Source organism: Emys orbicularis, chromosome 2 (genome assembly GCF_028017835.1).
Source record: "Emys orbicularis isolate rEmyOrb1 chromosome 2, rEmyOrb1.hap1, whole genome shotgun sequence".
In the NCBI taxonomy this organism is placed as follows: Eukaryota; Metazoa; Chordata; order Testudines; family Emydidae; genus Emys; species Emys orbicularis.
Genome location: NC_088684.1, coordinates 245,816,132 through 246,392,847, shown reverse-complemented (window position 1 = coordinate 246,392,847; position 576,716 = coordinate 245,816,132). Strand labels below are relative to the sequence as shown.

Sequence of the window (576,716 nt, the reverse complement as noted above, 5' to 3'; positions counted from 1 at the left end):
GTTCCAAAACTTCCTCTAAGGACACCTCAATTTGGCACAGTTCCTCAGAATTGTCACCTAAAAAGAGTGGCTCAGGTTTGGGACTCTCCCTCACATCCTCACCTGTGAAGACCAATGCGAAGAATTTATTTATTTTCTCCACAATGGCCTTATCGTCCTTGAGTGCTCCTTTAGCATCTCGATTGTCCAGTGGCCCCACTGGTTGTTTAGCGGGCTTACTGCTTCCGAAGTTCTTAAACAAAATTTTGCTATTACTTTTTGAATCTTTGGCTAGCTGTTCTTCAAATTCTTTTTTCGCCTTCCTAATTATATTTTTACACTTCATTTGCCAGAGTTTATGCTCCTTTCTATTTTCCTCACAAGGATTTAACTTCCACTTTTTAAAGGATGCCTTTTTGTCTCTCACTGCTTCTTTTACTTTGTTGTTTAATCCTGGTGGCACTTTTTTGATTCTCTTACTATGCTTTTTAATTTGGGGTATACATTTAAGTTGAGTCTCTATTATCGTGTCTTTAAAAAGTTTCCATGCAGCTTTCAGGGATTTCATTTTTTGCGGTCTACCTTTTAATTTCTGTTTAACTAACCTCCTCATTTTTGTGTAGTCCCCCTTTCTGAAATTAAATGCTTCAGTATTGGGCTGCTGTGGTGTTTTCCCTGCCACAGGGATGTTAAATTTAATTATATTATGGTCACTATTACCAAGTGGTCCAGCTATATTCACCTCTTTGACCAGATCCTATGCTCCACTTAGGACTAAACCAAGAATTGCCTCTCTTCTTGTGGGTTCCAGGACTACTTGCTCCATGAAGCAGTCATTTAAGGTGTCAAGAAACTTTATCTCTGCATCCCGTCCTGAGGTGACATGTACCCAGTCAATATGGGGATAGTTGAAGTCCCCCATTATTATTGTTTTTTTTTTATTATTTTAATAGCCTCTCTAATCTCCCTGAGCATTTCACAGTCACTATCACCATCCTGGTCAGGTAGTTGATAATATATCCATACTGCTATATTATTATTATTAGAGCATGGAATTACTATCCACAGAGATTCTATGGTACAGTTTCATTCATTTAAGATTTTTACTTCATTTGATTCTACGCTTTCTTTCACATATAGTGCCACTCCCCCATTAGCACGACCTGTTCTGTCCTTCCGATATATTTTGTACCCTGGTATTACTGTATCCCATTGATTATCCTCATTTCACCAAGTTTCTGTGATGCCTACTATATCAATGTCCTCATTTAATACGAGGCACTCTAATTCACCCACCTTATTATTTAGACTTTTAGCATTTGTATATAAGCATTTTAAAAACTTGTCACTTTTTAGCTGTCTGCCATTGCATGATGTAATTGAATGGAACTTTTTTTCATTTGATTGTTTCTCATCAGATCCTACCTGTATTTTATCATCTTCCATCCTCTCCTCTTTACTAGGGCATAGAGAATCTCCACTAATAGATCCTCCCCTAAGGGATGTCTCTGTCCGAACCATGTGCTCCTCTGCACCTGTCAGCTTTCCCCCAGCCCTTAGTTTAAAAACTGCTCTACCACCTTTTAAATTTTAAGTGCCAGGATTCCTTTTTTAAGTGTAGGATTTTTAAGTGTAAGATTTCTTTTTGATTTTTCAGGTCATTAAAGAGCTCCTGATGGAGCTGTATTGACCGCTTCCCATTCTTCCTACCTTTCCTTCACATCATCCTAGTTTGCAGTTGTGCCTTTAATATGGTTTCCTTGAGAATCAGTCAGCTCTCCTGAACACCTTTTTCCCTTAGATTTTCTTCCCATGGGATCTTACCTTCCAGTTCTCTGAGTCTGTTAAAGTATGCTTTTTTGAAGCCCATTGTCCTTGTTTTTCTGTTCTTGCTCTTTGTTTTTCTTAGAATTATGAAATCTATCGTTTCATGGTTACTTTTATCCAAATTGTCTTCCACCTTCAGATTCACTACCAGTTCCTCCCTGTTGACTGGAATCAAGTTTAAAATGGCTGTCCCCCTGGTTACTTCTTCCACGTTCTGAAATAAAAAGTTCTTCCAGTTCAGGCACCCTCCTTAGCATATCCATTGTATTGCCCAGTTTGATCTAGTCAAAAGTCAATGCATTTTTTTTACCCAACCCTGACATGGCAAAGTACCACACATTGATTGCCCATTCCCCACTCCCAGTGAATGTCTTTGGAAAGAAGTTCACCCCTGGAGGTCAGGTAACAAGCAGCCCAAGATTAAACAGGTAAACCAACTCACATAATATTTAAGAAAAATAATGCAGAAATCTCCTACAATCTCTACAGAAAGGAATAATATGGTGATCCTATAACCAGTTTACAGAAGAAATTGATATGGGGCATGTGTGTGTATATATAATGTGGAATTCATGATGCAGTCACTTAAAGAGATACATTTTTAACAAAGTGCTATCATCTGATAACTACTGATGAAAAGGGACATGTCTTTTAAACTACACTCGATCCATGCTAGCAGGAACACCGTGGGAAAATGGTAACCGTCTTGCCTATTATTTTGCTAAAATGAGGTCATACCTCCTAAAAGAAGACAATTGGTATGTATGTTTTTAAACAGCAAGGGCAGTCTCCTGTCTAAAAACAGTTGTATCAGTCTGCTAGCAGAGACCCCTGGAGCCATGCTGTATTCTAGTGAAACCAATGGAATTGAGCACAGTGACAAGGTTCCATGCTAGCAACTGTCCTTGAAAGATCAGAGCTGAGGGTTTTCTAGTGGTTACTAACATGCTGCTCCATTAATTCCGTGTAAGCCAAAATTATCTATCTATAATTAGGGATAAATATATTCCTGCCTAAACTTTTCCTATGAAAACTTTATAAATAACTGGTTTTGAGGAATCAAGGAACTAAAAGGATGATGAGGTATACAGTTATGGAATCATATGTTGTTGTTATTTATTTTTTGTATTACCATAGTGCCTAAGAGCTGCAGTCATGGATCAGGACTCCATGTGCTGGGTGATGTAAAGACACAGAACAAAAAGATGGTCCCTGCCCAAAGAACTGTGTGGGTGGGTGGGTGGGTGGGTGCGCGCATGAGAAAGAGAGATTATTCCAAGAGATACCCTATATATTCTTCTTTGCTACTGGGATATGCTTTGCCTTTACCACTATGCATCACAACACACTCATAACATGCATAACACCATATCGTCACAGCCTGCAGTTAGTATTTTTAAGTAAATAATTCAACACCAATCTGGGTGTACAATAGTAACCTTCTCCAGTGGTAACCTGGAGAAATCTGATTCAGCAGAGACTTCATGGCATCTTTTTCCTGTGCCGGGTCAATTGAGACTAAAAGCATTGCAAAAGTGACATATGCAGGGCTCTTGAAGATTAAGCTGACACTTGTTTACTACCTTTTGTTGCCTACCTTATATCTGAAGCACTATTGATTACTTCATGAGAAGGAGGCTGTATATTTTATCCCTCCAGCCAAAGGCAACGTGAGTTATGTGGGTATAGGTAATGGAAGCAGAGGTGTTGAGGGAAAATAGGGCCACAAATGAAGTAACTTACAACAGACACTATGCTGTCTGGAAAGCTCTGTGATAAAAAAAAAAAAAAAAAAGGGCGGTGGTGGGGGAATCAGAGTAGCCATGCACTCATCAAAGTACAATCTACTTTAATGTGGCAAGCAACAGAACCATTCAGATGACAGATTTTTATACAAGCTATCTTATTTTGCCTTTCTAAATTATTCTGCATCTGCGTCTTATGAGCAAGCAGATTTATTGTGACACCACAAGTACATCACCAAGGTGGAGCAGTTCTAAGGAATTGTTGGTCATATGTCTTTTTGCTGGTTTTAGCTATCAAGCTGCTCCTTTACCGCAACCTGCAGGGCAACTACATGGTCATGGAATACATATAACAGTATATTTAAAATATAATGTAAATATAATGCTTATGAAGAGTCTCATCTACACTAAGAAAATGACTGTGGCTGTCAGCAAAGGGTGGGCCCCTCTGAAATGGTATAGTTATTCAACATTGTTAAAGAAAAGAGGCTTGAGACCATTGTCTCAGGTATATTTTTTTCATCTCCACTTAAGAGGAAACCAGGAGGACCTGTTGCTGACAACTATTTCCAGCTCTAAGTCATTTTCCTAATTTAGAGGACTAATAGACTTAGTACAGTGGCCATGAAGCAGCCATGGTGCTTTATGCACAAGTAGTCCATTAATTTCAATAGATCTACTCACATTCTTAAAGCTAGGCATGTGCTTATGTGCCTTACTGAATGAGGGCCAAGGTGTGCTAGACCTGTACAATCGTCCCCACAGAATGGGGTTGCCAGGCGCCCGGTTTTTTATCAGAATGCCTGGATGAAGAGGGACCCTGGCAGCTCCTGTCAGCACTGCCGACTGGGCTGCAAAAAGTCCAGTTGTCTGCAGCAGCTGGCTCCGTGCTGCTCCCAGAAGTGGCTGGCATGTCCCTATGCCTCCTAGGTGCAGGGGCGGCTAGGGAGGCTCTGCACACTGCCCCTGATCGTGTCACAGGTGCCGCTCCGAGTGCCGGCTCTGCAGCTCCCATTGTCCGGGAAGTGCGGCTAATGGGAGCTGCGGGGACGGTGCTTGCTAACAGAGCCCCTTGGCCTCCCCTATGCCTAGGAGCTGGAGGGACATGTTGCTGCTTCCAGGAGCTGCCTGAGGTAAGTGCCGTCCTGAGTCGGTACCCCTCCCCACCTCTCCAACCCCCTGCCCCAGCCCTGAGCCCCCTCCCGCACTCTGAACCTCTCGGCCCCAGCCCAGACTCCTCTCCTGCACCTCCAGCCCCTCATCCCTGACCCCACTTGGAGCCCTCACTGGAGGCCTCACCCCCCTGCATCCCAACTCCCTACCCCAGCCCAGATCCCCTCCCACACTCCAAACCCCTCAGCCCCAGCCCAAAGCCCTCACCTGCACCCCAAACCTCTCATCCCCAGTCCCACCCCAGAGCCCACACTCCCAGCCAGAGTCATTCCCCACTCCTGCCCCCCAATCCCCTGCCTCAGCCTGGTGAAAATGAGAGAGTGAGAGATGGTGGCAGAGGAGGGAGGATGGAGTGAGCGGGAGAGAGACCTCGGAGAAGGGGGTGGGGCAGGGCCAGGGCCTGGGGGAAGTGGCGGGGCAGGAGCAGGGCAAGGGTGTTTGGTTTTCTGCAATCAGAAAGTTTGCAACCTTACCACAGAACTCTGCCAAAACACTAACCAGTAATGACTCTTCTATTTCTGACCCGGGCTCCTTTTAAGCAGAGGTGCATTATTTTAAATGGTGCTAAATTGGTGGATGGTTTCTAATGCTGACAAATGTACACAATGGCTTAGGACGAAACAATTAAACTTTTTGTCAACTTGATATGAAAGTAGGAATTGAACATAGGTCTCCAGAAGTAAAAGGCCACTGCACTATACCACTTAATATTAAAATTCATATATATATCTTTATAGATATATGAAAAGTATGCTTGATTATCATACTGTTACTTATTTATACTATGAGAAATATTCTTTTTAAAAAATGTTTGTATACTCTGTTGGGGTAGGTTTTCGAAGCCACAAATGGGAGCTATTGGACAATTCTATGGGAGTTGGGTCCCAGACTGCTTTTGAAAATCTTCTTAGTTTATTATTATGGCAGCCTCCATTTGTGAATACAAGGAAATATCTCACAGTCTAATATTCTCTTGTGGGGCTGATAATGTCCTATCAAATACTTATGCACATTAAAGTTACTTTAAAACGTAGTCAAACTGCATTTGTGTCATGCATCCAAGTTGTATTATGATAGGATTCTAATCAAATCACAATTATTTCTATTTAGCATAACAATACATCTCTAAGTCTTCTTGTGTAGCTACTTAACATTGCTAATTGAGGAACATAGTTTGTGTGTTTTTCACAGGGCATAAAGAGCATTTTTGAATTGTCACCTAATCTTTTAAAAGATATTTACAAGGTAAAGTTTAATAGCCATCAAAGGATAAACAACAGAGTGATTTTGTTGCATTAAAGGCCACTGCTTTAATTTCTTTCCTCATGCAAAAACTGATTTATTCAATACTTGTTGATTCAATTTCCTTATAATTACACCACACTGAATAAATCAAAGAAACCGAAAAACAATTTATCTTAGTGTGCTAATTATGCAGAGGCAGAGAAAGAGATGCAGAAGATTAAGGGCAGCATGTATTGGCTTCCATTATGTTTTGTGTGTGTTTGCTTTTGTTACCCCTGCCCACATTCATATTACAGAATAATAGGGTCACTCTTATGAGAAATGAAGGCAAGTATTTGCAGCAAGCAGCCAATTAGCACAGGGCAGAGAACACTTTACAGTTTGGGCTGGAACATCTGTAGGTCCCTGCTGTGGCTGCTTCTTCTAGCAGCTGGAGGCTCTGGCTGGCAGTTCCCCAAGACCACATGGTAGGAAATGGGGGAAAAGGGAGACACCACGTAAATCCTAGTGCACCCAGACTATGTGGGGCATCTCCCCTGCACCATTCTAGGTCCTGGCAGGGAAATGGAGGGAGAAGAAGTATATTTTAAAAAAAAATAGAAAGGCATTTCTTTGATCTATACAGACTACTGTGCCTGTACAGTTGCATATATACTGAGGAGACAGAAAAGTCAATATATGGAATAAAAGGACATAATTCCCTTTTTACTCCAAGATAAGCAGACACTGTGTCAGAATATGTCATCCTATCATTGTCCCATGAAACTTCCTTTAATACAGAAATATTGGATTCAAGCAGTTAGCTATTAATTATAAAGCAAAATGATGAATGAAACTATTGACATTGAAATAACTATATTGCACAAGCACACTGGTTTTTCTAGCGTAGTTAATACATGTAGCCTTTCAATGTACATTTTGTCATGTTTTATAGAAAATGTTAACGCTTCCCTGCATATTTAAATATGTGAACTCGCTGAGAGATTTACCCTTCGAGTTCTATATAGTACCGTATGTGTTTTTTATTTAAATATGCCTTTGTACCACATATGTGTTATATGTACATTTTCTTCTGTGCGGCATAAGGTTATTTATCTTTAGTTAAAAATACAAAACAACAACAAGAAAAAATCCTGTAATTTAGGCAATATTGAAGATCTCATTTCCTAGGATATGGTTAATATTCTCTCTCTATATAGGACAAATTCTATATATATATAGGTCAGCTCTCACTCAACATTAGCGGCAAACCACGGAGTGTAGGATAACCACTTCTTTTTCTTTGTCTAGCCCAAACCTTGAATTTAAGAAGAAATTCCACCCTAAGGTTTCTAAAATATTTTGTGATCCAAGTCCCATAAATCAGTGAACTGTATAAGAGCTGTGGTTGGAGACAATGATTGACAGGGAAAATGTGTCTTTTAGTGGTATTAGTTCAGATTAGGGCTGTTGATTAATTGCAGTTAACTCACGCGATTAACTCAAAAAAATTAATCGCAATTAATCACAGTTTTAATTGCACTTTTTAAACAATAGAATACCAATTGAAATTTATTAAATATTTTGGATGTTTTTCTACATGTTCATATATATTGTATTCTGTGTTGTAATTGAAATCAAAGTGTATATTATTTCTATTACAAATATTTGCACTGTAAAAATGATAAACAAAAGAAATAGTATTTTTCAATTCACCTCATACAAGTACTGTAGTGCAATCTCTTTGTCGTGAAAGTACAACTTACAAATGTAGAATTTTTTTTGTTACATAACTGCACTCAAAAACAAAACAATGTGAAACTTTACAGCCTACAAGTCCACTCAGGCCTACTTCTTGTTCAGCCAATCGCTAAGACAAACAAGTTTGTTTACATTTACAGGAGATAATGCTGCCCTCTTCTTATTTACAATGTCACCAGAAAGTGAGAACAGGCATTCGCATGGCACTTTTGTAGCCAGCATTGCAACGTATTTACGTGCCAGATATGCTAAACAATTGTATGGCCCTTCATGCTTCGGCCATCATTCCAGAGGACATGCTTCCATGCTTATGACACTTGTTAAAAAAAATGCGTTAATTAAATTTGCGACAGAACTCCTTGGAGGAGAATTGTATGTCCCCTGCTCTGTTTTACCCACGTTCTGCCATATATTTCATGTTATAGTAGTCTCAGATGATGACCCAGCACAGGTTGTTCATTTTAAGAATACTTTCTCTGTAGATTTCACAAAATGCAAAGAAAGAATCAGTGTGAGATTTTTAACCGACCCAAGGTTTAAGAATCTGAAGTGCCTTCCAAAATCTGAGAGGGACAGGGTGTGGAGCATGCTTTCAGAAGTCTTAAAAGAACAATGCACCAATGTAGAAACTACAGAATCCGAACCACCAAAAAAGAAAATCAACCTTCGGCTGGTGGCATCTGACTCAGTTGATGAAAATGAACATGCATCGGTCCACACTGCTTTGGATCGTTATTGAGCAGAACCCATCATCAGTATGGACGCATGTCCACTGGAATGGTGGTTGAAGTATGAAGGGACATGAATTTTTAGCGCATCTGGCACATAAATATCTTACAACGCCAGCTACAACAGTGCCATGCGAACACCTGTTCTCACTTTCAGGTGACCTTGTAAACAAGAAGTGGGCAGCATTATCTCCTGCAAATGTAAACAAACTTGTTTGTCTTAGCGATTGGCTGAATAAGAAGTATGACTGAGTGGACTTGCAGGCTCTACAATTTTACATTGTTTTATGTTTGAATGCAGTTTTTTGTACATAATTCTACATTTCTAAGTTCAACTTTCATGGTAAAGAGATTGTATTAGGTGAACTGAAAAATACTATTTCTTTTTTTTTTACAGTGCAAATATTTGTAATCAAAAATAAATATAAAGTGAGCACTGTACACTTTTTATCTGTGTTGTAATTGAAATCAATATATTTGAAAATGTAGAAAACATCCAAAAATATTTAAATAAATGGTATTCTATTATTGTTTAACAGTGCAATTAATCATGTGATTAATTTTTTTAATCACTTGACAGCCCTAGTTCAGATAGTTTTTAAGAATTTTGTTTTGGTTGGTTGCCATCAGTAGCATGTTGTTTTGCATTTTCCCCATTAACTCTTAATGAGTTTAAGTTGATCGTCCAGCGGTTGTGTCCTACCACCTCAAAGTCAGTCTGAATTACTTTTCTCCCCTGCAGCTCTGGGAAAAGAGTCCATTTGTGGATCTGTGCCTCTCTGCTTAGCTTTGCCTCAGGGTTTGCTTGCCCTATGAAGTCAGAATATTTTGTTCAGGGTTATTTTATTTTTAGGAGAACAGCTGCTACCCCTTTAATGGAGATTAAAAGCAGAAAACAAGGACTTTTCTGGGGCTGTGGTGTGTGTTAAATTTGGGGCTTGTTGATATTTGCATCCGGTGGTAGCTCACCCGCTCCTTATGAATAGGGCTGATGAGATTCTCCAGACTTATGTTCCCCTATGGAAAGCTTTTCTCTAGATGAAGTCTGTAGCATGAGAGATATAACTCTGTCTTCTCGAAGGGTGGGAAGGCTGCCTTTTGTGCCCTTATTGATTGATAATATGAGGAGTTAGATGGAAAATTCCACTTGGGTGAGCCCCTTAGTCTGTTGCCAAGAGAAGGTAGTGTTATAAAAGAAGACATGACTTTTGAAAGCTGATGGGCTAGCCCTGTTATATGGAAGCTGGAGGGGAGTAAGTATGCACTAAAGAGAAAAGCTCACATATACTGTCTCTCTAGTCCTGGGATGCTAGCAGTACCCACAGAAAATAATGGCTTATTGTACACTAATGAGTTTAAGAATTGTCCATGCATATAATGCTTTAATTCCTGCACGTTCAGTTTAGTCCCACCAATAAATCATGCTTTACCTAAAAATAAATAAATAAAATAAAAGAGCTTGACCACCTAATTCCCTTTTGCACTAGAATATTCCCACCAACCCATTTGTGCTTCATTAATCACTGGCTGACACAACTATTAATAGGTTTGATGGATATTTGAAGGAGAGTTCTTCTTGACATTGCCAATCTTCCACTCTGCAAACAACCAGTTTCCACCTTGTTTGAAGATGGCTGGACTTACTCCAGTTCTTTAAAACAAACAAACAAACAAACAAACAAACAAACAAACAAACAAACAAACCCATAACATTCGCCTTCAATCCAAATGTGTACGAAAAGGTGGTAACTACAAACTGTTGAGATGTGAGACACATTATCTTTGGATGTCTGAGCATGGATATCTTTAATTTTACTCTTATCATATCCTTCCTCTGCTTTTGGCAGTGAATTGACCCCTGATGATTATTATTTTTAATACCCAGTAATTTTGCATTGATTTGTCTGGTACTATTGGTATTATTTAGGCTGGCTTTGTTCCCATATACTTAACTCATGGCTTTGAGGGATTATTTTTTTGGTGATTAGATTTCAAAGTGGTAAGCATCTTCACAAATCCTAAAATAGGCAGCATTTTCATCTTTATTTAATTCTAGAACTTCCCAGAGTTCCTATTATGTGTCTAAATTTCTATATTCTTAGGCGCATCCTGGTTCATGATCCCAGGCACTGGTATGAGTGCAGATATCACCTAATACACCCACATGCGCATATATACACATACATGGTTCTTGCTATTCCTGTGGGGAATAGGTTGTATGACATAGACTTATGGATATTTGGAGGCAGATTGCTATTCCTTTGTATCTCTCCAGGTCATTATTATCATTCTGTATCTTAAAGATTATATGTATAGATACATTAAATTCCACCAGGTATGAAACAACTTTATCTGGGGACTATGGCCACAGATCCAATAAACCTTTAAGCATGTGAGTAACGTTACTCATGTGAATAGTTTCATTTAACATTTTGGAGCTGATCCTGCAACTGGACCCAACTAGGTGGCCCTTTGTACATGCGTGGAGCCTTGCTGAAGTCAATGGACTGCCTCTATGGGTTTAATTTCAGGATCAGTGTGCATAGGGTTATTCATTTGTGTAAATGTATGCAGTAATTTATTGTTTGCAGGCTCAGGGTTTATACTGGAATTTTAATTTTAAGGTTTCCTAGACAGCTAATTAATGTAATTGTGGTTTTAAAAATTGTATTATTGTTTACAGTATATTGATTTTGTACAACGTGCTTGTAAAAATAATGTGATTTAATTACACATACTTCATAGACACAAGCCTTGAAAGATAATAAAGCTAGAAGAAGCAAGGAAAGCTGTGTTTCAAAACAACAATGGCACAAAAAGAGTGAGGGATTACTGCAAATGGTACTGCCAAGATCACTTCAACAGCATGAAACTGCTGATAAACACAGAGGAAAAAAACTGAAGTCCCCAGTTCAGTGAGGCCTGCTTGTCCAGATAGGCTTGGATGGCTGCCAGTGGGTGAATCAGATGTCACTGGGGTTTGCACTATAAGAGACAATCTGTTCCAGCAGCACTCGTGCCTGAAAAGAAGGAATGAATCAATACGAAGAGGTTCCCATACACCATGTCCTTTTAATTTTACCAGGAAAGCCTGCTTTATGCCAAATTACTGTGAAATCAGTCTTGTGCCATTTACCTTATTGGAAAGCAATAGTTATCCTTTATCAGGCATTACAGTACTCATTTTTATTCCTATCTTTGCATTAAAGAAAGAGATATGGGTTCTCTGAGAATACTATTGAACTGGTTTTCATTCAGCTATATTTTTGCAGTGAGGACATATACATCAAACTGAGTATCTTGTTGATAAATAATTCAATTTACAGGCACTTATAGTACTGTCATTTTCATGATCAGGAGGCTTTCAAGTTACCTTTTGAATCAGGTGAAGTTTTAGGGACATTAGGTTCAGTTCTACCTTTGAGGCACTGCCTACCCCACTAAGAAACTACTAAATTAATTCAAAGTAAAATAAATGTACTCTCATCCCAATTCCATGCTTTGGGGCTTTATTCTCCCTGTGTCTGACCCCATTCTCGCTGTTCATTTTAGAGGGCTGAGGAGCTGCAAATGACCCAGATCATATAAAAAGAAAGACTGGAGTCTCATGAGTTTTTGATTATTCTCATTTTCTTCTTCTTCTTCCCAGCCCCAGCACTCCCTTTTAGGTGGGTTTCAGAATCTACAGTAGTGTCCTATTTACCTTCATTCCCCTCATGAGGTGATTGGACTGTACACGTTATGGAGAACAACAGATGAGTATACTGCAATACGCTTTTACTAAGGTAAACCACTTGGCTTCACCGCCTCCTTGGACCAGACCTCAGAGCCTTTAGCACCCTTACTTCATGCTGTGAGCTCTCTTCAGCAAGTCCATCTGAGTTGGACACCTGAGAGAGACTGCATTCCCAAAGGGAGCAATGTACCCCCACTTTCACCATCTGCAGTGACTCTCAGCCAGCATTGTAAAAGCAGTAGGATTTATTAGCTGTCTGGAACACAGTGTAGAAAGTCCTTGGTTAGCATAGAGAAAAGAAAGTTACAGCATGGGTCCATTCTGGTTACCCAAAGCCCCAGCCAAGCGGTGGACACCCTTGGCTCCCACTCTGTCCTCTTTATCAAATTTCTGGGCCAGTCCCTCCTCAGTCCTTTGTGGTCCAGCTGGTCAAACATGGCTGGCTTCCTGCAGAGGGGTGGGACCTCTATGGTTGTAGTTGCTAGGTAGTAAATGTCCAAATGTTTGGGCTTTGCCATTGTCTTCATGGAATTTCCAATGACAGGGGGCCAGACCCCAGACAGCCAGGCATCAGTCACATCTGTGTGGTAGCCTACTCAAAAGTAAACAGCCATTTGCCACCCACTAAGTGACAAATCCTGCATATGGGGGAAACTGAGGCACACACAGTATTAATATAAAATATTTACAGAAAATTCCCACTCTGTCATAGTACCAGACCAGAATGAACTTTTAAAGTTAAGTGGGTTTTCCAGGAAATCTCTAGGGGAACGTGTATGCAAATGTTCCCCCTTTGGTTATTAAAGAACTCAGCAATTTGATGCTTTGCCCTAAGGAGAAGACCTTTTTCTGCTGATTACATGAGGACAAGATCAGAGGCCCAATTGCATAAAGGAGTGACTTTCAGATTCAGGGTGTGCTTATTCTGAGCCAAGGTGGTTATGAACTTGTAACCACAGAAAAAACCCTTGGTAGGCTTTGAAGCACTGACTCCTGCCAGAACACTTGGTGGCAGTGGGGGGATGTCTGGTAAGCTTAGTAGCATGTGTATAGGTTCTTTTATTGTTTTAATATATTTTCTCTCTAATACTTTCACCTTAAGAATAAATGTGCTTGCTTAGGAAAAGCTGTGTGGTAACTTGTAACTGTGGGCAATTACTTGTAATTGTGGGCAATGTTTTTTAAAGCCTCTGATGAGAAAAACAAAGCAGGCTTGCTTAGGCAGTCTGACTTGCTGGGAATTTCATAGTATAGGCAGGGAACTCTGCAGCCTGGAAATACCCTAGTCAGGAGGGAGAGGGATGTATGCCCCCACCCAAGAGAGGTGACAACTGGGGAGCTGGAAGTCTGAGCGTGGGTGCCCTTGGTGGACCAAAGAAGGGTGAATACAGGTGTAGCTGTGACAAAGGGAGCAATGTTGTGTCCTGTCAGGTCTCTAATATTTAGTGTCACCACCATGCTCCCTTGTTCACTTCATGTGTTATCAACTAAACCTGTTGCTTTGGATTGTTTATTTACCAGTACAAGTGACATTACCAGGGCAGAAGATGACAGTGGTGTGCAGAAGGAAGGAAGCAAAGTGGTAAATCCCTTTACCTCTGTTGTAAAATGTTCACTGCTTTTCCTCACAATGTCGATGCTTCATCATCTTCTTCATGTGTGTGTGGCTCTCCACCATTCAATAGGTTGTTCCTCTTGCCAGGAGGTGATGGACCCCCACTCCCTCCATTTCCCCAAATGTAGCAGGAGGGTTCATTATGCTACTTACCCTTTCTTTACTGAGGCTTTCTTAGGTTTAAACCAAAAATATTTCAAAAGTCTCAAGCTTAAATATAAAATCTATATTGATATATTTACTGATATATTTCTATATTAAGAAACCTGTCTGAAATGGCTACTCAAACAAGCTACAGTAATTGATTACTTAATGAAGATGGTCTTTTAATAGAAGTGTATCAAAATTATTATTATAACCAACATTTGGGGATATTTTGGGGTGCTTCTTAAGACAGGAGATTGCTTAATAAGAGCGGGTAGTCTTTGGTACAGATTTAATTATACAGTGTGTGATGGATTCACAGGCACATCGGTGGGTGGATTTATACTAAGTAGCACATGGCTGTTGTTGCACCCAACCTAATCATGTTTGCAGTTGCTGGTTGCGGTCTGGGCTTTTCCCAGGGGTAATCAAGCCCCTTTTCCATAATGCTACCATGTATAGTGTAACTTCTGTAATGCAGGGTACAGTACCTGGTGTGGTTGGAGGTGCTCCGGCTTTGAACTGCAGTACACATGGCTGTGACTGGAGGACTTTTGGCCCTGCAGCACAGAGAAGGGAATCAGGAGCACCAGAATGGGGGTGGGGGGCAAGGAGGCTATGGCCCTCCCACTTTTTGAAAGTGGACAGGCCTGATCCATCCACTTTTTGGCAGGGGCCCTGCTCCCGCCCCCATCCGCGCCCTCCTCTTCCCCCTGAGGCCCCGCCCCCCAGCCAGACTGGCAGCCGGAGCCTGGTTGGGGAGCCTGGGCAGCTGTGGGGTGCCCAGGGCTGGCTCTAGGCACCAGCAAAACAAGCTGGTGCTTGGGGCGAGACATTTTTAGGGGCGGCATGGCCGGCGCCAGAATGCCGCCCCTAAAAATGTGCCCCGGCCGCCCTAGCTCACCTCCGCTGCTGCTGCCGCTCGCGCGCCACAGCTCCTCTCAAACCTGGGAGGGAGGGGGAGATCCCGAGCGGCCGCGGCGCGCGAAACAACTGTTTCGCGCGCCGCTGCTCCCCCTCCCTCCTAGGCTTGAGAGCCTGGGGGGAGGAGGCAGGGCTGGGGATTTGGGGAAGGAGCAGAGTTGAGGCGGGGCCGGGGGTGGGGTAATTAAAAATGGGGGGGGCGGCCAAAATTGTTTTTGCTTTGGGCGGCAAAAATCCTAGAGCTGGCCCTGGGGGTGCCACACCATGGACTCTCCACCTGCCTAGGGTGGGGGGATCGAGAGCAGCCCCCAGCCCATCTCCCCACCTTGCAGCACCCCTGTCCCACCCAGGGCAGGTGGAGGGTCCACAGCACAGCTCCCCACAGCTGCCCGCATGGCTCTTACCTGGACCCAGGGTAAGAGACACACAGGCAGCTGTGGGGAGCTGTGCTGTGGACCCTTCACCTGCCCTGGGCATAGGGTTGCCAGGCATCTGGCATTCGATCGGAACGACCGGTCAAAAAGGGACCTTGGTGGCTCCGCTCAGTGCTGCTGACCGGGCCGTTAAAAGTCCAGTTGGATGCGCAGCAGAGCTATGGCAGGCTCTCTGCCGGATCTGGCTCCCTGCAGCTCCCAGAAGTGGCCGGCATGACCCTGTGGCCCCTAGATTCAGGTGCAATCAGGGAAGCTCTGTGCGCTGCCCCGGCCCCAAGCACAGCCTCCACAGCTCTCATTGGCCAGAAACCGCAGCCAATGGGAGCTGTGGGGGCAGCACCTGTGGGCAGCACACCCCGCACAGAGTTGCCTGGCCAAGCCTCCGCTTAGGGGTTGGATATGGCGGCCACTTCTGGGAGCAATGCGGAGCCAGGGCAGGCGGGGAGCCTGCCTTACCTCGCTGCACCACTGACCGGAAGCTGCCTGAGGTAAGCGCTGCCTGGCCAGAGCCCATCCCCCAACCCCCCTGCCACAGGTCAGAACCCCCTCCCGCACCCAAACCCCCTCCCAGAGTCTGCATCCCTTCATGCACCCCAATCCCCTGCCCCAGCCTGAAGCCCCCTCCCACACCCTGAGCCACTCATTTCTGGCCCCACCCCGGATCCCGCAGCCCCAGCTGGAGCCCATATCCCAACACCTGCCCCAGCCCAGTGAAAGTGAGTGAGGGTGGGGGAGAGTGAGTGACAGAGGGAGGGGAGCTGGAGTGAGTGGGGGGACAGGGCCTCAGAAGGGGCAGGGCCTCAGGGAAGGGGACTGCAGGGTGGGGAGACGGGGCGGGGGCTGCTTTTGACCCCCCTCACCCCGGGAAGGTAGAGGGTCTGCAGCACGGCTCCCCACTGCAGTCCACACGGCTCTTACCATGGCCAGGATGCTACCCCCCAGCTGAAGCTGGGTCCAGGTAAGAGCTGTGTGGGCAGCTGTGGGGAGTCGTGGACCCTCCTGCCCTGGATGGGGCCCCGTGGGTTAGGGACACAGGCCGGGGGCTGCTTTTGACCCCCTCCCCCCATCCCAGTCTGCAGCTTCTGGCCCACTCTGCCCCCCGGGGCCTTGGACAGAAGAGGAGGGGTGGGGATGGGAGGCCCTGCCCCCCCCCCCACTTTTGGGCAGGCTCTGCCACCCTTGCAGGGAATACAGGGTTAGCCCTACAGAGGTAGAGTATATGGGGCTCCATGCAGCCTCCACACCTTGAATTCCCTGCTGTATATGCGCTCTGTTGTCTTAGCTACTGCTTCTCCAGACACAGCAAACCATTAATTAACCACATGACTGTAGGTTATTTGAGGGAGTTCTCTGCCATAGTTGCATTTTTTTTGGTTGTTTTTTGGGTGTGATTTTGGTTTTCCCCCCATTAAAAATACAAAGTGGGTTTTTGAGCCAGGCTCAGGCTGGAGTGTTAAAATGTTAAAAAGAGTGAAATGTTTGGTGCTAGTGTGGTGGTGCTAAAAATGAAATGCTGTGGTGCATGCTGGAGGAGTGAATTGCCTGGGGGATGGTGCTAAAAATGCTGGAGGGATGAAGCAGATGGAAGATCATATGGGAGAGGGATAAAATGGCTGGAGGTGAAATGCCTAGGGGGGGTACTAAACATGAAGTGTTGGTAGGTAGAATGCTGGGGGCAGGGGTGCTAGTAGGGTGAAATGCTTAGAAGAGGGTGCTAAAAATAAAATGCCAGGAATGGGGTGGGGATTAGAATTAAATACTGGTATCTTGCTCTGTCCACTTCACCCCTTTTCTAGCTTTATGTATGCAAATTTCCAATCTACTGCTTTTTAGGGATGTTGGCAAGTATGCATTAGCCAGAGTGGTTCTGCCCTATAAAGTCACTCTCCAAGAATGACACAGTGAGTTCCATATATTCTGTCTCGCTGATTCCATATCAAATATGCTCAGCTTGCCAGTAAAAGGAGTTTTCTTTACCTAACTGCCAGTTCTGCAAGCTCAGCCTGAATTAACTCCAGCTTGTGCATCATTGCCAGTAATGAAGAGCAGGTAGGCCAAATTATGCCTTGAATGACAGCTGTGCAGCCCCATTGTCTACAAATTATGCCCTCTGGGACATCTTTGCAAACCAATGTAAGTCTAATGGGCCTGCAGAGGTGTAGCTGAGGACATATGGATCTGAGGCTTGCAGAATCTTTATCACTAATGGAAAGAACTCAGCTTGACTCTCTGGAGCACAGGGTAAGTTTGTGGGGTTTACAGTTGGGGAGGGAGAGAAGGACTACTACTCTTTACTTGCCCAACTAGGAATATTTGAAATGGAAATCAGTGAAGCACAGTGACTATGAAGCCACCCTAAGCCATTTTTCTAGAGTCACAATTTCTGAAATACTTTGTTGTTTAAAAGGTGAAGTTGGACTTAAGTTTACCTCTTGCCTGTGGATGAATTGCACCCGCTTTCAAGGACTTTGAGGACTGAACATTTATATCTCAAAGACCATAGAATAGGGGCAGTTGAGAAGGTGTCATGTAAAAGCTGATAATGCACTCTGATGATGATGATAAAAATTATGATCACTGACCAGGGCAAGCAAAAAAAAAACCTGCGGCGCGGCCGGAGCCAGGGTGCAGGGGAACTCCCTGAGCTGCAGATGTGCCCCAGCTAGCGGAGGGAGCGGGGGGGGGAGAGAGAGAGAGAAGGGGGGCGGCCAGGGCTTCAGCGGGGCGCTGCCCCGCGGTCCCGCCGCCTGCTGGGAGGGCTCTGCGCTGCTCCGGTTGGCTGGGAGGGAAGGACGCGGGCTGCCCTGCCAGGCTTGCTGCAGGGCGCTCCGGTCCTCCACGCCGCCGCCCCCTACAGGGCGGCCGGAGCGGAACACCACCAAAAAAAAAAAAAAAAAAAAAGCGGCCATGCCGCCCTAGGATTGGGTGGAATGCTGCCTCCTACAAGCTGCCGCCCCAAGCACCAGCTTGCTCAGCTGGTGCCTGGAGCCAGCCCTGTCACTGACATACTTCACAATGAGCTGAACTGTGAGCAGGGTTTAGTGAAATTTTCTGTGCATAAAATACCTCGGTTGGGTTAATGTATTGTACTTTCTCAATTAGTTGTAAGGAGATATACTTAACTATATTAGTGGAAACTTAATATAATTATTGGATGTTGTATTGGAAAATGCGTAGTAATCTGAAGTTGCTTTCAGCATTTAATGAGATTTCCTCTTTCATTCATTCAAATGTGCCCTTTGGCAATAGGGCTCAGTACATGTTGAAATGTGTTGGTATGAAATAGCATTTTTTTTTTTAAAGAAAGTATGGGGGCCCCAAGCTGTCTCTCAATTGCCCCTGATTTTTAGGGACAAACTTTATTTGGTCTTTATTTTCTCCCTTTTTATCACAACGTGTGGCCTGCCATAAATGATAACGTTGAATTTCTTTTCCTGCTGTCAAAATGTCACCTAACATATTGCTGAGGATGTCTTAGAAAATGATCTACGTTGTATATGAGAGCTCATGCTGTTTTTATACAGATTTTAAAAACAAACAAAAAGCCAAAAGGCCACTGTGAATTTTTGTTGTACAGAGTCATATATTTGGAATTTAATTGTGGTTTGTGAACAGGTCTTCTGACCATTACAGACCGTTTAGAGGCCCCTTAGATTAGAGCTATATATTTTAGTAGTCACTAGCAAAAATATATTTATAGAAACACGTCACCTCTAACAAGTGCCACATTTGATGAATAAAACTGAGGTCTTCTCTTTCTGGACTGCACTTCTTAGTGACCTTTGTCTTTTAGTGAAACTTTTGAAAGTAATTGTTTTTATGTTGTATAATATGACCCAAATATTGTATTTTTGTCAGCATGTCTAATAGGTTGCTCAATACCCTTGTTCTCTACAGGTCATTGAGCCCATTTGTGTTCAGTGATATACAGCATGAATGTTCATGGGTAGTTTGATACATCTCTAATAGAAAGTGAGTGAAATGGCACAAGTCTATTTGTGACCTTCTAGAAGTGCATCCCAGCAGAGGTGAATTGCACTTTAAGTCTGATCAATGGAAATAGAAATTCTGGAGAAGCAAATGTTTAATTGCTGCAAATAAACTTCCAAGAGTTGGATAGTCATTTCCTGTTAATTAACATTATAAAGCAGATTAAACTTTTGTATTACATAAATTATTGGGCAAAGTGAGAGGTCACCACAAGCATTTTTTTTTTTTTTAAAGGAAAACTTCTGAATAGTGTATTAGCCTATAGTTCTTTAGTGGCCTCTTCTCTGCCCTCAGTACAAAGCTCTCTGAATAAGTGATTCTGCTCAGGGCCTTTGCCTAAGAATATGTGGAAGAAATTAAAATATTTGATCATGGTAACAAGTAAAACTATATTGAAAATTGAACACTATGGATTCTTAGCAACTTAAAAGTGGATAAATTCGTTTTTAAAAGCTTATAATTCAGTCTGACTTCATGAAGAAAAAGTAATCTTGAGATAAGTGTTCTCCAGTCAATAAAATTTATATAATTGTAACCTGAAAGGGCAAAAAGGGTGGGATTCAAGAGTAAGGAAACAAACTATAAGAAGTTACCAGTATCTAAGCAAGGGGAAAGTAATTTTTCCTCTTTGAACACATCATTTTGGATCCACCTGTCCAGAGCTCATTCAGGATCAGGGCCTTTCTTTCCAGCATGCATGTGGAAGCTTTGTATTGTGATTAGAGCACAAGTCTTTCCAGCTATTCCAAGGAGTCTTTGCGTGTCTGTAAGCAAACTAATTAACCTCTTTGTGCCTCAATGTCCTCATCTATAAAAATAGATGCAACACATACATCACAAACGTGTTCTGGTGCTTAATGATAGTAGAATACTTTTAGGTCCTCAGATGAAAGGCACTGTGGAAGTACAAAGTACTGTTAAAGATTTCTCATCAGTAATACTTTGATTGTGCTCTACTGCTCTGTAAGAATAAATATGGAATTTTCAATGCTTATAGTGCAGCAAGCTTTTGGTTTTAGTATCAATGCCTTTATTGGAAGAGTGACTCGATGGACTTTTGTGGCGCTGTGTGTGTGTGTGTGTGTATGTGTGTGTGTGTATATATATATATATATATACGTGTGTGTGTGTGTGTGTATATATATATATGGGGATTATTTAAAAAAAGCAAGTTTTGGTGTCTCACTTTAATTTGCCTGCCTTAGGTTAAATGGTAACTGACAACTGAGTGTTATAGATTGTAACATTGAGAAAACTGTCTAATGGGCAGTTCTGTGGCTGGGCTGATGCAAACTGAATGCTGACGTTTTCCTTTTATGAGAAATAAGGATGGGAGGGCAGGAAGGAAAGTGCAGTAGGAAAACCATAATTCAAAAGCTGCACTGAGAATGCCAGACAACACTTAAGGGACAAAATGACCAGCTTTTATAAGTGTTTAGAGCACAACTTTCCTTATTAAAATGTCACAGATGTTTAGAGATCAAATAATAACAGTTTACTTTAAAATGCCTCATTTCCATGTTTTCAGATCTCTTTCCAACGGCCTCATGGTCAGATTTGTACTTGGATGTGTACCCTGTAGTTCTAAATGTATTTGCACTTCTTTGATTTCAATCCCTTTTTAAAATGAATTTCTCTTCTTAAACTAGGTCTCTTTTTATTTTTACCCAATGATGACTTGATTAATTATGCCATGGTATATTGTAAGGTTTATATCTTGCTATGGACAGGCCAATGTTTGCTAAATTAGTCTTGTGGGTATTTATATTAGGACTTTAAAAAAGCCTGAAGACAGAAGTTGAACCAGGGATTTGGCAGTCTGTTTTCTGTTGCAGTCCTAAATTTAATCTCCTATTGTATGAAGCTAGTATTCATCAGAAGCCTATATACTGGGGTACTGTATGCCTGACAGTTATATAAAGATTGTCTGTCTGTACTTTATTGACAAACAAAGTGAATAGTGCAATTAACTGGCAATGTAGAAGTAGAAGGTGAAACTGATTAAAAGTTCTAGGACCAGGAATGAAATCCTGCTCCCACTGAATCCAGTGGGGCAAGATTTCACCCCAGAACAGGTGCCAGTGGCAATGCTGAGACCCTTATGAGAAGCAGGTGGGAGGGAGATGGCTAACAACTGCACATCCAGTTTCTGAGGGAGACAAAAATTGCCAGGGAGTGCTAGGAAAAAAGTATAGCAGTGGGGAATAGAAAAGAAGTAACAGGATATAAATCACATTTTTAATCCTTTGTATTGCAACAGTTTGGAGATAAGAATCCTGAATGGATCATGGATAGCAGAATCAGGAAAGCTGCAGATGGAAGATGTAGAGATAAGCAGCTCAACTTTAGGAGTGAAGCATCTTGCTGACCTGCAGTAAAACATGAAGGAACAAATTTACACTACCTGCCATATCACTTGCTTAAATGAGGTTCCAAGGCGAGTACATCAGTTCACTGCTTGGGTCACTGCCTAATACTTAGTGGAAAAACAAGGGTAGTAATGTAATGTTAATTCTTTTTGTTTCAGGATACTGATTTTGATCCAGGGACCCTTTCTTTCACACACACAAAACCACATGATCATTAAATAAATGTCAGAATTTTTTTCCCACCCCCCTTTTATTTTTATTTTTATTTTACAAGGCAGTTTTGGTTGGCCACATGCTGGGTCTCTTCACCCATTGCAGCACTTAGCGAGAATGCTGTGGCAGAAAGATTGGGCTTATGAATTTATTTTCATCATGTTCAAACATCCACATCATGGCTTTGTACCTGACAAGCTGGAATTAAAATAAAATAAAAAATAAGCACATTGCAGCTCAGCAGGAGTAATCTTGCAAAGTTACAGTTGAATGCAAGAATTGCATATTAGGAGATTTTTAGGTCAGGGTAATCAAGCTGCAGGGTTTCTTTTTTTTTTTTTTTAAGGCCTCTTGTCTTTAATGAAAGATGGTACCCCTGCCATTTCACAGACATCCTAAGAGTTATCAGATGTGCAAATAGCACGAAAATTGGCAAACCTGAACAACAGGTATGTGTTTGTTTGAGTGCACCAGGCTGCGATGCTAAGAACCAAATTTTCCAAGTCTGCATGTGAGGCAGAGATTCACCTGGATGGTGTGTGTTTTGAAAGGTTTATGAGGGCCAAAGATGGCTGAAAGTCAGACCAGAGCTGTACGTGACCAGTGTCTGAGCCAGATTTCGGTGCACTCATCATTGCAATTTTGTGCCCTTATGCTGCCCTCTTCTCAAATCCTGCTGCCCTGGCGTAGCTGCAGTTCAGAATATGAACTCTCCACCTTTCCTCACCCCCGGAGCTACTGCAAGTTATACTGGAAGGTGGTCTACTCAGCTCACTATCTGGGCACAAGCCTGGTTGTGATGGAGGGGGGTTAAGGGTGTATTAAGTGAAAGGCAATATAAAAGTCAGGCACTGGGTGGATGTTGCAAGTTGTAGAATGTGCAGGAGATAAATGAGTTGGCTCAGCTAGTTTCTTTAATTCCCTTTTCCATACACCCAATGTCCTAAGTATAAGGCCCTCCTTTCTCAACTAGGTAACATGGTGATGGCAGAAGGGATCTGACTCAAGTGTCAAATTTTTCAGATCATTAAAGAAGTTTTGAAGTGGGTTGTGTTGGGAAAGAGAGGGCAGGGACTGGAGAGCAGGAGTGGCCTCTCATAGACTTTTCTTCATTCCAAACAAACCATGGGAACCTGCTGCCAGACACTGTCATTGCCCTGAAACCAAGGGCAAGACTGTGCCACCTAGCACATGCAAACTTCACCTAGGATCTGATTTTTCTCCAATAAAATGCCATCAGGACCACAAAATACTCTGCAATCAACTCATTTTAACTTTGGTCTTTTAGACTAAGTTCTTTGGGCAGGGGTGGCTCTGTTTTTTTGCTGCCCCAAGCACGGCAGTCAGTGCTGAATGTTTCTACTGCAGTTCAAGAATTGCCAAATGTTCTTCCTCCTACAAGTTGGTAACTGGGTGGCCCAGTCTTCTAAAAACTAACACTGCACGCTAAGAGCCTGCAGCTACAGAAAAGCTGTCAAGTGCTTCAGTGTCTGTAGCGGGATCAGATGCCTGGGAGCATGTTGGCTAAGCTAGCTGGTGATGGTGATTAATGTTTGTTACTTACATGGCAGCAGTGCCTAACAATCTCAACCAGATTTGGACCATGTTGTTCTAGGCACTGTACACACATGAAGTAAATGACAGTTGCTACCCCAAAGACGGGGCGGCTCCAGGCACCAGCACCGTGAGGGCGGCAGTCAGGCAGCCTTCAGCGGCATGCCTGCGGGTGGTCCGCCAGTCCCGCGACGTTGGGGGCAATTCGGCGGCAGATACACCGAAGGCGCGGGACCGGCAGATCACCTGCAGAAACACCGCCGAATCCGCCTGACCAGCGGACCGCCCGCAGGCGTTCCACCAAAGGCCGCCTGACTGCCGTGCTTGGGGTGGCAAAAAACATAGAGCCGCCCCGCCCAAAGAACTTAGTCTAAAAGACCAAAGTTAAAATGAGTTGATTGCAGAGTATTTTGTGGTCCTGATGGCATTTTATTGGAGAAAAATCAGATCCTAGGTGAAGTTTGCATGTGCTAGGTGGCACAGCCTTGCCCTTGGTTTCAGGGCAATGACTTGGTCTTTCACAGGAGCAATGCCCAAGACAAGCAATTCGTGCCCAAGGCGTATAGTTGCTGCTAAGCAACAAACAGATTTGGCCTTTTTATGCACTGGTTTAAAATCTGATAGTTTTATTTGAAAAGTTTTTCTATTATTGCTGTGCATTAACAAACATTTTGGGGACCAGAGGCTGCTGCCAATGAGAGAGAAAGGGGAGGACTCTTACCTTTTGCCTTTGCTCCAAGCTGATCCATTCCTGTAGCAACCCAGAGTTACTGACTCTGACTTTTGGGGGTAAAAGTTGGGAAACTGAGTCACAAATCCACCCAATTTAGGATTAATCATTTTATTAATTTCAGACAGAATAATTGTCACGTATAGTGTCTGGACATGCATTTAAGACAGATGAATAATAACAGACAAGGCAGAATTGATAAATGGGCCCTAGTTACCACATTTTGGGGCACCAGGAAGTTCTTTCGTCTTCCATGACGATTGTTGCCTTCTCTGATCCACTGGTCTGGTCCTTTGGTCCCATTCTTCAGTTTCTGGTCCAGAGTTTCTTCAGTTTGGGCCCATGGTCACTTGGGTCTTTTATACATTTCTCCATTACAGATTACTTCACCTTTATCCAATTTGGCTTTTAGGACATCATCCCTTTGGATTTTAGGTAACCTGTACATTATGCAAGCACAAGCTTCAGTTACCCACCTTCTGTCTTTTTCCTGCTTGGTTTTGCAGTTTCTGGGTCATGTCATTTTATGTCAACCTGCCCTGGCTCTTCCCAGAAAAAGGGCAGTGGATACATATCTTTACATATACTGATATCATTTACCGTACTTATTTTTTCCAACACGTTATCTTGTTCTGTCATCAATAACATTTTAAGCAGATTAGCAATTCCATGCAAAAGAAGATTTGGCAAAACCACATTTAGGTCAGCAAGGACTTGGCCTAAGTGTTACCTCATCTGTACTCATTCAATATACTTCATTACAAATAATTAAAATATAGCTAAGAAGGCTTTTAATTTTACCATTTATCAGTCCTTCATTTATATTTCAAGGTTATAAGTCAGTACATGTGTATTATCCTCTTCTACCCTTTAATCTATTGGGGGCGGGGGGAGTTATAGAAGACATTCTTTAATGTCAACATTTCTTATCTTAAAACGTGTTTTTTTTTTTTTTTTTTTTTAATTCAAAGTCCAGTTTTGTGTTTGAATCATTACAAAGAAGCTTAATTAGAAATTTTCCCATGACTACATTTTGAGGGGTGCCTCAGTTTTAGGGTCTTAATATTTAGTTGCTTTTAATGGTACCCCAACACTGGCCATCACTTCTTTACAAGGTGAGGGGTGGTAATGGAACAACACTTCTGGGTGCTTAACTGTGTAAACTTTAAAGTCAGGAAATGTGAGGATTAAGTTTGAACATACAACCGTAATTATTTAACCCCTTCATCTTTTCTTAAATGTGCACATGTAAAAAAATGCTGAGTGCATTCTTGATCTACAATTTAAGTGCTCATTGCATTGTTAAAGTCAAAGCAATTTGTTTGAAAACAAGCAAACACACAAGTCCTCAGTTATGACTAAGTGTGTCACATTTCTTTCAGATATACTTGGATTTCAAATTCTTTGGGTCAGGACCGTCTTTTTGTTCTGTGGTTGTTCAACACCTAGAACAATGAAGTGGGGTTCTTGGGTGCTACGGTAATACAAGTACACTTCTACCCCGATATAATGCGACCCGATATAACACGAATTCGGATATAACGCAGTAAAGCAGAGCTCCAGGGGGGCGGGGCTGCGCGCTCCAGTGGATCAAAGCAAGTTCAATATAACGCGGTTTCACCTATAATGCGGTAAGATTTTTTTGGCTCCTGAGGACAGTGTTATATCGGGGTAGAGGTGAGGTAAATATATTTCTAACTTTAGCAGTTTTTGTCATAGCCAGCTCTTTAAAAAAGTGTGGGTAGAACATCTTTTAAAAATGAATGTGTTTTGTTTCCACCCCCAATGAATTCAGATGGCTGGAAGGATTTTGTTTAAGCTTTCTGGAAAAAAGCCATTTTAGATCAGAAACCAAGCATGGAAAACTTCATCAGAAATATGATTATGTGAAAATGGCAGGGGGGTTATAGTGGAAACCAGCTTGCAATCTACACTCAGTATCATAATTAGTATAAATATGTATGCCTAGCCATATTTGTTGGACACTTTAAAATATTTATGAATTGATTTCCCTTTCCCCATTGTTCATAATGTTTTCTAAAAAGCCTGAAATTAAATGAAATAAAAAAACAAGGCATTTTTCTCTTAGCTGGTTCCAGCAAATAGGTCTGTGTAGCCTGAGATTTGAAAGGCTTGTTGCCCATCTATTTTCCTTTCAGTGTTTGGCATTTTACCCATCATCATTATCTGATCTGAGAGGCAACATCTGTACTCTATCCATATTTGAATTAAAAAATTGGGGGGAATAAACATAGGAGATTGGCAAAATTGAACTTTCATGAAGTTTTGTAACAGAGGAAACTTTTCAGGCATATGTGTGAATAATTTCTGGGGACCCATAAAATGTCCTCCAGGCTTAATGTTTGGCATAGAATCATAGGAATATAGGGCTGGAAGGGACCTCTAGAAGTCACCAAGTCCAGCCCCCTGCACTAAGGCAGGATCAAGTAAACCTAGACCATCACTGGTAGGTGTTTTTTGTCAAACTTGTTTCTAAAAACCTCCAATGACTGGAATTCTACAACCTCCCTTGGAAGCCTATTCCAGAAATTTACTACCCTTATAGTTGGAAATATTTTTCCTAATTTCTAACCTAAAACTCCCTTGCTGCAGATTGATCTACTGTTTGCCATGTCCACTGGGGCTTCAGTGTCCTTTTTATAACAGCCCTTAACATATTTGAAGACTGTTATCAGGAACCCCCTCAGTCGTCTTTTCTTAGGACTATACATGCCCGGTTTTTTAACCTTTCCTTACAGGTCAGGTTTTCAAAATGTTTGATCATGTTTGTTGCTCTCCTCTGGACTTTTTCTCCAATTTTCCACATCTTTCCTACAGTGTGGCACCTGGAATTGGACATAGTACTCCAGCTGAGGCCTCACCAGCAGTGAGCAGAGTGAGAGAATCACCTCCCGTGTATTACATACAACATTCCTCTTAATACATCCTGGAATGATATTAGTCTTTTTTTCACTTCTGCATCATATTTTTAACTCTTATTCAATTTCTGATCCACTATAACCCTCAGATCACTTACAGAAGTACTATAGCCTACCCAGTTATTCCCCATTTTGTATTTGTGTTTGGTTTTTCCTTTCTAAGTCAAGTACCTTATGCTTATCTCTATTGAATTTCATCTTGTTGAATTCAGACCTATTCTCTAATTCGTCAAGGTCATTTTGAATGTGTGACAGACCCAGACCAGTGGGGTACAGGAGTCTGGTAGAGGGCAAATATACTGGTCACTGGATGAGTAGTTTTCTGTTCCCTGAGTGACCAGAGAAGGGGCTGCACTAGAGTAATCAGGAACCTGCTAGAACCAGTTAAGGCAGGCAGGCTAATTAGGACACCTGGAGCCAATTAAGAAGCTGCTACAATCAATTAAGGCAGGCTAATCAGGGCACCTGGGTTTTAAAAGGAGCTCACTTCAGTTTGTGGTGTGAGTGTGAGGAGCTGGAAGCAAGAGGCGCAAGGAACTGAGAGTGAGAGGGTGTGCTGCTGGAGGACTGAGGAGCACAAGCGTTATCAGACACCAGGAGGAAGGTCCTGTGGTGAGAATAAGGAAGGTATTTGGAGGAGGCCATGGGGAAGTAGCCCAGGGAGTTGTAGCTGTCATGCAGCTGTTACAGGAGGCACTATAGACAGCTGTAGTCCACAGGGCCCTGGGCTGGAACCCGGAGTAGAGGGCGGGCCCGGGGTCCCCCCAAACCTCCCAATTGACCTAGACTGTGGGTTCTTCCAGAGGGGAAGGTCTCTGGGCTGTTCCCCAACCCACATGGTGAATCTCTGAGGCAAGAAAATCTGCCAATAAGCGCAGGACCCACCAAGATAGAGGAGGAACTTTGTCATAAATGCTAAATCTTGTCCTCCAAAGTGCTTGCAACTTCTCCCAGCTTGGTGTCATCTACAGACTTTTTAATCCAACTCTCCACTAAACTATTCAATAATTTTCATTAATGACTTGGATATTACCAGACTCAGGTCTGATCCCTGTGGGACCCCACTAGATATGCCTTCCCAATTTGATATTGAATCATTGATCATTATTCTTTGAGTGCAGTCTTTCAACCAGTTGTGCACCCACCTTATACTAATTTTATCTAGACAAGATTTCCCTGGTTTGCTTGTGGGAATGTCATGAGGAACTGCATAAAAAGCCTTACTAAATCAAGATCTGTAATATCTACTGCTTTCTCCCTTAGGCCAGTAACACTGCCGAAGAAGGAAATTGGGTTGGTTAGGCATGATTTGTTCTTGACACATCTATGCTGGCTATTGCTTATAACCCTCTTATCCTCTGACTGCTTAGAAATTAATTGTTTGTTCATTTGTTCCAGTATCTTTCCAGGTATTGTAGTTAGGTTGACTGATATACAATTCCCTGGGTCCTCCTTGTTCCACTTTTCAAAGATAGGTATTATGTTTGCTCTTCTCCAGTACTCAGTCATCCCCCATCTCTTCTTGAAGAGAATGGCTAATGGTTCTAAGATTGCTTCAACTAGTTCCTTAAGTGCTCTCGGGTGAATTTCATCAGGATCTGCTGACTTTAATACATCTAACTATTTTCTATCCTGGTCTTTCCCTATTTTGAGTTGCATTTCCTTCTTGTTAATATTAATTGTGTTAAGTGTCCGATTACCATTAACCAATTCCTCAGCCTTGGCATTAAATACGTTGATGTCATTGGTTGTTAGATCTTCTTCCCCACTAAGTAGGGGACCTACACTTTTCTTGTCTCTTTCTCCTCTTACTGATTTTTTTTTTTTATGTTCCTTGCTAGGTGTCTCATTTTGTGCATTAGCCTTTCTGATTGTGTTCCTATATGCTTTTGCTATTCTTTTTGTACTCCTCCTTAGCAAGTCATCCATGTTTCCACTTTAATTCCTGTTTGGTGTTTTTTTTTTGGTTTTTTTTTTTCAGGTCATTGAAGAGCTCCTGAGGGAGCCATATTGGCTTCTTACTGTTCTTCCTATCTTTCCTTCACATTGAGAGAGTTTGCAGTCGTCTTTAATATTGTTTCCTTAAGAATCAGTCAGCTCTCCTGAACTCCGTTTTCCCTTAGATTTTCTTCCCATGGCATACAGTAAAAGATTTTTGAATTCTAAGATGATAGAAAAGGAAGAGGAAGCTTTTAAAATTATTTTTCTAACTCCAGATGTGACTCAATCTGTAATGTAATTTTGCTGCCACTGGGACTGTTCTCTGAATACACAACAGGCATGGGGCTTGTATCATCACTAGGGGAACAGGAGTCAGAGGGCCACTGTTCCCTGAAGGGGCTTTTATTGACAGCATACCAGTGGAATAGGGAATACAGGAAGTCAGGCTGGACCATCTCACCCATGTGGACAGAGCAGTGCACAGGATTTAATAAAGTTCCATTTGTTCAGCTTATCCTGCATTCAGCTTCACCCTTTGTGAATGAAACAGGGCAGTTTGAGCTTCCAGAACCACATCAAGCACTCTTCTCCAGTAGCAAAGGAGAATTAAAAATACTTGTTAAAAAACTGGTGCTTTTATGTACAGATTAGAGCTGGCTTGAATTCAGTTTAGCAAAACATTTTGCCATTTGTTTTTGTTCTGCATTGAAACAAAAACTAGACCTTTTGAAATTTTCCATGGAAAAAAGAGAGACCCACACCCCAAAATAGCCAGTAGCTCATTGCTTAGGGCACTCATCTTGGATGTGGAAGTCCCTGCTTTCCCTGATTTAGGACTCTCACCTGTGTATTGAGCATCCCTGGGCTATTGGCTATTCTGGAATGGGCCTCTCTGTCTGACCAGAAATTCCATTGTGGGCTGAGAAACTTTCCCTACAAGATGTTCATAGAAACCAATATATTTCTGTGAAAACTTGTTTGACAGATTAGCATTTTCTGACACAAAATGTTTAATATAAAATTCCCAACCAGTTCTAGTGCTGATCTACAAAAGCTAATCTTTGATCTGCAATAGGAAAGGAGGGACATGAGTGGCATAATCTCAGCTACAGAATCCTAGCTAAATAGCTCATCTCCTGTTCTGGTGGCAGTTTACTAACCTCAAACTAACAAAAAAAAGTGAAGTTATTGAAAATGGAGAAAGACTTAACCATAATAATGTGAAAGTTATTGCAGAAGGAGAGGGAAAAGGATGAATTTTTAAGGTAGTTGAAATATCTTTCACAGCACCCTGGAAGATCCAGAAATTTTCTTTTAAGATTAATTGAGTACATAAAGCCCTGTTTTGCACCTTCATCCCTCCAACTGTGAAACATCTGGCTTTGAGATATTGGAGAACATAACTGTGCTATAAAGAGAAGATTCTAGGAGCAGCAAAGATGATTTAACATTTGTCTTATGAAGGACGTAAATTGTCTGTCTTTGATAATATTTCAACTTTGACAATTAAAAAAGGGGAATAGTTTAAACAGATAATAGCGGCAAGAAAGTTTGAAATACAGACCGTGATTTCCTTTCAAGTTCTTCAGTTACAAAGGGCAAACTTTGACCATTAAATTATGTGACGATGGGCAAGAAACTTTGAAATACTTAGATGGTTTCTGATATTCAGATATAAAACTGCTGAGCCCATCTGAGGGCAATAGCAAAGAAAGTAGGCACTGATTAGATACAGATAAAGCCAAACCGGATCCCACGAATTCAGCAGAATCCTTGAAGGTACCAGAAATGATTTTTAGCTAAGATTTTACCTCCAGTCTTTTAGAGAGAGACATTTTTATTCTTCTATACAGTCACTCTGTTATCTTAAGGCTAATATGAAGTTATTTCTCTCATGTAAATTATAATGTGGAAAGAGTTTTTATATTGCTCTGTGCTTCATAGTATGGAACAAGGATTTTATATTGCATTATGGAGACACTATCAGAAAGAGACTAAAAGAACAATAAATACCTTCTTGAATTGATGTTAGAAAGGAGGGGGGACATCAATACCACATTGATTTTCTTTTACATATTGACTTGGGAGCAGCCAATACATAACTTTAGTTACATTATTTTAAGATGTGTGTAGGAGCCAAACATGTCTACGTCTCTTCCCTTGTATTCATATTGATAGAGGTATGTGTCTAGACCACTGGAAACTCATCTTCCTTCAGTGTCATGCCATGTGTTGCGTTTGTAGATCATTCTTTATGTAGAGATCCTTTAATTCGTAATTTCAAAATATTCTGTAATAATTTGAATGGGATTAACTCTACTCCAAATGTTAAATTAAAATGATTTATGGAGTGACACTAAATCTATATTACAAAATAGTGTAAAATCTGTATTGTAGAATAGCATGGCTCTCATTTGGGATGACCTGCGTAACTCATCCCTAGCATCATTTCTCATGTGCAATGGGAATATTTCAAAATTATGCCACACTGTTATGTATTCTCTTTCAAGAAGATCATATAGACATAATTAAGTATATAAAGAAAACCTGGCCTTGTAAACTTATATGAAATGACTTGGTGTGGTGCTAAATGCTAAAATCCAATGTTAATGAACTTCTAAGGCTGAACTATCACACACTCAAAAGGCAGTAAATTGCAATGGTTTAGGTTGCTGTCTTAACATTAATTCAGACCGAGTGCACACCCTATACCTCATAATGCCCATTATTCACATAACAGTGTGCATGGGGTAAGGCTACGGACAATCTTTGTGACTGATCTCACATGTCTATTCAGGTACTGAGAAAAGGGCTCCTTGCCAGGAACCTTAGTGTCTCATCTCTACTGGAAATGATGCACAGATACCAACGTTGCTTTGATCGCTCAGCTGTGCTAGTGTCATTACACCTTCTTATAAGAGGTGTAGAGTGACTGCCATTGTGTCAGGATGTGGGGTGTGGCTGCAGATGCTCAGGTTCAGCCTCTGTTTGGAAGGCAGGGCTCTGAATGGCAGAACAGACTGGCTGGCTACACGTTCTCATTGCTGTGTTAAATAAAAACAATGTAATTGTTAAATACAAGCTCCCTGTGCCTTAAGACCACCACCAAATTGGAGGCATGCTTGTCTACATTGTGTATGGTTAATTAACTCTTAGGTCACTATGGACAAATATGCCCATGCACTGAGGTACTGAAAAAGAGCAGCAACCTCACTGCTGTCTTCATTACATTCCACAATATTCTCCCAGACTGGAGTCCCACATCCCTTCCCACTCTTCTTCTCCCCTCTCCTGCCCCCCCAGGAAACACTCTCCCCAGTCAATTTGCCTTATTTTAGTCGTGAAACACTTTATCTTCCTCCTCTGTTACCCACCCCTATCACCTGTAGAGAGCTGATTTGGGCTCAGTGCTGGTTACTTCATGCCTTAGTGTGAGCTGGCATGCCATTGCAACTGTACCCCCTTTGGCCAGGTGGAGCATTGTATTGGAATTCACTTGATCTGATGGGGGGGAGGGGGAAAAGGCAGTCAGTTCCTCTTGCCTGAGTCCTGATGGGGTATGAGTGTTTTCCCCTTATACTTGGTGGGGTCAGCTGGTCCTGATGTTCAGGGGGTCTGGAAACCCCTTCAGTTCTTAAGTCTCTCAGGGTCAGTAAGGGAGCCCAGGCCCACCCACTCCACGGTGTTCCAGCTCAGGGCCCATAATCCAGCCAAGCAGAATCTGGTCTCAGCAACTCCTGTGCCCTGAGCTCTTTCCTATCTCCCTTGGTTCTTGTAGATCTGATTGTCCCATCTCAGGGTGCCATTTCTAGACCGCTTCTCAGCAGCTTGCTGGCAGGAGTTTCCTTCTCCAGCGCTTGCTTTTCTGGCAGCCACCCTGCCCCTCTGCTTCCCAGCTCTTTTTTTCTTGCAGCTGTTGTGAGGCTACCAATCGGCACAGGCCAGCAATACCTGCATTTACCTCTTGGTTGCCAGGCCAGTATGGGGAATATACACGCACAGCTTGATCTTCCAGTATAACCAGAATTCTTCTACTGGTACCTGACCTATGGGAAGTGTCCGAAAACAGCAACAGGGAGGGGAGCTCAGGTTTCGAAGTAGGGTAGGAGAATTCAGAGATGGGGTGAGTCATGGACATAGTCTACTAGACTATGTCCATTATGTCCCTGCCTGCCAGTGACTAGAAATCCTCCCTTGATACCTTCGAAGAGCGGTGGGTGCTGTCCGGGGTCCTCTGCTTGGTGTTCCCTATTTTTGACCCTTTGACCCTCCTTGGTATTTTTTCTGTTGTGTCCTGGGCTTAGTGGATCCTCCTCACAGGCTGGGAGAGGGTCCTTCAGCCATGAGCGGGCTTGAATCTGCCCACTTCCTGGAACCCAACAAGACTAGAAATCCTCACTAATACCCAAAACAGTGCCCTATAGCCTGGTTATATGCCTTTGTGTCATGTTCTGTGTTAGATTGTTGAGTTGCTGCTTTCATTAATATCTTTCTGGAGACCACGTAGTGTAGACATTGGCACAGCACAATTTATTTAGGTATATGTACTCTTTCTTAACAACATGTTATGCTGTTCCCACTGCAAGGCAATTCCTGGTCACTGAATCCAAGCACTTAGTCGTGATTTCAGTACCACCATCCCCAAGTGTTCACAACAATGAGTCAAATCCCCCCAAAATTGAGTCAAATCTGCCAACATTGAGAGATTGACTTAGAAACCATGAGGGTTTATTTTTAACAAATAATTTTGGTTCTTTATTTGCCTTCTGAGTTTTGAATCTTTAATACACAGTTGGGTCATGTTCTCAAGATTTTTACTTTGCTGTTAAATAAAAGCTGAGGTTTGCACAAATCAGCATCACTCCAAGAACTGAGATTTTAAGAAAAACACCAAATACTGTGGGATGCACAATAAATTGAGGGTTGGCAACATCCATATTTTGAATTTTTACATCTGCCATTATTAACATTTGCTATCTTATGCTTCATTTTAAATATAAACACAAGGTCATCCATTTGGCATGTAACTGGGGCATGTGGCTCTGCAGTTTTCAGTTAGCATCTGGCAGTTTTCCTCTTTCTTAAACTGTTGTTAGTGCCATGACATGGGCGCACTCAGTGTCTTGACTTCCCCTTGCCAGTTGGATCCCTGTTTAAATAACAAACTACTAGTGGTCATCATATAATGAAAAGCTGCAACTATATATGCAGGTAAACAAAAAAGAAAAACCCTAACCCAAGAAAAGATCCTTTGTTTAGACCAAGGAATTAGAAAGATTGAGAGAGTGGAGAACTAAACAGGAAAGAAACTTTTTAAATTCATTTATTTTTTGGGAAAACGTGGACTTCTAATATATTTTTTATATTAATATAGAAGAAAAATTGATGGTATTCAGCCTTTTTTTATTACTTCTCAAGATTGTGTCTGGTTTTTTGTGTATCTGTTATTTACTTTTTTTTTTCTACTGCTTTCCAGCTGGTTGTAGCTTTGGAGGTGACTAAGTTATAACCTTTCAGTACCTGCTTGTTGCTGTCATTTTACTGTACTGAAACAATTAGTATATGCTTTTTGTAACATCGGATCCCACTTTAGTGCTTTAAAAAAAAAAAAAAAAATGTATTCAGTGCCTCAAGTGTGCCAGGCACTTCACTGAATAAATGACAGTCTCCATTCCACAAAGTTTGCAATCTAAGGCCCCAACCCTTCAATTGACTATCGGTGCACAATCAATCATAGGATTGGGGCCAAATTTTAGACATAACTCAGTGAGTGAAAGTAGTGGGAAGAAAAGAATGAAGGTTGAATGAAAGTGAGAGATTTTAAAATGTTTTCCAGTCCTCAAATTGTTCTCATGGTTCTTCTCTGAATCCTGTCCAATTTTTCAATCTTTTTCTGAAGTGTGGGCACCAGAACTGGAAATGGTATGTCGGTAGTCTTACTAATGATATATACAAATGTAATACCTCCTCCCTACTCCTATTTGATCTTGCCCTGTTTATGCATTCAAGGATTGCAATTTGCCCTTTTAGCCACAGCATAGCATTGGGAGTTCATATGCAGTTGATTACCCACCATGACCCCGGAGTCCATTTCAGAGTCACTGCTTTCCAGGACACTATGTCCCATCCTGTAAGTGTTACCTACATTCTTTGCTCCTAAATGTATGACTTTGTATTTGGCCATATTAAAATGTATGTTTGTTTGCATCCAGCTTACCAAGCAATGCAGATAGCTTGGAGTGAGTGACCTTATTCATCATTCCCCATTCTAACTTTTTTGGCATCTTCAAATGTTATAAGCAATGATTTTATATTTTCTTTTTGATAAAAATGTTAAATAGCTTTGGGTCAAGACACTAATCCTGCAGGTCTCCACTAGAACCTCCAAACTCATTTAATGCTGATTCCCCATTAAGAGTTACGTTTTGAAATCTATCGGCCACTTTTAAAATCTACTTAACGTGCATTATTGATTTTTAATAATGCTAGTTTTTAAAGCAAAATGTCATGCAGCACAGAGTCAAATGCCATATAGAAGTCCAAGTATATTACATCAACGCAGTTATCTTTATCAACCGAACTTGATAAAATTTTCAATGATGTTCCAAGTTTGTTTAGCAAGATTCTTGCATTTGTCTGAGTTGTGCATGGCACCAGACTTCAGGATAGTTTGGGTTAAACTGACTAGTGTGAAGCTCCATCTCCATGCTTCACTGCTCATATAGGATCAGGCCTATCTGGGACAAGAATGGTTTTGTTACAAACTGCCATGCCCGGACTCTCCTCCTACATGAGGGGCTGTGAAGAGTAGCATAGGGTGCACTTTGGAGGCTCTATTCCACCACGGGATTCTCTCCTTGCTGAAGGAATCCTCCTTTTGGTAGTTTAAGCTAGTACTATGTCCCCTTTGCACTGTTGGATCATCTCAAAGGGGTCCATAGAGGGCTGAGGTTTTGGTTCCAGATTTCTAAAGACAAAGTTTTTTGCATTCACTCCCGTTTTGCGAATCAACTATATTAAAAAAAAAAAAAAAAAAAAAAAAAAAAAAAAAAGCTGGGTGTATGCAAACTGCATCTTTAAAATCTGGCCCCATATTACTCAACTCCTTTACATAGTGTAAGAACATGGTCAAGTAGAGAGAGTTCAAAACTGTAATAATTTATTTGAATCCTGCTGGAATGTGGGGGTTTGGATAAAGCACCTGAAACACACTCTAGTTTTATTTCTGCGCGTGCACACACTTTTGTGTGTGTGTGTGTGTGTGTGTGTGTGTGAGAGAGAGAAACTTAAACCCATGGTCATGCCTGTTTTTCCTGAAAAGTCTTTCTATTGCTTTCAGATCTGATAATCTCCATCAGGCATGTATACAAAGAGAGCACATAACTTTCAGTGAAAGATGCAATGACCACAGCTGTGCAAAGACATCCTCTTCAGTACATTACTTGAGAGTGAACAAGGTGCAGTCCCAGCCTTTCTGGGTTAAATGAGCCACATGCCGCAGTACCTTTTTAGAACCTAAAACACTTATACTTACAGCAGTACATCATAAGCTTTTAGGACATTGAAGACAATAGAGTTGCACCTGCGTATGTCAACCCACTGTGTTAAACAGTTGTCTGACATGAATCATAACTCCAATTACCTTGATACTCAATACCGAGGCAGGTGTATGTAGCTTGCCAAAAATGATCTTTGAAAGACTACATAGGATTGCCTAACTTGGATAAATAGGGTGAAAAAGCCCAGGTTTCATTCTGTTGAGGTTTTGGCAGAATGACTCAAGGAACAAACACCAAAGATAACTTGTTGTTCAGGATGAAATGTTAAATGGGCACGGTGAGTTTTAAAATAGTGTGGTGTAAACTAGCACATCTCCGTACCTATGTTATTGATAACCCCTTATTACTAACAGTGAAAGATTTAAAAACAAAACAAAAACACCGTATACTCATCACTATTTATGAGCTTTGTTTTCATTTAGCATTCTGGATAATGAACATCAATGATGGCAGCTTTCCTTTCAGGTCCTTACTGCTGCAACGTTTGGGATCCAAATACAGCAGCAGAATATTTGTTTGTTTAAAACAAATTGTCTTCAATAATCCAATGAAAGAAAAAAAGCTAAAATAACTTTGTTGATCTTGATGCCACTCTGATAGCTACCATAATAAAACCTCAGGGAAATAACTAACTACATTCTATAAAAGCTATTAAAGGGTCCCTTTAATGACTGGCCAGACAAGACGAGCCTATTGAAAGCTTATGAGATAAGAAACTGAGAGGTAATGTGTTCAGAACTTGGCTTAACATTTTTAACTTAATTCATTACAGTTTATTTTTGTACATCATTGTTCACAAAAAATTTATCCCAGGATTCTTTACTGCAGATTACACTCTCTCCAGACAAATACAATTTAAATTATATGGCTGCAATAGATCACATGGGTAGATCTGTAGTTGCCTTAGCTTTAGGGGATAAATAGGGTACAATGGGTAAATTTCAGGGAGAATGAGCAACAAGGAATCTGAAAAGCTCAAAGAGTACATTACTCCCCTCCCCACCACCACTAAAGAAAATGTTAAAAGCTTTAAATGAGGAATGAGATACTATACGTAATATGGGATTTGAAAACAAGCAATCAGTTAAACTCAGAAAAACAAAGGTATCGAGAAAATTAGGGGAGTCTATAGAACTGATCTCTTTCCCTCTTCCCCCCGCCCCCTTTTTTCAATCCAATGCTAATATTTAGAGGAACATACGTAGTGTTTAGAAAACTTTGTCTAAACTGGTTCACACTTTCCTGCTTTGGGACTCATATATTCTGAGAGAAGACAAGTGTGATATCCTGGGCACTTGGTGAAACCTCTTTGATGCTAGTGGGGGTTGTGACACTGCATCCCATATTATTCATAGTTGTATGATTATGACATAATTATGAGGCAATTTGAGGTGTCATTGGAAAAGTTATGATTTGCTGAATATGATTATCCTATTTGTGTGCATGTTTCATTTTTGTATCTGAAGATATGAATATTGACTAGCTTTCTGTATTTCAAATGTTCTTAGTCTGGGAACACTCAAAACTAGCTTCTTCATTGTTGTACCTTAAAGGCTAGACAGTGTTGATGGCCAATCAGCAAAGACAATGGGCTATGGAAAAGTTTAGTTTCCGGTGAACCTTTCAGCCAGCCTGTAAGTAATGGCTGCTATGACTCAGCAAGGGCATGTGACCAGACCACATGATACTGAACTCCATTTTGGGTACCTGTATCTTTCCGGAAACTAGGCTCTGAACTGTTTTTGGGACAAAAGGTTCCTGCCATATGTTGAAGCTATATAAGGTGAGGTGTTACATCATTTAGTGGCCTCACTCCCCACGCAAGGCACTTCTGGAAACACCTGAGGAACAAAGACTGAACTGGGGGAAGTGCTGGTCCCAGGCTAAAAGGATTTCTAGCTGCATATGGAAACCTGGTGAACTTCTAGTATCAGCAGCTTCTCACGCAGACTAATTCATATCCAATATATTTAGTATGTTAGGCTTAGTTTGCGTCTTTGTTTATTTACTAATCTAAATTTAATCTACTAATTTATTAATCTGTTTTGATCTGTTTGCTATCACTTACAATCACTTAAACCACAAAACAAGATTAACTATAGAAAAATAGATTTTTATCTAAGTGAAGTGTCTGGGGGGGGGGGGGGGGAACAGTTGAAATGCCACAGAAGCAACAGAGAAGGCAGCAGAAAGCCAAGGACAGCCAGAGAAGCACTTGTAGCATGATTCTGAGAGAAAGCTAAGAGAGGGGGCTTTCTTGGGTAGAGTTCTGGCTTGCGAAAAAGGCTTGGAAGATTGAGCAATGAAACTGTCTCCTGTTTGATTCTACTATGTTCAAGAAAACAGGGCTTTGATGCAACCCTGTTTGTTTATAAGGAATGTACACAAAGAAATACCTGACCACATTAGGAAGAGAAACTGATGATGAAACAACCCACAAGACTCCAAACTGGCTAACCGCTTGGGTCAAATAGGGTGTCCAGTGTGCACATTAGAAAAAGAACTGGAAATCAGATGTTGGCAGAGTGACCACAAATGGTCAGATTTTCAAAGCAGTCACTCATCATTGCATGCATATACATGTGTTTGCCGAGCTTATTAATGCAAATACTAGATGTGAGTGCGCCAATCAGTTATTTGCAAGCTCAGATGGCCAGTCAGCCATACAGATGAGCCTGGGAAATAACTGATTTGTAAACCCACATCTATTGTGTGTGCACACAAGTTAGGCACATGAAGAGTTACAATCTACACAGAATGTTTATGGCTAGATTTATAATCCAGACAAAATTCCTTTGGTGAATGTTTGGCTTAGCATTTTTATTTATTTTATTTTTGCTGGTAATATTAAAAAAATGTTTATATGGGGAAAATGCAACACTTCATTAATGTTTTATCTGAACTTTATATAAACATTACATGAAGACTGCTCATACTATTAATCTCATTATAAGAAAAGTTCTAATTATATTGCTGTGGTGGGGCGGCGGCCCCACGCCCGGAGAGTGTGGGCTGCGGCAGGCCCGGGCGCCTGCGTATTCCGGCAGCCAATGAGAGAAGGGCTTGTTGTGAGCCAATCAGGGCCCAGCTCAGCCATCTAAAAGACTGCTCAGGGAGAGAGCAGTCAGTCTGTCCCAGGCCTTCAGAGGGGAAGGTCTGTCTCCAGAGCTGGGAGGCCAGCACCATGGACAGCGCAGTGCAGGCCAGCCTTGGAGAGCGGGAGAAGGTCCTACTCCGTAGCCTGCCAGGCGGCAGGCCTGGAAGGAAAAGGCCTAGCGGGGAGAAGGGCCGTTGGGGAAGCGGTCCAGAGGAGCAGTCAGAGGAGGAAGGAGAAGGAGGACAGCAAGGCTGTCGCTAGAGGGCCTCTGGACCGGGACTCAGAGTAGTGGGCGGGCCTGGGTCCCCCCCCTTTTTTGTTCCCTTTGGCCATACACGCAGCCATAGGCTGCAGGGAGCGGCCAACCGGAACCACGCCAGATCCTGTACTATAGGGATCAGACTTAAAGGTGTGGGACTGTTGATCACACACCCCCCCCCGGAAGGGGGCGCGAATGGACAGAAGGACACTGTCGGAGGGCAGTGTTCCAGAAGAGGACCCTGTGCGTCGGGAGCACAGCGGGTCCACACACCAACCCCTGGCGGGACGACAGACGGGACATCACCAGAAGGAGGCGCTCTACTGGATCGAACCGATTCCCCGAGCCGACCAGTAGGAGACGCTGCAGTGGTGAGTCCCAACCCTGTCACAATTGCCATACATTACAATCTCATCTGCTGGTGAATTCTATAACTATTTAGCAGTTTTGACATTTGTTTTTTCTGCCTTGTAAGGCAATTAAGTCAGTTGTATAGTCTTTCTGTCTGACATACCAAGTACAAAGGTCACTAATGAGTTCCATAACATGTCATCAAACACCAGGATTAAAAGTTGACCACATCAGTGGCATCAAACCCTTGACAGTATCCTCAGTAGCAGGTGTTGAACAGTTTGCAGCACATTCACAAATTACATCATGCTGTCAGCTCCTGAAGCCACATTTAAAAATCTTCATAAAAGAAGGTTCCATCAATTCTTTAAGCTCAGTTTAATATATTTCACCGTAATTAATATATTTGAATGTCAGTATCTTTGAGTACTCCCTGACTGAATTGGAGACCATTTTAGTTCTCCCCATGACCCGTCAAAGATAAAGAATTTGTTTACTGTAAATGCACACCAATCCCTCGTATACGCCATCTGCCACACTTAGCCATGGAGTGCTACAGTTTTCTAATAGCTCTTTTAATTTAAGAAAAATAATCTGAGATGTTCATTCTACATGCTAGGGTGTAAATTTACAATTTGCATTTTAACTTTTCATGTAACTTCAGCTTTTTAATATGTAGGGATGTAGTTCAATGTCAATCCATCATTTTATGATGGTAACTTAGAGCTTTGATTATTATAAGGAAACTGTCATCTTGGGAAAGCAAGGAATTAGATGCCAGTTCTGCCCCCAGATCTGGCACAAATCAGTTGAGCTGTATATCTAGCCCTCATCACCCTAGTGTGAGTGCCTCGTCATTAATGTATCTGTTTTCACTCCACCCTTTGATGTAGGAGAGCATATCCTATTTTTACAGGTGGGAAAATGAGACAGAGAGACTTAGCTTGTAGTGTAAATGTAGCCTAAGAGTGTAATTCCCAGCTTGTGCACACATACCCACGCTAGCTCTCATTAAGCTAGTACAGGTGCAAATAGTAGTGTAGCTGCAGTAGCTTGGGCAGTGGTAGAGGAGGCATGGCCAAGTACAAACCAGTCTGAAACCAGTGGGTACGTATTCTGCATGGCTAAGCTGTGCTGCTGTGCATGCTACCCTACCATGTATACTCATGCTAGCTTGATGAGAGCACGAGTATGTGTATGTGAGCTGAAAATCACAGCCCTAGCTCATAGTGTAGATGGAGTCTTGTGTGTCCTTGAGCAAGTCTGGGTGAGCCAGGAACTGAACCTGAGTCTGTCCAGTTCCCTAACTACTAGATCATCCTTTCTACCTTGATGGGTCATTATAGGCACAGAGAGGTTTGTAGTTTTTCCCACATGCAAAATGTTGTTAACAAAACTATCCCACTGGAAGGTGATGTGAGATTTTGACTGTAAAGCATTTTGTGGTGATTGGATATACTAGCCATTGTGCCACAGACCCATTGGTACCAGCTGACAAAGGGCTCACTGTTCTGTAACAGCAACTCTTAACAGGCCTGATAGACTCACTATACCTAGTGTGCCACTTTCATAGTATTTGTCCATAAGAATGTCCTGTAAGGTCTCTAATAAAAGCTTGTCAGACTGATCCTTATACTCATTGTGTGATGTATGTAAGGATTATATTTGAGGTGTGTGTGTGTGTGTGTGTGTGTGTGTGTATATATGTACTGAATATATGTTTTTAAAGTCTGCCACCAATCAAAGGGGGAAAAACAGGTTTCTTCAGACAGGAGTTAGTCAGGTGGCTATACATCCTATCTTGGTGCACATGTAAATTAAGCATTGCATGCAAACACAATGAGAGCCCAATTTATATATGAAATCAACAAGGGGACAGGAAGACCCAGGAGACTAGGCCATAGGCGGTTGTCCTCTCTGGGGGCAAAAAATCAACTTTGAAGAATATAAGTAGAATGCAAGGAGACACTTTGTAATCCATTCACCCTGGAAAATCTCTGATGGAAGAGGGGTGCCCAAAGAATGCTTGGATCCTGATTTGGCTGAAATCAGCTAACTCTGCAAAAGACTAAACCTTTGGGGAAAAATCTCCCTTTATTATATAGGAAAGGTGCTGATCAAGAAGTGTAGATCCAGGCTTGTGTGTTTGTTTGTGTGTTTTTTTTTGTTTTTTTTGTTTTTTTTTTGTATATAACCATTTTGTTTCTACTCATCCTTGCTCTTAAATCTTAATCTTTTTTTGACAAGATTATGGAGGGTTTTTTTTGTTTTGTTTTGGTGGTGGTGGTGGTTTACTACAACTGTACAATTACAATATCTGTATTGTGATGTTAAATAGGAGTTGATCCTCGGATGAATCAAATAAGCTAGTATGTTCACTGTCCCTGTGGGGATGGCAAACCTGGTAATTTCTGTGTGTGTCCAGTGACGGGCTGGTCACTAAAGGGGAATGCTTCAAGGGGACTGGAGTGCACCTCTTGTTAACTGCAAGGCAAAATAAGGGCTGGCATAGCCCTGAGGAGGTTGATGTCACCATTGTTAGCCACCCAAACAAACAGTGTTGACGTCCAGTTAAGCACCAGCAGGTCTTCCTCTTGGGGTGGGGTGGGGTTAAGAAGGTGACTATCAGTCCTGGAAACCCCAAGAAAGTGTCATAGCCATGTTTTGTTCAAGCAAATAATTTGATTCCATATTTGCTGTTCATGTCTAACTGTGGGTTTAAAAAATGAAAATGGGAGTCTTTCCAAAGACTTTACTGACACTTGGATCAGGCCCTATCTTTACAGAGAAGCTCATTCAAATAATATCAAACATATGTAAACTCCCCATCACCGTCTACACACTTCTCAGGATATTTAGGTGGATCTTCATCCTTCACCATTCCTGTTGTGTCTAGGTACTACAAAGTATTAAATACTGGATGGTCCTATATGGCACTATGATGCGGAATTTACCCCTAGACTTAAGGGGATAGAGACTGACCTGAGGGAATCACAAAACCCAGAACTATAAGCTTTCAGAAAATAATTTTCAACTCTTCATTAACTCTGTATTTTTAAGTCTATAAATAGTTGGCCTGATTGAGCCTTGGCATAAATAACTCCCCTGAAGTTATACCTGTGCTGAATTAAGTCCCTGTTTGGTAATTATTTTAAATCTGAATCAGCCATCCCATTCAATTAGTTTTAAATACTGTACATGTTTTACCTAAAAATTCTCAAGAGACCATTCAGAACTTTTAAAGAACATCTCCCAGCCGTCTCTGGATTCTTCTCCTCAATTTTAATTCTACACCAATTTATTCAAAATCTCAGTGAACTATAACGGTATAGAATTATTTTCTTTTAAGAGGTGTGTTGTTGTTGTTGTTGTTTTTTTTTGCCCCCCTCACCGCTCTACCAGTAATTGTTCTTTCTCCATTTCCTTTTTGCGGTCTGCTCATGTAGTCACCATGCTCTAGTAATCAGGAGAATATTGCAAAGCATTTTGGGTGCTCTAGCTCCCTGAGCACATTTCCTTCATTTATATACCTATACTCCTAAGGCAGTTATTTCAGGTATCTCTTTGCTTCACATTGTATAGGACTTTGAATTTTTCTGTGCATCACACCTTCATTGGAAGTAATTTAATTTCTGCGGTTGTGTCATGAAAGAGGTTTTTCTGTATGTCTAATCTTTTTCTGTGTAGTGAAAGAATTTTGATTGTTCAGCAAATCCACCTCTCAGTATTTTAGCATGCTTGAGGGCTTATTCCTTTCACCTTTTCTGCATATTTTGTCTGAAAACGCATTAATTTATATGCTCACAATGGATTATTTTAATGCGTTGTTTGCAGAATTCTGTTTTCCTATTGTATCTGGTCAGTATGAATGACATAAGAATAGAACTTGTATCAATAATGGAATTTTATGTATGTGGTGTTTAATTATTTTCTTTTGTATTTCAGGGCCATCAGAAGCTGTAAACACCTAAAAACTTGGCTGTTTCAAGGTAAAAATGCAATTTAAGCTGTAGTGCATCTCCTATATCTTCAAGAGTCTGGGAGCCAGAAGTCATGCTATATGACTCCAGAGATAGAAAAGGATGTGATTTCCCAGTTTTATTGTTTTTAAATAATTATTTTTATATGTATTTTTAGAGTACCTATCATCCATAGTTTCAAACTTAGGGCCTGGTTTTGGAAAGTCTACCATTGATCTCATCTCCTGCCACTTCAGGGCTGGGTAGGGCTTCTGATTCTGAATATCAAACTTAATCTGAGCCTAAATGTCACTAGAGAGCATGTTACACAGGATATGTTGAGAGCTCAACATAGGGAGGGCTTGTAGGATGGGGCCCTTAAAGTTAGACTATTCTTCCTCTAAAAGGCAAACTCTTTCATCCACTTATTCTAAGCCACTTTGTTACAGAAAGTTGTGTTGGTTTTCTTATGTCACTGCTGTCTGGGGAAAATGCCTGTTTGAATTAGTGCTTCTGGCAAAGTGATCTAAAGGTGGTGAGATTCTTCTTATGTATAGTATATCTAGTTGTGCTAGGCACTGTACAAATATATCCTGTCCCTACCCCAAAGAGATTACAGTCTAAATAGCCAAGACAGAAAGTGTGAGGGGAAGTAGAGGCAAAAGTGACTTGCCTAAAAACAACCATGAGATTAATAGCAGAGTTGGGTATAGAACCCAGATCTCCCGAGACACAGTCTAATGACCTGTGCACTAGATGATGCTGGATTCATCTCGCTCTGTAATGAAAATGAGCTTTAGAATCACAACATCTCCATTGGGAATGCCTGGCTTGTCACAAGTTCATAGATGGGCTCTGTCAGTAGGTGTGTTTAAGGTGAACCCAGCCAGTGGGGAGAGAGAGACATGGTCACTTAACCAATTCTTTCTTAGGGGATGGGTCCATAAATTCAGTAGTCCTTCATCCTATAGGAGGCAGATGGGTGGGTTGACTCTCCAGATAACTCTTCCTACCGAAGAGTTCCTCCATATTTTTTTTTCCTGCTTCCAAAAGTGATGAGTCACATTCTCTGTAGACTGTCTATCTGGCTATTTGGACTCTCTCCTCAGACCCTATGCTACCAGCACTCCTAGCTATCTTCAAGACACCACCGACTTCCTGAGGAAACTACAATGCATTGGTTATATTCCTGAAAACAGCATCCTGGCCACCATGGATGTAGAAGCTCTTTACACCAATATTCCACACAAGGATGGACTGCAAGCTGTCAGGAACAGTATCCCAGATGAGGCCACAGCACACCTGGTGGCTGAGCTTTGTGACTTTGTCCTCACCCACAACCATTTCAGATTTGGGGACAACTTATACCTTCAAGTCAGTGGCACTGCTATGGGTACCCGAATGGCCCACAGTATGACAACATTTTTATGGCTGACTTAGATCAATGCTTCCTCCGCTCTCATCCCCAAGCACTCCTCCTCTACTTGCGCTACATGGATGACATCTTCATCATATGGACCCATGGAATGGAGGCCCTAGAAGAATTCCACCTGGCTTTCAACAATTTCCACCCCACCATTAACCTCAGCCTGGACCAGTCCACACAAGAGATCCACTTCCTGGACACTACAGGGCAAATAAGTGATGGTCACATAAATGCACCTTATACCGGAAACCTGGTGACTGCTATTCTTACCTACATGCATCCAGCTTCCATCCAGGACACCTCCCACGATCCATTGTCTACAGCCAAACCCTAACATACAACCGCATTTGCTCCAGTCCCTCAGACAGAGACAAACACCTACAAGATCTTTATCAAGCATTCTTAAAACTACAATACCCACCTGGGGAAGTGAGGAAACAGATTGACAGAGTGAGATGGTTACACAGAAATCACCTACTACAGGACAGGCCCAACAAGGAAAATAACAGAACACACTGGCCATCACGTACAACCCCCAACTAAAACCTCTCCAGCACATCATCAACGATCTACAACCTATCCTGGAAAACGATCCCTCTCTCTCTCAGACCTTGGGAGGCAGACCAGTCCTCGCTTACAGACAGCCCCCCAACCTGAATATACTCACCAGCAACTACACACCACACCACAGAAACACTAACCCAGGAACCAATCCCTGTAACAAAACCCGTTGCCTGCTCTGTCCCCATATCTACTCTAGCGACACCATCATAGGACCCAACTACACTAGCCACACCATCAGGGGCTCATTCACCTGCACATCTACTAATGTGATAAGTGCCAGCAATGCCTCTCTGCCATGTACATTGGCTAAACTGGACAGTCTCTACATAAAAGAATAAATGGACGCAAATCGGACATCTGGAATGGTAACATACAAAAGCCAGTAAGAGAACACTTGAATGTCCAGGGAGATTTAAAAGTAGCCATCCTTCAACAAACAAAACTTCAAAAACAAACTTCAAAGAGAAACTGCAGAGCTACAATTCATTTGCAAACTTAACACCATTAATTTGGGCTTAAATAGGGACTAGAAGTGGCTGGCTCACTACAAAAGCAATTTTCCCTCTCTTGGTATTGACACCTCCTCATCAATTATTGGGCGTGGACCACATCCACCCTGACTGAATTGGCCTTGTCATCACTGGTTCTCTACTTGTAAGGTAACTCCCTTCTCTTCATGTGCCAGTATATTTATGCTTGTATCTGTAATTTTCACTTCATGCATCTGAAGAAGTTGTTTTTTACCCACGAAAGCTTATGCCCAAATAAATCTGTTAGTCTTCAAGGTGCCACTGGACTCCTCGTTGTTTTTGTGGGTACAGACTAATAAGACTACCCCTCTGATACTTGTCCATAGCCTTATTAATATTTTCTTCATTTTGCCTTTTTTTTTTTTCTAGGTTCTGTTTCCTTAGCTCTCCTCTTTTTTTAGTGTGGGGTTACTGGTGATTTAAGGGCCATTAAAATTTACCTTATGGAGCTCTGAATTGCAGGGACTTTTACCAACCTCTTTCCCCCCATCCACCTCCAAAATTAGTCCTAATAGTAGCTAAGAAAGCATAAAAGGAGGGTGGGGCCAAGGGCACTGTCACCCGCAGCCAATTGTATTGAAGGGGAAAAGTGTTCCTTTTGCTTCTGCAACGTCACTGCTATCACAGGTTAAAAAGCAGACTGCTGACCTGTCCCACAGGACAGTACAGCAGTGGCCTCAGGCAAACAAGTGCTGAAGAAAGTGCCCAGGATATCAGGATCCAATTTGTGGTCATGGACACAGACTGGGCCCCATCATCGGGTGTCCCATCCCAGGAGGTTGCACTTTAGATACCTCCAGGAGACAAACAAAGGACCCAGGACATGGGCCCAATATGTGGCACTGATGCAGACCGAACCACATTGCCAGGTGTCCCACACCAGAAGCATCCACTGTGGAACCCCCAGGAGCCCCAGTCAACACAGCTGGTGCACGGTAAAGCCCCAGGTCCCCAGTCCGCTTTCCCCTCTCCTCCACCAGCCCAGGCACAACAGAGGGCTACATATGTTGCCAGGACCACCCCGCCCTCCCTCCCAGAGGACATACTGCACTCAGGACACTCCCTCCATTCCTCAGGTGTCCTGAGAGCTGCCAGCAGCACAGATACATTAGTTTTCCTGCCTCTATCCCCTCTTCTGTTTGTAGTGGCCATTTTGGAGTCGGGAACCCATGTTCCATAGGCAGCCATTTTAGAAAAGGCTTTTGGTCTGCTTCTTGGCAGCTATCTTAGAGTCCTCGCCAGTGGAAAAGCATAGGCTTCCCTCCCCAGAGTCTTATGACTCCAAATCCTCAGCCCCCTCTCCTGCTAGTCTTCCCTCTAGGCAGAATAAGGGTCACAAATGCAGACCTAAAGTGCCAAAAAAACCCAACCCAACAACCCCTGAGGATCCCCAGGAATCTCTGCAGTTTTTTGAGTGTGTCTGAGTAAGGTTCTTACTGTTTTGGGGTATCTCTCCTGAGCATTCGCACATAAAGGATTAAAAAGGGGATGAGGAGGCGGTGGAGGTCAGAGACATAAAATACACACACACACATATATTTTCCAGTGGGCTCTAAAACTGAACCTTACATTTCCATCATGGCTTTCCTGTCTTTACAGCCTGTAGCAAAATGGTAAACCCAGCAAAGACAAAGCATCTGAGTTTGGTTTTTTTAAACAAAAAATCCTACCCAAGTTTGTACTGACAGAAGGGTGGAATCCGCTCTCCGCAGAGTCAGTCTCGACAGCTCTCAGAGCCTCAGCGAAGACCATTCCCCCCCCCCCCCCCCCCACAAGAGCAGAACTTGCTTATACGGAGTTCCTGCTCTGATATTTTCCCCCCCAAAGAGAGAAAAGGGCCAAAGGGGTGGAATCCTCCTTAAAGAGAAATTCCTTAATATCTGCTCTAGTTTTAGAGGCCTCGTTTGAAGCTTTCAGGTCCTTCACTGGATCGAGTCCATACAACGTGATGGCAAGAGGCATCTGTGGCTATAGCCACGGAAGGCGGATACTTCCACAAGACAGGTTTGCTACCAAAAACCTATACTTAGGGGGGAGAGTGGTTTATTTTTTTTTTTCTTCTTCTTCTTCAGAGAACCAATAGAAAAAGTTGCATCCAATCTCTTGTCTCTGTTAATGATGATAAATCTGTTTTTTCTGCCCTAGGCAGTGGTTTGGGGGTTATGACACTTAGTCCGTTGTCTCTCCTACCATGTCTGTACTAACTATGAATAGATAAAAGAAAACCAGGCCCGTTTAAACCCAGAAGTGATTCATTCTCCAGGAATGCTCCTCAGAGGAATCAATTACTACTTCCCGCCCTCCAACAGTCCCTTGGGGGAGGGGCACCTATCTCTTTCCAAGGCTGATGCTACAGAATTCAAAAGGACTTCCTCAACCCATCCAGAGGAAAGCTATGCTCAGGCAAATCAACCACCTTCTTCAAAGCTTATACTCCATACTGTTCCTGGTTCTGAAGAAATCAGAGGAGAACAGAAGTGTCCTGGATTTAAAGACACTCAATAAATTGATCCATTTCTACAAGCTAAAAATGGACATGGCTCATAGCCACTATGGTGGCTATAACCCAGGGGAATTTCTTAACTTCTGTTGACTTCAAGTCAACAGATCTCCACATTCCGATGTACAGACAGTACCAAAGGTTTGCTTATGGCACTCTGTATGTGCAGTACAAAGCCCTTCTTTTTGGTATTACCATTACCCTAGGATAGTGATAGGAGTAATATGGGCATCCCTATGTCAGAAAGGGGTACATCTGTACCTTTTTTCTTGATGACATTCTGATAAGAGCTCTCTTTCTATAGAAGTCGGTCTGGAACAGCAACTCACAGTACACACCCTTCAACAACATGGGTTTACAATCAGTCTGGTGAAAAGGCAGTTTGTCCCTGTCCAGACAATAAAAAACATGGGAGTTTGGCTGAATATCTCACTCTGCAGAGCCTTCCTCGCCAGAAACAGGCAAGGACGGATTCTGGAGAAAACACATACGATTCTTCCTAGTGCGCACTCCTGCATGAGCATGTCTTACTATGACTATGCTCATTTCAGGCATATATCTACTCTCATGGGAAAAATTTCATCTCTGGTGCCTGCAGTACTACCTACTGAGCTTCCCTACTCAGACTCACAGTTCCACTTTTCACACTGCAAGACTTCCTTCCACAGTAAAATGTCTCTCCAATGGTGGTTACATCTACAAAATTTATGGATGGCATCCACTTACTAGAACTGCTGTGAGATACCGTAATGACTGATGCTATCTTGGAGGAAAGGGGAGCTCTTACATCTCAACATGTGGTACAAGAGCAGTGATCCTGAGCGGAACCTCACTGTATCATAAACTGTTTGGGAAAAAAGAGAAATTTACATAACTCTTCAGGCACTTCTCCCCACCTTAAACTCCAGACACATACTTGTATGCGCAGTCAGGATGATCAACAGACGGGGATACTTAACTGAGCTTGTTACAAGCAGAAGCAACAACCTTCAGGTGGGCTGGGAGTCAGTTCTAGGCATCTCTCCCCGCTGCAGCTTTGAGCACCTGTGCAGCACTTAATAGGCGGTTGTGTGGCTGTGCAGCTTAGAGGGAACTTAGCTCATGGCCCAGTTTTTTCATTTGATACTCTAAGTTAGGAAACTCCTTTCTCCATATCAGCATTCACATAGACTCTTGGATACTCAAATATCTGATTTAGGCAACTTGCTCTTTCTTTATAAATGGCTCACTCTGAATACTTTCATAATTTATGTTTAATAAGCATATAGATCTGCCAAAAGCATAAAAACTGCTTTACAATGTTATATGTGGATATTCAAAATTTCATGATCGAAATCCATAAAAAATAGTTTGGCCAACCATCATATGCATGAATGGTGCTAGCTAGTTAGTTGGATGAGACAAGATGTCTTTAGGATATAACCTTTGTAGTTGGATCCCAACTAGTTGATTCATATTTCTTCTGCTGCTTTTGCCATTTATGTAGGGAAGAAAGTACTGGGAAAGCATTTTGTTTCTGGCTGATGTAAAATATCTAGAAATGACTTGGCTGTGTTTATGTATTATAAACAGCAGTAGTAGCATATATAGTTAAAATACATCTACCACTTTCCATTATAAAAGTGTGGTTGTTGTGGTTTTTTTCAGTTGCTTATAACTTAGACAAACTTTTAACATTCAGGCTGAAATTTTCTGTGCTTGGTCTCTGACTTAGGACAAAAATGGATCAATCGGGGGTTCATCCACTTCTAAAAATGGGGGGGGGGGAATAGGTAGTTTTAACCACGGTGAAATAATTTTGAGTGTTTAAAATAAAACAAACAGTTCAGTGCCTAAGGGTTTTGAGAAGGAACTTGAAATTTGGCAGGGGATAGCTTTGGGGTTTGAGGAGCCTTTTAATGTTCCCATGACAATCCAAAAACATATTTGCCTGAGTTATAAGACAGAGAAAATCACATTTTGTGCATGCTCAATAGAGCTCCTTCAATATTTCTCCATTTTCTGAGTGTCCCAACTGCACTTCACAGTCTCTGGAGCCTACTGCCATGTATGCAACTGCCTGCTACAGTATATGCCTACCACCAGAGGGGACACAGGCAAAACAGAGGCCCTGCTCCTTCTGCTACTTTTCTTTGTCAAAATAGTAGTTTAGCCTTGGGTGAATAACACTGAAGTGTCACTAGAGCTGGAAACGCACGTTTTTTTTCACAATTTTTGGGTGTGTTGCAAGCTTTGCAACAAAGATTTAAGAGTGACAAACTTGGAAAAATATTGGAATAGCTAATTGGAATAGTTATTTTGGTATAAACCCTTTTGTAGACAGTCTGATTCTGAAATAAGTGTCCACATGGGGAGTTATTTTGGAAGAAGTATTCTAGAATAGCTATCTCAATACATTTCCAAGCGTAGACAAGGAATGAGGTTCTGTGCTGTGCCTCACACCCCAGGGGGACTTAAGGCTATGGTAGATTTAAGCCATTTTTGTGCTCTGTCTAAATTATGGCAGCCTCCCCAGGCCCAGACTGCCCACAATTTCAGCCCTGCAATGCCTCTTGAACCCAAACCCTGCCCCTAATATGCCCCCTATGACAGTAGGGAAGAAGGAAGCCTGTAGCTGTCTGCCACAGTAACTGAGGCATCCTCACCCAACTATCTTTGGGGCTTTTAGGACCCCTTTTCATCATGCTGGCCCTTTTACCTGGCATAAAGAATCTGGAGTAGGGGGTGAAGATCTCCCCTAGCAGATTTAATAGAGTGTAGTAAAGAGATTTTAAAAATGTGCATGATCACAAAATGGAAGTACAATATTTAAAAAGAGCCAGATGGGCTTCTTTGTTCCTCAGAATAGGTGTATCACCAATATTCTCATAAACATATATAAAATGGAATGCATGTTTACAGTAAATACCAAATAGAAGTTCCCAGCAGAGTCAGGTCTATGTGTGATGACTTTGTCATCTCAGCTGACACCAGGGACTGAACTGGGGATATTCAGAGGTAAAATCATTAGCCTCTGCAGCTGGAACTAAAGGACCACATCCTGTAGCTGAGAGCTATAATTGACTCGCATCTCCTGTGGACCAGGCACTATGGAAGTTAGGCAACACCCACTGAACAGTGGGTTACATATGTAGAGGCATTGTAGTTAAACAGAGAGATCATATGGTCCAAAGTCAGTTAGGGTTTTTTCTCTGTCCATTTGTGCTGATGGAAAGAACGTTATTTTGCATGAAAACCCTAATGTCTGGTGAATCTATTTTACTTTGCATGAAAAGGTGAGTTAATATAATTGCATGCAAATATTTATGTAATTGAAGAACAAAAATGCTGCTTCTCCCCCCCCCCCCCCCAAAAAAAAATTCTAGTTGTAGAATCCCTCAAACACACACTACTTGCTTTTTTTTTTTTTTTACTCTTAAGCATAGAAATAATCAACCAAACCAATAGGTGTAAGGCTAGTTGCTTAAATATTCACCTACCCCAGAACAGACTGAGATAATCTTTTATTTTTAATCCACTTTCTATTGAGCTCCGCCAAGTCCTTTTCATTTTGTGTTTATCAGCCGTACTCTCACCAGATTAATTCTGACCTTGACTTCCTTCTTATCACCATTTCTAATTGACTTCGTTTCTATGGATTGTAAACACTAATCCTTGCTGACTTTAAATTTAATTGGGTAGAGTCTGATGTCAAAAATGTAAAAATTCATTGTTTACTCTAAATCTAACTCCTTCAAATACAGACTCATCCTGGGTTTAACAGCAAAAAAGGAAATCATAGTCTTGTGGATTGGGACCCCGGTCAATAAGACTACATAGAATCTTCTGCTTTCTAGCGGAGTGCCCAATCCTTGAGCTATTGTGTATATAGACAATTGCAACGCACATTTTGTGTCACTTGGCAGTATGCTCATTGGTCTATGTGGCTTCATATTTCCTCTAAAATTGGGTGTTTGTGCTTTTTTTTTTTTTTTTTTTTTTTTTTTAATTAAAAAAAAATCTTCTATAAAAAGCATAAATGCCCTGCTCTTGCAAAGGCTTACACACTTGCTTAACTTTACACACTGCAAGTAGTGTCACTGAAGTCTATTCGCTTGGGACTAATTACAGAACATAAAGTTAAGCATGTGCATTAGTCTTTGCAGGAAATAGTACTTTTTGAATATTTACTATCAAAATTAGAGGAATATTCGTTAAAGAATATTTACTATTTTTGGTAGGTATTGCGAAAAGTCCAACGAGGAAAAGGCTGTACAGAAAGTTTCTAATATATGGTAATTTTAAAAATTAGTGACAAAATGGTCCAAATCCCAGTGTTGTTTTTACAACAGAATAGAAACACTTGGCTGGATTCATTCAAGGAACAACACACACACCTTATTTGCTGTGAGATCTACTGATGCAAAGCACTATGAAAGAGCTAAGTGGTGGTAGTAGTAGTATTTATATTATTTTCATTCAACTGTTCTTATTTTGTCAATTTTTTTCTACATCTATGTAAATCTGGAAGCTTTCCTATAACTATAGAAAACTGACCTGTACTGTAGCAGATACAATGATAACCATACTGATACCTTTAAAAAATTAAAGTGAATTTAGTGCTGCTGAAGAGTGCTATTTTGCAGCTTAGGTGAATGAAGCCCTCTATTCAGAGGACAAGTGGAGTACCATGGCAGCACAAGCTTTTCCATAATATCCTGTTAACATACCTCAACCATGATCCGGAGGGACCACTTCAGGGGGAAAATCATACCATATATATAGATAGATAATAAAGATGGGAAATACAGATTACATCATCCCATCCCTCTCCCTGCCATCAGAGGGGTGACAGCACACTTTCAGGTGTTTTGTCCAGGCTAGCTTATTAATGCCTCCGAGCAACGGGGCTTTGCCATTTCCTACTGACCTAGTAAATCTCACTATCTGCATGTTTCCCAGACAGCCTAAATTTTCTTTCTCTTAATTTCATCCATTTCACCTAGTTATAATAATCCCTCATACCACAGGTTATTTCTTTCTCTACTTGGAATCACATACTTCAGAAATATATAGACTTATCATGTTCTCTCTTAGTTGTTTCTTAGCCATTCTACCCATATTTAAGTCTTTTAAAAAAAATCTTTTCTTCTAAATGAGCCCCTGCCGCTGCCCAATCCTATTTGTTGTTCCCTGAACTTCTTCCAGCTTGTCACGAGGCTCCCAGAGTTCATCTGTACACCCTTCCGTATTTCGCAATAGGCGACATTCATTTTTTGTGAGGTATAAGACTAAGTTAATTGTTTGTGAGCTGCTCAGAGATTATGCTGATGAAAATCGTAGAAAGCCTATAAATAAAGACAAAAATAAATGTAAATAAATAAAGTGCTGTCACATGACAACTATATACGGTAAGAAGGGATTATCACGTTCTTGCACTGTGACATGATACATCTGCATTTCAAACTGTCAAAAAGTATATTGGCCTTATTTGCAGGAATATTTCACTGCAAATTCCTGTCCACTATTACCCCTACATCTCTCGCAGTATTATATTTCTCCTTCCCATTGACTGCCAATGTTTCAGATTGTTTCTCCTTAGGTGCATTAGCTTCAATTTTTGAACCTAATCTCATTGTTATATTCTGTCCATGTTTCTAATCTCCCTAGCAGCTTATTTGAGTGTATTCTGTTCCTATATACAGGAATTATCTAGGCTCTTTTACTATTGCAACCTCTCCCCAGTTTTAAAATACATTGGGATGTAAGAACACAGGAATAGTTGGACTGGATCTGAGCCATGGTCATCTAGTCCAGTATCCTATTTATGATTGTGACTAGCACCAGATGCTTTAGAAAAAGGTGAAGGACAACCTGAAGTAGGCAGATGTGGGATAATCTGTGTTCTTCTCCCCCCCTCCCCGCTCCCTAAAAGTCTCATCCTAATTCCCAACACTGAGAAATTAATTTAAACCATGAACCATGAGATTTTAAATCCCTTCCAACATTTTTGTTAGCACTGACCATATTAATTATGGATATTCTTGTTACCAATTTAAATGTCCAATCCAGCCCTCCTTTGACTCCTGTTAAGTTCTTGACAATGAGTCCCGCAGTTTATTTACATAGGTGAAAAAGTATTTGCTTTTATCAGTGATGAATTTGCCACCTTTCATTTCACCGAATGCCCTCTTGTTCTTCTATTATTAGACAGGGAGAAGAGAAGCTCCCAATCTGCCTTCTCTAGACCATTCATTATTTTGTATACTGTTATGTCCCCTCTTACTCATCTCCTTTCTAAGGTAAACAATCCCATGTTTTCAATCTCTTACATGAGTTTTCCCATGCACTTAATATTTTTTGTTTCCCTTCTCGGAGCGCCCTCTAAGGTAAGATCCTTTCTGAGATGGGGTGGCCAGTACTAGATGAGGATATACCACTACATAATAGCATTATAATCTTTTCTATGTTGTTCTTCATTTCATTCCTTACTCATCCTAACATCTTGTTTGCTTTTTTGGCCGTAGTATATATTGAGAAGACATCATTGAGCTGTCCACCATGATGGCCAAGTCCTCTTCCTGAGGCAACTATTTTGAGTCACAATTGTCATTACTTTAAACCTCTATTTCAGAATAATTTTAAAGTCTGTGTAATCAAATGTTTCTTTCAGTTACAGTTCTGTCAAGCACTGTTGGTTGGCTTATCCCCCAATAGTCACAGTAAAACAAGATGCTGCTTCTCATGAGGGTATTGCAGTGAACAAATTAAACACAAATGACATAACAATTGTGTGAGGAGTTTTGGATAAATATTAACAATTTTTATTTCAAGAGTTTCATAAAGAAAGTGTATTATATAGATATTTCCAAAGACAGTGTGACTTTCATTATGCTGCTCATTAGGTTTATGATTCACAAAGTACCTTTGAACAGAAGCTGGCCAATGCTTACGCCAACATACTGATTTGAAAGAGGTGCTTTGCCCATAATTCTCACCGCCCGGTGTAGATCAGCAGGGAATACTGAAAGAATTTAAAACTTAGTCTCTTTAAAAGTCAGTTCTGATAAAGGCAGACTTATCAAAAACACATTTTGTAAAATGAAATGAAGGCACTCACTGATATGAAGCAATGTACAAAAGAATATTGTCCTACTTTTATAGTATGTTTTTATATCATATTAATTGCACTTTTATACTTAACAGTTTTACTGTTTTTGCTGATTAAAAACTAAATATGCATTTAAGGAACCAGAAGTCAGATCTAGGTTCATTTTAGCTTCATTTTAACCATATCAAATGAATGCTACAGGCAGGGCCGGATTTCTAATTAGGCACAGGAGCAAAGTGCTCAGGGGCGCCACTGTTCTAGGGGTGCCTAAAAGTGAAAAGTGGGTGAAAAGTTTCATTTTTTTGTGGAAAACGCGAAGGTCAGCTGTAGGCGGGGGGCGCTGAAGATGCTGTGCCTAGGGGTGCGTAAGGTGTAAATCTGGCCCTGGCTACAGGATAGTAAAAAGGCTGGCTAACTGGAAGAAAAAGATGAGGAGAAATGACCTTGTGATTTTGGAGAGCTGTATTCTATTTTCAGCCTTCCCATAAACATCCTTTGTGACCCAGGACATGTCAATTAACCTGTATGTAAATTAATCTCACTACCTGTAAATGGGATTATAAACTGGTGTGTATTGATTTTAATTTATTAGTGTTGCAAACTGCTTTGAGATCCTTGGATGAAGGATGTTGAACATGAATATGTGCTATCAGTGGAACACTGCCTTTGGGCAGTCACTTGCTCCTGGTTGTACTATAAGTAGTGATAGATGGCAGAGATGCCAACAGTTGTCCCTTTTCCCCCCCCCAACGTGTAATCGCTCACTGAGATTTTGTCTTTACAATGTGTTTATGAAGAAGAAAATCTCTATAACCAGATTTATGTAGTTTGAAAAAGTTACAGAAGAGGAAGGTTTTCTCTGGATTTGAGCAAAGATCTATTTCTCCTCTTGTGCCCCCCACAAAATTTTCCTCTTTTTATAAACAAATAGTAAAGAGAAAGAGGTGGGAAGTGGAGTGGCAGAGTTCAACCAAGCTGTCATAACTATAAAGGGAAGGGTGACAGCTCTCCTGTGTACAGTGCTATGGAATCCCTCCTAGCCAGAGACTCCAAATCCTTTTCCCTGTAAAGGGTTAAGAAGCTCGGGTAACCTGGCTGACACCTGACCCCAAGGACCAATAAGGGGACAAGATACTTTCAAATCTTGGGGGGGGAAAGGCTTTTGTGTGTGTCCTTTGTTTAAGGGGTTGTTCGCTCTTGGGACTGAGAGGGACCAGACATCAATCCAGGTTCTCCCCATCTTTCTAAACAAGTCTCTCTTATTTCAAAATTGTAAGTAAAAGCCAGGCAAGGCGTCTTAGATTTACTTTGTTTTCTCAACTTGTAAATGTACCTTTTACCAGAGTGTTTATTTTTGTTTGCTGTACTTTGAACCTAAGACAGAAGAGGGGGGTCCTCTGAGCTCTTTAAGTTTGATTACCCTGTAAAGTTATTTTCCATACTGATTTTACAGAGATGATTTTTACCTTTTTCTTTAATTAAAAGCCTTCTTTTTAAGAACCTGATTGATTTCTCCTTGTTTTAAGATCCAAAGGGGGTTTGGATCTGTATTCACCAGGAGTTGGTGAAAGGAAGGAGGGGGGAAGGGTCAATTTCTCCTTATTTAAGATCCAAGGAGTTTGGATCTGTATTCACCAGGGAATTGGTGAAGGTCTCTCAAGGCTACCCAGGAAAGGGAATTAGCTTTGGGATGGTGGCAGCGGACCAGAACTAAGCTGGTAGTTAAGCTTAAGTCTTCATGCAGGCCCCTACATTTGTACCCTAAAGTTCAAAGTAGGGATACAGCCTTGACACAAGCCTACTCCCCTCCCCTTTAATACTCCTGTCTCTCTACTATTTGTTTATGAAGAACAACATTTTTATGGGAGGAAGAGCAGGAAAAGTCATCTGCTGATGTCAGATCCTTAGGGCTCTAACTTGTACCAAGGGCGGGCAGCTCAGGATCGCTGAGCTGCAACCTCACTGATAACACTCCTTCTTGGACAGTCAGGAATCTGGCCTTCTATGATTACATATAGGAGATAATTGGCAGGGGATTTGGTAGGCCTTCAAATATGCATATCTGTGTTGATCTCTTACTTTCATAATTTACTAAGAGCCAACGTTTATAGTCCCTTGGGACAATTAGGGGGTTCTCTCTGTACCATATCTGAACTATGGATGATTGTATGCAATTTTATCAAGAAATTACTGTGTCTTGGAAAGCCTATATGTATGTGGCCCCACCATGAGTTAGCAGGGCTGTGTCGTGTCTCTGCCAGGCCAGAGACAACGGTGAGTGGTCAGCACAGCTTGGAGACAGTAGCGGATTTACGATGGAGCCAGGCCCACACTCCAGGGGGAGGGCGGGACGCAGCACGCTGTGAGAAGAGGCAGGGGAGGGGAAGCTTGGCTGTCCTGCAGCAGCAGGAGCCTCACTGCCAGGGGGGCCTCGACCAGGCCCACTCTTCTCTGCCCCCCCGCTCTCTCCTGCGGGGGGGCAGAAGCTTGGTGCTCCTGGCAGTGAGGCTCCTGCTGCAGTAGGGCAGCCAAGCTCCCCCTCCCCTGCCTCTTCTCACAGCGTGCTGCGTCCCGCCCTCCCCCTCCCTGGAACGAGCATACCTACTCTGACTGCAGAGTTGCACGGCCAGGCTGAAAAAAGAAGGTGCTGCTCCGCTCCCGGGACTTTGCAGCTGGACTCCACCCTCTGGGTCCTAGTGCTGGTTGAGCTCCCTTCTATGTGCTGGGAGCCATCCTTTATCTTGTACAACTGTGAGTGCCCATAGTGGGGTGGGCAGGGCAGGGGGACAGAGGCAGTGGGGAAGGAAGGGGGTGGGATGGGGAAGAGAAGGGGATAGGGCAGGGATCGGCAACCTTTGGCACACGGCCCGCCAGGGTAAGCCCCCTGGTGGGCCGGGACAGTTTGTTTACCTGCTGCGTCCGCAGGTTCGGCCGATCGTGGCGCCAGACAAATGGATGGCTACAGGACGAGGGATGTGCTGGCCGCGGCTTCTCGCAGCCCCCATTGGCCTGGAGCGGCAAACCACAGCCAGTGGGAGCCGCAATCGGCCGAACCTGTGGACGCGGCAAGTAAACAAACCGGCCCGGCCCGCTAGGGGGCTTACCCTGGTGGTCCATGTGCTGAAGTTTACTGATCCCTGGGACAGGGGAAACGGGGGCCCAGCATGCGGATCCCCTTGGCAGCAGCTGGGGCTCCCCTGTTAAGCAGGCCCATCAAACCCTTACCCTGACAAGCCCCACCTCCCCTGCATTTGTACCACCCTGATGAGCCCCCCCCAGACACCCTCCCCACTGAGCCCCAACCACCCACACCTAGACCCCCACCCAAATGAACCCTGTAGATAAATCTCTGTATTAAGCATCTTCACATAACTTTCATCTGACTTTGTATTATGCCTCTTCATATAACCCTGTATTAAGCTATTTTCATACAACTTTGTATCAAGTCCTTTGATATAGGAACTTTGTATCAGATCCCTATGTAGAAAAACTTATAGAAAACTTTGTGTTAAGCCTTGGTATAATGTTATAGCCCCTAAGGGTAGTTAAAGTAGAAGAAAAATGTCTTTTTGCTAGGAGTAGAATAAGATTTCCCCCTCCCCCCACTCCCTTAATCAATTGGCATGTTGAATGAATGAGGTGTGAATGAGCAAGGCGTGGAAGGCAAGCACCTCTAGACAGCTAGTTGGAGAGGGGATGGAAGCCAGACCCAAGGACAATCAAACTTGTCAAGTGGTCTCACTAAAGAAGAGCAGACATATTGACGGCCTTGGGGGGGGGGGGGGGGTAGGTGGTTTAGAATCAAGCACCTTCTTTTGGAAACAACCTCTTTGAACAGTATTGGGACAACACCCAGAAGGAAGCAGCATGAAGGACCAACGGAAACAGATTTTTGAATCTGATATAGATTTGCATGAAAGGGAAGCTGCTATAAATGTGAGGTGTCTTGCAGAGGACCCTGGGTCTTGTCAACATTGGAGCATTGATCCAGATCGGCAGAAGCCTGGCTCCACCCTCCCCTATCTAACTCACCTGGCCAATGAAGTTAAGGGGAGCAACTAGTTGGTAACAACAACAAGGTGGAGAGAGAGCGAGTGTGTGCGTGTGTGTGTGAGTGCATGAGTGTAATATAGATCATATGCATATGATACAGTGTTGATTGATGCATGTATTACCAATGAATGTGGTGTTTGCCTTATTCCCCCTGAAAAGATCCTGTGCAGTACTTTAAGTACAACAACCCCACCTCCCCTGCACCCAGACTCCCCCTTCCCCGCAGGGCCGGCTCTGGCTTTTTTGCCGCCCCAGGCAAAAAAGCCTCCGGCCGCCCCCCCCCCTCCCCGCGGGGGGGGGGGGGGGCGGAGCCCGGGGGGGGGGGCGGCGAGCCCCGGCGGGGGCTCCGCTCTCCCGCCGGGGGGAGGGCGGCCGGGGCGAGGGTGGCGAGCCCCGGCGGGGGCTCCGCTCTCCCCCCGGCGGCCGGGGGGAGGGCGCCGGAGGGGAGGGCGGCCGGAGCCCTGGGAGGAGGGCGGCGAGCCCCGGCGGGGGCTCGGCTCTCCCCCCCCCCCCCCCCCGGCGGCCAGAGTGCCTGGGGCAGGGCGGCGAGCCCCGGCGGGGGCAGGGCGGCGAGCCCCGGCGGCCAGAGCGCCGGGGGCAGGGTGGCGAGAGGGCGGCGAGCCCTGGCTGGGGCTCGGCTCTCCCCCCGGCGGCCAGAGCGCCGCGCTGCCCCCCTCCAGGTGCCGCCCCAAGCACCAGCTTGGTTGCCTGGTGCCTGGAGCCGGCCCTGCTTCCCCGCCCCCCACTGAGCTCCAACCACTTTCACTTGGTCCTCCCTGCAGACTCCCATTGCCCCTGCACTTGGCACCTTCCTGTGCATCCAGATCCCCCCCAGAACCCTCTTACCCCCCCCCCAGAACCCTCTTACCCCCCCCCCCAGAACCCTCTTACCCCCACACTAAGTCCCTCTGCACTTGGATCCTGCTGCCGGGCTGAGCCTCCCTGCCCACATCTGGTGTGCCTCGCACAAAAGGGGCAGGGCCCCAGGGTGTTTCTGTGGCAGGCATGGCCGTTGTGCTGTGTCAGGGTCAGGTTCAGTCTCACTGCCAAGTCCCTGTCCCAGGGGGTGGGGGAGGCTGCAGGGTATTCTCTCACCTCCATGCAGCCAGTGGCCTGTGCTCCCCACTACCGTGGTGGAGCTTCCACATTTATTTATTATTTTTAAAAAAAAAATCAGAATTTTAAAATATTATGCACAGAATTTGATGCAGAAGTCCCTCAGGAATATGGGGCACTGTACAGCTGTGATGGTGGGACTGTGAAGGGGGTGCTGGACAGTAGGAGATCTGCGGGTGGGGGAGCTGGGCAGGGGGTATGGTGTGCAGGGTGCTGTGTAGTTGTGGTGGGATGTCAGCGGGAGGGGTCTCTAGGCAGGGGTGCTTGGCATAGGGATGTGTGGGGAAATCTCTGGGTGAGGGGGCACTGGCATAAGGGCAGGGCACTGGGCCCGGGGGCAGTGTGGAAGGGGCACGCTGGCAGCACGGGGCTGGGCGGGCCAGTATGCGTCTAGCAGTTTGGGGTTTGTAAACAGTGCCCTTGTGCTGGGCTGAGTGGGGCCACTCCTGCTGCGCTGCGTCTCATTGCCCCCAACCAGCCCCTCGCTCTGCGGACCGCCCTCCATCATATGCCCTATTTCCCCAACGGGGGCCCACAAATATGTTTGGTGCCGGGCCCACAAAAAGTTAATCCGCCCCTGCTTGGAGATTATCTATTGAAAGTAAAACATTTTGGGATGATGGGTTTGCTCTAGCTGGGAGAGGATACTTCCTCCTTTTGTCTGAAGGGGGGTTTGGATTTAATGGAAAGTTACTTGAGCAGAACAAAGGAAGCAGATGACCCCAGCAGGAGTATGTAAAGACTCTCAGGGGTGAACTGGGGGGGAGAGCCATTTAGTACCAGATTAAGATGAGGGCGGTTGCTGCAGGGGGAATTGGATCCTGACTGACTGACAGAACACACATGATATCCCAAGGATTCCCAAGGGAAGGGTGAGTTAGTGAGGTACATTATGTTTAGGATGTTCCATTATTTCGTATCATCTGTAATCTCCTGTGCTTTATGTGATTCAGGGTAAAAGAGCATAAAGATGTTAGACTGTACAACATATGTGTTTCTCATGACTGTGTGCCCCTGAGAGGGTTAAACTGTAAACCAGAAATCTCACACCTTTTGGGCAGAGTTCTGGGAGAGGGATGTTTTTAAATACTGGGGAGTCTGAAAGGTCAGCGCTGTGCCCAGAGGGACATATAGTAGGGAAGTCTGAAGGACAGTCTGATGCTTTTGGAGTAGGTAGCTTTGGAAAGGGTGTCCTAGGAGAGAGTCACATATAGGTGGGGCAGAATTAAGGTTGAGGTGTATGTTCATGGTAAGGTGTGTGGCTGGGGGAGGAAGAGTAGAGTGTTTGTATCATTACATGTCTTATATTTTTATTTCCTTGATTTTGTATTAGGTATCTTGTGTAACCGTAACTGTTTCACAATTAAGGTTTTTTTGGTATTAATTAAATTTAGTATGTGATAAGTACTCTTGTGTGGTTAGAGATTAGATAAAAATTATGTATGTAGGCAGATTTGGGGAATCTGACACTAGAAATGATGAATTCTTGTTGATATTGTGAAATTATGAAATTGCTGTATCATGAGAAGATGGATGATCAAGAAAATGGATCCCAGAAGAACAACCTAGCTCTTCATAGGACTCCTATAGTGTTCAGTAGAGGGTGGCAATGTAGAGGAATTTATTGAATAATTACTCATTTTCCTTCCCCCCCCCCTCAAGAAAAAATGAAGGACTGCAGCCTCATGACTGAATGAGCACATGGTGTGCGGGCCCAGCATCCACCTTCTGGTAGTATTCCCAGACCTTAACCTTCAGATGCCAAAATCTCAGAGATCGAGTTAACATTCCCTCTTAGTAAGACAGCAACCATATTTGCGTTATTATTCAACTAAAATCTCCATTTACACTTCTTATAGTGTAGATATACTACACTGAGGGAAAGAGCTTTATTTTGAGAAATACTTTCAATTATGCATGATCACAATGTAAAATATGCTGTTATTTCCACCAAAACTCAGCATTAACTTTTATATGGATTGGTACATTTATTTTCACATCTGGAGGAATGGCTGAATCTTGTGGAATATAAGAGAAGCAAAAATAGTCTCTTCAAAAGTCCCTCTAGTCCAGAATGACAACGGATATCAATAATTCCAGATATCCATTCAGTTGGGTGTCAGCTAGGAAATGTTTGATTTAACATCCCTGTGTTCTGTTAAGTTGTAATGTTTGCTTTTCAAGTGATTGCACGTCCTTTTACTCTAGGTATGTGTGCACCTTGTTCACTGGTGTCGGAGAGTTTTCCCTAAAACTACCTGTAGGCATGGCCATGCCTGTGCCCTGGCATTCCTTGTGTTCCAAGCTGAGCATCTAAAGGATGCAGCTTTCCTGGCCATTCTTCAGTTCCTCCTTACTGTCCATGGTCAGAGCATGCCATCAGCTCATTCCTCCTGGGAATTTGTTGGTGGTGGTACTCATTTTTAGTCTCTTGATCCCACTTCTATTTTTCATTTTCCTTATTGGCAATAGTTTAATGGGCTCTGAACTCTGCTTGGTACTGGGGGAGCCCATGCCAAGGTTCTCTGGCTTGGCAGCCCTGCTCTGGATGTCGCAAGCTGATGCCCTTGAGTGATTCTCACTCTTACTATTTGAAGTGCTTGGGTTAGGGTCATGTCAAGAACAATTGTCTGAGATCCTGGGCCTCAAGACTGGAACAAAGGTGCAAAGAGAAAAGCATCTCAGATACATCCTCATGGAAGCTGCCCTTTGCTTGGCATCAGAAAAGGCTTAGTCCGATCGAGGAAGTTTCTTGACCACTCCTCCTAAGAGTACTTCCCTAATCTCGCCTGTGAACAAAGAAAAGAGGAGATTCCCCTTCACCAGGGACGTCCTCAAATAAGCATAAATACTCAGAGCATCCTTGGCCTCTGAAGCCTAAGAAGAGGATGGCTTCAACTTCATCAAAGTCCTCCATATCGGACTCCTTGACAGCAGAGGTTAGACTCTCTGGTACTGAAGGTAGACCATGCTCTGGGGCCCACCATGCTCTGGCACTGCAATTTAGTGGCACTTGTAGAGCAGAGCCATTTACATTTGGGACCATTGAGACCCACTATTTCATCAGTGTAGATGGTGGAACCATCCCCCTGCTGGTGGCGGGGTAAAGGCCCCTTTCACAGCCTACACAGCTCTTGATACCACCCTCCCTGATTATCCAGATCAATAGGGCCCTTCCAGGAGCAACATACATGGTGCACTCATTGGCAACCACATTGGGGTCTTTTGTGGCACCAGTGACCTCCGGTCTAGTACAACTTTCCTCAATCTCCTTGTTGTCATCTCTGAGACCACTGGTAACAGCTCTGCCTCAGTGCACAGTACAGATATCTAAGGGTATATCTACACTGCGAAATTAGGTCAAATTTATAGAAGTCGATTTTTTTAGAAATCGATTTTATTCAGTTGATTGTGTGTCCCCACTTAAGACCATTAACTCAGCAGAGTGCATCCACAGTACCGAGGCTAGCGTCGACTTCCGGAGCATTGCACTGTGGGTAGCTTTCCCGCAGTCTCCGCCGCCCATTGGAATTCTGGGTTGAGCTCCCAATGCCTGATAGGGCAAAAACATTGTTGCTGGTGGTTCTGGGTAAATGTCGTCAGGCCCTCCCCCACCCTCCCTCTGTGAAATCAATGGCAATAAATCTTTTCTCGCCTTTTTTCCTGGGTTACCCGTGCAGATGACATACCATGGCAAGCATGGAGTCCGCTCAGCTCACTGTCACCGTATGTCTCCTGCGTGCTGCCAGACGTGGTACTGCATTGCTACACAGCAGCAGCTCATTGCCTTTTGGCAGCAGATGGTGCATTACGATTGGTAGCCGCCGTCGTTGTCTCCTGGGTGCTCTTTTAGCTGACCTCGTTGAGGTTGGCCAGGGGCGCCTGGATATAAATGGGAGACGACGATGGCTAGCAATCGTACTGCACCATCTTCTGGTATAAGAGAGATGGAGTGGATCAAAACAATAGAGACCAGATTTGTTTTGTATTCATTTGCTCCCCACTCCCTCCATGAATAGTTGGGGGAGGGATAGCTCAGTGGTTTGAGCATTGGCCTGCTAAACCCAGGGTTGTGAGTTCAATCCTTGAGGGTGCCATTCTGTGTGACAACCCTGTAAACCATGTCGTCAGTCGCCCCTCCCTCTGTCAGAGCAACAGCAGACAATTGTTTCACGCCTTTTTTCAGTGCAGATGCCATAGCACGGCAAGCATGGAGCCCGCTCAGATCACCGCTGCAATTATGAGCACTGTAAACACCATGCACATTATCCTGCAGTATATGCAGAACCAGAACCTGCAAAAGCAAGACCAGGTGAGGAGGCGACGGCAGCGCGGTGACGAGAATGATGAGGACATGGACACAGACTTCTCTCAAAGTACGGGTCCTGGCAATGTGGACATCATGGTGTTAATGGGGCAGGTCCATGCCATGGAACGCCGATTCTGAGCCTGGGAAACAAGCACAGACTGGTGGGACTGCATAGTGTTGCATGTCTGGGATGATTCCCAGTGGCTGCGAAACTTTGGCATGCGTAAGGGCACTTTCATGGAACTTTGTGACTTGCTTTCCCCTGCCCTGAAGTGCAAGAATACCAAGATGAGAGCAGCCCTCACAGTTCACAAGCGAGTGGCAATAGCCCTGTGGAAGCTTGCAACACCAGACAGCTACCGGTCAGTCGGGCATCAATTTGGAGTGGGCAGATCTACTGTGGGGGCTGCTGTGATCCAAGTAGCCAACGCAATCAAAGAGCTGCTGATATCAAGGGTAGTGACTCGGGGAATCCCATTGCAGCAAAGCCATCCACTATGACCTGCACATTTCCCAAACTGTGATGGGGCGATAGACGGAACCCATATCCCTGAGTACATAAACCGAACGGGGTACTTTTCAATGGTGCTGCAAGCACTGGTGGATCACAAGGGACGTTTCACCAACATCAGTGTAGGATGGCCGGGAAAGGTACATGATGCTCGCATCTTCAGGAACTCTGGTCTGGTCTGTTTCAAAAGCTGCAGCAAGGGACTTCCTTCCCAGACCAGAAAATGACCGTTGGGAATGTTGAAATGCCTATAGTTATCCTTGGGGGACCCAGCCTACCCCTTAATCCCATGGCTCATGAAGCCGTACACAGGCAGCCTGGACAGTAGTCGGGAGCTGTTCAACTATAGGCTGAGCAAGTGCAGAATGGTGATAGAATGTGCATTTGGACGTTTAAAAGTGTGCTGGCGCAGTTTACTGACTCGAATAGACCTCAGCGAAACCAATATTCCTATTGTTATTACTGCTTGCTGTGCGCTCCACAATATCTGTGAGAGTAAGGGGGAGACGTTTATGGCAGGGTGGGAAGTTGAAGCAAATTGCCTGGCCTCTGATTACGTACAGCCAGACACCAGGGTGGTTAGCAGAGTACAGGAGGGCGCAGTGCGCATCAGAGAAGCTTTGAAAACCAGTTTCATGACTGGCCAGGCTACGGTGCGAAAGTTCTGTTTGTTTCTCCTTGATTGAACCCCCCCCCCCCTTGGTTCACTCTACTTCCCTGTAAGCTAACCGCCCTCCCCTCCCCCCTTCGATCACCGCTTGAAGAGGCAATAAAGTCATTGTTGCTTCACATTCATGCATTCTTTATTAATTCATCACACATAGGGGGATAACTGCCAAGGTAGCCCGGGTGGGGTTGGGGAGGAGGGAAGGACAAGGCCACACTGCACTTTAAAACTTATTGAATGCCAGCTTTCTGTTCCTTGGACAGTCCTCTGGGGTGGAGTGGTTGGGTGCTCGGTGGCTCCCCCACCGCGTTCTTGGGTATCTGCGTGAGGAGGCTATGGAACTTGGGCAGGAGGGTTGGTTACACAGGGGCTGTAGCAGCGGTCTGTGCTCAAGCTGCCTTTCCTGAACCTCAACCATATGCCGGAGCATATCAGTTTGTTCCTCCAGTAGCCTCAGCATTGCCTCTTGCCTTCTATCATCAAGCTGATGCCACCTATCATCTTCAGCCTGCCACTTATTATCTTCAGCCCTACATCTCCCACTTCAGGGAATCCCAGGCATTCTCCAGTAACTATTTCCACTCTTGTAGACGACATGCTGATAAGAACAGGCTGAAGGGCTTGAGTCCCTGGTCTAGGTACAACTAGCCTTCGTTACTATACCAGTTCCATCACTGGCCTTACTGAATTACTCCAATGTCCAAATGCTCATCTCTGCTGCACTACAGAAATAGATCCCCAAGAAGGGAAGTCTCGCCACCAGGTACTTGACTGACTGTTCGATGTTGGTATTAATCAGCCACTGCACTAGAAAAACCCTATCCCTGAGAGGGGAAATTTCCCCACACTGTACCGGTCAGTACCAAGTTCCTGCTGGGCACCTAAGATTGGGACCCCCTGTGACCTGCATTAGAAGTGCCTTCTAGGTCAGTGGTTCAAGACTAGCCTCAGGATGGTCTTTCCCTGCCACCTCTGAACACCTCATTCTCATCACCAGATGAGGCTCTGGTTTGGGAAATGTTTTCTCTAGTGCCAGATCATTTTAAGTGCTATGTCCCTTTGGTATACAAATGAAAATTGTGAAGGAAAACCCTCACAAGCTCTTAGATGTTTTACACACCACTGCACCAGGGAAAGTTGCCCTCCCTATAAATGGGGTAATGATGTAGCCTATTAAAGTCCTATGGCAAACCCATCATCCACCACACTTGTGGTAAAGCAGATAGAACGCAAATACCAGGTTCCCTCCAGTGGGTTTTGAACAGTTCTCTGTTTCCCACACAGGGCTCCCTGGTTGAGGTAGCAGTAAATGGAAAAACAGTACTGAGGTAAAGTAAAAGCTACCGCTAAAGAAAAGGACAAAAAGAAATGAGACCTTTTCGGTAGAAAGCTTTATTTAGCTGAGGATTTATGGCTAGCTATCAGGCCCTTTGCCCCATTATGACTATTCAAAGTAGGATGCTATGTCCACGTTCATCAATAAGCCGCAAGAGCCCTCAGGAAGCATTTTCTAGTCACTTCTGGTGGAAGGTTGGCAAGTCTGAAGGTCAACTCTGCATGCTTCCCTGGATGCTGCAGACTTAGCTGCCAGGGTCATGGCAATGGCATTAACCATGCACAGCTAATTGTGGTCCCAGTTGTCGGGGATCCCTGCAGAAGTACCGTAGACATCCCCTTCAAAAGTTGTACACTCATAGACTTTAAGGCCAGAAAGGATTATCATGATCATCTACTCTGATCTGCGCGTTGCAGGCCACAGAACCTCACCCACCCACTCCTCCAATAGGCCCATATCCTCTGGCTGAGTTACTGAACTCTTCAAATCTTGATTTAAAAACATCAAGTAATGTAGAGAATCTGCCATTTACTCTAGTTCAAACCAGAAGTAACCTGTGCCCCATGCTGCAGAGGAAGGCAAAAAACCCCTAGGGTGCCCCAACCTGATCTGGGAGAAAATTCCTTCACGACCCCAACTATGATGATCAGTTAGATCCTGAACATGTAGGTGAGACCCACCAGTCAGAAACCATGGAAGGAATTTTCTGTAGTAAATCGGAGCCCTCCACATCTAGTGTCCCATCTCCAGCCATTGGAGATGTCTGCTATTAGCTATTGGGCCATATGACATTACAAGCACCCTCATCATACCATATCCTCCATAAACTTCTAAAGCTCAGTCCTGAAACAAGTTTCCCTCCCCCCCAACCTCCCTCCTTAGAAGGCTGTTCTAGAACTTCACTTTTCTGACTGTTAAAAACCTTTGTCTAATTTCAAGCATAAACTTGATGGCTGATTTATATCTGTTTGTTGTTGTGCCATTGTTGGCCCTTATCTTAAAGAACTCCTTCCCCTCTGTGGTGTTTATCACTTTGATGTATTTGTAGCATGCAATTATATCTTCCTTCAGCCTTTGTTTTGTTAGGCTAAATAAGCCAAGCTCCTTAAGTCTCCTCTCATAAGGCAAGTTTCCATTCCTCTGATTATCCTAGTAGCACTTCTCTGCATTTGTTCCAGTTTGAATTCATTTTACTTAAACATAGGAGACCAGGTTTGCACACAGTATTCCAGATGAGGTTTCACCAGTGCCTTGTACAATGGTAATAACACTCTCTATCTCTACTGGAAGTACTTCTCCTAATGTATCTTAGTATTCCATTAGCCTTTTTTCATGGCTGCATCACATTGGCAGCTCATAGTGATCCTATGATCAACCAGTACACCCAGGTCTTTCTCTTCCTCTGTCAATTCCAACTGGTAATTTCTCAGCTTATAGCAAAAACTCACGGTTAGTCCCCGAGTGCATGACTTTGCGTTTGCACTATTACATTTCATTCCATTTCTATTACTCCATTTTTCAAGGCCATCTAAATCTTCTTGTGTGATATTCCAGTTCTCCTGTGTATTGGCAATACCTCTCAACTTTGTGTCATCCACAAATTTTATTAGCACATTCCTACTTTTTTTGCTTAGGTCATTAACCAAAATGTTAAATAAGATTGGTTCCAAGACCGATCTTTGAGGAACTCCACTAGTAATCCTCCTTCAGCATGACAGTTCCCCTTTCAGCATGACCTGTTATTGTATCCCCTTTAACCAGTTCCTTACCCACCTTTCAAGTCTTGTATAAATCCCCATCTTCTCTAATTTAATTAATGATGGAACTGTAACAAATGCTTTATGGGACTTTCTACTCCTGCTACTTCCTAATACCCACAGCGAAAGGCAGTCACAGGTTCATTCTAGACCTTTGGAACTTGAACAAATACATTAAGAAGCTATGGTTCTGTATGGTTTCTCTTGCCACTATTATCCCTTTGTTTGATCCAGGAGATTGGTATGCTATCTTCAATTTCAATTTGAGGGGTGCTTATTTCCACATGGTGATCCACTATGGCCACAGAAGATTTTTAAGGTTTGTAACAGGAGAAACACTTCCAATCCACAGTCCTATCCTGCTGTGGCGGCAACGTACCTCTACCACTGGGACATCTGGGTGTACTGTTACATGGACAATTGGTTGGAGCAGGGTCACTCCTGTGATCAAGTGGAAAGTAGTATCCATAGGTTGCTCCATCTGTTTTATTGCCTAGGCCTGGCAGTGAATGAAGAAAAATCAATCCTCTCACTTTTCCAGAAAATATAATTTATTAGGAAAATCCTAGACTCAGCTTTCCCCAGGATTGTGCCTCTACCAAGGTTCCTTGCTCTACCAGACCTCTGTGTGTCTTTCAAGGGCTTAGCCCCAAACCCCAGTGAGGAATTGCCTCAGGCTCCTGAGACGTATGGCTGCATGCTCTTATGTGACCCCTTCATGCCAGGCTCCATCTTTGAGGTTTACAGGTATGGCTTAGGTCATTGTATCACCCTCACGTACATTACCTGGAAAAGTTAGTATGCATCCTAGATAAGGTCCTATTGTCCCTGGATTGGTTTATGAACCAAGACATCATTTTCAGGGGAGTCCCATTTCCCCCCTCTTCCCCATCTCTCCTAATCTGACTTTGGTAGTGGCCACTTCTGCCATGGGGGGGGGGGGTGTGCATGTGAAAGACTTGCAAGTTTAGGGATTGTGGTCCAGGCTACAGATCATCATTCTAGAGTTGCAAGCAATCTCCAGAACACACCACCAGTTCTTGCTACACCTACAGGATAAGACTAGCCAAACACTTGGCAATAACACCAAAGCAGTGTTCTATGTCAACAAGCAGGGGTGCACCAGATCAAGCAGCCTGAGCAAGGAAGAGGTCAGACTTAGGACATTTGGTATGCAGAATTTCCAGACTCTCATAGCAGATCCTCTGAGCAGGTTGTTCAGCTTGGAGCATAAAGGGTCTCAGGATGATTTTTTCTAAGATCAGTTTTTAAGTAGGGAGAGTCCCAAAAGTGGACTTATTTGCAATCTGCAGTACAAGAAATGTTCCTGATTCTGCTCAAGGGCAGGCCCCAGACATGTTCCTCTTCCCATAGGGCAGGGACCTGCTGTGCACATACCCTCCAGTGCTACTGTTCCCAAAGGCCGGTCTCAAGCTGTAACAAGAATGAGGCTCCATACTGTCACTGACTCATGGACGCTGTGATCCTACAGAATCAGGTGGTCTTGTCACCTGATACTAAACATTACCTGGAACTTCTTGTATCTTTCCATAGGAAGGGAAGGGGGGTCAAGTTTGGGAAACAAAGGATTCCCACCTTACGTAAATCCTATTTATGGGCGGGGAGGAAGGCAAACTGGACTCCTCCTCTCCATGGCCCGTCTGCCCAAGAAGAAAGACTGCTAGAGCCACCTGAAGGGAAGGCAATGGGAGAGTCCAGACTGAGACAGGGGTCCAATCTGAAAAGGAATCTAACTGGAACTCTGAACCACAGAAACTTTGCAACTTGCCCTAAAATAACATTTAGGGTGAGAATTTACATTTTGTAACCTGTTTAAGTATATTCAGCTTAGCTTACGCATTTTGCTTTATTTGGTCAGTAATCTGCTTTGTTCTGCCTGTTACCTCTTGTATTCATTTAAAATTCACCTTAGGTAGTTAATAAAATTCATTAGGTTTATTATTAAATCCAGTTTCTGTAATTTCTATCTGAGGGGGACAAGAAGTCATGCACACCTGTCTTCACATTGAGGAAGAGGGCGCATTTGATGAACTCGCTCTGTATGTACAAATATTTCTGTACAGTGCAAGACAGTAGTATTTTGGGTTTGTCTCCCAAAAGGGGTAAGGCACATGAGTGGTGGGGGAGCCCTCTCACACACACAGCTGACTTTAGTCTGTGTCTGCAGCGGGGTGTCTGTGGGTGTGCACGTGCTGCAAGAGGCTGGAGAGCCTAATTCAGCAAAGCAGGGAGAGGGAACCCGGGCTGATTGCACAGGGGAGGCTCAGTTAAACCCCAACACATCAGGTGGCATCCCAGAAGGGGGGTCCAACCCATCACAGTGAGATCCTCCTTTCAAGTCATTAGTTTCCTGCTTGTTGTTGCACCTCTTGATGATGGGGACCTTTTAACAGCTGTCACCTCTGTAAGGAGAGTGGGGCAGCTAAATGTCCTGGTAACAGATCCTTCATACACTGCCTTTTACAGGGATGAGGTATAGCTTAGGCGACAGCCTACGTTTCCCTCCAAAGCGGTATCTGATTTCTACCTCAGACATTTAATGTATTTACTGGTCTTCCTTCCAAAGCCACATGCTCAGAAAGATGAACAAAAGCTCCACCCTATGGATGCTGGCTGAGCCCTGGCTTTTTACCTGGATAGAACAAAGCCCTTTTAGGTCTCTTCCCAACTGTTCGTCTCCTATGCAAATAGTTAATCAGTTGCACTGTCATGTGCTATGAGGTGAAGAGTATTACAGAGCCAGGCACACAAAGCTTTCACAGCATTTGTGGGAAACTTTCCAATTATGGGCATCTGCAAAGCAGCAACATGGACTTTGTTCCACATTTGATAGATATTACACCATTACTACCGCATCAAAGAAAGTTGCAAATTTGGAGAAAGTGGTCCTGCAGTTCCTAATCCAGAGAGACTCCTAGGCCCACCTCCATTGAAAACAGCTTGCAATGCACCTACAGTTTTAATGCACATATGTAATCACTTGAAGAAGAAATAGTTACTCCTCTTCTCATAACTGTTGCTTTTTGAGATGTGTTGCATATGGCCATTACACAACCCTTCCTCCTTCCCCAGCACCTATCATCGGGATTCCGGTAGGAAGGAACTGAAGAATGGGCAGGGAGTTCCACCCGTTTATTCCTCTGGCTTGGCACATGAGCGATAGAAGGGCACAGGCGTGGCGCCCCTATAGGTACCACTAGGGAAAACACTCCAGCACTGGTGCACGAGGTACGCACACCTAGTATAATGGACATATGAACAACAGTTATAAAACTGTATAAAACTTTGAGTATAAAACTCAAAGAACAACAGTTATAAAAAGGTGAGTAACCATTTCCTTTGCGTGAAAAGCCATTACTTGCCTGCCGCAACAGGACTTGGCATAGTCTAGTAAAATTAAACATAGTGGATGGTTTCTCTATGTGATGGCCTTTATATAAGGTCCAAATGTTAAAATCTCTGGAGCATGATTACGTCACAGAATGAAAAAGAAATCTGTATATTGGAGGGTATTGTTAGGGGAAAAGTAAGTGTGTTCATGACTATGATAACAACCAGAATTACTGTCAGATCTTTGACCTGTAATATTAACGTAGAAAAGACAACTCATTAAACAAATGTATTTATTGAAAATAATTATAAACACTTTTTATTATGCATGAGCTCTAGTTACAAAATACAAGGTTTTGCTACTATGGGCGGATACACCCGGGGTCTAATTTATCCTGGTGGAGTAACATTAAAGTAAATTAAATTACACTAGTGATGAATTTGGCTTCATATTTTTTCCTGCTAGCACTTTGATGGATCTATCAGAAATCTCAGACTATTGAGTTGTCTTTTCAAACCCCCCTATACTCAGAAATAGCTTTTTCATGGGCATATAGGCTCTTATCTAAACCAGACACAAACTGAAATAATAAATGAGAAGGCATTTTTGGAAACATTGGGGTTGACTGGGAAGTAGATAATGGGTGGTATGTCACTACCTAAAATTGAAATTTATAAATTTCAAACACAGACAAGTATTCTACAGTATCCTGCCAACTTATATAATGTGCTACCCACCCGCATGAATAGCTACTTTCCAGTCTGATACATCTCCCAGATGCTGAAGAGCTTAGGGTATGTCTACACTGCAATTAAACAACCATGGCTATCTTGTGTCAGCTGGCTTGGGCTTGGGCTGTTTAATTGCAGTGTAGACATTTGGGCTCAGGCTGGAGCCTGGGCTCTGGGACCCTCCCACTTGCGGGGTCCCAGAGCCCCAACTTCAACCTGAGCTTCAACATCTACACTGCAATAAACAATCCTGTAGCTGGAGCCCTGCCAGCCACAGGTATTTAGCTGCAGTGCAGACATACCCTGACACTACTCTCCTTTGCAAATACTCTGAGTATAACAAATAATAGGATAGTGAAATATCATGAATCTGAGATCATCCATAAAATGAGATCTCATAGAGGTGTTAATGGTTCTCATTTCTTAGTGAAAAGCATTGCAATATTATGACAAGCAAAGACCCTCACCCACAATTCTGGACTAGATTAAAGGTATAAAGGAGGCTGGTTTATATTTGTAAACATGATGGACCTAGCTCACATGGCCACTAAGTGAGGTTGATAAATATGGAACCCCTTGATCAGATATTTACAAAATGTAATTAAAGATCAATTGAAAATATAAAGAACCCCCAGAACTTTATATCCTCATCTAAAAGAAGGTATGTATATTTCATATTTGAATGGTAAATGGGCTTTTTTGCTGAACTATTACTGTACTTTTATCATATTGTGTTAATTTCCTGGAAATACAGCATGCAGCCTGCCCAAGTGGTGACAAGGTGTACAATTTACAAAGCACCTATATGACTTAAGAGTCCAATTTGCAAAAGTGACTTAGGCACACATTGACTTGCAATGAGATGTATGCTCCTAAGTGTCTAAGTCACTTCTGAAAATGGGACTAACCTCCTAAAACACTTAAGCACTTTTGAAGATTTTGCCCAAGACCCTTGTCCCCAGCCTTCCCCATTCTCCAAAGCTCTGCTAGTCTGTTTGAATATTTTAAAGAGTTTGGGAATTGGAAATGTCCTGTTTATTGAGACTAGATTTTTCTTGAGACAACACAATCCTTTCCTCAACTTAATGGGTTAACTGTACCTATGTTTCCTTCCAGGGATTCAGGATTCTTCACTGCAGAGATGAGATTAGAAAATGTTAGCTTGACTGATACAATGTCTCTTAATAACACTGGTCTACAATTTTTGAGAAGTCGTTTGCTTCAGAGATAAAATGTGCTATTTATTATGTATTTTGATGTGCTGAATTCAAATATGACAATTAAAACAACTGGCTACTGTTTCTAAGATATTTAAGTTTTTACATTTTATGTCTATGTATATTGTGTAGATAGTAGAGTTTTAATCATAAATTGTAAACCTAGGTCTTTTCATGTGTTTATGGTTGTTTTACATGATAATATTTCACCTGTCCTGTTTATGTAACACTTTAAAAATCAGCAAAAGGGTTATATAAATAAAATTTATTATGAAACAAAAGGCAAAAAACTATTCTGTACATAGTTTAGTCCTATTCAGTGTCTACTCGGCGCTTCTTGGCTTGTCTCTTGTATTCATTAAATGGAGCATCTCTTGTCACTGTCCAGCAATAGTCTGCAAGCATTGATGGGCTCCATTTGCCCTGATAGCGTTTCTCCATTGTTGCAATATCCAGGTGAAATCGCTCGCCATGCTCATCGCTCACTGCTCCGCAGTTCGGTGGAAAAAAATCTAGATGAGAGTGCAAAAAATGTATCTTTAGTGACATGTTGCAACCAAGGCTTTTGTATGCCTTGAGGAGGTTTTCCACCAACAACCTCGAGTTGTCTGCCTTGTTGTTTCCGAGAAAATTTATTGCCACTAACTGGAAGGCTTTCCATGCCGTCTTTTCCTTGCCACGCAGTGCATGGTCAAATGCATCATCTCGAAGAAGTTCATGAATCTGAGGACCAACAAAGACACCTTCCTTTATCTTAGCTTCACTTAACCTTGGAAATTTTCCACGGAGGTACTTGAAAGCTGCTTGTGTTTTGTCAATGGCCTTGACAAAGTTCTTCATCAGACCCAGCTTGATGTGTAAGGGTGGTAACAAAATCTTCCTTGATTCAACAAGTGGTGGATGCTGAACACTTTTCCTCCCAGGCTCCAATGACTGTCGGAGTGGCCAATCTTTCTTGATGTAGTGGGAATCTCTTGCACGACTATCCCATTCGCAGAGAAAAGAGCAGTACTTTGTGTATCCAGTCTGCAGACCAAGCAAGAGAGCAACAACCTTCAAATCGCCACAAAGCTGCCACTGATGTTGGTCATAGTTTATGCACCTCAAAAGTTGTTTCATGTTGTCATAGGTTTCCTTCATATGGACTGCATGACCAACTGGAATTGATGGCAAAACATTGCCATTATGCAGTAAAACAGCTTTAAGACTCGTCTTCGATGAATCAATGAACAGTCTCCACTCATCTGGATCGTGAACGATGTTGAGGGCTGCCATCACACCATCGATGTTGTTGCAGGCTACAAGATCACCTTCCATGAAGAAGAATGGGACGAGATCCTTTTGACGGTCACGGAACATGGAAACCCTAACATCACCTGCCAGGAGATTCCACTGCTGTAGTCTGGAGCCCAACAGCTCTGCCTTACTCTTGGGTAGTTCCAAATCCCTGACAAGGTCATTCAGTTCACCTTGTGTTATGAGGTGTGGTTCAGAGGAGGAGGATGGGAGAAAATGTGGGTCCTGTGACATTGATGGTTCAGGACCAGAAGTTTCATCCTCTTCCTCGTCTGACTCAAGTGAGAATGATTCTGGTGCATCAGGAACCAGCAGTCCTTCTCCGTGGGGTACTGGGCGTATAGCTGATGGAATGTTTGGATAATGCACAGTCCACTTTTTCTTCTTTGACACACCTTTACCAACTGGAGGCACCATGCAGAAGTAACAATTGCTGGTATGATCTGTTGGCTCTCTCCAAATCATTGGCACTGCAAAAGGCATAGATTTCCTTTTCCTGTTCAACCACTGGCGAAGATTTGTTGCACAAGTGTTGCAGCGTATGTGTGGGGCCCACCTCTTGTCCTGATCTCCAATTTTGCAGCCAAAATAAAGGTGATAGGCTTTCTTAACCATAGTGGTTATACTGCGCTTTTGTGATGCAAAAGTCACTTCACCACAAACAAAGCAGAAGTTATCTGCACTGTTCACACAAGTACGAGGCATCTCTGCTCACTTTGGCTAAACAGAAATGTGTCCCTTTGCAAAATCAAACACTGACAAATAAGAGAGCACGACACTGTATGATTTCTAGAGCTGATATAGGGCAATTTGTTCAGCAGAGTGATGTAAGCTTCGTTATGATTGCATCATCCAGGACTTCTAGGAATAACATGATGCAATTCATATCATGTATGACACAATACCAGCTTCAGATTGCATCATTCATTGTTTTGCCTAAAAAGCAAGTACTGTCCAAACCCAGTCATAGATTTATTCATAGATCCAGTCAAAGATGTATTTTAGTCATTTCTGGTTTAAATTGAGATCCCTTCCCTTTATAACTCACTTATCCTCCGCCATTCCCAAGTCAAGGGTCGTATATACTGACCCAATAGCATATCTTGAAAACTAGAGCCAATCAACAATTTTAAGCATCATTTTCGTTCTCAGTGACCCAGAATTAGTAAAGTTTGACTACATTTATTTCAGAAGCATTTTGGCTGTAGAGCAGTGTAATGGGCCTAAGTGATTCATGTATTTTGATAATGAATTAGGAATGAAAACTCCGGTAGTTAGCAGAATAATCCTGCAGGAGCAAATTGCCAATGACAGCATCAGGGCACTGTGTCTGCTTCAGTACAAAACCAAAAGGGAACCCTGCTTGCAGCCTGAAGGCTCGTCAAGGCCCCTTCACCAAGAACAGGCAAATTAAAGTGCTATATATTGGGAGGGAAAGTCCTTCTGCCTCAGAAGGGAGATATAATTAATTAAAGCTTAACCTGGACTTTCTACCTCATTGCCACAGAAACAGAGACGTATTCCCTAAAGTCTACAGGAGTTTTTACATAAGCATAGTAAGGAAATGTGAGAGTTCTTTGCATTCATGTTAAGAAATTCTCTTCTACTTTCTTGCAAAGGGCCACAGTTCTAGTACTTCTCAGAGCACAAATACAAAGTTCTAACTTTTTAGATGTTTTAACTCTTTCTGTAAATCCAGTTGTGCAGAATTACCGTACAAAGCACCTCATTAATGCATGTCTATAAAACAACTATCTCAGTTCAGGGTAACTTCACCCGTATTCCTCCTTTGAGTTCACCCACTCTAGGCTTCCGAGTTTTCAGCCATCAGCTCTTGAGCTGAGACTTACATTTCTCTTGCTTCTGATCTTGATTTATCGAGCCTGCACTGTTCCTTGCCCAAGGCCAGTGCTACCATTTAGGCAAAGTAGTCGGTTGCCTAGGGCGCCAAGATTTGGGGGCGCCAAAAAGCGGTGCCCCCAATTTTTTTTTACAGCATTCCTACACCCCCTCCCCGAGCGCGCAGTCGCTGCTCCACTTCTCCTGCCTCCCAGGCTTGCAGTGCCAATCAGCTGTTTGGCGCTGCAAGCCTGGGAGGGGAGGAGAATAAGAGCAGGGGCGGCGTGCTCGGGGAGGAGGTGGAGCAGAGGTGAGCTGCGGTGGGGAGCTGCTGCACGGCTCCCCGGGCCGGGGGGAGCTGCCGTAGGGGTGCCTCAGGGCGGGGGGAGCTGCCGCAGGGCTCCCCACCCCAGGGCTCCCCACCCCAGCTCACCTCTGCTACGCCTCCTCCCCGAGCATTCCATCGCTGCTCCACTTCTCCCGCCCCCCAGGCTTGCGGCGCCAATCAGCTGTTTGGCGCCGCAAGCCTGGGAGGGGAGGAGAATAAGAGCGGGGGCAGTGTGCTCGGGGAGGAGGCGGAGCAGAGGTGAGCTGGGGTGGGGAGCTGCCGCACGGCTCCCCGGGAGCAGGGCGGGGGGGAGCTGCCGCGGGGGGGGGGGGGGGAGCTGCTGCAGGGCTGGGGGGGGCGGGGCGCAAGGTGGAAGTTTCGTCTAGGGCGCGAAACTTCCTTGCACCGGCCCTGTCCTTGCCTACATGTGATATTCCCAGCAAGCCAGGCTTCCTAAACAGGGCAGCCTCTATGCTTTGCTTTCTCTCTGAAGGCTGATTGCCCACAGTCACAAGTTACCACACAGCTCTTTATAAGCAAGCACATTTATTCTTAAGGTGAAAGGATTACAGAGAAAACATATTAAAAACAATAAAAGAAACTTCGTACATGCTAATAAGATTACAAGATATCACCCCTCAACTCCAACGTGGGCTCTGGTAGAAGCCAGTCCTTCAAACCTCGTAAAGGGAGTTTTCTGTGGTTACAAGTTCATAAGTCTTAATTCAGAACTAGCATCCCCATTAATAGATTAGACTTTCTTTTATACAACTTGGGCCTTTGATCTTGTGACTCTGGGCACAGGGGATAAGTAGTTAATGGTGCTCTCTTCAGGGTGTAGCTTCCAAAGGCTTGTTTTTTTTCATTACTGGAGGTGGGGGATTTGCATTCACTTCCCACTAGAGATTCCCCAGGCAAATCACTTGCCTTCTGTTTGTCCCAAAAGTCCATTCATGTCTGGCACATTGTTCAATACAGTCTCTGAAGTTCATAACACTTCCCAGGGTTCACTTCACATCTCCCCCATTGAAAGGTTACATACAGTCCTGGCCCACGATAACACATATTTGCATTTTAATACAATGGACTCCAAAGATACTTAAACTTAATGCAGGTTTTTCAAGAAAACTGCAGGAAATTGCCATAGCTGTCCCATGTCCTATTTCCAGGGATTTATAAACTAGCTGTAAGAATTCTCTCTAGGGGGAAGAAAAAAAAAACTAGGAGGAAAAAACCCCAATAACAACAAAACAAACACTACCACCACCTTAGTATTGAAGTTTTATTGTTTGTTTTTTAAAGTCTTTTTTTGCACAAAAGAACAAGCATGCTGTTTTAAGTTATTTTAATTTATATTTTGGGAGTAGCTGATACAAATTAAAAATATTGAAAACAAGGCAATTTTCCTATGAGTTTAACAGAAAAAGAGGGTGTTTTGTTTTCATTCTTACCCTTTGAAGCATAGCTAACTAAATTACACATGAAAATAAGGCTATATTTTTACATACCTAAATATGGATTTAATGCACTAAGGTTTGAAAAATTTATTGTTGGTGAACAGATAGAATTTGTTTCCCCATTTTGCAAGTAAATATGCATTAATCATTCAAGGGGGCAAAACACATGCAATAACATTTTAATAAACCCCCTCTAAAGAATTATTTTCCTTTTGTTCCATATAACTATTTTGCACTTATCCTGTCTGGCATGTCATAGCAGTCTCTGTTTGCAGAACATGGCTTTGGTGTTTCTGTTTACTAACTGTCTGGACTTGTTTGCATTCATCAGCTATTTTCAATGAAATGATAATGAAGGGGGGGGGGAGAGAGAAAAAAACAAAGAGCAGAAAGTGAAAATGAACAGGTCTGGTTCTTTCCTATTTCAAAACTAAGCTTATACTGCTCTCTTGTGGATCTACACAGCAATCACCGGTACTAGATAACGACTGGATATTTTTGTTTTTGTTTTCCCTGTTTAATATTGCTGTAAATGCGTTTAAAATCCTGGAGATAGGATTGTAAAAAAGCAACAATATCTGTGACTATTCTCAGTAGATTCATATGATCACATTTTTGTTTGCTATTCATTGCGTGTATTGAGAGAGTGACTGCAGATCCACAGCCTGCTCTTGGCTTGAACTTGGATTCACATTAGCTTGTAAAATAATGTGTATTTGTCCACATCAGCCATTTGGCTCTTCTGTATCTTGGATGACACTGAGAGTGATGTTTGTGGCTTGCTCTGCCTCTCTGCTAATTAGTTTCAGCAAGAAAACATCTCAGTTAAACAAACAGACTGACTCTGTCTCTTTCTTTCTCTCTCTCTCTCTCTCTCTCTCTCTCTCTCTCTCTCCCACTGAAGTGTTTGTCTTCTTTTTTGTGTGCTGCATGTTAATTAGGCCCAAACCTTTTCAATAAATCTTATCAAAGTGAGTGCTGAGTGAAATATCTAGACAAACACCAAGGGGAACACAAGCACTGCACCAATAAAATAGACAGCTACCCAGTTAATGGGCAATGAGAGTCTACTCCTACCTATCCCAGCACTATTCTCACAGACACTACCATTAAATATTTATAATCTTTTAGCACCTTTCATCCAGGAGGATCCCAAAGTGCTTTACAAACTGAAGCTAAAATTCTGCTTTCTGTCTCACCCTATAGACCTCCTAACATTTGTTCTGTGTCCAAAAATGTTATGGATGTTCATTCCGAGAAGTTCCACATACAGAACGTTCAACCGAGATCGAACAGCAGATTGGAGAGGAATGTTTCATCCTTTCAATATAGCCAACTCTGTGGAGAAAACTACTTGGAATCAGGAATCAAATCACTATCAACTCCAAAACACTTGTGATGGGATGTGAAGAACCCAGTTAAACCCTGTGGAGAATTTTAGGAAGGCAGAATTTACCCAAATTTGAATTTGGCCAGGATTTTGGGACTGGTGCCTTTTAATCTTGGGGTGGGTGGGTGGGAACAAGACCACCCCCTCTCATCCCCAAGCAAACAAACAAAAACAAAAAACCAAAAAAACAACCACCCCACAACTGAGGTGGAGTCTTTAATGATTATTCACAGTCAGGTTCTTAATTTTACTTATCTAAAAGATGGCACCTCCAATCCCCATGTGTTCTTTCAACATGCTGAGGGAGCATTGGCTTGTGGGATGTGTAGTAGTTAGGCTAATTGAATTCTATGACTGGCAGATGGAGTATTCTGTGGTAAAGGGAGGGGGTCAAAAGAACTGAGCAATAATTAGTGTGGCTTTTGTGAGTCCTGTGAAATACAGTGGGAGAATTAGAAAGGAAAAGCAAGTGGAGTTTGAATGTATAATATTTCCGGAGAGATTGGGAGAGGGCATTTTTACAATATTCTATTATGTCTCCTCTTTAGAAAGAGATGCAGCTAGGGCCAAAGGACTACATTCTTAAAGTGCTATTTGTTCACAGGATGGATAGGAACTGACAACCACACCATCAGAATTACTACTTTGTCTTCAGAACTCCAGGTGTCTTAATAGTGCAGAGGAGACCAAAATAACTTAGCTCTTCACTAACTGAAAGGGCTCTTGAAAGAAATGAGGGGGATGGAAGACTCTCTCTTGAAATGTGCAGAAATTGTGTGCCCAGAGAAGATACAGATGTAGGAGAAGTATCAACATTTGCTGCATAGTTAAGAATCGTGGAAAGTCAGGAAGTACAAGAATTAGGGTTCCAATAACGGCATTAAGGTGGCTGCATTGCACACCTGGTCTATTTTTATATATAGCAAAATAAATATCAATATTAAAATAGGCCTGGTGATACCTACATCAGGATTGTCTTGCAGCATTTCTAGTGCTTTCTGATCTTAGCAAGGCCAGAAATACCTCAAAACCAGCCTTTAGTCATCCCCAATATAAGAATTTATTCTCCAATTGGAGAGCAATTGACATATTGTGAATGTCTGTGATTATTTTAAATGTATTTTTTATTATAAAATGTCAATTTTATTTATTATGAAAAGTATTTTAAACAGCCAATTCACATTATATTTCAACATTTTTGGTCCTGCTTCCAACCAGGATGTGCAGATGTAAGTAGGCAGCAGTTGCCACTGAGAAGACAAGTTACACAGTGGCGTTTGAGATGACAATTCTGGATCAGTTCTTCTCCCAATGAAGACAATGGAAGGCTTGTCACTGATTTCAGCAGAAAAAAAGCAGATCCTCATTTCTTTTCAAAGTGTAGGAAAATACTGTATTATCTCAGATGATACAGTGGGGGGGCAATTTAGTATAAATATTGACTTTTTAATGGCAATCATTGGGTATATCATTTGTCTCCTTGAAAATGTTCATGGTTTGGCTTATACTAAGTTTTAGGTGAAAATATTAGTTGCTTCTCAACTTATTCTTTCCTATGTATCACTAAATTCTCTTTAGCTTTTCAAATATTCATGCAAATATCTATATCAAGGTTGGCATCCTTTGGCATACAGCCTGTCAGGGAAATCTGCTGGCGGGCCAGGCCGGTTTGTTTACCTGCAGCGTCTGCAGGTTCAGCTGATCGCGGCTCCCACTGGCCGCGGTTCGCCGTTCCAGGCCAATGGGGGCTGTGGGAAGTGGTGGCCAGCACATCCCTCAGCCCACATTGCTTTCTGCTGCCCCCATTGGCCTGGAACGGCGAACCGTGGCCAGTGGGAACTACGATCAGCCGAAAACTGCGGATGCTGCAGGTAACAAACTGTCCTGGCCCGCCAGCAGATTTCCCTGATGGGCCGCGTGCCAAAGGTTGCCGATTCCTGATATATATAATTCAGTTTAGTAACTGGTGAAAACTTATCTAGTGTTGAGGAAGAAATGGCCTGACTGCACAAGTGACACTATGGCCTCATTCAAAAAAGATGCAAGCTTTGACTTTCATGCACATTTGTTGTATTGTACTTTTAATGTGCATTAAAAATGGCAAAATTATATCCTGTTGTATGATCTGTGCTACAGAGTGATAATTCCATGCACTACCATGTTAATTATAGATTTTAGTTGTAGGCTGTATTAGAATCATACTAATGTAGGTCTGCAAAGGACCTCAAGAGGACATCTAGTCTGGCCTCTCATGCTGAAGCAGGGCCAGCTATATCTAGATTATCCCTGACAGGTGTTTGTCTAACCTGTTCTTAAAAACCTCCAGTGACAGGGATTTCACAACCTCCCCTGGAAGCTTATTCCAGTGCTTAATTATCCTTATAGTTAGATTTTACTAATATCTAATCTAAACTCCCTTACTGCAGATTAAGACCAATGCTTCTTGTCCTACCTTCAGCAGACAGAACAATTGATCACTGTCCTCTTCATAACATTTAACCTATTTAACCCCCCCATCCCCCCAATCTTCTTTTCTCAAGACTAAACATGCCCAGTTTTTTAACCTTTACTCGTTGGTCAGGTAAGGTTTTTTAAACCTTTTAACATTTTCGTTGCTCTCCTCTGGACTCTTGCCAATTTGTCCACATCTTTCTTAAAGTGTGGCACCCAGAACTAGACACACCATTCCAGCTGAGGCCTCACCAGTGCCAAGTAGAGTGGGACAATTATTTCCTGTGACTTACATAGGACACTGCTGTTAATATACTCCAGAATGATATTAGTCTTTTTCACAACTGCATCACGTTGTTGATTCATTCTATTTGTGATCCATTATAACCCCCAGAACTTTTTCAGCAGTACTACTGCCTAGCCAGTTATTTCACATTTTGTAGTTGTGCATTTGTTTTTTTTCCTTCCTCAAACTTTGCACTTGTCTGTATTGAATTTCATCTTGTTTATTTCAGGCCAATTCTCCAATTTGGCCAGGTCATTTTGAGTTCTAATCCTGACCCCCAAAGTGCTAGCAACCCCTCCCAATTTGGTGCCATCCACAAATGTTATAACCATACTCTCCACTCCATTATCAAAGTCATTAATGAAAATATTGATTAGTACCAGACCGAGGACAGACAGCTGAGGGACCCCACTAAATACATCCCTCCAGTTTGACAGTGGAACTATAGAACCAAGAACTCCATGCATCTAACTTATGTCTACAGAATCATTCCTAAATGGTTCACCAAATTCCTTAATCTTAAACCTTCCAGTAGGATATTTCATTGTCGTGCTTACTCTGTAGCAATGGCAAACTTTGGAGTCTTATCACTACTTTCACTCTCATTATCAACTTGGAATAAAAAGGTAGAGTTTTATTCTACTGCTAACCTGTCTGGGAGCCTTGCTGGCACAAAATATAAACTGAATTCTGGTTAAGGATGATGACCTTCAAAAAGATATGACAATCTTGTAAAAACTAACATGAAAGTTTGGATGCATTCAATATTTTATGAACCCTAGTTTCTCTCTTTCTCTCTCTTTTTTCCTCCTGGTTTACACTCTGGTAAAACCAGACAGTGAGAACAGTTATTCGAGCACAGCTATTTCTCAGAGGCATAGCTTGGGCGCAAATGTTTGCTGTAGAGGTGATTGTGATATTTCTAAAACACTGGTCTTGGTCTTGTGGTTTTACAGTCAATTCTTGGAGAAGTTCTTGAAAGAAACAAAGAAAAAATATCTGCTAATTTCAGTGGGTCTGAGATGCAGACAATTTCTTTTTCCTTTTGTTCCTTTGTCAATTTTATTTATTTTAGACTAGCTAGATACACAGCAGCCAATACCAATTCCCAGCCGCTTCTCACAATAAGGTAAGAAAAATCTCTATGCTGGTACTGACATGTTTAATACCTATTTTGCTTCAGTGTTTACTAAAAGGTAAATTGTGACCGGATACTTAACACAACTATTAACACAAAGGGGAAGGAATGCAAAGCACAATAGAGAAAGGGGGAAAAAATTAAAGAATATATATTTAAATAAGTTAGATGAATTCAAGTTGGCAGGGCCTGATGAAATTCACCCTAGAGAACTTAAGGAAGTACTAAAGCAATCTTGAAACCATTAGCGATTATCTTTGAGAACTCATGAAGGAGGTCCCAGAGGATAAAGGCAAACATAGTATCTATATTTAAAAGAGGAACAAAAAAGATTTGGGGAATTATAGACCAGTCAGCCTAACTTTGATACAATCAATTTGTAAACACTTAGAGAACAATAGCGTTATAAAGAATAGCCAGAATAGATTTGTCAAGAACAAATCATGCCAAACTAATCTAATTTCCTTCTTTGGCAGGGTTACTTGCCTAGTGATAAGATGGAAGTAGTAGACATTCTATATCTTGCATTTTAATAAAGCTTTTGACACCGTCCCAAATGACATTCTCATAAGCCAACTAGGGAAATAAGGTCTAGATTAAATTACTATAAAATGAGTGCACAACTGATTGGGGCAGAAAGGAGCGTTGCAGAGATTTGCAGCAGGGGAAAAAAGGAGCTGATGTTTCTGAGTTCTAACCCCAGTTCTTGGGGATCTTGCTTTGAGGTCTTGGTGAGCTGTCTTCCACATCCCTTTGCCTCAGTTTGTTTCTAATTCGCTCTCCCTCTCAATATTCACATCCTCTGCTTCCTCTCATATGGATTTTCTCTTTATCTCAATCCAGCCCCAGCTGCCTCAAAATTACTACTGCTCCCACATTACCTCTCAAAGTGCAGATTCCTGACTCTCAATAAGTTAGCTGTTGGGAAGAAAGAAACTGTTGGGATGTTTTCATCCTGAGTTCAAAGCAACATTTTCTCCTGAGCAAGAAATGTAATGAGAGGAAGAATTTGTTTAGGGTTCAAGTGTGTGGTGTTTTGGTTTTACACTATGGCGCTAGCAGTATTGCTTGTCCCAAGTGTTAAAAATCATGTGTCAGGTCCCCAAAATCATTAGAGTGGCTTAAAAATCAGTTTAAAAATTGATATTTTTATTTGACTTCTTGTTTCTGAGCCTTTAGGGTTCAGGTTCTTAGGCTTTTCTTGCACCCATGAGAGCTAGAAACTTTTTTTTAAATGAAAGCTGAATTTCCCATGTACTCGCATGACTCCAGGAGCTGGAGCTTTTAAGAAAAGGACCAAATATCATGAGACTCTCAAGAAAAATCACTGCTTAGTATAGTGGGAACCACCATTGCCTGCCACCAGGGAAGCAGCCCAATCAGCAAGATGAGTAACTGTGCACATCTGAGTAAATGCACCTGGGCAAATGTAATTTTCCCCTTACTCTGCCCAGCACAATTATTTAGAGGGTTCTGTGACTCTCTACAATTTTAATTGTTCCCATGGGACCTCAGGCTCTCAGGAACAGCCAGGCAGAAGGTAAATTAATGTACTCCATTGTAGGAACTAACCAGGAGGACTAAAATGTTGATGGAAACATATTTCCAGTCCTCATTGTGTCTCCTTCCGTACTTAAGAAACTACTACAATATTGCAGTAATTGCCCCAAACATGTCAGTATCAGTAGTGTAAGGCTAGGTCTACACTGCAGCGGGGGTCCGACCTAAGATACGCAACTTCAGCTACGTGAATACCGTAGCTGAAGTTGCGTATTTTAGGTCGGCTTACCTAGCGGTGAGGACGCGGGAAAGTCGACCGCTGCCGCCGACTCCGCTGCCGCCTCCTGCCGAGGTGGATTTCCGGAGTCGACGGCAGAGCGATCAGGGATCGATTTTACCGCGTCTTCACTAGACGCGGTAAGTCGATCCCCGAAAAACCGATTGCTACCCACCGGATCGGCGGGTAGTGAAGACAAAGCCTTAGATGTGAAGTGCTTTAGGCCACTTTTTTAGAATACTGGAGTATATTCTTTGTATGGGTTCTGTTGTTCCCGTCCGTCTATTTCAAGTCCTTTTTTCTTCTCTCCCCTCTCTGTTTTTTACTTTCCCTTTCTCTTTTTTAACACGTCAATAATTTTGCAGTCCTTGTTTGCAGTTGCTGCATGTCTAGTGGGCCCCTGTGTGCTGAGCTGATTTTACAGAAGGGTTGTATTTACTTAGTTTGGATTTATGGGGGCAGTGTTTCCAGCAGGACTGATTTAGCAGTAAGGATGATCAAAGGGCTGTGGTGGCAGGAGGGGTAAAAGAACAGTTACAAATGGGTGCAGTTGTGGATTGTCTGATATACTGCAGTAGACAGTGCAATGCTATATTGAGAGATCTGATGTCATCAGGAGAGTAATTGAACCAAATTTGTGTTCCAAACTGTACATTCCCTCAATATTCTGTTTGTCACCCTTAGTATTTTTCTAGTCTTGCCAGTTACAATCTGCACATGTTTCTGGAGGATTTAAATTCTTCATTTTTAAATATATATAACACCTTTTGTTTTTCAAAATGTGTTGCTTTGTTGTTTCTTAGCACAGAAAATGGAATTTGAGTCTTTAAACTCCCTTTCATAACAATAGGGCTTCCAAACAACTCTAGAAATTTTGCAAATCTGCCACCTTGTGGGGAAAAGTGGACACAATACTTCATGTTTTTCATTGTATGCTGTGCACTGTAATCTGTTGCTATGAATTGCTTCTCTTTCAGTATTTGCAGACTGCTTCTTTTGTGATTTTTTTTTTTTGATTGGTAGTATTCATAGAAACTGTAAGTGGTTTCTGCTGTAGTCAATGGTACTCAGAGGTACCAACAAGCAATGGATATTTTAAAGGTGACATAGGATTTGCTTAACAATTGGTGTTTTGGTTTATGTTCATGCAGAATTTAACTCTTTTGTGGCTACTTTGCCAGTTGATTGCTAATTAATATATTGTCTTGTTTGTCTCCCCAATATGGCTTGATTATTTTTCTCTGTCTCTTACACTATTATCAAGCCGATTCCAGAAAACTATGATTGCTTTGTTCACCTTCTTATTAAAGCTGTAGTGAAACACATTCCTCATGCTTATCACTAGGTCTATACTTCTTATTGGCACTACAGAAGCACTCCTCAAAGAATATGAAATGAGTGATGCTCTGAACACAGCAAAATCACTAATCGAGTCATTGAACTCTGCCCTCCTGAAGAGATTGAGTGAGTCGGTGGAGGGTCTTGACTTCATTCATTCCAGTCACAATGCCTGGACACTCCTCCATAAGCTTGGAGCTGCTGACTTAGTAAAATGCTCTTAACCAAAAGTGACAGCTGGTGCTGTCACTTCACACTTTCTCCATAATGCAAAGACCAATACTGACAACCTGATTAGAAAGAATTCTTTCTAAATGTCCGACAAAGCCCTGCCACTTCGCTGCTATCACTCCCATATACTACAGAAGAAATGAACAAGGACCTTATGGCCAGTGAAACTGGAAAAGCAGCTCTCAAGGATGGTACTTATCCCGAATTCCTTAAATTTGGGGCAAAAGAGACTAGCATGGCTGGCAGACTTACTCCTTACCATGCATTCAATGGGGAAGTTCCTGAAAAGCTGGTATGAGGAGATAGTTGTTGTTCTCCTCAAACATGGGAAACTACCAAATGATGCTACTGCCTATCATCCAATGTCACTTCTTTCCACAACTCTTAAGTTACCTGATGGGGTGAGACAGGCCAGTAAAACCTTATCTTTGAGACCATCCTGCCAAATGAAAAGGCCTGTTTTAGATTGGGCCAAAGTTGCTGTTACTGGTTACATGGAGGCTGGCTGGAACAGCATTTATGGATTTATCCAGTGCCTGTAACACAGTATGAAGATAAGGATTAGTGCTCAAGGCATCAAGAGTTATCAAATCCTGTAGTACTATGCGACTCTTGGCCACAATGTTGAGATGCTGCATCCTCTTGAATGAGCAGATCAGTAAAACATGGAACCTCAATAATGCCTTACCTTAAGGATCTGGGCTGACTCTTTGACTAGTCAACATTTATATTAGTGACTTACCTGACACAATTTCATGTAAGTTCACTTATGCTGATTACGTTGTTGTTGAGGTACAAGGCAAAGACTTCACCACCATTGGTGACACCCGCTTCACTAACCTCAAGATAATGGCAGAATACTTTCAATATTGGAATCTCCAGCCCAGTGCCTCCAAAACCTTGGCAATAGTCTTTCACTTAAACAACAAAGCCACCAAGAAGGAATTAATGTCACTTTTTGAGGTCAACAGGTCCAAAATGAGCCCTTTCCGAAGTACTTGGGTATAACTTTGGATAGAAGCTTAACTTTTAAAGCTAATCTGGAAAAGACGTGCAAAAAGTTAAAAGCAATAACTAGCCTCATCCGAAAACTCACAAGCACAACATGGGGTGCACACACCTCAAATAGCAACTCTAGCACTGATATAGTCAATTGCTGAATATTGCGCACCAGTCTGGGCGGAGAGCTCACATATCAAATCTCTCTATGTGCAGCTTAATGCTGCAATGACAATTATAACAGGAACATTAAAATCAACACCTGTTAAATGGTTGTCCACTCTGGAACATATACCCGCACCCAAGATCCAGAGAGAGAGACATACAACTCATGACTACAAGCAGTCACGGTCAACTTGAACTTATCAATTCATGAGGACCCCCCTCCCCCCTGTTCCTTCCAAAGACATGAGTGAACTCTCACAAGCCTTTTTGGGATTGGGCTAAAACTCTTAAAGCATCATCATTCAATCTTGGCACAGTGGAAAGAACTCTGGGATAATTCCAGTGTCCCAAACAAACATCTGATTGAAGCCTGGAAGTTCTTTTCTAGGGTTGGCAATCTATCTTGGACACAATGATCCACACTGAATTGTTTCAGAATGTTGCATGCTATCTTCCAGAAGTGTGAGAGATGACGAGAGACAATGTGACTGTGGACACCAGTCACAAGCAATCAACAATGTTGTAAATCAGTGCCCACTTCAGTTATTTGCTGGTGTCATCTCAGGTTTACACCAAGCCACTTCCAAAGCCACTTACTAGTCTGGAGTTGGCTATCTGAACGTTGCTAATCACTTCTCTTGCCATACAAAAGAAGAACCACCACCTCCCATAGGGATGTACTGGCCACCGCTTCCAGCAGCTCCTCGAACCTGCAAATGGGGCAGGTAAACAAACCGGCCCGGCCTGCCAGGGGCTTTCCCTACACAAGCGGCGTCCCAAGTTTGGGAAACACTGATTCAGGTAATAGAGCCCTCTAATATAAATCACCACATCCAAATATTAGCGTACTTGCACAATACTAGAGTTCATATCAAGTCTGGTTTTTCACACCTTTCTCGTCCAAAAAACCAAGATGATAAATTGTTTAGATACCTATTTAGCTTTGTCTCTTAATGTTTTGTTTTTAAGTCCTTTGCATTAGTTTTATTACTAAGTGCTAAATACTTACCCTGTTCCAATTTAAGTCAATTGCACACTTCACAGTGTTGCTAGGCATAACTAGCTTGGCAAAGTATATCTTAACAGACATTTGCTGTAATTTGTGATGGCGATTGGAGACACTTCAGTTGTTTGACAGCTGCTCTGCAGTCAATCAGAAATAGAGCAGTAATTTAATTCCCTGTTGATCCCACTAGAGAAGTACTTTATAAGCAGTCATATAAAGAGGTAATGGGTCTTATAGCAGCAGCAAACACAGAATTGGACAGGACTTTCAGTAGGGTAGGCTCTATTTGAACTTGTGGCTTGCCTATGAAGGCCTAGTCTCCAGTTTGGTACAGAACATCGATTATTCATCTGTTATATAGAAGGGAAGTTGAACTACATTTCTATAGCCACTGTAGTCATGTAGGAAATAAGGAATATGTAATGGCTTGTGGCTATCCCTTCCCATCAATCTCAGAGGGGGGCCACTCCCCTCATTACATTGTGCCTATAAGTGAACTGCTCAATAGGGGAATTTGCAGTCTAAGGGCTCTGGCCTCTGGGCAGGGCAGAGCAATAGACAAATGCAGGCCATCCAGCCTAAGATGGGTAAACTGCCATACCAGAGGTGGGGTTGGCAGCAGAGGGTAGGGGGACCTGGGTCCACCCTACTCCACCTGGTCCCATCACGGGGCCCTGATAGTCGCGGAGGGCTCTTCCACTGGGTCGGCAGAGATCCCACCAAAACAAAATGACCTAGCCTCTGGCAACAGAACTGGACTAATGTCTGGTGTCCCTGGGCTACTTCCTATTAGCCCATCTAAATGTACCTCCATCTCCTGGGGTTCCTCTGTTTCCCTGGGGTACATGGCCAGAGGCAATCCCAGTAGCTCCTCTGAGTACTGGCCAGTCAGCCGTCCCAGCACCTCCTCTGCTCCTTGGTGCTGTAGAGCTCCATCTTGGATGCAGGGCTCGGCGGCAAGTGAGAGACGTTTGCTTTCTTTCCTGGCTCTCTCACAACTGAGCTGCAGGGCTGCCTTTTAAACTTCCCGTCCCACCCCTCTGCTTCCAGTGTGGGAGCCATGGCTTGCCTTGCTCCACCCACCAGGGAGTGGAGAGTGGTTCCTCCCCATCAATCTCAGAGGGAGCCCAGGCCAACTCATTACTGGCTATTATGGTATTATTTTATATCATAAATATTTGTAAATTTCATATGCAAAAATAAAGTAAGGCTTAGTTTTCTGAAGAAATTTTCAAAGTTATTGTCCCATGCATATATTTGATGTGGTCCCCAGGGTACAACCTGGACTGTGGAACTGCTAAGTCCTCCCAAACCCACCAATCTGGGTTGCCTCTCATATTGTGATGCTGATGTCAAGCTACAAAACTCTGGTAGGTACTGCACTTACACAGCCATCCATAGGCAGGTACACATCCAACTGAGTTACATGAATGCTCTCCCAGCCGCTCATGAACCAACAATAGAGAGGTTCCAATCAATTCCCTCCAGCTCCCCAGTCTTGCACCCTAGAACTATACCATCTTGCACTGGCCAGGCTTCTAACCAGTGCAAGTTTTTCACTTCTTCCAAGGAAAGTGGACATACACCAGCCTTTGTGAGCTCAGATTTCCTAAGCACTTCAAGCAAAACACACTGTTTTAGGTAAAATATAAAACAGATTTATTAACTACAGAGAGAGATTTTAAGTGATTATAAGTAGCAGGCATAGAGATCAGAGCTGGTTACTTAAGAAACAAAAATAAATTCACAGTCTATGTTCTACACCACAGAGACGTCTTGAACAATGCGCCTTTTATGGACTAAAATATAGTCAATTTCATTCTTACGCATCACGTTTGGTGCGATCCATGTCCACATTTTTGTACCAGGTGTTTGCCACGTACAGTTCTTTTGTTTCTGCCATCGTTACCAGCCTTTCTCCTCTTTCATTTCCATCGCCTGCTTAGAGCGAAGTTGATTTTTGACGAAGTAGTGGAAAAGAAAGCTTTACAGATGGCAAACAGGAAACAGTGCCCGAAGACATTCGATGAAGCAAAGCTGAAGAAAGCGATTTCTGGGTTTGACTGGAGCCAGACGGAAAAGTGTGACCAGGACTATAGTATCTTTGCTGACAAGCTGAGACGTTGCATAAAAGCAGCTGAAATTGAAAAGATGAAGAAGGCAAAGGGAAGAATCTCGAACAAAACGAAAAGCTTGTTAGAGAAGCGGAGAAATATGAAAAGGAGCTCGGATAACAACCTCGAGTACTCCATTCTGTGCAAGCTTATACAGCAAAAACTGAAGGACGACTTTGAGAACTTCCGGAAAGAAAAGTTCCTTAAAACAGCTGAATCACGCAAGAGCCTCAGGACATGCAAGCGGGAATTGACGCAGTATAGATTGAGAATAACAGCATTGAAGAACAAAGACGGAGAGACAGTAATTGACAGAGCAGGGATGGAGGAGGTCTGCAAGGACTTCTATACAGAACTGTTCAAATCAAGAATCAATGTCCCGCTCCCAAGAGTCAGAAGAATGCGTCCCCCCAATAATCGTCAGCGAAGTCCGAAGCACACTACACCAGATGAAGAAGGGAAAAGCTCCAGGCAAAGATGGAATAATGTCAGAAATGATTTCCGCAGGAGGCGAAAAACTTTGGAAGGCCCTCGCTTTAAGATTCAGTCAATATCTCGAAGAAGGAAAAATACCATCAAGCTGGAAGGAGTTGATACCATCTTGCTCTACAAGAAGGGGGATCGAGAAAATCTTAAGAACTATCGCCCTATATGCCTGCTCTCTCATATCTAGAAACTCTTTACAAAGGTGATAATGAACCGACTCTCATAGAGTCTGGATGAACAACAGCCTAGAGAGCAGGCAGGGTTTCGAAGAAATTTCAGCACGATTTACCCTTAGCCAGCTCCTAGAAAAAGCGAGGGAATACAAACTCCCGCTGTGCATTGCTTTCGTCGACTATGAAAAGGCCTTTGATAGTGTTGAGTTCAACGCAATATTAAAGGTGCTCGCAGAGCAGGGCATTAACATGCAGTACATCAGTTTGTTGAAGGAAGTGAATACTGGATGTACAACAGACATTACTCTCCTCGAAACTCCCCTCCGCATTCCAATCGAGAAAGGCGTAAAGCAAGGAGATACGATTTCACCGAAACTATTTACTGCCTGCCTTGAAATGGTTATGAACAAGATCAATTGGAGGAATGGTGTTAATATAAATGGAGAACGATGATCTCATCTCAGATTCGTGGACGACATTGTACTAATTGCCGAAAGCACCAACCAACTGCAGAGCATGCTAAGAAGACTCGACAAGAAAAGCAGTCAGGTCAGTCTGAAAATGAACCGTTGCAAAACGAAATACTTGCGATCAGATGTCTTACGAAAAGCCCGAATAACAGTAACAGGAGAAGAAATTGAAGAAGTGGAACAGTACATATATTTGGGCCAAGAAGTTAATATGCGCCAAGACATGAACGGAGAACTCTCGCGAAGGATTCAGGCAGGATGGTGTGCGTTTAATTCCATCAAGGACATCCTCAAAGGAAAAACTGACAAGCCCACACGTACAAATATCTTCAATTCAACAGTGCTGCCAGCCATGCTGTATGGCAGTGAAACGTGGGCACTGACGAAGAGAGAAGAACAGCGGCTGTCGGTAGCTGAAAGGGCAATGGAACAAGCTATGTTGGGAATTTCCCTTCTGGATCGTATCCCAAATGAAATGATTAGAGAACGCAGCAGTGTGAAAGCTATTGTTGTGGAAAGCAGATATAATAAGTGTTGTCAGTTGCTACCGCTGTGGTGCTCTTCTTTCTCCTGTTGATATCACTCGGCTGCGTGCGTATGTTCCCTCTGTGTGCTGCCCCAGCTCTGCGCAGATAGCTGACACAGCAGACCCGAAGAGAACCCCCAATAACCACAGAGTCTAGTAAGATGCAAAGTCACGTCGACTAGGTTTATTGCGACCTTGGACACAATTGCAGTTCCCTGTAGGTTTCTTAGCCTAATTCAGGGCATACTATGAGAAAGTGCCTTTTGGCAAGGACCCGGCTCAGTGGCAGGACTTTCCACTGCTCCCGTGGCCGGACAAAGACACCACCCCAGGGATACATTCTTATACACAGGTACAAACAAGTTACACATCACTCCTGACGTATTGAGGTGCAACCCCTCTACGTAGCAAGGTACAATCCCTCTACGTAGTAAGGTGCCGCCTCTCACCTTGTACATGTTGGTTCGATCAAAACAACTCTATCCATCATTTTACCCTTTTGCCCCCGTCATTGGGATGGATCGGCCTGTTCCATGTTATCTGTGGAATGTTCCAGTATAGTGTATATTCTGATATCTGGTGTCCAGTACCTGTTAGGTATGTCTCTTTTTGCAGCATCAGCCCTTTCCTTGCCAGCTTCTGTGAGCAGGGTCTGCCTCTGACTCACAGCTTAACTTTGCTTTATGTTAGCAAAGTCTTGACCATTACTTTAGTTCAGGCCTTAGGCCTCATACCAGGCCTCTGATACCAAGGTTTATATCTCAGGGCCTCCTCTTACTACATTCCCCCACTTTTTGTCTTTTTATGGGGAGGATGTTTACCCATCATCCCGGAAAAGCATAATGCATGGACTAAAGATAACCCAGTGGGCTAAACACTGTTATGTGGTTACCTTATTTTACCATCCATACACTCATGCCCTATCTGTCTCGTTAGTCTGCACATTCCCTCGTACGACTGGCAGACAGATTTTATTATCCAATTTTATTTTTCAGTCCCTTATGGTGGGCCTGGGAATGTTAGGCCCGGGACCATAGGTACGTGGGGGTTAGTAGCCTATCTGATATTTCCTTAAGGGCTTCGTGGGGACATACAAACTATGCCCAGGATATAAATGGAAATTATGGAATATATTACTTATATATTGGTATTATATAAGTGTGAGTATATGTATATGCATGATATAGTGCTTAATATTTTGGTAATATTTAAGTATAACACTTTAATTATCACTAAAAATATATCTTAAATGTGTTAACTTGTGTGCTTTAACAAACTTATAATTCAATGTGATTCAGTTACTGTGCCTTAACTCCTTACTCTATGAAGTGATTGTTTGGGTGTACAACGACAGTGTTAATTGCCATTTCCATTCCCTTATTCACTCGATCTTGTAACTTGGCGCGTCTTGTTTGACGGATTATATAGCAACACATTCCGATTAAAACCACAACCGTTAGGGCCTGAATTCCCATTAAAAATACGCTTAGAGTGCAGACTACTGGATGCAAGGTCACATCCTCGGGGATTGCCCACCAGGGTGTTTTCACTGCTTGTTGAACCTTGTCCACTTCACGCATTTGCTGCTGGATTAAGTGGGCTATTGGTATTAGGGATTCCTTAGTTCTGGTTACTAAATCGTGTATATCTAACTGTAAGAACTTTACAGGTGGAAACAGATCAATCAATAAATTTTGCAGATGTTCATGAATGATGACCGTTTCAGTGACAACCTTACCCTTTTTTGTTGGCCAAAAGGCGTGGGCTCCTATTTGGATAGTGCCGGTGACCGGTACACAAAATCCTGCCTCACTTGCAGGGCAGATATTGCCATCTATAGAAAAATTATAATACCCTATGGCACAGGCCACGTCCTGAATACGCACTACCTCCTTAACCAATTCCTTTTGTACTAGCCGTGCCCAGCCTTTTTTAGTGGCATTAATGTCAATTTTGGCATAGCACTCACACAACCACCATCCATTATGTTTTGTACAACATGCCTGATTGATCTCTGAGCCAGTCTCCGTCACTAGACGCACAGTGGGGTAATGTTGCACATAGGTTTTATCTACCAGAGTCCCCACACTATTAGCATAGTATACTTTAACTGGCTCCTGTACCCATCTGGGCACTGCCATCATGAGGTGTATGCATTTGTGTTCCCCTTGATTTCGTTTTGGGATGCTGTCAAACTTAGCAAATTGTAGAAAGATAGGCATCATATGGTCTATGCCCTGTTGTTGTATTTGGTTCATGATGGTGGCACGGTTTAAGATACGTGGCCAATTTTGAAGCTGCAACTGCAGTAAACTTTGCTGTACTATCTCTATTACCCTATTTCCATATGGCAGTGGCTGTGCAGGCCACTGCCAATGAAACGTCATTGTTTTGTATACTGTTAATAAAGAGACAAAATAGTGGCATTTAGGTGTTGAAACCTGTAATTACATGCATATTGTCAATAGTGATTGCATGTTGGTCCATTAATAAGCTGCTAACACCCCTCCACACCCCCGTTTTAACTGCTTTGCCTATTCCGTCCACCACGGTACTTATTTTCCAATTTAGATTTTCGATATCTGCCGAATTCCATAGGGACATGCCAAGGCTAGAGCCTCCCAGGGCTGTTCCCAGTATATCTCTTTTGTTTCTATCTTATTGTGGGACAATTTGAGAGCCCTTCCAAAGTTGTAACTGCATTTGCATTTCAGAGTTAAACCAATTTTTATAATGACTGGGACATTGCTCTGGCATGTTCATTCCTGCGAAATCCAGCTTCAATGGCACGTAAAGCCATCCTACATTCTCTATCATATAGTCTGTAGTGGGGTGTAGGAAAATTCCTGATATAGGCCATGGCTGTAGGCATCCTTCCTCTGGGGCAGTATCACTGTATGGAGGAATGGAAGGAGATGGTGTGGGGAATGTGGTAGGACAGGCATTCTCACAAACCTGCACATGGTAAATGCATTTACTGGTACTTGGGGTTATAGACCAAGTCCCTGTGTATGTACCTGCATCCCTTAGCTGTATTGGCTGAGCCTTAATTAGTGGGCGGGGCATTCACCCAGGCCAGGGCTTTATAAAGCAGCGCACAAGCGACCAGGGGCTGCTAACAGGGAGTTTCGCAAGGGAGTTCTCCAGGTGAAGGAGGAGCAAATACAGGACCCTTGGGGTAAGTGACTGTCTGTAGTATGTGTTTGTTTGTGTTTGGGGGTTACTTGCTGTGTGCTGAACTTGTGTTTGTCAGTCTGTTTGTTTGGTTGTTTGAAGGACCGTGTGCTGTGGCTGGCAGTTGGAAGCTGTGAGCTTCAAAGGAAGGTCTGAAGGCTAGAAGCCTCTGGTAATTGGCTGAGCCTTAATCAGTGGGCGGGGCATTCACCCAGGCCAGGGCTTTATAAAGCAGCGCACAAGCGACCAGGGAGCTTTTGCGATCAGGGGCTGCTAACAGGGAGTTTCGCAAGGGAGTTTAGAAGGGGGGCAGGAAGGGAGCGCGGGTCCCTTGCCAGTTCTATCTTATACCCTTTATTCCCCTTAAAACCTATAAACCAAACTACATTCAAAACTTCTTGCTTTAAACAACCCCTTCATTAACTAGGAGACAATGCAGGCAGAAGCCCAGCTGCAGAGTGGGGGCTATCCAGTTTATTGCACTGAGCATAGTATGTATGATTACCTGCCCTGTGGGCGGGTGGCGTATGTGTGCATTCGGTGCAAGGAGCTCCTGGCCCTCAGAGACCACGTACGGACTTTGGAGGCAAGGGTGGCGGAACTGGAGGAGCTAAGGGAGGCAGAGAGGTATGTTGATGAGGCTTTCCGACACACTGTAGAATTGTCCCACCTCCGGTCAGACAGCCCCTGCGCTGTTGAGGAGGATGAAAAGCCCAGGGAAGCAGACCAGTCAACGGGAACAGAGGGAAACCTTCCCATAGTTGGGACCCTCCTTCCAGACCGTACTGGGGTTGCCTCTCGCACTGAGGTTACCTCTCCAGGGGAGGGAACTCCAGTTGCTAGGAAAAGGCAGGTATTAGTATTGGGAGATTCGATCATTAGAAACATAGATAGCTGGGTTTGTGATGATCGGGAGAACCGCATGGTGACTTGCCTGCCTGGTGCGAAGGTTGCGGATTTCTCGAGGCATCTAGACAGACTTATGTGTAGTGCTGGGGAGGAGCCGGTGGTCGTGGTACATGTAGGTACCAATGACATAGGGAAGGGTAGGAGAGATGTCCTGGAGGCCAAATTTAGGCTGCTAGGGAAGAGACTGAAATCCAGGACCTCTATGGTGGCATTCTCTGAAATGCTCCCAGTTCCACGCGCAGGGCCAGGTAGGCAGGCAGAGCTTCAGAGTCTCAATGCGTGGATGAGACGATGGTGTAGAGAGGAGGGGTTTACATTCATTAGGAACTGGGGAAACTTCTGGAATGGGGGGAGCCTATACAGGAAGGATGGGCTCCACCTAAACCAAAGTGGAACCAGACTGCTGGCACTAAACATTAAAAAGGTTGTAGGGCAGTTTTTAAACTAGGAGATGGGGGAAAGCCGACTGCTGCAGAGGAGCATATGGATCGGACAGATACTTCTCTTAGGGGAGAGTCTAATGATAGAGAATCTCCAGGTTATAGTCAGAAGCAGAGGATGGAAGAGGATAAAGTAGGGGCCAGATCAGATGATAAACATTCACCTAAAAAAGAATCTGACACATCAGAAAAGGGCAGACAAATAAACAGTGACAAGTTTTTAAAGTGCTTGTACACAAATGCTAGAAGTCTAAATAATAAGATGGGTGAACTAGAGTGCCTTGTGATAAAGGAGGATATTGAATAGGCATCACAGAAACCTGGTGGACTAAGAGCAATCAATGGGACACAATCATTCCGTGGTAAAAAATATATTGGAAGGACAGAACAGGTCGTGCGGGGGGGGGGGGGGAGGGGAGGGGGAGGTGGCACTATATGTGAAAGAAAATGTACAATCAAATCAAGTAAAAATCTTAAGCAAATCCGCATGTTCCATGGAATCTCTATGGATAGAAATTTCATGCTCTAATAAGAATATAACATTAGGGATCTATTATCGACCACCTGACCAGGACGGTGATAGTGATGATGAAATGCTAAGGGAAATTAGAGAGGCTATCAAAATTAAGAACTCAATAATAGTGGGGGATTTCAATTATCCCCATATTGACTGGGAACATTTCACTTCAGGACAAAATGGAGAGATAAAATTTCTCGATACTTTAAATGACTGCTTCATGGAGCAGCTGGTACAGGAACCCACAAGGGGAGAGGCAACTCTAGATTTAGTCCTGAGTGGAGCGCAGGAGCTGGTCCAAGAGGTAACTATAGCAGGACCGCTTGGAAATAGTGACCATAATACAATAGCATTCAACATCCCTGTGGTGGGAAGAACATCTCAACAGCCCAACACTGTGGCATTTAATTTCAAAAGGGGGAACTATGCAAAAATGAGGGGGTTAGTTAAACAGAAGTTAAAAGGTACAGTGACTAAAGTGAAATCCCTGCAAGCTGCATGGGCACTTTTTAAAGACACCATAATAGAGGCCCAACTTCAATGTATACCCCAAATTAAGAAACACAGTAAAAGAACTAAAAAAGAGCCACCGTGGCTTAACAACCATGTAAAAGAAGCAGTGAGAGATAAAAAGACTTCCTTTACAAAGTGGAAGTCAAATCCTACTGAGGCAAATAGAAAGGAGCATAAACACTGCTAAATTAAGTGCAAGAATGTAATAAGAAAAGCCAAAGAGGAGTTTGAAGAACGGCTAGCCAAAAACTCCAAAGGTAATAACAAAATGTTTTTTAAGTACATCAGAAGCAGGAAGCCTGCTAAACAACCAGTGGGGCCCCTTGATGATCGAGATACAAAAGGCGCACTTAAAGATGATAAAGTCATTGCGGAGAAACTAAATGGATTCTTTGCTTCAGTCTTCACGGCTGAGGATGTTAGGGAGACTCCCAAACCTGAGCTGGCTTTTGTAGGTGACAAATCTGAGGAACTGTCACTGATTGAAGTGTCACGAGAGGAGGTTTTGGAATTAATTGATAAACTTAACATTAACAAGTCACCGGGACCAGATGGCATTCACCCAAGAGTTCTGGAAGAACTCAAATGTGAAGTTGCGGAACTGTTAACTAAGGTTTGTAACCTGTCCTTTAAATCGGCTTCTGTACCCAATGACTGGAAGTTAGCTAATGTAATGCCAATATTTAAAAAGGGCTCTAGAGGTGATCCTGGCAATTACAGACCGGTAAGTCTAACGTCTGTACCAGGCAAATTAGTCGAAACAATAGTTAAGAATAAAATTGTCTGACACATAGAAAAACATAAACTGTTGAGCAATAGTCAACATGGTTTCTGTAAAGGGAAATCGTGTCTTACTAATCTATTAGAATTCTTTGAAGGGGTCAACAAACATGTGGACAAGGGGGATCCAGTGGACATAGTGTACTTAGATTTCCAGAAAGTCTTTGACAAGGTCCCTCACCAAAGGCTCTTATGTAAATTAAGGTGCCATGGGACAAAAGGATTGAGAACTGGTTAAAAGACCGGGAACAAAGGGTAGGAATTAATGGTAAATTCTCAGACTGGAGAGGGGTAACTAGTGGTGTTCCCCAAGGGTCAGTCCTCGGACCGATCCTATTCAACTTATTCTTAAATGATCTGGAGAAAGGGGTAAACAGTGAGGTGGCAAAGTTTGCAGATGATACTAAACTGCTAAAGATAGTTAAGACCAAAGCAGACTGTGAAGAACTTCAAAAAGATCTCACAAAACTAAGTGATTGGGCAACAAAATGGCAAATGAAATTTAATGTGGATAAATGTAAAGTAATGCACATTGGAAAAAATAACCCCAACTATACGTACAATATGATGGGGGCTAATTTAGCTACAAGTCAGGAAAAAGACCTTGGAGTCATCGTGGATAGTTCTCTGAAAATGTCCACGCAGTGTGCAGAGGCGGTCAAAAAAGCAAACAGGATGTTAGGAATCATTAAAAAGGGGCTAGAGAATAAGACTGAGAATATATTATTGCCCTTATATAAATCGATGGTACTCCCTCATCTCGAATAGTGCGTACAGATGTGGTCTCCTCATCTCAAAAAATATATACTGGCACTAGAAAAGGTTCAGAAAAGGGCAACTAAAATGATTAAGGGTTTGGAACAGGTCCCATATGAGGAGAGATTAAAGAGGCTAGGACTCTTCAGCTTGGAAAAGAGGAGACTAAGGGGGGATATGATAGAGGTATATAAAATCATGAGTGATGTGGAGATAGTGGATAAGGAACAGTTATTTACTTATTCCCATAATACAAGAACTAGGGGTCATCAAATGAAATTAATAGGCAGCAGGTTTAAAACAAATAAAAGGAAGTTCTTCTTCACACAGTGCACAGTCAACTTGTGGAACTCCTTACCTGAGGAGGTTGTGAAGGCTAGGACTATAACAGAGTTTAAAAGAGAACTGGATAAATTCATGGTGGTTAAGTCCATTAATGGCTATTAGCCAGGACGGGTAAGGAATGGTGTCCCTAGCCTCTGTCTGTCAGAGGGTGGAGATGGATGGCAGGAGAGAGATCACTTGATCATTGCCTGTTAGGTTCACTCCCTCTGGGGCACCTGGCATTGGCCACTGTCGGTAGACAGGATACTGGGCTAGATGGACCTTTGGTCTGACCCGGTACGGCCTTTCTTATGTTCTTATGAAGCAGCGCTCCGGGGGGGGCAGGGCTGCGCACTCCGGCGGATCAAAGCAAGTTCGATATAATGCGGTTTCACCTGTAAGATTTTTTGGCTCCCGAGGACAGCGTTATATCGGGTTAGAGGTGTACATTAAAAGAACATTAAGATTGCAAAGTCAAGCACTGAAAATGAAGGAAATGTCAGAATTAAGGTTGACTGTGTAACTTTAATTCATTCCTTTTGTGTGTGGATGAATTATGATCTAGTCTGTAATTACATGATCACATACTATTTTTTTCAATAAGATCCCTTCCTCATTCAGTGCATAGGATGGACTGCTTTGGTCCACTTTTCTGATTCTCTCTGCCTGTCCTGCTCCCTCTGCTCCTGCCACTCTTCCCTACTTGTTCTTACCCCCTACTCATTCTTCTGCCCCACTTTTTATTGTTTAGTGTAGATGGAATCCTAGAAAATTTAGCTGCCAAACTCACAAGTCTCTAGTGAGCATGTGTGAACTGAGATTTTTGGAGGCTTTATAACTTGACCAAATTTGGACAGATTTTTCATAAAAATGGCAAAAAGTACATTCCTGACACCAGGGCAAATCCCTAGCCAAATTTCAAGTCCTGCTCCAAAGCATGGAGGCACCAGAACGTCTCAGTAAAATTGCTGCAAGATTTTTTTTTTATACTGCAAAGCAGTATATTTTCCCTAACCTTGTTCTGAGAAATAGTTAAACCCTTTCAGCTGAAACTTTTCAAAACAATTCAGCCTGAGGTAGAATTCTGGCATAGAGAATTTCAGCCTGAATGGTTACAGTTTGCCAAAATTATAAACAGCTGAAAACAAGGGCTTATAATAGAAAGCGTTGAACAACCTTAACTGTAGGTAATGCTATTTATAATACCTATAATAGTGTTTTATAACTACAGAAGTATAGATATGAAGGACCGAAAATGCTCTTTCCCTCAACCAATAGGATTGTTCTGTACAGCATATTCTCTAGAGCTATGTCCAGTTCATTTTAAATGATTCAACAGTACTACTTTCCCAGAGAGAATATTCTACAATCTAATAACATTTATGAATATTCAATCTGAAGGTGACTCTGCTAAATTCCATCCTGTTATTCCAAGGCCACTTCCCTTGGACTATTCTAAATTCTTCTCTCGTCTCTTGAATTACTTGTTCTTGATTACTTTATTTCCCCTTAGACATTATTTGAGTAACTGGATATACTGGAATTTAACTGTCTTCTATCTAGGTTCTTTACCACCCTCATCATCGAGGTATTTTAGCACCTCTCCCATCAGGGAGATTGTGAAGTGGAGTGTTTTGATAGTGGGTGGTGGTTTTAATATCCACATTGCTATCTGTTTATATTGGAGGAGGCAGGTTGAAGAAATGTGCATTTCTTAAATTCCTTTAATCTTTCCTCATGTTTTTTGAATTCATTCCCTTCCATCCCTTGTTCATTTTTGTTTCTCTTCAAATTTCTTACACTTTGGCATCTTTCTGGGCAGAGTTGTCCTTAAGAAGAGAGACTATAATACCATGTGATTCTCTACTTATGCAACCCAAAATATCATTGCCCTTTTTGGGAGGCCTCCATATCAGATTGCAAGTTCATATGTAGTGTGGAGTCCATTTACTTCTCAGTTTTGATTGAGGCAATCAAAACTGAGAAGTAAATGGACTCCACACTACATATGAAAAGCACTACACCAAATATTTTACAATTCTATCTATGATCCTATCAGATTTCATTGTGGCTCAGTGTTTTCTAGCATATTTTCCTTTGTTCATAGTCACTACCTTGCAGTGTTCTACAGTGAGTTAATGTCACATTTTATTCACTCTAGGTACTTTTTTTCCCCGGTTACTTAGAATTTGACTGCTTTCTTCCTTTGTGTTGACTGACTGCTTAAGTATTCCTTCCCATTCAATATTTTTTCATTAGAAATTCTATCCACTTACTGCACATTTTTACCAGATAATTGGTATATAAAGTGAACAAAATTAGTGCAGTACTGTATTAAGATTACCTGCTAAACTGTGTTTAGCTTCCTTCTTCCCCTGGGAAAAAATATTATAATTTCTCCTTAATGAAATGACAACTTTTAGTTTTTTTTCTTTTTGTTGGCCCGGATCAGTTGTTAAAGTCTTTTTTTCCAAAAATCCAATATCCAAAATCTCTGTCTATCTGGATTTTCTTTAAATCCCTACCTGATAAATACAGTAAGTCTTACACTAACTCCTTTTTGAGCAACATGTGTAGCCAATTGTTTGACTACACTAGCAGTTCATTCTTAAACATGTTTGAGATCAAATAACCCTCTGGAAAGCAATTCTTATCTTGTAGCATATTCACCTTACACAGACGATGTGCTTCAAAAATATGTGCTTCAGCTAGTAGTATTTATAGTATGATTTTACAAGTTACAAAACTTTTTACACATCTCTTAAAGTTTAGTCCACTAGTTTGTTTCAGCTTTGTCCTTGGTACCTCCCCATAAATTTCCATATTTTGTTTTGAATACTACATTCCAAGTGTTGATGAGCCATGAGCTAGCTGTACTCGGTATACAGTTTTCATGTATCTTTGCTTTGGCAAGTTTCCTGTTTTCTGATGCCAAAGCTCACTTCAGCTTTGCAAAGTGTTGTCAGATGCTTGAATAGAATTGTGGGAAGAGCATAGTATATTCAGGCAACATAACTTCCCAGTGCCCCTATATATAATATATATATTATATTAATAGAATGCAGATAACACCTATCACTGTTGTGTATACTACATCTAACATATATGTCTTCGCTAACATCCCTATTGGGTCATGTTGTATAACTTTTAAACTTGATTTCCCTTCATGTATTTTTCCAGCTACATTTCTTGTCCAGACCTTGTCTGGTTCTAGAAAGTCATCATATCAGTATTCTGATATGAAGTAATTTACTATTACAAAGGTGTAATTTAAATTACCTTTTCATTTTAAATACAGAAGAATCCTGATTGTCCAAGCAACTTAATTTGTATCATTGGGAGTTCAGGTAAGCAGGAGGCAATAGAATAAACACCAGCAGTACAATAAAAAAGCAATTCCAGATAGTCATCATTCTTCTGTGGTAATGTTCACCTTTTCTACCAATAAATATCCTTTTTCCTCACTTTGGGAGGACATATCAGTTCGATTATTTACCTCTTGTTGCTCCTATACTTAAAAAGATTGTCTTATCCTCTTAGAAATTGTAATTTTATCAATTTATAACTTTGATTTTGTAATCATTTGTATGTTGTAGAATTTTCTCAGTTCTCTCTTCACTTGGATTTCCATTGTATCAATCTTTTTCCTGCCTTTGCTATTGGTGATTTTTTTTTTATTCACCTACCTAGGCTTTATTTATCTTGGATAGATGGCATTATTCTCCTTCTTCCCTTGATGTTAGGGAGCAATCAGACTCCACAGATTGTACATGTGTTAAGAATTAAGATTATCCAGTATGATAGAATCCCCAAAGCCAAAAGATTTCCTCAAACTATGCATATATTTTTTTCTTAAAGTTTATATCAAGGAGAAATCTCTCCCCTTTCTCTCCTGTTTAACTCTGTTTGGAAACACTCTGGCCTGTATTGTATTCGTTTAGAGCTGCTGCTGTGAGAGGAAATGGACGGTTACAGCATCAGTGGCAATTCTCAGATGCATTCTGACTGTGTTGAATACTATGGGGAAGTGCATATAGGAGGGGCAGATGCTACATCTTGTAACAGGTTGCAGCATGCACTCTCTAGTCAGCCCTGCACTGTACCTTATGCAGCTGGCTATCTCGTTCCATAGCACTGCCTTCTTTGGCTCTGTAGTGTCACTAACATCCTCGCTTTTGTGTGCACAAAGTTCATACACTGGTATTTCTGGCTGCCTCTGTGTAGGTGTCTGTGGGTTCCCTGTTCTCTTCTTCACCAACACTTATGCACCTGGCCTTTTAGGTTAGTCAATGATATCTTCTCCCCAAGTTCTCACTTTATTTCACTATTCCCTAGGACAATCCTCTGCTGTGATGCTATGCAGTTGTTGCTCCATTTTTCTAGTGGCCGATCTCCAAATAGATTCCAGATCTCACCTTTCAGAGAGGAACTGTCTGGACATTGCTAAACCATCACTGCTGCTTCAGACACACCAGTTTATCACCTACAGAATTTACTCAAATAAACTGACTTTCTTAAAAATCCCTTAGGGTTGTAGCACAAAAGAACACTTTTAAAGAGTTCTTTCTATTCTGTGCACCAACAATCTTTCTCTCATTCTCAGTGACTTTGCAGTCTAAAGAAGGTACAGTTTTTCCAGTAAAAGATAATTTGTTAAACTCGGCCTCCAGGATTTGTTCCAGTTAATGCTCTAATTTTTTTTTGTTCCACCCAATTTTTATCTATCTTGCAGCTATAATAAATATAGAAAATAATATTTGACATTTGATTTATGACTAAATTTATATGCAAGTTGTTTACGACTAAGGAATCCTCTTGAGCTACCACAGTTTCCAGGAACTGCAGTGGCAGCACACTTCCCAGTTGTCCATGGATGTAGTCCCAGACCAGAACTTGGGCTCATATCCAATGGTGACTTGACAGTATGGTACTGGAAACTGTCATCCTTCAAATGAGTTCCTTTCTTCCCATCTCTGCTAACATCTAGCTCTTAGGGAAACTAGTTAATTCTATACCTGGGACCTTGCTATTGCTAGGTTTTTTGGAAGCCCCTAGGGGACTCTGTTGCAGGGTATAGGGAGGGTTTCTAGCTCCTTTTAAGCAGGATGGGTAAGAATACCTCTGACAACTCCTGCTTCCCATTTATGGGAATCCTATCTGCTACCCCAAGTTGCACTCCTCATCTTTTTCCACTGGTTCTTAGAAAGTCCTTCAAGGCCAGGAGTCAGCAGTTTGAAGGGATATGGAACCTTGCATGGAGCTCAGGGTGAAGCAGACACCATGACAAAATGAGGAGAGGTATGCAGAAGACTTTACATGAGTTGTGGTGGAGGGCTATGGAAGTGCGGGGAAGTAGGAGCACTATTCTGGTGGTGGAAGAATATACACTGAGAAACTGAAGATGAATAAGAACACAGAGAATCTACTAACTCAGATTCATTGTTCTTAAAGATTATATGGTACCTGACAAACAGAGGCTGGGATAACTCAGTTGTCTATTTTCCAAGTCTGCATAGTGTGTCATGACTGTCACTTTCCACTACATAGTAACTAAACTAGCAGTTCTTAATTAGCAGTTTTAGGATACTCTTATAAAAATACAAGATTTTACAGAAATTGATCAACACACTAAAGTATTGCCATTATCAGACTAATGGTTTGAACCATTATTTTAGAATCCTGTATACTTTTAAAATAAGGGTATCATGTTTAAACCAAATTAATTACTAGTGTAGTCTGTTTAAAATTGTGGTTTTGGTCAGCTTTGGGAGCACATTATTTTTAATATAACTGCTTTTTTTGGGTAGAACCTATGCCCTATCCATGAGGGTGTAGCCGGATGAGTGGATTGAAGAAGCATGGGGAATGTTACAGGTAGTGAATTTGCATACAGCTAGGAGGGTCGTCTTCATCTTCTTCCTTCCTTTGGTGTTTTTTTTTTTTTTTTTTTGTGTGATCTGGGGTAATTCATTACATGTTTTAATGATTAATATACAGTCGTGCTTAAAACTCTTCTAGTTTTGTCTATGATAAAGTTACATTATTATGTGCACAATTTCGTATGGTTAGTATGGGGAATGCTTACAGAATGTTTTATTTTCTAAAGTGATTGACAACTGCTTAAGCAAGACCTAAAAGTTTGATAACTACCTAGAGTTTTAGAAGAAGTCTTACTAAACCAACATAAGCAAAAGACCCAGATATGTTGTTTTCTAAGCACTTGTGTCAGGTTTGTTAGAGTGCTTGGATACTGTGGTGATGAGAGCCATATAAGTACCTAGACATATATGGCACAGCAAATTTTATTAACTGCATAAGTACTCAGCTCAGGCCTCTGGAAACATTTAATTCACACTGGGTGTGCACAAAGGCTTAGCACAGCTATTGGCACAATCACTATATACTAACATCATCTCATTTGCATAGTCACTCCAGTACTTGATATTTATCCCTACATAAAGCCACATGGCCAGTGCAAGCCCGTCACCTCAATGCCTCCTTACTTTAAAAAGAATAAATAATTATAGATTGAGTATAGTAATTTCTAACATAAATAGTGCTTCTCTCTCCCCCATCACTCGCTTCCCCCAAAGTCATTCGCTCTCCCCTCTACTGGGACTTATGTGCTACCTGCAGAGCTGGGGTGGGAGGAGCTGATGTGGAGTCTGCCAGCTGCCCAATCAGGGCACAGCAGGGTGGGGGGAAGGGAGTCAGTCCCTGGAGAGAGGGGCCCAAGAAAGCCAAGACCCTGGGAGGCTAAGAAGCAGAACGGGCTGTCCTGGGCGGAGACCCGGCTATCGGCCCTGCTCCTTAAATACCATGCACTGTCAGGATCCCTCTTCCTCCAGCAGCAGCTGCTCTTCCTGTCCTCCCGGCGGTGGAGGCCGATTGCGATTACTGCAGTAACTGGACCTTTTGGTGTCCGGTCAGTAGTACTGACTGGACACTGCACAGGTCCCCTTTCGACTGAACTTTCTGGTCGAAAACCAGATGCCTGGCAACCCTAAAAGGGGCTCATTTGTAGTCTTGCATCCATTAATTTTTGCCCTGGCTGCTTCGACAGTACAGCTATAGAATGAGACTGGAGAGCCAGTTTGTCACTGGCAATTAAAACATCTTACTTGTGCTGGCAAAGCATGGTTTTATGTCTCCGCAAGACTGAATGAATGACTGCAGCTAATGTTTTGCTCATTAACTGGTAAGTGGAGGCCATCACAGGCAGAAATGTAGGCTTTAGCTCCAGCTGCTGTTTCTAGTGTTGCAGAAAGCTCTCTGCAGTTCATTAAATTCAACTTCAGGCAATTGCAAAAACTGCTGGCTAATTATTTCTTTTTCTTTTCCCTTAAGTCTAACCTCATGTCATCACCATCCCCTTGCAGGCTGGAGCTGCACAATTTTCTGTCATACTTCTTTCTTGGGGAACTGGAAAAAACAAAAGCTATGGGAAGGAGATTGCATGATTAATTGCGCTGTTAAAAATAATAGAATACCATTTATTTAAATATTTTTCGATGTTTTCTACATTTTCAAATATATTAATTTCAATTACAACACAGCATACCAAGTGTACAGTGCTTACTTTATATTTATTTTATTACAAATATTTGCACTGTAAAAAACAAAAGAAATAGTATTTTTCAATTCACCTAATACAAATACTGTAGTGCAATCTCTTTATCATGAAAGTTGAACTTACAATGTGGAATTATGTACCAAAAAAAACCTGCACTCAATAACAAAACAATGTAAAACTTTAGAGCCATTCAGTCCTACTTCTTGTTCAGCCAATTGCTCAGACAAACGTTTTTTTTTTAAATTTCCAGGAGATAATGCTGCCTGCTTCTTGTTTACAATGTCATCTGAAAATGAGAACAGGCGTTTGCATGGCACTGTTGTAGCTGGCATCGCAAGATATTTTCGTGCCAGATGTGCTAAAGATTCATATGTCCCTTCATGCTTCAACCACCATTCCAGAGGACATCCGTCCATGCTGATGATGGGTTCTGCTCGATAACAATCCAAAGCAGTGCGGACCGAGACATGTTCATTTTCATCATCTGATTCAGATGCCACCAACAGAAGGTCGATTTTCTTTTTTGGTGGTTCAGGTTCTGCAGTTTCTGCATCAGAGTGTTGCTCTTTTAAGACTTCTGAAAGCATGCTCCACACCCTGTCGCTCTCAGATTTTGGACGGCATTTCAGATTCTTAAACCTTGGGTTGAGTGCTGTAGCTATCTTTAGAAATCTGATAGTGGAACCTTCTTTGTGTTTTATCAAATCTGCAGTGAAAGTGTTCTTAAATCAAACAACATATGCTGGGTCGTCATCTGAGACTATCATAATACAAAATATGTGCCAGAATGTGGGTAAAACCATGGAGCAGGAGACACACAGTTCTCCAAGGAGTTCAGTCACAAATTTAATTAACAAATTTTTTTTTTAAAAAGCGTCATCAGCATGGAAGCATGTCCTCTGGAATGGTGGTCGAAGCATGAAGAGACATATGAATGTTGAGCATATCTGGCATGTAAATTCCTTGCAGTGCTGGCTACAAAAGTGCCATGGGAACACCTTTTCTCACTTTCAGGTGACATTGTAAATAAGAAGTGGGCAGCATTATCTCCTGTAAATGTAAACAAACTTGTTTGTCTGAGTGATTGGCTGAACAAGAAGTAGGACTGAGTGGACTTGTAGGCTCTAAAGTTTTACATTGTTTTCTTATTGAATCTAGTTATATAACAAAAATCTACATTTCTAAGTTGCACATTCACGATAACGAGATTGCACTACAGTACTTGTATGAGGTGAATTGAAAAATACTATTTCTTTTGTTTTTTACAGTGCAAATATTTGTAATCAAAACTACTATAACGTGAGCACTGTACACTTTTTGTATTCTGTGTTGTAATTGAAATCAATATATTTGAAAATAGAGGAAAACATCCCAAATATTTAATAAATTTCAATTGGTATTCTGTTTAACAGTGCGATTAAAACTGCGATTAATTGCGATACTTTTTTTTTATTGCGATACTTTTTTGTAGTTAATCATGTGAGTTATCTGCGATTGACAGCCCTAGAAATTAGAAAAGTAGAATGTGATGAATGAGGGAGCAATGAGTAACAGTGACTGAAATTCGTTATACATTTGATTTTTCACATATTTTCTGTAACCATGGCACTGTCACGGGGGATAGATAACTATATTTAAAAAAAAGAATCTGGGGAGTGAAGTATTCTAAAAGATTACCTGATGCTGTGAAATACTAGGGTTAGAAGAATGGGAGGTGCAGTTGGTATAAAGGAGGACCTCTCTCAAACCACAGAAACAGAAAGGAAAAGCTCCTGAGATTGTGGCATGTTCCCCTCCTCCCCTGCCCATTTCCTACTCTGAACTGGCATTGCAGTGTTTCTGTGGACCATTAACTTGCTACTATGTGTCAACGTTGGTAGGCTGATCCCTGCATTACAGGAATCTCAGATATTTTCATCAAGTGGCCTACACCGTCATGGCAAGATTGCCATCTGGTCACCTCCTCTCCCACTCATGACTGCATAACATCACCATGGCAACTTTGTGAAAAGCAATATTAGCCAAGTATTGGTGTAATTGTCTGTATGGGGCCAAGTGTGGTGTTTTTAAAAAAAAGTTAGTCACGCTGTCTGCTTGTGTGGTCTTCATTTCCCCTCTCCCATCTATTCTGTTTCTCTTAGATGGAAACTGAGAGGAAAGCCATTGCCATGCAGCTTGGTAGCATCCTGCACCACCACGTGGGTCCACTATGAGCTGTAAGATTATATCAATTTACTGAATTTGTAGAGGGATTCTTTCTGGATAGAAAGTGCTATTTAAGTACAAGATATAATTAGCATTATTTATTAAAACAGCAATGAATTTAAAGACAATAGCATTAGTTGGTATGGAATCTCTATATCTTTTACTGCACAGTCAATAAAAATGTGTAAGTACTTTTGCAAGGAAGAAGGGTGTAAGGGATTGTTGTTGAGATCTGTCACTGCCCTGCAATGCAACTTTAGATTACATCCCTTTACCTCTTTCTGCTTCAGATTCCCCATTGTGAATAATTTCTGAAACTCTCATAACCTTAATCAGGAGTTAAAAGATGCAAGTTAGGACCTTGACAAAAAGGGTTGAAATGGCCTGTTATAAATGTAAATGCTTTGAACAACAACAAAAACCTCTTTTTCATAAAATAAATGCTGAAATTTGCTTCAGGAATCCCATGTATTTATTGGAGCCATTGAATTAAAACAACTGATGAGAAAAATCAGGGTTGGCTTGTTTTTTGTGGGAAATAATTGTTGAAGTAGTAGAGTCTAAAGGTTGAAATATATAATTGTTTAGGCAAGCTATAGTATACAAATGCATTAAACATGGGCTTATTTTATATTCAGAACTTTCATATTCCAGTCACCTGTTTCAGATACATTGATGTAACTGAAAGCAGAATTTGGTCCAGATGTGTGTTAGCAGATGTTCAAAAAGAGGAAGTTTGAATGCAAACATAGCTTATATATGCAATCCTGTAACTAGAAGAAAATGCACATAATTTGGTGGTATGTCAGCTTCAATTATGGATCTGTATTCTTATTTAAACATTGCTTTAGTGTGGGTTAATATTTGAAGGGCTTGCATGTCCCTAGGATTCAATGGGGACGGTACTCTTTATATCCATAAAGTGTTAATGTTGTCTGTTTGAAGTCAGTATATAAGTATATAAGAAAGCACCTCCAGTTCTGCATTTCTCCATCACATAGAGGCTTCATGTTTCAGATGTGTGCAAACACTGAGAGCTGAGCTATGTTTTTAAAAGGAGGAATGTTGGGGTTGAAACTTAAGCAAGTCACTCTTTATAAAGATAAGTATTGACAGGGACTGATTACTGCAAGGGATTGGTAATGTGATACAAAGCCTCTCACTTCTAAACAACTGGCCTGAATCCCACCCAGGTTGCTGATGACTGAACAAGTGGAACAGCTGATGGCTGCCTGGTGGTCTATGTAAAATGCATTTGTGGTTTCATTTCTGTTCCTAATGGTTAGTTTCACAAGAGAAACAAACACTGCAGCTTGCATCTCTGTTAGCAGACTCCCTAGACAAGCTAATGACTATATACATGCTCATAAATTCATGAGCATTCTCAAGTCCTCAGAGGGAAGTGTGACCTCTAAGTCATCATTGAGGAATTCCAACTGCCTAGTCTTGTGGAAGCTTCTATTGCCACAACTGTGCGTGTTCTATGGATAAAAAAGTACTTCATTCTGAGTCTCTCCTTGACATCCTTAATGAGCATTGCTCGCTCACACAATGATGTTAGAACACGGTCTTTCAGTGATTTCATCTCAAAATTCTAATCGATGGAGGAAAATAGTTGACAGAAGAGTTTTTCTTGTATAATATGTATCTTCTTTTATAGCTTATCTCAAGATATAGTTTGAATAGTAAAATAATCATCAGGACATCCATGTAAAATACGGGTATGAAAAGGAAATAGGCTTGAATGTGAACATATACAGGGTTCAGGACTACTGTAACTAATATCAGATGGGGGAAAGGGGCAGTCATCATCCAAGTTTCTAATTTACCACACTAAGCTAAGGAATCATAGAATTACATACTGGGACAATTACAAACAATAAATAACTATTGCCTGTTGTAATAGACTGTATTACAGTTCTCAAAGAGGGCGTGTCCCACTGTGCTGAGCATTGCATGAACCTAAGGGACAGTCCTTGCCCTAAAGTTTATGATCTCAGCTAATACAAAACAGCAGTGTATAACAAACAGATGGCCTGGTGAAGAGAGGATGACAGTAACATGTATAATTACCTGGTTGCAGGGCTTTCATACACGTAGTTGCAGTTGTGATGGGGTGGGGAGAGGAAAGTAAGGGCATTTTGAGAAAGAGTGTATATATTTTCAAGTATGATGATAACTTTAACAAGTTTGATCCCATACAGTTTATCATATGATACCTACTCTGAATAACATATATGATTAAGCGTGAGACAGCAATCAAAGGCCATTCCAGGTAAGGATGAAATGTGCCATTTGTTCTCAGCACTGAGATGCAGTGGAGGCATATGAAGAAAGTTGTTAAGGGATAGGAGAGCAGGTACAGTATGGCACATGTCCCCCTTGCTTAGCTTTTTTGTCATGGCTTTGATATTCTGTCTGTGAGTTTAAGTTGTGTACATGATCTTGGGGTTAGGTTTGCCTTTTTAAATTTTTAAGTGCACATAGCTTGTTGTGAGGTAGTTTGAATCTACAGGTTCAGTCAACTCAGATATAGTAAGTAGATGATAATGTCTCTGTATGAAACAAAATCTGGTAATAACACATGCACAGTAAGGATCATGGACCCAGTGGAGGGGATGAAGAGCGCAGAAAAGTGGCATCTAAGCCAACCTTCTGTGGTGGGAGTCTGAGCCAATGTAGCATCATCCATCTCCTCCCTCACTCCCTAAGGCAACTGCTGTACATTTAGGGGGAGGGATCTGAACCAGGGGAGAGCTACTCTGTCACATCAGACCCTTCAAATCAGTTGGAATTTTCTCACATATTAATGTTAGCATAAAGGAGTCTGTTTATAGTAATACTATCACAGCTGCTCCCAGTGATGAACATAGGGGTGGGTAAGGTTCAAGAGTTCCTGAAGGAGTCATGCTGCCATTGGAACATAGGCAACCACAATAAACCTGCAGATGCCACGACATTTCCCTGTGGAACTCTTCACAGCTGTAGGCTGGGCAGGCCATGGCCGCTCTACAGTGAGGCAAATCTCCATTCTAGATACAGGGAACTGCATACAGAGAGCAAGTGACTTGCCCAAGGTCACACAGGAAGTCTGTAGAAGAGCTGAGCCCAAGACCACATCAGGCCTTGCTCTGGGCAGAAGTCTGTTTGCATGGTGGTAGTGTTGTTATCTGATGTGTGATGGAAGATATCTTAAATATGCCTATTCCCACAGTAAAAGTTGAATATTTAGGGCCCACTTTTCCAATGTGAGATCAGCTAATGAACCTATAAATACGTCTGTGCACTTCACTTCTGCACCATTGTAGTGCATTGAATAGCACATATATAATTACCTGCCTTGTCGGGAGATGGCGTATGTGTGCATTCGGTGTAAGGAATTCATGGCCCTCACAGATAAAGTATGGGTGCTGGAGACCAGAGTGGCTGAACTGGAAGAACTAAGGGAGAGAGAGGTATATAGATGAGACTTTCCAGGACCCAGTAGAGCGGACCCACCCCCAATCTGACAGTCCCTATGCTGTTGAGGAGGAGAAAAGTATCAGGGAAGGAGAAAATCAAAGTGGAGCACAGGGAAGCAATCCCATAGTTGGAACCCTGTGTCCAGATGATCTCATGGAAACAGTAAGGGTGGGATTTGATCATTAGAAATATAGATAGCTGGGTTTGTGATGACTGGGAGAACCACATGGTGAATTGCTGGTAGGTGTGGAGGTTGCAGGTCTCTAGACACATCTAGACAGGATTATGTGCAGTGCTAGGGTAGTCATGGTACATGTTAAGTACCAATGACCCAGGGAAAGGTAGGAGAGAGGTCCTGGAGGCCAAATTTAGGCTGCTAGGATCCAGGATCTCCTCTGAAATGCTTCCAGTTCCACATGCTGGATCAGCTAGCGGCATCACTGGGTCTCAATGCATGCATGAGATGATGGTGTAGGGAGCAGGGGTTTAGATTTATAAGGAACTAGTGACAATTTTGGGAAAGGAGGAGCCTATACATGAAGGATGGCCTCCACCTCAACCAAAATAGAACCAAATTGCTGGCATGTAAAATTAAAAAGGTTGTAGAGGAGTTTTTAAACTAAGGGCTGGGGGAAAGCTGACAGATGCAGAGGAGCACACAGTTCAGACAGAGACATCCCTTAGAGGAGGATGTATTAATGGGGATTCTCAGTATTCTAGTAAAGAGGAAAGGTTGGAAGTTGATAAAGTATAGGTAGGAACTGAAGAGAAACAGTCAAATGAAAAAAAGCCTAATTCAATTACATAATGGTAGTCAGCTAAAAAGTGACAAATTTTATAAGTGCTTTTATACAACTGCTAGAAGACTAAATGCTAAGATGTGTGAACTTGAGTGCTTTGTAATAAATGAGGATATTGACATAATAGGCATCACACAAATGATACAATAAGTGGTGGGACATGGTGATACCAGGGTACAAAATATATAAGAATGACAGGTCAAGCTGGTGAGGGAGTGACATTATATGTGAAAACGCAGAGTCATTACAGTAACGCCTCACTTAAAGTCATCCCGGTTAATGTTGTTACGTTGCTGATCAATTAGGGAACATGCTCATTTAAAGTTGTGCAATGCTCCCTTATAATGTCATTTGGCAGCCGCTGCTTTGTCCACTGCTTGCAGGAAGAGCAGCCTGTTGGAGCTAGCTGGTGGGGGCTTGGAACCAGGGTGGACCGGCAGCCCCATCAGCTCTCCGCTCCCTTAAGTTCCCTGGGCGGCAGCCGCCCAGCAGGCTATCAATTGCGGGCAGTTCAGCTGTCCCTCCCCACACTGCTATATGCTGCTCCCCAGCCTCCTGCTTTCTGTGCATGGGGGCGGGGGGAGGAAAGCAGGGGGCTAATGTCAGGGTCTTCCCCCGCTCCTGCACCCTGCTTACCCCATCTCCATAGAGCAGGGGGGACACAGGACAGGGCTCAGGATGGAGGGAGCTTCCTGGCAGCTGCTGCCTGCAGTCTCAGCTTGCTGATTAACTTAAAGCAGTGTACTTAAGAGTGGGGTCAGCGTACTTAAAGGGGAAATGCACGTCTCTGTCTGCCATGCTTTCTCCCCTCCCTCTATTCGTGCTGTCTTGTAGAGTATGAGGCTACATTAACAACGATGAGTTAACCCCTGAGGGCTCAGCCAATTGCTAGTTCATAATTTAGCAGTAAGGCATTCCCTGGGAAATATCCCACCCTCTGACTCCACCACCTCAACCAAGCTTCACAATCATCATCGCTGTGTACAGTATTAAATTGTTTAAAACTTATGTGTGTGTGTATATATATATATATATATATATATATATATATATATATATAATAAAAAAAATATAGTCTTTTGTCAGGCAAAAAAAAAATGTCCCTGGCGCCTAACCCCCCCCTCCATTTACATTAATTCTTATGGGGAAATTGGATTTGCTTAACATCGTTTTGCTTAAAGTCGCATTTTTCAGGAACATAATTACAACGTTAAGTGAGGAGTTACTGTCTAGTAAAAATCTTAAGTGAATCAAACTACCATACAATCTCTGTGGATAGAAATTCCATACTTGAATAATAAGAATATAGTAAGAGGGATATACTACTGACCAATTGACCAGGATGGTGATTGTGAAATGCTCTGGTGGGAGATGTTACAAAAATAGAAAACTCATAATAATGGAGGATTTCAACTATCCCTATATTGACTGGGTACATGTCACCTCAGGAAGGGACACAGAGGTAAAATTTCTTGACATCATAAATGACTGCTTCATGGAGCAGCTAGTGCTGGAACTCACAAGAGGAGAGAGATTTCTTGATTTAGTCCTAAGTGGAGCACAGGATCTGGTTCAAGATCCGTTTGGTAATAGCGACCATAATATAATTAAATTAAATATCCTTGTGAGGGAAAAAACACCAAAGAAGCCCATCATACTAGCATTTAATTTCAGAAAGGGGAACTATACAAACATGAGGAAGCTAGTTAAATGGAAATTAAAAGGTACAGTCACAGAAGTGAAATGCCTGCAAGCAGCCTGGAAACTTTTAAAAGCACCATAATAGAGGCTCAAATTAAATTATGTCCCAAATTAAAAAACATAGTAAGAGGACCAAAAAAGTGCCACCATGGCTAAACAACAAAATAAAAGAAGCTGGAAGAGGCAAAAGGGCATCCTTTAAAAATTGGAAGTTAAATCCTAGTGAGGAAAACAGAAAGGAGCATAAACTCTGGCAAGGCAAGTGTAAAAGTATATGTAGGCAGGCCAAAAAAAGTTTGAGAGTCTTTGGCAAGTTGCTCTTCAAGTTCTAACAGCAAAAAACTTCTTTAAGTACACCAGAAGCAGGACGCCTTCCAAACTATCAGTGGGGCCACTAGATAGTTGAGTTGCTAAAGGAGCACTGAAGGAAGGTAGAGGCATTGTGACGAAGCTTAATGAATTCTTTGCATCAGTCTTCACTACAGAGATTTGGGGAAGATTCCCACACCTGAGTCATTCTTTTTAGCTGACAAATCTGAGCAACTGCCCCAGATTGAGATGGCAATAGAGGAGGTTTTGGAACAAACTGATTGATTAAACAGTAATCAATCACCAGGACTAAATGGTATTCACCCAAGAATTTTGAAAAAAACTCAAATACGAAATTGCAGAGCTACTGACTGTGGTATGTAACCCATCATTTAAATCTGTTTCTATACCAGAGGACTGGAGGATAACTAATGTGATCTCAATTTAAAAACAAAACAAAACTGCAGAAGTGATCCTGGCAATTACAGGCCGGTAAGCCTATAACTTCAGTGCCAGACAAATTGGTTGAAACTACAGTAAAGAATAGAATTATTGGCCACATAGATGAACACAATTTGTTGGGGAAGTCAGCATGGCTTTCGTAAAGGGAAATCATCCCTCACCAATCTATTAGAATTCTGTGAGGAGGGTCAACAAACATATGGACAAGGGTGATCCAGTGGATATAGTGTACTTGGACTTTCAGAAAGCCTTTGACAAGGTCCCTTACCAAACGCTCTTAAGCAAAGTAAGTTGTCATGGGGTAAGAGGGAAGGTCCTCTCAGGGATCAGTAACTGGTTAAAAGACAGGGGGGAAAAAGGGTAGGAATAAATGGTCAGTGTTCACAGTGGAAAGAGGTAAATACTGGCATCCCCCAAGGACTTGTAGTGGGACCAGTGCTATTCAACATATTCATAAAGGATCTGGGAAAAGGGGTAAACAGTGAAGTGGCAAAATTTGAAGATGATACAAAATTACTCAAGATAGTTAACTCCAAAGCAGACTGTGAACAGTTATAAAGAGATCTCACAAAACTGGATAACAAAATGGCAGATGAAATTCAACGTTGCTAAATACAGAGTAATATACATTGGCAAAATATAACCCCAACATACAAAATGATGGGTTCTAAATTAGCTCAAGAAAAAGATCTTGGAGTCATTGTGGATGGTGAAAACACCAGCTCAATGTACAGTGGAAGTTAAAAAAACTAACAAGGTTAGGAACCATTAGGAAAGGGATAGATAATAGAACAGAAAATATAATACCACTATATAAATCCCAGGTATGCCCACACCTTGAATACTGAGTGCAGTTCTGGTCACTCCATCTCAAAAACATATATTAGAATTTGAAAAGATACAGAGACAGGCAACAAAAATGATTAAGGCTGTGGAACAGAGTCAAATGAGGAAAGATTAAAAAGAATGGGACTTTTCAGCTTGGAAAAGAGACAATGACAGAGGGGATATGATAGAGGGCTATAAAATAGTGACTGGTGTGGATAACAAGAATAAGGAAGTGTTATTCACTCCTTCACACAACACAAGAACCAGGGGTCACCTAATGAAATTAATAGGCAGGTGGTTTAAAACATACAAAAGGAATTACTACTTCACACAACACACAGTCAGCCTGTGGAACTTGTTGCCAGGCAATGTTGTGAAGGCCAAAACTATAACAGGGTTCAATAAAAGAACTACATAAGTTCATGGAGGATGGGTCTATCAATGGCTATTAGCCAACATGGTCAGGGATGCAACCCCATGCTCTGGGTCTCCCTAGCCTCTGTTTGCCAGAAGCTCAAGAGTGGACAAAAAGAGGTTGGGATCACTTGATGATTATCTGTTCTGTTCATTCCCTCTAAAGCACCTGGCATTGGCCACTGTTAGAAGAGAGGCTATTGGGCTGGATGGACCATTGGTCTGATCCAGTATGGCCGGTCTTATGTTCAGTACATAATAAAAACTAATGGGATGTGTTACCTTTTTGACGTAGAATAATTCTTCCTCTATTGGGACTTGAAGTGTTTGGAACATCTAAACCTTATCTATTAACCTTACAGGTAGGAATTCAAAGGAGGAGTGTAATCTCAACTGAGATTTTTAGAGGGGATTTCCCAGCTTCATACAAGATAGGAATGGAGGGAGAATCAGTGTTTCTAATATGAACAAGTAAACTGATAGCAAAGTTGAACCAGTTTCAGAGGCGGATGGCCTCTGTATAGAGTGACCAGGATCTGGTGCCACCCTGTCTATGTACACCACAGTGGTGGTGTTGTCCAAGAGGATCTGGACGTGTTGGTTGCAGAGCAGAGGCAGGAACACATGGCAGACCTGGCAGACCGTGCGCAGTTCTAGTGTGTTGACTGCATGCGCACCTCCCTGTGAGTCCATTTCCCCTGCGTGGCATGGCTAGCCAAGTGTGTGCCCCACCCTGCCAGGGAGGTGTCTCTGGTGAGGGTGGCCATGGGGATGGGGTGCCTCAGAGCACTTTGGTAGGATTGGTCCACCAGGTAAAAGAGGAGCAGACCCAGCTGGTGACGGTCAAGGACAAGTTCAGGTGGGTGATGTGGGGCCTGCAGACCAAGAAGAGCCACAGTTATAGGCAGCGCATAGGGAGACGCACGTGCGGTGTCACATAGGTGCAAGCTGCCACATGGCCGAGGAAGCAGAGACAACAGCGCACTGTCGAGTGCAGGTTGTGGCACAGAGTCTTCATGAGGGTGGCAAAGCGGTCTGCCAGGAGGAAGGCTTGCGCTGAGACACAGTACAAGCACGTTCAGATGGGGACCTGCTGAGGTGTTCATGAGAGTGCTTGCAGTTCTCCTTGTACGCCTTCTCATGTCTCAGTGGTATTGATTGATCTGGGCGTGAAGCCGAGGGCAGAGTGCTCACCACTGGTGAGGGTTGGTGCACAATTGGCACTGATGGTCCAGGATCAGACTCTGCACGAGGCTGGAGTGCCTCCGCCATGAGGAACTTGCGGAGGCGCAGAAGTCAAGCATCACGGGTCCTCGATGGGAAGGACTTGCAGATATCAAAACGGGTGACAAGGTGCATCTTGCCTAGACAGTAGAGACAACGCGTGTGCTCGTCGCTCACAGAGAATTAGCAAGGGCACGAGGTGCAGTTCTTGAACCCCAGGAGATGAGGCATAATCCCCCGAAGGGGACGGGGAGACCCCATATGGGGCTACTGTATAACTAACTTAGTTCTGCTGCTGCTTCTTACTTATGTAAATATCTGTCTAGAATGGATTGTCATTCTCATAGCGGCGACAAGCCTGAAAAGAGGATTCCGACTCTGACCATGCGGTAAGAGGGAACTGAGGGCGTCGCCCCTCACGGCCTCTTATTACCTTCCATGGAGCATGGTGTTGACATAAGATGCCGTGCGGGTCAACGGACACTGCTACTGAAAAACTTCCAGCTCCGGCGCATGGTGTGCATGCGCACCCATCTTTGGAATACAAATAAGGACCCTCACTTGAAGAAGAACGGGTGTTTCAACATTTCAGAAAGAAATCTTTGCCAAGTATCACATTTTAAATACCAGGTAGTCCTTCACTGGAGCAAAGGGCTCTTGTACCAGTAATGGTAAGCTCAGATTCATTCACCAGTGTATCTGATTGAGAACCAAAGAAAAGAATCATCCCAGAGGTCCCTTATTTGCCTTGAAATCACCCAGCTGCTATAAAATATGAAATTACCTGCAATTTCTATGAGAAAATTTCAGATTAGCTGATTGGAGAAGGCTCTGCAGACAAACAGGACTGCAGTCATTGCTTGAGCAAGGAGTCTGCCAAAAAGACAATAAAGCAAGGTGTCTGCAAAAGAACAGTTAAGTGGGTTAGATACTTCTCCTAATATCAACTTGGTTATGGTCCTTTGGTTTGTGAGGACCAAAAAAGATTTTTCCAAAGCACGTGTATTGCATTCTGTAAATGGTTTTGGAGGGATATTTTAGGTATTGTTAATTTTCTGGGCATTGTGACTGTTGCTATTATGAAGAAAAAAGCAGAGAGATGATGGGGAGAGAGTTGCAATAAGGACTAGGAGGGTTGCAACAATGAGGTGAGGGGACCATAGACTTATCTGCAGAGCTCTCGTAAGAAGCAAAAAAGTCCATTAAAGGGGAAAGAAGCTGTAGGATGATTGTGTAGGTTCTTTTCTAATGCATCCCCAGCATTGTATCTCCTACAAAATATAGTGATTTATGTTTTTAATCAAAACTGCTCTTACCTTCATCGTCTCTCAAAGGAAGTCTTCCTCAGGAAGAGGTATGTATCCTGGTTTCAAACTGAATTACAAGTTACAGTGTGGCTTACAAATTCAGATGGAGCAAGTAGCTTCCTATTTATGAAATGCATTAACATGTCTTTGGGCTTGTCTATGTGGTGTATTAGTCTGCAGTAGACAGATGTAAATTCTAGTGCACGCTAACTGGCCTGTGTGGACCCTGCTGCTGCACACTAAAAGTTCCCCAGTGCACATTAATATCATTTTGTTTCAAACAGTACTATATTCATGTGCACTAGGGAACTTCTATTGGGCACCAGCAGGGTCCATACAGGCCAGTTAGTGTGCACTAGAATTTACACACCTTTAGTGCGGACTAATGCACTGTGTGTCACGGTTGTTTCACCAGTTGTTTAAAGTGGAGGCATGTTAGAACACTGAAAATGGGAGCACAGCTCTTTCTACTATAAACAGAATACACACTGAGGAATAGTCACAGTGCAACATTATGCCAATTTTATTAAATAAAAAAAGTATGCTGGGTTTTTTATTTTATAGAGCATGTAGTGTGGCTAGCAACACATCCTGACAAATCCTATGTACATACAGGACTGAATTTTAAAAAATGGTCTTTGATTTTGCAAAACTATTTCACTGCAATCTGAAACTAAGCAGACAGACAACGGGGGGGGGGGGGGGGGGGCTTAAAAGTAGGACTGTAATGCTGGAGGCAGGTATATACTGAACTGGTGGATAAAAATATACCTCAGAAATGGTCATTTAAAAAAAAATCTGAACTTTTTTGGGAAACATACAGACAATCTCCAGAAAATCCACTACAGATTTCTAGGGTTTAGAAAAGACTGGGATTATTTTGGCCATCATGCATTTAACAACTACACGGCACATGACACAGTAATCCATTACGGTGTGGGGTTTTGGTTTTTTGGTCCTTTACTCAACACAGTGCCAGATCCAGTGAAATCAATGGGAATCTTTTAGTGGAGGTTGGATCTGTCCCAATATTTTTATAAATGACTTTTCCATTGATATTTCTTTTTAACAACCAAGTTTTGAGTTCAGGAAAGGAGCAACAGAATTTGAAATTATAATATAAACTATCTATTCATACTCAGAGAGGTCCTGACACTGCAGTTCTTTCTTGAGTCATTGCACAGTTTTGCCTAAGTAAGGACTTCAGGAATGGGCCTAGATGTCTGGTCTTGTGAGGGTAAACAATTTCCTCTCTTTATTTTTTAAAGGAATAGCTTTGCAGTTTACTTTCAAGTAAAAATAATATTTCAAAGATGGCAATATTTTAGGGATATGGACTTTTATTAGCATCTCCCTCCACCACAGCCAAAATCATTTAAAAACAGACACGTGAAAATGATTGTGTTTATATTTATTGTCAGCAATACATCAGTTACATAAAAATAACCCATATGAAAATGTAAGTCTTGTTACATTTTCACATGCCATCTATATTAACTGAATAAAGCTTAGTGACAATATACACAAATTTGCAGTAGTTGTACGTAAACATTTTGTGCATTAAAAAAGAATATACATAATTTAAAAAATAAAAATGCATTACACAATTTACAAATTAACATTAACCAAAAAAAGTAAACATTCCTCAGACAGCTGCCTCCTTATTCTACAAAATAAATATTCAAGTAAATTAAGTTAGGCAAAATAAACTCTTAACTTTGGGTGAGCACGATTTACATAAAGGTAAAAGATTTCAGTTTCATCCAAGGTATATTTTACAGTGATTTATACAAAGTATTTAAGTGGGTCTTTTCAGATTGTTAAATTGGAAAATGGACTTTATTACACTTTGGTGGCAGAAAGGGAATTTTAAAATGGGTGCATTGTAGCAAACATACAGAAGCTTGTGCAGTATCAGCAAAGCTTTGAAAAGAAACTGCTCCAGGACTCAAAGCAGACACAGTAATCTAGAAACTACAGATTTTAAAGGAAATTACAAACCACCATACCAACAAGAAAATATCTACTCAGCTATTTTCTGAATGGTTTAGAGACACTTGATCACTGGAAACATTACTTTCACAAACTAACAAACTACAGTAGTGGCTGCTTTAGGCACTGGATTTGTAGAAGCACTCTGGTTTTTAAAGCAAATTACTCTTCATTCTATATGAAACTTTTTGTTTGTTTGTTTTTAACTGTTTCGTAGTTATAGGACTTGACCACCTTTTGCAACTTTTAGATTTAAAGACTTACAACTCTTCTCATATCCTAAACATCTTTTTAAAATAATGCTTTTCTTCATAAAGAAAGAATAGGCTATTCTGGCTCCAGTGTTACGAAACACAGAATTTAATACAATTGCGGATCTGTACCAGCTCTTGATTTTCTTATCTCATAAAATACTTGTATGGATTGTAAAAGCCAAACACCCATTCTTTGTCTGTGTTTTAGCAATAGTAATTTTATATGGAGAGCAACAAATGATAGCAAACCTTTAATTGGAAGTTAATTGTGAAATTTTGGGTGTTCAGGTCACACAGGCTTCATGGTGAGCGCTACAGTGGAGCTCCTGCTAAAAGACTAGCCAGTGTAACTAATAGTGGTAACTTGTTGACAGTTTAAGAACCCTCTTCACTTATCCGCACGGACAGAGATGTTAGCCTGAAACAATTCAACACCCAGAAATGGGCTTCCAAAGGTAATTAATTAATCCATGACCAAGTTTCATCATCATATTTTTAAAGTTTTATTTGCAATTTGATAACTTTCCCACTGTTCATTTTTTTGTCTGTCTGATAAAGTAAGAACTAACTTTTTATTCTTTCTCACTCAAACACTTCAAAGAACTTAACTTTGTACATACAATTTTTTTTTTTTTTTTGCCCTAAGGTCTGTATGAAATGATGTAAGATTAAAGCCTCAATCTTGCAACTTGTTGTATGTAAGTGAACTACTAATGCTGCAGCAAGGAGCCATATTGAGTTCTGTGGAGTGTTGGGCAGGTCTGGCAGTCCACCAACAAGTTGCAGGATTGGGGTGTAAGGTCTGAAATTGAACCTGCACAAATGCCTATTGCTAATTGACACACTCATCTGTTCTTCTCATCTTACCTATGCATTAGGAGAAGATGATCAATATCATAGTGTGATATCAAAACATGGGTATTACCATATTCTACTTTTGATTTTTGAACAAAACGCACTGATTTCAATGATCATTTGACATGGAATAAGGACTCATGCCACCCATTGATTTTGGTGGACACGCGAGCCAGCCCAAAGTTGGCAAAGTGTGTAGTTTTACTGGCTGTACAAAAACTAGTGCTTGGGAGTGGTGCACAGGAATGGCGGAGGTTATTAAAAGACCTGAGAAACTAATACTGAACTTTAGACAACAATTTTTTTGAAAGGTTGCATGATAAAGTCTTGTCATTATATTGCTTGGTAATAGCACAGTCATTTATATTTTTCTTTTAGGCTACACCTAGAAGCCATTCTGGTAGAGTAAGCCCTCTCGGGTCATGAGTCCTGTCTGTGACAGGTGTAGGTAGATACAATGGTAGTACAACATGCTTCATTTTGGAAGCATAACAGTGAAAAGCTATAGGGATGGACTAGGGTAAAGAAATGAGTGGCAATGAACTGTTATACTACCAGAGTTGAGAAAAAGTTATCTGACTGTTTAGTGAGGCAAATATTTTGATATCCTTCATTAACCAGTACTTTTAAGAGTTTAGCTGAATAATTAAAGGTAAAGATTACATCCAGTTATCCTAACTAAATGGAAAGTTTTGCATCGGCAGCCACAATGGCAATTATTTTGCTAGTGAGAGGAAAAATAAGCAACACGTTTTCTTCTTTTTAGCTGAACAAATAATCAGAATATTTCACTCAAGATGAGAGGGCAACCACTTTTTTTTTTTTTTTAACAAAGTTAACAAATATAAAAAATCTAGTCATAAACAGCCTTCAAAGTACAATTAGAAACCAACTGGAGAATCTACATTTGTATAAGTAGATGGGGCAAGAAACTAGACACTTATATTACTGCCATGATATAGACTACAAAATGGCTGCTGTGATGAGAAACAGTGTATACAGTACATGTATTAGCTGATTCCATCCAGTCACAGTCCAAGCTGAACTCTACTCTCTTCAGGATTCAAGAACTTAAATGCCTGCTTGACACTCCTGGCACAAGATGCATCATCATCCTTTTTGAAAAGAGGCAGTTTCTATGGCAATACTAGTTAAGTGCATATCATGCTGCACTAATATAGTGCAAAAATTTGCCTTACATGTAGCAAAAAAGATGCAGGCAACAGTTTGAGAATTAGAGAAAGTAGAAACATATTGTAACTTTTACACCAGGTATTCATTTTTCCAGACAGTAACCACTATAAAATACTGAATCTGAGGATGTTTCCTTCCTAGATACTTGTGTATATGAGGCATTGATACTTTGGAGTGATAATAGAACAGTCTTGCAAGAGAATCTTTGCCCTCTGAAATGCAGGTTAACACACGCTACACAATTGCCAAGATCCTGAACTTGTTCAATCTTCTCAGTTAACATCTTATTAAGCGCTAAAATGCTCTTTAACAAGTATATAATTTGACAGAATAATACATATGCTTCAACTGAGTATATATGTTATGCTTGAATATAAAGAGTTATAGACAGCTCGGTACAAACTCTTCATGCTCAGTGATTATACTTGGTTAATGGTGAAGGTAAGTCTGGCATCAGGGCTCTCAACTGTGAATACTAAGTCAGCCACAGTGGTTTGGAGACTGAGGTGGTTTTGACAGTTTCAAAAAACCACATTAATGTTTCCAATCTGCCAGAATTCTCTGTGCTCATGGTTTAGAATAAAGCGATAATGCCTTGAATATCCATGGGCATTATGAAAGCCATTCTTCTTTGTTTTATGGTGCAGTTCTTAGAAAACAAACAAAAAATGCCTAAAATCCACTCTGTAGCATGCCCCTGTGCCTTTGGACACCCTCTGATTTCAACACAGCAATGTAGAATCCAGTTGTTGCAATGGAAAGTTATATTTTACATATCTGCATCTCCGTCATAAGCCAGTGTTAAAGGTTTCAGCCGATTGTTCTGCCTTCTCTGGGGTTTCTTTGGCTTTTTGCTGAAACAATAAAGTTATTAGAAAATAAATTCAGCTTTAAAAACCAACCTCTCTCTGTAAATGAAAAATTAATGTGGTATAGTAATTATTTATAAACTGGATGAATTGTTTGTAGGTAAAATCTAAGTGTATACATCCTCAGTTTCATCTGAAATAACCCCTTAAACATCCAAAAGCCACAGTCTCTTTAAATACCAAAATTTCAGAGAGAGACTGAATGTTTGAATCTAGATTAGATTTTGGTTCTGATATACGGCTGTATCAAAACATGAATGTGGTGGGAAATTTTGCAGGATCGACTATGGTGAGAAATGCCCAACATTTTGAATGGTGTTTTGCTTTCTGTGCAAAATGTTGGCTGCATCAAAACCACAACCAGGCTCCTTCCAGTTGTAGATGTGATCTGGAACCTAAATATCTTAACCTCCCCTGAAATTTTAAGGGGTTCAGATTAGAGGTTCTGGCCCATCACTGGTGGTATTCTTTCATCATTAACTTGATGATCTGAATATGGTGCCTGAAATTAATCATTTACATCACATTATTGAATTAAATACCTGTTGCTGTAGCACACTATCTCCAACAAGAACTTGTTGTCTAGTGCATCTTGGTACATCCTCCAAAATACATATACTTGCAGCAGTGAATAGATTAATTCTAAATGGTATCATCAGACAGGGAATGCCTATACTGCATGGATTCCCACTCTCTAGTTATCTTTAATTTAGATTTTAATTTAGTAGTGTTTTAAATCCACTCGACACAGGTGTAAATATCTAAAATGCACAAACAAAACGTACTTGATTCTCCTGCACTGGTAATCTTAGATTAATACACATAAGCCCTAATTGTTAGCTTCACTTGGGGCAGGGCATGAAAATATATTTAAACCACTCTTATACCACCCCATCCCAGCTCTGAAGTTCAATTTAGAGTTGCTTGAGGGCTATGCAAAGTTGCTTCATCTACCTATGTCCCCAAAAGGAGCCATTCCAGTGGTTAGGAATTGTTTGTGTTCCAGCCAAACACTCTTTTTCCTGGCCATGTCACCTTCACCACCGGTGGGATCGCACAGAAGCTGCTATATTGGTCCGAACCAAACCCGGTGATTCCCCCATACTGCAGGAATCCACAGGCAGCTAGATCTACCAGCTTTGCAGTGGGTGCTTTGCACTAGTCTTGGCACAAAGCAACCACAGAGGCTAAGATCTGGCCCATAGCATGTAGAATAAATGTACAGGCACATTATACCTCCGGCTCCTGGTAAGTTGCTATGTCAACATTTGGTCACAAAATGTGGGCACCCCGATATACCTATTGGACCATTCATAGGGAACAAACATTAGATTGGCCTTACCTGGCAACTTTTTTGAGGGGGGAGGATTGTTACACCTCCAAAAACACAGCTGCTGGGGTATTATTCTGGGTGTTAATACAGTAATTCTTAATGGAGACAAACTGAATGTCTCCAATGCAACTGCCTTTAAGTGAACACAACTACTAAAGACATCTTTAACGTGGCTCATTTGTAAAACAGTATTTTCCAGGCCTCAAGAAAGTTGTTAATCCACTGAAAAAATACACATAAGTAGCAACTGTCAGTAACCTCAATTTGGGCAAAAGCATATGCACACCAAACTCTGAAGACTCAATGTAGTTCCCATATCTGAATCAGATTCAGTGAAATGCTCAATCCACAGTCCATGTGACACTTGTTCATTTAGGAATAAATAAAGAACTCACCAGGCTAGATAGATCATAGAAACAATAAAGATGAGTAAAACAAATGCACCAGCAGCTACGCCATAAACCCAGGTCTTCAGCCTCCCATCTAAACGGAATGAATGTTAGTCGTTAGTTTACAGGTTAGTCTTGTTGCATTGCAGGCTTGAATAGCAATAATAATTGTCTGCACAGGCAGCATTAAAGCATAATATGTATAAGTGTTATTAGATTACTCAGTTACAGGTTTGGTTAAAAACACTCTCAAGATGACAAGGCTGAACATTAGAGCAGTTTTGGTTTGATTTACAAGTGAGCACCGCCAGTCGTGAGCAGGACAGTCACCCAAAAGGCCCAGAATCTTGTTTGCATCTCGCATTGAGCGTGCACTCATGCTGTACTTTTCAATAGGCCGCCTGCTTATCAGGACAGAGCAGGTGGACGCGAAAGAAACTGGGTGATGTGAACCTGCTCAACTGCAATCACAGACAAACTACCACCCTGTGTTAGTTCATAAGGGGTAATCCTGCAGAGTGAGTGAAATTTTAAGTGTTGTACTCCTCAGTCAGGAGAAATGGGAAACACTTTTTAAGTGCAACTTTTATTTTGGCAAAATAATCTACATGTTCTCATTTTCACATTATTTTTTCTCTTTTTAGATAGCATTAGTGACCAATCTAGTATCCGATATAGTCTGTACTTTGTCTTGAGTACAACAGTTTTCCTTGCTGCACACCTAGACAATGATCTTCTGAGTCCTTCCTTTTTAATTGCATTGTTGGAACATCTTCCTTCCTCCCCCCTCCCTCCAAACTTATTGTTAGCCTGTAGTCTAAAGAAAAGCAGAAGTACAGTCTGCTGTTATCAAGGATCTTATATCTTCACAGCTCGGTTTTACATGCCTATAATTACAAGACATATCACATCCTCCTCTTTTCCCCTGACGTCAAACAGGCTCTAACAGCCCCAACTGAACACCCTCTCTTCTGTGGAGAAAGAGGGAGAAAGCTGCTCTAACTCTCTACTGGGTTTTGGCTGAATGCTTGGAATAAACATTTCATAATCTGGGGTTCCCTGCTTAGATCGGAAGTGTTCACAATGCACTGTCCCTATTTGACTTTGGGGAAACTTTGCAACTCCTGAAATGTGAAGATGGAAGCTGACCCAGCAAAGATTCTGTGACCTGCTGAGCCCCAAGATGGATTTCAGAAAAGGTCAGAGAGAAGGAAGTATTTATTCACATGTCCTTTTAAAAAATAGGTTTAGGTTTGAACTGGTTTGACATTGAACTAGCTCAGAAAAAATACATCCCACCTGCCCCTAAAGCAATCTAATATTTGAAAACAAATTCTTATGCAGTAGGCTGACTAGAACATATATACCCACATGAATTTTCTTGTCAATGCACATGTGATACCTCCCAATCACATTTGTATGAATTATTTTACACACAATGGTCAAATTGTGCCTTGACTATACCATATACATCCCCAGTACTGTCAGTAGGATGGTATAGGGTGTAATGTGTGTGAGGGCAAAATATGCCCCTGGAGGGTAGAACTAACCACGCTCTATTCATGTGGCGCTGTTTTCAATATCATACCAAGCAAGTATTGGTGAAATTGTGAGCCTCAAGCCAACCCTTTATAGTACTTCGATAACTTCATAGAACCAAAAAGCTATTTCAGTGAAGGTTACAATGGAGCTTTTTACAGCTTAATAATGATAAATGTAGTCACACTGAGTTTGCTTCCTAAACTTCCCAGTAGCCTTCCCTGCTGCTGCATAGGTAGGTACACAGGTTTTATACTATCTAACAACCCAGGGGCTGGCAGTCATGCAGACTACTTGATTTAGACTAATTAATAGAAAAGCATTTTCGCTGGATAAATGTAATGGAGCTAATAAAACTTAATAACCTGAAGCAATGAAACAACTGATCCATTAAAGATGGACTGAGGCAGTAGATTTGCCCTGACTTATCCAATATTGGAAGTGATAGCAATTCAGATTTCATTATGATTAAAGTGTTCAATGTCTTCCTTACAGGGTTACTTATATTCAGCAAGGTGGGAGAGGGTGGGAGAGGGTGGGAGGCAGCAGCGGGGGGGGGGGGAGGGGGAGGAGGGAAATCATTTACAAATTTCTGATATTTTGTTAATCTACAGCTAAAGCCAAAGTTCAAGTTGTATAATGTTATCTGGAAATTTTCAAAAAACTGTCTATGATGATTCCTTCAGAACTAGGTGGAATAATTTTTAGAGATGGGAGTATTGGTTTAGATAAAAAAAGAATGATCTAAGTGTTCAATCAAAATTGGAACTGAATCAAGTAAACCTGAACCTTATTCAGAATTCAAAACAATTGCTTGCTTTTTACTTTTGCTCCCATCTTCCTGGTTTTCACCAAAAGTGGAATTACTGAAACAACAGAGACTGTTTCCGTGCAATTCATGTTTCACTTGCGGTAACTGGTATTTCCATTTTAGCTGAAATCAGGAAGTACTGGAAATTTTGTAGGGATGAACATCCAAGTGTCTAGATGTTTATTTGAATGGAATTTTCTCTCGCTTTGGGGTAATAATAGCTATTAGTTGAGATTTTAGGTCAGGTCAGTTGGAATGGGTAGCCACATCAAAGAATTTCATCAAACTAACTTTAGAATGACAGGGAATGAGGTAGCCTGTAAGAAAGATGAGGCACTTGTTTAGGGAAGCATGGTGTTCTGATTAAAGTTCTTTTCATGGTGGAGCAGTACTTAAAAATACCGACTCTTTGGGGCAGGGACTATATTTTTATTCTGTTGTACAGTGGCTAGCACAATGGGGTCCTGGTCCCTGACTGGGGCTACTTGGTACTACCACAATACAAACAGCAACGATTGTGTAGTTCTAAAAAGATCAGGCTAGAAATGTAGTTGCATCAGATCAAGACAATCTGTTCATCCAACATGTTTCTATAGTTCTCATCACTGTAGCATTTAAGTGGTGATGCAGATACTTCTAGCTGAGATATTTGAGAACATTATAAGTGTAATAAAACTTTCAGATGAAAACCTGACCTGATAAAATGTTTACATCTTCTACAAACCACAACCACACCAGTGGTATCAGTGGGGAAAAAAGGCATCCAGGTCCTTGTAGTCTTTAGACAGTGTTTCGACCTCCTGACAGTTATATCGGTCATATTTTTGACCCCAATTGCCTAATCTGATATCCAGTAAGTGCTGCGAACTGTGACTATTTCCCAGGCCTTTCACAGTATTTTCCCTCTACAGTATTTCCAGTTCTTCTCACTGGAAAATTTCAAACAAGTAGTATCAGGGAAGAAAATTCTATCCCTTCTGTAATATACAGTTTAATTAAATATACTGATGCAGCAGCAGCAAAGGGTGGGGTTACTTATGTCTCTTCCTTTTTGTTCAATCCTTGCAGATGACTGCCTCCTTAAATAAACATTTAATGACTTTTGGCATCAGAGCAGCTTAAATGCCAAATGTTGTGGCAGTACTTAGCATCATTAACTGCTCATGTAATGACTTCACCTGGCCCGAAAGGCTGCAGAAACCAGGTCCTTCCTCGTCCTGACTGGTTACTGGATGGCTGGGTGGGGTTCACAGCTCGACTGGTTTTCACATCTCCTTTTTTGTCCTCCATAGTGGGGATCACTACCACAGGGATGAGTGTGCACTCCTCGAGTGTGTCATCAGAGGACATTACTTCAGTGTACCCTTCTTCACAACCACACGTTCTAGTCTGTAGGGAACAAGTGTTTTACACTGTAGCAGAAAAACACAGCTCTCCGAGTGCTATAAATCATGACAACATTGATGACTGGAAGAGAAGATTGTTTTGATGAGCACTAGCCTGGAGGGCACCTCTGGATGTATTTGTGTGGCATCTCCTATTGAATCAAAGCAGTGCAGTTTACATATTTAATGGGAAGGGTTAATGATTTGAGGTTGATTAAAAAAATTAAACACTAGTGAGAGCTCTGAAAATGCTTCAGTAATCATGATTCGATTGTGCAAAATATTTTGAAAACTAATGAGGAGCTATGTACTATTTTTCATATATAAAGGCTTTTAGCCTTCACTATTTTTGTGTTGTAGTGTACAGTAAGAGTACTGAAACAACATTGTTCCAATGCAGTGACACGTACCTCGCTACAGTAAGAATGGGGTTGACTGCACGGTGGGTTACATGACCTGTCAGCATCTGGTTGGCGCATCACTAAACAGCCCCCTGTAGGACACAAAATCAGATTTTGACACAATAGCACCTCACCCCCGATGAAATTACTGACTTCAGTCATGAAATGGTACTTGATACAGCATGTCACAAGTGACCTTTTTTTTTTTTTTAAATCACAAGGAACTTGCTTGCTTGTGTGAATTTAGGATGATACTATTGTACCAAAGCAGGAGGAGGATGGCTTTCTTAGTCCTGCATGAATTCTTGTAGGCAGATTTATTTGTATTGATCTGCACTTTAGAAGAAGGTGCTTGACATGCCAAATACTTTTATGTACCTTTTATGGATTGCTCAAGCCACAGTTAATGCTTGTGTGTGTGTTTGGGGGGTGGGGAGGAAGAGACATTTTGTTTTTCAGGGTGTAATCATGTTCTTGTATTCATGGCTCTAACTAGTACTTACATGACACCCATGAGAAACATTATGTAATTTTTGTACAGGGTGCTTTATATGGGGAAACATTAAAGTTCTTTTTTTTCCTCTGCATATTTTGTCTTTCTCCATTAATTTGTCTAAAAGGTCAAACTGATCTCCCAATTTGTCATTGGCTATTTGGTTTCCACCACTCTCTAATTTTCTAAACACTGGGTGGGGGGTCAGGAGGAAGACGGAGTCACTATGTATTTGGTACTCCCTTGCCCGTTATAAAGCAGCTGTTATGGGGCAGGTTTCCTGAGGGGGAAAATGTCCTAAAGGAGTAAGGACTGAGAGCAACATAAATATTGAACCTTTGACATCAAGAGCTCAGTTTTTCCAATCCTTTGCTCTTAATGGAAATCTTCACTCTTATTGCTACAGGCTTATGTATAGTGCAGAGTTATTGTTATGGACCAATACACACGATCAGGCTTTCAGTATCATTTCAGCCACAACCCTTTGACTTTATTCAGAATAAATGGCTATTAGACAGCTTCCTTCTGTCCTGGAAAAGAGGGCGTTGTACCAAGCAGTTTAACATTTTTACATTTAGAGGCCACCCAATGCAACCTGCCTGCACTATGTCCCAAATCTCCCAAAGTAATTACACCCTTATATTGGTGTGAAATGCTGATGAAATCCTGATAAGTGACTATGGTCACTCCCACAGAAGATGCAGTTAGATGCAGTTATATAAAGCCAGGTGTTAACAGGAGGGCTGATGATGAATAAAGGAAACCCTGCCATAAGAAATGTTCCCCACCCATAGGGAATAAAATTTTACACTCTGGTGTGTGTACCAGGCACATGCCTGCAAGCACCCATGTAACAAAGTATCAGTCATCCTGAGAGCTGCAGAAGAAAAGAGCTGCCTCATCACCCATTTCAATTTGAGTTAATGAATCTGTGAAAACACCATCCTAAACGAATAAAAAACAAACAAACAAACTACTCAGAACTATATTGTGACACACTAAATAAAATCTGAGTAAATACATACAAATGGAAATATAATTTACCATGCAACATTTGAATATATAGGAATAAAAATAAACTATTTCAGATCCAACCAAGCAATATGGCAGCTGCAAAGAAATACAGTACTCTAGCAACAGGTTGACACTGAGCCACATTCTGTCCTTACAAGAACATATGCAACCCTACTGAAATCAAGGCCGAGGGGCAATGTCTGTATCTGAGGGCAGATTTGATCCCTTAATGAGATCGATGGATGGTACTGTAAAGCATACCCAACACTTTGAACATATATTTGGGGGACCTAAAAGTTCCCTACCTGATCCTTAGTCTTCTGTGTTCAATGCATAAGAGGCCCTCTGGGGAAAGTACTTAAGCATTCCTGAAGTACCATTGGTCAACCAGACAAGTGCTTTACTCCATCAGGGCCAGAAGCCCATATAAGATTTTATTTAGAGCTGGGTGGAGAAAAGTGACCCAGTTTTGGAGGACTTCTGTATTTCCAAATTTGGAACAAATCTTTCTAACTATAAGGATAATTAAGTATAGGACTAGGTTAGTAAGAGAGGTTATAAAATCCCTGGCAATGGAGGTTCTTAAGAACCAGTTAGACAAACAGCTGTCAGGGATGGTCTAGGTCCTGCCTCAATGCAGGGGGATGGCCTAGATGACTTCTCAAGGTCCCTTCCAGCCCTACATTTCTATGATAAAACCCAAAGTGTTTAGAAAGTTTCTGTGAAAGGGAACACAGCCCTGGCCCTGGGGCAGTCCGCCCTGGAGCCATGAACTCTGGAAGCCCCGGGGCTCCTGACTCCAAGGCAGGCCAGCACGCAGACTACCCACAGGTTTTGACCCACAAGCCTGGGAGCTAAGCAGGTCAGGTCAGCTGGCAGGAAACCAGGCAGATAATCATCATTAGCACCAGAATAAACCAAATCAAAAGAATAAGATGTACCCCTCCCCCCCCAAGACTTTGTTTACAACCTTACAGCTCCAAAATGGATTCAATTTTACAAAGCACTTTATAAGTATCCAAGGATACTAGTGCATGGCATAAATTAAGGAAAAAATGTACATGACCAAATTACTGAGATTAAAAATTGCTTGACCCTAGTAGCTGCTAACACAATTTTGTATGGATTTGTAATATGCATACAGACTGGGCCTGCAATACCCAGTGTGAAGAGGATGCATTTTAACATTTTTACAAATGCCAATTGACACTTACACAAGAGACTTGATGACTCCAAAGGATTATTAAGCATCTTGTGGTGACAATACATGGATTAGTGTTCCAATGACATGACAGACAGTAACAGTTACTTCAGAATCATTCAGATCTGTCATGTCAACAATCCATGGATTAAAGTTCCATTTATATGCGTTCAGTTGATTGACACTGATTATGTGCTTATGAAATCATATAAATAGTTTAAAAAATTAAGACTAAGTAAAGCTCTGAATCTGATGTACCCACATAAAGAAAACAGATTACATTTTTCTTCAAGTCAGAGACCTCAGAACGTTCCTTAATTTACCCTTTTGTACCTGGCTATTACACCACAAATAGCAAAATACACAGTAATGTTTCTCATACTACTTTAGCACCTTGGTGCAAAAGAATGAATTAAACTCATTAATTTAACTCACGGGCCTTATGTCAGATTCTTATTATTTGAACATCTTATAGACCATGAAGCTTTCTTTCTCCCTCTGTGCATGCATGCATATGTATATATATTAAACACACACATATATATTGCATGCATACATGCTATACATATTTGTATTAAAAGATCTTTGTGTAATATGGAAACCATTGAGATTTGAAATCCTAAAGCTGGTGGAGGATAAACATTTTAGACAAGTAGAAAGTAAAATAGTCAGTCTGCAATGAGGAAGATATTATTTTATAGTTACCCTCTAGCAATAGGTTTTGCATAGTGTCATCAGTCGAGTTTTGGAAAAAGGGTTTTCAAGTACTTCCAGCCATGGAATAATATGATGATTTGAAATAAAACTTTGCCAAATAAAGATCATAAAATAGTAATAATACTGAATTTTTAGTTACTCTTTATTGTTACTGGAAAATATAATATCTGATAATTATTTGCAAATCCTTTTACAAGAGCAGCAATGTCTCCACTCCTTTTTATTCTTTCATGGCCTGATTGAGTTCTATGTAAGAAAAATAAAAATAATAGTTACCTGTAACATTTAATCCATCTGATCTTTGGCACCATACTGTCCGAGAAGACCCCTTCCATGGGCTAGCCATCCACTTGTATTCGTGACACTGACCATCTGAATGTAAAATATGACACTAACAGAAATACTGTACAAATCCCCGGGAAAATGCAATGTTACTTAGTGTTGACAGACATGTCTACCAGCAGATTAGACATGTAAATAAAACTACAATCCAGGGGGAAAAAAACTGTTTTGTTACATGCAAATCTTATTTTTATGCAGTTTTGGAGACAGTTCAAATAAAACAATACATCAAATATACTTCTGAAACTATTGTAACTTTGTTCTCCTTTCTCTCTGTTTTCATATTGAATAGCTATCTCTATTGTAATAATTCTATCTACAGAAGAAGTATCTAGCACTAGAAAACTGTATTGGTTCTCTTCTTGGATAATTTTCATTAATGCTAATGGGAGTTACATGAGTGCAAAGCAGAAATGGATTACAAATGTGTGACTGTGTCCTGATTACTTAGGGCCACCGTATTGTCCTTGAACTGGGTGCACACAACTACTGTTCACTGCCCGCAGCAAGTGCTGCACATGGTTCAAGGGCAGTAAATGTCACTTAGGATATGTCTACATTAGAGCTAGAAGGTGTAAATTCCAGAAGTACATTTCTAGCTCGGACAGAGCTGGTGGAGGGATGCCTCCAGGAGCTGACACGTACACCTTCCAGCTCTAGTGTAGCCATGCCCTTAGTGTTTTTAAACACTCCATAAATATTGTGCAAAGAGATTGACACTTTTTAACCTATAGACCTGACACTCCTTACATTTGTAAATATCTATGATGATTAACTGAAATAAAGCACTTGTGAGAAATAAGGAAATGACCCTAAGGACTGCTGAGCCCTAACCTTTGTTTAAAGGAGAGATCACTGGACTGGAAGTCAGAAGACTGCGTGGGTGAACTTGGCCAAAAGTTACTTTATCTCTTGGTGCCTCTCTGTTTCCTTTCTCATCCTTTGCCTATTTAGGCTGTGAGCTCTTGGACCCAGGGACTGTCTCTTACAATGTGTGTGTACAGTGCTTAGACAATGGGGTCCCGTCTTTGGTGCGGCCTTTAGGGACTACTGTAGTAGAAATGGTCTTTAAATTAAATAGCAGCCCACAGTAATTATTTAAGTAGGGAACAAGCCATTATTTCCATTTTAGATGCAAAATCCAGTGCTAAGTAGGTGGAAGGTGGGAGTGACCAGTAGATGGGTGGGGTGTATGATTTTGCTTGCCCACTAAGGGTGACATTTATATTGTTTCTAAACTTGCAGCTCCCACCAGTAGTAGTGATAGAAACCAAATAACTATTAGGACTCCATCAGTCATTTCAGGTTCTATCCTTCAATGTGCTCAGCACTCTGGCCCTGATCCAGCTAAGCTCTTAAGAATGTGATTAACTCTAGTCCTCTCATTTGTACATGTCTATGGAGCGATAAGAAGTTGCACTCTTACTCTAATGAGGTTGATAGGTTACTCCTGAAAAAGATGGTTTTATGGTTTAGGCATTGGAGTAGAGCTAGGCCAATAAAGGAAGGTTTACTTACCTTACGGTAACTAAGTTCTTCAAGATGTGTGATGCCTATGGGTATTCACTTGGGGTGCACATGCGCTCAATGCAGCCGAGACCAAAACACTCTTCAATAGCAAAAAGAACGAAGAGTACTTGTGGCACCTTAGAGGCTAACAAATTTATTTGGGCATAAGCTTTCGTGAGCTTATGCCCAAATAAATTTGTTAGTCTCTAAGGTGCCACAAGTACTCCTTGTTCTTTTTGTCGATACAGACTAACACAGCTACCGCTCTTCAATAGCAGTGTCTGTTGGTCTATGCCTGCACCCTTATACCTCCTGGTGCTCTGAACTGAGGGCATAAGGGGCATTGTGGACTGGCCATCCCTTTAGTCCCTACTCTACTCTACCGCAAACAACGTGAGGATGTGAGCAGAAGGGAAGGAGGGTGGGTCGTGGAATACCCATAGGGACCACACGTCTTGAAGAACTCCAGTTACTATAGGGTAAGTAACCGCTCTTTGGTCCCTATGGATATTCACTGTGGGTGACTCTCAAGCAGTGCTCATTGAGGAGGAGGGTGCAAGGAAATGTTCTGCACCACAGATCGCTGGATCACTGAATCAAAAGAAACATCCTCTGCAGAAGCCTGAACCAGGGTATAATGCTTAGTGATAGTGTGAATGGAGCCCCAAGTCACTGCCCTGCAGATCTCGTAGGAATGCCAACAAGGCAGCTTGGGCTATGGTTGAATGAATCCTGAAAATCTGAGGTGGAGGGGCATCAATAAGTTCATAGTAAAGGAGGACACAACTGGAAATCCATTTAGAGAGGTTTGGGAAGAGGTTGCTTTCCTCCTCATTTTCTCAGATATGGAGATGAAGAACCTCAGAGGCTCCCAAAAGGGCCTAGTCCGGTGCAAGTAGAAGGCTAGAACCCTGTATACATCCAGGGAGTGTTGCTGCTTGTCCTTCCTGTTATTATAGGCTTTGGGTAGAAGATTAGGCAGGTGATCTATTTGGTTCAGGTGAAGTTAAGAAGGAACCTTTTTGATGAAATTGAGATGCAACCTCAAGAATACTTTATGCCTATGAAACACCATGTAAGGAAGATTTGCCATAAAGGACCCAAGCTCACCCACTCTTCTAGTAGAGATGATTACAGTTAGGAAGGCAACTTTCATAGACAAGTGTGGGAGGGAGCAAGAGGCCAAGGGGTCGAATGGCAGGTTCACAAGAGCTGATACCACCAAGTTCAGGTCCCAGATAGGAGCAAGTTTTAATAGCGGTGGAGGATGAAAGACATTAATAGCTGAAAAATGTACATGCAGTGAACTGATGGATAGGCCCAATTTCTTAAAGAGAGAAGACAGCACAGGATAAGAGGGACCCCAGACTCCTCGTGGGGGTAAGTGATGCTGCTGACACAAAATGGAGAATTGCTTCCATTTGGCAATCCATGTAGAGAGTTTCCTGATACTATTAAGGATGAACTAGACCTCTTGTGAACACAATCTCTCTAAATTCATTGTCCATCCAGAAACCAGGCTACGAGATGGTGGGACACCAAGTTGGGATGAATGGTCCTGTCTCTATTCTGAGACAGGAGACCCGGATGTGCTACTCCCCCACCCTCATTTCTGGAAACGCAGAGCTGCCCAGCTTGGAGGCTGTGTCTGGGGCTCCACTGACTCTGCAGCTGAATGCAGCACTACCAATAGGGTAATCTGATGCTGGATGCACCAATTCCAGGTTGACTGTATCCCTGCAGAGTGGGGCAAATTTTGCTCCCCCTTATTTAAGTAGTAAACTAGTCACAATGTCCGACCTGATCCAGAAGTGCATGGACTGGATGAAGGAAAACAATATCTTGCATGCTTTGTGCATTTCCCAAACTTCAAGAAGACTGATATGTAGCGTAGACTCTTGTGGAGTCTAGAAACCCTGAGCTGTATGGTTCTCCACATGTGCTCTCCATCCCATTAGGGAGGCATCCATAATGAGTATTTCTGTGGGCAATGCAGGAATAAAGGCAACCCTACATAGACATTGTCCTTGGTTTCCCACCAGGTGAGTGACATCAGGACACTCTGAGGAAGCGCGACTTGTTTGTCCAGGAAGTTCCTGCTCAGAGCATAGATCATCCACAATCGTGCCTGGAAGCACCACATGCAAAACCTTGTGAAGGGGGTCACGTAGGTGCATGAGGCCATATGGCTTAGCAGGACCAGGCAGAACCAGTCAGCTAGCTGGGGGCTTAGTCAAAGTTGGGTGATGAAGTCCCTCATTGGAAAGAATCTGTCCTGAGGTAAGCTAACTTTGGGTGTAATCATGTTCAGATTTGCGCCAATAAATTCTAAAACTTGTGTGGGTTTAAACTGGACTTTTTTGGATTTACCTGAAGTCCCAAGCAGTGAAAGAGGTTGAGTAAAGAGGTAACTGCTGCCTGCACTTCCTGATACAACTGCCCCATGAGGAGCCAATTGTCCAGGTAGGAAATATTGGGCTGCCTTGTTGACACAGGTATGCATGAACAGTACCTTTGTAAAAACCCTCAGGGCTGTCAAGAGATCAAAGGGAAGCACTCTGTATTGGAAGTGCTTTAGGCCCATCGTAACCCACAGGAGTATCCTGTGCACTGGGTGAAGGTCTATATGAAAATAGGCATCCTTCACAATGAGAGGTGCACCAGGCAACTTCATTTAGGGAAGGGATTATTAGGGCCAATATAATTATCCTGTATCTTGAATGGTGAATGAAGACATTTAGCTGTCTGAGGATGGGTTTCCAGTCCTCCTCCTTTTGGGGGATGAAGAAATATTTGGAGTAAAAGCCCTTCCCCTTGTGTTGGGGGGTGGGGTACAGGCTTCATTGCTCCTACCTGGATTAGGGAGTCCACCTTCTGTCTGAGAATCCCCTGAGAACAGATGGGAAGGGAGGTTTGGAGAAGGAGCAACAAGGAATTTTATTGGATAGCTGGTTCAAGATGATGTCTGAGACCCATTTGTCTGGTGTGATATGCTGCCAACATTGGGAGGAAACAGGCCAGGTGGACACTGAAGTGGGGTTGGTACAGAGAGTGATGGTGCTCAAGTGTCCCATCCAAATGTCTTATTGGTGGGTGGATAGGACTGAAGAGGGTATGGCGGGGGTGCTGTTTGTCTTCTATGCTGCACCCGCTGGTGCCTCTTAGGAGTCTCGGGGCTCATCTACACTGGCAAGTTTTGTCGCCAAAAACTGCCTTTTGGCAACAAAACAGCAAGAGCGTACACACTACAATGGGACTTTTGTCGCAAAAAATGCCCAGTTTTAGCGACCAAATACTTCCACCCCTACGAGAGACTTTTGTCTTTTCTCCTCCCTTTATTGTCAACAAAGAGCCAGTGTAGACACTGCTGATTGTTTTGTCGACAGAACTGGCTTCCGCCGGTATCCCACAATGCCTGCCCTGATCACTCTGCTCAGTGTTTTGAGCTCTGCTACCCTGCAATGCCTGCCCAGCTCCGGGAAATATCTGTGTGCTGCTCCGTTTGGGGAACAAACAAAGAGAAAATCATTGGAATGCTCCTGTTCTGCCCTGCACTAGGAATGCAGCAGCAGGCAGACTGCTGCTGCGGGGTGGGGGGTGGGGGGAGAGGACAGACTGCTGTGATGCTTTGCGATTCCTCAGCATGGAGAGCTCACAGAGCTATTCATGATGCTGCTCTCGGCAGCTGAGGGGGCTGTGGGAGAACTCGGAGAGAATCCCAAGATGCACAGCGATCAGCTCTTCCTTCCCACAACACTGCACTGTGGGATACATACCCACGGTGCATTGCTCACCCTGTCGATGACGGTGTCCCCAATGGGGACATGATCTGTCGACAGAGGGAGCAAGCGTGAACACCCTTTGGCGATTATTGTTTTGTCAACTTTTGGATGTAAACATAAGTTTTGTCAACAAAACTTGGTAGTGTAGACAAGCCCTCATAGGCTTTCTGATGATAAAAAGCTAAGGGGTCAGATAGTACCTATGAGGAAATGCCCTACGCTATTTCCTACAGGGTGCCAAGGTGTATATCCTGATGAGCAGAATTTCGCAGCAGAGTCCTTGAAGCAGTGATCTGTTTTCTCACTAAACAGGTTATTGCCCTCAAAGAGGATGTTATACAGGTGTCCGTTGCTAGGATTGGATCCAAAAGGATTGGTGCAAATTGCCAAGTCCTGAAGAAGGGCAGATCAAGACCAATGTTCCCTCTAATTTTTTCCATCCATGTGCGGAATAAATTTTGTTATGTGCACCGAGGTATGTGCGGATGTGCACCATCAGTAGAAACAAAAAACCTAGATATAAGATATATTTTTTAAAAGTTATCATAGGGATAATTACTCCATACAGGACGGGTTAGGCATTTTAGAACTCACTACTCAAAGAATTAAATTTAAGTGTAAGAGAAATAAAGATTATTAAATGTATAGACCAGTCAAAACACTAAAATAACAACACTTTGAAAGAATAAAATTACAGAGAATATATGTGCATTGCAGGAAGTACCAAGAAAAAACAACAACAATAGTACATGTATGTGTTGGGAGGTGAGTGTGAAAGAGGGAGAGAGAGACAGTGTATGTGTGTATGACACAGAGACAGTGTGTGTGTTGGCTACTGGGGAAAGCCGTGCGCTGTCTCTTTAAGACACTCACTGAAAGCTCTTCTGCTCTGTTGTCTCCCCTCCCCGGCTCTGTGGAGATAGGGTACAGAGGCAGGGGGGAGAGTCCTTTTCTTAGAAAACTTATGGGGCAATTTGTTCTTCTTTTTCTGACTGTGTTTATCGTTACCCTTATCATGCCTCCATTTAATCAAATTGTTGGCCTTGCTGGAAGAGTCCGAGCTAGAGAGTGCCAGCTTTGGAGAGATGCCACCTGGAGGCTCAGGCCGGTGAGATGAGGAGCGGAGTGGTCCAGGATCAGATTGGGGCCTCAGGGAAAGCTCAATTAAATGTCTGTGGAATCTGAACTCCTGAGACTGCCTAGTAGAAGGGGGTAAGGAGCAGCAGATATCACACTTCAGAGGAATGTATGATTCCCCAAGGTAATACAGGCAGCTCTCATGAGTGTCACTAACTGGGAAGACCAGGGGACAGCACAAACAGGATTTGAAGCCTGGTATCTTGGGCATACTAGGTTCCTCCCTGAAAGTGGAGGAACAAGGCAGGAAATCCCCCCAAACTCCAAACTATCTGTCTAGACCAACTAAAGCAAACTATCTACAAAAAACTATTTACAAAGTCGAAGTCTGAGTGGGACCACTGGAAAGGCTATGGACAAAATGGGTTCTGTCCCAGACAGCAAACAGTAAACTGGTCAGGTGATTGGTCCATGCTGCTCCTTATACCCTCAGCGTAGACCAGTTTAGAGTAGGGTGCTGGCATGGACCAACAGACACTGCTTTTGAAGAATCTTCTGGTCTCATGGAGAGCATGCATACCCACAGCATGTAGGCATAGGGACCAGTACTCTAACAAAATCTGATCTTTCGGTACTTTGTGAGTTTCGAAAAGTAAAAAAAAAAAAAAAAAAAAAAAAAAAATTAAACAAAACATTTAGTTCAACACAAAACAAATCCTTTTGCTTTCAAGCTTTTTTAATTTTTATAAAATTGGAGGAAATTTTGATATGAAAAATTGTTTTGGCTTGAAAAATCAAACCTTTCACTTCAAAAGTGTTGAAATGTTTGGCCAGTTCAGAAGAATTCATGAAATGCTTCAGCTGACCTGAATCTCCATTTTTTGTCAGAAAGCTTAATTAAAAAAAATCAGACAGCTCTACTCAGCAGATTTGGGCGGAAACCCCACCTCTGCCACAGATTTCCTGTGTGACCCTGGACATGTCACTTAATCTTTCAATTCCTCTTTCTGTCTCCATTACTCATCTGTAATGCTTCCTTTCTCTCTCCTTTGTCTGTTTTGTCTATTTAGATTGACAGCTCTTTGGGCAGGGAATGACTCTTGCTATGAATGGGAACAGCACCAAGCACAGTTGGGACCCACTGGTGTTATTGACAGATAATTAATAAAATAAATAATAGTACAAAGAGAATGAGAGAATATAGTGAATTTTGGTTTTGTCACTTCTGTTAAACATTGAGGCAGAAATACTACTGGTTAATAAGTTTTGCTATAAATGAAAGTCAATTATTGAGGAAAATAAATTAAAGACATTTTGAAAAAAAATTACCATGAAATTGAAGAATTGACTCTAGAATTAACATATAATGGGAGATTGGCGTAGATTTGTGAAGTTTTTGGATGATATTACAAAGCAGCTGTCTATGCAATTATTAATATTTGCAACATTTTTCAACCTCACAACCAAAATTTGGCCAAGAAAAGGTCTTATTCATCTTACATTAAAATAGTGGTCACCTATTTTCTGTGTTTTGATACTCACCGTTACATGATCTTGTTTCCAAAGCCTGTTCTGGACAGAGGTGTTGGTTCTCTAATTCCTGAATGATCACTGCCCGGGATCGGACTTGTATCCCTCCAAAACCAAGATCTTCTCCATTAACACAGGTCAGCTGACAAAGGCTCCATTCTGACCACTCTTTCAAGTAACAATCACCTGTTCAACAACAATGATGTAACAAAGCTGAAGAGTTGATACAAGGGGAGTTCTGAATACTACCTGTAAAGGCCATAGAAAGTTCTGATCCAAATAATACCTTTTAACTCTGCCTCATTAATTAGTAAAGAACATTTCTCCTTTTAGACCCATAGTTACCTTCATCCTATGAAAATATAGGTGACAGAACACCTGCTTATTTTAATTTCTGTACAAAAGAAATGATTCTTCAAGGAAATTGAAGCGTTACAAAACCCTATTTATGCCGAAGCATTCCAAGCAACTGTAGCATTTCCATAGCTTTACTAAGTTGCTCTCATTTTCAGTCTCTGACAAAAACTGCATTCAATGTTTGGCCTTTCACAAGTGGAAAGGCACTCTATGTTGTGCTCCAATCTAATTTTCCACATTATCTTCATGATAAACTTCACTTTCTATAAGCTTAGAAGAAGCCAATGTATATATAGCCAGTTGGAAAGTAAAGGTTAATTCTTGCTCATTCTGCTCACTTGTAGTAAACAGGTCATTATTATTTAAATGTATTAGGGAAGTAGACTGGAAAAAGCTCTTACTGCGGGGAACATTTCTTGTCAGAAATGAGATTGGCACAGGTGATTTAAAATATCTTCTCTAAGTTCTATGATGGTAGGAATCTACACTGTATTATCCTAAGGTTCAAGACTCAGGAATAAAATCACACTAACAAACATTAATTCTCACAACAGCCTAGCGAATATTTTAAGGAAGTCTGAAGCATGGTGTAAAGACAGTTTTGCTAATTTTGCTGTGTAAAAGATATCTAGAAAATTAAAACACAAAAAGACTCATAAATTAGCCTCTTTAGCTTTAATTATTTCAGCAAAAAGACCATTAAAATTCATGTTACCTTACATTATGCTGACAACAAATATAATAAGCACCATGTTGACTGGATGCCTAATTAATGAAGGAATTTTATTTGCTGACATTAAGAAATCGTGTAAAGAAATGAATTATTGAAGAACTGATGTATGTACAATAGGAGAGCAGGAAGTGATTTTTGGAAAACATAGAGTGTATCATTAGCACATCCCCACAGGGTAGTTATTGTCCTTGGCTAAATGTGAGGTTGCTCAAACAAAGGTCATTGCTCAGCAAAATGTAAAGGCTGGGCAATGAACAGCTGTGTTTCTTAAATTTAACTAACAAAATCAATCAATTACAAAATGGAGTATCTTATACCACTTTAGTCTTCTGATTTTCTATTAGAAAGCGGAACTGTGTGTTGATAGTTCACAATTTGTTAATTAAAATATTTATTAAATTTGGGGAAACCGTAACTGTGTCTACTCTGTATTGACATTAACGAGACTTGTAGTAAGACTCGTGATGTCCTTGGTCAAAATCTCTCCCTTTCACATTACTGAGTGGAGTGCTCTATATCAGTGGTTCTCAAGCTTTCCATACTGTGCCCCATTCAGGAGTCTGATTTGCCTTGCGTACTACAATTTTCACCTCACTTAAAAACTCAGGCTTTGGCTTCAGCCCTATGCAGTAGGGCTTGGGTCCCAGCTTTTTGCCCTGAGCCCCAGTGAGTCTAATGCTAGTCCTGGTGACCCCATTAAAATGAACTTGCCCACAGTTTGGGAACTGCAAATATAGTATATAGATCAATATAAACAAGTCATTGTCTGTATGAAATTTTAGTTTGCACTGACTTTGCTAGTGCTTTTTATGTAGCGTGTTGTAAAACTAGGCAAATATCTAGAGTTGGTGTACCCCCTGAAAGACCTCTGCGTACCCCCAGGGCTACACATACCCCTGGTTGAGAATGATTGCTCTATATCAGCTGTCTGCTTGCCCTCATTCAAGTGAATGGGACTTTTGCTCATGGTTTCAAACTCATAGTTTGTGAAGTGGTGCAGGATTCTTTGGGACGGAAAGTGTTATGTCAATGAAATAGCTAATTGCACTTTTAGATGAGTGCAAAATGTAGACACACCTCTTATAACTCAAACTGATCAACAGATTTCTAGAAAATTGCACCTTTGGACTGTTGCTAAGACACATTAAATTTCAGTCCAAAAGGAATGGGTTTGAAAGAGTTGTGAAGGAAGGAAGATACAGGCTTGGTATGGAATGGCTAGTTGTGATGAGACTTGCTTTGGCAGAGAAAACAGGAACACTATATCTGAAATTTCTTGGGGACGGAAGGAGCTAATCAATACTTCCAATAATACAGCACTAATTACTTTATTAACAACAGCTACCCCTCCCCCCATTTGGAACGTAAAGACAGGTTTTTAATTTTCAGCAAAATCTTTGCAGTTCATCTTTAACAGCTGTTATGGTCTCCTCATCTTAATCCTTCTTAGTATGAGGGTCACAGATCTGACAAACCACAACAGCACCTTTAGATACAGTCTGTTGGGTCAATGTGAGTGTCATGCATTTGTTGCTAGTGGAGGGACTAAGAATGATATTTTCTAAGGAAAACACTCCTTGGCCCCCAGTGTGACCTTATTTAAACCAGCACTAAACCTCCTTGGTCTATTTCCTCAATTCCATTAAAAACAATCAAAAGTATTAGACCCTGATTCAGTTTAATTAAAAAAGCTGTTCACATGCTTAAAACGAACATTTAAACACCAAACCCTCTATTTTTTGGACAGTCTATTATTTAAATATCCATGAAATGGATTCTTCTCATAGTCAAATTAACACTTTGTTTCTTGTGTGGTAAAGTAACATTTATGATTTTTATGCCAATTGTTCAAAAGTAAAATTCCTACTGGAGTAATCTATGCCAAACATTATTTTTAAAACATTTGTAAATGCATGTATTGCTTTCCCTAGTAACCGTTTTATTAGTATCACAAAGTACAGTCACTCTTGTGAAACTACTGATGAAAAGTAATTCCTTCCGTTCAATAGGTGAATGTGGTAAAGACTTCACAGCCTGTGGCTAATCATCTTTTTTCTTTGTACTGAAGGCCATCTCAGGTTGACCAATCTTGAAATGCAACAACATATATCTGAACAAGTTTGTTACCTGGACAAGGAAGGGTGCAGGTTTCCTCAAGTACCATCTTCTTATTGCCATCAATAACAGGCTCAATTTCTCCACAGAATTCCTCATCTACTATTTTGCCAACATCTTCAGTGGATCCATCATAGACCACACATGAAATGTTCCTGACTCTTGTCCCCTCTCCACACTGAGCATCCTGGAAAGGGAGGGGATGCACAAATGTTGGAGAGAAAAAAAGAGGCTTCAATGGCTAAGTGAAAGCTGATCTAACTTTCTAATTATTGTTACTTTATTTTATGCTGATGGCTTGGAAAATAAAACCAATTTAGGTCCTGTAGCATTCAATGCTTCAGACCGGGAAAGACATCTAGTCACTTCTATATGGAAGCACAGTGGATGTCATTAAAAGAATAATCAGTATTTGCCCAATTATTTCAATTGAAATAATAACAACAACAATTAATAATAAATAATTAATTATTATTATTTAAAGCAGCAGTCCCCTACAAGGAATAACCTCCAGCAGAATGACTTATTCACACACAACAAAATGAAATTAACCAGCCAGTAAATCAAAACAAGATAAAAATACCTTATCTCATTGGGACAAAATACACCCATGTTCACACCCTATACACTGCTGTAGTATGCTTTGTACAAGTTATGCCTTGTGTGGTATCATCTGAAAACTCATAATTTGCTGAGCAGTAATATCATGGCATAATGCGTGAAGCAGCTTTATGTATAAATTTATACATTTCCCCTGTATGATGTTAAAATACATATTCAGACTCACAAAGCACCAAAGTGGTCAAACAGACCTGTCTTGAACAAAGGAGTGTATGCTTGTCTTCATTTGCATTTAAGCAGTAAACAGAGTCATCAAGCAGAAAGGGGGATGGGAAAAATACACAGCTCACACAGGTGAAAAAGCCCAGCAGGGAACATCTTTCTTCCAGCAGACTGCCTGTCTCCTGGTTCTCAGCTGGAAATGGTTTTCAATGAGGGACTAAAGAACAATAAAAAGAAGGGGCAAACACCCCAAGGCCCACCCCCCTCCCTGCCCACCTCATTCTCTGCACCTGAGACGACAAAGGAAACAGCCATCAGACTCTGAGGAAGGGATCCTGACCTGAACAGTTTAATCAGTAATGCTGCTAGAAGCATGTGGTGAGAAACTTTGCTTGAATTGAATACAGTTTAAGTTAGGCACTAGAAAGCGTTTTATCTTCATTCTTCTTGAAGCCATTTCTGACTTTTATGCCTCATTAATTTGTACTCACTTAAAATCTCTCTCTTTCTAATTAATAAACTTGTTTTATTATTTTATATAATCCAATGTGTTTAATTTAAACTGTCTGGGTAACTCTATTTGAGATAACAGACTAGTGTATATTATTCCCTTAAAGGAATAATGGACGCCGTATATTTGGACTGTGCAGGAGAGGGCTGGGCAGCACAAGACACACATTTCTGTGGGGGAAAATTGCGACAGAGCATGTTGGGGTCATCCTGCAGTATTACAAAGGGGTTAAAAGCCAAGTGTAATCCAAGTGTGGCTGGCAGGTTGCACTTACACTTAGACACACTGGGTGTGGCCTGCATGCTGGAAGGCTGTTTGTGAGCGGCCCAAGTGGGAGCTACTTCAGCAAGACATTGCAAGAGTCCCAAGGTTGCAGGCAGGGGTGACAGAGGCTCCCACTTCTGGTCTGGATTGTACCCCGGCATGTCAAACTCACCCACAAAACCCCCATCAGTGCCCTCCCCAACTCCCAGCAAGAAGACAACAACAATCATTCAAACTATTTCAGGGGAGCAAGTGCCAGAGCCACAGTGCCTTCACAGACAATGCTCTGCTGGTTCCCTTCTTTTTAGGACCAGGGAGCTAAAATCTGAGCATTTATATTGACTAAAATTGTGGCAGTATCATAAGTGAAAACCCTTTCTGGACAGAGCACTCTCTCAGACAGGCTGCTGTCAAACCATTTAAGTTACCACAGAGTTATATCTCAGATACCAGAGTTTTACTCTATACTTAGAATAGGAATAACTAGGGAAAACTGTGGTCCCGGTTGGCATATATGGTGTCCAATGGCAACCACTTTATTATGCTCCTGAACTGAAAGATTTGAATAAAATGGCTAAAACATTTTGTACATTATATATGTGCATATCACAAATATCCCTGGATGCAGTGAACAGAATAATTGCAGATCTCCATTGCAGCTTTTACCTCAACTTTGCATTCAGCCCAATGGCCATACTGCCATCGATAACAAGGTTTTACCGGGCAGGGTTTGAATTGCTCTATCTGAGATGGACAAGGTCTTCCATCGCCCTGGAAAGGCTGATTTACTGTCCTTCTTCGTATCATCTTTCCTTTAAAAGAGAGAGAGGGAGAGAAAGCAACTTTGAGGTGGTCATATATATTGCCTCATCAAGATGGTTCTGTTTCAGTCTGTGACAAGCTTTATGTTAGCAATATTCTTACCTAATACAGTGGACTGCACAGCAGACCTGCTGTGACCTGTTTGATGTGTGGATTGTAAATTCTCTGAGACATGCATTTTCTTTTTTCTTATTTGTGTGTACTGTGCCTAGCACAATGAGATCCTTGATGAAAGAATCAAGTTGCTACTATAATATAAATAAATAATACTTTTCTAGTTGAGACGCCTGGGGAAAAAACAGGTGCCCTTTCCTGATCTGGTATTTTGTTCTTGGCATCCCTGTTGAGAGATGAACTTTTGGTTCTCCACTGTTCTGGAGTTGTGCTGCTAGGAGGGAATGATATGGGTATCTAATCCTCAAAATTTTCCTTGTATTAAATTTAGAAACATATCAGATTCACAAGATGCTGGTTGTCTAAATTCAGAGAGCAGAGGGAGTTTGCCACTTATTTTCTTTGTCTCCCTGGGCTTTATTATAATGGAGAATTTTCAAGGGACAGAGGATATTTCACCCTGACCTAAAGAAAATTAAAATATAATAGGTTTAACTGACATTAATCTTCTGTTCAACTGAGGGTGACACGCTACCCCAGCCTGTTTGAGGACTAGATTCTATTTCAAGCAGTTATATAATGGAACGAAGAAGAGATTTTGTATTTAGTCATCCTTTTGGGTGATTCTGTTTCTTTCCTCTTAGGTGAATATCAGACTATTAGATTTTATTTCTGAGACAGATGATACAGTGAAGCCACAAGAGCTTTTTTATGTGCAATGTAGTGCTGGGTAGTAGCCCCTCTATAGATAGGGATTTCCAAAGAGTTCCATTAAACCCACATTTTCGTGGGGTTTTAACTTCAATGCGAATAAATACATGCACTGAGCCAAAATGTGTCCGACTATAAAAACAAGTAAATAACAATCAAGCAAAAAGAGCACAACATTAAAAATTAAGTATCCAATATATTCAGATTTATAATGTGCTGCAATGCATTACACTGACCTACCTTCATAACCTCACAGGATTGAATGGGCCACCCCCATTCACCTATCTGTCTATTTTTAATTAAATTTGTTACTATGAATTTGGAATTAAGTACCCTTAACTATCGAGAGACAAATCCTGCTTTCAGAGTAACTGGACTATGCTATGCTATGAACTGTAGCAAACCTCCCCACCCAGGCCACAAAGTGGGAACAGAGCTGCATAACTAGGTTTCTTTGGAAAATGCAATTTGTCAGAATGAAATGCTTAGTCAAATCTAGTACAAATTAAATGAAACTAGGGCTGTCAATCGTTTAAAAAAATTAATCGCAATTAAACTTGCGATTAATCACACTGTTAAACAATAATAGAATGCCATTTATTTAAATATTTTTGGATATTTTCTACATTTTCAAATATATTAATTTCAACTACAACCCAGAATACAAAGTGTACAGTGCTCACTTTATATTTATTTTTGATTACTAATATTTGCACTCTAAAAACCAAAAGAAATTGTATTATTCAATTCACCTAATACAAGTACTGTAGTGCAATATCTTTATCATGAAAGTTGAAATTACAAGTGTAGAATTATGTACAGAAATAACTGCATTCAAAAATAAAACAATATAAAACTTTAGAGCCTACGAGTCCACTCAGTCCTACTTCTTGTTCAGCCAATCACTCAGACAAACAAGTTTGTTTACATTTGCAGGAGATAATGCTGCCCGCTTCTTGTTTACAATGTCACCTGAAAGTGAGATCAGGCATTTGCATGGCACTGTTATAGCCAGCGTCGCAAGATGTGCTAAAGATTCATATATCCCTTCATGCTTCAACCACCATTCCAAAGGACATGCACCCATGCTGATGATGGGTTCTGCTCGATAACGATCCAAAGCTGTGCAGACTGACGCATGTTCATTTTCATCATCTGAGTCAGATGCTACCAACAGAAGGTTGTTTTTCTTTTTTTGGTAATTTAGATTCTGTAGTTTCCAAATCAGAGTGTGCTCTTTTAAGACTTCTGAAAATATGCTCCACACCTCATCTCTCAGATTTTGGAAGGCACTTCAGATTCTTAAACCTTGGGTCGAGTGCTGAAGCTATCTTTAGAAATCTCACATTGGTACCTTTTTTGTGTTTTGCCAAATCTGCAGTGAAAGTGTTCTTTAAACAAACAACAAGTTCTGGGTTATCATTCGAGACTGTTATAACATGAAATATATGGCAGAATGCAGGTAAAACAGAGCAGAAGACATACAATTCTCCCCCAGGGAATTGAGTCACAAATTTAACTAACACATTATTTTTTTAACGGGCATCATCAGGATGGAAGCATGTCCTCTGGAATAGTGGCCAAAGCATGAAGGGGCATATGAATGTTTAGTATACCTGGCACGTAAATACCTTGCAGTGCCAGCTACAAAATTGCCATGTGAACTCCTGTTCTCACTTTCAGGTGACATTTAGAGACTAAGTGGGCAGCATTGTCTCCCATAATTGTAAACAAACTTGTTTGTATTACCAATTGGCTGAACAAGAAGTAGGCCTGAGTAGACTTATAGGCTCTAAAGTTTTACATTGTTTTGTTTTTGAGTGCAGTTATGTAACAAAAATCCCCCTTTACATTTGTAAGTTGCACTTACAGTGCACGATAAAGAGATTACACTCCAGTACTTGTATGAGGTGAACTGAAAAATACTATTTCTTTTATCATTTTTATGGTGCAAATATTTGTAATAAAAATAATAATATAAAGTGAGCACTGTACACTTTGTATTCTGTGCTGTAACTGAAACGAATATATTTGAAAATGTAGAAAAACATCCAAAAATATTTAATACATTTCCACTGGTATTCTATTGTTTAACAGTGCGATTAAAACGGCAATTAATCGTGATTCATTTTTTAAATTGCGATTAATTTTTTTGAGTTAATCACATGAGTTAACTGTGATTAATCGACAGCCCTAGATGAAACTTTTGTCAAACCCTGCTTTCCCCTAGCTCTAGGGGATATTGAGACAGCATCAGGGTGCTCTGCCTCCCCGTCTCTCCCTAGCTCCTGGGGATGGGCAGGATATCGCTAGCTCCTGGCCCTGGCTGAAGGCGGCAGGGTGGGGGTTGTTGTGAGGTGGAGTAGCTGGACTCTGCCTCTCTGGTAGGTGGGCTGCAATCCTCTTGCCAACATGTCAATTAACACGTGTTTTCCCTGAAGACAGCTGGGAATTTGATAATTGCACTTCAGCTCTTCCAAAATGTAACTTTTCTTTTAAATCCCTTTCTGTGAAAATGTTTCAGGTTTTGATATTTTGTCCCACTTCAGGACAAAACTTTATCTCAATAACTCAACAATTTTTGCAGAAAGGGAGCCCCCTTTTTGGCCTTTCTACTCCTGTGTTCACTGTAAGTAGGTGGGAAAAGGTTTGTCAAGTGGATCCTCATAGTTTTGCATCCATAGTTCCTGCAGTTGGAGCACCACAGAGAAAAGAAAGTGAACTCTGACCTCGGGGTAATGAGTTGAAAACCCAGCACAGGATGCAATCGCTGTGTGCAAAACCATTCCAAAAGCATACCAGCCTACGTTAGCATGGATGGAAGAAAAGCTAATCAGCCTGCTACGTTCCAGGATTTGTTACTATTTGGAAACCTACCTAAAATTGATGTTATTTTAATACAGAATGAGTTTTTTCCCCCCTGTCCAAATCAACTTCCTGTTTGTTAGCAACATCAAATAGACATATTTAGGAACTTCAAGATTCATAAAAAACAATGAAACTTCAAGAGGTATTTTTAAATAATATTGTTATTTTAAATATATTTGGGGGGTTTAGTTACCTACCTACATATACACACAAGTTAGCATACTAAAAAAATATGGTGTAGCTACAGCAAGATGTGTGGCGGTGGGCTAGCTGCCCTGAATATGTGCCAATGGTCTGACAGGTATGTACTCAGGGTGGCGAGGCCCTCTTGCCACTTGTGTTGCCATGACTACACTCTATTTTTAGTGCACTAGCTTGATCAGGGCTAGCATGGGTATGTCTCCTGGAGCTGAGAATCCCTAACTCTAACCCCCATCCCCACCCCCCAGCTCCAAGTGTAGACATATCCCATGTTTAATAGGAAAAAACTGAAATTCCCCTAGATACTTGTGACCAAATTTTCAGCAGAGCTCAGCAACCAATAGCTCCAACTCAGAACAATGGGAGGTTCTGGGTACTCAGTGCTTTTTAAAATCTGGCCACTCCATTTAGGAGTCTACATGGGAGCTGAGCTCTTGAAACTCTGGCCCCAGTTGTGGCTGCTTAGCACTTTTGAAAATCTGGTCTCCATCTCTAACTCGTTCTGTTTATATCTAAGTAATGAAAAACTCTCCAAGAACTACTGCAAATCCTACAATTTGTATGTGAAGGGCTCAGACACTGTGGTGATAAGCACAATAGAAATGCCTTCAAATAATTAAATACCACAGTAGCATTATTAACTATGTTATTGGGAAAAAAATTTAATAACGTAAATTGTATGCTTTTTATATTTATATTATAAGCTCTCTGGGGCACAAATCATCTTTTTGTTATGTGTGTGTACAGGGCCTAGCACAATGGGGTTCTGATTCCTGATTGGGGCATCTAAGTGCTACTTCAATACAAATAAATGACAACAATAATTATTTTCCCCTAGTAATAACATACCACTAATCTACATACTGCAATATTCAGAAATGAATGGAAGAAGAATAGTTTCAACCTAATCCCCTAGGTTTTATTTAAATCTTTTTTTTCCTTTTAATACTGGCGATTTGCATTTCAAATATGCAAAGAAATAACTAATGTAGGTGTGAACATTTGTCCTCATTTTCCCAAATTTGTTTCTATAAATATGGACTACATATTAAAAGAAATTTCCAGGGATGTAGAGAGGTAGGGTCTCCTCCCTCTACCCTTACTGGGGAGAACAGAAATATCCAAAATGAATATCTGCCCAAGATTGATTTATATCATTAGCCTACTGCTTTTCAAGGTCTCTCCCTTACTTTTTGCTCAAATAAATGGGCCTATGATGTAATTTATATGGGATAAAAAATGGCATCACTTGTCACATAAGACCCTTAAAACATCCTGGGCAACTACGTGGTTGCCAGATTTGTATCTACATTATCTAGCATTACAAATTTGGCCTGTTGTAAGGTGGTTTCTTTCCAGTAGCTCTGTATACACACCAACCTGGCTTGAGATTGAAGAAAGTTTAGCTATGCTCTTTGCTTCCCTCTCTCTTCTTTTATATATTTTAAGAGGCTACCCATACCCTTAAGGAAAAATCCAGTCTTTGTATCTGCATGAGGCATCCTGCAACATGTTAAGATGATTACAGCACCCGATCTTACTAATTCTACTCTTGTACCATTATGGGATAACCTGGATCAAGGCCAACTCTACGCGTAAGACAATTTGGATAGAAAAAGGATTAACAAAAATTAATGATATAATACAAGATGATAGACTGTCCTCCTTAGATTACGTATGTAACAAATATCAGCTACCGCTGTCTCACAGTTCCTTCTTTCAGCAGCTATGCTCAAGGATTCATGCAAGGATAGGGGGCAATTGGTCTGTTTCAACTCTCTCACTTCTAGAAGAACATGTTAAGAAACATGGAAACAAAACCTTGTAGGAATTATTTATAGGTGGCTTAATGTTTGCATTACCCTCTCAATCTCAGTCTCAAAAAAAAAAAACCCACAGGGAAAAGAATTTAGCCTTACTATCAGAACGGAAACCTGAGAGGATATCTAGCTTAATGTGAAAGATACTTCAAGTTCTTTAGTATCTTTTTCTGGAAGAATTGCAAGGATAAACAAGTACAATTGGACTCCAGAATGTTCGTTTAAGGCTTGATTGGTAACACACAGTTAATGTTGGAGATGCAAACGGCCACATGCCAACTTTTCACACATCTGTCAAAAATAGACGTGTTCTGGAATGCCATGGTCAGTGCTCTCTCAAAAACTTTTAAGTGTTGCTATCTTTCTTTCTACAAGCTTATATATTTTAGGGGTGCTGGAGGAGTTGGTATTACCAGTTAACATTAAGAAATGGATGCAGTAACTATTTTAGAGACCAAAAGAGATCATTTTAGAAAATGTAAATCTGCAATTCCTCCCTCACACATACAGATTGGCTTAATGAGGTCTCTATTACTCCATTAATGGAAAAAATGACTCTGTTTAATAGAAACTATGGAAAAAATATGAGCATGTCTGGTCTCACTATTGCTTACTTTTGCAGTTTAGTATATATTAGTCCCCAATACTCATAGGTTATGTTCTCACTTATTTATCTATTTAGTCAGTTTAATAATTGATGCCCTGCATGACCTCTTTGGGTTCAGGTCCTTTTTGTTTTGTTTTCCAGGTTTTGCAAATAATGGACATTGTATTTTGTTAATTCATATGCTATTTCCATCGTGTGCATGTATGTATATGTGATTTGTTTCAGTATGTGTTTATATTCTATATAAAGTTAAAATATTAGCCATTTGAAAGCAAAAGCTCCTATTTTCTGTTTATAAAAAAGAGGAAGTGTGTGATGACTGTTATTATGGTGGGTTAAACTTTCAAGAGCCACGTGTTATGATTTAGCTTTTCTTATCTCAATAATATTAATGAGAGTTGTAAAGCTAAATCTCCCATTGCTGGGACATCTATGTCTAATATGTCCAGTATGGTCAATCTCCTCTGGCAAAGTCATGTATCATTTGTCAGATCTCATATCTATTTATCGAGTCAGAAATTTTTTTCAGTATGGGCCAAATCCTTTTCACTTTAACCACGTATAGCCTCACTGAAACCTACTATTTGCCTGAGAAAGGTAAGCCAGATTTAGGCCCCCTGTCATTTTCTCTCTAATCAATGACTCTTCAAATTCCTGGGAGACTATTAGTTGTGTCGGATTTAAAAAAAAAATGCTCAGCCATAAAGATATTCCAAGAACAGTGACTAACCTGTAAGGCCACATGTTTGAGAACACTCAGACCATGGAGACCAGTCAGAAAGCTGACAGTTCACAGGACATTCCACCACACAGGAAGTATTCATCTGCCACGTCTTCTCCAAGCCAAGCTAAAAGAGGAGACACAATTGTCAGCATGTGAAGTGTGGTCTGTCCCACTAGTCTAGCCTATACTACTGAGAACAGGGTGAATTTGAACTAATCACATTTGATTAAATATTTAATTATTATTAAAGAGAAAGAAAAATCCAGAATATATTGGCCTCACTAGGGCCCCAATTCAGAATAGCATTTAAGCTTGTGCTTAACTCCTAAGCAAATGCTTAAATCCCATATTCTCCAGGGGGATTTAAGCACGTGCTTAAACACACTTCCAAAACAGAGATGATTTCCTGAATCAGGGCCCAAAGATGGAGGAATACAACTCTAATTTTAATTTATAGATTTGCCAAAATTAAAAGAATAAGGAAGCAGTATTATGGAGCTACTAGACAGACAGACAGAAGTTAGGAGATAGTACACATCCTACAAAGCTCCAACATTAGTGAAAGAGACGGGTTCAGCATAGGGAGCAGATGTGGAATCTGATAGGAAATCGTATGAATATCAAACAGGTCTGCAACTTCCAGTTGTGACAAGTTCTTTCCTTTATTGGCACTATGCAGTGGACTGAATTTTATCTATGGCTTTCAGGTCCAGAGCCGCAAAGATATTTAGGAGCCTAACTTTCATTTCAATCAACGGAAGTTAAGAGCCTAAATACCTTTGAGGATCTGGGCCTTGGTGACCAGAAGGCTGCAGATAGGGATCTATCCATCTGAAGCTATATGATTAAAAAACATACAGAATCTCTTTCTATGATACCTAGGCAATTTTAAAACACATTAGAATAATGACTGCAAAGGATAAGAACATAAAACCAGTAATTAGACTTTAAATGGAAATAAAAACACTCTTTCCCACTCAAACCTAGCACAGACCAGCACTTAGGCCCATTAATGAGCACTCTATAAATACACTGCACATACCATAGCTTTCTGACCCTGATATACTGGCAGCATTAGACTTACATTTGAAGTGTCATTTACTGAGACAAATGAGGTAGGAGACCTTTGTTCTGTTTTATGGATCAACCAATGAATTCCTAGTTTTTCTCTGTTGTACAGTGTAACCTCGATTATCCGAAGCTCTCAGGGGACACCTGAAACCCTTTTGATAATCAAGGGTTGGATAATCAGGAAACCAGCCAATAGGCTTTGAAGTCTGCTCTCAGGGTCAGCTCTTCTGAGCACAGACTTCAAAGCCCGCTGAGCCGATTCCATGCAATTACAGAGAACTGGCTGGCTTCCCCAAGGCTGGCCTGCTCAGCAGGACTTCAGCAGCTGGAGAAAGAGAAGTCCCAGAGGGAAGCAAAGGGTGAACAGGAGTGAGTCACAGCCCAGATTACAGAGTGCTGGCTGGCTTCCCCAAGCCTGGTGTGCTGAAATGCTGCAGAGCCCAGCTCTGGGGAAGCCAAATAGATCACTGTAATCAGGACTCCAACTCTCTCCTATTTATCCATTGTTCCCCTCCCTTTTCTCTGGTATAAGAAGTCCCTCTGAGCTTCCGGGCCCTGGAAACCGTGGCTGGCTAAGCATTTGGAAAAATATATAAACTTCCCTCATCTGGAAATCCCAATGGACACGGCCTTGTGTTGGATAACAGGTGGTTTCTGATTAGTGATTTTCAAATACTGAAGTTGTACTGAATATGTAAAAGTTAAGCATTCTGTATTCTTGGCTGTACATGGCAGGGGGCAGCAGACTGCCAGACAAGCGTCCTCTGCAAACTGTGTTACTTTGTGTCCATAGACATATACTTGCATGTCTGCAAGTATATCTGTAACGCAACAAGAGATCTTTGTCTACCCTCAGCTGGAGATTTATCATGTAAGGCTGACCAACAGAGTGTGTACTAATAAAGTAGTGAAGCTTGCTGTCCGATACAGACAAAATGCTTGTCTCCAGATTCTTCTGATTTGTAAATGCAAGTGAGTAACAATAAACTCACAGGTATTTGCAGGGGGTAAAGTGGGGGCAGCATCCTGAATTAGGTGATTTGAATTTTAAAGAGCCCAAGGAAATGGCAGGAAGAGTTCTGTGATGTGCTAATTTTACAACAGGCAGCGACCAAGTGATCCACTATTAATGTTCTCTGAGAGTTTACACAGAAATATACGACTTGGAAAAAAGCACTAGAAATTGATTTATCCTGGCAGTAATCAGGATGATTGGATAACTTCTTTAGCCAATTGACTGAAACTAATGTCAAATCATATAGACCGCAGTAGGACAGTAACCACTGGTATAGCATCAGGATGGAATTTTAGAATTTTACTGGGCTTAAGCTTGCATCTGGATATAATGATGATAGCGCTGCAGAGTGTAAGGTAAGGTTTTATTGTTCTCTTGGATAATGTAATTATATGTAGCTATAACATTTTGGCTGATGATATCTCTACTTATTAAGAATTCAGAGTAGGGGTGGCTATTCTGATCTCTGTTCTCTGCATCTACCTTAAGTAAAAACAATGACAGTTACCAATTTTGATGTATCTGTAAATAAACATAGAATGAGTTTTGTACAACTAATGAGTCTGTAATATTATTTAGACACAGGCATCTGTCTGTTATGCACCACCACACTGCACATATGTAAAAGGAATGAGATTAAAAAGGGTTTACTACAATGCATATAGTACATATTATAAAAATCAAAAGAGAATACTTCTAATCAGATTAGCAAAAAAAGTTTGTCATATCTTAAATCCCACTTCTTCTGATGACATGAAAGTTCACAGAGTTCACTTTCACTCCCCCAGAATGAAAGGTGTTTTAAGATTCCAACAGCTTGGCTTTCTTGCTAATCAGGTAAACAGGTCTTACGCTACAGTTATTGGATTAGTCACTGACCTTGCTGTGCCACTTCTTACATCCATAAAATGTAACAAATAGAAGGGCTTGAATGGTAAGACTGTTAGTGGATCAGGGCTTTGCATATGCAGACTACGCGAATACTCTCGGTGGACTTGAATTAAAAACCTAGTGGATCATTGTATGTTGTCCCCCAAAGTAGGACTGTATTGCTGCAGTCACTGGTAAATGGTGGTGTGGCTACCAGGACTTCTGGCTGGCTAGCCACTCAAGGCCAGAAGTTTTTGAAATGGTTGTTCCGCTGCCTCCATTGTCCTCACTGTCTAACCAGCCAAATACCCACCCGTTAATTAGGGAAAAGCTGCTCAAGGCTTCTACAATGAGATCTCCATTTACAAAGTAACAATAATTTGCCCTGTATCCTGCCCAAATTCACAGTTTGTAGATACATAATAAATGATTAATATATATGGGAAGAACTACTACAGCTTTACGGAGAAAGAAATCCGTTGTTACTTATTGTTTCATGAAAGGCATTCATTCTGTTGACATGTTCACGTGGACAGACCATAACTTATACAATGTCTCATTATATAATAATCAATACGGTAATCTCCTAAAAATAGCTTGAGCACCAAATTCTGTCTTCTAACGTACAAGACAGCTCCTATTAACTTCAGTGGAGTTTGCTGGCAGGCATCCAAGGGCTGATTTTTTGCCCTGAGACTTTAGAATGTAAATGGTCATATTAAGAGGCCTGATCATACTCCCAAGAGCCATGTGTAGAGGAAAACCTGTGTGCTCAGAAGAGAGGACATGTTAGTGGCCTCCACTGCAGCATCCTTTGCTCAGAACATGTGGGTTCAGGGTTCCACATGGGCATTGAGTGAGTTGGGAAAGGAGTGGGCAGATCAGGAGGGACACAAATAGCACCAGCCTGGCAGAATTTCTCTCAAATATAACACTGCCCAATATGTATGACCTTTTCATAGCTCCCTCCACCACCGGCAACCTTCCCCTTCCTTAAAGAGGAGTCCTGAGAAGCAGCTTCCAGCAAGGGAAGTCCATTGGAGAGCGGGGAAGGGATGCTGATCAAATTGAGCTATTGTGGAGGGCACATGGTCTCTGTGCACGTGATTATAGTCTCCTGCTTTTCAGGTGATTTAATGTCTGTTCTGTTAGGGGGTTGAGGCAATCTCAGCCACTTTCCATTGGCACAACTAGGGAGATTTCTCTGTAATGCAAACCTTGGTGTATTCTTCTCCATAGTCCTTCATGGTATGATCTGCACAGCATCAATCATTAATAGATACAGTCTCCTTTAACAGACCCATGAAATGACCAAAGCAATAGTATTATCTGCCTTGAGCAGTCATTTAAAAACAGATTCATGAAACAGTTACATAAAATTAAGGTGATCCATCTGCTGAATATTACTCCCACTGAACATGCTTATGTAAGAAGTTCCATTTCCTTGTTAATGCAGCAAATTTTTCACACAGCTTGGATGTTTCTCATCTTACACAGCTGGGTACAAGAAGCTAGCACTCAGCCTGGCTGCAGAATGGCACATGACACACGTTTAGCAACACACTGAATAAATGATTGATATCGGCAGCTGTCCAAGGTACTACACAGAACTCACATCAAATTGGAATGATTTGCATTCTGATTAAGATCTATTACCTTTATTCACCATGATTGATTATTGTTCCCAAATCATTTCCTTCAGGATATAATAATCAGCACCCCTTTGTGGGTGCACACATAAGCTACCAGGGGAAATTTTATGAAGAAATCACAGGTGATGACACAGCCTCATTTCAAGGGGTACTTAACAGTTCATGAATAATGTTGAGAAACATCTGTCGGCGATGGGTTACATGCAGCGCAGGTCAGCTAGCTCAGCATGAATTAAAGCTTTTAGGAAGAGTTTACTCACAAAAGGAAAAGAGCCCCCCACTCACCACTTCACAATACTTCAGGTCAACTGATTTGCCATCACTGCGAACACAATCTAGCATTCTTGTTTTGACGCCATTACCACAGACTGCCTTCTCGCTGAGCTGACACGTACTCCAGTCTGGAAATAAAGGAGACCATCAGGACAGGATGCCAATGGAACTGATTTCTGATGAAGCTTTGATTACTTGAATAATACATTTAATTCAAACGGCCTAAAAATAACCCTCGGAATCAATTTTTACACATTCAAAAGCTCATGAAACCCATTAGCTAGACATATTGGAAATAACCATTGTTAGGTACCCAGTGACATGATGTATTTCTGAAAAGTCAAATATTGTGTTTATCTGGATTTTTTGGGGGCAAATCACACACACACACACACACACACACACACACATATATATATATATATAAAAAATGGCCAAAGAAATAGATTTTCTATGGCTATAGAAGTCATATGATTCTCAAATTACACAGTTTCTCAAGAGCATTTTCTCTGAATCAAAGAGTTTCACTCTATTTTCACTACAGACTGTACAGACCACATTAGATAATACAAGAAAGCAGAAAGACCTATATTTTGAGTACAATGGATGCCTCTTATAGGTATTTTATCTCTTCTTACACACAACCCCCCTTCACTATTAACACAATTTCACTACAAAAGGAGAGAGCCTCACTACCAGAGAAACACCTTGGATATGGTGGCAGACAGGGGGTTATAGTTAGTTGTAGGGAGGGGAAGGGGCTTCTGGAAGGCCATAACTTCAACTCTAGGGGGAAGCATCTGTAGCATAGCCAACCCAGCTCTTCTTTACTACCTGCTGAGAGCAACTTTAGCAAGACTGAGTGAAAGAGGTTCCTCTAGTGTACTTCTGTTGGATCAGAAATAAAGGACCCTGAGCCCTGGTTTAAAGCCAGGTGCTAATTGGGCAAACTTGACTCACACATTAATTTTTAGTTGTATGTAGAACTAAATTGTGAAAATAGGTTGAGCTCTTATATTTTTACAGCCTGTTATTAGATTGTCAGAACGCTAATACCTGTCACATTGTAATCATAGTGGTAACAGTTTTTGTTCAGACTGCAAGGTTCTGTCTCAGTCGAGGCAGGACAAGCCTTTCCTTCATCAGGTTGTCTTAGGGGCTCCGCTGACCTTTCACGCACATTACTTCCGTTGCAGGGCTTGAAAAGGAAAACAGAAATAATGGTTTTTGATATATTCAGTCTCTCCACCTACAAACATAACAGCCTTGTAAGCATCCTTTTCACAAAATGCTAATGTAAAACAATGACATTATACTTTGCCTAGAAGGGATTCTTTCCTTGTTATTTTATGGGAGGATTTAGTTTGCTATTTTATCTTGGTAATAATACCAAGGAATTAATAATACCTAACTACCTTGGTAATGCCTTAATAATTCCCTATCTAGTTCACATTTCATTGATACTGCCTTAAAGCAATTGAGCATCTGAACTTCCAGATTATGAGCTGCCTCTCCAAAATCTGCAGTGCACTGACTCAGATGCTGAGGAAAAACCCCTATTTCCCCAAGCTTCTGAAATTGAGAACCCCATTTTTAGTCTCACTGGTTTCGCTTTCTCACCTGAGACTCCAGACAGCCAAAAACACAGGGCTGATGGAGTAAGCTATCTTTAATTTCATCTAAGTCTTTTACCTGCATCTTTTTGCTCTTTACAGATGATAACTCTCTCACTAATGAACACCCAGGCCAAGTCTACACTATAAAATTACATCGGTATAACTACGTCACTCAGGGGTGTGTAAACTCCAAATCTCTGAGCGACATAATTATAATGATCTAACCCCCTGTGCAGACAGCACTATGTTGATGGAGGGCTGACATAGCTACCCGCCTCTCGCAGAGGTGGAGTACCTACCCCAATGGGAGAAGCCCATTACTGGCAAAGGTAGCGTCTTCACTGAAGCACTACAGCAGCACAGCTGCACCAGTGCAACTGTGCCACTGCAGCGTTTAAGTGTAGACCTGCCCCTACTGGTGTTTTTACAGAGAGAGATAAAGCCAGATTGAACAGGATCTAAGGTCTTTAGATATTACCAAAGCTGACTCATCCGAAATTAACCTTCCCTAAAAATGGAGGGCAATAGCTCATGAAAGTATCAGCATTAAGAGGTGATTTCTTGAACAACTGCTTTCAATGAAGAAATGCTGACACACTGCCCTCTTGATGGGATTGTTGCCAATCTGCTGTTGCCAATAATGCAGTTGATAGGAACTTATAATCATTTGCATGTGTCTATTGTTAAGTGTAGCATCTCTGCATAGTAACTTGAGGCTTACTTTCTTTAAATAAAATAGTCTTGAAACCTTAAGTGTCAAGCTGTTAACATGTTTCTTACCAAGGAACATCTAGACCACTGGCCCCATTCAGACATAACACAGTCTTCAGGGCATGGCAATGTGCATCTTCTAGCACCAAGAGGCATCTCTTCAGGGTCACACAGGTAGTCCTCAACAGTGTCAGAAGGACCATCCACTGTGTTTTGCATGCATCTGGGAAAATATAAGGCTATACATAAAACATATTTGCCATGGATTTCCTACAATAACTGCATCCATTACACTAACATAGCATGGCATTTTAGCAGTTTGACCACAAGCAATATACAAATAGAAAAATCTAGAACATTTTTGATGCAACCCAAATAATGAACTATAAAATACCAATGAGAATTTGAAAAAGTCAAAATATCCCCAGTTTTTTTTCTGCTGCAGGCAGCAGTGCAGTATATCGGTTGAAGCTCAGGGCTAGGGGTGAAAAGCTCCTGAGTTCTAATCTTGCACAGCCACAGCCTTGCTGAGTGAATGTGCGCAGAGGAAGGAGGGCACAAGAGACATAACAGGCAGGCAGGAGAAAATGTGAGAGGGAATAACAGAAAGCAGCAGGAGCTGCAGGGAGAGAGAGGAGGAGGAGCCTCTTATGTACCTCTCTTGCACCCCCAGGAGCCTGGACTGATTAACACCAGCTTCTCAGGGAGCTTCCTGTTTCCTGCTGCTTAGCTGAACCCACTTGAGGAGAACAGGCAGTCAACTGAAGTAGTAGGAGCCAGTTAGGCCCTTAAGACGCTGATATCTTCCCTCACTCAGGCCCTGCTATCAGCCTGCTTATTTGTCCCCTTCAACTGAGTGTTGAGAGCCACTATAGCTGGCACAGAACAGCAGTCATGAGTGAAAGAAGAAAACGCCCCTCTGGGGCAGCATTCAGAAAAAGAAAGCAAGCAAAGGAAGCTTTTCTATCTAAGCAGGAAGGAGCTCTCCTGAGATACATAGACACAAATGTTCACAGTGAGCCTTCCGGCCCCAGTGAGGATGTGAGTGGGGAGGAGATGCCTGATCTTCCAGTTAGTCAGAGTGCAGGTGACCTGGCAGCTACTGCAGCAGCCATATCTCCATCTCAAATGGATGTAACCATGCACATTCCTGAAGAAAAGTGTAGATCAGAGAAGGGTGTGGTGGAGGCACAAGAAACAGCTGCTGCTGAGTTTAGTTCCTTAAGTCTAGATGATCCAGGACTGTGGACCCACTTGAGCACTGAGGGACTTCCTTGTACTGCGTGGGCCACAGCAAGTGAAAAACGTCATGTTCCCCAAAGACAATGAAAATAGAAGTTTCCATCCAACACATTACTGGTGTGAAATCCCCAATGGTGACAAAGTGGAGAGGCCATGGTTATGTACTCAAAAACCCAGAATGCTGCATACTGTTTTTGTTGCAAACTCTTCCAGTCTAATGTTCCAGCCACATTGGGTTCTACAGGAACAAAGGACTGGAAAAATCTGGCTAGAAATCTGGCATGCCATGAGAAGGCAGCAAATCACCAGATTCCACCATAGGTGGAAAGAGCTTGAGATGAGACTAAGGTTAAAGGCCACCATAGATGATCAGCATCAAGAGAAGATTGCATCAGAGTCTCTTTACTGGCAAAATGTTCTGAAAAGGCTCATTGCCATTGTGAGAATGCTTGCTACCCAAAACCTAGCACTGCGTGGCACTTCAGATCAGCTGTATGTGCCAAACAATGGAAACTTCCTTAAAATTGTGGAGCTGATGGCTGAGTTTGATGCTGTACTCCAGGAGCATTTAAGAAGAGTCACCACCCAAGAAATGTACATGCACCACTACCTTGGAAAAACAATTCAAAATGAGATCATACAGTTAGTGTCAACAAAAGTCAAACAGAAGATTGTGGCAGATCTGAAGTCAGCAAGATATTACTCTGTTATTCTGGACTGCACACCTGACATCATCCATATGGAAAAAAATGACTTTAATGGTGCATTTTGTAACAACAACAGAACCTAGTGAACATGTCTCTGCAATGGTGACTGTCAGAGAGCATTTTCTAGAATTTATTGACATTGATGATACTACAGGAGCTGGTATGACAAATGTGCTTCTTAAAAAGCTGGAAGATACGGGAATTGCGATTGCTCACATGAGAGGTCAGGGCTACGATAATGGTGCCAACATGAGAGGAAAGAACAGAGGACTGCAGACATGGATCCGAGAGTTAAACCCTCGAGCTTTTTTTGTCCCATGCAGTTCTCATTCACTGAACTTGGTGGTCAGTGATGCAGCATCAGCTTCTAGTGAAGCTGCTGAATTTTCTAATGTAATTCAAAGCATCTATGTATTTTTCTCTGCATCAACTCATTGATAGCAAATTTTGAAGCAACATCTGGGAACATCCTCTCTGACACTGAAACCACTGAGTGCCACAGGATGGGAAAGTCGAGTGGAGGCGATAAAGCCTATCAAACATGAAATTGGGAAGATAGATGATGCCATGGATGCCATTATGGGGGATAATGCTATGACAGGAACTGTTCGTGGGAGAACAGTGGCAGAGGGAAATGGAATCACCAGAAACATACATAACTTAAAATGTCTGTGGGGCTTAGTGTTGTAGCATGACATACTGTTTGAAATAAATGTTGTAAGCAAGAGACTCCAAGGTGTTGACCTTGATATATCTGGAGCAATGGAACAACTGGATAAAGCAAAGTCATACCAACAGTCATACCGGTCAGATGAGGGATTTCAAAATGTTCTGAAGAGTGCACAGAAGTTGGCAGAGGAACTTCTCACTGAAGCTATTTTCCCACCCATTCAAGAATACAAGAGTCACCGAAGAAGACAACATTTTGATTACGAGGCACAGGATAATCCCATAAGAGACCCCAAATAACAATTCAAAGTTGAATTCTTTAACCAGGTGCTAGATTGTGCAATACAGTCAGTTGAAGAATGTTTCATGCAGCTCAAAGAATACAGCAGTATATTTGGGATGTTGTATATTCCAAAACTCCTCACTGTAGCTGAAGACCTACACCACCAATGCAGGGCACTAGATGACATGCACGATATTTATGCGAGTGATTTAGGTGATGAACTGAAAGTCCTTTCAAGATACATTTCAGCAGGCTGAACTCCAAAGGCCGTTCTGGAATATATGTGCACAAATAAGATGACCACCCTCTTTCCAAATGCTTTTGTTGCTCTGCGCATACTTCTAACACTTCCTGTAACAGTTGCCAGTGGAGAACGCAGCTTCTCCAAGGTGAAGTTAATAAAAACACATCTACGCTCCACAACGACACAGGAGAGGCTGGTTGGCCTTGCAACCATCTCAATAGAGCATGAGCTGACCCAGACTGTGGACCTTCAGGAAGCAGTTCAAATCTTTGCAACCAAGAAGGCACGGAAAGCACCACTTTGATTATTCAAACAGATAAAAATGCCAGTGTTTACTATGCAGACAAGAAAGGTTACATTTGCTGTTCAGGTGTTTGAAAGTTAAGTGCTACTTAAAATTTTTGAAAAAGGCATTTTAAGTTGTTAGTTCTCCTTTATTGGGGTAGGTAGCAGAGCAGTACCATGAGAGGAGTAGAACAGGAAGAAGGCAGAATTGAGACCTTTGAAAATTTTGGCCCAAGTGAGCTCCCCGTCTCAGGTGCCAAAATGTTGTGGGCCAGCCCTGTGTTAAACCTTCACTTTCATTGCAATATTTTAAAACTATACCATTTTATTACATTACCAATTCCTGTGTACCTGAAGATCTCATGCTGTCAGTCTGAAAACATTTTTAAAATGAGATTATTTTAAATGAACACAACCAACAGAGATACTGTATCTGCAAAAATCTGTTTGGTGGAATTAGTTATCCAATGAGAGTTAGTATATGGATGGCAAAAGGGAAGGTAGTTTTTTGTGTGTGTGTTCATCCCAAAGGGCTGAAATTCCTTTCTTTGGCATAAATAATGTATTTTCTTCTCTAGCTTTGATGGTAGTGTCAAAAGCTGTGTACCTCTGGAGAGAGCCTAAAGCACCACCACCACCATCATCACCAGTACTTATTGCTTTTTAAAAAAAAGAATAAACTCTTGGTGGGACTTCCAATATCTATTTTGGTTGCTGTTATATTAGAGTAAATTATGCACACTTTAATATTTGTGACAAGCGAAAACTAAAAATCTGACCTTCAAATAAATTGTTAAATTCAAGGAGCGCTTCTGTTTTAAATCTTGTCAAATCTAGCAATTGCTACAGTACTTGTGGTACATTAAAGAGAATCTTTGGAAATTAATCTATCTGGTCTTCAAATGGGTCCTGTAGACTGAATTCATTGTATGGCTTGTCATTCTAACATGCAGACAGAGATGACTTCTTAAATTGTGTGTTGCTCTATAGGTAGCCTTAGAGAATAATATATAATCAACACTGAACTCCTTGCTATGTACATTACCATGCAAGACTTCTCTTAAGCAAGTCTTTGAGTAGAGGTGTAAGTTGATCAGTAGACAGGATGCTTGGATCAGATTCAGTAAATACTGGAACAAGATTTTTGGACTTGTTTTACTAAATTCACTCTTTACACAGTTTTACAGAGTTCGGGGGGGGGAGAGAATGTACCTTTTTTTTTTTAATTAACTAAAGGGGGGAAAAACAGCATTCTGAACCAGGCTGAGTTTAACACAGCATTGCAATGCACTACTTGGCCTTCAGATTAACTATTCCAGGAAGCCCAGTTTTTCAACGTCATTGTACTACAAGCGTTCAACAACTGCAAGAAGGTTTTGGTATTAACAAATATGCATGCTTTTTAAAAATGCCTTTTCTTTCCTTTTCAGAAGTGGGACTGATTAACTCAAAATATTTGATCAGAAATGAACTGCCCGGAGTAGCCCTGGGAATTATTTTTCAGGGGGAAAATGTGCTAAAGTCATAATTGGGATTTAAAGTTCAACCATCTGACACTCATAGAAGCAGTATAATCATAAAATATGGTCAGGGTGAATAGTCTCAGTCCATTTCCCAGTAAACAAGCATCCACCACCACAACTGGAATCAATTGACAACCTTGTTAGTAATCTTGATGAAGAGGTCAGGGATTGAATGATCATGGACACTGAACTACCCTTTTATCCTCAGAGATAGTCGCTCTGGATCAGTGTTCTAGTAAATTAAAGGGATAATCCAGAGACACTTGCACAACATCATCCTGTGCTGAATGTGCTCTGTGGGCACAGGATTTCAATCTCTGCACTGTAAATCTGGCACCTTTCACTAGAACTAAATTCAACTAAACAAAAATATATCCTACACCGTGTGAATTTATACTCAAACTATCAAACTATTTAACTCCATAAGAATCATGCTGTAATCATGATACAGTCAGCTTCTGAGCAGAATTGTTCTCCCTCTGGAGGTGATTACTTTCCAGACTCAGCCAGTGTCTGTGAATTTGTTGTCAGGAGTTTGTTCCACTGTAGTGTGTCAGAAATATTACAACCATGTTGGAACACTGGCACTTCAAATCCAGTGTTCACACTGGCTGATTTAGCAGACCTAGAGGACCACTAGGGTAACAAAAAGGTGTTGAAAACCAGCACCAGATATAGGGCCAAATTCTCTGCTCTGATGCTGTGCCAATTTAATATGGAGCAGAGATTTTCACCCATTACTTTTATGTTTAGCGCTTTCTAGGCCAAAATACGTTCCAAATTTAAAATATGGTTAAGGACTTCCATAGCTTTTCTTTATCATTCCAAGAACAACTGTGGACACATAGCTATTCCTACTGATCTTTATCACACTGCTATAGAGTTCTTTATTCCTTACGTATAAAACTCAGAAATAGAAGGAGCACCGCTAATGATAACATAAGACTCCCCACAGTTCATTAATCTGTCTTTGGGCTGAGAAGCAAGTCTGAGGCACTGACCACCTGTTGTAAAGTTCTCTCAGCATTTTTAATTAACAGGGCTATTAACTACAAGCCCTGGCCAAATTCAAACTGGGGTGATTACATTCTGAATACCTTAATACACTGTGTTTTCAGTTGGATATGGCATCCTTCACCTTTTGCACTAAATTGTTGTACAGTATTGCTGTGCACTGTAAAATGGGTTGCCATGTTTCACCCCAGAGGTGATTGCATTTTACTGATAAGTGAGAATTTATCTCTATGTTAAATTTTATAAAGAACTTGGGGGTTATCTTGAAAGGCACTATATAAATGTAAGTTACAGTTTTATTTTTATAAAGTATAATTCAAAGTTTTTCAAAAAAAAAAAAAAACAGAAACAAAGGGCTAGATCCTGAACTGTGTAAACTGGTTTAGCTCCACTGAGTTCAATCTACACAGATTTACACCAGCTGAGGTTCTGGTCTAACATTCCGTAGACAAACTTTTGTGAAAATGCCTTTGTCTAAATACTCTTCTATAGAATTTTGCTTCTTTAATCCCATCATAATTTAAAGGTGAGGGTTTCTGTTTTTGTTTTTTAAGAGAAGGATTACATTCTGTTTACCTCACTTTCCTGGTTTGCACACCTTCTCCACAGTTCTCCTTTAAGTCAACATTGGTCACTTTGCAGACGCTCCAGGGTTCTGTAACCCATATGTACTGGCTGCAGTCGCTGTGGCATGGGACCACCTCATATACCTGGAATCCACACAGAGTGTAAGTTTGCTGCACACAGTATGCAAATATGATAAGTATACAGGAGCTGTCATTCTGACATAGCAGCAACACAAACATTATTGCTATTTTGTAAAGATAACAAATATATTTAATCTTAATCCATGTACAAGTAAATTGTGAGACAGTTGCTGTTACAACAGACATAAAACACCTGACGCCAAAGCAAGGAAATGAAAAGTTAAATCCCTAACAGTATAAACTCTCTTCTGCACCAGTATGCATGCACTTTACCATTACTACTAACATACACCAGAGAACACACACACAACAGCCTTAACTTTGCTCTAATAGGGAAGCCAGCCTTCTACTTCTCCATTTGCCAACCTGCTCCTCAGTCTTTCCTTTTATACTCTACACTCCCACACCTAATATTATTAGTTGTGGATGTTTGGTTTGTTTGGGGAGAGTGGATTCTAATGGTATCACTCCCTAAATTACATCAATGTAAATCAGAGCATAATCTGGCCCCTTAACTTAAACTATTTTTAACTGTGAAGCCTTAAAGTTATTATATCATGCTAAGATTGGAATGTTCTATATAGACGGTCTGAGGTACATTAAAAATGGCATCCTATGTACTATCACATATATCTTTTTAAAGAACAATTACAGGAAAGGCCAAACAGTGCATACATTATAGAACTTGGTCAGGAAGCACATTATAAGGTTAGGTATCTATTTTAGAGACTCTTACCTGAGCCTGGAGCAGGTATTTGCCATGAACCCAAGGGAACAACCAAAGATAAATAGAAACACTAGTTAGTGAGCGAAACACAGATATTTGAATGGTGTACATTTAGTGCTTCATTGGTTAAAAACAATCTTCTATGCTCTCTACCAAGCAGAAAGCCTCACCACTTAGGCCAGATAAGACATAGCTTTCCCTCTTGTATCTCTACTGACACATTCTGCAAGAAGTCAGCATTTAAGAGAAAAAAATTCTTTTGCACATCACCTTGATGGAGAACTAGTGCAAATATGCTCACCTCTTCTTCACACTGTTTAGAACACATGGCTAAACTATTTTATTCTCTGCCTACCATGGGTATCAATTCTTTACAGGCTGGGGAGTTCAATTTCTCCAAGACTGAAGAAATTCCTGAGCGGTTTTGGATGGAAGACTGTGTTTTATATATTATCAATATTGTACTGACAGGTAGCGTGGGATGGGTATAAAGGTGGAGAAAGTGACAAAGTTCTCATCCTTCACACGTTTTAAAAATCTTTTTAGCCTGTCCTAAGTTTGTGTCCAGTATTTGAAACCAGTTGCCACTAAAAGCTCTTCTCTAGTTGTCTGATATATCTGCTATCAGCAAGCTAGAGCCAACATTACTAGACAATCTAAAGGAGCATCTCAATATGGCACTCTCTAGCTGTTGTCAGCAATGCACCTGTTAGCCAAGACAGAGCCCATGCCTGTGTTCCAGGTGTTAGTGGAGGTCTCTCGACATTATTGGCATTTATGTGACTGTCACTGATAGCAAGCACTTAGAGCTCAACATAGTCATGGACTCCATGCCTGCCTAGGTAGGTGGGGAGGCAGAGAATCACTGAAGCCAAAGAAAAGGTAGATGTTATTTTCCCCAGGAAACTTGGATCTGCCGCTAGCAGAAACTCTCTGAAAGCCAGAGAGAGAATTTTTCAGTGAATTGGACCCAGTATCATCTGCAAACCTTCACTATAGCAGTGCAGATTATTTTATTTTTTTAACTATAGATGCTTAGGGAAAAGAGAATAAATCTTCAAAAGCTAGTTTCAACAATTTCCTGCTCCACAGGTAATTTAAGATATTTGCTTATCCATATATCACACTTTTCTCCAGGAGAGAATTTGCTGTGCATACACCTCTGCCAATATGAGAAAATCATAAATAAGGATATTAAAGGAAAAAGAAATAGGGACACACCTTTTAGCCCCAAATGAGATACTTTAAGATGGAGAGAGCAGAAAAACAATTAATGGTTTTATTACATTCACCCTCCAAATGGGACAGTTGGCATGTATGGATATATTTGCAAATAATTTAAATTAGAAAATAACATCATTTATTAATGAAAATAGGTTTAGATTAAGGGCCAGATTGTGATCAGTTCCTGCTTGGATGTGCCTAAGGGAAGAGGGCAAGGTTCCCTTCCCCCATCTTGCAACATGGGTGTGAAGTCCAGGCCCTGCCTTTCTAGTCACAACCCTGTGTGTGCCAGCTACTTGAAAGAGTGGGTGTTGAGGGTTGGAATCTGGCATGGAGAACTGAGCATGTCACATTCTCCCCAAGGATGGTGTAGCTATGGGTATGTTTTCTGGGAGACCACAGTGGAAATTCTTGCTGAATCATCTCCAACTGTAGCATGGTCCTCTGAGCTCTCTCCCCAGCACACTGGTACTACAATGGCAAAATCTAACCCTTACATTTTATATTACAAACTATTGTTTACAAGTGGCTATGCCTTTCGTCCTGAAGTGGTGATATGACAATGTGCTAGTTTGCTCTGTTGATTTTCTTTGAGCTGTGGATCAGGTGTGGATTAAACAAACAGCCCTGGGCAGCTGTTTGGTCATTGGCACAGACTGGGTTTGTGGGATTTCCACACTTAAGGATTTACAGTGAAGTGTATTTAATATTAAGGGATACAAACTCTTAGCTTTATGGATGGCACAGCCTCTTCCCCATGCAATCTCAGACTGCAATTTTATCTTTGTTATAGTAATTTAATATTTGAATTTTTAGCAGCTATAAAGCTGCAGCAAATAAGATCCTAGGTTATATACCAGTAGAGGGCAGCAGTGCTATATACAAAAAATGAGTTCTCTAATACAAATATAGCAACTTCTCCTCTGACATCCTGAAGATCTTATTATGAAATACTGTGCCACATGAATATTACAAGCAGGAAGAGATTTTTTTCATAAACTATAATTTGTTCCTATTATAATGTATTTTCTGTAATTTCAAACAGTTTTAATATGCTCCTCCAAACCAACACAGCATTCAATGAAACTTGCATTTTGTGTTCAAGTGGACTATAAACATAGTTTATTAGCTATAGTTTAAACACTTTCCAAACTAATTATATACCCTTAAGTAGAAACATTAAATCAACACACCATTTCATTCTGTTTCGACAAAATGTCAATAAGATGGTATTAATAACGTGCACCTTATTCGAATATGAATGGCCAGATTTTTTTTCCCCCTCTGAATATTTATGGAGATGAATATGGGGCCATTTAACATGCTATCCACAAATGCAAATTAAATCCAAATGCGAGATGAATATAAATCAAATTTGAAGAGAGACAAGGAACCTGAAAAGGCTAAAAACTGCCCAACCAAACAACTTTACACGCAGCAGGTCTTACATGCCTGGCAAGGCCAGAACTTTTTTTTTTTTTTTTAAACTTCCTGCTTTGTGTCAGTGTTTTGTATCGACCTACAGTTCCATGAGACCCTAGTGCGGCACCCCCAAGATCAATTTGGCTGACTGCTGCCCTGGGAAGGATTCTAACACCCAGGTAGTTAGACGTTCAAGTTTTAGTCTCAATCAGTCTTTTTTAAAACAAGTGCACCTGGAAGGCCAAAAACCATGTGGATGCCAATTTTGGCTATAGGATGCTAAGGAGGACACAAGGATCACACTGTGGATACGTTGAATGTTTCTGGGGTTTTGTTTTGTTTGTTTTTTGTGGTGGTGATGGGGGGAGGCGGTGGAAAGGAGGATGGGCTAACACAATGATTTCACTGATTGCATGGAGTATCTACAAGAAAGAAAGGCAGGATCGGAGGAGTGCCACCAGGCCCTTTAAAGGGGCTTTGGGGGGATTATTTTATTTTTCAGGACCAGAATAACAACATTTATCAGTCTGACAAGGAGTTTGGATCCCATGATATTTTTACAATGGAGAGCAATTTCCTCCTTAGTGAAGAAGTGGCAGTATTTTTTTAATATTTAGCTCCAGGTATTAATACTATACCAAAATATCTGCCTCAATGCACAGCTCTCATGATGATATTCAAATGGAGGAGGAGGAGACTGAACAGAATGAATTGGTGTTCTTCATGGGCTGCTTACTTTGCATGTACTTTATCTATAATGTATGGCAGTGTTTGAATTAAGGAGGGGAATTTCCTGTACTGTGTAGTTCAACCTCCCACTCTGAATAATGAGAGCTTTATCTCTTTTTCTTAAACATACTGCTGAAGAGCTGATCTTGCAAGGTGATGAGTGTCTGCAGTTGATGGTAATCAAGGCAGAATTGGGCCTTGTAAGTTCTGGCTTTGTAATACAGCATATTGCATGGACTTAAAAAAAAAAAAATCCACAGAGAAACACTCTAACACTAATTTTGCATATAAGGACTTTTTGTCTTCCACCAGTGCCGGTCCATATTATTCAATTCAAACAGCATGTGAAGTACATAGAAGGGAAGGATTCTTCACTGACTTTATATATGTAATACAATTTGTCAACACAGAAATAAAGGAATATATCGGCAAAGAAAAGTAACTGGATTTACCTGATTGACATGATCCAGCTTGGGGCAGGGTCTTCCACCATTGTAAGGTTTTTCACGGAGCCATTTAGACCTAACTTTTACCCCACTCCCACAGGATTTACTACAGCGAGACCAATTGGACCATTCACTGAGCTTGCAGTCTGAGGGGCATGGAATAATGCAGGCTTCCTCAATGTAACCTGAGAGAATGGAAATGAAAGCAAAATCTCTTCAGCATGTTGCTCTGCCACTTCTCTCTGACACCTCAGTCTAGTTTGTTGCAAGTGTCCAAAGTTTGACTTGACAGAAGTGGGTGAATGCAGAGATTTCTTTATCATTTGGGCTAAATTAAATTCTGCAGGAAATTGACACACACACCCATTGATTGTGTTGAAATAACAGCTGAGCATCCTCAATATTATCTGATTAGAATTTGTTCTCACCAGATTTCCACAGTCTGACTTTCTAACAGCTGCTAGAGTGTAATTGATGCTGCGTTAGTCTCATGCTGCAGAAATGATAGATAGACAGATAGATGTGTTAAAAAATCCTGCCACACAGATGAGTTACAAACCTTTACATAGTTGCATCAAGCAAATCTGCTGTGGTTATATGTATGTTAACAGTCTAACAAACTGGACCACAAGACTTGTGTTTTATCAGCTTGGAACTAGTAAACTTAATATCTTGTGACCTATTCAAGGCTAGAAAGAGAGAGTGGTCAGCCACATTACTGATTTGCAGATTAACATCCATCTGCCCTCACTAGTACACAAAGGGCTGGTCTACACTGTGGGGGGGGATCAATCCAAGATACACAACTTCAGCTATGCGAATAGCGTAGCTGAAGTCGAAGTATCTTGGATCGAATTACCTGGGGTCCAGACGGCGCGGGATCAATGGCCGTGGCTCCCCCGTCAACTGCGCTACCGCCGCTCGCTCTGGTGGAGTTCCGGAGTCGACGGTGAGCGCGTTCGGGGATCGATATATCGCATCTTAACGAGACGCGATATATCGATCCCGGATAAATCGATTGCTACCCGCTGATACGGCGGGTAGTGAAGACGTACCCAAAGTAATCACTCTGAAGGGGAATGCAAATGCTTAGTTTTGGTAACTCATGGATCCTGAGAAACTGGAAGGAGGGCGTGTATAGAGGTATGTAACTAGGATACCATTCCTAAATCAATGTAACAACTGACAATGCATTTCTTCTAAAGCAGAATATGTTACAACTATACTATGTGTGTGGTTTATATTAACATTTACAGCAAGAGCCATAAAAAGTTAGTATTCATCAGCCATAACCGTGCCGCTACTGTAGAGATGTCCTGAATGTATATGGAATATCCCCTAAATATATGTATGTATGTGTGTGTGTGTGTGTGTGTGTGTGTGTGTGTGTGTGTGTGTGTGTGTGTAAAAAAGTTATGGTAGTATCTCAGGTACCACGTGTAATAACTTGGCAAATGTAGACTTTTTAATGAAAATTATTTTACATACAGTTGAAAAACCAACAAATTAATAAAATGATGAAATGCACCTGAATCACTTATGTATTGTAAGTGTGATAGTTCTTATACCATTGGTAGAGCAGGCTGGTCAAGTTTTACATTTATTGTCTTTTAATTTCATTGAATGTCTCCTTATTTTTTATTATTAGTGAGGACTTACCTTTGCTATACTATTCATTATTTTGTCTGCCTCTATATTGTCTCTTTTTATTAATTGACTCTCTAAACAATCCCCAAGCTTTTCAATATCTTTTCATATAGAAGTTTTCCAGGTCTCTAATAATTTTAATTCCTCCTCTCTGAACCCCTTTCTATTTCTGTTATATCCTTTTGAGATAAGAGTGAGGCTTGAATGGCATTGGGTCATGTTAGGTCAACAATTTGGCACCCCCTTCCTTTATTTTTTTTTTTTTGAGGCTTCTATCTTGTTCTCCAAAATTTCAGCTTTCATTAAATGAAATATCTGTAGCTATTATGGTTCTGAGGAAACAAACAGTATTTTCAACGTTAACGGACACAGTGATGGCAGCCTGAATTTGTAGAGAGCCTGAAATACTAACTCTAAGGCCTAGTCTATACTATGACTTTAATTCGGACTTAGCAGCGTTAAATCGAATTAACCCTGCACCCGTCCACACAACGGAGCCATTTATTTCGAAATAAAGGGCTCTTAAAATCGATTTCTGTACTCCACCCCGACGAGCGGAGTAGCGCCAAAATCGATTTTGTCATTTTGAATTAGGGTTAGTGTGGCCGCAATTCGATGGTATTGGCCTCCGGAAGCTGTCCCAGAGTGCACCATTGTGACCGCTCTGGACAGCAATCTGAACTCGCATGCACTGGCCAGGTAGACAGGAAAAGCCCCAGGAAAATTTGAATTTCATTTCCTGTTTGTCCAGCGTGGAGAGCACAGGTGACCACAGATAGCTCAGCTCATCAGCACAGGTAACCATGCAGGCCGATAATCGAAAAAGAGCACCAGCATGGACCGTACGGGAGGTACTGGATCTGATCGCTATATGGGGAGAGGATTCAGTGCTAGCAGAACTTCGTTCGAAAAGACGAAATGCCAAAACTTTTGAAAAAATCTCCAAGGGCATGATGGAGAGAGGCCACAATAGGGACTCAGATCAGTGCCGCGTGAAAGTCAAGGAGCTCAGACAAGCCTATCAAAAAACAAAGGAGGCAAACGGTCGCTCCGGGTCAGAGCCGCGGACATGCCGCTTCTACGCCGAGCTGCATGCAATTCTAGGGGGGGCCGCCACCACTACCCCACCTGTGACCGTGGATTCCGGGTCGGGGATAGTCTCATCAGCTACACCTGAGGATTCTGCGGATGGGGAAGAGGAGGAGGAGGAGGACGAGCTTGCAGAGAGCACCCAGCACTCCGTTCTCCCCAACAGCCAGGATCTTTTTCTCAGCCTGACTGAAGTACCCTCCCAACCCTCCCAAGCCAGTATCCAAGACCATGACCCCATGGAAGGGACCTCAGGTGAGTTTACCTTTTAAAATATAAAACTTGTTTTAAAAGCAAGCGTTTTTTAATGATTACTTTGCCCTGAGGACTTGGGATGCATTCGCGGCCAGTACAGCTACTGGAAAAGTCTGTTAACGTGTCTGGGGATGGAGTGGAAATCCTCCAGGGACATCTCCATGAAGCTCTCCTGGAGGTACTCCAAAAGCCTTGCCACAAGGTTTCTGGGCAGTGCAGCCTTATTCCGTCCTCCATGGTAGGACACTTGACCACGCCATGCTTGCAGCAAGTAATCTGGTATCATTGCCTGACAAAGCCTGGCAGCGTATGGTCCCGGTGTTTGCTGGCATTCAAGCAACATCCGTTCTTTATCTTGCTGTGTAATCCTCAGGACAGTGATATCGCTCATGGTAACCTGGTTGAAATACGGGAACTTAATTAAGGGGACAGAGGTGGCCGTTCCTACTGGGCTGTTTGCCTGTGGCTGAAAAGAAATCCTTCCCTGCAGTTAGCCAAGCGCGGGGGGTGGGGAGGGGGAATTGGCCCTGAGCTTTTCGCGTTTGGCTAGCAGGGATCTTCCCTGTTACCAGCCACGCGGTGGGGGGGAGGGGTACAGCGATCATCCCAGAGAATTCATGGCGGGAGGGGGGGCGGCGGGGGGTTAGTTTGGTTTCTGCAGGGATCTTCCCTGATACCTGCCACGCGGTGGGGGGAGGGATAAAGCGATCATCCCAGAGAATTGGATGGGGGGGGGTTAGTTTGTTTTCTGCTGCTGAAGGTTAACAGGAAAACCGCAGCAGTCAACGGGCTTTGCTTGGTATGTGGGAAAGGAGGGCGCAGAAGCTGAAAGACAATGGCTTACCATGGCTGCATGCAAGCTGAATTCTGTTGCCTGGACCTGCGTCTGTGATCTCTAACACCAAAGCCACAGGCACTCAATATTAAGATGGAAAATGCGACCTTGTACTGAAATCACATGTGCTATGTAATGTGAATAGTGTTTTTCACCATGAAAGAGTATAAGCATTGTTCTGTAAAATGTATCATTTTAAAAACTTCTCTCCTTTTTTTCAACCCTCCCTCCAGCAGCTGCAAATTTTTCAAGCCTCCCTCCTCAGTCCCGAAGGCTATCTCAGATAAGGCGGTGTAGAAAGAGGACGCGAGACGACATGTTCACGGAAATAATGGAATGCACCCGCAATGAAAGAGCTCATTTGAATGAGTGGAAGGACACTGTATCTAAATTTAGGAAAGATGCCAGTGAACGTGAGGTCATGAGGGACGCTCGAGATGAGAGGTGGCAGGCTGAAACGCTGGGGCTGCTGCGTGAGCAAACGGACATGCTCCGGCGTCTGGTGGAGCTTCAGGATCGGCAGCAGGATGACAGAGTGCCGCTGCAGCCGCTGTATAACCTCCCTCCCCCCTCACCATGTTCCATATCCTCCTCACCCAGACGTGTAAGAACGCGGGGGGGGAGGCTCCGTGCACCCTCCCACTCCACCCCAGTGGACAGCCCAACCAAAAGGCTGTCATTATATTGAATTTGTTCAGTGGCCTTTTACTTCCTTCCTATCCTCCTCCCAAACCTCACCCAGATTACCTTGTTGGTTCTCTCCCTATGTTTATAATCACTTAATAAAGAATACATGATTTTTAAACGATAGCGACTTTATTTCCTTTGAAAGAAAGCTGGGGGAACGGGGAGGGTGGGTTCCTTACAGAGAATGAATGAGTCAATAAAGGGGGCGGGTTTTCATGAAGGAGAAACAAACAGAAATTTCACACTGTAGCCTGGCCAGTCATTAAACTGGTTTTCAAAGCTTCTCTGATGCACAGCGCTTCCTGGTGTGCTCTTCTAATCGCCCTGGTGTCTGGCTGCGCATAATCAGCAGCCAGGCGATTTGCCTCAGCCTCCCACCCTGCCATAAAGGTCTCCCTCTTACTTTCACAGAGATTGTGGAGCACACAGCAAGCAGAAATAACAGTGGGGAGATTTCTTTGGCTGAGGTCAGAGCGAGTCAGTAGCGATCGCCAGCGACCTTTTAAATGGCCAAATGCACATTCTACCACCATTCTGCACTTGCTCAGCCTGTAGTTAAACAGCTCCTGACTCCTGTCCAGGCTGCCTGTGTATGGCTTCATGAGCCATGGCATTAAGGGGTAGGCTGGGTCCCCAAGAATAACTATTGGCATTTCAACATCCCCAACGGTTATTTTCTGGTCCGGGAAGTAAGTCCCTTGCTGCAGCCCTTTAAACAGAGTAGTGTTCCTGAAGATGCGAGCATCATGAACCCTTCCCGGCCAGCCCACGTTGATGTTGGTGAAATGTCCCTTGTGATCCACAAGTGCTTGCAGCACCATTGAAAAGTACCCCTTGTGGTTTATGTACTGGGTACCCTGGTGCTCCGGTGCCAAGATAGGGATGTGGGTTCCATCTATTGCCCCACCACAGTTAGGGAATCCCATTGCAGCAAAGCCATCCACTATGACCTGCACATCTCCCAGAGTCACTAGCTTTCGTAGCAGCACCTCAGTGATTGCTTTGGCTACTTGCATCACAGCAGCCCCCACAGTAGATTTGCCCACTCCAAACTGATTCCCGACTGACCGGTAGCTGTCTGGCGTTGCAAGCTTCCACAGGGCTATTGCCACTCGCTTCTCAACTGTGAGGGCTGCTCTCATCTTGGTATTCTGGCACTTCAGGGCAGGGGAAAACAAGTCACAAAGTTCCAAGAAAGTGCCCTTACACATGCGAAAGTTTCGCAGCCACTGGGAATCGTCCCACACCTGCAACACTATGCGGTCCCACCAGTCTGTGCTTGTTTCCCGGGCCCAGAATCGGCGTTCCACGGCTATAACCTGCCCCATTAACAGCATGATCTCCAAAGCACCGGGTCCCGCGGTTCGATAGAATTCCATGTCCATATCCTCATCACTCTCGCCGCCGCGCTGCCGTAGCCTGCTCCTCGCCGCCTGGTTTTCCAGGTTCTTGTTCAGCATAAACTGCACGATAAGGCGCGAGGTATTTACAATGTTCATGACTGCTGTCTTGAGCTGAGCGGGCTCCATGCTTGCCGTGGTATGGCGTCTGCACTGTTCACCCAGGAAAAAGGCGCGAAACGGTTGTCTGCCGTTGCTTCCTGGAGAGGTGGGAGGATATACCCAGAACCACCCGCGACAATGTTTTTGGCCCCATCAGGCATTGGGATCTCAACCCAGAATTCCAATGGGCGGAGGAGACTGCGGGAACTATGGGATAGCTACCCACAGTGCAACGCTCCGGAAATCGACGCTAGCCCCGGTACATGGACGCACACCGCCGAATTAATGTGCTTAGTGTGGTTGCATACATTCGACTTTATACAATCTGTTTTCCAAATTCGAATTATATAAATTCGGATTAATCCCGTAGTGTAGACATACCCTTAGAGGTGTGGACTGTCTCATTCATCTCTAAAGGGTGCTAACTCAGGTGCCTAATGATAATTTAAATGTCAACAATTATCTATTTCACTGCTCATCAAAGCAGATAAGAAAGGAGAGGGACTTTCTTATTATGATGAAAAGTGCAATACATTCATTTTAATACTACAATTGAGTGGCACTTGAGATACACTTACTTTGTTTGCAGTTTGACCTATGGAGACAAAATGCCAGAGGGGAACAGTGGAACCTATGGGACATTTGAGTCCCACCAGAGCAGAAGGGGCTTGGCCAGTTCTGGTGACTGGTGTGGGATCATCTCATCCTGCTTCTAGAGGATGCAGTGAGACACTGTGTGCAGACCCAGGTAGACATCATTACATTGGTCACACTTAGGTCATGTTTTCAAGTTTTCTTACAACCATGACCAAAAAAAACCCCACTTAGATTCTGATGTCATGTCACATGACTCTGGGGGCCATGTGCTTTATTCCACCTCTGCCCCTGGATGCATCCAAACCCAGTGAGAGGGAGCCAAGCCTCAACATCCAAGCAGAGCATGCTCATGATCACACTTTGAGCAACTGGACAATCTACTGTGAGTGACATTCATTTTAGCTTGTCTTGTAGGTGGAGCCGGGCTTGTGGGCAAAAAACCAACCAGACAACACACTACTTTTTTCATTTCCAATTTGGGTCTGGATAAGAGTGATCAGAACTGCCCACAATATTCCAAGCAAGAGTATGCTATTTATCTACATAATTGCATTATAATATTTTAGTATTAATTTCCCTCCTGTTCCTTTTGCATCCTAGCAGTTTCTTTGCTTTTTTGTCCACCTCCGCATGCTGATAACCTATCATCTTCATCAACTGTGACATTAGCAACTCTATTTAAAAAATTAAACTCTGAGTGAACTGTCTTCTGCCGAGATCTTTTCTGAAGGCAACTAACACCAAACAATTATGTGCAATATTAAAATGCAGGAACGTTTGATACATTTTATTTCCAAATATATTTGTAGACACTTTCCAGCAATGTATGTTAAGAACAAGGTGCAGTAGAAATAATAATAATAAAAAAACCTGTACAATTAGAATATGCACATTTTACCTGTACACTCATATAAGCTTTGAATTCTGGTTCTAGTTTTCTATAGCTTGCATCTGCTTGGAACTGCTAGCTGGTTAAATATCTTTACAGAGTATATCTTGAATTTGATCTATGTAGAGCCGTCCTTCAGAGAATGTATCATCTTTAAGATGTCAACTACTTCACAGAAGTGAATTATGAACTTGTTTATTAAGTAACTTTTGACATTCAACTGACTGACTGACCAAATGATTCTTTATGAAAGGCACATTGTTTTAGACATATTTTTGAAAATCATATGATATGCAGTGGTATGGATTGCCCTGCAGCAGAATGGGTGACATCGATTATGGATCATGTCTGGGTTAATCTTGGAATTCAGACGTGTCTGACCTCAAAGCTCCATCCTACACTAAATGTTAATGCATAAAAATCAAATTGTTAATCTTCTACAGGATGCAACGAGCACTTTACGATTGAATGTAAAGCCAGACATCTGATTTCCATATTTTGGAATATTGCAATTTGAAATGAATCATGACCAGGAAGTTAAGAGAGAACAGAAAATAACTGTCTAGCAGGATTTTTTTGGCTCGTTATTAAAACATGAGGAGTTGTTTTATATCTCTAAGGTTGAGTTCATTGACATCCTAATCTACTGGATGCAAGCTTTTATCTACACTAGTTTCAACATTACTTTTACATAATTTTGCCCACATAAAACTATTTCTATTTTTAACAGTAACACTCAGTTTTAGTGTTTGTTAAATTTCTCTCTCTCCAATTAAAATCTGGAAGAAACAACTTCATCTCATTTTAGATAAATTATTCACTTTTTTCAGCAGGTAACTTCAATCAATCTAGACTGGTTCAACTAGCTCATTTATTGAGACTCTAGGATAAGCCTCCAAAATATTTTAACTTTGCCTGATTGTAACTCAAGGGATTCAATTTCTCACCATCTGTCTCAGTCACAGCTTCAGGCACTTTCAAATGTGAGTGCCACAAAACACCAGTAGAAGTTTGGGGGTTTGTGTGTGGAGTGGTTACTGGGATAAGAAAAGGAAACTTCTGGGAACATATTTTCCTAAATGACCTACCAGATTACCACATATTTAGCTTTGTTTCCCCTGTTTGTTGATACAAAATAGGAAAATAAAGAATTCTTCTAGTGGGATAATATATGTAATACATTGTATGTACGTAGCTAAAAAAAACAACAAGAAGCACTTTTTCAATTTTACACTTAGATGGCATATCAGACAAAAACATTCTATGCAAGTCAGACATTTTAATTACTTTCAACTGTATTTAAAAGTATAATTATCCCCCCAAATGGCAAATGAATCTGTACTACAATAGCCTGTAATGATATAACATGTAGTAAAAAATCTCCATATGCTTGCACCATTCAACATGAAATGTTTTAAATCACAATGCAATAAAGCCATAATTGTATCTAATACCTGAAATTCTTTACTATATTTTCACAGAGGATTTAGTAGGCAAATTACCATATTAACACTATGTAAAAAGTTTGTGTGACCGAAGCACTACAATTCTTTACACTTCTTAGTCCGTCTTCCACTCAGAGGATGCACTTTCCTGGCTAGTCAAGTCCACGGTGCTGATGGAGACTTCTCTACAAGAGTTGCCTCTATCCTGCCTCCCCACAGGCAATGGCACCAGCACCCACAAATCCCCTGGAATGATTCGGTAGTGGGAACTTTTGAATAACAAGAGCTGAAGGCAGAGAATAAGAGGGGACTCTTAGTCATTGGAGACATGGGAGAAGGAGGGTTTTTGTTGTCACCAGAGGGTAGAGGAGGAAAGCAGGGAGTCACCAGGGAGGAAATACTATCAAGAGAGGAAGGGAACGAGTGAGTGAAGACTTCTAGCCACTGGTGGGAGATAGAAGAGTGTTCGACAGAATATGGGTCCACAGCATTAGCAGAAAGAGGGGAAAGGAAGGAGCATTCCAGGTGCAAAGAGGTCTCTAAAGGGAACAGAGAGACTGAAGTCCTTTCCAAGGAATGAATGGAGTTTATGTTCGGGGAAAAGAGGCAAAGCCTGGGAGATATTAAAGGGAAAAGAGGGACAGAGGAGGGAAGACAAGAAAGAACAGACAGGGATGAAAGGAAGAGGGAAGGAGAGCAGACAAAGGAGGGCAGAAGGTGGGTATGATACTTTCTCAGGGTACCGGAACTATAAGTTATCTTGTTACCCCTCTGCCTCAGCGAGAGAGAGATTTGCTGATACTAGACTGTGTGACAGCTCCTGATACTCCAGTGCATTAGCCAGTCCAACAAACTCTTCAGGACTCTGCCAGCCCCTATTTCACCTTGCAGGTAACACTTGGAGCACTTCAGTTAATGACTCCCCTTGTAGAACATTGCCCTGCAGTATCCAGCCCCTGTCACTGGACACTCTCAGAAATTACCAACTCCACTGTCTCCAAAGAGACAAGACACTCACCAGCCTGTTGGCTTCATGGACGATGCACACTTTACTTTAATATACTGCACTGAGATGAACTTATAGTAAAACCAAGAATAAGTTTATTAATAAAGAACAGAGATTCAAGTGATGCTAAGCAAGAGTAGTAGAAACAGAAAATGATTACAAATAAAACAAAAGTACAAGTGACTAAAGCTTAACAGGCTACAATTCTTGACTAAGGAGGTCTCTCGCCAAAAGCCTCCTCTCAGTGTCACAAGCTTTCCCCTGGCCAGGATCCTGTGTTCATGGATACAAAAAGCACTGTGGTTCTTGCTCCCTCAGTGATGGATAGCCAGAATGTCCTTTCCCCCACAGATAGTCAAATAAATCATTGAAATGTATCCTTTGAAGTACACCCCCAGACAAAATTCCTGTCCCCTGCTGTTCTTCAGGGTGCAGACTCCATGCTGTCTATGCTGTTCTTCTAATCCTGCGATAATTTACTTTTCCTGTTGACTCAATATGGACCTATAATTTCCATTGTCTCTGGCTACCCCTGCTCCATTTACATTCGACATCTAGGCAGATAGGAAAGTCAACATTCCTTTGTCTACGGAACCTTTAATCACCCTGCCTGGTTTGCTTGGTTTAAACGTCTTTTTAGTATAAACATACAACTTCTTAACTGTTATTTGTGCACACATCATACAATGATCATGATGGCCAGTATGAAATAAGTTTTCGTTTGATATCTCACATGATATTCTTTGTAGATAAATACCATGAAAGCAATGTGTTAGGCGTAGAGAGTTGTTCAGGCCAGACAGGAGTTTCTCTTACATGGCAGTGAAAGCTCACCGTGTGGCAATAAGAGAGCTCAGAGGACAGACTGAATGGGGAAAGACAGACATGAGATAGGAAAGAAAAACAGAAAGAGAAGAAGTGGAAACAGAAGAAGAAATAAATGGAGACAACACATCCTGCCAGAAACAGACTTTTCTGCCAAGCACAGATGGAAAATGATGCCCCAAGAGCTGATTCAGGTATCTCCTGACCTAAACTAGGGAAACAAACAAAAGAACCTCCTTCCCAACTAAAAATAAAAGACAAAGAGAAGTAAGTATGGGGAGGCCATCACATTGTTTGGCATTACAATCTTTGGAAATTGTGTCAATTTTCAAAAATATTTAAGAGAAAAATCACAGTGTCTAACTAAATTTGAGATCTGAAAGTCTTTGCCAAACTAATTTGGTCTCTTTAGCATCTTTTCTTCCTCTCAGTTCCTTCTCTATTTCATCTTGAATCATCAGCCGACCCAGTGTCTAGCCAGGGCTAAGCCACGAGAGACCTTTGGGACATATGCAGGAGCAGCCATCAACATCATGATCTCCTCCAGCTCCCCTCGACTTCCTTCTGCAGTGCTCCATTCCACCTCTTGGCATCCCAGCTGGCCTGCACATTATCATCAGATTTATCTTGCACACTTACAGCTCATACTCAGAATACTAATAGAGAATCATTTGTAATTAATCCATGCAGTAAAATAAACAATTAAATAAAAATGTTGAAAAAATGGTTACAAATTATACATTCAAGGAAACTGCAATCTGCTTGCAGATATCTATGTGACCAGAGAAGATTAAATTAGATAAATTGCTTGTAGAAAATGATTCATTTTACTCTATTCTCCAGTCTTCTTATGCCACTTTTCATCAAATGCATCTCTGAAGGCGTGTCATCACCACCTACACATTTTTGCATGTTTCACATAGACATGTGCTTTCACATGCTGCCCAGGCACACCTATCTCTTCCTTCTCCCTTCTTTACTTCATCGGTACAAATATATTCAATGCAATGCAAGCAAAAAAAAAAAAATTATGAAGCCAAAGAGATAACAAGTCTCCTACACTTGGAATATCCCAGTGTTAGCTACCTAGTTTATAAAAGGACAATTTTAAACTTGAGTCTAGGCAACTAATTCCATATTTAAACACCTAAACAAGACCCTGTTTCAGCAATATACTTATGTGCAGTCAACGAGACTACTCATATGCTTAAAATTAGGCATGAGCTTAAGGACTTTGCTGAATCAGGCCTAAAGTGGATGATTTCCAGAGATGCAGAGCACCCAGACTCCCACTAAGGCTATGTCTACATTTGGAGGTGGTGGTGTGATTCCGAGCTTGAGTAGAAGTACTCAGGCTATCTTTCACTGAGCTAGTGCATTAAAAATATTAAGGATGTAGCCACAGTAGCATGGTCAGTGGTGGCACGGGCTAGCTGCCATTAGCATGTACCCATGAGGTTCAGGTGGGTTTCTACTTAGAGTGACTAGCCTGTGCCACTGCTCACTGATCCCCATGCTACTGCAGCTACAGCCTTACTATTTTTAGCATGCTAGCTCAATGAGAGCTAGCACAAGAATGGCTACTTAAGCTGGGGATTACTCCCACAGCTCCAAGTGCAGACATACTCTGTGTTAATCAGAACAGATGATGCTCAGCACCTTTGAAAAAAACTGTGCTTTGTTGCGTAGTTTTAGTTGCTTAGTTTTAGTTACTCATGTTTGCAATTTTTCACCATGCTGTAAAAATATCAGAAAATTAGGAGAAGATAACTGATGCTGATCAGAGATATGGAGAACTTATATATAGACAGGGCTGGAAAGTAACATGTAGATTCTTTTAAGAAAAGGACAACTAAACTAATCAGGATTTAATCATGCAGCAAATTCTGATCATGAGTTTATGAAGTGGACATCCATCTACTATGAATTGGACTGAAATTACTAAACAATCTCATGTTTACCATTGAACCAACATTAACTAGCAATGTCCTTCAGCCACTACCAACCTGGATTCAAACTTGTGATAGTTTGCCCCATGACCAATTTCCTGAGCCACTTGGACCACCAAGTAAAAAGTTATTTAAGGATATGATGGAAAATTGTTACAACAGACTTAAGTGGACTTCATCCCTTGCTTGATGACAAGGCAGTCAAAGTAGGTGGACTTAAGATTCTTTCTATTCACAAAGTGCTGATGTCTGCATGTAAAGTCTGACTCCAATTGGGTTGAGTTTGTTGTGCTGTAGCTTGGAATCATTATGGATGTCTTAAAAACTTAGTATTTGGAGATCAACACAGCAGCTGGCTAGGTATTACCCCACGCATGAGAGCAGAACAACTATCCTGCTTCTTTCTTGCAAGTACTGCCCTCTGCTTCCAAGAGAGAAATTGTGGCACGAGAGTTTTTTATGCTATATAATTTGTAGAAATATATCTTTCTTGGGATTGATCTTCCAGGACTGGGAGAAGAGCACAGCTGTCTACATTTCTCCTGGCTTTAAAAGGTATTTGTTCTTTGTCCAGGTGTGCTTATATTTGTGACTCTGTCACAATATCCCATGGAATGATAAATTGCACTACAGCATGTCCTTTTTCTTATTTTCAGGATTACCTTTCAAGACTTCAATGCCAAAGAACAACTGTTAATACTTCAGCAGTTCTGTCTCTGGAGGACTAAATACAGGCTTCATGTGCTCTCTGAGTTGATGGATGTCTCCTGAGTCTGACCCATTGACAGAAAGAGTATCTTGGCACCAGCAGTAGTGGTGGCAGAGGATGAGAAGGCAGCAAGGTGTATGAGCAAGAACAATCTATCCCACGACTGTTCTCTTGCCTAGAACTTGCCAAATTGCTCCTGGCTACAACATACTGTTGGCAGCTATTTTTAGACTTACGATCAAATGCAGTGTCAAAGGCAATGTCTATGCCAGTATTTGAGCTAAAGCTGAAGGATAATGCTTCCATCTGCCTTAATGTATAATTCAAGTACATTTATTCAAATCATATTTACTAAGCACCTCTTTTTGAATTTCTTGATGATGACTACAGCATCATCTCAACAATATCCCTGCCTGGCCACAAAGATGTTCATGTAGAAAATGTTACAAATGCATAGGCAACATATTCCAAGACAGCATACAAGTTGTATCAAATACAGTACCTTATATATACCATACATATACCATATGGAAAAGTAAAATACATGCCCTAATAGTGTTTATAATAGACTTAAGGGGTAGAGCTAAGATGCAAGTACACTAGCATTGTATTAGATATAGACTTAGATAAGAGATTGCCATGGAAAGAACATAATGTGTTTTATAAAGGTATGCTTAATGAAAAACAAAAAATGTTTCGTCTTAATTTCTACATTCTTTATTTTCCTTTTATAGATCTATATTGCTGTAGAGTAGTTTAAAAAGGAAAAAACAAAGAGAAAAAGAATTGATAAAAGTGGACGCAGCAAGTTATAAACTTATGTCTGAGACCACATGGACATTTTTATAACATTTAAAATTTGGCTATCAGGCACATGAGCAGTTCAATAAGAAATTCCTTGCTTCACATAGATACTCTCAACAGATGTTGCAAAAGATATTCACTGATACACAAATATTCCTCTATAATCCCCTGCATAAGCCTTGTAGCCATAGACTGCTTTGTAGAGTCAGCACAAATCAATGTATCTCATTTAATTAATGCTAAAGGGGGAAATAATCTCACACTAATAAGGCAGCAGACAAACTATCCAGGACTGGTTGATTGTGCCTAAGGTCTTAACAATAAACTGACATGAATTAAGAAGGGTAATACGACCTATATAAAAAAATGTACAACAGTTTGCCATGCTAGCATGTTGACTCCCTATATAAGAGAACATGTCTCAGTTTATGTGGGTCAGGAATCATAATTACTATATGAAGGAGAGAAACTAAATACTGTAGAATAAAGAAAGTGGTTTATATGCAGTACAGTAGCTCTTTGCTTTTCATGATCAGGATACAAATACAAGAGTGTGTGTTGGAGAAAGTGAATAAGGAAAAGTTATTTACTTGTTCCCATAATATAAGAACTAGGGGTCACCAAATGAAATTAATGGGCAGCAGGTTTAAAACAAATAAAAGGAAGTTCTTCACACAGCGCACAGTCAATCTGTGGAACTCCTTGCCTGAGGAGGTTGTGAAGGCTAGGACTATAACAGGGTTTAAAAGAGAACTAGATAAATTCATGGAGGTTAAGTCCATTAATGGCTATTAGCCAGGATGGGTAAGGAATGGTGTCCCTAGCCTCTGTTTGTCAGAGGGTGGAGATGGATGGCAGGAGAGAGATCACTTGATCATTACCTGTTAGGTTCACTCCGTCTAGGACACCTGGCATTGGTCACTGTTGGTAGACAGGATACTGGGCTGGATGGACCTTTGGTCTGACCCAGTATGGCCAGTCTTATGTTCTTATGTTGTTCTTACAAGTTTTTTGTTCCCACAGCAATTATAATTTAAACTTTAAAGGAGCCACACAGGGATTTTGCACTTGCTATTTACTGTATTAAATAAACCATAATAATACTTTGGTAAAAATGTGTTCAGTTGTTGATGACATGTTATTTCCTCAAACTAAAACGAACACCAATGATGACAGAGATAGGCTACAAAAAGCAATTGTGTGTTTTGTAAAGAAAAGGCTGCAGTTCAATTGCGCGTTATATTTTCCTACTTTCCCAGCAAATTACTGGAACCAATATTGAAACCAAGCAGAGATCAGAGAACTAGAAAACAGAGGGTCTATGTCCACAGTGAGAGAAATGGAAAAATATCTCTTTTATATCTATCTATCTACATACAGAGAGAGAGAGAGAGAGATCTACAGTAAGCATTGTGGACATAGCACTTTCCTGAGTGACCATAACTTACTCCCCCGATCCCACAAACTTACCCTTACTCAAAGCCTTTACTCAACACCATGCTTCCCTGGTCCTTCTTTTCATGTCAACTTAGACCCTTCAATCTGAGCCACCTGGACTAAAGTATGGGCAGTCAATGGCCTCTAATAAAGAAATGAGTTGAGAAAATGACTGCACCACAACTAAAGGTGGGGCAGAATTTGTGTGGGCTTACCCAAAGAAGGACAGCTTTGCTTTGTGGTTTGGGGGGGGGTGGGGAGAGGAAGAAGGTCAGAAACTACTGCAAAAGGTGCTCCGTGGTCAACATTGCAGCAATGATTCACCCCTCCACCCCCAGGAATGTGCATAAAGGCAAGAAACCTGGGTGGTAAAAGTCTCTATGTGAAAGCAGCGAGGAAGCCAGCACCTATCCTCCCTCCCCTAGTAGCCAGCAAGTGGAGGTGAATGGCAGGCTGGATTTGGACCTGCTGTGGGCATTACGCTAGTCACCCCTTTTAAAGGGGGTCTGGGAAGGAATTTTTCCCACACCACCAGAATTGGCTTCGGTGGAGTGTGTTTTTTTCGCCTTCCTCACAGCAGGGTGTGAGGATGGACTTTTTCTGGTGAATAGAAAAGGTGGTAGGTCATATGTCGCAACTTATTTTGTAATATTGGGCGGATGTTCAGTGCAGGTACTCCATAGTGAGGGCAGCCAGTGACCAGATAAATGGCCTGGTAAAGGACTTAAAAGGAGGTACTGGATAAAGAAACAGAACAGGGGAGGGGGTTTGGGGACTCCCATGACCGGTACGGCAGGGAGCCAACCCTCCCTCCCCCCATTCTTATAGCCCTCCTTAAATCTCTTGTGAGGCTGGTGGATGGTAAGGTCCAAGCCATGGGTCGGCTGGGGGACCTGGATGGAAACAAAGGGGGACTGGTGGAAGCCCCGGAGAATTGATGTGAATAAGCATGGAATTGCCTGCACTGTACACTTTATCTGCCGGATAGTCCCAGACATCTATATAATAAAGTTGCGGCCTGATTAAAACCCATAACAAGTCTCCTGTCCTTCTTGTGGTATACCCAGACAATTAGACTCTCTTTCTCTCCTCTTCTCCCTTCCCCAAAATATAAGCTGCACTGTCCTACCTGCTCGTGGCTCCCTGAGTCCTCCTCCGATTTCCAAGAAGAGACCTGTCGTACCTCTCCTGCCCACCCTAAGAAGTGCTAAATAGGGCTTCCTCTTTGCAAAGAATGGATGGTTCTCCTGGTCCTCCCTGTAGCTTACTTCTGCCTGACTAAACTCTGTCCCATGCTCAGGGCATGAGGCCACTTCATTGTCAAATTTTCCCTAACTTAGTCACTCCATGCCTCCTCGCCCCTCCTGTTTCTTGGCCTGATGGAGAGGATGAGACCCACGAGGTGAGGAGACATACAGGTCATCGGTGTCACAACCTAGCCATTCTCAGAAACACTTCACTTTGCCTGGCACAGCAAGATGTAAAACACCCTTAGATTTATCCAGAGGTGAAAGTAAGCCCGTACGCTCCGGTACGGCATACTGGCAAGAGCCGGTTTGCCGTACCCTGGCGGCCCGGCTTCCCAAGGCGGCAATTTAAAGGGCCTGGGGCTCCCAGCAGCGGCTGGAGCCCCAGGCCCTTTAAATTGCCGCCAGAGCCCCGCTGCTGGAGCCCTGGGGTAGCGGCAGCAGGGCTCCGGGGGTTATTTAAAGGGCCGGGCTCCCGCTGACTCTACTGCCCTGAGCCCTTTAAATAGCCCCTGGAGCCCCGCCGCCGCTACCCCAGGGCTCCGGGGGCTATTTAAAGGGCCGGGGCAGTAGAAGCAGGGGAGTCCTGGGCCCTTTAAATAACCCCCGGAGCCCTGCTGCCGGAGCCCTGGGGTAGCAGCGGCAGCCGGGGGCTCCAGCAGTAGTTTAAAGGACCCAGGGCGGTAGCGGTGGCCGAGCCCTGGGCCCTTTAAACTGCTGCCGGAGCCCCCGGCTGCCGCTGCTACCCCTGCGGGGGAGAGGGGGGCACTTACCGGTACAGGGTGGGCCAGGGCTGGCTCTGACCCCCCCATCCCTGCCCCTTCCGCCTGAGGCCCCGCCCCTTCCAGGGGCCAGAACCGGCCCCAACCCAGCCCCGTACCGGTAAGTCCCTATTTCTATTTTCACCCCTGGATTTATCAGTTTCCACACATTTTTTCTTATCAAGAAAACATTCAGAAGTTCCCTACATTATAAACAGACTGGGATATTCTAGTGAAATAAAGAAGGGCACAATATAAGACTCTATGCAGAACTGAGCATAGAATTTGTTGTCTCCTACCTGTGTCCTCTGTTACTGAAATTTAACCAAAAATTATAACTTAATTGTCAGTGAAGTACTGTATTATTGCAAAGGAGATAACAGACTCACAAGCAAACATGGGGTTTATAAAAAGCAAATAATGCAGACAAACCTGGTAGCTTTTTTGATTGAATTACAAAATAAGTAGATAAAGATAACGTGAAATGTGTCCCGTATTTAGAGTTCAGTAAAGTATTTGATACAGTACCTAAAAAAACCTACCTGTACAGGAAAAAAATAGCTCAAATAAGTTTGGATATGGGCACTGTCAAATGCGTAGAACAAAAGCTGAAGAACTACGAAGATTGATGAGAAGCTGCAGTATATATTAAGCTGGTGAGTGCTGCCCAATGGGATGCCACAGGGCTCACTGTTAGATTTGGTGTTATTTAGCATCTTTATTCATGCTCTGGAAAAAGGAGTAAACAGCACATTGAAATTCACAGATGATACTAAATTGCAAGGCTTTGTAAATTCCACAGAGGACATGAGAACTATACCATGGGACTTAAGGGAAATTGGAAATATGGGCAACACATAAAATGAGATTCAACCTTAAAAGCACTAGCTAATACACCTAGGGAAAAATAAACCAAAACACTGCAACATAAAATGCTAATGCAACACAGATATTCAATAGAAGTGACAAACATATATAGCAATTAGAGATGGAAAAGGCCTACTAAAGTTTATTTTATCCTCTTGTAAGTGCAGGAATATAGCAGTCTATTTGCTAGTGGTACATAGTGGGGAAAAAAGTAAGGTTGAAGGTAGACAATAAATTAGGTAAGTCCTTAGGAAAAGGAACAGTCTCCTCCTACGTGTATGTACAGTGCCTAACACAATGGGATCCTGAAGGCACTAGTGTAAGATAAATGGTAGTAGCAGTAGTCCGGAGAAGCCTACAGTGCAAATACTTCATTTCTTGCACACCTGAAACTCCCAGTGAGGTCACTGGAGATTCTGGGTGCACAAGGAATGCAGGATTAGCTCCAATGTGATTCTCACCTGCTTCTGTCAATGCATCACATCATTAAGATAGTGATAATGTAGCTCTTAAATGAAGCTGGAGAGACCTGACCACAGGTAGGATTCTGCTTGGGGCCTTTCCGCAGTAGAAGGATGTAAACACATTGGAGAGAATTCAGAGAAGAGCACTAGGATTACTGAAAGCCAAGAGACACTGATTAGTGAAGAAAGAATAAAAGAACTGAAAGCAAACATGTAGGTTTGCCAACCAACAATTGAGGCAAATGATAAAGATCCACAAGTGTTTCAAGGCTGCGAACACCAAAGAGGGATTCCAAATCTGTAGTCAGAGTAACAGGATGAAATTGAGAAAAGAAAAAAACATGCTGAATGTCAAGAACATTCTCTCAGTGGTAAAATCGATTAAGCTAGAACAGCCTCTTAAGGGATGTCTCCCAAGGGATGAATCTCTTGAATAACTGCAACTAGGCAAGACAAACCAGTTGGCAACAGGTTGAGGATAAGTCTTTTCTGGTTTTTAATTCCTTTGATTCCATGAAAAATTTTAATAAAGCTTTGATGTGATATTAAACTTATTGCAATAAGAAACAATGCCATGGGCTGTAACTGTTTTATAATGAACATTTTAAAAACAAAGCAGTATATTTGATTATGGAAACAAACATCTCTGCCATCAATTACCGTGTATAATACATAGACACAAAACCCTGTGCACTCAAAATGACAGTACCAAATGGAAAATTGTGTGTGGCGGGGGAACCTCTTGAGAAAATTCTGAATTCCACAGCCATAGAATCAGAGGGTACATGGGGCAGTGCACAGACCTATTGTTTCAGGCTGTGTGCTAAGGAAAACACCATTGAATTAGTTTACACTCAATTCCAATGTTTGGGTTATTTTTGCAACTATAAGGCTAGAATAACAACTTAAACAAAATGAAAGCTGAGAGTCTGTAGCACAATTCAAGGGCAAGGGGTGAATTTTATGGCAAATTTAGCAGCCACAGAATTGCAGAATACATGGGGCACTGAATACAGGACAATCAGGGAACATATCATGATAGGCAGGGCTGGTATTTATTAAGATTGCCTGATACTTCCCATTATATGACACTGTATTCAATTGCTTAAGACTTTACCAGCTCTTAGTCATTTGGGCTAAATTTTCCAAGCTTGTTGTGTACCTCAGGCTAAATTGTTCTGGAAATTTTCAGCCAGAACTGTTCAACTATTTCCAAGAACAACGCTAGGGAAAAATACTTGGTTTTGCCCATGTTAAAAAATACTGACAACTTTTTCTTTGAAAGCTCTTGTAACCCCATGCTTCAGAGCAGGGACTAGAATTTTAGCCTTTGTGTCAGAGATGTGCCTGTTGTCATCCCAGTGAAAATCTGTCCAAATCTGGCCACATTATAAGCCTCTGAAAAAATAGCAAGCTCAGTAGAGATTTCTTAGATTTCAGCAGCTAAATTTCCTGAAGATTCCACCTCCACTAGTCATGCTCAAGACTGGAGCTCAACAGGACTTTCCTGTAATTCTGGGATTCTGCAGGGCATGCTGGGTCTGGGTGTCTGGACTGAGAGCAGAGAAACTTTCTCTCAGTGATGCTACCCCCTCCCCCTCTCCCCTCCCACCCCAGCATGGAGTAGGAAGCTGCCTGATTCAAATGCAGAAGGGACAAGAGCCCAACCTGTGGGAAGAGGGTAAGGAGGATTAATTTGGAACAAGGACTCTTTGGTTGAAGCCTTCGACTGGAAGCCGGCAGGGAAGGAAACTAGGACTGCCTGGGCAAGAAGACTAGATCTGGGAGCTGGGGACTGGTTGAGCAAGGAGACTGGAAGCTGGGGCAGAGAGAAGGTAGGGAACTGGGACTGAAAAGCAGTGGTACAAGGGGAAGGATGTGAGAGGAAGACAGAGGAGGGGTGCAGTGGGAGAACTGGCACTGGCTGGGCTAAGAGACTACGACAAAGAGCTGGGGGACGGGGAGATAAAGCGATCAGTTGAGGTGACCAGAGAGGGAAATTGGGAGAAGGAGCCAAGGGAAAGGGGAATGTGGGCAGGCAGGGGGTTGGGAGAGGCCAAGACAGGGAGAGAGACACAGATGATGGAATTGCCAGATGTGGGAGTGAACTGGGACTGACTGGTCAAGGACACAGGGACCTGGAAGTCCAGAGGTGTGAGACTAGGGCTTGCTGGGCAAAGATATTGGGACTGGTGAGGAGAATGGAACTGAGCTGAGGAGCCAGGGATGGGGAAAAAGAGGCCTGGGACAAGGAGAGATTAGTGGAGAGAGGGCAGAAGGGTTAACACTTTGGGAGGAAAGAGTGGAAGAGTGTGCCAACTAGAGCAAACTCCCCTCCAAAGCCTGGAGCTGTAAAACCCACCAGTAAAGTGTAGAGCTGGGGGAATAACAGATTTTTCAGTTAACTGGCTATTCTGAAATTGAAAAAAGCATAATTTATGTAGGGTCAAATCAAAAATGAAATTGTTTTGAGATTTTCAGGAAAATGAAAAAGTCAAAAAAAAAATTGTGTTTCCAAAATTTTCTGTTGAATTGTGGGCATTTTGACAAAAACAAGGGAGGACTAGATTTACAAAATGGCTTGGGCATGAGGGAGGGAGGAGGTGACCTCCCTTATAACTTTTAGTTCAGTGGTTAGGGAATTCACCCAGGATGTGGGAGACTCTAATTTAATTTCCCCATCTGTATGATGACGAGAAGGGATTTAAATATGGATTTCCCACCTCTTAGGTGAATGGCCTAGCCACTGAGCTATAGAGTCACTCTCATTCTCTCTGTGTCCCAATGCATAAACACAATGGAACAGCTTCAACAAGAGAGACTGAGAGTGACCTACAGCAGAATATCCCAGAGACCATATTTCCAAAACATTTTGATTTGTTCAGTTCGGTGAAACTATTTGGCAAACTTGACACAAATTCACAAATAGTTTCAGGTCAACCAAAACTGCATAGTTTATTTTCTGAAAATGTTTTGCCCAGCTTCAGCGAAATGTCCCATTCCTCTCTAGTGCTGGTCACATAGAGGGTGACAACCAACTACTGCTATCAGTGAACTCCATTAGCTCAAGTGTAAGAGGTCTCTATGGTGGATTCTAAAGGTTCCAATCCTACTGAAGATCCATGTGGGTGTCAAAATTATGCTGCATTATGGAACTTCTGTTTATTCAGGATGCTTTGTTTTGTTTTTAATTTAGAAAATAACCTGCTAAACTATGTTAAAAGAACATTTTTAAGGTTGTCAAGTCAAGCTCTCAAAAGTTAGGTTGCCTGTTCAACATTATTCAAAGGCTGCTCTGGAGACAGAATTATTAATTTACTCACAAGATTTTCTATGGCACTCATCACTATAGTATTTGAGTGCTTCACAACATTAATGAATTTATTTTCAAGAACACCCCTATGAGATGTACAGGTATTACCACATTTTATAAATGGGGAATAGAGGCACAGGGAAATTAAGGTCAAAAGTATGCACTAATTTTGGGTGCGCAATATGAGATGCCTAAGACCTGTTTTTTCAGAGTACTTAGCATTATATAACACTTCATAATTCCAAGCACATAGGTGTCTCTAGGACTATCAAACTGAAACCTTTCTTAAGCACTGAACTGTTTTTTAAAAACTATATTATATATTTTTTTCATCACAATAGGATGCCAGCTGTGTTGATGAGGAACCACCTTTATTCAAGAAACCAGGGAGAATCACAAAATGATACATGCATAGCTTGGAGAGCAGCTTTTACCTCAAAGTGAGTTCTGTCACTCTTCAAGTTTGCAAAATACTTTCAGATTCTTGGATGAAAGGCATTATTTATAAGTGCAAATTATTGTTATTAAAAGTAATTAACAAAACTTAAGGGGACTAAAATCAAATTAATAAAACAACCATGTAAGAGACTTGAAGGTACATGGTCCAACCATGAAAGCTGATAAGTAGGCCACATATTCCTATTAGCTGTTCCATCTTCCTGAATTAATTTACAATGAATTTGTAACGTGATGTGGATATTTTTATCCAAGTGATGCTGTTGCTGTTCCTGTGTTACCAATGTAGATATAGCTTCTTAAATTAAAAACAACGAGTGCTCAGCAATGTCAGCTCAAAATTGAAGTCTACAACACAATGATCAAATCCTCTGAGCATGAAGGCCAAGCATGAGATCACAAATTGTTGCTGTCAAGGTTATGGGGTGAACTGCATCTGAGACTCCTTTTAAGTCCCTCTTGAGTGCACCCTCGTAGGAGACAGGCCTGGCTTACCAAACCTCACTCTGGGAGGAACCATGTAGTCCAACCACTCTCAGACTGGATCTCTGGGTCGCAGCCCTCCTTGTTTCTCTACTGTATGAACACGTCAGGTCCAACTGCATTTGGCAGCTGCAAGCCCTTTCACTCTGGGGACCTGTGACCAGCAAGCTGATTAAAGTGACTCAGAAGCAGCATCTTCAAAACCATTCATCCCTCCAGAGGTACAAAATACACAGAGCAAGGGGTAAAAACAATAAAATCTTTCATTGCAAGTTTTATTAGTTCCCCTCAGCCGACCTAACTCCCATCTCTGGCTGGGAGAAACAGAGAGCATGCTGCAAGCAGGACAGTCTAGTTTGTGTGTGATCCCTGACCAGCTTTGCAGCTTCCACCAACACTCTTTGCACAGCGTCTGGTCACTCACTCAATCCTCACCCTTTTTTAGACGGGGGGGGGGGTCCTCTGATGTCTTATTGTTCCCTTCTCTTTTCAGCATTGGCAAAGCAGCTGTGTTACCAGGATTGAGGCCAGAAGTCGCCTCTTCACTGCTATAAACCTGGCTGTTATGTTTGTGTGTTTGTTGGGATGCTTCTTTTTTAGGCATTGTTTTACTTTTCCTGCTTGATTTTCCTCTAACAACCCAGTTTGGTCTAATTCCATAGAAAGAAATCCATCATAAGCAAAAACATCATATTTATAAAAAATACAGCTATTTCCTACTTTGTCACAGTTGCCAGAAGACTTACTAAGGTGTTTTACATGTTAAAGAGCCATTGTTAACTTGAAATATCACATTTCTGGATAATTCTTTTTAGCCAACTATATTTACAAGCAATCCCCTACAATTATCATAACTAAAAGAAGCCAGAGAAAAATATTTGAACCTCAGTATATTACTCTGTGCATTTGACAGCACACTAGGAATAGTCAGTTTCATTATTTCATTGAGAGTCATTTTCACTTCCTGCACTAGCATGTTCACTATGGAACACTGGTTGGAGGTGGAGGGGCTCACATACATGCTCCTCCCCAGATGCAGCAGAGAGCTACTGTTGATTCTAAATGTGGGGACAAGAGGAGCAGAGAAGTAACAGGTTCTGGGAACAGGGTGGTGTTAGAGAGGCTCCCCCACATAAGTCCCTAGATGGCCTTTGCATGTTGTTAGGAGGTAATGTCAGCATGGGGTAGCAAAGGGCCCCTTCTGCTAGCATAGGAACTGGGGTAATGGAAACAGGAAGGGTGCGATCAGATAGTTTCTCTCTGGAACACTTTCATAGTTCCCAGGGAGCAGTGGGTGGCAGGTTCAATGTGGGGAAGAAGGAAAGAGATGTCTCCACTCCCTGTGAGTCTTGTGAGGACTTCCTTCCCCCGACCCGCACCCTCCCAGGCCTACTCCAGAGCTCCACACACTCGTGGAGGAGTACTAGGAGGTGAACACTTCCCACTGCAGAGAGCTTTATGGGCTAAGACAGGGGGAGTATGATCTTCCCTCCTTGGGACCATGGAGGAGTCCCAGGGAGCAGCTGTAGCCTGGCTATGAAAAATGTGGGTAGGGATGGACCTGGAACAGAGATCTTGATTCATAGAATCCTGCAGAAAATCTGCAGCCCAACCAGGGGAGAGGGGGGAAAGGAAGGGTTTGTTTTTACTCCTCAGAACATGGACAAGTCCCAGCTACTGCCCAAATGGGGATGAAGTAGGCAGGGACCAGGAAGGACTCCTGTGAGCAGCTGCTGCTGAGACTGAGTGGGGAATTTCACACTTGGAGAACACGGAGTTGTATATCTGCTTCCTGGGACCTGGGAAGGGTGGTTGAAAGTGGAAGCACCCCTGTTTCTGCTTCCACGGCCAATGAAAAGGAAGAGGCTGGTAGGCAGTGAGTGCACAAAGAGAAGGGGCAGTAGGGGCAAAAGAGAAGATGACCTCAGTTCATTTGTTATCGTGCCTCTTGGGCTTGACTCGCAATCCACTACCAAAAAGCCCTTTAAAAGAACAAGGAAACAGTAAAACAAGTGTAAACATTGGAAAAAAAAAACCCCATGCTACTGAAATGCTGCACTACTAGAAAATGGAAATATCTGAAACTAGTCAATTTCTAAAAATTCAAGAAGAGGATTTCCTAATAAGAATATTTTGGGCCCTGGTCTTACACCGCACTGTGAAGCACAGAGGGGAAGAAGAGAAAGTATGAGCAACAGAGGCAGGGCGCATTGACACAGGCTCTTCCCCCCCACCCCAGGCATACGGGCAAAGGAGTGTGGGTGGTGTATGGAGGGGAGTCAGTGGTGGGCCGATTTAAGTCAAATCCTGCCCCCACTTCACCCAAACATAGTGAAGAACAAAGAGTTATTCCTGGTCTTTACTAAGATTAATCGAAGAGCCTAACTTCAAGCAACTGCTAGTGCATAAAGTTCTGAGGTAGCTTCCCCTTTTGTACCAGGGCAGCAAGCCCCGATTTCTGCAAGTGCAGGGTTGGGACCTTTCCCTGCACTTTAGACAGCTGAATACCATCCTCTTCTGTCCCTTTCTTTGCCAGTTATATCAATCAAGTTTCCCAGCATTCATTGCATCTACAGATTACAGAATAACTCCTGCATCCTGTGCAAATTTTCTTTTTTAAAGGTTTACAGACAACTTGACAATATCCATCCTTCAATTCAATGATTATTGGCATGAGACCCCTCCGGCTTCTCCTGGACTCAAGATCTTTTATTGTTTTATACTTTACACTGAATAAGGTCTCTAAAGGCTCAGAGGTTTTTTTACGTTTTAAGAATACCTACTTCTTAGGTTGGGTTTCTCAAGCTCTCTCAGCTCTAATTAACAGATCAGAAATAAACACACAGATCTGTGAAAATATTTTGCAGGGTCACAGATGATGATGAAAATAAATCATCAACTAGTGACTTGCTATGCATAACAGCCACAACAAATTAAAAACGTGACCTAACACATCAGTAGCAAAGTAGAAAATGGAAGAATTGCACTGAGGTTAAGTCTCAATTTTATAATTTTCTAAAGATGGCTTCATGGTCAATTAAATGCTACTTCTCTCCCTCCTTAGTAAACAGACAGAAACATTCAGATAATTGGAACTAATGTGATGAGAAGCTGAGTGCTTCCAGCAAAGTGCCAAGTGCTCTCAACTCTTTTTTAATTCAAAGAGAATTAAAAGAACTCAGAACCCACCAGGCTCAAGCATCTCCATTTGCCACATTTCTGCCTGACATAGTCAGGAGTTTATAATTTATCATGGGTGAAGTTTGACACAGGAAGGCATACAAATAATTATAATCCCTTTCATTCATTTAATTTTGTTGATTGGCTATTTTAAGTATCTTTCAGTAATTAAATCTATGATATTTTTGATAGCCCAGTTCTACTGTACAAACCAGAATACACAGCAGAAGCTCAACCAGTGTTGACATTCAAATGAAATGGTATACTGACATTCAATCTACAGGATTTATATCACTAGAATGTATATAATCCCACACTTAAATGTAGAACAAAGTACTCTTTAGCCAATGTAAATCAACATTGCTCCATTGAAGTCATGAAGTCTGATTTACACCAGTTCAGGATCTGGCCATAACACTACACATGTACAGACCCTAGGCCAGCAACCATTTTGGAACAAATCCTGCCCTCGCCACACATTCAAGTGGGCAATGTGCAAAGCAAGCAGGATACAGGAAGTCTGTGCCCCATAATGCTCTGTCTGCGACAATGAGATGTGCGGGGAAAGGAGCAGTGTGTGGTGTGGCTAGTGGATGTACAGTTAAGCATAGCCACCTGATAAACTCGCTGTGAAGGGAAGTGGGTAGGGGATTTGGCTCTTTAGGAGATTTTAAGGCTCTGTAGTCAGGGGAAAGAATTCCACTCTTTGCAGAGCACTTTTGCACCAAGTCTTATTTGTTGCAGATTTGGCCCTTTGTAAACATTCCTCAATGCAAATTAAAGTTGCGGTTGTACATAAAATGAAATTGGCAAACTTTTAAGATATACTTGACTATATCAGATAAAGCCCAACTGATATCTGGTAATTCAACATAATTTTTCTTGTAAACATTACACGGTAGAACTTAGAGTTACGAACACCAGAATTACGAACTGACCGGTCAACCGCACACCTCATTTGGAACCGAAAGTACGCGATCAGGCAGCAGCAGAGACCAAAAAAAGAAAAGAAAAAGCAAATACAGTACAGTACTGTGTTAAATATAAACTACTAAAATATAAAGGGAAAGTTTAAAAAAGGATTTGACAAGGTAAGGAAACTGTTTCTGTGCTTGTTTCATTTAAATTAAGTGGTTAAAAGCAGCATTTTTCTTCTGCATAGTAAAATTTCAAAACGGTATTAAGTCAATGTTCAGTTGTAAACTTTGGAAAGAACAACCGTAACATTTTGTTCAGTTACCTCCATTCCTGACGTGTTCGCAACTCTGAGGTTTTACTGTATTGTAACAGTCACTAATCCTGGAAGCTTAGTTACTTTATGAGTTGGAACAAGTTTTCTCAGGTCATTGAGTGTTACTCAATGTATGTTTGGTTAGGAGATACCTCTGGGGCAACATTACATGTTCCACAGCAGTTTCCTGTACTCTGTCAAACCAATAAATATTTGTTTCCTAATTCTGTCTGTACCTATGACCAACAGAGTCTCAAGAGTTACATTTAAAGAAAACAACAAATAAATGAAGAAAGAAGAAAGAAAAGATGTCTCTAAATACCGTGACTGTTGCATCGTGCTGTTTCCACAAGCCGACTGTTTTGATCATAGCATGCCATGGCCTGGTAACGATAGCCTTGCCCACATTCCTTGATATCTCCTTGTACTTTCATTCCGAGTAATACTTCCACTTTGCCCTCTGGTAAAATGCAGTCTGACCAGTTCCCCACAGGCTGAGCGTTGTACTTGTCACAAGGACAAAATTGAGTCTCGATCAGAGGATACAACTGGGAATTTTTGCACTTGTCCCTCTTCTTACTTTTTCCTGCAGGGAAAAAATAATTGTTCAGAAAGCACTTTCTATCACTGTACACAAAAGCAGGTAATTTTATTTAATGATGCCACTAAAAATAGGCTGCTCCCCCCCCCAATTCATCAGTGTTGTGCAATTTAATTGTTATTATGTCATACTTATTCCATGGACAACATGTGCAAGGTGGTTTTTCTGGGTTTTTTAAAAATTTTCTTTTGGTATCAAGGGAGAAAGAGCCACTGTCTGCTTCTGTTACACTATTTCAAATGATCAAAATCCTCAAATTTTATCACGTTATTGCACCATTAGTTAAGAATCACTCTTCTTGCCCTCTGATGGAATAAGCTCCTTCTTTTTATTAATTCCAGAACATTGCTGCATTTTTTCAAATCTCTTCTAGCAACTCATTTATTCTCCCCAACTATTTAGCCACCCATTTTCTCCTATTTGCATTTTTTAATCTTCTCTGTAAAGTTTGTTTTTGTTTATTTTTTTGTTATTTGCTCATATCTCATTTGATTGTCCCATTTTTAGAAACTAAAGAGCCTTGGCAAAATCATTTTGTAAAGTAATTATCTGTCAATTAGATTATAATATAAATGAATACGCTGCACTATTTTCCTTGTCTTTCAAACATGTTACTAACAGAAAATGAAACACTAAAAGCACTAGGCAGGACATTATAGCACACAGTAATTACACTAAATACTGTTTTAGTGTAGTACAGGGACAATGTACTGTAGTAAGGGGATTTCTCATTCGGCGGCTTCATACTGAAAATGTGAGAGTTAATCCCTCGTTCTCCGCATCTTTTCCCCATTAATAATTAGGGCCTTTATTCTCAGCTGTGCAGATTGGGTTGGATAAGTTTGCAATATAGAAGAATTGATTCACCAAGGGCCAAACCATCCCCCCAGCACCAAGTCTGAGTAGCTGAACTTGGCATAGGGAGATCCACAGGGACCTGTCAATGCCAAGGCTGGTTGGCAGTTCTGTTTTTCTAGTTTCTTGTTTCTGTCTTTAAGGTAAATTTCTAGCCATTTTCTTTGTGGAAGTAACACTGATGTAAATTGTTCACCAGAATTATAAGACGGTCCCTGCCAGTCTTCCTGAAGATTGAGAGTTATTCGCAGTCCCTCCTACAGCCACCCATGCGTGGCCCTTTGGGACCCATGACACTCATGGCTGTAGGCCTTCTGATTTTGGATGGTTCCTATCACAATGGAGGGTGCTGGTGCCTACGTTGCTATTGAGCACCCTCCCTTCTGGCTTAGTGAGTCCCAGCTTAGCTAACGCCACCATGGGGCAGAGAATGTGGCTTCCAGCCACAAAAGGGGAATACTTGATAACATAAGAGAAAGCTTGATGTAATGGATTAAACACATGACTGTGTGTATTAAGACTCACGCATTGACATTGACTCAATCCAGGGAATTAAATCAGTCATTTAACCTTTTCTCTTTAGTTTCCCCACCTGACAATGAAAGTACTCCTTACCTACCTAACTGAGCTGTTATGATGACTGATTAGTTAATAGAACAGGAGTACTTGTGGCACCTTAGAGACTAACAAATTTATTTGAGCATAAGCTTTCGTGGGCTACAGTCCGCTTCTTCGGATGCATAGAATGGAACATATATTGAGGAGATATATATATACACATACAGAGAGCATGAAAAGGTGGGAGTTGTCTTACCAACTCTGAGAGGCCAATTAAGTAAGAGAAAAAACTTTTGAAGTGATAATCAAGATAGCCCAAGTTTCAAACTATCTTGATTATCACTTCAAAAGTTTTTTCCTCTTACTTAATTGGCCTCTCAGAGTTGGTAAGACAACTCCCACCTTTTCATGCTCTCTGTATGTGTATATATATCTCCTCAATATACGTTCCATTCTATGCATCCGAAGAAGCGGGCTGTAGCCCACGAAAGTTTATGCTCAAATAAATTTGTTAGTCTCTAAGGTGCCACAAGTACTCCTGTTCTTTTTGTGGATACAGACTAACACGGCTGCTACTCTGAAACCTGATTAGTTAATGTTTGTGCAAATTTTTAATCACAATGAAATTTCAACAAAAAGTGTTTGTAAAAATGTTCATGAAAAACATTTTGTAACCATCTGTAATAACCAGAAAAACCTCCAGTTTTTGCTGGGCTAGCAACCCCCAAGGACTCTGATTTACCTTATGTTTGTTCTGTACATAGCACAATGGGATGTCAACTCCCGTGACAACCTTCGGGCACTAATGCAGTGAAAATAGTAAACAATAATGACAGCAGATCTGTGACAATTGAGGCATTTGGAGACAGGATGTAGAATTACCTTTTGGAAAATGGTCAATAATTCAATGATTATGCCCATTTTGGCTGGAGGGAATGATTTAGGGGCTGAACAAAGGTTCATGGAAGGACTGCCATTGACTTCCATGGGCCTGGACCAGGCCCCAGTAGGTTAACACATTGCTTTAAATATTTCAACTCTGTGGAACCTCAGGTAGTGTTGACTCAGCCCTTCAAAAAGATAAATGGTCTACTACACAGTTTATTGTGTATCGATTTATAGAAGAGACCATGATTTCATCGGTAATCCCATGTTACTTCTCTTATGACCTAGAGTTTTCTGTAGTGTTCTTTACTGATATTTTTCCCCCTCAAGCCCTGCAGTATTGTGTAGTGCACGCCAATTATCTGCCTGGTTGTTGCCCTAGACCTCAGAGCTGCCTGCTTGTCAATGATGTATGCATTTGGTTATCCTTCAGACTGACGGGCACTGTATAAGTTTAAAATAAAATAAATACTAGCTAATAATAAACAGTGTTTCAGTATCCCTTTGACTCTTACCAACAAGAGAGCGCTTTCTCGTCCTGACTGCTCCACAGTCCCCATTGCAGGAAGAAAACTTTGACCAGATTGTGAACTGACAGTCATCTTGGCAAGGAATCTGGCAGGCCTGTGTTAATGTTGGTAAAGGGCCTGCATATTTAAGGCACTCACTGATGTCAGCCGGTCCTCCATCTTGTCTGCGACAAGTAATTGCTGGAAACAAATATGTTTGGAGTTTATAAAGAACTGTCAGGCTTATAACTAGTCTAGAACAGTGGTTTTCAACCAGGGGTACATGTGGGTATGCAGAGGTCTTCCAGGGGGTACATCCACTCATCTAGATATTTGCCTAGTTTTACAACAGGCTATATAAAAAGCACTGGTGAAGTCAGAATAAACTAAAATTTCATATGACTTGTTTATACTGCTTTATCTACTATACACTGAAATGTAAGTACAATATTTATATTCCATTTGATTTACTTTATAATTATATGGTAAAAGGGAGAACTTAAGCAATTTTTCAGTAATCGTGTACTGTGACACTTTTGTATTTTTGTGTCTGATTTTGTAAGCAAGTAGTTTTTAAGTGAGGTGAAACTTGGGGGTACACAAGAGATATCTGACTCCTGAAAGGGGTACAATAGTTTGGAAAGGTTGAGAGCCTCTGATCTATAATATAGCAATTAGCCAGGAATGCCCACATTTCAGACAACATTCTGCTACTAAATATTAGATAAACCCAGAACAGCTATGTGTAACACAACGGCCTAATATTTACAGATGTTTGTACATTACAGCTAAATATGTAGATCTGAAATTTCTGAGATGCTTTACTCTATTTAAATGATTTCTTTATTGATGTTTATCGACAATAAAATATTAAAAGGCAACCTCAACTATGATATAATATTACAGCAGTAAGCCTGTTAGGAATTGCCACCCCTCATAGATTTTCACATAATCAAGTTATGCTAGACATTTCCTTTCGAGATGCACCCAAACTTAGATACCACAGTATGTGGGCAATATAAGAACATGAACAGAATTCATGGATTCCAAGACCAAAAGACACCACTGTGATCATCTAGGTAATAGAGCTTCCCCAAAATAATTCCTAGAGCAGAGCTTTTAGAAAAAACATCCAATCTTGATTTAAAAATTGTCAGGACAGAAAATGCAGCATGACCCTTCGTAAATTGTTCCAATGCTTAATTATTCCATATTCTTAAAAATATCCACCCTATTTCCAGTCTGAATTTGTCTAGCTTCAACTTCCAGCCATTGAATCATATTATATATTTCTCTACTAGACTCAAGAGCCCATTTTAGAATTTTTGTTCCCTTACAAATTTTGTACTTACAAAATTGTGATCAAGTCACCCCTTAACTTTCTCTTTGTTAAGCTAAAAAGACTGAGCTACTTGAAGTTATCACTGTAAGGCATGTTTTCTCATCTTTGAATCATTCTCATGGCCCTTCTCAGAACCATCTTCAATTTATCAACATTCCATTCTTCTTGAATTATGGGCACAGAACTGTACACAGTATTCCAGCGGCAGTCGCACCAGTGCCAAATATAGAGGTAAAATAACCTAACTCCTACTCGAAATTCCACTGTTTATGCATCCCAGGATTGCATTCACTCTTTTGCTACAATGCCAAACTGGGAGCTTATGTTCAGCTGATTATCCACCATGACCCTCAAATCTACATTAGTTGTTCCTAGATGTACACATTTACAGTCAGCAATGTCAAAATACATGTTGTTTGCTTGTGCCCAGCTTACAAAGCAATCCAGATCACTCTAGATCTATGACCTGTCCTCTTCATTATTTACCACTCCCCCAATTTTTGTTGTCTGCAAACTTTATCAGTGTTGATTTTATGTTTTCTTCAAGGTCGTTGATAAAAATGTTTAATAGCGTAGGGCCAAGAATCAATCCCTGTGGGCATGGGTGGCCAGTGACCCGGCCGTTGCAGGACGTTAGCCCCTGGCCATTCCCCTTCTGCCCCTCCCTCCTCCACAGGAGCCCAGAGCACCCTACCTGCGGCCTCCGGCCCCAGCGCCAGGTGGCAAGGCCCCAGCCCCAGTGCTCCGGGCAGTGCAGCCAGTCCTGGTGTGCTGGGCAGCAGTGCTCCTGGCCACGGTGCTCGGGTGGCGAGGCCGGCCCCAGTGCGCCAGGCGGCAGCGGTCCTGGCCCCAGGGCTCCTGACAGCCAGGTGGGGCAGCCTGCCCTGGTGCTCTGGGGCCATGGCCCCAGGACCAGCCGCCCTGACTCCCTGTGTGAGGCAGGCCAGCCAGCCCGGGCCAGCCAACCAAGGCAGAGCACTCTGGGAACCGCAGGAGGGGTCCTGGCCTGGCCTGGCCTGGGGTGGAGTGTGGGCGGGGCCATGCTAGGCTGTTTGGGAATGCACAGCCTACCCCTGCCTGCAATACCCGCTGCCCATGTCTGTGGGCATAGGTGCTGGAACTAAGGGTGCTACCGCACCCTTTGGCTTGACATAGTTTCCATTACATACAGGGTTTACAGTTTGGTTCAATGGCTCTCAGCACCCCCACTATAAAAATTGTTCCAACACCTCTGCCTGCAGAATCCCATTGGGGGAACCCCTGTAGGATCCCACCCATTGAAAACTACCACATTTGAAGATGGGTTTCAATACAACACATTATTGAGAAGGATAAACACAAAGTAAGGATCCAGCTCTGGGTTCTGCTTCTGAGAGCTGCAAAGTTTGGAGTGATTAGAATGAGTCATTGACTCCTCAGACACGTATTGTAACATTGTTGCCTGACAACTTACGACAAGCTTTGGCCTTGAACAATGGTTGGTGTAAAACACATTAGCTGTGAGATGGGTGTACAAACATTTTACAGCAGGGTAACAGTATGTTGGAACTAACATTTTGCACTTAAAAAATCTGTATTGTTTTGATTAATTACATGCAAAAAAGGGAAATTTCAGATGTCCCAAAAAGAAATTCCTGGGACACCAGAACATGATATCGAAAACCAGCTCTAGCCCATGAACACCATTATGTATGGCAACTTTATATATAATCTCCCCACTGTATCTCCTTTTCAGAATTGCTGAATGCCACTTCTTTATCACTGCCTTTTCCATCTGAATTTAAACAGATATATCACATGCAAACATCCAATTTACTATTATGTGTTGATAGAATTATAGCATTAGTCTAAATACAGAACCATAATCAAATACATCTTACTTCCTTTTATCCCAAGATAATTCCAGTATTATTCCGAGTTAATTCTGTTGAAAATGTGTAGTTGTGTTGTTTTCAATGGGAACAATAGCATGTTAATGTTTCTTGGTTTATGACAGCACACAATATGGTACAATATCTCATAACTGCAAAAGTAATTTGGGTTACCAATTGGTAGTAGTAACATAGCATATAAACAGAATACAGTCCAGTAAAAATGTGAAGAAATAACAGAAAGCTTTATATGACATTTTACTGAATAATTCAGCAGCAATGTTTTTATGCTACTGACAACAATGGTTTTACTGGAGTGTGAATTGAAAAAAAAAAACCTTCAATTTTGCTGCACAAAGTATGGCATAATTATGTTCAGCTGCTGATAGGGAACCATAAATAGTTTTAGATGCAAAGTTTCTAAAGCAGTAAAAGTATCTATGAGAAACTAGTTCCTTCGAGAAGAAAAGGAAGGAATAAACACTTTGAAAATAAACCATTCGGTCTTGCCTAATATATCTTTAGATTCTTAAAAAAACAAAAACAACAACAAGAAGAAATCACAGTACTGCTTTGGTAAGATGGCTTACAAAAGAAACAATAGACCATTTTTAAAATGCCCTTGACTATTCAACTAGAAATTCGTATCTCTATAAATTATGAGTATTTTGTTTTTAATTTAAATTTGGAGTGGTGTTATTTTATTTTTCCTGAGACCATACAATACAATTGAAGTTTCTGACTGATAATTCAGTACTATCTTAAAATATTATTAGAAGACCCTAAATGAAAAAAAAAGGGCTGAATCTTGAGCTGCACGGAGCTTCTGCATGGTGCTGCTTCAGGGGGAACAGAGGAGAATAATAATGAAAAGCTGCTGTAAGCAACCTTTACAATTCCCCTTGATCCTTGGCTCAACTAGGGGATTGAAACAACCACTCTTGACACAAACAGACTCAGTACTGCTCTGAGCTGTGCTGACTAGTCGTCTACTGACTTTTATGCTATCCAAGGATTACCCTCTGCTTCTTCAGGCATTCGTTTGCTCATTTTTGATGCACTTAGTTGTCTCTCTCACACACCATTTTCCTCTTTGAAGGAAACAGTGTGAGGTTGATGAGGTCTTGTGTCTTGTCAGATTTGGATTATGAATCTGAGCTATAGGGCTAGTTCCTGAATTTTCCTACTATTACAGTGCTGTTCCTTTAGCCATCTTTTACCTGACCCTCCCACCAACACTCATCTCTTCCTTGGTCCTTTGGTATCTCCCCAGGCATTTGCTCATCACCACCTTTTGTAACACACTTTGCAGGAAGTTAAGATTCCTGTCCTTGCTTTATTGATCGAGGTGAGAGTTAGGAGGGGTTTAGGATTCAGAACCTCTTTCTCGTCCTATTTGTCTCTTTTGAGTATACAGGGTGCCTTTGCTCCTTGAGGAAAGATTAGGTGAACCTTCACCGCACACAAAAGCAGATTTCTTAATCAGAACAAAATTTGTTAAAAACAGAAAGAAAATGGAGTAAAAACAAAAAGAAACAGGTTGCTTACCACATCTACGTTTACATTTTGCAAACATTAAACTACGCAAGACAGTTTCAGTTACAGAAGGAAACACAAATGCTTATGATGTTCCAAGAAGTGATTAATGGCTCTCACCCCAATGTCAGAGTTCAAGCTCCCATACTGTCCTAAAAGATAAATAGACAGAGGGAGCATGCCTCTCTCACCGCATCCAGAGATCCCTCTCCTCCGCTGCTATCTTCCCAGACATAGCTCCCATCATCGAGGAAACTCAAGTCATCCCTATTCTTCAAATCAAACTTCCTCAGTTACCTACCCCCACCACATGGTTTTGGACTTGCTGCTTTCTCTGGATTGGTCTATACTATAGGCTTACATTGGTATAACTACATCACTCAGGGATGTGAAAAATCCACACCCCTGAGTGATGTATTTATACCAACCCAACCCCCCAGTGTAGAAAGTGCTATGTTGGCGGGAGAGCTTCTGCTGTTGATATAGCTACTACCTCTCAGGGAGGTGGATTATCTATGCCGACGTCAGTATAGGGCGTCTTCAATAAAGCCCTACAGCATCACAGCTGTATCCATACAGCTATGCATATACAGCGTTTTAAGTGTAGACCTGCCCTCTAAGGCCAGGTCTACACTTGAAACACTACAGCGGCACAGCTGCAGCACTGTAGCTGCACCACTGTAGTGCTTCAGTGTAAAGACATACTAGAGTGATGGGAGAGGTTCTCCTGTTACTGTAGGTAATCAACCTCCCCAAGAGGTGGTAACTTATTCTTCCGTTGGCCTAGCACTGTCTGCACGATGTGTTAGGTCAGCTTAACTATATCTCCCAGGGTGTGTGTGGATTTTTCGCACCTGTGAGAGACGCAGGTATTCCCTTAGGGTACCTCTACACTACCCGCCGGACTCTGCCGTTGACTCCGGAACTCCACCACGGCGAGAGACGGAAGCGGAGTCGACAGGGGAGCAGCGGCCGTCGATCCCGCGCCAGGAGGATGCAAAGTGATTCTAAGTCGATCTAAAATAAGTCGACTTCAGCTACGCTATTCTCGTAGCTGAAGTTGCGTCTCTTAGATCGATCCTCCCCAGTGTAGACCAGGCCTTAGACTTTGTCTAGCTGAGGCTTAAGAGATGACCAGTTGACATCACCCAATGACCTTTAACAGCCACCTTTCAAAGGCTTAACTATCCACCTCAGAGACTGCATTTCAAAGACGAGTCTGCCCATCTAGTAATGTGGTTTCTGTCTGGCCCTACACACTGTTCATTGAGGAAGGCAGTTTCACCAGTGTGGGTGGAGTTTTTCTAAAACCAACTCTCTCTTGGCTATTAAACATGACTTTTCTACAGACATCTCCAGCCTGTCACACCCTCTTTGAGAACCTATGTTGTTTGTGCATCTAACTTTTATCCAGCAGACAGAGATGAGAGGCTCCCTCTGGAGCTAATACCTCTGCATTTTCAAGGATCAGCTGTCAGTTGTGCACTGAAGCAACCAAAGCAGGAGAGAGCTTCATCCTTGAAAACTAAAGATTTCAGCCCCATGACAATACAATATACAATGTAGGTTGTGATACCGAATCTGCTCCTGACATTGACTCTCCCAGCATCCATAACAACGCACCATTCCATGCCACTAGGTGCAGATGATTGGCTTTTGATTCAATTGTACTGTGTTAACACTACTGATTTAGGTACCTATTTCAAAATGTATACTTAATGCTTACGAGTGGCTAAACAGTGGTTAGTTTTTCCGCTGCTGACAATACAGGCCGTTGACAACTGTGTAATTTATTGATACAGTACCTTGGCCAAGTAATAATCCAGGTCCAGCTGCACTTTTGCATTGCTTTTAGCATTTAAGAAGTTGTTAGAATGTCAGTCACATTTTTTTCACATAGAGTCTAATTTGGGTATCCACAGCTCTAGTTCAATTCAATGGGAGCTTCAGGTGCTCAGCACATCTGACCAAGCCCATGGCTCTTTAATTATACTCTATAAATGCCAGCTGAGATCTATGATCAACCTTCATCACAAGCAATGTTTTCAACTGCTATAAAGGCATTCAGTGCTTGGCTAATAATCAATCCTACCCAACCACATCAAATTGATTGTACACATTAGCAGCGAGAGGAAGGGATGTGCTTGTTCTGTTACTGGATTAAACACAAAAGTGATTGTGAAGTGTACACATAAAACACGAGAGTACAGTTAACAGAAAAATCAAATGTAAAGTGGATACAATTCACTTAAGAAACGGTTTCCCTATTTAACAATTATCATCTCCCAGAAGAGAAGTGTGAAATAAACTGCACTCTAAATTTTCTAGACAAGGGACTTTGATGTTTGATGTAATTAAAGATTTGTCTGATAGTGTCACTTGAACTAAGCCACAAGGGGCCATGAGCTAATCTGGTTTGTTGTTGTTGTTGTTGTAATTAAATACGAATGCTGTATTTCAGTAAGTCTGTTGTTATGGGTAGGTAAAAACAAAATGCCATTTTTGTTTCCTTCCATGTTTGTTTGTTTATTTTTTACTGAATTACTTAAGCTGCAATGGCCAAGCAGCATAAAAATATATTTAAAAAGTTTATAAATGAAATGGCTTTGGGGTCCCTTTGCTTTACAAAGGACTTTCATTCGTTTATTTATTAAATGGCACAAAACTTTGTTAATTCAGAGTTAAGGTTGCCCAGTGGTCTCTTATTCAGAAAAACTCAAACTTTAGAAAGGCAGGAAATACAGAATTAAGATAAACAAATGGTGCAATTTTAACTCAGCCCTTTCCCCCTCACTTGGCAATAGGCACTGGGAATTATACATTCACTCCAGCTGCATTCTCTGTCTTAGGAGTAGCTGTACTGAATGGTGGAGGAGTAAATGGAAGAGCTGTGATTGTGATATGAGAAGATCTGGGTATGAGCCCTGTCCTCCCATGTGTGTTATCAAAGGAAGGAGGGGCATAGATATCTTGAGGTTCCAGTCTGCATCATTTCATTACAGAATTGTGTAGGTTGGGTCATTACCAAGGCACTCAGGTCTACTTGACATGGGTATGGTCAGTAGTGTGGTGGGATACGAAACCAGTCTGTGGATTTAATGATAGGGAGGGGAAAGTGTAGGTGTAGGGGGTATCTTGTGGGCAAGTGTGATGGGGGTATAGAAGAGTATGAAGTGATGTTAAATTTTATAAGTGCAGAAGTATGTCAAGGGAGTAGGCTCACTGAGCATAGTGCAAGTGGCACCTGTCCATTAAAGTGTAAAGGGGGAGAGAGAGAGAGAGAGAGAGAGAGAGAGAGTGTGTGTGTGTGTGTGTGTGTGTGTGAGTGAGAGAGAGAGATGGGCATTGCTCAAAGAGGGAAGAGTTGAGGTTGGTGGGCATTTACCTTATCTCTGTATGTCCTAGTTTTCAGAAGTTTAAGTATTGCTGAACTTGAGGTTCTAGAAGGGCACGAGCTATCACTGGGCAACCTTAACTCTGTGTTAACAAGGTTTCTTCCCATTTAATTTCCTAGGTTATTTTTTTTAAACAGAAAGAGAAATATTTGTTGGTAGGAGTTTGTGGCCAGACAGCTGAATCCTCACCTTAGTTTGCAGCTGATATGCTACTGTGGCTAAGTAATACTCAAAAGACCTAGATTTCCATCAGTATATCTCAAAGAACTTTGCATTCCTATCCTCATTTTACAGATGGGAAACTGAGACACAGAGAGGTGATGTGACTAGCCCAATGTCACCCAGCAAGCTGGTGGCAGAACTACAAATAGTGTTAGTCCAATTTAATCCCTTTAGTTTGTCATTTTAAAGAGCCAGAGGCTTCTGATGAGCTAAACAAGAGTAGCAAAATCTTCACATAAACTTTTAATTTGCTTTTCCCCAAAAGGCTGGTGGTGCTATCCCCTCATTTGGGGTGACTCTGAAGCGTTGAACATGCTTCTGGGATGATCTGAGCCCTGGTTTGATTGCTCTGAGTATGTGTACACAGCCCGTGGAAGCGAGTGTCCCAGCCCAGGTTGACACACTTGGGCTAGCAGGGTTGCCACATGGCACTAACGCTCTAAAAACAGTGTTGTAGACAGCGATTTGAAGTTGTGGATTGGGCTCTCAAGCCCAGGGAGGAGGCTGGGCTTCAGAGTGCAAGCCACCACTTCAAAGCGCTGTCTACACACCTGTTTTTAGAATGCTAGTGTGAGCCCCACTAGCCGGAGTCTGTTCACCTGGGCCGGGAGTCTCACTTCAGTAGGCTGTGTAGACAGACCCTATCTGTGAGCACAAAAAGGTTGCCACAATATCTCAACTTTAAGAAACGTCATTTTTTTTGGTGCGGCTCTATCTGGGATCCCGTTAGTCAAATGGCCCCCAAATCTGGATCACTAATAGTACCTCAAACCCATAAGGCACTCCATATTTCAAGACAATCTGAGTAATTGTATGGATTTTAGAGCACTTACAATCAAGCTTTAAACAGGAACTGCTATAATCCCTTGTTTAATATTATGAGAAAAAATATTGTTTTATTTCTTAGAATGATACAAATTATTCCAGTACAGTTGCTTATGTGTTCAGCATCAGTGCTGATCATAAGTGTTATACCATCAAAGTGTACTTACACTCTTGTGAGATATTCTAGTACATGGGACATGTGGTGAAATATTCCTGGCACTGATCATATCAAGAAGCGGCATGTGCCATGCTCTGTAGTGAAACTGGAAATCTTGGAAATTTCTGTGCGCATGGGAAAATGCTGCTGATGAATCTAATTTTGCTGAAGAGTTTGGCTCCTGGCTTCATTTTATTTCTTGCAGGAAGTGTAAATGTTCCTTTTTAACATTGCTGTTCCATGTCTTGATGTTAATGCAGAGTCCAAGTCTCTTCATTTTTCTGTACAATTACTAAGGCGTGAACCCAGTCTCTTGGTATCTCTGTTCTATGAATAATGTCATCTGTCCTCATGTTTTGCCCTTCTTCCTTGTCTTCCTCTTTAACTTACACCTCCTCCTCCTTAGGCCCTTTTGTCTTCTTCCATTGTGAATCCCCATTGTAGCCGTGGGCAACATACCTCACTGGAAGAGGACAAGACTGATTGGAGTTATGCTCCAGAAACATCTTTGGTCTTTTCTAATTCTCCTTAAAAGTTGCTTCACAGTTTTTGAGAGAAGATGGCAGAAAATACTCACACAACAGCATCTTCCATAAAATAATGTTTATTAAAATATAGAGAAAAATCAGATAAAAATAAATGACTTGCATAACATCCCTCATCTCAATATTCATTATTACTAGTCAACATTCCTCATCTGGAATTTATTTTGCTCTCATTCTAACCCAGTTCCTCCCCCCCTCCCAGTTTTCTCCAGTTATGTACACACACCACAAAGGGGCTGAGCAGCTACTCTAGGAGATGGTCCCTTGTGGATAAGAATACCTTTTAACAATGATTAATAGCTGTCTTTCAAGTACCTAGTTCAAACACAGCTTTTCACAGATCGTTTTGTTTGCCTGTGCCCAATTTACCTAGGCTTCTGTTTAAACTTTTTTTCCCTTTCAAAATCAGGTTTTTTGACAAATTCCACATTGGCTGTTGCATTCCTCTAGGATTTTTTAAAATGCTTGTGGAACATTTTAGGTGCCATGTGTAGCAGGCTCTGCATCCTCCTATCAGAGTCTCAAATATGTCACAGGGACACCCCTTACCTGAGAGCATGTCTTCTTGTCTGCTGTGATGCAATCGGTCCATTACTGATTTGTTACCAGAATTTTTATTCTGACATTCAACTAAATACATCCTTTGATATGCGAGATTTTTTGGCCTAGTTAATAAGTTTAATAGCATCTATGGCTTTCATATACTGTTCAAATTAATGTTGAAACCTCTTCCAGGCATCCTCAGAATTACTCATAATATTTTAAGTGGGATTCATATTTTGCCATCAGACGGGCTCTAAAGATTTTTATTTTACCATTGTAGTCAGCATCACCTTCATCAAACATTTTCAATCTGGTTTTATCAAACATTTCCAGTTTGCTCTTTCCCCCAATTTGTGAACACTCCATGCCTTTCACTCCTGCTTCCAGATAATATTTTAATGATGACTGAAGAAGGCTTTAGGGTAACGAAAGGAAGTATGGCGACTTTAACCTTTGTACTGAAACACATGTATTACCCTCTGCTACAGCATACACAAGCATAAATCAAAAGTTTATGCTTGTGTATCAAAAGTGGGATTTATAGTTCCTTGACCCACCTGGTGCCCCAGGTACGTCACTCTGTTTTGGCCTATTTGACACTTTTTAGCCTTAACAGTTAGTCCTGCCTGCCGGATGCGCTCGAAGACTTTTTTCAGGTGCTCCAGGTGTTCTGTCCATGAATCAGAAAAAATGGCCACATCATCGAGGTAGGCAACTGCAGATTCTCCCAATCCTGCTAGGAGACCATCTACAAGTCTTTGGAAGGTGGCGGGTGCATTTCGCAACCCGAAAGGGAGTACATTGAATTCATACACCCCTGCCTGGGTGACGAAGGCTGACCTTTCCTTAGCGGGTTCATCTTTAACCTTTGTACTGAAACACATGTATTACCCTCTGCTACAGCATACACAAGCATAAATCAAAAGTTTTCAGGTATGTGCTGATGGAGAGCAAGGGGCTATAGGGCACTTACACTGTTTTTCACTGCTAGAAGATTAGAAGGCATTTTACCACAAGTGAAATGATGGTGGTCAGTCCCTACTGGAAGCTTACATACATCACAGGATAACACTGTCTGGCATGATTACCCGTATTTGTTCAAGAAAGACCCGTGACCAAAATATCAATGATTTTGCAGGTCAGGAATGAAATGCTTTGGAACATCTGTATCAAGAGAAGCCAAGCTAGCACTATGTTTTGTTTTACCTAGGAACATCAGTCCATCACTTTACATGACCACTGAAGTTCATTATTTTTTCTCTTAAAAATACATGTTGAAAGAAAAGCAATTTTGTTAACAAAATAAAAAAGCCATTTCTTGTCTTTCCTCCACACCAAACTCAAGCTCTAAAATTGTGACATGTTCATTTACACGGACATGATTTGTAATAAAAGCTTCTTTATACAGGACAGCTAGAAGCAGAACTGTCTTGAAGGATGAATCATTCTCCTAACATTATGATTCACCCTGGTACCTTTACTGTCAACCAAACCCAATGTAATAAAATAGCTGAAAAATGAATATTAGGGTTACAATATTAGGCAAGGTCATTCTAACTGCACCCATGGACTGTCACGACCAGCCTCTTCACCACTCGTTTTTAATGCTCTCTCTCCCCTTTTTTCCTTCCAGATTTAATTACTTTTTCTGACTAATGTGTGTTCACAGTATAAATAGTACAGAATGTCTTGTGTGAAAGAAACTGCTAATGAATCTGTATACGTGGGATCTGTCCATTCTGTGACATGTGTTCCTTTGGCTTTAACACCATTGGTGCTAAATTGTATGTGATGCTGACTGTGTGTAGGCAATGAAGGCCAGAGCAGGATAGTTCTAATAATATTGGGAAACAACATCTCCTAACAGTGCAAATGAAGAACTTCCAAATTGAGGACGGTTCTTGTAAATTGGAAAAACCAGAATTACTTGTTCTACTGAATAGGAATACAAAATAAAAGTAAGAAACACAGGAAACTGAAGTGCTGAGATTAATTCTGTCTGATGATCACTGAATTTTCCTATTATAGTGATATGATCATGGAGCAACCAAAGGATGGTGAAATTTAACACTCATGCCAATGTGTTAGAAGCTATTTAATACTAAGAACAAATATCCATCTTAAAGTCTCATTTATTCACAGATGAGAATTTTTTTTCCACCAAGAGGATATCTATATCTACACACACACACACACACACACCCATGCAAAGTGAAAACCCACAAACATTTGGGCATCTTTAAATAAGCTATCCAAAATATCTATGATGAAATCAGTAATTGTTCTGTAAATTCATATAAACAAATATTACACTAAGAGGATCTTAAATTTGAAGGTGCAGCTTTTCCTGATTTGAGTGCTTAAAGGTAAGATTCCTTGCAAAACAGTACTTCTGCCTCTTCATAAATATGCTTTACGAAACAGTCTAACTCAAGGGTAGGCAACCTATGGCACGTGTGCCGAAGGCAGCACGCGAGCTGATTTTCAGTGGCACTCAGACTGCCCAGGTCCTGGACACCGGTCCGGGGGGCTCCGCATTTTAATTTAATTTTAAATGAAGCTTCTTAAACATTTTAAAAACCTTATTTACTTTACATAACAACAATAGTTTAGTTATATATTATAGACTTCTAGAAAGAGACCTTCTAAAAATGTTAAAATGTATCACTGGCACGCAAAACCTTAAATTAGAGAGAATAAATGAAGACTTGGCACACCAGTCCTGAAAGGTTGCCGACCCCTGTAACTAAATGATCACATACTACAGTAATTCTAAGATAATGTAATATCTTTCTACAACTTGTGGAACCTGTGGCTCTTTGCCTGCACACCAGGCAACTCGTGCAGCAGCTTTCCTTGACTGTCACAACTTACCGAGTCAATAGGGACAGAGCCAAAATCTCCAGTGGAGCTCTTGCTTCAGTCCATTCAAACTTGGACAAAAGTTTCCAGTACAAAGCCAAATTAGCCAGACGTTTGTGTATAGTGCAGCATCCTTAGCTCAGGGAGCGGCAACCTCTGGCACGGGGCTCGCCAGGGTAAGCACCCTGGCGGGCCGGGCTGGTTTATTTACCTGCTGCATCCACAGGTTCGGCCGATCGCGGCTCCCACTGGCCGCGGTTCACACATCCCTCGGCCTGGGCCACTTCCCATAGCCCCCATTGGCCTGGAGCAGCGAACCGCGGCCAGTGGGAGCCGCGATTGGCCAAACCTGGCGAGCCACGTGCCAAAGGTTGCTGATCCCTGCCTTAGCTGCACACTTGGCATGAAATTTACTCCTGTGCAGAGAACCAGAACCACTTAAGTTCCACTTAAGCCCTATTTTCAAGGCTAAAATTAAAACTTAAGTGGCATATACGTTAACCTTCTGGACAGAAGTGACTATCACCCTATAAGAAACTCATGAAAACCGTGCACTGTGCATACTCAGTATGCAATTTTCAGAGGTACAAAACTCAGTTAAATCTAAACCAATTTCCTCCAGAATGCACAAAGATACTTCTACACAAATTGGGCTATTTCTGTATAAATGTTCAACTTCCAGTTCCCAGACATTTTGGCTGTAGAGATGTTCAAATAATGGAAAACATCTATTTATTTCACTCTCTAATGCCTCCAGAAGAGCTGATGTGATTTTGCTTAAATTTGCCAAATAGTTCGTTGCCAGGCAGAAAAGCCTCAAATTAGTCTTTCCCATTTCTGTTAGAATACAGTACACATGCTAATATCACAGAGCAGGTAAGAAAAAGAGTTATTTTTACTCTGTTCTTCGTTAATATTTTGCAGATTATTAATTCATGCAGTGCTAGTTCATCTGTTAATACACCCCAAAAACAAACAAAAAACCCCAACCCCAAAACAACAACAAAAAACCTACTGTATAATTTACATAGCTTCACATCACAGGATTAACAGTTGCTTGTGTGAAACTTCTAAACAGGTTTCCAATCAAATCCATCTTCTAAACAAAACACTTGTAATGTTCTCGGACTGAGTTGATGATGCTGACTACAAAAAAGTAAATAACAGCAAAACTAAATTCCATCATATTCCTATTCTTTTTTTCCCCGATTGCCAGCTGCAGTGCTCTCAGAACTACCACAGCTGAGCCCCATTTGAATCAGAGGCAGAAAATAGATTGATCAGCTTGTATCTGAGTTAGCATTGTATATGCACCAGAGATTAAAAGCAATGAGACTAGTATACATACGGTCCCATCCTATGCACAGTTTTGTCGTTTACCTAAAAGGGAGAAGCCAATACTGGGCTCAGGCCTGACTTTCAGACGTGCTGAGCAGCCATAACTTTCATTGCCTAAACTGGACACTCAATTCCCATATTTGGGCGGTCAGATCAGCACACAGACAGTTCCAGGGTACCCATCGGAGAGTCCAGAGAGGGAATTGGGCCCTCATCTCAAAAGTGAGCAATTGTCTTTCCAATCTGCTCTAAAGCTAAGTTTGCACACTATGTAGAATGAAACTTCATCCCTTTCCTGGAGTTTGGCTCCATTAATATACTGTAGCTCAAGCCTTCTCCTCAGGCTTGGCTACTCCTAGGGTTCCTAACTCAAGACCGTTCTCCAGTGCTTAATTTGTACCAGGGCTTGTCAGGGCTGAGCCCTGGCACCTCTAGGCTTGGCAATTCATAGCTCCAGCATTTCTAAGCTTGCTGCATCAGTTACAAATGTAAAAAAAAAAAAAATTGCTTGATCTCTGGCACTTCTTTCATTGAAAATTAAGCACTGCTGTTCTCCCATACCCCAGGTCTTCTCTCTCTCTCTCTCTCCAGAGAACCACTCCCACCACTCATATCTGGCCAGGGTAATAAACCTCTGACTTCACTGAGTCTGCAGAACCCACTTAACCTTTCTCAGACCATTCAAAACCTGCTAGCTCAGTGTGGTATTTCAGGGAAACACAGTTATGCCAAGTTTGAAAAATGTGTCCACAGCATTTCCAAAACTAAGTATTACTGTTTGTGTGTGTGTATATACAGTATGTAAATAGAGTTACAGGGCACTATATAAGGAGAGCTCAGCAAAACTTTCATGGTGCATCGAATATAGAAAATCTGTGCACTAGGATAATTTAGGGTGTGCTTCAGGCTACGGTACTGATTATGGGACAAAAGTTGTAACTATCCTGCAGATTTAGATGCTGTTTCTACCATGACAATACAAATGAGGAGGCAACATTTTGTACTATCCTGAATTGCTGCCATCAAAGAGAGAAATCTTATTTTCTAGGTGCATAATCTGATTTTTGCCTCAAGAAGCTGCAGGGTCCAGAAATAGATTGGGCTAGTGGTATATCATCATGAGAATTACACACAGTCAGAAGATTTTTGTACTAGCAGGCAATACATTCAGGATTCATTTCATGGTATGCCTTAAATTCATTTTCGTAACATCTTTAGAATCATCTGTAGAAGCTACTAGGTAAAGATTTACTCTACAGAAAACCTAAAAGAATATCATAACCTGCTTTGACATTGCATGTAAGCTAATAACCAGAACACCTCACTTATGCTGCCAGCAACATCCCTTGCTCAGGAAGCTCCTCTGCATTCTACTGAGTCAATACTGTTATAATGGATCAGAGTTTCCATTAAAAAAAACAAACAGAAAAATATCCTGCAATGTGTAGGAGGTCAGACTAGATGATCATGAGGGTCCCTTCTGGCCTTAAAGTCTATGAGTCTGGGAGAAAAATATCCTGAAGTTCAGGGTTCATTGGTCATTCAGAACAATTCCATTATCACAATACAGTAAGTGGGAATTGCAACTACAATTTTCACACTGATTTCATTTAATACTCCTCAAAAATCTCTCTTAATCTATGCAATGCAGTCACATTTAGGTGAATATGTTATCTCAAAAAAATATTGGTAAAACAGGTGACATTGAAACCAGGCTTTTGGCTACTAAAATTATTTGCTATCATATGGAAAACATATAGAAGCCAGATTCTCAGATCTATGCATAATGGGCTTGCCCCAAAAATGTGTGCATACATGCAAAACACCACGTATGTATAAGCAACTCAGTATTTTCACTGTAGAGAAGGTAAGTATGTAAGCATCTAACTATTTATAAGTCTAAAAACATAGGCTTTTCAGAGTGTAGTTACTACACCCATGTTTGAAAACTTGGCCCAGATAATGAGAATAAATTTTAGATGCTTCTCTCTCTTGGCAAAAGAAAAAAGATGAGAATGGTTGAACAAGGAGCAGCATTAACCTTAGTCACACACTGCAACAATATTTAAATAAAAACTTAAAACAGATATTTTATGAACAAATATTTTCCTGGGGTTGGTGTGGGATAACTCCTGCCAGGCTGGTAATCTAGTAATTTCCCCTGATGGCTTTCATTTATTTTAATAAAACATTAAGTCTCTAGTCTTTATGGTTGCAATGATAACCTTTAATGTGGGAGAGATACAACTACTTTTCCCTCCCCACCAATTTAGCCACTGACTTTTAGGAAATAAAGGACAGAAATAAAGTCTCTCACCTCTTGCTTGTAGTCCAGGCCCACATGTCTCATGGGCACCTGGGCTGTCCTGGCGAACATACCATGGTACCAGCTGGCATCTGCGCCATTTGTGGGTCTTCCACCTGCAACAAGGAAAAGGATAAATTAGAAACAATACATCTAAATGATATCTGTCAAAACGTAAGTGAGGAAAATATGCTAGATTACTCCAGAAACAATAACAAATGATTACTTATTATTAGCCTATCACAGATTATCCACAACAAAAGTTAACAATGACATGAAGCATGTTGAGTTCTCTTTTTTATTATCATTTTTTTGCTGTGCTCCGCTTATAGCTCCTATTAACTTCAGCAGGAGTTGCAGGTGCTAAAGAGCACCAAATTGACAGTTTTGATTCTCATCTTCCTCAGCTGCTCCATACTAAGTGGCAGGGCAAGATCAGAAATTAGGATAATCAAAGCCGAACCCAGAAACTGTCTCCATCAGCACTGGTTCAGTTTTCTTGAAACAGACATATTAGGATGGAAGACCAATCAACTCCGGACCATGTTTACTAAGGAATGTCACTACATTGCCAGCATTACAGTGTTGCCAAAAGCTTTGGTAGTGAGATAGGGTTGCCAATGATGCACATAAACTGAATATCCTGGCGGACCACCTTAAGGACCTAGGTAGAGATGGATCTGGGTGGTGCTCAATCTCTTTTGGATTTGCAGTAAGATGATGGAACATGTCTTCCTTCATGTATTTTAAAATACCAAGCACTCTACTGGTTTTCAACAAATAAATAATGAATATAACAGCTGTAATAATTCTGTTGCCAGGATTTGTGTATCTGTGTCTTGCATACTACTTTTGACATTTCACCTCAAATTTTGCAGTACTAATATTTTTAAACACTTTTTCTTTATAATCTGATTTTGATTACTATGACTCCAAGCATATTTTATATTTTTCATAACAAACAAGTGACTGGATTTGTGTACAATTATCCATTTAATGAAAGGGCCCCTTCACTGTGTTTGTGTGTTCAGGGCATTTTAACATTAGTCAACAAAAACCTACTGCATATTGAAAATTGAAAATGTGGCTGTGATGGAGTGAGTTATGTCTGAGTCAAATTATGAACGCTGTCTTGTTTTGCGTGTGGAAATGTTGGACACAGTGATTGCACAAGCCTAGCCATGCCAAAGGCAACCTGTTGCACTGCATTACAGACAACTGCCCTGGGACAAGTGCTTGACACCTCACTGAAGGATTCTCATTGAGAAGACATCAAGACAGCAATATGGAACCACCAACTTTGAATGACTTTCAACAACTGACCCATTCCCATGGAACAATAGTTTTCTATATAAGTGGATGAGGCATGACTTGTGGGGAGAAGGCTGGAGTGTCCCAAGTTGAGAGCATGACAAAGAGGAGAGACACTACTTAAAAGAGGGGTTCTGATCTGTGTGTGCAGGTGGGGGAGACCATTGTGCACTAGGGTGAGAGCAGGAGGGACTCTGGCTAGCCTGAAACATCAGCAAAGGGGTGAGATCCGACCAGTGGAGGGAGCATCAGAGGATTTTTGTTTTGTTTTCAAAGATCTATAATACTTGAGTGTTTTAAGAATAAAGGTTCAGGGGTTAAGAAATTCCTTTGCTAAGTCCACGTTCTTTGTTTTCCCACCATATTATCCCAGAAGGGGTTAAACTAAAAGTTCAGAGTGCCCTCAGACTAGGTGGAGCGCTGAGGGGATGTAAGTGACTTGGGATGCGGCTCAGAAGGTCTCAGGCCTGGTCTACACTACGAGTTTAGGTCGACTTTAGCAGCGTTAAATCGAATTAAGCCTGGACACGTTCACACGACGAAGCCCTTTCTTTCGACTTAAAGGGCCCTTTAAACCGGTTTCTTTACTCCACCTCCGACGAGGGGATTAGCAATAAAATCGGCCTTAGCGGGTCGGAAATGGGGTAGTGCGGACGGAATTCGACGTTATTGGCCTCCGGGAGCTATCCCACAGTGCTTCATTGTGACCGCTCTGGACAGCACTCTCAACTCAGATGCACTGACCAGGTAGACAGGAAAAGCCCCGCGAACGTTTGAATTTCATTTCCTGTTTGCTCAGCGTTGAGAGCACAGGTGATCACGCAGAGCTCATCAGCACAGGTAACCGTGATGGAGTCACAGGATCGCAAAAGAGCTCCAGCATGGACAGAACGGGAGGTATGGGATCTGCTCGCCATATGGGGAGATGAATCAGTGCTAGCTGAACTCCGTAGCAGTAAACGAAATGGCAAAATATTAGAAAAGGTCTCCAAGGCCATGAAGGACAGAGGCCATAACAGGGACGCACAGCAGTGCCGCGTGAAAATTAAGGAGCTAAGGCAAGCCTACCACAAAGCCAGAGAAGCAAACGGAAGGTCCGGGGAAGAGCCGCAAACATGCCGCTTCTACGCGGAGCTGCATGCCATTCTAGGGGGTGCAGCCACCACTACCCCAACCGTGTGCTATGACTCCCTCACTGGAGAAACACACAGGGAAGCGGGTTCGGGGTACGAGGAAGATGAGGATGGAGATAATGTAGATAGTTCACAGCAGCAAGGAAGCGGAGAAACCGGTTTCCCCAACAGCCAGGATATGTTTATCACCCTGGACCTGGAACCAGTAACCCCCGAACTCACCCAAGGCATGCTCCCAGACCCTGAGGGCGCACAGGGGACCTCTGGTGAGTGTACCTTTGTAAATATTACACATGGTTTAAAAGCAAGCGTGTTTAATGATTAATGATTAATTTGCCCTGGCAATCGCGGCCAGTACAGCTACTGGAAAAGTCTGTTAACGTGTATGGGGATGGAGCGGAAATCCTCCAGGGACATCTCCAGAAAACTCTCCTTCATGTACTCCCAAAGCCTTTCTTTCGGCGCGAATCTATTGTCTGCCGTTGCTCTGACGGAGGGGGAGGGGCCTGACGACATGTACCCAGAACCCCCCGCGACACTGTTTTGCATCATTCGGGCATTGGGATCTCAACCCAGAATTCCAATGGGCGGCGGAGACTGCGGGAACTGTGGGATAGCTACCCATAGTGCAATGCTCCGGAAGTCGACGCTAGCCTCGGTACTGTGGACGCGGTCCGCCGACTAGAGCACTTAGAGCATTTTATGTGGGGACACACACAATCGGCTGTATACAACCGATTTCTATAAAACCGGCTTCTATAAATTCGACCTAATTTCGTAGTGTAGACATACCCTCAGACACTGATTTCCAGGTCTAGGATGGCTGGGCAGCAACACCCCACATCCCAAAGAAGGATGCCCACACAAGAGATTTTAGCCAGGGAGTGTATAGTCCCAGATCTGGAAACAGTGATTAGACTCCAGCCAGATCCAGTTGGCTTGGAAGCACATGGGACCCAGAGATTGGGATCACGTCCAACACATTAGTGACTATATAGTGGGACATGGGACCAGGTTGTTAACAGTGGGGAAAACATAATTTAGTCAAAATAAACAACAGGGATGAGGAATTTCTAGAAGACTGAAATAGATAAAATAAATCAATACTGTACGGATTGGATTATTCAGTTGCATATTTAATTCAGTTATAAACATCTATTTTAAAAAATTTCTGAAGCTGCTACAAAATGTCCATCATAATACTGTAGAAGTTAGGTGTAGATTGCCCCAGAGTACACAGGGCCTTGAATATAGCAAAACCTATGCAGGATGTCCTGCTGTAAACTCAACTGAATTGAGTCAAGTGGGAAAAAAATTAAATGCATACATGATTCATATCACCCACGTGCCGTAGCCATCAGCTGTGGTACTACCGTGATCCATCAAGGTGTGGCTTCATGTGAGATCCTCTCTTCCTTTAGCCCCAGCTTTCAGTGTAACCTGCCTTCCTTGTGCTGCTCCCTGACCTGAGGAAGGAGTAGGGAGCTGGCTGTGTGTGTGTGTGTGTGTGTGTGTGTGTGTGTGTGTGTCATACTATGTGCCCGGGCCAGAAAAGAAGGGTGCTAGAGGGAGTAGAGGGAAGGGTGTTTAACACTAGTCCCTTCCAAGAAAGTTAAGCTGCCCTGCCTAGCACTGCTAGAAACCCAGTGTTCTCCTGCACACAGCATCCTGCACACACCAGTGGCTCAGACGAAACTCCAGGAAATCACCTGGTTTTGAAGGTGTTAAATAGCTGAGCAGCAGCCAATGTTTAAGGGATAAAATGATTAAGCTGACACTGCAAAGGAAAGTTTTAAAATTATATTTGGAGTGCTGCGTTTTGGTAGCTTCAAGCACTGTAATCATATCCTCATATACCATTCAATTAGATATGTTGTAATCTCCTAATGGATCGGAAGTGATAATTCTCTGACACAGGATCAAGATAATACATTAATAACCTATATTTGTTTTCCATTCTGTCGTTGCCAAAGGAAAGGACATTTATCAGGATCATTATGACAGAGTGGTAGCATTTAGGAGAAACAACAGGTGTTCTTTGCTACCAGGGAAGAAACAGGACATTACTTTCTGAATCAACCATGTCTTTCAATTAAAAATTATATTTATATAGTACTGTCAATTCAATACAACTAGTTTCCCATTACTGGAAAGGTCTAAACATCGGGGCCACACCTGGACTGTTTTGTGCTGCTCCGGTATTACGAAGCAGCTCCAAATCTGGCTTCACCTTCTACTTGAGAATGCACTCACCTAGGGGAATCCTTAGATGGCACAAAGCCACTATAGTGGCTCCCATGCAGTCATACTTATAGCCCAAATGCGTGGGACGCATAGTCAGGTTACCCTTATATCCTGGCAATCCTTACCTGCTGGAATGGTCTTTTGGGTCCTCTGGTGAAGATTACAGCAGCCAGGGATCGCCAACCTTTGCATGCATCTCGCCAGGGTAAGCACCCTGGCGGGGCGGGCCAGTTTGTTTACCGGCCACATCCGCAGGTTTGGCCAATCGTGGCTCCCACTCGCTGTGGTTCGCTGCTCCCACTCGCCGGTTCGCCGCTCCAGGCCAATGGGGGCTGCAGGAAGCGGCACGGGCCTAGGGATGCGCTGGCCACTGCTTTCCGCCGCCCCCATTGGCCTGGAGCGGTGAACCGCGGCCAGTGGGAACTGCGATCAGCCGAACCTGCGGACGCGGCAGGTAAACAAACCGTCCCAGCCCGCCAGGGTGCCTACCCTGGCAAGCCACGTGCCAAAGGTTGCCGATCCCTGCTCTAATCTATGAGAAGATGGATTGTTGGATAATTGATGGATAGTTTGGGGGTTGGATTGGAGTGGATGCAAGGATAGCTTAAAGCCACTTGTGTGCATACCTTCCTGAGCTGTGGCAAAATGTCCTTTCTTCTCAGAGACTGTCATCCTCCAATACAGGAGATGACTGGATTTCAGTAATACTACATGTATTTAATTTACGAAACACTTTTAGAACATTTAGAAAGAAAGCTTTTACATTTGACTGCTCTCATACTGTGCTCCCAAAGAATTGCTAAGAGATAATTATTCAAATATCTGAAAGTTAACCACCAAAGAGTTGATGTTGTGATGTGTATGACATTTATATCTGCAGAGGTTAAATATGTGTAATTAGAAGCAAAACACTGGAACTCTGGCTGCAATCCAGATGTAAATCCAACAGAATGTTAACACAATTGGCCAAATACGGGCCTCATGTAAATGGGTGTTACTCCATCTGAATCAATGGAATTGCACCTGCCTTTACCAGGCCTGATTTGGCTCTGTACCCTATTTTCCCTTGCACTTTACAGGAGGTGAGAGCTGAAGAGACATGAATAATTTATCATAATTTATTTGGGTTACCTGTAAGTATAGCACACAGGAGGAGCCTCACATTCCTTTTCCTCATATAACGTGTCTGGGCAGTCACGGCCACCATTTGCAGGGAGCTGGAGGATGACTCGATGGCGAGACTGTTGCTTTACTGTGACATCCCCTACCAAGAGCACAACAGTGTGTTTATTTCCCCCTCACACACAGAAGATTTCTAGAATTAGGATTATACTGGGACTGTAGTAATTAGAACTAGAAAAGATTTAACATATTACATAATTGATTCCGTTGCTGTACAAGACTAAGTTATTTTGCCCATAACAGAAAATTAATGATATTAACCTAATATTACACTTGATCTCAGCCAAAGGGCGAAAAAGAAGCATTGTACAGAAAGCATGTCTGTCAATAACAATATCAATACATACACTGTATGATTGAGTGATATGCTAGATGGGTCTGATATGCTACTATGCTGTATGGCTTCATAGATTATTTTATCCTTAAAATTAAGACATATAAGCAGAAATGTACATAATGGAGTGAATAATAAAGCTCCATTCCCTAAAGAGCCCAATAACACAATCTAATTCTTTTACCCTTATCTCCACACCCAGGAGGTGTGTGGCAGATTTAATTTATGCATTAGTCTTTATCCAAGATTTATTTTAACTACATCTGTGTTTCCCATATGGGACACATATTACCCTACAATCGACTACCTTCCTCAAGAGCATGCACCATGTTTAAATGTGAAGTTTTATTTCCCTGCTATGACTTAATTTACTGGTCACACATTTTTCATTATTAGAGACATTTAGTATTGATGATAAATAGTAAATTATTTTATGTAAAAATTAGATTGTGGTCATATTCGAAAAGTCCGAGCTCTGGGCAGAAAAAAATATGAGTGGAACCATAACTCTGTAGTCATTCCACAGCCCACGGCACTGATTTGCTTTTAAAGCTACCACAATCTAGAAGTTTTAAGTTAAAAATATACATTTTGTAAAAAATAGCCTTAAAAACCTAGTATGGATAAATCGTGGCAATCTGGTCCTAAACTGCAAATAAGAGCTTCACTTTGGGCATTAGTGTTGCTCCAAGCCATGCTGAGTGGGCTGGTAATAGCTTCCAAAAGGTCACTGCAGCATCTGGGCAGACAGGGCTCCTAGGTAACACTCCAACATCAGTGGCTGAGACGTGAACAACACAAGAACTGCTACACCAGACTACACCACCTGGGTATTCTTCAAAACAGGAGGAATTCTCAGGTAGTCAGTAAAGTAGCCAGAGCAAGAGCCAGGATCTGTCCCAAGGCACAAAGCAGAAGAGACTCCCAGAGATGCTGTTGACAGCAGCAGCAGGAACAGGTGATTATTGTAAACTGATCATTGTTGCAAAGATACTGAGATAACATTTGGCTACTGAGTAGAAATGATATTCACTCCATTAATCGATTTACTATCTCATTTGCCCCTCCCTATTATCTTGTTTATAGTCAGTGTGTTTCAATTTGCAGTACATGTTCTTGAGGATACGCTCAAGTTATTAAGAACCTTTTTTAAAATAAAACAAAACAAGACAGTTTTGCACCCTTCTCAGAGAACAACAGACCCTGCAGAAGCATCTCAATGAGAAAATTATAATATTGCTCTGAAATTATAGAATAATACAAGTGATTCTAGGGTTTCATAGTAATATTATGGTTATTATGAAATAATTCATTGCAAGTTTTAAGTAGCACACCCAACACTGTGTACTATCAAATTCAGTGGTCCCAGCTATCATATTTTTAAGGTTATACATTTAATCTCCCTAATGCTTTATTAGTTGTTGTATGCTCCAATAACTAATTGGAATTACTGTAAAAGTGACTTTGTGTCCTTTGTAAAGCATGGAGAATTGACTTTGACATTTAAAGAGTGTTTATTTGATGCAACAATCTCATTTTTTTTATAATAAGTGACAATGAGTAATCACCATGTTCCACAATGGAATTAACACACATGAACATGGAATTACATTATTGACTATGCCTATAATAATGCATATTAGAAGAATATCTCTGTTAAGCTTAAAAGAGAAAAAGTGATAAGGCAGAAATATCGGGGTAACAGTAATTTTGTCAATGCTTCTGCTGTAATGATAATTTCAAAGCAATAAAAATTCAAATACATCTATGCTTTGTAACTTCGTTTAAAAGCCATGACAGGTGCATTAAAAAGACTTTGCAGTGGGTGTTTAATTCAGAACCTTAATATTAATTTGAATGTTGCTTATTTTTGTGGTTTATTTTCTTATGATTCTGAAGGTAGTATAAAAGGGAATGGACAAAAATGAAAGAGAACCACTTCTGTTAGACTTTAGGACTCACATGATAGAGACTTTTAACCTGTGTTGGGCCTACTACAATCATACACATTTGTTAAAATAAGCACAGAACCAAATTTTGCTCTAGGATACTTGCTCAGGTTTTCCAGTGAAGTCAAATGGTGCAGTATGTAAGGGCAAATCTGACCTGCATTTAAAATGTTTTTCTAGTTGTACAACTGCACTGCAATCTTCAATGGTCACAATGTCTATGTGACTAATGAGCTATTTGTAAAATGTCAAATCCAACAAAGAGTTTGCAATACAAAAGTTGGCAGAGTGGGGAAAAAAGCTATTACAAAATATACATAATTAAGTAATAAAGAAAATTTAGAGTGTCTGCACACAGTCCACCGGAAACAGGCAGCTGTAAGGACAGTGTTATAATGGGTTATAGAAGGTTTTGTGCAATTACTGTATGTTGTTTTAATATTCAATAAAAATAATCATTCACCAGAGCAACTGCTATGTCACAGTGGCCTCTCTCTGAAATACAAGTGCACCATCTAAGAGAAAAAACTTTGCCAATAGCAATCTGTCAGAAGAAGCCTACATAGTAATTAACTGTGTGGTTTATTTTTAAATAATCTGTGAATTATATTACCTTCTTGACATGGGGAAGAACACAATGTCCAGTCACTGTATGGAGTCACAATACAGTCTTTCCTACAAGGAAGCAAACAAGGCCGCACTGTTTCTGGTCGAAGGCTTTCAGGACATCTAGGGGAAAAAAGGAACATTATAAAATGAATGATCATTCTATGACAGTGTTAACTCCTGAGGGACGCTGAGCACCTGCAGCTGATCAGCACTGCTCATGACTGAGCTATGATTGGATTTTTTTTTTAACCATTTAAATGCTAGCCTCTATATTTTCAAATGTTGCACAAGGTGCTAGGTGTATGAATACATTTAATGGGAGTCATATTCTTATAACCCCTCCCCGCCTCCTGCACTGCTTTTCAGTTTAAGGATAAGGATTCCAGTTGCCCTTTGCAGGAAAGCACACCCGGCAGTTGAGATGCAAGTAATCTTGATCTGCACGAGACAGAACAATCATTGAGTGACGGTAGAAAAGCTAGAGCAAGAAGTCTTTGTTATCTGTACTTCTGCAGAGCTTAAGAAAAATGATATAAAGAGATTTCTTAGGATGGTTATTTAAATCCAGCAGTTTAGATGTTGCTTATGTTTAGGTCTTGTCTACACTAGAAAGGGTCTTCAAGATAGTTATACCGGCAATCCCTCTGGGAGCCTGTTCTGACTTCCATTATTAGTATATGGTCTGCAGCAGGACATGCCACCACCTCCTGCCCACAGAAGACTCTTGACATGCCCTCTCCTTCCTCTTACACCAGAGGTGGTGGGGGTGACTGAAGCACCTCTGCTAGCTTTCAACTGGCAGAGATTTCTTCTCTAAAAGGGGAACTCTCACCAACTATTCTGACCCTTTCAAGTTCATTTTGTGTCACTTACATGGCACAAAGTAGCCTCAGCAGACTGGAGAATCAGTGCGTTTGTGTGTGTGTGTGTCCGCGCGCGTAATCAAATACAGTTGCCAGTTATAAAGAGTATTTGCCAACAGTTGCCACACGATGACTACGTTTTCAGATTTCAGAGTGGTAGCTGTGTTAGTCTGTATCAGCAAAAAGAATGAGGAGTACTTGTGGCACCTTAGAGACTAACAAATTTAGAGACTAGTCACAATACTCCAACAAAAAGAAAAAACTTCAAAAACAGACTCCAACGAGAAACTGCTGAATTGGAATTAATTTGCAAACTGGACACCATTAAATTAGGCTTGAATAAAGACTGGGAGTGGATGGGTCATTACACAAAGTAAAACTATTTCCCCATGCTAATTTCCCCCCCTACTGTTACTCACACCTTCTTGTCAACTGTTGGACATGGGCCATCCTGATTATCACTACAAAAGTTTTTTTTCTCATGCTGATAATAGCCCACCTTAACTGATTAGTCTAGTTATAATTGGTATGGCAACACTTATTTTTTCATGTTCTCTGTGTATATATATCTTCCTACTGTATTTTCCACTGCATGCATCCGATGAAGTGGGTTTTAGCCCACAAAAGCTTATGCCCAAATAAATTTCTTATGTTTTCAGAGTTTTTCCTATTGTTAAAATAGGAGAGATCTTTGGTAACTGTTTGATAATGTTTGGCAATTACTGACTTCCTAATGACTTTTTTTTTTTTTTTTTTTTTTTTTTTACATAAAGATGTGTATACAGACACCACAACATTGACAAAATACCTACATTACACAATCAAGATTATATGCAATTTGACTAAATGAGGGCTTCATCTTTCATGAAGACTGCAGGTTCCAGCCCTTACTCAGAGGCCTTTTGATGAGGCAATTGGTTCAATTAAAAAGCCACTTCTCTGTTTATTAATGTTTCTATTTAGTATATGTGGCTTAAAGCAGGCTATTGATTTTCTTTTCCAACCCTTATTCAAGGTGAAATGAAACAGAAGTGATATGAGCTGACATTTGTTACTTGTAAGGTAGATAAGGCCAATAATATTGATTTTATCATATCACAGTAATCCGTTTTATTAAGGGAAGTTTAAAATGAGGTTTCTATTTACATTTTCATGTCGAATGTATGCTCTTTAAAAATGATTTGATGAATTTAACATGACAGCTTGAAAGATAACCAATGCCTTTTTGTTCTCATTTCACAGGATTTGTCTATGACAAGATACAATAGTCCTGTTTTCAAAATTTTAAGGTGAAATCAAAGGCAAGGACTCCAATGGCTGATTTAAAAATCAAAGGAAAACTCACTGTAGAATGATTTTTTTTAAATGTAAAATGGTTGCCCACTAACATTGCATGGAATGCTTATTAATAGTATTTTAATGTGGTTACATATGTACACATTTTAAAATATGTGATGTGCTAACTATCACGTATATGAGTTCTCCGCCACTCTTCCATTTAAAGTGAATTTAAAATGACTGCCATGCTGATGAAAGCAAGACATTGGTGGCATTGGGCAAAGGTGCAGTGTGAGAGCAGCTGCTTTAGAAACTTTCTTAAAGAGCTCTAAGCCAAGCCACTTTGTTCTTGTCCTGCAAAACACTAGCAATTCCATTTCTGGACCTCTCCTGACCAGGATATATTGACCATACTAGAGAGTGACAAACTGTATAGTGATTGTGTGAGATACTATCAAACTCATTTCACTTGCAGTTAATTTGTATTCGAACCATGGTCTTACACCAAACTGGGCAATTAAACTATTGGGCCCGTTAAAATCTTGGTTATGTAAAAAACACCTAACACGTATACAAACTAAGATCTCTATCCTGGCCCTTCCTGGTTCCATGGTGAGGAGTCTAGTAGAGCTATGTAAACAAAGATCCACAGCTGCAGAATACTACTTGGAGCTTGAGGGGCAAACCGCTACCAGCCCTTCAGGGGCAGTAACATAAATAGCGTTCAATCTTGAACCCCTCTCCAGTGGTGGAATGTGTGATCTACCTTCCCGCTCCCTCAAAAGTCTTGACTGCCATATATGGCAATCAGGTGTTGGGGAGTGACATGAGGTGAAACAATGCCTCCCCAAGACCCCACGGAAGGCACAGGGTAATTCCTGTCTGAGAGGCTGGATTGGACCAAGATGCTTGGAGTCAGTGTCTCTGATTGACAACTCTGAAATGGAGCTGTCAGCAGAGTCCATTGTAGGGAAGCTCCCCCATTGCGATCACCTACTCTTTGCTCTACAGTTCTGCTAGCATTTTAGATTGTGTGCTTTTAAAAGTTATTTACTCATCAGAGCAGACATGACCATCAGTTGAATTGTTTCCCTTTGCAAGTAAGTCCATACCGATTACCTGTAGCTTAAAAAAGCAAAAAAATAAAAATAATTAACTTAATAAAGAATAGTTCAAAGCTCTTTACTTTTTTGGTCCCACTTGTCCCACGTTGACCCTCACACAGATGACTTTTCTTGTTTGCATCCCAACAGCACAGGTGGCCTCCCCATTCCAACTGGTAGATGAGTTGAAAGTAGACACAGAGACATCTTCTATACACTGGCCCCAGGGCCCAGTCTGCCAGTGGTACACAGTGCAAGGGTGTTCATTACAGCTGCGTGCTTCCTGAAGTGCACTACTGTTTGGGCACTGAATGCCTCCTGGAACAACAAAGCAGTGCATATGTTCATACAGTGGAAAGAAATAAATTATTATAAATATATTTGAGATTCATATCAAATACATACCAGAACATGTGTCCTTTTAAACCCTTCCTTGCCCCTTATTCAAATTATTAAATAGTAATGAACAAACATACAGCATAGATCATGAACAGAAAATGAAAGATACATGAGGGCAATGTTCAAATGATTATATCGTATATCATACAGTATCTTGATCTGCTGACAATAATGAATAACCTGTTTTTAGTTTGAGATTTGCCACCATGGAGACTATGTTAAATAGCATTTTGGTGAGGAGAGGAAGGTTCTAAGTGGAAAATGAGGTTAAATTCACTAGTTATACACCTCTGGAGACCACTGTTTATATCCAGTTCAGGGAACTAGTGAAAATGAGTTTGGAGATCTTGTCCTAGACTCCAACTGAATTTATCCACATTATCCACATTACATAATCACCAAAGAATTCGGCACAGTTGGCGATTTCAGCTCCAGCTTGCGATGGCAGAGATGTTGCAGTTCAAGATTAAAATGCAGTGATATGCCAGTAATTGTGTGGAAAAGCTGAGATAATGCTATTATCATTATGTTCAGCTCTATTTAGTGCTATCAAACCCACCTAACCTCCTCATTCTAAACAAATAAAGGAGTGTCCTTTCCCATTAAGATTAGATCACAGCAGAGAAAGCCATGATTTAAGCATACATTTAATCATTCATGGTTTAAGCACAGAATATTGGGCCCTTCTCTGGATCTGCTTTAACTGCACATCTCCACAGGCTGAAAAAGACAACACCCTGCCCTTGTAGGAGCCCACCCTGGGTGGTGGAAGAAGTGAAGTGGTGTGGTGGTACATTAGTTACACAAGGAACACCTTGCTTTTCCTCTGATATCACTGCAATTATCACCTTATTAGGATTCAAACTTTATATGTCTTGGGGAGAGGCTGTTCTAAATTTGATTTAGACAAATAGGGAGGAACTGGTTGAGAATTTGAAAGTGGAAGGCAGCCTGGGTAAAAGTGATCATGAAATGATAGCATTCATAATTCTAAGGAATGCTAGGAGAAAAAACAGCAGAATAAAAAGAATGGATTACAAGAAGGCAGACTTTAGCAAACTCAGGGATTTGGTAGGTAAAATCCCATGGGAAGCAAGTCTAAGGGAAAAACAATCTGAAAGAGTTGGCAGTTTTTCAGAGACATTATTAACAGCACAAGAGAAAACTATCCCATTGTGTAGGAAAGACAGGAAGTAGGGCAAGAGACCATCCTTGTTCAATCAGGAGAAATCTCTTCAATGATCTGAAACTCAAAAAAAAAAAAATCCCACAAAGAATGAAAACTATGTCAAATTAGGAAGAATTAATATAAAAAAAATAACACAAACATATAGGGCCAAAATTAGAAAGGCCAAGGCACAAAATGAGATTAAACTAGCTAGAGGGTAACAAGAAAACATTCTACAAATACAGTAGAAGGAAGAGGAAAACCAACAACAGAGTAGGCCTATTACTCAATGAGGGGAGAAGACAATAACAGAAAATGTGGAAATGGCAAGAGTGCAAAATTATGTTTTTCTTTCAGTTTTCACCAGAAAGATTAATAGAGATAGGACATCTAACATAGTGAACACAAGTGAAAATGAGGTAGGATCTGAGGCTAAAACAAGGAAAGACTAGATGTCTTTAAGTTGAAAAGCCTGATGAAATACATCCTAGAATACTCAAGGAGCTGACCTAGGAGATATCTGAGACATTAGTGATTATCTTCAAAAACTCATGGAAGACAGGAGAGATTCCAGAAGACTGGAAGAGGGCAAATATAGTGCCAATCTATAAAAAGGGAAATAAGGACAACCCGAGGAATTACAGACCAGTCAGCTGAACTTCTGTACCCGGAAAGATAATGGAGAAAATAATCAAGCAATCAATTTGCAAACACCTAGACAATAATAAGGTGATAGGCAACAGTCAACATGGATTAATCAAGAACAAATCATGTCATACAAACCTATTAGCTTTCTTTCACAGGGTAACAAGCCTTGTGGATAGTGGGGAAGTGGTAGATGTGGTATAGCTTGACTTTAGTAAGGCTTTTGATACTGTCTTGCATGATCTTCTCAGAAACAAGCTAGGGAAATATTGCCTTGAGGGAGTTACTATAAGATGGGTGGTCTAACTGGTGGGAAAACCATTTCCAGAGACTATTTATGAGTGATTCAGTCAAGCTGGAAGGGCATATCAAGTGGGGTCCCACAGGGATTGGTTCTGTTCAATGTGTTTATAAATGACTTAGATAATGACATAGAGAGTACACTTATAAAGTTTGTGGATAATCTCAAAATGGGAGGGATTGCAAGTGCTTTGGAGGACAGGATTAAAATTCAATATGATCTGGACAAACCAGAGAAATGGTCTGAAGTAAATAAGATGAAATTCAATAAGGACAAATGCAATCAATTTGGAAGGAACAATCAATGCACACATACAAAATGGGAAATTACTGCCAAGGAAGGAGTACTGTAGAAAGGGATCTGGGGGTTATGGTGGATCACAAGTTAAACATGAGTCAACAGTGTAACACTGTTGCAAAAAAACCCCAAACATCATTCTGGGATGTATCTGCAGGAGTATTGTAAGCAAGACACAAGAAGAAATTCTTCCATTCTACTCCATGCTGATAAAGCCTCAGATGGAATATTGTGTCCAGTTCTGGGCGCTGTATTTCAGGAAAGATGTGGACAAACTGAAGAAAGTCCAGAGAAGAGCACCAAAAATGATTAAAGGTCTAGAAAACATGGCCTGTGAGGAAAGATTGAAAAAAATCAGTTTGTTTAGTCTGGAGAAGAGAAGAGTGAGGGGGGACATGATAACAGTTTTCAAAGGCATAAACAGTTGATAGAAGCAAGAGGGTGAAAAATTGTTCTCAACCTCTGAGGACAGGACAGGAAGCAATGGGCTTAAATTGTGGCATGGGAGATTTAGGTTGGACGTCAGGAAAAACTTCCTGTCAGGGTTGTTAAGCACTGGAACAAATTGCCTAGGGAGGTTGTGGAATCTCTGTCACTGGAGGTTTTTAAGAACAGGTTAGACAAACTTCTGTCAGGGATGGTCTAGTTATTATTTAGCCCTGCCTTGAGTGCAGGGGACCGGACTAGATGACTATTGGGGTCCCTTACTGCCCTGATATGCATAAACAGAAGATTCATATTTACTTTAGATGAGATAAAAAATTGAAAGATATAAGCCATCCTACATCATTAAAACAAAATTAAATAATAAAACAGTAACAACAATAGTATTTCAGGGCATAAGCCAATTATCTGTCTGGGGTTGGAAAGAAACATCTTGTACGATCTGGTTATTCTATAACTATCCACTAAGGGGATTCTTGCACCTTCCTCTGAAGTATGTGGTATTGGCCACTGTCAGACACAGAATACTGGACCAGAAGGATCTCTGATCTGATCCAACATATGCTTTAGCTAAATACAAACACAAGTTATTGGGCTCAATTCAGGAGTAAATGGCTGAAATTTAATGGCTTGCAATATAAAGAAGTTCTAACTAGATGGCCTAATCTTGTCCCTTCTGGCCTTAAACTCTGAATCTATTAACATGCAATTCCCACATTAAAAGCTTGCTTCCCAATGCCATGCTCCGACCACTAGATAAGGGTCTGGCCAGTAGCATAGCATCTTATTCTCCCCTCCCTAGATCATATTTCTTATTTCAGTTTTTTCCCCCTATGTTGTCATTTGTGGTTTTTTTTAATCTCTGTATTTTTTCACAACCCAGCAGTACCATGTTTGTACCATGACAAATACAAAGGAAAACACCTGCAGCATCTGCATTATGCTTCGAGGAACTGCCACAGTAGTTGTGAAGTATTCAGATACATGTTATATTTGTTTCTTCACCCCACAATGAGACCACAGCAGCAGGTTTAAGTTTGAGGTCAAGACCTATGCAAAAACAAGCCTCAGTGCATGCTTCCTAATTACAGCTAATTTATGGGAAGGATTATGGCAAGGGAAAAAAACCTAACAATTGCAGCCCTACATGGCACACAGAGCAAGGCGTATGTTGTATATACTAAAATTGGGTCTGTGTAACAGCTGTGATATGTGTAAGGTCACAGAATCATGTCCTTTACTGTCATTTTAGATTTTCAGATAATGATTTTCCTGAGTTTCTTGTTGCACAGCGAAGATGAGCTTGGAAACACAACTGAGGTACTGCCAGGCTCACAGAAAGGAAACTTTGTAAATTCCCTTCATGCCAAATGAGGAGAATGATTCCAGAAAAGACACAAACAGGTGACTGTGGAACATCTCATACTACACACAAAAATCTGACTCTCTCTGAGTAGATTTAAACAAATCCAGACACAACTTCCATAGCCATCTTGAGTCCTCTGGCAGTATAACTGGTGTGGTTCAGCTACTTAAGGTGGATGTAGGCCTAGATAAGGTGGTGCACACAACAGTATGTGCACCCTGGCCAGATTCTCAGTTCTAGCAGAAGTCTGCTCAGTGCAGGAATGGACATGATGAGAAGGAAGCATTTTATTCTGTCTTTGTGTTTCCTCACACTCAGCATAGCCTGCAGAATAATGTACTGTTCCTGCAGACAAAAATAGATAAGAATAGCTGGAGAGCAGCAATACACTGGCTAATCCCCTACCTGAGACACACTCCCTACATCTGGAGCTATGAAAGGGGACAGAAAAAAAAAGGCTCTTACATGCATATTTTAAGCCAATTCAGTGACCCCTATTACACCAGGGGTACTTCCTGGAGGCTAATTCCACTGGTTTTATGACCTTTTTATACCACATGAGCAGCATATGAAGAGGATGCAATACAATGAAGAATTGAACCCCATAAATAGAAGAGTCTAGTTCCATGAGAGTTGCATGTACAGTAGAGCACAGGCCAATGTTGCAAATCCAGTTAAATTTAGGTTTCCTGGATGTCAAAATAATATACTACTATTCATAATCAGAGTGACAGGATATGATTTTCACTTTCTTTCAAAAAGAGAGAGCGAGCAAAAGAGAGATCACAGATGATGAAGTAATAAGAAGCAAATTCAGGCCTGGATCCAAAAAGGTAGTTGCACAGGCTTAAGTACTTCCATTAATTTCAACAGGATTACTCGCATGCTTGAACTTCAACTATGCTCAAGTACCTTGCTGAATCAGGGTAAAGCACTGATGTTATTTTGAAGGACTGCAATATTATTTGAATTTATTATAATTGGATTGCATGGTTATTGTCAGATTCTCAGGATCCTAGAATTGAACTACCAGGACCAGCTGCAGTGTGCTTTTAGTCAAGGGCCCACATCTATAAAATTTGCTCCTTCTGACAGCTCAATAGAACCCAAGTTTGGCCATTTTCAGAGATCAATGTAAAACTCACTTGTTCATTCAGGCCTGTCATCATTTAATCTACCATCATCATAGTAAGGGGTTTGTGAATGATTTTACTGAGTCACCTGTAGGTTTTGAATTTAAGATGCCCATATCCTATGGCTATGGGCACCATATAACATAGGGATGGCCATAAAGATTAGACCAGTGGTCTATCTAGTCTGGTATCCTACCTCTAATACGGCCAGTACCAGATGCTTTAGAGAAAGATGCAAGAAGCCTTACCCACATGACTACAACGAGTAAGTGTTTTTAGGAACAGGTATTAGTGTGGGACAGTATGAAAATTACATGTCCAGCATTGGGAAAATATCATAGGGCATCAATTTATATAAAGTGCAATTTTTCAGTTTAAGATATCTAAGAAAATTCACGATTTTTAATTGTTTTTGTAAGTTTTGAATATAGTAGAGATAATACACTTAAAAAGTAAAATATTAATGTTCAGGTCCTATTGTTTTTATCAACACCATTAAAGATATCAAAGAACAATCATAAATTTGTCTCTCTAAAATCATCTGATGCTTTTCCAGTGTGAAGAGCATTGTCTATAGAAATAATGATGCAATCAATTCTGGAAGCACAGCTAAACCTTTGTGTGTATTTCTCAAGGTGAAAAGTCACTAATTATTTGTCAAACAAGAAGTGACTAAAGGGTATAATGGATTTACTGTCAGGAAAATGACAACCAATCTAATTTTAGTGAAGCCTAAAAGTTATAATCTGAAATGATATAGTTTAATCCAAGAAAAGGTGAAAACTATACTTCAGCTACGGTGGTAATGGTATTTCAGTTCTACAAGGTTATCTTTTATTCATAAATCATATTTACTCTCTGTGGCTTTCATTCCACAAACACATAGTTAACTTTAAGCATGAGTAATCCCACCCCTATTCAGCAAAGCATATGCTTAGGTGCTTTGGGACCTGATCCAGACACCGTTGTCTCCAATCAGTGCCGAATCAGAATAGATTTACTCCCAGGCTTAATGTTTTGCTGAATCAGGGCCTCAAGTATGATCCTTGGAGGGGCTGAGCACCAGCAACTCCCACTGGGATCGGATATCCACTTTTTAGAAAGAAATTTAAATTAGTGGTGGAATTTTGGTGGATCATTTGCTTACTGTTTTTTGTTTTACTATTGCACACCCTGACTCCCAATGGTAGTCAGCATCTCCTAAAATCAGGTTTATATTTCTGTGGCATACAGTCAAGATTTGCAGCAGTAAAGGGTGGTAATATTTCTGTTTCCTGTAATGCTGAATAAGCAATTAAAACCAAATGTCTTGAGCTACACATGAAAGCCAACAGCCCATGAACATTTCATTTTGGGGCGGTTTATTAGATAATTGTCTTTTCAAAATCTGGTTATTGTGATTTTTGAGATGTTGGAATAGGGCAAGGGAAAGGGATAACTTTCATTTTTTCTCATTTTTAAACAGCATTTCTCTTTTGTCATGTAGATCTATCTATCTATGGCAGCTACTTATTATATGACTATTAAAAATCACCCCTTGTACTTCCAACAGAGCTGCTCTGAAGGGTAAATGTCAAAAGTGTCAGCTCCGCTACATCTTCCCCATTTTCCTTGAATCCCTTGGAGGTTACCCTGCCAGAACTCTGCAGGACTTTTGTGGGGGAGTCAAGGGTGCAACACTGTTTGCCCCTCTTCCTTCAAGTGAAGATCGCCAGGATGCTGCAGTGCAGTAATGTGTAAGGGCCTTGGGACAGATTTTTAAAGGTATCTAAGCCACCAAAGATGCAGATAAAATCCCATTAGGTACCTATCTACATGTTTAGATGTCTCAATACCTTTACAAATCTGGCCCTCTGATGTTGTACTGTTTGGGTAAGTATAGCAAACTGTCTTTGATTTTATATTCTTTAAAATTCAAAAGTGGATAACGAATGAATGGTGGCAGTGATAATTACTCAATTTCCCTGTATAGACAATGCCTCTATTGATTTGATTGATGAAGCGCTTGTTTTTCTGTAAAATATAGATATTTGGCAGCGCCTATTTTCCAATAGTAAAATATTAACAAATACTGTAGGATTGCCACTTATTTGTTAACACGTAATACCTACAAGTTTTCTCTTTCGTGAATCTGGTGTAATGTGACACAACTTGAGTTGCAATAGTACAATTCCTGATTGCTCTGGTGGGTTTTTTTAAATGAGAAAATTGAACATGACATTACTTCACAGAACAATATCATTTGGAGCACTGGGTTTGGCGATACTGTTGCTTAAGCAAAAGCTCAAGCGCGCTGCTCAATAAAGCTTGCACAACTCCTATATGTTCATGAAGCAGAGTTCTGGTGATTTAGTTCATAGTATCAGCACATACATCTAAAAGTAGTAGGATATTAGATATAATCATTTTCCAGAGTTCACTTTTTTTAGGTGTGCTTGTGTATGTATGGTGTATTGGGAATTCAGTCTCAGACATTGTATGTTTGGACAGACATTGAATAAAGTTCTGTCTGGATATTGTTTGATCAGTAAATATGCCCACAACCCAGAAAATGCTGCTGCCTGACCAGTTGAGATTAGTTATTTCCTTTGCATAGTCATTTCACACAGGCTAAATCGTAGCTCTAGTGATACCCATGATGGGTGGGAGGAAATCTAATGTGTCCTTAAAATTAAGTTTAATCTAATTTGGGACCACAAACACTATTGTACGTAAAACATAGTTGTATGGTTATTGTACAGCATCACTCCTAGGTGGAGTTAAGATATTTTGGGTGCCTTAACTGAATATTTCCAAACCTGTGCATGTTTGGATTTCTCTTAAATTTAACCTTAACCCCAAATTTTGTGGATATGTAATGCTTGGTTTGACATAATTACAACATCCTCATAATGCTCTTACCCTTAAGACACTGAGATGCAGTCTCAAACTTAGCTCCACTTTAATTTAGTTTTTATCTGAGAGTTAGAATAAAGGTTTGTGCCAGCATTGTTGGCCCAAATTTCCCCTGACCATCCAACTTTGTGTAGCATGTGGTTTGCCACTTAGATGCCTGTATGCCCGATAATGTAGCATTTGACACATATATATGATAGTCCTTTTTCTAAAACACAATGCATATTTAAAACAATACACCTATCAAGAAGTGTGCAGAACCATCAGAGCAGACACATGAACTTGTCCCTGAAACCCCTATCCTCGTCTCCCTGACCTGCTCTCTTTATGTATATATTCACTTATCTTGTTTTTATTTAGCTCCGGATACTGCACACAAATTGAAGGCAATTGGACCACTTGCATGAACAGGATTATTTACATGAGTAAAACTTTGCAGGATCGGTTCCATGAAAGGATGCTACAATTATTATTATTAATATGAACAACAACAACAACTTTGACTGTGGATATGGAAAAGCAATTTATCTGTTGTACCCACTAAAATTCTGATCCACTTACTCTTATGCTTAAGTATTTGCAGGATAGGGGTTTAAGTTAGGAGTAATGTAGGACTACAAAAGACCTGTAGATATCTTGCATTGGAGTCTGTTTATGGTAAATCATTTCCCTAGTTTAATGCAGAATAGCAAAAAAGTGCATTTAAAATAAGAAAAGAAAGACATGCTTGTACAAAAACAAAAAGACTAACCAATATTACTTAAAGCAAAGAAAAACACCAAATAACCATTTCATTAAAATAACAGAAAGAAAAAATACCTGTACTAAAAATTAACATTACAGACTTTTCTAATTAAATAATAATGGATTTTATTTTAAAAGAAAGGATGCACTGTACTAATCTGTTCTCTCTGATCACTGAATTATTTCAGCATTGTTAAGTTAATTAACAATTCAGAACCAAATACAAAGACTGCTGAAGTATGCAACCTTACCTTCACCTGCATATGCCAGAATAGAGCGGGCTCGCATCTGTTTTCCTTCTGTGGTTTTGCCTGAGCAGGTGTGAGAGCAGGAGGACCATCCAGACCACATGCTGAGTACACAATCCTTTGGGCATGGAACTTCACAGACAATGGGAATTGGATAGATAGCATCTCTACACAGCTGTCTGTCAACCTCTTCTCCTGGGAAAGAAAAGGCCAGTAGCAGTCTATCATTGTTAAATTAACTTAAAATGAGCAATCTAGCCCAGATGGGCACACAAATAAATTAGATTCTGTTGTTGTGTAAAAACACAGTAAATAGATTACTCATCAGAATGACTGTCTTCTATGGCCTGATGGTAAAAGAACATGCCACAATTCTCAAATGTACTTATGTAGCAGAATTTGAACTCTGCTGAAATGTATATGGGTGTGGGTGGCTATTGTTATGTTTTCACTTGTCATAGCTACTGTAAATAAATCATGACTATACGATACACATGAACAAAATATATTATATACCCAAACAATGTAAGTATATTAGAGCCAGGCAAGTGAGCAGGCTCAGTTTGCAGGGGTTTCAGGGAAAAAAAATCTTAATTTTCAGTTCATGTAGTTTTCTCAACCCCCAAGTTTTAATATCCACAACTCAGTCAAAAAACAAAAACAAAAATCAAAAGCCTTTGCATTTCAGTTGGGTGTCAGACTGTGTAAAGCATTTAAGCAGGATGGGAACAAAGCTCCTCATTTGGTTCTAAAAGTTCTCTGTTAATTAGCAGGGCCAACATCTGTCTCTGGCTAGGCCACAGATGTTTTGGGGTTCTCTTGGGTCAAGTTGAGGTGCACATCTAATTATATACAAAGAGTCTCATTAATGGATTTTTTTTTTTAAGGAAGTAGAGACTGGAGCACCAATACCAGGATTACATTTAATGTCAGGAAGGAAATTAAGTGCTGCAGTTAAAACTAGGAATCTAAAACTACACAATGGACAAAACACTAGTTAATTTACAATAAGGAACACTGCAACAATTAATTGGGTCGAAGATCTATCTAGAATGATCTTATTCTAGATCTAGATTCTCTATCATTACTTCCATGTAAGATTTGTAAACAAATCTTTCATCTTTCAGTGAACTTGAAAGGAAGGGGCTTCCCTGCACAGCCCTGTACGCTGAACCAGCTATTGAGAAGAAGTCCAACTTTACCACTGAGGAAAACACAGAAGCTATTTGGGCAAAGGACAGTACAGAGAGGTGTTAATGGATGGAGGCTCCTGACTCCACAGTGTTGTGAAGAGTGAAGTCCAGGGAAAAGGTACATGAATACTGCCAAATGAGTCAACGGTACCAAAAGGTTTCACTAACAGTGACTAAAGCACATTTCTCCTGAGGGTAAATCCTCATCCTGAATAGCAGAGGAAAACCAGGAATTAAGCAGTTTGGGGCCAAAATGAGTCTTCTAGAGACATGGTCTTGTCACCATAATGTGCATGCATCAAAGAATGAGAACCTAGTTATAGAAATCACTTTCAATAATTCTGGGGACTACACAGGACGGATTTCTGAGGTTCCATTCACCATTTATAACACTTTACTGAGATGGAAAAATCACAGCCTGTCAATGCCACTTTAACGTACTACATTTTGCTTCTTTCATTTCTCTTGTTTTTACTGTGCTGAACATTTTAAAATAGCTGTCTCAGAATCCCTGTAATATCAAATGTCAGCATAGAAAAAACTCTATTGCATTATGATTCATCCATTGAGATCTCCCTTAAATATGTTCACTCTCAATGGAACTCAATGAGAGTCCATTACAGTCCATTGGATCAAACATTTAATAGCTAATGTCAATGAAATAATTTCACATCAAGATTTCCTATGAATTTAGATACAACAAAATATTTGGTAAAAAATAGTTACTATGCTCTTTATGTCTCAGCAGTGAAGACTCAAGTTAATATTAATAACAGATGACCTTATTGTCAAAGGTTAAGTCAGTAGGAGCTGTGGGTACTGATAATCACAAGTCTACAAAAATTTGCTTTCTCCCAAGCACAAAGTTAGCCTTTTATTACTAAAATAGAATAAAAAATAATCTGAACCATTAAGAAGCCATCTAAATAGAGACTACATGAATGTTGTGCAAATTGTACAGAATCTTAAAGCCTCTCTGTCACATGCCAGGAATATACACATCAAGTTCCAAACTTTAAAAAAACATTTGTGTGAAAAAATAAATTCCTGAAAATCAGAGTTTTTACAATGGTACTGACATACTGTTACTCCCAGCATTGTTAATGTAATGCTATAATATGACATAGGGTTAAAAATAGATTCCTGCTAAAATGGGGCAATAAAGGGGGCTTGTTTTGATTTGGGTGCACTATTGTGTCCCAATTTCATCCCTGTCAAATCTTTTATTCACACTTGTTCTCGAGTCACAACAGGCAAAACCTCAAACCTGTCCTTGACAGAGTTAGTGATGTGCGAAGTTCTGAGGCTCATTTTGTATAAGTATCCTAAAGGTTGGGTGCTTATCTAAATTATCTGAACCTTTGAAATCAACCCATTAGGCTCCATGACAGTCACTTGTCAATCCCAATGGAACCTCATCCTTGTAAAAGGCCTCACACAATGCTCTCTTACCCCACAACCTCCCTCAGTGGGCTCTGGCTCCTCCCCTCTACAGCTCCTTTAAATTATGAAGGGCTAACCTGGATGGTCACTGCTGTAATAGCATTGGAAATCTGGATTCCTGTTTGCCTCATCAAGATGAAATCTGATTGGGTTGAAGGGGAAGGAGTGGACAAGCATTCCCTGAAGAGGCTCAGTGTCAGAGTAAGGATACATACTATTCTCGTATTGCTCGTATTGCTCCATCTCAAGGCAAGACTCAATGCTGGAAACTTCCATGTTTTCTATGTTCGAAAAAAGCACCTACTGTAACAATGAAGATTACAGTGGAAAAGCATAGGGCTATGTTAAAATTTCCTCATCTCTGCTCTCTTGAGGAAGTATTTAACTAGAAACTCAAACCAAGTTTGATTTCACTGTGAGGGATGAAGTTAATTACAGGCTTAGTTTGGTCCATATTTAAACCGGAAAAGTTCACCCTTACAAATCAGAGTTCTTTGTATGTTAACTGTCTATTATAACAGATCATGGCTCTGGGTTATCCCATTCTTTTATTGAACAAGTATTCAGGAAACCGGATACATTTAGCAAATTAAGATCCAGAAGTTGTCAAAAGTCCAATTTTTATTTCACTGGTGGCAAAAAAATGGAGAACAGTTTTAGAAGATAATATTTTATTATGGATATTTCATGTATTTGGAGGTTTATTATATTTAGACTAAATTGTTTCTAACATTTCACTAATGCTTTTATGAGCATCCTGACTTTTGTTGCTACCTTCTTTAAAGCGCATAATATATTCAACTACCAGAAATCATTTGACCATATGTTAGGAACAATGACCAGAGTAAAGACCACACCCGTTTGGAAGAAATCCCACCAGACCAAAGTTGTCATCAATAGTGTAAAGTTTTATTTTTATACTACTATATTTATATGGCATGGCAGTCAAGCATAGTACTTCGCAGAGCACTTACCATCTAAACAGACAAAATATTAAGAAATAACAGACAAAAAAGGGTAGGCAGATCGGGATATTTTGTCAGGGCAGGGACATAGGCGGTTTGGTCTAACAGTTCATGTAGGGTGGAGGACCAGGTCCCCACACCAGCCAGAGTTCAGAACCAGAAAATCAGGAGCCAAGGTCAGGAACTGAGAGTAAGATATCAGGAATCAGTCCAGGTCAAGAAACCAAGAGATCAAGATCAGGATATGACCCAGAGATCAGGAACCATGAATCAGATACAAGGAATCAGGCCAAGTCGGGAAATCAGGAGATCAGGACCAGGAGACAATAGTAGGTAGCATTGCGTGAGCAGTCCAAAGCAGGATAGAGCTCAGTTGTATAGACGACTTCCTGTTCCTCCTTCTGGCTTAAGCAGGGGGAGCAGACTAATCAGGAGCTCGGGTGTTCTGCCAATTGGGGGTCGGGCTGAAGCCTCCGATCTGAGCTGGGCTTCAAATAGTCCTGGTTCTAGCTGATGCCAGCAAGCTATCAGGTGGAGGGTTGGTGCATTATGTCTCCCCTGCAGATCTGGTTTAGGACTCCTGGGTTATGACACTTTTTTCCTCCCTAAATTCTACTTTTATTTTTGTGTGAATCATTTCCTATTTCTTGTTGTGTTTTTGTTTTACTATCTCTTTCCTAACTTACTTTCTTATGTTTTCAACTTATTTTCTATTTTCCTTTAATGTTATTCCTTTATTTGCATGATACTTAAACTGTCATAAATTAGATGACATCCATTAAAATTCAGCTCTGAGTGATAGCTCCTATTTTTTAAAAAGCGCCTACCTAGTTGGGCAATATTTCTATGATACAATCTATAATGCAGATGCCAAGCTAGGTTCACTTTCTAGTGCAGGGAGGTGCAAACTGCACATGTGAGAGCTGCTCTGCACAGGGGGGGTGGGAGGGATTCACTCCTTACCACAGGAAAGGACAGGCTATGTTCTTCAAGGGTTCCACAAGTGTCAAGAGCAGATTTAGTCTTTGCTTGGGCTCTACAGGTACCCCATCAGTGGTCTTCCTACCCTCAACCTCACCCTCTTCCCCAGGCAATGTCATGCCAGCTCCCAGTGGAAGAGTGACTGATGACATCATTACAAGATTCCTCTGGGCATACTTTCTGCTACTGACACATTCCATTTGTGTATGTGCCAGCACCACAACTGAAGTTGGCCCAACCGGCAAGAAGCACTTTATTTTTTTTAGACCAACAAGTCAGACTTATACAGACCAGCTGCACCCTGCGAATGGCAAACTCTTGCTACAGCAGAATAGGCTGCATGCTCATAAGTATCAGAGTAAATTTCCATGTGATGTTATTCAGCATAATAATCCCTTTTGCTGCACTCCCAAAGCAGGCTCTAAATGAGGACACTGAAGACAATACAATAAAACCAGCTCTATTAAGACAGTGCATGCCTAGGTGCATTGTAAAAATTGCTTACCTGAAGCAAATGGGGTGGCAAGTAAAGGAACATTTGGCCCTTTATTTTTAAAGCCCAAATGTAAAGTAAAACCTTTATTGGACTCAATAAGCCACACAAGACAACTGAACTTTCCTCTAAAATTAAAGTATAATAGGAACAGAAGCATTCCACAGGGAAAATGAAAACCTTAGTCTTGGCCCCATGTCTAGCAATCAACCAGAGTCCCTGAATGGCTATAACCTAACAACTTGATGTGTACAGTCAAAAAGTCACTGCAATAAACTGGATGAAATTTCTGGAGAGCTTTAAATGTCAACAGAACAATTTTTATTTATCATACGGTAAGAAATACTGTAGACTGTGGAAGCCTCAGGTCTGCAAGATTCTGTGTGGCCGTGTTCTGAAGTTCATCAAACAAAAACTTATACAATCCAGCCTAGAAATTAACATTGTACAGATTTTTGCCTTGGCACCAGTTAGAATCCAAATAGGTTGAAGTCAGTCCCTAATGTTTGTACTAGTGCTTCTGAGGCTGTAAAAGAAAAAACGTCTAAGTGCCAACTTATGGTGGTATCTTGAGATTTCTACACTTCTTGGAAGTGTCATATGATGGCCTCTTCTGAGGTACAACAGATGCGATTGTTAAGTAGATCACAGGAAACACAGGCTAGATACAAAAATTGCTATTTCTTACTTAATAAAAAATAGAGACTAAACAAATGTAATTAAATATTAAAATAGGAAGGTGGGGTCACAATGCTATGGCTAGAAATCTGATGTATTAAATGCACAAATACCGCATTCAAGCATTTGTAGACTATATTTAAAATCATAAGAACTCAGGAAATGCAAAATTAAGGATTCAGAAACAATGCTAATTCAAAAGCACTACATATGCTGGATGAGTTATGGCATACATTTTGGACATACAATGCAAAATATTTTACTACACATATAGGTCCCAATCCTTGGGAATGCCAAACCTGCACTCAGTGCAGGATCTGGTGGGAGAGAGGAACAGAGATGTCAAAGGCAACTTTATACCATCTTTGCCCTCCCACAATTCCCAGGGCAACCTAAGGACTACTATAAAAGTACAGTCACCTTCAGTGCCCCCCCCCCCGAGGCTATTGCAACAGCTAGCAATTGCTGGAGTGGAGCAGATGCCAACCAAACTCTCTCCAAAAATGCTTTAGGAGCAGCAACAGTTTTCTCTGTTGCACCTGGGGATTCAACTACGCCAGGAGATCTTCAGTTGGCCACTTAGGACAACTTTAAAGCTGCTTTGTGCTGCTGGAGTGAGAATATAGCCTCTATAGAATATGTGTACAGTACATGAGCTATACAAAGTATATCTACACAAAGCCACTGAATTAGCATTCCTGTTGGAACCTTAGTTTTTGCATTTTCTAATTTTTTGTTATACCAACTCTACAAATGTAGTTAAGTATTAATATAGATTTTGCATAAAATGTCTTATGGGCATTTTAAAGAAAAGATGAGACGAGAAGAAAAAGGAAAGAAAAGAGAAGCTTTAGAAATATTCAGTTCATAGAATTTATAAGCTCCTCTGGCTTTGCAGGTGGAGCTGTTAGCTCTCTATTCTTCAGTTATCTGGCTTGCAGAGCTAACAAGCTTTATTGGTGGAGTTATTAATTCATACAACTAGACACTTAGGGTATGTCTGCACAGGGATAAAAAAACCTGCGGCTGGCACGGATCAGCTGACTTGGGCTTGAGGTCCTTGGGCTCCGGGACTGAAAAATCACTGTGTAGATGTTCAGGCTCCAGCCCAAAACCAAATGTCTACACTGTGATTTTTAGCCTTGCCAGCCCGAGTCCACTGACCCAGGCCAGCTATGGCCCTGGGTCTTTTATCCCTGTGTAGGAGTACCCTTAGGGTACATCTTCACTGAAATGTAAGCTCAGGGTTCAAACTCAGGCTCAAGCCTAACCTCCCTTCTATCTACACATAATTCGCGCTAACCCAGGGCTTGGCCAGGGCACCAGGATCCCATAGTTGTGGAAGGTCCAAGCCTGAGTCAAGCTGGGACCCCGGGTTCAAGCCCTCTTGGGTATGTCTATACTGCAATTAAAAACCTGCGGCTGGCCCATGCCCACTGACTCAGGCTTATGAGGTTCAGGCTTGCTTGGCTATTTAATCAGGGTGTAAATGTTTTGGCTCAGATTGCAGCCCGAGCTCTGAGATCCTCCCCACCTCACAGGGTCCTAGAGCCCAGGCCAAGCCCGAACGTCTACACCACAATTAAACAGCCCATTAGCCCGAGCCCCATGAGCCTGAGAGAACTGGCACAAGCCAGCCATGGGTGTCTAACTGCAATGTAGACATACCTATTGCTTCTCAGTGTAGATGCAGTCTTAATGGACTTGTGCTCTGGGAATCTGCCAAAAGTATCCCACAATCCCCTGGGTTGACTTTCTTTGTCCTCTGGAAGTCAAGTTTGGTGAACAGTCAAATTTTCCTATTGCACCACAAACAAAGGGCTAGAGTGGCCACACTTTGGAAGTGTGTCTAGGCTATGGGTGGTTGGACTCAGGCCTGCATAACACAGTGTAGACATGGGAGACTCAGGTTGGGACTCAGAGTTCAACAATTCCTAACCTATTGCTACAAATGAGTGTAGATACTCAAGCCCTAGGTTAACAAACCCAGGGTCTCCTAACTCAAGTTCTACTAACCCCGGGCTTACACTGCAGTGTAGACGTACCCTGAGGGCTTGTTTATACTCGGAAGTTACAGCATGTTAGAACATGACCCTGAGGAACTATAGTAATTAACATGATATAAAATGTTCAGTGTAGACAGGGCCATCATTTTTAACTTGTGTCAGCCAGCTGTGGTATACCATAGGATGAATCACAATCAGCTGACACAATGTTAAAAACAAGTCCCTACTACAAAGTTTACATTGTGCTAGTTACTATGAGTCCTCAGGGTCCTCCTTCTAACACAATGTAATTTCCCTATATAGACAGATGACACTTAAGGAAAGATCGTGCCTGGCCCTTGTTTGTATGTGTATGGTGGGCAGAGACAGAAGGAGCCATCTCTCTTTATCGAACTCTGATGCAGCAGAAGGGCATAACTCCAGTTCTTGGTTTCTTCCTAACATCCTCACAACGAGCCAACCACTGACCCCAAATTGGCTAGGGGTGTGATGTGGGACACAGCCGCAGACTATGCTCTGTGCCCATCCAGTACAGTCTGGCCCTTAACTTAGCTGTGGAGATAAACCTGTCTACATATGCAATCTTGTGGAAGTTTCTGTAATGTTTGTTCAGTTGATTTTAATGTGCAGCTAACTTTATTTTTAATACTCCTTCCCCCACCCCTCATCAAATTTAGCAAACCATATAACTCCTCACTGAGGATTATTTAAATGCCATAGTTTCAAAGTTTTTGAGGTATTCCTATAGGGAAAAGAATGTGATTACATTTTTAAGTGGGAACAATGCATTTTTTACCCTCTTGTAACTCAGAAATGTCCCCAAAAATTTTTTTCCTGCTTCACCTCTGCAGAGAGAGAGAAAAGAAGGAAAATTTCAATCCAAAATGTGAGTTTTGTTTCAGAAAGTTATGAGCATGTCAAAGTGGGATTATAATGGTGTAAGTAACCACTGTGCTAATGAATAGTTATCACACTATTCTGGAAAAAACAAAACAAAACAAAAAACCAAAACCAACCAATCAAAAAGCACACAATGTAAAGATAAAGTTCATGCAAGGCAGGTAAAAATAAAATAAAATAAAATAAAATATGGGAAATCACTACAAATTTGGAACAAACCTGAGTTAGCACACTAGACTTTCACCTTTAAATACCTTGTCTTAAATATAGCTGCTTTTCAGTTTAATTTTGAATGGGTAATTATATAGATTACAAAAACCACCAATACACAATATGAGATGATTGACAGCTACCATTTCCTAGCTTTCATATCAGTGTTTAGATTCCTCCAAAATTCTCTAGAAGAGGAAAAACCCAGTATGTCTAGTACTGGAAATCATAAAATTCTGGCTTTGTATTTACAACTGAAAACTTGTCTAGACTTGAATTGTTACAGTGGCACAACTGCAGCATTGTAGCTGTGCCGCTGTAGTGCTTCCGTGTAGACAGGACGGTTCTCCATCTCCTTGAGAGATGTGTGTGAGGTCGACAGAAGAATTCTTCTGTTGATGTAGCACTATCTACACTGGGGGTTAGGTAGGCTTACCTATGTTGCTCAAGGGTGTGGATTTTTCACATACCCGAGCGACATAGCAGGGTCAACCTAACATTTAAGTATAGACCAGGGCCTCACACTAACCTTTCCCTCCAAAACATACTGTTGCAGCCAATAATGTTGAACAGGGAAGAGAGAGAGGTACATTACAATTGTGACAGAAATGCATTGTAAAGAACAGAAGTCCATAATATTTTGCACGTTAAAAATGATTTCTGCCCTTTTATGAACCTGTCAGCAGCTAGAGTCAGAAACACTTGGCTATCTCTTCCCCCCCCATTTTACTCTGACTTTCTCTGGTGCACTGAATGAGAATCTAGAATGAAACACACCTCACACTGAAACTGAAGGTTCCTTAGTAAATTCACCTTTTTTCTTATATAGTATTGACTGAGGAAGGCACTCTCTCTCTCTCCCTCACAGAACATGTGTCTAATTAAAATCCATGCACTACCAGCGGAAGCTGACCCAGTTTTCATTCTGTAAGGGATAGTAGAGAAGTTAATCGCTGGAAACCTAATCAAATAAACCATTGTAGACAAAACAAAAGACATTTACCTGCAATTTGTCATTATTTATAGTCCTCTTGAACATACCAGCCTTTTAAGAAGGAGTTTTGGAGGTAAAACAGCACATGAAGCAAAGTCTGAACTTTTGCTCTTACCAATTCGATATTTTCCTTGTAGTAAATATTTTTGGTTGTCGTACAAAGAACTATACAACCTTCTGTTTACCTCAGCACCATTTATAAGCTCTGGACAATATTTGTTCCTATTTTTATGTCTAAAGAACAGAGACTCTAAGGCAGCTTTAATGTTAATTAAACAAAATTTGAGAGTCCTATTAACAGTAGCAAAACTATTCTTTTTCTCTGTGAAACTCTTTTCTATTCCAGTTCTTGAATGACCACTTGTATGACATGGAAGAATCTCTCTCTCTATGACATGCACTGACAATTTTCAACAATTTTGTGGATCATTGACTAAAGTATATATGTTCTATACATTGTACCCTGATTGCCTCCTTGGTTTTCAGCGATCCCTGGATGAGAAGTTAGTGGATATTATTTCTTTGTATTTTTCCCATAAGTTGAAAATTAGTGTCCTTTAAAATTTCTCCACAGTAATACATCAGAAACATCGTTCTGATACTATTCTGTACAAATATATGCAAAAAAAGAAAGGGAAAGTCACAGCTAAACTGGGACAACACATTTCAAGTGGAAGATGAGTAAAATCTATCAACAAACTGGTATAGTTATAATGTGTGTCCATTCCCAAATGTCAGCATGATTTGGAGCATGGCAGGAGTTTTACTCATAGGAGTTTTACTAGCTAATAAGAAACGGATTTATTTTCGTTTTCTTTACCATAGGAATCATAAGAATCTAGTAAGTTCATATTATTTAATGGTTTTCCTGAATTGATTTCTTAACACAATTCTTGTAAAATTGAGGATCTTTAAGGTGTAGCATTACATAGCAATTTACAAAACAGCTACAGTGCATTTGCAATCACTATCAGCTACAGTAGTTCTTGCATTCCAATTTATTGCTTAGGTGATGCTGTTAGCTGTGTGTATTAAATCAGTTACTAAATCCCTAACCACAGGCCTCTCCCTCAATTACTTCTGTTAAGTAGTATTTGCATTTAATTATGTCTTAATTAGTTGATAGTTAATATTCGTTAAGTCATTTTCTTTTAAGAAGCCTAAGTAGAAATGGGACTGATTTCAATGAAGACAAATATTCAAATGTTTCTCACATCTGTTGGTGATGCTGAGGTCTAAGAATGTTTCTCTAATAGATTAAATGAAAAGAAAAGATCATTGTATTGAGATCAGCTGGTTTAATGGTTTATTTGCAACTTTACTCTGATTCTTTTTTCAAAACAGAACTTAACACTACTATTAGAGTAGTCCTTAACTTTTTAAAAATGCATATGTTTTGATAAAAGACAATAGCAATGCAAAATAAGAAATATGGTACTTTGGGACACTACTTGCAAAATACCAATTTAATAAAGTGAATAGAGATGAATGTTTTTAAATAGGAGAGTTGTGCACACAAACACGCATGGAACTGTATCCAGTGCATCTTGTGCACACAGTTACCATGACTGCCCACACAAACCAGGAACTGCATATAGAAATGACCACAGAGTCACTTGACTTGCCCTTTACATGTGCAAATAACAGACCACATGCACAACTGTGCATATGCAATTGAACCTCCTCCTGTTTTTAAACTGTAGAAAATCAAATATGGTTGTTTTCTCCTTTTTAAAATAAAAATTTTCATAATTACAGTATAATACCTATCTGGGGCAACCTGGAAAGAGTCAGACAAAGACCCCTTTCCTTTTCTATAATACTGGATTCAAGGACCAGGCAGAAATAACTGAAAAGCAAAGGTAGGTGGAGCTCAAAACTTACCACACCTGGCTGCTTCCGAAGGAAGAAGCAGGGCTGACTATGGAAGAGGCTTCACTAAACACAGGAGCAAGTGGTTGTGTGTTGTTGTTGAGAAGGTTTTCTTGTTAGTTAGGGAGCTGTGCAAGAGGTGTGGTCTTACAAAACCCAACAATCTATGTGGAAATCTATCCCTAACTCAGAGATATCTACCAGAACCATTGTTCTTTTCTCCAGACTCTCCACAGTAACCCTACTGTCCCCACCTCAGTCCCAGCTAGGGTGACCAGATAGCAAGTGTGAAAAATCAGGACAAGGGGTGGGCGTATGAGGCACCTATATAAGAGACAGCCCTGAATATTGGGACTGTCCCTATAAAATTGGGACATCTGTTCACCATAGTCCCAGCTGACAGCACAGCTTCTTTTTGCTAACCTCCTCACATCGCTGCACATCAGCAGCTACAGAGGGGAGCCAGAAGGAGTTATTCCATCCCAGATAGCTGATCAGAAATTTACAGCGTCTGAAGGACAGTATGCCAGAGAGATAGACTACTCCATAGCTCCACCTTCTGCTTCCCTGTCCTTGAATCGCCACAAAGTTCTGATCCTGGGATACTCAGGAAGAGAGGCTACTGAGAGGTATAATGGAGAATCAGAAGAGTATTCTATAAAAATGGTGTTCTCCATAATAACTACTCTCTCCCTACTGCACTAGTTCCGGATTCCCTCTATGCATAATAGTCGCAGGAACAAACAGGTCCAAAGAAAAATACCTTCTCAGAAAGATGAAATCATGAAAGCAATATGGGGACAATCTTAAAAATGCATCAGGAACACATTTAAAAACTCATATTTCCTCATAAAATTGTTGAAAATGAGAGGACTACATTTCAATGTATACTTAGGCTGTAACTGGTTAAAAATAATGAACCCACACTTTGGGGTACAATATTAATGCTTCCTGTAATCCCATTGTAATGTTTGGTAATGGGAGAACATATGTATCTCCATTTATATTACAGTCATCTATCAGGATTACAGTGATGTAGATACCGCCTCTAACTTGACACAGAGGGATAAAAACAGGGAGAGGAATAGTATCCCCCCATCCAAATAATTATTTTTAGATGTAAAATGCAGTGCCATCTGTCACATATGTAGGGAGGGCAGATTAAGCAACAACAAGAAAAAAAATATTTCCCATAACTATGTTAACTCAGAAATGTATTTTAAAAATGCAATATCCTCAGGTATTCAGCTGGGGGCAGGGGGGACTAAATTTTCCCCCTTGAAAATGCAAACACCTAATTCATCCTTCAATTCTCCCCTCTGGGAGAAGAGGAAAATGTTCTCTTCCTTTTCTCTTGTTACCAGTGAGAACACCGGGACATTTTCTGGTTTCCATTTTTAAGCATTTATTTTTACTAATTAATCCAATCTCTTATTTTTCACTGTCACTTTCTAACTGTACCCTACTTCTGCCCAGAATGTAGTACATGAGCTGAAAACTCAACACAACTTTTGGAGATCATGTAGATGCCTCTTAGAAAAAAGAATGTTTCAGCTCTACTGATGTGCCATGATAACTGGCCTCTCTACCTTATAAACGTGCACACGCTGAGTGACCATATTGCACATGCTGAGGGCACATTTTAGCATTGCTATCACATGGCCTGATGTCACTTACAGTGTAGCACAGCCAATTTAATAATTGGCATGGCTGACTGACATGCCACCTTAATCGACTGAGGAAACACAGTGTAGACATTACAAAAGGAAAACAACATCAACAACAAAAAAAGGGAAAATTCTTCTTTTTATTCTGGATGTTACATTTAATGATCTTTTTCACTTGTTCTGTTATCACCTAATATTCACTGACATAAAATATATTTGATAAACATTTTTGTCAATAGAAAATATTTAGAATTTGAATTTACTATTACAGTGGATATTGTTAAAATGTAAACAAATACTAAAATGTTGTAATGACTTTACCACAGTACTTCTTATAATCAAAATTTATACCACAGTACATTTAATACGGTATCATAAATGTTTTCCCAGAAGGTACCCACTGCACTGTAACAGCACAGCATTTCTTACCGAATAGCAGTAGGTTTCTGCTGCACAGTTTGACAGGTAGTTGGAACATTTTCAGGGTTCAGTTGTTAATGTAGTCATACTGAGAATGATAAGGAGCAGTGAACACAAATGTATTGATCATAACCAAGCACAGTTGCCTTCTACAATTAAATAAACCAATCACGTCATCTTGGTTAAAAAAGAAAAAGAAAGTTTGATGACAGTTCCATTGAGAATAAAATCAATTTTAGGCATGGGACTAAGTCAGATCAATATATCAGGCCAATAGGCCACTTTTAAACAGAATGAGGTGAGGAAAGATAAAGTGCTGATGGTGCTATAAGGAAACAAAAGAAACAGTGCTGCTCTAAAGGGTTATATCACTTGAAAATTTCTAATGTATTTATAAAAATGTTTGGCAAAAACACAAAGTTATTTTATAAGGTACCTCAAATTCTGATGCAAGAGATTTAGACAATATCCCAGTGACAACAGGTTTTGCCAAACCAAAATACTCTACAGAATTTCTATGAGAAATATATATTAAAGAATATTTTAGAGATAAAGACTTACTCCAATTAGTTTCTATAAAATGTTATAGAAATTCCATAAAGTTTAACAGAGATTGCATAAAACTTGCTTTCACCAAAATTAGGAAAATTCTTACATAATTCTGAAAAATAGCAACTATGCCATGCATATTTTATAGACCATTCCTTTGAAAATGCAATCTGTTTTTTTTTTTAATTTGATGGAGGACTATAACCGTATTATTTTTTCATTATTGGGTATTCACCAGCTTTTAAATCCATCAGGTACAGGCAACCAGAGCAGCTGCTGGCACAAAAAGCTTTCACATGCCTCTTTACTGTAACTATTGACTGGGTGCAAGGTTTCAAGTATTTTTTTCCCTACAATAAACCCCAAATCCCTCACATCAGTAGGATAACAGAACCAAGGAAAGGCCATAGAGCGTCACTGAATTTAAACCAGTCTTAACTAATTCCTAGGGATGTGCATGAAGTCTGATATTTGGATTTGAACTAGATTTGGATTCAAACTAGATTTGGTCTAAGGATCCTGATAGTCAGGATTATTCAAATTTGAGGAAAAATTTATAAAGGAAATAATAGGGAAGATCAGAACAAAGGTAGCCATTGGAGAACAGTTCCCAAAATGCTGGTAGTATTCCACTAATTTCTACAGACTACGTTTTCAATCGAGTGCCTAAAGTTAGGTTCTTAAATCCACATTTAAGCAGCTGTCTAAAAATGGCCTGATTTTGCAGAGATGCTGAGCTTCCATAATTCTCATGGACTTCAGTGGGAGCTCGAGATGCTCAGTACCTTTGAAAACTACTTTTATTTTGGTGCCTAAATATGAATTTAGGAGCCTAACATTAGGCACCCTAGTTTGAACATTTTGGCCTAAATTCCTATGCCAAGGACTGGATTCACAAAAGGCCTTAGGTTTCTAACTGATACTTTTGGCACCGAAATCCAACATTGGGCATCACAGGCATTCAAAAATCCCCCACTCAACCTGTAGGCAACTTGAATAACTTGGCAACTATGTTTTCACTGTAAAAGTTACCTAGGCACCCAAGTTTCTGCCTCTGAGCATGCACTGCTGCCTCAGGCAGCATCTTTCTCTCCACCAAGCACAGGGGGAAATTGAACCTGGGTCTTCCACATCATGGGTAAGTCCTCTAACCACTGGGCTAAAAGTTATAAGGGAGGCACCACAACCTCCTCCTCCTTCTCCTGCATTTATTGCGGGGGGGTGGGAGGGAAGGGGGAAGCTGAAGCCCCTAACTTCAAGAGAGGTGGTTCCCAAGCAGTGGTAGGTGCCTCCGTGCAACCCAGACTTAGGTGCTTAACACCGTGACACGGTTGTCAGCATCTCCCATTGGCTAGCTTAGGCAGCTCCCTGGTCAGCTCCCTGGTCAGCATGTTGGCTTTTGTGAATAACATTCTTCAGAGCCTCTCTCTACCCATGCATTGTATAGAGAGCCTAGGTGCCTAACTCAGGCTTTATGAATCCCAGTGATTTTTCTAGGCACCTATGACCTTTTGTGAATCTAACCCAGGGATCGGCAACCTTTGGCACGTGGCACGCCAGGGTAAGCACTCTAGCAGGTTGGGCCGGTTTGTTCAACTGCCGCGTCCACAGGTTCGGCCGATCGCAGCTCCCACTGGCCACGGTTCACCGCTCTGGGCCAATGGGGGCGGCGGGAAGCGGCGGCCAGCACATCCCTCGGCCCGTGCCACTTCCCACCGCCCCCATTGGCCTGGGATAGCAAACCGCGGCCTGTGGGAACCGTGATCGGCCGAACCTGAGGACGCGGCAGGTAAACAAACCAGCCTGGGCTGCCAGAGTGCTTACCCCCACCCCTGACTGCCCCCCGCCACCCCATACAACCTCCCCTCTCCTTCCTGACTGCCCCCCCCGGGACCTCTGCCCCCATTCAATCCCCCTGTTCCCCGCCCTCTGACCAGCTCGCCCCCTATTCACCCCTCTGCCCCCTGACCACCCCCTGACCACCCCCCTCCCCGAACTCCCCTGCCCTCTATCCAACACCCCCGCTCCCTGCCCCCATACCGCGCTCCATGGAGCACTGGTGGCTGGCGGCACGGCTGCAGCAGGACAGGCAAAGGCGCCACCTGGCTGCAACCAGCCACACACCGCACAGCACAGAGCACAGGGTCAGGTCCCAGCTCTGCAGCTGCGCTGCCCCAGGAGATCGCAGCCCCGCCACCAGGGGCTGCTCTAGCTTTTTTGCTGCCCCAAGCATGGCAGGCAGGTTGCCTTCAGCGGCATGCCTGCGGGAGGTCCCCGGTCCCGCGGATTCGGCGGCATGCCTGCAGGAGGTCCGCCGGTCCCGCGGCTTCGGCGTACCCGCCGCCGAATTGCTGCCAAATCCGCGGGACCATCGGACCTCCCGCAGGCATGCTGCCAAAGGCGGCCTGACTGCCGCCCTCGCAGGGACCGGCAGGCCGCCCCCCGCGGCTTGCCGCCCGAGGCACGCGCTTGGAGCGTTGGTGCCTGGAGCCGCTGCTGCCCGCCACCCAGAGCATTGTGCTGGCGGCGCAGTGAGCTGAGGCTGCGGGGGAGGGGGAACAGTAAGGGAGGAGCTGGGGGTAGCCTCCCAGGCCAGGAGCTCAGGGGCCGGGCAGGAGGGTCCCGCGGACCGGATGTGGCCTGCGGGCTGTAGTTTGCCCACCTCTGTTCTACTGTATGTTGTAAGCTCTTGTGGGGGATTTTGTCCTATCTGTACTTTGAGGCATTTAGCTCAACTATGTTTCATAGAAGCAGCAGCAGAAGAAATTGATAAACAGTGCATGTTATTCCAAACATCCCAGCTATGCAGTACAGTAAAAACACAAAAAAACTGACTAGATGTTTGCGCTTTACTTTTTTTTTTTTTTTTTTTTTTACTTTTACCTTTCCTTCCTTGGAAATAGTTTATAAATTCCTGCAAGTTTTCTACAGGCCTTCCTTCTTTAAACTAGCCATTACAACCAATATATCATTTAGAACTTGTCTCCTGTTTTTCTTTTGGGGTTTTAATATCCAAACAGCACTTCATGACTCAGTCTTGTGATTACAATACCACCATTATGAAATGACGCGTATTATTTTAGGGCTTTTCAAGTTACCACTACAGTGGTCATCTTGTGAAATCAGATATTTCCTGGCAGATAAAAGAGACATTACACTAATCAGAACTCAACACAAATTATATTCTGAAAGAAAGGTCAGACAATCAGCAGTTTAAGGCTGGAAAAATGAGAACAACATTTCAATTATGTCAGGCCAGAAGAAATAACAGGCTGCTTTGATATTCTCCATCTATCAGCGTATTATTTTCACAGCTTCATAGCTCAATAACACTTACGACAATTTAACTTCATACAGTCTGCCATAACAACATAAATACAGCATATGCCAAATGGAATAGAGCAGCGTTTCTCAAACTGGGGTCCCCGAAGGTACTCCAAGGGGTCCGCGGACCCAGCTGATCCACTTAACTCCTCCCAAAAAGAACAGGAGTACTTGTGGCACCTTAGAGACTAACAAATTTATTAGAGCATAAGCTTTCGTGGGCTACAACCCACTTCTTCGGATGCATATAGAGTGAAACATATATTGAGGAGATATATATACACACATACAGAGAGCATGAACAGGTGGGAGTTGTCTTACCAACTCTGAGAGGCCAATTAAGTAAGAGGGAAAAAAAACAACTTTTGAAGTGATAATCAAGATAGCTCAGTACAGACAGTTTGATAAGAAGCAAGTGTGAAAATACTTACAAGGGGAGATAGATTCAATGTTTGTAATGGCTCAGCCATTCCCAGTCCTTATTTAATCCTGAGTTGATTGTGTCTAGTTTGCATATCAATTCCAGCTCAGCAGTCTCTCGTTGGAGTCTGTTTTTGAAGTTTTTCTGTTTTAAGATAGCCACCCGCAGGTCTGTCAAAGAATGGCCAGACAGGTTAAAGTGTTCTCCCACTGGTTTTTGAGTATTGTTATTCCTGATGTCAGATTTGTGTCCATTAATTCTTTTGCGTAGAGACTGTCCGGTTTGGCCAATGTACATGGCAGAGGGGCATTGCTGGCACATGATGGCATATATCACATTGGTAGATGTGCAGGTGAACAAGCCCCTGATGGTATGGCTGATGTGATTAGGCCCTATGATGATGTCACTTGAATAGATATGTGGACAGAGTTGGCATCGGGCTTTGTTACAAGGGTAGGTTCCTGGGTCAGTGTTTTTGTTCAGTGATGTGTGGTTGCTGGTGAGTATTTGCTTTAGGTTGGGGGGTTGTCTGTAAGCGAGGACAGGTCTGTCTCCCAAGATCTGTGAGAGTAAAGGATCATCTTTCAGGATAGGTTGTAGATCTCTGATGATGCGCTGGAGAGGTTTTAGTTGGGGGCTGAAGGTGACAGCTAGTGGTGTTCTGTTATTTTCTTTGTTGGCCCTGTCTTGTAGGAGGTGACTTCTGGGTACTCGTCTGGCTCTGTCAATCTGTTTTTTCACTTCAGCAGGTGGGTATTGTAGTTTTAAGAATGCTTGATAGAGATCTTGTAGGTGCTTGTCTCTATCTGAGGGATTGGAGCAAATGCGGTTATATCTTAGAGCTTGGCTGTAGACAATGGATCGTGTGGTGTGTCCTGGATGGAAGCTGGAGGCATGTAGGTAAGTGTAGCGGTCAGTAGGTTTCCGGTATAGGGTGGTATTTATGGGACCATCGCTTATTAGCACAGTAGTGTCCAGGAAATGGACCGCTTGTGTGGATTGATCTAGGCTGAGGTTGATGGTGGGATGGAAATTATTGAAATCACGGTGGAATTCCTCAAGGGCTTCTTTTCCATGGGTCCAGATGATGAAGATGTCATCAATGTAGCGCAAGTAGAGTAGGGGCGTTAGGGGACGAGAGCTAAGGAAGCGTTGTTCTAAGTCAGCCATAAAAATGTTGGCATACTGTGGGGCCATGCGGGTACCCATAGCAGTGCCGCTGACTTGAAGGTATATATTGTCCCCAAATGTGAAATAGTTGTGGGTGAGGACAAAGTCACAGAGTTCAGCCACCAGGTTAGCTGTGACATTATCGGGGATACTGTTCCTGATAGCTTGTAGTCCATCTTTGTGTGGAATATTGGTGTAGAGGGCTTCTACGTCCATAGTGGCGAGGATGGTGTTTTCTGGAAGCTCACCGATGGATTGTAGTTTCCTCAGGAAGTCAGTGGTGTCTCGAAGATAGCTAGGAGTGCTGGTAGCATAGGGTCTGAGGAGAGAGTCCACATAACCAGACAAGCCTGATGTTAGGGTGCCATTGCCTGAGATGATGGGGCGTCCAGGATTTCCAGGTTTATGGATCTTGGGTAGCAAATAGAATGTCCCTGGTCGGGGTTCTAGGCATGTGTCTGTACAGATTTGTTCCTGTGCTTTGTCAGGGAGTTTTTTTAGCAAATGGTGTAGTTTCTTTAGGTAATCCTCAGTGGGATCAGAGGATAATGGCCTGTAGAATGTGGTGTTAGAGAGCTGTCTAGCAGCCTCTTGGTCATATTCCAATTTATTCATGATGACGACAGCACCTCCCCTCTCCCTCTATCTCCCGGAGGCTACTGAAGCCATACCAGGAGATTTTAGGCACTAAAACTCCAGCAGTGCAACAGGGTTAAGGCAGGTTCCCTGCCTGCCCTGGCCCCGCGCCGCTCCCAGAAGCGGCCAGCACATCCCTGTGGCCCTGGGGGTGGGGCAGTGAGTCTCTATGCACTGCCCCCACCCTGAGCACTGACACCGCAGCTTCCACTGGCCTGGAACTGCGGCCAATGGGAGCTGCAGAGGCAGTGCCTGCGTGCAGGGGCAGCATGCGGAGACCCCCTGACTCCTCGCCTAGGAGCCCCTGCCAGACAGATGTGCCGGTTACTTTCAGAAGCTGCCCGAGGTAAGCGCCGCCCGGCCAGAGCCCACATCCCTCATCCCTCCCGCACCCAAACTCCCTCCCAGAGCCCACACCCCTCACCCCCTCCCTCACCCCAACCCCCTGCTCCAGTCCAGAGCCCACACCCTTCACCCCCTCCCAGAGCCCACACCCTTCACCCCCTCCTGCACCTCAACCCCCCGCCCCAGTCTAGTGAAAGTGAGTGGGGGAGAGTGAGCGACGGAGGGAGGGGGGGTTGAGTGAGCGAGGGGGTGGGAAGAAGTGGGGCAGGGGTGGGGCCTCGGGCTGAGGGGGGGGGCTTAGAGGTCCCCCAAAATTTTAAATCAAAATGGGGGTCCTCGGGTTTCTAAAGTTTCAGAACCGCTGAAATAGAATGATATATAAATACATAGCACCAACATAAATCTCTTTGTGTCTGTACACATATTTTCCTCTGAATATACATAAATTATTCTCATTGCCTCCAATGAGAGAATATCACCCCTGAATGATTTAGCACAAGGTTTCAGAACTGATTAGTATTTAATTCACAAATATATACATTAAATATTATCTTTCTTGCATATATTTTGTATAAATTTGTACTTTAAGTGCCCATTCTAGTTATTTCACTAACATTTGGAGAAAATAAGAATTAAAAGAGATTTAAAACGCACACCCAAAAGCAGGGAATTTCAGCAATAAGGCTGTAAATCCAGCTTTATAATCCATTCTTAAATCATGCTATTATACCCTTTTCACTTGTTTTCACAATGGCATGATTTAAAGTGACAATGGAAAGCTTGAAAAGCATCAAATCAACTACCTTTAAAAATGAAGGTTTTAAAGAATTCTCCGCAATTGTTACTGGTTTTTATTTGTATTAGGATTGAGCCTAGAAGCCCCACTCAGGACCAGGTCCCCATTTTGGTTGGCACTACACAATCATAGAACTAAAGATTGTCCTTGCCTCAATCAGGAAATACTGATCAGCTCTTCCTAAAACAAGCACGACCTGCGAATGTGGGTTATCCCACCAAAAAACAGATGCAGGATGTTGGGAGTGTCCATAATGGGAATTTCACAGCTAAACTCTTTGTGCTTTGGTAGAAAAGACAAGGCTATTGGTGCTTTACCCCAAAAAAGCATAGAAGTCCTAGGACAGGGCAAACACATCCAGTTCTCTCCGCAAAGCCATGTGATTGAGAGCTCCCACCCTATATTTTTTGAAAAGCAGATACTTACTGCTTGAGACCAGGTAACCAACTCCCCACCCATGACTTGTGACCCTGCAGCCAAAGATGGGACAATACTCTAAACTTCATTATATACTTTCTCAACATTAATTCTGTATATAGGCAAAAAGCATATACTCAATTAACTGCAACTCTGTCTCCAAAAGCATTTGATAAATTAGAAGCAAAGGTCCACTACACCGTGATCCATAGTTGATTGCAGTGGTCCCCAAACTTTTTACTAAGGTAACCCACTAACCGCATGTTGTCTTTTTTTTTTTTTTTTGCAACCCATCCAGGGTCCAAATTCAAGGGGGGGTGTCCAGAATCATAGGCCAGTGTCCTTTTCCTCTTCTGCTTTTGTCTCCTCCTCACCTTGCTGAGGGGGCACCAGCACATTCCACGCAGCCCCACAATTCTAATCCCACCATTTTCCAACCAGCACCACAATCCTAATCCCAGCATCAGTGCAGAGGAGAAGTTTAGAGAGCGAGTCACAGCGGTGGCTCCTATCCCATGGGACTGAGCCAGGCTCCCAGCGTTGCAGCCTGGCACTCAGGGTCACAGCACCACTCAGGTCATGATAGAGGGGTGGCCAGGCCAAACCTGAGTGGTGTTGAGACCCCATGCACTAGACTGCAAATTCCAGAATGGGGAGCCAGGACTAGCCCAATGGCACAGGAGCCGCACGGTGGGAGAGCTCAGTCTCCAACATTCCCCTGCCCCACTCCCTGAGGCTTCCCCTCCACACCAGGTCTGCAATCCATCTAGAACCTTCCTGGACAAAACACTAATTTATTGCATCACACAGATGTAGCTTTAATTTAATTTCATTTTTTTTAAAACAGAAATCAATGCATTACTCTTCCAGATCAACTGGGAGGTGATGGGACACACAGTGATGTGTTTTAAATCAGTCCACCAAAAGAAACTATATTATGGCATACAAATGCAAAGGCATCCGTTCTATTCCAGGTTTTACCGAGGATGTTTACTCTCCTAATGCTAAGCTGAAAAACATGAAGAATTGGGTTGACTGAATTAAAAAGGATCTTTAATCAGCATAAAAATAATCAAATTTTAATCTGTTTTATATCAGTTCTATAATCACGAAGCTTAAAACAGCACTGTCCATTGAATGATGTTAAAGAATTACTAAAAGATAATATATATAGCAAAACTGGTTACCTACAAATGTTTTCACAATCCAGTACTATGAAATTTTTATTGCCATTTGTTATCATATTTAAGAGCTTTCAAAATACTATATTTTCCCATCAATGCTTCCAGTAACAAATCCTTATTTACACCAAATGTCCCATAGAGAGAGTCAATAATTCCATGTGGGTAGATAAATCAAGTATTTGGTTACAACTATCATGTCCTATGTGTTTTACTTTAAAGAACCCAACCAAAGAATGCTTCTGCAGCGTTCTGTATTAATGCAACTTTAAATACAGCATGGCAGTCAGCCAAAAGCTGTCAGCCAGAAGAGAACATTCTTAATCAATTCCTTAATGATTTTACCTAGGAAATTTATCTCAAGAAACAATGACTAATGTGCACATAATCTCAGTTCCTGTAAGTAGTACATGATTTGCTGAAGGCAACTGTCATTAGTTCCTGAAGTTTTCTATAGTTTGACTGGAGACTGTAGGCCAGGTTCCGATATGAGTTCACTTACGCTAGTACAGAAAAAACTCAGTAATTCTGTGCAATTGAGCTCTGAATCTGACCCAGGGAAACTTTTTTAAAATGACAATTGAAATTTCTAGAAGATGGATATTTTCTTCTTTCTTCTCCTTTTTTTTTTAAATAACCAGCATGAACAAAACCACACATTGCTTATTTATTATTCTATAATGCTGGGCCAATATGTATGATTGTCTGAATGACAAAATGTAGGAGAGCAGAGTCTTCATACACTAAGCACGCTTACAAAGCTTCTGCCTATTTTACTATTATTCCCCATTATGGAACTGAACCAATGCTCATTGAAATCAGTGGAAGTCTTTACATTGATTTAATTGGGATTTGGATCAAGCCCTAAATGTATAGGAGGTAAAAAGTTTCAAACCAGTAGAAATATTTTAAGTGCAATCATTATAATACCACTTGCATACAAAAAAGATTAATGGACACCATAAAGAAGCATTTCACATCCCTTTAAAAGAAAACTAACTGGAAATGGTACAAAGCCTAATGGTAACAGATTCAGACAAAAGGCAGAAATCAGTCATGAAGCTATAGTAAAAATAAAACAACAATACAATGAAAATTTAAGACTGCATGTGTCTTATCTTACTATCAAAGAAAGTACCATACAATGTCATCAATAGAAACTAAATACACCAGAGAAATCATTACATTAAAAAAGTGGATTTGCAGAGTAAAATAAGAAAAAAAGTTTAAATATTTAGAATTGTCATGTAGCTTAGGGTTGTGACAAGTTCGGTCACAGAGACCCCCTTGGGACTGTCATCTGATGTGCTGAAACCACCTCTGAGCCCAGTTTCTTTGCCAGCCTGGGACTCCAGAACCCTGTCTTGTTGAGCCAGACACGCAAGCCTGCTGCAATACAGACCCAGGGTCTGAACCAAGCCCCCAAAGCTGCAGACTTAACTGAAAACAGCTCAGCAAGTACTCCTGTCTCCAGCACCCAGACACCCAGCTCCCAATTGGATCCAACCCCAAATAAATCCGTTTTACTCTGTATAAAGTTTATACAGGGTAAACTCATAAATTGTCCGCCCTCTATAACACTGCTAGAGAGATATGCACAGCTGTTTGCTCCCCCAGGTATTAATCACTTACTCTGGGTTAATTAATAAACAAAAGTGATTTTACTAAGTATAAAATGAAGGATTCAAGTGGTTTCAAGTAATAACAGACAGAACAAAGTAAGTTACCAAGCAAAATAAAACAAAACACGCAAGTCTAAGCCTAATACAGTTAAGAAACTGATTACAGGTAAATCTCACCCTCAGATATGTTCCAATAAGCTTCTTTCTAGGACTAGATGCCTTCTTAGTCTGGGCCCAATCTTTTCCCCTGGTACAGTTCTTGTTAATTCAAGCTCAGGTGGTAACTAGGGGATTTCTCATGACTGGCAGCACCCTTTGTTCTGTTCCACCCCCTTTTATAGCTTTGGCACAAGGCGGAAATCTTTTGTCTCTCTGGATCCCCACCCCTCCTTCTAAATGGAATCCATCTTAAACCTGGGGCTTTTCCAGTACCAGGTGACATGGTCACATGTCCTGTGAGACCCCTAGTCTCCACTCTTCCAAGGTTGGCCAGCACTTACCCAGGAAGCAGACATGCATCCAATGAAGTAGGCTGTAGCCCCCGAAAACTTATGCTCAAATAAATTTGTTAGTCTCTAAGGTGCCACAAGTACTCCTGTTCTTTTTACCCAGGAAGGTTTGCAAGTAAACAGAGCCATTTACAGGTGATTGATTCTGAAACACCCTTAATGCCTTCCACTTAACATGTTTACATCAGTAATACAAGTTTATATCTTATTCTCCTAACTCCAGACATAGAAATAATACATGCAAACAATGGGATGAACACACTCAGTAGATCATAAGCTTTGTAATGATACCTTACAAGAGACCTTTTGCATAAAGCATATTCCAGTTACATCATATTCACACTTATAAACATATTTTTATAAAGCATCTGGAATGCAATGTCACAAGGGTCATGACTTCTATTCCTGATGATATGCATATGTTGATGGCTGATGACTGTGATGTCTTTAAGAATGTGGTCACAGTTCATGACATTAGGATATACTATTCTCATTGGTGGTCTGATCTTGCATGCCTTGGGCTGCCAAAACTCCCATTAATCTCAGTGATACATGCATGGTATCAGGAATAGTACACATGACTGTCAGCTGCATAAGCATAAACCTCTACCCATGCAGTTGAAAGAACAGTTCTGCTACTTCAGTCAGTAGAAATTTACATATACACTAAGGTCCACATTGATGCCTTAGCTTTCCCCTCTAAGCCCTGCCAGCTCTGCTGGTTGGATGGAGGAGGGTCAAAAATATGGGGCCTTGCCTTCTCCCTATCCCCTGACAGGTGACTAAAACCCGATAATCTGAACCTGCACAAGGTCCATGGATAATCTGCCCTTAACAAGTGAGACATATTCCATCAAGTATAGCACATTTGTAGAAAATGATGCCTGTATATTAAAAAGATTTTAGATCAATAGTTTATTCACAGACTTCTGTAGCTGTCCTTGATCTACTGTTTTATGGTATAGTTAAATTAACCTGAGTTCAAATATAAATACTGTCAAAATTCCTTCACATTATAGTTGTATACATAAATATCTGAGCAAATGGAATTTGATAGGGTAATTCTGCAGATGCATATAATAGGGTACTAAACTTTTCACCTCTAATTCACTTGTAGGTCTAGCTTATATCAGTTTTAATTGAAAGTGGCCTGGGTAAAATGAGCAGGCAATTTCAGTGAGTGGCCAGGAGCACACCACAGAGATCACCACCGCAACTGGTACCCAGGCAGGCAGTTTCAGCAGAAACTCCAAGGACTGAATGGACACAATAAATAAACTGCTCTTTTTCTACTATTTCGATGCATCTATGCTAGGAAATTTTGTAGCCATTTTTCAGCAGTGGGGCCAGCAATGATGGAAACTCTAGTATAGACCTACAGGGTACAACAACATGATGGTAAAACTGATTGTGCCCTATTTACACTAGAATTTATGCCATTAATAGCACTGGTGCATCTGCACTTGTACCAAAAAAGGCTTAGCAATTTTTCTAGTGTAGACAAAGCTTTCAGAGGCTAAAGAAACATTTGATGGAAAAGGTTGTATTGACCGTGCTGTGCCTGGTCTGTGGATAAATATAGAGGAATTCACTTTACACCACTGTCAGACTGGCTCTTATCAACTGCATTAAATCCAGTTAAAATTAAATGCATATCTATTTTAAAAGCAAAAAAGCTTATCTACAATAATACTATTTAATCTCTGCACACAAGTTTAACATTTAAGTAACTTTGCTATTCACAAAGGTTAATCTCCAGCACAGAAAATTCTTCACCCATCACCACAGACATCTAGCAAAATAATCCATATGAGATAAAAATTTTGATCAGTCTTGATCTAATTTTGCTGCTCTTGCATGAGGAAACAGTTTTCCTGAAACAACTCCTTTATAAGTAGCATTGATATAAAGTCTGAGAAGCCAAGATAAATATTTTGAAAGGGTTCCTTGTGACAGAAAAGGGCTGAAGTTCCATTTTTATAATACAGTACATCAAAGTTCATTATAATCCACACAATGACAACCTGGAGTACTGATTGTCAGATTTTTTCAGCCTGAATGAAAATTTTGATTACTGCAATCCACTGTGGAAAGAGCATGACAATCACAGGCCTCCAGCAGTAACACCCAATGATAATCCATTGTCTTGTATTGTCTCAAAGGCTGTAATGACGCTTATCTTTGCAACAAATGGAATAAACTCATCCTAATTATATGAAACACCCCCACAAACACTGCTATTTGCTTCTAATAGTAAAATAAGAGCCCTCAAGTTGAAACATGATATCCCAGCTAATTGTATTTCATACACATTTAATGATGCAAGAACCAACAAAAAGAGAAGATACTGATCTGTTTTATGGTATGGCTTATGATAAAACAATGATTTTACCATGCAATACATATTCTTAAATCTAAAATATCAGCTTCTTTTACTGTGTAATGCAGAAGCCTAAGGAGAAATACATTTACATTTTAAAGTACTTAAGTCCCTTTGACCAATTCCTCTGTTGCAGAGGTTGATTTAAGCTTTGGCTGTTTAATTTGAGTTTGTCACATTCAGCTTTAGACAGAGAATGCCGGATGGAAATCATTAAAGAAGAGAAAGAATTTTTAAGCAAAAGGTTTTGTTTAGTTTTGGTTCCAGGCTGAAAACTTTGATATTGATTTAATATTTTTCCTAATGTTGTTTCTTCTCCATTGTGTCATTCGTAGCTGCAAAGTTTTCTAAAACTCGGTGTGCACTTTTTAGGCTACATAAGAGCTAGGTAGCTAATTCACAAACAACCATGAACTTCCACTGATATTGTCAATGCACACTTCCCCAAGCAGTGTGAGAAGATGTGTAGGACATAGAGCTGGTTCTAGAGGCATCCACAGGGCCTATCGGGGGGGGATAGTTAGGTGATGGGTGGGAGCTGCATGGAAGTTTCTGGGTACGTGGAGGTGCTGGGGGGTGTGTGCGGGGAAGGAGGTATCTCCAGGCTGCTTGGGGTGGCAGGATGGGGGATACCTGGGAGAGGCTAGGTCCAGCAGTGGGCTCCTTGCCTTCTGTTATAGCCTCCACTTGTTGCTGTTGCCGCCACTGTTCTTCCCCTACCCTTCTACCAGAAAGGGAGGTAGAGAGGCTGCTTGCATAGAAGGCACCACAGCAGCCAGTGGTGGCCAGGAGGAGCAGCTGCAAGCAATTTCTGCAACCCACCTGAATGCACAACATTTCAGCAGGCTGCAGGCTGCATTACAGATCCACTTGTGTGAGTATCACAGGAGATGCATGATACTTGACAGCCTTGGTCTGGGTCATTACATCATGCTGCTTTACTGTAGTCACACAATTTAAAAAAATATGTACAAAATTTAACTAATTCCCAGGACCAAAGTCATGCAGTGTATCTTGGTGGATAAACATCATTAAACATGTAAAGCATGAGAATGGCTACTACTGAAGTCTGAGGAGAAATATTCATAAAATTTCAATTAAGTACACTAGGCATCATCATGGACATTACAATTAACCCTTACCAGGAGAGCAACATATAAGAGGAATCAGAAAACCACAGCAAGGAGATAGTTCCAAACAGCTGTTACCTAGGCAGAAGAAAGTCAGTGCTGGGGTACAATAACTGGGGAAAACTCCCAAGTAGCCCACCATGGTAGCATTTAATTTCCAAAACGGGAAGTACACACAAATGAGGAAGTTAGTTAAACAGAAATTAAAAAGTACAGTGCCCAAAGTGAAATCTCTGCAAGCTTCATGGAAACTTTTTAAAGACATTGTAATAGAGGCTCAATTTAAATGTACACCACAAATTAAAAAAACATAGTAAGAGAACCAAAAAGAAGTGCCACCGTGCCTAAACAATAAAGTAAAAGAAGCAGTTAGAGATAAAAAGGCATCCTTTAAAAAGTGGAAGCGAAATCCTAGTGAGGAAAATAGAAAGGAGCATAAACTCTGGCAAGTGAAGCATAAAAATATAATTAGGAAGGCCAAAAAAGAATTTGAAGAACAGCTAACCAAAGACTCAGAAAGTAACAGCAAACATTTTTTTAAGTACATCAGAAGCAGCAAGCCTGCTAAACAACCAGTGGGGCCACAGGTTGATTGAGATGCAAAAGGAGCATCTAAGGACGATAAGGCCATTGTGGAGAAACTAAATGAATTTTTGCATCGGCCTTCATGGCTGAGAATGTGAGGGAGATTCCCAAACCTGAGCCATTCTTTTTAGGTGACAAATCTGAGGAATTGTCCCAGATTGAGATGTCAGCAGAGAGGGTTTGGGAACAAATTGATAAATTAAACAGTAATAAGTCACCAGGATCAGATGGTATTCACCCAAGAGTTCTGAAGGAACTCAAATGTGAAATTGCAGAATTACTAACTGTGTCATGTAACCTATCATTTAAATCAGCCTCTGTACCAGATGACTGGAGGATAGCTAATGTGACGCCAATTTTAAAAAAAGGCTCCAGAGGCCATCTTGGCAATTATAGGCCAGTAAGCCTAACTTCCCTACCAGGTAAATTGGTTAAAACTATAGTAAAGAATAAAATTATCAGACACATAGATGAACACGATTTGTTGGGGAAGAGTCAACATGGTTTTTGCAAAGGAAAATCATGCCTCACTAATCTACTAGAATTCTTTGAAGGGGTCAACAAGCAGGTGGACAAGGGTGAGCCAATGGATATAGTGCACTTAGGTTTTCAGAAAGCCTTTGCCAAGATCCATCACCAACGGCTCTTAAGTAAGCTGTCGTGGGATAAGAGGGAAGGTTCTCATGAATCAGTAACTGGTTAAAACATAGGAAACATATGGTAGGAATAAATGGTCAGTTTTCAGAATGGAGAGAGGTAAATAGTGGTGTCCCCAGGGGTCTGTACTGTGACCAGTCCTATCCAACATATTCATAAATGATATGGAAAAAGAGGTAAACAGTGAGGTGGCAAAATTTGCAGATGATACAAAATTGCTCAAGATAGTCAAGTCCAAAGCAGACTGCGAAGAGTTACAAAGGGATCTCACAAAACTGGGTGACTGGGCAACAAAATGGCAGATGAAACTCAGTGTTAATAAATGCAAAGAAATGCACATTGGAAAACATAATCCCAACTATACATATAAAATGATGGGGTCTAAATTAGCTGTTACCACTCAAGAAAGAGTACTTGGAGTCATTGTGGATAGTTCTCTGAAAACATTCATTCAATGTGCAGCGGCAGTCAAAAAAGCTAACAAAATGTTGGGAATCATTAGGAAAGAGATAGATAATAAGACAGAAAATAACATATTGCCTCTATATAAATCCATGGTATGCCTACATCTTGAATATTCTGTGCAGATGTGGTTGCCCCATCTCAAAAAAGATATATTGTAATTGGAAAAGGTACAATTGGAAAAGGTACAAAAATTGGGAACAAAATGGTTAGGTGTATGGAACAGCTTCTGTATGAGGAGGGATTAATAAGACTTGGACTTTTCAGTTTGGAAAAGAGATGACTAAGGGGGGATATGATAGAGGTCTACAAAATCATCACTGATGTGGAGAAAGTAAATAAGGAAGTTTTATTTACTCCTTCTCATAACACATGAACTAGAGGTTACCAAATGAAATTAATAGGCAGCAGGTTTAAAACAAACAAAAGTACTTCTTCACATAATGCACAGTCAACCTGTGGAACTCCTTGCCAGAGGATGTTGTGAAAGCCAAGACACTAACAGGGTTAAAAAAAAACCTAGATAAATTCATACAGGATAGGTCCATCAATGGCTATTAGCCAGGATGGGCAGGGAGCCTCTGTTTGCCAAAAGCTGGGAATGGGCAATAGGGATGGACTACCTGATGATTACCTGTTCTGTTAATTCCCTCTGAAGCACCTGGCATTAGTCCCTGTCGGAAGACTGGTACTGGGCTAGATGGACCATTACTCTGACCCAGTATGGCTGTTCTTATGGTAAGCTTTCCATCAGGGCTGGTCTTAAAGACATGCAGCGCAAACGATGGCTTGGATCCCTACACTATTGGTGGCACAGCTGCAATTTCCTGGCTGGCCCTATGCTTTCTTACCAGCAGCAGCACTTGAGGAGAAAAATTCTCACTGTGGAAACCTGAGGTTTTGCTCTAGGTTGCGACCAGGGCCGGCTCCAGGGTTTTGGCCACCCCAAGCAGCCAAACAAACAAACAAAAAAAGCCACGATCACGATCTGCGGTGGCAATTCGGCAGGAGGTCCTTCGCGCCGAGCAGGAGTGAGGGACCGTCTGCCGAATTGCCGCTGAACAGCTGGACGTGCCGCCCCTCTCCAAAGTGGCCGCCCCAAGCACCTGCTTGGTAAGCTGGTGCCTGGAGCCAGCCCTGGTTGTGACTCCTGATTGACATCTTTTCTGGTGCTAAATATTGCATACAGTGTAAAATGTGTGTAAACTTGAATGCCACTGTGGGTGTTAATTAGAGCTGCTGGAAATATCCATGAGCTTTCTGGGGCCCATTTCAGATGGACAACAAGTCATATTTCTAATATTTTCCAAATTTTAAGTGGACTATTTTAATCCTTTTTTTTTTTTTTTGGAAAAATCATTTTTTTGACAACTTTTTGACTTTTTCTTCAAAGTTTTCATTTTCAGAAACAAAATGTTAAGAATATAAGGATTCTCATCATTTTGTCTGCTTGGTGGACTGGTTAGACAGGGTGAGAGACAGAAAGAGGAAGAAGGAAAAAGGGTAGAAACATTTGTTAAAAACAAATATTACTAGTGGAGAAGGGGATTGGACATGTAAGCACTCCTTGGATCTACAGAAGAAAGGGGGTACGTGGAGCAGGAGAACCAGAGAGAGCTGCCAGTGCCAAAGGAGAAGGAGCAGCAATAACAGAAGTGCAGGAGGAGCAGAGCTGGAGGAATTAACTTGTAAACAGTATGCAAAGTTCCAGGGAAGCCACATATTGTTACCTGCCACCTCTGCAGGTGGTGATGCAGGGACATGGCTCCTGTGGAATCATCCTCAGTAACAGTGCCAAGTTTAAAGTTCCCCAGCTCTGGCTCAGGTCCCTCCTGATAAACAAGAGGAGCAGGAGCTACTGCATCCACCTCCTGGTTCCTCAAGCACACCTGTAAGCTGCACCATGGAGGAGCTCACCTCAGAGAAGGTGAGGAGGCCTTTCAGGAGGAGAGGATGGCCACTGAGCAGCTGAAGGCGGCCCTGAAGGAGAGGGAGAAGGCAGTGACAGAGAAAAACAGAGTGATGGCCAAGTAGGAGAAGAATCTGGTTACCAGGGAGCAGGCATCCTTCCAATGGATAGCAAGATGTAGGGCTACCCTTTCTCCTCTGGATTCTCCAGGATTCTCTTCTACAGCATCAGCACTGTCACTGAGCCTCACACAGGAGGCAGGTCTTATTGATCATGAGGACAGTAGGGAGAAGGAGATCTGCTCCTGCACCATCTCCTTTTCTTCCTCTTTTGAGGAGGAAACCTCTGGGAGGTGGAGGTCGTGAATAATGTAGTAAAATGAAGTAACTAGATGATTTAAGAATCTCTCTTCTGTACTGTGTCTTATTTATAGGTTTTAAAAAAAATTGAAAAAAGTGTTTGAATGACTATAGGCTGTTGTTATAACACTACATTTACATTTATTTAGTGACATCATGCCACCTTAGACCATTTCCAGCAGCTGGCTGGTATTGACCTGCTACAGTCAAGTATCCCTCATACAAATTCCTTCTCCTCTTCTGACATGGAATGTGTTTGACTTTGTGCGTCTGACTGTTTCTGTTGAACACGCACATCTACAGGAAGACGCAGTCACCGCTGCTCATCTGTAGAAGCATTCTCAGCTGGACACGTACCGTCTGTACTCTGGCAAACCTGAATGTGGTTGAAATGTACACTAGCATGCATTCTGTTGCACTTATTGTAAAGCCTGCATTAGGCCTCAAAACATATACACATTTGCTGGGCCTGATCCATGGCCAATTACATCATCATTTAGTGATAACATGCTTTCACAAAGCTGTATCGCACAGCTGGCAGACATTATCCTGGGACAGCCAAGCAGCACCCAAAAAGCTTCTTCTCCCAGTGCTTCCTCTTCACCGCATGAAATATACAATTTATCTCTCTCTCTTTGGGACACACAACTACAGCAATGAGTAATCACCACTCCCCTCACCCAGAAGCAGTATCTGTGCCCACTGTCCAGCCTCTACCACAAAGACCAACACAGAAGTCAGACTACTCACTGGTAATAAGACAAATGCACTCACATCAGCAAACTATAGGTGTACACTATTTAGCAACAAACGAAGATGATCAGCAACAATTTAGAAAGGTTCAGAGAAAAATAACAGGGTTAATATCTGAAAACAAATAACCCCAACCCTCCCAACTTAAATTCTGTTCTAAGTCCCTCACAAAGGACCTGATCCAAAGCTCATTCAAGCCAGGAGGAGGACATCCATTGACTTCAGTGGCCCTTGGAATAGGGTCAAACAGAGTAGAACTGCCCTCTCTGTAAAAGGTTAAGGTTAAGTGACTCAACTACTTGCTCCCAGATATATTATAGTTACAATAATCCAGTTAGGGGACAGGAAAAGTTACACTGTTTAATCACATACTAAACTGATCAAAAGTTACAGAGTAGCAAACAAACTCTACCCTCTCCCCACAAAGAAAAGAAAAACAAACCAACCAACCTAAAATCCAGGCTACATTTTTTTTTTTTTTTTTTTTTGCATTTTCTACTGAATTTTTTTTTTAAATAGAAAACATCAACATCAGAATTGATAAGCAAAAATGTTAATTTCTGACAAAATTTCACCAGAAATCTTTTCATACAAAAAATCTGAAACAGTTCTACTATTATTGTCAAGTAAAGGCAGAAAGGGAAAATCTTGGATGAAGGAATGTTGCTGTGCAAGGAGGATAAAATGTAAATCAGGGGTCGGCAACGTTGGCACGCAGCTCGCCAGGGTAAGCACCCTGGCGGGCCAGGCCAGGCCAGTTTTATTTACCTGCTGACGTGGCAGGTTCGGCCGATCGCGGCCCCCACTGGCTGCGGTGAGAAGCGGCGCGGGCGAGCGATGTGCTGGCCGCGGCTTCTCGCCGCCCCCATTGGCCCGGGACGGCGAACCGCGGCTAGTGGGGGCCGCGATCGGCCGAACCTGCCATGTCAGCAGGTAAATAAAACTGGCCCGGCCCGCCAGGGTGCTTACCCTGGCGAGCCGCGTGCCAACGTTGCCGACCCCTGATGTAAATCATGTTTTTGTGTCATTCTACATCATTAATCTCATTCTGGGACATAAAAACTGTTAGGGACTAAACACACAATTCTCTTTGCTATGTACACAAAAATAAAAGTTACACTTTAATTCTTAGTTTTCCCAGTTGAGCCCCAAACTCAATTATGAAACAAAATCTAGGACCAACACTCAAACCTAGATACAGCGTCTGTACAAGTAATCAACTCTAATTCCCTATGCCCAGTATAATTACAAAACATTTGGTGCAGCTGCTAAACACTTAACAGGTGACCTCTTGGTTAATCCTATATATGGTACTTACAGGTCTCTGCTCTACTGTAGCCAGTACAATTATTTTTAATATATATGCAGCTCTGAGTAGACTACAACATTACTAACAGATAACGAACACTATCCCAACATTCATACGAGAGCCTTTTGTAGATTAAAATATTTTTTAAGTGTGTAGCTTTCAAAGTGAGTTGTTAAGACTTAATGCTATGCAAAGTAATTTTTTTCTTTCTTTCATAAAAGATAATTGAATAATAGTGGTATTCTTCTTGCCTGTTGTAATTTATTATAGCTAGAAGGGCAAGCGAAGTGAGGCAGGCTGATGCATGTCACAGGCTGTCAAACCAACTTCATAGCACACATCATACTTTGTTTTTTAATATAAAGAGATTATCTAGCTCCCAGATATTTCCAGTGGCAATGCACTTACTTTGCTCACCCTTAATATTTATTTGCATTTGGACTCAGTGGGACAAATTTATCAGTGGAATTACATAAGGGAATTCAATGAAGTTACAATGGGAAGAATTTGACCCAACAGGCAATAACTCCTTGTCTTCCTATTCATTTTTCATTACTGTTTATTTTCGGCTTCCTTTTCTCAGGAGGCCACTCAAGAAGCTTCATCTGAAAAAAATCTATGGAAAGAAGAGCCCAGTGCTACATCAGTTGGTGGTCACAACATATGTGGCCTGTGTAAAGAGCAATCAATTCTAATCAAAAGGCTTTGTCTCAAAGATCGACTAACCTGAGAGAAATAAGCAATGTTACATTTTCACTCTGAATCTGTCTCCTCAGAACAAGTGAGTGACTTAAACCATACATTTGTTGAGCAAACATCTTACCATCACTGTTGATACAGACCACCTGTGGAACTTGAGTGCCAGGCCCACACTGCTTCTCATTGTCTGGTATGCACTCTTCTAGTCTCACTATTCGCCAGTCATAGCAAGAGGGCTCCTCACACGGGATAGCTTCAAGCAAATGAGGGCAATTTCCTGTCCCTCCAGTGCCTCCTGTAGGTTCATTTGTGATGGACCGCTTCCTTAACTTAAAACCTGAAGTGAGAGTAAAACCAAAAAGATAAAAAAATATAGTAATTAAATATAAAAGGTAAAATGAAAGCATTTGTATCTCCCAAAAGCTGAGTGAAGGGTTCTGTGTTTCTTCTATAACAGTCAACAACATATTTAAAGCAATAAAGGCAGCTGCGTTCTTGATATTGCTGAGATAGTAGATGTCACCAACTGTAGGAAACAGTTCACTGAAATGAGGGCTTGGAATGTGTCATGGTTACGGGACTAGCTGTGCTTTTGACCCCTTTTTGTCCCTTTGGAGTGCATCCCTTAGGTATCAGGTCTGGCTTCCAGCACCTCACTCTGACTGGAACCATGTGGTCCAACCACTCTTTCTTAGGTTGGGTCTCTTGGCTAACCCCCTCCCCCACCACCTTCCCCCCAGCCTGTATTAATTTAGCAGGCTCAAATGAGTTTGGCACCTGCAAGCCTCCAGGAGCCCGCAACAGTGGTTGATTACAAAAACAACAAGGAGTCCGGTGGCACCTTAAAGACTAACAGATTTATTTGGGCATAAGCTTTCGTGGGTAAAAAACTCCATGCATCCGAAGAAGTAGATTTTTACCCACGAAAGCTTATGCCCAAATAAATCTGTTAGTATTTAAGGTGCCACCGGACTCCTTGTTGTTTTTGTGGATGCAAACATGGCTACCCCCTGATACTTGAGTGGTTGATTAGTGACTCAAAACAGCTTCTTCAAAACAAAGCATTTATTGTATCACACAAAGGTACCAACCATGCATAACAAAGGGTTACAACAACCAACAGTCCTATATGCACATTTCCCTCTACCTACACCTTACATCTTTCCTTGCAAGCATTTGTAAGTTCCCCTCAGCCCAACTAACCCCCATCTCCAGTTGGGAGCAAGAGTGTGCTCCTCATAGCATGGTCTCTCTGTCTCCATGTGTCTCAGTCAGTCTGGGTGTCAGTCTCAGTCTGCTGACAACCCGCTGCCCCAGTTCTTCTTTAGGCCAACTTCATTAAGCTTCTACTATTCCCTTTTATCCTGGGTTTTTGTACCCCCAGACCCACTCCCAGACTGGCTGCATCCAGCCATTCTCCCAATTAATGGTTTTCCCATTAATTTATTAAGGATTCTTGGTATACTATATCATAGCACCTTATCTTTCTTGTTTCTTTTCTTGTGGTTTCGCCATTACAGCCTACTTTGATTTAAGTGTCCGCCTTCAGGCAGGATAACACCACACAGGGCATATGATCTTTATAAAAAAAAATACTATGTATTACTCCCTCCCTCTCCACAACATGTAAATCAAGAAGGAGACTGTTTTAAAATATGTTTATTTGTAAATGTTAATTCCACACAGATAATTTGGGTTCAACAAAGAGGTTTTTTTAAAATTTATCATGATTGTTTATTAATTAATTTAAAAACAATGTATTTCAGTTCATCTTTATATTTTCTAAGATTGCTTCTGCAGTTGTGCATGATTTGTGTTCAAAAGAGGCTTAGAGATTCTGCAACAGAGGCCCTCTGGTTTGACAAAAAAGTTCAGAGGAGTTTTCTACAAATGCAGCCACTGGAGGCAACTGACAATACAACCGGTGATTCTCTAACTACTGAAAGCCCATGACCGAAATATGTATTGAGGAGCCTGTTCCTACTTCTGACAGTGCACCAGACTGATAAGGAGATGTGGCCTCTCTGAAGGACTGAATCGGCTTTGAGTTAGCAGGATGTCCAGTAAAAATAGCAAGAGATGCCTGAGGAGGAAGAATCTCTGACAGAGAGCTGAGAGAGGAGGAAAAAGCAAAGAAGGAACAGTGGGGTAGGAAGAAAATGAAGCAGAGAGGGGGAAGGATAGAGATGAGATGAAACAGGAAGGGAAGATGAGACAATATGGGAGGGAAAAGCAAGAAGCAGAGATAGGAGGAGAAGGGGAAAGGAAAAGTCTGACAAAGGTACATATATGAATAGACACAGGAGAAGAAAAAAGGGTATGCAAACTGTAAAATAGAAAGAGGGGGAGATATGAATAGATAAGAGAGGGAATGAGGGGTGAAGAGGAAAAAAGAGGGGGAAATATGGGAATAGGAGTGACACAGTGACAAAGGGGTGAGAAAAAAGCATTGTTTGCTTTCTACTCATGAATTCATAACACTATAATGCACAAATATTTCAATCCAAGCAGCATATGCATCTAAGTAAAAACAACAAGGAGTCCGGTGGCACCTTAAGGACTAACAGATTTATTTGGGCATAAGCTTTCATGGGTAAAAACCCACTTCTTCAGATGCAAGTGAGGTTTTTTACCCACAAAAGCTTATGCCCAAATAAATCTGTTAGTCTTTAAGGTGCCACCGGACTCCTTGTTGTTTTTGTGGATACAGACTAACACGGCTACCCCCTGATGCTATGCATCTAAGTGTTTCCTAAAGAAGCACGTATGGAAAGCAATAAGTACAAGAGAACTGGTGAAGGGGAACCTAGGATTTACATGTTCACAATGTAATGCCTGGATTCCTCTCATCTCATTGTCAAGGTGCCTTTGCTTATTCCAGCGAGATATCCATTCCTGCTACCTAGTGAATGTATGTCAGAGGGAAGGAAAGAAGAAATCCCTGTCACATTCATGGGTGAATTTGCATACAGTCCTGCATCTGACCACTGAATAGTACTAGAAATGGGTGTGATTAAGTGGAAGATCCAGGTTATTTTAAATTTGCAATGCTTGAGTTCCCTTATCATGACCTTTAAGTGCAGCTCTGCTTCTGACACTAACAGCAGGAAAGTTGGAGTCACATAGGGGTTAACTAGAGGAAAAAAGAGTAAGACAAAGTTGATTATAAATTTGATATAGGAAATGAAAACACTAAACAGCACATTGCTGCTTATGCTTGAACTAATATACAAAATAAACTATCATATAGGAAAACAAGATGGGCAAATATGAACATATGAGAGATACCTCCATGTGTATAGCTGTTTACTATAGAAGGAACTGTAACACTTCTCTGAGTCTATGGGTGACCTATTCAACTATTACAGATCAATTCAAGACACTAAAACAAATTGCATGGGGTAGCAAATTACAGGTCTAGAAATGGGCAGTTTATCTCATGAGACTATAGCTAGATGGGAGAAGCATAAAATGACTCATGTAGAACATTTTTTTTTCAGATTTGACTTTAAACCTTACCCTACCATAGAAACATCAAAGATCAGATTTTTATCAGTTTTCCCCACTTCAGCATTATCCACACCAGGACAAACTGGGCAGAAATACTGCAATCCACGTCCACATTTGAAAATCATAGAATATCAGGGTTGGAAGGGACCTCAAGAGGTCATCTAGTCCAACCCCCTGCTCAAAGCAGGCCCAATCCCCAGACAGATTTTTACCCCAGTTCCCTAAATGGCCCCCTCAAGGATTGAACTCACAACCCTGGGTTTAGCAGGCCGATGCTCAAACCACTGAGCTATCCCTCCCCCCTATAAAATGTACGGCAAAGATTTTGAAAATAAAACAAGCAGACTAAAAGGACAAATTGCCTTTCTTTATCCATCCGTAAATTGCAGCAGAAAAGTTAAATCACATTACATAAGACAAAAACAGGAAGCAGAATTCCAGAATACCAGAGAAGCTGATTTTGGGCTGATATTTTCCAAAAAGCACAAACCACCATCCCCTCACTACAACAGAGACAGTCATTTCAGGTTTTTTCTACACAACAGTAATCTCTACCAATAAACTCAACCAACTCCAATCTCCAATGGAGAAGTTGTGGGAAATCAGATCACCATATGGTCTGATCTTCCCACCAAGAGCATCTGTGCAGGCAGGGACGGCTCTATGTTTTTTGCCGCCCCACGCATGGAAGTCAGGCGGCTTTCGGCAGCACGCTTGCGGATGGTCCGCTGGTCACGCTGATTCAGCGGCGAATTGTGATTCATGCCTTTGACACCTGGAGATCTGATTACTGCAGTATGCACTGCATAGGTCTACCCTTTAAATACCCTTGGAAACTGAAACTGGCACAGAATGCATCAGCCTGCCAGTTAAGCAGGGTCTGAAGGGTACTCTGCAAATGAAGCTCCTGCTCTAAGATTTGCAGTGGTTGCCTAATGGTCTACTGGTCAATTTTTAAGGTGATCTTGACTTGTAAATCCCTGAATGGCTTGAGAAGTTCCTACTTCAGAGACCGCTGTTCTCTCTTTATGTGACACAGCCACAGCTGTGATCTGGAGAGAGATTCATGCTGGATCCCCCTCAATTTAAAAGGAGGCACTCAACTTTGTAATTGTCCTAAAATAGCCCAGATCTGTTGACCTACAGAACTCACTAGAAAGCCCATCTCTTTCCCAAGGCTTTTGGGAACGAAGGAGAACACTGAGAGGTGGTACTTATGGGTGGGTATTTTGGCTGGTTATTTCCTGATTTTTGGAGGCTGTTGCGGGCTCTCTTGCTGATATAAGTATGAAGATGTCAGTATTGTCAAAGATCCCTAGAGTCTTGCAAATATTTTTTTCAAGTATTGTGTAAAACCTAAGTAAAATAAAAATGTTTTTTGAAAAGGAGGAATTTAAAATGCGTACATACCCTTTTTGGCTTGCTGGTCTTCACAGCTTTCATAGGTGCATGGTCCCCAAGCTGACCAAGCTGACACTTCACATTCTATTGGACAAGGGATATGGCACAATTGGGTGGTGCTAGGTACAGGTCCTGTGCACAGTTTCCGATCCACAGGCTTGGAAGCTGTATACAATAAAGACAACATATTTTTAATACTTGCATAATGCTTTGCTGCAAGTTGACACCACTACTCTTCAGTCAGAAAATCTTCTGTCTCATCATTTTAATCTGATGAAGTAAGTGTAAAACTATTCTCTTAAAAATAAATCTAATGAACTCACTGCATGGACTGAGTGAAACCAGATTATGTGGAATCAGGAAGAGTCCACAAATATTGCAGTATTCTCTAGGACCTTGCTCTTGCAGTTAACGAATGCAGAATATTATTACAGTAGTTCTTCACATTGGCTCCCATGCAAATCAATGTTCTGCTCTCTTATTGAGTGCATCTTGACTGGAACAATTGAACCAACAGAAGTGTAAATTTTCATTCACCTTAATAGGGTATTGTAACTTCAAAGCCTCGTTATAATCCCATAAATGCTAACACTTCAACTGCACACCAAATTAGAGATACTGAATTTAAATCACTGAGATATAATGATGACAGAGTCTATTTGCTTTCCTTTAACTCTAAAGCCCTTCCAAACACACAGAAAATCACCCACCTACAAAAGTTGTGCAGTGATAGCTGTACTTGGTTCAAGGAAAACCGTATTTAACATGTATTCTGTGCACAGCTTTTTAATCTAGTACATAGGTATAATTGTTTTAATATATTACTTCCAGCAGTGTGTAATCAGTCCACATGGAAGGTATCTGAGCAGGCAGAAACCCTGTTTCTTGTGCACCAGGGAAGGACCATAAGAGAGCAGAACCACCCTGTTCTCCTACACTGAGAGCCAGGATACAGCCTTCAGTACACTCCAGCCCAAGCTCTATTGTCCTCCCAGCACCTAGGCGCAATGGGATACCTTTCCTGGCATGTTGGATATATGCATGCATCTGTCTCCAACCAACAAATGCATTGCTTTATTGCAATACACTTTTACCAATAACTCTCAAGAGAAGATCTTTCATAATTCAGCTCCTCACAAAATACTTAAAACTAAGCACAGGATATAGATCAGCCATTCAAATTACCTCTGTCCAATTGATTAAAAAGATGTGATTCCCTAAAGTTAAACATCATGACTGCTCCTTCAGAACTGTGCTTTCAAAACAAGAGTTTAATTAATCAGAACTCTGTTCTGCCACCGTTACTCAACTTAGGTAGTACCTTATGCTGTATATAGTCCCATTGATTACAACTATCTTTGCAGCAAGATACTACTCAGAGGGAGTATGGGTGGCAGAATCAGGGTCTTGAGGATCACAGTAACACAGCAATAACAACAGAGGATTGATGAATGAGCTGCATGCTATTGTTAAGGTAGTGGAGTCTCTTATTCACATGTACATGTGTTGCATGCACCTGTTTCTGCCTGCCTGACCCTTCAGGTAATGCACATCCCTTTTAGCCACAGGCCCACTAGCGGGCAACTGGAAGCTACATTTTGAGAGGGAGGGAATGAGAAGGCGGCATCCCGTGGAACTGTCCTTCCCATCCTGATACTTTGTGCATGGCTTTGTGCTGCTTTGCTCCATGAAGCAAAGCTGCAGTGCGGAGAGGGCAAATACCTGTTAAACATACTCCAAAACTCCCATTTTCTAACATAAGAAGACAACGCTGGAAAGAAGTATTCTAACATATGCACAGTGCTATGGTGGGGCCTAAACCTTATGACACTGAAGGCTGCACTGGCAATTTTCCAGAAGCCTGAAGTCTATTCCTAATGTGCATGATCATCTGCATAAAGTGCATAACTTGTAGCAAAAATAAATGTAAACAAACATATAATTTGCATGTAATTGTATATTTACTGGATAGTATTTAATAAAAGCAGGAGTTAGCAAGTCATCGCCACTTCTTTGTAGCCTTTATCTTGAATTGTGAGGTCCTTACACAGCTCTTACTCAGACTGCCCTTGAATTCATTGGGAGCTTGCATAAGTAAAGGCAGAGTAAAAAGAAAGAGACATTTGTAACTTTAAGGCACAGCCACACTATGGGGGCCTTGTGGAGCCCCAATAGGAGCACAGGGAAGCATTCTGAAGAATGCCTCCTAGAGCCTTTTGAGGCACAAGGGCAGGGTACCCACTGCTGCGTTCCTTCATGAGGTGCAGCATACTCCCTCCAGTGCACCAGTCCTCCTTCACTGGTACTTCGAATATAAATTACTTCTTCCTCTTTAGGAATAAAGAGGAAACCATTCCTGGACTTCCACAACAGCCAAGACTGCAACTGTGTCTGGCCAGAAGGCTCTTTGAACCCTCTCCCACTGGACACCTGTATGAAGACCAGACATGGTATGGCCCTGAGTAAAGACTTCAGCTTCTCTTCCATGAAGAATATCAAGTATACTATTCATATAAAACCTGTTGAAAATATCGGCCACTTCAGTCATTCATCTATAAGGTATCTTAAGCAAGAAATGCTTCAGGGGTATGTAAATAGTACAAATAACTCTCTCTCTCTCTCTCTCTCTCAATACAACACAATTTTATGCCATCTTGTTTACTATCCTTCAGTGTAACATGAAGTATAAAGTTGTTATGAATGACCGTGTCTGCTACTCATTCAGGTTTATTGAAGTAGCTTGAGAGACAAAAAAAAGTATTGCAATGGTGGGAGAGAATAATTATTTGGAAATGTTTCCTGTATTTTAAGATTCAGAATGTGCATTGCACTGCATTACTCAGAATTTCTTTTTTAGATGACAGTAAATTAAGCAAACTTATCCCCACTGAATTTTGGTCTTATTTCCTTTGTAGCGATACTGTAGCACAAAGCACATTACAATGATGCACAGTACAAATATACTGCTTATTCAGTCACTCCAACTTAACTCAGTCAAATTGCTCCTCACATGGAAGTAGGAAAAAATTCCAGGTAAAAACTTTTTTTCTTTTCTGCTCCAAAATGCAAATTTGGGTCATAGATTCATAGATTCTAGGACTGGAAGGGACCTCGAGAGGTCATCGAGTCCAGTCCCCTGCCCTCATGGCAGGACCAAATACTGTCTAGACCATCCCTGATAGACATTTATCTAACCAACTCTTAAATATCTCCAGAGATGGAGATTCCACAACCTCCCTAGGCAGTTTATTCCAGTGTTTAACCACCCTGACAGTTAGAAACTTTTTCCTAATGTCCAACCTAAACCTCCCTTGTTGCAGTTTAAGCCCATTGCTTCTTGTTCTAGCCTTAGAGGCTAAGGTGAACAAGTTTTCTCCCTCCTCCTTATGACACCCTTTTAGATACCTGAAAACTGCTATCATGTCCCCTCTCAGTCTTCTCTTTTCCAGACTAAACAAACTCAATTCTTTCAGCCTTCCTTCATAGGTCATGTTCTAAAGACCTTTAATCATTCTTGTTGCTCTTCTCTGGACCCTCTCCAATTTCTCCACATCTTTCTTGAAATGCGGTGCCCAGAACTGGACACAATACTCCAGTTGAGGCCGAACCAGTGCAGAGTGGAGCGGAAGAATGACTTCTCGTGTCTTGCTCACAACACACCTGTTAAAGTATCCCAGAATCATGTTTGCTTTTTTTGCAACAGCATCACACTGTTGACTCATATTTAGCTTGTGGTCCACTATAACCCCTAGATCCCTTTCTGCCATACTCCTTCCTAGACAGTCTCTTCCTATTCTGTATGTGTGAAACTGATTGTTCCTTCCTAAGTGGAGCACTTTGCATTTGTCTCTGTTAAACTTCATCCTGTTTACCTCAGACCATCTCTCCAATTTGTCCAGATCATTTTGAATTATGACCCTGTCCTCCAAAGCTGTTGCAATCCCTCCCAGTTTGCTATCATCTGCAAACTTAAGAAGCGTACTTTCTATGCCAATATCTAAGTCGTTAATGAAGATATTGAACAGAGCCGGTCCCAAAACAGACCCCTGCGGCACCCCACTTATTATGCCTTTCCAGCAGGATTGGGAACCATTAATAACAACTCTCTGAGTACGGTTATCCTGCCAGTTATGCACCCACCTTATAGTAGCCCCATCTAAATTGTATTTGCCTAGTTTATCGATAAGAATATCATGCGAGACCGTACCAAATGCCTTACTAATGTCCAGGTATACCACATCCACAGCTTCTCCCCTATCCACAAGGCTCGTTATCCTATCAAAGAAAGCTATCAGATTGGTTTGACATGATTTGTTCTTTACAAATCCATGCTGGCTATTCCCTATCACCTTACCACCTTCCAAGTGTTTGCAGATGATTTCCTTAATTACTTGCTCCATTATTTTCCCTGGCACAGAAGTTAAACTAACTGGTCTGTAGTTTCCTGGGTTGTTTTTATTTCCCTTTTTATAGATGGGCACTATATTTGCCCTTTTCCAGTCTTCTAGAATCTCTCCTATCTCCCATGATGTTCCAAAGATAATAGCTAGAGGCTCAGATACCTCCTCTATTAGCTCCTTGAGTATTCTAGGATGCATTTCATCAGGCCCTGGTGACTTGCAGGCATCTAACTTTTATATGTGATTTTTAACTTGTTCTTTTTTTATTTTATCTGCTAAACCTACCCCCTTCCCACTAGCATTCACTAGATTAGGCATTCCTTCAGACATCTCGGTGAAGGCCGAAACAAAGAAGTCATTAAGCATCTCTGCCATTTCCAAGTTTCCTGTTACTGTTTCCCTCTTCACTGAGCAGTGGGCCTACCCTGTCTTTGGTCTTCCGCTTGCTTCTAATGTATTGATAAAAAGTCTTCTTGTTTCCCTTTATTCCCGTAGCTAGTTTGAGCTCATTTTGTGCCTTTGCCTTTCTAATCTTGCCCCTGCATTCCTGTGTTGTTTGCCTATATTCATCCTTTGTAATCTGTCCTAGTTTCCATTTTTTATATGACTCCTTTTTATTTTTTAGATCATGCAAGATCTCGTGGTTAAGCCAAGGTGGTCTTTTGCCACATTTTCTATCTTTACTAACCAGCGGAATAGCTTGCTTTTGGGCCCTTAATAGTGTCCCTTTGAAAAACTGCCAACTCTCCTCAGTTGTTTTTCCCCTCAGTCTTGATTCCCATGGGACCTTACCTATCAGCTCTCTGAGCTTACCAAAATCCGCCTTCCTGAAATCCATTGTCTCTATTTTGCTGTACTCCCTTCTACCCTTCCTTAGAATTTCAAACTCTATGATTTCATGATCACTTTCACCCAAGCTGCCTTCTACTTTCAAATTCTCAATGAGTTCCTTCCTATTTGTTAAAATCAAGTCTAGAACAGCTTCCCACCTAGTAGTTTTTTCAACCTTCTGAAATAAAAAGTTGTCTGCAATGCAGTCCAAGAATTTGTTGGATAGTCTGTGCCCCGCTGTGTTATTTTCCTAACATATATTTGGATAGTTGAAGTCCCCCATCACTACCAAATCTTGGGCTTTGGATGATTTTGTTAGTTGTTTAAAAAAAGCCTCATCCACCTCTTCCACCTGGTTAGGTGGCCTGTAGTAGACTCCTAGCATGACATCACCCTTGTTTTTTACCCCTTTTAGCCTAACCCAGAGACTCTCTTCCGTCTCCTATGTCCATCTCCACCTCAGTCCAAGTGTGTACATTTTTAATATACAAGGCAACTCCTCCTCTCTTTTCCCCATCTATCCTTCCTGAGCAAGCTGTACCCATCCACACCAACATTCCAATCATGTGTATTATCCCACCAAGTTTCAGTGGTGCCAACAATGTCATAGTCGTATTTATTTATTAGCACTTCCAGTTCTTCCTGCTTATTACCCATACTTCTCGCATTTGTATATAGGCATCTAAGATACTGGTTCGATCTTGCCTCCCAGTTTTGCCCTGACCCTCCTTTCTCTCTGCCATTATAGCCCACACTCCCTCTTGTTTCCGACCCATCTCCCAGGTCTCCATGTTCCCCACTTACCTGTGGGCTTTGCTCACCTGTCCCCGTCGAACCTAGTTTAAAGCCCTCCTCACCGTTTTGGGTCGACCGAAACATTTTGCAAATTTGCATAAATTTTGGTCAATTGTTTTTTACATTAAATTAAATCCCCCCCCCTTGTTTTGGTTCACCAAAAATTCCAAAACATTTATCTATTTATTTTTCAAAACTGTCAGCAAATTGAAAATAGCTGTTCTTTGCATAGCTCTGATTCCCAATGTCCATCCCTAAAACACTGTTTTAGCAAAAAACTCATCAACAGTAATAGTTACTGACTGCAAGAAACTTGTCTGGGCTTGACCAGCTTCTCTGATACATCTCAAATAAATGTTGTGAGTAGAGTACACGGCGAATGGCACAATTCATCTCTGTGCGTGACAAAGGGGCATTTCTCTTCAGCCATTATTTCCCCAGTAATTCCACCAAGTCCCTGTGCCTATCTGAAAGCCTATTTCAGTGCTGCCAAAGTCTCAGCAGAGAGAGAGAGTTGAAAAACTATCTGATAGTAGCAAGTCTCAAAAAGTAAAAACAAAAAAACAAAACAAAAAAAAACACAGGAAAGGATTTATTGTTACTATTACCTTCTCATGCATGATGTGATCTCTGTTATATATCACTTTTCATCCAGAGAGCTCCCAAACCACTTTGCTAGCTACATATCTAGGATGAATTTCAGCCAGAGGTGCTAGAGTATGATAAAGATTATTTATTTTCTTTACAGTAAACTGCTGAGTTGTGGCAAGCCTGGACCTCCTATTAGCATCCCAACCCCTTTAACTTCAGTGGCTTTCCTCCAGATTTACACCAGTGTAAATGAGCTCAGCATCTGACCCCTTATTGTTTGACTCGAGATGATTTGAAAGAAGAAGCTACTGGATACAGACGTTCACAGTCAAAAGATGTTTCCCCTCTCATTGCTGCCCCTTTCATATTTTCTTTTCATGCATTTGTGGTAGAGGTTGTGAATGAGGAGGCTTGGTTCTTTCATTCCCTGTCAGTGGGGATGAACATTAAGTTAATAATGCTTAATAACACAAGCTCTGCGTGGTTTTCAGATATTTTGCTCAAATTTTGGACACACATAAGAACAAAACAGAATGTGTTTTGCTAACAAGCTCTCACTTTCCCCCTGACAAACCGAAAATTAAGTTCAGGTTTGGAATGACTTTCAAGTTCGGGCTGGGAGATTAAACAAAAAACCCAAACAAAAACACACACACACACAAAAACACCATCATTCTCTGCTGAACTAGGAACCTCTCTCTTAGTGTGTTCTAAAAATCTAGAACTTTCCCTTTCTCCTAAAGTGGGATAAAAATCAAACAAACTCAAAGTGCTTTTCTGTGCCCACTTATGGGCTGCTAACTCTGTGTGTCTAGTCCCAAAGAATACTACCTACTAGCAAGTGCCTGGAAAATAATTAGCTACAACCCCAGGAACCCTCTCCTGAGCTCTATACTGTCTAGACAAGTCACTGGAAAATTCCATACAGTAAGGTAGACGCCTACGAGCATGAGGACTATAGAGTAGCTACATTTTAAAAATCACCACCACAAAAGCACAGACTCACCTCTCTTGGTAAACAGTGGGCTAAATTCACCAAGGATGTGCACCAGCTCCTCCTCTGGCAGAGAATCCCAGCTGCCCAGTGTGGCCTCAAAGTGGCCATCATGCGGTCACAGCCAGAGTGGTGCGGGGGATGAGGTAATTCATTGCATTCTCTGGGCTGCTTCTGCCAACAGGGCCACAGTGTCACAGGAAGAGCATCTGTACATCCATGCCCCAGCAAGAGCTCACCATTTTTTTCAGGACACTAGTTGCTCTACTTTCACAAAAGCAGAACAAATGAGCATTTTAAAAAAGCCACACTAACAAAATGGATGAAAGATAACATCACGAGTTTCCTTCCCAGTTTTCTGTAATGTATGTGCTAAAGTTTATTGCCAAACTGTAAAACTACTACTTCAGACTCTGATCCTGCAAACACTTAGGGCTTGTCCTCACTGCCAGGGAGATCGACACTGCTGCAATCGATGCAGCAGGTGTCGATTTAGTGGGTCTAGTGAAGATCCACTACATTGATGGCAGAGCTCTCTCGGTCGACTTCAGTACTCCAGCTCCCCAAGAGAACTAAGGTAAGTCGACTGGAGAGCGTCTCCCATCGATGCAGTGCAATGAAGACACTGGGGTAAGTCGAACTAAGCTACATCGACTCCAGCTACATTATTCACATAGCTGGAGTAGCTTAACTTAGGTCGACTTACCCTTGTAGTGAAGACAAATCCATACACACCTATGCATGTCTATGCATGTAAGTAGTCCCTTTCAGTTCTATGGTTAGGTACACAGTTATATCAATTTTGCAGCTGGGTAAAGAGAGGCAAGGAGAAGTTGAATGATTTGCCTAAAATACACAGCAAGTGAGTGACAGAACAACAGAACCTAGTAATCCTTAATTTCCCGTTCCCTGGCCTAACCGCTACACACAATATTCCTGCTCAAATGTAAACTTGTAATTTCTGAAATGAAGATAGTAAATTTCTGAACTTGGCTTATAGGGATGTACCAACACCAAAAGGCTGGAAGTTTCAGTTTAGATAAACATCCAAAGTTCAAATTCTTAATTATACAAATATCCTGAATCAGCAAAACAGATCTGGAAATAGAGCTGCCAACCCTCCAAGATTGTTCTGGAGTCTCCAGGAATTAAAGATGAATCTTTAATAGAAGGTTATGTCATGTGATGAAAGCTCCAGGAATACGTCCAACCAAAATTAACAACCATAGCTGGAAATAGCAAAGGAAAGTGGAAATTTTGGAAGACCAAAGAAATTCCCAGTACTTTAGGCCAGGATGGGAAATAGAAGTGAAAGATATTTATCAGAACATTTCAAAAAATGGATAAAGGTTTGGTTTGAATCTGTGCTACTAGTTTGTATTTCAGGTCTGGTACCTGATGTGTAAGTATTTTGTCCTCTTATTTCTTTTATTATCTTGAACCTTATGAGTGAGAGCTCACAGGTACAGTAACAAACTATTTGAGAGAGAAATATACTTTTTTATATATAGACAACATAGTTCTCCCAAAGGGGACAGTGCCTCCTGGCACACTTTTGATTGAAATGTCAGGTAGAAGGCCTTAATTACCTACCTGTTATTTCAAAAGTGATTGATAGAAGTGGTGCAGCACTAGACTTCGACGTGCTCTGTGACTGACTTTCTGAAATAATAGGGAAACACCACTATGAATACGTGAGAATGGAAGTTTCCAAAACAGCCTTACTGTTTTGAAAACTGTTTATGAACACAGAGCTACATTATAAGAAGGGGTTTCCCACTGCTAGGGTTGGTGGGATTTTCCCCCTCTAGTTCTTGAATCATTGTCTGGTTTTAATCACACCGTTTAATCACGCCAAATTGCTGTTTCTAGGGGTGCCCAGAAGCTGCTTTAAAAAAACCACAACACTTTTTTAATCTGTCTCCAAAAATGGAAATGTCCCCAGAGCTTTTTAAACTAAAACTCACTTCACCCCTAGTTTGAGCTCTTGAAAAAAGTGTTCTCATGTTTATGCATCCAAAGACTAGTTACATTTTAAACAGCCTTATGGGGCCTACAGAGATTACCTCCTGATGGGCTCTGCATATTCCTGTCACATTATGATAAGGACAGATTTCACACCAGCCTAAGCCAGCAAGACTTCAGAGTCTACCCAAATCCTGATCATCATTCTGAACAGTAAGCTGTTGCTGATTTTATTGTTGCCTCTCTTTAGCTGAGAGTTTGTCACCCTTTACTTCTAAGGCAGGGGCATCTAAACTTGGTCCTACAGGAAATTTGCCTCTAATTTGTATTAAATGAAGCAGACTGAAGACTCCCTCCCTCATAAATATGCAGGTGCAACCGATGGCGCATAGAAGTCTCAGCAAACAATGCTCCATCTTAATCCAAGCAGATGTATTAAAATGGATGCTGAGACTGGTAGTCTCCACAAACTGCAGTGCCCAGATTAAAGATGCCCCACGCTAGAGAACTCTGTAGGCTAGTGTGGCCACCTCTCTTCTAAATGTTTAGCTATGCATGCCCAAGTCAAGGATGTCCTTTTTCCTGGAGTGTGTGGTTGTATTTCTTTGTGCCAATGTAAATTTGTACCATACAGCTCCATAATGTATAAAAATAAATGTCATCAGAATTGTGGGCTAAATGCACTTAGTATAATTTACTGTCTTGAAGGATTTCTAAATTACCAATGGATAAGCTGTTCCTTTCAAGTTACTTTTTGCTGCTGGGGAATAATGTATGTTAATGTAAATTACTCACTGAGGTTTTGTTCTTCAAAAATGCATATAATAATATAGTTGAACTCATCAGAAAAGTGTTTTATGTTAACTATATAGAGCTAGGTGCTTATAAGACCCCAATCACCACTTCAACTATCCAACTCATTAACACTATACCTATTAAGCATGGAATTTTATTCTACACATTCTGCAGATGGAAACTTTTTCCAAGGTCACATATGAAGTCTGTGGCAAAACCAGGAATTGAACCCAAATCTCCCATGTCCCATTCCAAATGTCTTAACCACAAGATCATCCTCCCGCTTTCATCTCCAGAATATTTTTGTATCCAGGACACCTTTATCAAGGTAAGTATCCTCATGACACTAGGAAAATAACTTCTTTCTTTGGAAAAGGTTAGGGGCCTGATTCTTCACTCACTTACACTGGTGTAAATCGGGAGTCACTTCAATGAAGTTAATGGAGTTCACTTACACATATGCAAGTGAAAGGAGACCAGGGGATAAGCTTTCCTCTCTCTTTTCTTAAGGAACTGAAGAGGCTACAATTATGAGAAACTTGGTGTTTTTAGTTTGCAGAGAGTCTCTTCATATAAACTTTTTTCCTGTTTCAATTTTGGGAGTACAAATCCACACAAGTATCAAGCTGAGTTACAGTTTTACACAAAAACAAGAACTCTACATGAAAGTCAGCCAAAACCATCACATTTTGCCTGGTTTCAAGGAAAAGCCAAGTTTAGTGCTCTTTTTGAACCTGTAAAGTCATTTCACATATATATTTCCACGGTGACTTTACACATGCATTTACTTTTTTCTTTTTTGAGGTGCAACCTATACAAGCACAGAGAGGTTAAAATGACTTGCACAAGGTCACACAGAAAATCTCTGGCAGAACTGGGACTAGAACCCAGAGTTCATGATTCCCAGTCTTGTATCTTTCTTACCACAAGACCATCCTACAGTTAAGGAAGCCTTCAGGAAGTCTTATGAAAAAACAGTTCAGAGTAAGATATGGACATTTGCAGAATAAAGAATGAACCCATCCCTCCTGGAATTAAATATTTCCATTTAAATTAGATTTTAAAAAATAGATCACAGTAACCTATAATAAAATAAGACACTTGTGACAGAAGACAATGGAGGTCAAAAAGCTCCGGCATGCTGAAGTGTTCAGTTTTCACACTAATTCAATTGCAAGTGAATGAAATTTACCTTCTTTTTCCTTGAGGGTATTTAAATAGGAGAGGAGATTTTCATTAGCTTGCACACAGTACACCTCACGGGTTTGAATTCCACCTCCACACAGAGCTGTCTGATTCCCTCGTCTTTTGTCCTGTTGGCTAAGTAAAGGGTCAACACGACATTCTGTCCACTCTGTGGTTCTCCAGCCATACCTGAATCAAAGGAATTGCAAATTGAGTTAATTAGTTCTTTAAAACAAGTAAAGCCACATAAGGTAATATTTGATTATACAAGGCAAAGTGCCCTAATATTGCTGACTCATTATCTAGAAGGATTGGCTCCCCAAAAATCTTTATTTTACAGATATGCATGAGGTTTGGTATTCTACACTGATTAAACTATTTTCCTCATTATTTCATTTTTGAAAGGGTTACATTTAGGAAGATCTTTGTTTAAGTTTAATCAGTGGAATTTATTATTTTACTGCAAGGAAGAATAATAATGTTGCATGGAAAGAAATTGAGTTTTATGCTCAAATCTGCCAATCCCCAGGTTTGTGAATCTTAGCACTTGTTTAGAACTAGACAGCTAGAATAAAGCAATACACAACAAAAATCAAAGAAATGTGCACACTGAGAAACATAAGACCCGAAAAATAAAAAAAAGGCAAAGCCTCCAATTTACCTTTGATAAGAAGCATGAATGCTCCTCCTGCATATCAAGGCAAAACTATAATTGTACTTCTTTTTTCCAAAAAATTATTTCAGTGAGTTATTTTTTCACCGTCGAGAGTAAGATGGCTTCTCTGCGGTGCTCAAGCCCCCCTGCTGAGTACTTACGAATGAAGAGAAGCTGTGAGCTTTCTCATCAGTGAGTGCATAAGAAAGAAGGTCTATGACTCCAACTTAAAACCCCAGTCAGACTTATGAATTGAAAGACATGTCACAGGCTTCTCTGCCCAACAAGTACTTTAAGGCAATATCAAGGGAATCATTTCCCGATGCTGCTGAAGATGGAGAATGATGATATTTCTCTTCAAGGAAAATGATGTTCCAGAGTCAAAACGCACAGATGCAAAATGGCATAACATCAAATGCTATTTCCCCAATAGTTCTTTCCAGGCAGATAAAGAAAAAGCACAGCTGTGACTGTTAATATTCATCTCAATTAGATGCTAATGATGAAAGCAATCTCCTGAATCTAAAGTGCTTGCTTGCTCTCAGCCTTCCTACACTCTAAACAGGACTAATTTATTTACTACCACTTTTAGCCTCTTCCCCTCCTGATTTAGGGCTCAGTCTTGCCTTCTTTAATCAGCCTAAACTCCCAATGAAGTCAGATAAGAGTTTGGCTGCTCAAGGAATACATACCAGCTTCTTACTGTGTAAGACACGTGGTATGGGATTGTGCCCTGTACTTCAAACAAACAATGATGGATTCTAGAAGAAATGATCTGTAGGAAAAATCACCACTGAATCAATAAATTTGTTTTACTATGCCTTTAAAGCTGGTTCAAAGTAGTGCACAAAAGTGTATCAGTGTGTACACACATGTTCACATTTTAAAAGTCAGCATTTACAAAGTCGTGTAAGTTATTTCTCTATATTTAGAGTAGGAAGTAACTTCAGTACAACTGCAACTATATGCAAATGTTAGCTTTTAGTGGGATCACTGAATATGTACACACATAAACCAAATCCTAGTATTTTCTTTTAAATGTACTTGTATTGTCAATCAAATCATTATCAACGTGCTGCACTCTCCCACGGGATGTACAGTATTCATTTTGATGGGGTGGGGTACATATTAACACTTACGTAACACACGGTGCCACACCATCTCCTTGAGAGCTACATTGCTCTATTTCTTCTAGCTCTGGGCATTCACTTTCACTGCCAATAGGAAACTGCTTAATGGTCCGTGTTCTTGTACGATTTCCTTTAGGGGATGTCATATCAAAACATGTTTTGGAACAGGGGCTCCACTCAGACCACTCTGACACCTGGCACTCCTTAGTGATCACACAGGACTGGAAGGTAATTGGCAACTTGTCTTGTTGGCAAAAGCTGTAAAAAGAGCAATAAGATTTTAAGTACCTGTGTTCACAAGCAGTTATGAATCCCTATATGAATATGCTATTCCCTGAACTGAACAATGAACACACTTAGGAAGCATTTATTTCTGCTGAGGACTGCGGATTATTTTGAGGACGTGTTAGGCCACCTCTTGCCAGGGCCGGTTCCAGGCACCAGCTGAGCAAGCTGGTGTTTGGGGCGGCAGCTTGTAGGAGGCAGCATTCCGCCCAATCCTAGGGCGGCACGGCCGTTTTTTTTGGTTGTTGTTGTTGTTCCACTCCGGCCGCCCTGTAGGGGGCGGCGGCATGGAGGACGGGAGCACCCTGCAGCAAGCTCGGCAGGGCAGCCCGCGTCCTTCCCTCCCAGCCAACCGGAGTGGTGTGGAGCCTCCCGGCAGGGGGGCACAGCAGGAGGGGCTGCGTGGTAGCGCCTTGCTGAAGCCCTGGCCGCCCCCCTTCTCTCTCTCTCCCCCCCGCTCCCTCCCCCTCCGCCTGCACCCTGGCTCCAGCCGCGCCGCAGGTTGTTTTTTTTTTTTTTGCTTTGCCGTTCTGGCCACCGCGGTTTTTTTTTTTTTTTTTTGCTTGGGGCGGCCAGAAAGCCAGAGCCGGCCCTGCCTCTTGCAAGCCCTCACTCACACAAAGCTTCCTCTGACTTTAATTGTCTAAATAAGAGTTGGGTGAGTAAGATCTTCTGGATATGGCCAGTCAAATACAGTATAGCACACTGCTTTTTAGGGAGGGAAAAAGCAATAACGTTTTAAAGAAATACTGGGGTCAAATGTTAAATATAAATTTTTACCTACCTGTCTTCACTGTATGATAATACAAATAAATGAAAATGAATCACAGTTTGCATCACTTTTTTTGTTTTGTTTTTAGTTCCACCTTGGTTTGTTTGGCATTGTTTGAAAAAAGGAATTATCAGCATCAGAGATGCTCACAATGTGAAAACGGCTGGTCAGACAGTGCTGGCTCCTCCTCAGTGGCAGCTGATCAATTACTTTAAAAGACAGCTACAAATATATTAAATACTTTTCCATGTAAGCAATAGATATAGTTGCCACAGAGATGTAACATAATCTGTAGGAGTCTGAAGGGAGTTGTGGTGGCTGTATCAAGATATAGCCCACACTATGAAATGGAGCATAAATGTGGCCTTTAATTCCCTTTTCCTAAGGCAATCTATCTGCTTCAACTCTATATGAGCTTGGCTTCACTCACAATGTTGTGTAGGCTTTCACGGAGACTTATGGTCCTAAGTGCCCACATAACTTTTGAAAACATTTATTCTACAGAAAAAAGTTAACCCATTTGCTTTATAGTTTGATTCACAATAAGAACAAAAAATCTACAGCAAAACTCAAGTAAAACAGCATCTTGACTAGACTTGTCATAATACCAACTCTTTAATCATAGTTACAATAATTCATATTCATCATACTTGTTCTAATATAGGATACTCAGTTTTGAATTAACTGTAACCAGTCAAGAAAAAGATCTACACGTCACTGTAGATTGTTCAGTGTAACACTCTGCTCAGTGTATAGCAGCAGTCAAAAAAGCAAACAAATGTTTTGAGGTATTTAGAATGGTATAGAAAATAATACTGAAAATATTATAATGCCATTACACAAATCAAAGGCATACCCTTCCCAGGAATTTAATAAAGGATATAGCAGAAAAAGAAGGGGGTCTCAACTGAGGCCAAGATCTTAGCATGGACATTTATGATGGCTATGTTAGGAATGAACACATATTTTATATGAATACACTTCTGCTTCAGCGTAGAAGACAACTACTAACTGATGGGGGAATATGAAAAACTTCCCTTGGGGAAAGATTATTCTATAATGGACCATTATGAGATTTCTTCCACATTCCTTTGAAGTATCAGGCACTGAACTATATGGACCACTGGTCAGATCGGGTATGACAATTTCTATGTTCCTAACAGCAGGTACATATGTATTGATTCTGCATGGTAACACTTTTTAATGACTGTGAACAAGAGCCATATTCCATGTGGATTCTTATATGTACGGTGTTTGTGGATCCTTCTGGATGAAAGGTGCTAGACTACCATTCCCCTCCTGAATTTCCTACAGATATTAATGGCACTTTTCTTGCAAATAATATTAGAGTGGAAAGTATGCATAAAAGAGAAGACAAAAATATACTCTTCAGCCATGTTTGATCATAGGGGAATTTAATTAGGGGCATAGCTTGTCATGGTTTCATGCACAGAATTGCTGTTTATCTACACAGCAGCTTTGGTGTTGATCAGTGGCAGGATATGACCTAATAATGTGGGAGAACAAAAGATAGACCTAAATCATATGGCTAGGATTCAGTGTTGCATCTCTACAGGGGCAAGTAGGACAAAGATAGATTTAAGTCACATTTTTACCTGATTATTATGGGCTTCTCCAGGAGCTGGTATAGCCTATAATAATCAGGTGTAGCTCCTGGAGTTGGGTAGAGCTGCCAGAAATTGTTCTACTTTATGAATCCTCTCTTCATTCCACCACTCAAGCTGCCTATGGGCTGGTCTGCAGCCCAGGACACCCAAGAATCCCTGGAGTAGCAAACGCTATTAGTACTCCTCTTCTGTTCCCTTCCCGCCCATGGCACACCCTCTAAACCAGGCTTGCAAGGACGGGGGATGGGAGAAGGTCTGTGTAGTTCTAGTTTCAGTGCCCTATGCAGTACCTGAGGAGGGCAGTTCTATCCCACCAGGCTTTGGGGCTTTCACAGCACCTGTATACTTCTACAGGAGCCATACAGGGGCTGTAGCAGGGTCCAAAATCCTACCCTATGAACTTATTATTTCAAGTAGGACACTGGACAGAGTTACAAATGAGAGAGAGAGAGAAAAAGTGTGAGAAAAGTATAAATATATTAAGGGTGAACTGTAAGGCTAAAGTGAAAACTGAGCTGAGCCCAGACATACATCCTGAATGCTTATACTAAGCAGGTAGCTGGGAGAATTCAGCATCAGCAAAGGAGCATTTTTCAGAAGGTATTTTTCTACTTTGTAAAATCATCCGGTATTTTTTAGTTCACCAAAGACCTCCATAGAATGCATTGTCCCACGACATCCCTGAAAACAGGTGCTTGTAAATGCACCAAATGTCCTACTAAAATCAAGTAGTTTGGTTCATCTTTTGTTCTTCCATATTAATAGGCCAGATCCTGACACTGACCTTCATTCAAAACTTCCATAATGTTGAAAATTCTGCACATGAGAACGTGGCAGGAGATGGCCCTTAACTAACTTCCCCTCTGACTACAAGGTGAATGAACAGCAAGTTTCATACACATGAAGTTGAATGTTTACAATAATTTTCTCTCTGGAGAAGTGAATGTCCCTTTTTAGACAACTGAATATTACAGTCCTTAGATTTGTCTTCTCTATTGTTTCACTACATTTGTTATAGCCTGGATCCAGCTGTCAGGTTCTGTGAAATGTTTCCTCTTATAGTGATGCCAACATCAGTATCTGAACTGATTAGCAGAGGAAGCCTAAATGTACACACAATGCATTGGCAGAATAAATAGCTGGAGCCTCTTATGGGTCTTTCAATTGGCTTTGCAGATGAGCACCAACCCTTCCAAAATGTGAACATTTGCTTTAGAGAAACAATGTGGGTAAGGTAATATCTTTTATTTGACATATTTTTGTTGGTGAGACAGACAAGTTTTCGAACTTATACAGAGCTGTTCTTCAGGTCCCTCTTCTTCAGGTCACCTGAAAAGAGCTTTGTAAGTGTTAAAGCTTAGAAGTTGATCCAATAAAGGATATTATCTCACCACCTTCTCTCTCTAATATCCCAGTACCAAAATGGCTACAACAACATTTGCTTTAGTTTGTTCACTTGTAATGCATATAACTGACTTTGACGTCTAGCTGTTAAACTACTCAAAATGTTAGCTGTCAAATCCCATATACTTCAAAATGGGAGGGAAGAATATTGTGCACTAACCCAATATTTTGTATACATACACACACACACACTACTGTTATATTAAACACGTTTAAAATTAGAGCTGAGAAAACTTCAGAATTTACATCCCATTATTTCAACATTTTCAATTGAAACAAAACGTTTTGACATTCCCAAAATCAAAATGTTTCATTTTATTTTGTTGAAATGACCCAATACACACAGTTTCAAGTTATTTTAACATCAAGCCATGTTCTTCCACTTTAGCACATTGCCTCGTGGGAGTTGTAGATCAGTAGCCTGATGCCTCAATTCTTCCCAATAGGCCAGACACCATGGGCCAGACTACTTACCACATAGCATATTGCATTATGGGAAATGTAGTCCCCCAGAGAACTCAGCAGAACGGACCCCACATGGGGACTTGAACCACAACTCCTATAAAGCAATGCGCTGATAGGGAAATGCAATTTAATGTTTTACTGACCTGATTTAAAACAAAATGTTTTGGACAGTTCAACAAAACAAAATACTGTATTCTAATTTGGGTTGAACTGGTGTGAAATTAAATATTTCATACACATTTACCTGATGGAAAAACAAATTTTTAGATTTTCCATCAGAAAAATAGTGATTGAGCAGAAACTGGATTTTATCCTGGAAAATGTTTCAGACAGAAAATTCCCAACCAGCTCAATTTAAAATTAAGCACTTGTTTAGGATGAAGAACTGAATCCAATGAAGAATCCATTCCCACAAGATTTCATCAAGATCCAGTATATTAAACGCTGTTGATAGATCTCAGAGAATGGACACTGTACCCTTGTCCACTTCCAGGAGAAGATCAAACACTACTGACACAAATATCCTCATTTCCATATCCGAAATATGACCCCAGACTGATGCAGATGAAAATACAGCTGAAGATGGCTCAACTGTAATTCTATCACGCTACTTACTATTCCTATTATTCATTTGTGATTCTTTTTTGAACAGACAAAAGTAAGTGCATGAATAACAGGGCTAAATGACAAGCAAGAGGTTAAGAAGAATATAAAAGGAATCTATTTTTATAATAACTGTAAAACAGATTAGTCCTCCATTTTAATTGGCCACAATACAAGCATCGTCAAAATAATACTGTAAGCCAACAGACAAAACTGAGAGCTTTGTACAGGCTGCTAATATTATTTAGCTAGATTTAAGAACTAAAAGCAAGCTGACTTGCTAACTCATTCTGTTATTTATTTACATACTAACACCCTTCACTATTTACAATGCTAACTATTGACAAATAACTGCTAGCATCATAAATCATGGACAGGAAATCTTTTTATTGTCAAATAAGCCTTTACCTTTTGCAAGGCGCTGGAGCCTGTAACAATTAGTAAAAGTAGTAGGATAAAAGCAAATTAACTGGAGTATCTTGTTTCAACATTTGCTTTTCTTTGAGCAACTTAGATAGACTATTAGAGCTAATTGCAAACTGCCATTATCAAGAGTTTTCTTTCATTTTGCAAGCAGCAGGAAAAGACATATTGGATTTCAAGAACCATAGGTCTCAGTACTGGATTCTGACTGAAGCTGGAACTAATGGATCAACATATTTAAACTTCCAAAGTCGTGTATTTTTTTAAATAAGACTCAGTCCAAAACACATGTGATTGTGATTGTGAAGGAGCTCTAGTCCCTCTGGAGTTAGAGTTGAAACCAGATCGTAAGCCTGTTTTTCAGCTTTCCATCTTCCATACACAAACATCCCAAATTAATTGAAAACAAACTAATTACAGTGACTCCTCGCTTAACGTTGTAGTTTTGTTCTTGAAAAATGCTACTTTAAGTGAAACGATGCTAAGCGAAGCCAATTTCCCCAAGAATTAATGTAAATGGGGGGGTGGGGAGGGTGGTTCCAGGGAAATTTTTTTTTGCCAGACAAGGCTGGCTGTGTGGTATCTGGTCTGAGAAACCACACAGCCTGCTACATAGAGAGTCAAAGGAGTTTCTTTTATCTCAACATGTACAGCCTTGTGTTCTTGGTGCTGGAAATGCCAGATTTGGTCTCCACTGATGACTAATAATGAGGCTGCATTTAAGTTTATGTAACACGTATATGAGTGTGTTTACACTTTGTCAAATGCTCATAGCCCAAATTTGGTTAGCCAGGATTGGATTACTGCTTGACAGGAAATAACAAAGGGTGCAGATAGATTCAGTATTGAAGGAGCAGAAGAAAAAAAATCCATGTAGGAAGAAAGGGATTTGGTATGGAGAAATGTGAGGAAGTAGGTCGCATATACAGGCAAATAGCCTTCTGTGGGGGGGGGAAAAATCAGTGTAGTCCTTATGTGGTTTCAGGCTCAGCAGGGACTCCTGTTTGAGAGAGATTTTTGAACAAGAAATTCACAGGTAAAAAACCTGGAATCAAGATTGAAATAATCCATCCCTTATTTCAGGCTAAAAGCACTTTAGAGACATTTGTTTTCTCAACACACACAAATGCTAGAAAGTTCCGAGTTAAATTTCTATTAAAAATTCAAACGCATGCAAAGATAACTTTAAAATCACAAAAACAACCTTAACTCTGCCTGTTTGACCCCACCTGAATCATTGGAAACTCTGACTCAATCACATACTCATCAACCTCAGAAATTCATTAGCATTAAGGCCTAGAATTGTATCTAAGGGCCAGAGAGGAGGAAAAAACCTTCCTCTGCGAGCCCCACCCCCTGCTCAGCCTTGCTAGCACTGCCCAGACCATGGTGCTAGGAGCTATGGGGAGAACATGGATTGTATTGTAGATGCACACAATGAGCAACAGAGCTGGCTGGACACTTAAGGGGCATGGGGACAGTATAATGCACCCTTTTAAGGGATGTAGCAATTTAGTTTTCCTCTCCACTCAGCAAGTGTCTTTGATGCATAATGTCTCCTGATGTTTACCCTGGATTGCTTACCCTGAATTAAAGCTATTGCAGGGACAGGGGTGGGTGGGTGGGTGGGGGATTAAGCTAAAACACAGATATAAAGCATATTGTACGCTTACACAAATGAATAGCCTGATGGGGCTCTCATGTTACTTACTGAACTATTTGAAGTACAGCAGAAAAAGGTTAGTCGTACAATTACGGGATTTTACATCTTTTACTGGGGTTTTCTTCACACTGTACTGAACCCAACACCAATAACGAGTGGGAATAGGAAGGAAGAGTAATGAAATGGCTTTGCAGGCTGCCTAGCCAGTTCTACTGAAACCGTTACTAGAACATTAGAACTGGCCAGGATATTGGGGCTGCCTTTCAAAACTGTATTTTTGTTCTGTGTTGGTACAGTACTTAGCACACTGGGGTCCTGGCCCATGCCTGGAGGTCCTAGGCACAACAATAATACAGATAAATAAATAAATTTATAATAATAAACCTAGGACAGTTCCTGCACAATTACGATATCTGGCCAAACCTTAACAGAAATGTGAGCTTCACACCAGGACATCTTTTAGCATATTCCGAGACATCATTCCACAAATTAAACATTTAATCCTGGACTAATTTCCCATCACACCAACTGCCTTTTATGTTCAAATACAGGAAGGCAATGGCATGGGGTTTACTAATATGAGATTTCACAGTGGAGTACACATCATTCACAATAAACTCAATGTATTCATCAGAGCTCAGATTTAACAAGAACTAATATTTGCTACTTCTACACACACAGTATACCAAGATGCCTAATAAATAAAGTAAATTCAAGTCAAGCCATCTCTTTGCTTAGTGTTTTTCTCCATTTTTCTCCCCCTTCCTTTCTATTCCTCCTATATTGCCTCTTATCAGCTTTGACTTCTTGTCATTTTTTCCCTTTTATGGTATTTTCTCACCTATTATTCCCTACTTTAATTCCCAACATACTAGAGGTCTGTTATGTTTATTTTCCCTCTAGGTGATTTCCCTTTTGATTACATTCAAATTTTTCCATTGTTCTGAAATGAATAGCATGGCTACATTTCAGCAGGGAGACTGCTGCCAAAACCTCTGGGCACTTAGGAAAAACAAAAATAGTGGAAGACTGAGTTGTTATTTCCAGCTCTTCATTCAATAAAGCCTCCTATGTATTAAAAAGGGCATTAATTCAGGATTAAATCACTAAGAAATACCAACAGTAGTAAATAAACTATTCAGATATACAGATTTAACTGTGTATGAAACAGTGATCGCTTGGAGGAAGAACAGACACAAGGAATGTCTACCACGGCAAAGAAAAGTCCTGGAGGCAACAAGTCTCAGAGCCTGGGTCTACAGACTCAGGCTTGTGGGGCTTTGTACTATGGCACTAAAAACAGCTGTGTCGATGTTCCAGCTCCGGCTAGAGCTTACGCTCTGAAGCCCAACCCACTCCCCGGGCTTCAGTGTCAGAGCTGTTATATCTACGCAGTTAGTTTTAATACTTTAACACTAACCCGAGTCTGTAGACCTGGAGACTTGCTGCTATGAGGGCTTTTTTTTTTTTTTTTTTTGGTGCCATGTAGATACGAAGAGACTAAAGTTCTTTATATTTTGCAGTAAACTGGCAAATAATGTGATGCATTTTAAACTTTTATTGGTGTTAGTTTTTCCTCCTTAGTTTCTCTTTCACCTTAGATTTGTTGATTTTATTTTTTCATTGACTTCTGGGGCAAGATCCTAACGCCTGCTCCAGCCCCTTTATACAGCATGAAAGGGCTGGAGCAGCAGAAAAGTTCCTGTATAGCTGGTAGAGGATTCCTCCAATGCAAGAACTGTGGAAGACAGCCACAGGGCTGCCTCCTGCGGAGCACCTCACAAGCATAGGTGTAGGCCCAGAGGTAGCTACGTTATGCTGGAGGCTCCTCTAGCCCCCATAACAGCCTAGTGTTGGGAGAATAGCCCTGCTCCCCTGCAAGTTCTACTCTGTGCCTCTTAGGGTATGACTACACTAGAGCTGGAGGTGTAATTTCCAGCTCAGGCAGATATACCTGCAGTAGCTCTTATCAAGCTAGCATGCTAAAAATAGCAGCGTACACATAAGGATGGATTTGCAGCCTGAGTACAATCCCATCTGAAACCCTAGGTACATTCTCTGGTGGCTAGCCCATCCCACTGCTTGTACCTCTGCAGCTACACTTCCATTGTTAGTGTGCTAGCTCAGAGTTACAGTGGGCATGTCTACCTGAGGTGGAAGTTACATCTCTAGTGCAGACATACCCTTGCACTAGCTACTTTGTGCTGCATCTCTATGGGTATGTCTGCACTTACACCACTACAGCAGCACAGGTGCAACGTTGCAGCTGTGCTGCTGTTATCACTTCAGTGTAGACACTACCTATGCTGACACGAGGGGTTCTCCATTTAGCATACATAATCCATCTCCCCGAGAGGTGGCAGGTAGGTCAACAGAAGAATTCTTCCATCAACCTAATACTATCTAAACACCAGGGGCTAGGCTGGCGTAGTTCTGTATTTCAGGGGTGTAGATTTTTCACACAACTGAGAGACATAGCTATCCCAATGCAAGTTCCCAGTGCAGACCAGCCCTGAAATTCTACATTACATTAAGGATGATAAACAAAGAGGGGCTGAGCTACTAACTTTTAGTTCTTTACCATTTCTTGAAGTTGGCATTTTAGGGTTATCTATATGAATATGTTGCCTTATTTTACCTAAGAAACCAAAGAGATATTGGTACAGAGGAACTTTCATACTGGATCAGACCCCAGGTGCTTCAGTGGAAGATGCAAGAACCATACAGTAGGCAGATGTGGGATAATCTACCTCCATCAGGAAGGTGTTAGCCTCATCCCTAATAGTTAGAAATTGGTTTAAGGCTGAAACATTAGTTTTTTTATCCCTTCCAACACTTTTTTTTCATTAACTAGTATAGCTTTGGTTAGTCATGTTATCCATATAAATTTGCAATTCTTAGCCTCAACAAAATCCTGTGGCAATGACTTTCATGATCTAATTATGTACTGAGTGAAAAAAAATATTTCCTTTTATCAATTTTGAATCTGCCACCTCTCTCTTTTATTGAATAATCCATTGTTCTTGTGTTGAGAGATGGAGAAAACAGAAGGTCCCAGTCTACCTTCTCAAATCCTCTGTTGTTTTGATATATTTTATCATGTCCCCCTCTTATAATTCTCCTTTCTAAAGTAATCTCAGTCTTTCATTCTCTTTTTATGTAAGAATTTTCCTGTGCTCCTCATAATTCTCATTGCTCTTCTCTGAACCTCCTCTCTGCAGTAACCTAATACTGCATACAGTTTATACTAGATGAGGCTGCACTATTGAATTATATGCAGGCATTCACATTTTCTGTGTTTTTCTCCCTATTGTTCCTTATGCATCTGAACCTCGATAGCTTTTTTGAACAAGAGCTGCACAGTGAGCAGAGGTCTCCATTGAGCTGTCCATGATTACAGCCAGGTCTCTCTTCTGAGTTGATATCGTTAATGTAGAACCCTGTAAGGTGTCTGAGTAGTTCAGTTTTTTTCACTCCAGTGTGCATTACTTTACATGTATCTTCTCTGGACTACATAAATGTGTCATCTACAAATGTTGGTACCTTGCTGCTCACCCCTCTACCTTTACAAATCATTAACAAATATATTAAACAACCCAGGACCACGTATGGAACCTTAAGGCAACCTGCTGTTAACCTTGCCCATGATGAAAACTGGCCCTTTATTCTTACTCTGTTTCCTGACCCTTAGTCAGTCGACAATACTTTATTTCTTACCCTTGACTCCTGTGACAGATCTCAATGGCTTTTAAAGGGACATTCTTAGAGGAGTTTAAAAAATTGGGATTTTTTTTTAAGTTCTATAAAACCTAAAAGTCTTACAGTACATTAATATAAAAATATATTTATGAAATTTAAAATAAATAAATACAAATTAAACCCAAATTAAAATGACAAATATATCCTGCAACATTTCCAACTCAAACATTGTGCCATTGTTCTAGTATAGAATAAGTGGAAGGTGAAAACAACTTGAAAGAAAAGTGAAATTCTATTTTCATTTTCCAGGCTGAATGAAATGCAAAACAACAAAAAGATACTATAGATAGTGAAAAAGAAAAGAGTTTTTTAAAATCATGTTTTTATTTAAAAAAAATATTCTGCCTGGTTTATTAACCTACCCCATTACTGAATTAATAAGTAGGAAGAATAAAAAAAAAACCACTTTTAACCCCAGAAAACCTATATTTTGACTGTGATGGGAACTGGATCAAAAATGTAGTAAAAACAAACAAAACAAAGAATGGAGAAAGCACCTTCTAGATGATGATAAAAAAATGTAGAACAGAGTCATCCACATATTGATGACAACAAGCCAAAACCCTTTAATACCATCCCAGTGACCTCATATAAACATTGAAAAGGAGACGTGACAACAGAATCTTTCAGAATTCTAATGAGAGAACCTCTGGAGTATGAGAGCCATCACCCAACATTACATGCTGGATTCAGAACCACTCAAACATCATCCTGGGTCTGCTGCTCTGTTACCAATATTTCATGGTCAACTGCATCTAAAGTAGCACATAGATCTTAAAGCAGAAGGATGGGTATATGTTGTTTGTACCATAGCCAGAAGGGGCCAGGAAATATAAGGACTCTAGATAATGCGAGGTCTTCTGTCACAATTTTCACAATAACCCTCCCCCAAAAAGAGGAAGTTAGAGGCTCTGTGTGTGTGTGTAATGGCAAGATTATTTGCATCATGTGACAGCTGCTTAAGCAACAATAGATAGATATAAATTACTTGAGTTTTTTCCAGAAAGCTCGTCCACAAAGCAAAACCTGCCAAAGATCAGTGAGGGAAGATGTTACATTTATTCTCACCCCCCATAACAGAGCTGCCACCAGTAAAGCAGCCAATCTGCTCTAAATCCCAACCAATTTTATCTTCAGAATAGACAGACAATTTAGAGAAGTACTTAGCATGCATCTGAGTATAAGGCAACCATGATTCACCAAGTGGTTGAACCATCTACTGATTGGACCTTCATCAATACTCTGCTATATGGGGGAAAAAGACAAAAACATTCTTTGCCTCAGATTTAAGCAATTCTTTATGTCACTCTTGATCAAATTCAGAGCATTATTTCCACACTCTAGCCTCCCTCCTTTATTTTTCTCCTGACTATTAAGGAGCCTTTAAGTATGCCCCACACATGGAGGGGGGATTTTGGAGCTAATGGATGAGAAGACAGCAAATCAATGTCCCAGCTGACTGTTAACAGCCTATTCCATCTGTCATACAGAGCTCAAAGAGCTCTTAAAAACTACTAGGCCCATTAATTTCCAAGAGTGGACAGTGAAATGCCATGTCATTCTTGGAGCAAAGGCACATATGGGCTGTGAAGTAAATTGGTATGAAAGGATCTGTATAAAGGTACAATATTTAATTTTGTTCTTAATAAAAACAACAGGAATTGTGAGCAAATTCTCTCCCCAGGTTGGAGCTACTGTTTAAGAATTGGGTGTCAGAACACACACATATGGTGGAACACTGGGTGGGATCTAGAGCCTAATCCCACCATCAATATCTCCCCGGGAGTGATTATTTGCTGGCTGGCATATATGCTTGTTTATTTAAGGAGGTTAATGAAAGCCCACTTGTTTTTCTTCCCAGAGACAAATGTCACAGTATTCATCATGAGATGGTCATGATTAATTTTTGCTACAGCTGCACTGTTTGTTATCATTCATATTGTATATTGTGCAGAAACTCTTTAGTACCTTGTAGTACAATGGGAGGTTATATTCAACAATGCCTCTTTCATTCATTTACAAATTGAGTATTGTCTAGATAAGTGCTTTTCACAAGACTACTTTCCCATGATCATAAGATTTAAATTACTTCTGCCAGCAACAAAGAACAACAGCCAAAATATTTTTTTGTGGGGAGGGGGAAAGCTGTCCTAATATTACTGTGGGAAGAGGTGGGGAAGAAAAAGAAAAATTCTAAAAATACTAAGGAATAGATACAATGAAGAACATGGCCAAAACAACAACAAGTACAGGGACCACTCATTTGGATTCAATAGAATACATGCACATCCAAACAAAGTGATGGGTAATCTGCTATGCCAGATCTAAAAACACTTAGAAATATTCTGCCCAGATGATTTATTAACTTCCTGATCTCATGCTTTTCTCTGCCGATAGGAATATTTTCTTCCTGTTTTAAACCATGTCATTAGAATTCTGATATTTAATTTAAGATGACAAGAAAATATTATGCTACCATCATAAAATTAATAGAGTGCCTGGCAAAGAAAAACAACATCTGAAACTTTGATGATAATCATCCAGTTCAAAGGTTAATGCCTCTCTGTACAAATCAGTGTAAAATGAAAGCAGAGGATACTTATTGCATAGACAATATCATGGTATTGAATCAAACAGAAGAAAGCTCTCGCGCTCTCTCTCTCATTCTCTCTTTTTTAAGAAAACAGGATGGAAGACAGTCAAAGTTTCTAAAGAGATCTCTAGCTACAAGTGAAAACAAAACACAACTTGTGTCTCTGTATATGTAAGGATTTATTTACAAGGGTATATATGTATTTACTATGTAAAGAAGCATGTACGTACATAGTTATTATATGCACTTAAGTAAACCTATGTGGAAATAGTATGCAAACTGTCTAGGCCCAATATTGTAGCAAATAACTGAACAAACTTATTACAAACACTGCTACAAAAATGTTACAGAATTTAACAGTTTAACAGAATTCTAAATGAGTTATATAAGGAATGTTTATTGTTTGAAACATTTCATGAGCAAAACAGCAAAACTTGCCCAAGACTCAAGTTAAAAAAAACCTATGAAAATGATCTTCATCCTGCTAGTGGTTGGTTTGTATATTACTTGTAAAGTTGTACCCCATATATGTTAACACATACTTGTGTCAACATGAACAGTGTAAGAGTGAGTCTACATGTGCAACAGGAAAAGGGTTAAACATTAAAAGCTAGATTGAGAGTTTAATTTTGGTCCATAGTAAGAGGAGTGGATGGTTATGGTGCCCCAGAAGCAGATCTGCAAGCTAAGTGTGACCCTGTGAGCTCTGCTGACCAAAGCACTGGAATGCCAACCATTCCTCACCTCTGCATGTCCATTCCCTCACCTCTGCACAGAAGTGGGAGAAGCAGTCCTGAGGAAGCTGTTAGTATCCCCACTCCACACACTGACACTTGTGGCATGTAGCTCACACAGGAGGATAAGGGAGTACATTATGGCTAAGTAAACACAGTGATAGATAGCTAAGAAGAAGTTACTAACAATGGTTCTTCGAGATCTGTGTTCCTAAGGGTGCTCCACCATAGGTTTATCTGCGTCCCTACACCGCTAATTGGAGAACTTCTGTAGCAGTGTCTGTTGGGTCTACACATGGTGCAGCACAAGGAGAGACAGCACAAGAGGCTAGTCAGCGCGTGCAGGCTAACTCTCCTCAGTTGCTTCTCTACCACAGAGTCATAGACAAGAACTTCGAAGCAGAGGGGAGAAGGATGGGTTTTGGAGCATCCATAGGGACACTGGACACACATCTTGAAGAACCACTGTTACTGCACAAGATGAATAACTTCTTTGCGTAGTGTCCCTATGGGTGCTTCACCGTAGATGACTCCCTGTAATGGTGTGGCGGTCGTCCCTCCCCCTCTGCGTTGAAAAGAAGCCACGCCGCCCCACTATGCCGTCGGGCTTGCTGTGTAATATCTGGGGAATTAGTGAGCTAGGCATCAGTGTCCCGACCCATCTAACAGGGCTGAACCCCCCCAATAGTCAACTGGTTCCGGCCCTTAGGCAAAAAAGAGGGTCCCCCAGGCGTCCGTATGTTCTGGCCCACAGGCTGGGGCTGAGCAGCCAACAGTCTATAGCCCCTGGGCCCTTTAAGCAGGGGCTCAGCAAACACTGAAGTCTATGGTCTCTGGCCCTTTTGGCAGGGGCCAGAGCAGACACTGAAGTCTGTATGCTCTGGGAGCACTAGGCAGGGGCCAGAGCAAACCCAGCACTCTATAAGCTCTCGGCCCTTTACGCAGGGGCAGAACAAGCACAGTTGTCTATACGTTCTGGGTCCTTTAAGCAGGGGCAGAATGAACACAGGAGCCTGTAGGCTCTGAGCCCTCTAGGCAGGTGCAGATCAAACACAATAGGCTGTAGGCTCTGAGCCCTATAGGCAAGGGCAGAGCAAACTCTGGTAGTTGGGCATCCTAGCTCTGGCAGACAAATGCAGGCCTCTTGATCTGGAGACGGGAGGCTGCCACCCCAGGGATGGAGTGGCAGGGAGGCCCAGGCCCTCCCAACTCCACCAGGCCCCAATGCAGGGTCCTAACAGTAGTAGAGTATTCTGCCACTGGGTCAGCAGGGAATCCATCCGCAACACGCTGACCGTGCTTTGGGCAATGCTGCAGCCAGATTGAAGTTGGCTGTCCCTGGTCCACTTCCTCCCCTCCCCTCGGGGTGTACCTGGACCAACGGGGCATCCTTCATCTCCTCCAGGTAGGTGGTCAGTGGCAGTTCCGGCAAGTCTGTGGCAGTCACAGGTTCCCCGGTGAGCAAGGCGTCGCTGGGCTTGGCAGCAGAATCAGCAGCCTGGACTGAGCAGGATACGTCTGCCTACCTTGGTGTCTCAGCCCCAACTGAGCTGGAGGCTCCGTCCTTTATACTTCCTGTTCTGCTTACCCAATTCTGGTGGGAGGGGTGAGGGCGGTCTGGCTCCATCCACTTGGGCACAGATGGTTGTTCCTCCCCTTCTGGGTCGGAGGGAGGCCACACCGCCTCACTGCACTCCTGAGCAGTACCCCTTCTGGAGAGCTGGGACTTCAGAGTCGGGTCAGTTACAGATGACAGTACCATGGAGCCGAAGACGGCATCAGAAGCGGAGTCCACAGTGATCACATAATGTTCTGTAAAAATGTGGACTGATGTCCATGTTGCCGCTCTACAGATCTCTGAGGTAGGGACATTCTTGAAGAAGGCAACAGATGAGGCATGTGTATGGATCTTGTAGAGTGTGTATGGATCGAGTCTGCAGGGGTCACATTGCAAATTTGATAGCACTTTCTGATGCAATTCAAGACCCACTTAGACAGTCTTGGGGTTGATACTGCTGAACCCTTGGATTTTTCTGCAACAGAGAGGAAAAGTCTAGGGGACTTCCTGAAGGCCCTTATCCTATCAATGTAGAAGGCCAGGTCTTTCCTGACTTCTAGGGCATGAAGTATAGCCTCCCTGTTGTCTTGGGGAGGCTTGGGTAGATGATTGGAAGGTGAATCAATTGATTCATGTGAAACAGGGAGGTTATTTCAGGGATGAATTTTGGATGTGGCCTGAGCATAACCTTGTCTGGAAAGAATACTGTGTAAGGGGGATGTGCCATCAGAGCTTCTCTCTCTCCTATTCTTCTGGTTGAGGTAGTTGCTATCAAGAAGGCCGTTTTCATTGATAGGTATGTTAGTGAACAGGTGGCCATGGGTTCAAAAGGAGGCCTAGTCAGCCCTTTCAGTACCAGGTTTAAGTCCCACATGGGGGTAGGAAGTCAAGGTTGAGGGAAGAGGCTTATTATACTTTCAAGGAACCATTTAGTGGTTGGGTATGACAGCACCCGAGTATCCGGTTGGTGAAAGACTGTTATAGCTGCTAGATGGACCCTAAGAGATCTTAGGAATAATCCTGACTTTTTAAGGGTCAAAGCATAGTCTAGGGTGTGTGAAAGAGTTGCCGACATTGGTGAGATTTGTTGAGATGTACACCAAGTCTGAAACCTGGACCATTTCTGCAGGTAAGTACGTGTGGAGGACTTTCTACTGTGTAACAGAACCTCTTGTACGTCCTTTGAGCATAAACTTTCTAGGTTGGAACCAAGCAGGAGCCATGCTTTGAGGTGGAGAATTCCCAAGTTGGGATGTAGGGTACACCCATTGTCCTGTGAGAAGAGGCGTGGAATGGCTGGGAGGGAGATCGGTGGGCACATCACGAGCTGTGTCAAGTGAGGGTACCTGATCTGTCTCAGCCAAGTACAAGCAATCAAGATGATGTGAGCGCCTTCACTTTTTATTTTTAGCAGGACCTTCAGCAGTAGAGGAAACAGAGGAAAGGGGTAAAGAAAGTCCTTGCACAGGGGAGAAGAAGAGCATCACCAGAGAGTGCTATCCCATCCCTGCCCTGGAGCAGTAACGTAGACATTTCTTGTTCTGGTAAGTGGCAAACAGGTCTGTAGACAGTGTTCCCTACCATGTGAATAAGTTATTGCGTCATGAGGCAGTTTAAATGCTTGCCCCATAATATGAGTGATGCGTCGGTGGTAAGGAGCGACGATGGTGACGTGTGCGAGAAAGGGATCCCTTTGCACACATTGACCCAGTCCTTTCATCAGTTTAAGGAGTTTTTGATCCTGGTGGGCAGTGACAGGGGTTTGTCCAGTCTGTCCCTGTTCAGTCTGTAAACTGAACTGAACCATAGTTGGAGGCATTGCATGTGGGTCTGGCATGTGGTATAATCGCTGTATTTGTTGCCAAATGTCCCAAAAGTTGGAGGCAGAGTCTGGCTGGTATCTGTGGACTGCACTGAATGGTGTCTATGAGTGAAACCCGGGATAGGAATCTGTGTTGAGGTAGGAGGGCTTTGGCCTGTAGGGACGTTTGGTTGGCCCCTATGAATTCCAGGCATTGCGCTGGAGTGAGGGTTGACTTCTGGGTATTGATCTGTAAAGCCAGTTCTATGAACAAGTGTATTGTAGTGTTGACAGCTTGTTCAGCCTCCTGGAGAGATCAGGCTCTGAGGAGAGTCATTCAGGTATGGGTAAATCATTATCCCTTGCGAATGTACATGAGCAGCTACTACTGAGAGAACTTTGGAAAATACTCCTGGGGCTCATGAGAGCCTGAAGGGGATGACTCTGTGAACCTGAGAAGTTGCCTGTGAGCTGGTAGGATTGAGATGTGAAAGTATGCGTCCTGAAGGTCAAGGGCCAAAAACCAATCTCCCTCTTCCAGTGTTGAAATAATCGCTGATAAGGTGACCATCTTGAACTTCTGATCCTTGACAAACATGTTGAGAGCTTTGAGGTCCAGTATGGGTTTTCAACCTCCCTTTCTTTGGGTATTAGGAAGTAAGGAGAATAGACCTCTGGCCTCATAGATGTTGAGATACTGGTTCTATGGCTCCTAGCTGGGGGAGGTGAGCTATCTCCTACCATAGTAAACTCTCATGAGAAGGGCCCCTGAAGAAGGATGGAGAAGGGTGTTGTGGAGGGGGTATGGAGGTGAAATGGATGGAATACCTGGATTGGACAATCTCTAGGACCCACCATTATGCGTTCCCAGGCACCGTGGAACGCAGCTAATCGGTATACAACCATGGTCGGTTGTGTCAGTCCTGGGAAGCGGTCTTGCAGTGCCGCGACCTTCCCGTCAAAAGTGGTTCTTAAATGCAGGGGGTTGGGATGAGGTCTTTCTTCCTTTTCGGTTCATAATGGTGCTGAAGTTGGTATTGAGCTGAGTACAGCCTATGCTGGGATTGGGGACTAAAACGTCTCTTTTGCCCGAGTGTATAGATTCCCAGCAACCTGAGGGTAGCACTGGAATCCTTTAGGGTATGAAGGGAGGCGTCAGTCTTTTCAGCGAAGAGCTTCGCGCCCTCAAAAAGAAGACGCTCCAGCGTGGACTGCATCTCTGTCAGGAATCCCAACAAGTGGAGCCATGATGCCCGTCACATCACCACCACCATGGAGATGGACCTACTTGCCATGTTGGCGGTGCTGAGGGCCAATTGTAGCAATATTTTTGCTACTAATTGCCCCTCCTGTATGATGGCCTTAAAGGACTCCCAGTGTGCCTCAGACAGTTTGTCAATAAAAATCAATAAGTTTGTTGTAATTCGTATTGTCATATTTGGCCATGAGTGCCTGATAGTTGACAATACAGAACTGTAAAGTGGCAGAAAGGCTTATTCCTCAGCCAAAGAGATCAAGGCACTTCTAATTCCTATCGTAGGGTGTAGCCCTGGACCGGTGATGTCGACTGTGGGAATTGACGGCATCCACCATGATGGAATTGGGTGGCAGGAAGGAAAAAAGGAACTCCAATTCCTTTGTGGAGACATAATATTTTTTGTTCGCCCATTTACAAGTTGGCACCACCAATGCCAGGGTTTGCCACACTGTTTTGGCTGGTTCTAAAATGGCCTAATTACTTGGAATGGCAATCCTTGAGGATGAAGAAGAGTAGAGGATATCAAGGAGCTGATAGAGGAGGTCAAGAATATGCACTAACAGTATGTGGAGGATGTCCTCCACCTTCTTTGCCAGCTTCTGGAAAAGGCGGAAGTCATCTGCCAGGGATGGGGGGGGGGGAAGGCATGACGGCTTCAGAGGAGGAGGATATGGTCTTTGGTGTTATATCCTCCTCTGTACCAGATTTCTCCATCTCCTAAGGTGGTTCTAAGGCCCTAGGGGCTGTCGCCAAGGGAGTATGCCTAGAGGGCTCTCAGGCAAGCCTTGAAGCCTGCGAGGCAGGCTGTCGGTGTGCTGCTCAAGGGTACTAATACTGCCATTGTGGCATAGGGCCTGATGGGGGTGCCCATGGGTGGCCGTACCAAGATGGAGGTGGTGGTGGAGCCATCTGTGGGTATGTTCTCGGACCCTGCTCGTAGTGGCTCTCATATGGAGCTTGGGAGGAGTACTGTGAGACCACCTCCTCTGGTTCACTGTCCAAATACTCACTAGATAGCAGAGGGGCATGGCTGGCTGGGGGGATATCCCCTGTGCCCAGTAAAGGCTTGGAGCCACTATGTCAGTACTGGGGTGGGGTCGGGGCTGGGGTGCATCCCATATGCCAAGGTCTCTGGTGTAGTGGAATTCCACTGGTACTGAACATCCCAGTGTTGGTGGTGGTGCTGAGTGAGACAGAGACCTTGCCTGTACCGGTCTCTCCGGTGCTGGGTGAGCTGCTGCTGGCTGTACCGAGGTGGATTCATATACTGGGAGCATCTTCTTTTGCTTGCTCTTGTCTCTTGGTATTGAAGAGTCAGAGCTCATGCCCATAGGGTCCGTGGGTCTGTCAGTGGTAGCTGTAGCCAACGGTGGTCATGCATTGGTGCCAGACTGTGGTCTCCATGCCAGCAGTGTGGAGGATACTGAGCGAGATGGTGATCACTTGCGGTTGTCTCTAGGCTCCCTTAGGGGACTTCCCACACTCTTCTTAGAGGTCTTGTGAGAGGAGTCCCCAGTCTGTTTCTTCTACCCATTTCCCTTAGAAGTCGAAGGTTGTGAGGAAAACTATCATCTGCTGGGAGACTGAGGTCAGAGACCTGTCTTCATGAAGATAATCTGGTGAAACTCTCTGTCCTTGTGGGATCTTGGCCGGAGCTGCTAGCAGAGGGTGCACTTTGTTGTATGTGGCCCTCTCCGAGGCAGTGGATGCACTGAGAGTGCTTATCCATGACTGGGACTGACCTGTTGCAAGTGCAGCATTTCTTGAAGCCCGGGGAACTGGACATACCCTGCTAAGGGGAAGGGTTCCCAGTGGGAAAAAAGGTGGGAGAAAAATAATATTTTTTAAGGGTAGAAAGAACAGAAGAACAACAACTAGACTACAGCTAGGGAAAAACTACCTAACTGTGAAAAGCAAACAGAAGAGCAGTAGCATTAACAGACTGCTAATGGCTCCGTCTCTAGCCAGGGACGGTTGAGAAGGAACTGAGGAGAGTTAGCCCGTGCGTGCGCTGACTAGCCTTGTGGCGCAGCATGAGGAAAGACAGCACATGTGTGGGCCCAACAGACACCGTTACTGAAGTTATCCAATCAGCAGTGCCAGGATGCAGACACACATACAGTGGAGCACCCATAGGGACACTACTCAAAGAAGAACTAGAAGTTACATGAATAGTTACAGAGTAGTTACATGGCATAAATACAATGAATTCTAAATCTTAGCAAGAATCTCTCTCTTTAAAATTCTTGAATTATTTAACTGTTCAGCACTCTTGTTAAGACGAGTTGATAGAAATTCTCTGGTGATATATTCAAAAAGATGCTTGAAAGAGTGGTGTGGAAAAATCTGTGATAAAGTTCCTAGGGCCCAATCCTGTGTTTTGCTGAGGATCCTCATCTTATGCTGAAGTTAAGAGAGCACTGGGTACTCAACATGCATAGAGTTTAAGGCCAGAAGGGACTATTAGATCGTCTAGTCTAACCTCCTGTATAGCACAGACCATTACATTTACAGTTACCCATGCACTGAGACCAATAATTTGCATTTGGCTAAAGCATATCTTCCATAAAGGCATTTGGTCTTGATTTGTTTGTGCACAAATGTGACCATACATTCAAAGAACAAAACACTCTTTCAGCATTTGAAAAGTCTTAAACAAATAGGACGTTGGGGGGGAGAGAAGGTTCAGTGTTAGTGTTTCAGTTATTCAATGCAGAGTGTACATTTCCATCTTAAATCCAGACTTGGGTGTGATTTGTCAAGACATCAGTAATATTGACAGGCCAGTGTCATAACTGCAGCCTCAGTACAATGATGAAGCTGGTACTTAGAACAGAAATGAACTCTGACTGAATAACGCTATGGGCACCCATGCTTATTAAAAATGTACAGGCTATGTCAGACTCTCAAATGCAAGGAAATTCACCATTGAGGATTAAAGACACAATGCAGAACAACAGAAAAACAGTTGATTGAGTCTATGGGTCTATAATACGTTATTCAAAAGGTGCTAAATGTTGTGGCATATAAACAAGTCTGGGGGTTTTCTAAGGCAAAATAATTGTACTTTGGTGGGCCCAAAATAATTGGTGAATGTGCATGTAAATAGAACTCAGCTGTTTTGGTGGCAAAAAATAAATAATGCAACACCCTGCACCAGCCCAAAGTAAGCACCTCAACCATTTGAGCGGCCCGGCGAGGCGCTCGGGGCGGGGGTTTGGGCGGCGCGGCGCTGGGGAGGCGGGGGGGTTGAGCGGCCCGGCGAGGCGCTCGGGGGTGGGGGGGGTTGAGCGGCGCGGCACTCGGGGGGGCAGGGGTTTGGCCAGCGCGTCACTCTGGGGGAGGAGGCGCGGGTTTGAGCGGCCCGGCGAGGCGCTCAGGGCGGGGGTTTGGGCGGCGCGGTGTGGCGCTGGGGGGGCGGGGAGTTTGAGCGGCGAGGCGAGGCGCTCGGGGGGGGGGGGGTTGGGCGGCGTGGCGCTCCGGGGGGGCGGGGGTTTGGTTGGCTGGCGCGGTGCTCGGGGGGTTTGGCCGGTCCGGTGCAGCGCGGCGCTCAGGGGGGGTTGGGCGGCCCGGCCCGGCCCAGCGCTGGGTGGGGGGGGGGGGTTGGGCGGCCCGGCACGGCGCTGGGGGGAGGGAGGGGTTTGGGCGGCGCGGCGTTGGGGGGGGTGTGTTACGGCGGGGCAGCGCTCTTCTTTTTTGCCTGGGGCGGCAAAAAAGTTAGAGCCGGCCCTGATTAGAGCATGAGCTTTCGTGGGTGAATATCCACTTCATCAGATGCACATCGAAAGCTCATGCTCCAATACGTCTGTTAGTCTATAAGGTGCTTTTACAAACTTGAAAAAGAAAGCACAGAAAGACAGGAATATGATGCAAATGAAACAAATGCTAATATAAAAAGAAAGACAGAAGGAGAGGAATGTAGCTCAGGCCTGGCCCAACATGAGTAATTAACACATGGAGAGAGATCTCATTTTTTGGAAGACAGAATTAGGGAAGGAAATGATCAGGCTGAAAACAGAATGTTTGTGCTAAATAAGATAAGTAAATAGGTCACTAGGCTACGAAGACAGAATGTCTGAGGGAGAATACCAGGGAACTATTTGCTATGAACTAGATAACAAAGGACAAAATAAATTAAGAATGTAGAGATGAGATAAAGAGAAAGTCGAAGCATGAATAGTGCACGCTGCATACGGATTCGTTCCTGCAAACTAACCAGCCAATCCAAAAATGTGTGATGTAATGTATAGTAAATGCAATGACGTGTAATGTGTATAAAGGGAGCAGGTTTCTGTGTAACTTTGGAGCTGTAATTTACCCTGCATCCATCCCCCCGTGTTTGAGTCTGATCAACTCAGCGTAACACTGATGTATGCCAAATAAAGATACCTGAGTGATGAAGGCTGGAGTCAAACTGAGTTCCTGGGAAGCCAAGTGGAAAGAGGTCTTGGAGGGAATCCCAACACTAAAGCAAATAGGGTCCTCAACAGACAACTGCTTAACAGTAGTCACTGTAAACTAAAATACCCAGCTAGACTAAAACCCTCCACAATAATATGTAACATAACCAATCTGTGTCATATCATAATGTGTCTGACCTCCTGTACGTGACAGGCCGCAACCACCCCCTAACACCAACACTAAACTCAAAAACCAAAATTACACCAAAGTATTACAGCCCTCAGGAGACTAAACTACAGTGGATGCCGCTTAACAGCAATCCCAATAATAGCTTAATACACTTAATAGCAACATCTTGCTGCAAAATGATCCCATCCCATTGACTTTAATGTGAATGGGATTCAGATATTGGCAACAGGCATGACGCTTAGTAACAATTTTTTATTGGAAGAAAGGCCCCGGCTGCAAGAAGCTTTGCAGGGCTGCAGCCAGAGAAGGAAGCTCTAGGATGTGCCTTCCCTGACTGCAGCCTGAGAAACTTGCCTATGGCTGGTGCTCGGCATGTCCCAATTCCTCCTTCCCTGGATGCAGCCCCACAAACCTGCCTGCATCCCAGGACCTGCCCAACAGTGGAACCCCTGCCAGAGTCCCAGTACTGTGGGCTGGGAAGAGAGGTTGGGAAGGGAGACTGTGAGCAGGGCAGCAGCGGGGAGGGGTCTGCAGCCCAGATACTGGGGCTTTCCATAGGGAACAGGAGCATTGGGGGCCCACAGAGCTGCACAATATCTCTACTTGCATTCTCCGGGCTGCATCCTACCCTGGCACTGGTGGCGCGGATTGAGCACAACTAGGGGTGAAAGTAAGTTAAAAGACTTACCGGTATGCCAGAGCCCTGAGCAGGGGCGTGGCCTCAACCGGAAGAGGCGTGGCCTCAACTTTAAATCAAGATTTAAAGGCCCCGGGACTCTGGCTCAGGGGCACTTTAAAGGGCCCGGGGCTCTGGCCGCTGCTACTGCAGCAGAGCTCCAGGCCCTTTAAATCACCGACGGAGCCCTGTTGCCGCTACCCTGGGGCTCCGGCAGCCAGGCTCGGGTGGCAATTTAAAGGGCCCGGTGCTCCGGCAGTGGGGAGCCCCGGGCCCTTTAAAGCGCTGCCCGAGCCCCGCTGCCGGAGTCCCGCCGTAGCGGTGGCAGGGCTCCAGCAGTGATTTAAAGGGCCGGGAACTTCCCGCAGCGGCAGGAGCCCCAGGCCCTTTCCCTTTGGGGAAATGGGATACCAGGAGGAAGCACGAGCAGGAGAGCGCAAGAGGGGAGGACTCCTGCCTCAAACTGCGTCCATGATGATGATGACGAGTTCTGCTCAATAATGATCCAAAGCAGTGCAGCCCGATGCATGATCACTTTCATCATCTGAGTCAGATGCCATCAGCAGAAGGCTGATTTTCTTTTTTCGTGGTTCGGGTTCTGTCATTTCCGCATCGCAGTGTTGCTCTTTTAAGACTTCTGAAAGCATGTTCCACACCTCGTCCCTCTCAGATTTTGGAAGGCACTTTAGATTCTTAAACCTCAGGTCGAGTACTGTAGCTATCTTTAGAAATCTCACATTGGTACCTTCTTTGCATTTTGTCAAATCTGCAGCGAAAGTGTTCTTAAAATGAACACCATGTGCTGGGTCATCATCCGAGACTGGTATAACATGAAATATATGGCAGAATGCGAGTAAAACAGAAAAGGAGACATACAATTCTCACCGAAGGAGTTCAGTCATAAATTATTTAACGCATTTTTTTTTTAACGAGTGTCCTCAGCATGGAAGCATGACCTCTGGAATGGTGGCCAAAGCATGAAAGGGCATACGAACGTTTAGCATATCTGGCATGTAAATACCTTGCAATGCTGGCTACAAAAGTGCCACGCGAATGCCTGTTCTCACTTTCAGGTGACATTGTAAATAAGAAACGGGCAGCATTATCTCTCGTAAATGTAAACAAACTTGTTTCTCTTAGCGATTGGCTAAACAAGAAGTAGGACTAAGTGGACTTGTCAGCTCTAAAGATTTACATTGTTTTGTTTTTGAGTGCAGTTATGTAACAAAAAAAAATCTACGTTTGTAAGTTGCACTTTCATGATAAAGAGATTGCACTACAGTACTTGTATGAGATGAACTGAAAAATGCTATTTCTTTTATCATTTTTACAGTGCAAATATTTGTAATTAGAATAATAATATAAAGTGAGCACTTTATACTTTGTATTCTGTGTTGTAACTGAAATCAATATATTTGAAAATGTAGAAAACATGCAAAAATATTTAATAAATTTCAATTGGCATACTATTGTTTAACAGTGTGATTAAAACTGCGATTAATCGCAAATAATTTTTTAATTGCGATTAATTTTTTTAAAGTTAATTGTGAGAGTTAACCGCGATTAATCGACAGCCCTAATTTTAATTACATATCACATAGAATTTTTCCACAGTACCCCTGCCTCATTCAGTCTGCAGGATGGATCTGCTCTGGGAACGAATCAGAATTATCTAGTGAATGAAGATGTCTGTAGGAATCCTGCCTCATTGTCCCAGACATGACAAATATGCTTTTTTTTTTTTTTTTTTTTTTGGCACAAGCGCATGGGAGGGGACATGGGCACACGAGGGGAGGGGCTAATCAGGGCAAGGGGACGCAGAGAGAAGGGAACAACCAGGCTGGGAATGGGGCAGGGGAACCACGGGGCTAGCTTCAGAGGCTGGGGCGGGTCAAACAAAGAAAGGCTGCAGAGGGAAAGGGCGGGGCAGGCAAACAAACTGGAGCTAGTGAGGGGCTGGGGCAAGGGAGAGGGGCAAAAGGCTGCAAGGGGCAAATGGGTAGGTAGCAGGGGTAAAGCTGGGGGCTTGCTACAGGGGGGAGAAGGTCAGTCCAAAGGAGGGGGGGCACGTGCACCCACGTGCGCTTGTAACAAAAAGGAAAGGCACTTTAGGCTGGCTGCTGTATCAGGCCCAATGGTGGCAACAGGGCGTGGCAAGCCTAGGTGAGCAGCTGAGTCCCAGAGGCAGGAGCTCAAGGTAGATGGTGAGTAGCCGGTGGGGGTGGTGGAGGGGGCAACGATGATGGTGGTGGTGGTGGTGGTGGTGGGGGTCGGGACGCAATATGCTTTTGCTAGGACCTAACTTTATTAAGTAACACAACTGGGAACTACCAGTGATAACTCATCCAGTGGAAATCATCATTCCTATAGTAATCTGTTCAACCGGATAGAGGGCTGCCATCAGCCTCCCAACCCCATTAACCTAGAATCCCACTGCTCACACCTCATACAAAGGTTACGGGGGTTGGGAACAGGGTATTGTCTCCTCACTCTACCAGATACTGGATGCCCCATCCTCATTCCCCACCTTCTTTAGGAGATGTCTTCTCCTAATACACTCCCAGTTCCGGTTTATCAGTGAACTGCAAACCCCATGTTGTACCCATGACACAACAGAATGTAGTATCTATTACAGACATAGGTCATATTCCGACCCCTCTCCTCCATTGGAGTTGAGAGAATTCTTCAGCATCCCCAAAGTACACCGAAATGTTTGGGGTGCTAGTTGCTTTGCACAAAAGCAAAAGTAGTTAAGAACCAAGGTTTTAGAGGCCTCACTCGAATGGGCTCCTTGTGGACGACCCTCAACAATTCTTAAATTGCACCCACCTCATGCTCTGACTGACTTGAAAGACTGGCAATTACCAATATTGACCCCTTCCTGGTTACTACTTCAAAATCACCTCTCTTTTATCCTGACCTGGCACTGCCACTAATGGGAAAAAAACTCCCAGAGGGTTGTGTCTTTTACTAACCCTTCCCAGATGTAATCAGCACTATTTGCCCTGGCACAAACTCCAGACCTGAAGCCCCACAATGCATCCAAATTAGACTTCAGGTCCGACTCTGGCATTCAATCCCCTTTGCACTAATTTAGGAACTAACCAACAATCAATAAATACTCCATATCTTGATTTACCCTTAATAATAAATGGGGTCTGGCCATGACTGAGGAGGCAGCTGACTGCCAAGTACAACAGACCCATTCCAAGAGCACTACTCAGGGTGCTAAATTGACAAGCTTGTAGTTCAATCTTCTTGGATCTCCTACTCCAGTGGTTGTCAAACTGCAGGTCGTGACCCAGCACTGGGTTGTGGAATGTAAGGTACTGGGTCATGGCGGCTCTGGTCAGCACTGCCGACCAGGCTGTTAAAAGTCCCATCGGTGGTGTGGCTAAGGCAGGCTAGTCCCTACATGTTCTAGCACTGTGCTGCGCCCCAGAAGCAGCCAACAGCAGGTCTGGCTCCTAGGCAGGGTGCCACATGGCTCCGTGCGCTGCCCAGACCCCGAGCACCAACTCCGCACTCCCATTGGTCGGTTTCCGGCCAATGGCAGTTGGGGAGGGGTGCCTGCGGGCGAGAGCCATGCAGAGCCGCTTGCACACCTCTGCCTAGGAGCCAGACCTGCTGCTGTCCGCTTCTGAGGCGCAGCGCGGTCTGCGGTACCAGGACAGGCAGGAAGCCTGCCTTAGCACCCCCTCTGTGCTGCTGACTGGGAGCTGCCCAAGGTAAACCCATGCCCCAATCGCCTGCCCCAGCCCTGAGCCCCCCCCACAACTCAAAGCCACTTACTGCACCCCAAACCCCTCATCCCCAGCCCCACCCCAGAGCCTGCACTCCCAGCCCAGAGCCCTGACCCCCTCCTATACCCCAACCCCCTGCCCCAGCCCTGAGCCCCCACAAACCCAGAACCCCCTCCTGCACCCCAAACCCCTCATCCCCGGCCCCGCCCCACAGCCCTCTGCCCCAGCCCTGAGTCCTTCCCACACCCCAAATCCCTCATCCCCAGCTCCATTGGGTCATGGGCATCAACAATTTTCTTCAACTAGGTCGCCAGAAAACTAAGTTTGAAAACCACTGCCCTAGCCTACCTAGGCAACTCCTGAAAACCTGTCAGTTTATTAGCAGTGAGCAGACACACCCGATTCTGTATCTAACTCAGTCTGTAGACAGGCCAGCCTAAATGGGGGTGGGGCCAATATTGTTTTTCTTTAACTGGCAGTACTCCTAACCTACCAGCCAACTTAAAATGAGGCCAACAGGTTTGTATCCTCTCTTAAATCCACCTTTAGTGCAAATAAAAATTTATCCAGTGTCCCACCATCTGTAGATCACCAACCTGATCTGCATGCCACTACCCAGTAACACTGTACTGAACCTCTAAAGACTGAGCATGATCATGAGCACCCATGGGCAAGGCATGTCAAAATAGCAACCCTTGTAATAAAAACAAGCAGTATGAGGGCATAGCCAGAAAGCTGCTTAATCTGAACTTTGACCCTAATCTGCTAGGTCTCACCACCATTACAGCATGGCAAAGGACAAATAAGAGAGACATCATTATTCTAGGTCTTTCCCATCATCCACTAACTTCCTCATATGAAGGTAGTGGCTCCCTAAATTTTGGGCACCCGCATCAAAAGAGTGGCCCATAGATCTGCTATCCTGAAAGGTCCTACAACTTTTTTTTAAATAAATCTTACTTCTTACTATGCCATGTAAACCCTCTAAGGACTCCGAAGTTTGGAATCATTCTATGAAATCTATCCTGTTATGTATCTTCAGTCCTGCTCAACAGCCCTTCCTACCTTATACTCTCCCTTGTCATGGTGATCCCACAGGAACTCCCCAGAGCACCTGAGGTTGCTCCAATGAGGGTGACGCTATTCTCCCACTATTAGTCCCGTGCCTAGATGAGGAGCACCGGACTGAACTCTGTCCCTTTCTAATGCAGTGTCACCCCTGGGCAGGGGAGTGTAGCAAATGTGTGCTCCACGGGTATCAATTTTCTTTTTTAATCTCAGATTTTGTATTTGCATAAAATCCATGTCATTTCCCTCAGTGAATGACCAGCATAGTTGTAGGTCTCCAGCTTCCTGCCGTGGAACCTATAAGTCACCGTCATTACAAATGACGACAGCGAATGAACCAAAGTTATCCATTCTAATCATATTTCAATATCAGCCTGGGCCCACTTCATTTCCATGCATACTACAGCCAAAGTTTCTTGGCATGGGCCCATTCCATAGCCCTAAAAGCACTGTGGGCCTGACAGATTAATTTACTATACTTTGACAAGGCTATGCCATCCCCATCACTCTCTCCCCCACCTTCCATCATGAGTTCCTCATAGAAATAATTCCATTATGGCACGTATTGCCCTTTACATATTTTCTCTATTGACTTTGAGAAAGTGCACCGTGATTAAGCCTGCCTTACTGGGACGGTTACCTGTGGAGGCACTCACCACACCATGTGCAGTCCCCCATGCAGGAGGTCTCAATGGCATTGGCCCCTCTTGCCATACTTTCATCTCTGAACTGGATCAAAGCTGTTTGATCTATAACATTCTGCCTGCTGGAAGGACCCACACCCTGTTGTCTACTGCCATTTTGATCCTGCACCCAGGCAGGGGCCAATGCCCAAATTCCACCACAGGGAGGTTGCCTTGCCTACCTCTAATGTCTTGGAACTAGGACCCAGGACTATCCCATCCAAGATTGGTGGTCCAGATGCTGGCAGAATGTGAAGCTTACACTTCAGCTTCTGAAGAAAACCCTTCCAATACACAATCCACATACAGAGGAGTCCTTGCCCAAGGGAAAGTTTATGGGCACCATAGCTTCACACCACTTCCCAAATTATCTGAGAAAGGACTTTGTGGCCCTCCCATAGATCAGTGATTTCAACCTCTGGAAGAGTCCCTGCCTTTGCCCACTTCTCCTTCCTACCAATTCTCTGCTCTGTGGGGGGCTCAAGCAGGGTATCCAACCACCCTGCCCCCCCCCCCCCCCGGGCCCACTCGCACATCCCTTACCAAAGAGAAGCCTCCACTGAGGGTGAACTCCTGCACTCAATGCCATCCTCCTCTGCTTCTTTCCAGGGCAAGCAGGTTTCATTTAACCCCTGCAAGGGAAAAGCTCTTGGTCCTGTTGTGTCTAAGGAGCCTAGTCCCTGGGCTGCTGCTGCTGCCACTAGGCTGCCCAATGCTGCATGTACTCTTCACTGGTGCTGTGGCTGCCTCTGCTTTGACTCTGTACTTATTTCCAGATAGTTCTTGCTGATACCCTACTGGTAACCCTGTGGCTCTTAGGAACCCCCAACCCTAGAGGGAGGAAACCACTGCTCTGTGTAACCAGAAGCAAAGTTAGACATTTTTAAATCAACAGGTCCAGATAGCTTGCCTCCAAGAGCTTTAAAAGACCTGGTTGAGGAGCTTGCTGATCTGTTAATACTGAAGAGGACAGGTCACTGAGACAGAGCAAACTGGATCACTTCGTACACTGGGTGCAAGCAAATAATGTGTGTTTTAATATAGCAAAGTGTAAAGGTATACATCTAGGAACAACAAATGTAGGCCATACTCACAGGATCGGAGGACTCTATCCTGGAAGCAGTGACTCTGAAAAAGATTTGGGGGTCATGGTGGATAATCAGCTGAACATGAGCTCCCAGTTTGGAGCTGTGGCCAAAAAAGCTAATGCTATGCTGAGATGCATAAACAGGGGAATATCAAGTATGAGTAGAGAGGTTATTTTACCTCTATATTAGGCACAGGTGCAACTGCTGCTGGATTACTGTATCCAGTTCCGGTGCCCACAATTTAAGAAGGATGATGACAAATTGGAGATGGTTCAGAAAAGAACCAAAAGAATGACTAAAGGATTAGAAAACATGCCTTAGGCTACGTCTTCACTACGGGGGTGGGGGAGTCGATTTAAGATACGCAAATTCAGCTACGAGAATAGCGTAGCTGAATTCGACGTATCCAAGCCGACTTACCCCGCTGTGAGGACAGCGGCAAATCGACCTCCGTGGCTCCCCCGTCGACGGCGCTTACTCCTACCTGCGCTGGTGGAGTACAAGCGTCAATTCGGGGATCGATTGTCGCGTCCCGACGAGACGCGATAATTTGATCCCCGAGAGATCGATTTCTACCCACCGATTCAGGCGGGTAGTGAAGACGTAGCCTAAGGCTAAGTTATTGATTCAAGGAGCTCCATCTATTTAGCTTAAGAAGAGAAGGTTAAAGGGCTCTTCAGTCTAGCAGACAAAGGTATAACACAATTCAATGTCTGGAAGCTGAAGCTACACAAATTCAGACTGGAAATAAGGTGCACATTTTTAACAGTGAGGGTAATTAACCATTGGAACAATTTACCAAGGGTCGCAGTGGATTCTCCATCATGGGCAATTTTTAAATCAAGATTGGATGTTTTTTTCTAAAAGATACACTCTTAGTGATTATTTTGGGGGACCTTCTATGGCCTGTGTTATACAGGTCAGAATAGATGGTCACAATGGTCCCTGCTGGCATTGGAAGCTATAAATCTATGCTGAAATGGAAATCATGGGATATCAGACAGCACTGTGAAGAGGGCAGTATGTATGCATAGACAGGCGGACAGACAACTTCAAAAGCTGAAGTTCAAGTGCCGGTATTTCCTACATAAAATCACAATCACCCTTCCCTTTGGTGCCAATATTCTATAGCCTGATGTACATGCATATGCATGTGTACAATGCTGATTTGCCTGAGATCTGGATATACTCAAGTGCAAGTGTTTCCACTTGCCTGATGTATACAGTATCCATGGAGAGGTTGAGGTAAGGTGTGCTATTGACTGCTAATTGTACATTTTCTTTCTTTTGCTATTTATGTCAGATCCTTGTTTGATTAATTAACAGTTTCTCTGTGAGTTTCTCCCTCCTTTTTTATTTTAAAATTCTTTATAATATATGCTACTTTAGATGCTTTGGGTTACTCCTGCAAAGATTTGTGTACTTTTAAAACCCAGAAGTAACTGCTCACCTTTCAGTACAAGTATGTGTACTGTTTGAAGGATAATGCCATGGTTCCATCTTTTACTGTAGTACTGCTTCTGAAAGATGGCACTGAGAACTATCATTACAAACACTTGCTCTTCCTTGCCGTATCATAGTTTTTCGAGTCTTTAGATCATTTACAAGGGAGGCATCATAGTCTGGTGCACAGGCCACTAGTCAGGGAGTCCAGAGACCTGAATTATATTGTCAGCTCTATTCTCGACTCACTTTCAATAAGTCACTTGGGATAAAATTTCTAAGTGTCCACCAAACTTGGTTATCTCCTTTTTGGATGCCTAGTTCAAAATAGTTGGGGAACTGCAGCTGATAAGTATACCTGAAAATCAGGCCTTCGGTGTCTTCTCAAGCAGAACACCCTACGGGGCCTTCAGTTTTGTTTTTCCCCCTCTTCTGTAAATTAGGGATAATGAAACTTAATCACTTTTGGGTAGCACTGCAATCCACAAATGAAAACTGTTATGTAACGCTAAGTAGTAGTAATAGGAATGATGGACCATATTATTGTAACTAATATTTGGGAGGGTTCTTGTAACTAGACATGGATATAAGGTAATAAAGAATTGATTTAAACTATTTTTTTAACTTTTGTGTTACATGTCTCAAAACCTTACATAATTGGAAGTGCGGTATTAAATGCTGCCCTGAAGGAATGGTTGAACTAATTACACTTTTAAATACTGAATGAAGAGTTAAATGACAAAATGAAAATTCAGATGAAATATCCACAGTACAAGTTAATCTAATGGCAGTGGGTGACAAGTTAATTCAGATAGCAGGATCATTCATATAACAGTGGGAGTCATATTAGTTAATCACCTGCTATACTTGAGGGAAGAAAGTGGGGAGGATCATATGACAGAAGGCAAAAAATAGAAGAGATCATGGAGGGAAGGGAGAATTAAAATGAAGGGAAACATGCTGGGGGACTTGGGAAGGGAAAGTACCAATTGGAGAGGGAGGCCTAGGAGGTAGAATAGCATGGAAGGGAATACAGTGAGAAGAAGGAATGGTCAAAATTAGGGGAGAAAGAATCAGAGTGAAGATCTCTAAGAGAGAAAGGAATGTAACCTTGGAGGAGAGAAAGGCACAGAAAAAAGAAAGAGGATAGATTCATAGATTATAAGGCCAGAAGGGACAATTGTGATCATCTAGTCTGACCTCCTGTATAACACAGGTCATAGGACTTCCCTGAATAATTCCTCTTTGAACTAGAGCATATCTTTTAGAAAAACATCCAATCTTGATTTAAGAATAGACAATTTTTGCTAAGTTGTTCCAATGGTTAATTACTACACTCACTGTTAAAAATGTGTACCTTATTTCAAGTCTGAATTTGTCTAGCTTCAACATCCAGCCATTGGATTTCATTAAACCTTTGTCTGCTAGATTGAAGAGGCTATTTTAGAATGTTTGTTCCCCATGTAAGTGCTTACAAACTGTGATGCCTTAACCACCTTCTCTGATAAGCTAAATAGATTGAGTTCCTGGAATCTATCGCTATAAGGCATGTTTTCTAATCCTTTAGTCATTCTCATGACTCTTCTCAGTCTCCAATTTATCACCATCCTTCTTGAATTGTGGACACCAGAACAAAAACAGTAATCCAATAGCAGTTGCACCAGTGTCAAATGCAGAGATGGTAATAGAGCCTCCCAACTCCTAGTTGATATTCCCATGTTTATACATCCAAAGATTTCATTAGTCCTGTTGGCCACACCATTAAACCCGAAACTCATGTTTAGCTGATTATTCAGCAAAATCTGAACATCTTTTTCAGGGTCACTGCTTCCACCCCCATCCTTCCACCCATATGTAGGAGCAAACAATACAGGCCTGTAAGTGTGGTCAGTATTGTTTGCTCCTACATACATATCTTTACATTTGACTATATTAAAATGCTTAGTTTTTGTGCCCAGAAATATAGAAGAAAGGTGCAAAAGGAGGAAAGTAAAATACACATTTTTGATATAAGTATCTTTTTCAGGAGCTTAGCCATAGAAAACAAAATCAGTAACAGAAACTGATCGTGTAAAGGGCAGCAGTACTTCACATATTTGCATTTCAAAAACAAAAAAATCTGGAATAGATATATGTTGACTTTTTTCAGATTCTTTTTCTAGCGTCTGTCAGACACACACCCCCCAGCCCTATTACTGTGTGCGTCCAAAGCTTTAAATACAATAACGCAGACATCACCTGTTCTCAAGCATGCTTCACTTGTTATGGAGAAAAAAGGTGCCAAAATGCCAGAGAAACAGAACACACATTTGATGAATAACCTCAGGCTTTCAGTGAGCCTTCTGGGATACATATTTAGACAAACAAAGGCTAGATGGTGTATAACGCTTAATAGGGCATGTTTAAGTGATATTTAGTATGATCAACACCACTTGTGCTATGTTTTTTCAAATGTATTATGGAAAAATCTTAAACTTGACAGGGTAAGACAGAGTTAGAAATAGATCATGTTATGCTGATATAAAAGTGCATACAACAGTACAATTATAAGGAGATTATTCATTCTTTTCTTAAAGTTCCAACTACACAGACAGACACACAGATGTTCAAGTTAATAAACAGTGATTACCTCAAGGCAGCAGTTTTTCCATTTTTGTGAGTACATGTAACCTGCCGGGTCTGATATCCAATCTGTATGTCCCAATATTTGTTCTCTTGTCTGTTCTGTCTATTTCGATTCCTCTTTTTCTTAATAAGCTCCCGAGCTTCAGGATCCCGTACTCCTTTTTCTCTGTCCTTCTCCTTTTCTTTGTTCTTCCCTCGTTTCCTTGCTTGCCTTATATGTCTTGAGTGGGGCATTGAGCATGTACTCCAGGATCCCACATTCAGGCTGTGCAAGCTTTCTTCAGTAGTACATGGGGTAGAGTGACAGATCTGAAATTCAGTCAGGTTAGGGCAAGCAGAGCCACCAAACTGAGGTGGAGCAACAATGTGACGAGTTCGATGCTGAAGCCCATTGCCACAAGTCTTGGAACATTCTGACCAGGGGGAGAACTCTGCCACAATACAGTCCTGGCGGCAAGGGATGAGGCAAGCCTGTTCCAGGCGTGGCTTTGGTTCAAAGTACTCGCATATGACATCCTCAGCAGAAACCCCATTTGATTTTTGGACACAAGTTACGTCTCTCATCTGGATTCCTTCTTCTCCTTTGATGCATTCCACTGGTTTTTCAAGATTCCTTGAAATAACTGGCTGGCACTGATTCCAGTTGCCCAACTGCCAATCATACAGTTCTTTGTGCCAGTCACAAACCCTGAAACAGTTCTGTTGGTTCTCAGGCCTCTCTATCTGTTTACAATTTGTGGGCAGCGTTGTCCATCCTTCCACATGAGCACACCATACTGCCCGTGTTTGGATACCACCTGGACCACATTCATCTCCCATACATCTTCCCCATGGACCTAGGAAACAAGATGAAAGCCACTGTCATATTTTACATTTAATTACTGCTTAATTATTAACCTCAAGATACAGCGAAAAAGCACAAGAATCAAGAGTGTATTCTTTCCCAATAGCCCTACAAAGTAGGACCTTCGTATGATCTGTGGGAAAGAAAAGTTATTGATTTTCACCTATTACAGAGTACAATCTCAGAGAGCCTATATAACAGAACAAGTGAGGGACTATCCATCTGTTTTCTAGTCTTTTTTGTGATTATAAATGGATTTTACTACATAGTTTTCTTTTTATGTTGAGTAATTAAAATATTTATGCTCCTGGAGTTCATCAGGGATTGATCACATCAGAATTAACACATTATACAATTCATTTGTCAAGATTTGTTTTGCCAGGAAAATGGGAGAAAGGCTTCCCCACGATATGTGTAAATAATCTCAGCTCCACCTACAGGCAAACTCTTCTGGAGATCAGATTTTGGTTTTCTGTCTAGCTTTTCCAATGCAACCCAACTTCATAGTCACATGCTACATAGACATAGTTCTCATTTTTCTAAATTGTGTCAAATAAACAGAATAATATAAAAAAAAATCTGAAAAACAGTGGTCATTGCAGGTGATGTGAGACCTATTTTGCCAACTTTTAAATCCTCCCCATACTACTAAAAAATAAAGGAAGCAGACTAAGTAAGCCAGTGTTTCTCAAACTGGGGCCGCCGCTTGTGTAGGGAAAGCCCCTGGGGGGCCGGGCCGGTTTGTTTACCTGCCCCATCCGCAGGTCCCTCGGTCCGTGCCGCTTCCAGCAGCCCCCATTGGTCTGGAGCGGTGAACCGCGGCCAGTGGGAGCCGCGATCGGCCGGACCTGCAGACGGGGCAGGTAAACAAACTGGTCCGGCCCGCCAGGGGCTTTCCCTACACAAGCGGCAGCTCCAGTTTGAGAAACACTGAAGTAAGCCTTTGTTCTGAGTAACTCATGAAGAGTCCTAGTGAAATATATATTCAGAGATGAAGTCTTACCAGTTCATGGAAATTTACAGAATGATAGAAATAAGTGATGAAAAAGAGATACTAGGTCTACAATGGGCATACTTGTTTAGACTAATAACAAAACCATTAGAATTATCATGGATTTGAAAGCTTACAATGTAAACAGTTGCTGTGGTTTTTAAAAAAAAGCACAATATTCAACAGGGCAAATTCACAAAAATCCACAAGTTACATAAAGGGAGGACTGTCGTGTTTATTATGAAAGCTACTGCCTGTTATTTTCCTGAGTTTTGACAAATTGATCAAAAGTGAAAAGATGCCATTTCTGTCTGCCGAAATTGCAAATCTGAACTAAGGATGAAATATTATGATATTCAGGTATATAAAATCTCAGCTCTGACGTTATTGTTACAGTCACAAGTTGAAAGTCAGACTTCTTGCATAGGTGTCTTGCTAAAAAAGTATGAAATACGCACAAGATTATATTACAACTAAAAATAAACCTGTGCTGAATTTATTAACCTGTTCTCTATTAAATCATTCATGCCCATTGGATGAGCAAAGAAAGAAAATAAAATCCAGCTAACTTTCTGTTGAAAAGCTGAAAAAATACTGACCTGAGTGTGCATTTACTTATATTCTCAGAAGTTCTCCTATGTACTCAGTAAAACATTGTTTTTAATTTTTGGTTTAACTCCACTGTGGAAGAGGAGAAAGTCAAGCTGTGTAGCAAAATTACAATCACAATTTCTCCATAGTACAAATATCCACCGCCAAACACAGATCTTATAAAACCAGATGGCTATCTAAAAAGTCCTTTCTTTGACAGAGAAGTTCCAGTGTCCATGCACACAATGGAGGCCAGACAATGCAATCCTTATTTATCTGAATGACCCCACTGATCATAATGGGACTATTTGCATGAGTAGAGTTATAGGATTTGCAAGGTTGAGCCCTTGTGACAGTGATAAAGAATTTTAAACATTTTTTTTTCATTTAGTGACTGGCAGGAGTTTGGAGACCTCCTATCACTGACTCCCACAGACTTCAAAAACTTCCATTGGGAATGTTGCCTTAGACTCTAACATTAACTTCAGTGGGAGTGTTGGAAGCAGACTTATGGTAAGATATGGCACTTAGTCTCTGTAGCCCTTGCTAGTGTACTTTTGAACAGACTCTTGATTACAATACACTGCACTGTAGTTGAACAGTTTGCTTATGGATATTAAAACCTGAGCATTACATATATGATAGCAATGCCAGCTGGCAGACAGATTCAGCACATGAAAACTCCTGTACTGTTTTCTGCAGATTAAGTTTGAATTAGGGTTTCCAAGGTTTAGCTAGATACCCAGAAAAATAAATGTATGTTTTAAGTACAAATACATTTCTGTTCCCATTTCAGTAAGATTACCCTAGTTTATCTCTAACCAGCCTTCCACAAATGACATAATCATCGTTGTATTCATTTTATTCTAAGTATATTTACACTGAGCACAAAGCGATTGCATTTCCTCAGAAAATTGCATGGAGTTCTATTTAAGAACACCAACCAAGTCTAAAGGAAAAGAATAAAAACCAACTAAAGCAAGGATAGTAATATAATCACAACTGAACATAAAGCTAACTCATTCAACTTGCAGACTGGAAACTCCTGTCTTATCACATTACTGCACCTTGTATATACCATACGTATCCAATTAAGAGAGACTCTTTTAAAGATCAGATCTTTGTCACTAAACTCCAGATGAAGGGTGAAATAATCAAGTATTCAAGAGAGAGTGCACCATATCTAAAAATTGTTCTGGACAGCTGAGCATTGCTGGCCCAAATAAATCTCATGTTCATACTAATCTAAATGCTAAAAATTGTAGTTAGGACATTAAATGCAAACTGCAGTAATGTAAATGTGAAAAATGGTAAAAATGCTGTATTAGAAGGTGATAAATGGGCTCTGCATTTATCTGTGGAACAGTATGAACTAACTCCACAATTTTAGCTGCACCTTCTAGCACTGCTATGTGTCAATGGTTTTAACGCAGCCATAAAATCTGCTGTTGGATAAAAGATGACACAAAAGGAGTTAGAATAAAAGAATATTAAAACAAAACAAAAAAACCACAGAATACCTCGTCTATTTTTAAAAGTTCTAAGCATAGAAGACAAATGGAAAATTTATTAGTTCTGTGGTTTTTTTTTTGTTGTTTTTGTTTTTTTGAGGGGGGGGTATAAAATTGAAAATGGCTTCCTCTTAAAAATGAATATTTGAAAGTTTTAACTTCATCAAGTGGGTGAGAACCAAAGGGACTACTCACATACACCAAGTGAAGTGCAGCACAATGTTTGCAGGACTGGGACCCTTGTAAATTTCATCTCCTAAACATTCAGCTGCATGGGCCAGTATTTCTACAAGCTTTCATGAGAATGTATTAATTTGGCTAAGGAAAAAATGTTGTAATTTGTTGCAAATGAATTGTATCTCAGGGCAACTGCCCTCAAAACTTCCTAAATCTGTAAATATCCACTACAAGAAGTTTCACTAATTTTCTTGTGGGTGAAATGATGACTTTTCACTCATGTTTATCTACCTATCAATCTTAGGCCTTCGTTATGTCTGAAGTACAAAATCTTAATGGAAGGGGAGAGAGAAGAATCATATGAACAAAAATTATGAATCAGGCCCTCCAAATCATGAGATTTAAAAATAATAAATTCGGGTCTCTGGTTTATAAGCCTTTAAAATTCACATTTACAAGCTTTACTCTACAACCATGAGAGCTCGATATATAGTATTTTTATTAATTTTTTTTAAATTACTGGCTCATATACCATTATGATCATTGAGTCTGACCTCCTGCACATTGCAGGCCACAGAACCTCGCCCACACACTCCTGTAATACACCCATAACCTCTGGCTGAGTTACGGAAGTCCTCAAATCATGATTTAAAGACTGCATATTATAGAGAATCCACCATTTACACTAGTTTAAACCTGCAAGTGACTCATGCTCTATGCTGCAGAGGAAGATGAAAAAACCCCAGGGTCTCTGCAAATCTGAACTGGGGAAAATTCCCTGCCAACCCCAAATATGGTGATCAGTTAAACCCTGAGCATGTGGGCAAGACCCTCCAGCCAGACACCTGGGAAAAAATTATCTGTAGTATCTCAGAGCCCTCCCCATCTACTGTACCATCACAGGACATTGGAGATATTTGCTAGCAGTCGCAGCCTGGCCACATGCCATTGTAAGCAGTCCCATCATACTATCCTCTCCATAAACTTATCAAGCTCAGTCTTGAAGCCACTTAGGTTTCTTTGCATCCCACTGTTCCCCTTGTAAGGACTGTTCCAGAACTTCACTCCTCTGATGGTTAGAAAGCTTCATCTAATTTCAAGAATAAACTTGTTGATGGCCAGTTTATAGCCATTTGTTCTTGTGTCCACATAGGTGCTTAACTTAAATAACTCCTCTCCCGCCCTCGAATCATAGAATCATAGACTACCAGGGTTGGAAGGGACCTCAGGAGGTCATCTAGTCCAACCCCCTGCTCAAAGCAGGACCAATCCCCAACTAAATCATCCCTCTGATGTATTTATAGAGCACAATCATATCCCTTCAGCCTTCTTTTGGTTAGGCTAAACAGGCCAAGCTCCTTGAAGTCTCCTCCCACAAGGTAGGTTTTCCATTCCTCAGATCATCCTAGTAATTTCCAGTTTGAATTCATCTTTCTTAAACAATGGAGACCAAAATTCCACACAGTATTCCAGATGAGATCTGACCAGTGCCTTGTATAAAAATACTCATACTTCCCTGTCTCTATTGGAAATACCTCACCTGATGCATCCTAGGGTTGCGTTAGCCTTTTTCACAGACACATCACGTTGGCGGCTCATAATCATCCTGTGATCAACCAAAACACCCAGAGAGATTCTCCAGGAACAAGGGCTTTAAAGAAAAACACCAAATATCACAAAACACATGCTAAAATCATTAAACTGGCAACACTACTTGCCATTCTGGAAGTCCATGAATCCTTCTTATGCTAAAGGAATGTCCAATGGTTTAAATATTATTAAACGAGGCTGAAATGACTGCTGCTTCATTACACTATAATGTGACTACTGGCTGAAAGCACACCTAGAGAATCGGTGGCTTCCAGACCATCATGAAGATAGAACACCCCAAAACTGAGGTTTTCTTTGATATTTTCTTCAAGTTTAGATTCGTGAGGCCTCTCAGAGTTTAATCCAGAAAACATTATTGTGACAGGTTCGGTCACAGAGACCCCCTTGGGACTGTTACCTGATGTGCTGAAACTACCTCTGAGCCCGTTTTCCCTGTCAGCTTGGGACTCCAGAACCCTGCCTCATTGAGCCAGACATGCTAGTCTGCTGTAACACAGACCCAAGTCTGGTCCACGCCCCCAAAGCTGCAGGCTTTAACCAAAAACTGCTCAGCAAGTCACCTATCTCCAGCACCCAGACACCCAGCTCCCAATGGGATCCAAACCCCAAATCAATCCGTTTTACTCTGTATAAAGCTTATACAGGGTAAACTCATAAATTGTTCGCCCTCTATAACACTGATAGAGAGATATGCACAGCTGTTTGCTCCCCCAGGCATTAATCACTTACGCTGGTTAATTAATAAACAAAAGTGATTTTATTAAGTATAAAAAGGAGGATTTAAGTGGTTTCAAGTAATAACAGACAGAACAAAGAAAGTTACCAAACATCATAAAACAAAACACGCAAGTCTAAGCCTAATACATTTAAGAAACTGAATACAGATAAATCTCCCCTCAGAGATGTTCCAATAAGCTTCTTTCACAGACTAGACTCATTCTTAGTCTGGGCCCAATCCTTTCCCCATGGTACAGTTCTTGTCAGTTCCAGCTCAGGTGGTAACTAGGGGATTTCTCATGACTGGCAACCCCCTTTGTTCTGTTCCACCCCCTTTTATATATTTGGCACCAGGCAGGAATCCTTTGTCTCTCTCTGGGTTCCCACCCTTCCTTCTAAATGGAAAAGCACCAGGTTTAAGATGGATTTCAGTATCATGTGACATGTTCACATGTCCTGTGAGACTTCATTATTCACTGCCTGGCGCCCATGCCCACGTATACAGGAAGGCTTACAAGTAAACAGAGCCATTTACAACCGATTGTTCCAGTTAATGGGAACCATCAAGATCCTAAGCCACCATTAATGGCCCACACTTTGCATAATTACAATAGGACCTCAGAGTAATATTTCAGTTTTAGGTACAAGAATGATACATTCATACAAATAGGAAGAACACACCCAGTAGATTATAAGCTTTGTAGTGATACCTTACAAGAGACCTTTTGCATGAAGCATATTCCAGTTATATCATATTCACACTTATAAACATATTTTCATAAAACATACAGAATGTAATGTCACAATTATATTTCATCGGGGGGCGGGGAGTATTCCTTTGTCTTATATTCATTATGTTTTCTGTTTCTATGATGTTGACACCCCCCCCGCCCCAAAAGTGGAGGGGTAGCTTCCCATCATCTTTGAGGATCAAGCTGGAAGTATGCCATCCTCTACAAGAGGAAGGCTCCTTCTAGATCCCACCTCTCCAGTAATCATCTTACATCTTGAAGCATGAGTTTTAGCACAATACTATTCTTATATATAATGTAAATCTATCCCCTCTTTATGCTTACCAAATACAGTTCTGTGGACTTCACAGCCACTTCTTCTGCAGGAAGGCGTCTCCCCCTCCCCCCACGGAATTCACCCTGCAAGGTAGGAAATTCCCTGAGAACAGATGAAATATCGTTCCACACTAGTACTGTGATCTTCTGTGGGTTCCAAAGCCTTATTCTGTTGATTTATAATTCTACCTTTTACTCTACCTACCTCCAAAATAATTTCAAAACAGAGCTTTTCTTTTTGTAAAAGCCTGCTTGTCCATTTCTTGTTCCGGTGGGTGGTTTTAGCACCAAGAAATGAGCCGTGTAAAAAAGAAACACTATAAAATAGTTCCAAAACCAAATTATGCAAACTATAACTACTAGACATTCATTCCTACCTCCTAAAATAAGCTTGACTGTAAAAGATGCCTACATCCTTTAAATAAGCTCCTTTGTTTTCCCCTACTGGATTAAAAGAGGGTTGTTTATAGAACTGAAAATCCCCAGCGCAAAAGAACCATGAGCTGCACAAACCAATAACTTAGTGATGTACTGTAGCCTATTTGCTGAACTGCACTTCTCTGCTTTCACTCTGAAGTAACATACAATTTTATAAATGGATTGCTGGTGAATGCCAACCAATCATATTTATGTGAACCGCTGAGCAGAACTGCTTTTGAGTGTGTTTTGGATCATGAAGTCAAAGGACACTTAAGAATGGTGGCAAATTTGACCTGTGTGTTTTACTTGCATCTGTTGGCAAAGTTCACGGAATTCTTTATACATTTTAAAAAAATATTGCAGCAGAAAAAAACAAACACACAAACTTGTGTGTTTTTTGTGATAGATGAAATTTAAAAAACAGAAATAGTTTCATGATATAGATTCCAAAGAACTGTTTCAAACAAGAGTGAGAAAATAACATATTTAAATGTTAGATTAGTTTCATCTCAGGTGTAACACCATTGGCTTTAATAGAATTATTCCAGGGATGAATTTGGGTCATTTTACCAATGTTCTTTTGCACCAGGATGCACTAATGTATAGAACAATAAAGGATAGATACATAGCACGAGGTTGGTTGAAAAAAAACACGCTTATATTCACTTAATGTTCACACATAGGACATTTATGACTAAGTTTACTGAAAATATTGGCACCACAGATTCAATAAATGCAAGGTAATAATGATCCACATTAGGGAACATCTTGTAGAGAACATGTGCCTGCTGAAACATGATTGTATAATAAATGGATCAATACTGAAGTTAATATTGCAGATTATTGGTTTAATATATTTTTACATTAATATACATTTTATATATTAATATGTTTTGAACAAATGTGATCTTGAGTGCTGTTTTGCACAAAGGTACCAAATTTCAATAGGGTAATGGGTCAGAAAGCGCTGTGTGTGTGAGAATCCCATTTAAGTGGATAGTAAATTTGTTCGTGGAGCACCCACAGGACAGTGCTAGGTTGGGAGAGGCAATCAGCACATTGCTGCTGAAAGCGCACCTAATTTATAATTTGTACAGGTCTGATAATTTCCATCCCTACAATGGCTGGCTGGCTCCCACTCCAATTTTATGCCCCAAAACATACCACAGTGTGATGTTACAGCTGCTCTTGGAGCATGTAAATGACTCATGAGGGAATCAGGTAAATGCTTAATGTATGTATGGTGCCCCCCCGCTCCGGTTTACTACATTCCAAGTAAATAACAATTCACTAATACAGCACTTTTCACCCATAGATCTGAAAGCACTTTAGGAGGGGCAGAACCGTTATCCCCACTTTACAGAGGATGAAACTGTGGGATAGGAAGGTGAAGTGATTTGAAATTTTGTTATTAATCTTTTCAAATCAGGGTACCTGAATGGTGCATCCAATTAGATGCAGTGGCCCATGAGGAGTTCCCCTGAGTTGGAGAATCCTCTGCTGGCAAAAAGCTGTGTTCTTATGCTATGATTCTGGCACCCAGCATAGGGGAAGTGTCAGGGGAGAAAAGGGGCTTGAATAAATGTGTTTCTATGCTGTGGCAGCCTCCAAATGCTGAAATAATCCCTGGGGTTACTAGCTGGTGATATACTTTAGAGCATCTCCAAGGCTGCTCTAATCTATCTGAGGGACCATCTCCAGGATTGGGGAGGGAGGTTGGAAAAGGCTTCCCCCTTCTCTCATTAAAATTCAGAATCTGCAACAGGGAGTCAGGCTTTCCCAGCACGATGTTCACTGGTAGCAACGAAAACATCAAACCCCCAAAATTCTTTTTTTTTCTCTTACTTAATTGGCCTCTCAGAGTTGGTAAGACAACTCCCACCTGTTCATGCTCTCTGTATGTGTGTATATATATCTCCTCAATATATGTTTCACTCTATATGCATCCGAAGAAGTGGGTTGTAGCCCACGAAAGCTTATGCTCTAATAAATTTGTTAGTCTCTAAGGTGCCACAAGTACTCCTAATCTTTTTTCTGAAACCAAAATTCATAAAAATGTTTATGCGTAAGTACTGCATTTGGGATGTTATATAAAAGAACCAAGGGTTTAAATGATCAAAGGGCAAAGGTTATAGTTTAAAGTATGAATTTTTGTGACTTCTGAAGTTTTCATGCTCATTTTCAATGGAATGTGTAAAAAACTAAAGGCATTTGTGTCACAAATCAGTGTCTAGAATTTACACATTCCTATTTGAAAATGTAAGGGATTAATGGTATGTAACTAGAGCAATGTATGTGAAGGCTTTTTTATTATTATTATTATTTACAATTAATGTATAGACTGCCTGCTAGCTACATAGATATATTTGAAAACCTGCATTTAGAAATGTTCTAATGTATATTTGTCTTAGAGAGTATTACCAACCTTTGGAAACCTTTACAATTGCTCATAAATATGTAGTTAGTTTTATTTAAACAAAAATTATATCATTTTATTTATTAGATAGACCACATTGGATATTAGAAATTTTAGTTTTGGAATCGCTTTAATAAATAATAACCCCAAATAATGTATACTGAGGTCCTGATCCTGCATGACTTCAGAGGTCCTCTATGCTAGTGTTGGGGATCTGCCAGTGCACAGCTCATTGCAGGACGAGAGCCAAAGAAAGCAAACCTGTGCACTATTCATCTGCCTGGAATGTGAGGTGTATGATATATGTTCATTTGGCAGCTGAAATTGCCACTTTGTTGTACATCCATTGGAACTAAAGGATACAAACCTGATAGCTCATAATAGCAAAACATTCCTCTTTTGGTCTGTGAAAAGAAAACCTACTATTTTAAATACAGTAAATTTCCTAATCATTAGTAAATTTAACAGGTAGCATTAATTGAGAGCTTGGTGAACTTCAACCAGATGACTCATCTCACAAGCATTTACCGACCACGCCTCAGTGAGAGTAACTATAAAGTTAGTTTCATAGTTAATCCTGAAAATTTGGTATCTCGTTGGGTGTAATTTTAGTGGTTAATTTTTAAACTCAAACTTAATGTGGAAGAAATCATTTCAAATACATTTCTAACCTTATAAGGAATCGTATGGCAGAAACAATTATGGGAGAAATAATAAAATGGTACTTTTCTTTTGAAAATAATTTCTGGGTACCTGCCTTACTTCAGCACACTCACCTATTTTCAGTTACATGCGATTTTGGTATTTTGAGTGTCTTCAGTAACTCAAAACTTGCTTCTAAATGTGTACTTTTAATTCTGTGTGACTAATACCTCATATTAGCACATGCAAATAGAATCTGTAGATGTACAATTCTGTAAATAACAAGTAAACTACATTTTGTGCATGCAAAAGTTTGAAGGAATGTAAATGTAGAGTTTATTTTTTAGAAAATTGTCTCATAAGATGAAAGAGAATGAATCAATTTATTTCATCACATCTAAATCAAGATCTCATAGTCAGAGTAGCATAGTGATGAGTTAACTAGAAATACCAACACCACAGACAGAAAAAAATATATAAAATGTGCATATTTTGTTATAATTTTATAACATGATACATATGCTCTGGTAACCATTCTGATATGCATTATTCACAATGCGTCATAATATATTATTGTATCTGGCAAGTGTAATAATGAATGACTAATTGTGCTATAACTGTATTAATCACATTATACTTAAGGCAACCTTGGTTATCTTGCCATCCTTATTGGAAACCAAAGCAGCAGATAATATTCCTGCCATTTGAATGAAGACCATATTGAAGCTGAATTGTCAATTTACAGCAGTAAGAATAAACTTTAATAATGTATGAAAAAACCTGATAGAACAGCTCTATAACCATATTCATCACAGTAAGGGAACAAAAGCCAAACAGATGGTGAGAGGAAAAAAAAGTGGGTATCTGACTATTTAGAAGTCCACATGCATTTAATTCAAATGTTGTTGGTCTGTTAGCTATGGCAACCTACTCCTGGTAACGGGATGCAAAGCAGGTATGTTTTAGGATTACAGGTTAAAATCTAATAATCTATTTTTTATTTATGTAACTACTAATCTAATTGTATAATATATGTGAGAGAGAACAGGATTACAAAAATAACTTCATTCAAAAAACTTTATTAAGGATGTAAAGCCAAGCTAGTAAATGCCAGAATTAACACCAAGCCAAAGAGACTGAAGAGATAGAACATAAAGTGCATACTATAGTGTTTCTTTGCATGATGAGCCAAGCAGCACTGCAGGTACTTTTTACATGGGAGGAGGAAGATGAAGATAAAGAAAGTTTGGCAGAGACTGTGAATTAACCTCAGAAGTACTATAGCTCCAGTTAAAAAACACACACACACACACACACACACACACACACACACACACACACACACACACACACACACACACACACACACAAAACCACTTATGAGAGGCCTTTGTAATCATAATCAAAGGCAATAATACTGCATGTGACTGATTTAATGTTGTAAGATCAAACATATGAATAAGGAGGACTGCAATATAAAATGAACAAGTGATATACAAACAGCTGCAGGAAACTGATTTAGCTTTAAAATAAGTTATAGACATTTGCAGAAAAATGAAATTAGTAAAATACAGCTTTATGCTAATTAATCCAGCAGGCGCTAGACCACGAAACCTAGAAATGAAAGCAACCAAAATAACGATTTAAATGGGAGTCCAGACTCCTGCTCAGAACAAATTCAGATATTATAGTGATTAAAATGCTAGGAGACTGGCCTAGAGTTGCCACCATTGCTATTACCCGGAACAACAATAACAGTGGTGGGGAATTTTAAGAAAATATGTCTAGCATTGCCAAGCTTCAGAGAACATTGTCCTACATGCTGTTGGAGCTGCTCTTTGAGTACATTCTTTGGGCACTCTATGACCTGCTGAGGTGGTATGGGGTAGCTGTCTAGATTGCACTGATGATAGTTGAGGCAATGTGCTGTTTGTGGACAAAAACGTTTTTGTATTGGGAAAAAAATTGCTGCTTTTGGACACACTTCAACCACAGTTGTTTTACCACACGGAGATGAGCATGTCATGAACGGGTCACAAAAGCACAGCTGTACTTGTGGCATTAATGTGCCCTAATTTGTTATGCAATCAGTTCATTTCATGTTGTAAATCGAGAATCAGACAGGAGGTTGGTAGAATTTATTTACATGAAACTCTTCATTGTAACTGTAGTGATTTTACAATGTAATTTGTCATTTGTGATGCTTTGCTTTTTTACAGTAATCTCTGCAGATGACAATAGTTACGATTCTCTGTAAGCTGTGGGAGGATTAATATTTATTTTTGTTAGGGAAGAGGGAGTTAAGTGAATTAACCATTAATGGGAGTTTATTCTGAACTTTTAGGGAACTGTTACAACGAGGACAAAGCTCCAAGATAAAGACACCCCAGGCTGACAGCAAAATGATCTGTAGATACAATAATTCGTTAGGGTATTTCCCTAATGCTTTGGGATTGTGTTTTCCAGGTTGAGTAAATTGACATGCACTACCTCTGCACGAGCTATCGCGCTAAAACAGCAGTATAGTTGGGGGAAGCATGGGCAGCAGCTTGGGTGAGCTACCCGAGTACAAACCTGTCTAGACCTCTGGGTATGTACCCAAGCAGGTAGCCCGAGCCAACATCCGCACTACCCGCAGCTACACTGTAGTTTGTAGCATGCTAGCTCGAGCAGAGCTCATGCGTGTCTGTCAACCTGAGCTGAGACGCATGCTCCCAGCCAGTGTAGAGTCTAGTCATACCATTAGGGTGAGAATGGCATTCACAACTACTGAAAATAGAGCAAACTACTACATTCCATACACTGCTTTAGGTGTTAATGTGATCAGCAATTAAAGGAGAAACACGGACCCACAAACTCAAATCCTGGATAATAAGTGAAGGAGGATAAAAGGCTTTCAGCTGCTTTTCTTTTTTTTTTTAGAAAAATGTGTGCCTCTTTTTCTGTAGTTTGTAAATCTTAAAGTATAGGGGCCTAATCTTATTCCTGTTCAGATGAGTGAAAATTTTGCCACTGATTTCAATGGGAACAGGTTTGGACCCATACTGTGTTTTTGATTAGAGATCTCAGTTTATCATCAGAAACTGAGATCTGGACGAACAAGATAGCGAGCAGCTTAGTTATTATTTAATGTTTAGTATTTAAAGGGGAATGTATTTAGTGAGCCTTCTGGAAGACCGATTAGTAGAAATCTACTTTCCTTGAGTTTAGAGGGAAGTGACTATGAACCTTAAAAAAAATTATTGCAGACTTAGACTATTCTTAGCTTTATGGGAAGCCTGCAGAGAAGGGTAAAGGGATGGGGGTGGATTGAGGTGAGGCGGGGGTGGGCGAGGTAAAGTCAGAAAGATCCAGGACAAAAGTCAGAGGTTACAATTCTAGGCCAAGCAGCAAATCCCAAGAGGAGTCAAAAAGCCACAGATCAAAGAGTCGCTAGAGGACTCGGGAGACACAATTCAGAATATAAAGTGCAGCCCCTGATAGCTGAACCAGTCAAGCAGCAGAATAAACAGCAGGCAGCAGAGAATGTGTCTAGTGTCAGAGCAGCAGCCAAATCAGGTATAGATCTGGTATGTGAAGCTGTAGTAAAGTAAGCATGGGTATACTGTAGTGTATTTATACTATCTATATTTACTTTAAATATTTATGGTGATAATGAAGAATGAATGTTATTTGGGGCCAAGAACTTTTGTGACATTAGCAGAATGTGAAAGATTAAAACGGAAAAGCTTCTGGGTATCAACAATGTATGTACATTGCATACTGCAATACGATGAGGGATTCTAGCAAAATGCCTAAATGCTGGAAATATTCTTGATAGTAGATTTACTCAAAATTTGCTATGTTGCCAAAATGGGCACAGCAGAGTAATGTTGTGACAAATATAAGGGTGCTGTTTAATAAAAGTTAATGCTGTTTGGGGATCTCTCACTAGCTGGTGTTTCTGTACAAATTTTTTTGATTAAGTGCTCCCCAAGAAGGGACCGTGTGGAATGGTCCAGGCAGGAACATGAAGATGGCTAATTATGGTTACCTACCAGCTTCCACTTAAGGGAAGTTAAGAGGCACTGCCAGAACTATTAGCTCTCACAACACTGGCTCAGTCACCCAGACAGCCCTCTGCAGTGGTCTGACCAGGAGGGGCCAAAGCCACTAACACTTGAAGAAGACTGCAGGAAAACAAAGAACACATGCCGGCTTTAAAAGGACATTTTCTGGAGGGTGTGGGGGGAGAACCAGACAGACACAGAGATACAGGAACACTCAGGGGTGTCAGAAAGAGACAAGTATGTCCAGGTCACCATTACGGGACAGCAGAACTTTAGGTTAAAAAACAGACACGTGTACAGGTTGTTTTAACATCCTTTTTACACTAATTCCTTGTTCCAACGGAGATATATAAATATTTTAAGAATTTTATTGGTCAGTATATTGCTGGTAACAGGTTCCTGAAGGGAGGAAACACTGGTGCCTGAAACCTGGTCAGGTGTGCAGGGTGATTGGTATACAGGGGATGGTGCAGCCAGGTCCTGGTCTAAGAAAGGGAGAATTGTGAGATAGGGTTACCATATTTCCACAATCAAAAAAGAGGACACTGGGGAGGGGAGCACCGCCCTAGCCCCGCCCCCATCCACTCCCTCCCACTTCCCACCCCCTGACTGCCCCCCTCAGAACCCCCCCCCCTGCTTCTTGTCCCCTGACTGCCCCCTGCTGAGAACCCCTCACCCTAACTGCCCCCCTAGGACCCTACCTGTCCCCTGACTGCCCCGACCCTTATCCACTCGCATGGGTGGCAGGGTTGTAGAAATTTTGGTGGTGCCCAGAACCCCCCCCCCCCCACCTGCCTAAGGCTCTGGGAGGGGGGTTGGGTGGGGGGAGGAGGTCTGGGGTGTAGGTCCTGGGCTGGGGATTAGGGTGCAGGAGGGGTGCAGGCTCTGGAATAGAGTTTGGGTGCTGGGTGCAGGCTCCGGGCTGGGGCAGGGGGTGGGTGTGCAGGAGGGGGTGAGGGGTGCAGGCTTTGGGATGGAGTTTGGGGGCAGGAGGGGGTGTGTGGGAAGGGGGGGAGGGGGTTTGGGAGGGAGTTTGGGAATAGGAGGGGATGCAGGGGTGAGGGCTGTGGGTCTGACGATGAGGGGTTCATGATGCAGGAGGGGGCTCAGGGATGGAGCAGAAGATTAGGGTGTGGGGGGATGAGGGCTCTGGCTGGGGCTGGGGATGAGGGGTTCATGATGCAGGAGGAGGCTCAGGGCTGGGGCAGAGGATTAGGGTGCGGGGGGATGAGGGCTGGGGCTGAGGGGTTTGAGGCGTTGGAGAGGCTCAGGGCTAGGGTGGAAGGGCAGGGTAAGGGCAGCCTGTCTTCCCATTAGTGGATGGGGGACGCTAGGACCCGGGGGCAGCAGACAGCAGTTGCTGCTGGCTCTGGCAGTATAAGCAGGCAAGGGAGAGGCAGGCAGGCAGGGAGGAGGGGTTCACGGGGGGGGGGGAAATGCGCGGAGGAGGGGTGGCAGGTGGAGGTCGGGGACCCATCCAACACTCCCCTGCTCCCTGACTGCCCCCCCTGGACTCCCCTTACCATTCTGGCTCCACGTGTAGGCAAAACATGCTGCCCGGTGGGTCGGTTTGTGTGTTACACAGGGCTGCAGGCAGAGGGAGGGGGGAGCAGGGGAGGGCTCTGGCTGCTGGAGGCCAATGGGAGCGGCTCAATTGGCCCAGCCACCCAATCAGCAGCCGCACTCTGCATGGAAGGGAGGGAGGGAGGCGAGGGAGAAAAAAAACCCAGACATTTTAACCTTGTTACCAATTCCTCCCGGACAGCTATTTAGAGACACAAAAGCCGGACATGTCCAGGGAAATACGGACGGATGGTAACCCTATTGTGAGATCAACCCTCATACAAGTAGGCAAAACGCCTAACACCTGAGAGAGCTACATTTAGAAAGACCAGAAAGGGTACAGAGATACCACTAGCCCCGTAATAGTGTATGTTTTTTAAGCATTTGTATTGTACAATTCCACTGAAGACTCCTACAGCACATTTTTAACATGGCATCTAAGAAACCTGCTATAATGAAAGTCCAAGCAATAAGGCCCAATTGATAGATCAATGTTTACTTTTTTGCATCTTTCTCAGAATCCTTTGGATACACCATCATTTGCTGAATGTATTGTGTTTGCACATTGACACTCCCTTCGCCAGACATATCCCCTTACAACGGTGCCATGGATCACCTTGAGAATATCTTTTCTTTGTAACACTTTTGTCTTTCTTATCTCTCTTTCTGGACGTAGCAGACAAGATAGTGTCAACATCAAAGAAAATGGATGCAAAGCACAGAAAAAAGGACAAAAAGAAAGGGATTTCCAGAGTATTAAAATGGTAGTCAGCAATTAGTAACTAAAAGCAGAATAATGCACAACTAAATATAACTAATAATGATTTTCCTTCTAGGTCAGACACTTATTTACTGATGTGAGGTTGAGGATGCAATCAATGTTCCTCTTTAAATTATTCTAAAACTTGAAGAACACAATGATCCTGTTTCTCTAGATGACAAAGAAAATGTGATTGAAAACTAGTTCAGATAAAGATGCTGCAGCTGTTGATTTAGTTGGCCCTCCAAACTGACCATTCCCTGGACTCTAACGGCTATATTTTTTGAAGAGTCTGACCAAGCGGTCAATGGAAAACAATGTGTGTGAAATTGCACAACTAAATGAGTATGCACATGCAAAAGGTCATGTAGATTTTTAACTAGCCACATGTGCATGCACTTTTCCACATGGAACTTACCCCTTCACTTTTAAAATCTGGGCCAAAAGAGTCTTCTAATATCCTCTGGGTATATGTATTCCTGATCCTACTGATCCTGATGCTATTAAGCCTATTAATTGTCAGACCTGTCTGTGGAACTCTTCTAACCCCCCAGAAATGTTACATAAAAATAAAATATATAAAATAATTGTTAAAATTTGACATAAAAACAAAGATGTTCTCAGATAATGTTTCCCTTACTAAGCACCTTCACTAACTCCACTAAGCACCTAACTATTGGAGCAGCAATGGGCCCATATTTTCAGGGCTGGCCCACAACATTTTGGCACCTGAGGCGGGGAGCTCAAATGACGCCACCATGCCCCCTCGCTTCGGACAAAACTTTGAAAAATCTCAATTCTGCCTTCTTCCTGTTCTATTCCTCTCATGGTACTGCTCTGCTACCTACCCCAATAAAGGAAAACTAACAACTTAAAATGCCTTGTTCAAAAATTTTAAGTAACACAACTTTCAAACGCCTGAACAGCAAATGTAACTGTTCTTGTCTGCATAGTAAACACTGGCATTTTTATCTGTTTGAATAACCAAAGTGGTGCTTTCCGTGCCTTCTTGGTTACAAAGATTTGAACTGCTTCCTGAAAGTCCACAGTCTGGGCCAGCTCATGCTCTATTGAGATGGTTGCAAAGCCGACCAGCCTCTCCTGTGTCATTGTGGAGCATAGATGTGTTTTTATTAACTTCAGCTTGGAGAAGCTGCGTTCTCCACTGGCAACTGTTACAGGAAGTGTTAGAAGTATGCGCAGAGCAACAAAAGCATTTGGAAAGAGGGTGGTCATCTTATTTGTGCACATATATTCCAGAACAGCCTTTGGAGTTGAGCCTGTTGAAATGTATCTTGAAAGGGCTTTCAGTTCATCACCTAAATCATTCGCATCAATATTGCGCATGTCATTGTGTGTCAACACTGTCTCTAGTGCCCTGCATTGCTGGTGTAGGTCTTCTTCAGGCATAGTGAGGAGTTTTGGAATATTATACAACATCCCAAATATACAGCTGTATTCTTTGAGCTGCATGAAACGTTCTTCAATTGACTGTATTGCACAATCTAGCACCTGATTAAAGAATTCAACTTTGAATTGTTGTTTGGGGTCTCTTATGGGATTATCCCGTAATCAAAATGTCGTTTCTTCGGTGACTCTTGTATTCTGGAATGGGTGGGAAAATAGCTTCAATGTGACGTTCCTCTGCTAACTTCTGTGCACTCTTCAGAACATTTTGAAATCCCTCATCTGACCTGTAAGACTGTAGGTATGACTTTGCTTTGTCCAGTTGTTCCAGATATATCAAGGTCAACACCTTGGAGTCTCTTGCTTACAACATTTATTTCAAAGAATATGTCATGCCACAACACTAAGCCACACATAAATTTGAAGTTACGAATGTTTCTGGTGATTCCATTTCCCTCTGCCACCATTCTCCCACAAACAGTTCCTGTCATAGCATTATCCTCCATAATGGCAACTATGGCATCATCTATCTTCCCAATTTGGTGGTTGATAGGCTTTATCGCCTCCACTCAACTTTCCCATCGTGTGGCACTCAGTGGTTTCAGTGTCAGAGAGGATGTTCCCAGATGTTGCTTCAAAATCTGCCAACGATGAGTTGATGCAGAGAAAAATACATAGATGCTTTGAATTACATTAAAAAAGTCAGCAGCCTCACTAGAAGCTGATGCTGCATCACTGACCACCACGTTCAATGAATGAGAACTGCATGGGACAAAAAAAGCTCGAGGGTTTAATTCTTGGATCAGTGTCTGCACTCCTCTGTTCTTTCCTCTCATGTTGGCACCATTATTGAAGCCCTGACCTCTCATGTCAGTAGTATCATCAATGTCAATAAATTCTAGAAAATGCTCTCTGACAGTCACCATTGCAGGGACATTTTCACTAGGTTCTGTTGTTACAAAACACACCATTAAAGTCATTTTTTCCGTATGGCTGATGACAGGTGTGCAGTCCAGAATAACAAAGTAATATCTTGCTGACTTCAGATCTGCCACAATCTTCTGTTTGACTTTTGTTGCCAGTAACTGTATGATCTCATTTTGAATAGTTTTTCCAAGGTAGTGGTGTGTGTACATTTCTTGGGTGGTGACTCTTCCTAGATGCTCCTGGAGTCCAGCATCAAACTCAGCCATCAGCTCCACGATTTTAAGGAAGTTTTCATTGTTTGGCACATACAGCTAAAGTGCCACACAGTGCTAGGTTTTGGGTAGCAAGCATTCTCACAATGGCAATGAGCCTTTTCAGAACATTTTGCCAGTAAAGAGACTCTGATGCAATCTTCTCTTGATGCTGATCATCTATGGTGGCCTTTAATGTTAGTCTCATCTCAAGCTCTTTCCACCTATGGAATGCTCTCTGGTGATTGCTGCCTTCTCATGGCATGCCAGATTTCTAGCCAGATTTTTCCAGTCCTTTGTTCCTGTAGAACCCAATGTGTCTGGAACATTAGACTGGAAGAGTTTGTAACAAAAACAGTATGCAGCATTCTGGGTTTTTGAGTACATAAGCCATGGCCTCTCCACTTTGTCACCATTGGGGATTTCACACCAGTAATGTGTTGGATGGAAACTTCTATTTTCATTGTCTTTGGGGAACATGAAGTTTTTCACTTGCTGTGGCCCATGCAGTACAAGGAAGTCTCTCAGGCTGCTGCTCAAGTGGGTCCACAGTCCTGGATCATCTAGACTTAAGGAACTAAACTCAGCAGCAGCTGTTTCTTGTGCCTCCAACACACTCTTCTCTGATCTACACTTTTCTTCAGGAATGTGCATGGTTACATCCATTTGAGATGGAGATATGGATGCTGCAGTAGCTGCCAGGTCACCTGCACTCTGACTAACTGGAAGTTCAGGCATCTCCTCACCACTCACATCCTCACTGGGGCCAGAAGGCTCACCGTGAACATTTGTGTCTATTTATTTCAGGAGAGCGCCTTCCTCCTTAGATAGAAAAGCTTCCTTTGCTTGCTTTCTTTTTCTGAATGCTGCCCCAGAGGGGCATTTTCTTCTTTCACTCATGACTGCTGTTCTGTGCTAGCTAGGGTGGCTCTCAACACTCAATTGAAGGGGACAAATAAGCAGGCTGGTAGCAGAGCCTGAGTGAGGGAAGATATCAGCGTCTTAAGGGTCTAACTGGCTCCTACTACTTCAATTGACTGCCTGTTCTCCTCAAGTGGGTTCAGGGAAGCAGCAGGAAACAGGAAGCTCCCTGAGAAGCTGGTGTTAATCAGTCCTGGCTCCTGGGGGTGCTAGAGAGGTACATAAGAGGCTCCTCCTCCTCTCTCTCCCTGCAGCTCCTGCTGCTCTCTGTTATTCCCTCTCACCATTTCTCCTGCCAGCCTGTTATGTCTCTTGTGCCCTCCTTCCTCCAGCACAGCACTCCACCATGTCTGTGCATCTAGAGCAGAGAGAATACATATGCACCAGCAGCAGACACAATTTTCTACACTCTGGGTCCTAGTGGCGCTCCCCTGCACCCCACACACACACAGTCTGGCACCTGAGGTGGCCGCCTCAGTTCGCCTCGTGGTAAGGCCAGCCCTGCATATTTTGCTCACCTAACTCATGAGTAGTCCTCCTGTTTTTAATTGGACCACTTGTGTGAATAAGGCAAGGAAAATGTGTCCCATGATACATAACTTATAGTTACAATATTCCCCAGTGGAGAATCATCACTGCTGCTGTACCTAGGCGCATGCTGCTCTATTGTCTCCGAGTATAAGAGAGCTTTAACTCCCATCTTACAACATCTGATGTTTAATTTCCTTCACTGATTATATGATATAGTAACTTACACTGATATTACTTTACAGTGGGCTCTGAATGATTCTCTCATTGATTACAAGTTTTGACAGTGTGGAGCGTATAATTTGTGCAGTATAAAATAATACAGAATGTAATCTGCATGCTTAATAATTCTTTTAAAAATATAATTCCAATTCCTTTGTTCTTCTGCCTGCAAAATCTGAAAACTAACTGGTTCAAAACTCGGGGGGTGGGGGGGGAAGAGCATCTAAGTTCCTTAGAAGTTTATATTTGTTGTTGTTTATAATTTTTATGTCACTGCTTTGGTTGAACTGATTGCAATTTTTAAACAAACTACATCAGAACTGACAATTTGTATATCACATTTCTGCCCACTGTAATTTGAATTTACAGAGATATAAAACTGTGACAATAAGTATTTATAGTGAAAACACTGACAGCCTCCAGAATGGCTGGTACAATGCTATAATTTAGTGCATTTGCTACTGTGTATAAACGAAAGACTGACAGCTCATTGTGAAAAATGATGAGGCTTAGCATTTTTGTCATAACCTGTCGTTATGCAATCCTTTTCTTTTGGTTTGCTATAACATAAGCTGGTTTTCAATAAATATAATATTCAGCTTTTTAAACATCCCTTCCTCAAAAGCTTTTTTTTTAGCATGAATTTGTATCCTCTAACTATATATATTTCCTACCATAAACTGTAGCCTAGGAGTAGCAGCCAAAATGAATACTGACTACTTACAAGAAAGGAATACTTAAGTTGAGTGTATGGTTTAGAAAGAGACCGAGCTTTCTAAATTTTGCAAAGCAATTATATGGCTTTGAGTTTCTGGTTATATTGTAATAAATACTCTTGACTTGTGAGATATTGAAAACATATATTTTTCTCTTTTGGTCTGTTTTCACAGAAAGCTAAATACAAACCCTTCTTGGTAAGGTTAGAGATGGTGTTAAAACATATTAATGTATTAATAAAGTGTCCCTCTTCTTCATCGTTTACTTTGAAAGTTGACTGAAAAAAACCGCTAAAATTTCTCTAAAAAAAAAAAAAAAAAGTTGCTTCCAGTGCACAGTAGACACCTTTGAGAAGTTACTAACTAGGCTGTAGGGCTTTATTACCCCAATTGAATTATTATTCACTTGCTTTGCTTGAATCCCCTTCTCCCACCCTTCATCTGATTTTATCATTTCTAATTGTCAACACTCTGAAGCAGGGACTGTCTCCTCCTAATGTAATACAGCACCTTGGACATTTTAGGCCAGGGGTGGGCAATAATTTTTGCAGGGGGCCACTCCACAAATTTTGGTAAGTCGTTACAGGCCGCACATTTCTACTATATTAATGGAGGGGATGCGGGGTCTGGGAGGGAGTTTGGTGCAGAAGGGGGCTCCAGGAAGGGGCAGGGGATTGGAGTGCAGGAGGAGGGTGGGAGGGAGTTTGGGTGTAGGAGGGAGTGCGAGGTGCAGGTTCTGGCCGGGAGACGCTACCACAGGCGGCTCCCGGCCAGCCACGCAGCAGGGTTCAGACAGGCTGCCTGCATGCCATGGCCCCATACCGCTCTCAGAAGCAGCTGCGGCCAGCTGCTGCTGGCACGTTTCTGTGTGCCCCTTGTGGGGAGGGGGGGAAGTAAGTCTCCATGTGCTGCCCACGCCCGCAAGCACTGCCCCGCAGCTCCCATTGGCTGGTTTCCGGCTAAGGGGAGCTGTGAGGATGATGCACGGAGCCACCTCCCCCCACCAGCAGGGGCATGCAGAGACATGCCAGCAGCAGCCAGCCGCTTCTGGGAGCAGCGTGGGACCACAGCAGGCAGGCAGCCTACTTGAGTGCCCATTGTGCCACAGGACTTTTAGCAGCCCGGAGATCGCGAGGGGGCAGCCAAAGAGCCTGGTGAGCCGGACAGAAATGTTAGATGGGACGGATCTGTCCCGTGGGCTGTATTTTGCCCGTCCCTGTTTTAGGCTGTGGTGCATAGGTAAATAATTAATAATTATATATCAACATTATTATTAAGGTCAGCTTTAGAAACATTAGAAACTCATTAGTTTGATGACGGCCAGATCTCTTTGTAGGGCTACTGAGAACAAAGAGTAGATAATATACTATGATATGTAGCAATTTTTCTTTAGTACTGCAAAAGTGGAACAAAGTCACTTTGGTTATCTGAGCCTATTTATGCAAGTTTGAAATAATTCTAATAATTATGACAGTTCTGATCTTGACTAAGTAGTTGCAGTTTCAACTAAAGCTCCATTACAATAATAATTCTTAGCAGTAAGAACAAACCCCCTTGTCCCAATACAATGTTGGTGGCAGCAGAACTAAAGTAGTTCGCTGCTGTAGGGGAGGGAAAGTTTTGGAAAGCCCTGTTCAAGACCCCCTGTGCATCACAGAGGCTATGATTTGCTTTGTAGGTATTTGTAAGAACTTTTTTCTTGGTATTCGCAAAAAGAACAGGAGTATTTGTGGCACCTTAGAGACTAAAAAATTTATTGAGTCATATGTTTTCACTGCCCTCAACCATGAATTTTGTATTCAAACTAACTCACAAACCTCAAAGCAAAATTCAATAGAAAGTTCCAAATTACACCAGATTTCCATAATAGAAAACCAATTATTTTGCATGATTTCCATTTAATCAGGCCTGATACACTGAAAACTGGTTCCAGATAGATCAAGATGTTCATGAATAGAGATGCCAGGTGTCCGGTTTTTTTTACTGGAATGCCTGGTCGAAAAGGGACCCTGGTGGCTCCAGTCGGCACCGCCGACCAGGCCGTTAAAAGTCCAGACAGCGGTGCAGTTGGGTCCCAGGACTAAGGTAGGCTCCTTGCCTGGTCTGGCTCCACGCGGCTCCTGGAAGTGGCCGCCAGGTCCCTGTGGCCCCTAGGCACATGGGTGTCCAGAGAGGCTCTGCGTGCTGCCCCCGCCCTGAGTGCTGGCTCCGCAGCTCCCACTGGCCAGGACCTGCGACCAATGGGAGCTGCGGGGGCGGCGCCTGCGGGCACAAGGGCAGCGAACGGAGCCTCCCTTTCCACCCATGCATCTAGGGGCCGCAGGGACCTGGTGGCCACTTCCTGGGACCCGTGGTAAGCACCACTGGGACCCCGTATCCTGAACCCAATCCTGCACCCCAACCCAGAACCCTGTCCTGCAACCCAAAGTCTTCATCTCCGTCCCCACCCCAGAGCCCAAACCCCCCAGCTGGAGCCTGCACTCCGAACCCCTTGGCCCCAGCCTGGAGCCCCCTCCTGCACCTCAAAACCCCTCATCTCCAGCCCCACCCCAGAGCCTGCACCCAGAGCCGGATCCCTCACCCCCTGCCCCAGCCTGGAGCCCTCTCCTGCATCCTGAACCCCTCATTTCTGGCCCCACCCAGAGCCTGCACCCCCATCCCAGAGCCCATACCCCCTCCTGCACCCCAACACCCTGCCCCAGCCTGGTCCTCTCAGGCACCCCAAACCCCCCATCCCTAGCCCCACCCCAGAGCCCTCACCCCCCTCCCACAACCCAATCCCCAGTCCCAGCCCAGTGAAAGTGAGGGGGCGGGGAGAGCAAGCAATGGTGGGAGGGAAAATGGAGCGAGCGGGGGGAGGGGCCTTGGAGAAGGGGTGGGGTAGGGGTGGGGCCTCAGGAAAGGGGCAGGGTAGGGGTGTTTGGTTTTGTGTGATTAGAAAGTTGACAACCCTATTCATGAACCAGAGATCTTGTTTACAACTGGGAAAAACCTAAATTTACCGAACAGTGACCAGACATCATAGAAGCTGCACTGGTGCTGATCTCTATGAGTATACAAGAACATGCAAGTGTTTGCACTAATTCGGCTAACTTGTAATCAGGGTAAACCCCAATTAGTTCAATTGGTATAGCCCTAGTTTGCCCTTTTTCTGCACTTAGCGATCAGAACTTGTGCAGCTACACTAATTGCTGGCCACTGTTTTCTGAATTGGGTACTCAGTGTACTCAGCCTTGTTGTCCATCTTGTAATGAAACCTAAACCCACATGCATTTCCTTGGTTTTATGTTTCATTGTTAAAATGTTGCACATTTCTAGCTACTACTCATGTTGAAGAATATTTTGTGACTTTATGGTATGCTAACCATGATTTTCTTAAAAAAGTAAAAACAGCCCAATATATTGAATAAAGAAGAGAAAATACTTGTCTCAATTAGAAACAAACTCTTCAAATGAGTGGTTTTTATTTTCGTGCCTCTGTCCAGTTTTCGGTGCTTGCATTTCTTTCCTTCCCCTCCACCCAATTCCTTGCCAACAGCAATAACTGCTAGCTGTTGTGAGAGCGACGCTACAACAGGGTACATCAGTCAACACAAACAACTCTTCCATAATGCCCATGCCAGCCTAATGGTTTATAATCCCAGTCTCTGTGTTTACATAAACCCATGATCAAACAAGTCAGTCTCAGCTGAAATATCAAGAAATTCACTACTACAGCTTTTAGGATAGTATTCAAATAGCCTGGTAATGCCAGACATTCAATTCATGAGGAGTATCTTTGTGCAATAGAATTAAGGGTCAGATTTACTGTTAGTAGTAGTAGTACTCAGTGTCCTGTTTCATTTCCCTTGCCAGCACATATTTTCCTCACACAGTCTTTTCCTTTGTATTTTCTGCAGGGGACCAGAAATTCCCCCCAACTCCCAAATGTGCCAAAATGCACATTGGAACAAGGGAGCAGGAGACCTGGACAAAACCTGTCCCTAATTGTCAACATTGGTAAAGCATTGCATCTTTGTACTCATCAATGCTAAAGCCTCTTCCCAGCTCCCCTCCTGTATTCCTGAGGAGGGAAGACAGACCTTCAAGAATCAGCAGCAGTTAGAGGGAGAAAGGAACAAATGCTTTGTGGTTGGTTCTCTGAGGCCTCCGGCATAAAAATCTTCAAAGGAAGACTGGAACCTAATGAATATAGCTTTGATAAAAATCTGGAACTGCCCTTGTCCTTTCTAGTAGTTTATCTGAACAGAGAGAGTGCTCTCTACCTTACTTGCCGGTTTTGTAAAATTGCTTATTCCGATTATAGAACATTAAATAAAGCTGAAATTTTTATTTTTTATCATTTACTGCTAAATATTTCATTACTGAAATTGTCTAAGTGTTACACTGAAATAACATTCCAGTCATAAATCTTTTGAAGTGCACTAAGACTTTATATCTTGCTGAGAAACATTCTCCCAAGCACATCCTCCATTCATTTATTATTCATGAGCATCTCCAGTTTGCCGAATTCCTGTGAAACCCATTTATAGTTTTTCGATGACAACTTTCCACCTAAAATCATGCTGTTTTCATCATATAGATATAGTACTCAAATTGAAGAGATGGAAAGGAAAGGCCTCTAATCCATGCTAGTATATATAAATAGAGGCATCACGGCGGTTCAGACTAGGATAGATTTACATTAATTTCGAGGTCTCATCAGGACAACAGTGTAAAGCCATTCACTGTATCGTACATAATAATTTCATATGAGTACAGCATAAACACACATTTTAATTCCAGGCATAACTGAGATAAGGAATTAGCTCAATAAATTCAATTACATTGCTCTTTTCCTTCTGATGAACATATAATAATTATATTAACATGAGAGAGAGTATAAGTATTCTTTTGTCTAATTTTTGATGGCATGCATAAAAATAGACCTGTTTATTTCACTTTTCTTTGCAAAATAGCTTATTTTGTTTTATAAAATATCATAAAAATATTAATGCAGCCAGCTGTCTTGACATCTTAGCCTATATCTTCATACCAGTTTTTAAACAGAACTGTCTATTAGCCTCCACTGTCATTCTGCTTAAAAATGGATGGTGTGATCTGGTCCTTCATTATCAATTTTGGTTTTATGACAAGAGTCAGGAAGACTTATTAAAAGAAGACTACTAGGTCATCAACACCAAAACTACAAATACAGAACATTTCAATGTGCATCATTACAGGAATACTTAGATCTGAGAAACCTCTTGGAGGTAACTTGTCATTTCTTTAAAAGCGGATCACAGCAATCTGTTTCTGATTTATTTTTTCCTATTAGCCTAGGGAAAGTGTATGTTTCATTGTTAGTACTAACTTTGGCCCCAATTTTGGAAATTACTCCACAGGGTTCCTCCCATACAAAGTAGGTTGCAAGACCAGAGCCTTTCAGAGGGACCAAATGGAAACAGGCACCTCCTAATTTGACAGACATATCCTTAAGGGATAACCAAAGAGAATTTTAAAAGTCTCAGGCCTTGTGTACACTATAAAGGGTTTGTTGGGACAGCTATACTGGTAAACCCTCCTAGTGGAGACAAGTTTATATTGGCAAAAGACCCATATAGTGTATAGTTTACACCAGTTCTAAAAAAAAAAAAAAAAAAGCTATACTTTAACTTATATACTATATTATAACTGTATCATCTCTGGGGCCTTTGTTAGCATAGTCATGTTGGTAAGGGGTAAATCTAATCTAGGTTGATATGCCCACACCTTGAATACTGTGTGCAGTTCTGGTCACCCCATCTCAAAAAAGATATATTAGAACTGAAAAAAAAAATACAGAGAAAGGCAACAAAAGTGATTATTGATATGGAATAGCTCCCAAGAGAGGAAAGATTAAAAATACCAGAACTATTCAGCTTGGAAAAGAGACTACTAAGGGGGGATATGATAGAGGTCTATACAATCATGGAGAAAGTGAATAAGGAAGTATTATTTATCTCTTCACATAACACAAGAACCAGCAGTCACCCAGTGAAATTAACAGACAGCAGATTTATAACAAAGGAAGTACTACTTCACACAAAGCACAGTCAACCTGTGGAACTCATTGCCAGGGGATGTTGTGAAGGCCAAAATTATAACTGGGTTCAAAAAGGAATTTGATAAGTTTATGTAGGATAGGTCCATCAATGGCTATTAGCCATGATGGTCAGAGATGCAACCCCATGATCAGGGTGTCTTAACCTTCTAACTGCCAGAAACTGGAAGTGTATGCCAAGGGATAGATCACTCAATAATTGTTCTGTTCTGTTCATTCCCTCTGAAGCATCTAGCATTGGACACTATCAGAAAGAGGATACTGGGCTAGATGGACAATTGGTCTGACCCCATATGGCCATTCTAATGTGGAAGGGCTGATCATGTCCTCCCCATTTATTCTGAAAGCAGCAGCAGAGAGGTTGACTGTCGTGACCAGAACAGGTCTGTTATTCATGGAAGGATCAGTGCTCCAAGTCCTCAATTTAATCACTGTGCTTCAGCTGATGGATGCTCTGCTCTCTCTTTCCGCTATCCCTGAACTGAGTCCAGAAGATCCCTTAAAAAAAAAAAAAAAATCTGATTCTCTGCATTTTTCACTTGTGGGAGTTGAGAATTCACAATTGGACCTGATCTCTGCCAATATATGAGATATGGTGAGATGTTGAGGAGGATAGGTATCTTATGAACTCTGGATGCCTGTGTAAAATCATAATTCCCAATAGGTAGGGTTACCATCCGTCCGGGTTTCCCCGGACATGTCCGGGTTTTTCAGCTTTAAATGGCCGTCCGGGGGGAGATTTCTAATCAAGTAGAAATGTCCAGGATTTCCCCCTTCCCCTCATGCAGAGTGCGGCGCGGCTGATTGGACGCCTGGCTTGATTGAAAGCCGCTCGCAGCCACTAGTGCCTCTAGCAGCCAGAGTCCCTCCCCCTCCCCCTCCTCCCCCACAGAGCAGCGCGGCAGTGTTTGAGTCCACCTGGAGCCTGCAGCTCTCCCTCTGCCTGGTGAGCGGGGGGAGCAGGGCAGGCGGCGGGGGGGTGTAGAGGCTGCAGGGGCAGGGCAGGCAGGGGGCGCAGAGGCTGCAGGGCGAGTGGGGAGCAGGGGGCACAGAGGCTGCAGGGGCGGGGGGGTGCAGAGGCTGCAGGGCAAGGAGGAGCAGGGCAGGCAGGGGCATAGAGGCTGCAGGGGCAGGGGGGTGCAGGGGCAGGGCAGGCGGGGGGGTGCAGAGGCTGCAGGGCGAGGAGGAGCAGGGCAGGCAGGGGCATAGAGGCTGCAGGGGCTGCAGGGCGAGTGGGGAGCAGGGAAGCACTTAGCAACCCCCAACCAAGATCAGAGCGGGAGGGAGGAGGGGGAATGCAGGGTGCTCAGAGGAGGGGGCAGAGTTGGGGCAGGGACTTTGGGGAAGGGGTTGGAATGGGGGCGGAGAAGGGGCGGGGTTGGGGCGGGGCTGGGCGGGGAAGGGGCGGAGTTGGGGCAGGGCCGGGGGCGGGACCGGGGCCCCGTGGAGTGTCCTCTTTTTTAAATGTTTGAATATGGTAACCCTACCAATAGGCTTAAATAAGAACTGGATTTTTGTTTCCAACACAACACTTGTTTTCCATTATGCTCATTTTCTGTTAACATTCTTCTAAAATGAGACCTTATACCTGAGATTAAACAAATGATATGCTTGTGCTGAGGTTTCCCCACACACCATGTGTCTGTACTTGTCCTAAATCCAAGATGCTCAAGGAACCGTATCTCTCTTGTGTTTGCTTCAACTTTTGCTCTCTACAGAACATCCTGCCCACAGATCCTGCTGAATTCCCCAACAAGACATTAAATAAAGGGGGAGCAGGAGACAGATTTTCCTTTTGCCTCTGGCTTTTCCTGGCCTAGCTCACTCCCAAAGCCTGCCAGGGTACCAACTGCTGCAAACTTCTCAGAAAGGGAAGCAGAATTGAGGGGACAATCTCCCCCGAAAATCAAATGCCATCCTGGGATATGGCTGAGAATTAAACAGGGGACATACTATTAACCAAATTCATAGTTTATTTAAAAAAAATAAAGTTTGGAATTCTCAGAAGGGATCTGCAGGATGGAGGTCCCAGGGCCGGCCCACAACATTTTGGCACCTGAAGCGGGCAGCTCAAATGACGCCCCCATACCCCCTCACTTCGGACAAAACTTTGAAAGGTCTCAATTCTGCCTTCTTCCTGTTTTATTCATCTCATGGTACTGCTCTGCTACCTACCCCAATAAAGGAGAACTAACAAAATGCCTTGTTCAAAAATTTTAAGTAACACTTAACTTTCAAACGCCTGAACAGCAAATGTCACTTTTCTTGTCTGCATAGTAAACACTGGCATTTTTATCTGTTTAAATAATCAAAGTGGTGCTTTCCATGCCTTCTTGGTTGCAAAGATTTGAACTGCTTCCTGAAAGTCTACAGTCTGGGCCAGCTCATGCTCTATTGAGATGGTTGCAAGGTCGACCAGCCTCTTCTGTGTCACTGTGGAGCATAGATGTGTTTTTATTAACTTCAGCTTGGAGAGCTGCGTTCTCCACTGGCAACTGTTACAGGAAGTGTTAGAAGTATGCGCAGAGCAACAAAAGCATTTGGAAAGAGGGTGGTCATCTTATTTGTGCACATATATTCCAGAACAGCCTTTGGAGTTGAGCCTGCTGAAATGTATCTTGAAAGGACTTTCAGTTCATCACCTAAATCATTTGCATCAATATCGTGCATGTCATCATGTGTCAACACGGTCTCTAGTGCCCTGTATTGCTGGTGTGGGTCTTCTTCAGGAGTTTTGGAATATCATATAACATCCCAAATATACTGCTGTGTTCTTTGAGCTGCGTGAAATGTTCTTCAACTGACTGTATTGCACAATCTAGCACCTGGTTAAAGAATTCAACTTTCAACTGTTGTTTGGGGTCTCTTATGGGATTATCCCGTGCCTCGTAATCAAAATGTCGTCTTCTTCGGTAACTCTTGTATTCTGGAATGGGTGGGAAAATAGCTTCAATGTGAAGTTCCTCTGCCATCTTCTGTGCGCTTTTCAGAACATTTTGAAATCCGTCATCTGACCGGTAAGACTGTAGGCATAACTTTGCTTTGTCCAATTGTTCCATTGCTCCAGATATATCAAGGTGTTGACCTCTGAGTCTCTTGCTTACAACATTTATTTCAAAGAGTATGTCATGCCACAACACTAAGCCACACAGAAATTTGAAGTTATGTATGTTTCTGGTGATTCCCTTTCCCTCTGCCACTGTTCTCCCACGAACAGTTCCTGTCATAGCATTATCCTCCATAATGGCAACTATGGCATCATCTATCTTCCCAATTTGGTGGTTGATAGGCTCTATCGCCTCCACTCGACTTTCCCATCGTTGGCACTCAGTGGTTTCAGTGTCAGACAGGATGTTCCCAGATGTTGCACCAAAATTTGCCATTGATGAGTTGATGCAGAGAAAAATACATAGATGCTTTGAATTACATTAAAAAAGTCAGCAGCCTCACTAGAAGCTGATGCTGCATCACTGACCACCAAGTTCAATGAATGAGAACTGCATGGGACAAAAAACGCTCGAGGGTTTAACTCTTGGATCCATGTTTTTTCCTCTCATGTTGACACCATTATCGTAGCCCTGACCTCTCATGTCAGCTATCGTAATTCCCGTATCTTCCGGCTTTTTAAGAAGCACATTTGTCATACCAGCTCCTGGAGTATCACCAATGTTAATAAATTCTAGAAAATGCTCTCTGAGAATCACCATTGCAGGGACATTTTCACTAAGTTCTGTTGTCACAAAACGCACCATGAAAGTCATTTGGTCCATATGGCTGATGTCAGGTGTGCAGTCCAGAATAACATCTTGCTGACTTCAGATCTGCCACAATCTTCTGTTTGACTTTTGTTGCCAGTAACTGTATGATCTCATTTTGAAATGTTTTTCCAAGGTAGTGGTGTGTGTACATTTCTTGGGTGGTGACTATTCTTAGATGCTCCTGGAGTACAGCATCAAACTCAGCCATCAGCTCCACAATTACAGCTGATCTGAAGTGCCACGCAGTGCTAGGTTTTGAGTAGCAAGCATTCTCACAATGGCAATGAGTCTTTTCAGAACATTTTGCCAGTAAAGATACTCTGATGCAATCTTCTCTTGATGCTGATCATGTATGGTGGCCTTTAACCTTAGTCTCATCTCAAGCTCTTTCCACCTATGGAATGCTCTCTGGTGATTTGCTGCCTTCTCATGGCATGCCAGATTTCTAGCAAGATTTTTCCAGTCCTTTTTTCCTGTAGAAACCAATGTGGCTGGAACATTAGACTGGAAGAATTTGCAACAAAAACAGTATGCAGCACTCCGGGTTTTTGAGTACATAAGCCATGGCCTCTCCACTTTGTCACCATTGGGGATTTCACACCAGTAATGTGTTGGATGGAAACTTCTATTTTCATTGTCTTTTGGGAACATGAAGTTTTTCACTTGCTGTGGCCCACGCAGTACAAGGAAGTCCCTCAGGCTACTGCTCAAGTAGATCCACAGTCCTGGATTATCTAGACTTAAGGAACTAAACTCAGCAGCAGCTGTTTCTTGTGCCTCCACCACACTCTTCTCTGATCTACACTTTTCTTCAGGAATGTGCATGGTTACATCCATTTGAGATGGAGATATGGATGCTGCAGTAGCAGCCAGATCACCTGCATTCTGACTAACTGGAAGATCAGGCATCTCCTCACCACTCACATCCTCACTGGGGCCGGAAGGCTCACCGTGAACATTTGCATCTATTTATTTTAGGAGAGCTCCTTCCTACTTAGATAGAAAAGCTTCCTTTGCTTGCTTTCTTTTTCTGAATGCTGCCCCAGAGGGGCATTTTCTTCTTTCACTCATGACTGCTATTCTGTGCCAGCTATAGTGGCTCTCAACACTCAATTGAAGGGGACAAATAAGCAGGCTGGTAGCAGGGCCTGAGTGAGGGACGATATCAGCATCTTAAGGGCCTAATTGACTCCTACTACTTCAGTTGACTGCCTGTTCTCCTCAAGTGGGTTCAGGGAAGCAGCAGGAAACAGGAAACTCCCTGAGAAGCTAGTGTTAATCAGTCCTGGCTTCTGGGGGTGCTAGATTGGTACATAAGAGGCTCCTCCTCCTCCTCTCTCTCCCTGCAGCTCCTTCTGCTTTCTGTTATTCCCTCTCACATTTTCTCCTGCCTGCCTGTTTCTTGTGCCCTCCTTCCTCCAGCACAGCACTCCACCATGTCTGTGCATCTAGAGCAGAGAGAATACATATGCCCCAGCAGCAGACACAATCTTCTACACTCTGGATCCTAGTGGTGCCCCCCCAACCACAATCTGGCCCCTGAGGTGTCCGCCTCAGTTCGCCTCAAGTTAAGGCCAGCCCTGGGAGGTCTGACTGAGCTGCTGGCTGCTGTGGAGGCAGAAAAACTGGAGGGAACTTCAAGAAGTGGGCATTCCCCTACTGCAAGTGATTGACAGGTCTAGTTCTGCCTCCAAACTGCCAGCTGGTTGAAGTATTTGTAACAGACCTGGGAATCTTAGCATGAAGAAGAAACTAAAATATGGCAACAAGCAGCAAGGAGAGCCTCTGTGGTGCTCATTGGTACAGTAGCCATAAGCAGGGAAGAAGCTAGCCACTTATTGGCCCCTTCACGCTCTAGAAAACCATCCAGGATTTAAAGATAGTTGAGGCTCTACCTGCTAACCCCTTAAAGACACTGGAGGGGAGAGTAGATTGTCCCTCAAAACATGTGTGTGGAAGGGGACTGTTAAGGGACAGAGGATCTTTGTTGTAATTAAGGCTAAGATTTTGTCATGGATATTTTTAGTAAAAGTCATGGACAATAAAGAAAAAATTCCCAGAAGCCCATGACCTGTCCCTGACTTTTACTAAAAATATACCTGACAAAACGGGGAGCCCAGGTGCAGGATCCCACATCGCCTGCAGAGGTTGCGCAGCTATGGGGCCTGCTCCAAGCTCTGGGAACTCCCACCTCCTGCGGGAACTTGGAACGCCAGGGTTCCCTGGCTTGGAGCTCCGGGATACCAGTCACCTGCAGCGGCCGGGAGCTTTGAAGGCCCCGCTACCCTCGGCAACTCAGAGTTCTGGGGTACCTCCACCCCCCCACAGCAGCTGGGAGATCTGGGAGGCCCCTGCTGCCTGCAGAGCTGTGGGTGGCCCCTGCTGCGGCCAGGAGCTGTGGCCCTGCCGCCCGCAGCCACCAGCTGCTGTGGGAGGCCCCCCGCCACCCGCTGCGGCCAAGAACTGCGGCCCCGCTGCCCATGGTGGCTGGGAACTCTGCGGGGGCCCCGGCACCTGTGGCCATGGGGAACTGCAGGGTCCCCCCACCACCCGTTGTGGCCAGGAACTGCTGCCCCGCTGCCTGTGGCAGCTGGGAACTCTGGGGGGCCCTTGGCACCCGTTGCCACCGGGACCCTGCAGCTTCTGGCCGACAGGGCTGAATTCACAGAGGTTGCTGGAAGTCACGGATTCCATGACTTCCGCGACCTCTGTGAAAAAATCATAGCCTTAATTATAATATGGTAATTAACAAATACAAAACTACAATTAGATAGTAAAACATCTGCATTAGTGTAGGGCAATGGTTTCCAAACTTTAACAACCTGTGAACCCCTTTCACTAAAATGTCAAGTCTTGCGAACCCCCTCCTAAAAATGAATATTTCCAGGGATTTTCTCCTTTACCTGAGTATAAAATTATAAAAGCAGTGATCTTGGAAATATAATTTTTATGACATGCTTATTACACACTATTTATTATTAATTATTATTCATCATTACAGTATTTTGTTACATTATGAAAATGGCAACACTCTTTCAAGATCTCACTTTCGTAGCTTGTATCACTTTGAATAAGTCTGTTATAAGACAAGGCTCCTATGTTTCATCAAGGAATATCAGATATGAAACAGCATGAGGGTATTTAAGAAGTCAACTCAAAGAGTTCCTCCTACACAAGCATTCAGGTCTTGAGCAGTCCAGGCAAACAACGCATGTTACAACAAAGCTTAAACTTATTGTTTTTAAAATTATGATGAACATCACTAGCTGCCTAATAATTTTAAAAACAGCAAAAAATATCCACTTCCCTTTCCATTTCTTATAAGGAGTCTTGAAGTTTAAATCTCCTCAATGCGATAGATATGCTTGCTTTGATCTGCTTAGCTCTTGGAAGTCCAGGGGCTCGGGCTGTTGGCCCTATGGGGTCCCTATGGACAGTTCTGTCCACCATTAGGGAATTTTTTTCCAGAGAATCCCCTGTAACATTTCGCGAACCCCAGGGTTTGGGAATCACTGGTGTAGGGGCTTTCATCTCACAGGTCCCAGAGCCCTTTACAAACTATTAGCTAACCCTATAGTCTTTGTGAAACAAAATTCTCATTGATGTCAGCCACTTAGGAACATCATGAAATACAGCCTTCTCTTGTACTGAACAGTACAACATTTTACCATGGTACACCAACAAGAAATAGTACAGAACAGCTGTGAAGAATACCGTATCTAGTTGCAACCAGAAAGGAAATTTAAATATAACAAATACTACTTGGAGCTGAGCTAGGATATGAGGGGTTTATTACAAATTTTCCAGTTGGTTTTCCAAAGTTAACTCCCCCAACTACACAAAGCACTCTAACTGCATTATTATCTAGAAATTAATCAAACAAGGACGGAAAGATTTTATATATGAGCTTACAGGTCGGCGGAAACTTTGGAAGAAGACAAAGACAACAAGGGTTTTTTGTTTGTTTGTTAAGGATTTAGATTAATAAAATATGTCATTCAACACAATGTCCATACCTTTCCAGGATAATCAAGACATAAGAAATAAGGAAAAAATAGGGACCAAACTTTTAATTTCATGCCTGAAATTCTGCACTGCTATTAACAGGAAGCACAATTATTTGTGGAAGTGATTGATAGGATTTACTAACTTATCTACTAGACTGTGCCCATAGGTCTAAAATACATAGTTTGCACCGATAAATATTGTAAAGACTATCATTTAAATCAATGGATTCATAAAGCAAAATTAACTTCAGGATCAAACATAGCCGTTATTTTTTAAAAAGGGTCGAGAGAATATAGGGAATGACTTGTGCTGCTAATTGAGATTGATAATTAAATTCCCACCAAACTTTGTTCTCTCTCTTTAAAACTTTATTTTCATAAACCAATACATACAATGCTCGATGCTTACTATTTCTTCTCCTTTGAGATACACTTTACCAGTTAAACTATAGACTACTGTTCCACACCCAGAAAGGACAGACCTTTTCTACAATATTTTAATTTCAATTAGAGGAATGTCTATGGAAAGAGATATACACATCTGAGTAGGGGAACTGGTCATTTATTAGCACTGACACAGCAGTAAGCTGAGGACACTGAACACGTACAAAGATGCTTCAGTGGCTGGAGTTAGAAAGGAAACAATTTATTTGAAAAATTGTCTACAGAGCAATTAGGAACAATTGGTGAAAACTGCTGAAATGTCAGTTGTGATGTCAGTCTAGCAGACTAAGTGAGTGTCTCATGAAGTCATGTACAATAAAGCAAATGTTTCATGTCCATCAATTTCCCTGATTTGACTGGATCTGAATTACTGGAATCTAAATTTACAGAGGAATTTAAACAAAGGGAGACAAATTTGACAGTATCACCTTGGTGGTTTTACAACATTCATTAAGGAAAGAACTCAGAAAGCCTCCTGCAAATGAGTGAAGAGCCTTCACTCCTTGATTCATATTATAGAGGTAAAAGGAGGATTTTTGTTCTCACCATACTAACCAGGAAAGGTTATCTTTTTAAAAAAACAAAAGCTAGCATTGTAGTTCTTCTGAGGCAGCTTCTTTGGCTACATCATTTAAGATATTAGAAATGTCATTCTCTGTTTCAATTCTCCTTCAGGCAAGAAGGTTAACTCACTGCCAAGGAAATTGTAAGAGGTCAGATCCTTCAAAATCAATAGTGAATTGGGCTTTCAGGAAGGGACGAGATATCTTTCAGAAGGGATGAGTTCAATTAAAACAACCCTCACCACTGATAATAAGCAGAAAGGCAAGGTTAGTGCCGGACAAAGAAACATCCGCCCTTCTTGCCAAATAGGTGATTCAAAGATCCATATCAGCATGAATTATCCTGAAAACCTTCAATTTAACAAGAGAGTCTGAAAAACTGAAAGGTCACTTTGTTTCAAGGAGACTCTCTAGTGAGAGAGAGAAAAAAAGAGAGGCTTGAAAATCATTTCTAATAATTTCTGTAACTCACCAGCATGAAAATATTCCCTGCATTCAGTGAGCAGTAAAAAGAAAGAGTAAGGATTATTGGACTTTCAATGGCACCAAGGACATTTACAGTGCTCACTGCATCTGGGAGCAATCTTCCCGGCTTGGGTCCACAGACTTGTGTTAGTACATTAAAAATAACTATAGATATTGCTTTGACATTGTGGCTTGGGCTGGAGCTCAGGAACTCACTCCGCCACCCCCCACTCTCATGCACATAACCCTTCTCCAGGCTTGAGAGCTACACTATTCACACATAGGGTGATCAGATGTCCTGTTTTTATAGTGACAGTCCCGATTTTGGGGTCTTTTTCTTATATAGGCTCCTATTATCCCCCACCCCCTGTCCCGATTTTTCACATTTGCTATCTGGTCATCCTATTCACACAGTTATTTTTTGCATGCTAGTGCAAGCCCCGCCAACACACATCTGTAGCCCTGGACTGGGAGGCTCTCTCCCAGAAGCAATGTACCCTTAGAGCCAGTGGTCATTCTCCTGAAGAGCTTGACATAAGTATTATTTATTTACTCAGACTATAATTGAATAGCAAAAGCCCAAGACACTCTGTTTTTTCATCTTCAATTGCACAATACTTCAGACCAACTTTTGCCCTAGGATGGGCATGCATACATCCCTCAAGTTTATACCCAAAAGTAAAATTTGGTTCCTATTCTTTGACTTCTATCATTTAATTTGATCATAAATTTGGAGACATTAGTGCTTGCTCCCCCTTAAAATGTGGATGGATGAAAGTTATTTGCACCAAACTGAAAAATAACCAAGGGGAAATCAACCGTATCAAATCAGATTCAGTGGTTCACATTGGTCATGCTTACAGCAATCATTATTACTGAACCATTGTCACCTTTGTTTCTTTCCTTTCCTTAAGCTACTTACAAGAAATCTCTTATATGGTGACCAAAAATATCCACAGTCACATCAATGACACTGCCAAAAGAAAAAAAGCCAACTGTGTGGAATAACAATAAAATGTACATCCAACTGCACGTACTACATTATTCTATGCAAATCCCTTTGCTTTTTGACTAATTAGTAATCTCTGCATTTTTTATTTCCATCTAACTTTTATAAGAGAAAGCACTGTGCTAGAGTAGGAGATTACAGCATGAAGAAAACTGATTTCTTGCCAGCTGATCAGAATTTCCTAAGAGCCGGGCAAGATGATCTTACCATTACCAAATAAGAGTGTTTTAAAATACAGTAACTCCTCACTTAACATTGTAGTTATGTTCCTGAAAAATGAAATGATGTTAAACGAATCCAATTTTCCCATAAGATTTAATGTAAGGGGGGGGGGCTAGGTTCCAAAGAAATTTTATGGGGCAGACAAAAGGCATTATATACTGTACAGTACGTACTTATCTTATCAATATCTTAAACATGTGTGGTGTTCCTGAGTGAAACCCCCCAGAGAGATTTACATCAGGGCTAGATAGCTAAGTATTGATGGCCCATTAAGGACACTCCACTCTCACAATGGGTTATTGAAGAAACTCATCCCGACCAGTAGGTCTTCCTGCGGATGCTTCAGACAGCCAGGAGCCAATGGCCAGCCCCTGTGATTCAGCAAAACATGTAAGGGCATGTGATGTGGACATGTGACCCTGCACTCCACCTTGGGTTTTGTTTGGGACAGTAACTTTCCATGCATAGGACAGAGGATATAAAAAGATACCTGAAACATCTCCATTTTGCCTCTTTCCTACTCCAAATTCTCTGTACTGTGGATTTACAACTAAAAGGAGTATATTGAACTATGGACTGAGGACCTCCTAATCTTTTGGAAGTTACCAGAGAGACTTTTGAAAGCCAGCAGTCTATTCCATCACTGATATAAGGACTTTGCTATACCATTTATAACTCTCTTCTTTTCTTTTATTAATAAAACTTTAGTTAGTGTATTAAGGATTGGCTGACAGCGTAGTAGTTGGGTAAGACCTGAGATACATATTTATCTAGGGGTAAGTGGCTGACCCTTTGGGATTAGTAAGAACCTCACATAAGGTGAAATGGGTTTTCAGTAACCTCTCACTATATTAGACCTGTTTGTCCAGATGGGAGTCAAGGGCTGGAATGCCTAAAGGGGACTGTGTTTGATTTCTGGTTAACCAGTGTAGTACCGCAGAAGGTCTTTTGGTACTGGCTTGGTGAATCTAATTACAGAATAAGCCACCAGTTTGGGGGATTATCTGCCCTATTTCTTCCAGTCTGCCCTTGGTGTGGTCCATCCCAGGCACCTGTTCACAATCAATTGCAACTTTTGCAAGATTTTAGGACAATCCTGAAGGTTCATTGGGACTTCTCGTGTGAGTAAAGGGTGCAGGGTTACCCCCTTATTGCTACATTGGATTTTGTTTTCCAAACTACTTTCCAGTTTTATAAACAATGAGAAAATGTTTAAACTTCAAACATTTTCAAAACACATCCAAACATATTTGGATTGGAGCATAGCAATATTTAGCAGAAGCAATGACAGGAATAAGAGTGGAGTGAGTGACTGACTCCAAAGGGAGATTTTTATTCCCAGGTCAATGGGTGCCAGGCATTAACTTTATAAAGTTCTTTGATCAAAGCTTCTATTGCCTGGATCTTACTCTTGACACTGTTGTCAAAATTGTTTATTTAATCAGTTTCCACTGAATTCAAGATTGTTCGGTGTTCTCTGTGACAAAGCAGAAGCAGATGACAATAAGCAGTTTCTATTTCATCCTGAAGAAGACAGACCCAGACTTCTCTTGCATCTAATTCCAATCACTTCTTAGTCCTATCTAATTCCAATCACTTCTGAAGCATTTTTCATCGAGAGCCCAATTCTGTAGTCTTTACTGTACAGTACGTACTGTACTGTGGTTGGGAGGTGCCACTGGCTTACCCCACACAGGAACAGCCCGCTGCAGGCAAGGATGCTAGGAAGCACCTTCGCAGCAGCACCGGCAGCTTCCCCAGAGAAGAACAGGTGCCGACTTTGCCAGAAGATGCTCCAGGGCCCCCTCTTTCCATCCCCGCTCCACTCCAGGCCCACCTCTTCCCACCCCCACTCCACCTCTCTCCGGAGCACGTCACATCCCCACTCCTTCCCCCCCTCCCCCAAAAGTCCTAAGTTTGGTGGCACTTAGGACTTTCTGGGAGGGAGGGGAAGGAGTGGAGACGCAGCGCTTTCCCACTCCTCGGCCTCCCTCCCAGAAAGTCCTAAGCACCACCAAACAGCTGTTTGGCGGTGGGGGAAGTGCTGGGAGGGAGCGGGAGGAGGCAGAGAAGAGGAACTTGTGTAATGCTCCCTTGTAAAGTTGCTGCTCTTCCACAGAATCTTACAAGCAGTGGACAGAGCAGGCAGCCAAACGAGCATGTTCCCTAATTGAGCAGCGACGTAACTTTGAAACAACATTAAGCAGGAGGACCTTAAGTGAGGAGTAGTAAAGAATCCTGGTTGTCAAATATCTGTTGAGATGGTAATATTTTAACAAGAACCAATGCTGGAAGTTAAAGCCAGACAAATTCAAATGAGAAATAATGCATTTTTTAAAATAAAATAGTGAGGGTGGTTAGCCATAGGAACAAGCTACTGTGGGAAATGATGAATTCTCAATCTGTTGAAGTCTTCACATCAAAACTGGATGCGTTTCTGGATGATATACTTTTGGCCAAATACAAGTTACGGGGTTCAATACAACAGTGACTGAGTGGAATTCTTTGGCCCATGTTACACAGGAGGTCAGACTAGATGATCTAATAGTTTTTCTGACCTTACAAAATCTATGAACATCTGAGCATACTAAAATGTTGGCTGTGAGAATTGCTAAGTGGCCAATCTATGTGGAATCTTGGATTTAAAGAAATCATCAAATTAAGGGCCAAGTTTTCAAAGTGTAAACTCTTTTGACGTGCAATTCTGCAAATACTACAAGCTCTGCATTCACATGAAATCATTTTCAAACAGGCAGCATTTGTGCCCACTAATGCAATTTTAATGATCAGATTTTCTCTCAGTGCATATAGAGTTGTTCATGCAAATGACTGTGCATCCAGATCAGAGCATTCACAAATTTAGAGGCCAGGTTGAAGGTCCTTAAACTTTAGCCCTAAAAGTAAAGAAGATTACAGTATTAACTGGATGGATCGTGAAGCCTCAATTTCAACCAGAATATTCTAATGTTACTAAATGACAAAAAGCTGTTACAGCATATGTTTAAAAGATGGATAATTGTAGAGTGAAACCAAACTCAAAAGTATTGGGGAAAGATCACACAGGTAACTTTTGTTTTTTTCTGTATACATATGCAATAGATGGGATGTGATAGCATGTTCTGTTTAAGAATCACTTGTGTTGGAAAAGGACTTCATAAAGCATTATTTTACTACGTAAAATAATTGTGTGTATTTATACTGCCTAATATATTTGATTTTGTATAGCTATATAGGAATTTTGTGGGGTTCTTTTATAAAGATTTGGTTTAGTTTTACAAAAATCAGATGAAATACACAAATTAAAGTATGGGATTTCAGAAAACCTATTATATGATCTTTCCTTTTACAATAATTCAAACCGTAATAGCTAAACCCCTGCAACAGAAGCTCAGACACTGACTCTACTACTCCCTTGGTGGCCTTTAGGACCTTGGTTTCAGTCACTAAACCAGATGCTAACAGATTTTCTTCTGTTATTGGGAATGATATCAGAAGCTTTCATAATTCCTCTGGAGAAAGTGAAACACTTATCCCTAGCAGTTTTAATATTAATTGCATGCTTCACATCAGACAGTCCTTACAACTAACAGGCTTTTCACTATCAGCTATCAGACACGTCAGCCCCATCACACAAAACTCAGAAAAGAGAAGGAATATGAAATGAAAAAGCAATGGTAATTCTACTAGGGGAGAAAAAAAAAAAAGGTTACCCACCTTCTTGTAACTGTTGTTCTTTGAGATGCATTGCAAATATGCTTTTGTGTATGTATGCATGCCTTGTGCACCAGTGCCAGAGAGTTTTCCCTAGTGGTACCTGTAGGGGTGGCCCTGCTCATGCCCTGGCGTCCCTGTGCTCTGAATTGAGGATACAAAAAGGTACAGCTGCCCCACCCATCCTTCAGTTCCTTTGCACCAGGATCCCAATGATAGATTCCAAGGTGCTGAGGAAGGAGACATAGTCACGTAATGGACACATGCAACACATCTTGAAGAACAACAGTTCTGAGAAAGCAAGTAACTGTTTCTTCTCCTTCAATTGCTTGTATACGTCCATTACACTACAGGTGACCCACAAGCAGTTATCAGTGGCAGTGGGGCTCAGGATCTCAGTTGCATCTTCCCTTCATGCAGCAGCAATTCCATCTGAACTCTACACATTATTGCATTAATAATTATTTGTAATGTGTAGCGCAGCTTCCTTTCTTTTAAAATTTGAACGGGTTGGTCTAAAATCTCTCTTTACTCAATGTAAAATGAGTACATAAGAAAGCCCATACTGAGTCAGACCAAAGGTTCACCTAGCCCAGCATCCTGTCATCTGACAGTAGCCAATGCCAGGTGCTTCAGTGGGAATGAACTGAACAGGTAATCGTCAAGTGATCCATCCCCCGTCACCCATTCCCAGCATTTGGCAAATAGAGGCTAAGGACACCATCCCTGCCAATCCTGGATAATAGCCATTGATGGACCTATCCTCCATGATGAGTAATAGTGGAGCAAGATTACTTCTGCTACTCCTAAATACACACAGTCTCTTTGTAATCTAGTGGTCCTTAACACCTCCCTATTTAAACCACTCCTTGTAATGTAATGTAAGAAGGTTACTTACAGACCTTCTATCCCACTCACCACCGTATCATCAGAACATTTGATAAAATATCAAATTTAACCTCACAACACTCAGGTGAGGTAGGGAAATGTTACTGCCCCCATTTTAAAGACAGAGAACTGGGTTATACAGATGTTAATGATTTTGCTAAGGTCACATAAGAAGTCTATGTAAGAACCAAAAGCACTCGAGTTCCAGTTCAGTGCATCCTTGAATCCTAGAAGGTAACACATACCCTTGTTCACGTCTACCATGCCTGGCATATTTGCCATAACATTTCCAAAACATTTATAGTACAGAAAATAAAATGCAAAGAGTCAGTGTGTCCATATTCAGAAAACATACTTCTAGTCTCTTGCAAATGTAACCTTCCTCACATACATTTTTAGTTAAAGAAAAATCATTCACCCATTATAAATACAATTACATTACCACAAATCCTGGCTAAAATGCTAGATCATGGCATTAAGCCAATGACCACAGTAAGGTGTGCATGCTATGAAAAGTTCCAGGGCGCACACACATATGGCTGTCATCCTCTCACGCTGGCCCAACTATGCTAGTTGATGGAAATAGGAAGCAGATCATGGACTTATCATGGACTTACCCTTGTCCTAGCAGGGCTTCTATTGAAGCTAGAGTCCCCCTTGCCTTGTTTTTGTGCCTCCTCGTGAAAGGTTCAAGATGCTGGCTGACTAATGAATGGCATGGGGTGGTGGTGCCTTGCTCTCTGTGCAGACTTATGCTCTTGCACAGCACTAATCACCAGCTAGCACAATATGTGACAATGATTCCCTCAAATTGCTTCCCAGCTGTAAAGTTATTTTACAGATGTACATCTTGAAAGTCATTTGTTAAATATACGGAATAGTATTAATGAGGGTTGTGCAAATTAAAAAATAATAATAAAAGTTTAGGTTCTGTTCAGATAAGCCTCAAAAGGACTCATTCAAATTGTCCAGTTTTCTTCAGTCTGAAAAACTGGGTTTATATCAGACAATTTTTTGTATCCCATCTAATGCAACTGTGGATGTTCTCATTATTCATATAAATATCTAGTCCTTTGAATGCTACTAACTATTAACAAGCTAACCCGCAGAGCTGTTTCAAACCATCACTGTTCTTTAGCACAATCTGACAAAAAATATATATTTTTTCATTCCTACGTGTGGATTTTCTCCTACAAAAATGACATGGGTCTGAAGAGCAGGCTGGGCAATCACCAGTACTGCACTAGTGACAGGTTAAAGGTTTCAGATCTCGTGACCCTGCAGAGCTAGAAATGAAAGCGAGATACCACTGGAAACACGATTCTCAGCTTTCCAATGTTAGATGGATACAGCAGTTGCCTCTATCCCCAAAAGACCCCAAGATATTGGACCTTAAAATTATGACAGTTTTGTATATAGAAAAGCTATGTAAGATTACCTAGAGGTTTTCTAATAGCTCCTGTACATGTTGATTCTTTATAACTAAATTTACAATCAGAGAGAGGAAAAAAATGAAAATAAAAATGAAAACTCATTGAAACTGTATACATAACATATGTGGAATACATAGAAAAGATGGAGAAGAGTGGTGGTAAGGGGTTACTGGCACTCCCTTGGAATAACCTGCATAACTCATACACAACTTGCCACTCAGAAACAAATACAGCCATTCCAAATTCATGCTGATACAATTTTATTCTACCCAAACCATCATGTATGCATTTATACTGTCCAGCAGCTAACTCAGCCCTGCACAGTGCATTCTGAAAGCTGCCTAATAGAGCAAGCTGGCCCTTTATGAGAAGTTCCAGGTCCAGCTCTGTGCAATTCCTGATGTCCATTCAGAACAGAAGCATTCTGGGACTGGTGGTTCCCAGGGCACATTGGAACTGTAGGTCTTACAGCAGTGCATGCGGGGAAAGGGGAAAAGGATATATGTTTTATTAATGTGGTGAGAAGGTGGAGGGAGAGGAGCTGCTTGAATTAGGAGACAGAGAGAGAAAACCCGGTGGAAGGTCTTACTAGTAAGGAGAAGAGAGATTGGGAAAGGAGCCAGACCAGTTGTGGGCCTCCATAGAGAGTTTTGGACAGGTTGGTAAACCACAGCTGAGGGGAATGCTTAGAATGGGAGGAGTTTTCTCTACAGTTGTATGAGAGTCTAACACATACTCCATGGCAGGTTAGGATGTGACTTCACAGCACAGTTTGTTTGAATTACAACTCAAATGTTATCCCTAATACAACTCCCATCCACCCACCCAACCACCCACACACACAAAGTCTCTAGTTTGAGTTAAGTGGCTCTTTAAACTCCAGCTACCTAGTAATGCAGCTTAAATGGGAGACCTAGGGTATGTCTACACTTGCAGCACCAAGTCTCAGACCCTGGGTCAATTGACTCAGGGTTGTGGGGCTCAGGCTGTGGGGCTAAAAATAGCAATGTGGACGTTCCTGCTTGGGCTGGAGCCTAGTCTCTGAGACACTCCGTCCTCTCTGGGTTTCAGATCACAGTCTCCAGCCCAAGCCCGAGCATCTACACTGCCACTTTTAGCCCCGTGAGCCACAGTCCTTTGACCTGGCTCTGAGTCTTGGTGCCACAGGTTTTCCTTGCAGTGCAGATATACCCCTACTAGTTTTATTGTCATTGAGTCAGACTGTAGGAGGGGCAAGAATTGTGTGGAGTAGGCTGGGAAGTAGTACTCACACTGACAAAGGCTTTAGGCTCCCAAAGTTTGGGTGCATTTGCAATATATTACTTCTATATGCACACACATATGAAGTGGTTTAATAGCCACTGCTGATTTTCTAACAAAAAACAAATACAGGGTGGGGGGAATCAGCCAATACAGCCAACTTTTGTTCTGCAGCCGATCTACTCAATGGCAGAGAGTAGAAGGATGTTACAAAATCATAGCAAAACAATATTGGGAAACAGATTCAGATCTACCTAGAGTCAGATATCTGTTTTAAGACTCCATAACGTGATAAGCACTCTAACATAAAATTGCATTTCCTGAGAAAATACCAAAAATGCTCAAGAATCAAAACCCTTAAAACAAATAAAATAAAATTTGAGGAAAATAAGTCTTCCATTTTATGAAAACAAGAACTCACTGCAGAATGTGCTAACTGACTGCACCTCAGGGTTGCTACAAGTATTCGGCCTTTCACTTCATACCTGACTTTGCACCTGAGCGTGAGGTTATCACATAAGCAGTAACACACACTAGGGATTGATTAATGTAACTACCCTGCGATTACAAAGTGACTGAAATCCACTTTGACTGGAATGCCAGTGCAAAGTTCTTGTGATGTGCAATGCCATAATATATTTTTGTCCATTATATTTAAAGAGATTGACACAGATGCTGAAAAATCAGAACTTTTCAGTTTGAATGGCATTGTCATTTTATGAATGCCTGGCTCTGTTCCTTTCTAGCTAAAGGGAATATTCACTTTAGGTTTTCATTTGTGTATACATGACTATTCTTCACTAGCTTTATGATAGCATAGATAGAACTACTTTTCAGTTAGGACTTTCCTTTGAATAGTGTGTAAAAAGAACCAACCAGGAAGTTAAGGTTGATGATAAATATTTAATGAGAGATTCTCAAGTGCTAAAGCAGGTCATAATGATTTCATATGATTTCAACATGCAGAAGATGCAAAGGATGCTGGCTGAAGGGCAGCAGGAAGAACAGGAATAGAGCTCACCAAGAGCAGGAATAGCTCCAAGGTGCTATTGAAATACAAATCACAACAACACGTTCTATATGGATTAATGTAAAGATCATAACAATTCCTCTCCAGAATTATGATACAATTGGTTGGTGAATATCTACTGTGGTTGAAAATGTGACCTCCAAGGAAATAATACCTGTCAAACTGCAATGGAGGAATGTCATCACTATGAGGCTGTGAATAAGAATTTATATCACTGTTGATACCACTATTACACAATTACCATAACTCTTGTACAAAGTATATCATGTAAGGTATCAAAAGAAAAATTATGAATAGCTAAGCATAGAATCATAGAAGTGGAAGGGACTTTGAGAGGTCATCTAGTCCAGTCCCTTGCACTCAAGGCAGGAGTAAGTATTATCTAGACCAGGGGCGGGCAAACTTTTTGGCCTGAGGGCCGCATTGGGTTTTGGAAATTATATGGAGGACTGGTTAGGGGAGGCTGTGCCTCCCCAAACAGCCAGGCGTGGCCCGGCCTCTGCCCCCTATTCCCCCCCCCCGGCTTCTTGCTCCCTGATGGCCCCCCCCAGGACCCCTGCCCCATCCAACCCCCATGCACCCTGATGCCCCCCCAGGACCCCTGCCTCATCCCCCCCCAACTGCCCCCATAACCCCCATACCTGACTGCCGCCCCATCCAACCCCTCCTCTCATCCCTGAATCCCCCCCCCCCAACCTCTGGTCCACTCACCCACCCACCCCTTCTCCCTGACTGCCCCCAGGAACCCCTGCACCCATTCAACCCCCCCGTTCCCCGCCCTCTGATCACCCTAACCCCAATTCACACCCCCGCCCCCTGACTACCACCTCGAACTCCCCTGCCCTCTATCCAACCCCCACTGCTCCCTGCCCGCTTCCTGCGCTGCCTGGAGCACCGGTGGCTGGTGGCGCGGCTGTGGCTGGAGCCAGCCATGCCACCGTGCAGCACAGAGTCAGGCTGCTGCTCTGCAACTGTGCCGCCCGGCCGCCCAGAGTATTGCGCTGGCAGCGCGGCGCGCTGAGGCTGCAGGGGAGGAGGAACAACGGGGGAGGGGCCGGGGGCTAGCCTCCTGGGCCAGGAGCTCAGGGGCCGGGCCGGATGTGGCCCGCAGGCCACAGTTTGCCCACCTCTGATCTAGACCATCGCTGACAGGTGTTTGTCCAACCTGGTCTTAAAAATCCCCAATGATGGAGATTCCATAACCTCCCTAGGCAATTTATTCCAATGCTTAACCACTCTGACAGTTAGGAAGTGTTTCCTAATGTCCAACCTAAACCGCTCTTGCTGCAATTTAAACCCATTACTTCTTGTCCTATCCTCAGAGGTTAAGAAGAACAATTTTTCTCCCTCCTCCTTGTAACAACCTTTTATGTACTTGAAAACTGTTATGTCCCCTCACACTCTTCTCTTTTCCAGACTAAACAACCCCCATTTTTTCAATCTTTCCTCACAGGTCATGTTTTCTAGACCTTTAATCATTTTTGTTGCTCTTCTCTGGACTTTCTCCAATTTGTCCACATCTTTCCTGAAATGTGGTGCCCAGAACTGGACATACTACTCCAGTTGAGGCCTAATCAGCACGGAGTAGAGCGAAAGAATTACTTCTCATGTCTTGCTTACAATACTCCTGCTAATACATCCCAGAATGATGTTTGCTTTTTTTGCAACAGCTTTACACTGTTGACTCATATTTAGCTTGTGATCCACTATGCCCCTCAGATCCCTTTCCACGGTACTCCTACTTAGGCAGTCATTTCCCATTGTGTATGCGTGCAACTGATTGTTCCTTCCTAAGTGGAGTACTTTGCATTTGTCCTTATTGAATTTCATCCTATTTACTTTGACCATTTCTCCAGTTTGTCCAGATCATTTTGACCCTCCAAAGCACTTGCAACCCCTCCCAGCTTGGTATCATCCGCAAACTTTATAAGTGTATTCTCTATGCCATTATCTAAATCATTGATGAAGATATTGAACAGAACCGGACCCAGAACCGATCCCTGTGGGACCCCACACGTTATGACCTTCCAGCATGACTGTGAACCACTGATAACTACTCTCTGGGAATGATTTTCCAACCAGTTATGCACCCACCTTATAGTAGCTCCATCTAGGTTGTATTTCCCTAGTTTGTTTATGAGGTCATGCGAGACAGTATCAAAAGCCTTACTAAAGTCAAGATATACCACATCTACCACTTCCCTCCTATCTACAAGGCGTGTTACCCTTTCAAAGAAAACTATCAGGTTGGTTTGACATGATTTGTTCTTGAAAAATTCTTGCTGACTGATATTTATCACCTTATTATCTTCTAGGTGTCTGCAAATCGATTGCCTAATTATTTGCTCCATTATCTTTCCGGGTACAGAAGTTACGCTGACTGGTCTGTAATTTCCCGGGTTGCCCTTATTCCCCTTTTTATAGATGGGCACTATATTTGCCCTTTTCCAGTCTTCTGGAAAGTCTCCCATCTTCCATGACTTTTCAAAGATAATTGTTAATGGCTCAGATATCTCCTCAGTCAGCTCCTTGAGTATTCTAGGATGCATTTCATCAGGCCCTGGTGATTTGAAGACATCTAACTTGTTTAAGTAATTTTTGACTTGTTCTTTCCCTATTTTAGACTCTGATCCTACCTCATTTTCACTGGCATTCACTATGTTAGACGTCCAATCGCCACCAACCTTCTTGGGGAAAACCGAAACAAAAGTTATTAAGCACCTCTGCCATTTCCACATTTTCTGTTATCTTTCCCTCCTCATTGAGTAATGGGCCTACTCTGTCCATGGTCTTCCTCTTGCTTCTAATGTATTTGTAGAATGTTTTCTTGTTTCCCTTTATGTCCCTAGCTAGTTTGATCTCGTTTTGTGCCTTGGCTTTTCTAATTTTGCCCCTACATACTTGTGTTATTTGTTTATATTCATCCTTTGTAATTTGACTGAGTTTCCACTTTTTGTAGGACTCTTTTTTTAGATCTCCTGGTTAAGCCAGGATGGTCTCTTGCCATACTTCCTATCTTTCCTACGCAATGGGATAGTTTGCTCTTGTGCCCTTAATAATGTCTCTTTGAAAAACTGCCAACTGTCTTCGATTGTTTCTCCCTTTAGACTTGCTTCCCATGGGATTTTACCTACCACCTTTCTGAGTTTGCTAAAGTCTGCCTTCTTGAAATCCATTGTCTTTATTGTGCTGTTCTCCTTCTGACCATTCCTTAGAATTATGAACTCTACCATTTCATGATCACTTTCACCCAAGTTGCCTTCCACTTTCAAATTCTCAACCAGTTCCTCCCTATTTATCTGGTTTAAATGTATGGATCATCTTTGTATCTGAAGTTATAAATATTGGCTACGTACTTGTATCTTAAACATGTGTGGTGTTCCTGAGTGAAACCCCCCCAGAGAAATTTACATCAGGGCTAGATAGCTAAGTATTGATGGCCCATTAAGGACACTCCACTCTCACAATGGGTTATTGAAGAAACTCATCCCGACCAGTAGGTCTTCCTGCGGATGCTTCAGACAGCCAGGAGCCAATGGCCAGCCCCCGTGATTCAGCAAAACATGTAAGGGCATGTGATGTGGACATGTGACCCTGGACTCCACCTTGGGCTTTGTTTGGGACAGTAACTTTCCATGCATAGGACAGAGGATATAAAAAGATACCTGAAACATCTCCATTTTGCCTCTTTCCTACTCCAAATTCTCTGTACTGTGGATTTACAACTAAAAGGAGTATATTGAACTATGGACTGAGGACCTCCTAATCTTTTGGAAGTTACCAGAGAGACTTTTGAAAGCCAGCAGTCTATTCCATCACTGATATAAGGACTTTGCTATACCATTTATAACTCTCTTCTTTTCTTTTATTAATAAAACTTTAGTTAGTGTATTAAGGATTGGCTGACAGCGTAGTAGTTGGGTAAGACCTGAGATACATATTTATCTAGGGGTAAGTGGCTGACCCTTTGGGATTAGTAAGAACCTCACATAAGGTGAAATGGGTTTTCAGTAACCTCTCACTATATTAGACCTGTTTGTCCAGATGGGAGTCAAGGGCTGGAATGCCTAAAGGGGACTGTGTTTGATTTCTGGTTAACCAGTGTAGTACCGCAGAAGGTCTTTTGGTACTGGCTTGGTGAATCTAATTACAGAATAAGCCACCAGTTTGGGGGATTATCTGCCCTATTTCTTCCAGTCTGCCCTTGGTGTGGTCCATCCCAGGCACCTGTTCACAATCAATTGCAACTTTTGCAAGTTTTTAGGACAATCCTGAAGGTTCATTGGGACTTCTCGTGTGAGTAAAGGGTGCAGGGTTACCCCCTTATTGCTACATTGGATTTTGTTTTCCAAACTACTTTCCAGTTTTATAAACAATGAGAAAATGTTTAAACTTCAAACATTTTCAAAACACATCCAAACATATTTGGATTGGAGCATAGCAATATTTAGCAGCAGCAATGACAGGAATAAGAGTGGAGTGAGTGACTGACTCCAAAGGGAGATTTTTATTCCCAGGTCAATGGGTGTGCCAGGCATTAACTTTATAAAGTTCTTTGATCAAAGCTTCTATTGCCTGGATCTTACTCTTGACACTGTTGTCAAAATTGTTTATTTAATCAGTTTCCACTGAATTCAAGATTGTTCGGTGTTCTCTGTGACAAAGCGGAAGCAGATGACAATAAGCAGTTTCTATTTCATCCTAAAGAAGACAGACCCAGACTTCTCTTGCATCTAATTCCAATCACTTCTTAGTCCTATCTAATTCCAATCACTTCTGAAGCATTTTTCATCGAGAGCCCAATTCTGTAGTCTTTACTGAAGCAGAGAGTTCTGCCTGAGTAACAACTACAATTTGGCCATGAATGAAAAGTGCTTTGGAGAGTATTTGTACTAAGAAATGGGAGTGACACAAGAGAAGTCTACTGTACAATATATGTTTTTGTTGATGCAGTAAGGGGCAAGTCAAGTACTCAGCACCCTGCTGGTGTACCTTGCCTGGGCAGCGAAGAGAGGAAGAATCTTCACTCTATGGGTACACAACAACAGTGGTGCCAATTCAAGGGAAGCGCTCCAGTCTAATAGCATGCTCCCTCCCCACAGAGCAAGGAGGATTCAAACAGCATCAGACCCTCCAATTCTGCCCCTGCCATGGTCTGCCCTCAAAAACTTTTTACTTGGACAACAAGAAAAAACCCCAAAACAGGCTCTGTGCCTAAATATGAATCTCTAAATGCCATCCTCCCTTGAGCAGCACCAGAATCACATGAGAATGTCTGTACAGGTCAATACTGAGCTAACAGCATTTTGGGGACCGAATGTACAATATTAGCAAGAAGTACTCAGCCATGTTTTGGGTATGGAAATGCAAGGTGGTCAATTAAGACCTTTTATTAATAAATAGAGATGGTTGGAATTTTCCAAATCCCAAGTTTTTGATATTAAAAAAAAAGTTTCTGCACAACTATTCTACCCCTCCACCACCCAAATTCTTGACACATTTTCAGGTTTTTTCAATCAGTTGCATTAACAAACAATGAGGTCATCAAGGAGTTCTGGTGACATCAAAAACAAAATCCTAGGATGGGTTTTTATGCTAAGACATTGGTGTAGAGATATTCATTTTATTTCTATTCTATGCAAAAAGCTAAAACAAATTATACTTCAAAATGTCACACCAGAAGAGATAGGATGTGTTTGTGATATTAATATTACCGTAAGATGTCACTCTAATGCCACCATAACTGTGTCATATTACTTGTCCGCAAGTTCTATGGGAAAGTTTAGAAGTTACATTTTACACTAATTTTTTTATTCCCAAAGATAGTCCAGGAGTCAGAACAGTGGTACTTACACTGCTCTAAAGTATATCTACCATAATTTTGTACTATAACTATTTAACCTAATACCTTAACCTAATACCTCTTTCTTCTTTCTATTCTTACACAAATGTTATTTCCAGGATTAGAGTTATTTTGAAGAGTATTTTAAGGGATTACATTGATGCTTGTTGCTGTCTTCAGAATAATAATAATTGACCAGACTTGGAAGCCTCTAACAGCATCTGATCTTTTATGATCTCATCAAATGTTACGTTGACATTTTCCTACAGCTTTCTATTTAGAAACAAAATAGTATCACCCGCCCACCTTGTCTCTCAGTATATGCTGGATCAGTCAAATCACCATTTATTTTCTGTGCCTAGGAAGATGGTCATTTCATTCACCGAGCTGACACTTGTCTTTGCCATAAATACGTTAAATTTAGATACATACTTATTTTAAATAGCAAGAAAACTGATTAAATTTTCGCCAGTAAGGAGTTTCATTTTAGAACAAACACATTTACTTTTGGCCTTTGAGTTCATATTTATCCAACTATTATTTTGCAGTCTCAGCTTTCTTATTAGAGATCTGAAGTGTAGAAAGGCTGTAGGAGTCAATGGTGCATCATTGAAATACAAAAGGTAAATTGTTAACCTGCTCTTATGTATTTTGGTTATTGGAAGAAAAGGGAAGCTGAAACATTATAAGAATTTCTGTGAAATTCATATCAGCCTCTTTTCTTCACACTATTTTTTAAAAAGAACACTTCATGTAATGGCTTTTGACAGTGAAAAGGAACTAATTGGGCTATAATTGGCAATAGTCACAGACTAGAAGAGCAAACAAAACAGATTTCAGAATGCATTAGCTTATCACTTAATTAGTGGTGGCTTTGAACCATAAAACAATCTTGATATTTAATCTGGGCACAACTATTTAATGGGGAAGTCTGGATGAAGCTCCTTTTTATTTATAAAGCTGCTTAAGACTGTTGACACAAAGAATTCTATTCACAAAACTTTTTATATGCTTAACCCTGTTCAGACTATGACTTAAAAACCACAAATAACAGATGTGATTTTTTTCATATGACTATTTGTTCCTGTTGTTATGCAACCTGAAGTTAGACATATAAATCAAAGAGTCTTTAATTGTAATAACTGGAACAAAAGGTTGTTCAATGACATTTTGCTAAGGAAGAGTCATGACAAAAGACATCTTTTGTGGCATATGACATGATGAAATACCATGGACCTATAACATTCTTTATATAGAGAATGCCAGATAAATTTAGTCCTCATTATTATAATCTATTGTTTATATTACAGTAATGCTTAGTGCCCCCCCATCAGAATACTGTGCTAATCATTGTAGAAATGAAGAATCAAAGGTAATCCTAGCCCCCAAGAGAAGGCAAAACTCAACAAGTGGGTGATACAATAGTGGATAAATAGGGAAGGACTAATATGTGAAGAGTCTCAGAAGATTAGAAATCTGTATTTGACATAGTGGGGAAGGAGGAACCAGATGAGGGACTCAGAGGAGGGTGAGAAGTTTAAACTGATAGTATAATAATGGTAAATCACCCAGGAGGAGATGTCAGAGAGACAAACTGAAATGTGGGATTGGCTGCCTGGTGACAGGTCAAGAGTGGAGAGAAATCATTTTACATAATAGTTGAATTTGTGAGAGTGGATAAGGTTACACGAAGAAAGGATGAAGAGAGAAAAGAGGAGTGGGCCAACGATAGAGTTTTGGCTTGCACCAAGCTAACTGCAGACACTGCCTATGTCCTTTCAGCACCCTATACAATTCCTATCCTGGTTCTCCCATCAGAAAAAACTGACACTGAGCAGTGATTTTCTATATGTACAAACAGAAACACTTAACATCTCTCTGAGCAGCGACAATGTAAATGAACAGTGTGTACATGGTGGGAGGAGGGAGGCATACAAGGAGTGCAGTAAGTAAAACTAAATTTGATATACTTTCTTCTATCTGTATGCCAGACTTCTGCCCACGCTGAAGATGGGAGCAGGTCCAAACAGGGATAGTGGGGAAAATGTGCTGATAAAGGGCACATTGGGAGTCTGGTCATGTGGGAGTGGGTTTGGTGGCAGTCAGCAGGGTGGGGAAAAGGGACATACCAAGTGGAAGGTAGTATAGTTCAGGACAGCACTGGCAACTGAGATGTGTCTCACGGGTCAATCACCCAATTTTTCCATAAATAATTAAAATATAAATTATATACAAACATAATAATTATATAATATTTTAACCATATCATAAAAACTAGAATTAGTGTAGTTTACTGTAATTTGGGAAAATATGGGTGTGGCTAATCCCTAATTCAGTTAACTAAAAACACTTCTGTGCTCTATTTTTCTGCTGATTTCATCTTTCTGACTCTCTCTCTCTCTTGCCTTTTTCCTCGTGCACTCAACACACTTAATAAATGTACACACTCCACAAGAGATTATACTGACCACATACAGTACTCATTGTATAGAGAGCGTGATTGTCAGCCCCCAACATACAATACATGCAGCATCAAGAGTGAAACATATTGTCTTTGGCTCCGAGAACCAAAACAAATAAAAAACAACCAAACCTCTACTTGGGTCAAAGAAGGAGCAACAGATCCGGATTGGCCAAAAGACAGAGTGTCTGTCCTATGGCTGTACAGATTCACATTCATGAGCAGTTCATCCAACACAGGACCATGATACACAGACCCCAGCCATGACCCTGTACTTTCCAGGGAGTGAGAGTGTGGTTATAACATTTCCTAACTTCTACTCTCAGCGTATGCATGAATTACTGTGGGGACTGAACAAATGTACGTTTCTTCATCATTTCTGTACAAACAAAGCCCTGTTGAATTTAGGGGAATTTCAAGAAATAACGGCAGCCTTTAGCCACTTATACTACTGATGCTGCCACACGAGAACATGTTCTTCCAAGAGCTACAGCCACACCCCAAAGCAGAATGCCACTTTCAGTTCCCCAGTTGTGAATTCTGCACCAGCCGGCCATGGCAGACAAACAATTTCCACCTTTTAGAGCTAATCTGAATGTTTTCATTGACATACAATTTCAATGAAAAACAAGGAAAATTTTCCACTATTTTTTTCTGACCAGTTTCACTTGAGCTAAAATTATTGAGCCTGACATTACAGTTCTTCCCATAGAAAACTCTGATTGTCTGTAATAGGATTTTTGTCTGAGTAGAGCTCTTGGGATTGGTACCACTATGTGAAACTCTCACTGTTAGGTTTGGTACCTGGATTCAATTCTTAAAATTATATAGCACATCAGCTACAGGACAGCAATTTTTCTTTATTATTGGGTTGCTACAGAGAATATGCACCTAAAATGGCTGCTACCATCTCATAATTTTAAAGGTAGACCATTACTCTGGAATCCTCATTCAGTGAAAAACCACAAAGAATGTCAATACATAACACCCAGAAGGCAAAACAAAAGAAGAGCCGTCTGGAAATACATTCCTTTGCACGTAGCATTTTCCTATGGCATTTCTTTTCTTATTATACATTGTTGATTGCATCTATTGCCAGCTATTCACTATACTAATTTAAATCTTTGACACAAACATATTCTGTACCTTGTGTGGCAATCAAAATGTAAATCTATAGCAGATTACACTCAAAACTAAAAAGGTAAAGAGAAGTGCTTGTTATACAGTTAAAAATCCTGAGTTTTGGAACAGAGGCGTGAACCAGGGAAAAATTATTCATCCACTGGATAATGCTTATGCAAGTAGTTTTCCATATACAACAGTATTGGGTTATACCCGAGCTGTGCACGACACCTTATTCTCAGTAAGCATATATGCATTTTCTCTAATAAACTGTCTCAGATTGAGATCAGCATTCTTCTGCCTATTTCTAGCTGTAGATGTTTTAGAGCTTTAAGACTGTTCTGAATCTGCACAACAGGCTGATTGTATGAGTGTATGTAATTAGAGAGACTTCTGTTACTAAAAAAAAAAGAAAAAAAGACATGCCAAAAGATGACTGTTAGAGTTGTTAAATCAAAATGTACCACCTGATTCAATCCCAAAGGCCATGCTCAGCACAGTTGCTGTATGGGTCCAATCAAATCTGTACCAAGCTAAAAAGTAATCACCTTCTGAGAAGACCATTAGCAGATTAAGCCTGGGATAAAAAAAAAAAAAAAAAAAGATACATGCGTTTATCAAAGGACAGAAAACCAATGCCTTGCATGTAAGCCATCTTTTCAATTGTATTTAGGCAAGTGATTAGTCTTCCCCTTATCGCTATCATCTTACAATTTGACTTCATCAGGCCCATACTGTGACCCAAATACAGTAGATATATATCAGCAACCAGATCAAGCCTGATTCTAGCTGCAGGCTTTTTAAGACTACTGATATATTAGGGATGACTGATGGTAGCGCTCTTGTTTTGCTTACAAATTACTTGTGTGCAATGTGAAGGGCATCTAAGAGAAAAATAACCCATTCCACAAAACATTTTGTTGTGGTAGTCTTAAAATTCAAAAGAAAAGGTATTGGCTATATACATATCTATAGTAAGCATTCATCAAACTTGTATAGTTAATATCTGCTCAAATGCTGCAGTGTTTTTAAATTATGCATGTACATTTGGAAATTAGGGTAGAAACACAGAGCTGCCTGACTGGCTTCTAATCATGCAGGGCCCTATTATGCAGTCCAAATCTCCCATAGCAGGGCAACCCAAGAGAAAGAGAGAACTATGTAAACGTACCCATCAGATATCCTCAAAAGCATTTTGTTTGAGGAAAGGCTATGGGGACTGCCCAGATGAACTGGACCGTCGCTCAGTACCTAAGCCTCATGGATCATGGGAAGCACAGCGCCACCTGCATAGAGGTTCTGAGTTTCTGTCCTGACTCTAGAAACTCCCCATGCAACAGGGCTTCCCCTTGTCACTGGAACTAGGGTTGCCAACTTTGTAATATTTAAAAACCCTGCCCCTCCACTTCCCCCCAAAGCCCCACCCCCCACCTCTTCCCCCCAAGGCCTCGCCCCCCCATTTGCTCCTCTTTCCCCATCGCTCACGGCTATTCCCATCTCTTGCCTGCCGGGTCAGCCTAATGCAGGTCGGAGGTGGCCCCAGCTGAGTAGGGACTGGCACAGGTGATGACCTGGTGCCCCCTGCCTCCCTCGCCCACAGTAACTGGACTTTGTGTGTCCAGTCAGTAGATCTGACCGGACACTGACAGGTCCCCTTTTCAACCAGACTTTCTGGTCGAAAACCAGACAACTGGAACCCCCCTTCCAATCCCACCCCCACAATAAAAACAGGAAAAAACAGAGAGACTTTGTAAGGGGAAGGAGAGATAGGAATTCCACAGCACAGAATAGGCTCTGGATTAATGCAGTCACAAGCAGAATTAACTTTTTAACAGATTTACCACCCACTCGTAGGGGTGATGTGTGGGGAGGGGGAAATGCAGGAGGAGGATGCTACAAAAGTAACTCTGTTCACATTCAGCTTTGCCTATTCTCATGATTTTATCATGAGTATTTGCACTATTTGGTGGTTATTCAGTCCAAGCAGCTCAACTGACTCAAGAGAGTGCATGAGATTCTAGCTTTCAGGGGGAAAAGAAAAAAAAAGTAAGTTTCTAGTCCTCATGATTGCAGAGAAAAGCTCAAGAACTTGATCTGAGTGTAACCTAAAGATTCAGAAATCAGAAAGAAAATGTAAATGACCCTCAAATATTTATTTTAAATTATTTGGGGGGAGGAGCAGGCTGAAGATTTTTGAATGCCTGTGGTCAGCAATATTGCAACCACACTGCATTAACACTCAATGTATTAGAGCCACAAATGGAGGAAGGTTTGTACTCAAGATAGTTAAACATACTGGGTCTGTCTTGGTATGTGCGTGGTCAGGGAGCTCATTTTTAGGAGCTCTCCACTTTCTGGCTGGATCCAGAGCATTTGGCCATAGAGCTATTTATTCAAGTCATCGCCTTCCCAAGCAGCCCTATCTTTCTACTGAGTGTGCTGGCCTTCTGCGGAGTCAGAATCGGTCATCTTCTGGGGACTGCAGAGCATAGAAGGATTTGGTCATTTGTTAATAAACAGCGCCCCAAGTGAGTTATGTTATACATTAGCCAACTGGGTCTACTTCCAAACTCTGGTATCTGTACACTGAGCAGCACCTCAATCATTTGCCCAACTAAGCACTTTAGGCATGAGATCATTATATTTGACTCATTTAAAATATATACCCAAGCACCAGTGGCCTTCCCAGCCTCAGGATCCAAACATTAAGCCTTCAGCAGCTTGCAGCACAGCAGCACTTTCTCTTCAGCTCAGTTCTCTGTGTGTTTGATCTCTCTTTGAAAATGATCCCGTTTATGCTGAAGCTGATCTTGAAAGGGAAATGAGCATTTGAAAGAAAAATGTTCAGCAGCTGATTTGATTTCAGTACTTTTTTCCCAGATGAAAAAAAATGTAGTATTTTGTTTCATGATTTTTAAATGTATGATTCTCCAATGGCCTGCAGTGTGTTAATTTTGGACATTACGAAGTTTTTAGAATGAAAGTTCATTGGGACATGAGACCACGTCCTTCTACAGGGTCACACACACACACACACCCATGTCAACATGCCAATAAAGATAATAGGAGACAATGTTCACTTGCTATTTTGTACGCTTTAAAGGTTCTCTTGATATGCAGAATGGTGACAGATGTCTAGTCTGTAGTCATCAGAAGGTGTGCCTATATCTGGTAACTGTGACCCTCATTCTATGTATGTATATTGTTTATAGAGGAAAATGTAATACATTCATGTTACTGCAAATACATCAGTTCTAACTAGGTGTCTTTCGTGTGCAAATTGAGATTTGAGAGTATTCTTAAGAACTCACAAATCTGATTTTGGTCTAAAATAACCACTAATGAGTAAGCAAAGTTCTCCCATGATTACTAAAATGATGAAAATTTGAATCCACAGTAAGTTTTGCTTTTGTCTGGTAAAAAGTATTGTAGAAATGGTAGTCACTATGTTGGGCAGACACATACGGTAGATTGATGCCATAGGACTTGATGTATCCAAGTAAGAATATACGGGAAGCATAAAGTCCCTGTCCCTCCACTGGAGAAACATTTATTTATACCCTATATTTATTTTGGGGGGGCTGGCAGCCTGATCAAGTGAGACTTCCACATGCAGAATGGTGGTTTACCTGACTGGTGGACATTTTGTACATGGAGGACATGTGTGGAACACATACAACATACCAGGTGGCACTATGCATGGGATAAATGCATATTTGGACATTAGCTGATTTTCAATAACTTGTGGAATACTGGGGAAGTTCCAAAAGACTGACAGAAAGCGAATATTTTAAAAGGATAAACAGGACAACCTGGGTAATTATAGGTCTGTCAATCTGGCATCGATCCCAGGCAAAATAATGAAACGGCTGATACAGGACTTGATTAATAAAGAATTAAGAGATGGTAATATAATTAATACCAATCAGCATCGGTTTATGGAAAAAAGATTTTGTCAAACTAACTTGATTTTTTATGAGATTACAATTTTGGTTCAGAAAGGTAAGTGTGTTGATGTATTATACTCAAACTTCTGTAAGGCATTTGAATTGGTCCCACATTTCAATTGGCACCATGCATTTTGGTTCAGATTTCTGAACAAATTAACATGGCGCACATTAAATTAATTAAAAACAGGCTAACAGATAGGTCTCAAAATGTAACTGTAAATGGGAAATCATCAAAGCAGGTTTCCTTCCATTTGGGTCCCACAAGAATTGATTTACGCTATTTAGCATTTTTATCAATCATCTGGAAGAAAACAAAAAATAATCACTAATAAAGTTTGCAGAGGAAACAAAGACTGGGGGAGTAGTAAATAATCAAGTGAACAGGTCACTGATATAGAGCAATCAGGATTGCTTGGTAACCTGGGCACAAGGGAACAACATGTTTTTTAATTCTGCCAGATGTAAAGTTATACATCTGGGAACAAAGAATGCAGATATTCAGCAGTAGTAAGGAGGTTATATTACCTCTGTATTTGGCACTGGTGCAACTGCTCTGGAATACTATGCCCAGTTCGGGTGTCCACAGTTCAAGAAGGATGTTGATTAATTGGAGAGGGTTCACAGAAGAATCAAGAATTATTAAAGGATTAGAAAACATGCCTTATAGCTATAGACTCAAGGACCTCAATCTGTTTAGCTTAACCAAGAAAAGGTTAAGGGATGAATTAATCACAGTCCAGAAGAACCTACACAGGGAACAAAACTTTGATAATGGACTCTTCAATCTAGCAGACAAAGGTATAACTTGGTCCAAAGACTAGAAACTGAAAATTCAGACTCGAAATATGGGATAAATTTTTAACAGTGAGGGTAATTAACCAACAGAACAATTTACCAAGGTTTGCTGTAGATTCTCTATCACTGGCAATTTTTAAATCAAGATTGAATGTTGTTCTAAAAGATATGCTCTAGTTCACAGAGGAATTAATTCAGGGAAGTCCTATGACCTGTGCCATGCAGGAAGTCAGAGTAGATGACAATGGTCCCTTCTAGCTTTTAGCCTCACAATCTATGACATTGGGGAGCCTTACAACTTTATGGCCTTATGTACATTAGTACATCTCCCTGCTCCTACATCATTGCCCACTGTTATGGCTCCATCAGTGAAATAGACTGTTCATTAGCATTTGACTCCTGTGTTGTCTAGACCTGCTCTGAGCAAGGTTAGATGACAGAGGTTAACCTACCAGCAGCTGATAAATGCGAGAGCTTTCAGTGCTTCTACACCAGTGCACCTTTAGCAGTGATAGCAAAGCAGATAATTAAAAGAAAAGTCTAGTGTAGAGACCCCCCTGAGAAATTCTGGAGTCATGTGATCAATTACATGCATCAGGCACATCTCACCTGCACTCTGTCCACTAATCTATCCTTCCAAAAATCTGCGTGGTAAATGTTTACTTCTTTATTGCTAAATATGAAATTCTCCTTCCTCTCACACTCCTCCCAATTTAAATGGTCTAAAGACCATGATGGGCATTATTCAGTACTGAACCAGTGACAGATTTATCTTGCAATCTCTTGAGATTTTTCAATGTCAGAAGAATGGTGACATTCCTCTTTGATCAGTCAACAGACAGTTTCAATCTGAGAGTACCTCAGGCTTCAAAAATGACAAATGTTTTGCCTTATTTAACTTTAAACAATGCATGTATTGACATCTGGAAGGAAGTGAGTTTAAGATTGGTGGAAGACTGGAACCATAATATTAACATACACCCTATCAGAGACAGAGAGACTAATATATATATCGAAAATAATACATATATAGAGACTAGATATACATACACCTCTACCTCGATAGAACGCTGTCCTCGGGAGCCAAAAAATCTTACCACGTTATAGGTGAAACCGCGTTATATTGAACTTGCTTTGATCCACCAGAGTGTGCAGCCCCGCCCCCCCGGAGCACTGCTTTACCGCGTTATATCCGAATTCGTGTTATATCAGGTTGCGTTATATCGAGGTAGCGGTGTATTTAAATAAATAATCAGGACTTTCAGAAATGGTGCATCTCATCAACATTTTTATGTATGTCACTAAGTAGCAGAACATTTGGAATAAAAGAGGCTGTAATTTATTTCATATCAAGAAGTCTGTTTCAGTGAACTTCATACATTCAGCTCCACTGAATTTTAAACTATTCCAATCAAACTGAGGGAGCCCTTTAAAGGCTTCACATCTCACTTTGAAGTACAGTAGAAAGAAGAAACTTTGAATATTGGATTTCGTAATGGATTATCCAGTGAAGTACTGAACAATACTGTGCCTCCCTAAGTGATTTGCTTAGTTATGCATTTTCATAGCATTAAAAAGCTATGCATCTACTGCCATTGAGAAAAACTGAGTTGACACAAATGAAGATGTGACATAGGCATCTAAAACAGTAAACCATGTAATAATTTCTAGCCTTTCTAGACAGTGGAATTAATGCAACACACTGAAAGGTTCTTTCATATACTGTGGCAAACCCCCAAACTCTAGTTACTCTGGCACCAAGGAGCAACGGATTTGTAATATATTATACACTATTCCCTCACTTATTTTACATTAAGGAGTCTGCTCAAAGAAGTCACACAAACAGCTCCACTGAAGTTGAGTTTCCAACTATTCCCTAATATCAGAGAAGTTGGAAATCTCTCTCTCTCTCTCTCTCTCATGGTCTGAACTCTGCTACTGAAAGCTACAGAGAGAAGCCACACCTTCAGCTCATGTGGCATTTTAGACTATGTCTCTGAAACCTGCTCTAAGTTAACACATTGAGAGATGCATTAATCATGCATCGTCTTACAACATTCCCATTATCCAGATTTCCAGGATGACAGGCGGGGCCTGAGAAAGGGACAAGGCAGTTATGTCCAATAACGCTGTAACTAGCATTATATTCACTACCTAGGCAAAGGTAATCCCTCAGAATATGGAGATACTGACACAACTGTAAAGCCAGGGGGGCTCATGGAAATTCCCTGGTTCACCAGCCCGAGGCTACCTTTGCTGGGTATGAGCCATTGTGCTTCAGTACTGAAAGAAAAGTAATAAACCAAGTGAACAAAGTGTTACCTAGCAGCTCTATGTTCTTGGGGAAACAGGGCCTGTCTGACTCACAAAAGATCTTCCCCCGCCACAGCCTCTGCTTGAACCAAAACCAATCAGAAGAAAGACTTACAAAAAGCGATAAAAAGGCGGTGGGAGACGCACCTAAACCCCTGGGATAAGGGTAACAGGATTAAAGAAACTCCCCTACCCTCATTTGCTTCGAAGATGGGACAAGGAGGCATCTCCATTAGCACACAGAATGGAGAACAGAGATTCCAAGGCAAGAACCACACAGAACTCTGGGACCAGAAAAGCAGGGAAGCACTGCATGACGGGGGATCTCTGCTCCAGATGTTAATGAACCCACACCTGCACACACCCAGTTCAGCAGTTATCAAACCAATTCTAGTAATAAATCCTTTATTGGTATCCAAAACAGTGACGCTCCCTAATTGCATTGTGAGCTCCCTCCAAGGAACACTGCCCATAGCCAGAAATGGTCAGCTCTCATTGTCTAGCCTGAACAAAACAACTTTGGTATACTCCCTTGAGCCATCAGTTTACACACAAACAAATCTAGTGTTCTCCCTTGAACCATTGTTGTTTCTCTACAAAAACCCCTATCCATGCTCAAGTAAATGTTCTGATGCCTGGATCCAAAATCTGCATCAGTTCCATTGGGGCTTCATCTTCTCCTGACTGATCATGCTGGAGTCTCTGCCAGTCTCCAGCATTCCGGACCCTCAGCTACCACCACCATCACCTGGGACCCTGCTTCATTCAAGCTTCACAGAGTGGTGAGAACCCAACTCTCTCTCTCTCTCTCTCCCCCCCAGATATAGCCTTCTGACCCTGACTTGTGTGATCAGTTACAGTTTTCTAAACCTGACTTTTATAATCAAATTTAAGTTAGATTTAATATTATAACTGTTTTGTTTGTTTGACTCCCCTCTGGTTATTAGCTGGCAATAAATATTTTTCATGGTTAAGTTGGTTGCTTCTCTCTCATTCTCTCTCCCTGCCCCCTTTGTGGGTACTTTTTCGGCTTCCTCATTCTCTCTACAGCAACGCTCCTCGTGCCTAAGCTAAAGATCCCTGCAGTGCCCAAAAATCCTGTGGAGTTTGCCATCAAGTGGGTTACTACCAGAACAATTGTAACGTGAAAGCGAGGATAGGGATGTGCTGAACCTGGGACATATGAGGGTGGCGGCTTGGAAGTGCTGCTCAACCCAGTCTGCTGAGTCCAGGGGCATATGAGGGCGGTAGATTGAAAGTGCTGCTCAACCCAGTCTGCTCAGGCATACTCTATTCTGGTATGGTGCCCATGGCATATGAGGGTGACAGCTTGGAGGTGCTGTTTGACCCAGCCTGCTGAGTCCAGGGACATATAAGGGGTCATCTTGGGAGTGCTGATTAACCTGGTCCTCTCAGACACGCTCTGTTAATGTGTGTGTGTCTGTGTGTGTTTGTCTGATTCTGGGGCTGGAGGAACCCGACCCTGGGGAACCTAGGTCCTGCAGGATAGCTCCATTGGGAGGGGACTTGCAGGAGGGAGAAGTAGCGCTCCGTATGAGAACACAAGTGACACAAGTAGTACATTGATAGAATTACAGAACCACTCCCCCCCACCGCCCCAAAAAAGTAACCTTCATAAATGAGCATACCACAAAGTAATGGGCAAACCTGGTAACAAAAGGCAAACCATGTTGCTGTTGAGTTCCAAGAAGTGTCCATATTCTTACTGACACCACTGGCATGTTGTGATTATGCAGGAATGCACACATGCATGTGTGTGCAAACACACACACACGGAAATAAAGAGACAGAGGTTTCTTCTGAATTAGAATAAAAATATTTTCAAATAAACAAGAAGCTCTGAAGGACTGATTTTATTTTTGTTGTTCTATGTTTTTGTTTTGTTTTTAGTTTCAAGCTTCTGTCAGAGTTTTAGAAAGAATGAAAAATAAAATAATAAAATTAAAAGGAGAAGATATTGTTCCTTTAGGGTGAACTGAAAGTAGCAATGATTAAACAGATGTATTCTTTTTTCCTGTCATTGATGGATTTTGTACTAATAGCCTTGATGCCAGCATAGCTAAGCACCTGCAACTCCCGCTGAAGTCCATGAGAGCTGTAGGTGCTCAGCACTTCTGAAAAAATCATGCCATAAGCGTCTGCCAATTTAAAATCTAATGCACTTTTGGACTTGGATTAAAATCTATGAACATAAATCCACCATTGTTTAGAATGTTCTGGCAACAAAATGAACATGCACTTCGGGATGATCCTGTAACTGAGACATGGTAGTAAGGACCACATATTTCCCAACAGTGAATGATAACTGTATTATATATGGTGACAGTTACATCTATTAGCACCAGAATGAAACCTTAACTTTGACATTCTTTGTTCTGTAGGCAACTTCAACCTACGTGTGAAAGTCTAGTCTTGTTCTCCATGCATTACAAGATGAATTTATTCTTAGTTTCTAACAAAGGCACAATACTTATTCACTCTTGCTTTAACCACACATATGAACAAATCCTCCTTTGTCTCTTTTTTACATTATGTTGCAAAGTACCGCTTTGTTTTAGAATTTTCAGAGTGCAAGGTCATACAGAGGTCACTCAATTCCACAAGGTCAGCTACCACTAATAACATCAACCTCTGGAGAATGAAGGCATTGTCACATTTCTGTTAAGTTCAACAAGCTGCTGCAATCGTTCAGCAAGAAACTAATAAGACATTTCACAAGTTCTTTTCTCTGAGGGTTAAGGGCATGCAGCCACGTTGACCAAACAGCTGCTCTTATTTTCAGTTAAGTGTAAGCAACCCTTCATTCAAAAAAGGGCTTTTCTTTTAAAAAACAGAAAAATGATAAACAAGGACTTAAGTAATTCACGTATTAAAATCCATGTAGATAAACTATTTCTGATCATTTCTCAATAGTCACAATAGAGTTTGGCTGAACTGACCATTGCTAAGGTATGGCTTAAAGACCAAATTGGTCAGACCAGACTTTATTTAAGCTTAACATAGCAGCTATAGGAGCTATTCAAAGATGTAATCAAAGTGAAGATGTAAATTCAAGAACTCTCAAAGCAGACCACAGTACAACAAAGCCAACAAAATGAAAAGGGAAGATAGCAAAATACCATAATGGTTTGTTTGTTTGTTTTTTGCTTTCTCTCACCAACATACCCATGTATTTTAGGCAAATTACTGTGGCCCTCTTCCTGAAATTAGTAATGCACAGATGTCTGGAGTGCTGCTACTACCCAGCTATAGCCTGTGGCTAAACTTCCACTGGCAGAAATTGGAAACGCAGGTCGCAAGTTCCAGTTCTGCCATTGTAGAAAAGGGCTGTGAGGCGTCATCACCGTAGGACACAGTACAAAGTGCCTGCTGCTATGCATGGGACGTCAGGTGCAAGCTCAGTTTTGGGCAGCCATCTGGATGGTTCAAACCCCTGTCAATGGAAAATTGACTTCCTGAGATGACTCTAAACCAACCCCCATTGTCAGGATTGCTGAGGCAGCCCAACATGTCCCCTCCACCCAATTTGCAGTTTCTAAGCTAATTTTACTGCAGAGCAATTTGCATCATCTGTTTGCCAGGCTACAGGGTCATCTCCCACCCTAAGGCCAGTCCAAGAAGGGAATTCAAATGCTAGACCTAACTCTTTCTTTACAAGTTGGAAAACTGACGATGAAAGATGAACTAAAATAGTAGTTTGATGATCAGGAATTAACTTGCATTTAATGAGAAATGTCCGAGGCTGTAAAATAGGTTTAAAGAAAAACAGAGACCAGAGTAAATACCTTCTCTGGTAAACAATGTGTGTTTGACTTGATTTGCATCCAGCATGTTAACAACTGATTTTTTCAGCAGTAGGCCCAAGGGAAAAAAAAAAAAAAAAGGCTGTTGACCGTCTTGTCTTTACTTCTGTGTTAGCACCACACAATTTCTTTGGGTTCACTGCTAATCAAAAAAGCCCTTTCTGAAAGATAATTGTACACAAAAGGCCCGTCCACAGAAAAGATGTTACAATTTTATGCAATCATGTGATAAGAGTTTGATTTTGCCTTTGTAGATGGGATATGTTGTCCCCTTGTCACAACCACGTTATAGAATCACAGAACAGTCCTGCAAAGGTCAAACCACGGACAAGATTTTGTATAGTGTGACTGTATCTACACAAACAAGATCAAACCGTGTTAATTAAAGCAGCGCACAAGCGACCAGGGAGCTTTTGCGAACAGGGGCTGCTAACAGGGAGTTTCGCAAGGGAGTTCTCCAGGTGAAGGAGGAGCAATACAGCACCCTTTTGGGCGGACAGGGGGCTGCAGACGGGAGTTTGACAGAGGGAGGCTTACGATGGTTAGGAAGACCCGCAACACCTGTGCCAGCACTGCTTCTGTCTCCTCCACCTGCACCTGTAGCCAGACAGAGCGCCTGAGCATGGATGTTTCTACCCAGATCCTGGTGTGGTTTTGCAGAGACTGTAACTTGCAATTTCCACTTACTGATATCCAGGCTGGGGGGACCATCCAATGTGAAAGGTGCCTGCTGGTGGAATCTCTCAGGCAGCAGGTGGGAGAGCTACAGGAGGAGGTGGATAGGTTGAGGAGCATCCGAATCCACGAGCAATTCCTGGACAGTGTCCATGTGGAGACAGCTGAGGTAGCCGTCCCAGTACACAGGACTGCTGATACACCACTGGTGGTGGAGGAGATGGCTCAGGGTGGACACTGGCAGCTGGTTACTTCTGGCAGCAGGCAGTGCTCCACCCCTGCTCCGAACCCTCCCGCCGTGGTAATAGGTAACCGTTATGCTCTTCTTGATACAGCAAAGAAGGACTCATCCCCTACAGTAAAGAAGGAGAAGCCTCGTACCCCTAAGGCTGGGAGGTCTGCTGCCACCACTGCGAATAGGAAACATAGGGTAGTGGTGGTCAGAGACTCTCTGCTGAGGGGGACGGAGGCGCCCATCTGTCGCCCTGACATTTCATCTCGGGAGGTATGCTGCCTGCCGGGAGCCCGTATCCGAAATGTTACGGAGGCACTGTCGAGGATTATCCAGCCCTCTGACTACTACCCCATGCTACTCATCCATGTGGGCACAAATGATACTGCGCGGTGTGACACTGAGCGGATCAAGAGTGACTACAGGGCTCTGGGAGTACGGGTGAAGGAGTTTGGAGCGCAGGTGGTATTCTCTTCGATTCTTCCTGTCAAAGGTAGGGGCCCGGGCAGAGATAGATGCATCATGGAGGTGAATGCCTGGCTGCGAAGATGGTGTTGCCAGGAGGGCTTTGGCTTCCTAGACCACGGGATGCTATTCGAGGAAGGACTGCTAGGCAGAGATGGCGTTCACCTTTCGAGGAGGGGAAAGACCCTATTTGGACACAGACTTGCTAACCTAGTGAGGAGGGCTTTAAACTAGGTTTGACGGGGACAGGTGAGCAAAGCCTACAGGTAAGTGGGGAACATGGAGACCTGGGAGATGGGTCGGAAACGAGAGGGAGTGTGGGCTATATTGGCAGAGAGAAAGGAGGGTCAGGACAAAACTGGGAGGAAAGATCAAACCAGTATCTTAGATGCCTATATACAAATGCGAGAAGTATGGGTAATAAGCAGGAAGAACTGGAAGTGCTAATAAATAAATACAACTATGACATTGTTGGCATCACTGAAACTTGGTGGGATAATACACATGATTGGAATGTTGGTGTGGATGGGTACAGCTTGCTCAGGAAGGATAGACAGGGGAAAAAGGGAGGAGGTGTTGCCTTATATATTAAAAATGTACACACTTGGACTGAGGTAGAGATGGACATAGGAGACGGAAGTGTTGAGAGTCTCTGGGTTAGGCTAAAAAGGGTAAAAAACAAGGGTGATGTCATGCTAGGAGTCTACTACAGGCCACCTAACCAGGTGGAAGAGGTGGATGAGGCTTTTTTTAAACAACTAACAAAATCATCCAAAGCCCAAGATTTGGTGGTGATGGGGGACTTCAACTATCCGGATATATGTTGGGAAAATAACACAGCGGGGCACAGACTATCCAACAAATTCTTGGACTGCATTGCAGACAACTTTTTATTTCAGAAGGTTGAAAAAGCTACTGGGGGGGAAGCTGTTCTAGACTTGATTTTAACAAATAGGGAGGAACTCATTGAGGGGGTAAAATTCTAAGGAAGGGTAAAAGGGAGAACAGCAAAATAGAGACAATGGATTTCAGGAAGGCAGATTTTGGTAAGCTCAGAGAGCTGATAGGTAAGGTCCCATGGGAATCAAGACTGAGGGGAAAAACAACTGAGGAGAGTTGGCAGTTTTTCAAAGGGACACTATTAAGGGCCCAAAAGCAAGCTATTCCGCTGGTTAGGAAAATGTGGCAAAAGACCACCTTGGCTTAACCACGAGATCTTGCATGATCTAAAAAATAAAAAGGAGTCATATAAAAAATGGAAACTAGGACAGATTACAAAGGATGAATATAGGCAAACAACACAGGAATGCAGGGGCAAGATTAGAAAGGCAAAGGCATAAAATGAGCTCAAACTAGCTACAGGAATAAAGGGAAACAAGAAGACTTTTTAATCAATATATTAGAAGCAAGAGGAAGACCAAAGACAGGGTAGGCCCACTGCTTAGTGAAGAGGGAGAAACAAAAAGAACAGGAGTACTTGTGGCACCTTAGAGACTAACAAATTTATTAGAGCATAAGCTTTCGTGGGCTACAACCCACTTCTTCGGATGCATATAGAGTGAAACATATATTGAGGAGATATATATACACACATACAGAGAGCATGAACAGGTGGGAGTTGTCTTACCAACTCTGAGAGGCCAATTAAGTAAGAGAAAAAAAACTTTTGAAGTGATAATCAAGATAGCTCAGTACAGACAGTTTGATAAGAAGCAAGTGTGAAAATACTTACAAGGGGAGATAGATTCAATGTTTGTAATGGCTCAGCCATTCCCAGTCCTTATTTAATCCTGAGTTGATTGTGTCTAGTTTGCATATCAATTCCAGCTCAGCAGTCTCTCGTTGGAGTCTGTTTTTGAAGTTTTTCTGTTTTAAGATAGCCACCCGCAGGTCTGTCATAGAATGGCCAGACAGGTTAAAGGAGAAACAGTAATAGGAAACTTGGAAATGGCAGAGATGCTTAATGACTTCTTTGTTTCGGTCTTCACCGAGAAGTCTGAAGGAATGCCTAACATAGTGAATGCTAATGGGAAGGGGGTAGGTTTAGCAGATAAAATAAAAAAAGAACAAGTTAAAAATCACTTAGAAAAGTTAGATGCCTGCAAGTCACCAGGGCCTGATGAAATGCATCCTAGAATACTCAAGGAGCTAACAGAGGAGGTATCTGAACCTCTAGCTATTATCTTTGGAAAATCATGGGAGACGGGAGAGATTCCAGAAGACTGGAAAAGGGCAAATATAGTGCCCATCTATAAAAAGGGAAATAAAAACAACCCAGGAAACTACAGACCAGTTAGTTTAACTTCTGTGCCAGGGAAGATAATGGAGCAAGTAATTAAGGAAATCATCTGCAAACACTTGGAAGGTGGTAAGGTGATAGGGAACAGCCAGCATGGATTTGTAAAGAACAAATCATGTCAAACCAATCTGCTTTCTTTGATAGGATAACGAGTCTTGTGGATAAGGGAGAAGTGGTGGATGTGGTATACCTAGACTTTAGTAAGGCATTTGATACGGTCTCGCATGATATTCTTATCGATAAACTAGGCAAATACAATTTAGATGGGGCTACTATAAGGTGGGTGCATAACTGGCTGGATAACCGTACTCAGAGAGTTGTTATTAATGGTTCCCAATCCTGCTGGAAAGGCATAACGAGTGGGGTTCCGCAGGGGTCTGTTTTGGGACCGGCTCTGTTCAATATCTTCATTAACGACTTAGATATTGGCATAGAAAGTACGCTTATTAAGTTTGCGAATGATACCAAACTGGGAGGGATTGCAACTGCTTTGGAGGACAGGGTCATAATTCAAAATGATCTGGACAAATTGGAGAGATGGTCTGAGGTAAACAGCATGAAGTTTAACAAAGACAAATGCAAAGTGCTCCACTTAGGAAGAAAAAATCAGTTTCACACATACCGAATGGGAAGAGACTGTCTAGGAAGGAGTATGGCAGAAAGGGATCTTGGGGTTATAGTGGACCACAAGCTAAATATAGGTCAACAGTGTGATGCTGTTGCAAAAAAAGCAAACATGATTCTGGGATACTTTAACAGGTGTGTTGTGAGCAAGACACGGGAAGTCATTCTTCCGCTCTACTCTGCTCTGGTTAGGCCTCAGCTGGAGTATTGTGTCCAGTTTTGGGCACCACATTTCAAGAAAGATGTGGAGAAATTGGAAAGGGTCCAGAGAAGAGCAACAAGAATGATTAAAGGTCTTGAGAACATGACCTATGAAGGAAGGCTGAAGGAATTGGGTTTGTTTAGTTTGGAAAAGAGAAGACTGAGAGGGGACATGATAGCAGTTTTCAGGTATCTAAAAGGGTGTCATAAGGAGGAGGGAGAAAACTTGTTCATCTTAGCCTCTAAGGATAGAACAAGAAGCAATGGGCTTAAACTGCAGCAAGGGAGGTCTAGGTTGGACATTAGGAAAAAGTTCCTGTCAGGGTGGTTAAACACTGGAATAAATTGCCTACGGAGGTTGTGGAATCTCCATCTCTGGAGATATTTAAGAGTAGGTTAGATAAATGTCTATCAGGGATGGTCTAGACAGTATTTGGTCCTGCCATGCGGGCAGGGGACTGGACTTGATGACCTCTCGAGGTCCCTTCCAGTCCTAGAATCTATGAATCTATGAATTAACAATGTCCCAGTATGATTTATATATATATGCACACACACACACACACACACACACACACACACACACACACACACGTATGTTGTACAACACTCAGCACAATGAGGCCTCACTCTTCGTTTGGGCCTTTTGATGTCAATAATAATAATATAACCTAGCACTTTTATAGAGATTTTAATCAGCAGACCTCAAAAAGCTTTACAAAGGCGCTATTCCCATTTTTCATTATTCCCATTTTAAAGATGGTAAATCTGAGGCACAGTGAGGTGAAATGACTCACTCACGGTCACCCAACCTGCCAGTGGCAGAGCTGGGAACAGATGCCAGGTCTCCTGAGTCCCAGTTTAGTGCTCAATCCATGAAGCCATACCATCTCCCCTGGTATAGTAGTCGAATTATAAAATAAATTCTCTAACATGATAAAAAATTCTGTGCATATAGGCCCTAAAATCTGCGAGCTCCAAATATAATCAAATAATTAAAAATGCATCAAAATTATCTATCTAATGCACCAAGTTGGGTGTATTTTGATACAGAAGCATAGCTATAACTTATAAAAGATGAAATACATGCAAAAAGATAAATTTCCTCAGATGAGAATAATATTCTATACAATACCTGCAACTTGTACTTTAAAAATATCAGATACACACTGCAGGGACAAGAGACTGAAGTGCTGGTTCCAGGGAGCAACACCAATAACTTTTTAAAATATTCCACGGACATTCATTTAAAAAGTCAGTACACATTAAAAAAATTTCACTGCACATTCACAATTATCACTGCACAATTCTAAAGTCCTTCTGCCAGTTTTTGCAGGACACAAATACAATAGGCATAACCCTTCCTCTGATCTCGCTTGATTTCTTGGGAGGGATAGAGTTAGGGTTGCCAACTTGATAATATTTAAAAACCAGACACTCCAGCAGGAGTACCGGAACCTCCCACACCCCATCTCTTCCCCCTGAGGCCCCACCCCTGTCCATTTCCCCCAAAGCCACACCCCTTCTCCCTCGAGGCCCCATCCCTTCCCCGGAGGTCTGACCCCCGTCCACTCCTCTTCCCCATCTCTTGCTGCTTTTCCCCGACCTGGATGTGTATGTGTGTGTTGGGGGAGAGATGGGAGGAGGGACTCACTTGTGTAGCCGGGGCTGGGAGTTGCAGCTGCCCAACACAGGTAGGAGGTGGTCACAGCTGAGTAGGGGCTGGGACGGGTGATGACGTGGCGCCTCCCCCGCCTGCAGTGACCAGACACTGTCAGGTCCCCTTTTTGACTGGATTTTCTGGAAAAATCAGGCACCTGGCCACCCTAGATAGAGTACACCTTTTAACAAATGCCTTCCATAGCTACACAGAAATATATGATCATATGCTATGTACAGAACATGCCTGCATGGACTTCACAGTTGTCAGAAGGGACAGAACACAGAATCTACTGCTCCAGTAACACAGGCTCCTACCAATTAAGTTTTAGCTGCAGGAGTATTAGTGCTTATAGGCTCTGGAGGGTAGCCACTAGAGCACAACATGATTGCACACTCTTGAGCAAATCTGACATGCATACATCCTAGATAATATATTATAGCCTATAAAATCTGAGAGCCAACATCTGAATTGCTGTTAGAGAGAAATGTTGTCTAGTTGCCTGAGAGCAGGGAAAGTGCCAGAAAGTCCTCAATCACAATCTGTTCTCCAAAGACCCCTCCCTGCCTCCATTTCTGTATCTTTAGAGTGGGGATGATAAGATTTAACGGAACTGACTTCACTAAAATGGTACCTGCATATTTGACTCATAATGGAGTTAAAGTTGGTGGAGTGAGGAAAACACCCAAAATGTTAACTGATCCTCTTGTTTCCAAACTAGTGCTGCTCAAATAATAAAAGCCTTTATGTGCAAATTTATTAGATGATTAATGCAAAAAAAAAAAAAAAAAAAAAGTACCATTTGTTGAATTTTGACAATCTGTATAGCAAATCAAATAGTAGAAATATTATTCGTGAACAATTTATTTGGCAAAATTGCTTAAATTCATCAGATGAATTATTCATTTTCAATAATTCAGTGAGCTCTACCCCCAACCATTCAATTCCTGGAAGAAACATGAAGGGTGCTGGAGTGTATATATATTTTTTTAAATTACTTAAATTAAAAAAAGAACAGCCCTTTGAAGAGCAGTTGCGCCATAAAGAAAATAAACAAGGCTATCACATGGACATCTCAAAGCTTTCAAACTTTTGCAAAACTACTCCTCACTGATCAACATTGTGAAATTAGCATTATGGAACAAATACTGTTTGCTGTATTAGAACAATCCTGGTTATTTTATCTGTGGAGAAGCTGTTCTGTAAAAATGTGCTTTATTATAAAACAAATAATAGAAATTAAATTAAGAACATATATTTGTGTGTGTTTACATATACACATTTGAACCCAACTAAGATGCAGAAATATTTCACTAAACGCAGCCCTGGAACTACCTGTATTACATACGGAGAGAAATTCTCCAGAGATCTCTAAAGTAAAGCATTATCAGTTTAGCATTACAGATAAATAGTATAATGGAAATGCTACAAGCCATTATATGGCAGAAAAAGCAGAAAAAGAAAAAGGCAAGATGAGTGTGACAAAATACTTACAAGAGGAGAAAAATGTTCTTGAAATCTACCAGTATATTAGATTTAAAGATTTCATTTTACTTAATGAACTAAAGAAGAGCGGTTAAACTAGTTATCAAATTTAATTCTGTATTGAGCAAGATCCCAAATTACACTGGTCTACAATTTTTGAGAAGTCGTCTGCTTCAGAGATAAAATGTGCTATTTATTATGTATTTTGATGTGCTGAATTCAAATATGACAATTAAAACAACTGATTGGCTACTGTTTCTAAGATATTTAAGTTTTTACATTTTATGTCTATGTATATTGTGTAGATAGTAGAGTTTTAATCATAAATTGTAAACCTAGGTCTTTTCATGTGTTTATGGTTGCTTTACATGATAATATTTCACCTGTCCTGTTTATGTAACACTTTAAAAATCAGCAAAAGGGTTATATAAATAAAAGTTATTATCAAATAAAAGGCAAAAAACTATTATGTACATAGTTTAGTCCTATTCAGTGTCTACTCGGCGCTTCTTGGCTTGTCTCTTGTATTCATTAAATGGAGCATCTCTTGTCACTGTCCAGCAATAGTCTGCAAGCATTGATGGGCTCCATTTGCCCTGATAGCGTTTCTCCATTGTTGCAATGTCCTGGTGAAATCGCTCGCCGTGCTCGTCGCTCACTGCTCTGCAGTTCGGTGGAAAAAAATCTAGATGAGAGTGCAAAAAATGTATCTTTAGTGACATGTTGCAACCAAGGCTTTTGTATGCCTTGAGGAGGTTTTCCACCAACAACCTTGAGTTGTCTGCCTTGTTGTTTCCGAGAAAATTTATTGCCACTAACTGGAAGGCTTTCCATGCCGTCTTTTCCTTGCCACGCAGTGCATGGTCAGATGCATCATCTCAAAGAAGTTCACGAATCTGAGGACCAACAAAGACACCTTCCTTTATCTTAGCTTCACTTAACCTTGGAAATTTTCCACGGAGGTACTTGAAAGCTGCTTGTGTTTTGTCAATGCCCTTGACAAAGTTCTTCATCAGACCCAGCTTAATGTGTAAGGGTGGTAACAAAATCTTCCTTGATTCAACAAGTGGTGGATGCTGAACACTTTTCCTCCCAGGCTCCAATGACTGTCGGAGTGGCCAATCTTTCTTGATGTAGTGGGAATCTCTTGCACGACTATCCCATTCGCAGAGAAAACAGCAGTACTTTGTGTATCCAGTCTGCAGACCAAGCAAGAGAGCAACAACCTTCAAATCGCCACAAAGCTGCCACTGATGTTGGTCATAGTTTATGCACCTCAAAAGTTGTTTCATGTTGTCATAGGTTTCCTTCATATGGACTGCATGACCAACTGGAATTGATGGCAAAACATTGACATTATGCAGTAAAACAGCTTTAAGACTCGTCTTCGATGAATCAATGAACAGTCTCCACTCATCTGGATCGTGAACGATGTTGAGGGCTGCCATCACACCATCGATGTTGTTGCAGGCTACAAGATGACCTTCCATGAAGAAGAATGGGACAAGATCCTTTTGACGGTCACGGAACATGGAAACCCTAACATCACCTGCCAGGAGATTCCACTGCTGTAGTCTGGAGCCCAACAGCTCTGCCTTATTCTTGGGTAGTTCCAAATCCCTGACAAGGTCATTCAGTTCACCTTGTGTTATGAGGTGTGGTTCAGAGGAGGAGGATGGGAGAAAATGTGGGTCCTGTGACATTGATGGTTCAGGACCAGAAGTTTCATCCTCTTCCTCTTCCTCGTCTGACTCAAGTGAGAATGATTCTGGTGCATCAGAACCGGCAGCCCTCCTCCGTGGGGTACTGGGCGTATAGCTGATGGAATGTTTGGATAATGCACAGTCCACTTTTTCTTCTTTGACACACCTTTCCCAACTGGAGGCACCATGCAGAAGTAACAATTGCTGGTATGATCTCTGTTGGCCCTCTCCAAATCATTGGCACTGCAAAAGGCATAGATTTCCTTTTCCTGTTCAACCACTGGCCAAGATTTGTTGCACAAGTGTTGCAGCATATGTGTGGGGCCCACCTCTTGTCCTGATCTCCAATTTTGCAGCCAAAATAAAGGTGATAGGCTTTCTTAACCATAGTGGTTATACTGCGCTTTTGTGATGCAAAAGTCACTTCACCACAAACATAGCAGAAGTTATCTGCACTGTTCACACAAGTACGAGGCATCTCTGCTCACTTTGGCTAAACAGAAATGTGTCCCTTTGCAAAATCAAACACTGACAAATAAGAGAGCACGACACTGTATGATTTCTAGAGCTGATATAGGGCAATTTGTTCAGCAGAGTGATGTAAGCTTCGTTATGATTGCATCATCCATGACTTCTAGGAATAACAGGATGCAATTCATATCATGTATGACGCAATACCAGCTTCAGATTGCATCATTCATTGTTTTGCCTAAAAAGCAAGTACTGTCCAAACCCAGTCATAGATTTATTCATAGATCCAGTCAAAGATGTATTTTAGTCATTTCTGGTTTAAATTAAGATCCCTTCCCTTTATAACTCACTTATCCTCCGCCATTCCCAAGTCAAGGGTCGTACATACTGACCCAATAGCATATCTTGAAAACTAGAGCCAATCAACAATTTTAAGCATCATTTTCGTTCTCAGTGACCCAGAATTAGTAAAGTTTGACTACATTTATTTCAGAAGCATTTTGGCTGTAGAGCAGTGTTACATTCAGACATATTCTTGCTGAGAGATTTTAACTGGCCAAAGCAGAGGAATCTGGAACTCTAACCTCTAGTTTTATAGTAACATTTCTACTTTTATTGTAACATAGGTGTAAGGGTCAATAAATGTAATTATATGCAAATCATACCTTTTAAATATGGCTGTAGTGCAAGTTTAAAATAAAGATATTTGTAAATAAACAACAGATGTTTGGATTGGTGTTAATTTCAATGTTCATATTATTCTGAGATGTGTATTCTTTAGAACCAAGATTGAGATTCTGTGCAACATACAGAAACACACATTAAAGTTTCATACTATCCATTGTTTAGACTTTTTCATTATTGTTTTTCAGAAATAAATTATGCTACTGTTCTGGTTTCAAGTATCTCTTTAATTATGCAGGATACCATTTGTGAAATATAGGCAGGAGGTGGAGTCTGTTGGAATTATTATGAGACAGAATGTGTTGCTTGCATATTTTATTGGCAACATTTTCAAAAGACATGCCTAAAAGTTAGGCATCTAAATCCATATTTTGGTATCTAAATTAGACACCTGTTTATCATAGCTACAGTTCACCTGCGTCTCCAAACTAAAGATAATTGGAGCTCAGCATCTCTGAAAAAATCAAGAAAATGGGACTAGTCAAGTGCTTGAAATTAGGCATTTCTTTACCTGTCCTGCTGACTCAGCTAGGACCCTAGATATGGAATCAATAATAAAATTTTCAAAAGTACCTAAGTGTCTTAGGAGCTTAAGTTCCATTGTCTTTCAATGAGACTTCGTCTCCTAAGTCATTTAAACGCTTTTGGAAATTTTCCCCTATATGGTAATTGTAGGTATTAGAGTACAAAAACTTTGGCCTTATTTTATAGCTGTAAAGTTTATTTTCATATGCAATATATTGTTAACACAGTCTTATCACAGATATTATAATTTTCAGGTTTTCTGATGCCGTTGATTCCCATTATTCTCTGCATTTTATATTAACTCCAGAAGTGCTGCAAGCTGATTACATTGGCCCTATTCCTTGGATGAATATTTTTCAAAAAATCTAACCTACCTTAGAACAGACTGATGGGCGGGGGGTGGGGGGGGGAGGGAAGAGAGAGAGAGAATTGTTTTTTTAAAGGGCAACACAAAAGCCAAGAATATTACATTTACACTTATGAATAGGGATATAAAAATATCAAACACATATATCAAGTTATGTACAGTAAGTACTTTACAGCTCTCAACGTAAGGAAGCGGTGACATCATAAATTGATCTAGAAAAAAAATCTTTTGCACAAAAAGAGTTGGTTGCTGTAAACATTTCACTCAAAAACATACTTTAAAGAAAACAACAAAATATCTTGGCCATTTTCACTTTTCCTCAAAAATAAACACATAACAAAAACACCCCTCCCCCAAGACCAAAAAAACCCACCTCTTATCATTACTAATATGTTGTACATATTAGTAATGTTTATAACTGCCCCCAGGCACTATAGATAAGGATTTCAGATTAATGAAAATAATTCTCCTTGCCTTCCTCTTTCATCCTCTTCCTCTAACATCACCAGCAACAATCTTGTACTTGGCTTCATGTGTATAAGCTTCTCATTTCTATTTTACTCAGTTGATCATTTATTTTAATCTGTCTGTCGATTCCTTTCACATTTCTATTAGTAAAGAATTTTCCTCTCTCCTTGCCACTAGCACTTCCTTCCTGTGGCTCTTTAGTTATGTCATTTACTCCTTTCAGGCATGAGAGTACTATATTATTAACCTATATTCCAAATGCAGAATTCAGGTCATGGAATGACCATAAAAAGAATACAAACACCATTTGTTTCACACTTTAAAATGTGTCTTTTGGCATAGCACTATACCATTTGCACATACAGCGTTTCAATTTCACCTCATCCCAGCTTTCTCTCTATCTTTTTACATTCATTAGATTTATACAGCCAACAAAAGACTGAAAGCACCAAGCAAGTGTTCTGGATGCTGTTGGGAGAATTTAAAATACTGTACAACCTTATAAATATCTGCAAATCCAACCAGCCTATCCTCACTCACAGAGCCAAAATTTAGCAAAAATTAATAAAGACCAAAATCGCTCAACTCACCCCAATAGTACAATCTTTATCATGCTCCTCCACTCCTCAGAAAGTCCATAAATAGACAGCCTTTTAAGATGTCCTAAATGTCAGTGGATTTGTGTTATTTCACACTAAGTTCTTTAGAACTAAATAGAACCGCTACACACTGTTCAGAAATATCATACATCATTTTGTTAATATGATATACAGATTTTCTTTTGGTTTTATACTACTGTATTTATTTTAAAACATTGTGTTATGGCAAAAATTAGGACAGTTACAATCAAAATGACAATATTGCCAATAGGAACATTAATGTGGTTGCATCTGGTACAGTTTATGAGATACATATATCCATATAGAGAGTAATATATTGAACTACACATTTAACTGGAAATAAAAACTATGTATGGAAAATATGTCTGGGTTAATGTTGTTGCAATCTTAGGTTCACATTTCCTTAATTTTTTTGTGATTCTTAACTGTTCAACTTTAGGACTAAATTATGCAGGTTATGCATCTGAGTCACACAGGGGAAGAGGAGGAGTCATGTTGCCTGACTAGCAGACATTCTACTTATGTTTGTCATAATGTCTTTTGGGTGTTGTGAGCATGCAGTGAGAAATACCCTTGTTACACCTTTTAAAAAGTATAATCTGTTCCCTACCTACTGCAACCAACGTGGAGCAGAGGGAGAAACTGCTAGGCTCAGACACACCTCTCTGATACAGATCAGCGCAACTAGCAGAGTTAACCAATCCCCACTGGAATGGGTGGCTTGAAGCCAAATTATGGTTGTTTTCTGTGCAAGTATTCTCTCCATGAGAGAAAGGGCCTATTTACATCTTCCCTCCTCTCTAGCTCTCCTGCACTGCAGCAGGCATAATTTAGCCAGTAATGTTTCTTTCATATTGTTTAACAAGAAATAGGGAAATTGCACGTGGTTACTAAAGTTAAATGTACTTAACTTGGCTCTGGTGATTCCTAACTGAGGTGAAAGGCGGAGGGGTGAGGTGGCAAATTGCGACCGCTGCTGCTGCTGTTTGTCTCACTATACAATTTTCTGCAAGTCTAGTTACAGGAGGGCAGCAGCTTATGTGTATATTTTGTAACTGTTGCATCTTCACAATAAAGAAGATGGGACTTTTATTTTTAAATGAAAGCCTAAAAATGGCAGACTATAATAGAATGCAGCAAACATTACAAAGTGTCAGAGGGGTAGTCGTGTTTCTTGCTTTTTACAGATCCAGACTAAGAGTCTGGTGGCACCTTATAGACTAACAAATGTATTGGAGCATAAGCTTTTGTGGGTGAATACCCACTTCGTCAGACGCATGACAAACATTACGAAGAGATCCTAAAACTGTGTATTCTATTGTTTGGGGTTTTTTTGAAAGGGAGGGGTTTTGTTGGAATGTATCTATGGTGTTTCAATGAAACATTTGCCATCTTCCTAATTCCATACTGCCTCAGCAGTAGCCAGAGAGCAGAACTCCCCTGTGAGAAAAGCCAAGAGAAAGCACAATCACCTTTGTCACAAAAGGAGTAAGGTTCCAATAGGCACTGCTAAAATTAATATTAGATGCTCAATGGCAGGAGCGCCGCCAGCTTTTTTGCCGCCCGAGGCGGCGGAAGGACCCGCCCCTGAAATGCCGCCCCCGACAGGCGGCGGAAGGCCCCGCCCCAAAAATACCGACGATGACCTGGGTGGCCAAAGATCCGGCCGCCGCGGTTGCCGCCCCCCAAATGTTACCGCCCTAGGCATCCGCCTAGGTCACCTAATGGGTTGCACCGGCCCTGCTCAATGGACATGCCCAGAAATGACTTGTCACTGTTCTATAAAACTTTTAATGTATTATATATAACTCCCACCCCCACCAACTCTCGCTTCAGGGAAGACAAGGGGTCAGATATTCCACTGGCTGTAATGGAGCTATGACAATTTATATCAGCAGAGAATCTGGCCTTGCGTCTTTGCCAAATTTTAAACTTCAGACCTTTTTACTGTAGCTTTTAATCAAAAATCAGTAGTTCAGAATTATTTTACAATAGGAAATGTGCCTAGGTTTATTTTCTATGTGCCCATAACAAAGGTTTTTACTTGAACTTTTCAGAAAAATTCAACCAGGCCTGGAAAATCTCAGCCTAAAAGATGAATATTTCTACAGATAATGAGCATGTGAAAATAAGGTGTTATGATGGAGGCTGTTTTGTAACTTGTAATAGGCCTTCATTGCACCTTCCATAACAGGCATACTTCATTTAATAAATACTCAAAACTGACTGACCTAGCTTTACATGAATGAAATATCTGAAACAGTATTACAATGTGTAATTATTACATTAAGATGAAAAGCAGGTTTTTAGCCAGTCTACATTGCTGTATGTGCCTTACTGTAGGACAAAATAATGGTTAGACACGAAGTGAAATGAACACAAAGGCGGAAATAGAAAGCAGCAAAAGATGACATTTTCACCACCAGACAAAGCTGCTAAAGAACAAATGTTAGTGACTAACACTACATAAATTAATGCATTGCATTAAATATTCTGAAGAACGGTTGACTAAGAATTTTCTTTTAGCAATCAAAAATCATTTATTTTAAATGTTTGATTAAGAATACTTTACAGATCAATTAACAGCATAGTGTGTAGAACGTATTATATTTATCCATATAGATATAAATGATGCTAGCATCTTCTAATAAGGTAAGTCAACTAGATGAAATGAAAGAACATAACGAGCCAATACACTGTAGGAAATAAATCTTTAGCACCTGTTGGGTATAAAGACACTCTTACATACAGTTGGCATTCAGATTTTGTTGCTGGTTTTTGACAGAATTCAAGCATTCACTGTTGACAAATATAGCTTTATATCTATCCGACACAGAAAGAGGACCTGTATTCACATATCATTTGATGGTTACATCTCTGCCTAAACCATCTCTGTTCATTCTAACAATGTATTTGTGAAACAATGAATCACCTGCAGTTGTAAAATGCACTGATTCAAAATGAAAGGTTCATTAGTCATACAATTGAGGCTGTGCTAAAGTATTTCATAATGAAAAACAGGATTTCCCTTCTGAGTACTTTTGATCCTCATCTATTTTGGCCTGAGGTCTGCTGGCAGACAGATGCCTCAGATTGATTTTTTGTGTGTGCGCGCTAATGATTTCCCTCCCTATCCTTTTGCTTCAAATTGCTCTAAGTGGACAACGACTGTGATAATATTCTAAATACATGCTGCTTTCTACATGAACTGCATACATTCTGGGAAGAAAATATTTCAGAGAAGTGTCCCACAGCTAATTGTTTTTATGCCTAATGAACTATTTATAGTTCTGCAGAAGCAGTGTGTTCTTCTTGATGCCACAATGGCCTCCTGAAATTAATCATGACACTGTTCTTCTCTGTATTACCTAACTGTGTGCATTTCCTTTCATGCATAACACATAACTGATGACAATTAATAGGTGTGCCTCAGTACTCTCTGAGACTTACCAGTTTACTAAAGTTCAGGTGTTTCTTATCCACAAATACATTAGGTCCAATCTGCCCTTCAAAATGAGTAACAATCCCATTGGAAGGAAAGGGGGTTTGACTTTTGACATCAATCTGAAAAATACCTGCCTTGAGCAAAGTACTTCTGCTATGACATCATTTCATTAAACTATATCATCAGGGCAAAATAAAAATTGCATGATACAGCACGATAGGGCTGTAAACAACTCTTGGAAGTGCTTCTTTCAGACCTGATAATTCCAGCCCAAGTATCATTCGGGATTGTAACTCTAAGGAATGGTGTATAAAACAATATTTTTGTGGCAACGAATGTATCAAGTAGTAGTAGTATTGCATAATGGCACTTGGTTGGTTTAAATTCTACTTCCGCCAGAAAGTCATGAACAGATTTCTCCATGATTCTCTGAGTAATATCAAGGAAAGGCATAACTGAGTATGGTCCATTAATGTCTGCAATACATATATATTTCCATCTGGACCAAATAATGGTATTTACACAGCGCCCTCCCCTAAGCATGTTAGTACTACACTTAGCATAAATATAATGTGTGAGCGGAATGTGCATAAGCAGAATGCTGAACTGTATTTTAAAAATGCTTTTTATAGAATTTGATATATGGTGTCAGGATAGGTAAAAATATATACATAACCAGACATGTATGTATCCCCCTTTTAGTGGTGGTGAGGGAAAGGATAAGGTTATGACAGTTCTCCCATATTATACAAAATTTGGTGCATGGGTTGGATATATGTGGGCTAAACACAGGCAGACTTAAAAGCAAATTTTCCATCTAAATCTAATCATATCCTCCTTTAATTAAATAGCGTTAAGCTGCAATTTGTTCCAAAGGCCAAATTCATCTCTGATGTGTTACATTAAGGATCTATTTGGCCCTCCTTGTTTGCAAGTGAAGTTAAATAGTTTCATTTGAATTATTGGTTTATCCTTATTCAGACTTATCAACCTTCCCTGCTTCTCACGCATCCACACACAGAGATAATTGGTCACCTTTACGTTTCCTTGCTACAACCAATCAGCTCAATTTTATTAAACCTTTTCCCTTAGTAAATACTGTAAAAATTTAGAATTGTTCTGGTTGGCTTCCATTCATTGCACTCTTCTCTTGTGCAATGACGACAGCATGAGTACAACAGAGATATAGTTTAGATAAAATAAAAGGCAAACCAAACTAACTTTAAGTGATTGATAATAATTAAAGATCATCACTACAAACATTTACAGCCATGTTCTATCAATATTATTGTTGGTTCCTCATGTATGAAAGACCATATTCCTCCCTTACTTATGCTCCACCACAGCAGATGTGTGTGTAATTTACAAGAGAGCCCCATTATGCAGCTGCCATTTAAATTAAATGAAATTGGTATTCTACTGTCCACAAAATTGTGTGCAACTAGGGAACATTTCCATTCATCCAATATAGAAGAAGAATATAGGCTACCCTTCAAAAAGGAACTGGAATCATATGAGAAGGCATGAGACTAGGAAAAAAATAAATTGTATATTCATCCCTGAAGTTTGCACACTGAAAACAAAAAATAAATAAAAAGAACAGATGGATGTAAGTTAAATGTTATCCCCGAACTCAAGCAGTTTTGTTATCCCCGAACTCAACTCAGACCCATTCACATCATGTTCATTCACTTAACCATTGCCCAAAATTGCTGATAAATACTGTGCAATTAGGTGATCTTGGTGACTAACTATACAATTAGCAGAACCATAGAGTAATTTTTTAAAATATATAGAATACATTTACCTTTGCATAGCCTTTGCATTCCCATATATGTTTTAAACACATCTAGTATTACCTGACGAAGTCTGCACATAAAGTAGAGGTGACATACAGGGTTAGGTCAAATTGTAAGGATACAAGGAAACAGACAAAGACAAACGAATAAAACAATAATATTCAGTGTTTCTAGAGCTCTTTTCATCCATAGATCTTAAAGCATTTTTTATACTTTAATGAATGATCCACACTTAGGTTTCTAACAATGCAAAGGAGAATGATCAGAACAAGGTGGTTTATAGAATTTGGTGGAATCAATTTGAAGATTACATAATTCCAAGATTATATGGGGTTAAGATTAGAGATCCATCTCAGACCTACTGAATAAGTGTCTATTCTCTTATCAGCAGAAGCATAGGTCAGAGCAAAGTAATTCACTTTCCGTGATACAGAAAAACTTTGGTGGCTTCTTAATACAAAGCATGAGATCTTTTAGAGAGATATCAAGGAATGGCTCATTTGTCAGTTCTCTCGTCTCAATGTTACTCATTCCATTTCTACATGCTCTGCTTCAACATATTAAGACATTCATTGAGTTTTTAGCATGCTTAAACACTAGTAGAGAGTTAAGGAAGGTTTTAATATCATTGCTAGTTTCCCCAAAAATGCTAAAATGACAGATTATCCTCATGTTGCACTTCCTCTCAAATTGTAAGGCTGATTAGGAGAAGATAAGTTCAGTCTTCTTGGTTTCTACATTTATCTCAAAAGCCAGAGTTGGTTCATTTAGATGTCTGTCATTTGCTCATTGCACAGGCTGTTCTTGGGACTTCTCCCTTTCCCATTGTATTTGGAGGCTCCTTCAAATGAAATTGACAGAACATGGTGCCTTCTACACTTCAGTTTGAAATATCTTCTGTCTTTCTAAAGAGCAGAAAGAACAGCCAAAGAGTAAGAGAAAGCAGTCTTCTCTGAAAGACCATGACCTGTTCCCTTTCTCTTCCTAATAAAATTACAATAATGGAACATTTTGGTTTCTTCCTTCAAATGTCTTTTACTAACTTGTCCATGCTTCTACTTCAAATTTGTCTCTTTCACTTTCTGGTCTTCCTCTATACAGTTGTATGTGCTGGTTGAAACAAAATAAAGCCCTTATACAGAGTAATCAACCACTTGCCACAACATTTCAGATAATGGGTGCTAGAAAGGTCTATGAGAGGTGTAAGTTTCAGCTTCTATTTCTTGATTAATAGTAATTATCAATATCTTACTGTCACAATCACCCTCCTTTATTTTGATTAGGTTTCTTACATTTCCCCATTTCAGTTTTATTTTTCTTAGACTCTCAAGAATATCTGAAGAGTCTAAAGTGACTTCCTAGAGTGTAAGACAGGATTAGCAAGCAATGATGTAGCTGGTCCATCAACTTTATCATCAACAAAAGTAACATATGAACAGTAGAAACATGATCCAAACAGGACCATATACTTTCAGATATTGGGCATCTGGCTTTTTCATTAACTTTCCATCAGAAGAAAAATAAAACCCAATAGGAAAGAAATAGAAAGCCTAGCCAAAAAAGAGATAAGGAAGAATGACCATTTTATGTTGCGAAGAAACCTCCCAAAATATTGTGCTTTTGGTGCATCCAGTTCCAATTTGTGTTATGTAGAGTAAAGACCTATTGAGCAATACCTTGAAAATATTAGTTGAAAAAATAGACGTTGATACCAGTAGACATTACACAGTTCAATAACATTACTATTCTTGCCTTCTGGAGAGAACATTTAAAAGAGGAATGTAAATAACTTAATAGACAAGGGGTTGATTATATTGTCTGCTACACAGGCTGAACTCCTAGATCAGGCTCTTGGTATGAGACTAAAGCGGTATATGCCACAGAAAGCCATCCACAGAGATATGCCTCATAATATGCATAATGGAGAAATGTGCAGTATAATCCAGTACATTAAGTAACACAAATGCTCAGATTTGCTGTTCACTCTACAGAGGGGTAGGAAGATAAAGCATTCCAGGACATGGACTATCTAAAAATACATTTATACATATAGTCCAAAAGATCCAAATAGGGCATGAAATATGTACCACATTATCACCCCAAACTTGGTTTTCCCTTAGGTGTTTTTAAGTGTGCATCAGTAAATTATCCCGTTTAACTAAAAACAAAACATTTCTTTATTTCAAGAATATAGTGCACCATAAAGTTATGAACGGTTACATTATCAAGGCCAACTCAATGCTGATGAGCACTTCCTAGGTTAGGGTATATTCTATAAGAGTCTCTGCAGTGCAAGACAGTCGAGGCTTTAGCACTTTGGACTGTGAAATTCTACTTCAATAATTGCCAAGAAGATCTAACATAAAATTCACATATTTTCAGCTAACAAAACAAAAAAAACCCAAACCACCTTTGTACAGTGACATTTGTACTTGGAGTGATTGCCAGGAATGTTGAAGGTTGTTTTATTAATAAGGATCCCTGGTGTTGCTGCAGTTAGCGATTTATCACTTTCACATCTAAATGGGAGGAGGTCAGGTTGAAGAGAAGAAACCATTCATTCAAGGTGGCATTTCTCCTTCTACAGTCAGCTGCTTAAAAAATAGTAATTCATATTTAATTAATGACTGACTATAACGGTATTATGAGTTCATTCAGGTTTACAATAAAAACTGCTGCTTTCAAACATAATTCTTCAGTGGCATGACTATTAAGTATAGAAATGTACCTCTTCAATTAGAAATCATTGTTCTTCTGCCTCCCTCCAGCACAACCTAGAAATCATATTCCATGCCTTTTTCTCATACCATATAAAGGATTATGGAATTTCATTATTTAGAATACTGGACTAAAGATTATCACATTCCATACTGTGATTTTAAATACGGGGCTAAAAGCATTTGTTTACCTATTCTGCCCAGTTAATAATTATGAAGGCTTAGCCATATTTTTTTAGCTTTGATGGATGGCACACCTAGTAATTTGTTATTAATTTATATTATCTGTACAAAGCAGCTCAAAGATGAATAATTGAGGTGTTCAAAAACCAACACCAAAGCTCATTTTCGCAAGTAGTGTGTTGTCTAGTCTTTCTGATCTGAAAATGATGGTGATTTGGAAAGAACCCTATCAGTCACAAAGCACAGAAGATACAAACCATAATAAAAAGATGTATTTATCTTGAATATTTATTATAAGTAGTACACTTTACCTATCAATTTTACAAAATATCCACTGACAAATATTTCTCTGCAAACATTAACCAATTAAGACGGAATGCTTTATGTTCTCATATGTATATCACTAACCAATTTATTTTCTTACCAGGTTTCATTTGTTACATCTATGATCAGTTTCCTAGTTGATGTTCACCTGGCAAAGCCTCCTTATGATGTTTTTACAAAGTGGCAAAAAACTGCCAATTACAATATGACAGAAGGCCAACTTGAAAAAATTGCTCCTTTGTCCTCACTGATTTTCAACTTGGAAGTGAATAGAATCAAATCAGCCTATTTTACAATGAACTGTCCATATGCTTGTCTTTTTAAAAAAAATATTGCATCTAATAAACTGGAATCAGAATAAGTTATCAGCACGACTAATTCCCAAAGATCAAATCATCTTAAGGTACCCTTTAATTTTATTACATACAATCATTTTCCTTTATGATATGAGATGACATAGAAGTTGGCTTCAAAACCAGAGGAACTTATAATAATTTTAATTAGAGTCATATGTAGGAAGATTAGCTGTGATTACAATATTTCCACCGACCTAAGACAAAATGGCATTTCTTATAAGATTTTGGCTATATTCAAATTAGAAAATAAGAACTTTCTGATTTTGATTCCAACCAAATCATGGATGATTTCAGATCCAAGAATTGGAATGTATCATTTGAATGTATCATTCAACCCCAAAATGAGAAGGGGTCAGATTTAAGCTTCTCCTCCAACCCCATTCCCACAATGTGCTGTACCCATTCTTCCTGACCCATACATAAATCTATAAATCTGTATAATCTGTACGCAGTGGTAGCAGCATGCTGCACTCGCCACATCTTACCAGCATTTTCCTGCAGTATGGAAAGTTCACTGTAGGTGAAAATGGACACGGCTTTCAGTAGCAACTATATGGCCCATCAAGCATACCAGAGTTCCCATAAATGTACATGCATCTGACGAAGTGGTATTCACCCACAAAAGCTTATGCTCCAATATGTCTGTTAGTCTATAAGGTACCACAGGACTCTGTCACTTTTTACAGATCCAGACTAACACGGCTACCCCTCTGATATTTGACATAAATGTACATCGCCCTCCATGATTTTGGCGGGAGTAGCAGGAATATATACCTGTACCAGGAAATTTCATATCAGCTGGTGCTGGTGGGCATTCACCAGACGCCACATTAATGCAAGAAATGGATGAAGCACCTGAGGTGCATGTACAAGAAGGCCAAAGACTCCAACAGTCACCTGGGAGGGCTTGTGCAACATGCCTCTTCTGCAAGGAACTCAACAGTCTATTGTCAAGGCCCTCAGCACTGAGCCTGCCATGTCTCACAATGTCCTTCTGAACCCAAGCAGGCTCATTGTCTGTCAGAAGAATGATGAATGTGAGGGCAAGGAGGCATCAAGCCACATCAAGGACCCCCCAGAAGACTCAAAGGATAAGGAAAAGGTTTCAGAATCTCCTGAAGATGACCTTCAATTGGGACCAGCACCTCTGTAGGAACTAGAACTCCAGGCTAGTAAATTCAAAGCAACCCCTCCCCCCCCCATACCTTTGCCCCTTCAATACCACCATTGTTGTGCTGGTAGATTTCCAATTTTCAGATCCAGGGCATTAGAAGTAAAATACTCATATTTTTCCTCCCTAGCTAATATGCCAGACTTTGCTCTGGGCCATTGTGTGTGGGGTATAGAGCTGAAACTATACCATTGTCACATCCTATCCTCATACTTACCTCCCCATACCATCCAATCCCTGCTATGCCCATCCCCAAAATGGTCCTCCAGCAGACAGATTTTTTTAAACATTAACTTTACTGTACTGATTTTTCAAGAGCCAGTATTTAAAGAGTGCATGGGCTTGCCTCTCAGACCACATTCTGTAGCCACTTTGGAAAGTAAAAATAACGGTACCCCCTCTTTATTTTTCAATCACCTGTCAGGCAGCTAATACCCTGGGGTTGCTCAGAGTAGAAAGGTGTGTGGCAGTTGGGGGAGGAGGGGTTAGTTGTGGTCCCGTAGGGGGAAAAGAACACAGTTCAATATAGCTTTAAAACTGTCTGAGGAAAATGTTTGTACTGCTGTGCATCTCTGGGAAGATGGACACGTTAAGTGTCTCTCACTGGTTTCCCCTTTCTTTCACAGCAGTCAAGAAGGCACAAGAACAGGGCTGTCAGGGACGGATGCGGGGAGGTCATAGTTCCAATCTCCTTTTCCATGACTGCTCTCCATCTAGCGCAGAATTTTGTTGATGTCCATACTATTTTTCTCCCAGCCCTGGAAGCATTTTCTAGCAAATTTCTCATGCAGCATGAACTCCAGCTGGTCCTTCAGGCCTACCAGACATGCAAATGTGTTAGGGCCAACTTCATACCTCACCAAACCATTCCATTCCAAAATGTGGGGTGGCCAGTCTAGTAACCTTCTCCCTGGCATAGACTGAGGGATCCCCACCACAGTACTCAAAAGCCACTTCTTTATTCTATTAAGGTACTTGAAAAACCACTATATCCTCCAATAGATGTCTTGACTTACAGAAAGAAAATTAAAACTTGTAGCATAGCCCTGGAAAGGAATCCCCCTACCCCCAATCCCCTATAACGAGATGAAATTCTCAGTGTTAATAGTGAAAAAAATTAGTAGTATTTTTATGTGCTTCCAGTCCTTTCTCATGAGTTGCAATGGCTTTCTGAGAACCAAGGCAGGCATATAAGGTGAAAGCGTTACATTCCTTGAATGTTTAAAAGTATCAGAATTGTGAACTTCTCATTAGAAGGCATCTTATGTGAGAGGATTTCTTCAGTTTCTCTCAAGGTCCTAAATATAATGCTGTCTTTCTCATTGACTTGGCAGGAACTTCGGCTCCTGAGAACAAAACCATCCCTGTAACAGGGCAGGAGTGAAACCCCCGAGATAGCAGAAGTAGACATAGTAGGGCCATGGAGAACCTTCTCGCTGGGATAGAGGGGAGAAATCAAGAACAATTTGAGTTCCTGAGGGAAAGGGAAGAGCACTCTCCAGCAGTAGGAGAGGCTTTTGGACCAGTTCTTGGGTGAGGAGACAAGGCATCAAAACCAGGAACATGCCCTTATAGAAAGGCTAATTGGACTGGTGTCTGACGGAGTGCAGCATCCAGCTGCTGCAGAGGCACCAGGACCAGCTCATCAAATGGCTCCTTCTCCTCTATCTGCATCCCAGGGTAATAGTACACTGGCCACTCCATGTCAAAGCACCACCACTCCACCCCGACCAGCCATGAGGAGAATGCTGGGTCTGCAGGAGTGCAGCGTAATAAGTGGTTGCCAACCCCTGAAGCCCCTTTTTCATAGTAACCCCTGCACTGGTCTGCGAACCATGCTGCCTTGCCATTCTCCCAATTTGAGGAAGAAGAGGAGAAATGTTCCAAGGGAATAAATTTTGGGTGTAATTCTTGGTCCACCTTTTTGCTGACAGGAAACTGTTTTGTTGCTTTCTTTCTAAACTCGTGCCTGAAAATCACTGTATTCCAAATTCTACTTGGGAAATTGTGTTCCCTCTGCCCCCTGGCTCTGCCTTATCTTGCCTTGAGACTATTTTTCAGCTGGTGGGACATGAGCAGTACTGTGTGTGTGCAGTACTCCGATGCCCTGTTACTTGTATTTGACTTTCACGCCTTTTTTTTTTTTTTTAAACTTCTTGATGATGCAGTTTTTCAAAAGGTTAGCCAGATACCTCCCGGTTTTAGTAAATATGTCTATTTGTTTCACTGTGTCTCTTTTCTCTTTCCTGTGCATGGTGAGCTAAATGTATCCTTTGATTCTGGAATGTTCCCTAAGTTGTCTACCTCATTTCATGGAATGGTGTAAAAAATGTTGCAGTGATAAATGTGGAAATATTTTAGGACCTCCGTCAAAGTTCATAAACATCTGTACCAAGTAACAGAGGGATAAGCCCTGTTAGTCTGTATCCACAAAAACAATAAGGAGTCCGGTGGCACCTTAAAGACTAACAGATTTATTTGGGCATAAGCTTTCGTTAAGGTGCCATCAGACTCCTCATTGTTTTGTAAACATCTGTCGTTTTAGGAATATAAGCAGCAGGGATGTTGAAAATTGTGGCTGTGTTTTCTGTGCTATAAAACTACTACTTTTCAAAAGGATGATGCCCTACACACAGGCAGCAAATGGCAGATTTCTTTCTTAATTTATTTATTGAGCATTGTGGAATTTAAAAAATAAAACTTCATAGAACAACAAACTAGGATTCACACACTCAGAGCTAGTCTACGCTGGCAGCACTAAACCTTTAACGTGCCTTGTGTAGTCGCAGCGCAGTGCTGGGGGAGAGAGCTCTCCCAGCGCTCTAAAAAAACCCACCTCAATGAGGGGCGTAGCTCCCAGCGCTGGCGCACTGTTTACACTGGCGCTTTCACACCCCTGAGCGAGAAAGTTCCAGCGCTGTTAATTGCCAGTGTAGACAAGCCCTGACTCACCTTACTTACTGTGCAACTGCCCTGTGGAGGTGGGTGTGAAACAACTGTCCCAGTGCTAACTACCATTCACAAAGATAAGCCAAAAATGTGTCCTATTGGCTGCATTCTTCCCCCATAGTTGTCCCACCCCATAACTTAAAAACATTCAAGTTTACTTGATAACAGGGGTTTCAAAACAAGTTTAAATTGTGGCAAGCACTTAAGACACTCAAAATGAATTAGGCCACACAGTGGCAGCATTTGTCTCCATCACCAGATAAATCCTATACCATAAACAGCTTCCAAAAAAGTGCTGAGAAGAGGCACTCTAATCAGCAAAAAGCAACAGAGGGTCCTGTGGCACCTTTAAGACTAACAGAAGTATTGGGAGCAGCTACTCCTGCAGTTCATTGAAGTGCTTTGAAACCTGAAAGTTCACAGAAGAAATTCAACATCCCTAGCAGCTAGTAAAACCATTGTATACATTGTGCTAAGTGGATCTCCCTATAAAGCTTTAAAATGGGATAAGGACATGCAAAGTGAAAAGCAATGCTATGTTACAATGGCTTCATCTGTTGCCCTTAGCAGACCCATCCCAGGATTTACTGACAGTGCAACATAATTGATGAGATGATTTACATACAGGTATCAATAGTAAGAGTCACTGTGATGAGGTGGACTAGGCCCTGAGGCCCCCTGCTGGAGGTCTCATGGCCCTGCTACATCCTGCCCCAGAAAAGGGCAATAAAGAGGTCCTCCAAGCTGCCTAGACCGGCTGCCTGAGACACAGCCAATCAGGAAAGAGGTGGCAGGGAGCCACCTATCAGGGCCCAGCAGGCTCATATAAGAGGAGTTACAGGGCCAGAGTGAGTTCAGTCTCCTTGCAGCGACTGGGGGAGCAAGAGGTGCTCCTGGCTGGGTGCAGGAGCTGAAAGAGACTAAGCAGGTAGTTACTAGGAGTGACTCATCAGGGAGCTGTGGTCAGTGAACTGAGTCCAAGAAGGGTGGCTCAGCAGGAAGGCTGGGGTTACTGATGACTCATGTAGAGGCAAGGAGTCCGCAGGGAAGAAGCCCTCAGTGTGCTGCTCAATTGCAGAGTAGGAGACTTGCAACCTAGCTGGACCAAGCGAGGGTACCATGATGAGCCCTGTTGGACTGGTTAAAGACTGAGCCCAGGCAGGGCTGCAGAGGAGGACACGCCAACCAAGGGTACCGCGACGGGCCCTGTGGGACTGTTTTAGAAGACGGAGCCCAGGGAGGGCTGCAGGACATGGGGACATTTTGGATTGTGTACCCTGAATGGGGTTTGTTTGTTTCACACATGGAGTGAGTGTCACTCGGCCAGAAGGCTGAGTCACCGAAGACCCACCTGAGAAAGGCAGCAGTCAACAGAGGGCACCACAAGCAAAGGAAATTGAGAAAAAACTGCAAGCACGCACACACTCGACCAGGGGGCGCTCGTAAGTGGTGGGTGCACCCCATAACAAGCACATACACATTTAATAATGGAAGCATCAACCCACAGCTGCCAGCAACCTCCATTTCAAATTGTGAACACAGTCTGGGTACCCTTTAATGTTTGGTGTTAAACAGATGTGCAGTGTGACACACAATCAGTTAAAGAACTTTTGCAAGTGCAAATCAAATGAGAACGAACCCTTTAAAATGAACTTTGCATAAGGCAGATGTAATCCTCTGCCTCCCTGTACTGCCACGATGTGTGCACAGATAGCATCTCTAATTTCTCGGGCCCGTCTGGACCCAGGATCAGTATATATACATGGGTAGTTTCCAGTTGCCTGTACAGAGTTTGCAATCCAGAAGCATCCTGTGTCCACCTAGGATGGAAATAGTTGCCTTTACTCCCACCCCCCAAATTTTGTGTAGAGAGCAGCAGGACATGACCATGAAAACCGTATTTACCACGCTGGTATCCAGATGGGTCTACAGGCTGCACCAATGAGATCTGAGTCTACCAAATGCCCATTCCACCACCATCTGGCAACTACTGGGCTTGAAACTGAATTGCCGTTTTCCAGAGCCATGGACATCAGGATACAGATTCATGAGCCATGGCAGAAGTGGGTATGTGGGGGTCCCCCAAAATAACAGTTGGCACATATACACTAAACAAAACAATATAATTTTGGGGAAATAAAGTCCTCACTTCTCCCTTCAAGTACAAACCTGACCTCCTCAACACCATGGACTCAAGGACCTTTCCTATGCTTCCTACATTAGTATTCATAAATCTGCCTCCATGGTCATCCAAGCCTTGCAGGACAATGGAATAGTATCCTTTGTGGTTCAGGTACTCACTTATCTCTTGTTGCAGGCAAATTATTGGAACAATTATGCCGTTAATGGCCTTAGCGCAGTTTGGGAACCCCATAATCTGAAAACCAACTATTATTTCTGAAAATGTTTCTTAGGCTAACCACCCATGTATACACCAGAGTGTTAACTACCTCACAAACGTCCTCAACCATGATCCCAATAGTGGACTTTCCACCTCAAAGGGGTTTGCAATGTACCTACCACTGTCTGGAGAAGCTGGCTTTCACTGGGCCATAGCAACCCGATTCTCAACTGGCACTGCTTCCCTGAATCGGGTGTTCTTGTGCTTGAGGTTTGGTGCCAGCTCCTCACATATCTTCAGGAAGGTCTGTTTCCTCATGCAGGAGTTCTGCAGCCACTGCTGGCCATCCTAAGTCTCCAGGACAATGTGATTCCACGACACCATGATAGTCATCCTGCACCAGAAGTGATGGTGCACAAAAATGGATTTTTGTGGCAGCAGCAGCATTAAACATCTGTCCACTGTGACACGAATGAATCTTCATTGTACCGCAAGGCCACCTATCTTTGACATAGAAGACAATGCTAGGAAAGTGCCATCCAGTTTCTTGCCAGGCACCTAGTCCACTGCATAAACATTTGCCCCACAATTAGCAGCAGCAGAACCACATCATCCAACCGATCCATGACTTCAACCAAGTTTTGAAGGGTTAAAAGTGAGGGGTGACATGATCTTGAGGTGCCAATGGCAAATGCGTGAAGGCGGGAAACAGTACCAACAAAAAAGACTAAGCTCTTTTGCCTAACACAAAAGGGTCCTGATTTTAGTTGAATAAACAAAGTTTATTGCTAGATTTATCTTGGTGGTTCTTGGGGATTTTTGTAAAATCATTTAACTTATTAAAACTTGGGGCCAATGTCCGGAATGACAGCTGGATTGGAGGCAGATGATGGAAGACTAACAGAAATGAGTAAGCAATTATGAATCACTAAGAATGAATTACTGTTGTAAATATAATTTAGTTCATTAAAATAAATACTATAATGTGTACTTACTCTCTGAGTTTGAACAGACTCTGACCCATGCTGTGTATATCATCTTTGAGGCCAGTTTAAAAATAATGATAATCATGTTAAGTAATATGGCCACATTTGTGGTTGAATTTAACTTCACTTTACCCTACCAATACCTGCTCGTCACTAAGGTTACAGTGCTCTCAAAACATAAAACAGAAATATATAATACAGTAATGGTATATAATGGGTTAGAGGACATATTATCCATACCACCCCAAATTGCACCAAATTTCATAAACTATAAAAAAGTTGTGCTTATGCTAATGAGGTAATAAAACAATGAGGAAATCTATTCTGGCTGACAGTTTACCTTCTCTAAGGGATTATTTTATAATTATTATTAGTTTAAATTATGGTGGCAGAAGAACAAAAATGTTTTGACGGGCGTTCCCTATATCATATCACATCACATATAGATCAAGTTCTCTCTGATTTTGTAATATTTATGTAACTGCATTAACATTTTGATTAGTGAAGAATACAGGGGTTCACCGTGATTTCATTAGCTAAACCTAATTATGTTATTTTTCACATTGCAACAATAAGAGATGAAACAGTGTCAGCTGACACCCTTTTCACCTTCCCCAGTGGGTAATACAAAAACTAGAGCTAATTTTAGAGTTGCCTGAGGGCAACCTTATAACTCTCCCACTGCCTTGTTACAAAATGTTCAGGTTGATGCTTTGATATGTGAGGGACAATGAAATGAACATTAGTAAAGAAACACTCATTTTAAATATCCTTATAGACACACCTCTGCATGGGAAATAACACACATCTTAATGTACAACATGCTGTAGTATCTAGAAGGTAATTTAACTGAGGTTTGACCTAGTTTACATGTAGAAAAATATTTGGCGGGCATAATGATATACAGCCTAAGGTGGGTGATTTCTGCAGGTCCAACAAACTGATCATATTTTTTTCACTACTTGTATAATTCAGCAATGAGTAGAAAATAATCACAGTTGATGAAAAGGCATAGCAGTTCACATTATGTTTAGACTGATTAAAAATGCCTATTTTAGCTAGATCGTTAAACGTAAAAATGACCCACTGCCAACTAATCCTGCTGCCAGGAGAGGTTGATGTCTGCTGGTCTGTAACTTCATTGTATAATATTTTATAGCAACTGCTGCAGTGAAAAAAACAGCTGTAAACATTTAGTTCTAAGCTTTAATTTCCTTAGGCAAAATGAACTGTTCATGACCTTCAAATTATGAGTGTCTACTGGCTGGCAGAGGACTAATCTACCCCACCTATGCTCTGCCACTATTACTCTAATACTGATCTTTCTGCATCACCAAGGATGATAGTAATGGGAGGGTGTCATGTACAAACTCTTTGCATTTCACAGTAATAAAGGAGCAACTGAAGTATGTTACATTTTATTCTTACCTAGCCCAGTCTATTGTAAAACAATAAAAAAAAGAGGTAATGTTACTAAAAAATAACAGGCTAGCAGTTATTGTTTCCTTTTCAGTAACAATGAAGCAACTTTTATTGTTTAATTCTTCAGCAAGGAGATTACCATACACAATCGAAAGCGAATGGTGTTTATTTAATAGAGCATCATCTAAATGAACAAAGGGAAAAGTGATCATTCAGATTTTATCCTATGATTTTTTTAATCCTTGGATTAATAGGAGGCTGGGCAAATAATGTCTATAAAGGCATGTAGTGAGGCGGTGTGGCTCCCCGCCGCCCCAGAGGGGGAAGAGCCCATCCGGAGGCCGGAGTGGGCAGAGCTAGGGAGCTCTGAGCCCGCCCTTCAGAGGGTCAGGCGGCGACCCGGAAGTATAAAGGCTTGCCCTCAGAGCTCAGTCAGGCCCCAGCCGCTGGAGAGACCAGACGTCTCCAGCCTAGCTCGTGACTGGGAAAACTCCGCGGCCCAAGGCAGCCGCCAGGACTGGCCGGGCCTGCCCTGCGCTCGTTACCCGGAGGAGTTGCCGGACCTACCCTGCGCTCGCTACCCGGAGGAGTTGCTATGGTACTGGACCCCCCAGAGGGCAACACCCTGACCCAGGTACTACCCGAGGGGGAGTCTGGAAGTAGCCCTGGGGCAGCCAACCATAGTCTGGCTGCAACACTGCCAGAGCCCACGTCAGTGTGTTGCGGCCAGGATCCCCACTGACTAAGCAGTGGGTCTTCTGCCGCTGCTAGGGCCCCGGGCTGGGACGCAGTGGAGTGGGAGGGCCTGCGTCCCCCCTGCCACCCAACTCGTAGGTGGCAGTCTCCCCCTCTCCCAGGCCTTTGGAGGCTTGGGACTACCATTGTTGCCCCGCCCTGACCCAGGGCCTGGGCTCCCAACTGTTTGTACTGCTACTGCTCAGCCCTGCCTGAGGTCCTGAGCCTTTGCCTCATTATTGCCCCGCCCTGACCTAGGGCCTGGACCTGATATTGTTTGTATAGACTGCTCAGCCCTGCCAGAGGGCCTGAGCCCCTAACTCATTGCTCCCCCAGCCTGACCTAGGGCCTGGGCTTATCACTACTGTTTATATCATACTGTGGTTGCTCAGCCCCTGCCAAGGGCCTGAGCACCTGACTCCTTGTCGCCCCGCCCTGACTCAGCGCCTGGGTTCACAGTGTCTGTTACAGGTAACACAAGGGCTGCCGAGGGAGACCCCGCGGCCAGACTAATTCCCCCAACGTCAACCGTGTGTAGTGAGCCGGTGTGGCTCCCCGCTGCCCTGGAGAGGGTCGAGCCCCGGCAAACCTTTGTGCAAGGCAGTTTTTTTAGATACGAATGAAAGCTCTGCAGAGAAAGAATTATAGCCCAGTCTATGTCTATATGAAATGTTGCTGAAACAGTTTGCAGCAGTGGGTCCTCCGTAACCTCTATTCTATATTTTTCAAGCTCTCTTGTTCTCACCAATTTGAGCATAAGTGGCTCATCTTGCAAAATGGTCCCTGAAGTAGGGTTAAGCCCTTTTCATACAAAATTCATATGGAAATTTCAGTCTCATAAGAATATAGATGCTAACAATTAAATAATCATGTGATGCCCTCAGCATTCCTGAGACATTACAACTGGAACAAAGAATGTTTTCCATGGAACAAATTTCTTCATTTTACCTTTTTCCTTCCCGGACCCAGAGCAACATTCTCTAATTGACTGTCTAGGATGTTTTCCCTATAGTTTCCCATCATTGTTACCATTGGTGATAGCAACAATACAAGAGCTAGTGTAGACAAGGCTCCAAGTAGCCACTTGTATTTTAATCACCATACTGCCTGAGTGAAGGTCCGGACCACAGAGCAATTTTAAGAGGCTAGTAGACAATCTATCCTAGCTCTTTTATGTTTTTTCTTCTTGACAGGAGTTAGGAGGGAAAGCTATGACAACTACAGAGGAAGCAGTGGTAGTGACCCAGGAATGGAAGAGAATGAAAATGACTGGATGTGGAAACTGCAGGATGTACATGATCCTGGAGCAGACACCAACATGAGGAGTGACTGAAAAAGCCATAGTAATACATTCCTTGCTTTTCTAAATTCAATTAAAATATTATTTTCAGAAAACTGGATGGAGAGATTCTTCTTCCCAGGTATACAGTTTAGATGTAAGAGCCTGCAATAACTGAATGACATCCCAACTAAGAAAAATTGTGACAATCTGGCATTAGGCCAGGAAGAAAGGATATTCTCTAAATTATTATTATTGTTTACATTTAACATTTATTTTGTACTCATATCTAGATGCCTCAACCCATCAGGAGTTTGGAGGAGGGAGTAGTGTAGGGTTTTTTTGTTTTGTTTTGTGTGGTGTTTTTCCTTGACAGGAATTTATGATGGAAAGCTATGACAGCAACAGAGAAAGCAGTGATAGTGATCCAAGGAATGGAAGAGACAATGAAGATGACTAGATGTGGAAGCTACAGAATGTACATTGTCCTGCAGTGCGTACCTGAAAGCTGCTCTCTTGGTATGAAGTGACACTTGATAGATCTGATGGAAGGGAAGATGTGAGGTTTGAAGATGCCGATAGAAACTATGGTTGAGTTTTGAAAAGATTCAAACAGATGATGGAGAGAAAGCAAGGAGACAGCTGAAGGAAAAACTCAAGACTTGCATATGCAAGCTGGACTGGAGAATTGTGAGGGTAGACTGCTGGATGAGTACAGTGCCCAGTGGAAGCATGTGACCAAGAGAACCAGGCAGAGAAAAAGACCAGCTACTGAAGGAAAAATAAAGCTGAGGAATAGGTTTGCTGAATTGGAAAACAAAGAAGAGGCACAGCAGGCAGTAACAGAATGTGAAGGGTAAGGAAGAGGAGAAGAGCAGATAGTTCTACAAGAAGAGGGGAAGAGTCAGTCAATGGAGATAGCCAGAGCTCAGAGCCCCAGAAGGATAAAGGATGACTTGCAGAACATTGCAAGTGAGAACAAAAGCCTAGAGAACTTGCAGCCACAAAGAACAAGCAGAAGGCCAGAGAATTGCACGAACACCAGGAAGGGATAGGCCTACATGATCAGGGACTCCCTACTAAGAAGAGTGGACAGGACTGTTACCAGAGCTGATCAAGAGAACAGCTATGCTGTCTGCCCTGAGCTAAGATATGGGACGTGGACCTGAGGCTGAAGAGGATTGTAATGGGAACAGGAAAAAAATCCACTGATTGTCCTTCACATGTGAACAAATGAGACAGCTAGATTCTCTCTGGAACACACCAAGGGAGACTACGTGAGGCTGGGGAATATGCTTGAAGAAATGGAGGCTCAGGTGATCTTCAGTGGGATTCTACTTGTCCCTAGAGGAGAGTAAAGGTGAGAGAAGATTATGATGATCAATAGATGGCTCAGTAATGGTGCTATTGGGAGAGATTTGGCATGTTTGACCACTAGGAGGCATTCATGGACAGAGGACTGTTCTCATGGGATGGACTCCACCCAAGTAGACAGGGAAATAGACTTCTGGGATGGAGGTTGGTACAACTGATTAAAAGAGCTTTAAACTAGGGATTTGGAGGAAGACAGTTGGGAGATGCTCATGTAATTGACACACTTGAGTCTATAATTGAGCAGGAGGAAAATTAAGTAAAAGGACACAGCAATGGACAAAGGAACAGCAGAGTGTAGGAGAATAATTATGAAGAGGAAAGATAGCATCCTTGGTATGCAATACTGGCAGTAGTATGACTGTACCTAAACAAGTGAGTGAATCTGGGTGAATCCAAACAGAAACAACTAAGATATCCATACACCAATCCAATAAGCCTGGATAACAAAATGCAGGAACTAGAACTCCTGGCGCAGGAAGTGAAACCAGATATTATTGGGATTACAGAAACATGGTGGAATAGTAGTTGTACCTGGAGTACAGGTATTGAAGGAAAGACAGAAGTAAAGGTGGTGGAGCAGCATTGCATATTAATGACAAGACAGACTAAAAAAAAGTGATGTAATGGATAAAATGGAATCTGTTTGGGTAAAAATCACTTTAGGGAAGAAAGCTAACAATGGCTCCACTGGGTAGTGCTTGAAGTATGCTACAGACCCCCAGGATCTGATTTTGATATGGATAGAGAACTTTTTAATATTTTAAGGAAATAAATATTACTGGGAATTGTGAGATTGAGAGATTTTAATTTCCCTGATATATACTGGAGGACTAGTGCTACTAATAATGATAGGACCCAGATATTCCTGGGTGTGACAGACAGATTTCTTCACCAGTTACTGAACCAACAAGAGGTGATGCCATTTTAGATTTAGTATTGGTAAGTGGTGAAGACCTCATAGAAGAACTGGTCATAGAGGACAACCTTGGTCAAGTGATGATAAATTAATTCAGTTTGAACAAAATGGAAGGATAAACAAAAAAAGATCTGCAACTAAGGTCCTTTATTTCAAAAGGACAAAAACTTTAACAAAAATTTACCACAGAGGTAGAAGTCAAACTCAAACAGCTTAATGGGGCCAAATTAGAGGTCATGGACAACCTCCATACAAGAATAGTAAAGGAACTGGCATGTGAAATTGCAAGTCCAATACTAAGGATTTTTAATGAATCTGTAAATGTGAGGGTGTCATGCTTCTGACTGGAGAACTGCTAACATCGTACCTATTTTTATGAAAGGGGAGAAAAATGATTCAGGAAACTACAGGCCCATTAGTTTGACCTCAACTGTATGCAAGGTCTTGGAACATATTTTGAAAGAGAAAGTAGTTAAGGAAATAGAGGCAAATGGTAACTGGGATAAAATACAGTTTTACAAAAGATAGATCATGCCAGACCAACCTGATCTCATTCATTGAGAATATTACTGCATTTCCTTTTTCAAAAATAAATAAATAAATAAATCAGTTAATGTAATGGACCTGGATATCAGTAAGGCTTTTGATATAGTCTCACAATGGAAATTATTAGTAAAACTGGAGAAGATGAGGATTAATATGAGAACTGAAAAGTGAACAAGGAACTGGTTAAAGGGGAGACTACAATGGGTTATGCTGAAAGGTGAACTATCAGGCTGGAGAGAGGTTACTAGTGGAGTTTCTCAGGGATCGGTCTTGGGACCAAATTTATTTAACATTTCCATTAATGACATTGGTATAAAAAGTGGGAGGGTACTAATAAAATTTGTGGCTGACAAAGTTGGGAGGTATTGCCAATACCAAGGAGGATCGGAATATTATACAAGAAGATCTGGACAACCTTGAAAACTAGAGTAATAGAAATGGGATGGGTTTCAGTGGTAGCCATGTTAGCCTGTATCAGAAAAAAGAAAAAAAAAAACCCCACACAAGGAGTTCTTGTGGCACCTTAGAGACTAACAAATTTATTTGGGCATAAGCTTTCGAGGGCTAGAACCCACTTCATCAGATGTATGAAGTAAAAAATTCAGGAGCAGGTATAAATACATGAAAGGATGGGGGTGCTTTAGCAAGTATTAGGTCAGTCTAACAAGATAAATCAATTAACAGTAGGATACCAACGAGGAAAAATAACTTTTGAAGTGGTAAGAGAGTGGCCCATTACAGACAGTTGACAAGAAGGTGTGAGTAACAGTAGGGAGAAATTAGTATTGGGGAAAATTAAGTTTAGGTTTTGTAATGACACAACCACTCCCAGTTTTTATTCAGGCCTAATCTGATGGTATCTAGTTTGCAAATTAATTCCACTTCTGCAGCTTCACATTGGAGTCTGTTTTTGAAGATTTTTGTTGAAGAATTGCCACTTTCAGGTCTGTTATTGAGTGAAATGGGATGAAATTTAACAGTGCAATGTTCAAGGTCATGCACTCAGGGACTAACAAGATTTTTTTGCAATAAGGTGGGGAATGTATCAATTGGCAGTGATAGAAGAGGAGAAAGAGCTGGGTATATTGGTTGATCATAGGATGACTATAAGATGCCAATGTGATGCAGCTGTGAAAAAGGCTACTGTAATCCTAATCATGTGAGGTATTTCAGCAGAAATAGGGAAGAGTTAATACATTATACAAGGCACTGGTGAGACCTCATCTGTAATGCTGTGTGCAATTCTGGCCTCCCATGTTTAAGAAAGATGAATTCAAACTGAAATATGTGCAGAGAAGGGCTACTAGAATGATCAGAAGAATGGAAAACCTACCTTGCGAGATGAGACTCAAGGAGCTTGGCCTCTCTATAAATACGTAAGAGGGATAAATACCAGGGAGGGAGAGGAGTGGAGTTATTTAAGATAAGAGCCAATGTTGGCACAAGACCAAATGGATATAAACTGGCCATCAACAAATTTAGGCTTGAAATTTGACAAAGGTTTCTAACCTTCAGGAGAGTGATGTTCTCGAACAGCCTTCCAAGGGGAGCAACAAGGGCAAAAAACCTAACTGGTTTCAAGTTGAGCTTCATAAGCTTATGGAAGGGGATGGTATGATGAGATGGACCACATGCCACTGTAGGCAATCTGCAACTGCTAGTAGCAAAAATCCCTAATGGCCAGAGATGGGACACTAGATGTGGAGGGCTTTTATTTATATAGTGAATTCTTTCCCAGGTGTCTGGCTGCTGGGTCTCCCCAAAATGATCAGTGGCTAACTGATCAGCATATATGGGGTTGGGAAGGAATTTTCCCCCAGGTCAAATTGGCAGTCACCCTGACCGTTTTTTGCATTCCTTTGTAGGACAGAGTGCAGGTCATTTGCTGGTTTAAATTAGAGTAAGTAGTGGATTGTCTATAACTTGAAGTCTTTAAATAACGATTTAAGGACTTCATAACTCAGCCTGAGGTTACAGGTGCGTGTGGTTCTGTGGCCGGTGACATGCAGGAGGTCAGACTAAAGGATAATGATAGTCCCTTCTGACCTTAAAGTTTATGAGAGTCTAGTCAGGGCCATTGTGCTAGGCACTTTAGAAAGTAAATGTCAGTCTCTGTCATCAAAGAGCTTGGAATAACAATATATACAAGTGGATGATAGGAACAAGCCAGTTGGATGGGAATGGGAGGGTAGGGGGCAGGGAAAGGAGGTAGTAAAGTGGTGGTAACAAAATTAATTGGATGTTTTAGCACAGATTAACTGCTTACACAATTCTTAGGCAGTCAGTAACAGTAATCACAGTTTGCCACCTGCTTAGTCATCATCAGTATGCAGTTTTCTATATGCATCAAGCTGTTGCTTTTATGGACTAAACATTGGGGTTTGTTCTCCCATGTGTAAAAGTCACATAGGAAAAAGCTCAAAGGTGCTTACGGGAGAAGTGGGTAAGAAGGCAATCAACACTAGCATTGTCGGCAGAGTGAAGGTAGGATTTGACCTTGACCATAGGATGGACAGGTAGGTAAAGTGAAGCTCAAGTGTGGAGGGCTATAAACGCATGCAGTTTACTGCATGAGCAATGCTCAAATTAGTGGTGCCATACAAATATAGTCAATTATAAATTGTGATAGTTCAAAATTAATAAGAAAATCCAGTTTGTAACATCAAATTAAGGTTCAATTCATAGATGATAGCGAGTTAGAAGAGCTTTTGTATCTCTGTACTTTAAAATAAAGAGAGTCCAGCAAACATATATTAAATGGTGCTATTTCCATTAAATAATTAGGGAAATAACTTCAGACTTATTTAGAGAGCTGTGGCTCACGCTACAATCAAACTGCAAAATATTGAGAGGCAAAAATGTGAACAAACATTGTTTTGTAGAATACAATTCAATGTTCAAGGAATATTTTATCTTAGCTGGAAAAAAAAGGTTGAGACACAACATTTGGATCCTAATCCCAACTTCTCCCAAGATCCAAGGACTTTAGCTCCTGGGTTCTACTTCATGGACATTTCTAGTTTTGCAATAAATAAAATCCCAACAAAACAAAGTTTTTCTAGCTAAATGAAAACCTGAAATATGTATTAGAGATTTCAATACTGTCCAAGAGACATAGTGGAGCAATGAGTGCCTGCATTAGGACAGTTTAAATCAACTCACCTTGCTCTGGTACCCACAGAAAAACCAATGCATTACAATGGAAAATCCAGTCCCCTTTTCCATAGCTATTACAGCAAAGCACCTTAGGGGCCAATACAGATGAAACCATATCCAAGCTATTGTTTTAATAATACCATTATGATCCTACTCTGTAATACTGAACAGAAAGGACCTGATCCAAAGCCCTTTGAAGACTAGGAAAAGACTCCTACTGATTTGAATAGATCTTGATTCAAAGCCTCAAAGCAGAAGGACAGCATGACAATACAATTACCTCGTAATTGTGAGCGTGTAATCTAGTGGAAACCAGGAAAATTCCAATGCTAAATTATCTGTTTTTCTTGGCTCTAAATATTCAGTAACATGCACTCAACATGCGTGTTTCCCATCCTCTATATACTTTATTGCCATGTACTTACAGAAATATAATTTGCTAAAATCAGTTATTGACATTCATTCCAAACTTTGAGACTTCCAGAAAAAGTACAAACAGCACCACCAGCAGAAACAAATATGTCAGAAGCAAGTAGTATAGAAATTTCTATTGATCGCATTGCTCTCACCACCAGACAGTCTAACAGATCTATGTGAGGCCTTGAAAGTGAGGGTGAGATTGGGCTGAGACACCCTTCAGTTTTTCTTTCAAATAATCTTTATAATGATAAAGAGCTCATTTTCTCATGAAGTTCAGAACATTCTCATATGGACTAAAATTATAACCAGAAGTAGTATTTCAATAGGATGGATATTGACCAACACCTACACACACACACACACACACACACACACACACACACACAGGTAGAACAACTTTATAAAAATCTTAAAAATAAATAAATAAAAAATGCAGTAGATAAACCAACTGATTTCTGTGCATTTCATGTCGTCTTTAACATGTTGTCAGGAAAATTGCAGAGATGGGCCTGAATGTATTAGCTTGAGAGAAGAGAAGCAGACACACAGTAGCCTCCGAAGTTGTATATAATTCTTGTCTGAGAATTTATGTAAGTGGGAAACGCTTAAAATCTTTTCTGAGTGTTTTGGCCTCAGACACTGAAATCAGTCCTGGGAGAACAGTTTTAAATTTAATTAATTATTTCTTGTTGCTCAAGACCAAGTGTAAGGATGGAAAAGTTTGGAAAAAACATTAATTACCATTTGCCATATTCAGAGAAGATAAATTCCATTTTTACCATTATGCTATTCCCTTTTTTTGACAGCTGTTGTTCAAGTAGTCAATAATCATTCCATTTTTACCTTCCTTGCTGAGTCTGTCTGTAAGAGTATAAGTTTATGCCAGTTATTAGTGTGGATTGGGGTTTTACATGGGATATATTTGAATCAGTGTCTCAAGAGTTATAAAACTCCATCTCATATTACTAATCCGCAGAGATATCTCATCCATTGTGGTATTTCAATTGAATAACAACAAGAAAGTGAGGATGGCATCTACAAAGGCAAAGCTTACAAAACTAATGTCACTGCTAGACAAGCCCAGGTGCGATGTTCTGTCATTTAGGAGACTTTGGCTTGATGCCCAGCACTGGCAGAGAAGAATAGTGCAGGGGAAAGAATGTGTGTAACATATCAAGGGAACGAAGTGTCTCTCATTGCCCAATGCCAGCTTGTTGGCTAGTAGAATAAGCTAGTGGGTTCCGGAGAGAGGAAGAACTATAGCTGCACCACAAGGCCTTGAGGGTGACAGTTTCAGTGCTCTTGTAGAGGTAAGGAAAAGCAGACAGGAAGTATCCCACTGCTACCTGATATTCAAAAACAAATCTTTTAGATTTGTAAATATGCTTATTAAAATATGATCATCATACACGCTGACCCCATGGGTGCTCCAGGGCTGGAGCACTCAGAAAAAAAAATAGTGGGTGCTCAGCACCCACCGGCAGCCAGTTCCTCCCCTTCCTCCCCAGCACCTCCTGCCTGCCAGCAGACCCCACCGATCAACTCCTTTCCCTTTCCCCCCAGCCCTTTCCCGCCCCCCCCCCCCAGTGATCAGCTGTTCAGTGGCATGCAGGAGGTGCTGAGGGGAGCAGGGGGGGCAGGAAGAGGTGGGAAAAGGGGTCGGAACGGGGTGGGAAAAAGGGGGCCGGGTGGGAGTTTGGGGGAAGAGGTGAAGTGGGGGCGGGGCCTGCGTCAGGGGGGAAGAGGGGTCAAGCACCCCCGGGAACTCTCATGATGACCATGACAGAAAATATTTCTAAAGGAAAACCATATTTGCAGGTATTATCTTAAATAAGCAGAGAGTTTATCAATTTAAATGAAATTCCATTATATATTTGCTAAGTCCTCAAAATCCATATTTAGCACTCATTAATGAGATGCTATTCACAGAGGTTTGACAAATATTGGTAGTGTGAAGTCAGACCATAATACCTTACTGAAACCCATAACCAATAATACACATGTAAAGCCAATGATAAAGGAGTATTACATGCAAAAACCTACCCTGAACTAATGCAAAGTTAGGGTTGCAAATTTAAACACAAAGTCAGAAAATGCAAAAGTTAAGATTCACACACCACAATGAACAGGTGCAGTGTAAGAGCCCAAATAGGCGGGAATAGAATTAGAATAACTAGGCCATAGGGCACAAACTGAATCTAGGATTGCCAGTTCTTGCCTTTCGGTGTTTTTCTTAAAGCCCCAGCTCCAGAATTAATGTGATTACAGGAAAGAAAGAAAGCTGAGGTTGTTTTTTGTTTTTTTTTTAAAGTAAAAAGGGAAAAAAAAGTAAATTTCTGATCTTCCTGGCTTTTCATAAAACCTTGAAAACGTGACCCGAGAACTAAAGAGTCAAATACCAGAAACAAATTAAAGAGCACATACTCTATTATTTTTAGAATTTTCATGATTTTTAAACCAAATCGCATAATTTTGGGGGGGCCTGACTCATGATTCTGAATGCTCAAGTTTGGCAGCATTGTGTATGCAAAGATATACATTTAGCAGTCAAAACAGAAACCAAAAATAAGACATGGACCAAAGAAAGCCGGGGGAAAATGCAGCAGAGAAACAACAGTGAAGTCTTTTCCTCAAGAGCTTTGGTTTATAACAAGGAAGGAAGGAAATAAGGTAAGAGAAATAGGAAATTAACAGAAAAGTTCCCAATTTGGAATTCAACACAGCCCTCTAAGGAGTCCTTGATAAAACCACCTCATTGTCCCTTCTCTTCTTTTTCCCAAGCAGCCACCCTAATAGACCTTCCTCTAAAAAGGCCTAATAGACCTTCCATCTGTGAAAGCAGATGGAGAAAGACGAGCTGTGATGAGCCCTTTGCACCCAATGCCCTCTGCAATAGCCAAATTCTGCCCTGGCATAAATAGGCCACAACTCCCTTTGATGCCAATGATACTGTAATACTTGGAAAACATATGTTCTGAGGACATCCAATGTTAAGCCTTTATGAAAAGTTAGAATGTAATTAGTTTTCATTTATATTATAAACAATTCATATTTTTCAGCACTGGTTGGTTTAGAAAGTGTGCACATGTGCTAGGAGAGGGGCAACATGTTTTCAGAGTTATTCAATCATATGCAGTAAATGAAACAAGTTTTGTGCGTTATACAAGATACTGAAAGCTGTTATATAATTCTACTTATGAATTTGTTGACTATTACTGAATTTAAAGTTATCACTACAGGAGGAAATTCTTGGCTTTTTGAGCAAATAATGAGCTACTAATCATTTTAGCTGCAGAGATTTAAGAATAGGGTTTGACAGAGATTGCAACCACATGCAGTATCTTTGGGGGCTACTGTATTAAAATTATGAATGGTTTATGTGTGATTGTGTTCTATATTTCATAGGCGAGGGTTACTACAGTTCCTAAAGGAACTGCAAACAGTGGGGAGTGATTAAGTTGAGTCACTGAGACTAAACTTGGGAGAGGTACTACTGCTTCTCACTGGGTTTTCCGGATACTAGTGTAAAAGGATGAGCTTCTTTCTAATCCAGCAAATGGACAGGACCTTCTGTTGAATGTCACCCCCCCACACACACCTTGTGGAAGGGTTGTAAAGACTTTGGCACACTCGAGCCCCATAAGATTGATGGGTGACTCCTGGTATGTTTAGTGTGTCTTTAAATCTGTTTGGTTTTTAATATTGTAATACTTTTACCTAAAGAAGAAATGTGCTTACCTAGATAGAGCTGAGTGGTAACTTGTAACTGATGCTAATATGCTCTTCATAGCCATCAGTCAGAAAGCAAAGCACAGACACTTTAGTCAGACTGGCGTGCTGGAGATATCATAGCGTAAATTAGAGAGCCTGAAAACAACCTGGTCAGAAGGGAATGAGACAAGGGTTCCTCCTGCCCAGAGTCAGGTTTTGACTGTAGCCTTGAGACTTGACTGGACACTCCTGAAGTGGACCACAAATGGGGAGATATAGATGTAGTTACTCTTAAACTGTGACACAGGGCTCATAATTTCTACCGAGATATGCGGATATTACAAAAAAGAAACATCAGCGTCAAAAGTATTTTATGTTTCAAACCCAACACCTTTCTATAAATACTAGATCCAATTCTACTTATTACAGGAAGGGTTTACACATCTATTTAAAGGTAAAACAAGCTAATTTCTCCAAGATCTAAATTTTTTATTAAAATTACAGAACAGTAAATGAAATTTATATTATAAACAGTAAGAGTACTAAGAAGTGGTAGTATGCTTTATATATAATCATACAAAGGCTACGTTAAAAGAAGGTCAAGGTTCAATGTCAAGCACTCACAAATTAGTCAATACCAGAATTTAGGTTGCACATGCAACCTTTGTTTGCTCCCCTTGTGTGTATGCATTAGGAGATACAGTCTTTAATTGCATGATCATATAGTATTTCTTCCCGCTGACCCCTACCTCATTCAGTGCCCAAAAATGGATGTTTTCATGCTAGGTGATTAAAGTTAGGCAAAGTTATAAACTACTGTCACCTGGGACTGAATTTTAATATAGAAGATATTACTTTCAAATAGTTTTGGTTATTTCTGTGGTTATTAAACCAACCTTTGCTGATAAATAGTTGGAAATCTCTTGTGATACACTTGTCGGATAAAGGATATGCCTGGCCCTACAGTAGAAAATGCACACAGATACAAATTCTGCACTTGGACACATCCATACAACCTCACTGACACTGTTTTCAAGGGAAATCAAGAAGTACCAACTGTGGATGCAAACAGGCAGAGCAGGGAAATATAGGTAGTGCATCATGTACAATATGAATTCTACCTTCAGTCACAGCCATCAAAATGAAAAGGCAGAGCTTATCCCATTATATTTAAAATAAAGGGAGCTCTGGAGGGGAGTGGGCCCAGATTCCTCTGCTCATTTCCCCCAAGCTTGACCTTTTCTGCTTTATCCTTTCCAACCTCTTGCTGTCCCACTCCTGTCTCCTCCCTACCCCTGGCTTTTTGTTCCAGTTTATTCTTCTCTTCCAGCCAGTTCAACCCAGTCTCCACTCCACAGGCTTCTCAGCGAAGTCTGAGTTTCTGCCCCCCACCTCCGCTCCAAGTCCCAGTCTCCTTCCCAGCCAGTCTGTTTCCCTTCTGTTCCCACCCTGACTCCTTGTCCCCAGTCTCCTTGGCCAGTTCTCCTGGCTCCTTGATCTCTCTCTCTTTCCCCTCCCCCACATCCCCCCCAGTCCCTATCGCAATCCCAGTTTCCTTCCCCTGATTTCTCAGCTAATCTATGTTCTCCACTCTACCCTCCACCTACACAGTTGATTGTTCCAGTCTCTTTGCTGAGCTAGAGTTCTAGTCTGCCCCTGCCTCTAGCTACTCATCCAACTCCAGTCTCCTCCCCACCACCACACATACCAACTGGCTCCCAGTCTCCTTGCTCAGCCAGTCCTGGTCTCCTCTCCCTTTCCTTGCCCAACCAGTCTGAATTCTCTCAGCCTCCCCCCTCCCCCCCCACTGCCCAGTCTTCTGATCCAGGCAGCCTCAGTCTCCAACTTCCAATTCATTTCTCTTTTCCTTGCCCTCGCCAGCCTCCAGTCCCACTCTCTTTTCCACCTTTCCCACAGCCACCTTGGCCAGATCTGCTCCCTTCACCCTCAGATCCTGCTCTTGTCCCCAATGCATTAAGTTTAGGTAGCTTCCTCCTCCCCATTGCTTGGGTGCCAGGAGGCTGTGTAATGAGAGCACAGGAGAGAAAGCCTCTCTGCTCTGAGTTCTGGTGCCCAGACCCTGCACATGCCACAGCAGGCCAGAGTTGCCAATGCAAGAAAGTCCTGCTCAGCCCCAGGTGGAAGCAGTCTTTGGAGATTTTAACAGTGAAGATCTAGCTGGTCTCTGCTGAGCATGTGAACTGTCATTTTTTGAAAGGCATATAACTTGGCACAATTTGAGGATATTTTCCTGGGGATGGCAAAAGGCACATCCCTGACATAAAGGCCACCCCCTGCCAAATTTCAAATCCCTGCTCCAAAGTGTTGCAAGTTTCAGTTAATGACAACTCAAAATTGTAAAACAGGCTCAATTGGAATTACTTAAATCAAAGATTATCAATCTGAGATTAGTGCAGCATTATACACAATAGGCAAAGAACAAATACAGTACCACCCTTCGATGTGATGATGATAAAGAGCTGGCTATGTGTCTTTCCTTCACTGTATCTGAACGGATGTAGCAGATTCATTCCCCAACTAAGTTCCAACGCCAGTGTCAGTGTCATTATATAGGGTTTCCAAACAAAGAAAACCTCTTTGCCAAAAGAAACATGTTTGGATATAAACTGAGAATGTATAGAAATAATCTGATTTATGTATGAAGGCATGATTATTTACCTCTGAGAGGACTAACAATTCTTCAAGATAATATATTTTCATTGGGTCTTTCGTCCCCCATAATTATTTTTCCTGTTGATTCCCCAACAGAAGACAACAATAATCTCTTATTGATTTCCCAAGTTTATATATGCTTATGTAAGCATTATATATATATTTAGGGAATGGTTTCACAGACAATCTGGAGTTCTATGGACATAGAGGCACCTAGGATTATTATACATAATCTAACACAAAGTTCCTTAATAGGATTACTTATCGATCAAGGACCAGTGTTCTGGGCCTTTGAACTGAACATACTCTTTGTTAATATCATAAAGAGTCTACGGAATAGTTGATATATAAATGAATCAAATATACAGAAAGAAAGGACTAAAAGGGTTACTAACAGACACCAACAAAAGCTTGGGGGCATGCCTTTCAAAAAAAAAAATCTCAGGAATGTTTGTACATGGGCAAAACAACTGAGTTTTTTCCTAGCTATGTTTTCAGAAATGGCTGAAATTTTCCCCAAAATTCAGTCTAATGCAGACACCCACTATAGAAAAATATGGCCAAATGGTTAAAGTTTAGCAAAGTTCTGAACATAATCGAAAGCATAACTTTAACTGTTGGGCAACTGTAATAATAAATGGTGATACCAGCTTTGCCTATAAGAGATGGCACAAATAGCAATACCTATAATTAGGGTTGCCCAACACTTCCCGTAAGAATCAGTTCCAAGCCTCCTGTTCTGCATAGTGCCTCACCGTGGATACAAAGATGGAGGTTGTGGGTCAGGATATGCAGTTCTTCCATATTATATATAAAATATATTTTAGGTATATGAAACTGGAAAAAAAATGTTGAATAATGCAAAGCTTTAGGAAATTTTAATGTAGACTTCACTGCCAGTTCTGCCTATAACTTCTCTGTTACAGTATTCACACAGACAAACATGAGAGCCACAAATTCATTCTACACCGTTTCTTTAGTGTGAAAATGCTTCTCTCTTGTGTTTTACTTACTACATGTAATATTTTGTAAGCAGTACGCTTAAGTCACAAGCCTCCTATAGTTCAAAAATTACTATGCAAGATGCTGTTTCATGCTTGATCATTTGGCCATTAGCCGCATTTTATAGTGTCAGCGATAAGCGAAGAAACACAACTGCTGGCGAAGTCCAATCTGGTATTATAACAAGAATTCAGGAACAAGTCCAAATCTCCAGCTTCAGAGTGAGTCCAACGCTGGCACTGTAACCCTCCATCCCCTCCCCAGGCCCACATAAGCACGATATCTATGGATGCTCTTCTATTTGACCTACATACAGTACTGATTATTACAGCTTTCTTTAACAATAGCAATTCTGGCCTACTGTGCTAATAATTTTGCTGATGGGACCTAATTAACAACCAGACAATCTACATTATCTCTTTATTGTGACAGTGTTAACAATGAAATTTCTATCAAATTGCACTATGAGATATTGAAATTCTGGTTACAATCTCATATCTCTGTAAATAAGTGTAGGTATATTATGGAGAATAAACCATCCTAACTACATTATGGCTTTAAAAATGTTATACATTATATATGAAGGTGGCCTCATAATATAGGCAAATATAAGGAAGGAAAATTAAGGTGGACATGTCTACATCCTTGTTGTACGTGATTTAGGTAGATGTTTAAACAGGACAATCTAAATAAAACTCAAATCTCAGAGGTAGAAATATATATAAGTGCATGTCTGTTTCCACAGCTCAGCAATGCAGTGATACTATTAGACGGTCATAAAAATTGAACTTTTCTTAACAATGTAAATTTAAAATAAAAGAAAAAATTACTTGATAATTGATGTATTAACACAAAATATTTTAAAATTACCATGAATCACTGAATCAAAAAGTACTTCCAACTAACCTGTTAAGGAAAGTCTGGTTTGTAGTATAAATATATAAATTTATGTTGTCACATAGTGACAGGCTCTCACTTACGCAACTCCACCTCCCCGAAATTTTTTCTTGTAAATTTCAGAGGCCAAACTACTCCGGAGAATGGAGCATGAATGCAGAGGAAAGAGGACACATTTCTGATAGGATTTGGTTGAGTTAACAGACATGCCTAGTGTATTTGGGAGAGAGAACAATCAAAATGCAGCAATGCCATTGTTCAGCATCAGCTCAAAGTGTGTCACAATGGGAACAAAGTTTCTTGTTTAGCAACACATTAATGAGAGCACATCACTCGTATGTTTGGCTCTTTACTTTAACTCCCTGTCAAATCCAGATTAAGATCCAAGTGAGTGTAAAGAGAATAAATGTATATGACCAACAAACACAGACCAAGAGAGAGGATAGAGGGGGAGACAAAGGAGGAAGATAGTTCACCAACAGTAAAACTGGACAGTCTTAAAAACAGAAGAACTAAAGAATGATGGAGTTAAAGGAGCTCAAAGAAAAGTAAATCTCCAGAAGAAGTGGGTGGCCAACAGTGAGGTAACAGAGATTAAAGAGAAGTATTGAGATGAGACCCTTAGAATTGGGAAGAAAAAGTGTCAGTGACTTTTCAGAGAGTTATTTCAGTGACGTGTAAAAAAAAAAAAAAAAAAAAACCACCCCATCCAATTGGGAGGGTAATAAGGAGGGGAAACAAAGACACTGGCAACAGACCACCCACTCCAGGGCCTTAGAATGACAATGGTCCCACCCCTTTTGAGGGAGAATGGGTGTGGAGGATGGATAGATAATAGGATGATTGGATGGATACATAAAAAGGGGAAATAGCATCTTTTAATATACAGGTGGAGGAGCCGGGACTTAAGGGAATGCACCCAGGCCTTATAAAGGTGCAGGTGATTGTCAGGAGATGCCTGCAGACACTGCGGGGAGTAAGACGGGTTCTCCAGGGCCCTGAATCAGAACTGGGGAAGGCTTGTGGAGAAGGCTAAACTCCAGGGAAGAGGGGCTGAGCAAGCACAGAAGACAGACCCTTAGGGATGAGAGGTTGTGCCCAGCTTGGGACTGGGGCAAAAGAAATGAACTTTAAAGAGAGGACTGACTCTTGGCAGAGGACTGGACCTAGATGAAACTGAAATGACAATTTTGTAAGTTTGAGTTTTCCTTGGAAAGGCTTTGTGACGGACTTAATAAATTGGACCTCAGAAGGGGGAATGTTTTGAATATCTGATCTATGTTGACTTTTTAAAGGGTGTTATGAAGAAACTGAAGCAGGCTTCAGCAGCAGTGGGCACTACAGGGCAGGTATACTCTGACAGTCACCCAATGAAATGTTTGTCATTTTACACTGCTGCAGCTCTCCTATTGGAAATATGATGGAGTTTTCAGGATGTGGAGAATTTTTTTAATATTAATTTTAAGTCAGATTATATTTTGAGGCTCTATGTGTATCTGTCCCTTTCAGCAAGAGTAACACCAAAAGCACATTTCTGCTCTGGAAAGTGACTACAATATGTAAAAATTGCACTTTATTACTCAACAGATCAGCTGTCTGTGTGTATTCACTCTCAGCTGATTACTGACTAAGGCAAGCTGCATTTCTGTTAACCCCGCAGAAGCAACATAGAGGAGATTGAGGGAGTTAGAATCTATTCCATCCTGGACAACATCTACAAAATTGTTTATTACATTCCAATCTGTTACACGTGTGCAAGCCCAACAGAAGATAGTAGGATTGCACAGGTGTCACTGAGGGCACAATTTAACCCGCACAATCTTTATTTCTGGTGGTGATGTCCATGAAGGAAAGAATCAAAACAATACTCTTTTATAGTACATTTTCAGAGACCTACCATACTTTGGGAAAATAAACAAGTGTTCTAGTATATCTTTAATATATATTAGTTATGCGTACAAAGACCAAGCTACTTGTAAAAAGGCAAGAACATAAGTTGACCACATTGAGCTCCTACCAAAACCAACTTTACTGCAGGTTTCACAGAAATCAAACTGAAAATACATTTTATTAATTAAATCCACATATGCTACAGAAAACGTGTATATCAATAGCTTTTCTCCCCTACTTTTTCTGCATGATATTTTCCCCTAAATATTACAACAACTATATTTTTTGGTTATTCACATTTGAACACATTTCATTTTGAGATAAGTTCTTTGACAGCTGAAAAGTTTAGGAAAGAAATGTCTGCAAATCCATCTAAAAAAAGACTTCATCTAATTTTTTTCCCCCCGCTGACCAATGTGTCAGCAATTCTCCCACAAAGACACATTCAATTCTTATTGTATGGTAAATGTATATGGTAGTTTTACACTTGGACTGATGACCCCTCACAATTTTATTATAGAACTGAACAGGATTATGCATGTTAAAAGGAAAATCTAGCAAAAGAAAATTTAATATTAAACAAATACTTCAGATAGCTTAGTGCTTTATAAACATTTTCTGTACCATTCTTTGTCAATACCTTAACATTTAAATGTGTGGTTACATTGTTCTTTTTTACATCTGAAAAAGAGCAGTGAATTTAAACAATCTAAAATCATGCTCTTTGACCTTCTCTTATTACTAGTGCCCACTGAACCTTTTCAAGATGAATGGTGGATATCTTTGTCCAAGACAGCTCATTCAGCAATCACAATATTTCCTATAAGTTAGATAAATTGAGTGGTCACTTAACGGGGAGAAAGGCCAACATCAATTGCAGCAAAGGTCGTTCAGTCCAGATATCGTGTACTATATTAAATTGTCATCAGCTCTGAACAGCAATTCCGTCAATAACCCATCCAACGAGAATAACTGCAAATTTTAGAAACCAGCTAACTACCACATCAAACACACAGAACAGTACCTTCACAACAACCATGGAATTCACATGGTTGTATAACATCAGAGCTTATGACACAAATAATTATAGAGGACCATAGTCCTGATATATCAGTTGAATTAAAAACCACCATAAGAGAAAAAATATCTCTGTCTTTTCAGTTTATCATCATAATATTCTTATAACCTGACGACTTTGTATTTATTCCCACTCATTACACTTACTGTAGTCTTAAACCCTGTGATAGGGTATGTTGTCCACCGAGGTCCTGGGAGGTACAAGAGCTGTCCTAGTACAGTGAGATCCACAGAGGCATTTTCCTTCTTGGTATACAGGAATATTGGACCATATTGATCTATGTTCAATTGCTGGGAATCAGATAGATTTGGGTTCATTACACTACAAAATCCAGCTGACAGGGATGAAAGAAGAACAAGGAAACAAGAGGCTGAAGGTATGGGGAAAAGGTCAAACTCAGCCTGTTCAGATTGTTGTTGGAAAAGGGAGAAGAAACTGATACTGTTTGCAGGCTATTATCATTGCTGGCAAGAGTTGCCTCCCCCACGCCCTGAAACCCCTAAAAGCTATGTATGCAGCACATTTGGCAAGGATTTCAGGAGTGAAATGGTTAGGTGTCTTATGCTACTGATACAACACAAACAAATTTTAAGATGGTATATTTCCTTCTTTCTATGTTGTAGAGTCAGTTTATTATATAGTAGAGTGGAAAGCAGACAAATTCATGTCAGTAGAAGCTCCATAAAGAATGTTTTCATATCCAGCACTTTTGTGCTTCTGAGCATTAGAATGCATCAGCACAGTTTCACATGTTGGCCCAGTTTCTTAGGAGGACAGGAGACTTGTTATGGGTTTTAATCAGGCCGCAACTTTAATATAGATGTCTGGGACTACCCAGCAGATAAAGCATACAGTGCAGGCAAATCCATACTTATTCAAATCAATTCTCCGGGGCTGCACCTGGGTGTGGCCCCTGCAACTGCCACCCTTTGCCAGGCTGGAAGGCCAGATACCACCTCTGCCACCCATTTCCCCAACCTCTGTGTGGTTTAGATTACACTCACCCCTGGGATCAGCATTACCATCGTCCCTTGTGTTAGGTGGAAGAAAACATCCTGTTTTTTTAGGCGACCTTGCACCCTTTGAAGCGCTGTAATGCTGTGGAGAAAACCTCAGAAACAACGTCACTGACCATTTGCTGCACATCTTACCCCATTAATGCACACAGCCTGCTCACCTGAGTGCGTGGACACTTTCCTATGATCATTTGCCTCCCTTAGTCCATGAGGCTGCCCTGGGTTATTAAACACACCACCCTGGGCAGTAGCCGTACATGTACTTGTGAGCCCCCGTGCCCCTGCTGCAATACTGTCTGTCTTGGGTTTCCTTCCAGTCCATGGGCTCCCTTGGGGCTGCCCTGCTTGTGCCTGTCCCCTTTCCAGCAAAGGTATAGGCACATGAGCAGCAAGCAGCACACAGCCATGAAACAGTTAAATTTCTCTTGCCTTGCTCTCTCCCTCTCCCCCCACCTTAATTGTCTCTTGCCTTGCTCCCTCCCCCTCCCAGGAGATGCCAGGCTTGCTCACAGTAAAATGAGAGGAGGGGCCAAACCACAGCTGACTGCTTTTCCAGCAGCTGTATGTTTACCCTCATCCCACCATCCAGAAAGCATTGGCCTGGATCTCCCAGCCAGCCAGAAACCACCCTCCCCCTCTCTCCCCACTTAAAGTGCAGAGTGGTGACTATGAGCTTTCCTTGTTATGTTGTACTTGCATATTTTGTGTCCTTGCCAAGTCCCCTTCCCCGACTGCAGCTTGAAGCCTGCCTACCAAAGAACTGCAAGACCGGCTGGTACATGAAACAGTTACACTTTCCTTTCCTTGCCTTGCTCTATGCCCCCATGCATGTTGAATTCCTTGCCTTGCTTGCTTGTTTGCTTTGCAAACACTGATTGCTTCACCTCGTTTGCAAATTCACCTCCCTGGTTGCACCTTCAAGCCTGCCTGGGGGTGAAAGTACCTGGCGCAGGGGATGCTAGTTCCCTTTCTTTCCACTATCCCCTTTCTGTGTAATTTGCCTCTGCCTGCCCTTCCCGGTCTCTGGGGTCAGAGGAGGGGGGTAACAGCCCCCTGTTTTCCCGCCGTGGGTACCCTTCTCCATGCCCCTGGAACCATGCTGTTTCCTGCTTTTCTGGAGCCATACTGCTTCCACGTGGTCCTGCAGCAATGATTTCACATAGAGACTTGCCCCACCCAGGTTCCATACCTTTATGCACATTCCGGGGGGGGGGGGGGGGTTGAGTCATTGCTGCAAAGTTGACAGAGCACCTTTTCCAGCAGTTTCTGACCTTCTTCCTCTCCCACCCAAAGCAGAGCTGTCCTCCTTTGGGTAAGCCCACACAAAATCTGCCCCACCTTTAGTTGTGGTGCAGTCATTATCACAAGCTGGCAGTGGCTTGACAATCTAAAAGCTAACAGGTGGCCTTTTGCTTCCTTTAGAGGCATGGCATAAATGCTGCATTGGACTCGAGCAACTTCCATTCTGTTTCTCTCTCTTAGGGTATGTCTACACTACGAGGGTATTTCGATTTCACTTAAATCGAATATGTGGAATCGATATTGCAAAGTTGAACTTGTGTGTCCACACTAAGGACAGTAATTCGACTTTGTGAGTCCACAGTAACGGGGAAAGCGTCGACATTGGAAGCGGTGCACTGTGGGCAGCTATCCCACAGTTCCCGCAGTCCCCGCTGCCCATTGGAATTCTGGGTCGAGCCACCAATGCCTTCTGGGTAAAAAAAAAGGGTTGAGGGTGCTTTTGGGTAATTGTCGTCATCCGTCTGTCACTACCGCCCTCCCTCCCTCCCTGAAAGCGCCGGCGGGAAATCAGTTCGCGCACTTTTCGGGTCAGTGACAGCGCGGACGCCACAGCACTGCGAGCATGGATCCCGCTGCGACCATCGCTGCAGTTGTGGCACTTGTCAACGCCTCACAGGTTATCATCCACCTTTCCCAGAGGCAGATGCAGATAAACCAGGCGAGGAGGCTACGGCACCGCGGTGAGGGCCTGAACTCTGAGAGGGGCACAGACCTCTCAGAAAGCACGGGACCCAGCTCCGAGGACATCACGGTGACAATGGGTCATGTGGATGTTGTCGAACGGCGATTCTGGGCACGGGAAACAAGCACGGAGTGGTGGGACCGCATAGTGCTGCAGGTCTGGGACGAATCCCAGTGGCTGCGAAACTTTCGCATGCGGAAGGGGACTTTCCTTGAACTTTGTGAGTTGCTGTCCCCTGCCCTGAAGCGCAATGACACCCGGATGTGAGCAGCCCTGACTGTCCAGAAGCGAGTGGCCATAGCCCTCCGGAAGCTTGCAATGCCGGACAGCTACCGGTCTGTCGCGAACCAGTTTGGCGTGGGCAAATCTACCGTGGGGGTTGTTGTGATGCAAGTAGCCAACGCAATCGTCAAGGTACTGCTCTCAAAGGTAGTGACCCTGGGAAACGTGGAGGTCATCATAGATGGCTTCGCCGCGATGGGATTCCCAAACTGCGGTGGGGCTATAGATGGAACTCACATCCCTATCCTGGGGCCGGACCACCAGGCCAGCCAGTACATCAACCGAAAGGGCTACTTTTCAATGGTGCTGCAAGCACTGGTGGACCACAGGGGACGTTTTACCAACATCAACGTTGGATGGCCGGGCAAGGTTCATGACGCTCGCGTCTTCAGGAACTCTGGTCTGTTTAGACGGCTGCAGGAAGGTATTTACTTCCCGGACCACAAAATAACTCTTGGGGATGTGGAGATGCCTACAGTGATCCTTGGGGACCCAGCATACCCGCTAATGCCCTGGCTCATGAAGCCCTACACTGGCGCCCTGGACACTGAAAAAGAACTCTTCAACTACCGGCTGAGCAAGTGCAGAATGGTGGTGGAGTGTGCTTTTGGACGTCTCAAGGGGAGATGGAGAAGCTTACTCACTCGCTGTGAACTCAGCAAAACCAATATCCCCGTTGTTATAGCTGCTTGCTGTGTGCTCCACAATCTGTGTGAGAGCAAGGGGGAGACCTTTATGGCGGGGTGGGAGGTTGAGGCAAATAGCCTGGCATCTGATTACGCCCAGCCAGACAGCCGGGCGATTAGAAGAGCCCAGCGGGACGCGCTGTGCATCCGGGAGGCTTTGAAAGCCGGGTTCCACAGTGAGCAGGGTAACCAGTGACTTTTAAGTTTCTGTACAGAGAAGCTGAACCTGCCCCCGTTTCTTTACCCAGTTAAGGATGACTATCCTCTCCAGTTACAGACCCCCTCCACCCTCTTCCAAAAAAATAAAATCAGTTTTACTTTTGTTATTAAACACCGTTGTCTTTAGTACTGTTTTCGCGGGAATCTTTGAAACCGGGGACGCAGACTGTGGTGGGGAGCGGGTGTAGTGTACTGATGCAAATGATCCTTCTAAACTCCAGGAATGACAGGATTCACAGTGGCGGACTGGTTGTTTCAACGGAGCCTGCCAGCCCTCCTGAGTGGGTCTGCGTGTATGTGGGGGCTATGTGACTTTATGGCAGGGGGAGGAGGGTTACAGATCCCCTGCTGTGTGGCTCTGTGATCCAGGACAAGGACCGCTGCATACGATCTGTAACTGCCCTCCCCTGCCACAAAGTCACAGAGCAACTAACCCCCCCCCACCCCCCACAGAACATGAAAACCACCTCCCAGACTGACCAGGGTAACTAGTCACTGCACTGTGTATGTGCCCTGCTGCTGGACCTGCCCCCGCCTCTGTACCCTGCTAAAGGTGACTGTCCTGTCCAATTACCAAGCCCCTTCCCCCCCTTCAGACAGACTCTCCCTCAAAAGAGCCAGACTGAAACAGTAATGAACAGAAACGTATTTTTTATTAACAACCAGACAGGAAACTGGGGGGTGAAAGTTGGACGGGGGCTTGGGTGAGGCGGGCAGGAAAGGACTTTTCAAATTTTGGGGAATGACAGCCTTCTGGTGCGTGAGCAGTCTGCAGGGGTGGAGTGAGAGTTTTCACAGACTCTGCCGCCCCTCCTTCTTTGGACTTTGGGCGAGGGGGGTATGGGACTTGGTGGCGGGGGAGGGCGGTTACTGATAGACTGCAGCGGGGCTCTGTCCTCCTGCCTCCGTTCCTGCAGAACATCAACAAGGCGCCGGAGCGTGTCCGTTTGCTCCCTCAGAAGTCCAAGCAGCGTTTGAGTCGCCTGCTGGTCTTCCTGCCTCCACCTCTCCTCACGTTCCATGTGTGTCCGGTGCATTTGGGACAAATTCTCCCTCCACTGGTTCTGCTGTGCTGCCTGGGCTCGGGAGCAGCCCATTAGTTCTGAGAACATGTCCTCTCGCGTCTTCTTCTTCCTCCGCCTAATGTGCGCTAGCCTCTGGGAGTGTGATGCCAGGCTGGGTTGGGAGACAGTCGCAGATGTGGCTGTGGGAATGAGGAAAAGGCAGTGAATTCCTCCAAAACATAAATGTAGTTGTGAATCAAGAACATAGTCTTTCTCTGTGAACAAGACCATGAACCACACCTATCACATGCGCACTCAGGACAAGGTCGAATTTTCGAACCTCGCCTTCAGTGCCTGGGCTTTTGCACTGCCGATCTGGGAAGCGGGGCAGGACACGGTACTCTCTGTAGCAGGCAAACATGGTAAGCCGTAGACTTGTGGCTGCTTAAAACTTTAGGAGTACCACTGGCCTCCTTTCACATTGAAAGCAATGCCAGTCTCTGCTGCCAGCAATCGGCCAAGCAGGAACTCTGGCCCTGTCCCACCCCCTCGCGGATGTGCCAGGGAAAGATCCCTGGATGCTGGCCCTCTCCCGCCCCCACCGCGTGGCTGTAAACCAGCGGTCACAGTTCTGTAAAGGAACTTGTTGCAAGCAGTCCCAATACTAACAGTCCCCTACCTAATTCAAAGCAGGTTGTCATGAGCGACATTACTCTCATGAGGATCCCGGACACCGAGATCCAACGGATGCTTCGAGAAAGCCTGCAGAGACCGGGGCCCTATGCCGCCATGCTATGCAAGGCACTGATACCAGAGTACCTGCTTGTCTCCTGGCGCGGGAACGTCTCGTACTTCGGAGGACCAAGTAAAGCCGCTCTCCCCAGGAACCTGATGAACAGGCTATCCCATTACCTGCAGGAGAGCTTTGTGGAGATGTCCGTGGAGGATTACTGCTCTATCCCAGGACATATAGACAGTATTCTAATATAGCTGCAATAGCAGGGACTAAAGAGTGGAGCAGCTTGGGCAGCACAATCATGCACAACCGGACACTGTTTGATTTTTTTTAAATAGTTGTTACTGATTACTTAAGCGCCCAAGGGGAAGAAATCATGATTCACAGATTGTTCTTAGTCTTAATATTCAAGTTTTGTAAAAAATAAAGGTTTATATGTTTAAAGCACTTACCGCTTGATCCTTCCCCTGAATCTGTGTCCGGGTTAGATGCTGGGGACGGTTGGTAGGGGATCTCTGTAAGGGTGATGAAGAGCTCCTGGCTGTCGGGGAAATCAGCTTGGTAAGCGCTGTCGACTGCCTCGTCCTCCTCATCTCCTTCCTCATCTTCCCCGTCTGCTAACATGTCCGAGGAACCGGCCGTGGACAATATCCCATCCTCAGAGTCCACGGTCAGTGGTGGGGTAGTGGTGGCGGCCGCACCAAGGATGGAATGCAGTGCCTCGTAGAAACGGGATGTGTGGGGCTGGGATCCGGAGCGTCCGTTTGCCTCTTTGGTCTTCTGGTAGCCTTGTCTCAGCTCCTTGATTTTCACGCGGCACTGCGTTGCATCCCGGCTGTATCCTCTCTCTGCCATGGCTTTCGAGATCTTCTCATAGATCTTTGCGTTCCGTCTTTTGGAGCGCAGCTCGGAAAGCACGGACTCATCGCCCCACACAGCGATGAGATCCAAGACTTCCCGATCAGTCCATGCTGGGGCCCTCTTTCTATTCTGGGATTGCACGGCCATCTCTGCTGGAGAGCTCTGCATCGTTGCCAGTGCTGCTGAGCTCGCCACGATGTCCAAACAGGAAATGAGATTCAAACTGGCCAGACAGGAAAAGGAATTCAAATTTTCCCGGGGCTTTTCCTGTGTGGCTGGTCAGAGCATCCGAGCTCGGACTGCTGTCCAGAGCGTCAACAGAGTGGTGCACTGTGGGATAGCTCCCGGAGCTATTACCGTCGATTTCCATCCACACCAAGCCTAATTCGATATGGCCATGTCGAATTTAGTGCTACTCCCCTCGTTGGGGAGGAGTACAGAAGTCGAATTTAAGAGCCCTCTATGTCGAACTAAATAGCCTCGTGGTGTGGACGGGTGCAGGGTTAATTCGATTTAACGGCGCTAAATTCGACATAAACGCCTAGCGTAGACCAGGCCTTACATTGTGACAGACTAGGTCTCTGAAGCAATTCAGTAAAGTAAAGAATATTGCCAATATTATACCCATCACAGATGAAGAACCCTTATTTATGGATAAGAATATTCCAGTCCTTGGACCCAAGTGTTCCAGAGAGTCTTTTAAATCAACATGATGTCCCCGAGTGCTATATTTTACATCTTAATCTGTGTTTTAGCTGAAAGATGTGTAAAGCCTGATTTAGCCAGACTGGTCCCTATTTGGGATACATGTAAAAGAGGCTCAAGAGCATAAATTATTCCTACTGAGGCCAAATATAACTCTCACTCACATATTTGCCTGGAGACAGTACAGAAACATCTTGTTTGTGCCAAATCATACTCCTGTTGATCTACCATTACAAATGCAGAAGACATGCAGCTATGAGGATGAGAACAGGAGAGCCATTTATAAGCAGATATACAAGTGTGTGTTTGGGACAATTTGTTTGAACTTTTGGAGACTGACACTGTGGTTTTCTGAGAAAGCTTGACCTCGAGCTAATCAAAATCTGTTCAGTATAAAAGGATTAGTACTACATTTTTTAGAATGTATTATCCACTTACAATGGAGTGGGTTTGGATTGGAGTATAAAACCAGATGTACAGACATAAATGCAAATCAGAGGGTCTTTGTTGTGCAATTTTTCGTGTCAGTAAGATATAAACTGTATTAAAGCTTGTTTTATTTGCATTTTGAGCAATTTACCAAGAATTTTTTTAAAGAAAGAACCTTATGAAAGACTAAATTTTCTGAAGAATTTAACATAGCTATAGAATCCACTTTATTCTAATTTCATTTAAATACATAAATTAACTGTATATTGTGAAGTGGGGAAAATTATGAAAAAAAAAATCAAGGTTTTGCAAGTGTGTTTTTCTAAGCTGATGAAGGCAGCAGGTATGTCTGAAATGCATTTATCACAGTATCATGCCACTTAATACGTACAATAAGTAACCTAAGTTACAATGTGTATTCCTTTAACTGTTTACTACATGCCATAGGGTTTGTTAGATGAGTGTGTAGTGAATTTTGCAATGTAGTGTATGTTTGCATGTCTCCTCTTATTCCTTGAAGTGATGAAAGCAAGCAAAGTTTGGCAACCCTACTTCACATACTTTTACAGCTGATGTAATGACCATTAAAACAACTTGAGATAAATACAAATTCCTCCTTAAATAGCTTACAACATGGCCTCCTCAGTGCTTTGGGCACCCAATTTAAATACACTGCTACCTAGATATAACGCTACCCAATATAACACGAATTCGGATATAACGCGGTAAAGCAGCGCTCCGGGGGGGTGGGGCTGCGCACTCTGGTGGATCAAAGCAAGTTCAATATAACGCGGTTTCACCTATAACGCGGTAAGATTTTTTGGCTCCCGAGGACAGCGTTATATCGAGGTAGAGGTGTATTAGTCTGAATATCTTGGTCAAATCCTCAATTTAACCAGTGATATTGCCTTTGCAAAGATAACTAGAAATCCTAGCATGCTTTTTAAATGTGGATTATGCCATGTCTCAGATTTTACATAGCTCATATGGTCATGGGATAAATCCCTTGTTTTCCCATTGTCTCTAAAACTTACTGCACTTTCACATTCCGAGAAGTTTTTGCTACAGTTGTGTCTGACTGGAATAATAAAGAAAAGCAGTGAATATCTGCTGCTGGCAGATCATGTACAGATCACAGCTGTATAATTATATTTATTTGCTTTATAAATATTTTCAAAAATTACTACTGTGACTTCCTGGAGATTAAAATGAAGGTAAATATGGACCTTCTACTACTTCGCCCCTGTTTCAGGGAAGAATTCTAAACACTTCACAAGACTTACACAACAAGCCTAGTGCTCAGCAAAAGTATCCATGCATTAATAGATTTTTCTCCCTCAAAGGCTATTATAGTAAGTCAACATCTCTTGGGATCATTCTGATTTTCCTGGCAATGCTGAAGCAGTCAATATTCTGAATGATGTCTTCCTTCTTACCTTTTGAAAAAACCAACAAACATTGAAATTACATATTAAAAAAAAAAGGAGCTGATTTCTTCTCCAAGACTTTTTGTCATGCTAGTGCTACACTTTGGAGTAATACACAAACATCTTTTCTTTAGATTGTCAGACAGATAACACTGCTCTACAGCCAAAACGCTTCTAAAATAAATGTAGTCAAACTTTACTAATTCTGGGTCACTGAGAACGAAAATGATGCTTAAAATTGTTGATTGGCTCTAGTTTTCAAGATATGCTATTGGGTCATTATATACGACCCTTGACTTGGGAATGGCGGAGGATAAGTGAGTTATAAAGGGAAGGGATCTCAATTTAAACCAGAAATGACTAAAATACATCTTTGACTGGATCTATGAATAAATCTATGACTGGGTTTGGACAGTACTTGCTTTTTAGGCAAAACAATGAATGATGCAATCTGAAGCTGGTATTGCATCATACATGATATGAATTGTATCATGTTATTCCTAGAAGTCATGGATGATGCAATCATAACGAAGCTTACATCACTCTGCTGAACAAATTGCCCTATATCAGCTCTAGAAATCATACAGTGTCGTGCTCTCTTATTTGTCAGTGTTTGATTTTGCAAAGGGACACATTTCTGTTTAGCCAAAGTGAGCAGAGATGCCTCGTACTTGTGTGAACAGTACAGATAACTTCTGCTATGTTTGTGGTGAAGTGACTTTTGCATCCCAAAAGCGCGGTATAACCACTATGGTTAATAAAGCCTATCACCTTTATTTTGGCTGCAAAATTGGAGATCAGGACAAGAGGTGGGCCCCACACATATGCTGCAACACTTGTGCAACAAATCTTGGCCAGTGGTTGAACAGGAAAAGGAAATCTATGCCTTTTGCAGTGCCAATAATTTGGAGACAGCCAACAGATCATACCAGCAATTGTTACTTCTGCATGGTGCCTCCAATTGGGAAAGGTGTGTCAAAGAAGAAAAAGTGGACTGTGCATTATCCAAACATTCCATCAGCTATACGCCCAGTACCCCAAGGAGAAGGACTGCCGGTTCCTGATGCACCACAATCATTCTCACTTGAGTCAGATGAGGAAGAGGATGAAACTTCTGGTTCTGAACCATCAATGTCACAGGACCCACATTTTCTCCCATCCTCCTCCTCTGAACCACACCTCATAACACAAGGTGAGCTGAATGACCTTGTCAGGGATTTGGAACTACCCAAGAGTAAGGCAGAGCTGTTGGGCTCCAGATTACAGCAGTGGAATCTCCTGGCAGGTGATGTTATGGTTTCCATGTTCCGTGACCGTCAAAAGGATCTTGTCCCATTCTTCTTCATGGAAGGTGATCTTGTAGCCTGCAACAACATCGATGGTGTGATGGCAGCCCTCAACATCGTTCACGATCCAGATAAGTGGAGACTGTTCATTGTTTCATCGAAGACGAGTCTTAAAGCTGTTTTACTGCATAATGGCAATGTTTTGCCATCAATTCCAGTTGGTCATGCAGTCCATATGAAGGAAACCTATGATAACATGAAACAACTTTTGAGGTGCATAAACTATGACCAACATCAGTGGCAGCTTTGTGGCGATTTGCTTGGTCTGCAGACTGGATACACAAAGTACTGCTGTTTTCTCTGCGAATGGGATAGTCGTGCAAGAGATTCCCACTACATCAAGAAAGATTGGCCACTCCGACAGTCATTGGAGCCTGGGAGGAAAAGTGTTCAGCATCCACCACTTGTTGAATCAAGGAAGATTTTGTTACCACCCTTACACATCAAGCTGGGTCTGATGAAGAACTTTGTCAAGGCCATTGACAAAACACAAGCAGCTTTCAAGTACCTCCGTGGAAAATTTCCAAGGTTAAGTGAAGCTAAGATAAAGGAAGGTGTCTTTGTTGGTCCTCAGATGCGTGAACTTCTTCGAGATGATGCATTTGACCATGCACTGCATGGCAAGGAAAAGACGGCATGGAAAGCCTTCCAGTTAGTGGCAATAAATTTTCTCGGAAACAACAAGGCAGACACCTACAGGTTGTTGGTGGAAAACCTCCTCAAGGCATACAAAAGCCTTGGTTGCAACATGTCACTAAAGATACATTTTTTGCACTCTCATCTAGATTTTTTTCCACCCAACTGCGGAGCAGTGAGCGACGAGCACGGTGAGCGATTTCACCAGGACATTGCAACAATGGAGAAACGCTATCAGGGCAAATGGGGCCCATCAATGCTTGCAGACTATTGCTCGACAGTGACAAGAGATGCTCCATTGAATGAATACAAGAGACAAGCCAGGAAGCGCCGAGTAGACACTGAATAGGACTAAACTATGTACATAATAGTTTTTTGCCTTTTGTTTCATAATAAATTTTATTTATATAACCCTTTTGCTGATTTTTAAAGTGTTACCTAAACAGGACAGGTGAAATATTATCATGTAAAGCAACCATAAACACATGAAAAGACCTAGGTTTACAATTTATGATTAAAACTCTACTATCTACACAATATACATAGACATAAAATGTAAAAACTTAAATATCTTAGAAACTGTAGCCAATCAGTTGTTTTAATTGTCATATTTGAATTCAGCACATCAAAATACATAATAAATAGCACATTTTATCTCTGAAGCAGACGACTTCTCGAAAATTGTAGACCAGTGATAATCTAACCTTTGGTGAGCTAACCAACCAAACAATAGGAGCAGCAGGTCTATGCAATGCAGAAATCTATGCAGTGCAGAAGATAACTTTTTTTCTTGTATTCTGACTAGAGCTGGGAAACATACTGCAAAGATTTTTCCACAATAGTTGATGCATTTTTTAAAAATGAGTTAACTTCAGCCATACTTACACCACTTTTGGGTTTTCACAAACATTCAAATTTTGCTGCCACAAATGTTACGAAAACTCATAATCCTGAGCATTTACAGAAACCAAATTATAAATTTATACTCATAATTATTTGTGATGTAGCAGCTGGTGCTGTCATCCAACCATAGAACCACCATATAGCTTATTTGGCTAGCAAAGCTCAGACAGCAAAAATCCAAAACTTGCAGAGAAATGTTTGTGATATTTCTATAGAGCTAACAATATGTTGAACAAATACATCTAAAAAGTCTACAAATCTAATAACTTCTGTTACTTTTTTATTTAGCTTTAATTTCTGATGAAGGCTATTACTATTTAAATATGGAGGTCTAGCTATACTGCTTATATGTACAATTTTTATTGAAGTGAAATAGATTTCGCACTAATAACGCAAACACAGGAGGACTACCTGATTAAAAAGCTATTGTTTTCCTTTATAACCAATTTTATTAGATTATTAATATGGAATATTTAGATGTATTTAAATATAACCAGGGTGACTAAAACATAATTGGACAAATGACTTGTAGAGAATGAATGGCATCTTTATAAACAAATACTGTATTTATAATGCAACTCACTAATGCACGTGTAAGCGGGGGAATGGTCCCGCTATTGTGGGGAACTTTCCTGGCTTCTGCACTACCCCGGTGAAGTGGGCTAGCGAAAGGATCTGAGTCCTCGCTCCCACTCCCTTTACCCAGAGGCCTCCCTGCCCTTGAGGGCTCCCCTTCCACTCTCCTGTCTGGCAGAGTCCTCGTAACCCCAACAAGGCTGGGCCCAGGATTCCTGGGGGGCTCAACCCCCAACCCTGCTGTGGTCACCTAGGACAGGGGCTAGGGTGTCCCCACTCCGGGGTACTCTCTCTGCACTGGGCACCTCCCTGACCCACTGATTATTCCATACAATTTAAAACAAATACAAGTTGTTTAATTAACAATTAATCTAAAGAAAAGAATAAGGAAAAATGGGAAAGGTTAAAGGAAAACACATCACCCTGCTTTGTGGCAGGGAACATCACAAACAGTGTCTCTGGACATCAGGGCACTTCGCAGTCTGTTCCTTGTAGGTCCCAGATTTCCGTCTCAGGCCCTGGCTGTGCTGCAGGTATGCTGCGGGTTGGACACTTGCAATGGTGGTGGCCACACACCTCCGGGCTTTGAGTGGTGGGACCCTTCTTCCCAGCGTCAGCCCCCCGTCAGGTTAAGGTCCCCCTCCCGGTCTGGCCTGCAAGGGCCCTTGGCTGGGGGTGTCTTTCTGTGCTGGGCCCTTTGCCCAAGGTCCCCCCTTGGCTGGCCCCACTTGCTCACCACACCTGGCTCTGTGGCTGCAGCTCTGCTCCCAGCACAGGATCTGCTCTCCCTGGGCTGCGTCTCTGGCTCTGTGGCTGCGGCTCTGCTCCCAGCACACGATCTGCTCTCCCTGGGCTGCGTCTCTGGCTCTGTGGCTGCAGCTCTGCTCCCAGCACAGGATCTGCTCTCCCTGGGCTGCGTCTCTGGCTCTGTGGCTGCGCCTCTGGCCTCTCTGGATCTGGCACGGTTCTGCTCTCCAGCTCAGCTTGGGCCCCTGCTTTCTCCTTAGCTCGGCCCCACTCAGTCTGACCCAGGCAATTCCAGCTCACACGGAGGACGGGACCTCCCTGGCCTCCTGACTCCCTGATTAGCCTGCCTGCCCTGTCAATCAGGCTGATCTGGAGCATTGGCCTCTCCCCATTGTTCCTGGGGACTGTCAGTCTCAGGCTCCTGATTTGCCATCGACCCTTCCCCTTTTAGTGCTGGGAGCTAGCCAACCAAAACACCCCCACTGAATGTTAGTAAGGGGGCAACAGTCCCCTTACACATGTTCTAGTTTTCATGTATTCCCTGTACTTTACGTAAGTAAATCTTAAAACAAACAACATTTTAAGAGGATGTGTTTCAATTCAGTATTGGAAAATCAGGCTGCATGAGTTGTAATCCAGTTGTTTAGTTTTGATTCCGTGGCTGGATACAGTCTCCCTATAATGTAGGTGATTCTAGATCAGCTTCTTCCAACCCAAGATACTTATATTTGCAATTAGAGAAACTGAAATTAATTCTCTGTGGAGTTTCCTTTCAATCAGCTGGCTTTCTAGATCATTTAAACAAACAAACAAACAAACAAAAAACCTATGAAACCTGAAGGGTTTCAGTTTCTTTTCTATGCCATTTGACAAATTGTTAGGAGAAAATGCTATAGACCTCCCAGATGAAACCTGGACCATGGGAATGAATCCGTATATGAACATACACAGTAATTAAACATTTTGTGCTACTGTGACTGAAATACCTGGAAGGAAAATTCAGAAGTCTTTAGAATCATTTTATGTACCCTTGAGGAAAAATACTATTTGCTGTTTTGTAACTATCCACATGCCACACTTGCTTATAGACTAAAAAGCTTTCAAACTGTTTTTACTTAGATTTATGTAAATCTGAGATGACTATGAAGATCGACAACCACCCTCTAGTTATATCTTGTAACTGTCAACAATTTGAATGTGGTTGGTAAATAGGGAAGAACTGACAGTGGATTTAATTGTTAAATTTTAAATTTTTCAGCATCAATATTATTTCACTGAAGCTATATAAGAACCTAGATGATTTAGACAGAAAGAATGAGGATTTTCTCAAAGCAGTATACATTTGATCCCATCAATACACACTAAAAGATCTGGGTCAGTACTTACACAGAGGACTTCCAACATACATTTGTGAAAGAAAGTGTTGTGGATGATTTAGTAGGTGGTAGTCTTCCCACAGCATTACTACTGAACCTATGGTCCAGATTGATAATAGGAGGTACTGTTCTCTTGGAAATTCTTCTTCTAGATGAGATGTTTCACCAAGGTCTTGAGCACTTGTGATCACTGAATCCTCATGGTACTTTTATGACATTTGGGACTAAAACTGCCGTATGCACTGGATAAATTATAACTCTGATAATTATATCCTATGTCCCCAAGTCCCTCTTGTAGTTTCAATTTTTTCAGCCAATAATAAAGTCAGAAAAAGTGCAGTTTGGGGGCAACTGAAACAATTTGTGAATTCAGGTCAAATCTAGCACATAGTTTTGGCCAAATTAAAAAATGAAGACAAAAATTTTGAAAAAGTCAAAGTTCACAACCACTTGTTTCATTTCCAAATGTCATTTTGTTCAATCTGACCAAAACGGTTTCCATTTTTCATTTCAGTCAGAAACTGACCGTTTTTTCTTCAGATTTTTGTTTTGTTTTGTTTAGTTACCACTTCTTCACTGCTCCAGGGCCAGAGCTGGGTAGATTAAAGTTAGCACAGGTACAGCTACTCAAAACGTAATCACAGGGTGACATTATGACTGATCTTATTTCCACATTCAAATTCAATCAGGATGAAATTCACCCCTGTTCACAGGGCCAGCAAACAGCCAATGCATCACATATGTGGGACTTAATCCTAAAACTATCCCTGGGAGCTAAAGTGGAATTTAAGTAGAGTATAGGTTTGTGCTGGCCCTCTGCAAAAGGGTAATTTCCCCATAATCCATATTTTCGATAAATAAAAGCCATGTCTTTCTGCTGGCTCATAGGAAAAGCTCCATTTGGCTCAGAGTAGCTACGAATTAATGATTCTACAAATGCAGTCACTCAAGTTCAGCTACAGTCAGACTGGAGAAGTTACAATTCTACTGAACCTTTCAACAAACTTCTGACAGCATCCTAAGAAGTGGTGGCCAATGAAATAAATACAGTGAAGAAACAGTGCTGTAACTCTGCCACACAGTCCCTTCAGATCCTTGTTTTCAGCATGCATGTTTTTCTTAGCCATAGTTGAAATCATCATGACATTAGAGGAGATAAATGAGCAATGTTAGGAATATGGTAAGAGAGGATGTTTGAGAGTCTGTCAGCTGTTATAGGGATCCAAGAAAGGCAAAGCATTTTAGGTGCAAGACTGCATAATAAGCAAATAAATTCTGTTTAGGGAAGAAGGCGGGGGAGGGGGAACCAGAATGACAGGGGCAAAGGTTCTTGTTACTAGGTAAAAGCAGAAGGTTGCAATAATGAGAAGAGCTATTTATACCCAGAGATCACAGTTTTATCATTATGCCTTGAGTTGCAATTGAAAGACTATATTATCAGATAGTAAACTAATGGGAGAAGACTGAGGTGGACAGGACAGATCACATGAAAAGTATATGCTGATAAAGTGGTACTAACAGTGATATGGACTGCATTTATATAAAAGCTAGATAAAATAACAGACTTCTTTCATTATACGTATTGAATTGATTGCTTAAGTATATATAGCAGAGACCTCTGAAACAATCTGTGTTCTCACACTAACACCTCTACTTAGCATACTTGTGTTATATATGTCCCATTTTATAAATCATTCGATAATTAAACAGAATGTGAAGCACAGAAACAAGAAGTTAACTTCTCTTCAAGGGTCTATATTTTGCCACTGTCTGTTTCTGCTACTTTCATGAACATTTACCAGCAAGTGATCAGAACAGTCTACACATATTGTAACTAACATTAAATAAGGAAAGGAAAGACCCTACATTTATTCACATGCTAATAATAGACTACATAAGGCAGTGTTTTACCTTGATTCTGCATCCAAAATGCACAATGACCTCAACAAGAATTAAGTACACTGAAAGTAGATTATGGTCCAAAGTTAAAGTGGAAATGTCATATGGACCATTGACCCAAAGGTTCAGCACATTTAAACACATAGTATCTACACCTCCTTATCTCTTGGTGCAAACCCTCCTAATTCTCACATATTTGTTACCTAGAAATTAATGGAGCTTTTCTTAAAAGTCCATTGATATAAGAACTCTAAACTAAACCCTACTCTAAACAGGAATAAAAATGCATTTTTCATGTGGATTTTCTTTTACACTTAAACTCTTACAATGCACCTACATTAATTTATCTACAATCCAAAATTATAGTGATAGTTGGTATAATTTATAATGGCATTTGCTGCACCAGAGAGAGAGGTAGGATCTGCATAGTAACTTGCTAGTAGGAGTGAAATCCATCTTCTCACTGCTATTCAAAACCTAAGAACGAAACAGACAGCAAACCCAAACCATCAGTTTGAGTCTCCTGATTAAAGACAGAGTCTGAGGCCATCTGCTAAGTTACAATAATCTGTCAGGGTGTCACAAATCATTAGGTTGATAGCGAGAGAAGTGGACAGCCAGAGATCTTTTAATCCTGAAAACGATATTAAATAATTCTATAGTGCCATTATATGTGACCAGGTATTTCCCAGAGAATACTTGTATTTAATTACTGAAATGTATATGAATATTCTAAAACTATGGAGGCGCTATGCCACCCTATTGAAATGCCTTTTTACAAAAGTGTGTATATTAGTAAGAAAGCATAAAGTAAAACTAAGCAGCTTACAGTTTAGCTAGTCAAGAAATTAGCAACCTGGTTGGCCTGTGAAGAAATGCTGTATGTAAGTCAGCTCTGCCCAGCCCCATTTCTATTCTTTGCTTGTAAACAAAATTCAAAACAATTAAATAAGTGATATTGCATTAGCTACCTTGAATAGCTGCCCAGCCATGTAATGCAAAACGTTTATAAAGCTGAAAGGTCATGCATTTCACTAGGGTTTTGCTCAGCCCTCTATTCTTACAGAAATTCAGAGTAATTGTCTAGTTTCTTATGCTATAACAAAGACCTAAATGAAGATATAAAATTAAACCATATAGTATTATCAAATTAAGACTGAACAAAATCAAGCAAGCCCAACTAAAATTATCAGAAATTAATCACTCAATTACCAGTATATCGGAAAATACTGTACATCCATTACTGGGTAGTGTTTTTATGCTGCCAGAAGTAATTTCCATATCTTTATTAGCACAAAAGACTGAGATGCTAAATAACTGGTGCACATAAGAGGACCAGCTTTGAATTCTATTTATCTTTTTTCTCTCTTTCCCCAATGGCTACCATTACATTTCATATTTAAAGTCTTTACTAAAAGTGCCTAAAATAATAGTAACTTGCTAGTAGGAGTGAATCCATCTTCTCACTGCTATTCAAAACCTAAGAACGAAACAGAGAGCAAACCCAAACCATCAGTTTGAGTCAGCCCTCTATTGTTTTGGAGACATTCTGAAGGATTAAATGTTGCAAATATAAGTTTTCACTCTTCAAAATATGGCTCAATATCATAGGAAAGTAAGATGCTAACTGAGTGGTTCATAAGGAAGGAAAACGATGCTACAATAGAATTGCCATCCCCAAGTGTCCAAAAATCATGAGTCAGACCCCAAAAGATAATTAGACTGTTTAAAATCAGTATATTAAAAGTAAAATAAAATAGGGGTTCTCTTTGTTTTCCTCTGAGCTTTCAGGGTTCCCCCCCCCCCCTCAAGCTTTTCTCTACAACCATGAGGCTTGACGTTTTTTTTTCCCAGTGAAGTTTAAAATGAATGTTTTTAAAATACAAACTGAGATTCTCATGTAGTCACAACTCCATCACCTGAGGCTTTCAGAGAAACACCAAATATTGCAAGAGTTGGTAATGTTAAAATATTTTGTAACAAACCAAATTAGTGTCATTCTGCTGATTCTCAGATAGGCACATACAATTTTGCAAATGCAAAGACTTTTCCTGTACTTTTCTTAAATCAGATACATTTGTCCATAAATAATTGAGCTGGTTTAAAAAGCCCATAGCACATCTGTATGTTCAATCACACACGCAATTGTTTGCTTAAAATCTCTTTCTTCAGGTGGATTAGACACTGAAATTATTCTTATGAAAACATTATTGAATATTAAGTCTATGAACTTTTTAGCTCATAAGTCTTTTGCAAAATACAGGTGTGGAGGAAAGGGAAGGAAAATAGAATGTTGTAATTACTAAAGCATTATTCTATATAAAGAATGCTACTCAGTCACTTATTTGAAAAACTACGAGTAACCATCTCTAGTTGTTTATTTAGTGGTGTCAAACTCACAATTTTACTGTGTATCAATATTTGATGTTTTTCTTAATGTTTCTATTCAGGTGCAAGTCTGTACGTTAGAATCTCATCGTTTGCCATTTCTAAAATACTGTAATATTTAACCCTCATGATTCTGGAGAAATACCTGAAAAGAAAGTGAGTTTAACCTAAAGTGTCAGAAGCTAGAAGGCAATTTTAAAAAAAAAACCCAAATGTATTATTTTTTTAAAAATCCCATGATCTTTAAACACTTGAGGAAGGCTATACTTATTAAAAATCATGAAAAAGTTACAACTTTTCCCATTATTAAATACATTGTCTTCAGTAGGATTTCATGGATCTAACTGGGGGTAGAAATAGGCCCTGCAACTGGAATTTAATTAACTACTTTAATAGAATCATAGGCCTAGTCTATGCTAGAAAATTAGGTTGGTTTAACTATGGTGGTCAGAGCTGTGAAAAATCCATGCCCTTGGGCAGTGTTAAGCCGACCTAAGTCCCTGTATAGACAAAACCAGGTGAATGGAGGAATTCCTCTGTTGACCTAGCTACATATATATGGAGATATACCATCTCATAGAGCTGGAAGGGACCTCGAAAGGTCATTGAGTCCAGTCCCCTCCCTTCACTAGCAGGACCAAGTACTGTCCCTGACAGTTTTTTTTGTTTTGTTTTTTTTGCCCCAGATCCCTAAATGGCCCCTTCAAGGATTAAACTCACAACCCTGGGTTTAGCAGGCCAATGCTCAAACCACTGAGCTATCCCTCCCCTCAACCTCTTGGGGATGTGGATTACTTATGCCGATGGGAGAACTCCTCCTGTCAGCATAGGTAGTGTCTACAGTGAAGCACTACGGCTGCGAGCTGTGCTACTATAGCATTTTAAATGTAAACATACCCATAGAATGTAAGGCCAGAAAGGACCATCAGATCATTTAGTCTGATCACCTGCACATTACAGCCACCAAACCCCGCCCAGTTACCACTGCACTAAGCCCAATAACCTGGACTAGACTAACATATTCCAGTCCTCAAGAGGCTAAACTATCGTGTGCCACAGGCAGGGAAAAGCAAGGAGTGAGATATATCAATGTGTGAGGCCCCTGCAATGGCAGGAAATTCATTTGATGAGATATACCCAGATGAACCTAGCAAATCTGATGATACACAAGAAATAGGGTGAGATCCTGGCTCCACTGAAGTCAGTGGCAAAAGTCTCATTGATTTCTGTGGCTGAAATCCTGTCCCATTGAATGCAGCTTTGAGTACATGTTTAAAAAAAAAAAAGCCTAATAAATTACTGCATTACAGGTAGAAAGTGAGATTTACCTCAAGTATACCTGTAGCCTCTGTCAGAAATCCTCATTGCTTATAGACGTGATCAATAGACTCCCTTGCTAAGACCATAATGGTATTAGGATAAAGAATGAATCTGTACTCAGATGACCTAAGGAATATACACATAGCTGGAGAATGACACCAGATAATATCTTCATGGGTTCTTCTAAGGCCAGAGGCAGAGTACAGCATCACCTGGTTTAGTTTGCCCACCCTCTTTCTCTCAGTCTCTGAGTTCAAGAGGTTAGATGTAATTCTTTCACTTAGATCAATCTTTATCAGATCTATTACCTAAGAAGTGACATTACTGAAAAGGGGCTCGTGCCAAGATTAAGATTTGTATAATTTTTCAATGTAGGGTTTAACATGATTGTTTAAGCCCAGAAAATTAACAACGGGTCTTTGACTGGTATCTAAGAGAAAGCAAAGTAATGCTACAACTCAATGTCAATGTATCCTGCCTCCCTGTCAGACATCTTTCAGCTTTTCCCCCTCCTACACAGTACCCTTGACAGGTTCAAAGTAGACTGACTTTAATCTGCTATAAAATTAATGTATTATACTGGTATTTATCTATAATTACCTTATGTAGTAGAAAATTACCTATTTAGGCCCTGATCCTTTAATTTATAATGCAGATTGAAGTCAATGGGGCTCTATGTGAGGCAGCAGTTCACTCATGCATTGTAAATTGCAGGACTGGAGTCTTAGGCCATTTCTAAGAAGCATTTTCATATCCTCTGCTTGTTTAGGAATCATTATTTATTCTCTCAATTTCTCTATATTTAGCTTTTCTTTTGTTTCCTCCCGCAATATGCTATGCATAACTAATACAAATTCCCCTAATTGATCTGAAGCTCAAACTATGCTAGGTTTTCTAAGGCTCTCATTCTGCAAAGTGCCTTGCTTGAGCATCCTTGCATACACATGTAGCTCCACTGGGTATGTCTACATTGCAGCTGGTAGGTGTGATTCCCAGCATGGGTAGACAGGCTCGCACTAGCTCATCTCAAAGATAGTATGCTAATAAACAGCAGCATGGATGTTGCAGCAGTGGCAAAGGCTCAGGCTAACTGCCTGAGTTTAAGCCTGTCTGATCCCTTGGGTCTGAGCTTGGGCAGCTAGCTCAAGCCGCCACCAGTGCTGCAACATACACACTGCTAGTTGCAAATCTGTCTATCGTCACTGGGAATCATACCTCCCAGCTGCAGGGTAGATGTACCGCTGAAACCAATGGGGCTCTGTGAGGGCACAGAGGTCTGCCTTAGCAAACAGTTGAAGAATTGGGGCTTAAGTCCTAAATTTGGCTGAGCTGATAAAATCTGCTTATCCTAAAAAGGGGGAAAAACACACCCTACAGTTTTGTGAACTTTATTAAATTCTATTTCTAATTACTTCAACAATAGAATTGGTGTTGACTGGTGAAATTCCTACAGGTTTGGGAGTCACACAAACATCTGTAAGCTACACATTTGAGAAAAGTGAAAACACAGACCAAAGAAAAATATATGGAAAAAGGAAAATATTAAATTATACCCATGAAAATTTAATTATGCCATGCCAGAGAAATGATCTTTTAGGGGAGCTGTGAGGAGAAGAACGTCTCTTGTTCTCCGCTAGTAAGAATTTGTGTTTATATAGTGCATTTTATCTGAAGAATAAATTTATCTTGGAGTTAAAAATGAGGCTATTAGACAAATATTTCCTCCACAAAATCCTAACGTTGATCTGGGACAAATTCTGCTCACTTTTATCCTCTTTACTTAAGCCTCAATTCAGCCAAGCACTTAAGCAAGTGCTTGATATTAAGCATGTTCTGAGACAATATATGTTCATGCAAAGCACAAACACACCCTTAAGCAAATGCTCAACTTTAAGTGCTTGGTTGTATCAGGGACTCAAAGACAATGACAATGTTTGCATATAACAGAGCAGAATTTGTCCCCATGTTAGCACACGCTGTTATTTTATGTGATTTTTCCATTGAATGACTAACATTAAAATAACTGGTGGTAGAAATAAAATAAAGGAATTATTATTGTATTAAAACAATTTATTAAAGGAAGAATTTTTTTGCTGACCTGAGCATATGTCTTCAATGGGAGTTTAAATTCCAAACATAACTGTGCTACTAAGAGTGACATAATCATGAGGAAAAGAATGACAAGAAGAGTGGCCAGTGTAATCAGAAAGAGAAAATCTCAGCATAAGGGTCTGGTTGGGGGAAACCATTCTAATTTGCTAGCCTCTATTTTCAAATCCTTCCCAACCCCTAGAATGAGAGAGTTTCAAAAACAGAGAGAAAAAAATTCCCTAGCAGAAAGAGACGGGGGAGGAGTATGGCTTTTTTTAAAAATACAAAAACAAACAAACAAACAAAAACCCCAAGGAATAGCAGCAAGCTGTCGGTAAACAAACCAGCCAGCCAACCATATAGTCCCCTCCTCCCCAAACTGCTGTATAAGGAAATCCCATTTGGATGCCGACAAACTGATCCCTAAGATGTCAGAGAGGGACTAAATGGGTAAATTCTTCGGAGGCACAACTGAAGATAAAAATAAAAGTCACCACAACAGCAGTTACAACTGGCTGTGTGGGCCAGTTTGATGAAAGAGGGGTTTCTATGAGGACTATTTTGAATGTTTTTAGCTGCAAATGTCCTCTTAAGTTAGACTTGATTTTATCCACTGTCTTGAGCAAGACGAGTGCTAAAACTCATCCATTTAAGTAGTTTATTCAACCAGAAAGACCAAGAAAAAAATGCTAGACTTAGATTGTACGTAGACTTTAGTCACATTTTGCTCTTAAGCGTATATTGAGAGATTCCAGTTTCATAAAATAAACCAAGAAGAGTGACACAGTTTTACAATTTGTGGCAGACATAGAGTGACTTACTATTGTGAATTTACTTTTCTTATAATTGACACAACTTTGTGGCAACGTGGCTTGCCTGTCACCTGAGCAGTGATGCACTACAGAAACATCTACTGTTCCACCTATTGTCTATTTGAGACATTCTAGGAGGCCAGTGAGCAGAGGTGAAAGTAAGCCGGTACGGCCTGATACAGCATACTGGCAAGAGCCAGTACGCCGCGCCAGACCAGACCGCCTGGTGATTTAAAGGGCCCAGGGATCCCCGCAGCGGCCGGAGCCCCGGGCCCTTTAAATCGCTCCTGAGCCCTGGGGCTCCCAGCCGCCTCTGCAGCTGGGAGGTCTGGGGTGATTTAAAGGGCCCAGGGAATTTAAAGGCCCTGCCTCTTCTGGTTGAGGCCACACCTCTTCCGGTTGAGGCCACGCCCCCTGCACAGGACTCTGGAGTACTGGTAAATCCTTTAAATTACTTTCACCCCTGCCAGTAGGATTAGACTCTATGGAAATTACTGCAAAGGCATTCAAGCATTGACTTAATCTGCAAAAGTGCGGTAAGATTTTAAAGAAAACTTCAGATATTGGGAGTGTTACCAGTGTCGCACGACAAGTTATTCAAAATCCATGTGCTGGTTTAAAGATCTAGGACACAAATTTTCAAAAACTCCTAAGTGACCATTTTCAAAAGCGACTTATGCTCTTCTTAAGCCAGTTAGGAGCTTTTGAAAATGTAACCCCCTAGTATGCTGGCAGCATGATAAAAACTGAACATGCTTCAAGGCAAAACAAAAATGACTGCAAAACACTGGTACTAGTGAACAGGGAATAAAACATGGCAAGAAAATGGACTGATATTCCCTGAACAGGTAGAGAAAGAACACAATAAGGATGTGCAAGTTCATTTATTCTTCTGAGTTATTCTCTCTGTCACAGCCTTTGCCCAGGTTCTGAGTGATTCCATTGTTGGATGGGGAACCCATAAAGAGCTACTTCAACATTTCTAATGAAAACAAGAATTAAAATGAACTCACCAATAACCTAGACGTAGCTTTACAGAGGTTGGAAGATTATGTTTAGAGTCTGCAAGGAGAAATGCAGTACATAAAGTACATCAACTATGTCTGATTTATGTAAGTAGGCTCCACAAAACACAGCAAAAGTCAAAGTGGATAATTCAGTTTTGGGAAACACGGTAAAGTATGTTCTTTTCTGCAATTAGTGAACTTCTATTGATGTTTCATTTCTCATCTGGCTACAAAACGTAATCTTTGCGATTTTCTAGATCACTGAAAGACTTGGATTTGTCCAGATGAATGTAACAAGGATTTTTAAATGTCAAAGAGTTGTTGCCAGTCTCAGAGGAATTAATAAACCATTTTGGCAATACAGTTTAAGAGTGATGAATTCTTGTATAGACTGGCAACAGTGATGCTCCATATTATGACCCTGGAAGAAAAGAACCTACTTGCCTTTGCTTCAAAGACATTAAGCAAAACAGGAAGCACAATTTGAATTGCCAAAATTGAGCTGGAAGCATTAGCAATTATTTTCATAGTCCACAGTTTTCATCTTCATTTACCTGAATAAAATTCATTCATCAGATAAATCATTGCCCTCTCAACACCACCTTTGGACCTTGCATGAGAATTCAATCTCTAGGTGCCAGAAAATGTGAAGGCTAGCTCTATCCATGCACACCTACAATATCCGGTACAGGAAGGCCACACAATATGGCCACACAGGTGCCATATTGAGATTATCTTTCCTATGTGTTTAGCCGAAGCCCTCACCAGCTACTCGTTCAAAATTGTAAAGAAGCCAAAACATACACATTGTATAATCATACTGAATCATAGTCTGTTTGGTTGGTTGGTTGGTTGAAGGACCATGTGCTGTGGCTGGCAGTTGGAAGCTGTGAGCTTCAAAGGAAGGTTTGAAAGCTAGAAGCCTCTGGTAAGTGGCTGAGCCTTAATCAGTGGGCGGGGCATTCATACAGGCCAGGGCTTTATAAAGCAGCGCACAAGCGACCAGGGAGCTTTTGCGAACAGGGGCTGCTAACAGGGAGTTTCGCAAGGGAGTTTGGAAGGGGGCGAGGGTCCCTTGCCGGTTCTATCTGTTTTCCCTTTATTCCCCTTAAAACCTATAAACCAACTACATTTATTCCCTTTATTCCCCTTAAAACCCATAAACCAACTACATTCAAAACTTCTTGCTTAAACAACCCTTTCAGCGGACAGGGGGCTGCAGACGGGAGTTTGACAGAGGGAGGCCTACTCAAGATAGTTAAGACCAAAGCAGATTGTGAAGAACTTCAAAAAGATCTCACAAAACTAAGTGATTGGGCAGCAAAATGGCAAATGAAATTTAATGTGGATAAATGTAAAGTAATGCACATTGGAAAAAATAACCCCAACTATACATACAACATGATGGGGGCTAATTTAGCTACAACGAGTCAGGAAAAAGATCTTGGCGTCATCGTGGATAGTTCTCTAAAGATGTCCACGCAGTGTGCAGAGGCGGTCAAAAAAGCAAACAGGATGTTAGGAATCATTAAAAAGGGGATAGAGAATAAGACTGAGAATATATTATTGCCCTTATATAAATCCATGGTACGCCCACATCTCGAATACTGTGTATTCACCTCAAAAAAGATATTCTAGCACTAGAAAAGGTTCAGAAAAGAGCAACTAAAATGATTAAGGGTTTAGAGAGGGTCCCATATGAGGAAAGATTAAAGAGGCTAGGACTCTTCAGTTTGGAAAAGAGAAGACTAAGGGGGGGACATGATAGAGGTATATAAAATCATGAGTGATGTTGAGAAAGTGGATAAGGAAAAGTTATTTACTTATTCCCATAATACAAGAACTAGGGGTCAAATGAAATTAATAGGCAGCAGGTTTAAAACAAATAAAAGGAAGTTCTTCTTCACGCAGCGCACAGTCAACTTGTGGAACTCCTTACCTGAGGAGGTTGTGAAGGCTAGGACTATAACAATGTTTAAAAGGGGACTGGATAAATTCATGGTGGCTAAGTCCATAAATGGCTATTAGCCAGGATGGGTAAGAATGGTGTCCCTAGCCTCTGTTCGTCAGAGGATGGAGATGGATGGCAGGAGAGAGATCACTTGATCATTGCCTGTTAGGTTCACTCCCTCTGGGGCACCTGGCATTGGCCACTGTCGGTAGACAGATACTGGGCTAGATGGACCTTTGGTCTGACCCAGTATGGCCTTTCTTATGTTCTTATGTTCTTAAGGGAGTTTGGAAGGGGGCGAGGGTCCCTTGCCGGTTCTATCTGTTTTCCCTTTATTCCCCTTAAAACCTATAAACCAACTACATTCAAAACTTCTTGCTTAAACAACCCTTTCAGCGGACAGGGGACTGCAGACAGGAGTTTGACAGAGGGAGGCTTACGATGGTTAGAAAGACCCGCAACACCTGTGCCAGCACTGCTTCGGTCTCCTCCACCTGCGCCTGTAGCCAGACAGAGCGCCTGAGCATGGATGCTTCTACCCAGATCCTGGTGTGGTTTTGCAGAGACTGTAACTTGCAATTTCCACTTACTGATATCCAGGCTGGGGGGACCATCCAATATGAAAGGTGCCTGCTGGCGGAATCTCTCAAGCAGCAGGTGGGAGAGCTACAGGAGGAGGTGGCTAGGTTGAGGAGCATCCGAATCCACGAGCAATTCCTGGACAGTGTCCATGTGGAGACAGCTGACGTAGCTGGCCCAGTACACAGGACTGCTGATACACCACTGGTGGAGGAGGAGATGGCTCAGGGTGGACACTGGCAGCTGGTTACTTCTGGCAGCAGGCAGTGCTCCACCCCTGCTCCGAACCCTCCCGCCGTGGTAATAGGTAACCGTTATGCTCTTCTTGATACAGGAAAGAAGGAATCACCCCCTACAGTAAAGGAGAAGCCTCGTACCCCTAAGGCTGGGAGGTCTGCTGCCACCACTGCGAATAGGAAACGTAGGGTAGTGGTGGTTGGAGACTCTCTGCTGAGGGGGACGGAGGCGCCCATCTGTCGCCCTGACATTTCATCTCGGGAGGTATGCTGCCTGCCGGGAGCCCGTATCCGAGACGTTACGGAGGCATTGTCGAGGATTATCCAGCCCTCTGACTACTACCCCATGCTACTCATCCATGTGGGCACAAATGATACTGCGCGGTGTGACACTGAGCGGATCAAGAGTGACTACAGGGCTCTGGGAGTACGGGTGAAGGAGTTTGGAGCGCAGGTGGTATTCTCTTCGATTCTTCCTGTCAGAGGTATGGGCCCGGGCAGAGACAGATGCATCATGGAGGTGAATGCCTGGCTGCGAAGATGGTGTCGCCAGGAGGGCTTTGGCTTCCTAGACCACGGGATGCTATTTGAGGAAGGACTGCTAGGCAGAGATGGCGTTCACCTTTCGAGGAGGGGAAAGACCCTATTTGGACACAGACTGGCTAACCTAGTGAGGAGGGCTTTAAACTAGGTTCGACGGGGACAGGTGAGCAAAGCCCGCAGGTAAGTGGGGAACATGGAGACCTGGGAGATGGGTCGGAAACAAGAGGGAGTGTGGGCTATATTGGCAGAGAGAAAGGAGGGTCAGGACAAAACTGGGAGGAAAGATCAAACCAGTATCTTAGATGCCTATATACAAATGCGAGAAGTATGGGTAATAAGCAGGAAGAACTGGAAGTGCTAATAAATAAATACAACTATGACATTGTTGGCATCACTGAAACTTGGTGGGATAATACACATGATTGGAATGTTGGTGTGGATGGATACAGCTTGCTCAGGAAGGATAGACGGGAAAAAGGGAGGAGGTGTTGCCTTATATATTAAAAATGTACACACTTGGACTGAGGTAGAGTTGGACATAGGAGATGGAAGTGTTGAGAGTCTCTGGGTTAGGCTAAAAGGGGTAAAAAAACAAGGGTGATGTCATGCTAGGAGTGTACTACAGGCTACCTAACCAGGTGGAAGAGGTGGATGAGGCTTTTTTTAAACAACTAACAAAATCATCCAAAGCCCAAGATTTGGTGGTGATGGGGGACTTCAACTATCCGGATATATGTTGGGGAAAATAACACAGCAGGGCACAGACTATCCAACAAATTCTTGGACTGCATTGCAGACAACTTTTTATTTCAGAAGGTTGAAAAAGCTACTAGGGGGGAAGCTGTTCTAGACTTGATTTTAACAAATAGGGAGGAACTCATTGAGAATTTGAAAGTAGAAGGCAGCTTGGGTGAAAGTGATCATGAAATCATAGAGTTTGCAATTCTAAGGAAGGGTAGAAGGGAGAACAGCAAAATAGAGACAATGGATTTCAGGAAGGCAGATTTTGGTAAGCTCAGAGAGCTGATAGGTAAGGTCCCATGGGAATCAAGACTGAGGGGAAAAACAACTGAGGAGAGTTGGCAGTTTTTCAAAGGGACACTATTAAGGGCCCAAAAGCAAGCTATTCCGCTGGTTAGGAAGGATAGAAAATGTGGCAAAAGACCACCTTGGCTTAACCACGAGATCTTGCATGATCTAAAAAATAAAAAGGAGTCATATAAAAAATGGAAACTAGGACAGATTACAAAGGATGAATATAGGCAAACAACACAGGAATGCAGGGGCAAGATTAGAAAGGCAAAGGCACAAAATAAGCTCAAACTAGCTACGGGAATAAAGGGAAACAAGACGACTTTTTATCAATACATTAGAAGCAAGAGGAAGACCAAAGACAGGGTAGGCCCACTGCTTAGTGAAGAGGGAGAAACAGTAACAGGAAACTTGGAAATGGCAGAGATGCTTAATGACTTCTTTGTTTCGGTCTTCACCGAGAAGTCTGAAGGAATGCCTAACATAGTGAATGCTAATGGGAAGGGGGTAGGTTTAGCAGATAAAATAAAAAAAGAACAAGTTAAAAATCACTTAGAAAAGTTAGATGCCTGCAAGTCACCAGGGCCTGATGAAATGCATCCTAGAATACTCAAGGAGCTAATAGAGGAGGTATCTGAGCCTCTAGCTATTATCTTTGGAAAATCATGGGAGACGGGAGAGATTCCAGAAGACTGGAAAAGGGCAAATATAGTGCCCATCTATAAAAAGGGAAATAAAAACAACCCAGGAAACTACAGACCAGTTAGTTTAACTTCTGTGCCAGGGAAGATAATGGAGCAAGTAATTAAGGAAATCATCTGCAAACACTTGGAAGGTGGTAAGGTGATAGGGAACAGCCAGCATGGATTTGTAAAGAACAAATCATGTCAAACCAATCTGCTTTCTTTGATAGGATAACGAGTCTTGTGGATAAGGGAGAAGCTGTGGATGTGGTATACCTAGACTTTAGTAAGGCATTTGATACGGTCTCGCATGATATTCTTATCGATAAACTAGGCAAATACAATTTAGATGGGGCTACTATAAGGTGGGCGCATAACTGGCTGGATAACCGTACTCAGAGAGTTGTTATTAATGGTTCCCAATCCTGCTGGAAAGGCATAATGAGTGGGGTTCCGCAGGGGTCTGTTTTGGGACCGGCCCTGTTCAATATCTTCATTAACGAGTTAGATATTGGCATAGAAAGTACGCTTCTTAAGTTTGCGGATGATACCAAACTGGGAGGGATTGCAACTGCTTTGGAGGACAGGGTCATAATTCAAAATGATCTGGACAAATTGGAGAAATGGTCTGAGTTAAACAGGATGAAGTTTAACAAAGACAAATGCAAAGTGCTCCACTTAGGAAGAAAAAAATCAGATTCACACATACAGAATGGGAAGAGACTGTCTAGGAAGGAGTACGGCAGAAAGGGATCTAGGGGTTATAGTGGACCACAAGCTAAATATGAGTCAACAGTGTGATGCTGTTGCAAAAAAAGCAAACATGATTCTGGGATGTATTAACAGGTGTGTTGTGAGCAAGACACGAGAAGTCATTCTTCCGCTCTACTCTGCTCTGGTTAGGCCTCAGCTGGAGTATTGCATCCAGTTCTGGGCACCGCATTTCAAGAAAGATGTGGAGAAATTGGAGAGGGTCCAGAGAAGAGCAACAAGAATGATTAAAGGTCTTGAGAACATGACCTATGAAGGAAGGCTGAAAGAATTGGGTTTGTTTAGTTTGGAAAAGAGAAGACTGAGAGGGGACATGATAGCAGTTTTCAGGTATCTAAAAGGGTGTCATAAGGAGGAGGGAGAAAACTTGTTCACCTTAGCCTCTAAGGATAGAACAAGAAGCAATGGGCTTAAACTGCAGCAAGGGAGGTCTAGGTTGGACATTAGGAAAAAATTCCTAACTGTCAGGGTGGTTAAACACTGGAATAAATTGCCTAGGGAGGTTGTGGAATCTCCATCTCTGGAGATATTTAAGAGTAGGTTAGATAAATGTCTATCAGGGATGGTCTAGACAGTATTTGGTCCTGCCATGCGGGCAGGGGACTGGACTCGATGACCTCTTGAGGTCCCTTCCAGTCCTAGAATCTATGAATCTATGAATAATCATATACACATTATAACTTCATAAATAACAAAATATGCATGAGTAGACCCATTATTCCCCCAAGGTTTAGACCTGGTGTTGCACAGAAAAATCAGAAGAGCTCACATGCTATCATTCCATAAGACCACAGAGGCTGGGTCAGCTTCATGGTGGATACAGCAGTGGGGCATATGAAGGAAATTGCCCAAAGTTACATTTGATGGCCTGTGTCGTTGTGTCATTAAAAAGGCAGCAAAAACAAATGCTTGTTCCTTGAATTGAACTATAGTATAGTATAACAGGATCCCCTCTTGCCCATCTTATCATGGCATAAGGATCCACAGCAATATACCTAGCTTTTACTGATCCTTTTGAAGGACACTTCTCATGCTTACTGAGAGTAGACACAGGTCTGGGGGATTGTCTCTTCGTTCACTGAATGTGCTATCCAGAAGTTGCATGAAACATTCAGCCAGGGTCATATTCTGCCGGAAAAGACAATAAGGGCAATGGACCTCAGTTTTTATCTCAAGTTCAATACATTTAAGCAGATGCATGGTGGGCAGCATATTAAATTAGCAGTGTACTGTTCAGCTGGTATTGGTTTGGCAGAAAGATTTGTAAAAAGGCAGTATTAATTCTGTTGCCATTCCAGTTTTTTTTATATACACTGTGGTCATGAAGAAAGCTCCATCACCAGCGCACTGCAAGCCAGACTTCATTAATGAACAGTCTGAAGACTAGTTAATTGTTTGAAAGCCAAATATTAATGGTAATGATCATGATTTAGGATGAGAGTGATTCTCAAGCTCAACTGGAAGTTGAGTATTTTAACCTTATTTTCTGGATAGCCATCATGTAGATAGAATATATTGTGTTGCTTGGCATAGCATGAATAGGTTGATTTACCTTGCTATGCCAAGAAAGGATTTACAAAAGTTAAATAGCTATAGTTCGGCTAAGTGATAGCTGAGGGGCATGATAACAGTCTACAACTATTATGGAGTGTCTAATCATCAAAAAGGGAGGTGAATTATTTAGGGTGGTGCAAAGAGATATAAACAGATGCAATGAAATTAAATTAAAATAGATAAAATATAGGTAGAACCTTCGGAAAAACTTCTCGATAGTCAGATATGAAGGTTGTTATATAGTTTCTCAAGGGAAATTATAGAAATCCCATTGCTTGGAACTTTTAAATTTAGAGGGTGAAAGCAGATCATAGGAGAGACAATACAGAATAGAAAGGAAAATAGAGAGACAATAATAATTCAGCCTCATTAAATTGCGCATCAGGATCATGGTTTGAGCATTTCCTTTTTCATTAGAGTGTGTTTTAATACTGACATCCAACCAATTATGTTCAAACTAATTCCCAGAATACTGTGGCAACATAGCTACTTTCAAAAATTCATTCAGATTAACGAACTGCATTATTATTTCATTAAAAGCTGGAGCGTGCTCTTTAAGAAATACGAAAAAAATGAACAGAAAGTACTCTCAAAAAGCCCCCAGCTTCCTTAATGAGCTTCTCTTTTTTCTTATTTGCAAGGAGCCTGCCTACCTTTATTTTAAAAATTCATACTACAAAGCAGTGGCACATTCTTAGCTCATAACTAATTGTAATGAAATGAACAGCACATACTGGAAGTGGGGTGGGCAATATATATATATAATCAAGTGTCAACTAGAGGTGAGGTGACCCATATAACAAAATAAATTCATATTGGTTTCTAATAGTTGGGCTGAATTTCATATTTTGCGCACAATGTTTTGCATGGTTTTTCCCCCCACAGGAAAATAAAATGAATACATTACATGTCTATCTAGGTCAAACTACTTCAGTAGCTCTGTAATGATTTAGAAAACCTTAGCCAGTGGTAACTTGTTCCTTTTTTACACTCACAAATCAAAGAGAATTTTGATTTAGCAATTGAACTGATCATAAAGTCTCATACATCAACTTTTTGTTTACTCTACCTAAAATAGGGAATCTTTGTTTTAGTTGCATTTTTCATATAATTCGAGATGCTTTCTTATCTAAAAGAAATGGTTAAAATATCAAGAACTGATTTCTTAAACTGAAAAATTCTTATAATGTTGAACCATGCTACTCAATATATTCTATAAAGGACAGGGGCATCAGATTGTCTCTATCCTTTTAATAAATGAATGTAAAACGTGTAATAATTTGAGATGAAGCCATCTGATTTTTCTGTTTCTTTTAATATTTTGTTTTTAAATTTGGTTGAAACCTTTTTTTTAGTCTCAAACTCTCCTCAGTCCACTCAATGAATTATTTCTGTCTGGAGCTGCTATTAATGGTCCTCTGTGGAGCACAGCTGAACACCAGTCCCTCAGTGGTATAAAAATATTCCACCTTTGGGATACTGTCAAAGGTAACGCTGGGGATAAAAAATATCTGCAAGAGATATGCACCTGTATTGTAAGCTACTTTTAATGATTTTTCCACATGGATCTTCTGAACATGTTGGTATAATTATTCCTTTCAGTCTCCAGAAACAAGCATCAGGACCAGGAATTAGTGCCTACCCTCCTTCATTTCTCAGGGCCTTGCTTATATCCCATCCTTTTAAAATTTATATAGATTACGTTACAATAGATTTAGATAGATAGAATCAGACATGGGCAATAGACAAATATTATAGAGAAGGATTGCCTCTTGACATACAGAGACAATAGACTCTTCATTGTTTCATTTCTGTTTTACTCCCAATCTATGTATTAAGCAGTCTCACCAATATGAACAAATTGCATTCTACTGGTTAAAAGGTGATGATCAGGATATAGTCACAGCCAAGTTTTTTGTGAAAAAAATAATTAGGCCTGATTTTTAAAATCTCAGACATAAAGGAACTTGTGCAATTGGGTTAACAGTCACTGTGACGGTGCATACAAACTGAATATTTGTACATGCAAATAAATGCCCAATTTACCACTTGTACACACAAATACCAAAATTAATGTGAGGCCTGATATGACAGTTTGGGCAATCTGTCCATACAACTTATGAATTCTGTTTGATGTTATGAAGCCGATAATATGAAAAATTGCTGTTGAAATGTCTCTAGATTTGTGTATCCAACATTACTGACACGCCTTTAAACTTATCCCTCCCAGACCTGGGGCAATACTAAGAACTATCAGTACCTGCGCATAGCTCTTATTTGGGCAGAACAAAAAAAGTATAACTGAATCCTACAAGAAGCAAGTTCTCTCCAACTTCCCTCAACCGGGATTTGATATTTGGGAAATAGAAAAATTTCCCAAACACAGAACAAAGAAGCCAAAGTGTTGAGTCCTTAGAAACCACAGAGGCGGAGAAGACATACAAGTCACACAGGAAGTTTTGTGCTGGAGAGGGGAAGGTGACAGACCAGCCAAGGTCAGAGAAGGTGAGCTGGGAAGAGAAGGCTCCATGTTTCAAAACACAAACCATTCACTGCACCAGAAGGATTCTGGATGCTCTAGACAACCCCGACCTTAGCCCAAAGAATGCTCTGGAGTGGTGAGGAAACAGACAGGGAAATGTATGTAGTGGATTTTTAATAGATCTGTGTATTTTTCATAAGAGTAAGTAAAGATCAATGGTTTTAGAAAGTGCGAAGTGCCTGTGCATTTATGTACTACACCTACTACATACCCCTTGGAGAGAGCTGTTGCGGGCCCAGAACACCCACATGGCTGGAGTTCTGGGAGATGGTATGTTTAAACTGTGGGGAGAAGAAGAGTCTGCGAGTTCAGCATTGATTCCAGGCAGTGGGTTGCATGGTCCCCTCTCTAAGGAGGAGATGCTAGACACCCCAAGAGTATGGCTAGGGACCCCAAGACAGGGGCAGTGTCTTGGCAATGTTCAGGCTCCAGAGGCTTAAAACACCCAGGGATTGAGCAGCTGGATCACCTCATAGCAGTCTGGCGAGTGGCCAAGAGGGGATGCTCAATTAGAACTTACACACCTTGGTCATCTGATTTGTTGAAAATCAGGGCCTTAAAGACTGCTGCTGTATGTTGATAAAGAAACTGCACAACATAGAAAGAGCCCAGGAACGATTGCAGAGTGCTATGGAAATCTACTGACAAACCTCAGCATTTTTAGGGAAAGATAACACTACTGATATATCTTCATGTTCAGAGCAATAAAAACTTATCAAATGTTAATCTTCAGGCAAAATTGATGTTATCAATGCTCAACTTGATAATGTTAAAACAAAAAAACAAGTGCCTCATTTGAACAACAAAATTGCTGACTTCATGGGCTAAACATGTTTAGAGCTATCATATAAATGGATATACCACCTGATAAAGTGTAAAGTAGTTGAAAACTAAGAGGAAAAAAAGAATCTTGACTTAAAAGTAATGCAAGAGATACACTCAGTAAGTTAACTTCTGCCCTGAGGTAACCTGAATTTAGACTACAACTGACAGAACAAGAGGAACGAAAAGATGGCTAGATTTTTTTCCTCTTGTAGAGGAAAAGCAAAAAGGTTGGCAACATTAAATAACCAAAAATAGTTCCCTTTGCGCAATAATAGTCTAGATATGTATGTCTGAGTCAACTCAACATTGTCAAAATAACAGGCTCAATTGGAATTATTTAATCTAAGATTATCAATTAGAGATTAGTACAGCACTATACAGAATACAGAAAGAAATTGGATACTTACCACCCTTTGCTGTCAGGCTACGTGCTGGATAGATGTCTATCCTGCATCTGGAAGGGACATACAATTTTCTTTCCTCCACTAAGTTCCCACAGCAGTATAATTATAACCTCGTTGCCAAAAATAAATATTCTCCCAGAAACATATGGTGCAATGCCATTTCTATACATTTCTCAGTTTACTTGATCTATGTGAAGGTGTGATTATTTACAGCTGGGGTGGACTAACAATTCTTCAAGATAATCTCTCTCAGTGGGTCCTCCTTACCCCACAATCATTCTTCCCTGTTGATTCCCCAACAGAAAACATCTGCTGTAACAATCACCCCTTATTAGTTTCCCAAGTCTATATACGCTTGGGTCAGTATTATATACATATATGTTAAGGAGATGGTTGCTAAGAATATCTGGAGTTGTACAGACATGCAGGTGCCCAAGGTTGTTAAGCATAATAGATAGATTACTGAATGTTCTGTGTCTTAGAATTCAGACATATTCTTTGTTGAAGATAAAGATTCTAAAGAATAGTTAATATATAAATGAATCCAATATACAGAAAGAACTAAAAGTATTAATATTTACTAACAGGCACCAACACAATGAAAATGGATGTATCAAGCTACTGAATGGACAAATCAACCATACTATTTTGGTATACTAGCCGCTAGGAAACAGATCACTCTGCTAGAGCATGGTACTTTACAATTCCCCCACTCTGTCTCTATGAAAAGATTCCTGAGTCCAATGGGAGGTGACCATCGTCCACTCCCTTCTCTCTCATTCTGGGTCTCCAATCTATCAACTGAGGTGCTTCTGTCCATAAAACAGATTGATGTATGGGAAGCCACTTGTCCATGGGTTGAGGACTATAAATCAACCTCATGTTCTGTTTCTTTATGACTCTATCCCTCATCCTCTTCTTATTCTCTTTCCCCTTGGATCCCTTTAATTATCTTCCCCCAGGGCACCCAAAACTCTCTGAGAGCCTGGGTTGGGCTTCTACCTCCTAAGGCTGCTTCCTACAAACGGATGCTGACCACACAATTTAATTTCATTTAATTTAAGAGCCCAAAGCCACACAAGGTGTTTTCATGACATTTCAGCCTTTAAGGAATTCTCCCTCTCCCACCCCTCACTACTCTGCCTCCCACAAATTTGGACCATCGCTTTCATACATTACTAGTCAGGAAAAAGCGCTAGCTAACATCCCTCAACTTCCCTTTCTTCCTCTCCCACTTACGTACCCTCTCCCTCTCAAATTTCCTTAGCATACTTGTTTCTTGGCTGTTCTTTTTCCTCCATATGCATTTGTCATGATCCTGTGTTTCCTATCACCCAGTCTTGGTTACCTGCTGCCACTACCAAGTTTCTCTCTTGAAAATTTTACCTCATGGCACCCCTTCCTCTGCTCCCTTGTTACAAGGACCCTGTCCGTAGGAGGATGGTCCCCTAATAAGCATGGCACACGCTCTTCGAAGTCTGCAGCAGAAATCCCCATTTACCACAGCTCCACTCCATAGTGAATTACTGAACTTGTAATTTATTGACAATTTAAACCTATGGGAGAACTTGGAGACTGATCACCTTTTCAATCTCCAGAAAGTCTTATTTCATAGTTCAGTTCAGACTTCCTTTTCAAAAACCATGGAGAAGGATGTTCTCCAAAATGGTGCCACCCCCAGCAGCCCAGATCTCTGTCACCCTGATGGACCTGTCTCTGGCGTATGGAGAGACCTTTCTTGGCAAATTCATCCAGCTTGAACCACATCAGCTCCAGGTGGCAAGTCCTCGCTCTCCCTCTTCAAACAACTGACTGTCAAACAAATATTCTGGGGTGGTTCCAAACAACCCAATGGGGCCTCAGAGTCCTGTGACATCCCAGATGAGTGCCCTGGGCGATTGGCTGTTCTCAGGTCTGCCTGTCTCCTACCCCCATCCTTACAAATTCCATCCTGAATCTGGGAAACCCACTCCATGAAAGTTTAGTCAAAACAGACATTTTCCATGAAAACATCCAATTACTACCCCACAGCATTTTCCAGTGAAAAATGTTTTGTTGAAAAATTTCCAACCAGCTCCAGTGATTTGTTCTTTACTTCTATTGCAATTCAAAGCTAAATAAAACTATAAACCCATTTTGTAACAGCTTTAGGAAAAATATACTAATGTTAAGTTAATAAAGCCACTTACTTTTCACAACACAGGAAACAGAAACTAATAATGTATCTCATTAAAGAAAGAAGAAAATTCTTATTGGACTAATAGTCCTCATCAATCTTTTTTAATGTGTAAACATGTCTCTTGCTATATATCTATATAATGTGTATATATATTAGAAACTGTTGCCATTTAATGTCCTCCAAATTACTTTACACAATGTAACCAATCTGCAAAAAAGCAGCCTTATTATATTGGTATTCTTTATCATCTCTCACAACATATCTCCCTCTCACACAGAAAACTTACAATATTTGTATGGATTTGAAGGTTTATGGTGGTTTTAGCAGCTTTCCCCATTACAGAGCACATGGGGCAAGCAAGAAAATCCCCACTCGTAAGGCTGAACAAGGACTGCACACAACAGCAGTTCTTGCACTTTGGGGAGCACAGTGACTGCTCAGTTCTGTTTCCCCTGCCCCAGGGGAACAGGACACAAAAAAGCCTTGGAGAGGAGGCAGGGCCACTGCAATGTTCATGAAAAAAAAAAAAAAAAAAAAACCCTCCAAGAAAACAGAGACTGTGCTCCATGTGGATCTACATGTTGAAACACCTCAGAAACCGCAAGCAAAGCAAAATGCATCTGTCCGCTTGGTAAGGGCTGTTTAACACAAAGCACATTACACTAGTGCCCCAATTAATTGCTCTGGCTGCCTGTTGACTTTTGGGTGGAGTTCTAGGATTGGTATTAATTTTTTAATCCCTAAATGGTTTTACTCCATCCTAATTAAGAGGCTGCTTTTTCCTGTTTACAGCATTTCAACAGCTGAGGCGTCAGATAGAGCTCCCTCAGGATAAAAGAATGGAAGCCGTAGACAGGGTGTTCTCCATGAGGCCCCTCAGCTTTGGTCTGTCTGAGCCCAACCTTCCAAAGTGATACAAATCCCTGTACCATTTGGGGATTGGGTTGGGAAGGGTACAGAGCTTCGGGACCAGGGTTCCTAACAGTGGAGTTTGCAGGTGAGATGGAAAGCATGTGCTGGCTATTGTCCATTATTTGATGTGATTTTATTAACAGAGATTATGTGGTAATATGCATTTTAAATATTGTTAGGGCACCCAAAGAATTTAGATGGATGCTTTTAATGTTGGCTCACAAATTAAAGCAAGTAAACACAGAAGTTTTAATGTATCCAAAAAAATTCTCATTCTTGTCACTTTCTTAGGCCACTGGTCTAGCCTATTCCTTGCTCTGCTTTAGTGGCATCTTTTACACTCTTGCACCACTGTGCATAGCAGCAGCTGCAGATGAGACAAGCCACTCTGGCTGGTTTCTATTCTATGCTGTGCCAGCCCACTGATTCTCACCATGACTCAAACCTAAGCAACACGCATATCAATCCTACCTTTTTGTCAGGCTTCCACCACATATGAATCCCAATGCTTTTCTACCCCCTTATTGCTAGGCTAGGGGCACTATTACTTTTCTTCAGTTTCCATAGACTCAGACAGTCATGGAGTAGGAAGGACACAGAATGAATTGGAGGTAGGGCCAGAGAAAGATTTTTTTTTTCCTTGCATGTGGAGGCAGAGAATGGATTAGAGAAGCAGACAATGGGGGACGAGAGAGAGAGAGAGAGAGAGAGAGAGAGAGAGAGAGAAATAAATTGAAGAAAATTGTGGTCTACTCATGGGTATTCTGTAAACAGAAAAACAGACTAAATTTGTGGAGTAAAAAGCTAGGAATTGTTCCCCAAGCTCCAATTCATACTAATATGACTATCTGATTTCATACCAGTATTAATGTGACCTTACACTGTGTGCTGCTTGCTGGCCGGCCTTTGAGAATATTTAGAAGCCATATATCACATCACTGCGATCTATCTATCTCAGGAGTCATGTTTTCCACTAATTACAGGATTCTTTTATTAAAAGACACAGACTGACATTTGTTGATTTTTCCAACAAATTTTTGTTGTGAGTGGATATGATGGTAAAAGGATGAACTACCTACACTGAGGCACCTAGGTGCTTCAAAGTTAAACCCTTAAATGTACGAAATGCTAATAGACAGTGCAGTGTCAATGACAACACTGCAGCAACCAGCCCAAAGTACAAAACGACTAATGTTTTTTGATGGATTCCCTTACAACATGTCTTTTCTCAGCATAGCCATCCCATGATACTTGCTAAAAACAGTCTGGACAACATCTCAGCCACTAATATAATGGTGAATTATCATTTTATAGTGCTCTAACAACATAACCAAAATAGTATCCTGCAAGTGAAGTGGATTACTGTATCACCACAAAGCAGGCTACTTGATTATGTTAATTAGAGGCTCATAGCAACCTCAACCACTCCTATTTTTGTAGTGCTAAGAATTCGTTCCTCCCATATAAAACAAATTTAACACACAGAATTGGAAGTTTATAATGGAAAACAATTTGGGGAATGGCAACAGTTATCCGGAACAGTACAATCATTTATCCCTAACTAAAGAAGTAGTTTCCAATATCAATGTTGATTGATTTAAATTATGGTTATTAATTAAAGCTTATAAGCAGCTTCTCAAAAATGACTTCTCTCCCATCCCCAACTAAATATTTTGTTGCAAACCTGCAGCAAAAACTTCTTCCACATTAAGCACAGTACTTATTCTTGTTAAATATTCAATTTTTTTTTACAAGTTGTCATATTAACCAACTTAACTGTTTAAAATTGGCTTTAAGATTATGATTACAATTGCTTGAAGTAGGCTTCACTTCTGCTGCAATCAAATATCCATTCTGATTACTTTTTTTTTTTCAAATGGAGGATAAAGATGTTAACCTATATGGAATGATGAACAGGACAAATTGATGTAAAATGAACACAACTCTAGTCAAACCATAGCTCTTGCCACTGGTACCAAAAACCTATTTGACCATGCAAAGTAAGTGGTTATTTTTGAAGTGAAAAAATGTTAAATGTTAAATTCCAATTAATCGGATTCAGAAATGGCATATTATCAATTTGTACGTATTGGGCCCAATTCAGCCCTGGTGCAATGGGCACAACTACATTTAAGTCAATGAAGTCACGACAGGACTGAACTGGTCTCATTATGCTAGCTCAAATCCTTTTCTTTAGGCACACACAACAGGGTTGTCACTATCACACTATTCTCCCCTCCCCCCCCCCCCCCCCTCGTTAGAACTGAAATCGCCACAGTCAAAGCGGAAGACTGCAAAGCTACTTTTAGGTTGACCGGGTTCAAGCTAAACAGCATCAAAATAGGGCTGACAGAATTAATAGAGCTCTAAGAATAAACTATGAGGACAGCTACTATTACTAAGTATAAAATGTTCCGGGGTTGTTCTTTTGTCTCACCTTATGCCATACTATATGTTTTTGTTCCATGCTCAGTCCACAATATGGAGAGCAAAGTTCCGCACAAACATAAAGGCATTCAAGCATATCACACCTACAGTGCTGTTTATTTAAACAACACTTAATCCCTTATGAATGTAAGACTAAGTAATGTGAAAGAGTTAGCCATAAAGAAACCAAAAGTGTTAAATAGTACTTGTAGAACACCCGACACATTTCAGATTAATTGGGCATTTCTTATACCTACTGTATTACTTTATTATTCACTAATCAAGACTATCCTCTTGTTATATATAAATGAGAACTAGAGTTCTGATCCTGCCACAGGATTTGCAACTGTGGACCCACATACCCACGCCGAGTCACAATGACTTCAGTGGAATTCTGTGATAGTGCAAAAATCCTCAGCAGCAGAGCCCACTGAAACTCCGGGCCTAGGTTTACACACACGTTATACTATATTTTACAGCACTATGGCAGAACATATCCTTTTGAATTTTTGTGCTTCTTCGTATTTTCTGTCACAGTTCAGGATGTGAAATTCCAGTTGCTTAGTATTACTTTTTTTAAAATTCAGAATAGCAAAATTATTACAAAATATGAATTTGGATGACTGCATTCTCCTTGTAGCTGTATTTTATTACATTTAATTATCTGTTTCTGACAAAATAATCTCCTAATATAAGATTGACATTCACTTTTAGATCTACTTTATTGCTATGTTTTGTGTAAAAATAATTTTTACCACTGAAACTCTTGAAGAAATACAGGTACTACACCTCTACCTCGATATAACGCTGTCCTCGGGAGCCAAAAAATCTTACCGCGTTATATTGAACTTGCTTTGATCCACCAGAGTGCACAGCCCCGCACCCCCCCCCCCCCCGGAGCGCTGCTTTACTGCGTTATATCCAAATTCGTGTTATATCGAGTCGCGTTATATCGAGGTAGCGGTGTATCAAGATAAAACGTGAAGGCTTTCTTACACTTTCAAGGCAAATTGCTTAATGTTTTGATATAAAACCTCAATGAACTGTGTCATGAAAAAACATTTTCCAGAGATGTATATGATCAGCTGATTAGTTTAATATAGAATAAAATAAAGCCATTTTCATTTCTTATTTCAGTTTGTATAATATATTTTGAAAATGTTCCCAAATTAGATCTAACTCTTCCCTAGTGTAACTAACAAAGTCGCTTACATTGAGATATTGTTTTCAAATAAAACGGAGATACAGTAATTGTATCTTTTTGTTTGGTGTTTCAGTTATAGGGTCAAGAGAATATCTCAATGAAATTGAAAAGCAACAAACTACAGTTTTGGTGCAACTGAAACTATTCACAAATTTTGGTGAAATTCAAATTGTTTTAGTTGAATACAAATTAGGACTTTTTTTTAAGAAGTCAAAACTGTTTGCTTTCACATGTCATTTTGAATCAAATTTGTTTTGACATTTTGCTTTGAAACCAAATTATTCCATTTAAAACGTGATTTCAAAAAGTTTTGTAATACGCACTTATAAAATCACTTATAGATTTACTGGAACATAGCAAGTACCAACTCCAGCACACACAGGCAGGACTGAACTTCCTGCTAAACCCTCCAGTTCAGATACAACAACATAACATACAAGACAACTTAACACTAAGAAGAAGAAACATCACCATCTGTCAGTGGAGGTGCTGTCTGCACTGATCATTACAGTATCGTTCAACCTGAACAATTTTTGTTTCTGATTTTTTGGTTCAGTGCTGAACATAAATAAATAAATTTCCACAGTAAGAATGGCCGTATTGGGTCAGACCAATGGCCCATCTAGCCCAGTATCCTGTCTTTCAACAGTGGCTGGTGTCAGATGCTTCAGACAGAATGAACGGAACAGAGCAATTAGTGAGTGATCTATCCCCTGTTGTCCAGTCCCAGCTTCTGGCACTCAGAGGCTTAGGGATACCATCTCTAACCATCTTGGCTAATAGCCATTGACGGACGTAGCCTCCATGAATTTATCTAATTCTTTTAAAACCAGTATACTATTGACCTTCACAGCACCCCCGGTAACAAGTTATGTAGGTTGACTGCACTGTGTAAAGAATTACTTCCTTATGTTTGCTTTAAACAGCTGCCTACTAATTTCTTTGGATGATCCCCAGTTCTTGCGTGATGTGAAGGGGTAAATAACACTTCCCTATTCACTTTCTCCACAGCATTCTTGATATTATAAACCAGGGGTGGCCAAACTTACTGACCCTCCAAGCCGCATACGATAATCTTCAGAATTTTGAGAGCCATGAGTGCCTGCCGGGGGCTCAGGGCTTCTGCCCTGCGGTGGAGTCATAGGGGTCTCGGGGATCAGGGCTTCAGCAGGAGTGGGGCAGAAGCCCCGAGACCCATCATGCTGCTGCAGGGCCAAAGCCCAGAGCTCCCCCCAAAAAGTCTGGTAGGCAGAGAATGGGGGCCTGTGTGAGCCACACTTTAACTTTAAAAGAGTCACACGTGGCTCACAAGCCACGGTTTGGCCACCCGGTTAGTTATCTCTTTTCTAAGATGAACAGTCCCATTCTTTTTAATCTCTCCTCATGTGGAAGCTGTTCCATACCCCTAGTCCTTTTTGTGCCCCTTCTCTCTACTTTTTCCATTTATAAGATGGATTTTTTGAAATAGGGCAACAGAACTGCATGCACTATTCAAGATGTGGGTGTACCACAGAGTTACATAGTAGCATTATATTTTCTGTCCTATCATCTATCCCTCTCCTAATGGTTCCTAATGTTGTTAGCTTTTTTGCCTGCTGATGCACATTGAGCAGATGTTTTCAGAGAACTATCTACAATGACTTCAAGATCTCTTTCTTGAGTGGTAACAGCTAATTTATATGCCATCATTTTGTGTATATGGTATGTTTTCCAATGTGCATTACTTTGAATTTATCAATACTGAATTTCATCTACCATTTTGTTGCCCAGTCACCCAGTTTTGTGAGACCCCTTTGTAACTTCGCAGTCAACTTTGGACGTAGCTATCTTGAATAATTTTGTATCATCTCCAAATAATGCCACCTCACTATTTACCCCTTTTATAAATATGTTGAAGAGCACTGGTCCAGGTACAGATCCTTGGGGACAATGCTATTTACCTCTTTCCATTGTAAAAACTGACCATTAATTCCTACCCTTTGTTTCCTATCTTTTAACCAGTTACTGATCCATGAGAGGACTTTCCCTTTTATCCCATGACTGCTTACTTTGCTTAAGAGCCTTTGGTGTGGGATCTTGTCAAAGACTTTCTGAAAGTCCAAGTGCACGATATCCACTGGATCACCCTTGTCCACATGCCTGTTGACACCCTCAAAGAAGTGTAATAGATTGGTGAGGTGTGACTTCCCATAATAAAAGCTCCGTTGACTCTTCCCCAACATACTGTGTTTATCTATATGTCTAATAATTCTATTCTTTACTACAATTTCAACTATTTTGCCTGGTACTAAAGTTAGGCTTACCAACCTGTAATTACCTAGATCACCTCTGGAGCTTTTTTTTAAAAATTGGTGTTACATTAGCTATCCTCCAATCCTCTGGTTCAGACACTGATTTAAGTGATAGGTTATGTACCATAGTTAGTAGTTTTACAATTTCATATTTGATTTCCTTTAGAACTCTTAGGTGAATATCATCTGGTCCTGGTGACTTATGTTTAATTTATCAATTTATTCCAAAATCTCCTCAACTGACACCTCAATCTTGGACAGATCCTCTGTTAGTCACCTAAATAGATGCTCAGGTGTAGGAATCTCCCTCACATCCCCTGCAGTGAAGACTGATGCAAAGAATTCACTTAGCTTTTCTGCAATGGCCTTGTCTTCCCTGAGTGCTCCTTTTGCACCTTGGTCATCCAGTAGCCCCACTGACTATTTGGCACGCTTCCTGCTTTTTTTATTTTTGTGTCTTTTGCTAGTTGCCCTTCCACTTCTTTTTTTGCCTGTCTAATTATACACTTACACTTGACTTGCCAGAGTTTATGCTCCTTTCTATTTTTCTCAGTAGGATTTGACTTCCAATTTATAAAGGATGCCTTTTTGCCTCTAACCTCCTCTTCTACTCTGCTGTTTAGCCATGGTGGGTTTTTTTGGTCTTCTTCAAATTTTTAAAAAAAGTGAGTATACATTTAATTTGGGCCTCTATTATCGTGTTTTTAAACAGTTTAACAGATTCCAAGGCCAGAAGGGTCCACTGTGATCATCTAGTCTGATCTCCTGGCCACAGAACACAGGCCAGAGAACTTCCCTCCGGATAATTCTTTTCAAATTAGAGCACATCTTTAAAAAAAATCCAATCCTGATTTTAAAATTGCTGGCGCTGGAGAATCCACTATGACCCTTGGTAAATTGTTCCAATGGTTAATTCCTCTCACTGTAAAAAAAAATAAGTTTTACTCCCCAGAGATCCAGTGAGATAGTAACCTACAACCACTGGCACCAGGAGCAAGAGCAATCTCCATTGGTCATCAAACCACTATGTTACTGAAAATTATCATGCATTTTGAAACATCTGCCTCTGTTGCTAAATCAGAGGTTGGCAGTAGTGACACCAATGCACATTTCATTTTTAAGGGCACTTTTGTCTTTCACATAACTATTTTGAAATCTCCCTCCTCCCAATGAAAGTGACCCAAAATTGTGAAAATATTCTTACCTCATTTAGGTCCCTATGTAAAAAACAAAAATGTTTTTGTCCTATCTAATGTAACTGTCACGGTTCCTGTTTTCCATATAAATGACAGGCCTTTTTAAAATCAGTCTGTGCTTTTGGTCTCCACTATATCTTGTGGCCATAAGTTCACAGGTTGATTATGACCTGCATTTCCCTATAATGACATCTTTCAGTTTCACAGAATTTGTCTTTGTTTTTGCAATATGAGACAGAGTAAATAAAAGCATCCAATTTACCTGCTGCTCCTATTACCACTGTCATTTTTTCATGAAAATTTGAGAAGCTGTATATAGACCAAATTTGAGAAGCTGTATATTTCCCAAAATTTGAGAAGCTGTATATAGGGCACAGAACAGAAAGTTAGGGGTTCCTGGGGCAAAATGCATGCATCATTGAGATGATTCAACATCAGGGATTCACAGATTAACATTTTGTAGGTTCATTTATACCCAATAATCTCCAGTGCCAGTGAACACAGGTATCGACTGACCTCAATGATGCCAATTTAAAAAAAAATAATAATTCATGCTGAAAAATCTTTTCATCTTAAGTCTAGGACTGGTCTATCTTTATGAGCAGACACCAAGAAACCACTAAGGATACAGAGGGTCCTGTGGCACCTTTAAGACTAACAGAAGTATTGGGAGCATAAGCTTCCGCAGGTAAGAACCTCACTTCTTCAGATGCATCTGAGTGATGCAATCAAAGTGAGGTTCTTACCCATGAAAGCTTATGCTCCCAATACTTCCGTTAGTCTTAAAGGTGCCACAGGACCCTCTGTTGCTTTTTACAGATTCAGACTAACACGGCTACCCCTCTGATACTTGACACTAAGGATACATGTGCACTGCAAGTTTCCATGCAGCTTGGAAGCATTTCACTAGTGACTGTTCCTTTTAATTTCCATCTAACAAACTTCCTCATTTTTGTGCAGTTCCCCTTTTTGAAGTTAAATGATACTGTTGTGGGTTTCTTCGGTATTTTCCCTCCTACAAGGATGTTAAATTTAATTACATTATGGCTGCTATTACTGAGTGGGTGAGCACTCTCTACCTCTTGGACCAGATCCAATGCACCCCTTAGGATGAAATTAGGAAATGACTTTCCACTTGTGGATTCCAGGACTAGATGATTCAAGAAGCAGTCATGAATGGTGTCTAGAAATTTAATCTCAGCATTCCATTCTGAGGTGACAAATAATCAGTCAATATGGGATAGCTGAAATCCCCCATTATTATTGGGTTGTCTGTGTTTGTAGCCTCTCTAATCTCCCTGAGCATTTCACAATCACCATCACCATTCTGGTCAAGAGGTCCACAGTATATTCCTACTGCTATACTCGTATTATTCAAGCCTGGAATTTCTTTACTATATTATAGTATCTCTATGGAAAATCTTAAATGAATCAAACTGCATTTGACTCTATGCTTTCTTTTACATTATACGTATTCTAGTCACATTGTGGTAAAGGGCCCTATTCTTTGCTACCACTGATGTTGACAGATCTTGATGTTGACAGGGGTCGGTCCTGGGGCCGGTTTTGTTCAACATCTTTATTAATGATCTGGATGATGGGATGGATTGCACCCCCAGCAAGTTCGCAGATGACACTAAGCTAGGGGGAGAGGTAGATATGCTGGAGGGTAGGGATAGGGTCCAGAGTGACCAAGACAAATTAGAGGATTGGGCCAAAAGAAATCTGATGAGGTTCAACAAGGACAAGTGAACAGTCCTGCACTTAGGATGGAAGAATCCCGTGCACCTCTACAGGCTGGGGACCGACTGGCTAAGCAGCAGTTCTGCGGAAAAGGACCTGGGGATTACAGTGGATGAGAAGCTGGATAAAAGTCAGCAGTGTGCTCTTGTTGCCAAGAAGGCTAACAGCATATTGGGCTGCATTAGTAGAAGCATTTCCAGCAGATTGAGGGAAGTGATTATTCCCCTCTATTTGGCACTGGTGAGGCCATATCTGGAGCATTGTGTCCAGTTTTGAGCCCCCCCACTACAGAAAGGATGTGGACAAATTAGAGACAGTCCAGCGGAGGGCAACAAAAATGATCAGGGGGCTGGGGCACATGACTTACGAGGAGAGGCTAAGGGGACTGGGCTTGTTTAGTCTGCAAAATAGAAGAGTGAGGGGGGGGGGGGTTGATAGCAGCCTTCAACTACCTGGGGGGGGCTCCAAAGAGGATGGAGCTCGGCTATTCTCAGTGGTGGAAGATGACAGAAAAAGGAGCAATGGTCTCAAGTGGCAGTGGGGGAGGTCTAGGTTGGATATTAGGAAACACTATTTCACTAGGATGGTGGTGAAGCACTGGAATGGGTTACCTAGGGAGTTGGTGGAATCTCCATCCTTAAAGGTTTTTAAGGCCTGGCTTGACAAAGCCCTGGCTGGGATGATTTAGTTGGTGTTGGTCCTACTTTGAGCAGGGGGTTGGACTAGATGACCTCCTGAGGTCTCTTCCAACCCTAATCTTCTATGATTCTATGACAGTGGTCCCCAACTTTTTTTGTCTGGCGGGCGCCAGACGACGAGCCACGGACGACCGTGGTGGCGGATGAGCATCTGCCAAAATGCCGCCGAGAAGCAGCAGCATCCAGAGGCATCGCCGCCAAAATGCCGCCGAAAATCGGCATTTCGGTGGCGACGCCTCTGGGTGACGCTGGTTTTTGGCAGCATTTCGGCGGATGCTCGTCCACCGGCCAGTATGCGGGCGCACTTAGACGCCCCGGCGGGCGCCATGGCACCCACGGGCACCGCGTTGGGGACCCCTGTTCTATGATCTTGATGTAGTCAGGCAGCTGACAACGAAGGTTCCTGCAACTGCCCAGATCAGACTGCCCTATTCGGACAGCACAGATTTACTTGCTGCTCTATTCCAGTAGGTACAGTCCTAAGGCTCCTGGCAATTGCTCATTATGTCCTCAATGAGTAATTGTAAGAGGGAGCGTTTTACAAACAAACTCACAAGGAGAAAGAGCATAGTTAAAGAATGTCAGTGGCCGAAGTGAACTGAAAATGAGACATATGGAGGCAGTGGGTAATACAGCCTTGGTAAATGCTGTTCTTGAGAACAGAAAATCCTAGTCCTCAGCAATTCTACAACTTGCTCTTGGTATATAAAACACTGTCTTCAAATGGGGGCGGGGGGGGAAGAAGTTTAAATCACATGAAGAAAAAGCCAAAAGTTTCCTTGATGATATCTGCTTTGGTATTTTGCAAAGTGCTTCCTTTAAAATACCTTTACTCTATTCTTTCGTTACTCTATTCTTTCCTCTTATTACAATGACTAACTCATACCACAGCTGTAATCTATACAGATGTCTCACTGTATATATATCACAGCTCAGGTGACTGTAGACAAATATGATACCAGCAGATTTCATTTTGCCTCTTTCTACATTAAAAAAAGAAAGACAATGAAGAAGAAAGGCTACAACAGGGGCTAGAACCCCACTCTCTGCTGCAGGATGCTGCCAAGGTCAACACTCCATTGTCAGTATTGTTACACTTCAAGAGAATTATGTCAGATCTCATACTTGAAAAAGACATCCTGGAATTAGATAACCAAGGGTCAGCAGAACTAGAATGGTTGTATGAGTTTTTAAAAAATGAATTGACAAATCCTTAACAGTAAACGATAATCTCTTTTCCCCAAAAGAGGACACACTTCATTTAGTTAGAATTGGGTGAGAACAATGCACTGCTGATGTGTGTTAAAAGAGAGATTAATTTTAAAATCTTTTTTTCCCAAAAAGGGGAAGGGAGTGTTGTAAATAAATAAAGATGCCATATACTTTAACAATAAGTTCCTGCCAAATACGTACCCACCTACTACATCACACATGAGTGTTGGTTGGCAAAACAGACATACAAGCAGAGCCGTCCCATTCATAGGATGGACCAGGGCAACCACCCCGGGCCCTGCACTTTGTGGGCCCCTGCACTTTGGGAAGTGGGGTCCAAGGCAGCCTGAAGGGTTAGCGGGGGGCCTGGCACCAGCAGCAATGAGCAACCCAGCCCCAGCCTGCCCCGCTGGCCAGGGTCGGCTCCAGGGTTTTTGCTGCCCCAAGCGGCAAAAAAAAAAAAAGCCGTGATCACAATCTGCGGCGGCAATTCGGCGGGAATCCTTCACTCCGAGCAGGAGTGAGGGACCGTCCGCCGAATAGCTGGACGTGCCGCCCCTCTCCAGAGAGGCCGCCCCAAGCACCTGCTTGGCAAGCTGGTGCCTGGAGCCGGCCCTGCCGCTGGCTCCCAGTGTCACTCGGGGGAGGGGATGGAAGCCAGAAAGAAGCAGGACGGAGGCTAGGGGGAAGGGGTGGAGTGGCCTTTGCCAGGGGGTTGTCCCGGGCCCCGCACTCTCCTAGGGATGGCCTGCATACAAGACCAATAAATATTTTTCCTCATTTTCCCTACTGCATTTTTGACTAATCTATTTAAAATAATTGAAAATTATTGGTAGTATATTTGGTGCAGCCAATCTATAGCCCTGAAGCTAATCCAAGCATCAGAGCATGTTAGGTATGCATGACAGTTGAGGGCTGACTTGCATCATTTCCTCCATCTCTTAACAATCTTTTCTGACACTTTTACTAAGTTTTCTTTCCCTTATTTTGACATATAAAAATAACACCTCTTTGCAGCGATTAGATGGTCAATTTGCAACAGTAATTGAGCCTAGGATGGTTGTTGTTGTTGTTACAGTTTAAGGTGGGCGCTCATATAGACAATATATCCTGCAAACCTTATTGGGGCATATATCTGAAAGATAAAGAAGTTTGCCAAAGGCAAATCTCATTACTTGTAGTTTTGATTGAAGAAGACAGGACAAGACCAAGCATAATTTCCACAAATGGCAACTTGGCCATCTCTAGTTTACTTATTTTTAAGACTGCGAGTCCTCACGGAGGTCCCAGAAAGTCACAGAATCTGTGACTTCTGGAACCTCCGGGACTTCTGCAGCAGCTGGTGCGACTGACCCAGGGGCCGCCTCAGCAGCTCAGGCAGCCCCTGGGCCAGCCACAGCAGCCGCTGCTGGGGCAGATTCAGGCCACCATGCTCCCCCCCCCCCCACCAGCAGCAGGAGTTTGGCTGTGGGAGGGGGCTCAGGGCTGCAGCAGAGGGTTGGGGCGCAGGAGGGGATGAGGGCTCTGGGTGGCGCTTACCTCAAGGGGCTCCCCGAAAGTGGCGACATGTCCCTCATCTCCTAGGCGGAGGCATGGCCAGGCGACTCTGCACACCTCCTCCGTCCACAGGCGCTGCCCCCACAGCTCCCATTGGCCATGGTTCCTGGCCAATGGGAGCTGCGGAGCCAGTGCTCAGGAGACGAGGTTCATGTCGCCGCATCCGGGGAGCTGCATGGAGCCTGCCAGCCCTGCCAACCCATCCCACCTGCAGCAACAGGGGTCCTGGGCCATGAGCTGCTGCCCGCCCCTGAGCACCCAACTTTTAGTTAGGGGTATATAGTACAAGTCATGGACAGGTCACGGGCTGTGAATTTTTGTTTACTGCCTGTTACCTGTCCATAACTTTTACTAAAAATACCTGTGACTAAAACGTAGCCTTACTTATAGTACATTTGAAAGCTAATAATTTAGAGAGCAGTATTTTTAGCTTCAGAATGCTGATAGAAAAATCCTGCATTAATTTCTTAGCTGCTGTATGCCTGTTAGAAAGTCTGTATGGCAAGTCACTGATCTTTTAAATGAAGTGTTAGAAGTAAATCCAACTAAAATTACTGCATAGAAGGCCAGAACCTCAGGTACAGTAACTCCTCACTTAACGTTGTAGTTATGTTCCTGAAAAATGCGACTTTAAACGAAATGATGTTAAGCTAATCCAATTTCCCCCTAAGAATTAATGTAAATGAGGGGGATAGGTTCCAGGGAAATTTTTTTCACCAGACAATATATATATATACATATATATATATATATATATATATATATATATATATATATATATATATATATACACACACACATATATATACACATATATATATACACATATACACACACACAGTATAAGTTTTAAACAAACAATTTAATACTGGTACACCGTGATGATGATTGTGAAGCTTGGTTGAGGTGGAGGAGTCAGAGTCAGAGGGTGGGATATTTCCCTTACTGCTAAATGATGAACTAGCAATTGGCTAAGCCCTCAAGGGTTAACTCTCTCACTCTGCAAGGCAGCAGGAATGAAGGGAGATATGCGCATTTCCCTTAAGTACACTGCCTTGTTAATTAGATCAGCTTGCTGAGACCGCAGCCCTGGTGTGTTCCCCCTGCTCTATGGAAGATAGGGTAAGCGGGGTACAGGAGCAGGGGGGAGGGGGACACCCTGACATTAGCCCCCCTTTTCCTTCCCTCCCCCTGGCACAGCAAGCAGGAGTCTCGGGGAGCAGCTCCATGGCAGAGGGCAGGAGCAGCACATGGCAGTGGGGGGAGGGACACAGCTGAACTGCAGGCAGCTGCTGCACAGGGAACTTAGGGGAGCAGGGAGTGATAGGGGGCTGCCGGTCCACCCTGGTTACAAGCCCCCACCAGCTAGCTGCAAGGGGCTGCTCTTCCTGCAAGCAGTAGACAAAGCAGGCAGCTGCCAAAGGATGTTAGAAGGGAGCATTACACAACTTTAACTGAGCATGTTCCCTAATTGATCAGCAACGTAACAAGGAAACAACGTTAACCGGGATGACTTTAAGTGAGGAGTTACTGTAATGTAAATTGGCATAGCTTGATTATATTCAGTGGAGCTGAACCAACAGAGATTCTGATACATAGTCTTTTAACAGAGATTAAAAAAAAAAAAACAAAAAAAAACCCCACACAGACAGTGCCTTGGCTTAGTTATGACTTATTTTCTTCCAGAAATCCCAGTCCAATTCAGTGACTCTCTTACATCAAGTGCGTATTCACTGCTTCAAACTGTCAGAGGAAACTATTTTACAATGTGATCAAACCTCACTGATCTTCGTGCTTCTCTTCAGTAATTATACCAGCAACTCGTAGACAGGCATCTGACCTGGTACTGACAGCTCATCACAGTACATAGTGTTAGCTGACCAACGAAAACTAATGAAGCGCAAGGTAGAGAAGACTGAAGGAAAATTCTCATGTTGGCAGGAAATGCCTATACTCACTCAATTGTATATGAGTATGGTGTGCGTGAATGTATTGTTATAAAATGACAGTTTCAGACAAAAGGGACTGAATTGGTGATTACTATGTAGCAATCTTAACTTGGGAATCAGCAGTTTTCACATTTGGTTCACTACACAGCATACAAAGACAATGGAGTCTTAGACTAAAATGTGTTATTCTGACCATATAAACTTAACAGAGAAACATTAATTTAGAAGCATTGCAAATTGCCTTAAAGACTATCAGATAAATGCTGTCCTCTGTGAAACCCACATTAGGCTTGCTGAGGGCAGAATTTAGCCCAGTACTGAAGGATTACTTTCAACCCTGCAAAATATAACCTTCTCTGCAGTGGAATGAAGTGGCTATTTATATGTACCAGCAATACTGTAAAGAGAATCCAGTTATATACCCCAAACGCCACCTAATTTATTAAATTGGAATTTGGCCAAGGCACAAGGATTAATATCCCTGATCTTTTAAAAATTGTTCTAGGATTCTGAAACACAAAACATCAGGGTCTCAATTTTGCGACTTCTCCAGAACCTCCAGTTTGTTAGTATTTTGTTAGAGCATCAGTTCCGCAAAGACACATAGTAATGGGTGCAACACCACATCCTGAAGCACTCTATGTTTTCCCAACAGCAAACTTCCCATTCTGTCACTGACGAGGTCAGTTATGACTCCAATTAACTTCTATGATCTGAAAGAGTTCTATGAACTGACGTGCTATAGCTTCTGAGGGACAGAAGACTGGATGCTATATTGACATGGCAACCACCTCCAGGATGAAAACTACAACAGTACCTAAAGCACTTTAGAGGAGAGCACACAGAACATATTGTTCAGCACTGTAATGCTGGTTTCTGAACAGAGTAAAGGAGAATATACTTCAAATGCAAAAAAAAAAAAAAACCCAAAAAACAAACAAAAGCAAAAAAACATTCACACCCCACCCCACGCAGCCTGTCCAAGGAAGATAGCAATTACTAGAGTTTAATATTCCACAAGCAGTTTTGGAAGCAGCTTTTATTCACTAATGGCTTTATGACAATGGCTAGTTATGTATCTGTGAAAAAGAATGGGGTTAACATTGTTGCAGCTGGAATAGGAGTATAAAATGCATGTTAACACTTAAGAGGACTTCTCAAGAATATCTTCACAGACAAGGCTGGCTTAACGGCGGTGAATTTTGACCTCTGAACAAAACCAATATGGCAAATCCAATGGATGAATCCACTGGTACCTATAAAGTCCAATATGTGGCAGCAGCTATTAGCAGATGTTTCAGAAGAAAATGAATATCCTCCATAACGCACCTACCCAATTGTCCAATGGATGCAAAAAATTTTCCTCATCCTCTAGACAACCTATTTACACTCTGAAGCATAGAATTTGATTATCCTTAGTCTGCATAGCTACAACTATGAAAACAACTGGTCAGAGAAATATTCTGAGAAAATGGAGAAGTTGATCATTTTTCACTATACCCTTCTTAATTTTGAGCACCTCTTCTATTTTCCTTTATAATCATAGTTTTTACACTCCTTTATCTCATATAATGTTCCACCAGGGCACTAAACATCTTTGTTACCTTTTCTCTGGATCTTTCAATTTCAGCTATATCTTTCGGTGAACACAGTCATCTTCACAGCTACTTCAAAGGGCTAAGTTCTCCATGGATCCTATTCCCCAGTCATTCAAAGCTCATCACCATGCCCGAGTCAGGTTGACTATATTTTTCCAATATATATTACTACCTGTGATTTTCATTTTTCACTATGTTATCCAATGTGTTTATGTCTATCTGGATTTCCCAATAATCTTGCATAACTGTTACTAAATGAAACAACTTCATGGCTTAGGTAGCTGAACATCCCTGAATTTTGTGCTAATTTGGATTTCATTCCACATTCATCATCTGTTCCCCATCTCAGAATAGGACAAACCAAAACCCCAGATCTGAATATCCCACAACTCTGGACAAGGTTAGAGCTGAACCCGAACATGAAAATTTGAGTCCATCTTTATTCATCAGCAGACTTTGCTATCCCCTTTTTTCTCCAAATCTTTAATAACTGCATTAAATACACAGGTTCTATTACAGAACCCTTTTAAAAATAGTATTTATATATAAAATGGCAAACCCAAAACCAAACATCCACCAACCCATCTACCCCGTATCTGGTGAAAGCCTGAAACAAAAAATGAAAATTTTCACCGTGCCCTGAAGGTAAAACTCAGACAGTGTTTCACAAGCAGAAAGTTAAAATTGACAACTGAGAGCACTGACAGCTGCCCACAGACAATTAAATCAAAGAACAACAGGCCTCATTTGTGGTGATGGTGCACAGAGAAAGAGCCATTCTCTCAAATAAACAGGTCCCACTTGGGGTTTATAGGCCATGAATACCTTGAACTACAATTGAAAAAGAATAGAAAGCCAAAGCAGCTACTGAAAAACTAGTGCAATATGTTGTCTCAGCTAATACTAGCTAACAGGCAGACTGCCACAGTCCGCAAGAACTATCTTTTGAGTGGTCTTCAAGTGCATCCCTATGTAGGGCACATTCCAATAAATCAATCTAGAAGCCAAAAAAGGTTGGATCAGAGAGAGACAAAGTCTCAACTGTCCAAATAAATAAGTGATAAAAGCATCTTTAGCTGCTGATGCCAAATGAATCTTCAGGAGTGCAAAGCTCCCCAAAGTAGCAAACTTGTTGGATGTAGAGTGGACAAACCGCTCCCAATAATGGATGTCAAAATCCCCACCAACAATACACTCCAGATCACAGAATCATAGAAGATTAGGGTTGGAAGAAACCTCAGGAGGTCTGGCTTCCTATCCGCTAGTTTCATCGTTGTCTTATCCAATTAAGATCCAGGCAGCTTGCTTTCATCCACATTCCAATCTGAGTCAGGCACTGGGAAAGCTAAGACACAGACCATCTGGATCTGATGAAAGCAAGCTCTCTGAAGTCACCACTGTCCATATTAGTTTTATTATCTCTTCAAATGGTAATACAGTCAGTTTCAATAGGAGGGGTGTATTGAAACAAATCTTTATAGCACCTCATACTAGAGATCCCTTAGGACAGAAGGGCAGCTGCTGTTTCCCACCATCTGGGACCTCTCCAAGAAGAAATAATAGAACCACTCCAGAGGAATACCATCTACCTCACTGTGTTCAGAAAGCATCATGGCCATTGGTATCAAAACCTGCTCACAGTTGTAGCAGAATCAGCATAGTTATCTGATCTATGTATTTACTAGGAAAAGATGGGCAGCCTGTCCTTGCCAAGCTCAAGTCAAAAAACCCAACTGAAAAGCATGTAGGATGTGAGGATTCTAGTATGTTCCATATGTGCATTGCTATCATATTGTTTTTCAATAATCTCCTCCACAAAGGGAAAAAGATTAGAAATGGGGCAATAACTGGCAAGTCTGCCAGTACCAGGAAATATTTTGTTGATCTGGGGTTTTAGGCTGATAATGGCACAACTCCCCCCACAGGGAGTTTGGACAATCTCAACCAACAGTGAACCCAATTCCTCCTCACCTGACTATACTGGTCATGTGGAGCAAAGGTCCTCTTACATGTCACAAGAAAGTTTCCCTGAGAGCCTTCAGTGCTTTATAGAATAAAACTGGCCTAAATTCAGCCAGAGAAGTCATGGCTATTCACATCTCCAGAAATATAGCTACACTTATGAAAGCAACTAGACAGGTCCAAATCAGACTGAAAGGAAACAGACACAATTTGAAAGATTTGACTCTGTTTCTGCATGGAGGCCCCTAAGATTCACCAGGCCGTCAACCTGTTCCCCTGGGTAAGAAGAAAAATATGCAGTGCCTTTCATCTACAGATCTCAAAGCACTTTACAGAGTGTACCACTATCCCCATTTTCCCCCCCTTTTCACACAAGGAGAAACTAAGACAAAAAGAGTCAAGAGAGCAATATCAGACAGGAAACCAACTGAGAATAAAATCCAGTTCTCCTGACTCTCAGTACTACAGTCTTATCCACTGAATCCTGCTGCATATTGCTTGGAATTGGCAAGGTCGTGATTTTCCCATTTTATTTTAGTGTTATATTATCGGTGTTACATTATTAAAAATAAAGCTACCACCTTTTACCCTGTTCATGAATGTGTGCAAAGTAAAGTTATTTGAAGGGAAGACTATAGTGGGGCAAAACATAAGCGCAAGACAAACTTTTCATGAGATACTATGATTGAAATTTGTCACACACTTGCCTAGAACAAAAGTTCTTGTGGTTTTAATGCTGCTTTTGAATGTGCTTTTAAAGAATTGTGTCAGAAAATATTATTTCCTCTCTGCTGACTGAGCGAAACAATAGTAAAGCACATGTACTGAATGCAAAAATAAATGATTCCTTATCTAATTGCAATTAACTATCCTTTGTGATTACAAAATCATATCACCAATTTGTTAAATACAGTTGTTGCTATCTTCAGTCTGCTATTTTTTAAACTGCTTTAAATACCAGCTATTAAATTAAAGGACTGGCATACTAAGGGGAGGGATAATAAAATGCTACACAATATATTCTACAGATTGCTTTCAATTAGTTTAATCAAATATGATCTGCTTTGTAGAAAACCTGTGATGTGGTTTTGCAAAACAACAACAACAAAAAACAAACAAAAGAAAGCATTTGTTTTATGCTTTTGGATAGGTGTTCTGTGCACTTAAAAATAAAAAAACCTAGAAGAACAAAACCTCTGACTTTAATTGGATAGCAGACAATCTTCTGAATCTGTCAATGCGTCAATTAAAAAAAAATAATGCTTCATGAGTTTGATGGCATAACAGTAATAACCTATCTTTCAGTATCAAAGGATTTCCCCCCTTCAAATCTCTCTCTTTTAGTATTATTGGAGATCTTGTCTTCCAGTATAAATGAATTTCCCTTTAATCTCCTCCTTGAACTGCTGGATAGATGCAGCCTCTTAAAAAATTCAGGATATCAGTGTAACTGTAAATTGATCTGTCTCTGTGGCAGAAGGCCAGGGGCGCTCTTCATCCAGGAGAAAGACCCAGTCTCATCGAACTTGTTTTTCAGTCAAATGATTAATATTCATTTTCTCTAGCCACAGTATTTTCCTATCAATGAGAAAGCATTTCTGAAAGAATCATGGTACTTTATGGATGGTTTGTTCCTGGCACTATACAAAAAAGACCCATCTCCTGATCACTTCAAGACAATAAATATTTTAAGTTTTATGTTTACTAAAATAGGAAGTAGGTTATATTCAAGTGCTAAAATGTGCTAATATATGACTAGTTAGTGAGAACTAGTCATTGTTAGTGTTGTGGATTTATGCAGTGCATTAACAAAAAACATTCATTTTTAATGAAAAGTTGAGCATGAGCATAGTTATGACTATGCAATCTTTAAAACAGACACGTAACTCATTAGTACCAGTAGAGGAAATAATCTGTCTGGTGTGATTCTGAATCCACATAGCCTATTTGCCTTTGGCTCTTTGGTTATGAGATCTGGCATCACTTGGATTATTTCACCTAATCCATCATTAGCTTTCATGTGTCCTATATAAACCTAAATGTAACAAACCCAACTCCTCATCAATTACCACACTGAATACATTACATGTCAGTATAAAGCATACATGAATACACATGCTGAACTACATCTTTCTTTGTGAAACATCAATATTTTTAGCACCCTGTTAACGCTGCTGAATCTTCCTGTAATTTTTACCTTCCATTATGAAAGTGCGGTTCTGTACTGTTCTACTCTATTGACATACAATACAGAGCTTTTAAAAAAGCCACGAGTGCAAAGATCCACTTTTTAAAAAAATTGTCACATTCCTTTTAACAGAACCCTGAAAGATGACCTAATTTGTTTTCCCAGACATCTGTCCATCAATAAATGGTACAAACTGATTTTCTACCATAAGAAAAATATTGGGAACATGGATAAGATAGTAACATTCACAATTGGAAATAAATGTGATAAAAATATATTAATGTGACATGCTTCCTTACTTACCAGTCTTCCACAAATATACAGAAGAAGTTTCAAATTCACTTTGTGCTTTAGCTTCCCAGATTCCAAACAGAAGAACCACAAGAACTCCAACACACCGGATTGAAACAGCAGAAGCCCCTGGACCACCGGATAAAACTGTGCCTCCCTCTCTCACCCCCATGCCTTCAGAAGGCTGCTTCAGTATCAAAATCTGCAGCACAAAGGGTAACCCTTGTTTGAGTAATTTTCTCCCCTTCAGAATTTCTTCATAGAGAGGGCAGAATGGAAACCTCTTCCCAGCTATTGTGCATGTCAGCTGAAAAGGAAAAACTGTTTAACACCAAGGAACAATAGAGACCTCGGTTGCTGCTGCTATTACTGCTACTGCTGCAGCTACTACTGTGGTTGTTGCTCCACTCTCTTCCATTCAGTGGTTAGTAGCAGTTTTCCATCAGCTGAGAGAGACAGCTGTCCACAGGGGGCTCCAGCTGACTGAGCAGGTTATCTTGGTCTGGGAGGCAGCAGCAGTCATTTACACCAGCTGGAGAGAGTGAGGGAGAGAGAGGAGGTGAAACACAAACAACCCAATGCTGTAATAGCACTGCATATAGCAACTGCAAAATGCTGCCTTCTGCACACCTCTGTCTGGAATATCACAAGGACACATACTAATAAAAAACCATCAGGCACACTTGATAAAAAAGTAACAGCTCTTAAAAATCAATGATTTTCTAAACTTAAAATCTATGCTGGATTTTTTTATTTAAATTAACTGCATTGATATAGATGCAGTTCAGAATATACAACTTGAGCCATATTTTATTTTGGTAAAAATATATATGATATGTTTATCAAAAATCAAAATATTTATAAATGATTATACATGCACCAAATGGAAACCTCACAAAGAGAGACCTCAGGAAACAATGAAAACCTTTTTACTGCATATTATTCAAATGAACCTGTTTCAGGTAATAACATAAAGCAGCCTGTTGAAAGAATGTAAACGGAGTACACGTAGGTGGTTATAACAGGCCTATCCTTGTGGTATCTGAGTTTAGTGTGCCTGAGAGAGACAGATAAGAAATCACAGAAGCTGATAATTAAAAATTATTGACAATTTAATAAACCACATATCTGCACATCTAAAAACAATTAGCAATGAAGTTCTTATAAATCTATCATCTGAAAAAACTAAATTGCAGAATTAGATTTTAATTATAGCTGGCCATCTGTTTTTCTTTTTGTTAATATATACATACGGGGAGAGTGGGAGAAACATCTTACACATGCACATGATAGAAATGTATATTTACGCATGCACATGTGCGCGCACACACCCCTCTTCCCTCTAGTCAGCATGCATATACATAGTTATGCATACACGTGTACATGCACAAAATGTAAACTGTAAGTAATTCAAAGTACTTTGAAGACCCAGTTACCTATGAGTTTGTAAAGAGGAAATTAAATTATACTGAAGACTTTTGATCTAAAATTTACAGACTGTCAGGGATACAGGGAAGTGTGGAAAGTGACAAAGCTTTTATTTCTTGTTCAGTAGGGGTCTTTTTAAACAAAACTCATCCCCTACTGAACTGAAACAATAACAAGCCTGTTGGCCTAGTTCTCAACAAACTGAAAGGCAAAAGAGATGTTCTCAGAAGAGTGATCGTCACACACCCAAAAAAAAAAAAAAAACCACCAAAAAAAACCCACTATATGAATGCATTCTAACACCACAGCAACCACAGAGTTCTAAATGATGAAGCTACTGCTGCTGAAAGAGGAAACCTTCAGAAAGCCTCTCTTGGGATGCCTGTCATTTTGCAGAACCTTCCCAGACTCAGCCTTTTCACATGCATTAGATTAAAAGCAGCCTTGATCAAATAATTCCCAAATCCTTGCCTGTTTAAATATTCTGACATCAGAGCAAATTAGCAATGTTGAAGGTTGCAAATTTGTCTTTGTTTACTTTCCACTCTGTTATGCCTGTAAAAGGGAATTAAAGGCTCAGGGAGTCCTAGAACTGTGAGGCTGTGATTAAGAGAGATAAGCAAGTGTGGATTACTGTTCCTCAGCTGTTGAAAAACAGGCAACAATCAGGAGATTATAGGTTGATAAGGGATACATAGAAAGCCATGATCCTAACAAATGTATAGCATCCTGATGCAGGACTTGCATTACAGCTAAGGTACAGTAAAAAATGCATGTATCTCATTCATTTCTCTTCCTCACACTGTGCTGTATGTTCATTTGCAAACCACACAGAACTACTTTACTTGTGCTGTTTGGTGCGCCAAAATGTAATGCTGCTTTAAACCAGGGAAGTCCTTTGAATTTATAGCTCAGGGCCATTTCATAAGGAAATCTTATGATTTACATTAGGGGACAAGTATACTCAGCATAATGAAATTTATATGTAACTTATTTCAAAATAAGATTATGAATAGATTCTCTGTTTGAGAAAATGCCTTTTATATTTAACAAGGAATCTGTGACAGTAGTTTATGTTCTATTTTAATTACATAAGTAGATAAATAGTCTACACAGTCCTTTTATTTTTCAAAGTAAAAATGGTAGCCAATAGCCAAAGTTTGTGCCAGCGAGAAGTCAGACTTACAGGGCTACAAGGCCAAGAGGGGGCCCTTTTCAAAGGCACTAAATTTAATGGAGCATGGAAGCTTTTACCCTGAGTTTATATGAATCTTGTAAGAATACCACTATACATATTTTGTACATGACCCTAGGGACACAGAGTAGCCATGCAGTTAGCACAGTACAACAAATGGGTCTGGAATTGTTTCTAATAGAAACACACATCTGTATCATGTGTGTGTCTGTGGGTGTAAATAACTCACAGTCATATTTCCATCTCTATAACTATACATTCACGTTTCTGAAATTTACAAGAAGCAGACTATTGAAAGTCATATTGGCCCCAATGTGGCATACTCATTTCATTTTTGAATATGACCAACTTTTTTCAAATTATCAAACAAAAATATAAACATGTATATAAATATAAATATGCAAACACCACATATAAAATAAAATAAATATGCAAAAATAATTATATCCTCAGTTTGTCCTGTCTAGCTGAGATAGATTTGGAGCTGTTCGGTAATATGTTATGAATGCCATATAAAGATCTGTTTTAGGGGATGTTTATGTATGAATTTACTGGGTTAACTTAACAGAGGATAGTCTGGGGTGGGGGGTGAACAAACATGAAGGGGAAGAGTAAAAATGGCTTCTGATAGATCACCCGTAGGTAAGCACTTTCGGGTTCTTAGGAGAAAATGCCCAATCTCCTTCTCCAGCCAACCTACAAAACTATTTAAACCAGGACAGGAAAAGGCCAGCAAACACAAAAGAACATGGGTAGCTTAAAAGAGAGGCCTTCTCAAGAGAGGAGGTAGTTGCTTGGGGGAAACCAGAATGAGAAACAGGCACCTGCTGAGGGTGCCTGAAGTATAGTGGTGTGAATTACTTGGTTCACTGGCAATTTCAAAAATGTCAAAATGAACAGTATGACATGGGGGGGGGGAGGGGGGAGAATCAGTTTTGTTTTAGTCTGTTTTTTCAGCAAATACATTTGGGCAAAACAGGCACAAATTCACAAAAAGTGTAGGGATCATCAAATTTTGCATTTGTGCTGGAAAAAGACTCAGCTGAAAAAAATTCACCCAGCTCTAGCATAAATGAGATAGGCATGCTATGCTACCATCAGGGGATGGTAACCCTTTAGATAAGACAGACATGCATGCAGACTGCTGTTTTAAAATACCTTTTTTTCCTACATCCTTTTTCCTACTGCTCAAACAAACAATACTTGGGTTTTGAGAAGACAGTCCAGTCACTGTATTCCATTGGTCACGTAGCTGGCATTGACATAGCTTAGATCGACTTACTGAGGTGTCTACACTGCGCTGCGTTGACGCGAGACGCTCTCCCGTCAACTTACCTTACTCCTCTCTACCTTACTCAGCCGGAGAGTGCTCTGCAGTTGATTTAGCAAGTCCTCACTAGAACTGCTAAATCGACCCCTGCTACATCGATTGCAGCAGCATCGTTCCCCTGTAAGTGTAGACATGGCCTAAGAACGGGAGAATTGCAAAATTCCATCCCAAGATAGGTAAAGGCATGGGATATCTAAGAGGGCACACACAGAGAGACCAGAAAGGGGACATGATTAAGCTAGCCCAGTTACTGTGACACAAGCCATTCAGAAACAATCAATGAAATTATATCTTGATAGTTTAAAAAAAATATTATGGAGTTACATTATACATTTGTCAATTAGTAAAGCTATGGTTATATTTGGGCATCTGTTATAATCCCTTGTATTCACATGTTCTTTTGGGGGTTCTTTGGCTGATATTTTCCATGATTAGTCTTCACTCATTTTTGTGTTGTGAAAAGATGTATCAATTTTTCCACTCCAGAAAAATATTTAAAAGGTTTTGGAACAAGGATACCGAACTGTAGTTCATAAGAATCTTAGAAGTTGAAACTTTACAAGTTTGTATCCTATATGTTGTTGTTATCTCTACATACTTCCCTCTTGCTCCTCTCAAAAATACCCTCAGTAGTTTCAAATAATTTTTGTAAATGAGCACAACAGAATTTCCATTAAGTTTGGAGGTCTGCATCAGACAAGCAATGGTCCAGAATTTCCCTCTCAGTGATATATGCTTATGACACTTTATTTGGAATTGAACCTTCATTCTTATATGTATGTGCAGTGTGGAAGAGTCTTCATATTGTAAGAACTGCAACTTTTGAATTGCTGATTTTAATGGTTTCAGTTTATAACCTGAATGTAACTTTTTGTATTTGTAAACTAGAATGGGCATTGTAATGTGTCAATTTATTTAAGATAGTCAAATGACCAAACTAACTGTTATAGGTCAAAGAGTACATTTTAGATTATCCCTTTTATTGGATTAAGGCTTGATTAAGCTCTGAAACACACAGGCGTCTTGACAGTGCAAAGTTGACCTAAAAGGGTATCTAATGACATGAAGTGCCGGCAACCTCTGGTCCACTGGGGGAACCTGTAGCCAACCTACATAGATGCCAAAGTGGGTTACGCTAATGAAGCATGGATTAGGGTTTAGCATATCCATGGGCAACCTCAGTCACAGGTGCAGTTTAAAGCTACCCTCCCTCTGGCAGAAGCTCTTTAGAAACAATGGTCTTGACTCAGACAAGCACATTTTGCATTCTCCTGCTCAGAAGAGATAAGTCAAGCCTTTAATACTTTATTGTTCATTAACCTAATAAAAAAGATCATTTCCATCATTTTGCTCTTTTGTATAATTGGCCAATGATCCCTCTCTTTTGGGCCACAGTCCAAAAATTAGAACTTCAAGATTAAACTGCATTTAAACTGCATTTTAAGTGGCTCTCAACCTTTACCACAGTAGGACACCCCTTACCTCATAACCCTCTTCCCATCTGGCTATCTTGTTGGGACTACCCTCCCATTTAGCAATACGGGAAGGCAAGGGTGATCATGACCCACGCTACTTGTTCATAATCCCCAGGTCAAGAACTCATGGTCTAACATGAGAACCCTAATTTGTCATAGTTACATAAGTTTTACGTGTTCCAAAATAAATGTTTAAATATACCCAGAAAAGACAAGGTTATACAAACAAAATCACAAACAGTCTCTGTCAACCCTCCACATGGTTATACTACCAATGTCATTACCACACTTCAGGACACTAACTTATGAGTCCCAGTGGAGAAAAGGTGGATATATATTCAGAGATATTCATTTGTGCCAGACACAATAGAAATATGGGCAAACTCTATGAACTTCCCAGCTAAATGATTGACAAAGGATACTGAGAGGAGTAACCTCTTGTTTTATAGAAAGCCATGTGATTAAAGTTAAAACCTTTTATGAAAATATAGCAGATTTTAACCACGGAGTATCATAAGAAGACATATAAAGTTAGCAAGTCCTGCTAGATCATTGTTTCTTTGTTATTGCTTTTTAAATAAAGAGCAGTTTATGTATTAAACATTACAAATTGTTGCATGATAAAGATTTCATAGAGGTGAAGGCCAGAAGGAACAATTAGAACATCTAGTCTCACCTCCTATATATCACAGACCATTACATTTCATCCAGACAATCCTATATTGAGAGCAATGACTTTAGCGAGACTACAACATTTCAGTCCTCAGGAGACTGAATGGTTGTTTGCCACAGGCAGAGAACAAGAGAGATTGAGGTGCCACCAATGCCCAATTCCCCTACAAGGCAAGATATGCCCGGATGATCCTAGCAGGCGAGCTATGCTGCAGAAGGAGGCACACACACACAAAAAAGTTTCCTACTAGTCAGGGCCGGCTCCAGGCACCAGCTTAACAAGCAGGTGCTTGGGGCAGCCAAGGGAGAGGGGCGGCACCTGCGGCAATTCGGGGGCGGCAGGTCCCTCGCTCCCTCTAGGAGCGAAGGACCTGCCGCCGAACTGCCGCCGCCGATCGCGGCTTTTTTATTTTTTTCTTTTCTCCAATTGCCGCCGCCGATCGCTGCTTTTTTTTTTTTTTTTTTTTTGCTTGGGGCAGCAGAAATGCTGGAGCTGGCCCTGCTACTAGTCTGACCTGCAGGAAAATTCTTTTCTGACCCCAAATCTAGCAATCACCATGACCCTGAGCAAATGAGCAAGATATACCAACTAAGAATCTGAGAAAGAGGTGTCACCACAGAGAACTGGTCCACTCCATCTGGTATCCTGTCTCCAGCTGTGGCCTATCCCTGGTGCTTCAGAGTAAGGCAAAAAATAAAAACAGACAATCACACCATTTCTCAAACATCAAGCAGTTATGCTGTGATAAATGAAGGGGGGGAGGGGGTAGCTCCCTGTTGTGGATGCACAGCCAGCCAGTTGCTATAAAATTCATCTTAGTAGCTATTCTCTAATTGCTCTACCTGTAAAGGGTTAAAAAGTCTCACTGCTATGCATAGGAAAAAGGAAGAGAGTGGGCACCTGGCCAAAAGAGCCAATAGGAAGACTAGAACTTTTTAAAATTGAAACAAGACTCCCCTTTTGTCTGTTGGTTGTTGTTCTCGGGGAGAGGCAGACAGGGAGCAGTTATGCTGTGAGAAGCTTGGGCCAGGTATGAAAAATCATCGGTATTATACTTAGAAACTACTTATTTACAACCCAAGATATGTAAGTAGATCAGAACATAAGAATGGCCATACTGGGTCAGACCAAAGGTCCATCCAGCCCAGTATCCTGTCTACCGACAGTGGCCAATGCCAGGTGTCCTAGACGGAGTGAACCTAACAGGTAATGATCAAGTGATCTCTCTCCTGCCATCCATCTCCACCCTCTGACAAACGGAGGCTAGAGACACCTTTCCTTACCCATCCTGGCTAATAGCCATTAATGGACTTAACCTCCATGAATTTATCTAGTTCTCTTTTAAACACTGTTATAGTCCTAGCCTTCACAACCTCCTCAGGCAAGGAGTTCCACAGGTTGACTGTGCGCTGTATGAAGAACTTCCTTTTTTTTGTTTTAAACCTGCTGCCCATTAATTTCATTGGTGGCCCCTAGTTCTTATATTATGGGAACAAGTAAATAACTTTTCCTTATTCACTTTCTCCACACCACTTTTTGACTGCCACTACACACTGCGTGGACGTCTTCAGAGAACTATCCACGATGACTCCAAGATCTCTTTCCTGATTAGTTGTAGCTAAATTAGCCCCCATCATATTGTATGTACAGTTGGGGTTATTTTTTCCAATGTGCATTACTTTACATTTATCTGCATTAAATTTCATTTGCCATTTTGTTGCCCAATCACTTAATTATGTGAGATCTTTTTGAAGTTCTTCACAGTCTGCTTTGGTCTTAACTATCTTGAGCAGTTTAGTATCATCTGCAAACTTTGCCACCTCACTGTTTACCCCTTTCTCCAGATCATTTATGAATAAGTTGAATAGGATTGGTCTTAGGACTGACCCTTCGGGAACACCACTAGTTACCCCTCTCCATTCTGAAAATTTACCATTTATTCCTACCCTTTTTTCCCTGCCTTTTAACCAGTTCTCAATCCATGAAAGGATCTTCCCTCTTACCCCATGACAACTTATTGAGCAGTTTAGTATCATCTGCAAACTTTGCCACCTCACTGTTTACCCCTTTCTCCAGATCATTTATGAATAAGTTGAATAGGATTGGTCTTAGGACTGACCCTTCGGGAACACCACTAGTTACCCCTCTCCATTCTGAAAATTTACCATTTATTCCTACCCTTTTTTCCCTGCCTTTTAACCAGTTCTCAATCCATGAAAGGATCTTCCCTCTTACCCCATGACAACTTAATTTATGTAGGAAATGTCTAGAAAGACAGAATTAGGTTTATTTCTTTTTATTTCTTAATGGCTTGTGGACTCCTTTGTGCTAACCCCAGATGCTTTTGTTTTGCTTGTAACCTTTAAGCTGGACCTCAAGAGAACTATTCTTGATGCTTAATCCTTGTAGTGTTTTTTTTACATCTAGCAAAAGCCTAAATTTCCAGATATATTTTCTTTTTTTTATTAATAACATTTACCTTATTAAAGAAAAGAATTGGATTTTTGTGTCTTAAGAGGTTTGTGCACATGTTGTTCAATTAGCTGGTGACAACAACTGATTTCCTTTGTTTTGTTTCTCAGCTCTTCCCCGGAGGGGCGGTGGGGTGAAAGGGCTTGAGGGTACCTTACAGGAAGGAATTCCCAAGTGCGCCTTCCTGGGTTGTCAAAAGGGTTTGGCACTTGGGTGGTGGCAGCATCTACCAATCCAAAGTCAGAGAAAAGCTGTAACCTTGGGAGTTTAATACAGGCCTGAAGTGGCAAGTATAAATTTTTACAGTCCTTGCAGGCCCCCACCTTCTGCACTCGAAGTGCCAGAGTGGGGAATCAGCCTTAATATGAGCACTGGGGGAGGGAGGAATTCCTTCCTGACCTCTGCAACTGACTGTTTAAAGCCCAGAAGCAGGGGATTTGATTGTGGTCATTGTTCTAAATGCAGAGCTGCAAGCGTTAAGAGCATGTACAGGGAAATATTAGAGATTCTCCCAGACAAAGACATCACCATCCTTATGGGAGACTTTAATGCCAAAATTGGACCTGACAACACAGGATATGAACAAGTCATGGGGACCCACGCTCTGGGAGAGATGAGTGAGAATGGAGAGAGATTTGTGGATCTGTGTGCACTTAACAACCTGGTCATAGGAGGTAGCATCTTTCCTCACAAGCGGATCCACAAGAGTACCTGGGTATCGCCAGCAGGCATGATAGAAAACCAGATCGATCATGTCTGTATTAGCAAGAAGTTCAGAAGATCTTTGCAGGACGTTAGAGTTAGAAGAGGAGCAGATGTAGCGTCCGACCATCACTTAGTGGTGGCCAGATTGAAGCTGAAGTTGAAGAAGAACTGGATAGACGCGTCAGATAGAAGAGCGAAGTACAACGTCAGCCTTTTGAAGGATCATAAGATCAAGGAAGATTTTGGACTGACGCTGAAGAATATGTTTTCAGTACTACAGGATCGGTCTGGGGAAGAGGAAGACAGTGTACCCAACAGATGGCAGAAAGTGAGAGAGACACTTAGGTCAGCATGCCAGGAAGTGCTTGGAATTAAGAAATACCAGCAGAAAGAGTGGATCACAGCAGAGACCTTGACTAAGATAGAAGATAGAAAGAAGAAGAAGGCAGTAGTTAATAATAGCAGGACTAGAGCAGCAAAGGCTAAAGCGCAAAAAGAGTATGCTGAAGCCCATAGAGCAGTGAAGAGGAATATTAGGAAGGATAAGAGAGATTATGTGGATGGACTGGCAGCAGAAGCGGAGCAGGCAGCATACAACGGTAATATGAAACAGCTGTATGACATCACCAAGCGACTGGAAAGTTCAGCAAGCCAGAACGTCCCGTCAAAGACAAGCAGGGAAAGTCTATAACAGAAATAGAACAACAGATGAATAGATGGGCGGAGCATTTTGAGGAACTCCTGAATAGACCAGCATCACTAAATCCACCAGACATTGACCCAGCCAACGAAGTCCTTCCAATCAGTTGTGACAGACCAACCAGAGATGAGATCAGAAAAGCCATCACTATGATGAAGAACAGGAAGGTGGCTGGACCTGACGATATCCCAGCAGAGGCCCTGAAAGTAGAACTGGATGCTTCAGTGGAAATGCTGTACCCCCTCTTTGAGAAGATATGGGAAGAAGAAGTGATTCCGGCAGATTGGAAAGAGGGATACCTTATTAAAATCCCCAAGAAAGGAGACCTCAGCAATTGTGCCAACTACAGAGGAATCACACTTCTGTCGGTGCCAGGGAAGGTCTTCAACCGAGTCCTCTTAGAGAGAATGAAGGATGCCGTCGATCCACAGCTACGAGATGCGCAGGCAGGTTTCCGGCAAAATAGATCATGCACGGACCAGATAGCAACGCTCCGCATCATAGTCGAGCAGTCTATGGAGTGGAACTCCTCGTTGTACATCAATTTTGTTGACTATGAGAAAGCATTCGATAGCGTGGATCGAGAGACTCTCTGGAAGCTCCTTTGGCACTATGGCATCCCAGCAAAGGTGGTTAACCCGATTAAGAACTTATATGATGGCATACACTGTAGAGTGATCCATGGAGGGCAGCTTACCAACAGCTTCCAGGTGCGAACCGGAGTCAGACAAGGATGCTTGTTGTCACCATTTCTTTTTCTCCTTGTCATTGATTGGATTATGAAGACATCCACTTATGAGCGCAGGAACGGAATCCAGTGGACGTTGTGAACCCAGCTTGATGACCTGGACTTTGCCGATGACCTTGCACTCCTTTCGCATAGCAAACAGCAGATGCAAGAGAAGACCAACGTAGTGGCAGCCACGTCATCACAGGTTGGCCTCAACATCCACAAGGACAAGACCAAGATCCTCAAGATTAACTCCATCAGTAATGACCCAGTCACACTGAACGGAAGCCCTCTGGAAGAAGTGCAATCCTTCACCTACTTAGGCATCATCATCGACCAACAGGGTGGCACAGACGCAGAACTCAAAGCAAGGATCGGTAAGGCAAGAGCAGCTTTCTTACAGCTCAAGAACATCTGGAGCTCCAGAGAGCTGTCTTTGGCAACAAAGATTCGACTTTTCAACTCCAACGTGAAATCAGTCTTATTGTATGGAGCTGAAACCTGGAGGACAACTAAAACAACCACCAGGAAGATCCAGACCTTCATAAATAGTTGCCTTAGAAGGATTCTCCAGATCCGCTGGCCAGACACCATCAGCAACATCTACCTCTTGGAGAGGACTCGTCAACTTCCAGCAGAGGAAGAAATTAGAAGGAGAAGGTGGGGCTGGATAGGACACACACTACGCAAGCAGCCAACCAACATCACTAGACAGGCATTGCGGTGGAACCCCCAAGGCAAGCGGAAAAGAGGCCGTCCAAGAAACACCTGGCGACGCGACCTTCAGGCTGATAGCATAAAAATGGGCTATACCTGGAACCAGCTAGAGCAAATGGCCCAGGATAGAGGACTCTGGAGATCTGTGGTTGGCGGCCCATACCCCGATTGAGGTGACGGGCATGAGTGAGTGAGTGACAGGGAAATGGAAACAATCCTGTTCTCCCCATAGCTCATGAACGATGGGAATGAACAGGGGGACACACTCACAGGTTAATAGATTCCAAGACCAAAAGTGTCCACTATCATCATCTAGCCTGTCCCACAGGCTGTAGAATTTCTCCTAGAAGATGGATTAAATCATATCTTTTACAAAGATATTTAATCTCACCTTAAAGACGCTGGTGAATTATTCCAGTGTTTAACTAGCTTTACTGCTAGGAAATCATATCTTATTTCAAGGTGGAAATTGTCTAACTTCATCTTCCAGTCATTGGCTCTTATGCATTTTCCGGCAGGATTAAAAAACTCCACTATCAGATATCTTTTCCAAGTGTAAGTGCCTATTCACAGTGATCAAAGCATCTCTCCGGGCATGTCTACACAGCAATTAAACGCTGCTGGCTGGCCCTGGATTAAGAACACAGAGCATTTGGGCCTCCTACATTCCAGGGGTGCCGGAACTAAGGCTGGAGTCCTGGGGGCCACGCTCCCCCTTTAAAAGTAGAAGGCCCAGGCCTGCCCACTTTTTAACTTGGGCAAAGTAGCCTCAGGGAGGTGCGGAGTGGCAGCAGCTGGGGCTGCACTTTGCGGCAGGGTACATGGTAAGGTGATCAGCTCCCCTGTCACGAAGTGCAGCCCCTGCTAGTAGCACAAGCTTCTTCCCAGTGCGGGGGGGGGGGGGGGAGAAGAGGAAAGGACCACGGTGGGCCTTAGCACCCTCTCACCATGGGGCTCCACCCCCTGCTTCTCCTCTTCCCCCCCGAGGCCCTGCCCCATGGCCAGGCTAGAAGCCAGAGCCAGGCAGTGGTAAGAGCCACTCAGGGATCCCAGGCCACTGTGGGGAGCCCCGCTCCCTCCACCTGCCCTGGGTGGCTCTTACCATGGCCTGGCTCTGGCTTCCAGCCTGACCAAGGGGCAGGGCCTCAGTGAGAAGAAGAGAGCGGAGTCCCAGGCAGAAGAGGAGGAGCAGGGCCACAGTTCCTGCACCAGTGGCCTCCCCACTTCTACACAGGTTCCGGGGCTCCTGTGGGCCCCCCCAAATTGGCTGGGGACCCTGGGCATGGGCTGTAAGGAGGAAATTTTGTTAAACCAGTAACATGCCTAAACCACTGCCCAGCAACTGAAATACCAATTTTTATGCTTATTGCTGAAATCAACTGTAAGGCCTTTGTAGCAGCCTTAACACAACTAACAGATCAGGAGGAGAGGGAGACGTGAGTGACCACACAGAGTAACCATGACCTTGTGCCCTCCTGACTTGAGTTTCTTCCAAAGCATGTGGTTTTGCAAGATGGAAATTCTGGCAATAGTTAACTATTGCTATGTGAAATATAGCTGGTTAACTGATGGAAAACGACAGGGTGGAAAACTCCACACTTGCAAAAAAAAAAACTTGCTGAGCAGAAGCTAAGGTTTTTGGGGGGTTTATTTTTTATTTATTTATTTATTTGGATGAACAAGCTATGTAATACTAACAAACTGCAAATAAAAAGAGGAAGAAACCTGAGCTCGATGGACACTTGGACACCTGTGAAGTGCCCCTGCATACAGAAGGCTGGCCACTGGACGTCTAAAGTTATCCACTCGAGACCTCCTCAAGACCCTGGGTAAATCTGATTCTGGGGTAATCTGAGGTGCTCTACTAACCTGTTGCGGACGTGTGTAAGTGCTGGAGACTAAATAAAGTAGAAGCGTTGAGTGAAAGCCCTTTTGTTTGCCTGTTTGCATCAACTATCAGCTGGACGGCCGTGTCCCCATTGACTGATTTCCTGCCACCGCCTTGCAAAGAGTAAAGTTATCAAGAGCTCAGCAAAAACCTGATTAACAGGGCCCAATGGACCCATGCGTTAATCTGCCACTGCATGTCAGCTGACTCGGGCTTAGGCGGCAGGGCTGTCAAAATGAAGTGTAGACATTTGGGCTCCAGCTAGGAGGGAGAGTCCCTCTGAGCCTGAATCAGCTGACATGGGCCAGCTGGTGGTGTTTAATTGCAGCATAGACATACCCTCAGTATTCTCTTTGATAAGCTACATTGAGCTCGTTAGGCCTCAAATTGTAAGGCTTGTTTTCTAGACCCTGGATCATTTTTATGTCTTCTTTGAACTTGCTCCAGTATTTCCACATCCTTTGTGAAGTGTGGACACCAGCACTGAACACAGTATTCTAGTAGCAGTCTTACCAATAAAAAGGATGCATCCGAAGAAGTGGGCTGTAGCCCACGAAAGCTTATGCTCAAATAAATTTGTTAGTCTCTAAGGTGCCTGTTCTTTTTGTGGATACAGACTAACACGGCTGCTACTCTGAAACCAGTCTTACCAATGTTATATACAAAGGCAAAATCACGTTGCTACCTCTACTTGATATTCTCCTTTGCATACATCCAAATATTGCACTAGCCCTTTTGCCACAGCATTGCACTGAGACTTCACGTTGAGGCAGTTATCTACGACAGGGGCTCTTACCCTCTTCAGACTACTGTACCTCTTTCAGGAGTCTGATTTGTCCTGTGTACCCCCAAGTTTCACCCCACTTAAAAACTACTTTCTTACAAAATCAGACATAAAAATACAAAAGTATCACAGCTACACTATTACTGAAAAATTGCTTACTTTCTAATTTTTACCATATAATTATAAAATAAATCAATTGGAATATAAATATTATGCTTACATTTCAGTGTAGAATATATAGAGCAGTAGAATCATGTCACTGTCTGTATGAAATTTTAGTTTGTACTGACTTTGCTAGTGCTTGCTGCCTGTTGTAAAACTAGGCAAATATCTAGATGAGTCAATGTACCCCCTGGAAGGCCTTTGCATACCACCAGGGGTACACGTACACCTGGTTGAGAACCACTGATCTATGATAACCCCTAAGTCCTTTTCTGGGTCACTGCTTTCCAAGACAGTCTCCCATCCTACAAATATAACCTGGGTTATTGGTTCCCAGAGGTATTACTTTGCACAGGGCTGTATTAAAAATGCATTTTGTTGGATAGTGGCCATTTAACCAGATGATTCAGATCACTAACAATAACCTGTTTTCCTCATTATTTATTACCCCACTAATCTTTGTGTCGCCTGCAAACTTTACCAGCAAAGATTTTACATCATTGCCTAGATTGTTGATAAAAATATTAAAATAGCCAAAACCAAGAACTTATCAGTGGGGGACCCCATTAGTACTGTGCCCGCTCATTGATATCTCCCCATTAACAAGTGATTTTGAGATTTGTCATCTAGCCAGTTTTTAATTAATCTAATCTGGACCCTGTTCATTCCAAATAACACAATTTTTAAAATCAAAGTATCATCTGGTACTAACTCAGATGCCTTGGAGAAATCAAAGTATAATATAATACAGCTGCATACATCAAACAGACCTGTAATCTTGTCAAAAATAGTTAACAGGTATGTTTAACAAGACCCTACCTTCCATGAAACTATGCTGACTGGCATTAATTATATTTTTAGCCTCAAATTCTTTGTTGATAGGGTCCCAAATTAATCATTCCAGGATTTTCCCTGGGATAGATATCACGCTAACCAAACTATAATACCCTGTCTGATCCCTTTCACCCTTTTTAAATACTGAAACTATATTAGTAGTCTTCCAATTCTTCCAAATATCCCCAATTTTCCAAGATCTGTTAAAAATTAACATCAGTGGTTCAGAGAGTTCCTCAGCTAGTTCACTTAAGACTAGGGTTTCCACATATCCAGGAATTAAAGATTAATTAGCATTAGTATATAGACCATTAAAACTGTGTTCCTTACATAGAATCATAGAATATCAGGGTTGGAAGGGACCTCAGGAGGTCATCTAGTCCAACCCCCTGCTCAAAACAGGACCAATCCTCAACTAAATCATCCCAGCCAGGGCTTTGTCAAGCCTGACCATAAAAACCTCTAAGGAAGGAGATTCCACCACCTCCCTAAGTAACCCATTCCAGTGCTTCACCACCCTCCTAGTGAAAAAGTTTTTCCTCATATCCAACCTAAACCTCCCCCACTGCAACTGGAGACTGTTACTCCTTCTGTCATCTGGTACCACTGAAAACAGTCTAGATTCATTCTCTTTGGAACACCCTTTCAGGTAGTTGAAAGCAGCTATCAAATCCCCCCCCCCCATTCTTCTCTTCTGCAGACTAAACAATCACAGTTCCCTCCGCCTCTCCTCATAAGTCATGTGCGCCAGCCCGCGAATCATTTTTGTTGCCCTCCGCTGGACACTTTCCAATTTTTCCACATCCTTCTTGTAGTGTGGGGCCCAAAACTAGACTCAGTACTCCACATGAGGCCTCACCAATGTCGAATAGAGGAGAATGATCACATCCCTTGATCTGCTGGCAATGCCCCTACTTATACAGCCCAAAATGCCATTCGCCTTCTTGGCAACAAGGGCACACTGTTGACTCATATCCAGCTTCTCGTCCACTTAACCCCTAGGTCCCCTTCTGCAGAACTGCTGCCTAGCCATTCGGTCCCTAGTCTGTAGCAGGGCATGGGATTCTTCCATCCTAAGTGCAGGACTCTGCACTTGTCGTTGTTGAACCTCACCAGATTTCTTTTTGCCCAATCCTCTAATTTGTCTAGGTCCCTCTGTATCCTATCCCTACCCTCCAGCGTATCTACCACTCCTCCCAGTTTAGTGTCATTTGCAAACTTGCTGAGGGTGCAGTCCATGCCATCCTCCAGATCATTAATGAAGATATTGAACAAAACCGGCCCCAGGACTGACCCTTGGGGCACTCTGCTTGATACTGGCTGCCAACTAGACATGGAGCCATTGATCACTATCCGTTGAGCCCGATGATCTAGCCAGCTTTCTATCCACCGTATAGTCCATTCATCCAGCCCATACTTCTTCAACTTGCCGGCAAGAATACTGTGGGAGACCGTATCAAAAGCTTTGCTAAAGTCAAGGAATAACACATCCACTGCTTTCCCCTCATCCACAGAGCCAGTTATCTCCTCATAGAAGGCAATTAGGTTAGTCAGGCATGACTTGCCCTTGGTGAATCCATGCTGACTGTTCCTAATCACTTTCCTCTCCTCTTAGTGCATCAGAATTGATTCCCTGAGGACCTGTTCCATGATTTTTCCAAGGACTGAGGTGAGGCTGACTGGCCTGTAGTTCCCCGGATCCTCCTCCTTCCCTTTTTTAAAGATGGGCACTACATTAGCCTTTTCCCAGTCATCTGGAACCTCCCACAATTGCCATGAGTTTTCAAAGATAATAGCCAATGGCTCTGCAATCACATCCACTAACTCCTTTAACACCCTCGGATGCAGCGCATCCGGTCCGATGGACTTGTGCTCGTCCAGCTTTTCTAAATAGTCCATGCCCCTTAGTGCTTGGATTTGTCATATACATGATGCCTGGAGGCCAGCTTGCATATTTGGATGTTTGTACCATGATTGCCCATCTATAACTCTCCTCCTGTATGGTTAGTTTAAAGCCCTCACAACTACCCCACCTAGTGTATTGTCCAGGAGATTGGTACCCTATTACTTAGATGGAGGTCCTCAAAACCATATCATCTCCTCTCTCCATAGAAGGTCCCCAGTGCTTCCCCCTACACCACTTAACTAACTGTTCACCTCCAGTATCTTCATCTTCTTTTCTCTCAAAGGACAGGAAGGATTTCTGAAATCATATTCCTCTCCTTCAGCTCCCTTCTCAGATCCTTGAGGTCTTCCAGGATCTGTGGTAGTGGTGCCTGATGTGGTGTCATTGCTGCCAAAGGAATCTCTCCTGCTGACCTCACAATCCTATTTAGTCTTGCAGCGATGTCCTTCGTCTTCATTGTGGAAGGCAGAACACTGTCCTTCCATCCCTTGCAGAATGTTCTGTTCCTTCTTCTTATCATGGAGTCCCTAATCAGGACCAACCAGTTGTGAATGTTTTCTTGGGCTTGTCCATCTTGTATGAGCTGCACAGCAGTTCTCAGTTCTTTCTTCCACTATCTGGTCCTTTCCTCTGATTGGTTCTTGCAGGTTGTTCTCTATGTTACTCAGTGCCTGGAAGTGATTCAGTGCTTCCAGCTCTGAACATAGCCTCCATCTTCTCCTATTTTTGATGGTGACAAATTTCCAGTCTTCTCCAGTGCTCTGGGGTCTACTATGTTACTGACTGGATCTGTGTATCCAGGAAATCCTTTACATTCCTGTAGCAGTGTGGGACTCACCCCTGCGGCGCCTTCTGATGATTGTCTCCTGGAATTAGCTCTGCCAGCATTGGAGTGCCCTCTGCAGGCCAGTGATCCGCCTTACCTCTGGCCCCCGTGTCCCTCCCGAACCCGGTGCCCTTGTACCTGGGGTGCTGCCCCCTAACAGTAACCCCTCAGTCTTAGGGTCTCCCCTCCCCGGGGAACCCCCACCCACTATTCCCACCTCTCCTCAGTATAAGGCTACTGCCAGTCATCATCTAGCCCCACGCCCTGGGGCAGACTGCAGTATCAGCCTACTCATCACTGGCAAGGTTGGGTTTGGACCTGCTGCCTTGGCCTACCCCTGGGCTGCCCTCTGCAACCCCCAGTATCCTTTGGCCTTCTGCTAGGCCGCAGCCTGGGGTTTTCCATGCTGGAGCTCCCCAGCTCCTCTGCCTTTCCCCAGCCCTGCTCCACTCAGATACCCAGTCTCTAGCTCCCTGCAGCCATCTCCCTCTACAGCTAGAGAGAGTCTTTTTGTCTGCCCCTGGCTTCCCTGCCTTTATAGGGCCAGCTGAGTCTGTTTGGGGCGTGGCCCCAGCTGCAGCCACTTCCCCCAATCAGCTCAGCCTAAAAGCTGCTTTCTCCAGCCACAGCCCCCTCCCAGGGCTGTTTTTAACCCCCCTGGACTGGAGCAGGGTAACCACCCCGCTACAATTCCTTATATCTCACAAAGTGGTCAGCTGTTTTTAACAACCACAAACCTTCTCCATCAGGACTTCCAGCTTGTACTTCATGCAGACAAAGTCTCCTCTGCCTTCAGGCAGCAAGCAGAACATGACACATCTAATACAAGTCACAAATAGCTGACGACTCTCCATCTTTGTTGCTGGGGTGAAGCTGTACCTATAAAGCAAAGCCCCCAAACTTCCTCCTACAAACTCCCATGGAAATTCCACCTTTACCTGCTCCCTATTTGCTATTCTAATGTTCGCTGTTGTCTATGTAGCTATGTCTACACATGAAGCTAGGGCTGTGATTCCCAGATTACATAGACATACTCATGCTAGCTCTCATTGAGCCACCACACTAAAAATAGTAGAGTAACCACGGTGGCATGGGCAGCAGTGAATAGAAGCATAGGCTAGCTGTAACTGTGTATGTACCCACGGGGTTCAGGTGGGTTTGTACTCAGAACAGCTAGCCGGTCCTGCCATTCGCCGCTGCCCATACTACTGTGGCTACACTACTAGTTTTAGCATGTTAGCTCCATGAGAACTAGCACAAGTACATCCAGGGCTGGCTCTACCATTTTTGCCACCCCAAGCAAAAAAAAAAAAAAAAAAAAGCTGCTCGGACTGCCGAAGCAAAAAAAAAAAGAAAAAAGAAAAAAACCCCACACACCGCTTGGACTGTGCCGCCCCAAGAATGGAATGCTGCCCCTTAGCATGTGCCGCCCCAGGCAGGTGCTTCCTCCGCTGGTGCCTGGAGCCGGCCCGGAGTACATCTACATGAGTTGGCAATCACACCCCTAGCTCCAAATGCAGGCATACCCTTAGTTACTCCCTGCAGTTCTTACATTCCACAGATGATCTCCCCGGGAGTCAAAGCGAGTCTCTCTGCTCCTTATCTTGCTCCCTGCAGGATTATATTCCACAGGCCATCTGCCTGGGAGTTGCATCTGCCTGAACTGGGTTCTTTCCCCTGACCTAGGGTTACTTACAGAAGCCTATCTACTCCCTGCTGCTCTCCAGATAGGAGACTATAACACACATTGTGTGGCAATTATGCAGAGAGCCAAACCTAGAAAGTGAGCACAAGACACAAATTTCTTAGCCAGCAGGTAAGAAAAGCTGGCTTACAAAGAATTTTCCTGCATGTGCTTGTGAAAGCTTCAGAGTCTTCTTCTCCCCTGGCGATATTATTTATATACATGCATGTATACACACTCACACTTTACATTAAACATACACACAATATGACAGAACCAACAAATAGAGGAAGACCAGAATATGATTGAAACTCATTTGGATAAAAATTGCTTTCCTTCTTGAATCATATGGGAAATAGCATCTAGAGCATTAGACTTGCCTTCGCAAATCACATTTGCTTCAGTTTAATTTATTTCCAAAAGCAGCAATTTTCATTTTAAATAAACAAACCGTAGTGGCATGAATGGCATAAAAGGGACAAGTGCTGCCAATAATAAAGTACAACCAAATATTTGTCCAAAAAAAGCTCCACAGAAGCAGTGTGTTTGTACATCATATGTCCATCTGGTTATAACGTTAATTTCTAAACAGGCAGCATGTTGACACTTACTGATGAGGCTATTTCATTTCTTTTGCATCTCCCAAAATAATTATTTTTTTCTTCAGTTTTCAACATGCAATTATTTATTTTGCCATACAATTAAGGGAAGTACTGCGTCTTTCCTGTACTCATAATATTCTGAACAATGGAGTAGAAAACTACTTACAATTTTAGTCTCTCCACATCACACTGATTACGTAACCATTCTTCTGTATAACTCACTCCGACTGATTCAGTGTGCTAGATATTTTTTTTAATTTTAGGCACAACCCTGAGCAAAATGTTGTACATAAGTTGCACAACCCCAGAGAGGCATTTTGCCTCAGACCCTCCCCCCTCCCCACGACGCAACTGCCTCCCTGCTTCTCTCTTGTCCTGAGTGGCTAGAAGACAGTAGTAATTTCCTGATGACCTATATCAATAGCAAATGATGATGCCCCCCACATGCCACCCCTCCACGTTGGTCAGCAAGTAAGGGTGTGGAATCAAGGTTCCTTCTTCAGTTTATGGCCCACCTGCTTTTGAGATGAGAAGGCAAGTTAGTAGGCATGCAACATTTGCTTATTTTATGTGCCCAGACCCAAAGTCCAGGTAGCCCACACAATGGTTTAAATAAGAGTTTTTGCTTTCCCTTCTTTACTTGTGTGGTTGCATAGTCCAAATCCCATTCTATTCCTGTATTTGGTGAAGGTCTGTCTCTGTTGCACATATTTTAGGGTAGAAAGGAATCTGCTAGAGTAGGATCTATAAAAAACAAACAAACATTGCTTGGTTTTGATATCTTCATCCTAGAATGCAGTACACAGTGCTCTCTTAGGAGTTGCTCCAGGCTTTTAAGCACTATTCATTGCTCAGTGGGAATATATGCATGATGTGTCTTTTGTGTCAGTGTTATTTAGCCCAGTGAGTGAAACAATAGAGAAAGTGGAATGGGTGGACAAACATATATTAACAAAACTATGCAACAGTTATCTTTTAAAATCTGTCAGGGTCCATTTTGAGGTCTAAAACATAATCTATTCATGCTGTCCAAATCTCGTAGCCAAAGAAAGAAAAATAGTTACCCAAATGGACAAAAAGTATTATTTGAGGAATACAGTATACGTGGCCTCTAGGTGTTACACTTGACCATGTTTAGATCAGAATAAATTGTTCATGGGTTTTCCCATTATTTCATGACAAGTAAGGGGGATGCCTGTGTCATTTTTGCCTTTGAAAGTGTAGCATTTAGCCTTTTCTTTTCCCCTAACTTGTTATTCATTTCTTCAGCTAAAAAAGAAGGCAAGTTGCTGCCTCTCTCACACTGTCATCATCCAGTTTTTATTTTGCCCTGTATAACAAAGGCATGTGTTTGTTGTTAAAAACAAAGGCAGCACAACAGCACGTTTGTTTAAATTACATGATCCTGCTTTTTTCTTCCTTAAACTTGGTGAATATCTGAGGAAACTTAAGTAGTATATGGTAAGTAGGTGAGCGTAGCGGGGGGTAAGGAAGGATGACCACATCCAAGAAGTGTTAGGAAAAGGATATCAGTTTGTACATAAACATAAGAACAACCATACTGGTTCAGACCAAAGGTCCATCTTCCGACAGTGGCCACTGCCAGGTGCCCCAGAGGGAATGAACAGAACAGGTAATCAAGTGATCCACCCACTGTTGCCCATTCCCAGCTTCTGGCAAACAGAGGCTAGGGACACATCCCTGCCCACCCTGGCTAATAGCCATTGATGGACCTATCCGCCATTAATTTATCTAGGTTTTTTTTAACCTGTTAGTGTCTTGGCCTTCACAACATCCTCTGGCAAGGAGTTCCACAAGTTGACTGTGCGTTGTGTGAAGAAATACTTCCTTTTGTTTGTTTTAAACCTGCTGCCTATTAATTTCATTTGGTGACCCCTAGTTCTTGTGTTATGAGAAGTAGTAAACAATACTTCTTTATCTACTTTCTCTAAACTAGTCATGACTTTATAGACCTCAATCATATCTCCCCTTAGGCGTCTCTTTTCCAAGCTGAAAAGTCCCAGTCTTATTAATCTCTCCTCATATGGAACCTGTTCCATACCCCTAATCATTCTTGTTGCCCTTTTCTGAACCTTTTCCAGTTCCAATATCTTTTTTGAGATGGGATGACCACATCTGGATGCAGTATTCAAGATGTGGGTGTACCATGGATTTATATAGAGGCAATATATAAGATGTGGGTGTACCATGGATTTATATAGAGGCAATATATCCCTCCCGGGGGGAGGGATAGCTCAGTGGTTTGAGCATTGGCCTGTTAAACCCAGGGTTGTGAGTTCAATCCTTGAGGGGGGGCACTTAGGGATCTGGGGCAAAATCAGTACTTGGTCCTGCTAGTGAAGGCAGGGGGCTGGACTCGATGACCTTTCAAGGTCCCTTCCAGTTCTAGGAGATAGGATATCTCCATTATAAAAAAAAAAAAAAAATATATGATATTGTCTATCTTATTATCTATCCCTTTCTTAATGATTCCCAACATTGTTAGCTTTTTTGACTGCTGCTGCAAAATTGAGTGGATGTTTTCAGAGAACTATCCACAATGACTCCAAGATATCTTTCTTGAGTGGTAACAGCTAATTTAGACCCCATCAATTTATATGTATAGAGGGGATTATGGTTTCAAATGTGCATTACTTTGCATTTATCAACATTGAATTTCATCTGCCATTTTGTTGCCCAGACACCCAGGTTTGTGAGATCTCTTTTGTAGCTCTTCACAGTCTGCTTTGGACTTAACTATCTGGAGTAGTTTTGTAGCATTTGCAAATTTTGCCACCTCACTGTTAACCCCTTTTTCCAGATCATTTATGAATATGTTGAATAGGACTGGGCCCAGTACAGACCTCTGGAGGATATCACTATTTCCCTCTCTCCATTCTGAAAATTGACCATTTATTCCTACCCTTTGTTTCCTATCTTTTAACCAGTTACCAATCCATGAGAGGACCTTCCCTCTTAGCCCATGACAGCTTACTTTGCTTAAGAGCCTTTGGTGAGGGACCTTGTCAAAGGCTTTCTGAAAACCTAACTACACTATATCCACTGGATCCCCCTTGTCTACATGCTTGTTGACCCCCTTAAAGAATTGTAGTAGATTGGTGAGGCATGATTTCCCTTTACAAAAACCATGTTGACTCTTCCTCAACAAATTATGTTCATTTATGTGTCTGACAATTCTGTTCTTTACTATAGTTTCAACCAATTTGCCCGGTTCTGAAATCAGGCTTACCAGCCTGTAATTGCCAGGTTCGCCTCTGGAGCCCTTTTTAAAAGTTAGCATTACATTAGCTATCCTAACGTCATTTGGTACAGAACCTGATTTAAATGATAAGTTACAAACCACAGTTAGTAGTCGCAATTTCACATTTGAGCTCCTTCAGAACTCTTGGGTGAATACCATCTGGTCCTGGTGACTTATTACTGTTTAATTTATTCATTTGTTCCAAAACCTCCTCTAATGACACCTCAATCTGGGATAGTTCCTCAGATTTGTCACGTAAAAAGAATGGCTCATGTTTGGGACTCTCCCTCACAACCTCAGTCGTGAACACCAATGCAAATAATTCATTTAGTTTCTCCGCAAAGGCATATCTTCCTTGAGTGCGCCTTTAGCATCTCAGTCATTCAGTGGCCCCACTGGTTGTTTAGCAGGCTTCCTGCTTCTGATGTACTTAAAAATTTTTTTGCTATTACTTCTTGAGTCTTTGGCTAGCTGTTCTTCAAATTCTTTTTTGGCCTTCCTAATTATATATTTACACTTCACTTGCCAGAGTTTATGTTCCTTTCTATTTTCCTCACTAGGATTTAACTTCTACTTTTTAGCTCTCACTGCTTCTTTTACTTTGTTCTTTTGTACTTTTTTTGGTTCTCTATGTTTTTTAATTCGGGGTGTACATTTAAGTTGAACCTCTATTATGGTGTCTTTAAAAAGCTTCCATGCAGTTTGCAGGGATTTCACTTTTGCCACTGTACCTTTTAATTTCTGTTTAACTAACTTCCTCATTTTTGTGTAGTTCCCCTTTCTGAAATTAAATGCTATCATACTGAGCTGCTGTGGTGTTTTTCCCGCCACAGGGATGTTAAATTTAATTATATTAGGGTCACTATTACCAAGCAGTCTGGTCCGGTACCTCTTGGACCAGATCCTGTGCTCCACTTAGTACTTAATCAAGAACTGCCTCTCATCTTGTGAGCTCCAGGACTAGCTGCTCCAAGCAGCAGTCTTTTAAGGCATCCCATCCTGAGGTGACATGTACCCAGTCAATATGGGGATAGCTAAAATCCCCCATTATTACTGAGGTTATTTTTATTTTTACAGCCTCTCTAATCTCCCTGAGTATTTCTCAGTGACGATCACCATCCTAGTCAGGTGGTCGGCAGTATATCCCTACTGCTATATTCTTATTATTCAAGCATGGAATTACTATCCATAGAGATTCTAAGGTACACTTTGGTTCATTTAAGTTTTTTACTTCATATGATTCTACACTTTCTTTTACATAGAGTGCCAACTCCCCTCCCCCCCATTACAACTTGTTCTGTCCTTCTGGTATATTTTGTACCCTGGTATTACTGTGTCCCATTAATTATCCTCATTCCACCAAGTTTTTGTGATGCCTATTATATCAATATCCTCATTTAATAGGAGGCACTCTAGTTCACCCATCTTATTATTTAGACTTCTAGCATTTCTATATAAGCACTTTAAAAATTTGTCGCTTTTTAGCTGTCTGCCATTACATGATGTAATTGAATGGGACTCTTTCATTTGACTGTTTCTCATCAGATTTTACCCAAATTTTATCATCTTCCATCCTCTTCTCCTTACTGGGAAATAGAGAGTCCCCATTAATAGATCCTCCCCTAAGGGATGTCTCTGGCTGAACCACGTGCTCCTCTGCACCCGTCGGCTTTCCCACAGCCCTTAGCTTAAAAACTGCTCCACAACCTTTTTAATTTTAAGTGCCAGCAATCTGGTTCCATTTTGATTTAGGTGGAGCCTATCCTTCCTGTATAGGCTCCTGCTTTCCCAAAAGTTTCCCCAGGTCCTAAAAATCTGAAACCCTCCTCCCTACTCCATCATCTCATCCATGCATTGAGATCCTGCAGTTCTGCAGGTCTACCTGGCCCTGCGCGTGGAACTGGACGCACTTCGGAGAATGCTACCATGGAGGTCCTGGACTTCAATCTCTTATCTAGCAGCCTAAATTTAGCCTCCAGGACCTCTCTCCTATCCTTCTCTAGGTCACCGGCACCTGCATGTACCACGACCACCTGCTCCTCCCCAGCACTACACATAAGTCTACTTAGATGTCTCGAGAGATCCGCATTCTTTGCACCAGGCAGGCAAGTCACCATGCGGTTCTCCCTGTCATCGCAAACCCAGCTATCTATGTTTCTAATGATCAAATCCCCCATAACTATTACCTGTCTCTTCCCAATAACTTGAGTTCCCTCCCCCAGAGAGATATCCTCAGTGTGAGAGGATATCACGACATCATCTGGCAGGACTGGCCCAACTATGGGATCGTTTCCCTCTGCTCCAGTTGGATGTTCTCCTTCCCTGAGACTTTCATCCTCCTCAAAAGCACAGAGGCTGTCTGACGGGTAGGTGGAACCATTCCACTGTGTCCTGGGAAGTCTCATCTATGTTCTTCCCTGTCTCCCTTAGCTCCTCCAGTTCAGCCACACATAACCTCCTCGTGGTCCCTTCAAAATATTTTGTAATCTGTAGAATTATATTAAGTGTATTTGTTTACAAGTCTTACAAGCAGATTTTACTCACGTGATTACAATATACAATAGGGAGCCAACAGACCTAAATCTGACTAACATTACAAGTCATATTTTCACAAGAATAAATGAATTGTTGTTTAAGAAATTTCTCTGATTTTTTTTTAAATAAACAATATTTGTAGTAAAAACTATCTAGTCTTCCATCCACATTTAAGTTTTTATGTCTCCTTTCCACTAACTGAATACATATGCCACATATTTGTTTTTTTGGTGTAGTTCCCTAAGCCACTGTAATTATGTACCCTTTCTAGCAGCAGTTAGATTTTTGGTTGACACTGTAGGCAAGTAATAATCAACAACCCGGGCAAGTAACGATCATGGGGAGAAAATACTGAGTACTAAAAGGCTCTTTAATGTATCAGAGAAAGGCATAATAAGAACCAATGGCTGGAAGCTGAAGTAGACAAATTCAAATTAGAATTTAGGCACAAATTTTTAATAGTGATGGTGATTAATCACTGGAACAAAGTACCAAGAGAAGCAGAGGATTCTCCATCTATTGATGTTTTCAAATCAAGACTTGATGTCTTTCTGGAAGATATGCTTTATCCAACCACAAGTTACTGCGTTCAATACAGGGGTAACTGGGTGAAATTTAATGACCTAATACAGGAGATCAAACTAGATGATCTAATGGTCCCTTCTAGCCCTAAACACTATGAATTTATGAATGAACATTGTACTTTTCCAGTGCTCCACAATGGCATCAGCAACAGAAAGCATGAAGAGAACTGCTTTTTCAAGTGGCAGTCAAAGGCTGAAGGTCAACCTATCAACAAGCATGTTATACTGAGAAATCAAACTATCCATCATCAATTCAAACAGTTCTTGTGCACTATCCCCTGGAACAGGCTTCAATATGGTTAGAGACTTTTTGTAGTATGCATTTTTCATTATAACTCCAAACGTGTTGGATTCATAGTATTCTGATCAAAGAGAATCTTAAATTCATAGACAACTACTGTCTATGGTGATAAATTAAGAATAAGTTGAGAGAAATCTTTGTGTCTTAGAATTTCTCTGGCCAGAGATCATACATCCAACACACTGTCTCCCTATCTCACACACAGAAGATTCACAAACAAACTTAATTACGGGCTGAACTGGTGCCACCCATAGTTAAGGTTGCCTGACTCTTCCCATTATAAGACCCAGTTTTCAATTGCTTGAAACTTTGTTGAACAAACCATTCAAGCTGAAATTTTCCATTCCAGTTGCTTGCCTCAGACTGAATTCTTTTGGAAAGTTTCAGCAAAAATGATTCACACATTTCATCTCAGAATGACATGAAGGAAAATATATTGTTTTACCTATGTTGAAAAACTCTTACTGCCTTTTTACTGAGAAGCTCTAGAGCCTCCATGCTTTGTTTGGAGCAGGGATTTGCAATTTGGTAGGAGGTGCCATTATAAAGGACATGCCCTGAGCTGTACCTGTCAAGCCACCCCAATGTGGACAAAGCATAAGTTTTTGAAAACACAAAACCCTCATTTTGTGCAGTGGCTGCAATGGCCAACCAGGACTTCCCTTGCAATAGGTCCTCTGGCAAATGGGAGGGACAGTGGTTTTGGGAACAGTAACTAAGATCAGGGAGGGATATCAATGGTCCTGCTGCTGGTACCCAGGCAGCAAGAAGGAGGAGGAACAACTTGGCTGAAATGGAGAGATTTAAGGATCGGGGGGAGGGGGAGCAGGGAGATGGAAGGAATAGATGCGGGAAAAGGAGCGTGGAAGTGAGGAAAAAACATCAGGAATGGTTGGGCAAGGAGACTAGGACTGGGACAGGGAATTTGTACAGGGGAAGAATGGGACTGAAAGTTGGTGGTGGAGGGGCGGGAAGACTGGGGCATAAAGTTAGGGGGAGACTGGAATAAGGAACCCAGGGAGGGAGTCTGAGATTGGGAGCTGGGATGTGGAGAGGACTGGGACTCAGATTAAGTCTGAGAATGGGAGACTGGAAGTAGCTGAGCAAGGAGCCTGGGAGGAGGAGGTGTGGAGAGACAGGTTGACACAGGGGCAGGCTGGAGGAGGCAGTGTAGAAAGAGTATGACCTTGGAGGAACAGAATTAAAAGGGTCAGTGACCACTACAGTACACACCACTCCAGAACCTCAGTTCTGTAACTTAAGTTTCCCATGTCTCACTAATACTGTGCTGTCAATAAATATCTGTGAAACCAAGTGACAAAGTGTCTCACCCACCTCTAGTGGCTGGTCCACATAGAGGACAACCACCTACTACTGCTATCCATTATTCCATTAGCTCAAGTGGTAGTCCGTATTGTGCTTCTAAAAGTCTCAGCCCTGCTAATGACCCATGTAAGTATCAGCCTGGCTCCACATGAAGGAATTTGTGTTCTTCAGTTTGCCTTTTAAAAATTTAGGAAATTACATACAGAGAAACTACAATAAATGATTATTAAGGTTGAAAAGTCAGGCACTCAAGAGTTGGGAAATACCAGAATTAAGGTTGCTTGTACAAGCTTAATTCCCACCCACCCCCCCACCCCCCCGTCTATATGCATTGTGATACAGTCTTTAATTACATGATCACATACTATTTTTCCACAGGATGCCTGTCTCATTCAGTGCACAAGACAGACCCTGCTCTTGGAATGAATCAGTGTTGTGTAGTGAATAAGGCTGTCTGCAGGAAACCTGCCTCATTTGTTGCAGAAGTTAGAAGGTGTGTAGTGAATGTGGGAGGGGACAGCAGGAAGAGGAAAATGATGATCATATGGTTAAAACAGTTGAGTTTGCCCTGAAGAACTACATTCTATCCCTGCTCCTGCTACAGAGTCGCTCTGTGATGCTGGGCAAGTCTCAAACCACAGTCAAAAGTGGTCACTGTGTTCCTTATTTTAGGAGTGTCCAACTTGAGACCTTTTGTAACAGTTGTAACTAAAGACAACAGAAGCTATTCTTTGAAAATATAAAGCACTCTGATAACACAGGGCCTACACGTCCACTCAGTCCTACTTCTTGTTCAGCTAATTGCTAAGACAAGCAAGTTTGTTTACATTTACAGGAGATAATGCTGGTTTCTTATTTACTAGGTCACCTGAAATTAAGAACAGCCATTCACATGGCACTGTTGTAGCCAGTGTTGCAAGGTATTTATGTGCCAGATATGCTAAACATTCATTTGCTGCTTCATGCTTTGACTTATAGGAGCTAAAGTTTGACACTGTTTTGTTTTTGAGTGCAGTTATGTAAAAAAATAATTCTATATTTGTAAGTTGCACTATCATGATAAAGAGATTGCACTACAGTACTTGTATGAAGTGAATAGAAAAATACTATTTCTTATCTTTTTTACAGGGCAAAAATTTGTAATCAAAAACTGTACACTTGGATTACATGTTGTAACTGGAATCAATATATTTGAAAATGAAGAAAAACATTCAAAAAATTTAAATTGATATTCTATTATTGTAAAATTAAAACTGTGATTAATCGTGACTTTTTTTAATCTCAAAATTAATTACAATTTTTTAAAATCATTTGACAGCCCTAAAAATAAAGATCCTTTCTTTTGTAGATGGACAGACCAAACAGCTAAAAACCTGTTCTGTTGTTATTCATAAAAATCTCAGCCAATATCTTTAGTATTTTTAAGAGAAGGGAGAGATCTGAAGTAGTGACAGACACAATACAGTAGAAGACAAAGTATAATGATTTGTTAACTACTTAGAGCTTTATCTTGGCTGGCTAAAGGAACTGATATGTGTTTTCAACTGACCACAACAGATAAAAATCCACAAGAGGAAAATAATTTTTGGAAACAGCTTAAAGTATATAAATATCTTCATAACTTTATGATGTGAGTTATGTTTAAAAATCTTACTGCCATGGCTATATTAAGTTGGGGAGAAGAGTTTCACTGCAATTTACAAAACAACCAAAACTTTGAGATTGCATTACAGCATTAGTAATTAAATTTTGTGATATATCACATTATTGTTCAAGATGTATGAGCTGTCTGAAAAGGGAGGCGAGAGATCATGTCAGAGAATTAACCATTTTTCTTTGTACATTTTCCATTAAAAACCTTTAAGGAGCTACTCCAACATGTCCCATTTCTATTATATATACTGCATTCACGCACCCTGGTGCTGAAGGTGTGCCTTTTACCAAGAAGCAAAAGAAAACACATCCCCAGATTCCTGAGGCCAGATTTTCCTGCTGCAGAAGACAAGTAGCTCTCACTGAAGTTAATGGAGCCTATATGTAACCCTAGGAGTACGGGGTGGAATTCCACTGCAGTGGATTTCACTATATAATCATTTACTCTAGAATAAAAGTTGGAAAGAAGAAATAGGCATCACAGAATCATAGAATATCAGGGTTGGAAGGGACCTCAGGAGGTCATCTAGTCCAACCCCGTGCTCAAAGCAGGACCAATCCCCACCTAAATCATCCCAGCCGGGGCTTTGTCAAGCCTGACCTTAAAAACCTCTAAGGAAGGAGATTCCACCACCTCCCTAGGTAACCCATTCCAGTGCTTCACCAACCTCCTAGTGAAAAAGTTTTGTCCTAATATCCAACCTAAACCTCCCCCACTGCAACTTGAGACCATTACTCCTTGTTCTGTCATCTGCCACCACTGAGAACAGCCTACCTCCATCCTCTTTGGAACCTCTTTCAGGTAGTTGAAAGCAGCTATCAAATCCCCCCTCATTCTTCTCTTCTGCAGACTAAACAATCATAGTTCCCTCAGCCTCTCCTCATAAGTTATGTGCTCCAGCCCCCGAATCATTTTTGTTGCCCTCCACTGGACTCTTTCCAATTTTTCCACATCCTTCTTGTAGTGTGGGGCCCAAAACTAGACACAGTACTCCAGATGAGGCCTCACCAATGTCGAATAGAGGAGAATGATCACATCCCTCGATCTGCTGGCAATGCCCCATCTTATACAGCCCAAAATGCCATTAGCCTTCTTGGCAACAAGGGCACACTGTTGATTCATATCCAGCTTCCTGTCCACTGTAACCCCTAGGTCCTTTTCTGAAGAACTGCTGCCTAGCCATTCGGTCCCTAGCCTATAGCAGGGCATGGGATTCTTCCGTCCTAAGTGCAAGACTCTGCACGTGTTGTTGTTGAACCTCAGATTTCTTTTGGCGCAATCCTCTAATTTGTCTAGGTCCCTCTGTATCCTATCACTACCCTCCAGCGTATCTACCACTCCTCCCAGTTTAGTGTCATTTGCAAACTTGCTGAGGGTGCAGTCCATGCCATCCTCCAGATCATTAATGAAGATATTGAACAAAACCGGCCCCAGGACTGACCCTTGGGGCACTCTGCTTGATACTGGCTGCCAACTAGACATGGAGCCATTGATCACTATCCGTTGAGCCCGATGATCTAGCCAGCTTTCTATCCACCGTATAGTCCATTCATCCAGCCCATACTTCTTTAACTTGCCGGCAAGAATACTGTGGGAGACCGTATCAAAAGCTTTGCTAAAGTCAAGGAATAACACATCCACTGCTTTCCTCTCATCCACAGAGACAGTTATCTCGTCATAGCAGGCAATTAGGTTAGTCAGGCATGACTTGCCCTTGGTGAATCCATGCTGACTGTTCCTGATCACTTTCCTCTCCTCTAAGTGCTTCAGAATTGATTCCCTGAGGACCTGCTCCATGATTTTTCCAGGGACTGAGGTGAGGCTGACTGGCCTGTAGTTCCCCGGATCCTCCTTCTTTCCTTTTTTAAAGATGGGCACTTCATTAGCCTTTTCCCAGTCATCCGGGACCTCCACGGATCACCATTAGTTTTCAAAGATAATGGCCAATGGGTCTGCAATCACATCCGCCAACTCCTTTAGCACCCTCGGATGGAGCGCATCCGGCACCATGGACTTGTGCTCGTCCAGCTTTTCTAAATAGTCCTGAACCACTTCATTCTCCACAGAGGGCTGGTCACCTCCTCCCCATGCTGTGCTGCCCAGTGCAGTAGTCTGGGAGCTGACCTTGTTCATGAAGACAGAGGCAAAAAAAGCTTTGAGTACGTTAGCTTTTTCCACATCCTCTGTCACTAGGTTGCCTCCCTCATTCATTAAGGGGCCCACACTTTCCTTGACTTTCTTCTTGTTGCTAACATACCTGAAGAAACCCTTCTTGTTACTCTTAACATCTTTTGCTAGCTGCAACTTTAAGTGTGATTTCGGTGATTCCTGATTTCACTCCTGCATGCCTGAGCAATATTTTTATACTCCTCCCTGGTCATTTTTCCAATCTTCCACTTCTTGTAAGCTTCTTTTTTGTGTTTAAATTCCTTAATTCCTTATCAAAATATAACCTTAAAGCCAGATATAAAATCAAAGTGAGAGCATAAACCATGAGTGCAAAGCTCAAGTTGCTGAAATCACAAGATGGAATTCTGACCCCATGCTAAACTATTTGGGTGTTCATTTTTGGATTTTATCTAACGCATGGATCCAAAATATGGAGTCATGTCTTCTCAAACCCTTGTTCCCATTAGTGCAGACTTCTTCCTCCTCCCCCACTGCTGTGACCCTTGCCCCTGGGATGGCTCCAGATGTCGCCTACTCCACCTCCACTCTGACTTTCTCACCAGTGGTGTTCCATCCTGTTTCAGTAGCTGGTTTTGGGCTGGGGGAAAAGGGGTGGTGGCTGTGGCCACATCTGCATAATTGATGGTGATGTCACAACCATAAATAGGATTTTCTGCTGGTAGATTGCAATGTACTTACCACCACAGTCCATGTGTTACAGAAAAAAATCTCTCTTTAGTAAATTACCAGAATAAACATTAAATTCACAGCTTCACTATGGGGATCAAACTAAGCTTAAGAAGATGTGACACTTTTACGATAGAAGTGAATGTCATTAAATTAGCACAATTGTGCTTCCCTATAGTGACAACAGGCATCATTATAGATTTTCTCAAACCACTATTATATTTCTCTAACTGCAAACAGTAAGAAAAGCTTTCTAATTAATTGCTAGTGGCAGCTCTGGTACTTCTGAACGTTTCCCCCTTGAGATATAGAAAGCTAACCTTGGACTCAACATATGACAGTTGCATCTGTATGCTTTTTACTGAGGATATGGTTACATTCTTTGGAGTGCTAGTCAGTAAAATAAAAAAACCTTTTCAGAAGTACAGAGGAGATTGAAAGGATACAGAATTGTCAGAATGATCACTACACTCCTGGAATAAATGCTCAAACTTGCTGAGTAGCAATTGGACAAAAGTCTGGATGCCCATAATGACCATCTAGCCAGTTGAATAAAAAAGTGGGAGAATAATATTAATACATTCAGCTGAATAGACACATTCTCATGAGCAAAGTGATACAAGATTATTACATCACAAAATAGTACAGTAAAGTTTGGAGTTACATGCTTAAGGAAAGAAAGAATTTCAAAGAGAGCTAAATTCCATCTTCCACAAAACCCATGGTACACAGGTATTAAAATTCATGGGAAATACACAGCTAAATTTCCTGTGAGCTGCACTGAACATTTACCTCTTGAAATTTCTAAAGAAACCATTATGATCTATCATGTAAATACATATTTGGACAATTTTAAAAACTAGTACCATTCACATGTTAATCAAATGCCATCTATTAAGTAAACAGTATATTCATAAATGTGCCCCCATAAGTTCTAAAATATGTGTGTGCGCCTGAGAGCAAAGAATTTGAATAACCATCTAGTTCTATTGTAGATATCAAGTACAGTTGTACAGACTCACTTTCCTCAGCAGTACAAAGGAAACATGCCAATCAGCAGCTGCAAATTACACTTTACACAGGAACCTGCTCCCACGGGGAATCCTCGACCAGTGGGTAATGAAGAGGAACTTCATGTTTCTGATCCTGTCACTGCCAGAGACTTTTTGTTTGCTTGATTGGATTAAGGTTTTTATTAAATTTTTACTTGTCAATACAAACAACAAAAAGTGACAAAAAAATGAACATTTTAAAAACTTAAAATTACCATATAACACACAGGATAGCTTTTACATTTTATATATATATATATGCAAAAGCCATTTTAACCACCTTACTATTGAACTGTAAAACCAAATAAATCAATAACTTACAGCTAAAGGAGGACCACAGACAAGGCAGGGAGGATAAATGTGAAAGCAAGAGGGAAGAGATTGTGAGGGGGACAATCAAGGGTGAGGAGGAAGGGGAAGGAAGTCTAGACTAACCACTAGGCCCTGAGGTGTACCTTAGTCAAATGTTTCTAAGTGCTTGTCCACACATGGAGTTGTTTCTGATTAATGCCATATTTGGCCACTCCTATTCCAGAACAAGGGTGCTCTCAGAAACCATGGACCCTGTGCTGACGAGAGGCCCAAATTCATCGGTAAATATCCTAATAGGGAGTGCTCAAGTGTAATCTGATTGCTGAGTCCAAAATCATTTTAATTCTTGTGTTAACTCTTTCCACAGATGGTTAACCAAAAGGAGAGCCCCACAACATGTACAAAAGTATTCCTGTATCTTTTATCACAGTGCCAGCACATGTCCAAAGGAAGAGCCTTAATCTTATATAGTCTTTGCAGTGTCCAACACATTCTAAATTCTTCTGTTGTTTCTGAATTAACTGTAAACCTAAATGTATAGGTGCATGTTTTGTACTGCATAATACAATTGACCATTGTAGAGCTTTTAAGGGGCACTCCAGAGCTTTATGCCAAGTTTTAGTAATATCTTCAAGACTGAAGGAGTCCTTTTTCATCAAAAAGGCATCCATGGATGACATGGGTATGGGGAATTTGTGGAACATCTCAAATATACCCTTTACTTCAAATGTACCAGGCAGTCCCAAGGCATCCAGATCAAAGTGAGTGGTCAATAAATGTTTCAGCTATGCCATGTTGCTGTAGCAAGGAGTTTATACCGACGCTGTAGAACCTGGAATGAAACTATTTCCTATCCTCAACCAATCATTCTCTCCAGAAGATTAATTTGTTGCCAATCCATTAGTAGTAACTACCCCAGGTAGTGGCTTTTGTAAGGTGTGAGGGGGGAAAAGTGGAAACTACTGGCCAAAATGGTCCATACTCTCCTGATGGCCACCTCAGAGGGTACCTTGTTTTTCCTCTTTAGGGCAGGATGAGAATCCCAAAGCCTCATTAGGAAGCTCAGTTTCATTAATTCTTTGGATCCCCACTCATAAGGGGGTGTTATTATTTATGTGTTGGAACCTTCCAGACCTGCAACATGATATAGGTATTATTCATTCTGAAGATGCAGGAGTTTGAAACCACCCCATAAATGGGCATCTGAAGCTTCCTCCAGATAGCCTGGGGTGCTGCTCCTGTCCCCACATAAAGGTCCTGATAATGTTACTGAATCTTTCAAAACAGGATTTAATTGCCTCTCACTGTCTAAAAAGTTCCACTGGGAGAAAGCCCCACTATAAGGTAGCCAGGAGACCTCAAGTAGTTTTGAATTTTGATAGTTAATTCTATACCTTAAATGTAAACCAAAATCTTGGATTAACGCTAGAAGGGCAGGGATTGTATCTGAGTTTGTTATACACAAAAGAGCATCACTGGTGTATAGTGCCAAACGATCCTCCAATGGGCCAATCTTGCTACCCCAAATATTTGGGCAAGATGATATGGCAATCATCACGAGTTATCAGGGTGAACAGGAAATAGGACAGTGGACAGCCAGTCTGGCCTCTGAGGAGGTTCAATGAATCTGAAATTATGCTATTTGTTAAGATAGGAGATGTGGGACTCTAAAATATAAAGCTCCAAAAACAGGCCCAAATCAAACTCTGGAGAGTATAAAGCATTGTATTCCCAGTTCACTTGACCAAAAGCCTTTTTAGCATCCCAGTACTTGGAGGTGGGGGTCATTATACGTCACTATTATATCTATTAATTGTCTTACATTATCCAAGCCATACCAGCCTTTAATGAAACCCACCTGGTTTGGATGTATGATACTAGGCACAACTTTCTCCAGCCTAGTTGCCAAGTTTTTGCCAGTATGTTCACATCACTACTAATTAGGGAAACTGGTCTATAGTTCAAGCATGATGTGAGATCCCTACCATGGCTGGAGTCATATAACTGCTGCCTCTGTTTCTAGGTTGCTGATATGAATGCATATACCTGGCAGATGGGGTGAGAATATACTCTGGATCATTGCAGAAGAAGGGTATAATTGATCCTATCCCCAGAACAAGAGAATGACTATTGGAATCTGGGTGGATAAAAATCAAATGATTAAAAAAAAATTCCAATTTAAATAAAAAAATCAGATTTTTTTGATAAAATGTTTTTTGAGGGAAAAAACCTATCTAAAGATAGTTTTAATTAAGATATATTATAGCTCAAAGATATCTCGTCATGGAATAGGTATTATAAATTCTAATTCTATAGTATGAGACAATATAGCTTCATAGATTCTAGGACAGGAAGGGACCTCAAGAGGTCATCGAGTCCAGTCCCCTGCCCGCATGGCAGGACCAAATACTGTCTAGACCATCCCTGATAGACATTTATCTAACCTACTCTTAAATATCTCCAGAGATGGAGATTCCACAACCTCCCTAGGCAATTTATTCCAGTGTTTAACCACCCTGCAAGTTAGGAACTTTTTCCTAATGTCCAACCTAGACCTCCCTTGCTGCAGTTTAAACCCATTGCTTCTTGTTCTAACCTTAGAGGCTAAGGTGAACAAGTTTTTTCCCTCCTCCTTATGACACCCTTTTAAATACCTGAAAACTGCTATCATGTCCCCTCTCAGTCTTCTCTTTTCCAAACTAAACAAACCCAATTCTTTCAGCCTTCCTTCATAGGTCATGTTCTCAAGACCTTTAATCATTCTTGTTGCTCTTCTCTGGACCCTTTCCAATTTCTCCACATCTTTTTTGAAATGCGGTGCCCAGAACTTGACACAATACTCCAGCTGAGGCCTAACCAGAGCAGAGTAGAGCGGAAGAATGACTTCTCGTGTCTTGCTCACAACACACCTGTTAATACATCCCAGCATCATGTTTGCTTTTTTTGCAACAGCATCACACTGTTGACTCATATTTAGCTTGTGGTCCACTATAACCCCTAGATCCCTTTCTGCCGTACTCCTTCCTAGACAGTCTCTTCCCATTCTGTATGTGTGAAACTGATTTTTTCTTCCTAAGTGGAGCACTTTGCATTTGTCTTTGTTAAACTTCATCCTGTTTAACTCAGACCATTTCTCCAATTTGTCCAGATCATTTTGAATTATGACCCTGTCCTCCAAAGCAGTTGCAATCCCTCCCAGTTTGGTATCATCCGCAAACTTAAGAAGCGTACTTTCTATGCCAATATCTAAGTCGTTGATGAAGATATTGAACAGAGCCGGTCCCAAAACAGACCCCTGCGGAACCCCACTCATTATGCCTTTCCAGCAGGATTGGGAACCATTAATAACAACTCTCTGAGTACGGTTATCCAGCCAGTTATGCGCCCACCTTATAGTAGCCCCATCTAAATTGTATTTGCCTAGTTTATCGATAAGAATATCATGCGAGACCGTATCAAATGCCTTACTAAAGTCTAGGTATACCACATCCACAGCTTCACCCTTATCCACAAGGCTCGTTATCCTATCAAAGAAAGCTATCAGATTGGTTTGACATGATTTGTTCTTTACAAATCCATGCTGGCTGTTCCCTATCACCTTACCACCTTCCAAGTGTTTGCAGATGATTTCCTTAATTACTTGCTCCATTATCTTCCCTGGCACAGAAGTTAAACTAACTGGTCTGTAGTTTCCTGGGTTGTTTTTATTTCCCTTTTTATAGATGGGCACTATATTTGCCCTTTTCCAGTCTTCTGGAATCTCTCCTGTCTCCGATGATTTTCCAAAGATAATAGCTAGAGGCTCAGATACCTCCTCTATTAGCTCCTTGAGTATTCTAGGATGCATTTCATCAGGCCCTGGTGACTTGCAGGCATCTAACTTTTCTAAGTGATTTTTAACTTGTTCTTTTTTTATTTTATCTGCTAAACCTACCCCCTTCCCATTAGCATTCACTATGTTAGGCATTCCTTCAGACTTCTCGGTGAAGACCGAAACAAAGAAGTCATTAAGCATCTCTGCAATTTCCAAGTTTCCTGTTACTGTTTCTCCCTCTTCACTAAGCAGTGGGCCTACCCTGTCTTTGGTCTTCCTCTTGCTTCTAATGTATTGATAAAAAGTCTTCTTGTTTCCCTTTATTCCTGTAGCTAGTTTGAGCTCATTTTGTGCCTTTGCCTTTCTAATCTTGCCCCTGCATTCCTGTGTTGTTTGCCTATATTCATCCTTTGTAATCTGTCCTAGTTTCCATTTTTTATATGACTCCTTTTTATTTTTTAGATCATGCAAGATCTCATGGTTAAGCCAAGGTAGTCTTTTGCCACATTTTCTATCTTTACTAACCAGCGGAATAGCTTGCTTTTGGGCCCTTAATAGTGTCCCTTTGAAAAACTGCCAACTCTCCTCAGTTGTTTTTCCCCTCAGTCTTGATTCCCATGGGACCTTACCTATCAGCTCTCTGAGCTTACCAAAATCTGCCTTCCTGAAATCCATTGTCTCTATTTTGCTGTTCTCCCTTCTACCCTTCCTTAGAATTGCAAACTCTATGATTTCATGATCACTTTCACCCAGGCTGCCTTCTACTTTCAAATTCTCAACGTCCTCCCTATTTGTTAAAATCAAGTCTAGAACAGCTTCCCCCCTAGTAGCTTTTTCAACCTTCTGAAATAAAAAGTTGTCTGTAATGCAGTCCAAGAATTTGTTGGATAGTCTGTGCCCCGCTGTGTTATTTTCCCACCATATATCTGGATAGTTGAAGTCCCCCATCACCACCAAATCTTGGGCTTTGGATGATTTTGTTAGTTGTTTAAAAAAAAGCCTCATCCACCTCTTCCACCTGGTTAGGTGGCCTGTAGTAGACTCCTAGCATGACATCTCCCTTGTTTTTTACCCTTTTTAGCCTAACCCAGAGACTCTCAACACTTCCGTCTCCTATGTCCATCTCTACCTCAGTCCAAGTGTGTACATTTTAAATATATAAGGCAACACCTCCTCCCTTTTCCCCCTGTCTATCCTTCCTGAGCAAGCTGTACCCATCCACACCAACATTCCAATCATGTGTATTATCCCACCAAGTTTCAGTGATGCCAACAATGTCATAGTTGTATTTATTTATTAGCACTTCCAGTTCTTCCTGCTTATTACCCATACTTCTCGCATTTGTATATAGGCATCTAAGATACTGGTTTGATCTTTCCTCCCAGTTTTGTCCTGACCCTCCTTTCTCTCTGCCAATATAGCCCACACTCCCTCTCGTTTCCGACCCATCTCCCAGGTCTCCATGGCCAGGGCTTTATAAAGCAGCGCACAAGCGACAGGGAGCTTTTGCGAACAGAGGCTGCTAACAGGGAGTTTCGCAAGGGAGTTTGGAAGGGGAGTGGGAAGGGGGCGAGGGTCCCTTGCCGGTTCTATCTGTTTTCCCTTTATTCCCCTTAAAACCTATAAACCAACTACATTCAAAACTTCTTGCTTAAACAACCCTTTCAGCAGACAGGGGGCTGCAGACGGGAGTTTGACAGAGGGAGGCTTACGATGGTTAGGAAGACCCGCAACACCTGTGCCAGCACTGCTTCGGTCTCCTCCACCTGCGCCTGTAGCCAGACAGAGCGCCTGAGCATGGATGTGTAGTGAAACATGCTGTGCTGGCAAACCACACACGTGTTTATTACATTTACTCCTGGCTTATTCTCAAGGTAAGCAATGCAAGGTAAAGCTATGCTCAGGTTATTGATTAAGCATAGACTAGGCAATAGCTCACGTAGTCCCCTTGAATAGTTCATGTAGTCCCTTCACCAATCATGATTTATTGCACAAGGGGAGATGGCTATGGGTGAACCAATCAATACAAGTAACTATGATCTCATGCCTTTTGATCTAATTACTAATAAAAACCCCAGCTCAAGAGAGCTTGGGACGCCTGCTTGACAAACCTCTTGACTCCGCGTCTCCTTGATCCCAACATCTGGTGACCCCGACGTGATTCACCGGATCCCGAGGACCCCTGCTCATCCGACTGGAATAGTCTAGGTGCACCCGCTGGAAACAGCCACTCGTGAGTATGGGGGGTGATTTATCAGTGCCACAAAAGGCTCATGCTAAGGAATTATTTAAGCTCATTGAGGGGAGCGGTTGCCCAGCGGTTACGCTGCGGCATGTAGAGGATTTTGTTAAGGAAATAGAATGTCAATGCCCCTGGTACCCCGAAGAGGGGTCCCTGCAGCAAGAAGATTGGCAAAAAATAGGAACACAGCTCTTTGAGAAACCGAGAGCAGCAGTGCAGCACCTGCTCATGTGGCAGCGCTGTACTGAGGCAGTGGGAAAACTGGGGCTACAGGCGTCTCTCACTGCCGCCCCGCTTCTCACGCTGACGACACCGCCTCCGTACCCGCGGGTGCTACCACCAGCGCCTGCGGTGTCGGATACGGGGCAGCGGCCCTCGGATCCCCCCATTGATAAAGGAACTGATCAGCCTTGTTTCCGGGGGAATCGTGGGGGCTGCGTCCGGGCGGCGGTTGCGTTGGCGCGTGAGACAGGGGAATTGAGTTTGGAGGAAGAACATCAGTGGGAGGGGGAGTTGCCCATGCTAATGCCTATAACGGCAGAAGTCGATGCACAGGGCAATGCCGCCAGACAGTGGACGGCGCTACCGTATACAGTACTGAGGGAGGTGAGAAAAGCTATCACGGAGACAGGCATCAGGTCTAATTTCGTGACAGGCATCTTAGAAGGAATTGGAAATGGCTACACAATGGCTCCACAAGATTGGAAAGACTTATTTTGTATGGTGCTGACCCCCGCCCAGTATATGGTGTGGGATAGTGAGTTCAGGTTAGCTGCTGTAGGTTACTCAACCCCAGCTGCCATACCCGACCAGATTTATGGAGCAGGCCAATTTAGCACTATAGAGAGACAGTTGGAGTTAGACCCAGACACATATATTCGTACTAAACTTAGTGTTATGAGAGCTTTCAGAAGGGTTCCTGTAAGTGGGAAACCGACTAGGTCTTTCACAGCCACCCGGCAGCAGCCTACAGAGCCGTATCCGCAGTTCATAGATAGGCTCAAGGAAGCAGTACAGCGGCAGATCGATAACGAGGAGGCACAGACAGAGCTTTTACGGCGACTGGCTTATGAGCAGGCTAATGCTGATTGCAAAAAGGTACTGCAATCTATAATACATCGCCCCTCGTACACTTTAGCGGACATGATTCAGGCTTGCGCTGATGTCGGTAGTCAAACCCATGCTATGGCTCTTTTGGCGGGGGCTATAAGACAAGGTAATAAACCAGCAGGAAATTGTTTTAATTGCAAAAAACCGGGACACTTTAAAAGCCAGTGTAGGGCACCCGGGGGAGGAGCACATAAAGGAAGACCCCAGGAAGGGGGTAGGCCCTCCAAAAAATGTCCTAAATGCAACAAGGGGTATCATTGGGCAAATCAATGTCGATCAGGACTAGGGCAGGGAAACCAGTAATCGGGCCCTCCCCGGGCCCCGGAAAAACAACGGGGGCGGAAGAATTGACTAGGGCACAACCGGCAACGACCGGCAGTGCTGGAATAGACTTGTATAATCAAGAAGAAAAATCCTCATTCTTACCGGGGGAAGTTCTTTTAATGCCTACTCAACTGAAAGGGCCCCTTCCTGAAGGGACGGTGGGCATTATACTCCCTCGGTCATCAGCAAGTAAACAAGGAATTATGGTAGTTCCAGGAGTGATTGATGCTGATTATCAGGGAAAAATATATGTTCAGTATTGGAGTCACCTGCCTTTTACTTTAAGACAAGGGGACTCCTGGGCACAGATGATACTGTTGCCATATGAGCTCCCTGGAGAAAAATCACAGGTAACACGCACAGGAGGATTCGGATCCACCCATACTGAAGGCGACAGCGATTCTTCCTTTCACCCACAGGTGGCAGCATTGGTACACCGAATATCCCTGCAAAAACCTCAACGTAAGTATATACTCCAAGGTAAGTGGCTGACCGGTTTGTTGGACACAGGGGCGGATGTTTCTGTCATAGCTGAAAAGGATTGGGAGCCTACATGGCCTTCTGAGCTAGCCCCTGCGGTATTCGGGGTAGGAGGAAGCCAAGCATCTCAAAAGAGCTCTCAATGGTTACCAGTAAAATCCCAGGAACAAGGCCCCATAATAGCATCTATTCAACCCTGCATATTGCCTTTACAGTTTAACATTTGGGGAAGAGATTTGTTAGAACAGATAGGGGCAAAACTGGTTTTGGAAGATGAGTAAGCCTCAGGCTCTTCCGTTACAGTGGAAAACTGATAAGCCAGTCTGGGTAGAACAATGGCCATTACCTAAAGAGAAATTAGAAGCTTTGCAGCAATTAGTTGAGCAACAATTAAAAGATGAACACATTGAGCATACTACAAGCCCGTACAATACTCCTGTTTTTGTAATTAAGAAAAAATCAGGAAAATGGAGGCTCCTTCATGATTTGCGTGAAATTAATAAAATACTAGAACCAATGGGCCCCCTGCAGTGTGGCCTCCCCAATCCAAATTTAATCCCATATGACTACCAGGTAGCAATAATTGATTTAAAGGATTGTTTCTTTACGATACCATTACAGGAAAAGGATAAAAAATATTTTGCATTCACAGTGCCAGTCCTAAACAATGCCCAACCTACAACACGTTATCATTGGAAAGTGTTACCCCAGGGCATGTTAAATAGCCCTACCATGTGTCAGTATTTTGTAAACACTGCTCTTCAACCTTTCAGAAATAAGTTCAAAAAGCTACTTGTATACCATTATATGGATGATATCTTAATAGCCGGTAGGCCCCTACCCACCACATGGAAAAGTGAGTTAACGGATATCTTAAGTCAATCGGGTCTGGTAGTAGCCCCGGAAAAAATACAGGAAGCCGAACCTTTTCAATATTTAGGTCATAAAATGCTTGCAGCATACTCCATGCCCATACTTCCAAAACTTACCTTGCCAAAAAAATTAACATATGTAGTGCTACAGCAAATTCTGGGATCCATAAATTGGATAAGACCGTATTACAAAATTCCCACATCTATGCTGACTCCACTGTTTAATGCCCTAAAATTAGGAAAGCAACCGGGAGACATAATATCACTGACAAACGAACAACAGGAGGTAGTGCATAAGGTCAACGAAGCCATGGCAGAAAGGTGGGTAGATAGAGCAGTACCTAATGTGCCCCCGTCCTTAATCATTCTTGGGGACATTAAGCAATTCATGGGGGCATTACTTCAACATACAAATGAAAGAGAATTTATTCTCGAGTGGATGTATTTACCACACACACACAAAAACACACTCGTCCCATTGTCTGGAATGATTGCTCAATTAATCACTAAAGGACGCAATCGAGCATTAAACTTGTTTGCCATGGATTTAGTAAACATTATTATACCCATCCCCATCGCCACCTGGGAAGTTGCATGCATGCACTCGGAGGAGGTGCAAATAGCACTAGCCAAATATGTTGGGTGCATAACTTACCATACTCCAAAGGATCCTCGTCTCCAAGTTGCTCAACATATTCCACTAAAAGTATTCTACTTGGTATCTCCCGTTCCCATAAAAGAAGCTCTTACCATTTTCACCGATGGTGGCCCCTCCAGAGGGGTGGTCGCTTGGAAGAAAAATGACCAGTGGCAATCCCAGTTTACCTTACCGCAACGCTCTCCTCAGCGTGCGGAGCTAGCTGCGTTAATTCTTGCCTTTAACACATTTTCTGATCAACCAGTTAACCTCATAACAGACAGTTTGTATGCTGCAAATGTTGTTAGTAATATTGCTTCTAGTTGTGTTACTGCATCTTTGGATAATAATTTGCTTGGTTTATTTCTTTCCCTACAACTGATATTACGTCACCGACGACATCTATTTTTTATCGCACATGTTAGAAGTCATCAGCCTTTCCCCGGAGAAATCTCGCAAGGCAATGCCTATGCTGATAACGCCTTAAAGGCTTTCCCCTGCTCTCCTATGGAAAGTCACTCCTTACATCACCAAAATGCTAGGGCGTTGGCCAAGCAATTTTCCATACCACTATCTGATGCAAAAGCTGTTATTCAGCAGTGCCCTGAGTGTACTGGAAACCTCGCAGGACCCGCTATCGGGGTAAATCCTCGGGGGCTAGGTGCAAACCAATTGTGGCAAATGGATGTCACTCGGTTCCCACCATTAGCTCCCTGGTCCTATTTGCATGTAGTCATAGACACTTATTCTGGATATATATGGGCAACGCCACAAAAAGGGGAAAAGGCAAAACACGTCTGTAATCACCTCATTCGTTCCTTTGCAGTGATGGGAAAGCCATCAGCTTTAAAAACTGACAACGGCCCAGCCTATTGCTCTTCAGCAATGGCAGCGTTCTGCACGCGATGGGAAATCAAGCATACCTTTGGCATCCCATACAATTCCCAAGGACAAGCCATTGTAGAACGAGCTAATCGCACATTAAAAAACGCTCTCCTGCGGCAACAACAAAAAGGGGGAATTGTCCCCGGCAGCCTGACAGAAAAGGAAGAATGGCTGGCTCAAGTACTGTTTACACTCAATCATTTAAATCTATTACCTTTCAATTCTCAATTTTTCACCAGGGCACAACGGCATTATCGGACGACCGAAGTTCTTCCTGCTCCAAAGGTAACCTATCGTCAGCTACCTGGCCCGGAGTGGAGCGAACCTGTGCCACTAATCACCTGGGGGCGCGGTTACGCAGCTGTATCAACACCAAGCGGCCCGCTCTGGGTACCTGCACGATACGTTCGACCATACAAGGATGGCGTGGCATCAGGGACTGAGCAACCCCATCCCTGACTTCAACATACACTTATATGATGAACAAGGAAAAGTGACAACGGGCCGAAAACGAGGGGGCCAACGAAATGCACCTGCCACATGGGGCCAAGTGAAGAACCTAGCTAATCAGGCTGAACAACTGTTGGAAAAAACAAACCAAGAGAAAACGGCAGAGAACTATATGATGGCATTAATAGCCTCCTTAAATGCCAATTCTGTACTTTTGTTAACAATCATTATTTTCAGTTTAACTATTGTCCCTACAGAAGGGGGGCCGGTAGTGACTGGGGGGGTTCGTCTTAATATATGGGAGGTATTTGCAAAGACTTTAAACCTAAGTACCTTCTGCTTAACGGAGCAGAGGGCGGTGGGGGAGGTGCTAGGATCTTGCCTAATACCAGTGTGCCATAATCCCACAGACATCAACAATGATACATGGTTTTATAATTCTCTAGAACAAAATTCTACCCTTAGGGCCTTAGGGTACCCTGGGTACCATAATTGGGGAAATCGACTAACACACAAGCCGCGTTTTGCTGTTACCCTGTTAACACCGCATGTTGCTAGTTTTAATGTTAGTTGTGCTAGAATGGTTAATTGTACCAAAAAGACTTGTATTCAATTCCCAAAAGGGAACTTCAATTGCTCAAGTATGGTTAATATATCATATATGTATGAGTACCTACAATTGCCAAGGGGCTGGTTCTGGTCCTGCCCCGGATATACCTTTAACTACATTCCAGCCAACATCAGTCATGAAACTCCATGCTGTCTTAGTAGGCTGTCTTTGGTTTTGCCTCAAAAGGAAGCTAAGGGTACATCACTCACTAAGACAAAACGAAGTGTATTCCTTGATGAAAGCTGTAATAGTCACGCGGCCCTAATTAGTAAGGCCGAATACGTCGCACTGGCCGTATCCCTGGTTGGGGTGCCCGGTCTGGCGGCACGAAACAGTAAAAACATTAACGCCTTAGCCTGCTCAGCAGTAAAAGCCTTAAATACAACTTCTAGAGCTCTAGCCTTGTTAAATGAGGAACAGAGCGAATTAAGACATGGACTTTTGCAAAACAGAGCGGCCATAGATTATCTTTTAATGCAACATCATTATGGGTGTGAAAAATTGGATGGTATGTGTTGCTTTAACCTAAGCAATAATGAAAAAGCAGTGGACAACCAAATTGTAAAACTACATACTTTAACAAAAGAAGTTACAATGGATGTTGGTTTTTCAGGATTCTGGGACTGGCTTACTGGGTGGCTGCCAGACCTATACTGGCTAAAGCAAATGTTTGCATATGTTATTGTTATAGTTATAGGATTAATAGTTTGTTGTTGCATATTACAGTGTATTCCTTCCCTTATTAGCCTATTTGTCCAAGGCTGCCCTTGGCAACGACTTAATACTAAACAGAGCATTCATTATGCCTGCAAATTGCTTAAAAACAAAAAGGGGGAGGTGTAGTGAAACATGCTGTGCTGGCAAACCACACACGTGTTTATTACATTTACTCCTGGCTTATTCTCAAGGTAAGCAATGCAAGGTAAAGCTATGCTCAGGTTATTGATTAAGCATAGACTAGGCAATAGCTCACGTAGTCCCCTTGAATAGTTCATGTAGTCCCTTCACCAATCATGATTTATTGTACAAGGGGAGATGGCTATGGGTGAACCAATCAATATGTTACAAGTAACTATGATCTCATGCCTTTTGATCTAATTACTAATAAAAACCCCAGCTCAAGAGAGCTTGGGACGCCTGCTTGACAAACCTCTTGACTCCGCGTCTCCTTGATCCCAACATGGATGCTTCTACCCAGATCCTGGTGTGGTTTTGCAGAGACTGTAACTTGCAATTTCCACTTACTGATATCCAGGCTGGGGGGACCATCCAATGTGAAAGGTGCCTGCTGGTGGAATCTCTCAGGCAGCAGGTGGGAGAGCTACAGGAGGAGGTGGCTAGGTTGAGGAGCATCCGAATCCATGAGCAATTCCTGGACAGTGTCCATGTGGAGACAGCTGAGGTAGCTGGCCCAGTACACAGGACTGCTGATACACCACTGGTGGAGGAGGAGATGGCTCAGGGTGGACACTGGCAGCTGGTTACTTCTGGCAGCAGGCAGTGCCCCACCCCTGCTCCGAACCCTCCTGCCGTGGTAATAGGTAACCGTTATGCTCTTCTTGATACAGGAAAGAAGGAATCATGCCCTACCCTAAAGGAGAAGCCTCGTACCCCTAAGGCTGGGAGGTCTGCTGCCACCACTGCGAATAGGAAACGTAGGGTATATTCATGTAATGTTTAAGAAAAGTTTTGTAAATGAGTTAGTTAGTCCAATAGTTCATAAATTAGGGATCCAATCTTATAGGGTCCCAGGGGCTTCTGTATAGATTATTTAGGGTAAGTTTTCTATCTACCCAATGGGACTCAGTGCTCAGTCTAGAAAATACCGTCAGAGATGCTTAGTTTTGCAGTTCTCAAACTGTGGATTTGTGTCTCCAGAGATAACATGCCTGTTAACAGCAAAAATGTTAAAAATGTTAATAATAATAATAATAATATATATATATAGAGAGAGAGAGAGAGAGAGAGAGAGAGAGAGAGAGAGATAACAGACCTCAGCCCTATTGCCCCTATGCAAATTTGTGTACACAGAGTCAATCCCTTACCTCTCTCTAAAAGTGCAAAGTTTCAAAAAGTTCAATGAATAGAAGATTGTTGGGGGCGGAATAGATCTGGACAAGGAGAAGACATCTGGAAATAAATGTGAGAAGGGAGGAACAGGCAGTAGAAACAAAAGTGAAACTGTTTGAGCAGCATATTCCAGAAGTCTTTAGGTCTTTCAGAGTGTAGCCTTCATTGATTTGAGATCTACCATACCATTCTCTCACTAAAAGGGAAAACATATAATAGCAGCAGGCCGTAAAAGAGACCCAGTTTGGGAATAAGAACCATTCAAGAAATATGTTTGCAGCTGATGTTTTAAAGAAAGTCACACCGGTGAACTGGTGGAAGTCACTTAAGTACTTGGATTCAGAGACTGTTGAAGTGATAATCTCACTTTTAACAGCAGTAGCTTCTTCTGCCGGTGTAGAAATAATATTTTCTTCCTTTGGACTAATTCATTCCAAATTGAGAAATCCTTTGGGACCTGAAAAAGCAGGAAAGCTTGTTTTTCTTTTCCAGATTATGAACAAACAGGAAAATGAAGGTGAAGATGACTGAGTTAGCTGCAGAAGCCAATATTTTAAGTTTCTCATGTTGACCTGGCTGACATAGTCGATTTAATTTTTTTTTCATTTAACTATTTTAGTTAAAAACAATTTAAACAAAAACAAACCTGATTTTAAAAAACGTGAATGTTTAACTAAACTCAAAAATTCATATGCTTGTTTTGTTAAAATATTATGTTTGCTGTTAAAGAAAAAAATCCAGAATACATAATGTTGTTGTTTTAGTTAAATAAAACAATTTAAATGTCCGTCTGGTGATGTTCTCCTAATAGAGGATGGCAAGAAAATCCTCCAAATATTAATGATTAACCTGTTGAATTGGAAATAGTTCACCTCCCAATGACTTCATAAACATCTGATTCAATTACTCTTGGTAAATGAAATAACCAAACAATCATTCATTTTCTGATATAGCTGTAAAACTAATCTGAAAAGTTTTCAAAATAAATCACTTTAAAAATGTATAGTGTGTACCTTCTAAAAATGAAACCTACATCTATCTCTGAGTTGTGAAGAATATGTATTAAAGGTTATAACAACCAACAAGAGTGCACTTTTATGTAGAAATCAATGATTAAATCAAGGTCTTCCTGACTAGTGATTTAAATCATGATTTAAAATCAATTTGATTTAAATCAAATCCACCCTGGAAAAGATCAGTTAACACAATACCAGTTGATGATATTATAAAGTAAAATTTCCACTCTTTTCCAAGTGTTAGTAAATAAAATAAAATAAAAATAAAATAACCGTCAACAAGATCATTCACCAGGAATACTAGGAAAGAGAATGCAGAGAAATTTAAAAATGAGTAAGGAATGGCATTTTCCTTGCACTGTCCCAATATTATAACTAATTTAAAATACTTATTATATTAAGAAACATAATCCCCATCCTCTTCTGTTTTAAATATAATGTGGTTAATCCCCCGCCTCTTCCTCCTAGCTTCCTTACCTCCCAGGAAATATCACAATGAAGCATCCCCAAATGTGTTTCTTTGTCACTGACACAATTTGAGTTGTTTCCTTGGCTTTACATAAAATGAAGACCAACCATTGCATTGCTTTAGAATGGACCATTAGCCATTGTATTCTTAAGTCATTAAAAAGAAGAATTTCAAACCAAACAATAAATAAACCTAATGTATAGCTCTAAGCAGTAAGTAATTAAAATAAATAGTAAACATTTGCTTTATTGTTTGTTTTTTCCCTACTAAATCATTATTTTTGTAACATTTCTTTAAATGGCTTTCATGTTTATTGCACTGCAAAAATGAGATCATATTCATTGCATGCAGTTCATTATCTCAGCTGATTGTGTTTTAATGCCTGAAACATACAGCAATGTCGGATGTGCCTTTTACATTTTGACACAGATAGTGCATGCTGAGAATAATTAGCTTCACTATGGCAGAACAAATGATTTCTTTGCAAAAAACACACACTGCTTTTTAACAAAGATAATCATAGAACATGCAAGGTATTTCATGTCTTACAGTAAAGCAGCTATTTCATTTTTAATTAACTGTTTTGTACACTGATTTCCCTAATGACCATAATGACCCATGTACTATCCGATAGCAAGAGCTTTTCAACAGATCTAAGGAGGGGGGGAAATGATACTTTCAGTGCAGCAATCTACTATACTGAATCAGTTCAACAATGCTATTAACAGTAAGCCCAATTTAAAGAGCCTTCAACTTATTAGTTTGTGATGTAATAAAACAGGATTTTGTTTCAAATTATAATTTAGATGAAAACAAAGATGCATTCTTAGTTGCAGTTGCCAAATATGATCTGTTAAGTGGTATTTCCTACCCGAAGCAGAAAATGTCATCCAGAATTTTACAAAGATATTACTTTATCACAATTATTTGCTAAATGGTGATTAACTATTATGTTGATCTCCTCACAAAATAAGCTATTTTGTTTATTTACTTAGAGATTTACAAAAATGTACTCATACCACAATCTCTAGGATAATATACAGACAGATAAAAATAAAATAACCAGTTGATAAAATCCAACTTAACTAGAATATCTTCTCAAAATGCCAGTGTAGTATATTCTTCATAATCAAACACCATCATCTCATGCAAAGGCCTGTGTAAGAGATGGGCCTTACCATATTCCCTAACACACTCTGACTCTGTTGAATCAGAAAGGGAAGCAAACTACAGAGTAAAGAGACATCCACCACACTATACCTTTCTCCAGTCCATAGTCCCCACACATTGACATCTAGGATCTCTTTGCAGAAGCACCGTAGGATCTCCCATTATATTAATAGATAGGAGTACAACTCCCTCAGCCAGCTAATTCATGGGTTTTATAGATTCATTCAAAAGCAAGTAAGATGTCAGTACAGTCTTCACAGAACTGGTGCAATATTCTCCTAATGTCAAACAATGCCAAGTATGAAGGCATCTGGATATTGCACAAGTTTCTGAGTGGTGGTCAAGTGTAGCCTCATTCAGAAGGCATACAGTAATCCAATCTTCTGGTCAAAGGGATACAAATAACTTTGGCAAGGGCAGTATCAGAGAGAAGTAAACACAATCACCTACTCTGGTACACATGGAAAACAATGGTTCTGATGCCAAGTTCAGCCAACTATCAGAAGCACCCTCAAAGTGCAAGCTTTCTTGACAAAATCCCATAACAGAGAAAGACACACATGCACTTTTTAACCATTTTTAAATGCTCATCTCCAGCACCACCTCCATCTTGTTTCTGCAGAGTCTCAGCCAATCGCTCTCATCTATGCTAGCTACTGAGAAACCAGAAAGACAGCACCATCGAAGTCTGATTGATGGGCATCACAGCCCAAATTACCTCCTTATCCCCCTTAACATCCTCACATCAGAGGAGTGATAGAATAGATCTTTGTGCATACTACTTTGCCTGGAGGCCTCTTAACACAACCTTCTGAAATCTCTGAGAGGAAAGAACAGAAACACCAAAAGATTATTCTTTGTCAGGGTCTTCAGGCAAGTTAGCAAAATCTTGTGACCAAACGTGTCAAAGGCAACTGGGGAAGAATGTGACCTCTAACCACTGCTATAAGAACAGACATCAACAAAACTAGTGCAGCCTATCTGCCATTCCAGTCCAATGGCCAAATTAAATGTGGTCAGGGAAATGAGGATTTCAGATGACACAAAAGTTGTTTTACTACCATCTTCTCAACAACTATAAGAGACTGTACTGGATTTAAGTAGTGCACAGATCTTGTGCTAGCCTTTTGTACAAGCTTAAATGTCATCCTCTAATACAGGGGTCGGCAACCTTTCAGAAGTGGTGTGCCGAGTCTTCATTTATTCACTCTAATTTAAGGTTTCACGTGCCAGTAATACATTTTAACGTTTTTAGAAGGTCTCTTTCTATAAGCCTATAATATATAACTAAACTATTGTTGTATGTAAAGTAAATAAGATTTTTAAAATGTTTAAGAAGCTTCATTTAAAATTAAATTAAAATGAAGAGCCCTCCCGGACTGGTGGCCAGGACCTGGGCAATATGAGTGCCACTGAAAATCAGCTCGCGTGCCGCCTTCGGCACGCGTGCCATAGGTTGCCTACCCCTGCTCTAATACAATACCTGCACTGTTAAAGTGGATTCCAGCATCAGCACCATGGACAGTGTCCCATAAGATTTTTTTTTAAGCCTAGAAAGCTCTGGAAACGTCATTTTATGATATTTTCAACAATCTGTTCATTACAAAAAATTTAAAATGACAACTTTTAAAACACTTTATTTTTTACAGTAAACATTGCACCATTTTAACTGTATGAATCACAGTCAAAAAAGTTCATAAATGGTCATAAACCTGCAACTGCCCCAACTTCTGTTTTTCTACAGTCATGAAAATTAATAGGTTCTGAGATTTCACTATTCGTTCTCTTAAATTAAAGGGCTTTAAACTAGGAACTTGGGGGAGACTGTTGGGAGATGTCCAGTTAATCTCCACGCCAGATTCCAACACTGAAAAAGAGGGTGAAGAGATAAGCACAGATATAGGTAGGGGTAGGGAATTGGACATAAGAAGGAGGGGGCGGATGGACAGTACAGGGTCCATACCAAATTGCATAACTAATGGGAGAAAGGATAGACAGCATACAGTAAGATGTTTATACACGAATGCGAGAAGCCTAGGTAACAAAATGGAGGAATTGGAGCTCCTGGTCCAATAAATGAAACCTGATATCATAGGAATAACCGAAACATGGTGGAACTGTAGTCATGACTGGAGTACAGGTATGGAAGGGTATGTGCTGTTTAGGAATGACCGGAAAAAAGGTAAAGGTGGGGGTGTGGCATTGTATGTCAATAATGAGCTAAAATGTAAAGAAATAATAAGTGATGGAATGGATAAGACGGAGTCTGTATGGGCAATAATTACACTGGATAAAAGAACTACTAGAGCCTCCCCTGAGATAGTGCTTGGGGTGTGCTATAGACCGCCAGAATCTAGCCTGGATGCAGACAGAGAACTATTTAATGTTTTTAAGGAAGTAAAAACTAATAAGAGCTGTGTAATCATGGGGGACTTTAACTTCCCAGATATAGATTGGGGAACAAATGCTAGTAACAATAATAGGGCTCAGATGTTCCTAGACGTGCTAGCAGATGAATTCCTTCATCAAGTAGTAACTGAACCGACGAGGGGGGATGCCATTTTAGATTTGGTGCTGGTGAGTAGTGAGGACCTCGTTGAGGAAATGGTTGTAGGGGACAACCTTGGCTCGAGTGACCATGAGCTAATTCGGTTTAAACTAAATGGAAGGATTAACAGAAATAAAACTGTGACTAAGGTTTACAATTTCAAAAAGGCCAACTTTAATAAATTAAGGCAACTACTTAGGGAAGTGGATTGGGCTAACATACTTAGGGATCTAAAGGAAGATGAGGCCTGGGATTATTTCAAGCTGAAGTTGCACGAGCTGTCCAAGGCCTGTATCCCGAAAAAGGGAAAACGGTTAGTAGGCAGGAGAATTAGACCTAGCTGGATGAGCGGGCGTCTCAAAGGGGCGATTAAGAAAAAACAGAAAGCGTACAAAGAATGGAAGAGGGGAGAGATCAGCAAGGAAACCTACCTTATTGAGGTCAGAGCATGTAGGGATGCAGTGAGAAAGGCCAAAAGCCGTGTAGAGTTGGACCTCGCGAGGGGAATTAAATCCAATAGTAAGAGGTTTTATAGCCATATAAATAGGAAGAAAACAAAGAAAGAGGAAGTGGGACCGCTGAAGAATGTAGATGGAGTGGAGATTAAGGATAATCTAGGCATGGCACAATATCTAAATGAATATTTTGCATCGGTCTTTAATAAGGCTAATGAAGGGCTTAGGAATAGAGGGAGCAGGACAGAGGGGAATAAAGGAGGGGCGATTGACATTACAGTATCAGAGGTGGAAGCCAAACTTGACCAGCTAAATGGGACTAAATCGGGCAGACCGGATGATCTTCATCCTAGAATATTGAAGGAACTGGTGCGAGAAATTGCAAGCCCCTTAGCGATAATTTTTAATGAATCTGTAAACTCGGGGGTGGTACCGTTGGACTGGAAAATAGCTAATGTGGTTCCTATTTTCAAGAAGGGGAAAAAAAGTGACCCGGGTAACTACAGGCCTGTTAGTTTAACTTCTGTAGTATGCAAGATCTTGGAAAAAATTTTGAAGGAGAAAGTAGTTAAGGACCTTGAGGCGAATGGCAATTGGGACAAATTACAACATGGGTTTACGAAAGGCAGATCGTGCCAAACCAACCTGATCTCCTTCTTTGAGAAAGTAACAGACCTTCTAGATAAAGGAAATGCGGTGGATCTAATATAGCTCGATTTTAGTAAAGCGTTTGATACTGTGCCGCATGAGGAATTATTGGTTAAATTAGAAAAGATGGGGATCGATATGAAAATCCAGAGGTGGATAAAGAACTGGTTAAAGGGGAGACTGCAGCGGGTAGTACTGAAAGGTGAACTGTCAGGTTGGAGGGAGGTCACCAGTGGGGTTCCTCAAGGTTCGGTTTTGGGTCCGATTTTATTTAATCTATTCATTACTGACCTCGGAACCGAATGTAGGAGTGGGCTGATAAAGTTTGCGGATGACACAAAGTTGGGAGGTATTGCCAATTCGGAGAAGGATCGGGATATTCTGCAGGGAGACTTGGATGACCTTGTAAATTGGAGTAATAATAATAGGATGAGATTTAATAGTGAGAAGTGTAAGGTGATGCATTTAGGGATGACTAACAAGAATTTTAGTTATAAGCTGGGGACGCATCGGTTGGAAGTGACGGAGGAGGAGAAGGACCTCGGAGTCCTGGTTGATTGCAGGATGACTATGAGTCGGCAATGTGACGTGGCTGTGAAAAAAGCTAATGCGATCTTGGGATGCGTTAGGTGAGGTATTTCTAGTAGGGACAAGGAGGTGCTGCTTCCGTTATACAAGGCGCTGGTGAGACCTCATTTGGAGTACTGTGTGCAGTTCTGGTCTCCTATGTTTAAAAAGGATGAACTCAAACTGGAACGGGTACAGAGAAGGGCCACTAGGATGATCCGAGGAATGGAAAACCTTTCCTATGAAAGGAGACTTGAGGAGCTCTGTTTGTTTAGCCTAACCAAAAGAAGGCTGAGGGGGGATATGATTGCTCTCTTTAAATATATCAAAGGGATAAATACCAAGGAGGGAGAGGAATTATTTCAGCTCAGTACTAATGTGGACACGAGAACAAATGGATATAAACTGGCCGTGGGGAAGTTTAGGCTTGAAATTAGACGAAGGTTTCTAACCATCAGAGGGGTGAAATTTTGGAACAGCCTTCCGAGGGAAACGGTGGGGGCGAAAGACCTCTCTGGCTTCAAGATTAGGCTAGATAAGTTTATGGAGGGAATGGTTTGATGGGATAACGTGATTTTAGTCAATTAGGCATTAACGTGCCATCGCTGGTAAAATGAGGGTCCGGCTGTAGAATCTTGCCTGTATGCTCGGGGTTCTACTGATCGCCATATTTGGGGTCGGGAAGGAATTTTCCTCCAGGGTAGATTGGCAGAGGCCCTGGAGGTTTTTCGCCTTCCTCCGCAGCGTAGGGCAGGGGTCGCAGGCTGGAGGATTCTCTGCGACTTAATTTAAAGACTTCAAGGGAAAGTGGGTGGGTCAGCTTTTGTGGCCTGCATCATGCGGGAGGTCAGACTAGATGACCATATTGGTCCCTTCTGACCTTAAAGTCTATGAGTCTATGAGTAATACATGCCTAGGGCAGGAAGGTCCAGACTTGTAAATTTTCCATTGATGTTAATGGGAGTTAGACACCTAAACACCTTTAAAAATCTGTCCCAAAGTCTTGAAAACTATCCTACTCTACTGCCACTTAACTCTCCCTAAATTTCAGATAATAAAATAAAGGATGCTACCTCTATTGCAGTTCCATCCTAAGAAGAGGAAGTGAATCTTCAGCTTCTAATATGCACACACTGCATTTCTCCTTCAAATGTTTTGAATTTCTAAGCTATACTTAGCTTGAATATTCCAGATGGCAACTGTCATGCACTTGACAATTATTACTGGAAGTGGAAATTATAAGAAGATGGTGCTTCACAGAACAGTTCAACTTAGAACAGAAAATGTAGGTATTTACTTTTATTCTATATTTTTAACATATTGATAGCTTTGGACATCTCAATTCAAAAGGCAGAATCAAGTCTACAAATAGGTCTTATTTTTGCCTAATTTATTCATTATGTTTAAAGGAGTCAAGTGGCACAGTAAAGTTGAATTACAGAATGAGTGGATGAGTGACTGAAATCATATTTGAACCAAAGGCACTCAGCATTTTTAACCTTCTCCAGTATTATATTCACCATACACTCTTTAGTAAAAGGGAAATTTAAAAATATATATATATATATATATATATATATATATATATATATATATATATATATAAAAGCCGGTATGAATCTAAAAAGTGTGTTAAACGGAAAAAAAATCTGGATACTTACTAGAATCCTCCTGTTATGCTGAAGTTAATTGTTTTATTTACTGCAATACAAACTCTTTTTCCTTAGAAACTCTTTTGCAAAGTACAACTGCATTGTTCTCTTAATGAGACTATAACCAGAAATGCTTTGCAATTCATCCTGAACTTTATGATGTTGAAATGTTCTGATTATTGGCTATCACTCAGAGATGCTCCCAGCACTCTTCAGATAGAGCTTAACTCATCAGAAAGGAGGTGCTGGCTAACCAACAGAAGAAAGTCAGTTTCAATAAGAGAAAAGCGCTGCTTTCTAGGCATACAAGACCTGACGAGGCAGAATGTGCCAAAAAGGGAATTACAGTGTGGTATGGAGAATTCCTCCAGCATATCTTCAAGGAAAGGATACTGGGATTTGGGTTTTTTGCTTCGTTGGCAAGAATAATTTTGTTATTATTCAGTGATAATTCCCAAGCACTTTAGAATAGTATACTAATATTTATTGTGGCATATGCTCAAGATTCTAGGCTTCCAAGACAGATTTCATTTGGAAAAACCTTGCAGAGACCCATACAGACTGCCATTAATAAAACCAGGTAAATAAGGCTCAGAAAGGCTACCAACTATTTCATGTGTATTTGTTAGACAATTTATTTGGTTTCCAGTTAAAGTAAATAGATTTCCTTCTTTATCAAAAATATTGTTATTAATCCAAGAATGTGTTCAAATTCTGTGAACAAAAGTGGCAATATATTAGGGTAAGGTATTAGAGTACAGAAAAGTTGAAATTTTATTCTAAAACTAAAAATAATATTTTGCCACATGGTATTCACTTATAAAACAGAATTAGTGCATTTGAGTTTTAAGACTGTATACATATTTAATTGTGGTAGCCTACTATCTATCTTCCACTTTTGTTAACTGTAAAGCTACCAAAATAGAAAAATTACAAATCTGCACAAGAAAAGAAATTTCATTCCAGAAAGGAAAATCTGATCATACTTTAGGACTATAAAACTGCTGCAGTGCTTTACAAAACTCAAACATTTATTGAGCTATTTGAAATTGTTATCCTAAAAATCAGTGAAAACTGAATAAAATTTAAACTTCTAATCGTCATGTAGATTGGCCTTGGATGTAGTACATAGAGAGAATTTTTACTGACATTCACTCCAAGAAATCAATATAAAGCAAAAATAATTATTTATTAGAGAGAGGTTCTTAAAAAAGGACTTAAAAACACTATTGGGATCCACCTGCAGGCCATTGCAGAATGATTGCAGCTGGGGGGATGAGACAGCAGGGAAACCCATTCAGGCTGATCCAATTTAGATATGCAAATTTTATCTTGTGTGCTTGAAAGAAACATTATGGCACAGCATAATTTGCACCTTGAGTTGTAATGAATAATATTTCTAATCTAATGAAAACATGCCTCCATTGTTCACTTTCTCACTCACTAGGTTTCATGTAACTTATTGTTCACTTGCACATTTAAAACCATCCTTTCATATTTTAAAACTATTAATTTCTTTAGAAAAAAGTAAAAAAGACATATATATTTACTACTGTAGCTGATTACAGAAGTGGCAATGTTATAATTGACCGATTAATGTGTGATCCCTAACTTGTGGCGATAGGACTTGCACAAGCCTGGATTTAGGATGGAAATGGCATATAAAGAAAATAGTACACTCAATTCTGTATTGTCAGCTTATTTTTGATTGTTTTGGATGGTCTGGATAATGAGAAGATTCTATGTTCAAACCAAACCTATGGTCAAATTCATCCCTGGTGTTTCACCATTGACGTCAGTGGAGCTATGTCAGGAATACTCCGGCCTAAGTAGTACAATTCATACTTATAACTATATTAACTCTTCAGACAAATTTTTTTGGCAGAGAGCAAGAGATGTCTTATAACATTTTTAATTCAGGAGCATATTTCTCTTGCTAAGTAAGACCAGTACAAGTGATGCTCATGGATTAATGCTTACTTGCAACATACTGTATCACACGCCTACTGTACAAGGGCAAAATTTTCCTCATATCCGCACAGAAGATCCTGACTGATGTTCTGTTCTCTTTACAGTCCTGGAACTCCAATTAACATAACGGACAGCAATAGCAGTTCTGAGTACAGTACGTAGGGAAGGTAAAATATTGAAACTGAGATCCACCATGCACATGTGAAAAGAGAATTTTGCTCAAGTATTAGATAGCCTAAGTTTCAGAGGTGCTAAAACACCCTCATCTCCTATACTTTTCAAGGGATTCAAAGGTTATTAAGGCCATGATCCTACAAGGAAAAGTTCATGGGTGGTGGAAGCCAGCCATCTATTCAGTTTTTCTTGAAGTATCTGGGTCTATACATACACATACAAGTATAATATTTGAATTCATCGCTTTATTGCTGCTGCATCAGAAAGGAGCAACACAATTTAAAGAATCAACATTTATGTTAAAAAGTCATACCGACCTGAAATAAAAATATGCCAACTAAAGTTTGAGTATGTGCATAAAATACATTTTCCCAGTCTATGTAGTTCAGAATTCTATACATTAAAACTCCCAAAGGCATTGAAAATAATGTTTTGGTTACTAGTCTAGTAATGTAACCACATTTTTTTTCACTACAAAATTCAGATTCAAGATTATCTGATGGACCAGAGTTACATGAAATCTGTTTCATAATCATACTTAACATTTTTATATTTTACCAGAACAGCTCCTCCCCTTTGTTAGAATAACATAGGAACAATTTATTTATATCTTTTATCCAAGATGTGAAAAAGTTTCTTAAAGCCTCACAACACACCACTGTGAATACCTGTTTTTGTGTTTTACAGATGGGTTGATTAAAGCTGAGGCCAGTTTTGAAATTTACATATGGTCATACAGCTAGTAATGGCAGAATTAGGAATAGAATTCCAGAATTCTGATTTTTTTATCCTGTGCTCTAATACTGGACCTCAGTCTACAGCTCACTTCTTCCCTTTTATTCAGTTAATGAAGCTATGTGTGGCACCTCATTCTTAAAATTGCAATATTTGCTATTTAAAACAACAATAGCATGACCTTGGGTGCAAACTAGTAATTTGGTTTCATTCTTCTAGTAAAGATGATTTAGTATCCAATACAGTTTTTGGCACAATAATCTGAGAATAAAAATGACTAAATCCCAGTTGGTATTCAAGGCTTGTGTATAAGACATATGTAGAATTTAGGGAATCAGAAATGCTATGATAAGCAGCTAAACACGCACATTAAAATGACTATGTTTATAGCTAAAGACAAATACCGCATATGAATGAAAAACGCACAAAAACTACTTGAGGAAATAGACAATGGTTGAATTGATGACTATGTAAAATACAAGAGATTATTCAGTAAGAATTACCAAAAAATACATAAACTTTCTACGAATATGACAGATTCAATAAAGGTGGAAAGAGAATTGGGTTCTGCACAAAATTCAATAATACTGCAACAAGAAAAAATGCAAAATTATGGTAAGAATTTGAAATCTGAACTACTGTACATACTATGTTGTATTTGTGGTGTTCAGAATTAAGAAGCATGTCTTTTACAGTTAATAACCTTAAAGCAAATCATTTTTATGTTCCTAGATTTGTAAATATAAGTGAAAAAATGCAGGTTCCAGGCTAGCACCACAGAAAAGCAAGTGGCATGGTCATATAGGAAAAAAAATCACATCTGGGAGTGACTGTGATACTCCTATTCCTTGTTGTTTTTCCTGTTCCTTTAGTTAGGAATTGTGTTCATACACATCTGAGTTTAACATCTCCACTGTAACTGCAGTGTAACTTTAGAACATTAAGTGGCACAGGAGTGGGAACCAGCAGTGAAACAGTTAATCTGTTGAACGTTAGATAAGAGGACTTTACCGTTTTTGCACACTGGCTCCAGAACAATTACTGGAACAGCTAGCTTTAATGCTGATTTTAGCAAAAGCTGCATATGCAGGCAGTGGGGTGAGAGGGAAAGCTGATACAATGGTGCTTGGGAGCAGCACAGGTCTGAGTCACAGAAGAAATCAGCATACTGCAGTAAGAATGAAAGGGCCCACCTTCCCTAGTAGACATCCAAAACAGAACAGCCATAAAAATAATTACACCAGTAAAGTATAGTAAGCTAATTAGTGCAGAAGTAAAACATGGACCCCTATATTTGAACCCTATACACTACTGTAATAATCTTTGTAAAAAATATGGCTTGCGAGGTATCATTTGAAAACTAATAACTCACTGGTCAATAATATGATAAAATGTGTGAGTAATACTATATGTAAAGCTATAAACATACGCTGAGATTAGGTCTGAAATGTGTTTACCAGACAAGTCTGGGTAAACCAGTTTCTCAAAGACAAAGGACAAAACTGATGCCTGTAGCCATGTGTCATCAAAGTTGATGGTCATCGCCTATCAAGTGGACATTCTTTGGCAAGGAAGGGGGGCAGGAACAAACAGATCTCCAACTTAACCAACAGCATGAAACCTCTTTCACCATGAGACTCCTTATCTCATCACAACGGGAATAAATTTTATCTAGGGATAAACCTCAAGAAAATGCCTTTCAAAGGGGGTTGGACTATTAAGTGAAGGACAGGTCACACAGATCCAGGACACCCCGCTCAGGTGATTTCAGGAGCAACAGTAGATGCACTGGGCAGGGATCGCCATCCACAAACCCAGACAAATGCTGTTCACGGTAGGGAACCTTGGCGTAGGACAGTTGTCAGGGTGGTCCAGAGATCAGTGGCACCACGCACATGGCACAGCTATGATAAAAGTTTTAATGAATTCATACAATTTCAGGAGCAGGAAGGCCAGTCGGCAATGAGGCCCATTACAGAGGAACAGGTGCTGCAGTACATGCGGTCATTGGCAACCCGTCAACTGGCATCCTCCACAATCTTGAATCGCCTTTCGGCCACTACATTTGTCAGTAGGCTAAATGGCTACCCAGATCCTTGCAGGGGTTTCTTAGTTCAAAGGTTTTTGGCAGGATGGTCACGTAGCAGTGGACCCAGGGAAGATTCCCGTTGTCTCATCAGGGTTTCCACGCTCAGGGACCTCCTTCACATCCTCGGTGTCATATGTCATAGCGCACAGGAGGTGTCCCTATTCAGGGCAGCATTCTTGACAGCATTTTTTGGTGCTTTCAGGATCAGTGAGCTAGGCCCTGGGTCCATCAGGGATTCTATGGGAAAGGCTTTGGAATTTCGTGACATAAGTTGGCACAAGCATGCAGTAATATTACACTTGCGAAGGTCAAAGACTGATCAAGTCAGCTGGGTGCATTCGTTACCCTATGGGAGGGTGGCGAGCCTGGGGTCTGCCCCGTTTGGGCGTTGAATGCCTACATGGCAATATGGCAGAAGGGAGGCGGCCTCCTTTTTGTACACGGAGACGGGAGTCCCCTCAAGGCATATCAACTGATTACCATGTTGAGACAGGGGCTAACGAGGTTGGGGCTGCCAGCTCATGAATTTGGTTCCTACTCATTCAGAATAGGGGCGGCTACAGCAGCAGCACAGATAGGTATGGAAGCAGAAGCAATTCAGGCAATTGGGCACTGGCAGTCTAATGCATACCAAACGTACATAAGACCGCAGGTGGAAAATCAACATTAATCGGTTGTGTTCTCATTTCAGATACAGGACAGCTGGCTATACACACGAGGATGTGGATCTGTGGGCACAGTATTGTGTTTTGGGTGCATAGGCACGCATCCAGGTTGCCCAAGGGCTCCCATCTGGGATTCGGTGGTGAAACATTATTCAGTTGGCACGCACGGAGGGGCGTGTTATGGGATCAACTGATACCGCTGTTGTATGCTGTGCGGGCATGTCCATGGCCACCAGATATATTGGTGATACACCTGGGAGAAAATGATCTGGGAACACTTAAAGGGATTGAGTTAATGCTTTGAACTAGGCGGGACCTGAAACAGATCCTGGCAATTTTTCCGGGTGGTAACATTGTCTGGTCGAATATGCTTCAGTGCAGGGTCTGGTGGGGAGCCATGAACCCCGCCAAAGTGGACAAAACCAGGAAGTATGTGAACAGGGAAGTGGCCAAATTCTTGTTGCCCTTGGGGTGGGGGGAACAGTAATTTCACATCCTGGCATAAACTATGGGGCACCGGAGTTATTTCGGGAGGATAGGGTGCACCTGTCAGACTCAGGTGCTGCCATATTTTTGGCTGATATAAAAGAGGACATTACGAGATGTCTGGGAACCCAGCTGGGTATGGGGAAGAGGCAGCCAAGCTATGGCTGGTGCCTCCTTGTTGCAGATATTCAGTACAGGTACTCCATAAATTAAGGCCCAAAAGAACGGATAAATGGCTTGGGAAAGGAATTAAGGAGAGGTGCCTGGTGATTGAGCGAGCTGGGGGCAGTTAGGGACTCCTCTGATTGGTACGGCAGGGAGCCAACCCCCCCATCATTATAGTCCACCTTAACCCCTTCTACAAGGGTGGGGGTGGTCAGTAAGGTCCCGGCAAGGGAATTGCTGGAGGGACCTGGATGAAAAGGAGGGAGAGCTGAGAGGAGAGCTGGTGGAAGCCCCTTCCCGCCCTCACCCTCCCCCCCCCCCCCCGGAATTGGAGATTCCCAGCAGTGGATCTGCTGGAGGGACATGAATGGAAAGGTGGGGGAAGGGGCTGGAAAAAGCACACACACGAGTTAATTGTGGGGATTTCACCTGCACTGCACATTTTATCCACCAGGTTAGTCCCAGACATCTAATAATAAAGTTGCGGCCTGATAAAACCCATATCTAATGTCTCCTGTCATTCTTTCGGCATAGCCAGACACTGCCTTTCAAAGGGGGGCTGGATTATTAAGTGAAGGGCAAAAACACCCCAAGCAAATTCTCCCTATCCATCTCTCTCTCTCTTTCACCTGAGACAACAAAAGAAACTGCCTATGAACTCAGGAAGCAGATCCTGGCCTGAGAATTCAGTCAGCAATGTTACTGGGAATATGTGGTAAGGGATCTCTCCTTGAACCAAGTCTAGTTTGTTACGTTGGAGCACTAGAAAGCATTTTATCTTTATTTCTCTTGTAACCATTTCTGACTTTAATGCCTTATACTTGTACTCACTTAAAATCTCTCAGTGTAGTTTTTGTTCTTTAATCAAAAAGAATCCTACAAAATGTGAAAACATGGATGAATTGCTAAGGAGTACAAATAAATAGCACAAGCATGTAGGGACAAAATCAGAAAGGCTAATGCACAAAATCAGTTAGCACTAGCAAGGGACATAAAGGCAATAAGAAGAGTTTCTTTAAATACCTTAGGAGCAAAGAAAGACAAAGGAAAGTGTAGGTCCTCTACTTAGCATGAAAGGAGTGCTAATAATTGATGACACCAAGAGGCTGAGGTGTTTGATGCCTAAAAAACAATTAATAGTGACCAGACACTCAATACAATTAATATTAACAACAACAAGGGGGAGGGAATGCAAGCCAAAACAGGGAAAGAACAGGTTAAAGAATATTTACATAAATTAGATATATTCAAGTCAGCAGGGGCTGATGAAATTCACTGCAGGGTACTTAAGAAATTAGCTGAAGCAATCTTGGAACCCTTAGCAATTATCTTTGAGATCTCACAGAGGACAGGTCAGGTCCCAGAGGACTGAAGAAGAGCAAACATGGTACCTATCTTTAAAAGGGGGAACAAAGAGGGCATGGGGAATTATAGACCAGTCAGCCTAACTTCAATACCTGGAACAAATGATCAAACAATCCATTTGTAAGAACCTAGTGGATAATAGGGTTATAGGGAATTACCAACATGGATTTGTCAAGTCAGGCCAAACCAAACTAATTTCCTTCTTTGACAGGGTTACTGGTTTAGTGGAAAGGGAAAGCAGTAGGTAGGATATACCTTGATTTTAATAAGGCTTTTGACACAGTCCCACATGACATTCTCATAAACAAACTAGGGAAATGCGGTCTAGATTAAAATATTATGAGGTGGGTGCACAACTGGTTGAAAGACAGTATTCAGAGTAGGTTCACTGTCAAACTTGGAGGATGTATCTAGTGGGGCCCTATAGGGGTCAGTCCTAGGTCCAGTACCATTCAATATTTTATGGATGACTTGGATAATGGAGTGGAGAACATGTTTATACAATTTGCAGATTACATCAGAGTGGGAGGGGTTGCAAGCTCTTTGGAAGACAGGGCTAGAATTCAAAATAACCTGGACAAACTGGAGAATTGGTCTGAAGTCAGCAAGATGAAATTCAATAAAGCCAAGTGCAAAGTACTTCGCTAAAGGAAAGAAAAATCAAATGTACAAATACAAAATGGGGAATAATTGGTTAGGTAGTAGTACTGCTGAAAAGGATCTGGGGGTTATAGTGGATCACAAATTGAATGAGAGTCAGCTTTGTGATGCAGTTTCAAAAAAGACTAATATTCTGGTGTGTATTAACAGGATGTTGTATGTAAGACAAAGGAGATAACATCTTGCTCTATTCAGCCCTGGTGAGGCCTTTGCAGTAGCACTGTTTTCAATTATGGGTGTCAAACTTTAGGAAAGATGTAGAGAAATTGGAGAGAGTCCAGAGGATATAAAAAAAGGTTTAGAAAACTTGACCTATAAGGAAAGGTTAAAAAAATTGGGCATGTTTAGTCTTAAAAAGAGAAGACTGAGGAGTGAACATGATAGTCTTCACATATGTTGAGGGCTGTTACAAAGAGTCCAGGGATCAATTGTTCTCTGTGCCCATTAAAGGTAGGACAAATATTAATGGGCTTAGTCTGCAATAAGGGAGATTTAGGTTAGATATTAAGGAAAAAATTCCAACAATAAGGGTAGTTAAATTCTAGAATGGACTTTCAAGGAAGGTTGTGGAATCCCCATCATTGGAGGTTTTTAAGAACAGGTTGGGTAAACACCTTTCAGGGATGGTCTATGTTTACTTGGTCCTGCCTCAATGTAGGGGGCTGGATATGATGACTTCTCGAGGGCTCTTCCAGCCCTACATTTCTATGATTACACTTAATCTAATATTTACAAGAGTTCTAGGATCCTAAGGTTGACATTAAATGATATATTAAACAATACTTTTCTGGAGCTATAGAAATGCTTCCATTAGTAAAAGTACTTTCTACATCAGCAGCTGAAGAATTATAAAAACAAAAAAACAAACCCAAAAAAACCCCTCATAAAGGTTAATTACGTGAGGGTAAAAATTGTCACTGATTTCTAGTGCCTCTTAAATAAAGTGTTGAGATTAATTTATTAGTCTAATCAGACTTGTATATTAATAGCAATAATGTCTATTGTTTTGAAGGATAGTGGCATCTAAGACTGATTAAATGCCTCATATTAACTTTAAGCAACCTGAGCAATTACTCATATGATACAAAGTCAAAAAGACTACCTCTTAAATACAGTTCCAACTATACCTGTCATTTATTTATACAACTCAGCCTACTACTATTTTATTAGGGAGATTAAACCAATGCACAAATACAAAGAATACCTTTATATCTGATACTTTGACACTATGCTTCTAGAGAAAATGGATATAAGAAAACTCTGCATCTTGAGGAGTATATACTGATTAAAATAAACATTGTGTTATATTTGATGAGTTATCATTGCCTAACTCTAATCCACACTTATTTTCATGCTCATCACCCATTCTATGGTCTGCAAATGATCTAAACGACTGACTTATTTTCCTACATACAGTGCATAGCTATATCTTTGTTTCTTATCTTGAGATAATGATTTGATCTCAGATGAGATTTTATAAAGATAAGTTTATCCTCCATAGAAATGCTTTCAGCTACCTTCTTGTTACCATAAATGCTTTTATTTGCTGCTAAGAATATAGCTCGTTTCCTTTTTGAGAATTTCCCCATAGTATTAGCTTCTTGAGTATATCTTTGGTGGTTTGTGTGTGGAAGTCTGGATTTTCAAATCAAATCCTTCGGAGGAAACAAATTCCTCACAAATTAAAATTAAAACTTGGGATTCCTAGAATTTCAAAGTTGACTGGCTTTAAAAAAAGTGTATAAAAAAACCATTATTCCCTCTGTAAAAAAATATTTGTCAACAGGGTTCTTGAAATCAAGTATACAGATGTACACGTTCATTTATGGAGGACCAACAATGCGGTAGGAAAGGTAGATGTACGGCAGATATGTTTAGATGAACTGAATTCAAATGAAATTCTATGTGTAC

The 576,716-nt window shown here is 41.6% G+C and overlaps 1 protein-coding gene across 1 annotated transcript; it reads right to left on the bottom strand.

Annotated features, from left to right (window-relative positions):
- Positions 1-127,642: 127,642 nt before the first annotated feature.
- On the bottom strand, positions 127,643-510,655 carry THSD7A (thrombospondin type 1 domain containing 7A). The gene is made up of 29 exons (XM_065399278.1): positions 510,496-510,655; positions 334,152-334,983; positions 299,295-299,543; positions 297,508-297,689; positions 295,149-295,217; positions 285,954-286,109; positions 281,158-281,370; positions 246,002-246,193; positions 236,442-236,676; positions 233,119-233,234; positions 230,172-230,304; positions 224,365-224,468; positions 207,418-207,612; positions 204,326-204,589; positions 176,332-176,510; positions 172,514-172,519; positions 171,647-171,780; positions 165,173-165,326; positions 163,833-163,974; positions 162,789-162,904; positions 157,902-158,019; positions 150,695-150,840; positions 148,483-148,657; positions 145,278-145,451; positions 137,302-137,397; positions 133,610-133,692; positions 132,993-133,203; positions 129,471-129,558; positions 127,643-127,727 (listed from the first exon to the last, which is right to left on the bottom strand). The coding sequence occupies exons 1-29, from the start codon at positions 510,653-510,655 to the stop codon at positions 127,643-127,645; spliced, it is 5,007 nt and encodes a 1,668-aa protein (XP_065255350.1).
- Positions 510,656-576,716: the final 66,061 nt, after the last annotated feature.

Bases quoted from the DNA above. Each gene is read 5' to 3' on its own strand.
- THSD7A (XM_065399278.1), bottom strand. From the start codon at position 510,655: ATGGGGGTGAGAGAGGGAGGCACAGTTTTATCCGGTGGTCCAGGGGCT. The intron at 281,371-285,953 runs GTATGTACGCAT...CTCTCACTTCAG, and splicing joins AGACCAGCAAGCCAAAAAGG to GTTTTAAGTTAAGGAAGCGG. The intron at 133,204-133,609 runs GTACGTGTCACT...TGTTCCCTACAG, and splicing joins CCCATTCTTACTGTAGCGAG to ACTAGAACGTGTGGTTGTGA.